At 38.0% G+C, this 480,000-nt stretch overlaps 16 protein-coding genes and 1 long non-coding RNA gene across 37 annotated transcripts in view; 9 read left to right on the forward strand and 8 right to left on the reverse strand.

The window, feature by feature from the left end:
- The first annotated feature begins 14,077 nt into the window (after positions 1-14,077).
- pot1 (protection of telomeres 1 homolog) lies at positions 14,078-65,260 on the forward strand. 5 transcript variants are annotated; one of them, XM_017485904.3, is made up of 20 exons: positions 14,078-14,175; positions 33,311-33,442; positions 33,572-33,644; positions 35,521-35,621; positions 38,337-38,444; positions 38,598-38,651; positions 40,223-40,328; positions 43,638-43,768; positions 44,010-44,300; positions 46,076-46,231; positions 59,442-59,611; positions 59,843-59,970; positions 60,738-60,767; positions 60,889-61,045; positions 62,377-62,549; positions 62,701-62,836; positions 62,985-63,067; positions 63,205-63,299; positions 64,597-64,702; positions 64,908-65,260. In XM_017485904.3, exons 2-20 carry the CDS (start codon positions 33,323-33,325, stop codon positions 65,024-65,026), a joined length of 2,337 nt encoding a protein of 778 aa, XP_017341393.1. In that variant the 5' UTR covers positions 14,078-14,175; positions 33,311-33,322; the 3' UTR covers positions 65,027-65,260. The 5 variants fall into 5 exon arrangements, with proteins under 5 accessions (XP_017341393.1, XP_017341394.1, XP_047015755.1 ...); XM_017485905.3 differs by having other exon boundaries at positions 64,911-65,260; XM_047159799.2 differs by lacking the exons at positions 33,311-33,442; positions 33,572-33,644 and having other exon boundaries at positions 14,091-14,175.
- A 1,966-nt stretch (positions 65,261-67,226) lies between these two features.
- Positions 67,227-74,967, forward strand: gpr37a (G protein-coupled receptor 37a). The gene is made up of 2 exons (XM_017485903.3): positions 67,227-68,447; positions 71,999-74,967. The coding sequence occupies exons 1-2, from the start codon at positions 67,548-67,550 to the stop codon at positions 72,845-72,847; spliced, it is 1,749 nt and encodes a 582-aa protein (XP_017341392.1). The 5' UTR covers positions 67,227-67,547; the 3' UTR covers positions 72,848-74,967.
- Positions 74,968-95,507: 20,540 nt separating this feature from the next.
- On the reverse strand, positions 95,508-100,545 carry LOC108274446 (hyaluronidase-5). Of its 2 annotated transcripts, none has more exons than XM_017484626.2 (4): positions 100,481-100,545; positions 97,563-98,535; positions 97,312-97,401; positions 95,508-96,701 (listed from the first exon to the last, which is right to left on the reverse strand). In XM_017484626.2, exons 2-4 carry the CDS (start codon positions 98,496-98,498, stop codon positions 96,411-96,413), a joined length of 1,317 nt encoding a protein of 438 aa, XP_017340115.1. In that variant the 5' UTR covers positions 98,499-98,535; positions 100,481-100,545; the 3' UTR covers positions 95,508-96,410. The 2 variants fall into 2 exon arrangements, with proteins under 2 accessions (XP_017340115.1, XP_053541989.1); XM_053686014.1 differs by lacking the exon at positions 100,481-100,545 and adding an exon at positions 99,924-99,998.
- A 1,598-nt stretch (positions 100,546-102,143) lies between these two features.
- LOC108274447 (hyaluronidase-5) lies at positions 102,144-109,811 on the reverse strand. 2 transcript variants are annotated; one of them, XM_053685969.1, is made up of 5 exons: positions 106,402-109,811; positions 105,887-105,932; positions 103,515-104,487; positions 103,264-103,353; positions 102,144-102,652 (listed from the first exon to the last, which is right to left on the reverse strand). In XM_053685969.1, exons 3-5 carry the CDS (start codon positions 104,448-104,450, stop codon positions 102,362-102,364), a joined length of 1,317 nt encoding a protein of 438 aa, XP_053541944.1. In that variant the 5' UTR covers positions 104,451-104,487; positions 105,887-105,932; positions 106,402-109,811; the 3' UTR covers positions 102,144-102,361. The 2 variants fall into 2 exon arrangements, with proteins under 2 accessions (XP_053541944.1, XP_053541945.1); XM_053685970.1 differs by lacking the exon at positions 105,887-105,932.
- Positions 109,812-111,826: 2,015 nt separating this feature from the next.
- On the reverse strand, positions 111,827-115,694 carry LOC108274445 (hyaluronidase PH-20). The gene is made up of 3 exons (XM_017484625.3): positions 114,611-115,694; positions 113,544-113,633; positions 111,827-112,332 (listed from the first exon to the last, which is right to left on the reverse strand). Exons 1-3 carry the CDS (start codon positions 115,541-115,543, stop codon positions 111,997-111,999), a joined length of 1,359 nt encoding a protein of 452 aa, XP_017340114.1. The 5' UTR covers positions 115,544-115,694; the 3' UTR covers positions 111,827-111,996.
- A 1,639-nt stretch (positions 115,695-117,333) lies between these two features.
- LOC128628697 (hyaluronidase PH-20) lies at positions 117,334-124,115 on the reverse strand. The gene is made up of 4 exons (XM_053685936.1): positions 124,107-124,115; positions 120,818-121,762; positions 120,620-120,724; positions 117,334-119,668 (listed from the first exon to the last, which is right to left on the reverse strand). Exons 1-4 carry the CDS (start codon positions 124,113-124,115, stop codon positions 119,291-119,293), a joined length of 1,437 nt encoding a protein of 478 aa, XP_053541911.1. The 3' UTR covers positions 117,334-119,290.
- On the reverse strand, positions 122,842-131,808 carry LOC108274420 (hyaluronidase 4). The gene is made up of 4 exons (XM_017484577.3): positions 131,662-131,808; positions 127,664-128,652; positions 126,759-126,848; positions 122,842-124,590 (listed from the first exon to the last, which is right to left on the reverse strand). Exons 2-4 carry the CDS (start codon positions 128,612-128,614, stop codon positions 124,138-124,140), a joined length of 1,494 nt encoding a protein of 497 aa, XP_017340066.1. The 5' UTR covers positions 128,615-128,652; positions 131,662-131,808; the 3' UTR covers positions 122,842-124,137.
- A 26,706-nt stretch (positions 131,809-158,514) lies between these two features.
- wasla (WASP like actin nucleation promoting factor a) lies at positions 158,515-185,968 on the forward strand. Of its 3 annotated transcripts, XM_017486041.3 has the most exons (12): positions 158,517-158,960; positions 166,756-166,890; positions 167,454-167,540; positions 168,245-168,341; positions 170,642-170,665; positions 173,785-173,965; positions 174,739-174,781; positions 175,624-175,777; positions 177,003-177,020; positions 179,770-180,314; positions 181,260-181,368; positions 184,816-185,968. In XM_017486041.3, the coding sequence occupies exons 1-12, from the start codon at positions 158,856-158,858 to the stop codon at positions 184,875-184,877; spliced, it is 1,560 nt and encodes a 519-aa protein (XP_017341530.2). In that variant the 5' UTR covers positions 158,517-158,855; the 3' UTR covers positions 184,878-185,968. The 3 variants fall into 3 exon arrangements, with proteins under 3 accessions (XP_017341532.2, XP_017341530.2, XP_017341531.2); XM_017486043.3 differs by lacking the exon at positions 170,642-170,665 and having other exon boundaries at positions 158,515-158,960; XM_017486042.3 differs by lacking the exon at positions 177,003-177,020 and having other exon boundaries at positions 158,520-158,960.
- A 3,676-nt stretch (positions 185,969-189,644) lies between these two features.
- asb15a (ankyrin repeat and SOCS box containing 15a) lies at positions 189,645-193,804 on the reverse strand. Of its 3 annotated transcripts, XM_047159992.2 has the most exons (11): positions 193,699-193,804; positions 192,686-192,794; positions 192,535-192,572; positions 192,254-192,409; positions 191,978-192,136; positions 191,625-191,870; positions 190,946-191,117; positions 190,585-190,876; positions 190,339-190,476; positions 190,013-190,166; positions 189,645-189,887 (listed from the first exon to the last, which is right to left on the reverse strand). In XM_047159992.2, exons 2-11 carry the CDS (start codon positions 192,781-192,783, stop codon positions 189,715-189,717), a joined length of 1,626 nt encoding a protein of 541 aa, XP_047015948.1. In that variant the 5' UTR covers positions 192,784-192,794; positions 193,699-193,804; the 3' UTR covers positions 189,645-189,714. The 3 variants fall into 3 exon arrangements, with proteins under 3 accessions (XP_047015948.1, XP_047015947.1, XP_047015946.1); XM_047159991.2 differs by having other exon boundaries at positions 190,339-190,876; positions 192,254-192,385; XM_047159990.2 differs by having other exon boundaries at positions 190,339-190,876.
- Positions 193,805-196,890: 3,086 nt separating this feature from the next.
- On the forward strand, positions 196,891-208,852 carry iqub (IQ motif and ubiquitin domain containing). 2 transcript variants are annotated; one of them, XM_017484690.3, is made up of 12 exons: positions 196,891-197,360; positions 198,525-198,659; positions 199,110-199,277; positions 199,431-199,606; positions 200,283-200,438; positions 200,528-200,738; positions 203,540-203,715; positions 203,876-204,046; positions 205,624-205,800; positions 207,335-207,583; positions 207,758-207,943; positions 208,387-208,852. In XM_017484690.3, the coding sequence occupies exons 1-12, from the start codon at positions 197,060-197,062 to the stop codon at positions 208,561-208,563; spliced, it is 2,283 nt and encodes a 760-aa protein (XP_017340179.1). In that variant the 5' UTR covers positions 196,891-197,059; the 3' UTR covers positions 208,564-208,852. The 2 variants fall into 2 exon arrangements, with proteins under 2 accessions (XP_017340179.1, XP_017340180.1); XM_017484691.3 differs by lacking the exon at positions 198,525-198,659.
- A 3,640-nt stretch (positions 208,853-212,492) lies between these two features.
- slc13a1 (solute carrier family 13 member 1) lies at positions 212,493-223,115 on the forward strand. Of its 2 annotated transcripts, XM_017484606.3 has the most exons (15): positions 212,493-212,601; positions 215,874-216,002; positions 216,132-216,268; positions 216,556-216,746; positions 216,835-216,874; positions 216,986-217,046; positions 217,211-217,371; positions 217,488-217,607; positions 217,839-217,937; positions 218,252-218,353; positions 218,634-218,728; positions 218,832-218,926; positions 220,885-221,046; positions 221,162-221,299; positions 221,411-223,115. In XM_017484606.3, the coding sequence occupies exons 1-15, from the start codon at positions 212,500-212,502 to the stop codon at positions 221,552-221,554; spliced, it is 1,776 nt and encodes a 591-aa protein (XP_017340095.1). In that variant the 5' UTR covers positions 212,493-212,499; the 3' UTR covers positions 221,555-223,115. The 2 variants fall into 2 exon arrangements, with proteins under 2 accessions (XP_017340095.1, XP_017340096.1); XM_017484607.3 differs by lacking the exon at positions 220,885-221,046.
- A 6,039-nt stretch (positions 223,116-229,154) lies between these two features.
- On the forward strand, positions 229,155-367,626 carry cadps2 (Ca++-dependent secretion activator 2). Of its 4 annotated transcripts, XM_017485062.3 has the most exons (29): positions 229,155-229,677; positions 248,461-248,574; positions 272,441-272,773; positions 289,527-289,607; positions 290,839-291,069; positions 292,955-293,076; positions 299,424-299,535; positions 300,961-301,100; positions 306,574-306,640; positions 306,842-306,950; positions 310,200-310,409; positions 313,533-313,660; positions 321,522-321,709; positions 334,320-334,421; positions 335,154-335,217; positions 336,121-336,244; positions 336,395-336,498; positions 340,884-341,040; positions 345,254-345,395; positions 345,797-345,916; positions 351,715-351,870; positions 352,132-352,279; positions 354,414-354,428; positions 356,178-356,252; positions 356,587-356,670; positions 356,775-356,807; positions 361,886-361,993; positions 366,501-366,605; positions 366,736-367,626. In XM_017485062.3, the coding sequence occupies exons 1-29, from the start codon at positions 229,351-229,353 to the stop codon at positions 366,904-366,906; spliced, it is 3,870 nt and encodes a 1,289-aa protein (XP_017340551.1). In that variant the 5' UTR covers positions 229,155-229,350; the 3' UTR covers positions 366,907-367,626. The 4 variants fall into 4 exon arrangements, with proteins under 4 accessions (XP_017340551.1, XP_017340556.1, XP_053541907.1 ...); XM_017485067.3 differs by lacking the exon at positions 356,775-356,807 and having other exon boundaries at positions 229,156-229,677; XM_053685932.1 differs by lacking the exon at positions 345,797-345,916 and having other exon boundaries at positions 229,156-229,677; positions 351,712-351,870.
- A 3,756-nt stretch (positions 367,627-371,382) lies between these two features.
- Positions 371,383-373,957, forward strand: fezf1 (FEZ family zinc finger 1). The gene is made up of 4 exons (XM_017484774.3): positions 371,383-372,246; positions 372,606-372,740; positions 373,329-373,461; positions 373,698-373,957. Exons 1-4 carry the CDS (start codon positions 371,461-371,463, stop codon positions 373,955-373,957), a joined length of 1,314 nt encoding a protein of 437 aa, XP_017340263.2. The 5' UTR covers positions 371,383-371,460.
- Positions 373,958-379,606: 5,649 nt separating this feature from the next.
- aass (aminoadipate-semialdehyde synthase) lies at positions 379,607-405,667 on the forward strand. Its single transcript, XM_017485057.1, has 24 exons — positions 379,607-379,926; positions 380,616-380,865; positions 381,886-382,062; positions 382,291-382,375; positions 382,603-382,670; positions 388,641-388,787; positions 388,882-388,960; positions 389,138-389,265; positions 392,796-392,944; positions 394,584-394,706; positions 394,800-394,911; positions 395,099-395,158; positions 395,369-395,436; positions 398,659-398,780; positions 398,901-399,030; positions 399,147-399,257; positions 399,359-399,467; positions 399,696-399,836; positions 401,415-401,582; positions 401,943-402,038; positions 404,340-404,455; positions 404,545-404,633; positions 404,722-404,898; positions 405,023-405,667. The coding sequence occupies exons 2-24, from the start codon at positions 380,647-380,649 to the stop codon at positions 405,139-405,141; spliced, it is 2,793 nt and encodes a 930-aa protein (XP_017340546.1). The 5' UTR covers positions 379,607-379,926; positions 380,616-380,646; the 3' UTR covers positions 405,142-405,667.
- LOC128634956 (uncharacterized) lies at positions 393,573-398,344 on the reverse strand. The gene is made up of 2 exons (XR_008397879.1): positions 398,207-398,344; positions 393,573-393,988 (listed from the first exon to the last, which is right to left on the reverse strand). It is a non-coding gene; the product is annotated as an uncharacterized LOC128634956 (long non-coding RNA).
- A 3,420-nt stretch (positions 405,668-409,087) lies between the features above and the next one.
- Positions 409,088-462,501, reverse strand: ptprz1a (protein tyrosine phosphatase receptor type Z1a). 6 transcript variants are annotated; one of them, XM_017485053.3, is made up of 31 exons: positions 462,198-462,467; positions 446,089-446,160; positions 440,121-440,300; positions 439,741-439,892; positions 439,174-439,269; positions 434,843-434,909; positions 434,559-434,716; positions 432,691-432,841; positions 430,582-430,766; positions 429,632-429,758; positions 427,516-427,550; positions 426,168-427,395; positions 425,394-425,879; positions 423,879-424,023; positions 421,749-421,837; positions 421,490-421,575; positions 419,336-419,356; positions 419,035-419,131; positions 418,773-418,858; positions 418,321-418,455; positions 417,968-418,102; positions 417,656-417,819; positions 416,410-416,545; positions 415,481-415,627; positions 414,753-414,846; positions 413,642-413,715; positions 413,272-413,400; positions 412,297-412,449; positions 411,254-411,396; positions 410,059-410,194; positions 409,088-409,934 (listed from the first exon to the last, which is right to left on the reverse strand). In XM_017485053.3, the coding sequence occupies exons 1-31, from the start codon at positions 462,256-462,258 to the stop codon at positions 409,791-409,793; spliced, it is 5,112 nt and encodes a 1,703-aa protein (XP_017340542.1). In that variant the 5' UTR covers positions 462,259-462,467; the 3' UTR covers positions 409,088-409,790. The 6 variants fall into 6 exon arrangements, with proteins under 6 accessions (XP_017340542.1, XP_017340544.1, XP_017340540.1 ...); XM_017485055.3 differs by having other exon boundaries at positions 426,585-427,395; positions 462,198-462,457; XM_017485051.3 differs by having other exon boundaries at positions 425,394-427,395; positions 462,198-462,471.
- A 12,883-nt stretch (positions 462,502-475,384) lies between these two features.
- slc15a5 (solute carrier family 15 member 5) overlaps positions 475,385-480,000 on the forward strand; it is a 5,045-nt gene continuing 429 nt past the window's right edge. Inside the window, exons 1-8 of the mRNA XM_017484901.3 lie at positions 475,385-475,751; positions 476,517-476,739; positions 476,881-477,050; positions 477,282-477,502; positions 477,767-477,953; positions 478,040-478,228; positions 478,316-478,447; positions 478,590-478,698. Coding sequence (XP_017340390.1) covers positions 475,391-475,751; positions 476,517-476,739; positions 476,881-477,050; positions 477,282-477,502; positions 477,767-477,953; positions 478,040-478,228; positions 478,316-478,447; positions 478,590-478,698 — 1,592 coding nt within the window. The 5' untranslated portion in view covers positions 475,385-475,390. The remainder of the gene's footprint in view (positions 475,752-476,516; positions 476,740-476,880; positions 477,051-477,281; positions 477,503-477,766; positions 477,954-478,039; positions 478,229-478,315; positions 478,448-478,589; positions 478,699-480,000) is intronic.

Here is a 480,000-nt window from a genome sequence, read left to right on the forward strand (position 1 = left end):
TGCTTGAAACCATCTCTTAAGTAGATCAAAAAGACCTTTCAATCTTTTGCATATCAAAAACAAATGCTTTACATTCTCTGCCATCCCACAAAACCTACACCGTCTACCCACTGCTGGATTCAGGTGCACCACATGTCTGTCTGTAGCTATCGCCCCGTGAATAATCCTTACACAGGGTCCTCCACCTGCCTCTCTCGAGGAAGTCTGGCTTCAACAAACCTGGCCACCTTGAAGCTTTTTATCTTCTGAGGGAATCCTGATATAAAACTTTGACTGCAGAATAATATATTGCGTTCTTCGTGCAGATTTCAAATATTCTAAGAGTTGGGTTTCAAAAGATAGGATTGACCCCACACCATCTTCATGTTTCATATTTATGAGCGGAGAGATTTTAATTCCTGGGAATTCCTGCTCATTTCTCATGTCAGACAAAGGTCCTCTCCCGTATGTACTTTCTGTAACTACTTGGTAAGGCATTAAAAATCTCTTCCATCAACTTCTGTGTCAGGCGTGAAGACCTTAAACCCATCATCTCTTTAAGGACCTCCACTGATCTCCATCGATCTCTACACAAGAGGTTCCCCAGCTTTACAATTTTATTTCTTTGTGAGCGTGCACTTACACTTACAGTAGACAAAAGCCTTGTTGGAGACATTGGATTAAAAAAGAATGGTTCCTCTGGAACCCAGTTCCCAGGTTCATCAACCTCTCTTTCCATTTTGAAAACAGTTCGTGGGGTGAGACGCCATCTAAATGCCACCACAAAAGTCTCCAAAGTGAACAAAAGCTTTTCTTCACTCATCTAAAGTACTTCTCTATTTAAAAAGTGTCATTAATGTGTGGTTGAAATCAGAAACAATAGATTTACGAACCGGAAACGCTCTCCCCGTGAGTACTCCTAGCATGCACAGAGAGAGAGAGAGAGAGAGAGAGAGAGAGAGAGAGAGAGAGAATTTAGATAACTTTTACATAATCATTTACAGTTGAATGGAACCCAATTCCATGAGGCATTTAGTAACAATGCTGATTGTTACTAGAAAAGACACATTATCATCTCCAATGCTCATACAAAACTGTAGAAATTGCACTTTAGATGAGTTTTTCTATTATACTTTTATGTATGCCTCAATTATTACTGATTTGTTTTTGTCTTTTTCTGTTTTTGCAATTGATTGGTGAGATCATATATACACACACTGCTCTCAAAACATACAGAGAAAGTGGGGCAAAAAAGGCTACTGTGTACCAAGTACTTGTATTTGGTATCTGCCTCTAGAGTCAATAAACATAAATTCTAAAAGAAGAAGAAAAAAGAGATCTCACTAACATCTCCTCCTTATTGTCCTTAACATGTCCTCCTTACTAAAACTACTGTTCTCAAAAGCACTTGACAGCACACTTATAAAGAGTACCTCATCCAACAAAAGCCGAATGGTCACATTATAGATTTGGTAAAAGTAATAAGTAGAGTTTTGTTTTATAATTTGTAGACAGATCAGGCATTTACCATTGTGATGAGAATGTGATGAGGATGTTATAATGTCAAGAAGTGTTGATTCAAAGCCTGATATTTATTGTGCAAGAGTAACTTCATGGTAGGACACCGGCTAATTTAGTTGGGTGTAAACCAAGTACACTGATCAGCCATAACATTAAACATTAACACCACCTGCCTGAAATTGCATAGGACCACCTGTACCACCAAAATCATATATGACCCGTCGAGGCATGGACTGAATATGTGTTGTGGTCTCTGGCACCAAGACGTTAGCAGATCCTTTAAGTCCTGTACAGTAAGTTGTGAGGTGGGGTTTCCATGGATCTGACTTGTTTGTCTAGTACATCCCACAGATGCTCAGTCGGATTGAGATCTGGGGAATTTGGAGGCCAGGTCAACACCTAAAACTCTTTGTCCTGTTCCTCAAACCATTCCTGAACAATTTTTGCAGTGTGGCAAGGTGCATTATCCTGCTGAAAGAGACCGCTGCCATTAGGGAATACCGTTGCCATGAAGGGGTGTACTTGTTCTGCAACAATGTTTAGGTAGGTGGTATGAAACAAAGGCCTCTGCCGGCTCGCCTTCTTCGTCTAGTGCATCCTGGTGCCATCTTTTCCCCAGTGTTTTTACACGCACAGGGTTTTACACGCACCTGGCCATCCACTGATGTAAAAGAAAACGTGATTCATCAGACCAGGCCACCTTCTTCCATTGCTCCATGGTCCAGTTTCTCATGCTCACGTACCCATTGTAGGTGCTTTCGGAGGTGAACAGGGGTCAGGATGGCCACTCTGACTGGTCTGTACTTACACAGCCCCATATGCAGCAAGATATGATGCACTGTGTGTTCAGACACCTTTCTATCATAGCCAACATGAACTTTTTCAGCAATTTGTGCTACAGTAGCTTTTCTGTGGGATCAGACCAGATGGGCTAGTCTTTACTCCCAGTGTGTATCAATCTGCATACAGGGAACACCCCACAAGACCTGCCATTTTGGAGATGCTCTGACCCAGTTGTCTAGCCATCACAATCTGGCCTTTGTCAAAGTCGCTCAAATCCTTACGCTTGATCATTTTTCCTGCTTCCAACACATCAACTCTGGGAACTGATTGTTCACTTGCTGCCTAATATAACCCACCCCTTCATCTGTGCCACTGTACCAAGATTATAAATGTTCTTCTCTTCACCTGCCGGTGGTTTTAATGTTATGGCTGATCAGTGTATTTCCTAAATGTGATCACAGAATTACAGTTGGTGAATCGTTATTACAGTAACAGTATCAATAGAATTTTAATTCAAGATTCAGTCAATTTATTCACATTATATAGTCTTTTTGTACACGTTTGTATTCCAGCTGATGATTTCTACCGCTAAAAACGTCGACGGGAATCCATGAGAAAATTTAGCTGTGTATCAAAATGTCGCTGCACTGCACACGACTGTAGCAGCATGTCTAATCATGCCTCTTTATTATGCATTTATCTAACCAAACCCATTTTGCTCTGCTCTGCTGCTGGTAGTAACGGTCACAAAAATACCAAGAATATTTCTTTCACACACACACACACACACACACACACACACACACACACACACACACACACACACACAAACACACCGTAATATCATGCTTGATTTTTTGCATTTTTGCATACAGAAATATGCTCACTATGTACTTTTATGGCTAGTCTTGCATAACAAACTCATTCATTTTGTAATAATGTAGATCAGTCCCCATTGCCATTAACAACAAAATCATGCCTGCATTGTTTCCTCACTTGTATTCATGAGATGTGTTGCTGCAGAAGGATACAGGTGTCACATCTGTGTCTTGCAAACGACAACTCCCATGATACTCAGCCCATGGCCCCATCACATGACCTCCAGTCAAGCTCCTATACACGTCACAGTCTCCTGATTAATAATCTTATTTACTGTACTTGTTTGCATTCACAAACCCCTTAATTTAATAAGCCAGATTCTGTGTGTTAATTTGCAATGTCTAGCTTCAGCGTTGTGCCTGTGATGGTTCCCAGCTGGTGTTATCTGACTGGGTTGATAAGTGTTTTGACCATAGCCTGCTTCACGTTTACTGATTTAGTCTTGTCTAATTTATTCCTGTTTGCACATTGGCAGACTATTTGTCTGCCTCATGTTTTTTGTTTGCTACAAAAAAAAAAAAAAAACTTCACTTGTATCCATCTGTCTGCTTTCTGACAACAGAAGAGGAACACTTCTGTTATATTTCAGGACTAAATATAGTGGAATATTTGTATTTCATTGGTCTCTACCTTACTGTAAGATACTATAAGGCTTCATGCAGGCATGGTGAGTTTATTATTGAAGATCGATTGAAGAGCTGCCAAGGTCACATTATTTCAGTTCTGTGTAATACCATGAACCAGGCTGGTTTCTCCTATGTGATTCCCTTTTTTTTCTTTTTTTCTTTTTTTAAAAAATAATAATAATAATAATAATAATGCTAAGAAAGAAAATTTAAGAAATGCTGAACCTTGTTGTTGTTGTTGTTTTTTCTATTATTCTGGAGGCCATAGAACCAAGACCAACCAAATCCACTTAGTAAAGCACGAGTACAAACCACAGCACATTTACTGCAGAGACACACAATAACAAATAACTGTTGGAGCCAAAATTGTACATAGGATGTAGTCAACCACTCAAATGTACTGATGTCAAGGTTTATAGTTAAAAGCAGTAAGTCATTCTTTTGAAGATAATTTAACACAAGCTTGGTCACAGCTTTCATTTAATAAATGAAATGACAAAGGTTAACAATTTGTGCTGTTGTGTGCTCAACGTGAGTCTCTGATGATTCATAAACCTGAGCATTTATGAAAGTTCTGAAGTTTCTCTTATATTCCACTGCTACACATTTATTTGCTATAAGATGTATCTATGCCCAACATCCCTACCTTACACAAATGTTGATTGCTTGGTGAACAGAAGGCTGAAAGCTTGAGCTGTAGCTTTACAGTGTTGTTTCAGGAGCATTATAAAAGACACTGTGAACCAAAGTGCCAGACAAATATGACTCAGCGGAAACTGTGAATTATATATACACCTTCACTTGCAATACGTGCAAAGACACTAACAAAGCTGCTCACAATATTGCTTTATGTTAAAACATTTTCTATGAAAAGATGTAATTTTCTATAACAGCAGCTCTGACAGGTTTGTATTAAAGACTTTGTTCTAATACCTTATCGTTTCTCTAATAACAGCTAGCGTACAGAAAATAGTATGGCAAATAATTCACATAAATTAAGTCTAAAAAAAAAAGGGAGTGGGGATGAAGAATCTGATGAAAACGTGTTTATTAAACCAATTACTTCAGATATCAGATATTCAGTTATCTGCACAGTTCACAAACACAAATAAAAGATATTGCACCACAGAAATAAAAATGAAAGTCATTTTTATAATGTGAGTCATCTATTGTGTTTACATCATAAGACTAGCAAGCAAAAATAAGCCAACATTACATTGTGTTGCCTAGTTTTACCTTCAGAATATACAGTGCCCTCCACTAATTTTGGCACCCTAATATTCGCTTACTCTTAGTAGGATATTAAATGAAATATTTTAATTATAATTTCAAAAGACATCATTTGGAAATATGTTCAAAATCAAAATATAAAATATTCTTTCTGATGTACACATATTTTTAATTTAAATTTCATTTAAATGTATTTTATTGGCTAAGCTTCTTTTAGCAAGGAAAATCTAAATTGATTGTCCACATTCTTCCTGTGAGATTTTAAGACAAAAGAGAATTATTTTGTAACTGCACAATCAGTACAATTTATGAGTCATTCACTTTCACCTCCACTAATTTTGGCACCCTTAGCAAATATGAGCAAAGAAGGCTGTGAAAAATTGTCTTGATTGTTTAACCTTTTGATCTTTTGTTCAAAATAATTCACAAAAATACTCTGCTCTCATGAATATCAAACAATTGCAAATACAACACAGGTTTATCAAAAAAAAAAAGCATTTGCTAAATATAGCTGTTCAACAATTATTGGCACCCTTTTAGTGAATACTTTGTGCTACCTCCCTTTGCCAAGATAACAGCTCTGAGTCTTCTCCTATAATGCCTGATGAGGTTGGAGAACACATGGCAAGGGATCTGAGACCATTCCTCCATACAGAATCTCTACAGATCCTTCAAATTTCAAGGTCCACACTGGTGGACTCTCCTCTTCGGTTCACCCCATACATTTTCTATGGGTTTCAAGTCAGGGGACTGGGATGGCCATGGCAGGACCTTGATTTTGTGGTCAGTAAACCATTTTTGTGTTGATTTTGATGTATGTTTTGGATCATTGTCCTATATGAAGGGCTAAAATTAGCTGAATGGTTATACTGGCTGATTCATAGTTCCAAGTCCAGATGTTTATAATGCACACTCGATTAAATTTTTATTATATTCAAGGAAGTACAATGGATTTACATACAATTCATACTAACAGTATACTAATAGTTCTTCTTGTGTGAGTTTGTTGTTGTCTGTCTTACCTTGGGTGCAATTTCCAAGTGTTACAAGGTGAGCTCACCTTGAAATTATTCCTGTAATTATCATAATCAAGCAGTTTCTTGATTTGGGTATTGTTGCTCATTGTATTGCAGATAATCACTTTAATTATGCTTGTGTAATTGCACATTATCAGCTTAAAATTACATGCATAAGAAATTACAGGCTATACCTTTTTGTGAGTTTTGAAGAAGTAGCTGTTTGGGTTTGGGAGCTTTATCAAAAAATCTCACTCTGTTTCATCTCTGTCTCATAAATTCTAATTCTCAGATATGCTGAGTTGTCTGTTTATTTTGCCTACCTTATAGCTATAGATATTAGCCACTTTATTAGGTAAACCTGCAATATAGGCCATTTTCAGCTATACAGTTTTTTGGACCAACCCCCCACCATCTACGCATCGCTGGAGCTGCTGTACAGGTATAATTGATATTATTATTGATATAAGTGCTATAAGTGTATCAGTGCAGAAGTGTTACTGGGACTCTTAAACATCTAAACATCTACTGAATTGAGAAGAATCTGACTAAAGATCTAAAGGTCAGTAGTGGTCCTGTGGTCAGAAACTGCCACTGATAAATGGATAGACATTTAATATAAACTGTGCATGGAAAAAGATTAGGTATAGTCTCTAACTGAGCACAAAGGCAGTGCACTAATAATGTAGAATTATCTAATAAAAAAGTGTATAGTAAGTGAAAACATTGTTTAGAAACCTTATCAACTCAGCAGTACTTGATAAACTGATACCAGAGCATCACACACGATCATGTCAGTGTTACTGCTGCACTGATAATGTGCCACGAACTAGATAATAAACTATCTGATCAGGGTGGACATATGATGTCTTATTTATGGATGATATAAAGGGGAGCTGACATTGTGTGTATATATAAGTGGTTCTCAAACTGTTTATAGCCAGAGACCCCTTTAACTATTAAAGTAAATTCCACGTCCTCCCTCAGCACAGATTTATTTAATAAACATTATTTAAATGTCTGCAATAATATTTTGTCTATTTATTGGAGCCATGCCATATTTTCCTCTCACAGTACTCATTAGGGCCAGGTTGGCATTATGTATCAGCCTACTTGTTTTTGGAGATATTTAGATATGGAATATATATGTTTAATTCCAGTTGCCAGTCAAAATTATATACAGTCTAATAAATACAACAACTCAATAATAAATATAATAACTTTAATGATGTTGAGTTGTGATTTTCACCACTAATTTTTTTTTTTTTTTTTAAATCACATGAACCCAAGCTATGCTTCAGGGACCCCTTGAGGTCCCCAGATGACACTTTCACAGTCCCTCCAAGATTTCGCGATTTTGCAATCACAGAAATGAATACAAAAAGAAGCAATCTCTGCAATATTCGGAGGAACTTGCCAAGACATGTCATGTGATGTCATCACGACGTGCATTCAGCCAAAGATTGAAATGATTCATGTGCGTCGAACACGAGTACAGCTAAAAGTTCTCATTCACCAACAAACATCACTGCGAAAGACCATGCAAAACTATTTCGTGCAATTGCAATTTTGCCAATGCAAGTAGTTTTCTGCAAAAAAGCATAATATTTTGGTAAGATGCATTGCAAATTTTGAAAAAATCCACAGAAAATTCAAACATTTTTGGCTGCAACAATCACAAAAAACTCAGCAGAATCCTGTACGTCCTGCTTTGAGAATAACTGGTGTATAGAAATAGAGGGGCTATCATATACAGTACTGTGTCCGACTAAAATGGCATTTGAGTACTTATTAATTATATGGTGGAAAACAATAAGGATGTGGTAATGTATAATATGTTAATTCAATTTCAGTCGAATGCAGTACTTAATTATACAGTTCAATATTAAAGTTTAATATTACACATAAAATATTTCATACTGTTTTTTTTTATTGTTGAAGTTCTTTGTGTGATTTTCTGTTAAATACATTTCCCTTCATTATTGTTCATTATTGTTATTGTTTATAAAGGTCTTCAACAGTAAAAACAGTAGGGAATCTGGAAATATTTTATTTGTAATATTGAACTTTAATATTGACCTGCATAAGTGTAAATAATTTACAAGATGCTGCACAGCTATTTGACTGAAAATTCAACTAATGTACTGTACATTTCGCCATCATTATTGTTTGCCACCAAATAATAATAAGCATTAAGTAGATATTTTATTGAGAGAAAAAAAGGGTGCAGAGTATTGTAGATTCTCACCTGATAAAATCTTCTAAATATTCTCATAAAGTGGCAATTCAGATTATATTTAATTTTAACCATATGTTTTTTTTTTCTGCAGCTTAAGCTCTTCCACTGTTTATAAAGTGCACCGTAATTTATTACTATAACCCCAATTCCGAAAAAGTTGGGACAGTATGGAAAATGCTAATAAAGACAATGAGGAGTGATTTGTAAATTGACTTGTATTTAAACAAAAAAAAACTTTGACTTGTTTTTAAACACAAAATGTTTTTACCTAATCAACTACATAGTTTTTTGAAGGTAAACGTATATTTTAAAATTGATCCATGCAAGACATTCCAAAAAAGTTGCTACGGGCAATATAGGACTAATAGTGATGTGACAAGTTGGAATAAGAAGGTGACTTGAAACAGGTGAGTCAATTGTCTAATCATAGTATATAAGGAGCCTCCAAAAAAGGCCTAGTCCTTCAAGAGCAAGGATGGGTCGAGGCTCGCCAATCTGCCAACAGATGAATCAGTGAATAATCCAATACTTTGAGAACAACATTCCCCAAAGACAAATTGGTAGGATTTTGGGCATTTCACCTTCCACAGTGCCCAATATAATTAAAAGATTCAAGGAATCCGGTCCAATCTCGGTGCATAAAGGGCAAGGCCAAAAACCACTGTATGTAATGTCTGTAATGGAGATCCTTGACATGGGCTCGGGAATACTTTGTTAAACCTTTGTCATTCAACAAAATTCGCCGTTGCATCCACAGATGCAAGTTAAGACTTTACTATGCAAAGCAGAAGCCATACAGCGCTGTCCAGAAGCATCCGATGTCCTCCGACTTCTCTGGGCTTGGTCTCATCTGAGATGGACAGTAGCACAGTGGAATCGTGTTTTGTGGTCTGACTAGTCAACATTTCAAATCGTTTTTGGACAAAACAGCCACCGTGTTTTCTGATCCAAAGAGGAAAAGGACCTTCCAAGCTGTTATCAGCGTCAGGTCCAAAAGCCAGCATCTGTCATGGTATGGGGGTGTGTCAGTGCCCATGGCATGGGTAACTTGCACATCTGAGAGGGCAACATTAATGCAGACACATTTTGGAGCAATATATGCTGCCATCCAGAGCAGGTCAATGCCAAACCATATTCCGCTCGGATTACAAGTGTGTGGTTGCATAAGCAGAGAGTGCAGGTGTTAGCATGGACTGCTGCAGTCTCTGATTGAGAATATGTGGCACATTATGAAGCGCAAAATAAAATAACAAAGGCCCCGTACAATTGTGCAGCTGAAGAAATGCATAATGGATCAATGGGGGAAAATTCCTCTTGCTAAACTTAACTAACTGGTGTCTTCAGTTCCCAAACGCTTAATAAGTGTTATTAAAAGAAAAGGTGATAATACACAGTGCTACACAGGTTTTTTCTTTTTCTTTTTTTTCTTTCTTTTTTTTTCTTTTTCAGAAATACTGTAGTAGGAACTCCAAATCTGATTGATGTACTTGTAACTGGGAAACTCAGATATCTGGATGTTGAACACTCACTCAGATTTTTAGACTTTTTAATTAAAGAATCGAAATAATGTTCTGGTTGAGGTGAATGGGTTTTCAGTGACAGTGATATACAACACCTTAATGTCTCATATTTTGCACTGGTGGTGGAGAAATCAAATAAAGCAGCGAAACCATTCCTGGGTAATCAAGCATAATCACATGCTTAGTTCAGTTATCATTAGGAAATAACAGTTAACAGGCAAAACAAGAAGAATGTGAATTTGTTTAGGAAATTATGTGTTATATACAGTCATGTAATTTTGCTTCTGTACACCCCCACAATGGAGTTAAAATGAATCAATCAAGATCTGATTGAAGTATAGACTTTCAGTTTTAATTCAAGGGTTTTAACAAAATATTGCATTAACTATTTTTTTTAGAAAATAGAGTCCCTCTATTTTTACTGGCTCAAAAATAATTGGACAAACTAACATAATCATAAATATTAGGATTATTTTTAATGCTCTAATGCAAATCCTTTGCAGTACAATTTTCATTGTATATTTTGGGTCATTATTATTATTATTATTATTATTATTATTATTATTATTATTATTATTATTATTATTATTATTTTTATTATTATTATTTGGGTCTATAGTCTGAAGCATTATCCTATCAGTTTTGCAGCATTTGATTGAATCTCACTTTAGAAGTGGTCAAATCAACAATTTGGTATAGAGGCAAAATTATAAAAAATTGTGTCTCTGTCCAAATATTTGACTGTATGACTAAACAAATATTTCCTGATGTGACTTTTATTATGACTAGAAAATCTCTATGACTAGGAAATTTTAGATGTCAGATTATTATGGTGTGTTCCGATTCTGTCAGAGCTCTGAGTTGTTGAATGATGAAGAGTGTCCTATCTCAGCTCTCAGTTCAGCAGGGGGACCTGGAGTTCCACTGGGGGCCTGAAAATGGGAGGTCGATGTGTGGAATTATGGTATAGCCTCATACTAATTATGCATAAAAGTGTTGAACAGCATGATGACTCACAACTTATTCTGGCCCCTTTTGAAGCAACTAGAATTGCTCTTCTACAGCTATACATGAATTCCTCTAGTTCTCTCAGTAGGGCAAAATATACTCCTTGTTTTGTAAATCTTCTTGCATATGGGCTTTCCAATGGAATGTGTAGAATTTATTGCCTGTGTTGGCTTTAAAATGACCACCCCATAAAAAGGCTGATATTCATGTCAGTGGTCATGTGCACCCATTTTACAGCTCAGTATCTTCTCTGAGTCTTATGGCTTTGGCTCACAGGTACACTTACAGGCTTCAGAAGCAAGGCTCTTCCAAACATATTGGCATGAGTGTGCAAAACAATGTGCCTGTACTCAATGGTCTCATTGTGACCCTATCTGAGTTGAGTTACTGCCCATAAACATGTGACATTTCATCAGAAAAGTGACTTAAGCGAGGTCCCAACCAGAGCAAGTTAATAATAGGTCTCTAATGCTCTGGTGTTTATGCCTCAAGAAGCTGTCACACCTGCCACAGTGGTCATGTCACAGCACCAACAAAAGGAACAGTTCATTTGACCATATACTGAATGTGTATGGATGTGCTGAAAGCAAGTGTGTATTGCAGTATTAATAATTCCTATATTTATTGCTCAAGACACTCAAAATTACCCCAATGTATCAAGCAGCTCTGAAAATTAAAGCAGTATCTAAAATGCTTCTGCTGGACATCCGATGTCAATTAATGGGATTGAACATTAAGAACACTACAAGCTTATTTCTAATATGCATGAATTAGGGAAGTACTGTTATTAAATCCTGTTAAAAGTAATGCCTTGTAATATGCTGTTTTATCCAATATGTTCTAATTTCACATATTTTTATTTTATTTTTACATAATATTTTGGCAATTTATGTAATTATTATTATTATGATTTGCATTTGATTATTATTGTTTTTTTTATTATTATTATTTTATTCTTTCTCTTGTAATATATTCCTGAATTTTTCAAAAACATTTTCCCGATAGTTTTTATTCCTATCTCATATTCCCATATTTGATGAAATACGGTATAAGTAGAACATTTGCTGATCTAATTGCATAATCACTAAAACAGTGCAATTATTATTGAAAAGTAAATTCACTGAACTGGTTTTGTTTACCACACCTGAGATTCCATCTTTTAATAAAGCTTCTCACTGTGTATATTACGGTCTTACTTTTTGTCTCTGTCGCAACAAATCTGACTATTGGGATTTGTAGACAAAGCGTCACGGCTAGCTGATTCTGATTAGTCTGACATTGCTAATCTGCTTTGCCCTCTCCAGAGGCTGCCTAATGGGATTACTTCACATTACGAACACAATTCCAACAAATTATCAGTCCAGTGCAGTCCAGCAGATAAGCAGATAGTGACCTGAGAGAGCTGGGAACCTGGATTTTGTGAAGGTTCATTTATTTTCAGCTTCCTTGGCCTGCACAATATGCAATCTTTATTCTGTTTCAATGGTGATATTAGAAATTACACTACAGGCCAAAAAGCTAGTGTGATCGTGCAAGTGATTTTTAACTTAACTATGTCTATGCACATGCAAATAAGCATGATCTTTAGTAACAAATCCAAAAGTGGATCTACTGAAAATGAATGAACAATGTGCACCGAAGCGATACCTTCTAACTACTTTGCATATTGGCATTAACAGATTGCAAACTCCCTGACCTAAAAATAACACTGACCTCACATTATGGCAAATCTGGTGGCAAACACAAGGTGACAGAGAAAAGAGCAGCACATTGAACGTTATGCAGAGAGAGAGGTGATGCAGTAACACAGTGAGTCACTGCCAGTGTGTGATAAAAGGGTCAGTGAGTGAGAAAAAGAGGTGAGAGATGATTTAGCGAAGCTGCCACCTTCATTTCTGTCACTGACTATTGCCAGGAAACAAGTCAAGAGACATGTTGGATTAGCACATGCATTTAGCACAGAGAGTGTGCCATACCATCATACACAGGACTATTGGCACCCTTTATGAAATAAAGCTGTGTAATATTAACCCCAGCCAAGCTGTATTTGGAATAACTGAACTAAATGAGGCTGTCACCTCTCAGCTCCAGCGTGTCTTTCCAAAAATATAATGCTTGGCGGAATGGCTATGCCAAATTTCCTCTGTGTGTGTGTGTGTGTGTGTGTGTGTGTGTGTGTGTGTGTGTGTGTGTGTGTGTATGTATATATATATATATATATATATATATATATATATATATATATATATATATATATATATATATACCCCCAACCACACACACACACACACACACACACACACACACACACACACACACATACCCCCCCACACACAGAGGACATTTGGCATATATATATATATATATATATATATATATATATATATATATATATATATATATATATATATATACCCCCAACCACACACACACACACACACACACACACACACACACACACACACACATACCCCCCCACACACAGAGGACATTTGGCATATATATATATATATATATATATATATATATATATATATATATATATATATATACATACACATATATAGCTAATCATATAGTTGGAAAGAGATTGGAGCACCTTGAGGAAACCCATGCTCAGGGACCCTGGAGCTGTGAGGCAGCAATGCTACCCAATGTACTACCTATAATAATAATAATAATAACAATAATAATAATAATAATAATAATAATAATAATAATAATAATAATAGGTGGCTTAGTGCTTAGCACATTTGCCTTGCACCTCCATGTACACTATACGTTAATAATAATAATAATAATAATAATAATAAGAAGAAGAAGAAGAAGAAGAAGAAGAAGAATAAGAAGAAGAAAGTATAGTATATAAAGACCAAGGGAAGGTTACAAATACAGGCTAGCATACAAAAATAAAAAAATAATTCAAAATTGTAAATACATAAAACACATCACACATTGCTATAAAAATGCTTAATAAGATTATTAAAAAAAGTTTTAACAACTTTCTTTCAATAAGACACAAGAGGTTATTTTGTATTTAGCACCATAAATATATGTATATAATATTTTGCTAGCAAAAAAAAACTTTGCAAATATAATATTTATTGACCAGTTCCCTTTCATAGTAAACTCAAATGATATATTTTCTAAATAAAGCTCGAATCCATTGTGGATTAATCCCAAAATAAAGCAAGATGCACTTTTCCAAAGTTTTCGGGGTCAAAAAGAAATAAAGGGCTCTTATGCACACAGTTTAGTGTAGTAATGCACACTTTAAGAAGCTCCGCCTCCTCCGCGTGACGTTTCACTTCCTCCTCCTCCTCGCGCACACACATCAAACCCCAGGAGCTTTCCCTTCATAGCAGTTTGCTAATGTGAGTAACTCCTCTGAGTATGCGGCTCTTTCTTCAAGCGTCTGAGATACTAAAGCTGAGAATGTCGAGTTTTATTTGTTCTGAATTCTTCTGTTGTGTTTGTTTAGCTTGGCGGTGTTGCATTTTGCGGAGGTTGTGAGAGTTAACGGGAATGTTTTGCTAGCTTGTTTTCTGTGCAACTCTTCAGCGGCCTGGATTAACCTCATCAGTTCAGTCATTAAACTTCTATTAATGTGTGCAAAGTGCAAGAGCACTCGTTCAAGTGCTTCAGTTGTGCGGTCTTTTCAAATTTAATGCAACGTTTTTCATTAGAAAATTGTATTATTGACAACTTGAGTGAAAAGTAGAAACTGTGAAATATTGACATGAGTTTTTTTTAGTATGTGGTATGTCCTCTTTTCGCTTTAATGACAGTGTGAGCTCGAGCCCGCAGGGATTCCACAAGTTTGTGTAAAACCTTATGATCCATTTTAGATCAAATCCATCAGAGTTTCATCTGAACACATGCTTCAGTAGAAGAGATCAGTTATCATGGTCAATATCACACATTTGCTTACGTTTGGGCCTAGAAATAGTGCAGACCTTGAATATTACAACCCCGATTCCCAGACTGATGCAGTATAAAATGTAAATAAAAACAGAATGCAGTGATTTGCAAATCTCATAAACCTGTATATTATTCACAATAGAACATAGAAAACATATCAAATGTTTAAACTGAGGAAATGTACCATTTAAAGGAAAGAAATAAGGTAATTTTGTATTTTATAGTGGCAACATGTCTCAAAAGTTGGGCAACAAAAGGCTGGAAAAGTAAGTGTTCATAAAAAGAAACAGCTGGAGGTTAACTGGCAACAGGTCAGTAAGATGATTGGGTATAAAAAGAGTATTTTATAAAGGCAGAGTCTCTCGTAAGTAAAGATGGGATGGAATCTGGATGGAAGCGTATGTTGCCCTAAATCCTGTATATACCTTTCAGCATTGACGGTGTCTTTCCAGATGTGCAAGCTGCTCATTCCATAGGCACTAATGCACACACTACCATCAGAGATGCAGGCTTTTGAACTGAATGCTGATAAAAAGCCGGATGGTCCCTCTCCTCTTTAGTCCTCTTTAGTATAGAGGATGCGGCGTCCATGGTTTCCATAAAGAATTTCACATTTCGATTTGTCTGCCCACAGAACAGTTTTCCACTTTGCTTCAGTCCATTTTAAATGAGCTTTGTCCCAGAGAAGACGGCTGCATTTCTGGATCATGTTCACATATGGCTGCTTCTTTGCATGATGAGCCAGATGCTCTGTGGAGCTTTCTCACAAGTTTTCTATCTCATGGTCTAGAGTAAGCTAGAGAGATAACTTTCAAAACAATGTTTTTCCTCAAAACTGGGAATTATTGATTATAGTTGAAGACAATAGCCTACTAATAATATTTTATTTTGAGTTTTACATTACAGAAATATAAGAAAAAGGTCGCTGGATGCCATTTCAGAATCTCTTATAAAACTTGGACACATTCTCTGCATCCCTGTTGGCATACTCCCGATACCCGTACTAAATAGTATTCGAGATTAGAATGAGTGTGTCCCAAATCGTAGTATGTTGAAATGAGTATCCCAAAGGTACCCGGATGGTCTGTTATTTTGGGTAGATTCTGGTAGAATCTTGCGTGAAGCTGGAGGAACTTTCTGACCGTTTGCTCTGCCAAATTCAAGAATGCATTTTAGAGAGATGTAAAGGAATGTGGAAAAATAAATCAAGGGAATGAAAAACTATATAGCATAAATTATATAAAGAATAATGAATGAAGAAAAGCTGAAATGCAATGAGTTTGTTTGAGTGTTCTCTCTTCTGGGCAACAACGTTCTCTTCCATTACACGACGTTAGTATGTCCCGGTACTTGCATACTCTCTTACTACACACTCAGAAGTATGTACTGTTCTTCACAAAAAGAGTACATACTTTTAGTGCGTAGTATAAGTAGGCAAATTGGGATGCACGGAAGGACACTTAGGCTGCGTCCAAAATGGCGTACTACCCTACTACACAGTAAGCCAGAGGGGTAGTATGTCCCAAGTCTCAGTAGGTGAGAAACACCCGGACGGCGTACTGATTCTGGCAAGATTTTGCAGTGTTCAACCGATGGGATGGGCGCAAGTCAAAAATCCCATAATGCAACGTAACTGGTGCAGATGAGCTTGGGAAAAAATCGGTGTCAACCCTTTTTAAGTATTATACATTGGTTAAACAGGACTTGGTTAGCAATACCCAAATAAATTGTTAACTTGAAGCTTTAAACAAGAAAACAGTTTTTGCAGCATTTGAAACCTTTTTTGTGATCTCCATCATGCCTTAGCTGGCCAAGCTAACGGTATGGAATTGACCTCAGCCTGTTAACCCCGCCCAGGATACCTTACTAATTCAGTTACCTTTCGTGCATTTTGCCGTTTGTGTGGTTACTTTAATCTGGTGATCCCTTTAAATTTTAGTGTTTATGATGACATTGAAGGTCAGGTGACAATGCCAACATGGCAGTTGTAGTATGTCGGGGATTGTATTTATACTATACACACATACTGACTAGTACATACTGTTTCAACGATCATGCAGTAGGTATTACATCGAATGCAGTATGTACCATCACAGTATGCGATTTCGGACGCAGCCCTACATTGCTGCTGCCTCTGAAAAGGGGTCCTTTATGAGTTATTCCATTATAATTCCAGTATTGTTTTCTTTTAAGTGATTGAGAACATTCTTTTAGAAAGTATTTTTTAAAAACAAAAGAACTTAATGTATGTCTGTACAAGATAATATTTTGAAATTAATCAAATGAGAGAAGAGAGATGCTGCTTTATGGAGGTGGGTGGCTCTATAAGCAAAAGCAGATTTCTTTGTGAATTTTAGGCCAGTTTGTACAGGAATATGATAGAAATAAACCACTACAATATCACAGTGCCCTGTGAGCTTCATACTCGCATCAGTTTTTGTTGCATTCTTTTAAGATTTAGTCCCGATGCATTTCTCTAGTCTCATACACATGCTCTCTGAACCCTGTGAAGAAAGATGGCACACATCGTATTTGTATTTATATTTGTTTAGAAAGTATTGTGTTCAGTCAGAATAATGTGTTCACATTTGGTTAATTCCCTAGTAACCAACCTGCATGTTGTGTCTGAGGAAGCAGACAGGAGTTTAACTTGCAGTTCATTCACGCCTGGAACCTATTTGCATGCCTGCCTCTCTGGATAAATTGTTGTTGAAAGCATGTAATGTTGGTAGGGCAGCGTGGGTGCACTCATCTCTGCAACCACAATATCTCTTTAACATGCCCCTTAACAAATCATTTTGGCTGGCGCAAAAGCAGGACAGCTGCCATGATCTCGTCTCCATATCAGAGAGCTCGTTCAGGCATGTGATGAGACGAGCTGCTCAGCCTAAAGAGAGACTCCTCTGACATGAACTGTTGTGACTCTGCCACAAAACTGCTGGAGCATTGCACTCACTCCCTCAAGCTTTTTACTGTTTTTAGCCTTGTTTATTATGTGCACTCAAATCAGAGAGTGCATCTGGGATGACATGAACTGAATAATGCAGCACAGGACGAGGAAATGGTATCATGGATATGCTAAAGACGTTCAGTTTGCTCTCTGTTTGTATACACAAAATCTATGATACACGGATTGATTCAGATGTATTAAATATTTTAAAAGGGAACAACCCTATTAGCTTTAAAAAAAAAAAAAATAGCAGAGATGCTGTTATACCGGTGCTTTGAAGGAAAAGCAATGGTATTTACCAAAGCCATTTCTGAGAATAAAACCAGAAATTATATTTATACAACTCTCAGTAAGATATGCCTGGCATGATGTGAAGGTTCTATCCTCTAGCAGTGCAGAATCACTAAACATTTTAATCAAAATGACAACACATGCACTAGTTTTCAGAAACACACTGAAAATTCATAGGCATGACGCAAACTCAGAAAACACATGCAACTTATTAAATGCCCCAAAATGAGCCACAAAACAGCAGAGTTTATGTAGGACACCCAAAGGGGATGGAACTTTAGACTGTGTATTACATTCGATTAGACTGGATTCAAATTTGTCATTATGCAGAATACAGATACAAAGCCAATGAAATGCTGTAAGCATCTAACCAGAAGCGTAAGTAGCACTGAGTGGTACAGTGCACGTAAAGAGACAAATCGGCTTGGATGGCAGTAAAGTGTAGCTGACAATACAGTGGAAATGGCTTGATAAATGAGTGGACATAAACCTGTCCAGTGAGGTTAATGGATGGTATCCCAAGTCACTACAGTACAGTTAAACATAATGTTCAAATGTTATGCACTCCCTCCAGGATTTTGTGATCGCGGTAATTAATACAAAATCAAGCAAACTCTGCAATATTCTGAGGAGCTTGTGAGTTTTTAAAATATTACCACACATTTGGGCCAAGACATATCATTTGTCATCATTACAACGCGCATTCAGTCAAAGCCCTCATTTACCAACAAACATCACTGTGAAAGACCATGCAGAACAGATTAGTGTAATTGCAATTTTCAATTAGTTTTCCACAAGAAAAGAACAAAAAATTGAAAAAGGCTGAATCGCAAATTTTGAAAAAAAGCCACAGCAAAATCGCACATTTCTGGATGCAACGATCACAAAAAAAACTTTGCGGATTGGTAAGGGTACATAAGTAGACATGGATCCGGTGACATGAAGGATATCCAAAGACACTACAGTCTTTATTCTGTGTGTGAACATCAATTTGGCAGAAGGGGGATTAGCATCATTGTGAAAAGTTCAGCAGATTGACAGCTGAGGGGAAGAAGCTGTTCCTTAGCCTGCTGATGTGATGGTGGAGGCTTCTGTAGTGTTTCCCAGATGTGAGAACAGTGAACAGTCCATGGTTGGAGTGAGAGATGACCTTGTTGATGCTTCTCACCCTCTGTAGGCAGCATTTGGGATGAAAATTCTTGATTGAAGTTATCTGAGCCTGGTGAGATGTCCCACTGGAGGACTTTCCAGTTGGAGACTGAGCAACTGCCGTACCACACTGAGATGCAGTTTGTCAGTATGATTTTAATGGCACCACAATAGAAGTTCATCAGTATCTGAATCGATAGGTGAACTTTCCTCAGTGTCCTTAGGAAGAAAAGATACAGTTGTGATGAAGTGTTAAGGGCCCAGCTGAGGTCCTTGGAGATGTGGAACTTAAAGCGGGGGGAGGGTCTGTGTGTGTGTGTGTGTGTGTGGCTCTTCTTTGGGCGTACTCACACTTGGTCCAGTTGCCTTGAACCATGCCCGAGCACGATTGTTCCCACTCCCCCGCTGGCCTGCACTCACACTGCAGTAATACATTCAGGGCCAGAGCATGCTTAAGTCATTACGATGCGACTTTTTGGTTTGAAGAAAACAGGAAATGAAGCGCTCTCATACAGCACAATGGAGTCCATCACTGTAATGCTTACTTTGTGGCTTATTTGGAGTTGTTTGTGGCGTGATGACGCACGGCCCTCTCGCATGCCCAACCGGTTTATTGCTTATGCAGCGCAGCAATTTTTCACTGGATCGCGCTTGTCGTATCAGAAGATTTTTACAGAGGCAGCTGATGCCGAGGGAGGAATTTGCAGCTTCACTTGCCGACCACCATTCCCATTCATCTGTAAGGTAAGAGCCAGTCCCATTATAAAGCCAAATATTCTGGATTGAATTGAAAAGTGTACTATACAAGTAGTAATAGAAGATGTTTGTTGTTGTAATGATGACTGTTGGCGCACTCCCAAGTAGTAGCCCTTACTGGTTAACATTAGCTAACATTATTGTGATTAGTCTACTGGGATCTGACACAAAATATTGGTCTGTCCCTTAGAATAATGACAAACTGTCTACTGTTTATTTTATTACACTTCAAAGTGCTGTAAGTTAATACAGTCTATGTATCAATTAATTTACAATGAACATTATTTCTCCATTTTGCCTCAGGAGCATCTGGATTCGGCAGAGATGTGCTGTGTGGTGGGAGCATGCTTTCACCAGCTGGACAGATTGTGAATGGAAGCTACATTTTAGAATGAGAGAGACCACATACTTGCAGCCGTGCAACCTCCTCTGGCCACACCTTCAAAGAGAGACAACCACATTCAGGAAATCAGTGCCTGTTGAGCAATGTATAGCAATATGCATCTGGAGACTGGCCTTAAATGTGGAGTTCGGAACCATCCCCCATTTATTTGGGATTGGCCAGTCTACTGCGGTCACTATTGCCAATCATGTTGCCTCTGTAATTGTGAACAATTTGTTTTCCCTCTACATCAGAACACCCTCTGAACAGGAAATCAAGGTCATAATTCAAGGTTTCCGAGACCGGTGGGGTTTCAGACAATGTGGAGGGGCTATTGATGGGACTCGTATTGGGATTTTAGCTCCACGTGACAGCCCTGCAGACTATTACAGCTATAAGGTTTCTATTCGGTCATCCTGCAAGGTGTGGTTGACCATTGTCTTCGGTTCTGGAACATCACTGTTGGTTGGCCAGGCAAAGTCCATATTGCCAGAGTGTTCGGCAATTCATCCTTGTACGAGAGGAATCAGAGGAGTACACTGTTCCTTAATCTCAGAGGTTTGCAGGAGTAGATGTGAAAGTGGTGATGTCTGATGATGCAGCATATCCACTACTGCCATGGTTGATGAAATCATACCCTGAAAACCAACAAATAACCGCTGCACAGATCACCTTTAACAACCGGCTTAGCAATGCGCAGTGCACAGATGACTGTGGAGAGGGCATTTGGTCTTCTTAAGGGAAAATGGAGGTGCCTAATGAAGAGGTATGATTGCCACATCGACAACATCAACAGTGTCATCATAGCCTATTGTGTGCTTCACAATTTTTGTGAAGTTAATGGTGAGAATATGATGATGAAGTTGTTACTTTCGATGAAGAAAATGTGACTCCTGAATGGAATCCTCTTCATAAAAACACCATGTCAAACATCTCAAGAGATGCACTGTGTTCATATTTCTCAAATCTGTAGAGCTATTTTTGTCTGATGTTGGCAATGAAGTCATTTTGTTCCTTCCAAGAACAGTGTGGAACTTATTGGATTATAACAGACAAAACATAATCAAAATATGTTTTATTCAAAGCATAATCTTGAAGTGCTTTCAGCGGTCAAAAGTCAGCACTTCACAGAACAGAACCACTGAAGTGGTAATATGTTTAAAAAAAAATTAATAATAATACATTTTTCAATAAATAAATGTGTTCACATTCAAACTGAAATATATAGCCCACACAAGTGTAACTGTACCAAGACACTATTGGCACTATAAACAATGCTGTGTAAAGTAAAAAACAGTATAAATATAAGCGCAGGTGTAACAGGTTTACAATACAGAATACAAAGCAGCAATTTCACAATATTGATTGTATGCAAATGAACAACTAAGCCTATAGATTAAAGGTTGTGATAGACCTGTGAACATTGATCCACGTTGGCTGGTGGTGTCTCCTCATGGGGAGGGTAGGAATAATGCAGAGGAAGGGAATGATTACGTTGTGAATGTGAGGGTGTGTGCTGCCAGAATGAATGCATCATGACCTCAAACTGTCTGTTCATCATTTGCTGGAACATCCGGTTTGCTTCTTAGCGTTTCTCCCTCTGTACCTGATGCCAACGATCCTCCATCTCCATTTTTGCCTTCATCCAGTTATCAAGCATCTCCTGCTCTTGCTGGTGATGCAGCAGCTCCTCTCTCATGAATTCATCATGCTGTTTCTGTAGCATGTCCATAAAGGCTGCCATCATGTCACTCATATCTGTCTTCATCTTCCTTTTCTTGTCCTCTTCTGAGGGTGTATCAGGTATAGTACTATTATCAGAGGTCTCGTGTTTCATCACCAATGTGTGACTGATGTGATGTGACTGTGAAAATAAAAGCAAAATAAACACAAATAAAAACATTTGCTCATGATCATAGGCAAAGACTATGCCAGTGTTCTGTCGATTTGTCCTACCGTGTCAGATTTTCCTCCCGTAGCGCCAAACAGTCATATTTTAAGTTAAAACGGGTATCGCTTGTCATGAGGCACAGGAGAACCAGTCAGTATGTACTACCACCACGTGAAATATTTTTTAAAAAATGTACGTAGGACATCTTGTCAGGCAGATAATACCCATCAGAATGTAATAGCAACATAACTATCATATATATCATGATATAGTGGGTGGTTATAACTCCTAGCCCAGCCTAGTCCTAATCTTAAAACTGCGAATATCGCTTTGTTAATACATTCTGACAGGTAGCATATATTTTTAGTGATCTGCGCAAACACAGAAAGCCCTGGTAGCAAAATCTGATGGGTACCATGCATTGACTGTACACCGGCATGTGCGACTGAGCATTTCAGCATAGTCTTCAAATAAAAGCTAGCATAGGCTAATGTTATTCAACGCTCAATGGGCTCGCCAGTCCAGTGTCCCTGAATGCGACTACAAAACATTTAGTTGGCTACTTGGTTTCAGACCGGTTATTTTGTCGACAGCATTGTACCACTGGAATTTATCCTACATGTCCGACGAGCTGCCAGATTTACGCCGTGCATCCCACACCTGAAGACGCAGTTTTTTCAGCTTTCGACGACACTGCTCAGTGGTTGATACCCACGAGCACGTAAATAGTTGTGATTTTTTTTTCAAAATACCCGTGTTCTTGTGTGTTGTATCCAGTTGTTCCTGTATACTTTCGTCTGCCCAAATTCCCAGTAAACACTGCACCTCTGCCATAGGCCAAAGTCTTCCCTTTGCTGCTATGATGTTTGTAATGGAACAGTCGCTTCAGTTACATCAGTCTTCGGGCACATTTAGCGATCGCACTGATGCATACCGTGCCCAAGTCCAACCGAACTGTGCCCGGGCCCATATCTTTCAAGCGGGCCATGGCACAGTTTAGTTTACCATGCCCGGGTGATCTGAGCGATCACACTAGTCAAACAAACCGGACTTTGGGGTCAAACGTGCTCGGCCATGATTTAACTGGGCCAAGTGTGAGTATGCCCTTAGTCCACAGTGAGCTCCTTGGTCTTCTGGATGATGAGTGCCAGTTCTTGTCAGTACACCACACTACCAGGTGTTGGACCTCTTCCCTGCAGACTGTCTGATCATCATTGCTGATCAGGTGTACCACCGTGAGGTCATCTGCAAAATGATGAAGTTGGCGCCATGAGCATAGTACACAGTCATGAGTGTAAAGGAGAGTGCAAAGGAAATAGCCCTGTGTAATAATGATGGAGGAGGTGTCGTTTTCAAACCTAAAAAACTGTGGTCTGCTAGTAAGAAAGTCCAGGGACCAATTACAGATGGAGGTGATGATTTCAAGGTCAGTGAGCTTGGTGATCCGCTTGGATGGGTTGACAGAGGGTTTAAAGCTGAAATCGATGAATAGCATCCTAACGTAGGAGTTGCTTTTATCCAGGTGGGTCAGGCCAGAGTGTGGTGTCGGGGTGATGGCATCGTCTGTAGACCTGTTCAGGCAGTAGGCAAACTGACAGTGATCCTGTGTTGATGGCAGAAAGGATTTCAGACAGGAAAGGCTCAGCCTCTGAAAACACTTGGTGATGATGGGGATGATTGCGACAGGACAGAAGTCATACAGGGCCATGGCAGCAGTGTGTTTTGGCATGGGCATAATGATTGCTGTTTTGGAGAAGGCTTGGAGCACTGTTTGAGCTAGGGACAGCTTGGAACTGTCCATGAAGACCCTGGCAAACTGCTCTACACAGGCCCTGAGCACCTGGCCTGCAGTGCCATCACGGCAGCCTTGTGTGCATTCATTCTGCAAAGGGTGGAGCACACATCATTGTTGGAGAGTATGAGAGCTCAGCTTTGATGTAATGTTCTGTGTTTGCATAAACTAGCTGAGCATAGATGTTGAGCTCATCAGGGTGGGTGGCATAACTGATTAAAGAAATGCTGTTGATTGGTTTGTAGTATACCCTTCCGTATACTTCAAAGGTCATAGTTATATTTGTCCTCTATATGCACTTTGCTCTTATTTGGCTTTCATGATCCTCCTTCTCAGCATCTTGTGCTTGTAGTAGGAGGCAGACATCCATGACTTATTCATCCATGACTTCTGATTTGGGAAAGTTTTAATGATCTTACAGGTAGTGACTGCATCAACACAAACACTGATGCAGTACATGAAATCACTGAGTTGGTGTAGATCTCAGGCCCAGGGTGGCCTTAGAAGCATACATATTCCAGTCTGTGTGCTGGATTTGGTGCTGTAGTGAAGAGTCTGCTCCCTCTAGCCACACTTTTACAGACTTCACTGAGGACTTCACATGTTTGATGATGGGGCTGTATTTGGGGAGTAGAAACCGGGACATGATCAGAATGCTCAAGGTGGGAGAGGGAAATGACGCTGTAGTCTTCTGTAACGTTGGTGTAAACAGGATCCGATGTATTGTCTCCTCTCTCTGATGAAATATGGGTAGTGTAGTCCTCAATATGACATGATTTGAAATCACCAGCAACAGTAATTACTAATAGTCACAGCAAATTCTTTTATGGCTAATGTGGCATTACCATCCAGACAGACATAGTCTGCAGACATCATGGTACATATAAATTCACAGAGCTGGTAGAAATGTCTACACTTAATAATGCAGAACTCAATTTAGTCTTTTTTATGGTTTTGATGCAAATGCCAAGCACTTTTTATCAGACTGGTTGGCTTACTCTGGCATGATGTCCTGGCTACCTTCTGTGGTAGCTAATGGAAGCTGAATAAAGTGTTCAGATCAATGTCTGCATAGTAAAGTTTTATGTCTAGGAGTGCTTGTCAGCTGTATGCCTTTTCCACAAGATTGTAACATGCAGCTAGACTGAACATTGCTGGGTAAAAAATAGGAGAAACTGAAGCAATATTACATTTTTAAACATGCATTTTGATGTGGGTCTGATTTGGTGCAAGTTTTTGGATCCATTCCTCACACATCACGCCATAACCTTAGGCAGGAAAAAGCCTGTGAAGTATAAATGTTTAATAAAACATTTTAATATGATTAAAAGATTAATGAAATGGTTAAATGCCATAAAAGTATACTGCTATTGATGCAAGTGCCGAGAAAAAGGAGACCGAAGCCAGACAGAGGAGTTAGAACGTCTGATCAAGATGAACTGTGTGTCATAACATACGAGTTTGATTTATTATTATTAACTATTGTTTGCACACACTAGCTAGCCGCTGTTCTCGGACACTTTCTGGTATGCCTTTTTTCTACTCCTCTAACTTGCTGCAGTTACAGTACCTTCTCAGAATTAACTTCTCAAATGGCCGACACTGTCAGATGTCACGCAGACCTGCCACTCTGTTGAGTAAAGCTTTGCAGATTGGAACACAGCCCTTTGAGCTGTCAGATTAATGGAGAAGTGTGCAGCATGAGCTACATTACTTAATTTTCTTCTGAGTACCTTGCAGTAGCATTTTCTGTATATTGAGGTTCCTAAATCTGAAGTTGTATACCATCAGATTGAATTTTTGCAAATGGGGTTTTCTTTAACTTGTGATGTGGGTTGTGCAGAGCCTTTCTCCTCTGCATGGATTAATGGCCAATCAAAATACATTTCAAGAAATTATGACTGTGGCAAGTCAGGAGTGATCCAAACTGCCTACTGTGCATTAAATGCTTATGTGAGAATTTAATGACACTATTGGTGTACCAGATTTGGACAAATCAGAAACCCAGGTGCGTGAGACAATCAGAATTTATGTACAGGTTATTCTTTTTGTTAGTTTTTTTCCTCCCATAGTTCTTCAGGGGACAAGTAGTTTCAACAGCCAGATATGACCCAAAAACTTACTCCTTCAAAGCTGTTTGCAAGTCAGAGTTTTCATTTGGTGTGTAGTAGAGGTCTACAGATGGATTTTTACCGATACTGATAATTAAGTTGTGCAGTTCCGGTCGATATCCGGTTAATCAACCTGTAGTTTTTAAAATGGTTACTGAATGAAAACATAACACTCAAAGTAAAATATTGCTGAGCTTTATTATAAAATTTAACAGAACTGACTGTATCACGAAAACTTACTTTACTTTTTATAAATGAAATAACTGTATAAATATCATGTACATATTAACGTAATAAAAGTTAAACATCCAAATGGAACGAAAAAAGTAACTCTCCAAATAACAAATAAAAATAGAGATGACCCAAATGAATCAAAAGTCATTTCAAATAACACAACAAAATTAGTCAGTGATGGTTTTTATTTTGCCTATTTAGCACTCGTACTGTATAACGACAGCGGACCCTTCTCAGCCACTCCCTCAACGGACACACCCGTTATGAAAAACTATCGGTGTGGATTTTTTTTGCAGATAACGGATAGCTCCAACAATCTGTTATCGGTCAACCTCTAGTGTGTAGCTAAGTTTAAACTTATGATGCACCTATAGCTAAGCCGTCTATATCTAGACACGGTCTGGCTGATGGGAAAATGATTTTTACTAAGTGGATTAAAAGTAGGCAGCTTGCTCAAGCACAAGTTCTTTGTTTGTTTGTTTTTAATGTCGCTGAGAACCTTTAACTAACTAGTTAAAAGGCAAAGGGAAGAAGAAATGCACGACCCTGTTTGTGGTGTGTACGTCTTTACTCTCGGATCTGTGTTTCAGGTGTATGCTGTTATTATCTGATGTGTATTTTTCTATTTGACTCAATTCATGTTCGTCAGCTTGTCTTTTAACTAATTAACGAATGTTAGTGTTGTGGAGTTTCAGAGCTGCGGTGGTGTAGAGTGAACATCTTGCACAGTGCTAAATATAGTCACCTTTTTCCAGCCCCAAAAAACTGCTCGTATTATCGAATACACGCTGCAGCTTTAAACATTTTACTCTGTGCATCTCTGCTGCTCGTCCAAACCGGACTGCGCTTCACAGTAGAATATTCTGCTTCTTGCTTACGAGTCTGTTATTTTTATATGCGCCATGTTTATTTTTAATAAAATCTTTAATCTAGTCTGTTGCTTGGGCTAATTGATTTTTGTTTGGAGTGAAGATTTCCAGTTGGGAATTCATTATGATTAGATTTTTCTTCTGTTTTTGGAAAAAAAAAAAAGAAAGAAAGATTTTTATTGTGCATGCTGAACAATTACATCTTATTCAGTCTAAGCTGGTCCGTTTCCTTTTGTGTTCCGTTCTGAAGGCTTCAATTACTAGCTGGCGAGAGGGGCAGAGGAATATTCATAGGCTCAACCATTTCCGTTAATTCATCTAACATCATGTAACGTGCTCCTCTCATAGAAAAATTACAGAGGAAGATGTGTTATATAAATCGTTGAAACGTGTCCGACCTTTAATTGCCCGTTACTTCTTTGCTCAGTTTTTGTTAGGAACGGGCTCTTATGACTTGTTTTTCACAACTAAACAAGTATGAGCTTTTGTTTTTGAGTCTCTTCAAGTGAACTCCAGTGAACTTGGAATTTCCAGAATCTCTAACGAGACACTTTTGAATTCTTAAGTGTTTCTTTTAAAGATGAGTTAAAATTGCAGTCCGTTCAGGATTTCGCACAGTTTTTTATTTCTCTATCTTTTTTTTTTCTTTTCTTTCCTGATTGTTGCGGTCAAAAATGCTCGATTTTGCAGCAGCTTTTTTCAAAATTTGCGTTGCAACTTGCAGTGTTTTTTGTGAGAAAACTACTTGCATTGGTGAAATCGCAGTTGCATGCAATTGCTTTGCATGGTCTCTTGCAGTGATGTTTCTTGTTAAATGAGACCTATTAGCTGTACACATGTTCAACGCACGTGAATCGAGGAGAGCTTTGGCTGAATGCGAGTTATGATGTCACGTGACGTGTCTTGGCCCAAATCTGCAGAAAATCTGCTGTAATTTTGACATATTGCACACTCCTCCTAATTCTGCGGAATTTGTTTGATTTAGTTCATTTCTGAGGCCGCAAAATTGTGAAATCCTGGAGGGACTGAAATTAGGTTGAGGGTGATTTAAGGCTTATTGAACACCCCCATCCCCCCCCCCCCCCCCCCCCCCCCCCCCCACCTGTGCATTTCAAGTATCTGGATGATGCATTTACTCGCCTCCCAAAAAATTGTGGAATGTTTGACACTTCATGCACTCAATGGTCGCAACTTGCGTAGCGGAAGAGGGGAGGAGCTACCAGGTGCGGATGCTGGCTCAAATTTTCTCCGAATCCAAAAAAGTCATGTTGGGCATAAACGGTAACATTGACATGAACCGTAAACTGAAGAAATTAATTTGCGTTGACTCTGGGTATTCTCCTAAAACTAGCGGTGTCGCGTTATGTGCGTTTGATGTCATTTGCCATCGACTGGGAAACGGCTTCTACTTCTGGTTAGTGAAGAACCACGAATTGAGACAATACTACCCTTCTAAAATGACATAAATACATAGTGCATTAGTGTACAGTACATCATTTGACACACAGCTTATGACTTGCAGCTCATCACTTTCAAGCATGCCCTGCGTTCAACTGCTTGTAGACGAGGTTATAATGATATAAACACAAAAATTAGACTCCTACTGATTTATGAGAATGATCAACAGTACCTACAAGATGCTTTCCTGTTCTTTGTAATGATGTTTTAAGAGCTTTAATCTCTGGTTTAAGCTGCTATTCAAACAATGCAAATCTTTATACAGGTTGTGTTTACATTTCTGTCCAGGAGCAAAGCTAATTCTGTGTCCAGCTTTATCCCCTTCACCAATAATAAATAAGTTTTATCTATTAGGTTCTTCTTACATGTAAGAAATAAATTTTTAAAAATCAAGTATTTAAAGACTATCGTGTTGGACTTTAGGCCCGGACTTCAACATCAGAGGTTCTCATAGAGGTCACGTATTTACCCGAGTTGGCTCGGTTTGTGTTTTGTGCCTGCTAGGGATAATGGTACAACTCTTATGAATTTAAAGCCCCTGGGGCAATAGAAGAGGTCTCTGGTCAGCTGACAGATGCTTTTTGTGCAGAATATAAGGCCTGTTTACTAGGACTGGATATCGCTACCAATTTTGCGATTCAATTCTTATTTATATGGTTTCGATTTGATATCAATTAGTTATCAATATTTCATTTAAAATGTTAGTTTTACAGACATGGAATCCATGGTTTAATGTAAATGCTTGTAACCCTCCTATTTGGCTATATTACTTAAATACACATTTGCATTAACAATAGGACCCAATTATGCAATTATGTTTAATTACTTTTTACTTTAAGTAACAAACATTGTAACAAAATCATAAATATGTGTGTACAGTACACACAAGGTGAGCACATTACTGTAATAAACATAAAAACATTGTAAATGTGCAACAGTGAAAGTCATTAACAACTTGAAACATGTTTAAGAAATAAAACTGTTTTCAAAATTCAAATCATGAAAGATGGCGACATGTTCAGGACGACAGGCGAACTACAGATAATATTCACCCCCTATCTTGTAAAGCACGTGCTTTAATAACCGATTTCCTCGACTCTATATCGTTTCATTAAATTGAAGATCGATTAAAATGGGAGAATCTTTATTTATTTATTTAGTTATTTAGTTATTTAGTTATTTTATTATTATTAGTATTATTTTTATCCAGCCCTACAATTTACACAGACCAGGACATCTCTAAAATGACCACTGAGGAATTTCTCTCCTTTATTTCCTACTTTAGGAAAAGAAGTTAATTCAGAAGTGAGATGTGGCTTTGTCCTTTATGATTAACTAGACTTTGTGGAAACAAAAGCTGTATCTAGACCGCCTTTTTCAATTAATCAGCATTGATTATTGCTTAACTTTAGAGAATACTGCTGTAACTAAGTGGCTTTTTGTAGGGCAGTGAATTATCGGCCTCGCAGGGAACTTGTTAGGAAGAATTTTTTGTGTGGTCTGTGACCATGCAGAATGTTTGTGCTTTTAATATAGCTGGAATAAATTGCTAACTCCTAGCTAATTGGGCTCTGATTATGCTATGCAAAATGCACGGCATTATGATTTCAACCGTGAAGCAATATGAGAGAGTGCTGAAAGGTGTGAAGCTGGCAGGCGAGATTGGAATTCATTACAAGGCTCAAGTCTCACGTCCTCAGCCTTTCTTTTCTCCTCAAGGTGCTTTGTCGAGGTGGTGGAAAAATCAGTGTACTAAAACGAACCAAAACCAAATACTAGAGCTGCATAGTATATCGTTTGTTAAATATTATAGTGATACTGATATCGCAGAAACTTTGCAATATGTAAATGAGCACTCTACCGAGTATTTTATTATTCTGCTCCGAGTAACATAGTATAATCATCTGCCCTCTGAATGTTCTGATAATGATTTGGTCAGTAGTTGCATTGGAGTGATCCAGGGTCGTTAGTTGGACTGTTAATCATTCAGGGCTGAGCCCAGATTCTTCTCCATCAAAAAAGTTTTTAAAACATACTTCTAAATAGACTGTTTGCATGCATTTTATATTTTTCTTTTTTTGTAAGGGCTAATTGCTCAAAAAAAAAAAAATTGAAAATTGGACAGTTTTATTTATGATTTATCATAAAACCTGCCTGGGGTGTTATCACTGTTTGCAGGACTACCAGACCGATAAAATATAAAACTTTTTGGTTATCTAACACTAGGCTGGTTTGATGTCACTAGCCAAGGGGAGGCACAACTAAGCTTTTACTGTGTGGGTTTAGCTGCTACAGTGCCATGCAGAGTACAGTATCTGTCCTCATGCCCTGTTCATGTAACTTGGAACTCATAGACATTTATGGTGTTTCTACACCTGGCTTGTTTGGAGCATTTGTTTCAGAACCTGGTGTGTTTTCTCCCTTAGTTTGGTTCGTTTAGACATATATGCACACGGCAATTGCGGTCAGATCTGCACCAAAACAATCTGTCCTGATTGCAAACGAACTCGAGCAGTTCACTTGTGGTGAGAAAGCAATCCGACCCGACGGACCAACAAACCAACCTGTGTAGCGATGCTTAATGGGAACCACCTTACATAAAAAACTTTAGTTTTGCTAATGGCTCACAACATGAGTCACGGTTTAATATGGACCAAAGACAAGGTAAAGTACCTCATTGAAATTTCATCTGACGAACATATTTCTGAATAGCGTTGAAAAACGCATAAAAGCAAAGTGTTAGTGGGCATCTCAATGAGGGAGGCTTTAATTATTCAGTGGAACATTTCAAATTAGATCAATTATAATAACTACAGCTAAAAAGAGAACCACAATAAGCTTGCAGAGCTGCTGTCTATCCATCTGGATGGACGACTGATGAGCGGAACCCTGGAACATAAACAGGCGCGCTCTGACCAGTGTAGTTTAGTCACATGTGACTTGCATAAACACGTTTTGGTACGCGTTGGAATGTCGCCTGAACCGAGCCAAAGAGAAAATACAACATTGTATTGTATTTATACAAGAAGTCCCCATTTCGGAACAAAGCGCAGGTCTACAGGTGTGAAAATGCCCTTACACACGCTATTTTACTGGCTCAGCATGAGAGGATGTCACTGATTTCAGTTTGAACCCCTTTACCGGTTTAAAAAAAAGTTGATGTATATCCTTTTTCCCTTCACGCTGACCGATGGTGGTCTTACCTCTGCTCACTGAAGATAAAACGCATCGCTCGTTCACTGAAGATACAAAATTACTACAATGCCGTCTTCTTGCTGAGTTATGTAGTAACAAACGGCCCCAAGTGGGGAATTCGGGTTTAAGGAAAAACTCTTCAGGGCTACAGCGTCCAATGCCCAGGCCTGTTTACGGCCCTGTTGTGATTTAAAAAAAAAAAAAAAAAAAAAAAAAGAACATTTCTGATTTCAGACAAACTAATGCTGGCAGTATTTTATCGTGACACACTGCAGGTTCACCATTTACGTTGAATATATTGAAATGTACTGGTGTTTTGAAATGATCAGGCAACAGCAGCAATGACGGGACAAAAAATAATAATAAAGAACCTTGCATGATGAGTATCCAGGCCAATTTCTGAAGCTTTCCTGAAGTGTGTTTAGTTTCCTGTATCAAAATCGTCTCCCAGAGAAAACGTCATGTCAAGGATTCCATTTTAACCAGCGTTCAAGTTCGCTTTTGAAATCACAAATTACAGCAATCACAGAATGATGGATGTTTAGGAAATCTTTTAAAAATTTCACCTACATTGTGCATTCAACTAGGAAAGCAAACCAAAGAATGCAATCCCGGGAGCTGATTAAATTGCCCATTATAATGACAGCTACTGTCAGCTTGGAATCTTTTCTCATATGCCAGCTTTTTCATGGTTGTATTTTTGTATAAATAGAAGAATAACATAGTAATGTGATCAGATCACTGTGTGTGAAGCAGACATCCCGACTTTGCAGGAAAGGAAACCTGCTAGGAACTGGTTTATGCTGTGAAATTTTTCTAGTTGTATCATAGAGGAGGTGTTTTATTACAGATGACTCTTTGAGAAACAAACATTGTGAATATGGCTAAAATGATATAGCGCTCAGATCCGTTTCTGTCATGAGCTATTATATAGAAGATTTTTAATGAACTGCACTTTCAACTTTGTGGTGGGGACAACACCAGGCATATTAAAAAGTGGTGGGAACATCGTCCTCAGGATAAGTTAACCCTGATGTGTGTGTGTGTGTGTGTGTGTGTGTGTGTGTGTGTGTGTGTGTGTGTGTGTGTGTGTGTGTGTGTGTGTGTGTGTGTGTGTGTCTCTCTCTCTCTGTCGCCACGAGCAGAACAACACCGAAGCCAAGCAGCAGAATTACCAAATGTGCTGAAAAGCTGCGATTTTTTTTCCCCCCATCGCGTTTCACATGACTGTGTCGTCTGTACCAAAGTGCACAAGCTACAATTAAAAAAAAAAAAAAAAAAAAAAAAACCCTCTCATGCACTCTTACCCCAGTATGTGATGCGTGCTGCTGAAATTGTTACTTGCTATTTTTGTCTATGTTGTACAGCTCTAGACTCCAAGTGCTTTATTCTGAATTGGTCATCAATATAACAGGTTATTATCGTCCCCTCTGCGAGGGTAGCGTCTGTGCTTGCCGGTAATTTACCGTCTTTTCCTCTTCTGTTTTCTTTCTCGTTGTTCTCATAACAGATAATAAGAGCAATGCGTGTCCACGTGGTGAAACGCGCTTCTGACCTGGACACTACAGTCCCTCCACACGTCCGGCGGATCTCCATATCGAACCTCAAACTCACATCTGACTGTGTGCACAGGAGTGTGAAGGTTGCAAATTAGTACCCTTAATGTCACACCTCTTCCAATTCTCCTAAAATAAAACTAATCAGCTTAGAAAAACAAAGCAAAGCCTTGGCTGCCTGACTGCACTGTGTTTCTCTTTGTTCTTTTAAATAGGGTGAACTGGTTCAGAAGGGCCCTGTAGTGTCTTGCAGACAGACAGACCACCTGCTAAAGGCAGTTATCCAAGGTGAGCTTCTGATTAAAATGCCCCAAAAGCCTGTTTAATGCAGACTGCTGTGAAGCGGGTAGTTATATTGGAACTGTGGCCTTGATTCCGAGGTTATAGTAGGCACTAGCAGGTTTATGATAGATAGCACAAATCATTTTTACTCCCTGAGAGAAACTTCAGTTTGAGAGCTAGAGGAAATCAAGGAACTCCTTGATCCTGAGAGGCAGGCTAGCAGATTATTATGCGAATGATCTTAAACATGCAGTCTATGCTGTTTGCCCTGCATGCCCTCTGTATTGTTCTCCTGCATTTGGTTTAAGAGGATTTGAGCATAAACCAGGGCTGCACAATTCTTGATGTAATGGGAATTTACATTTCCTTAGAGTTGAGATCACGGTTCTCACTACATGACTGACTCGTTGATCAATTTTTTGGGACAATAGGAAGAATATGCGGACCTGCCAAGCTTCACGCATTTCGCACGAGTTATCGCTTAAAAATATTCCAGGAGAGCAATCTCCTTTGTCCCCCCGAGTAAGGGCAGGTCAGAATATAATGTGTTCTTACAGTCTGCATTTTGTATTATAAACTTACTGACCCTTTTGTGCTGAGCAAAAGTAACTGCTGTTCACGTTAGGGTCCCAAGAGCATGGGGTGTCCTCCAAAAGTTGAAAGAAATATTAACAGGCTGGTTAAATAATTAGACGTTTTTGATTTTCTGCTAACGGCAAATTATGGGTGAAAATCGGTCTTGATTAGCATGCCCTGTGTGTGTAATGCATCACTGGCTAGTTTTGAGCAAGGCGGCATGTGCAGCCATCACTTAAGATGTGTCGCAATCAGCTCCCTGGTTAAGAAGTCAGGGCACTGATCAGGGCGTCCAGTGCACTGGAACATTCGCGCTCTTCGATGAATCGATGCTCACTACGTTCCCTCACTGGAAATGATGTCATGTTTTCTGAAGCCTCTCTGCTGGGGGGAAAAAAATGCCGGACGAACTCTCAGCCAACTTCGTCTACAAATGTAAGCTGCTTGTTATCGTTGTTGTAGCTCTCAAATGATTACCTACATTAGCAACTTTATTTGACAATCTATATACGGTTTGTTTGAATCTAACGAATTTTAAGTGTTTAATGTTTTTAAAAATCAGCTAGCTAGCCTATGATCGTGTTTAAAGTATCATGACAGAAACACGTGTGATTAAACGAACATATTTATATAACATAATGTTAAAGGTATCGGTCCTGCCTGTTGTTGATAAATGCCCATGGTGACGTTTTACGACGCCAGAAATCGAGTCATCAGTGTCCTAATGTGTAGTGAGCCAGGGTCCTTAGCAGTGCCCCGAACCCGTGTACACGATATACTGATTCACCACCTAGGGCGCTAGAGAGCTTATTGAGACACACCTTTACTCACCCCAGCTGCTCATTTCATACGTTTTGTCAGAATTTGTTTAGTAAGTGGAAATGTAATATTTAGTACATCATAATAAACATTTGATTAGGATGAATTTGTTCCTTCTCATTACCACTTAGAGCTTAGCTTCCTGACGGCGGTCCTCCTCTTTTTCTTCTGTACACTCGCTGCACTTCAGGTGCATGCAGGAGATAATGTGGTACACCTCTACTTCTTCTTTCATGCAAAGGTTACCTGAGTGCATTTGCTGCAGAATCAACTTCTTTTCTTGAACTGAATTGCATCGAGTAACACATTGAGATCTCAATTTCAATATAATTGTTTGTGCAGCCTTGGTTAAAGCATTCTCTCCATGTTTCATAGCTCTGTTTGTGATTGTAGTATGAGAGAGATGAGTAATTGATCCTAACTACTTAGATTTTTGCAAATTATGCATGTTTATTGTCCCTTTCTTTCTTTTCGCTCTCTTTCTCAGATAAAGACACACAGAGTTCAGACTCATCACAACACACATCAATTGGGGTCATTTTTTTTGGTACGTTGGCGAAGGACTTTTCACAGACTGTCAGTCAAGGGGTAAGGCTCTGCATTAACGTATTATAACTACCTTTTAAGAAACCTGTGTTGATGTTGATGAGTCTCCTGCTGGGATGAGCCCTAAGCTTGACTTAGTTAAATTTAATACCATTAGTAAAGAAAGAGCTCTGCAGGAATAGTATTAAAACATAATAGGATTATATTTAATACTTTTACTCAATGGGAGTTCCACTCTTCATATGCATTAAAAAGGTGTTTTTAAACCTATAATAAAAAATGCTGTATTTATTATAATTCTGAACAGTTGTTGTTCTAAACATTGTTTACATGTAATTAAATCCTAATGTCAACAAGTTACAAACTAATAGTCTTCTGAAGTAATCATGTGTGTGAATATGATGTTAAAAACAAGGTAGTAGCACTGAAAATAAAAACACAACACAATCATCGTAGTTTGGCTTGCCTCCCTTCTGGCTGTGTGACAGAAAAATCCTCCCTGAGAGACGTGTTTAATCTGAGCCTTGCTGCTTTGCTTTATGAAATGTTGCTTTTTTGCTCTCTGGATCCTCTCCTTCTATCCCCTCAAGCCCTTGTGACTGCCTTATCACTCGTTTTGTTCATTAGTCCAAGAGCTGCTTTTTCATCAGGAGCCCTCCACTGTGGCTTATCCTCAGTGTTATTGTTAGTGTTATGCTGAGCGTGACTCTCTGGCTTCTTGTTTGTGGAGTGGGCTAAGCTCCCAGATAGCCTGTGGAATGAGCACTTCTTTTGTAATGTGAGCTGATGCTAAAACCCTGTATGTGATTACAGTAGACACGTGGCAGCTTTTATAAGTGCGTCGTGCTTCGCTTTGTCAGTTTGCTTTGTTGCATTTATAAAGAAGGAATAAACGTCCAGAAAAAGGAGGCATCCACTTCAAATGCCGTTATGTTTAATTTAGAGAAAGAGCGACACTGCTCTGTTATATTATGGATGCAGACATTTGAATAGAGCTATATATATATATAAATGCTCAGGTGTGATTAGTACATGGGTGTGGCAAAGAAGCTAGCCAACTGGAGCCTCTGTAAAAAGTTTTACAGCAGACGTTGTGGGTTTAGAGAGAGGGCGAACTTGATCAGACAGATGATCATACCAAATGTACTAATCTGGTTCTTTAAACACACAAGTGTTTGATCTGAAATAATTTGTTGATTGGAACGTGCCAATATTTTAAACTTTTCTTCCAGCCAAGCAGGTGACACACTGAACTCTGCTATCATTCATTCAAAAGCTACAGTGTGTTGCCAAGAAACTAATCAACGAGGCTAAAAAGTGGTAGACAACCTAATGTAATGACTAGTTAAAGCTGCAGAACTGAATTTTTGCATCTCTATCGCCATCTCTGTTTGAAACATAAAACTGCAGGTTACTTGCAGAATTATTTTCTTTACGTGGGATGTGCTTCAGCACTACACCTGCGTGGATGAAACTGATGGTTTGAGGTGTTCATATAAGTTATATATTAGCTTCAATACTTGACGAAGGTTGCGGCGGATGCGGTTTTCTTGCTGTAGAGGTGAGTTGACAGTTTGAACACTGATTTTTATTTTTACGTACTTGCGCAATAATTGTTTTTGTTCATTTTTAACCAAAGAAGTTAGATACTGCAGCTTTAACTAGTTACTTTAATACAGGCTAAGGGGAATAAGGGAAATGGATGAGTGTATCGTGTAGCATATGTTTGCATCCCCAACAAAAGTTTTGGCTATGAGATGTGGTTTGTCCTCACATCACATGTGAAAGATCTAGCATCTTTATTTATTGTGTTTGTTTAACTGAGGGGGCACAGTGGCTTAGTGGTTAGGACTGTTTCCTCACTGTTTTGGGTTGGGGGTTTGATTCTCGCCTCTGCTCTGTGTGCGTGGAGTTTGTATGTTCTTCCCGTGCTTCACGGTATATGTTTATTTTTTTCCTGTGTACTCCGGTTTCCTCCCCAGTCTACAGTGAATGCACCTTGTAAAAATCAACCAGACTGTGCATCGGCCATTGTGTGTAGTTCAGCAGGTGGAAAATTCAGATTGAGTAGTGTGAGTTATGTGTACAACAATGAAACATAATTGCTGTTTCAGATCTTTTTGTCTCGGTCCCTTAGTCTTATGGATATCAATACTATAGTATATCTAGGGCTGTTCAGTGCTGGAATATGTCACTTCCTCAGACAGAATAAGAACACGATTCTGTCTTTATACAGCGTCATGGTTTGTCCATCAGTAAGAGAAAATAAAAGGCTCTTGTTAATCTCTTCGCTGTTCTCCATATTTAGCTAGCTGGCTGCCTCGGTCATGTTTGATTAGCTTTGTCGTTGTGGCGTATCTCAAACACTGTTGTGTAAGTCACTCAAGCAGTACAGCATGTCCTCAGTCTGACTTCACGTTTCAGAAGGAAATACATCGACATACGAAATCAAATCGTAGCTAAAAATCGATTTTGTGGGGACTTTAAACATAGCTATGTATTTTGTCCGAATTTTTACATGTTTAATCAATTAATCTTGATCATCAAACAACAATGAGATGTTTCTCCTGTTTGACCAGAATGAAATCCTTTTATAAATAAGATTTGAAGACCCCTGCTTTAGACGCTTCGCTCAAGTCCACAAATCCAGGCATGATTGGATTCCCTGAGCTCAAGATCCCCATGCTCAAGATCAATTTAATGGCATTGTGCTGTTTTTGATTATCTTTTTGTCCGTTCCACTGCGTATTGCTCTAGGACATTGTCTTATTGTCTGGCTTCACCATCAGCAAGTCCCCTACTGAACAGACTGACGGACTGCATCCGTGTCTTTTGGAGATGAGTAGCACTGATGCCTGTGTGTATGTGAGTATCTAATGCTAATAATGACAAGCATTTCTGTTTGAAATCCGCAATCTTTGAATCGCTTGTTGTTTTTTTAACCATAAGAAAATACGACACTGCATGTACGGTTTGTAGTATTTGCATATGATTGATTTCATGCCGTGTGTTTCACAGGTGTATTCACCTAATGTTGTCGTCTCCAGTCTGCCTGCTGTTGTCAGCTCAGAGGTACTGTGTTTGCTTGCATATGTGCCTACATGCAGGCAGTAAGTCTGATACTACGTTTCAAAGAAGAAATATAGCTAATACAGTTCAGATGTGCTTACACAATTATGCATTTTTACATTTCTTGGCAAAGAATAAGCTGATTGCATATAAAGAGCAGCTAGTCTGAGAAGACAGGCGCATCCTCGTCTGTGCCATTTATTCCTTTTATATAAAACAGATTGCAGTTTCATATAATAGGGAGCTGACTAATCCCTATCGCATCCTTTCCAACTCTTTGCTTGGTTTCTGTGCTACTAATGGAGCATTTTATATTAAAATCCATAATTGTATTTGGTTGCATATTGATATGTGAGATGTTTCAGGATATTTTAGCTTAAATTCCTTACTGTATGTACTCTGTAGAAGTAGAGGTAGTACTACTTCTTGACTGGACCTTTTGTTAAGTAGTAATTATGCAGATAAAATAAATTACCACAACTTATTGGCAAATATTTGTGTTTATGCATGGATCACTCTTATTAGAAGTAGACTTTCAAAATCCATAAATTGTGTTTTGTAAAATGCTTTAGTTTAAATAAGAACTATAATCATCTGCTATAGCTGGAGGCATTGCAACTGATTTCCATCTCGCTGCTCTTCTTAAGGCAACGCGGCCATTTCCACTCCTTGCCAAACTACCAGTTGCTTGTTTAAATAATAAAAATGTTTTTGCATATTACAAAAAGCTCCCCTTTTTTCGTCCTTGATTTTTACATGGCCCATTTGGAAGCCCAGACCATTATGTTAATGTATTATTTTCCAGAATGTTAATGTGTGGTTGAACTGTTGTACTTCAAATCTAGTGTCGGTCTATCTTTTATGCATGTGTATATTGTAAGCTTGTTTGTCTAATCCTGTGCAATTGCCTTCACACTGCTTGTGGTACCAGTCAAAAGTTTGAACATGATCCAATATGTTTTTTTTTTTTCATAATCATGGAGAAATTTTAAAGGCTTATGCTTAAAATTTGTTCCAAAAGCGAATATAAATACTTAAAGTCTTTAACATAAGTCTTTAAACATATAATCTTTATTTATATAGCACTCTTCCATTTTGTGTCCATATAAATGCCCCCCAGCAAACAGGGTTATTAATTAATTTAAATTTATTTAGAGCTTAGGAAGAGCAGCCAGCAAGTTCTGAGCATATGTGGGAACATCAGCAAGACTGTTGGGGAAACTATCCCAGCTGGTCCCCTCATAAAGCTCCTGACAGAATGCCAGCAGTGGGCCAAGCTGTTATTAAGACTTTGGTCGCTGCATAATTCTTTTCATAGTTTAGATGCATTCACGATTATTTCAACATATGGAAAAATATGTAACAAAAAAATAATAATAATAATAAGTGAAAGAAAAGCCTTGATTGTGTAGGTGTGTTCAAACTTTTCACAAGTACTGTTTGACTGAAAAAGTTTTTACGCCCTGATGCTACCAGATTACGTTCAGGAGAAGCTGACAGTATGCTCCTGTGATTGTTTATTATTATTCACATGAATCACTGTTCCTCTGCATCACTCTTTTCTCTACATTCAGTCCAGGTACACATATGTCCCTTTAAATGAACTGAAACCCAGCAGAATAGTGAATGTGTATGGGCTGGTGACCTTCTTCAAACAGCCTTTTCCCACTAAAGGCACAGGTGAGTCCCCAGAATGCAGTAATAATGTGTTTTATTGTCATTTGTGCCCTTAAGCTCAGGCTGAGTCTGAGGGAAAGATGGATCTCGGCAGCGTGCTTAAACGTCTATAGCTAGTAGGCATGACAGTAAACCATCATCACCTTTCATAAACACAAGCATAAAATACACAAAAATGCATCCATTGTCTAATAGTTACATAAATGCAAAGTAAGGCCTTTCTGCGGTATCATCTAGAATAACATGACAAAAAAAATCAGTATTGCTTTACATTTTTTACTGCAGTAGTGAACATTGACCATCCCATGAACTTCAGCATTAATAATCAGTGAGTAATGTTAACAAAGTAAAATGACGTATGTATTACTTAGTGTTTGTTTAAATTAATGCCATGTTCAGTAATGAATCAAAATTATTATTGTTGGCAAAGTGCTGTGATATTGCTGAAATAACACACTTTGCACCATGCTGGTATATGAAAATACCCTGGGGTAGTAAGCCAGCTTGCTCTGTTCCATATCCTGTTTGAAACAGGACTTAGGCAATAGGATGATGGCTCTGAAGGGTCTGGATTTTGCACACTCTCACATTATACATGGAAGTCAGAATGGCAGCTTAGAAGGGATGCCTGTTGGCTGAAGTGCTTCATGTTTATCAGAGATCAGTCATCCTCAGCTTGCTTTCATACTAATCATAGGCATTATATGATCAAAGTCCGTGCACTACTTTGAACCTCTTTAAAGAACTCTTGAATGCACAGTTCTTAACTTCTTGGTTCTTGATTTCATTCGGACCTTTTTCCTTCTTGCCCGTCTCTCCTATCTCTATACATCCCTCAGTCTGGGACACTAGCATGACCTCCTTCTAGTCCGTGGGACGTGGTGTAGGTTACAGCAAGCAATTAGAAACGGTAGCACTAACAAATTACAGCTCTTCCACTAGCTCATGGAAAGAAATTCATATACTCTCTCACTTTCTCATTGCAGACATATCTGTCTTCCAGCTGCAATTATGTGTGCCTCGACACATTGGGATAATTGATCCTTCTAAAGGATGTGTTGTGCTGGTATCTTGTAAAGTCCTGAAAATCAATCCTCATTTCAGTCAAAAGCTCCTGTCCATGGATCATTGAGATGAGCAGAGAAAGTTCAGGCTCTTTTTTTTCCCCCCAATTTAATCAGCACAGAGGATTGGGCATTGTGCACATGTGATCTGCTCAGAGGCAACCACTTCATTTTAAATCAGTGCTGACTGTAAAAGGTCATAGCAGAAATAATAATAAGAGTTTTGAAACAGTAAACCTGATTTAATGCTTCTTATCGTTAAATGTTGCAAATATGTTTGTTTATTTTTTGCGACATTCAGCTTCTTTCTCCTCTGTTTAATTCTATTCTCTCATTTATTTTCTACTCTCTGCTCTCTTTACTCTGCTCAAATGCGAATGTTTTGCTGTTTTCAAAGCAAATAACCGTTTGGAGTTGCATAATGAATTAACCTTATGAATTGCAGAGACTCCATCTGGCAACATTTGTGTTGTAATGAGACTGATGCTTAGGTACTCAGTCATTCCTTGAAATATTAATTGAAAATAATTTCACCTGCATGTGATGATACAAACACTAGTGATGGTTATTAGTTATTCTTATATCAGGCATTCTTACTTGTACTCATTTGTTACTGGAATAATTTTCTTTGTGTGCTTAACTTTTTTTTTTTTTTTTTTCTTCTTCTTCTTCCCCCCCTTTATCTGATGGTTCCTCAAGAACAGTTAACAAAAGACATAAAAGTAACAATAATGAATGAGGCAAAAATAAATAGTAATATTACTGAGTATCATATAGTTAATGAATGAATAATGGAAGGTCAATTTAATATACGATCAACCATAACATTAAAACCACCACTGAGAGGTGAAGTGAATAACATTTGATTATCTTGTTACAGTGGCACCTGTGAAGGGGTGGGATATATTAGGTAGCAAGTGAATAGTCAGTTTTCGGAGTCGGTGTGTTGAAAGCCGGAAAGACTGGCAAGCATAAGGATCTGAGCGACTTTGACAAGGGGAAAAATTTGATGACTAGAAGACTGGGTCAGAGTTTCTCCAAAATGGCAGGTCTTATGGGGTGTTCCTGCTATGCAGTGGTTAGTACAGGTACCTATGAAAGTGGTCCAAGGAAGGACAAAAGGTGAACTGGTGACCGGGTCATGAGTGGCCAAAGCTTATTAACGCACGTGGGGAGCGAAGGTAAGCTCATCTGGTCTGATCCCACAGAAGAGTTACTGTATAGAAAGGATAGAAAGGTGTCAAAACACACAGTGCTTCACAGCTTGCTGCATAATAGGATGTGTAACTGCAGACCAGTCAGAGTGGCCATGCTGACCCCTGTTCACCGCCAAAAGCACCTACAATGGACATGTGAGCGTCAGAACTGGACCAATGGAAGAAGGTAGCCTGGTCTGATGAATCACGTTTTTTTTTTTTTACATCAGGTGAACGATTGGGTGTGTGTGTCGCTTACCTGGGCAAGCTGGTGGAAACAGAATGATGCTCTGTGCAGTGTTCTGCGGGGAAACCTCGGGAGCTGGCATTCATGTGGATATTACTTTGACACGTACCACCTACCTAAACATTGCTGCAGACCAAGTACATACCTCCATGGCAACAGTATTCACTAATGGCAGTGGCCTGTTTCAGCAGGATAATACGCCCTGCCACACTGAAATAATTGTTCAGGAATGGATTGAGGAACATGGCAAAGAGTTCAAGGTGTTGACTTGGCCTCCAAATTCCCCTCATCTCAATCTGATTGAGCACCTGTGGGATGTGCTGGACAAATTGATCTGATCCATGCAGGCCTCACCTTACAAGCTTCATGGCTTAAAGGATCTGCTGCCAACGTCTTGGTGCCAGAGACCACAGCACACCATCAGAGTTCTTGTAGAGTCCATGCCTCGACAGGCACTTACATAATATTAGGCAGGTGGTTTTAATGTAAGTGTGTGTGTGTGTGTGTGTGTGTGTGTGTGTGTCCATCTCTCTATCTATCAATCGATAGACACACACACAGGACTGTTGCATTGGTTTTATCCCACCATCAAATGTGGACCAGCCTGCAGTGGTTTTATTGGTGCTTTACATTTATACTGATAACTGCTTAAGGGTAAATACTTATTCAATATCTAGTTAAGATATGTGCTGGTGCTCATTCTTTATCCATTTAATTTACTATTGAAGCTGATTTGTAAGGTAATATTGACAGTTCTGTGCACCTAAGCCACTCTGATCACCATGGACACATTGATTTTCTGTAGATTACTGCTCTACACTGAAGATCACAGACAAGTCAAATGTTAAAGTGAGCTGCACCATTTTCAGTGAAAGGCTCGAGGACCATCCTAAAATCTTCAGAATCGGAGACATCATTCGTCTTCACAGAGTGAAGGTGAGGCGATCAGAGGACTGTGTATTTGCCAAATTTGATAGACTTCACTCACATTAACTAGGCTAGATTTAAACTGTTGAAAGTGCTTCTTTGATTACATCCACTTAGGTTGTAAGTACTTTGAGTGCTAAGCACTGTAATGTACTCTAATCCCAACGATTACTGTTGATTAAGGTCTATTTAAGCAATATGTGAGTCATTTAAATGTTCACGAAGAGTGCGTTGGAATTTATGTACACAGGCTCAGATTTTCAACGGATCCATGACTCTACTGACCACGTTAGGCTGGTCTACCGTCACATTTGATGGGATGATTGACAGCCCTATTGAGCCACGAACATCAAGTAGGACCTTTCATTTTGGTGAAGCCGATAAACATGCAGTGGAGGAGCTGCGTCAGTGGGCAGCAAGCCAACTTCTAGCCAACGAGTCCACTGTCCCCCTGTCCTCGGTACACCCCAAGATGTTTTTTGATTTGACCTGCCAGCTGCTAGCTAAAGCCAGAATGGATACCAGGTGCATGCTACTTAAGGTGTGGTACATGAGACTATTTATTACACTTTATGGCATATCTGAATTCTCATTATGTTGGAGTTATATAGATATTTTACATCTTATCACATTCAACTGCTTTTATTTCCAGCAAATTTCTTAACATGTGTAAGTATTGGTATTAACATCAAAAGATTCAACAACTGAGACATAAACTGAACAAGTTTCACAGACATTTGAGGAACAGAAATGGAATAATGAATCCCTGAACAAAGGGGGGGTCAATATTAAAAGTAACAGTCAGTATCTGGTGTGTTCACCAGCTGCTTTAAGTACTACAGTACATCTCATCCTCATGGACTGCACCAGATTGGTCAGTTCTTGCTGTGAGATGTTACTCCACTCTCCCACCAAGGCATTTGCAACTTCTCCATCACGTCTGTGGGGACACATGGTTACATGTAATTTTCCACTGCAAGGACGATCAGCTGTCCTTCCTGTCTCCCTGTAGCACTGTCTTAGAAGTCTTACATTACACAAATAGGTGTCTTAGATATACATACACAGTACTGTGCAAAGGTTTTGATACAAACTTTTGTGTTAGATTTTTATTTTATGACTTCAACATTATTGAGTCAGTACAAAAAACATTTTAGATTCTCAAACATTAGTTTTATAGCACAAAATGAATTGTTTGTATGTCAGTAAAGAAAGCAGCATATTATGTAAGAGAAGGCTGCTGGGTTTTGCTGCAAAAATAAGAAGCGAGTACGACAGTCAAAGTCTCCAGAAGAATCGTGGCTGATTCTGCATCATGCTCAATAAAACTTACAGCTCATTTCCTTATAAAACTGCACACATTGTACCGGAGACTTTTATTTTTTGTCACACCAGATATTGACTTTGTTTAATTTGCTGCTGTTTACGGTATATTTAAAAAATGTAGAAATATTTAATTTCATTATTTTGAAGCCATCTTTGCTCTAAAGCATTTTTTTTTGCATGTGCCTAAAACGTTGCACAGTAATGGCTGTGTGTGTGTGTATGTATGTATGTATGTGTATATATATGTATGTATGTATGTATAATATATGAGAGATATAGATATAGATAGATAGATAGATATTAGTGTATATAATATGTGTATATTATTTTAATCTGTTATTTAAGATATAAGAGGAAATTCAGTGTCTTCTCAAGGACAGGCATCATGAATTATCGTATATACACTTAATGTCCACCTTATTAGGAACACCTGCACATTCATGAAGTTATCATCCAATCATATCACACCAGCACACTGCTAAATATCATTCAGAAAAAGGTCAGGAGCTTCAAGTAGCACATCTCTGTGTGAAGGCAGATGAGGCAATGGATATAGAGGAGTCTGGAATGATTGACAGTATTTACTGACCAATATTAACTGACCCTTTCTGTAAGCCCTGCCCCCTTTAACCATTCTCTCATTAGTATTGTTTTGGTTAGTGCTCATGGTGTTTGAAACATGGCTTGACACAGCACACTCTCTTTTTGTCTATGTAAATGGAGAATATGAAATAAAATCTATCAATGTATGTTTGACATAGTTTAAGTCCGGTTTAGACACCTATAGTTAACAATTATTTATATTTATTAGGAACGCCACAGACGGACAAGACTAAGCATTATTGCTCTTTGAGGTTGTCAAGTCTGAAGATGCCATCTCCCATAGCCACAGAAATTGTTGGACGCTTTACAAAAAAATTATTTTTGTTCATTTGTGAAAGTGCCTGTTGATAATCTAGCACCTACAGTAGGTTTACTTTTGTTGCTCAGGTCTGGGATGGGACAAAATGTGCGCACCCTCTGCTTAACGTGGCCGTGGCTCCAGATGCTTTAGAGGGTCAGTCCAGTCCCTCTCAAGATCGAGAGAACATGATCGCTAACGTTCTGGTCTACGACAACCATGTGGAGGGAGCCAGTAAGTTGAAGGTAAGGAAGAAAAAATTCTTTCCAGTGGTCGGATTAAATGTAGCGCTTCATCATAATAAATGTTTAATGAACTTGCTGTAAACTGTAGCTGTGAAGATGTGGGCAGCAAGAAAAATAGCTTTCATATGGAAAAACTGTATTATGCATGTATAATAATATGTTGCTACCAGAGCTTTGTGTTACGATAACTAATCCTTTAACTCGGTCTCAGTTTATTAAAAATGAATGGTATGATCACAGCTGTAAAGTGCACCAATAATGTTTCATGTGCTGGAAGAAATTTACTTGCACAGCTGTAAAAATTGTGTTTGGAGTGTAGATATCTCAATATGCATATTTAAACCAGTGGTGCAACTGAGAAGTGTTTGCTATATCGTCAGGAGATCATGAGTCACCTGTCACTGGGAGTCAGGGAGAGCATAATTCGCCTTGCTCTCTCTGTGGAAAGAATGCCATTAGGCTGGATTTATATGTACTTGTAACTGCGTATACATAAGATGCTTGCTGCCTGTAATCTGTGGATTATTTGTTGTTTGTTTGGTGGTGGTTGTGTTTTTTTGGCAGGTCTGTAAAAATTGATGTGAAATATGTGCATGATGTAGTACTAACATACGTTGTATGGGCAGTATAGCACAATGTCCACAACAGACTGAACAAACTGCTTCAAACTAGAAGCGAATCACATCATTCTGTACAATTTCAAGCAGGTTTGGCATCAACACTAAGTAATTTCCTAAATATGGTGACTGTTGTCAGTCAAACCTAACAAAGTGTCTATCTTTGAATGCTGTAGATTAGTACTTTTAAATGTCACAATTTTCGATTTGAGCTGCAGCTCATGAGGAGAGTCGTGACATTAGTGGGAAGTTTTATAGGCAAACTAACTGAGCACTTCCGTGTGCTTGGGCAGCTGCATGGATTTGGTATTGACAAATAAGTGTCCCTGAATTGTTGGTATGAAATCATTTCGCAGGTTAATATGGATATCGTCTGGATGGACGTGCCATCTAGTGGATAACACTTTTAATCATCTGGATGTGCAAAAGGGATGCAGGCATATGCGAACAATGCCGCTTGTGTAGCTGCTGTTCTGTACTTTGTGAAATAAGAATGTGTTTGTGTCACCTCTCCGACTAGTATCTGTTGTGCAGTAGGTTTTTCCAGTAGAGTTTTAGGAGAGAGACTTGATTTCCTTGCTTTTCCAGGCCTCACTGATTGCAGTGGTGTGTATATGCAAGCATTCTTTGATTAGTAATTTGTCTTTTTTTAACTGCTGTTTTTTTGTGTTTGTTTTGTTTCTCATCCACATATTGTAAAGCCTGAGCTGCTTCTCTTGTATGGCATGTGCAAGGCTGTCAGATTTTGGCTCTAGAAGATGGATTGCACTTTTCCAGTGTTGTCCCCTTTAGGATATGTGTGTTACCCATTTCTGTAATCACTGATGTATGACAGTCCCTCTTCCTTAGTTGAATTGTAAAGAATTTTCTTTTTCAGTTGTTTTGAATTGTTCCAAATGGTTATACTTTTTTGAAGACTTGTCTTCAGAATTGAGCAAAATCCTGTTCAGAGAATTGCCTTTTGACTTTGTGTGACAGTCTTCAACCCAATGTCCCAGACATAAGAATGGGGAAAAAAGATGTGTGTGTGTGTGTGTGTGTGTGTGTGTGTGTGTGTGTGTGTGTGTGTGTGTGTGTGTGTGTGTGTGTTCCTCCAAATGTATTGGAACACTGCCAGTTGTATTATTTTTTTTATATTCTCTGAAGATTTTGGGTTTGATCTCAAAAGATGAATGAGAGGATGGATCAGAATTTCATTGTTAATTTCCTGATATTTACATCACCTTAGGTTTGACCCTACTCAATTTGTAGGTGAACAAATGTAAAGTATCAATAAAGTAATTAATGTTGGTTGCATACCCTTTACTTGAAATAATGTTGCATTCTTCTTTTGTGATTCTTTTCCAGACTTGTACTACAGTTTCTTTCAGAAAATGCATTGCCAATCAGGTTGTAAGGGATAGTTCAGCCAAAAATGAAAATTCTGTCATCAGTTACTCACCATCATGTTGTTTCAAACCCATACGACTTTTGTTCATCTTCGGAATACAAATGAATACATTTGAATGAAACCTGGGAGATTTCTGTCCCTCCATTTACAGTCTAAGTAACCAAAATTTCCAAGCTCCAAAAGGTTCATAAAGGGGTTGTAAAAGTAACCTATGTGACTCTAGTGGTTTAATCCCAATCTTATGAAGCAATGTGAATACTTTGTGTGCGTAAAAAAAAAACTTAAATCAAGTCTTTATTCACTAAATAGCTTAACTTGTACATAGATCTCGGAGGTGTGTTCTTGAGAGAATCACAACACATGTGTGCTGTGTTGATGCAAGAGCAGAAAAAAAATGCAATACTTCCTCCATGTCGAAATCTGCAGACATCTTTGTTACAAAGATTGTTCTTTGTGACTCAGTTTGTAAACAGCGTCCCTCTTTCTCTGCTTTAACAGTGCCATGCTTCCTGGTCCTGCAGAACATGAGGGTGAGCAATTATTCCTTTAAGGTCTGGTGAGTGACTTGGCCAGTCTAAAACCTTCCACTTTTGTCCCTTCACAAAGTACATTGTTTAGTTGGCAGTGCGTTTTGAGTCATTCTCTTGCTGCCTGATGAAGTTCCCCCAATTACACTGGATGCATTTCTCTGTAAATTGGCAGACCAAATGTTTCTGTAGTCCTCTATTCATTCTGCTGCTACCATCATGAGTTACATCATCAATAAAGATTAGTGAGCCTATTCCAGAAGCAGCCATGCAATCCATGACACTACCTCTACCGTGCTTAACCAATGCGCTTGTATGTTTTGGATCCTGAGCAGATCCTTTCTTTCTCCACTTTCAACTTTCCATTTTTTTTCCTAGGCTGACCTGTGTCTGGTTGTTGGTACACCAGGGGTTTCTTTCTTTTTCAGGATATTCCAAATTGTTTTACTAGCTGTGCCCAATGCCTGTGCAATGCAATTCTCTCTCTCTCTCTTCTCAGCTTAAATGGCTTGCTTTTCTTCCATAGACAGCTCCCTAGTCTTCATGCTGGTTTATCATTTTTTTTAACAAATGCAGTCTTCACAGGTGAAACCCAGGGATCAAACCAAGAGTAGCCATTTTGGGCAACAAGAAGCACCTGTCCGTCCAAAGGTGCCATGTTCGGAGTTGTTTAACACATCTAGATGTAAATATCAGGAAATGAAAATAGAAATTCTGATCTATCATCTCATGTTCATCTTTTTATCACAAACCAAAATGTCTTCACATATTACTTTGCCTAAAATAAATGTTTCCTTCATTTCTAATCAGATGGACACTTGGAAGTTTAATCTGTCTTGGAAGTGTTTGACTTCATGTACACAATAAAAGCACTGAATATTGAAGGTCTTCTCTAAACGCTTAAAGAATAAAGACTCAAACTACTGACAGCTTTTCTACTTTTACTCTCTTTGTATTAATATTTCAGAGAGAGCTTGGCTTTTTTTTATTATTATTTCTTTTTGTGTTATCTTGGGCTTTGGAACAGTATGATTTTGGCCTTGGCTTTAAATCTAACACTTTAGATTCTTTTCTTTGGACCTGTATAGCTGTGGCTGCCTTTATATTCTTTAGTGTGTTGATCCTACCTTGTTGTGAGGGTGTAGGATTTTGTGCACTGGGTGTAAAACAAAGGTTTTAAGGTTATCTCCATAGAGCCTGTGTAGTTCTATAACTTCTGTCTGACCTTGTTGTTTGCGATTGTGCCATTGTCATATGGGACTGTACACTGTGTCTGGGAAATCTGGACCTTACTATTATAAGACTGTTTCTGGGTGAAAAGAAATAATTTTGAGATATTGGACATCAAAGTTTTGACATCTCAGCCAGCAAAACTCTAAGGAAGCAGAATCATTTAGAGTTCAATAGGGCTTATGCTTAAAAATTGGTTTAATGTACATTATTAAATCCTGACATTTAAAATGCGGAGTGTTGACCAGGTGTCAAATTCACACACAACTTCGTCTTGCTGTAATGTTGCTCATACCACAACACTGATGATTCTTGAAAGTCACTGGTCAGAAGTGATGGTTAATTTCTTTTACAGCAGCTCTGACAATAGTGTCCGCTGTAATTCTAATGATTGATTTATATTAATGCACTGATTCTAATACAGCATTGTTTCTATAGTAACAACTCATTCCCAGGACTCCAGTGTTTCCCACAGGTTGAGAATTTAATTGTGGTGGTGGTTGGTGTGGCGTATGACTGTGCGGGTTTAGTAATAAACTAGTCAAACAAAGGTTTATGGATAAACTATTTATTGCAAACGAATAACTACTCAAAATAAATAACTATATAGAGTGGTGCTTGAAAGTTTGGCAATTTTTCTATATGTCTGCATAAATATGACCTAAAACCTCAAGTTCTAAAAGTTGATAAACAACCCAATTAAACAAATGAGACAAAAAATATTATACTTGGTCATTTATTTATTGAGGGAAATGATCCAATATTACATCTGTGAGTGGCAAAAGTATGTGAACCTTTGCTTTCAGTATCTGGTATGACCCACTTGTGCAGCAATAACTGCAACAAAACATTTCCGGTAACTGTTGATCAGTCCTGTACATCAGCTTGGAGGAATTTTAGCCAATTCCTCAGTACAAAACAGCTTCAGCTCTGGGATGTTGGTGGATTTCCTCACATGAACTGCTTGCGTCAGGTCATTCCACAGCATTTTTATTGGATTAAGGTCAGGACTTTGACCTGGCCATTCCAAAACATTAACTTTATTCTTCTTTAACCATTCTTTAGTAGATGACTTGTGTTTAGGGTCGCTGTCTTGCTGCATGCCCCACTTTCTTGAAGTTCAATTTATGGACAGATATCCTGACATTTTCCTGTAGAATTCGCTGGTATAATTCAGAATTCCTTGTCCTTCAGTGATGGCAAGCCGTACAGGCCCAGATGCAGCAAAACAGGCCCAAACCATGAGACTACCACCACCACATTTCACAGATGGGATAAGGTTCTTATGCTGGAATGCAGTGTTATCCTTTCTCCAAACATAGCCTTTCTCATTGAAACCAAAACTTCTATTTTGTTCTCATCTATCCACCAAATATTTTTTCAACAGCCTTCTGGCTTGTCCACATGATCTGTCGCAAACTGCAGCCGGGCAGCAATGTTCTTTTTGGAGAGCATCGGCTTTCTCCTTGCAACCCTGCCATGCACACCATTTGTTGTTCAGTTAGGGAAAAAGTTGCCACTGCTAGTCTTCCATTGAATTTTGATGTACCACTGAATTGCTGTGTCACACACGCCTGACATGCGCATTGTCTTGATTTTATCTTCTGACTGGATGTATGGGAAACATTGGACTCTCCATGTAATATAAGCTTTAAAATAATTGGGTTGCACTGTTATAATGAAGATTTCTGCAAGGAGACGTTTATTTCGCATTTATGGAAGGAGTCTTGGGTGTCGGTAAGATTTCTGCCACCAGGGCGTCTTCAGCCCAGAGGATGCTGCGCCTTCTGATTTCTTGTTATGACAAGCTGCTGCTGTTGTTATTGTTGTTGATGTTAATTAGCTTCAAGAGAATTAAAAAAGAGAATCTTAGATGTAAAGGTTAAAAGTATGACATGCCATTCTTTAATAAATGAAAAATTGTAATCGTTGACAAATTGTTGTGGTATAAGAGGAATAAAACACTTTGGAACATTCTGCTTCATGTCAGGCTGTCTCGCACCAGCTCGGCTTTTTTTTCAGCAATGAGATAACTCATACTCTTTTATTCCAGTTTGTTTAAGAACAGCTTACAAAACAAAACATCCCCCAATATTAGTTAATAGTTCATCAATAAGAGCTTGTGGCTTAATTCATTAAAAAATACTTTTATCATTTTAACTTTTCTTGTATAAAAGAGTTCAGTAAGTTTAAAAAGCAGATAGTAAATTAAATTTGCAATGTGGTAAGTTTAAATGTTTTACTTTTGAAAAACATAAAACAAGCCATTTTTATTGCAATGCATTTAAAATGGTCTTAATTTTGTTACATTTTTGATTGCTGAATATGGTATTTGTTGCGCGTTATCCTTCAATATCTTTCATCGGCTTGTTTTGATCTATATTTGTTTTATTACTACTTCTCTATATGCTTAAAGTTGCTTTGTTTTAGTTTTTAGTGAGGGAATGATGGCACCCATACAATTAAAGGACTTAAAACAAGGCTGGATACGCTTGTAGGTGAGCGTTGGACCACTGCTACATGCAAAATATTTGTAGTTCCTTTTATATGGAGTTCAAATCCGGAGACCAGAAGGGGCCATTAAACATTTATTTGTGTACAGTGTTAAGATATGGAAGGAAATGCCTTTTAATGAATGCCTGCTGATTAGTATTTCTTTTCAGACAGTTTATTCACTAGATAATAGCAATATTTTGTTACTGTTCTCAATATATGTGCCCCTGTCATCTGTAATATTGTGTGAAAGTGCTGGAGCTTTATACTGGACAGGAGTGAATAATAGAGTGAATAAAGCAGGCCATTACGATTACGCAGACTGAGAGGGAGAGCTTTACGCTGGTGAAGAGAGGGCCAAATCAATACGGTAACAGCGAGAGGTCCTGACTGTAAGGGTCTCGCACACACTGCATGTGATTCAGAGCACAGTCACAACGTCGTGTCGCACAGAGTTGCTAATAGCCAGCTATACAGCAGCTTCAATTACACATGAACGATCCTAATAACTGTCTCACTCGTCACATCAGTGTGTGACTGTAGTCAGCTAGTGAATTAATAATACTGTATTTCAGGGGTTTCTATTTAGTGGAGAAAGCCCCAAAGATTTTCTGAATATCAAAAAATTACCCTAAGATACCTTATATCTGTTTTCCTTTCCATTTGCATCATGTGTCCCAGGCCAGTTTCAAGTGTTTCATCTGAAAAGGAATGCCTGGAGTAATAGCATGAAATGAATCTATGTCTGGAACCTATTAGCTAATTAAAAAAAGGTCAGTACTTGGATATAATAATTAATGTAGTTGTCAAGCTTGAAAGGAAGCAGTCAGGGACAGATTTCCCCAAAACACTGTAGCACACAGAATTTTGGTGTTCTTAGACTTCGAGTAGTAGTTTTTATCATGTGAAGTAGAATAGAAACATTAGAAAACGGATTCCTGCTAGAAGATGATTTATGTTTTAAAGCAACTATTCAGTTTATAAACATTTCACTAAGGTAGAGCCAGGAATGTTCATCCTCAAGTTCCACACTTGGTAGCTGTCAGTGTTTAGACACACGCAGACAGTTCTAGCGCTATAAGCTATACAATGTGTAGCCTAAAAAAGCTGATGATGAATTGGCACAATTTTTGAGATGATTAAGATGATGGCACAATCTTGATGGTTTTTTCTATATTGATATACATTAATTCAATACTAAACTGAGCCCATACCATTGATGTACAGCATAGAGTCATTGGCTGGATGAGAGAAGTAGAGACCTTTTGTGATTGTCTACTGGTCTAAATTTAAGTGACAAAAATGTCAAATGTAAGGTTTTTTTCTTGGAAATCGAAGAACAAGTACAAGTGTTCAATTTTAATAACGCTCGAAAAAATATAAATATGGCAAGTATTTTCCACCCTTGGCTGTTGAGATTTTTATTTCCATTTGACTAAGATACAGTTGTTAAAGGAATAAGTGCACTAGAAGATATGCAAGTGGCATTTTTCAGTGGTTGGAGTTGGCTCACAGTGGTGTGACATCCTGTCTGTATTCACATCTGACTATCAATTATTCATGCAGGGAAAGAAAGAGAGTGACTGAACACACACATGCTCCCTGCCTGTGATTTCCTCAGACAGCAGGCTGATAACACATGTCTACCTAGAGTGGGTTATAGGTATGCTTATGTAATTTGGTGTGAATGTGGATTAGGGGAATAAAGAAAAAGACAACTATAGAAAACACTGAATTAATTGTTGTTCTGCATGTAGAGTCATGCCAGATGCGAAAGGGAACTGGGTTTCTCTTCACCAGTCATCGTCACTCTAAAACCTTTATACCGAAACAAATGAATGTGTAAGTGTTACTGAAAAGAGAACTTGAGTTGGTCGTGTTTTTATTGAATGGGACTATGGGCACATGTGGTGTACTATTTTAGGAAACGCTGGTTTAAGGCATTTTGGCTAATGTGTCTGGAAAATGTTTGCTGACATAACGGCACTTTTTTTGACAGAGATGAATAGAACCGAGCGCTGCAGTCATTCACTTGCGCATTTCCAAAACCTGACAAAAGCTTAGGAGGAGATGATGATGATGATGATGATGATGTCAGTCTGCTAGCCTATTCTTTCTGTTATCAGAGAGCTGGGGAGAATGTCATCTACAATACAGTGCTGAAAATGAATGTTTGGATGGGAATGTCAGTTTTGTGTTGTGTCCTTACTTATGGTTAACTGCTTAAAATGCTATAATTTGTTTTATTCTAGGACATGACTGACATAGTGGTGATCTTAATATGCAGTTAGTTTATATTCTGGATCAGTGAATTTGCTTATAGTGGATGGCAGTGTCCATGTTTTATATTTTTGTGCGTGTATATGTATGTGTGTGTATATATAGGTGTGTGTGTGTCTGTGTATGTATATATGTGTGTGTGTGTGTGTGTGTATGTGTGTGTATGTATATATATATATATATATATAACATAAACACAGACAGTTAGGTCCTCAAATATATGGACAGTGACACTATTTTCATAATTTTGGCTCTCTAAATGAAATAAGTGCTGAGATGCAATTGAACTGCAGACTTTCAGCTTTACTTCAAGGGGTTGAACAAAATTATCATATGAAACATTTAGTAATTGCAACCATTTTTATGCACGATTCCCTTATGTCAGGGCCTCAAATGTCATTGGACTGATTAACAATCATAAATAAAACGTTAATTTTTAATACTTTGTCGGGAATCCTTTGCAGGCAATGACTGCTTGAAGTCTGGATCCCATGGACATCACCAAACGCTGGGTTTCCTGCTGTCTGATGCTTTGCCAGGCCTTTACTGCAGCTGTCTTCAGTTATTGTATGTTTGTGGGTTTTTCTGCCTTAGGTTTTGTCTTAAACAAGTGAAATGTGACTGATCAAATCAGATGATTGATCTTGGCATTGCAGAATATTCCACGTCTTTGCTTTAAAAAAAAACTCCTGGGTTGCTTTCGCAGTATGTTTTGGGTCATTGTCCATCTGAAACGTGAAGCGCTGTCCAATTAACTTCACTGAATTTGGCTGAATCTGAGTAGACAATATATTCCTAAACACTTCAGAATTCATCCAGCTCCTTCTATCTTCTGTCACATCATCAATAAACACTAGCGACCCAGTGCCATTGGAAGCCATGCATGCCCGTCCCATCACACTCCCTCCATCATGTTTCACAGATGATGTGATATGCTTTGGATCATGAGCCGTTCCAAGCCTTCTCCATACTATTTTATTCCCATCATTCTGGAACAGGTTGATCTTAGTTTCTTCTATCCAAAAATGCTTTTCCAGAACTGGGCTGGCCTTTTTATTTTTTTTTGTTTTTGTTTTTTTTTGGGGGGGGGGGAGTCTAATCTGGCCTTTCTATTCTTGAGGCTTATAAATGGTTTCCACCTTCATGGTGAACCCTCTGTATTTGCTCTTGTGAAGTCTTCTCTTTATGGTAGACTTGTATAATAATATGCCTACCTCCTGGAGAGTGTTCTTCACTTGGCTGGGTGTTGTGACGGGGTTTTTCTTTACCATGGAAAGGATCCTAGAGTCATCCACCACTGTTGTCTACCGTGGACGTCCATGCCTCTTTTTTTTTGTTGCAGAGCTCATCAGTGCATTCTTTTTTTTCTCTCAATGTTCCAAACTGTTGATTTGGTCAATCCTACTGTTCCTGCTATCTCTCTGATGGAATTTTTTTATTTTTATTTCTTTATTCTTTGCAGCCTAAAGATGTTTCCCCTGCATTGAGCTCTCCTTTGACCGCTTGCTGTGGGTTCACAGCAACAGTTTCCAAATGCGAGTGCCACACCTGGAATCTACTCCAAACCTTTTATCTGCTTAATTGATGAAGAAATAACGAAGGAATAGCCCACACATGTCCATGAAACAGCTTTTGAGTCAAATGTCCAATTACATTCGGTCCCTTGAAAAAGAGGGGCTACATATTAAAGAGCTTGAATTCCTAAATCCTTCCTCCAATGTGGATGTGAATGCATTTAAATGAAAGATGAGAGACTGCACTTTTTAAGCCCATATTTATTATTTAACTGTAACTTAAATATTTTATTTTTTTTGCTAGTCAGATATTGTAAGTTACAACTTCATTAATTATTACATTTTGTGCAAAGTCCATTGGTCCCTATTCATCTGGTCTCATCTGGTCTGCTAAATGGAAACCTTTCGCCATGTCTTCAATAGCTTGTGACCAATTAGCAATGCGGTCAATAGTACATGTTTCCAAGATATTAAAATCCTAAAAACGTCATGTCAGTCTGTGCTGGTGGGAGTTAATATGGTAGTTCATGCACATTTGTGTGTTATGCGAATTGGTTTGACATTGGCTATGTGAAAATCTCTTCTTTTTTTTTCTTTTTTTTTGTATGCTGAATGTCTGTAAGCATACTGTATAGATGAGGATCCAGTGAAATACCGAGTTATCCAGTTGTATGTAGCTGCAAATCTGAGGTTAATAGAGTTTTCGATGCTGGGACCTACAGTCTTTGTAAGAGCACTACCTCATTCTAGCTGTTCTCTGCGAGTTCCACTGCAGGGACCTTCGCACTTAATTGAATTAATTTTTTTTGGCCCAACAAATGAACAGAATATTCATACCCATTTAACTGTACATGCATCCGCAGACTCTACAAAACATTAAGATAAGGCAAGTATAATTCTACATTAATTTCATTCCTAATTGGTAGCACCACTTGCATCCATTTGAGACAAGTGAGACGTGGAGGTGTATCCGAGGAAGTGTGAGCAAGAAAAAAATGAATGAGTGTGTCAGGAACCCCAATGACTAGAAATTTCTCAGTGATGATGCCTAAAATGTATGGAATAATATGGTGTACAGGCATTCAGCTATTTATGACTGTTTCTTTTATAATTAGTGAGCACAAGAATGCCAGGATTTGCAGGTATACCCAGCACTATAACTCTGGTAAATCAAATATAACTCTTGTAATGACGGTATAACTCTGGTATTAACTGGATCCTCATCTAATTGTATGCAAAAAATGATCGGACTGCCTTTCATTGTGTTTCTTCCAAGTTAGGTTTTTGTCCAAGTTCTTCCATTTTGATTGTGTCATGTAACCAATCGATACAAGATGCTTTCACTGAACTCAAACATGGAAAATTAGCGCATTAGAACAAATCCTGTCCGGTAAACAAGGACAAGGCTTAAATTTCACAGTGAGATTTGTTTTTTGTATGCTGCAGAATTTGTTACTCTTATGCAGCCAACATTTGTAATGCAAGAATTTCTCCCACATTTATTGGCAAGCCGTCACCCCAAACAGCCGCAAGCCAATAAATCATTCTGCACTTCTTCACTGTCAAATTGAGTTTTGTACTGCAAGGCACTAATGCAAGTATAGAGCAATCAAAGCACTATTGGCATGACGCTAAAGTTTCAACTCTGGCAGAGAAAGAACTGTAGTGAAACGAGCATCTGTTTTTGGTATGTTAGCCTGTCAAGGTTTACCAAGGTTATAAAACCTGAGGCCCAATCACCATGCTATTAAGAAGGCTGGAGAGAAGGCAGCGAAGGAGGACGAAGGTATAAACTCTAATGGCAAGGACAAAGCTTTAACTTTGTTCTGCAGGTAGAGAGAAATAGACTCTAGGAAGTAGAGCATATCCAGCTCTGGCTGTGAATTTACTACTTTGTTACAGCCTTCTTAGACTACTGAAATCCCAAAAGTACCAAAGGGAAATCATGGCTGTATACAAGGTAAACTCTCTGAGTTGAGACCAAAGAATGTAAATAATTGGTGCAGAAAGTAGTGAATATCAGCTTCAGTGCTCTGGTATGGAGCTCTATTTTGGTCTCCGTTTCCTGGTCCAGAGGCACAAGGAGAAGACTGACTGACAAGTGAAATCCCATGAGTTTAAGCTCTCTGACTGCTGCTTGTCACTCAGAGTGAAGTAGGAGGGCCGCCACGTCTATCTCTCGCTTGCGTTCATATCATAGTCCGAACACTCTCGGTCTCATATCACAACCCGAGTGAAGCAGACAGACATGCACTCCCACTGTGAAGTGTGTCTCCTTTGAAAGCACCAAGTTTTATTCATGATTCTTCTTAACCAGCACATCATCAGTGATCAAACGTAACTCTTGCATGGTAAATGACTTAAAGAAAGCAGTCTAATGAATTCTTGATTCTCAACTGCAAGCTGTGTGCACACTTTGACAATGCACACTTTCACAATGCACACTGAGTGAAAAGTAAACTGCATTCTGCCCCCCCCCCCCCTTTTATTTCCTTTTGCTTTGTCAGCCCAAGTAATGCCACCATTGCTATCTGTGCACATGGAACGTCTTGTAGATTGCACAGCCAGTGGGTCTCTGTGGCTGTGCAGCAGCTTGTCAAAAAAAAAAAAAAAAGGTCTATGCATATCATTATCACCACCTTCTCCTATAGAAGCACTTGTAGCATATTCGTCTCGGCCTACACACCTGAGTATTTGCAACATTCAAAAGACGTATGCTGCAGTATAGAGAGGCAGGTATGCTGTGATGTAACACCGCACCCTGCTGGCTATTGAGTATTTATTTTTTTTTTGTATTTTTAAGATGATTTGTGCATTTTATGCACCCCACTTAACAAAAACAAAAATCATGAAATGGTGTTTTTGTCATGCACACACTAGGATGTGCAATTAAGAATAACACTAGTGTAGATGTTTATGCGTGCCATGATTCATTCCCATGTGGTATAAAAGTGTCCTTTAGGTTTAATACCAGACTGCCCCCTGCTGGAGAATATTAGCAAGCTGTTAGTGGTCTTGTTTAACTTGCAGATGATTTGCATTATTTCGACACGTTATTAGTTGCAACGGGCACATTAAAAAAGAGTTAATGATTATTATTGGTTGTTAAAGTAAAATGAATGGTTATTGCTCCTGAACCATGTGTCTGTGTGTGTATAGCCTGGCATGTTTCTGCGCCTATTCAATCTTCATGCTGTGACCCAAAGAGCTCCTGAGCAATCTGCTGACTGTGCCAGCTCCCTCTGCTTCCACCTGCATGGCGGCACTTCATACGGTAAAGGTCTGTGTGTGCTACCCTCAGAGAGCCCCGAGCTCCAGCCGCTCAAGAGGTAAACTACACTATGGTTTTGACACTTAGTGTTTTCTGAATAGTGGGAATTGCTCCTAATATTGAAGTTTTTATACTTGACTGAGGGGGAACGTTGGCATAATGATAAGTATAGTAGATTTATTTGAATGTACTTGTTAATCTGATGGTATTAACAAGTGTTCTCTGTCTGTGCCTCTAAAAGGTCTAATAGTGCTTCATCTTGTCTTTTCCTTACCTCTCACTTGTCCAGATTGTTGGAGGGTCATGTAGCTGTAGCTGGTGAAGATGAGGTGAATGATGCCACTCTTGTAGATGTTTGGTATACTCCTCCCGAGGCTCTTGGTCAATTCCAACCTCTACACATCAGAGCTGAACCCAGTGAGGCAAAGATCTGTATCCCTCTGTCTATCTGTCACTATAATGTATCTCTCACTGTAATATAGTGTCTGTATAATGTTCCCCCTATAGAGTTGAATACAGAAATGTAGATACTGTATGCAAGCAAAAACAAAATGGACAAAGATTTGAAAAGCAATTGAACTGCCTAATTATTAATGAAATTTAAAAAACAGTTATTTCGAAAACCATTTTGAAATTTGAAAACTTTGAAAACCATGCATGTGTATTTATTTATTTGAAGTTAACCTCCCTGGTTCAAAGTTCGAAGTAGTATATTTTAATGTTCCAGATTTTAAAGTTGATTTTTTTCCTTAAAATTATGTGTGTGTGTGTGTGTGTGTGTGTGTGTGTGTGTGTGTGTGTGTGTGTGTAACCCGGATGCTTAACTTGTATTTTTCAAAGGGAATACTGCTAACTAAATTTGACTGTTCAATATAATTTCTGCATATCGGAAAACTGACATTTTAGATCGGAATTAGTGGAGCTATTTCAGTATTCAGTTAACTATTTCAGTTTTACAATGTAAATCACTCTGAAATAAAACTACTTTGAATTCAAGGAGGTTAATTCAAAATAAATGTTGCCACAGTGGACAATTATACACGTCACAGTGGACGCAGTGAGGGGTTCAGTGGTGTCTCCTAAATGGTCATTTAATACATACCTCATTTGTTACATTTGTGTGACATTTATAATGACTCAATAGATTGCAAAGCCATAAATACAGTGTTTCTGCTGTGTTTCAGGTGAAGTGGTCAATGAAGATTTTTATACAGGTAAAACAGAATGTTCTTAATCAGATCTTTTGGCCATTCAGTTTTAGGCTAGAAATGTAGAATGCTAGAAATGGCGAGCTCAAATTTATTTTGCCGTTTGCTTGTAATTGTGTGTGTTCAGTTCGGACATGTGGACACACGCTGCAGAAGGTATCTCTTGCTCATGTGAAGAGCTCGACTGCACCTGTGGTTTGTCACGTTCGTGCCAAGGTGAAATCTTACCAACCACAGAACCTGTACCAGTGCCTCAAACTCTTCTGTCCGCAGTGTACGACACTGTGAGTCTCATAACACTCTATATGTAATGATGTAGACACGATGTTTAGTCTTTTTATAAAGTCATAACATAAGCAAATGCCGTGGAATTGTATAATTAGGAAATAGGAAATGTCATTAAAAGAAAAGAAAATCTAAATTAGCAGCATGGTGCTGCTACAAGTGGAAAAGGGTGTTCTTTTGGTTTAATTATAGCTCTTTTGTACTGGACGGTGTGGCGTTGCTCAAGTGGCAAATTCCCTACATTCTATCATTTTGATTGAGTCTATTGATTAGTTAAACACACTCCTCACACAATATACAGTGTGTATATGTATGTGTGTGTGTGTGTATATATATATATATATATATATATATATATATATATATATATATATATATATATAAAATATATACACACACACACATTAGTTTACAGGTTGGAATCAATTTTCCTCTAGCACAAAATCTAGTAATATAGTCGTGTAGTGATTGTCTACTTTTAAGTTCCTTAGCACTTTTTCTGTTCTGGTGGATTTAAAAGGCAACATCATCTTTATCCAACAGTTTAATGCCTCAGAATAGTTTTTATTTATTCAGCCACAGTATCATTTTCTTATTGCGTTGTAGATTGATTTTACATTTCTTCCCCTTGACCCATGTAAAATTCTGAATAGGAAGCAATCCCAGATTACTTCCTGCTCGTTTTGTTTGTGCTGTACATAGAATATAACAAAATGAAAGGTTCAGCCACAGAAAATATGAAAGGTATTTTATTTCTCATGCCTATTGCTAGTCACTACCTTCAGGTTATTGCACCAACCTGCAGTAAATCTCTCCTTATTTATTTCATATTGTACTCACAATTATGCAGTTATACTGAATTTCGGCATGGCTGTGATTACCTACAGCACTAACCAGGAACTAGGAAGTGGAATTTTTACATGGCAAGCACAGACGAGTGGAGTAATACCCAGAGTGAAACCTCCCAGTGTGGTTATAGGAAATACATTCACTTTTGGAACACCACTAGACCAATCAAATTAGTGGACCATAATGAACTGTTCATAATTCACAAATAAAATAAGAATAAAAATAAATGTAAAATGATCATATGATTGGAAACAGATATGGAGATGCAGATACCGATGGTCCCGGATTCAGATTTGTTACCATGCTGTGCTGTGTCACACTGTTCAATAGAAAAGAGCTATTATATTGTAATGGTATATAGTATGTGCAGAAAACAGATTCACCACACGACCATTCAGTGTAATACATTTTCATGAGATGTTATCTGGAGAAATCCTGCCGCTGTTGTAAAGCTGATGTGCATAATGTCCCTGTATAATAGAATGGAGGTCCCCAATGATGAGATTATAGCTCGGGTATTCCAGGATGCTTTGAGAGTCAATCAGCCGTGCGGTGAGCATTGGGCAGTCACCTCTTCAGTGGACTCCATTAGGATGCACGTGTCCTGTGAGATGGTCCTGAGCAACACGCACACACAGCTGCTGTTTCTCCAGGGTAAGCTGTGCACTGCAATAAGACAGAATTTTCCAAGGATGTTGGCAATGAATGAAGCAGCTCGATGTGGTGAAATCTGCTTTATGAGGCTGATGGTTTGGTGCATTTTTTTGTTTTGTTTTGTTTTGTTTTTTTAATGAATTTCCTATAGGTGTTACACTGGAGGAAATGTCTGTGATATCCGCTGCTCATAGCAACGTGGTCCCTGTGTGCTCAGATGATGAGAGAATGAGACTGCTGGATTTCTCAGCCCCATTCCTCTTCAGAAGAGACAAGAGATATTTCGGGTAAGGACTGATTGTTTATCAATGCTCTCAGTCCACTGAGGCATTTCTTTAGCCTATTAACACAACTAAATCTGTAGTTTTCATACCTCTATTTAAAGAGATCTGGTTTGTCTCGTGTGTGTGTTTGTGTGGGGTTTTTTTTTTCCAGGTGTAAACGGTGCTCTCGGTCCACGTTTGTGGAGCCTGAGGTTTCTGGAGTAGAGATATGGGATGAGCATAATGTGGCCAAAGGTAAAATGCACCTTTTTATAACAGTACTACTGAATAGGATTTTCCTCTCGTGAACATTACTGCCAGATTGTGTTCAGTGATAACATGTGTCTCATCTCTTTCTTTCACTCTGTATCCTCTCCTCATTGCTCTCTCAGCTCTTGGCGTGCAGCTGATGCAGTATGCTTTGCTGATGAAATTTGAGCTAGAGGATGAGACGGGCACACTTGAAGCTTTAATTTGGGAGGATGCTGTGAGCATATTCACTCTGTTAGATTAAAGTCATCATGGATACAAGAATACAAGTGCATCTCAAAAAATTTGAATATCGTGGAAAAGTTCGTTTTTTTCCGTAAATTAATTAAAAAAGTGGAAGTTTCATATATTCTAGATACATTACACATAAAGTGAAATATTTCAAGCCTTTTTTTGTTTTAATCTTGATTACGGCTTACAGCTCATGGAAATCACAAATCCAGTATCTCAAAAAATTAGAATAAAGAATTTATAATACAGAAATGTCAACCTTCTGAAAAGTATGTTAATTTATGCACCAATACTTAGTCTGGGCTCCTTTTGCACGAATTGCTGCATCAGTGCGGCGTGGCATGGAGACAGTCAGCCTGTGGCACTGCTTAGGTGTTCTGGAAGCCCAGGTTGCTTTGATAGCAGCCTTCAGCTCGTCTGTATTGTTGGGTCTGGTGTCTGTTATAGATTCTCTTTGGGGTTCAGGTCAGGCGAGTCGGCTGGTCAATCAAGCACAGTAATACATGGTCAGCAGACCAGTTACTAGTAGTTTTGGCACTGTGGGCAGGTGACAAGTCCTGCTGTAAAAGGAAATCAGCATCTCCATAAAGCTCATCAGCAGATGGAAGCATGAAGTGCTCTAAAATCTCCTGGTAGATGCTGCATTGACTCTCGACTTGAGAAAACACAGTGGACCAACACCACCAGATGACATGGCACCCCAAATCATCACTGACTGTGGAAACTTCACACTGGACTTCAAGCAGCTTGGATTCTATGCATCTCCACACTTCCTCCAGACTCTGGGACCTTGATTTCCAAATGAAATTCAACATTTACTTTCATATGAAAAGAGGACTTTGGACCACTGAGCAAAAAAGTTTTTTGAATTAATTAACTGATTAGAGCTCTTCTCAGGTTGATATTGTTGTTATAAATTCTTTATTCTAGTATTTTGAGATACTGGATTTTTTTATTTCCATGAGCTGTAAGCCATAATCAAAATTAAAACAAAAAAAGACCTGAAATATTTCACTTTGTGTAATGAATCTAGAATATATGAAATTTCCACTTTTTGAATTAAATTATGGGGGAAAATCCATGATTCAAATTTTTTTTTTAGATGCACCTGTATTTGAATTAAAATGCAGCTCTTTTTCTGTATCATACAAACTGTTTATTTATTAACAATAATCAGTGATGTAGACAGATCTAATTTGTGTACTCTGTGCAACAAGGTTGTTTTTCGTTCTCCAAATGAAGACAGAAAATTCTTTCTTTCCCTCATCCTCTGATTTTCCTAGGAGAGATTCTTCCAGGTCACGGCTGCTGACACATCAGCTTGTCAGGATTCACAGGATAAAGTTCAGATCACCATGGATAGGCTTCATCCACCAGGGAGCAGCATGGGTAAAGTCATCACTGGCAACTACTGTCATCAAATTTCTGCTAGCTCCAAACAAAGAATAATCACAGAAAGCACTCAGAGCGAATATAATCCTTTAATTATTAAATAAAATTTGACCAGTCCGACTTATAGTTTACTTTTAATAAAAATGTATATTACGTTACTGCTCTTTATATCAAGGAGTTTCCTTCTGCTTCTTTTCCACAGCAGAGCGCCCGTGGTTGGACCTCTGCCTTAGTGCCTACACTGTAGAAGAGAACAGCAATCAAGTGTGCTACCAGATCACTAACACAGAAGCAAGAGGCAATTTATACACTCCACTGTGAGGCCAGCTTTTCTTTGTATGAAGAATGCTGTGAAAAAACTACAGTACTGCACCTTTGGATTGAACACACTTCAGTTAGAAATTTGACAAACTAAAAGTGAGATTAGCAAAATGTATTTTTATACAAAATATTTTGTGTATTTAAAAGAAATAGTGTATGATGTACATTGTTTTCCATTAATAAAGTGTTTTTTATTTTTTATTTTTAAATAATAAATCATTTTCAGCTATATGACCAAGCTTTGTTTTACTGGAGTTTGGGAATAAGGTCTAGCATATAATGTATGGAATACCTGCACTGATACAGATCATTATGAGGCATTCATCTGAATATAGACAGCGTCAGATAAAAATGCTTGCTTTTTAAACTCCTAGCTGCCTTCAATCCATAAAATTACCTTTTATGAAAAATTCCTACTGCCTCTTCACCATTCTCCTCCAAAGTGTATACATCATCACCTGGCTTTTAGGTGCCAGTTATGAACGAGAAATGTCAAGCAAATGCATGCTGGCAAAAAGAAAACGTTTTGCAGCATTCAGAAACAAGTGTTCAATTTATGGACAAACTGAAAATGTCTACCTCACTGCTTTCTACATTACTTCTTTTTTTTGAGATGCTTTTCTCCTTTGGTTCAGTTTTTCCCCTGAGTTCAGTTTTTTTCTTCTTTTTGACAATACTGGTAGGTAAAGAGGAGAGAAGCTTGGTTAGAGAAAAATGTACTGTAGAAATCTTTTATTAAAAAAAAATATATATATATATATAGTAGCATATATATATTATATATATGCTACTATATATATATATATATATATATATATATAGTAGCATATATATATTATATATATATATGCTACTATATATATATATATATAGTAGCATATATATATATAATATATATATGCTACTATATATATATATATAATATATATATTTGCTACTATATATATATATATATATATATGTGTGTATATGCTACTATATATATATTTGCTACTATATATATATATATGTGTATATGCTACTATATATATATATATGCTACTATATATATATATATATATATATATATATATATATATATATATATATATATATATATATATATATATATATAGTAGCATATACACACACATATATATATATATAGTAGCATATATATATATGTGTGTGTGTGTATATGCTACTATATATATATATATATATATATATATATATATATATATATATATATAGTAGCATATACACACACATATATATATATATAGTAGCATATATATATGTGTGTGTGTATATGCTACTATATATATATATATATGTATATGTGTATGTATGTATGTATAGAGAGAGAGAGAGAGCTGCACTAAAAGCTTCACTGCTTCCAAGATTCATGTCATCTCTTCTGTTAATCACCAAAGCAGCCGAGCAAACTTTGTTCTCATGTTTATTATTTAATGTGGCCATTTGTCCTGAGCCTCTAGATTTGATTTTATTTTACTGTTTTTATATATTTATTTATTGTAAATTGCAGGCACATTTGGTTTTGGAGGTGTGGTTTAGAGAGCACAGTGCCCAGAGGAACTCCTGGATTTTGACTTTAAAAGTCAGACATGATCGAGAACTTGCAAATGTCTTGGTGGAAGAGTGGAGTAACATCTCACAGCAAGAACTGACAAATCTGGTGCAGTCCATGAGGATGAGATGCACTGTAGTACTTAAAGCAGCTGGTGATACTTACTGTTACTTTTAACACCGAGAAAGTGTAATACTGGGACGCTTATAGAATCTGCTGGGGGGGAGGACAGAAACCCTCATAGAATTTGTAATGGTTATAATGGAAACTGTAATGGTCCCTATGGGTCTCTACTGGGTAATTTGTTGCCTTCTGGTGGCCTGTTATGTCTAGTGGATATCAGTAAGGACCTATGTCATATTAAGTAATGGAAACCATTTGGTAATGGTTAACAGCTGATGGGTTGTAATGGTATTTATAGTGGAAACCTTTTTTTCCTCAGTGTGAGAAGGTCCTGTCTGCAGCCTGCATAACGGGGTGGGGCTGCACTTTTGGGTGGGGCTACACGTGTCGCACCGCCCACAACTGGTCTCATTGGTTAGTGGCAATGTAATGACATCGACGCCTAACCCCAGAAACGTTGAGAGCCTAACCCCTAACTCTTATGGGCGGAGCGACACGTGTAGTCCCACCCAAAAGTGCAGCCCCGCCCCGTTGTGCAGGCTGCAGCCTGGTCCTTTGGCTACAGTGTAGGTGTGCATCCGCAGAGTGGCGCTGTTTTGGAAAGGGGTGTTTGTATCACAGCAGGAGCAGAGGAAAGGAGAGTAAATCTCATGCACTGCTCCTCCATCAGCATGCTGAGAGTCAGACCGCGGAGTTTATCCTTCAGCCGCTCAGACACAGCATGACGTGGGCAGTCAGGGCTACAACTGTGTCGCTGGAATCGATGGATGTATAAAAGACCAGATAGTCACGTTTTGAGTATGGTTTCTCCGAGTGTTTAAGGGAAACATGGGAACACAATTAACAGGATTATTTTGTCTGCTCTTGTGTTGTGAACTTTCGACAGCTACCGCGTACAGGCGCAACTTCAGGCTTGGGAAGAGCCTCCCCACTCGTTCTTATAATGATGCCCTCAGGACTAGCTCTGAGCGCGCGCTGGCACTCCTGGCTCACAGGAACGGATTTAATGATCACCTACAACAGAAAGACGGTTTAAACGTGCCCGAGACGTTCGGGGAAAACGTCCTGGGTTATGAGTCTCAAAATGGCCGTGTGGGTGTTACAGGTGTTCCACTGGCACACGCGGATAAAACACTTGACGCACCCGGTACGCATGAAACCACAAGTCTGTCCTGGATACACACACTTGACGGAAAGCACGTGAAAGATCCTGGTGTGTACGAGCGACAAAGAAGAGCTGCGAGGACGAATCAAAGTGAACCAGGATCAGTAGTTGAGAAGTTGGAAAGCCTCCCTAAACCATCATCTCAGCAGCAGCAGCAGCAGCCCACAGAGCCGCCGAGTGTTTTCCCTTCACCTGACCCTGCGCTCGCTGTCCCTGAGGAGGACTACGAGGACAGCACTCCTCTCGGCCCCATTAACACCCGACCCAGAGGTCCTGGGCTTCCAAACCCGTTTCATCCAGGCACAGGGGAATCATACGCAGCGTATGCGGTCATATTAGTGTCTGTAATCATGTTCACAGCGGGGATAATCGGCAATATCGCAATCATGTGCACCGTGTGTCATAATTACTACATGCGCAGCGTCTCAAACTCACTGCTCGCCAATCTGGCCCTGTGGGATTTCCTCATCACCTTCTTCTGCTTACCCTTAGTGATATTCCACCAGCTCACGAAGGACTGGCTGCTTGGAGAGTTTTCCTGTAAAATTATACCCTACTTTGAGGTAAATATATGTATATATAAAATAAAAATAAGTGCTGTGAAAGGACATTAGCCCAGGGGTTCCCAAACTTTTCCATGGCAAGACCCCCCAAATGACATTAACATTTGACGGAGGCCCCCCTTTTGCAAGATGTCTTTAAAACACATTAAAAATACAGACTTTTGAATGTACACCCCCCCCCCCCCTTATTAATAATTACATCTTGCATCTTTACATTACATTGGATTAGGAATTGATTGTGTGTGTCTGGTTGTCGAGAGTGAGAGAGAAAATCATCTATTTATTTATTTTTCACGCCAAATTGTTGAGGCCCCCCGGGCGCCCCCTGGCGGCCCCCACTCTGAAAACCACTGTACTAGCCTACACTGTGATAGGTGACTTAAGTTAAAATGCCACCTGTGTCACAGCATGTAAACAGAAGAATACGGAAAATTGAACATATTCGAGATGGCCACCACATTTTCTTTTGTTTAAACAAAACTGTCAAGCTCGACACAAGCAGGGGTAGTTGCTTTGAAAGAGAGGTTTGATACAGTGTGAGGCCTCAGTTGGCTTCATGGTGAGAAGAGTCTCCTCAGCTGATACAGTATATTTCCCTAACATTAGCATATGGTTCCCTAACATTAGCATATGGGGTGAGGTATTTTAGTTAACAAAGAATTTAGGAGAAGGGAGTTTCTATTCATTCAAGCTTTTATGTTTTTGCTTTACACAGTCTTCCATTTTGTGTCTTCTGAATCAGGCAGATTTGATTAGTATAATTGTACATCACTCATAAAACCAACCTTATTTTTGTGAGTTACATGCCCAAGGGTCTGGGCATAAAGAGATAATAATGTGGTCTCTAAAACAGAACCTTGTGGTGGTTTACCATATTTCACTTTTAAGCTTTATTTGCAAAAATCTCAATTTTTGCTAGTAAATTGGAAGAGTTATGTCAAATAGGATCTAAACCAGTCAGGAACTTGTCTGTCTAACCCAACCATGTTTGTAAGCCTGAATATTAAAATATCACAACCTGAGGCAAGCAGTAGGCCACTGATGCTGATTCTATACTATGATGCTTCCAGAAACCAGATGGAAATATATCATGCATGTTATTTCTGGGATTCTTTTTTTTTTTCTTTTTTTTTTTTTTTTAAAGAAAAGTGTATGTCGGTGGTTGGACAGAAATACTTGAGATGGTTTTGTATGGAATGGTTTAACAGAGAAATCAGAGACTTGAGAAATCATGGGTTCTAATGTACTGATTAAAGGTTCAAAATGTGTTAAATAAGAAACTAATATTGTTCTTGCTGCTTTCTATCAACTTTTGTTTTTTTCAGTAAGCCACTCTGGTTGATACAAGGGCCTTATGCTTATTATTGAGAGAGTCCCTCCATGCTATTCAGAAGACCTCCAGATTATTTTCCCACCATCTTCTCTAGCACGGTCTGGAGATTTGTTTAAGTCTGCCTGTCTATTGCATGGCATCAGAGTAACCAAAACTGTTCCTGTTCATCCATTAATGAGACACACAGGCCCTGTAGGATATGTGGTTTTGCTTAATATGGAATTAGTTATTCAATTATTGTTTGTATTTTGTCTCACTGCTGGGTCTGTTTACCATTAAAATTGCTTGTCTAACATAACAGCTTTTCAAGATTAAGCTTCTCTAAATGGCCCACTCCACCATGAAAAAAAAGGAATATAATGTTGGCAATTGCAAACAATCATCACTTTTTGTGTCCCGCTATAAGACGTACACTGAATTGCATAAGTCTCGCTAATGAACGATTTGCATAAGACTTATGCTTTATTAAGTGGTTCATTTCTAAGAAGTGTAATTCAGGATGAGTAAATTTTTATTGCTTAGACAAATTACATATCTAGCTGTGGCACATGCAATTTGCATAACAAGGCCGTGCGGTGATTTGCCATTATGTAAAGTAGATAACGATTGTGTTGTGTTGTCATGCTAAAGAGGACTCTAATCAAGTCATTAATTAGAAATGATTAGAGAGGCTGCTACATTAGTGCTATAGACAAAATGCATTCAGCCCTGAAAAATTGGTTTTCATGGCTTTAGAGTTTACATGCTCACACCCAAGTAATTAGTGACAATCATATTACAATATAATTTGTCTTCATTCTTTTCGTTCTTCCTTCCTTCCTTCTTTCCATCTATCCTTCTATTTATCCCACTTCTCATCTATCAAACTAACCAACTATCTGACAGTGTATAGCTGTTCTTTGGCACCAACGCACACCTGCCTAATAAAAAATCATTCTGGTATTAACCGTAGAGAGCGGAGGGTCAATTACTTTTGTATCAGAGTAGTTTATCATTGGTAACTAATAATTTACCGAGTTTGTAGTCCTAACTAGAGGTTTAAAAAATAAAAACAAGCACTGGTTTCTCAACATTATGTACGGTTAGCATTATTTATTGCATTCCTGATGTTTCACAGATGTTACTTACATGGCAATCAAATTATAAGCCTTCAGTTCATGAATTTCTGACCATACACAATATAGAACATAACTGAGCTTGCTCTTTGCTCTGAGCTTCACTAGTTAACCCTGGGTTGCTCTTAGCTCGCGTATTCAGAAGAGTGCAGTTCCCAAGCACCTGGGGCTGTCAATAATGTGGAGGCTGACTTCACATGACTTGACTGTTGAATGTTTGGACATTATCCTACCTGTTTGGTAGTTGTGTGATAGATTAGAACTAGCTAGAAGGTGGGAATTGGCAGTCACCAAACTGGGAGAAAATGGGGTTAAAAATCGAAATATATTTGAAGGAAAGTGAATAATAGCAGTGAAATATTTCAAGTGGACTGTGCGTTGAAATTGTGCTAAAACATGCAATGGCTACTTGGTTACACTCACCTTTCTCTGAACAACACTTGTTTTTTTTTTTGTTTTGTTTTTTAAAGGCTGTATTCAGAGTTGAGTTGCACATGCTTAGTTAGAATTTAATAACGAAAGTGAGCAAATCGATATTCTGACTTATTCAGACTGTTTTCAGCCCTGCTCCTAAATTTTTAAATCGTCTCTTGCTTTTATTTAAAATTATATTACATTTGACAGCAAAGGAAAAAATGCCTCTCGGATTATTTTCCTATCAGATTTTTTTGAGGGGGTTTAAAGGCAAGTGCTTGTGTTAAAAGCCGGTTTAGACACTCTTAGAAAGCTGTCTCTGGTGCTTCTACTCAGGAAAAGATCTGGCACCCTAAGAGGTGTGAACTGCATGTAGATAATCAGGCAGTGGTATCTCAGCGGTTAAGATGTTGGACTAGTGATCGTAAGGTCATGAGTTCAAATCCCAGCACCGGCCAAGCTGTCACTGTTAGGCTCTTGAGCAAGGCCCTCAACTGCTCAATTGTATAAATTAGATCAAATGTATGCTAAAGCAAGATTAAGTGCATGAATATGGCTGTATTTTTTGGGCGTAAGTCACCATTGCCCAAACTGTGGAAGTAATTGTTTGATAGATAGCCTGGATAGGTTTGATAGATATTTTGATGAGTATTGATATTAATTAATTAATTCCTGTCTTTCCATTACAGGTGGCTTCCTTGGGTGTAACTACTTTTACCCTTTGCGCTTTGTGTATCGACCGTTTCCGAGCCGCATCCAATGTGCGGATGTACTACGAGACGCTTGAGAACTGTGCCTCCACTGCAGCTAAGCTAGCTGTGATCTGGCTGGGTGCTCTTTTGCTAGCACTGCCTGAGCTGCTAATCCACCAGCTGGTAACAGAGGAGAGAGAGGTGCCTGCTGAGGAGCTCCCTGAGGTGGCTAATGAGATGCTACCCAGCGAGCGCTGTATAGTCCGCATCTCCACAACACTCCCTGACTCCCTATATGTGCTGGGACTTACTTATGATGGAGCCCGTCTTTGGTGGCACTTTGGCTGCTACTTCTGTCTGCCCACTGTTTTCACCATTATCAGCTCAGTGGTAACAGCGCGGAAGATGCGCCAGGCTGAGAGGGCAAGTGTTCGTGGGCAGCGTGAGCAGATCCACCTGGAGAGAAGGATGAACTGTACAGTAGTGGCTCTGGCCATCCTCTATGGGTTTTGTGTGATCCCAGAGAACGTCTACAATGTTGTGTCGGCATACATGGCCGTTGGAATGCCACGCCACACTCTGGACATCCTACACATGATTAGTCAGATGCTGCTGTTCTGCAAGTGTGCAGTGACACCTGTGCTGCTGCTAGTGCTTTGTCAGCCTTTCAGCAAAGCCTTTCTGCAGTGCTGCTGCTGCTGCCTGGACGAATGCGGCCCGCCAAAGTTGTCTAATGGGACTAGCAACGACAACGAGAATGAGGCCACTACTGAGCTGGAGCTCTCACCCTATAGCACCGTGCACAGGGAAGCAGCTAGCTATACATCTGTCAACACACAGTCCTAGGAGTCTTTCACCTGAGCACATACTATCCACCCATACGTACACTCTAGAACATATCATAGCCAAAGGATACAACCAATATCCATGTTCTACACTCTGTCATGTTTTACCACACTTTACAAAGGGCTCAGACTTGTGACTTGTGAGACCACTGTGATCTACCGTCTGACTTTGGGTTTTAACTCACTTGGCACTTTTTGGGAGATGCTTGGCCACAAATAGTCTACATAAAGCAATTTACAGTATTAGAGGGCGGATTTTCTTAGTGTTGTAGCTGCTCGTTACTGTTTGCAGAAGAAAACCATGAGCATTAACTCTAGTTTAAATGGAGTTCATAGGGATTATGAATTAACTCACATTTTTTTTGCACAGTTGTCTTATATGTACATCTTGAAAGTTTACATCTTTAATTTTTTTTTGGCAAACACAATGTAGTATTTTGAAGTCTCATGGAAAGTAATCTTAAAATAGCTGGTAGTTAATACAGTGCTGTGAAAAAGTGATTTCTTCTGTTTTTGTGTTTGTCTCATACTAAATTGTTTCAGAAATTAAAACAAAATCTAAGATAAAACAAAGGAAACCTGAGTAAATACAAAATACAGTTTTTTAAAATGATAATGTTATTTATTGAACGAAAAAGTTATCCAATAACAACTGGGCCTGTGTGAAAATGTATTTGCCCCTGTAGTTACCAATTCCCCAAATCTATGGAACTGCATTCATAATGGGGTTCAGCTGGACTAGACACAACCAGGCCTGATTACTGCAAACCCTGTTCAATCACATCAACACTTAAATGGAACTTTTTCAACATGAAGCATGAAGTTGGTTAAAAGGTCTTACCCAGTAACACACTATGCCACAGTTGATAGAAATTCCAGAAATGATGAGGAAGAAGGTGGTTGAAATACATCAGTCTGGCAAGGGTTACAAAACTATTTCAAAGGCTCTGGGACTCCAAAGCGCCACAGTAAGAGCCATTATCTCCAAATGGAAAATCTCTGCACGGTAGTGAATCTTCCCAGAAGTGGCCGACCTTCCAAAATTCCTCCAAGGCATCTACTCATCCAGGAAGTTATTAAAGACCCAAGGACAACATCAAATGACCTACAGGCCTCTCTTGCATCAATAAAGGTCACTGTTCATGACTCCACTATCAGAAAGACACTGGGCAGAAATGGCATCCATGGAAGAGAAGCTTAATCTAATAAAGCTCTTATGTTAGACAAGATCATTAAGGCTGATCTGAATTTTGCCAAAACACACCTTGATGATCCTCAAACCTTTTGTGAGAATATTCTATAAATTGATGAATTGAAAGTGGAACTGTTTGGAAGACAGTGGTTCTGTTACATCTGGCATGAACCAAACACAGAATTCCACAAAAAGATCATCATACCTACAGTCAAGCATGGTGGTGGAAGTGTGATGCTGTGGGGATGCTTTGCTGCTTCATGGCCTGGGCAACTTGCAATAATTGAGGGAAACATGAATTCTGCTCTCTACCAGAAAATCCTAAAGGAGAATGTCCGGTCTTCAGTCTGTAAATTGAAAATCAAGCACAACTGGATTATGCAGCAAGACAGTGATCCAAAGCATAGGAGTAAGTAAGGATCTCCAGTTATCTAAAGTGTTTGGTTGCAGTAATTTAAGGGGGCAATTAATTTTTCACATTGGTGATAGGTGTTGGATAACACTTTTTTTTCTTTAATTAAAATAAATAAATAAAAACTGTATTTTGTGTTTACTCAGGTTGACTTTGTTTTATGTTGTATTTTGTTTGAAGATCTAAAACTTTTTAGTATGACGTATACATAAACAGAAGAAATCAGGAAATATTTATTCACAGCACTGTATGTTGTTGGGTAATGGTAAATGATGATTCATATGAATCAGTTATACTCTGTATTTAGTAGCAGGAAAAACTGCATCACTTCAGCTGACTGTAAAATAAAGACTGCTATTTTAGCCTAAATATTGTTTTAATAAAAAAAAAGTGAGTCAAAAAGTGTGGTGAAAGACTTGTATATACCTAATTGTGGCAAATATGCAGTTAAATGTATCATGTGCTGATTGTATTTATTTGTTTACTTATTTATTAACTGTTTTCGTTGGAACTCATCCGAAGTTGTTTCACAACACTGGAAGATTCAGTCTTTGTGAAGGCGTTGGTCTTATGCATGACATCAGTGCTATACAGTATGAGTGCACACAGAGGCTATTGTCTTAAGCTGGTTGCCAGAGCAACATTAAGCATCCATAATGAAAAGGTCTGTTTACATCAGTGACAGCCATGAAGAAAGAGCTTAGCTGTGAGAGGAAAGATGTAGGAAGTGCTTTTTTGGTGAACTGGACATTTGGAGCTGGGTAATTACGGTCTGCACTGACGATGTCTTTGCCCCAGAGGAGTAGAGTAGAGCAGCTCTGCTGAGTTTACAAGACACAAGTTTATATTCAAGTCAAAACCGAGAAGAACTTTCATTAATGTTTTTCATCATATTATGGTTTCATACCATAATAGAAATGTTTAGTATAGACAGATGAGAGAGGCATTTGTTTTTGGCACCATAATACTTTGATATACAAAGATCATTATGAAGAAATGTTGATTCTTTTTGGACTAACAAGGACAAACTGTGACATATTATTATAATATATACAGTGTTTATTTGAGAGTTTCATGCCAGCTACACCAAAACCTTCGTAATTTAACCAAGTGTATTATAAGTACATGGGTGAAATATTACTAATGCAAAGTCAGTATCATCTAGGCTTAAACCTACAACTTGTCCTGATGAACAGTTCCTCACCTAAAATTAATTATAACTCCTATGCTAGATGCATCATGTATAATTCATAAACGGTAATCTCTTCTTGTTATTATTTTTCAATGTTGGAGTAATTAAGCCACCAAAAAGGCATACACGATTTCAACTGACTCATAAATGTTAGGGACAATTCAATAATTGCATTTTTGTCCTGACGTCAGTTGTATTTTTAATGGGTCTTTGATCAGTATTTGTCAAGTGCAGATTTGTTTGCTTAGCTATTAGCTATTCCATACTGACTGTACTTTCTTTGGTGGGACTAGGTCATAACCTCATACACACACACACCCAACGCCCATTTATCAGATATGTACCCCAGTGAGCTGCGTACTCAAAATGGTTGTCCGCCCTCAGTGCATTGTATAATGTGATATGTGTGACAGAGCAGATTCCATGCTGATGGGATAGAGGCTGCTTTGTCTCATGTTTCTCTTTGTGGGATTGCTGTTCATTTCTAGGTCACTGCCTGTGGTGAACACTTAAATGCATTAATGAGTTGGAGGGCACTGAGAACTGTTCTCTGTGAGGGGCTCTGCTTACTGTTTCACACACATTCATTTGTGTTACTATCATTTTGAGGACCTTGCACTGACAATTATTAATGCAGTATAAATGCTATGCCGACACCTAAATATAACCCAAACCTTAAACTCAGTAACCAAAAGGAAGGAAACTTTTGGCCCTTTTTTGTTTGTCTGTTCACATTTAAAGCTGCTTTTTCTTTGTTGTTCGATGATTCATTGTTACCAACAGACCGGAAACTCCCACATACAGTTTAGTATTAGCTCTGCCTGAGATAATACAAAATGCTGTGACACCACAGCATGAATACTCCATCCATCCATTTTCCATACTGCTTATCCTACACAGGGTTGCGGGGAGCCTGCAGCCTATCCCAGGGAACTCTGGGCACAAGATGGGGGGTATAACCCATTGTAGGACACAATCTTGCACACACATTTCACACACTACAGACAATTTGGAACTGTCAGTCAATCTACAACGTATGTCTTTGGAGGAAACCAGAGTACCTGGAGGAAACCCCTGAAATATGGGGAGAACATGCAAACCCCGCACACACAGAGCGGAGGTGGGCTTCGAACCCCCAACCCGGGAGCTGTGAGGCAAATGTGCTAACCACTAGCCTCCTAGCATGAATAATCTTAGAATCTAAATGTATTTATTTATTCACCTTGAGGCTAGATATATATGTAGACTAAGCTAAGAAATTTTCCATGCATGGTTATAAGTGTTTTTTGTTTTTTTTTCATTTGTGCACTGAAGAAACCACAATGGCTATTTCTTTAAAGGTCAAAGAGTTGTTGTTGTTATTATTTATGTCTGTCACTGATGTACTGTCTAACAACAGGCAGACAGAAACCTGTCCAGCTGTGCTTCATTCCAGACAGAACGTATCCTATTGCATACTGTAACACACAGCAAAGGCCATACTGTGTTATTGTCTGGACTCGGCTGTGGTAAGTACCTTAGCAATACCAATATCATTAGCAATATCAATAGCAATATCATTAGAGAGCAGATTTCATATTCTTTGAACTACAATATTTTAAAAAGTATGCTTTGAGTGTGTTGCACCCTAAAGGGTTAAATATATTTCCAACCAGTCCATGTTTTTTAATGATGGCAATCCTATTACAGTGAATCCTATTACAGTGAATCCAATTAAGAAACCTAAGAAAGACGCTTAAGAAAGTAGTAATGGAGTAAATCTCTTGGAAGACACTGATTAAGACCTAATGCTCTAATAACAGTTTAATCCATGTTTGGCTATCTTTGACAAAAATTCACTTCTGTTCAACTTCTGTTCATATTTTCACTAATAAATACTTTATTAATGATCTAATTAATCTTCATTATATGCCATGTTATTTCTCTCAGTAGCAAAGGTTTTTATTTAAAACCTCTTAATATTGACATTCACTCACCTATTCCTGTGGCTTTTACATGAAATCATCTCATATTTTCCTCTCTTCATGCTTTCAGTGACACAATTAACACTCAACTGTGGAATTGAACAGTCACTGGGTTCATAGTGCACTCAAATAATAGGAATGAAAAAGATTAAGAAAGCTTTTGCTTTCCTCTTGACTTATTCCCATCTCACTCCTTTAATGAGAAACCTGTTGGACATCTAATCGAAGGTAAGCACTTATCAGCATGGCTGAGTTTTCACTGCACAAAGATCACTGATAAATGGCAGAGCGAGGATCACACTGAATACTCTGTCTACAAAAATGTAAGACAATTTTAACTTTATGATGCATGACGATTACAGTACATGTACATTTACAGCATTTAGCAAACTCCCTTGTCCAGAGCGATTTACAGGAATGCTTTGTAGTCTCTGTCGAATACATATTCTCATGCAAGTTCAATAGGTCAGGGAATAAGAATGCCATTGCGCTAAAACATGATGCTTTTGGGAAAACTGGGCCCAGAGCAATTGTTAAAGCTTTCACCTACCGCAGCAAGAGGCATTTCTTTTACAGGCACTGGGTCTTTAGAATGGAATTGCATATAACTGCAAAATGGCTTTACAACCTTCTATTCAGTCTTTCTAGTCACCTAATCACTGAGCACCACAAAAAGTAACCAGCACTAATCAAAACTGCCCCCTCAAAGCTGATAAAAAAAAAAAAAAAACACTCCATGGTCCTATAAGTTCTTTATTACTTATATATAAAAGGAGACTCCATTTTGCATAAGTTAGTCTTTAGAGTAGCAATATCAACTTCACAAGAAAATAAAAATGGAAGGAAGCTCTCTCTCTCTCTCTCTCTCTCTCTCTCTCTCTCTCTCTCTCTCTCTCTCTCTCTCTCTCTCTCTCTCTCTCGCTCTCTCTCTCTCGCTCTCTCTCTCGGCAGATCAGCAGAACACATTAACACAGTGATGGGAAGCGCTCTTTAAACACACATTCCCATGGGCCTGAGAGTGCACCTTGACTACAACTACACAAGTGTGCAAATTAATCAAATGTTCCTGTAACACAAGGGCGTAGATTTGCATATGGACGGTCCCTACCAATATTTTGGGAGGGCAGAATTGTCCCTATCAATATTTTGGGAGGGCAGAATTGTCCCTACCAATATTTGCACAAACTCATTCTCAATATCTTTGGAGTAAAGTCATGTAAATTCCATAGCATACTCTCCCAGAAGCTCCAGGATTTAGGCATGCTAGCATTTGATTGGCTGAAAGGGAGGGGCATCTGAAGACTCACCTGCAAATATCGAGCTGCCAGTGTAGAGTACAGACATGGAGGCGAGGGCTGATCAAGTTTGTCAGTCCATACCTCAAGCATGGGTGAAAAATGTAGTCTTTCAGATGACTTTACTCCCTTTCCTCTATTGCTTGCATGGCACAGCATACATAAAGTATTTTTTCCCATGCCAACACATTTTGTACTTTGTAGATATGCCACCAAAAAAAATGACGAGACATGAGGAGCTTTTTCCCCACCCAAAGAGTAAGTAATAGGTAGTAAACTAACTGTCCAGTAGCCACATTGATTTAAAATGAAAACCTGTTAGCGACCAAATGTCACCAGCCTTGCACTGCAAAAAGTAGTCAACTGATGTTAGTTAACTGTGTTAGCTAGTGTTAACTAGCAAGCCAACCCTGGCTTCTGTCATCTGCAGGCTAGCAGTCAGGTTGCTAGCTGGAACATAAAATAGCTTTATACATGAAATTATGTTGAGTTGAATTTTAGAATGAATTTGAGTTGAATGTTGAGTTGAATTTTAGTCTAGAAATCCCATGAAAATGTCATCATTTAATGAATTAGTTTGTATGCAGGAAACGCAGCAGCAGGCTGAAGTAGAGCAGGATGAAACAGCTGCGTCTTCAGGCTTTCAGGTGAGGTCCTAATTATGAATTATAGTTTGGAATTGTAGGGAGGCATCAGCATTAAAATCAGTCTTTAGGATGTTCAGCAAATATACAGTATAACCTTTGAAAGTCAACATATTGGTCATGAGTTTGTTTTGAAAAAAATCTTACATCAAAACAACATAAGATCCTCCATCCATCCATCCATCTTCTTCCGCTTACTCCATTTCAGGGTCAAGGGAACCTGGAGCCTATCCCAGGGAGCATCGGGCACAAGGTGGGGTACACCCTGGACAGGGTACCAGTCCATCGCAGGGCACAATCACATACACACTCACACACCCATTAATACACTACGGACACTTTAGACATGCCACATAAGATCCTATTCACTCAATATTAACATTTCCCTCAAAAATAAATGGGATCCAAAGTTAACAAATAATTTCATAGTTTACTTTCTTTTAGTCTTTGATCTGTTGCTTTGTATAATTTTGTATTTAAATGTAAATACAGATCTTAATGTAAATATAGATGTTATATTTTAATAAACCTTTTGGTTGTCAACGTTAAACAGGCCTTTTTTTCCGGGTTGTCCCTACCAATATTGAGACCAAACCTATGCCCTTGCTGTCACAACAGTTAAAACATTGTCTACAACACAAAGAAAGCATAGATTTTCATTTTCCTCATCACCTTTGGGTGAGACTGATCTGATAAACCATGTAATATGTATAGGTAATGTGAAATATTTTGGTTTTGTTGAGGAGAATCTGAGCTAGAACACAATCACGGCTCTCAATGGGAACCATAAACAATCTCTGCATTGTTGGTCTAAGTGCATTTCTGCGTGGGAAAGTATTCTGTTGAAGCTTTTACATGCCTGTGTAGTGTTAGTATATTTTCAACTGGTACTGTGATCACTTATTCTATAGAATATCTGTGTATTATGCAACTGTTTGTAAAAAGACAGGTACAAGTAACATGTATGTGTCTATGATGACTAGACATTAGCTTTTAAAACACAACCTAATACAGAAATTTTGTTAATTAAAGTTTGATTTCCTGAGTCCCCTCTAGTACAAAGGAAGCTGACTGACTGCGTCATTCTGGTACTTGGGGTCAAGAGGGAACAATCACAGTCCTGTGTGGGCTTTTTTATGGCTTGTGGGAGGGCCCAAGCTGCCACCAGTGGCCTGTAACTCAGTATTCACAAAGACACAGGGACAAAGACACAGGGACACAGTACTGTTCTGCCTCACACCCATGAAGGAAAAATAAAGCCAAACACCACTTCTTCTCAGCTCGATTTTTAGCCACATCTCAAAGTCAAGTCAAAGTCTACCAAGGCTGAGAAAATGTATTACAAGCAGACGAATCATGGCACAGGAGTCATATGAGCCATTTTTTATGACACATGAATGTAGCATTTATGTTATTTATATGTTATATATGTCAATGTCCATTTATATCTTATTGTATGGATTTCTCACTGCTGATGTCACAGAACAGTGATAAAAACATGTTTTTGGTATATCTTTGTTAAAGGTTTAATTTAAGCTAACTAAGTTGGTGGACAGTTTTCTTTTTGTTTCAGTTTTGCAACCAAAATCAATCGATATCAGTCTCCTGATATGTAAATTTTAACACGTGAATTCTTTAACTCTTTAAGTTTAAAAATGACATTATCCTCTTCATATTTCTTTTTAAAATAGTTGTTTCCTCTGAGCATGGATATCTTTTAACCCATGTGAATCTCATTAGCAAGTTTAACCTACACTGTTATTTAGCTAGCCATGCTGGAAATGTACCATTTGAGTGCTGAATTTCCATTGGTATGTAAGATTTTTATATGGCCAAAGGATGGTGGACCATCACACCCCAATCTGTCCTTGAATATCCCATTCCAAAACAATAGGCATAAACATGGACTTGGTTCCCACTTTGCTGCTACGACAGCCTGCACTCTTTTGGGAAGGTTTTTTTTTTTTTTACTAGATTTTGTAATATGTCTGTGGGGATTTGTGCTCCATCAGCCACAAGAGCATACTGGGGAAGGCTCTGATGTCAGGGAGAAGGTGTGCTGCACAGTCAAAGTCCAGTTAATCACAAATGTGTTTACTTGGGTTGAGGTCAGGGCTCTGGGCAGGCCACTTGTGTTCTCATGTACTGACCTTGGCAAACATGTCCTTATGAGCATTGTCATGCTTGGAACAAGTTTGGACTAGGCTCCTTAGTTCCAGTGAAGGGAAATCTTAATGCTACTGCTTACAAAGACATTATAGACAATTGTATACTTCCAACTTTGTGGCAACAGTTTGGGGAAGGCTCACATAAGGGTGTGACGGTCAGGTCCACATAGTTTTGCCCACATAGTGTATGCTTAGTTAGCCTGCATAATCATGGCAATTTCATCTGCCTATGCAAAGTTGGATAATGTTATAATAGGGGAAAAAATAACAGTAATAATCTAGGCAGGAATAATACACCCTGGATGAGACACCAAATTATGCAAAACAATTAGCCATAATTATGCAAAATTATATTTTAAAAAATTAGCATGTAGCTTTCTAGGGGTTGTCATCAGCATGATTTACCACAGTAAACAGCTAAACAGTTTCTACAAGAGTTTATTCAAATTAAAGAGGTATGTTTTCCAAATGATTTTAAGAGTGTACTTTTAGATTACAGTACAAGAACCCAGCTCTGCTTGCAGTTCATATAAATTGCCTCCCATATCCTCTCTCCTTGTTGGGCTGAACATTTTACAACACACAACATAAGAATCAACTAATTCAACTGTAAATTTTGTGCAGTATTTCACATCATTTCACAGTATGACTATAGGAAAACATCAGGGTATTTTCCTATAAAAGTACACTCTGTCATATTTTATTTATTACATGTTTATTATGAGCAGAATTATCTTATCCTGAATTTTAAGAATATTGTGACTACCATTGTGTCCAGTTGTATACAAAAGTTTGTGCACCCCAGCCTAATTGCATATTTTGTAATTGAAAAGAAGTAAACAGACCTTCAAATTTTTTTTTTTTTTTTTTTTTTTTAAATCAGCAAATATAAATGCACAGTTAGTTTATATTTGATGAACTTGAAAAATACAACAAAAAAAGTAATTGTGGCACCTGCAAAAGATTGGAAAATCTACTATGCCCATAAGACCCACTGCAAAATATCACATCTTTCTATCCTTATTATTAATTTTCACTCACTATTTCTTGCAGAACACTGCTAATTGTGAGATATTGTGCTATCTTGCATGCACAATATGTTTAAGATCTACCTACATATTTTCATTGATGTTCAAGACTGTGAGGGCCATTCCAAACACAGCTTGCCTTTCTTGAAGTAGTTCATAGTGGATTTCGAAGTATGTTCTGGATCACTGTCCTGTTGAGAAAGCCAGTCTCCATTCAGCTTCAGTTTCTTGACTGATTGTGTTGTCAGAATTTGCTGATCTTTACTGGAATTCATTCTTCTATTTATCTGTGCAGTGTTTCCTGTGCCACTGGCTTCCACACAACCCCAAGCACAATAGATCCACCCCCATGCTTGACAATAAGCAAGGTGTTCTTTTTGCAATTTCTACTCCCTTTTGTGCTCCAAACATACTTCATCACAGCACATGTTTCCAAAATGCGTCAGACATATCTAGATGTTTTTCGTTCAGTTTTGTGATGAGGTTGTAGGTAAGGTTACCTTCTGATGACTCTTCCATGCAGATAATGTTTGTGAAAGCAACTCTGCACAATAGAATGGTGCACCACGACTCCTGTGTTACAGCTACAACACCCTACACATCCTTAGTATCATATGAGGAATTTGCTTTGCCTTTTTGCCCAACATGTAGACAGTTCAATCTGAGAGGTTTTTCTTGGTTGTGCAGATCTTACCTTGACTTCAATAATTCACCTTAACTGCCATTTCTTAATGTTTTTGGACAGTGGATATTGTGAGCTGGAAGTACCTTAATATGTTTTTATCATCTTCCCTGCTTTGTAGACATCAATTAGATTCATTTTCATATCCTCAGTCAACTGCTTAGAGGAGGCCAGGGGCATTGCTAGACCCCTTTTACTGGGACATGAGCCCCAGTAAAATTTTACTCTACCCCAGTAAAAGTTTCCTGATAAATCATTGTTTGAGAAGGTAGATTACAGTAGATCCATCTGTTTCTATTCATTGGACGTTATCATTTACATCACTTGAATTATTTAAAAAATGAAGGCTGATTGTAACGCCAGCTGAAGTGAAAATATCCTGTGCATCCCCCTCTCTGTCCTCCTCCTCCCTTTACTTTTCTCCGTGGAAACCCAGACTTGCAGTCAGACTATAATTCATAATACAACATTGTAGCTGAGGACAGGTAACTACCAGGCTAACACTTATCGCTGTGCTAATGAGTAGTATGTGAATTTGTATTTAGTTGAATTAGGACATCCCGTTTTCCAGATCTAATTTACTTGGCACAGGTTATATCAATAACATTAGCTTGTTAGCTGCTAAAAGACTGCTTGCTTATCTCTTCTAATTTGGATTTCTGCCAAAAACAATGCGATTTAGTCATCATCACTGAAAGCTTTTCGAAGTGATTGTTTATTCAGAGGGCCAGTTAGTTAGTTTACTCAGGAAAATACTAATCAAACACACCCGTCTGTAATTTGACTTTGGTTAGATTTTTCAGGTGTGTTTGATTAGGGATGGAGCTAAATTCAGGACAGTGCAGTAGCCCTCCAGGACCGGAATTGCTCATCCTTGGTTTAGAAGCTAAGTTCACAGTTTCCGTGGCCTCTTCCAGTATCTTGTCGGTATTTGTGTAAACAAAACACAATGAATTTGTTTTTGGGGCTGGGTGGACTACGATTGGAGAGGGTGGATGAAAATGTTGATATATTTGTTGTTTTATATACTGTAGAGATTATCTCATAAGTCACTGCTGTATAATTGTGATGGGATTTCAGGTGCCAGCTTTGTATTTTTATTTTTTTTTAATCATTCCTTCTCTTGTCTTTTTGAACAGAGTGTATAGCTGTGTGTATTTATTTCAGGAATTTTAAAAAGTATGTTCAAGTATCAAATAAAATGTGAACTTGCATTGATGGAGTTAATGTTGTGACTAATTGTTTAAAAATTACTATAGTAAAACAGAGTTCCAAGGTATAAAAATATGAATTTTGTCAAACAAACAAACCAGTGCAGATACCTAAAAAAGTTGTGGGCAATTTTAGCAAAGCTTTTTACAGTAAAATAATATGTCAGATTTAACTACTGAAATGATCTGCAGCACATACTTACATTAATGTTTTTTTTACATAATATGATTAAACAAAATAAATTAATGTTATATAAATAAATAAATACTGAGTCACCAGAATTGAATGCATTGGTACTGTTTTTGCAAAATAAATAAATAAATAAATAAATAAATAAATAAAATCCCAGGGGTGGGTGGGAAATTTTGAAGTACTTTTGTAAAATCCTTTGGGGGCCTTTGCCCCAGTAGTGATCAAACCCTAGAAACCCCCCTGGAGGAGCCCATGGTTGTTGAGTGGTAGCACAAGGTTTGAAGAGTCAGAGAATTTATTATACTCTGAAATTGTTATTCCTAATGAAAATTCTTGGCCTGCCGAACAAGTTATAATGAGTCAATTAAGGCCTAAGAAGTTTATTAAGTTCTGAGACTGTACAACTGGAAGGGTGTTCAAACTTTTGCACATGCCACAATTACAATTTCAAAAATCACAATTTTTTCTTTTAAGTTCATCAAATATAATGTAACTGTGCATTAACATTTGCATAAAAATTATATAATTTTAATAGATTGCTCCAGTGGTTAATTATTTTCATTTCAAAAATCACATTTCAAAAATCAATAAAATATGATATAATAAAATATTTAGCCATAATATGCTTATTTATGAATTAACAGAATATTTTACACATCTGAATCATTTATGAAATACATTTGGGCTCTGTAATATGTCCTCTTATACCGCAGCATTGTTGAATTCTCAAATCTGATTTGTCAGAAGGTGTTGATTAATTTAATATAACAGTAGCTCTAACAGTAGTGCTGGCTAAAGGAAAATCACATGTTTATATTAACACACGCTGTAATACACTCTATTGTCTATAGCAATGGCTAATTCACAAGGACTTGTATGGCAGATGCTTCATGTAGTCTAAGGCTAATAATAACAGATTTATCAAAGAAAAGCATATAATCATTGATATGGCGTTAAGTTTTCTATAAGGAGACATTAATTTAACATTTATGGAAGGAGTCAGTGTCAGCTCTTAACAGTCTGAAGTAAAGCTGTTTCTATAACTTTTCTGCCGTAGGAAAGTCTAATAACAGAGATCGGTGCATTTTGCATATTTTTGTCTTATTAACTTCAAGAGAAAAATGTGAACATGACTGTTTATAGCTGCTGTAAGGTATGTGACACAACATAAAATATACAATATATAATTATAAACAGTAAAAAGTATGATGTGCGGTCCGATAATACAAAAAACATTGTAATTGTTGGAAAACTGCTGTTGTATGAGAGGAATAATCATTATGGGGCATGCTGTTGTTGGAAAATAATTCATTTTGTGGAAGTACCAGCCCTCTGCTTCATGTCATGCCACATCTTTTATTCCTTACTTATTGAATATATTGCTGGGGTTATTTTCCCCAAAACTCCCTGATTCTGGATGGCATTTCAGATCTCTGCATCTCTCCACCTCCCTGACTCTGAACACATAACAGTCGTCCGTCCTCTCTCTCTCTCTCTCTCTCTCTCTCTCTCTCTCTCTCTCTCTCTCTCTCTCTCTCTCTCTCTCTCTCTCTCTCTCTCTCTCTCTCTCTCTCTCTCTCTCTCTCTCTCTCTCTAGGAATATACTGACCCTTCTGTAGTTAGCAGACAGCTGCCTCCCGTTTGCTCTAATTCACCATCAGTGTGCTGCTAAGCAGAAGGTGGAGGAGGAGGTGATGGGTTGAACCACATTCATCTAGGCTACAATTACTTCTGGGCCTGTTGCTGTGAATCAAATAATTATTGGTCATGCAAAGCTAGTGCTAATGAGCTTTCATTCTGGAGCCATGGGCCAACATTGACTCATGCATGATAGACTTTAATTATTCCTGTGGGTAGACAGAAGAAGGGTACAGAAAACATACTTAGCATGATTGTTTAAAAATAGTCTCCTCAGCATAATGCACTTTATTAGCTAAAATACACAAGAAGAACATTAGAGTCCAAATTGTATTTGGAATATTCTGCTATCGTATTATAATATTCCCTATCAGTCTGTATGATTTAGTCTGGTAAACATATTTAGACTTCCTCTTTAATAATGCCCAATGTCCTGTGGATCAGGGGCCAGTGCCAAGAAACAGCAAACCCCCCAACCACCCCATGATTAGAAACTTACTGTCAATGCATACTCACTGAAAAGACTCCCAGACTGAGCATGACAAAAACCACAATAAGTGGATTTAGAGTGACCAAGAAAAGAAATGAAAATGACGGAAACAAGAACTTCCTTGGGAATGCTGTTTTGGCTTTGGAAACGTAAAGTGATTGAGTTCTGCTTAAAAAGCTCACTTAATAATGATTTTTACCAAGATGAGATCAAATGATATGTTGAATATATGGTGCTTGTTATATTTAGCTGTCTCCACATAGCACACCAATACTCCACATAGTGGAATAGACACCAGACAATAAAAATCCCAAGGGACTCAGTGGTGCAAATCAATTTCACACCTCCAATATGGAACAGAAGAGTAGAAATCCTTAGACCTTGATGGACCAAAGTATGATTTAATGACTTACAAAAGCATTACATATCAATGAACTGGAAGACACATCGCAAAAAATGCCACGTGTCCTCCAGAGCTCATGGCTGTTCCTTTGATGGATGGTTCTCATTTTATCTCTACAAGTCAAAATGTATTACATATAAACACACAAAGGAACACACATTTCTTTGACAAATTCACACTCTTTGGGGTGACTGACTGATATATTCACATTTACATTTACATTTACGGCATTTGGCAGATGCCCTTATCCAGAGCAACTTACAAAAGTATTTTGAAGCCTCTATCAATAAACACATCCCCATACTGCTTCACTAGGTCAGGGATTAAGAATACTAACAGCCTAAAAACCCTGTTGTGGGAGTAATATAGTATGAAAATGAAACTTTATATATATATATATATATATATATATATATATATATATATATATATATATATATATATATATATATATATGTACAGTATCTCACAAAAGTGAGTACATCCCTCACATTGTTGTAAATATTTGATTATATCTTTTCATGTGACAACACTGAAGAAATGACACTTTGCTACAATGTAAAGTAGTGAGTGTACAGCTTGTGTAACAGTGTAACCTCATGGCAAAGAACTCTCTGAGGATCTGAAAAAAAGAATTGTTGCTCTACATAAAGATGGCCTAGGCTATAAGAAGATTGCCAAAACCCTGCCACTGAGCTGCAGCACGGTGGCCAAGACCATACAGCGGTTTAACAGGACAGGTTCCACTCAGAACAGGACTCGCCATGGTCGACCAAAGAAGTTGAGTGCACGTGCTCAGCATCATATCCAGAGGTCGTCTTTGGGAAATAGACGTATGAGTGCTGCCAGCATTGCTGCAGAGGTTGAAGGGGTGGGGGGTCAGCCTGTCAGTGCTCAGACCATACGCCACACACTGCATCAAATTGGTCTGCATGGCTATCGTCCCAGAAGGCAGCCTCTTCTAAAGATGATGCACAAGAAAGCCCACAAACAGTTTGCTGAAGACAAGCAGACTAAGGACATGGATTACTGGAACCATGTCCTGTGGTCTGATGAGACCAAGATAAACTTATTTGGTTCAGATGGTGTCAGGTGTGTGGCGGCAACCAGGTGAGGAGTACAAAGACAAGTATGTCTTGCCTACAGTCAAGCATGGTGGTGGGAGTGTCCTGGTCTGGGGCTGCATGAGTGCTGCCGACACTGGGGAGCTACAGTTCATTGTGGGAACCATGAATGCCAACATGTACTTTGACATGTACAGTGACCCAAACAATACCTCCAAGATGTGCCTTGCTAAAGAAGCTGAGGGTGAAGGTGATGGACTGGCCAAGCATGACTCCAGACCTAAACCCTATTGAGCATCTGTGGGGCATCCTCAAACAGAAGGTGGAGAAGCACAAGGTCTCTAACATCCACCAGCTCCGTGATGTCATCATGGAGGAGTGGAAGAGGACTCCAGTGGCAACCTGTGAAGCTCTGGTGAACTCCATGCCCAAGAGGGTTAAGGCAGAGCTGGAAAATAATGTTGGCCACACAAAATATTGACACTTTGGGCCCAATTTGGACATTTTCACTTAGGGGTGTGCTCACTTTTGTTGCCAGCAGTTTAGACATTACTGGCTGTGTGTTGAGTTATTTTGAGGGGACAGCAAATTTACACTGTTACACAACCTGTACACTCACTACTTTACATTGTAGCAACGTGTCATTTCTTCAGTGTTGTCACATGAAAAGTTATAATCAAATATTTACAAAAATGTGAGGGGTGTACTCACTTTTGTGAGATACTGTATGTATGGATGGATGGTATTTATTGAAAATACTGCACTATGGCCAAAAGTATGTGGACACCTGACTATCACAACCAGATGTGCTTGTTGAACCAAAACCATCAGCATTAATATGGAGTTGGTCCCTTCATTGCTATAACAGCCTCCACTCTTCTGGGAAGTGCATTAGTGTCAGTGGCAGGTAGTGATGTCGGGTGAGGAGGTCTGGGGTGCAGTCAGCATTTCAGTCCTGGTGTTCATTGTGGTTGAGGTCAGAGCTCTGTTCAGGTCATTCAAGTTCTTCCACAGGGTTCTTCCAAACCTTCTAAAAGGTTTCTAGGTAGGAAAACCTTCCCCCAGAGGTACAACCAAAGAACATTTAAGGGTTCTAGATTGTTAGGAAGTTGGGGTCAGTGTGCAGGGTCCAATATGATACAGCACTCTTGGAACAGATAGAGTTACAGGTTAAGCCTTGCTGAAGGGCCCAACAACGGCAGCTTGGCAGTGCTGGGACTTGAACCCCTAACCTTCTGATCCCAGAGCCTTAACCGTTGAGCCACCACTGCCCTATATGACCTTTTTCTCAAACAAAATCATTTTTCTAGGTGACAGTAATTTGACTTGATCGGTCAAATTGAAATCCAAGCATTAGGTTTAATCAATCCAGCTTTCATGTATTTTTTCAGCTGACACTGCACTGGACTTTTCCTGGCACCAAGATGTGATATGATATTAATTTGCTTCACATCTGTGTTTTCAAGGGTTGCACATAGAATTTCTGGAGTACTCATTCTTCTTCTGGTGTGGATATATTTGTGAGACCAATGATAGAGTAATGGTCAATTTAAAAACATTCACAGTTTTTTTACCATCGCTAGAACCCATTTCTCATTATCTAAGTCACGTTTTAAAGCGCACCTATTATGGTTATGAAAAGTGCCTAATTTTGTTTTAAAACTCTCATACAATAGATTTATATGCATCCGAATGCTCATAATTTAAATTGCAGCATTACCGTTTTTCCCCCAGTGTCAAAAACAACTCATTAAATGATCCGTTCTAAAGGATTCACTCTAAACTCCTTCTTTCAGAGAGAATACTCTGCTCTGATTGGTCAGATGTCCCAGTCTGTTGTGATTGTTCTACCGCTGTCAGCGTGTTTCAAAAAGGAAACGTTCACTACTATAACAAATTTCTGTTTGTTTGCGAGCAGCCAATGAAGAACAGAGGCGGGGCTTTTTGTTACAAACCTACGTAGGTTTGTACAGGAAGTAAATCTGGAATTACTAACGACCCGTTTCAGCTGTTCAGAATCGGTTCATTCTTTTGTGCACTTTGATTTTTTTTAAACTTTGCAGACTTTTTACATTCCCAAACAGCTCTATAACACACTACATGAAAGATAATATTTGAAAAAGCATAATAGGTTCACTTAAAAATTTTTAAGCATTTTTCATTGCTTTGCACAAAATGCATTCAATGACTACATCTTTCAAATTATTATGAATTCTTTTCTTACAAACATCAGCAAAACTCTATTCACCTACAGGCCAATTTGCACATGTGTACATTCTCTTTTCAAAATTGTTCATCTTTAATTCAAAACCCAACACAAAACAGAATTAGACAGCAATTTGCTACATTTCTACAATAATACCATATTGAAATATATTCCAAACCTAAAAAAATAAGTACTATCAAAACAATTAGACCAGCCACAGCTGAGTCCCAGTTTAGCTGAACACATACCAAGGTCTTTCAAATTCATGACCCTCTATAAAAAAAGGGGACATTTTAGGAATAATTTTACAGTGATGTAAACATGGGTCCAGCTAGAAATGACGTGGCTAACAGAGGAAGAAGACTGGCTGGGAGAGGGAGAGGGAGAGGAGTACGTATGTGTGGTGAAAGAAGACTGAGAGGACGATCAAGAGCTGTAGTTTCAGGTGAGATTAGGGCTACTATAATTGATCAAGTAATAAATCATGGTCTATCAATGAGAGAGGCTGGTCTGAGAGTGCAGCCAGATCCGCAACACTCAACAGTAGCATCTATTGTAAGAATTTTCCAGCAAAATAACAGGTACATTCTTCACAAGATGTACATTCTTCAAGAGCGTGTGACTGAACTGCGGCTTTCAGAAGTACGTTAAGCAAAGCCTCCAAACCCACTCATGTGTAATTGTTTTTGTAATTCTGCTTAGGACCCAACGGTTACCTCCCAAAGGTGGGAGAGGTAGTATTTTCACGGATGTGCAGGACACTGCAGTCATCAAAAACAATGGCTTAAAACATATTGAACCATATTGCATCATGTATGATTCATTCCTGTAATATGTACTACAGTGAATTCTAAACAGCAGAGAGTGTCATTCTTGTTTTGCGAAGAAATTTAGAAGAAAAAAAAGTTGTTAGAGTTTTTGAGATCATTGTTTTATGAGTGACAAAGTGAGCTTGTTGGGTGACAAACTGTGCTAGTTTTGTGGAAGAATGAGTTGATCCAAGAACTATATGAAGTGTTTTGGTAGTTTTAGTGCATTTTGTGTGTGAAATTAACTTCTGTGCCAAGCTGAAAGTTTGTTAGGAGAACTGTGTGAAGAGTTTTGAAAAAGTGACCTAAGTACTGAGAAATGGGTCCTAGAGATTATTTAAAAAAAAAAAAAAAAATTAAGCATTCTGTTTGTACTAGCTAGCTTGTGTTCTAGGAACTCACTGTAGTCTTTCTTTTCATTACCAAAAGCTGTCTTATGCGTGTCAGGAGGCACTTGTGTCAAGCTGCTGAAGTGTAGACCAGCCCCTCTACTGAGAACTAGAGCGTTATGCCTGTCACAGACAGTCACTAGGCAGTCTTTTGTTCAGACTCATGCTAATGTGGCATTTTTTATGACCATTTAATCATAAATGAGGACACAGATTAGTGTACCTTGTGCTAAAGGAATGATATAAACACTACATTATTACATCTCAAGCACACAACAGTAGTTTCTATCATCTCTAAGCATCTTGTTTTTTTGCAGGAACAAACATTATGGCAGATCACGGTTATAGAGAATGAAAAGAAAGAAAATCTTCAGTATGATACTTTGGTGCCACCTACAGCCAAAGAAGTCACACAACTAATAAATCCGATGATTTCAGTGGCCTGTGTTCACAAAATGTTCTTTCACACACCATTCACATTCTAAACAGACCTGAATTGCATCTGCAAATGTTCTGCATGATGCCTGAATTTACAGTATTTGATTCTGCTGAGTAAAAAATTCTATTTATATGATGCTCATTACACAAACAGACTTTCTGTTTTGATGCTATTTAATGTCTACAGTTATTGCTGTAAGTGTGTGTAAAAGGCATGTTTGCACTACACGCAGTGGTTCTCAATAGAGATGCTTCGATGTATCGGCCGATAAAGGCTATTTTTCATGCTATGGACTGATAGTTTAAAAACATCCGATGATCAAAAGAGGGTGGGGAAACACATCGATTCCGTGCTGTGTGTAAAGAAGATTGTGTGGAAAAAAAGATCGCTTGTGTGGAATGATGAGAAAACTGCAGTTTCTAAGCTCTGTAATCGCTGCACTGCTACAATTTTACACCGGAAGTGAGCAGCAGTGAAGCGGGAGTTTCGGCGTCAGGTAATTTTTTTTATTTTGTTTTGCCGCGCTGCTCATACTGAATTAAAGCGCCAGTACACCGTTGAAAGATTTAAATGAAGATGAGTTAACAAAAAAGTATATATTGCACAGAAAAATATATTTGTAGAGTAGTATATTTCATATCCAGTTAATGTTTATATATATATATATGTTCAATGAAGTAGAAATGCTTTTGTTTGTGGTGAGTGAGCATGAGAGTAACAGGAGTTTTCGGAGAGATCTGAAGGTGGTAGCAAAAAGAAACACAGACAGGGCTTAATTTGGGGACTCGGTGTATTTTATTGCTTTTCAAATAGAATGTGCATAAATGAAAAACCCCGCGTTCCCTCTCCCTCTGTATTTTCTTGTTGCTGGGGGAGGCGGAGCTTGACCTGCCTTTTATCTAGCTGTCAGTGCAGACCAGTGTTGCCAGCGACTTTTCAGACCCCTTTAGCCACTTTTTTTTTTTTGCAAAAAAAAAAAAAAAAAAAGCACCTAGCAACAAATCTAGCAACTTTATGGACAAACCTCGGCGACTTTCCAAATGTCGCCAGTACTGTCTTGCAAGCACGAGGTCTTGCTTTCCCGCTGCACTCACACCTCTCTCTGCATCTGCTCTGTTCAGTGAGAGGCTGAGAGCTGGTGATTTAACAGTGTCATGGATAATGAGACGCGCCCTTCATCCCAATTTACATCATTCATACGCGAATTTTTTTAGAATGCAAGACGAATGTAATGCAACATGTTTTACATGTAAAATAGTATACGTTATTACAACCTAGTTCTCTTGCTCAAAGGAGTTATAGTGTTCAGAAACATTTTTGATCATTCATGTTGGTTTAATTGAAATAAAATTAAAAAATATATATTATTGTAACTTTTAGTGTTTTAACAGAAGTGTATGTGGATGAACTGTGAATCTTTCTCATTGCTTTCACACAAAATGTATTCAGTGACTACATTCTCCGAAATCCAAAACTATACATTTTTCAGCACGTTTTAAAATACTAACACACTGTTCCCAAAACTGTTAAAAACACATTCAAAAGAGAATGGCAAATTGTGCCTTTCTGAAGTAACCAGATTGAAATATAAAGAAAATCTTATTTAATCATTCCAACCACAGCTAATTGCAATTTCAGCTGAAAGCTTACCCAAGTGTCCTGTTTTTAGTCTCGTTAGCAAACAGACAAAAGAGGATGGCTTCGGAATGATTTAGTTTGGAAACATGGATCAAGGAAGACAGGTTGGTGGGGAAAGAAGAGTGGCAGGGTGAGGGAGAATTCATTGAGGACAAAGGACATGAAGACTAAGAGTGGTTGTCTCTGATGAGATAAGGGCCACTATTATTGACCATATTCTAAACCATGCTCTTTGAGAGAAACCGGTTTTATGGGTGCAACCAAATCTGCAGCGTTCAACAGTTCCATCAATAGAATACTTTTTCTGGCAAACCAGGTGAGATATGCATCCTTCACCGATAATTGAACTACATATCACACTACAATGCAATATGTTCACATTTTTATATGTGCTGACATTTTGAAATATATTGATTGTTTTGTGATTTCTAATAGGATCTAAAGGTTGCCTCCCACCAGAGGAAGAGGCAGAATATGATCAGATACGCAGGAAATTGCTACTGTTGACATTGTAATTGGCAACAATGCAATAAAACCGTGGGAAATTCAGGACGGAGTGCTGGCAGACAATATCACTTTTGGGAATGTGAATACGGTCAACACAACGACAATTATCAGAGTCCTACAGAAACATCAAATAAGGATGAAGCAGTTGTACACTGTACCCTTTGAGAGAAACGGTGAACGTGTGAAAGAACTCTGGTATCAATATATCCAGGTAAGATGTCTGTTCAGTAATGAAACAGGGTACATACACAGTTATGCATAATGTAAAGTACTGTAAAGCTGTGGATTTACTGTATTTTAGAGCATAATGGAGATGGAAGCCAGGCAAACTGCACATGCATTCATCTTTGTGGATGAAGCTGGATTCAAAAACACACCACAGGGGAAGAAATGTAATTGGACAGAGATCAACTATGGATGTCCCAGGCCAGAGAGGAGCTAACATCACAATTTGTGCACTGTCCAATGATGGTTTGCTGTTACATAAATCACTCATTGGCCCCTACAATACAGAGAGGCTCATTTTTATTCTGGATGACCTGCATAATCGACTTGTGCCAGTGATGGGAGAAAGGGGCAAGAAACTTCCCTAACTTTGTTGTTGTGTGGGACAATGTGACATTCCACTACTTTGCTGCAATCAGACTGGTTTGCTGTACATACCAGGACATCAGTACTATTCCTGTCTCCATACTCCCCCTTCCCAAACCCCATAGAGGAGTTTTTCTCTGCGTGGAGGTGGAAGGCTTATGACCACCATCCACATGAGCAGATGTCCTTACTGGATGCCATGAATGCGGGGTGTGGAGAGAGTTCTCCTGAAGACTGCCCGGGTTCTATTAGACATTCTAGAAGATACTTTCCAAGATGCATCACCAGAGAAGACATAAGATGTGACATTGATGAGAACTTGTGGCCAAATGCAGGAGAGAGAGAACTAGAACCCTCACAGTACTGTACAGGATGGGTGATTATACTGTACATGTTGATGTGTTTTTTTATTATTGCAGCCCTGGAATTTCAGGAATTTCTTTTTCAACTCTTTAGTTTTCAGAAGTAAGTTACTATATGCAAAGAAATCAAAAGAATAAAGGATATTGAAGCAAACTGCTGCATTTATTATTTTATTCTTGTTACATACACTTTAGTTTCAATGAAGTGAAAAGGTGTTATTCTTATTCTATAATGAAATATTGATTTATGTGAAAAACATTCAAACTTCAAAGACAAAATTTCATCATTTATGTACTGTAATGCTCACTGTTATCAGTGTTATGGGTGACAATGTTTGCTTTCTGAGTGAGAATTCTTGCCAGTGTTAAGGTCGAACAGGGAGATTAACTGTTTGGCCAAGAGTCATGTTGATAATGCAGACTGTATAAACAGTTTTGAAAAAGTGGTTTTAGTATTGACAGATGGTTGTTAGCGGTTGGAAAAAGCTGTAAGATGATGAGTATGCAGGTTTTTGTGCTCCACTTCATTTAACCATCAATAGAGATTCTTAAAAATTCACAATAATTCACAGTTAATGTTGTCCTGAGTTAGTGTGACTAATTGTAAACACCATCAATAATAAAAAAGGCAACAAAGCCTACTTCATAGATAGATAGAGAGCGAGAGAGAATATCAAGTATGAATTATTTTGACACCAAGGTCAGTTTGAAGATTATGAGCACTCTGGAGGAAGCATGACATGAAACAACATTACAGTTATTTAGTCTTCTAGAGAGAGTGTGTGGCAAATGTTAACATGCCAAAGAACAGGACAAATGAAAGTGTGTATCTGTTTCAGAGCTTTTACTTGTTCAAGCAATACAGTACCAAGAAATAAGAAACCTGTGTAAATATATATAAATGGTAGAAAGGAATGTTCTGAAAGGTTTTCTTATATTAATCATCTGAAGAGAAGTTATAATCAAACAGCAAAGTTTTGCAGTGTAGAAAAATGTCAATTGTCATCAATTTTATGAATGATACTTTTGCTGGATAAAAGATTCAAATTAAGCCATGCATTTTCTGTCCTCATAGCACTGACAGGTGAACTTGTTAGCCCAGTCGATGAGGTCATCACTGGAAAGTTGCCCAAAGGCTTTATACATTCCATCAATCTTCTCTATAACAAAGCTGTTTATGTTGAGGTGTAGGTAGTCATCTGAATCATAGCTTTGACGGACACATCGGCCATTACCCTGACACAGCACATCACTGCACAGTTCAGCTGCAGTTGTAACATTGACAACATACTTATTTACTGTGTTAGACAAGTATGTAGAAAGGGATGCGCATGATTCCTGGAAAGAAAGCTTGGATTATATGCAAAGTATTATTCAACATCACCTATGGCTCTAACAGATGACAACACAGGCAACAATACATTATGAATAATTTTAAAAATATTTTTAAAAACTCAAATATTTGCCTCCATTAGTAAATTGCATAATTCTTAATCAAGGTTGTAGATGTTCCTGCAGTGTACATTTTGGTATTTCCCCTACACCTACAGAGCCACCTCAACGTCATTATGCATAGTGTTCAATACTGTAGCTGAAGGGTTGAGTCAGATTTAAAAGAGAAAAAAAAAACCCTCAAATGTGAAGATCAGGATTTTTTTTAAACAGTACTGTGTAGTAAGTCGCTTTGGATAAAAGCATCTGCTAACTGAATGAATGCAAATGTACTGGAATTGAAACACCAGCGTGGGATAGTAAGATCAATCTTATGGACTGAATACAGTGAAGAAAACTGTGTATTATCAAGCATAACTATAATAAAGTTAACCACTCGATTAGTAGATTTTTAAAATATATAATACACAGCATCATCATCCTTCATAATTCTACATTGTTGGCAACACAACTGGAATGAGCCAATAATATGATTTATAAAAACACAAAGTATTACCGTGTCTTTAAAATAATAGCTAGAGCCCCACAGTAAACATCCAGCGGCTCCCAGAGCTGCACTCTCGCCAATACTCCGAATCAGGTCAGCCTGCACAGAACAAACTAATTAGCCAATATATTGTTTGTAGAGGCCAGAAACATGTCGTTTACTAGAAAAACAAAACAAACTACTAAACATGCTTGGATGACATGCAGCCCTCAATGAATTTATTATGCATGTTGACCATACTGTATAAACAGACTACTTACCTCTGACTTGTACATGCCCTTTTGATCCCGCAAAAGGAGTTGCAGATACAAATAAATGGGAGCAATGTAGGGCCGGTCTAACGACTCTGCCACTCTCATTGCTTCTAGCACCTTGTGTCGAACAAACAGAGCTGCTTTCTGGGTTTTACTTACAGAAAGTGGCATGTATGCTGATGGAAAGAATGCAGTACTTGCCTGCCACAACCACTGAAGTTTGTCATTTACTATATTTGCACTCTGAGGACATTTTCCTGTGTAGTTTGGGTTCAAAAAATCATAGTTGTAGCAGTCAGGGAACAAATAAAAGCCCCAGAGAATATTTGGTCTTTGTGAGATTCCTAACTGCAATGTTTCTTCCAAGAAACTTCTGGCTGCTTTCTCAAATTGCTCTTTGGCTATAAATGTAGCTTGGTTGCTTGTAAGGGAGGGATTCTGCTGAAGGGTGTAGTTTATGGACACTGCCTTATAGATCTCTCTTACGGCAGCATTTCGATCAAACAAAGGAAACCACTCCTCCCAGTCAAGGACAGCCAGGCCAGGTGCAGATGATGGAATGTACTGGTTGAACTCTTTTTTAGCTTTCTGCAGACTGGCAGTTAAGTTTCCCTTTTGTGGAATGCCTCCATTGTACTGTGTGAAATTGTAGAGGTCAATATAAGGAAAAAGCCCCAATCTGCTACTATACATGAGGGTCAGGACTTGGTCAGGCACCTGCTGAGGTGTGGTGATGGCATGAAACACACCCAAGTCCAGGGGGATCTGCAGTTTATAGCATTTGTCAATGGGAGCATTCCAAATGACCACAAACGGCTTATCAAAAATTGGAGCTTTCGTTGGTGGAAGAGCTGCTGAAAAGTATAACCCAGCCAGGTTCAAGAGGATGAGGAAAGGTAGTTGCTGCATATATCTTTTTGTGAACTGAGTGAGGTCCGCCATGGATTTTCTGGTGCTTATTCCTCGTTAGAAATTAAACCTAAGAAAATATTGTAAAAACTCAATAAAATATAACATGGTTAGACATTTCTGTATACACTATATGACCAAATGTATGTGGACACCTGACCAGTACCCCATATGTGAGCCTTGCCCTAACGTTTCCACAAGGTTGGAAGCACACACTTGTCTAGAATGTCTTTATATGCTGTAGCATTACAGTTTCCCTTTAACACTGGAACATGTTCCAGCATGACAGTGTCCCTGTACAAAAGACAATATCCATGAAGACATGGTTTACCAAGGTCAGAGCGGAAGAACTCAAGTGGCCTGCACCTCAAACCCACTGAAAACCACTGGGATAAACTGGAATGCTGATTGCACCCCAGGCCTCCTCACCCAACACAGCAAAATCCACAATGTTGGATGAACTCTTACAGTGTTCATTTGTGTCCAACTGGACACGAATGAACACTGTAGGTGTTAATTCAACACAGTGGACTTTACTCTGGACATCAGTACCTGACCTCACTAATGCTCTAGTAGTTGACTGAGCACAAATCCCCAAAGCCACATTCTAATATCTAGAGGAAAGCCTTCCCAGAAGAGTAGAGGTTACTATAAGAGCAACGTGGACTAAATCTGGGATGGGATTTTCAAAAATCACACGTGTGTGACGATCAGGTGTCCACAAACTAGTGTGCATGTTGCATGCGTCTATGGTGGTGTGCTTCAGCCAGCTTTCAAGTGAAAACTTAATGGTTGCATGGTGAAGTTTTCTGGAAACATTGTGATATTTACTGTGGCATATGTGAATAAAAACAGTGACGCTTTATACAAGCTGTAGCAGTCATTATAAAGGCCAATTCAATCAACCTGAAGGATTTTTTTCCTTCTTCTAACTTACACCCAGTAAAAATGTAGCACACCACATAGAAACTCAATTTAAAACAAACAAACAAACAAACAAACAAACAAACAAAAACATCAATCATTCCATGATTCCATGATTACTAGTTTTATGGATTTAAACACTTGTTGAAATGCTTCAACACATGAATCATATGATACTGTAATTTAATGACTGCCCACATAACTAAACAGTTCAATCTTCAGTATTAAAGTCTAAAGATAATGAAAATAAGATTACCTGTCCTAGTCGTTCATTTATATTTTCTCATGGACAGATTATTCATAGCAAATAAGACTGCAAACACAGTAGCAAGTGGCTTTTTCAGCAGTAAACAACACAGAAACATTAGCTTTTGCTGAGCCTTTAAGAGTTTATGGTTTCTTGTACCAATTAGTGGGTTAATGTTAATCTGTATTCTATAATAAATAACTTTTTGTACACAAGACTTGATTTGAGCAGCCAACTATCAGGTTAAGGCCATTTTCTCAGATTACAGATGAAACACACAAACTTACCAATAAAATAAAATCAGACATCCAGCACTCGACCAACCTCCTGTCTCTGCAGATGGTGCAATGTCACTGTTAAACTCAGGTGACTACGAAAGCTCTAAACCGCCACCCATTATTAATTTTTTTCTTTGCCATGCAATTATTAATTTTTTTCTCATGATCTAGACATAACAAAAGTTGTTTTTGCATGATCTTGACATAACAAAATTTGTTTTCTCATGATCTCGACATAACAAAAGTTGTTTTCTCATGATCTTATTTTTCCTGTGTACTGGACATCAATCATCCTGAAGTCAGTGGGTGTATTGGATGGGTTTTTTGGTTAAATGCCGGAAATAAGGTCTGTGTTTAACACAAGCTCAAGATATGTTCACGTTTTATACTACGACATAAAATACATTAGTAATACCCCACTCAGAATTTGAAGAAAAAAAAAAAAGAAAAAAAAAAAAAAAGAAAAGCTTTTACATGTCTTGAAAAAGGCGGTTGCTAACAAGTGGTTAAATGGGACTACAGAGGTTGTCGGGGAAATTAAACGTCATCACGCAGCAAAAACTCACCTACTACAGCCTCACTGTGTTTATATTCACACTCTCGCACTCAAACTTTCCATCTTGATGTATCAATTTATAGTATTTTCCAATTATACTGTTTAAAAAAAAAAGATTGAAATAGTTGTCGGAATCGTAGCGGTGCTAACGTTGAAGTCATGCGACCGTGGTGTAGTTCGTTTAGAGCCTAACATTAGCTTTTACTTCCAGCGATTATATTTAGGCTTCAAAATTCATAAAAGTTGTGTTCATTTGTGAGGATTGTCTTAATGAACGAAACATGTAGAAATCATGAACTTTTGTTGGTCACAGTGTTTATTTCTGCAGTAATCTAAAAGCCAATGGAAAAATCCTATTGGCTTTTTGTGTTTAGGGAATCGGGGAGATGCATGCACACACACACGCACACACCTCATCCCTGTAGGACTGACGACTTCTACATTAGTGTCCGACACTTGAGAAGTGTCGACGCTCCCCTAACTTTGTTGTTGTGTGGGACAATGTGACATTCCACTACTTTGCTGCAATCAGACTGGTTTGCTGTACATACCAGGACATCAGTACTATTCCTGTCTCCATACTCCCCCTTCCCAAACCCCATAGAGGAGTTTTTCTCTGCGTGGAGGTGGAAGGCTTATGACCACCATCCACATGAGCAGATGTCCTTACTGGATGCCATGAATGCGGGGTGTGGAGAGAGTTCTCCTGAAGACTGCCCGGGTTGGATTAGACATTCTAGAAGATACTTTCCAAGATGCATCACCAGAGAAGACATAAGATGTGACATTGATGAGAACTTGTGGCCAAATGCAGGAGAGAGAGAACTAGAACCCTCACAGTACTGTACAGGATGGGTGATTATACTGTACATGTTGATGTTTTTTTTTATTATTGCAGCCCTGGAATTTCAGGAATTTCTTTTTCAACTCTTTAGTTTTCAGAAGTAAGTTACTATATGCAAAGAAATCAAAAGAATAAAGGATATTGAAGCAAACTGCTGCATTTATTATTTTATTCTTGTTATATACACTTTAGTACAGTCAATGAAGTGAAAAGGTGTTATTCTTATTCTATAATGAAATATTGATTTATGTGAAAAACATTCAAACTTCAAAGACAAAATTTCATCATTTATGTACTGTAATGCTCACTGTTATCAGTGTTATGGGTGACAATGTTTGCTTTCTGAGTGAGAATTCTTGCCAGTGTTAAGGTCGAACAGGGAGATTAACTGTTTGGCCAAGAGTCATGTTGATAATGCAGACTGTATAAACAGTTTTGAAAAAGTGGTTTTAGTATTGACAGATGGTTGTTAGCGGTTGGAAAAAGCTTTAAGATGATGAGTATGCAGGTTTTTGTGCTCCACTTCATTTAACCATCAATAGAGATTTTTAAAAATTCACAATAATTCACAGTTAATGTTGTCCTGAGTTAGTGTGACTAATTGTAAACACCATCAAGAATAAAAAAGGCAACAAAGCCTACTTCATAGATAGATAGAGAGCGAGAGAGAATATCAAGTATGAATTATTTTGACACCAAGGTCAGTTTGAAGATTATGAGCACTCTGGAGGAAGCATGACATGAAACAACATTACAGTTATTTAGTCTTCTAGAGAGAGTGTGTGGCAAATGTTAACATGCCAAAGAACAAGACAAATGAAAGTGTGTATCTGTTTCAGAGCTTTTACTTGTTCAAGCAATACAGTACCAAGAAATAAGAAACCTGTGTAAATATATATAAATGGTAGAAAGGAATGTTCTGAAAGGTTTTCTTATATTAATCATCTGAAGAGAAGTTATAATCAAACAGCAAAGTTTTGCAGTGTAGAAAAATGTCAATTGTCATCAATTTTATGAATGATACTTTTGCTGGATAAAAGATTCAAATTAAGCCATGCATTTTCTGTCCTCATAGCACTGACAGGTGAACTTGTTAGCCCAGTCGATGAGGTCATTATTGGAAAGTTGCCCAAAGACTTTATATATTCCATCAATCTTCTCTATAACAAAGCTGTTTATGTTGAGGTGTAGGTAGTCATCTGAATCATAGCTTTGACGGACACATCGGCCATTACCCTGACACAGCACATCACTGCACAGTTCAGCTGCAGTTGTAACATTGACAACATACTTATTTACTGTGTTAGACAAGTATGTAGAAAGGGATGCGCATGATTCCTGGAAAGAAAGCTTGGATTATATGCAAAGTATTATTCAACATCACCTATGGCTCTAACAGATGACAACACAGGCAACAATATATTATGAATAATTTAAAAAATATTTTTAAAAACTCAAATATTTGCCTCCATTAGTAAATTGCATACTTCTTAATCAAGGTTGTAGATGTTCCTGCAGTGTACATTTTGGTATTTCCCCTACACCTACAGAGCCACCTCAATGTCATTAAGCATAGTGTTCAGTACTGTAGCTGAAGGGTTGAGTCAGATTTAAAAGAGAAAAAAAAAACCCTCAAATGTGAAGATCAGGATTTTTTTTAAACAGTACTGTGTAGTAAGTCGCTTTGGATAAAAGCATCTGCTAACTGAATGAATGCAAATGTACTGGAAATGAAACACCAGTGTGGGATAGTAAGATCAATCTTATGGACTGAATACAGTGAAGAAAACTGTGTATTATCAAGTATAACTATAATAAAGTTAACCACTCGATTAGTAGATTTTTAAAATATATAATATACAGCACTCATCATCCTTCATAATGCTACATTGTTTGCAACCCAACTGGAATGAGCCAATAATATGATTTATAAAAACACAAAGTATTACCGTGTCTTTAAAATAATAGCTAGAGCCCCACAGTAAACATCCAGCGGCTCCCAGAGCTGCACTCTCGCCAATACTCCGAATCAGGTCAGCCTGCACAGAACAAACTAATTAGCCAATATATTGTTTGTAGAGGCCAGAAACATGTCGTTTACTAGAAAAACAAAACAAACTACTAAACATGCTTGGACGACATGCAGCCCTCAATGAATGTATTATGCATGTTGACCATACTGTATAAACAGACTACTTACCTCTGACTTGTACATGCCCTTTTGATCCCGCAAAAGGAGTTGCAGATACAAATAAATGGGAGCAATGTAGGGCCGGTGTGACGACTCTGCCACTCTCATTGCTTCTAGCACCTTGTGTCGAACAAACAGAGCTGCTTTCTGGGTTTTACTTACAGAAAGTGGCATGTATGCTGATGGAAAGAATGCAGTACTTGCCTGCCACAACCATTGAAGTTTGTCATTTAATATATTTGCACTCTGAGGACATTTTCCAGTGTAGTTTGGGTTCAAAAAATCGTAGTTGTAGCAGTCAGGGAACAAATAAAAGCCCCAGAGAATATTTGGTCTTTGTGAGATTCCTAACTGCAATGTTTCTTTCAAGAAACTTCTGGCTGCTTTCTCAAATTGCTCTTTGGCTATAAATGTAGCTTGGTTGCTTGTAAGGGAGGGATTCTGCTGAAGGGTGTAGTTTATGGACACTGCCTTATAGATCTCTCTTAAGTCTGCATTTCGATCAAACAAAGGAAACCACTCCTCCCAGTCAAGGACAGCCAGGCCAGGTGCAGATGATGGAATGTACTGGTTGAACTCTTTTTTAGCTTTCTGCAGACTGGCAGTTAAGTTTCCCTTTTGTGGAATGCCTCCATTGTACTGTGTGAAATTGTAGAGGTCAATATAAGGAAAAAGCCCCAATCTGCTACTATACATGAGGGTCAGGACTTGGTCAGGCACCTGCTGAGGTGTGGTGATGGCATGAAACACACCCAAGTCCAGGGGGATCTGCAGTTTATCACATTTGTCGATGGGAGCATTCCAAATGACCACAAACGGCTTACCAAAAATTGGAGCTTTCGTTGGTGGAAGAGCTGCTGAAAAGTATAACCCAGCCAGGTTCAAGAGGATGAGGAAAGGTAGTTGCTGCATATATCTTTTTGTGAACTGAGTGAGGTCCGCCATGGATTTTCTGGTGCTTATTCCTCGTTAGAAATTAAACCTAAGAAAATATTGTAAAAACTCAATAAAATATAACATGGTTAGACATTTCTGTATACACTATATGGCCAAATGTATGTGGACACCTGACCAGTACCCCATATGTGAGCCTTGCCCTAACATTTCCACAAGGTTGGAAGCACACACTTGTCTAGAATGTCTTTATATGCTGTAGCATTACAGTTTCCCTTTAACACTGGAACATGTTCCAGCATGACAGTGTCCCTGTACAAAAGGCAATATCCATGAAGACATGGTTTACCAAGGTCAGAGCGGAAGAACTCAAGTGGCCTGCACCTCAAACCCACTGAAAACCACTGGGATAAACTGGAATGCTGATTGCACCCCAGGCCTCCTCACCCAACACAGCAAAATCCAAAATGTTGGATGAACTCTTTCAGTGTTCATTCGTGTCCAACTGGACACGAATGAACACTGTAGGTGTTAATTCAACACAGTGGACTTTACTCTGGACATCAGTACCTTACCTCACTAATGCTCTAGTAGTTGACTGAGCACAAATCCCCACAGCCACATTCTAATATCTAGAGGAAAGCCTTCCCAGAAGAGTAGAGGTTACTATAAGAGCAACGTGGACTAAATCTGGGATGGGATTTTTCAAAAATCACACGTGTGTGACGATCAGGTGTCCACAAACTAGTGTGCATGTTGCGTGCGTCTATGGTGGTGTGCTTCAGCCAGCTTTCAAGTGAAAACTTAATGGTTGCATGGTGAAGTTTTCTGGAAACATTGTGATATTCACTGTGGCATATGTGAATAAAAACAGTGACGCTTTATACAAGCTGTAGCAGTCATTATAAAGGCCAATTCAATCAACCTGAAGGATTTTTTTTCCTTCTAACTTACACCCAGTAAAAATGTAGCACACCACATAGAAACTCAATTTAAGACAGACAAACAAACAAACAAACAAACAAACAAACAAACAAACAAAAACATCAATAATTCCATGATTCCATGATTGCTAGTTTTATGGATTTAAACACTTGTTGAAATGCTTCAACACATGAATCATATGATACTGTAATTTAATGACTGCCCACATAACTAAACAGTTCAATCTTCAGTATTAAAGTCTAAAGATAATGAAAATAAGATTACCTGTCCTAGTAGTTCGTTTAAATTTTCTCATGGACAGATTATTCATAGCAAATAAGACTGCAAACACAGTAGCAAGTGGCTTTTTCAGCAGTAAACAACACAGAAACATTAGCTTTTGCTGAGCCTTTAAGAGTTTATGGTTTCTTGTACCAATTAGTGGGTTAATGTTAATCTGTATTCTATAATAAATAACTTTTTGTACACAAGACTTGATTTGAGCAACCAACTATCAGGTTAAGGCCATTTTCTCAGATTACAGATGAAACACACAAACTTACCAAGAAAATAAAATCAGACATCCAGCACTCGACCAACCTCCTGTCTCTGCAGATGGTGCAATGTCACTGTTAAACTCAGGTGACTACGGAAGCTCTAAACCGCCATCCATTATTAATTTTTTCTTTGCCATGCAATTATTATTATTATTTTCTCGTGATCTAGACATAACAAAATTAGTTTTCTCGTGATCTTATTTTTCCTGTGTACTGGACATCAATCATCCTGAAGTCAATGGGTTTATTGGATGGGTTTTTTGGTTAAATGCCGGAAATAAGGTCTCTGTTTAATACAAGCTCAAGATATGTTCACGTTTTATACTACGATATAAAATACATCAGTAATACCCCACTCAGGATTTTAAATAAATAAATAAATAAATAAATAAATAAATATTTTTTACAAAAAAAAAAAGAAAATTTACATGTCTTGAAAAAGGCGGTTGCTACCAAGTGACTAAATGGGACTACAGAGGTTGTCGGGGAATTAAACGTCATCATGCAGCAAAAAAACTCACCTACTACAGCCTCACTGTGTTTATATTCACACTCTCGCACTCAAACTTTCCATCCTGGTGTATCAATTTATAGTATTTTCCAATTATATTGTTAAAAAAAAAAAAGATTGAAAGAGTTGTCGGAATCGTCGCGGTGGTGACGTTGAAGTCATGCGACCGTGGTGTAGTTCGTTTAGAGCCTAGCATTAGCTTTTACTTCTGGCGATTATATTTAGGCTTCAAAAATCATAAAAGTTGTGTTCATTTGCCATGATTATCTTAGTGAACGAAACATGTAGAAATCATGAACTTTTGTTGGTCACAGTGTTTATTTCTGCAGTAATCTAAAAGCCAATGGAAAAATCCTATTGGCTTTTTGTGTTTAGGGAATCGGGGAGATGCATGCACACACACACACGCACACACACACCTCATCCCTGTAGGACTGACGACTTCTACATTAGTGTCCGACACTTGAGAAGGGGATACACACCCCTGTGTCGTAATGTGGAGATAAAGTCCATCTCTACAGCGGGCAGTTATTACATTCATGATGGAGATGATGCCAACATGCATGTAAAACCAGTCCCATTCACAAAGCGCGAGACTTTCTCGGGATAAAATTACATCGTGAGAAAACAAGATCACGAGAAAACAACAGAAAATAATATTTAATAATGCATGGACGCTTGGGGCTTCCGTAGGTGACTACAATTTCTTGGGGAAATAAACAAATTAACTAAATATTTATAAATGTGCCAGATTGTGTGCAACATGGGTATCGCTTCCTTTTCTCGTGAACTGTGGGGAAATATGCAGAAATTTTCATCTAAAAACAAATGCACAATATATATTTATAAAACAATACACAATGTAATTAGTACTCATGGATTTCTTTGAATATATAAAATACTCTCCAGCTGACAAAAAAAGGTCTCCAGAGCGTCCCCTAAATAGCCTCTGCGACCGTCCCCCGAACGACCATGTGTAGGGTCCACTTGACGTCCTGCGGACGTCCGCAATGACGTCATAAGGACATTCAAGGGGACGTTGACAGGACGTCCAGCAGCCATTTGGGACGCTTAGAGGACTTTCGGTTAAAGTCCTCTGAACGTCGTTTTATTTTACCTTTCGGCTAACCAGAGAAAACAGACATGTGAGAAACTGTAAGGAACAAAGTACATTTATTTTAATTGAACAATTGTACAGGTGCTGTGCTCTTTCTGTGTGTGCGCGCGTGTGTCTGCTTGTCAACTGTGGTTAAAACTGAAAAGCCTTCACCCAAGTCTCTTGTTAACCTAATATTTTAATTCGTACCTGTTTATGTCATCATTATTGGTGTGAACATTTACTCAGATGTTAAAATGGGTGAATTTGGATAGTTGTTACCCATTGTGCATATGTGTAAATGCAAACATCATACTGCTCGAGCTCTACACATGAGCTCATAATGTAACTCATAAAGTAACTTTGTTTGCATGGCGACTTCGTCACACACGCATCTCAGGCACAGCTTAGAGATCATGTACTCACTGTATGAAAAATACCCTCTATACTTGTTTTACTGTGACATCAAGTAATGTAAGTTATCTCATGACATATATTGATTGTTTTTATTAGGATCTTTGATGTTATTATGATATTGTCTGCAGCTTAAAGCGAAACTCTTTGTTAATTATGCGCAACTTTTTCACTCGATTACGCGCACATTTACGCTTTTCATCTGGATCAACTGGTTAGGTGGGTGACATAATTGTTCCAAAGCAGTTCACTTGACCCTTTCTCCCTCACCAACCAAATTTACAGCCTATATATGTAAAATGTTCTGCTAACTACATGTTTTAAGTCAAAATAATGGCGTCACCCACTTATGTAGTGTGTGTAGTGTAAAAGAAAATACTAAAATATTGCTATTGCTCGATCTCTTTAGAGACGAAGCCACGTACGCTTAAAAAATAAAAATGACTTTAGTATGAGCTCATAATCTAGTGTTGTTTCGAGGACGACCTTGTTACACTGGCATCTCAGTCACAGTTCAGAGATCATGAACTCAGCATGTGAAAATGCCATGTATTCATGTTTTACTGTGACATCAAGTAATGTAAATTGAATTATGTTATTTTATGTACTTTGATAATGTTCTGATATTATTGTCTACAGCATAAATTTGGAGAGTTGTTACATAAAGCGTAAAGCTAAAGAAACATTTTGTTAATTACATGCGATATTTGGAAATCCATTATGCGTTTGATCATCCAGATCAAAGTGTGTGACCCAAAGCTATAATGCTGAAAAACAGGTACAAATTAATCTGTTGTATATCTATCTATCTATCTATCTATCTATCTATCTAACTCTCTGTCTATCCTTCTAGCTATCTGTCTGTCTATCTATCCATCTATCTGTCTGTCTGTCTCTTTCCATCCGTCCGTCAGTGTGAGAATATTAAATGTTTTTTTGGCTGATGGTTTATAACTGCTAGAATTAAATGTTATAATGCACTCGCCTGATTTGCTGTTTTTGCACGATCTGGGGCATGTTTTAGGGTCACAGCAATCATTTCCTCCACACTCTGGGATTTTTGGTGTGGGTATGCCTTACTGCAGTCACCTTGATTCAATACAGAGATCACAGTTATTAAAACTATAACTCAGACTAAAGTTCTATTCAAAAAGCATCAACATTACTCTTGTTTTCATAATAGATCATGGTATGAATATTTATGTACTGAGAACTAACAACTTTTACATTTACCATGTACATTCTTATTTACAACCTATTTGCATTCCAAATAATTTTTGAGATCTTGGGGATTGGCATATACATATTATAAGTCATTAGTGGCAAGTTTTGAAACTTATATATGATGGAATCATTGATTAGGAGCTGCTGAAATTTACGTTTTCCCTTTCTCCCATTGTAACTTTCATGTTTCCATAAGGAGTTATCTCCAATTTTTTTCAGCATCCTCCTAATTCCATCTCCTAAGTTGCCTCCACTCTGAAGACACAGATAACGAATCTACAAACAACAACAATCAGCAATTAATCACAAGAGTAGATTGTTTTAAAATTATTTCAGGTTAACAATGACTAGTAATGTTGATTGTATTGTGGCACATACCATCTTCTTTTGAAAGTCAGCATCTTTCAGCTTATCACACAGCTCTTTTAATTCCTCCACAGTCTTACAGGGTACCTGTAGCACCTATGTAAGATCAGAGACAGAGGTTCTTGGCTGGCTCATTGACTTCTGCATTGTTCCGACCGCTGCTGTGATATTGTCCTGGATTTGGTCTAGTTTCAGCATGATTCTCCTCTCCTCTCATGATTCAACTCTCAAATAACTTGTAGATTTCTGTCCAGAATTTGTTTTGAAACATCAATGACATTACTAACTACAACAATGAAAAAAATGAACACTGCCATAAGTCAACATAAGTCTGTTTGGGAGACAATTAATAAAACTGATGGTATGATAATTATTATTAAATTCAATAGTTACCATCTCGAAGAGATTGTGGATCATTCACACTTCCTTAAACAAGTCACAAAAACATTATTCAAATCAATATCTGTATCTGTGTGTGTAGTTATCAAAAAAATAAAATATTTTTTTTAGTATACCTTGAAATTGACTGATGTGACTGCAGTTGTGATGTTGAAGGAGATGGAACTGTAAACATATCACAAAAAAGAAAAAAACATTAGATTCAAAAATGTATGTCTGTAACACCCTTTATTAGTCCAACTCTTGTGCATGCTAGAGCTGTAAAGTTTTTTTTTTAATTTGTTTACAGCCATGAAAATAATGTTATTAGCACATGTTTAAATCATGTGGCTATAGTTTTGAAAACAAGTTCAATGGAAGTTTAACTATTTAAATGACTGAAAACATGTAAATGTACTCACAGCAACGTGCCTCGAGCAACATCACAGTAGATCTTTTTGCTTTTTTTTCATATAGGTTGTGAAAAAAAAAAACTCCAGAAAAAAAAAACATTGAGTAGAAAAATCTGAATAGAATAAACATATGAAAGTAAATCATAGTGATCTTACCTTCATCAGGCTCCTCAGCTGGAATAAATAAATAAATAAATAAATAACACAGGGACTTTGAAAGTTTTTTTGTTGTTGTTTTTGTTGACATTTCTAAATGTGTAGGCCTTCCTAAATTTGGTCATTTTTGTACAACATAGAGAGGAGCTTCTCTGTACTCTTTATATTATCATCTAACATTTTCAAATAATCAAATATTCAACAGTTGAATCTTTTTTTTTAACACGCTACTTACACTGAGGTGCAATTGCCGTTGATCTTGACCGTTTATTTGATTTCTTTGCTGGAAAATCTCATCTTCAGGGCCAAAAGCAATCGAGCAAGAAATAAGTTTTTGATATCAATTAGAAACAGATGCAAATTGGCTCTGTTCTAAATAATTTATTTCCACTGTTTATTTCACAATGAATGCAATGACAGTGACACGATCGTGTACTCAGCTCTCTACTAAATATAGCCCACTTTTTTGTAAATCCATGGAAACGTGGTTTATAAAAGAACATGTGAACAGTTTTGTTACAGATCAAGAAATTTCAGCTAACATGTAGAGAGCATGAAAAAAATCTGGAAAACTCGGGGGGAAACAACAACAAAAACATTAACAATAGCCTTTGAAAAAGCCTTCAGGGTGTATAAGCTCATATAAGTCAAAAGGCATATGAGAATATAATATGAAGTTCAAAAAAGCGTGTCTACGTCATTAGCAATTCATTATTCTTCCACTAGAGGGAGTGCAAAGATCTCACTGCTATAAATTCCCCAAGTAGGCACAATCTGAACAACGTCGCCGGACAGGGACACCCCGTTAATTGGTCGGTAACTTAATCAATAGTTGTGGTTGGCTGGGGGGGAAATGACGGATAGCTAATTCTAATCTGCGATTGGCCAATGCAATAAGCATTTATTTTATTGGTTGGTGCAAAAAAAATTTAAAAAATGACAGACGCGCAACCCATGGCATTTTTTTTTCTAAACGCGCAAAGTTGTACTACGTCTGAAATTGTTCTATGAACTCTTACTTTACTTTCATTTCCATTTATTGTCATACCTGATCACCTCCCATAACAGTGCATCTTCAAGTAGCAGTGCACGGTGCACATACCAGACCTTATTACATCATATTGACCCTAATATTATATAGATCATATGACGTAATATTGCTATATACCCCCCCACTAAAACATTTTAGTGCTGGGCAAGAGGCTTATTGTAACTAGATAAATATTTTGATGATTATGGGGTTCATGATTTTATTTTATTTAGCCTATTTATATATTTTTGAACACATGAATTGAGAAATTGGCATTTGCTGGTTTCTAGGTATCTCTTCTTATGGCATTAAGTTCTCTATGTATCTCTTCCTCTAATACTGAAACAATTCTAAATCGTGATTTTAAAAAAATAATTTATTAAAATGATTTCCATGTTATTTTAAATACTTTGTGATTTTTTAAAATTCCACTTTGTTAATTTTATTTTTTCATTGTAGCATAATTTTACTTATTTTATGTAATTCATACAGGTAGCAATTCATACAGGCAGCAAGAAGAACTTCAAATCACACTTGAATTACTACTGGAGTCTTAGGTACTGAAATGGATGTGTTGGCAGAACACACTTGACCTACATAACACTGACAGGAAAAGCTGTTTATAAAGACATTAAGATCACTTTGGGAAGGCACACCGACAGCCACATATTTCCCATCATGCTGCTGAATGCTGAAGTTATTTGGGTTCAGGTACAGGTAGTCTGCTGAGTCGGGGTTCTGGCGGACACAGCGACCACTGCCTTGGCACAGTGTCTGACTGCAGAGTTTTGCAGCTGCACTTACGTTGGCCACATAAGGGTTCAGTGTAGAGGGCAGATAAGCAGCCAGTGCTTCACATGAGGACTGAAAGGGAGAGAGAAGAGAGAATAAATCAAATTTAGCAACTGTCTAATGGTACAAATGTTTGTTTCATTTGCTCCACGTTTTTTTTTTTCTTTTGTTTTTTTTTTGTTTTTTTTACATATAAGTGTCTCATTACATGAAAAAATGGAACTAAAAATCTCAGCAGTGTTTTGAGATGTCAGTTAACTAGGCAAAACAGAGTTTATGGTTTATGTATAAAAGAAAAAAAAAAGTATTGACCATTAAAACCGGATCATAAATGTTTTTAACATGGGAATCTACACATCTGGTGAAAACCACTCAGATATTAGTCACTCTGCATTTTATTAACTTATTCATTATAACTTTATTGGTGTACTTAAAAATGCAATTTATTATTAAACAATTAGAATTAAATAAATAAATAAACAAATAAATAAATAATGGTTTTCAAAATTATTTTGTGACTGTAAGCAAATAAATGTCTGAAATGTGTTAAATGATATTTTACTCTCAATCACCATAAAAAAAGTAATAAAAGTTCAAAACCTAGCATTTTAATTTTGCATTGAATTAATTTGATATAATATTTGATTGATTAATTAGTATTTTCTTTTAATAATTTAATGATTATACTTTTTTATTTATCTTTTGTCTTTTCTTACTTTTAAGCATGTGATTTACACTATATGCTGTTTATTAATAGTAATAAACCTTGTTACTGTGCAAAAGTTCTCTCTTCCTCATGATTTTTAGGTTGAACAGTAGATAATTAGATTCCAAAAGACAGACCTAATTCAGCTCTGATCTGAAGAAATCATTGTAAATCAATTTGAGCTGGACTTTAAAAGGATGACAGGTGTTCCATAATGGTAATAGATTCATGTGTATATATATATATATATATATATATATATATATATATATATATATATATATATATATATATATATATATATATATATATATATATATGTGTGTGTGTGTGTGTGTGTGTGTGTGTGTGTGTGTGTGTGTGTGTGTGTGTGTATATATATAGATATATATACATATATATATACACACACACACACACACACACACACACACACACATATATATATATATATATATATATATATATATATATATATACATATATATAAATTCAAATTTGCTTGAATGTCAGATGTTGGATAGATATAAATTAGATTAGATATACTGCATTTTAAACATGTCTAAAATTTGCATACCTTGCTGTTGTAGTCAGCACTTGCATCCCAGAGCACTACACCTGATGCACCTAAAGCTGCGCTCTCTCCAATAGTATGGACTAGATCTGCCTGAGAGAAAACAGAGACATAAAGAGAAAATAGTAGACCAGGTTCTTATGTCTTGAGCAGAGATTTTCCATATTTCCCATGTTTATACTAAAGTGAGCAAACCCTAAAAAGGGAATAATCTATTTGACTATATATATACTCAGCAAAAAAAGAAATGTCCTCTAACATTCAACTGTTTTTATTTCATTAACATGTGTAAATATTCGTATTAAAATAAAACATTCAACAACTGAGACATAAACTGAACAAGTTTCACAAACATTTGACGAACAGAAATGGAATACTGAGTCCCTGAACAAAGCGGAGGTCAATATTAAAAGTAACAGTCAGTATCTGGTGGCCTCCAGCTACTTTAAGTACTACAGTGCATCTCATCCTCATGGACTGCACCAGATTGGTCAGTTCTTGCTGTGAGATGTTACTCCTCTCTTCCACCAAGGCATTTGCAAGTTCTCGATCACGTCTGGGGGGGACACAAGGTTGCATGTCATTTTCCACTGCAAGGACGATCGCTTGTCCTTCCTGTCGCCCTGTAGAACTATCTTAGGTGTCTACATTACAGACATTGCAGTTTATTGCTCTGGACACATCTGCAGTCCTCATGCCTTCCTGCAGCAGGTCTACGGCACGTTCACGCAGGTGAGTAGGAATCCTAGACATCTTTCTTCTGGTGTTTTTCAGAGTGAGTAGCAAGGTCTCGTTAGTGTCCTAAGTTATTGTAACTGTGACCTTAATTACCTACCACCTGTAAACTGTTTTAAGGACTGTTCCACAGGTGCATGTGCAACTGTTTATGGTTCTTTGAACAAGCATAAAAAACATAGTTTAAACACTTTCCAATAAAGCTCTGTAAAGCTTATTTGGATTTTACAAAATTATCTTTAAAATACAATCTCCTGAATAAGGGACATTTCTTTTTTTGCCAAGTATATGTGTAATAGTATATTGTGCTCTGCCATAATGAAGCTTTATCATACCTCACAGAGAAATATTTTGTTCTGATCTCTGAAGACAGGACGTAAGTAGACATAAATTGGTGTGGTGTAGAGAGACTTTGGAAGAGCGGACACCCTCACAGCTTCCTTCACAAGACCCCGGACAAACAGAGCTGCGTCAGGTTGTTCCCTCAGGCTGAGTGGCAAATATGCTGAGGGAAATAAAGCTGTACTGGACTCCCACAGCCAAAGGAGCTCATTGTTGCGGCTTTTCTCAATCGCTGGGCATTCACCTGTGTAGTCTGGGTTACCCCACCCATAGTTGTAGCAATCTGGAAACAGGTAGAAGCCCCAGAGGTAGTTTGGACGCAGTTTGATCCCCAGCTGCATGGTCTTCTCCATGTAAGCCTTGGCTGTGTTCTCAAATTGCTGCATAGCTACAGAATCAACCTCACTGGGGGATAGAAGTGGATTATTTTCCTTTGCATACTGAATGGAAAGCTTCCGATAGATGTCTTTGGAGGCCCAGTTCCTGGCCCACAGTGGACGCCATTCCTCCCAGTCAATCACAGCCAAGCCTGGGGTGAACTCAGGAATATACTGGATGATATCATTATGGGCTTTCATAAGGCTGGCTGTCAGGTTCCCTTTCTGTGGAATGCCGCCATTAAACTGCCTCCCTGTACTAGGCTCTGTGTATGGGTATAGTCCGAGCCGATTGGAGTAGAACAGGAAAAGAAACTGATTTGGTTCACTGGCTGGTGTGGTCACTGCTTGAAAGACAGAAAGGTCCAAAGAAATCTTGAGGTTTTGGCACACATGTGTAGGTGCGTTCCATATGACTGCAAAAGGTGTATCCTTAAAGATTGGAGCAGCTGTTAGGGGAAGAGACAAGGAAATTCCATGGTAGAAGTTTACAGAAAAGGTTAAAAGGAGCAGGTAAATACGATGTCCTCTCTCACCAGGATAACACATTGTTGCACCCTAAAACCAATGAATAGCAACATACAATACATAAGCATTAAAACTTCCAAAATATTTTTAAATGAGTGTTGATTTAAATAATAATCATACGACTGAATCTGTTCTTAGCTGAATAAAGCAGCCCACTTCCATGTAAGATTTGGAGCATTATATATATTTTACAGCATCTTATCAAAGGTTGTTATATTTGTTATTATGATAACACTTTGTTGCCATTATGCAATTGCTTATCTAGTTTAAGAATGTGTGTGATCATAAATGTGTTTGATTTGCATACTTCAGTCAGATTAAGAGAAAGTGTTATGTTTACATAAAAATGTTACATTTGTTATTCAAACAGGATTTCATCTTTATATTAAATTTCATTTAAACAAGTATCTAATCTACTAGAATTATGTTGAGTGAGTGTGATCAATTCAGGTATATGCAATTATGCTCATGTGTCGCATGATAGTGCAGTGGGTAATGTTACCAGCTCACAACACCAGGGTCCTGGGTTTGATCCTGAATGAGCTTGAGTAAGTATGTGGTGTTTGAAAAAAAAAAAACTGTCAAATTATGTTGGCTGAATGAAAACAACCTGTGCTAATGCAACACAGTTCTTCACATGGAACCAATGTATATTCAGTCAACATTTTTTTTTATTGTACTACTGTGTTTTTGGGAATTGGAAGGAAACCTGAAACCCCAGAAGGAAACTCACACAGCCTCAAGGAGAACATGCAAAATTCCACACAGACAGCAACTTAAATTAGAGACCTTGGAGCTATGATGCAGCAGTTCTACTCACTGCATCACCATGCTCCCCACAGCTAATTTTATTGTTCCATATTCTGAAGTTTCCATTGGGCTTAACTTCTTATCATCATGTTGACCTTCATTCTCCATTACTACAAAAACAAACAGGTACAAACTTGTGATCTTTATGGATGGCTTTACTCTTTAAAACACACATTACCCAGACTGTAATCTATGTTCTGTTTAATGATTAAAAGCATTAAAATGGCACATTCAGATGTTCTATAGCCCTGAACCAATTTGACTTTGTATATGCATAATGACTGCTGTGCAAAACACAGCTTTTATACAGCTGCTTCCTGCTTTCTATTATTGTTCATGTTGAATTACATGCTTTGCTTATCACATCACAGACATCATATTATTAAGTTTATATAATTAAGCACAAAATACAGCATATTTTATTCTAATTTCTAAACAAATAACAATTTTTCTAGCCATATATACCCCTGCACACAATGATTATCCTTGCATCAATGCTTATGTGCCAAAGGAGTTATGTTACACCACTGTACACAGCAGAAATATCATATTAGAAATGCCGTCTATTATTTGGTAATAATTAACATTCAGACTAATTAGTTGTTTTCAGAAAAATCCATTTGATATATTTGAAATAATTCTCTTGTCTGTTGTCTATTATTCAAAATAAATAATTTATGGTAATATATATATATATATATATATATATATATATATATATATATATATATATATATATATATATATATATATATATATATATATATATATGTGTGTGTGTGTGTGTGTGTGTGTGTGTGTGTGTGTGTGTGTGTGTTTGTTGGATTTCCATGTATCCCAGGAATCTCAGATTATGCCTGTCATATCGTCCGTCATGCCTTCCAGCCTGTTTTACCATTAACTTCTATTAACTTTTAGTTCTGTGCTTAGAAAGTGTGGTTTACCACAGAGAGTCAGGCGCGGCTGGATAGTCCGAATGAACACACACACTGACACATATGAATGTTCACAGAGATTTCTCGTTTATTTCATGCAAAACAAGAGTATTTATACACATTGATAAGAAGCAGTGCGTGGACGGTTTCTACTGGTCCAGGTGTCAGACAGATTTAAACAAAACACACAACACATAGTTATAATACAAAATAAGTCCTGTGTCATGCTCACACGGAAATATATAATAATATAATCAAGGATAGCAGTTGATCAGCTTATTTAAAGAGGTAATCAAATGAATACAAGGTAATCAAATGAATACATTCATCATAGGTATTTGAAAGCAGTTCATAATATAAGAGAGTACATGGTATAAGAGAATTTCCTTTCAGTTATCTTATATTAATTAGTTAACTTATATCACCGACAGGTGAATGTGTCAGCCCAGGTTTGTCAGGTTGGTGATGGAAGGTTGCTCAGAGGCTTTATACATCCCATCAGTCTTCTGTATATTCAGTACAATCTGCTGTTTATGTTGGTGTAGGTAGTCATGTGCATCATAGCTTTTATGGACACAGTGGCCATTACCTTGACACAGCAGATCATCGCACAGTTCAGCCACAGACGTAACATTGACAACATGCTTATTTATTTAGTTACAGTTATGTGAAAAAATAAGTGCACCTCATGGAAATTGTTGCCTTTTTGACATATTTGGACAAGCAAACATTTGATCATTTTTGAAACAGTGCCTGTTAATAAAGTTGATATACTTTAACAAAACCACAAGGAAAATTAGCTTTTTCAATCATTTATTCAACAGAAATATCAATAGATCAATATGTTTATGTGGAAAAAGTAAGTACACCCTTGGCCTTAGAAGCTGGTATTGCCCCCTTTAGCAGAAATAACTTCTTGTAGGCATTTTGCATAATTGTCCACCAGGCTTGCTGGAATTTCTGACCACTCTTCCATGTAATATTCTTTTAGTTGCAAGATGTTTGAGGAATTTTCTTGCAAGTACTGTCCCCCACAACATTTCAATGGGATTCAAATCTGGGCTTTGACTGAGCCATTCCATACCCCTCCTTTTCTTCTTTTTGAACCATTCCTTGGTGGATTTGCTAGTGTGACTTTTGTTTTGTTTTTTATTGTATTATACAGCACTCATCATCTGCTCTAATGGTCACATGTTTGGTAAACAAAATGGAATAAAAAAACTAATATGCTTTATAAAAACACAAGGCATTACCTTATCATTAAAATCATATCTAGAGCCTCACAGCACACACAAGTGTTGAGGCAGATGCTTTGCAACTGTAACTGGACATACTACAAGCCAAAGCGCTATAATCTGCAGTACATTAATATAATTTATACCACAGCTCTGTTGAATTCTCAGTTCTGATTGGCTGCCAGACATTCTGAGAGTACAATTATTTTTCAGTAAATGCACAGCTAAAGTAGTTCTGAAGTAATGGAAAATTTAGCCTACTTTTACCACTCCACACAGTGCTAACAACAAACAAAATGACAGAAAACAATGGAGACTTGACATGCAATGCGTAATAAATTGGGTCCACACACAAGAGTGTTTTAAGGAAAAGACCCCAAACAATGTTTTGAGGTGTGGTAACTGTGGTATAAATGGAATAATTGACTCTGGTCCATTGAATTATTTGAAAATAAAGCACACCCGATGTGTAACGGCTTCTCTGCATCATCGAGTGTGCATTATTTTCTAATAATTAAATGGCCCGTAGTTAATTATTCCTTACATACACTGGACATTATTTATATAGTAGTGGACATTTACTTCAACCATTTAAAGAAGCATCAAATCTTATAAAGATAAAACATCACAAGTAATCAGTGGAATGCAGTCATTTATAATGGCAGGATTCGGCACAGGAAATGAGTGTTCTTAAGATGTTGAATTGAATTCCTCAATGTTTATGTTTATTTTTATGAATGTTTATTTCCTCATTTCATTTAGTGTAAAATGTGTGACTTTCTTGAAAACTACAACAATTCACCTAGCAGATATGTAGCAAGCAGTACTGTCAGGTGTCCAATGAATCGTCTATCACTATATTCAAATCCTGAGGGCAATCCTGTGCATTTCTTGTCCTCATAGCACTGACAAGTGAACTTGTCAGCCCAGGCAGTGAGGTCAGTGATAGAAGGTTCCCCAGTGACGTTATACATCCCATTAATCTTCTGTATATTAAAGCTGTTTATGTTGAGGTGTAGGTAGTCATCTGAATCATAGGTTTTACGGACACAGCGCCCATTACCTTGACACAGCAGATCACCGCAGAGTTCAGCTGCAGTTGTAACATTGATGATGTATTTATTTAGCATGTTAGACAAGTATGTAGAAAGGGATTCACATGATGCCTAAATGAAAAGAGAAGTTGGATATTAATTACTATTTATTATGCTGGAGGAATGCCTCCAGTCCATAAGTGTGAACCAGATTCTAGTGAAGGATCAATGAGTCATAAATCTAATGGCTTAAAACATATAAATATTTTTTACTTTCATTCTGCTGATACAGATATGGTCAAGCAGTATAATGGGTTGCCATATTACTCTGATACTCTGATTAGAACAGGGGCTCTCAAATGTTTTGTAACCAGGGACCTCTTTACATGTTAGATAAATTCCTGGACCCACTCACTACAGATTTATTTCATGAGCATTATTTAAATGTGTGCAATAATATTTTAGATCCAAGTTGACATTATTCCTTGTCCTACTTGTTTTTGAGTTATTGAGGTTTGGATTAAACCCATTCAGTTCAACAGACCAGTCAAACAGTCCAATAAGAATTCATTGATAGATACATTAACTTTAGCAATCATTGGTTTTGCAGCAGTCTAACTAAATATAAAAAATTAATAAATTATTATTATTATATATTTTTATATTTTTGTAAAAAAAAAAAAAACCCTGCTCCCCTGCCATTGATTTACAGGCCCCTGGGGGACCCTGGACTTCACTTTGAGAACCACTGCATGCTCACTTAAATCACTTAAATCATGAATAACTGATCAGCTACACTGCCAGTTGATTAATGTTCTATTCATTACACTGGTTATGGATGTATTTTTTTTTTTTTTTTTTTACATGTATACAGCAAAATACTCCTTTAATGGTAATGTTCTGGAAACTGCAGCTGCCAGACCATTTTTATGGTGCACGTGGCAGTTTTAAGTGTTGTGTGTCATATGGGTACTTCATGTACTCTAGTTTTGGATTAATATTTAAGTGGACAAATATCTGTACTAAACATATGTTTCACTGAGAAGCACTGCGTTGCAATAAAGATGACATAAAAAATAGTACCTTGTCATTGAAATCATAGCTAGATCCCCACAGCACACATCCAGCAGCCCCCAGAGCTGCACTCTCACCAATACTCCGAATCAGGTCGACCTGAGAAGAGCCAAAACGTCACAATTTTCATCGGCATTTTTTGTGATGGCTGCATTGCTATGCTACTAAAAGAAATTGATAGAAGTGTCCATGTAGAAAAACTCTTGCCTCTCTCATGTATTGCTCCTTCTGTTCTTGCAAAAGGGGTCGCAAGTACAAATAAATAGGAGCAGTGTAGAGCCTCTGAGGAATAACTGCCACTCTCTTTGCCTCTAGCACCTGGTTTCGGATGAATAGGGCTGCTTTCTGGGTTCCACTTATAGAAACAGGCATGTATGCTGATGGGAAGAGGGCAGTGCTTGCCTCCCACAGCCAGAGAAGTTCAGTATTTAACTGTGTTGTGGTCTGAGAGCATCTCCCTGTATAGCTTGGTTTCTCAAAATCATAGTTGTAGCAGTCAGGAAACAAATAAAAGCCCCAGAAAATATTTGGTCTTTGTGAGATTCCTAACTGCAATGTTTCTTCCATGAAACTTCTGGCTGCTTTCTCAAATTGCTCTTTGGCTATAAATGTAGCTTGGTTGCTTGTAAGGGAGGGATTCTGCTGAAGGGTGTAGTTTATGGACACTGCCTTATAGATCTCTCTTAAGTCTGTATTTCGATCAAACAAAGGAAACCACTCCTCCCAGTCAAGGACAGCCAGGCCAGGTGCAGATGATGGAGTGTACTTGTTGAACTCTTTTTTGGCTTTTTGCAGACTGGCAGTTAAGTTTCCCTTTTGTGGAATGCCACCATTGTACTGTGTCAAAGTTTTAACATCTGCGTAAGGAAAGAGTCCTATTCGATTTTTGTAGAAAAGAGTCAGTGTTTGGTTCGGGACTTTGGCTGGTGTGGTGATTGCCTGAAACACATCCAAATCCAATGGGACCTGCAGTTGATTGCATTTGTAGATAGGAGCATTCCATATAACCACAAACGGTTTATTAAAAAGAGGGGCTGCTGTTTGTGGAAGAGCTGCTGAAAAACACAACCCAGCCAGGGTCAAAAGGAAGAGGGGAGGTAGTTGCTGCATGTGTCTCTGAGTGAGCAGTGTGGTGCAGCCTGTGATTTCTACCTAAAAGACAAAAACACGTACATCAGCCATACTGTTAAGACCACTTTGTGAAGCTAGATTATGTTGCCATAGAGACAATCTCAGGTGAAATTTAATCACTTATTACATGATTAAAGAATCACAACACAATCAAAATGACACATTTGTGCAGAACACCATAGAAGAGTTTTTATATTCCTAAAGGAGCATTTAGAAAGGGAAATTCAACTCTTAAACTGATATTGTTTTGATTTTGTGCACTTTTAATATCTTAACAAATGGTAATTGGATATCATTGTTATATGTAATAATTTAATGTGGCTAAAATATATTTTTAAATATTGCCGGTATTTCTTTGTCTCCTTTATTTTATTCTAAGATGCAGAAATTTGCTATATTTTTCAGATTATAGTGGTTATAGAAACAGTCCAGTTATAGAAACAGTCCAGTTCCATTAGTGCCAGAAATTTGTTGTTTTCGACAATGCTTTAACTATTGATGTCAACCATTATTGTCTCCATTTTGATATGGGTTTTCCCATATTCCCAGGTTGTTTTGTATCATTCGCCCTGTCATTTTCGATATTGTTTGATATCAGCCTTTAGTCTGCATGTGTCATTCACTTACTGTTTGTGAGAAGACCTAATAACTTTGTAATTATTTAAGTTGAGTTTAGAAGCTATTTAGCATGCAGAACACCAGCAAGAGAAATAAAAGCACAGCTTTCATTTTGTGTGCAGCCCTTTTTTGACAGGTCCAGCAAAGAACAGGTTTATTACTGACATTAACAAGGTATTTCACAAAGAAGACGATGTATGGGATCTCCTAATGTATAGAAAATGTGATTAAAAACAGGAAACGTTTGTCACAGCAGAGGCATTTCACTATACCTCATCATGGTGGGGCACAAATGTTCTATACTCAAATATAGCGTTAAGTGCATTTTCATGATTATAAGTGCATTTTGAATGTAAGTAACTATGCCAGTTGGATGGAATGTTGGTTATATTTTTATGAAAATTTATATTTTTTCATATTTACAAAAGAGAAATTTCCAAAACATGCCAATACATGCACTAAAAATAAAATAAAATAAAAAATCAGTCAACATACTTATTTATTTATAGTGCATTCAAGGTCAGGCAATACATGCTTTCACATACTATTTGATTAACATTACTGCCAGTACAAGATTATTAAAACAAAATTCATTATGAATCAATTCATTATAAAATGCAGATGTGATGTGATTTTATTGGGATATGTTAACCATTATCAGAGGTAAACACTGCCAACAGTCTGTTGAAATGCTATAAATAAAAAGAAATGTGAAAACAGACAATACTGACAATATTTTCTTTATTTTAATGGCTTTTATGTCGTTATGAAGTTAAAGGAATGTAACAATCAATTTATCAATACATCATTAGTATGTTCTAGTGTGTTGTGTGGTAATGTAGAATGGACATTCAGAAAAGTTGAGAAAAATGACTCAAAATGAGGTATATGTATTAATTCCTCTGTTTCTGAACTTTGCTGTGCTTTGTTTCAAATGAAAATGCAAAAAATAAACAAAACAATAAGACGTAATAAAATGAAACATGACTGTAAAATGTAATGTTACTTATAGGGTACTGGAAAAAGTAAGGTAGTAATATTTGTGCTTGGCTTGTAGTGATTATGCAGTTATGCATTTAAAAAATTATTATAAAAGTAGAAAATATCCAGTTTTCCTCTTTTCAGGAGTTTGAACATTTTTACAAAAGATTTAATGAATTATATTTACATTTGTCTATTTAGCATTTTAACATTCAGCTTGTCTTGTACCATGACTTGTGGTAATATTTTCAAGTGATATGTGTTGATGAAAACAAGAACTGAATATTTTATAAGCATATGACTTAAAGTGTATGTATTTTTAAGTTAAATGAAATAGTAATAGATTGTTAATGATGAGCCAATGGTCAAGCAGACCATCTGGGGTCATCAGTAACCTCTGAAATTGAGTGAATTTACAAGCAAGTGGCACCTGGAATGCAACTTTACTAACCATATATGTGCTTTATTAAAAGATATATAGATGGAGAATTTCAGTCAAAAGCTTTCAGATACATAGTATTTACTTACTTTAATATTGTAGGGTTACTATAGTAAATTGTTTAAGTAAGTACTATAGTTTGTGCAAACAAGGCTAACATTTTAACAAGTACTTAAAAGGTAGATGATATCAGGTAAAAACACTGACTTAAGTGTAAATGTGAGTAAACTATAGTCATTGACTATTTTCCTGTTGCTTCAAGTGATATCAACCTATAGCGTGTCTGCATACAATAACAAGTGTCTGCATACAAACATTGGTCAGTACATGTGCCATTGGATAGCTGTACCACAGTGCTTTAAATACAGCCAAAGGTAAACAAAACAAGCAGCACCACCAGGACAAGGGCGTTTCCCACAGACTCAGCAGAGCTCTCTGCCCCTCGATCCTGCTCTTCCTCCTCCACCTCCTTCTTTTTCTCCTCAAAGTCTGCTGTGTCCGTTGACTCTGTACTGTCACAGTGCTCACCCTCGTACCCTTCATAACAGTGGCAGTAGAACCTTTCTGCTAGTTGTTGTAGTTCATGCTGAGAATGCCAGCCAGTTACGGCGAATGTGCCATTGCGGTTTGACAGGATGCGGTAGCTGGTGCGGCTCAGGTGCAAGAAATGCGGTGCCCGTGGGTCTTTCCGTACACAACGGCCGTTGGACTGGCACAGATATTCACTGCACACTTCAGCTGCACGGGTCACGTTGGTGATGTACTGGCCCAGTCTATAGCTCAAAAATGTTCTTACCCTGGAGCAGTTTTGCTGCAATGACATATAAGGAACCAATTAATAAAGCTTAATTCGTGAAGTGTGTATACACTGTTTTAAGATCACTGACCCCATACACAGCCTAACAGAATGGAAGGGTCCATTGAGAGATTGTAGTTTTTTATTTCTATTTTTCTGACACTAGGTTAAAAAATATAATGTGTAAATATTCTTTAATGGTAGTCAAATGACATGCATATAACTATGTGATTAACAATTTTTATAAACGTAGTTAGATTTTCAATCCTACACCATGTAGCAGGAGGGAAGTTGGAACTGACACCAGAGCATGCTAATACAGTAGGGATACAGACTGAAATATAGCTCATGTGCTGTTTGTAGTATGAACATAACCTACAGAATAAAGTATTAATACTGCTTTTTGTGGTGCTTCTATCTAGAAACCACTGAAATAGGATTAATAAATATGCTAAATATTTTGGTGTAAAATATCCTGATATATGTCTACAACGTAAAGACGACTTACAGCATATGCTGACTTTTTATGGTAATGTGATCTAAATATTCCAATATTAAGAAGATTAGACCACATTTTTTTTGTGTAAGATAAATGAAGAGTTAAATGATAGAAGATAAATGAACTGTGGTACCTAACAAAATGTACTTTCATGACATGCAATGTTCATGACAATTTTTAAATTAAAGCAATTAAACCAATTAATTCATCTGAATGCTACATCTCACATTTTTCAGGCCTACTGATAAGGTCTGTGCATCATGATTAGGTCTCTGTGCCAAGATATTAGCAGCCAATCCTTTCCAATATGAGATCACATGTGGAACTGTGATGATATTCAGATCATTTAGTCTAATTATAAGCCAGTCAGTCTTTACTTTCATGCTACCATCACATTAATAACAGCATTTAGCTGTGTCTGTTTTCCCCCCTAGACTTGTTCAGTGCTTTGTCCCTGTTCAAAGAATTAAATGAATTTGAAATATAATGTTTACTTACCCATAAGCTATTCAAGCAAATCTTTTTTTAATTTTGAAGACATTGTGCCATGTTATCAAAAATATTGATGCAGATACTTTAGGTTTTATCAACTTAATATAAAATATTATTATTATTATTAATAATAATAATAATAATAATAATAATAGTAGTAGTAGTAGTAGTAGTAGTAATAATAATAATAATAATAATAATAATAATAATAATAATAATAATAATAATGAACAGTAATTGTTGTAGAAGTTAATCTTTTTACAGCTTCAGTTTCTTGACTGACTGCATCACATGTGTTCCCAGAATTCGCTAATATTTATCTGAATCCATTTTTCTATTTATTTGTGCAATGTTTCCTGTGCCACTGGCTACCACACAACCCTATAGCATAATAGACAGACCCCCATGCTTATATAGATGTTGTTTTGCATACTATAGATATTGATTTTTGTGGCTTTTGTCAGCTTAAACTTCCTGCAGGTCCTTAGTGTAGGATTGCTTTGCCTTTCAGTCTAGCATACAGGCATTTCTATTTGAGAGTTTCTGGGTCTTTCAGATCTTATCTTGACTTCCACAGTTGCCTGTAGCTGCTGTTTCTTAATGCTATTTCAAACAGTGGAAACTGTGAGCTGGACGTGCTTAGATTTTTTTTTTTCATATAAACTTCCCTTGCTTTGTAGGCTGCAATGAGCTTCATTTTCAGATCCTCAGTCAGCTGTTTAGAGGAGCCCATGGTTGTTGAAGTGTTAAGACAAGGTTTAAAGAGTCAGACAATTTATTACCCTCTGGAATTGCTATTCCTAATGACTATTGTTGGCCTGCCTAATGAGTATTAATGATTGAATTAAGACCTAACAAATTAACTAAGTTCTGAGACTTTAAAGGGTGGCCACATTTTTATACATGCCATAATTACTATTCTCCCTCTATTTCCTAAGTTAATCACATATAACGTAAATGTGCAGTGATATTTGCAGAAAATGTTGTAGTTGTTTTTTTGGGGTTTTCTTGTTTGTTTGTTTTTTGCAGCACTAGTGTTTACTTCTTTTCACTCTAAAAATCAATAAAATATGCAATTTTGTGAGGGTGTCCAAATTTTTGGATACAACTGTAAGTGAAACAGATATCTATTGATGCCTTAAGCCAGCAGCTATGAATGAAAAGTTTTAAAAACCCAATTAAGGTCACTTACTCTAGAAGATGTGAGGTTAAGGTCGCCCCAGATCACAAAGCCTGCGGCACCTAAAGCAGCACTTTCCCCTATTGTGTGTATTAAATCCTTCTGTGGAATACAATAAAATGCCGTTACAATGGGTTTGCTGCATGATCAAGCAGAAATGCATCACCATGCTCCTACAGCAACAGAGCCATAATTTTTTTCCTTTGTCACCCACATATATATAAATTATAATTGCTTGTTTTCCTGTGTTTATGGTGCAAATAATTTTGTAGTAATTGCATATCTTGTTCATCCTTAGTTGAACTAAGGAATGCTAAATGTCTCACCACAAGAGGGTGCACTTGGTTTCAAATCTCACGTAAGCATGTTATCCAAGTAAGTCTGGAAAGCAATATGGATGCAGTCTCAGTGTTGTATTATGGTTTTTATCATAAAACTTGTCAGAGTACATAGCTGGAGTTAGGAAACAGGGTGACACAGTCAACAATGGTACAACAGGAATGCTCTGTGCACATTACACCAGAGGCAAACCAAGAACCAATACACTGCAGCTTAGGCGTGCTTCAGAAACAAACAGGACATAGCAACATTCAGGGGAAATGAAGAACAGGTGAAAACAATTAATAGAGGATCTGAGAATTAGCTAAAACGGGACACAATTGGCCAGACACAGAAAGTGATGCCTCAAGGTTCACTAACAAGTGTGCAGAGTATGGAATCAATATGCAAATGTGACAAAACAGCTGCCAAGCATAAATAACTATTTTATTAATATTAACTTATTAACTTCTTAACTATTCATATTTCCCTGTAGGGTGTGTTAGAGTAGAAAACATACTAAAATATGCAGCACAAGGAATACTCCAGGATCAAGGTTGGGATCCCATTTACATGCTATAAGCTATATGCGTACTTACCTGTGATAGGAATGTCATGGCTTCATCTCTGTACCCGAGTCTTGTGTACACAAAAGTGGGCAGCTCGTAGGGCAGTGAGGTCATGGATGCGAGCCTTACAGACTCCAACACCCTGTTCTGGCAGAAGTGCAGGTTGCGAATGCTGTCCATGTGGCCCTTACGGATAGCCATTGCAGGGAAGAGTGCAGTACTGCTGTTCCACAACCAGAGTAATTCGTCATTGCGGACACTTTCCATCATGGGGCAGTAGCCACTGTAATTGTGTATGTGCACATTATAGTTATGGCAGTCTGGATATAGGTAGAAGCCCCATAGGCCTTTTGGTCGAGCCCGTGTGCCAAGCTCCAGCGTGCCCTGCATAAATGCCATGGCACTCTTTTCGAAGCGTAGACGTGCCAGTTCCTCTATCTGATCTTCTGTCACATTGATATAGGCTCGAGAGACAAGTTCACGTGAGCGTTGTCGATAAATTTCCTTCTTCTGCCAGTTGCGGCTCCATTGTGGCCTCCAATACTCCCAGTCGATGACAGCTAGGCCTTGGAAATCTTCTGAGGGAATGAAGTGTGCAATGTCTTTGCTAGCTTTGCTGAGGTGAGCTTCCAGACTGCAGTTCTGAGGAAGGCCTCCATTCACTGCCTCACCTTGCTCAGTATAGAATGGATAGTACCCCAGACGGTTTGGATAGAAGATGGTGACATCCTGGCCTGTATGGACAGCTCTTGGACTGCCACTAATGTGAAAAAGGTCCAGACTGATGTTCATGTTGTATTTGATGGAGCACAAGTCGAGTGGTGCATTCCATGCAGCCAAGAATGGCTTGCGGCCCACCAGGGGCAGCTTGGCAGGTTTCTGGCTGAATGCAGCATGCACCAAGAGTAATAACCAGGAGAGGACAAGGGCACAAACAATAGTCAGGGCTTTATGCGAGGCCCCGCAGGGCCCACCAGGCATCCTGCTTTCTGACTCACCAAAGAGAACTGTCAATCATCCTGTGAGCAAGGACAGGGACAGGATTAGTGGTGAAGTTGATGGAAATGGCCCGACACTGGCACTTATTTTAGCACAAGGTGGAACATTTCCTGACCCAAAATTAAAACCAAACGTGTCTTTTTGTCCAATTATAATTTCTGCTCACTTAGCCAACCAGTAGTAGAACAAAACAGTTGGTCTTCACAGCTGTTGAGCTCACTCACAGCAACTGTTGATGTTGAGCTTACTGATATATACAGTGCTTTGTGAAAGTATTCACCCCTCTTGGCATTTTTCCTATTTTGTTGCCTTACAACCTGGAATTAAAATGGATTTTGGGGGGGGTTGTATCATTTGATTTACACAACATGCCTACCACTTTGAAGATGCAAAATATTTTTTTTAATTGTGAAACAAACAAGAAGTAAGACATAAAAAACAGAAAACTTGAGCGTGCATAACTATTCACCCTGAAAAGTCAATACTTTGTAGAGCCACCTTTTGCAGCAATTGCAGCTGCAAGTCTCTGGGGATATGTCTCTATAAGCTTGGCACATCTAGCCACTGGGATTTTTGCCTATTCTTCAAGGCAAATCTGATGCAGCTCCTTCAAATTGTATGGGTTCCACTGGTGTACAGCAATCTTTAAGTCATACCACAGATTCTCAATTGGATTGAGGTCTGGGCTTTAACTAGGCAATTCCAAGACATACCACTCAAGTGTTGCTTTAGCAGTATGCTTTTTTAAAAAAAATAAAATAAAAAAAAATTAAACAAGTTACTTAACTATTTTGGACTATTTTGTGTATGTCCATTACATGAAATACAATTGAATATCCATTTAACTTACAGGTTGTAATGCAACAAAATAGGAAAAATGCCAAGGGGTGTGAATACTTTTGTAAGGCACTGTACGTAAGGAAATATGGATGGGTCAATCATTAATTCTGAACACAATTCAAAGAAAAATTAAAATTGCTCTAAAATGAAAAAAAAAAAAAATGCAAGCAAAATATTGAAACTCAAAATACAGTCCCAGAATCTAGGGGTAATTTAATCACAACAATACCCTTAGACCAGTTTAAGTTTATAGTCATGAGCAGAAAGCAAGAGAGGTTGCAAAAGAACAATGGAGTGGTTTTTATGGGTCTTCTACTGGTTTGACTGCTATTTAGATGGCACCTTGAGGATTTCAGTCTGCAACCAAAGCATGCTCAGCTGACCATCAGAGTAATAAGCACATCCAACCACAGGTACACACCAGCATGGTAGCCACATACCCATAATCATAGCTACCCTTGCCAGAAGCCTGCCTGAAAACTCAAGCTTCTAGTCAAATTTCTCCCAACACATGGTGAGGTTCATAAGGAATTACCACATGTTTGAGATGTCTCATTATTTTTTGAAAAACTTTGTGGTTCTATCCTGAACTGTTGGTGTAATGAATCCATTAGTAAAATTCTGAAAAATGTTAGTCTATACTAAGTTGCTAAAATGTTGCCATTTTGGATAATATCTCAGTTGAAGTGTTGTTTTGCACAAACAAGGTCAATATGTAGATAGAAACTGAGTCTGAAAATCTTTTAAATAGAAACAACACCACAACATTTACAACATCTAGTTATGTATGGAACCATTCTGTAGTAACCATGGGGATAATAACATGCTGTCTGACATTATTAATGACTGTCATCTGCTAAGTCAATAGTTGAAAAGTTGGGTTCAGAATGACATATTACAGAGGATCACAGTCTGCTGATCACTTGGGTGGTTACATTAGTGAGCTGGAAAATGTTTAGTTAAAGGCACTGGATCTTTCTGCTCATGGCATCAGTCCCATGCCATGAGTAGGGGAAATTATACCACATCCTGCACAACAAGCCTTCAAGATATAAATCAAGAACAAGCCTTCAAGATTTAAATGTCTATACTTGAGTGATGTTGGTAAACTTCAGTAATATTTCTATAAGCAATAGCACTACAAAAAATACACACAGGTAATAATTATTCATTACATCATATATCTAAAGCTCTCTACAACAACATTAATGACAGAAGAACGACGAGAGGTTCGACTGATCTACATTTTTTTAAAGGTTTTTTAAAATGTTTTTTAAAGACTGTACTTTGGTATTCACAAACTCTAGGATACAGAATTGCAACACTGTTGGTGTTGGAAAGATGTATTTATCTCTGAGCGTCCTGAAAACCTCAACTGTCTCTGGTAGTAATTATGATAAGTGTTTGTTGGTAAATGTTTTTTATGAAAACTTTCAGTGATTGTCTTCAGTGAAACCACAGACGGCCTGTCGACCTGATGAAAATACTACAGATCATCTTCATCCAACTTGGAAATATAGGACTAAACGCAAACAAATCTAACAAGCAATGGTTCCCACAAGTGAAAGCAGTTAGTCGTCAATAACCCAAGCATAAGCCTCACTTTAAGAAAAGTGGTTTAGTATGAACAACATGAGCAGAGTTTAAGCATCATTCAGTAGCATTTAATACATCTGTTTATTGTGAATAGATACTTAGATAAAATTTCAGTTAGTGTAAATTCTCATAAACAAGAAGTAACTGTTCAGATAATCTGAGGTCATGACATGAATTGCTTGCTCTTAGTGTTTAAGAAGGGAACTTGTGACCTCTTTACAAGCCCAGACAGCAATCTAGAGCTTGGTTTTTACTGTATACTTTGTTGATAACTACTTTTGAACAGTACAGCTGCAATCCAGTGAGGAAATTTAGATTTAAATGCAGTCTTTATTTCTTACACAGTTCACGGTTTCTGGATTATTCCCTAGATGACATCCTTTGCTTATAATATACCTTTTTACACCTTGTTATTTATCAGTCACCTGAAGGACTCTTAAATACTAAGCATAGTTATTTACAAAGATTTAATTTTGGGAAACTTTTAGCAAACAAGTTTTATGATAATGATTAACTGTTTATATGTTCTTTATGTTGTATTGAGTGTGTGTCTGTGTGTGTGTGTGTGTGTGTGTGTGTGTAAGAGTACTCACTCGATGTTTCTGCCAGTTTGTATCAGCACCAATGCCCTGGGCACACGTTACATGGCCCTTTTTGTGTCCCCAGCATGTGAACATACTTTCTGTAGCACAATTCATACACCACTGTTTTATATACAGAGGAAGAGAATGGGAGAGTGAAAAAGGGAGAGTTTCCTGAGAGGGAGGAGAAAAGAACCACTGAGTCTCAAAGGAAGGGAACCACAACACTGTGATTAACATAGAGGGAGAGAGAGAGAGAGAGAGAGAGAGAGAGAGAGAGAGAGAGAGAGAGAGAGAGAGAGAGAGAGAAAGGAATCCATATTCCATTGACTGGGGAGGTAAGAATGTGTGTGTATGGGAAGGTGATGTGTGTGTGTGTGTGTGTGTGTGTGTGTGTGTGTGCGTGTGCGTGCGTGTATGTGCGTGTGTGTGTGTGTGTGTGTGTGCATTAGTTCCATATTTAACTCATCTCTTCACTTCTACTCCAGGCACATGAAGTTCTCATGGACAACACTTTGTGTCAAAACTCTATAGCTCCTCATATCATCTTCCTCTGATCTGTCATTGTCTTGTTCTGCCCTCTTAGTCACTGTCTGTTGTCATAGTAGACCAGACATTAGTCAGAAATGTATTTTGGTAGATATAATTAAGGTTGAGATAAACAATACTTCCAAAGGTGGCACTATGCAGTGCTGTAGTGCTGTAGTTTTATGCTTATATGCCAAGTCTTAACATTAATCATAGCTAAAGCTTGGTGTTTATAGTGGTTTAATAATGTAATCTTAAAGAAATATTGGGTTGTACATACATACATACATACATACATATATATATATATATATATATATATATATATATATATATATATATATATATATATATATATATATATATATGTGTGTGTGTGTGTGTGTGTGTGTGTGTGTGTGTGCGTGTGTGTGTTGGGGGGGTTAACTCTTATCTCCATAGAGTGGAACGCCAGGCACCAAGATGTTATTATATGGTGCATAAAGACAGAGAGGGTAGTGTGAACATGGAAAGATAGTGTTGGTGTGATCCTATCATCAAGTTATGTCACTGCATGCCTGTATTTATTATATAATTGAATATACAGTATCTCACAAAAGTGAGTACACCCCTCACATTTTTGTAAATATTTGATTATAACTTTTCATGTGACAACACTGAAGAAATTACACTTTGCTACAATGTAAAGTAGTGAGTGTACAGCTTGTGTAACAGTGTAAATTTACTGTCCCCTCAAAATAACTCAACACACAGCCATTAATGTCTAAACCGCTGGCAACAAAAGTGAGTACACCCCTAAGTGAAAATGTCCAAATTGGGCCCAAAGTGTCAATATTTTGTGTGGCCACCATTATTTTCCAGCACTGCCTTAACCCTCTTGGGCATGGAGTTCACCAGAGCTTCACAGGTTGCCACTGGAGTCCTCTTCCACTCCTCCATGACGACATCACGGAGCTGGTGGATGTTAGAGATCTTGTGCTCCTCCACCTTCCATTTGAGGATTCCCCACAGGTGCTCAATAGGATCTAGGTCTGGAGACATGCATGGCCAGTCCATCACCTTCACCCTCAGCTTCTTTAGCAAGGCAGTGGTCGTCTTGGAGGTGTGTTTGGGGTTGTTATCGTGCTGAAATACTGCCCAGTCTCCGAAGGGAGGGGATTATGTTCTGCTTCAGTATGTCACAGTACATGTTGGCATTCATGGTTCCCACAGTGAACTATAGCTCCCCAGTTCCGGCAGCACTCATGCAGCCCCAGACCATGACACTCCCACCACCATGCTTAACTGTAGGTGAGACACACTTGTCTTTGTACTCCTCACCTGGTTGCCGCCACACACGCTTGACACCATCTGAACCAAATAAGTTTATCTTGGTCTCATCAGACCACAGGACATGGTTCCAGTAATCCATGTCCTTAGTCTGCTTGTCTTCAGCAAACTGTTTGCGGGCTTTCTTGTGCATCATCTTTAGAAGAGGCTTCCTTCTGGGACGATAGCCATGCAGACCAATTTGATGCAGTGTGCGGCATATGGTCTGACCACTGACAGGCTGACCCCCCACCCCTTCAACTGCTGCAGCAATGCTGGCAGCACTCATATATCTATTTCCCAAAGACAACCTCTGGATATGACACTGAGTACGTGCACTCAACTTCTTTGGTCGACCATGGCGAGTCCTGTTCTCAGTGGAACCTGTCCTGTTAAACCACTGTATGGTCTTGGCCACCGTGTTGCAGCTCAGTGTCAGGGTCTTGGCAATCTTCTTATAGCCTAGGCCATCTTTATGTAGAGCAACAATTCTTTTTTTCAGATCCTCAGAGAGTTCTTTGCCATAAGGTGCCATGTTGAACTTCCAGTGACCAGTATGAGGGAGTGTGAGAGCGATGACACCAAATTTAACACACCTGCTCCCCATTCACACTTGAGACCTTGTAACACTAACAAGTCACATGACACCGGGGAGGGAAAATGGCTAATTGGACCCAATTTGGACATTTTCATTTAGGGGTGTACTCACTTTTGTTGCTAGCGGTTTAGACATTAATGGCTGTGTGTTGAGTTATTTTGAGGGGACAGCAAATTTACACTGTTACACAAGCTGTACATTCACTACTTTACATTGTAGCATAGTATCATTTCTTCAGTGTTGTCCATGAAAAGATGTAATCAAATATTTACAAAAATGTGAGGGATGTACTCACTTTTGTTAGATACTGTAACTAACCCCTGTCATTTTTTTTGCAGCATTATATAGCAGCACCTGAAATATAAATTATTAGATCTACCCTACAATCATATTTGAATCTTCTTGATACTAAAAATGCATTTTCATGTAATCATAGTGATTTTGTACTTTCAGGTATCCATATCAAAGGCACAATAACTGGGCCATGCCAAAACATATGTTCCTTAATGTAAGGCCTATACATATGAAAGCTGTCATGTGTTTGTACATTTAATTACATATTTTTATGTCTTATTTAGGGGAAGGATCACAGTGTAACAGTTACTGTTCTAATTAAACCAAGGCTAAAAGATTTTTCCAGGATTCCACATAGTTCTACTGCTCATCAAAATTGTGTCTTGCTTGTGAGAGGCCAAGGCCCAGGACCTGCAAAACTTACTTCAATCTGGAAGACAATGTATTTGGTCAGTGTATTAAATCTATGCAATATATGAATAAATCATACATTTTAATGATGTATGATTTTAATGATGTGAACAAACCAATTGGAAGTTGGAACAATCTGGACATTTTGACCCTCCCTTCACTTATTGGCAAATCAAGTGGTTTTGTCATGTAGAAAAGTGACAGAAGGCATTATAGCTCATTAACAGATACAATAGTCAGTTTGGATCCAGCAGTGGGTTGTGCATAGCCTGATCCATGGGGTTCTGGAGGCTTCCACTCTTCTCCATGTAGTCGCCTTCCAGTCTGCGTGTAGCCAATGTGGAGACATGTTTGTTCCTATGGAAAGAGTGGGAGAGGAGGAGAGGGGGTAGGAGTGCTTTAGAAGAAACCACATTCCCACAACCAAAGGAGTGGGATGGTTGTGTTGGCCCAGAGCTCTGGATCTTTCCCCTACCTCTTGTTCCCCAAGAGAGAGAGAGAGAAAAAAAGGCAAATGTGTTTCTGAGGTATAACTGGCAGCCACTATTTACATGAGCCCTTTTGGACTCTTGGAAGGAAATGTTTACCTTCTTTAAAAAAACAAACAAAAAAAAAAACAACTTTTTTTTAGTTGAAGCCCTAGAAAAGATTTTGGATTATAATATGTGACTACTACGCTTTTAAGCACTTAGTTTCTTGTTATGATGTTCTTGTCATCTGCAAAACCACTCCTGCATATTTGAAACAATTAGAATGCTCACTGTGTGTGGATTGAGTCACTAGATGCATTTTTCAGGAGGCTCTACAATTATAATTCAATCAATCCAAGTCTGACCCAGGTTTCTAAAGCACATTGCAAGGAAAACACAAGGGACTTTTTTATCCCCAATGTATCTTATCCATCTAAAAAAAAAAATCCACCTTTTTTGTTTTTTGTTAACCCTTAAATAGAATCCTATAACAAATGGTTTGCCTTTTAGATCTGGTTCAAAAGAGAACCCCTTTAGGTAACTAAGAACTTTTAACTATCCAAATAAACTTTTTTTTATATAACATTTCATATACAGTTATATAGGGCACAGACACAGGAGAACTCACAAAACAAAAGGGTTTTTGCAATTGTGGGAGGAAGGACAGAGATGTGTAGATGCTTTGATGTCCCCGTGAGGTTTGGATGAAGTAGAACAACCAGCGTGTAAACCTCAGAATTCAGCTTCAGGATAGACTGCAACAGACCAAATGTGGTCCGGGAGGTTCATAACTGTGGCAATAAACCATTAAGTAAGTCCCATTCCGAGACTTGCTTTGTCTCTTTTTCTGATTCATAACATTTACTGAGAGCCAGTGGCTGCAGATGTCTAAGATGGCCATATGGTTAGTTACAGTTAGAGTTGGTTTGTCCCTTTATTTTGAACAAAACTCAGTGTAAACAAATGCTGAATTCATTGTGAGGATGGAATTTTTTTCTTCTTCTTCTTTTTTTGACCCTTAAAAAAAAAAAGATACTTGGTTGGAGCTGTGAAAATGTGTTCCGTCAAATGAACTGTGTAAGTGTTTTGTCACTTTTTAGTCTGATGCCTATTTTATTCAGTCAGTCAGTAAATTACAGGCTTCCTGTTTGCTGAAGTCAACTATAAACAGCAATTAGCAACAAGTGCATGTGACACACCCTGTGCTTTTTAAAATGTAATACTAGCACTTGCAGGGGTCTATGTGTGGGTATATGTATAAGTATATGTGTACCTGTGTGTGTGTGTGTGTGTGTGTGTGTGTGTGTGTGTGTGTGTGTGTGTGTGTGTGTGTGTGTGTGTGTGTGTGTGTGTGTGTGTGTGTGTTGTGAGAGACAACCTATAGTAAAAATGTGACCATGGCTACCTCATCAATATTTCTGCACCGGATGGCAAAATCAAAGTTCTCACTAGTTGTTCCCATAACAGTCAGCTCTGCCAGCTTTCCATAATATTGCTCTTGGTAGGTGGTGTTGTGAATGTTATGCATCCTATGTCCTTTTGCCTCTGACCACATTTCTTCATACAAGCTGGGAGGTCTGTTTCATTAAACCACACTCTGGGCCATGTGCCCTGGTGTCGAGTTAAGACTCTCTTTAAGTTTGCAGCATCATGTAGTATTTGGTTTGCTTATTCAGATGGGGCATTTCTTCACATCACAAACCGAGGATGAATTACATTTTCCCCACTCCAAGTGCCAACAATGCTCCCACATGATCTAAACCATACAGCAAATCTAATGTGTTTTCTTAATTCTTGTAGTTTTTGGCATTTAAAACATACAGAAATTATTACTCCTGTTCTCAGTTCAGTGCAAATGGTATTCCTGTAAATCAGCAGGATTTAGCATATAAATGAATCATCATCTTAGCAGATGTGCCTTTAGTTCATGAATATGCTTCAATTATATAAGTACATTATTAATTTCCCAATCATGCAGGATGTTTTAGGTTAAAGGTGACCTATTATGCAAAATCACTTTTACATGGTGTTTGAACATAAATGTGTGTCATCAGTGTGTGTACACAGCCACCATACAATGGTAAAAATCCACTCATCCCATAAATCATAAAATGAGTCTTTTTCATTTTCTCTCCAATGTGACGTCACATTGGAACAGGCCACACCCACGACTGATGATGGACTCTGCCCTATTAGCATAGATCCTCCCCTGAGACACACAAGCCACCATATTTTCCATGCTGGAGCGGCTACAGTGATAAGAAGAATGCCTCAGGTTCGTAAGCTTTGTAAGTGTTTTGTTGCTGGCTATAAAAATGAACATAAGATTCTTCATGTACTCCCAGCATCAGAGCCACTGAAGTGGAGAAGTTTTCTGAAGGAAATGTGCCCCAAAAAATAGCTTAATTCGTGTATGTTTGAACGAAGGTCAATATAAAGCAGGATTTACTAAAAATTTGATTCTCAAGCATGGATCAATATCAAATATTCGTGATCCAGCTTCATATCCAGAACACATAAATATCGCACTTTATGTGCTTGTTAGCAGATTCCATGGCTAATGCGGCTAAAGTTACCATTGTCTCTGATTGTAGTCATGGAGACCAGAGCTATGTCATCATTTTTATTTTTAATCCAAAAACGATTACTGTCTGTATGATTCATAACCACACCTCAGTCTCCGACTCTGGTTCATACATATAGGGCTGAACACAGGTATTTACGGTGTCAGTCATATTGGTTCTCCCGATTTGTTGTTCCTGTAGGATCCGAAGCACGAGCTGTAAAGGCACGGGCTGTAAGAGTTTAAACTTCACAGACACATTCTGGGGACAGCTGAGACTTATATTTTGTAAGAAGGGCCATAATAGCTCCTTTGATGATTTTTTAATCCCTTTTTTCAGAAGGGAAGTGGTGCTACAGTATTTTGAGAAAATACACTCAAACTCTGGAAGCTAAAGGAAGAAATTGCTCATTGTGTGATTTACTGTATGTGTGTATTCAACCACAAGGTCGTCATGTTGCATTATACGAGCAGCAAAAGGTTCATGGTTGCAAAAGAACACCAAAATATCACTTACTCAATCAACCCACAAAAATATACAGCTTCTGCTCATTTTATTGCAGAGAATAATAGATTTCTATTTACAGTATGTGCAATATACATGATTATCCATTACTTATGCCATTTATATTTTACAGAAATAGCATGTATTGTAAACACATATATATTTACTACCCCATTCACACACACCAATCAGACTACTGTGCATGTCTTTGGACTGGGGGAGGAAACAGGAGTACCTGGAGAAAACCCCCACAGCACAGGGAGAACATGCAAACTCCACACACATAGGGCCACAGTGGGAATCAAACCCCCAACCCTGCAGGTGTGAGGCCAACGTGCTAACCACTAAGCCACTGTGCGCCCCTCACACTAAACACTAGACTATAAATAAACTCAGAGGCCTATATCAGTAGGACTTCATTTTGTGTGGTACAATATACAATATTAACTGATTGTGTAATTTAAATAATACAAAATAAACTAAAGCTAAACAATAAAATGAATGGGTGGCACAGAGGGTAGCATTGCTGCGTCACAGCTCCAGGGTCCCTGCTTCGATCCTGAGCTTGGGTTATTGTCTGTTTTGCATGTTCTCCTCCTGTCTGTGTGGGTCTCCTGAGGGTACTCCAATTTCCTCCTACTGTTTCTCCAAAACACATGCTGGTATGTTGATGGGCCATGCTAAATGAGTATGTGAGAATGTATGTATGTATGTTTGCCCTGCAGTGGATTGGCATCCCATGGTGTGTTGATAAGTTATCCAAGGTGAATTCTCACCTCATGCCAAATATTTCCAGGATAGGCTCCAGAACCATCCACAACAAAGGATAAAGTGGGTATTGAAGATGAATGAATGAATGGATGAATGAATAATTGGAACGTGTTTCAGCATATATTTTTTCTATGTTTTATCCAAAACCTGGATGAGAAGAAAAGAGGTGGAATGTGTGCTTACTTTGCCTTGAAAACATGCCATTTGTGGTAAAGTAAGTAAAATGATAGTTAGTGGAAGAAAAAGGTCAGCGGAGACACCACTGTAATCTGTGCATCTCTCTTTATTCTAACCCCGCACTAAAATCAGAGGCACTGTGCTACAGTAATTACAATATTTTTACCTAAACCTGCAGAACAGAATGCACTGAGATGTTTTGTATCAAAATGGAATGATGGATTATAAAACATTACGGAGTCAGACACATTTCCATAAGCAGCCACTCAAAGGCTTGCGATTGTGATTTATGCTTAAATCTTCCAGAGCTTCTGTTATCTGAAATTACAGTAATTACCATCCTTTATTTGCTGAAAAAACTAACAGTATGACATGGGAAGCTTCACAGTTGCTGCTAGAGTAGCACATACAAAACAAAGATGCATCTAAATAAAAGGTTGAACACAGTTTTAATACATTTAACACAAATCACCAGCAACGCTCTTTTGGGTGATAAGCTTAATATTACATATAAGTGCACATTCAAACACACATATACTAACAGGCCAGCTATTCTCGAGACACAACCGTATACACACAGGTGTCTAAGCACTTTACTGTACTCCTCAAGAGACAGAACGACCACCAATCTGTTCCATGGTAAGGCGTTTTCTTATGCTGCATTTCCCGGCAATGGGTCTGCAGCTGCTTGTGTTGGATAAGTACTACCCCCACCAGCCCAATAAACACCAGGATTCCTTTGCTCGCCAGATACCATTTCTGGTTTCTGGAAATGTTCTGGTAGAGAAAAACAGCTGCAAGGTGCGTGTCTGTATGCGTGACAAACCTCTTCGTGCAGGTTCAAGTTTCTTCATTTGTCTGTTCTTCATGAGCAGAAATTCACAAAGTGCCAGCATCAATAAATGCTACAATTGCGAATAAATATTCTAACTCTACCCAGGTCTTGGTTTAAAGGGTGATGAAAGCAATACAGAATTTATTTTGTCCTGCAAGAACACATTGCTATTCTCCCTACACCTAGTATTAAAAAACACTGCCATTTCCCCAACTTCTAATATTTAGCATAAAATGTATGCATTCTGCTAAGTACACTATATACAAAAGACTGTTAAAAAGGTATATTCTAGGTATACAAACTGGTGTTTACTTTTATAACTACACATTATTCAGATTCTGTCTCTGTGTCTGAATTGTTTTGAATGTTTGGAGTGATTCTTTGGAAATGGTATTTGGAGAATTATCGTCATATAATTGTGCATGCAAGTTGGTCTGTTGATTCAAAGTATAAACAAAGTTTAAACACTTCAAGTTATCGAAGAGAGAAAGAAAATAGACAAACAAAATAGAAATGCTCTCAGCATTTGTACAAACAAAATAGAAATGCTCTCAGAATTTCTTCATACATTTGAGATTATTCTTGCACAGGGCGTTGCTGCAAAACTTGGCTCCAGAGGTGATATTAAAGGGATAGTTCACCCAAAAATTAAAATTCTGTCATCAATTACTCATCCTCATGTCATTACAAACCCATAAGACTCCAGGACCCAGAAGTGCTGTACTATACAAATCTTTGGTTACTAGACTGTAACTGGAGGGACAGAACTCTCCCAGGTTTCTGGGAGTCTTAAGTCTTATTGGTTTGGAACGACATGAAGGTGAGTAATTGATGACAGAATTTTCATTTTTGGGTGAACTATCCCTAAAATGACATAATGGCCCAGTCAAACATCAATTTTTTGTTCTCTGTCAGACAATTCTCTATAAAAACAAGAGTCATTTCTATGCATTTAGCAATCAAATACAAGATGACAGTTCTGGGTTCAAAATTCCTTCATTTATTCATTATATTCATTTATTCAGTTCATTTGTATTCTCAAATATACTTTCTGTAAACAAGAAATGAATGACTCTACATAATGATTCACAGATTCCTTGCCAGACATTATTGTCACAGATCCATAAATCACCAACAGCTAAACAATCCTCACATCATTAGCCACAGAACCATGACATCAGTTTTATTACAGTGACTGCAGTTATGATACTATTGTTGGGATGTATGACTTAGGGAATTGCAGAACTGCAGATGGACAGATGGTACATGAGATGGGATCACTCATCCAGATTGTAGAAGCTATGGTGGAATGTCTCATGACTAATTTCATTTGTTATATTAACTGTCACTTTAACTTATTATTTGCTTAAACTAGGAGAAAGTCCACTGAGGCCAACATCTTGTTTTCATTAGGCCGATATTTGCAGGAATTACAAATATTACAAAATATCTGTCAAATACAAACTATTACAAAATATCTACCTATGAAAATATAAAACTATATATACATGTTAAAATCTTATATTAAGTATAAATATATGAATTTAAAAATATTAATTATTTGATTATTTGAAGCTTTAATGTTTCATGTCACCTTGATGTTCCTGAAGAAAGGAAATGGAAAAAATATTTTTGTTCCAGCACCCCACCTGATCTGGAACATTCCATTCCTCAATTATGTGACAGATTAGTGTTTTACTATATCTAAGGCATTCAAGATGTTTGGGAGTGGAACTGTTTTGAAGAGATTTTGTCAATCAAGTAATAGACCAGAGATTAAAACAATCTGTGATTCTAGCAGTTTCCATTTGCTCTGCAAAAGTAAGGAATGTTGCAGATTTTTTAACCATGCTAACATATTAAATTATATATATATATATATATATATATATATATATATATATATATATATATATATATATATATATATATATATATATATATATATATATATATATATGCAATTAAAGCGGTGGGTATTAAAAAAAACATAAGAATGAATATTGTAATGTGTGTGAATATAGTGTGGGCTTTTCAAACTTTTTTATCTGAATATTGCAGTACTCTCTCACCTGAGACTGCACAGTAAAGGTCTTTCCATACACATGGGCCTGGAGTACATAAATACAAGCAATGTGAATTCACTCTGGGTGGTTGATGCAGTCCAAATGGCCTTCTTTACACTATCGTATGAAACATAGCAGTGTAGGGTTGGATAAAGTGCTGTGGTTTCCTTTCAAAACCACATAAGATGGTGATTGCATACATGTTCTATGTAGGGGTACTCTCCTGTGTAGCCTTAGGGGTGATGCTTAAACACATAGTTGTAACTCTCAGGAAACAGATAAAAGGCATAGACATAATGTGGCCTGTGACCTTCATCAAGAGTTTGAGTAGAGTGAATTTCATGAAAGCTTGTCCAGCTCCCTCAAAGAACCCCCTGTTTTCTTTATCCACTCAACTCTGAGGCAAGCTTGGATGGATATTTAGAACCCTAGTTGTGAACTTAATGAGCAGTTTTCCCCGTCAGTGACACAAAACCCACAGAAGTCTTTAAAAGGAATGAGCTTTTGAATGTCTGCTCAAGTTTAGTTGACATGCTTGCTTAGGCTTAGGGCAAGCCTTCATTGATGGCAACTCCAACAATTTGTGTGGTAATAGTAGTGACCAGGTGGTTGTGATAGAAAATAGTGACATTTTTGGCCATTCAATATCTCACTGTTTTTAGCAGCAACACAGTATCAAAGACACTTAAGTCAGTCTTCACATTTTGAAAAAGTCAAATATGTTTTAACATGTACATAAATTGTGAAAATGTAATCTAGGCTATTTAATTATTTGTGATATAATCTTGAAGACATTTCATCTCTAACTTAATCTGAGAGACTTCAGGATTTAGTAGAACTTATGAAGTTTGCAGGACTGATGAAGTTCAGAAAGGGAATCAATGCCGCTACCGTCATGTCTGCATAGATCAGTCAATCCATCTTCAGTAATATGAGACAAAATCAGAAGACAAACGTCAGGAAAGTTCATTCCACACTCTTGGGAAAGCTGCACACATTTTGAGGGCCACTGGCAAATTAATTAAAGGAGATTTTATTTCTGGGTCATTGAGCAATACTGCTCTAGATTCCACAGCACAATACATCCCTGTGTTCTATAATGGGAGCAATTATACTCTTTTACTCAGTTATTACAGTTTGGCTGCTTGCATGATCACAGCACTTATGTAAATCTTTTGACCACTTTATGATATGTGTGGGTTGATGTTCATGCAATAGACATAAATATGTTTGGAAGCTATTTTCCAACATATTTATGTTATGAGTGTAAAGTGCTTTCCACTGCCATAGCTTTGGAAAATCTGTTACAGTTTCACATCATCAACACAAACAAGGATTAGATTAATCTTATTTGATCTTAATCTTATTTCGAAATTAAATCAAATTAAATGTGAATAAATTATACACAGATCCAAAACATACCTTTAATTCATTAGAATCTGAAGCAATTTATCCTTACCACTAAACAAAAGGTTAAATGGATGAATAAACGTCTGCTCTCTGTTGTGGTTTCAAATAGGCTATAACACATTCAGGTATAATGATATGGAATTATATTTAAAATATAACCGAATTAAACCTTTATGACTATACATTACCCAGAGAAACAGTTCAGAGAGAAAAACTCGTTTCATGTTTTGATGAGTCCATAGCTCTACAGCCATGTCAGGAATTCTTTAAGGACTGTTTTTGGAATCCGCATCAGTATCGGTATTGACAGAAAGTGTCATGGGAATTTCCCTGTCTGTTTCTTTCTTTAAAGTCATGACAGTATTTGAATAGGAAGAATATGTGATCTACATTAATATCATTTACTTGCATGTAAAATGCAAAACTTTATTCCTTTAATTATACAATATTCCTGTCTTTCAAAGTATTTTGGGTGATATTGATGAATGAGTGAGATGACAGGGAGACTTAAACCTCTGCACAAAGACAACATCATCATGAAGTGACTCTGGCTCTGTTTTAACTACAACAATATGTTATGCCCAACCACAAAAAAAAAAAAAAAAAAAAACTTCCACAAAATCTACTGCCAAATCTCTGTCTGAAGTTATATTTCCTGAGTAAGTAACATAAGAGCTTAGTCTCTTATCTCTTTTTTTGGCCTGATGGCCTGATTAAATCCAGATGAAAACATTTAGGTCCCTATAACAGTACTTGACATTTCCATAACTTCTGACTCAGTGCACACTTACCATAACAGTTCCTGTTTGATTTAATACACAAAGAGACAATATGACTGCAGGTTTTCCTTCGACCTCAGCAGGAGAACACATAAAACAATCATTAGTTATTTGAAGAACAAAACCAACTAATTAAACAGGTGAAATCAGTTTTCAGGCTCCTGTGAAAACCTGCAGCCACACTGACCCTCTGTAGATAAAATGCTAGTTACAGTATTTATGTAACTGTGGTTCTCTTGGGGGAGTGTGGCAAATCGTGCTTTGGTGGCAGCCATGTACCACTGAGTCATCAGGTCTAACACCATGTATATGCAAAGGGTCAACACATTGAAAGCATCAGACCCTGAATAACTGGCAGGACATATTCTGATGGAGTGCTGAACAGGCCGAGGTGTTCACTAACATTTTCAACCTGTCTCTGTCTCATGCCATAGTCCCCAGATGCATCAAATTATCTGTCTTCGTCTTTGTACTAAAGAAGGCAGCCATAACAAACCTAAAAGGCTGTCACCTGGTTGCACTAACCCCACATAAGTAACTCATTTAAAGGTAAGAACTGTTACTTTGTTTGTTGCTGATGCTGTGCACAGCAATGTTGATTTACTGAACTCAGAGGAACTTGGAGATGAGGAGACCATCATTTTCTTGTTTTTTCCTGGTCTGGAATTCCGAGTTATGACCTGTAGTCAAATTCAGCATTAAAGCATTCACCTGTGGCACACAGATAGTCATAATGTTAACTACATTTGTAGGATTAGGTCACTGCAAATGATGAATTGGTACAATTCTTGATTTTTGTATGCTTTGAACCGAAGTGTAAATTAAATATGTGAGAGCCAATTTGATTGTTGCATAGTGTACAGTCATTGGCTGGTTGAGGAGTAGACACCATTAAGATTTGCAAGAGGGAAACCAGAGGGGTTTTTTTTTTGTTTTTGTTTTTTTTTTTGGTACTTTGAAGCGCTATAAGGTATATAAGGAAGTAAAGTTTTCTTGGAAAGAGTACTCAATTAAATTTCAATAACACTCAGTTAAAGTATAAATAGTCCAAGATAGAACAATTACTCAATCCTATTCCACCTTTACCCATTAAGGCTTTATCTGCAGTCCATTCTTAACCCAGATAGAACATTGTAATACTACGCTCATGCAAGGTGAGAAGATGAAAATGGAAAGGTAGCTGTATCACAACAACATTAATAGTTAGCAATCTGCCATAATCCCTTTGTGACTGTGTTGGAAGGTTTTATTATGTGCTCACACCAGCACAAGACGGTCTCTAGATGATGTTACCAGATCTTTTACAAGTTGGTCTTATAGAAATGTTTTTTTTTCCCCAAGAAAAGCAGGAGGAGGGATAATCATGAAAGGCTTATTAATTTTCCAATAAAATTGCTCCTAAAAAATGCTGACATATAGTTGTTTTACTGACATATAGTTGAAATTATATTATTTTAAAAATCATCCAGTGAAGCAATCCACATGTACCATTTTACAACATTTTGCATGTTGGTGTTCCACACATTATAAAGGCTCTTTCAAAGATGAAAATGATTGTTGTTCTGGAAATCCCATGGAGAACATTTTAATGTACAGTATCTTTGATTTTGACAGATCACAACACAGAAGTAATTAAACAAAAGATCCTACACTCCATCATATGAATTATGTGTAAGTATGTGTTTTCATGTTAATGAGTTGCTATAGGAATAGAATTAAGGCGTAGTTCTGGGATGGAGTGAGGTAAACAGCATTGTTATTTGAGTAATAAACACTTGGAGAGCTTGAGACCACTCTCGTTGTCACTAATGATCAGAAGAAGTGAGTCAACTGCTTTTGGGTCAATTTGTGGAAAGATCTGTACAGCCATCTTTCCTCTGGTCCCTTGACTTTAGGCTTGTGTGTCTGTGTGGGTGTGTGTATGTGTGTGATTGTGCACTTGTTTGATTTGTTATGGACAAAGTCCTCCAGCATGATATGAAAAATGTGGCTTTTTTTAGGAAAAATAAAATGCTAAAACACTTTCCTTTTGGCTACTGTGGTTAAGGCTATAAGTAGAATTACAAATGTGTCTACATAGCATGAATGTATTTGTCATCATGGGTTAATGGAATTAATTCCTGCTTTCACTCTTCAAAATTAAAATTACATCGTGGCTTTAACTTCTGCACTGATGAAACACAGTTCTACTTATAAGTTCTTCCATATTCAGCAGAGAAAAGATATATTGATGTTGGGTACGAAGACTGTTCACAATAAGGTTGCTGATTCTGCCCTAGTGTTTGGTTACAGCTAATGTTTTTGCTTTGTGTAACTCTAAAATCAAACATATGCTTACCACACATATTAATAAATAAAAATGTGCACGCTTTCATAACCTCTGTTACAATGTCTTGGTGGCTAGCTGCCCTGATTAGCTGTCGCTTATTTTGCTGATCTCCTGAAGCAGTATAGTCTATCACAAACCATTTTCTCAGGCAAGGCAGGCCTGCTGTTAGTTCTGAGAAATCAGTCTCATCTGTTTTTTCAACCATAAACTATAGAATAATGTTAGAAAAGCATTAGAAACACAAGCTCTGTGGGTATCATTCATAGTTCTTGGTTGTTTTATTTAATTATATATTATTTTCATGGTTTTTAACTCTAATCATAGATCTACAATAAACATATTAGTAATTACTGATTACTGTTTTTATTTACATTTTACACTGCACCACAACTTTTTTGGAATTGGGGTTGTACTTTGTTTTGACCTTCTAAATGTTTATATTTTACTCACTGGCATTATTATTATTACTATTATTATTATTAGTAGTAGTAGAAGTCGTAGTAGTAGTAGTAGTAGTAGGAGTAGGAGTAGGAGTAGTAGTAGGAGGAGTAGTAGTAGTAGGAGGAGTAGTATATTTAAATTCATCATTGTTTATTGAATTCCAATCAAGAGAAACAAGGGCTGATAGTTTGTAATTATTTATTATTAATTTTATTTACCGCAACCCGATAACGGATAAGCGGTTGAGGATGGATGGATGGATAATTTTATTTATTTATGATAATTTTTTTTTTTTTATATACCAGTAAACAGCGTGATTGATTGCGCTTTGCCGAGTATTTAATCTACATTGCTCAGGAGTAATGAATGCCTGATAAACAGTTGAATAAATGAATGTGAATCATGTGTATTCAAAGATGCTGTATGATCCTATAACCCAGGACAGTCTTAAAACCTCTTGACAATAAGCTGGTCCAAGAGCTGAAATAAAAGTTTTTTATTTTATTTTTATTTGGTTTCTGAATAATTTCTGAATCTCCCTCTTTGTATTTATTGTCATAAAAAACTCAGAATAGAGAATGAATTAGTTGTCATAGTAATGACTTATAATTACTATAAGTATAATGAGTCAGAATAATGAGTGATTTATCAGGTCACTTTGTTTGTTGTCTCATTCCCTCAGTGGTGAACGGATCTGTCAGTATATTCTTTTAAAGCATTCAGCAGATAAATGATTATCATATTATTGTTAGTTTGTGTAAATGTTTATATTTCTTTGAGTTTTGAAAAACACACAGCTTAGAATTCACTATGGCACTTACTGCATGTATGAAAAGATCCAACCGTTGTGCTCTTTCTGAATTACAGCGACTCCTTCCAGTCAAGCAGCCAAACTGGACTAACAACAATGATCAATATTCAGCTTCTCATGTAATGTGTTCTTCATTTACATTACAAGGAAGGGGGAAAATGCTGCTTCCTGCTGTTTCTTAAAAATATTTAAAAACCAAACTATGTCTATTCAGTAAGACTGTAACTGTATATTGTTGTATTTTGTTATGTAATGTTTCTTTTCCCATGACATTTCCAAATGCTATTGTTTCATGCTCACCTCAGCACACATGCCCATCAGCAGCAGGTCAGACAAGGAACTTCTTGACCTTGTGTGTTTCCAAGCTTTAGCTACATACTAATGTGAAGTGGATAATGCATATAATGAATAACAGGCCTGCAGATAAGCTTACTACAGCAACAAGTATTAAACTTGATATTCACAGCATATTTGTACAGTTGTGAAAACACAGCTACATCTTATTTGCTTGCAGTAATGAGATAGAATAATTTATACAGAGGTCAAATTCACCTCTGTCACCTATTTCTGCATGGATCAGCTTTCGGCATACAAACATTTAGGCTACAGGGTGGGAACCAACAGCCCCTGTGGTTATACAAGAACACCTGCCAGCTGTTCTTTTTTCATTCATGCATGTTCCATGAAAGCATATTCTTCCAACTCAAGCATTTCCCACCCAATCTGATAAACATTACTTGGCCTGGTGGCACTTATTATCTGATTATGGTACCCAGAGGTGTAAGAAGGGGAAGCAAAAGGAGTAAGCAGCCACCACCAACTCGCAGCTCTGGAAAAATATGAAAATTGCATATCTCATCATGGTATGGGAGGTTTATACATACACATCAAAGAATGAATGCTTGCATTTAGTTGAATATATTTTGTCAGTATTCCATAAACAATAGTCCTAACCAACAATACACACTCTGCAAAACTTTTAGTGCTGATTTAACTCAAACTTCAGTAGGAGCACATGTTGCTGTGGACTCAAAGTCACAGTAACACTCCACTGTGTGGTCTGTGAGCAATATGTATGGCTTTTCCTAAAAATGAAAAAATGAATACATTGAGCATGGCTGTATTACATAATCTAAAAAATGACAAAGTTGATTATATGTTTTGCTCATCACTTAACTTCTTTTAAGATAGCTCTGTGAAGGAGATGGTAAGCTAGGCCTCATTGTGGTGCACTTTTGTGTTCCTTTTACCCAGGTGTGAACCCTAATTTTCAGGACCTCTTCAGAATTTACAGGACCTCCACAGTCACCCTACAGTAGGATGTATCAGAGGAGGATGAAGAACACAGGACATATATGTCATGTAATCATGGTGGAAATGGATGCAAGTGCAATTAAAGCTTTTATTTGAGGTACGCAGACAAATCCAAACGATAGGCAAAGACGTAGGTCAGGCGATCGACAAACAAACACAAACGAGGCAAGGCTAAATTCAAAAACAAGAAACTATGGACAGGATCAGAAAACCAAGAAATGAGGACAAAAAACGAGGTTTGGTATGGCTCTGGTGACAAAACAAAGAAAAGCATTACAAAATGGTAAGAAGACACACAGGGGTTTAAATATGCAAACTAATCAAAGGGTATTACAAGGGTGGAGACAGGACAGAAAACAAAATAAATACATGCGTCACTGTAAACAAAGTCTGACAACCCGGAAGTGCGCACTTTTGTGCTTCGGGCAGTTCATGTGCGCTGTCACGCTTCGGGCTGCTGAGCATGCTGCTCACACCAGGGAAATCTCTGACAATATACAGTATAACTGTTTGCTAGTTAAATGTGATTGTTAGGGGTCAAAACTATGATTCCATTTCTTACAGTTACAGAATTGTCAGATAGAGTCATGTAATTCCAAGGTCTCTAACTCCCTCAAAGACTGTTAACAATGATGGATGGCTAAAAGAAATAATATAGAATTGTCATTTCACCAGTCCAGGGTCCCTGGTTCAATCCTGAGCTCAAGTTGCTGTCTGCACATAGTTTCTGTACATGTTGTCCATATGCCTGCATGGGTTTCCTCCAGTTTTTCTGGCTTTCCTCCACTTCCCCAAAACATGCCACAGATGAACTGGCTAAGATAAACTGCCTGTAGATGTGAATGAGTGTGTGAATATATGTGTGCATGGTGCCTTGCAATGGCCTGACGTCCCATCCAAGGTGTATTTACCACCTCACACTGAGCAGGATAAAGGGGTTACTGAAGATGAATGAATGAATGAATGAATGAATGAATGAATGAATGAATGAAAGGAACTTATCATTTATTAGCTTCTGAGGCATATAATAGTAGCAAACTATCTCTTTCGATACTAGAGTCCATTAATGTACTCTAGAAATATATCATTAAACAGATTCTATGGATTATAGCAATATTAATAGCATATTTTAGTGCATTTAGGCTGCTATAATTGCCAAATTTGTCTCTGAGGAATATAGTATTTAATTATTTCCTGTTTATCTGCTTGAGCAGAGAAAAGCATCTGCCATTGCATGGATATATTATTATTTAATATAAACATATTTTTGTGATTAGCTAGGTATTACAGTTGCAGTTACACTGCCTTTGAGGAAGTAAAACACAGTGTAGATTAGACAGAAGAGGGTTTTATAGTGAATCATGTCGCCCTCTTGTGTTCAAAAGTGACCAAAAGACTATTTGATTTCGGTACTAAACGGTTCCATATGTAGAATGTATCAGCTCTGAGCTTCTAGCATGATCAGTATTTCATCACAAATAATAAAATAAACAGCTAACAGAACCTTAAATCTGAGCTGTTTATTTGTAATTGTGTTTCTATATTTATAACATGTTATTCAGATTAACAATGTATTGTCTGTGGGGATTATCTAGCATGTGCTCAGGCAGCTTTAGAGGTGGGTGGTAATTTTAGACCTAATATAGTTAATAGTGCTATGGTGCTGGAGAATGTCTGTAAAATGTGTCAAATTAACAGATTTTTCTCCCACAATATGTCCCCGGGATGTTTTAGCCATGAGACTTCTGGCACGATACGCCACTGAACCATATCTCCATCTGTTCTGATCTCTCTCTCAGCTTCTGTCATTGTGTGATCTTCAGCATAACATAACAGGGTAAATATTGTCCCTGGTGGTTTTGAGGAGTGGTTATTTCCTCTTCATACAGGAGATATTTATAAGGTAGTGGATTGTGGCTCTGGCAAAGTATCCAGCACTCAGTCATTCAGGCTTTGTATTTCATTGTATTTATGTTTGATTGAAGTCATTTGGTAGATAGAGAGTCATTTGCTTATATATAATTTGCTTACATATTCCATATATATATATATATATATATATATATATATATATATATATATATATATATATATATATATATATATATATTATTTTCATTTGCATTTTCCTGTGCGTTTTGTCAGTTATCAGGTCAGTAAATACAGTGCCAATTAGTTACCAGAGAACCTGGGAACCTAAAAATGGGATTGTGTTCTGATGAGGACTTGGGAAATCCATTGACATATTTATTTTTATTTTTTAAATAAATTTGGTCAGCAATGTAGGTAGGTCTGAATATCATCCAAATTTTAACTGCACAGCCATTGTTTCATTTCCAGTGCTCTGTCATGATGAAAGTTTTGTGTATGTATACTTAAACATTGACATAACTATGTAAAAAAGAGTGTGATGAAATGAATGAATGAATGAATGAATGAATGAATTTTGTTGCAGGTGTAGATTCTTTCTCAGTACATACAGCAGTCATACAGCAGGGACCAAGGTTTTTTCCTATAAAGCCCCAAAGTTATGGAATAGCCTCCCAATTAGTGTCTGAGATTCATACACAGTTTGGTTGTTTAGTCAGGCATTTTGTTTAATAGCTTTTCGCTTAGGTAAAGTTTAAGATCTAGAAGGTCCATGGGCATAGAGAGCTTTTGTAAACTGGAATGTTTTGATGTCACCCAAACACTCTCACAATCACTCAGGTTTGTTGATGGCGGATTATCGGGATGCTTTATGTCTCAGGGTGTCCTCATGCCTGTGTTACCTTCTGGCTTTCCCTTTTAATTATGCTGCCACATCTAAACCTGCTGGAGTCCCTTCTTGCACATACTCACAGAGTATACCATTTTAAACCACTGTAAGATAAGAGCATACCTAATAATCTATTCAAATCTCTCTCTCTCTCTCTCTCTCTCTCTCTCTCTCTCTCTCTCTCTCTCTCTCTCTCTCTCTCTCTCTCTCTTTGTCGAGTTGTATATGTACTCCTGATACTTGATGGGAAGCTGGTGCCTGATCATGACACACTCATACTGCTGTAGGTGCTCTTTCCCTCCAGACCTGACTGATTCATCCTGATGCTCCTTCTGTTTCGAGTTTTCTGCACTTCAATTTGCCCTCTGCTGCTGTAGATGGTCACATATTTATATTCTACGTTTGGATTGCCGCTGTAATCAAAAAAACTATGATGCTCATATTGAACATCGTTTTCAGTAATGATTTATAATACCACTATCCATCGTCACCCACAAGAGGATAGGTTCCCTGTTGAGTCTGGTTTCTTCCTCATAGCGTCTCAAGGAAAATAACCCGCAAACATTCTCCTCAGCTGCTACTAATATTGGTGACATGGTTCCGCAATGGGTAGCATTGCTGCCTCACCCTCCAGGGTCCCCAGTTGTATCCTGATATCCGGTTACAGCCTGTGTAATGTTTTCTATGTTCTCCCAGTGTTCATGAGAATTTCACCAGGTTCTCCTAGATTGCCTTACCTCAAAAAATGTGGGTAGGAGATTGGCTGCACTCAGATGCTTCTAAATGAAGATCTTTGCTCCTGGGATAGTCTCCGGATCCACTGTGACCTTGACCAAGATAAAAGTGAATGCTCATTCATTCCAACAATAATATAAGTAACGATAGCATGAATAATTAATGTTAGACATTAACCCTTTAAAATGTTCTGTGTGACAGCCTGAAGAGGGCATGAGTAATTTTATTTTTAAAAAACGCATCAAACTTGTCTGATCACATTCCAGAATTCCAATTCTGAAGATTTCTTCTTCAAACTATATGAAGAATGTGACTTTTCCTGTTTACTACACAAGCCACTAATGTCCGGTTAGGTCTAGGTCTTCAAGTGCCTCCCTAATTCCTCTGAAAAGCATCCAGAATACTGCTGCTCACATGGCCTCTCACTTATCAATGGTGTACATGCAGAGATCCATCCATCCATCCATCTTCTACCGCTTACTCCTTTTCAGGGTCACGGGGAACCTGGAGCCTATCCCAGGGAGCATCGGGCACAAGGCGGGGTACACCCTGGACAGGGTGCCAGTCCATCGCAGGGCACAATCACATACACACTCACACACCCATTCATACACTACACTTTAGACACGCCAATCAGCCTACCATGCATGTCTTTGGACTGGGGGAGGAAACCAGGGTACCTGGAGGAAACCCCCGCAGCACGGGGAGAACATGCAAACTCCGCATGCACGTGGCCCTGGCGGGACTCGAACTCCGGACCCTGGAGGTGTGAGGCATGGAATTTATCATATTTGTGTATACACTCAACCAACCACTTTATTAGGAACACCTCTATACCTCAGATCAAATCAGCCAAACATGTGGCAGCAGCAATACAGAAAATCATGCAGTATGGGGGTGCCAGACAAGACATTGTGCCAGACAAGCTGATTGGAGTATTTCAGAAAAAGTTGATCTTGTGGCATTTTCATGCACAAAAGTAAACATTGAATAATGTTTAATGAGAAAACAGTGAGTCAGTAAGGAAGTACTAAAGGTATTACTTTTGTATGAATTGTAAAGACTCCTGGAAAATGACATTTACAGGACCTTCTCCCCATTTGATTCTCTCCACTTATTACAACCACATGCAGCAAAGTCATAAGGTCTCATAATACATCTGGATGGTGCACATTGTCAGACAATATCAAACAGCCCTCATGAACATTGCAAATATCGTAATTTATTGAGCCTGAGAATCACTCAATTATTAATTCTACAGCCGATTCTGGATGAGAATCACTCAAACTCATAGCAGAGCACATGGGTTGTGATGAAACAGCCTGTAAAATTTAGCAAAGGTGGATAGGAACTCTATGTTGCTGCTTCACAAATAACAACAAGTGACACTCCTCTTAGTTCTTCTAAGTGTGCTTCTATAACACACATCCCCTCCCTACCTGAAGAGGTGCTTATTTGAGTACTAGTGCAACGTCTGCTATCAATTCCTTGTTATTGTACATCCTGGTTTGTTAGTTCATTCTTGCCTTTCCTAGTGTGTTTGTAATGTCTGACGATTTTATTATTGCTTACTACCTTGTTGTGTATTAGGCTCTTTCTTCATTATTATTCTTTGAATTACCATTTGGCCTTGTCTGCCAATACTGACTGTGTTTTTAATCTTTCCCTGCCTAACAACTTTGATTCTGGATCACATTCCCACTTTGTCTGCCAAGATCCGTATTGAAACCCTTTTGCATACCTAGTCACATATGTTACAGTGTTGAATTTCATTTGTATTCAATGGAAGAAGGCACCTCTTGACCTTCGTTCAAGTATGCTTGTGTAATCATCTCCTTTACACAATGGACTAACCTGTCTTTAGACATTAGAGCCCCATTATGGTGCTCCCAAAAGTCTTCCACATATTGTGTCAGAACCTTGTGCTGGCCTGGGCACGCTTTTGTCTGCAAGACCAAATAGGTTGATATATATCAATAGCATCAGTGTCTTTGAAAGGCTGGGTTTGGCCACAGTGAGACACGTTTGAATACTTGCATACTTGTGGTCAGTAAAAAAAAAAAATGTCTTAAGTGAAAGCTACTTTATGTTTGCATCTTCCATTAGTTCATATGGCAAGTTGCACAAACTGGTTAGTACTGATTCCAGATCCAACTGTGGGATCACTGTTTTGTATGAGGGCTGGAGATGTTCCACACCTTTAAGGAAATTTTGGAATAGTTTATGTGATCCTAGCAAAAAAAATCTGTCCCCTGTAGGTAGGCAATGTGGCCGTATACACTTTCAGGGTAAACCTATAAAGAGATGCTTCTACTTGACTTTATAAAAACTCTAAAACATTGTTTACAGTGCAAGCTTAGGGATTTATGCATATTGTATTATATCACTGTGAAAAAATCGCTGCATTTATTTGTATAGAACCAGTGCATTGTAAGGGCACATAGGTAACTGACAGGTCAAATACATCAACAACCAGAGGGACCATGATCTTTTCAGCCAGAATGGTGATTTCAGCAACACTTGTTACATAGTCTGTTGAATGCTGTGCAGCGTCATCCATTACAGTGGTGGCAGTTAGAAGGCATTCATTTGTTTCAGCAAGTCATCCTGACCCAAATTATTTGTCTCTGCCCTGTCTGTGAACTACATTGGGCAGTGAGTTGTCTTTCTGATCACAAACACATCAACTTTTGCTCTGCCATGAGTTAACTGCCTTCTTCTGGATTTCACAGACCATGTCTATAGGCTTGTTGCAAAACAGTACATCTGCTGTTTGATTCTGTTGGCTTTGCAGGTATGCAGCTCTCAAATGCATCCACCCACTTACAGAGCATATTTGCCCACCTCAGCATCGCTTGTGATTTTGTACCCTCGGGGGTAAAATATAATCGTGGTGTTGTCTGTCTGCACTAGTGTATTCCTGGAAATGTTGCAGTACTAGCCAGACAGTGATGATGATGATATGTTGACATCGAGCCTCATTTTCCATCGTCCTTTTACTCTCACAGGTTTTTCCATACCACCCCCACCCAACCTCTTGCTGGAAGGCATGTGTTGTTACTATTTCCCTATTTGCCAGGAGAAGACATAAAAGCATACCTCAAAGGAGAAAACATGCACTAATTAAGGGCACATACATGCTCTTGCCACCCATCCTAGTGCTTCCACGTGTGCGATTTGCAGCTCTGTCTGGCTCAACACATGCTGTTGAGACTATCCACATAGAAGCCAGTCATACAGACAAGAGCATGTGCACGGACAATGCCATTGCAAGGGCTCTAGGGCAACTTCCACACATTTTTTAAACACAGAGGGTAGTAAAGTTTTCTGGTCCATGTACTATTTCCTGTTTTTTTTTATTGTCTGTTTTTCTAGTAGCAAATGCATTGCAGTCAGTATAGCCAATTTGCTCTGGTCTTGTACCTGTGTGGGGTAGACCCCTATGTTTGACAGAGGCCAACAATGAAACTAAACCTTAGCCTGTAATCATTGTATTCAGTAGTCACTGCTCTGTTATCAAGTTCCAATGTTCTAGTTGCAGATGAAATAACCATCCCACCATGTGATTTCAGAATGGAGGTCAGGATCCCTGGCAGTTCGATAAATTGTGTTTTAGAGGCTTGATCATGCTTTACTCTGGCATGAACCCACCTTTATATTTTGGGCTGCTGTGGTGGCACCAATGTGGTTCACACTACAATCCATGTAGCTCCTTCCATAAAGGCAATTAGTCCTTGAAACCTCCACTGGAATAATGTGCCAACACAGATGAGTGCCACAACAATCTGTCCTGTGTTTTGCTCTTTGTATCATTCAATGCATCCTAGGCCTGTGTGCCAAAGACCTGTTCATGCACCAATGGCAGTGGGCGCAGCATGTTTTTTTTACCAGGCTCCAACAATGGCACCAGAGTCAGCCAAACTTGTCTCATCTGTGTTAGCAGCCCCACTGATTTGCTGGCCTAGAGTATCGTATGCTTTACAAACCAGCATATCAACTCTTTTATATTCTGGCTCTATGCAGCAAGGCTTTTCCAACTTTAAGCTTCATCAGCCTGTACCACTAATGAGGCGTCTGGTCTCTCTACTACACCACTGATCTCAAGCCAAGGCAGCCTTGACACCAGTTTGTAGTGCTGCTACTGTTTCACTACACATGCCCACTGCCAGCTCCTCTGTATTCCAGTGTTACAATGAAACGGCACTTTCTCATCTTCCATGGGACTGCTCAGAGGTGTCTTCTGGCCACATCAGTTCCTGCCACTGCAACACAGTTAAGGTGCTTAGCTTTTCTTTTTAATGGGCTCTGCAGTTATATCTACTGTTAGTTTCACTCCTTGCTGTTGCCACACAGAGCCAGAAGAAGGTGAGGAATAGACAGCCATATTATCATATACCGTGATAAGTGCTTCATGCTTCACTAACAGCATTATGCTGCAGCTAGGGCAGGGCTCCGTAAGTGCTTGTTGCAGATATTCTGGTCCCAAACATATATTCTGGTCATTGATCATCTCAATTGTCCTACTCCATAGGGGCTTAGTTGGAAAATTTGACGATTTACACAAGCTATACTTTTATAACTGAGGTTAGTTACTCTGCATCCACTGCACTCCTGCTGCTCCATACTATTTGAATAAAACAGTAAACAATAGGCCATGAATCTTGTTCAGCAACACAATCATGGTGAAATTAGTAATAAGTCAACTTTTAGAACTACCACCTTAATGCACACTATTTGATATTGTAGGTTTTAACAATAACAAGATTACCAAAAATGTATGTGCGCTTATTCCTCATCTCCTTGACAAGACAAGAATGGGAAAGTGGATGAGAGTGATGTGACAGAGGTCTTTTATAGGTTATACCACTGAGGCCACAGTCACAAGGTGAGGATTTTGCCATTAGTAGTCAGCAAGAAAACAAGCAAACTGATGAACTGAGTTTGTTCCTAAGGAAAAAGCTAATTCACATTCACACTTCTAATCCACACACATGCTGCATGTGTTTAGTATTTAATATTACATTATTATTATTATTATTATTATTATTATTATTATTATTATTATTATTATTGATGCTATATATTCTGTATATAGATGGTATTTTGTTTTAAGACGGCTCTGTAACATTTCATAACCATGCCTTTTGAAAACATTTTGGCAAATAAGTGGTGAATTTGAACATTTACATGTATAATTGAATTGTCATATTTTATCTGAGTGATCAAATGCTTTGGGTATGGACCTTTTTCACACGTTTGTGTTTACAAATGTGGAAGCGTAGTAGTAGTGTTTCAAAACATCCGTAGAGACAGAGAACAATGGCAGCAGATACAGCTGACAGTCACTGTAGTGTCCCTCAATGCAAGAGGCAGTACATATGCCTGTAGCAGTACTTCCCCCTATTATTAAGGTAAGGAACTTGATCTTTCACAGATCAGATGAACAGAGTACATGCAAACAAGTTGTAATCTTCCGCGTTGCTATGACGTCACGGCGTACCACCCACCAGCATCGTGAGTCTCCGCCCATCCTGAGCTCAGTTCATCAGTCCGCATACTGCAGAGCGCACGGGAAAACCGGAACAAACCATTTACCCAAGAGGGGAGAACCTCAGAAACATATCAGTGTTATCAGAGCCGTTACAACACGTTTTTTCATACAACGAATACTTATTCCGATAGCTGTGTTAATTTAGTAAACGCGTCTTTCTAGATACATAATATTACTAGTAGTAATAACATTTGAAAGGGCTGATTTTAAGACCCCCCCCTTTCTGGCTGCCTTATCGGTTCATCCACCAAGCTGCCATATTGGTTTGAGGGATCGTTGTCGCTCTGGGAGTTCGGGATGAAAGTTTACATTTTGCAGTTTGTCGATTATTGAAACGTGCAAACTGACTGTTATTCTCGGAATTACACGTTTCGTTTGTGCAGAGGTTCGTGGAGAAAACACAAGCTCTGAGTTGGCTCTTTGCGGAATGCAGTTCCAGGATGGGCCGAGTGCAGGCCACGATGATGTCTGATCGCATAGATTTCACATAAAAAAGAGGAAACTTTCCCAGGATACAAACACCAGGATTCATCGGCCTCGTGTTTCTGCACCATGAGTGCACCAGCGTCTCAGAGGAGGTTGGCTAATGTGGGGTCTTTGCTTCTCACCCCGCAGGAGAACGAGTGTCTCTTCAACTACCTTGGCAGGAAATGCATCGTAAGTTCTGCATACTGTGACTTTGCTTCAAGTTCAGTCTGCGACTCTGTTTTATGATCGTGTTAAATTTGGCGGTGAAACGGTCGCTTTGCTGCATGGACGTGTTCACAGCGGTGTTTGTTTTGATGCTAAGCTAACCTGTGTTAGCCGGGATTGACGTGGGGAATACAGACATCCTCGAGCAGGCTGCTCGGTCATGGAAAGTGAATTCCTCCGGAGAGCACTTGCTTTAACAGGGGAACAGAAACACATATCACTCTCTTAAGTCTCTCCTTAAGTGTTAGCATCTTGAGTTTACGACTGCAGTTTATTTCTTATTACAGTGTAGGCCAGAGCACCAGGTTTGTTTACCTCCGCACTAAGGTATCCATCTGTAGGTGCACAGCAACAACCAGCACATAAACACTGTACATGTAAATTCAGTCGTGTAAGAGTTCGTTCAACACTGGGTTTTTTTGCTCTGTGGCACTTTAAAGGGCGAGGTAATTATAACGGTTTATGATGCTAGGCACGTAGCATGAAGCGTACAATGTTTAAAAACAAGTGTTCATGTACTCGGTACGCTTTCCGTTAATGTTAGCTAAAATAACATCATTTAGTTGATCAGTTAACGTTTGTAAACTTTATCTAAAGGTCATGACGAGGAAACCTTAAATAATGTTTCCTAAAAATAAAAAAGAATAAGTAAAGAAACACTTTATAAAGTGTTCACTGAGTACACCTGCGTTAGCGTTAACTAGTGTTCCATCCATGACGTAACAAGTGTGTGTAATTAGCATATATTAATGTGATGAAACAAATACAGGAAATAATGGATAACACCATCCATAATCTTGAATACAGAAATGTATGACTTTTGCTAATTAACCACCAGGAACGTTTATATGACATTGCTTCAGTTGATGTGGCATGATTTTATTTATTTATTTATTTAAGTTTTACCTCAGGGAAGGAATAAACATTGGGTAAACAAACAGCTTTGTTTTTATTGTTTGTTCTTTTTATTTAAAAAAAAGAAGTAAATTAATACGTGTTAATTATTTTAACATTATGCATGTTGCGTTAATGTTAAAATGCATAGTTTATCTGCGAACCTTAATGTAAAGCGTAAACCTTGTGACAAGCTAAAGTTAGTGGATGAACTATGCTGACAGTATAGTTTTAACATTTCAGAAGAATGTCCTTGCTTTCTTCCTCAGTTAGGTAAGCCACTAATTCCTTGTCAGAAGAGTTTCATTTGGTACTTGCAAGTATTGTTTGTTCGTTTTGGTCTATGAAATGGTGTTGTTCAGTGTTGGTTCTGAGTGTGTAGGAAGTGTCGTGGGGCCGCAGGGCCTCCTGGGACTAATGGGTCTGTTTGGGATTTGAACTATTTCCTGCTGTTGTGTCCCAGGCAACAGTAAATGTCTCGCAGGGATGCATTAACCACTACTTCAGTTTATTTTATTTGATTTTTTTTACTTGTGTCTACCAGGTAAAGTTTGTGGCACCGTCTTTTGTTTAATGAAGGCAGTTCGTTCCAGCTCAGGAATGGTAACACTCCTTCAAGTTTTGCTTTGCTTGTCAGAGCTAAAAAGAATCTGCTCGTATCAGCAACCTTTTTGTGCAAAGCAGCCGTTTTTGAACTTCATATATTTAGAGGAGAGCGCTTCATATATTCAGGAGAGCTTTCATCAAGCCGGCGATGTTTGTGTAGCAATAAATACACTGATGGTTGTCAGAGTTGAATATGACTCTGAAGTTCAAAGGCAAGCATTAAAGGATGAAACACAGGCTACTTCTTGATCTCCCACAAGAACTCCGATACATGTGCTTGGAAAACTGGCTTACTTTTTGTCTCAGTACAGGCATGAGTGAAAAGATTAGTTTATCATAAGGATATGTCTGCACAATGTATAATTAGTTGTGTAAATCGTTATATTGAGCATATTCGCTGTGATTACAACATTGCAATATGCAAACAAGTGAGATGAGACAGGTTTACTGTGTGGTGTGAGTGTATCAGTATGGGATGCTTTACATTAGTGGAAAGGGGTCTTGGAGTGTGATGAATCTCACACAGTCCAATTATAATAGTTCAAGATTATTGTCTTGCATCAATCTTGAATTGCAAAGGGTTCACCGGTATGTAATATATTGTATAGGGTGTCCCAAAAGTACTCATACATAGGGGACTGTGTTTGCCAGCACCACGTCGGTTGTGTCCTCGTCAGTGGATATTGATGGACGTCCATTTCTCAGTTGGTTCGCAACACTTCCAGTCTTTTCAAATGTGTTAATAAGTTTGACATGGTGTTGTGTGTGTGTGTGTGTGTGTGTGTGTGTGTGTGTGTGTGTGTGTGTGTGTGTGTGAGAGATGTGCTTGCCATGTTTCTTTTTGAAGTTCATCGCAACCTTGTGACAGCATCCCCATCCAGCCATGACAATGACTCCAATACGTTCTTTATATTTTTTTTTATATATGTATAATATATATGCATATAAAATATAAAATCTCACACATATATACACCCACTACCAGTTAAAAGTTTGGAGACACTTGACTGAAATGTTTCTCATGATCTTAAAAACCTTTTGATCTGAAGGTGTATGATTAAATGTTTGAAATTGGTTTTATAGACAATAATATAATTGTGCCGACATATTCATTCCTTTCATTAGAAAACAAACATTTCATTTACCAAAAAAACGCTTTTTTTTAAACCGCTGACTTGGAGCGAAATATTCCGAAAAGCAGCCAATAAGAGTCCAGCATAGGTGGGAACGCCTTTAATACTGTTTAAAAAGCATCTCCGGGAGATTCCCCAAGAAACTGGTTGAGAAAATGCCAAGAATACATTTCTATAAATTCTTGGCAAAAAGGGTGTTTACTTTGAAGATGCTAAAATACTAAATTATTTTGGATTTTTTATCACAACTTAATTCCTATAGTTCCATCTGTGTTATTCCAGAGTTTTGATGACTTTATTATTATTATTATTATTATTATTATTTATTAAATGTGGAAAAAATAAAGAATGAGCGTGTTAAACTTTTGACGGGTTGTGTGTGTGTGTGTGTGTGTGTGTGTGTGTGTATGTATGTATGTATGTATATATGTATATATATATAGGGACCCCTTGTGTTATTAGTTGTGTAAATCGTTATATGATCATATTCACATATTGGTCGTGATTAATGCTGATGTCACAGGACATTGCAATACGCAAACAAGTGAGATGACCAGTCACCGAACAGTTTACTGTGTGGTGTAGGAGTATCAGATAATTCACGTGATTGGAAGGGGGTCTTTGATGAATCTCACACCATCCAATTATAATTGATACAAGCCAATAATCTTGAATTTGAAAAGGGTTCACGAGTCTATAATATATTGTATATTGACATCACATGACGTGTTATGTAATTGTAATATTTTGTCCTTACACTATTTAAAGGTATCAAATAAATATACCGATCTGTACTTATCCTTGTACTCTCTTTTGTAATTACAGTGTCGTTTTTTTGTCTTTTGTTTTTTTACCTGAAAACAGGAATAAAATGTATTTTAAGCTGTGTAATTAATTGGACCTCAAATGGTTGTTTAAGGCTTTATTCCAAAAAGCTAATTAAAGGTACACCACATGCACCTTCCCAGGTAAAAGATTGCTACTAAAGGTACAAATGACGTAGCATTGATGGTACCACAACAGTGACAGGAAAACAGTTTGGTACTATTATTTCTGAGAGCATACTGTCCAGCCCTAAATCATCACTAGCACCATAATCAAGTTCTAAATGATACTTTTATATCTTTTTTATTTCTAGTTTGGAATAATAACTTGCAATACATTCTCCTTTCCAAGCCTATTTAGACTTCTTTAGCTGGTTGGAACTGAAGAGGCAATTGACAGTACAAGCACAATGTTCACTCAAGAACAGACAGCCAAAGTGCAAGGCCTTAAAGTGGACTTTTATAGGGACGACTGGATATGAGACACGACAGCTAGGTCCGTTTCCCGCAGTCATGCTTTCATTCATTACCGCACTGAAATCTGAAGGCAGAGAGTATGGATCAAGTCCAGTTCAGACAATTGGGGACACGGTGGGGGTGGGGGTGGGGGTGGGTGTTCAGGGGGTGGGCCAAAGGGAGGAAGAGAGGGTTGAGAGGGGTCCAAACAGGGATGTGTGCACAGTCAGCAGTTTTTATGCACAGGAAGTGAACTGATCTGCCTCCTCCACTGCATGGTTTTTGCTTGAAGGAATAATAGTGCTGAGCCAGCACTGATCTCAGACTTCCATGTTAGCACCAGCTGAATTTTGTTCAAGGTTCATTAAAGCGAATGCAGTTCAGTTATTATGTTTAGAGTGTTAATGTTATGCAGTCAGTTACACTTCAGCATTCAAAACGAATGATTAATTTCTTCGAATACTCGAACCTGTTGCTTAAGCTCTGACTCAGAAGCTGGTGACACTGGATGCAATCTGATGACCTCCCTCCCCGGAGCCTTCTCAGTAGACCTGTTTGGACCCTGTTTTGGGTTTCCACCAAGCCACTGAGCTGCCTCTGTGTGTCCTTTAGTCAGAATATCCTAATGCTGAGAGTGCTTTTTTTTGAGCAGGAAGCAGTTTTCCCTGTTTGAGATGAAGAAAAGCCATGTGTCGTTATTACTGCTGTTACTGACGTGGCAGTTTAGCACACAGATTGAATTACTTTACTGTCTTGTTTGTCTTCGTTAGCTGCCTACACTGGTGTATTATTCGCATTGGTATTTTCCAGGCCATTTATTATCTTGTTAATCCTCTGATATTTCCGACAATGACTTTGACTTTTGACTGTATTGTGTGTTTGTGTGTGTAAGCAAGCACATTTGTCCATGGAAAATTTTTCATCTTCTCTGAGATCTTGGCTTTGTTCCCTTTGACTGCGTTGCCAAGACGTCGGCCTGTTTTTTGCCTTTGCTAGCCTGTGTCCTAGAGGACACAACTTACTGCTGCTCTCTTTTACGTATGGCACACTCGCACACAGTCAGTATAGACATTGGACTGGTTCTTTTGTTATTGTAGTTCTAATTAGATATTTTGTAAATTTTAGTAATTTTTTTTTTTTGTTTCTGTATTTTCACAGACCAGATTTTTAGGTTTTGTTAGTGTTCATTTCAAGACTCCTTTTGTTTAGTTTTATATATTTACTTTCAGCTTTAGTTTCAGTAATTTATACAACATCTGTTAGATGTATGTACTGTAGCACATACTGTAGTTCTGTGCTGGGACAGACAATAATATAGTTTTAGTCCAAACGCTTAGTACACTGACCACATTTTTGGGGCAAATTCTATATCAGATATTTTTATTTGAGAAATTAATGTAAATTATCAAGACTTTTACTATTAACATTTAATCTTGTTTATTATCTTATTGCCATTTCCTTGTTCTACATACATGTTCTATATACTTGACTCAGTGTGGTACCAATAAAGTCTTTTTCCTGAAGGTATTTATATTTCACTTAAGACAGAGTCAGTTTCTTTCGCTAAGCAGATACGACCAACTGAGAACATGGAATAAAATCCTGAAGGTCAGCACACATGTGTGAAATCATCCGAAGTTCAGCACCTGAAGAGGAAAACATCCTGTGGCTAGTGTGTTTGGACTTTTAACTCCATAAGGCAAGCTGACTAGCGTTAACACGACCGTTAATGTTGAAGTTTGAAAGGCGTGTGTGTTTTGTCAGTAAGTGGAGAAATGTGTCAGTTAAAATCTCAGTTGTGCGTTAGAAATTTAATCAGATGACACTTTGCAGACGATTATCATTTATGTTATCTCTGTGTCATTTTATCATTCAAGCAAGCATTTAGATTTAGTGCCACATGTCCTCAGTTCTGTTGTCGGCTATTTCAAATCGGCTGAGCTTCTGGGGTGTGCGTGCTGGTATACAGATCTTTAGCTATGACGTCCTATACACCATGCACTTACACTACACAGTATGTACTCTACTGTCTAGTGTATGAATATTAGAAGGGTAGCATCATCTCAAATGGAGCTCTAATGGAAGTTATTAACCGGAAGTATAAGGCGTTTCCCAGGCGACGCAGCTAGTTTTAGCAGAATACCCAGAGTCAACGAAAATTTATTTCTTTATTTTACTGTTTGTCAATGTTACCGGTAATGCCCAACATTACCTTTTTTGATATTGAGCAAATTTCTGAGTAAAAGCGCCTGGTAGCACCTCCCCTCTTCCACTGCGTAAGCAAAGCTGTGACCGTTGAGTGCATGAAGTGTCCAGCACTCCCCACTTCGGTTTGTTCGGTTGAATAAGTGCATCATCTGGATACTTAAAATCAGAGCTGCAACAACTAATCGATAAAATTGATAATAATCGATTATGAAAATCATTGTCAACGAATCTCATTATCGATTAGTTGGTCTGCGCGCATCATGGGGTATGTTTACTCACTACGTTACTTCTGTTCCGAAAACACGCTTCGGAGAGTAAATACTAAAGGTGTGTCCCAAATGACATACTATCCACTTGCACTATACACTGTGTACTCTACTATCTAGTGTGTGAAGTTTAGAAAGGTAATATAGTCTCAAAAGGAAACCTGGCGTTTTTTTTTTTTTACTAACCGGAAGTATAAGACGCTTCCTAGTGGACGGCGCATGATGTCATACGCAAGTAATGTGACGCTGCTAGATTTAGCAGATACCCAGAGTAATCGACAATGACTTTCTTCACTTTTCTGTTCGTCAGCGTTACCTTTTATAAAAAGTAATGCATAAATACTATTATATAATATAAAGTTATGTATTAGTTTATATTCTATATAAGTATTTATGCATTATTTTTATGGATGCACAAAAAGCACTGAATTTAACTACAGTCCTAAATAAATAACACATATTCTTGTGTGTGTGTGTGTGTGTGTGTGTGTGTGTGTGTGTGTGTGTGTGTGTGTGTGTGTGCGCGTGTGTATTGGGTTCTCTTCAGTGTTATATAATTGGACAAGCAGTTTATATTTGTAACACTCAGTTTGTGTATTTTATTTTAAATAAGCGAAAAAATGGTACAGAAAGTTTGCCTCCCTCCGATTAATTCGAAAAAATAATCGGCCATCTATTCGATTATGAAAATAATCGTTAGTTGCAGCCGTAGTTGAAATGCATTTGTTGTTGTTTGAATTGTCAGTGTGCACACTCTACTCACTGTTTATACTACAAGATGACGTAGAATAGTATACAAGTATGTGATTTGGGACACATCTTGTTTTCTTAAAGAGGGATGAAAGTAGGGACTTCTTAAGAACACATACGGTCTGCTGATGAATAATATTGAGTTTAGATCTCTTTATTTGGATTCAGCGGGATGATTCCCCCACAGAAACGTCTTTCATATCACGTGCATTCTTCTGCCGGTTTTATTTCATTAAATTATTCAAATAAATTCCCCTTTTGACTAGTACATTCATTCAATGTTTTAATTTCATATTCTGTATTTATGGCATCACATTGATGTCACAACTGAACATCCTGTATCCAAAATATTCATCAGGAAACTAGAAACACGTTTTAAATGAAAAAGCTTTGTTTGTGACGGAAAAAATTCAATAGATTTCTTTAATATTTTGCCAGCTGTTGCTCATAATTAACGAATAACATTTAGATAGATAAAAACAGCTTGTGTGTTGCTAGACTGCAGTTAGTCAGCCTAGTTATTAACTATAATATATATATGTATATGTGTCAGACTCCAGTTGAATTAACTTGGTAGTTTTACAGCTTGTTTGACAGGAAGCTGTGCTTGTGTTCTTGGCAGACCCTGTGTTCAGCAGTGGTGCAGGTGTATGCAGCAGACAGAGGTCCGTCTTGGAGCAAACGATGCTGTGGAGTGGCCTGCTTGGTGAAAGACAACCCTCAGAGGTCTTATTTCATCCGTGTGTTTGATATCAAGGTGAGTTTGCTGCAGATTTCCGTGTGTGTGTGTGTGTGTGTGTGTGTGTGTGTGTGTGTGTGTGTGTGTGTGTGTGTGTGTGTCTGTCTGTCTGTCTGTCTGTGTGTGTGTCTGTGTGTGTGTCTGTCTGTGTGTGTCTGTGTGTGTCTGTGTGTGTCTGTGTGTGTCTGTGTGTGTCTGTGTGTGTCTGTGTGTGTCTGTGTGTGTCTGTCTGTGTGTGTCTGTGTCTGTGTGTGTCTGTGTGTGTGTGTGTCTGTGTGTGTGTCTGTGTGTGTGTGTGTCTGTGTGTGTGTGTGTCTGTGTGTGTGTGTGTCTGTGTGTGTGTGTGTCTGTGTGTGTGTGTGTCTGTGTGTGTGTCTGTGTGTGTGTCTGTGTGTGTGTGTGTGTCTGTGTGTGTGTCTGTGTGTGTGTCTGTGTGTGTGTCTGTGTGTGTGTCTGTGTGTGTGTCTGTGTGTGTGTCTGTGTGTGTCTGTGTGTGTCTGTGTGTGTGGAAATTCCAGATCATGAGTAAATATACATGAGTGGAGAATGGACATTATTCAGTTCAATATTTTGTTTTGCAGGATGGAAAAACTAAGTTCGAGCAGGAGCTGTACACTAATTTTACAAGCAATAGTTCAAGACCTTACTTTATCACATTTCCAGGGGATGTAAGTCCTGTTCGCTTCTAATCATACTATTGCATCCAGTAAGTTTTCCGAATTCGACTGTTCTCTGTGAGAAAGGCTTTCTTTTCTATAAGGATACATTAGATGATTGCTGTGTGTGTATTATATTTTCACACCATTTAATATTTTATTATATTTATTACTTATAATCACAACTTATGGTGTTATCATAATCAGTTTTAAAGCGCACATCTCTTTGGGCTGCAGTTTTATGATGGCCAGCCTCATTTTAGGTCAATTTACTGTGGCATGTCTCAGTGTAGCTAAAGGGAACAGCTGTTGCTATCTGTGTCCACAATAATGTAATAGCAATATCGCAGCCTATCATTGAAAGTGTTATTATTCCTAGCCAGCAATATCAGCAAGCAAAATGAAGACATTAATGACTAAGCGGTTAAGGGGTTCAGCAGTTTATGCCTGCGTTTGATCCCCAGTGATTACAGAAACTGAAATGTAGTGTATTATTTAGTGGGCTTTTAACATGACTGTACATGTTGCATACACGCTGTTCCGCTTCAGCATTCCTTGTAAGCCAGTTATCTTATCAAAGCATCTATGTCTGTGGATTTGCATCTTGTGTTTTATAACTTTTGAGTGGTATTTGTAATTTTTCCAGTCTATGCTTCTTGATCTCTAGCACCGAACATGTGTAGTCTGAAAGGCTGTCTGTGCTCTGTGCTTTTCAGTCTTGCCAGATTGGCCTGAATTTTGCTAATGAAGAGGAAGCAAAACGATTCCGCGTTGCCCTTAATGACCTCCTCTGCAGACGACAGAAGAAAACCGGTGATTATGCCAGTCTTTCTTTTGGCTTCTTGCATTTCTCACTTCTTTTATCCTTCGTGCACAAGCGTCACATGGTGATGTGTTTTATTATTTTTTACGCTAGTCTGTATCCACTTAATATACTCTTCACAAATAAATGTATTCGTACAATATTTATTATGCTAGCACATCTAGGAGGGTATAACCTTTTTTGACGATCTCGCATAATAAGGAAATCTGACTTAATAGTATACCCTTACATTATGCTAGATCCGTATTAACGATATTTCATAAAGTGTGAACGCCTTACACTTAAATATGCTATAAGACTTTTATTATAGCTTGGCTACTTGCTGTTATTTTCCATGCACTTTAACAATAGCATGGCAGTTAGCACTGATTGCTTCTTCACAATGGGTCCAAACCAGAACTAATTCTGCACAGCGCAAACCACATCCTCTCACACAACAAACACGAACCCAGAAAGCACATTGTTGCCTGAACCTCCATATGTTATCACCAACTGATAATATCTAACTGATAGGAAATATGCCTGTTGATAGTCCTTCATATTTTTGTGTTAGTTTTCTGTTTTTTTGAGGAATGATGAACGAAATTAGTGTTGGATGTTAGGAAAGAATCCCTAAACACCTGTTAGCTCAAGTTAAAGTCAAAATAGCTTGGTAATAATCTCCAAACAAAACTGGTTAACATTAGAAACAGTCTCTTTTTACTTGAAATCATTTTTTTGTTATTACTGAGTTAACTGATTGGGGGTGAGTTCTAATATTTGATTAATTATTGATGTAATCAGTAGTGGCTCATGACCATAGTTTTTGGTGAGGCAAGACAACATTAATGACAACATAGCTTCAAAGCAAATTAAGTCGAGGAACACTTATTCTATAGGCTACTCTTTACTTAATTTTTATAGCTAGTCCGTAATAGGCAGTTGAGAGTTGACAACATTGTCGTCCAGTATAGTCTAGCAGCTCAGTTTGAGACGACCCGTGTACAAAAACCACTTAAACGGCCTGTAACTAGATCAGAAAATTTTATACATGTTTCTTCCATTTTCTCAGATTTTGGTTTGGGGGAAAAAGTATTCCACGTGTATTTGTGATGTACAGATATTATCCAGTCTATATCCCCCATTCCCTCTTCCAGTATTTGCAAAATATCTTAAAACATGTTTTTTGGCAGTCATGGAGTATTTTTAAACTTGCCCAATCTGGCAACCTGATCGTTAAATGTCCTGTCTGGTGTTCTTTTTCCACTGAAAATGTTAATAGCGTGAACATGGTGCAGCGTGATTCCTTCCTCAGTGGGTTTTTATTAGCACTTATTCCCATTTTTGCAGTTAATACGCAGATAAATGAGCAAGTGAGGACTTGCACGATTGCAGCATCTTAGAAAGGCGAGCAAGTCAACCGAAAATCGGCTTATATCTGTCAAATATAGCATTATTGTCAAATATCGTTGGTCACTCAAAAGAAGAAATAAATATTTTGCTGGAATTTAAAATGTGTAGAGTTGTAGATGAGGACTATTTGATGAGCAGCTGATGTAAATGCAGCGGCTCTGCCTCACCTGCCCGTATGGACGAGCCGCTACTGTGTAGAATGATTTATTTTTGAGGTGACGCACTTAAACCACAAAGAACTTAAACCATTATAAATTTTTATATTTTATATGTGGCTTCACTTACTTTTTTCATAGAGGCTACAAGTCATTATTCTGTTTCCTTAGTCTATAATATGAATTCTGCAGACTAAGGAAATGATGGTCCTTCTCCTGTCACGAGCACAGCACACACATTCTCTCTCTCTCGCTCTCTGTGTCTGTATCTCTCCCTCCCCCTCGCTCCTTTGTGGCTTATGTCCAGTCCTTCCTGCTCTGTTTTGCATGCTGGGCTTTGAGGTTTGAGGTTTTCTGTGTGTGGATGGAGCGTTTTTCAGACAGGGCTGAGTGTGGCTTATCGTTAGACCTGTTTTCCCTATTCTCATACCTCTCTAATTGTATGTCATAAGCCTTTTGATATTTATTCCCCCAAAAACAATCATGTCTGTAAGACAAAAAAAAATAATCAGAGCTGAGATTTGAGAATAATCAGAGTCTCATAACCATGTAGTCATATTCACGTTCCTGAATACTTCACGTCGGCTTTAGTCTTCTTACAGATGTCTCTCAGTCTAATCCTTAACAAACTAACCTCACACTAAAAAAAAATTGTCACCTGACTTTCAATTCCCTTTCTGCTGAAAAGTTCTTACCTTTGAGTCGCCCCCAATATTTTAACATTGTTAATTTTGTTTTTGCAGAGAAAAGACGTGACCCACCAAATGGTACGTGCTCTAGTACTTGCATTCAATGCTAATTTTAATTTTGATTGTTATTTTAATCAAGCAGTTGCTCCTACAGTGGCACAAATGTTAAGAAATACAGTGAATCAAATAGAAAAATCTTCTCATACTGCTCTTATATTATAAATGACCTGGATAAGTGTACAGCTCTGACGTGTTTATATAATACATGCTGTTATAAATAGTTACATTTATGAGGACATTAATAAAAATAACTGAATGAAATATGGTTTTCTGTTTAAGACCTTCACTTTGAACTAATATGGCACCAGCTGGGGACGCCAGACTCAATATCATTGCCCCAAGTTAACGCTGTGATCTGCCCAGAAAACCTCAAACATCACCATCTTCATTTATCTGTACACAGTGTACTGTTTATAGCATGAAATAAACCTTTGTGCGTATGTGCCTCCTCAACCAAATCTGTATTCTATCAGCAATGTGCTGTTTGGCATTGAAAAGCAGTATTGATCGAGATAGTGAGGCAAGACTCAAGCAGGCTACACTGGGTAATGCTCTGGATGTTACTGGTGCTCTGGAATTGTTGGATTGTAACTTTCCAGATTGTAGCTGGGACAGTGTCTTATGGAAAGAATTAGGGCTGCAACTAATGATTATTTTCATAATCGATTAATCAGCCGATTATTTTATCAATTGGATGGGGGGGGGTGTTCAATAAACTTATGTATTTAAAATTTTTATATAAGTGTTTTTATGGATAATTAAACTACATTCCTAAATTAATAATAAAATCTCACTTCCACTGCACCTCATGGTTTCTGTTACTCACTGCCTTTAGGCATATTGTTTTGCTTATGTGCACTTTGCTTGTAGCATTTTAATTACACATTTCAGACCTTACTTGCGCTCCCACTGTTTATCACTGCGTCTACATTGCGAGTGAGGAGCCACGAGGCCTCATTACATATAGATCGTTCCTGTTATTATAAACACCAGGATTTACGCTGCAAGTGTGCAAGTACAGCATATAATGACAATAAACTTGAATTAAACTGAATCTTTTAAGCAACTCACACCAATTTGCTCAACCCCTTTCACACAGTGGAGCATTGTGGATTTAAACATATGTTTGTGCTTGTGCATCACTGTCATGCTTCTGTGCTACACAAGCGCCGCTTTGCAAGGTTTACAGGTTTCAATCTTCAATTTAATATAAAGTGCCCCCCTGCCTTTGCGGGTAGCACTCCCCCCCCCCCGGACGTTACCTGACGATTACTCCGTCTGTTGGTGACTGAGGCCATGTTGGGCATAAAAGGTAACGCTGACATAAACAGTAAACTGAAGAAATTCATCGTTGACTCTAGGCACGCAATGCGTGTGTATGATATCGTGTGCCATCAACTGGGAAACGGATTATACTTCCAGTTATTAAAAAAAAAAAAGCTATTGTTCCATTTGAGACGATACGACCCTTCTAAAATTCACACACTAGACGGTAGCGTGTATAGTGTAAGTGTATAATAAGTCATTTGGGACACAACTATGTTCTGTTCTCTCCAATACGTGTTTTTGGAACAGAAGTAACGCGATGAGTAAACGTTATGAGATTCGTTGACAACGATTTTCATAATCGATTATTATCGATTTTATCGATTAGTTGCTGCTCTAGAAAGAATAACTTCTTATGAATTGTTCTCAGAAAAATGGGGTTTATTTTCAATCCAATTTAATCCTCTGTTGCAGGGAGGAAGGATTTTTTCTTCTTCCCTTATTTCCAAAGATGCCTTCCAATTTCCTCTTTTTAAATAAGAAATGTTGCCATCTTCTTAATTCTCTGTCAGTCGAGCTTAATCAAATTAGGTTTACTTGACTTGAAGTATATTTGGTTTGTCTGTAATCATGGGGCTCAGTCTGTTTGTTTATATATATATATATATATATATATATATATATATATATATATATATATATATATATATAAAAATATAATATTCTGTAATGTGAATTCTTTTTCCTTGTTGGTTTAAGACTTAAAAAACCCACCAGTCTTTTCTGGGGCTTATACCATCATAGCAAGCTGTGTTTTGTAAGCCCGAGTGTACACCATGCCTGTACTCGAGCTGGAACTGAGGCCCCATCAGTTTTTTCCATATCCCACATGCTGATTGGCAGAACTGTAATGTAACAGTTAATTCTTGTATGGGGATTATAGACAAGTGCAGTGTAAATAACTCAAATTAATGTTTGTTTCTGTACTTTGGTTCTTCTGTCTATTCTCTACTACAGTGAAATATGAGATTTCCTTCCTTCCGTCATTTAACAGTCTCTGTACATCATGGGTCATCAATTACATTTGACCTTGGTACACATTCTTGCAGAGCATAGGTTATTTTTGGTCCCCCTTATTTTTTCCACCTCACATTGTTTTTCCTGAGACTTAGCACACAGAACCACATGTATGTCTTGATGATAGAGCTGTATTTAATACATTTTTTACAGATTGTAAATACATTTTAAAGTAACTGGAAAGAATTTGTTGGAGAATGGGCTGGCACCAGAGAAAACTCACACCCTGGCATATGATGGCAACACTGCCCCCATGTGGACACTTTCAGTTTCCGTACAAGTATGATGTAAACTATATGTAAACATCTGCTCACAGTGCCTGCACATGTGCACAGATTTACAAAGCATATATATTTATCAACCCTTAGACTTTGTATGGATACAATTTGTCATTTCATGAGTCATTTAAAGATTTTTTTTTGTCTTCTCACCCTCCTGACGTTTTATGTCAGAAAGTAAATTCTTGGAAATTGGCATCATTCTTTTTTTTTAATTACAGAAACAAAGATCTGTGTCCTGAGCTATGTCCAAGTTGCTTTAAACTGAGATGGAATTAAAGTTCGCATTGTCGGGAATGTGTGTGTGTGTTTGTGTATGAGATGCACTGTTTGCTGTGGATGGGTTTTAGAACACCCCCTCATTGTCTGTGCATGGAAAGAATAAGTTCTTGTTGGCACCACAAACTCTGAGAGCTCAGCCAGCAGGACAGTCTCCCTGCTCAGCAATATGGATAACAGAACTGGGATTTAAATGATGTTCTCGATAACAGTCATTGTTTTATGTGCTGTGTCCAGGACCCACGTTGCCAATGGCGACGGTGGACATCAAGAACCCAGAAATTAACAATGTGAGCTTCCATAACAATTCCCACATGAACAACATGGTGCACAGTAGCCTTAACAAGAAAGAAAAGAAGGTGAAAGGCAAGAGGAAGAAACTGACGAAGGCTGACATCGGGACTCCCAGCAATTTCCAGTAAGTCTTTTCATTCTTTACCAGGGGACCAGCATCTGGGCTAGATGTCGCCCAATTGATCAGTTTTACCGCTCAGTTACCGGCAAAAATCCACACTGGTATTTTCCCGGTAGTACGAGAGCGGCCTCTAAAGGCAAAATAAATTAAAAAAATTAATTCACTGACACATTTTGTTGTTATTTGAAGTGTTTTTTTTTAATTTATTATTCATTTTGGAGATCTCTATTTTTATTTGTTATTTGGAATGTATATCTTTTTATTTACTTTTATTTGTATTTACTTTTATTTGTATTTACTTTTATTTGTTAATGGTTAATATCTATTAATATTTATATTTATTTAATTTTTTAAAAATTACAGTAAATTTTCATGGTACAGTCAGTACTGTTTATTTTTGTAATAAAGTTCATCAATATTTTACTTTGAGTGTTAGTTTTTAAAACTGATACCGAATGAAAACATATCGGTTGATTAATCCGTTATCGGCAGGTACCGCCCGACTTAGTTATTGGCATCGGTAAAATCCACACACTGTTGGTTGACCTTTAATCTGGGCCACGTTAAGGTATCTGTTCAGGTTTTTTGTGCTGGAATATATTGTTTCTTTGTACATGATTCTCATAATCGAGCATGTGCTGGTTATTAATCCGTGGTCATAATACATATAAAATGGCTGAAATACAGTGAGACAAAGGAATATCTTTTCTGTGTGCAATGGTTTATCTTGCTGTATCCTTATGTACTAACACAGACTCTCTCATGTCTCTTAACAGACACATCGGCCATGTAGGCTGGGACCCGAACACAGGCTTCGATGTAAGTACTACAAGGGTTTGCTCTGTCACTCGTGCTCACCCTCACACATGCATGCATACTGAAGTGACTCTTTTTTAGAACACAATGCCGACCTGTGTGGCACTGGCATGTCAGTGTGAATGGCCTTGTGTTCACACAGGCTCTGCTCTAATTCTGTTACACACCCTCTCATCCCACACAGCAAGTGGCATGTTAAACTTTGTCTCTGCGTTGTACTTATGCATAATAATTACATGCACATTACAGTTTGTATCTTTGCATTATGCTTGTGCATCGTACTACTTGCATACGTATTGCTGTCTCCGCATTGTAGTTGGTATGTAGAATATATACTGCATCTTACATTTAAAAAAAAAAATTTTTTAAGTCAATCAAGAAGATATTTCTCAATATAAAGAAAGCAAAAAAAAAAAAAAAACACACACACAAAAAAAAAAAAATATCATGACTGGTACATTTTTGTTTTTTTGTGTGTATAATGTAATGGGTTATCCTGTTACCCAAACAAAGCCTGCCACATGGTGTCAGGATTGGACTAAATGTCTGTCCCAGACAGTAAAACCCAGTATGCTGCATAATCAAAAATTCTACAATTCTAGGAATTTCAGCTGTTTGAATTTCAATGTTTGCTTGCTGTACATGCATCATTTATTAAAAGAAAACTCGATTTAGAATTGACACCAATAAGGAATTGCTTGATTATTTCAACCAATTAATTTTTATTGGCAGACGTTTGAAAACAACATGCTTTTCATGAGAAGATTGAAAGACTTGTGCTGTAGTTATTTATATTTTATTTCTGAAATTTGATATGTAATTGATTGTTCATGCCTTCATTTCAGCTGAATAACCTGGACCCAGAGCTGAAGAACCTGTTCGACATGTGCGGCATCTCTGAAGCACAGCTCAAAGACAAGAAAACGTCAAAGGTTATCTATGACTTCATCGAGAAGAAGGGAGGTGTGGAGGCTGTCAAGAATGAACTGAAAAGACAAGGTGAGCACTGAACATCACTCCTACAGTATCATATGCACAGGTCATTAAAAAGTCTGAAATACAACCCATAGACGTATATTAATTACGTATTATTAAAACATTTGTTTGAACTTGGACGCTGCATAAGGTAATGCACATTTAATCAGTGAAGCTCTCGCTGCTTTTCACAGGAATATAAATCGATTCGACGTTCCTTAAGAAATATTACAGCAGGGAGCGATTTCACGCTGAATATAAACAAGGCTATTTGGCTCGCAAATTTAAAAGTAGTTTGGTTAGGATTTCTTTACTTAAGAAAGAACTTGCCAAGCAACATAATGATTGTTTTGACTTCAGGTTAGTTTTTATGAGTGGTCTCGATTTGCTCGGATGATTTTAGACTTGATCTCCTCCCTCTTATATCTTTACAATATTATACATCTATATTTGCGACTTTGTGACCGTCTCTTTTGGCACACATAGAGTGACTGATTACAACACTATATGGCCAAAAGTGTGTGCACACCTGACCATCACATCCCAGTCTGAACAGATGTGAACAGCCACATCTGGATGGAGTGCTGCAAGTTGCCATGGCAACGTACAGACCGATTGACAGCCCGTAGTAAGTGTAGTAACGGTTTCAGTGTAATAGTCTTCTAGAATTGGAATTTTACGTAGCAAACACAGATAAGCAAAGTGATGCACACAGATGGTGAAATGTACCAGTGATGTTGGACTAAATATCAGCACTCTCGGAACACACTTGTCCAATCAAATTGGTGGAACTCTTTTATATAAAATGGCAATAACAAGAAAAATTGCAGACCGCTAGGGAATTTCAATAAAGTCAGCTTGTTACCATGGCTAGCTAACCGTCGGTCTGCACTGGTGTCCTTTGGACACATGACAAAGCAGATTAAATGTCCATAAAGTTGGGTTCAGTGCTTCTGCGTGTGAGGAATCAATGTCACTTTTTTTTTTCTATGAGTAGACACACCCAAAAGTTAAATCTAAACCTTTAACTGACCAAGCATGTAGGTTACCAGTTTGCTAACCATTTACTGATAATAAATTCCTGTCCCTGTTTACTGTGAATTGTGTAAATAGCAGTTCAGAGAAAGACTGATGAAGGACTGCTTCCTCTAAATGCCTCCATATTGCGTAACATTTCTTGAAATAAAAGAATTGAGGGACTGTTTAAGCAAAGTTGTATATTTTATACGTCTGTGTTATTTGTCTTTAGGTCCCCCCAGGTGGAATGGTAGGTGTAGCCAACTTTTTTTCCTCTAGCTGGAAAATGAAAGTAGATTTGCATGCACTAGATGTTTTAAGCGATTGTTAGTGTGGTGTGCAGTGTTTTGGCTGGGTTTGTTTACTTGGCTTTCAAATTACTTCTTAAAGAGCCCATGGAATGTCTAAAGGATTTCGGTTTAATTCTTTGGTTTAATATGCTTTTGTATTGGATAGAATGTTTATGGGAGGGATGCTTTAAGCACTCTGGAGGGCATTTCATTGCACACAAATAAAGTATTTGCCCTAAGTTTCTCGATTTTCCATGAGGTGATACTGTAAAACTAAAATGACTAAAGTAAATGTTTTGTCATTCTGAAATGCCTAATTTGATGCCATGGGCCCTTTAAGACCTCCTGACACATTTAATGGATGAGTGACTGCAGGCTTTGTGGCCAAGCCTGTGTGTGTAATGTAGTAATAACTCATTGATCGTTAATGTAAAACAGTTTAAAGGATGTCTAAAGAAAAAAAGTCTGTTTTCACAATCCAATGTGTATTTAGTTAAAATAATTTGTAATAAATAAAAAGTTATAGTTCAAGATAAAATAGATAAGTCATTGTGTAAGATGAGCAGGTGCAAAGCTATTTCAGTCTGATGGCAGCACACTACAGTACATACAGTGCCCTCCACTAATAGTGGCACCCTTGGTAAATATGAGCAAAGAAGGCTGTGAAAAATTGACTTTGTTTAACCTTTTGATCTTTTGTTTAAAAAAATCACCAAAAAAAATACTCTACCCTCATGGATAACAAACATCTGCAATCAATTTCCCATTGATATTCTACATTTTAGTACACCTGGGTGACTAGGAACAGGAAATTGTTCAACCATGACTTCCTGTTTCACAGGGGTATAAATATGAGGTAACACACAGGCCAAATTCCCTTAGTCATTCATCACAATGGGTTAAACCAAGGAATATAGCTGTGATGTGTGGCAAAAGGTTGTTGAACTTCACAAAATAGGAAGTGGTTATAAGAAAATAGCAAAAGCATTGAAAATGCCCATTTCCACCATCAGGGCAATAATTAAGAAGTTCTAGTCAACTGGAAATGTTATGAATCAACCTGGAATTGGACGTGTGTCTATATACGCTCAATGCACTGTGAAGAGGATGGTTCAGGTGGCCAAAAACTCTCCAAGGATCACAACTGGAGAATTGCAGAAGTGAGTTGCGTCTTGGGGTCAGAAAGTCTCCAAAACTACGATCCGAAGTCACCTACATCACCAAAAGTGGTTTGGAAGGGTTTCAAGAAAAAAAAGCCTCTACTCTCATCCAAAAACAAACTCCAGCATCTTCAGTTTGCCAGAAACTACTGGAACTTCAAATGGGATCGGGTTCTATGGTCAGATGAAACCAAAATAGAGCTTTTTGGCAATCAACACCAGAGGTGGTTTTGGTGCACACACAGAGGTAGCCATATGGAAAAGTTCCTCATGCTCAGGGTTAAATATGGTGGTGGAGCTTTAATGTTTTGGGGCTGTTTTTCTGCAAGAGGACCACAAAATCAAGGTCCTGCCGTGGCCATCCCAGTCTCCTGACCTGAATGCCATAGAAAACCTGTGGGGTGAGCTGAAAAGGACAGTGTGGACCTCAAAATTTGAAGGCTCTGGAGAGATTCTGTATGGAGGAACGGTCTCAGATCCCTTGCCATGTATTCTCCAACCTCATCAGGCATTATAGGAGAAGACTCAGAGCTGTTATCTTGGTAAAGTGAGGTAGCAGAAAGTATTGCCTAAAAGGGTGTTAATAATTGTGCCACACATATATTTAAAGGTGTTTTTTTTTATTATTCATTTTTTAAATAAATCTGTGTTCTTTCGATTGTTTGATATCCATGAGAGTTGAGAATTTTTGTGAATTTTTTTAACAAAAAGTTAGACGATAAAGTCAATTTTTCACAGCCTTCTTTGCTCATATTTACCAAGGGTGCCAGTATTAATGGAGGGCAATGTAGGTAGTCAGTATATACACAGTAGCTATAGTATAAGTTCACAGAACACAATAATATGGTTCTAATGGCACAGATGTGCAAAAACAGCAAATTCTTTACAGACATATGTAAAAGTTTGGGCAACCCTGGCCAAATCACGTTTTATTGCGCTTTTTTTTTTTTGTTTTTTTTTTTTTAAGTGAAAAGCAGTAAACAACCTCTGCAGCAAACTATATTTAAAAAATACTGCAAATGTTTATGAACAGTTACTTTCATATTTGATTAACTCAAAAAATAGAAATTATGGCATGTGCAAAAGCTTGGACACCCTTCGAGTTGTAAAGTCTCAACACTTAATTAAGTCATTAATCCTTGATTTATTTGTTTAGTAAAGAGCGTAATAAATTCTCCGACTCTTGTGCTAACACTCAACAACCAGCTCCTCTAAACAGCTGACTGTGGATGAAAGGAAGTGAGCTGATGCCTACAAAGCAAGGAACGTTTATAAAGATATCAAAGCACTACCTGCTCACAATTTCAGTATCCACTGTCCAAAATGTCCTTAAGAAATGTTAATTAAGTGGAACTGTGGATGTCAAGGTAAGATCTGGAAGACCAAAAAGCAAAGCAGCAAAGTTCAGTGAAAAATCCCCCTCTGCTGGAAAGTATTAACTGTGCATAATTTTCCTCTGCTGCATATTTCTTTTACTGAAGAACAGCAACTAATAGGTATTTTTGTAACAAATTCTTTTTTTTTTCTTTTCCTTTCTTTTCTCCTTTAGCACCTCCACCTCCTCCATCACGTGGCGGCCCTCCTCCCCCACCCCCTCCTCACAACTCTGGTCCTCCTCCTCCCCCACCCCCTGCCCGGGGTCGAGGAGCACCACCTCCTCCTCCTCCTTCCAGAGCTCCAACATCTGCTCCTCCACCCCCTCCACCTTCCCGCCAGGGCTTTGGAGCACCTCCTCCTCCCCCTCCAAGCAGGGGCCACCCACCTCCCCCTCCTCCTGCTCATGCCAGCATGCCCCCCCAAGCCCCTCAGTCTCACCCTCCACCTCCTCCACCTCCACCACCAGCCGCAGGAGGAGCTCCTCCACCACCTCCTCCTCCTCCTCCTCCTCCTGGACCCCCACCCCCACCCGAGGTAGACGGAGGTGGGGAGTCCGTGCCCTTGCCCACTGGGGGCAAGTCAGCCCTGCTGGAGCAGATCAGAGAGGGTGCCCAACTGAAGAAGGTGGACCACAATAACAGCCAGCGTCCAGCATCCACCAACACGGGCCGGGACGCTCTACTCGACCAGATCCGCCAGGGCATTCAGCTCAAAACGGTCAGCAGCACTCACTCTCTCGTTCAGAGATTGCACATCTTCCACCATGATAATAGAGTGAAACCTACACAACCTTTTGTTTGGTGTATAAACTCTTACCGATTTACAAAGGGTGAAGACTAAAGTATTTTTCCAAGATTCTTGACACATCAAATAAATACCATTGGGTTATTTTAATTATTTACCAACAAATATGATTAAGTCTGTTTTTAAATGCAGAGGTGCCAACATCAGTGGTGTAGTTGTAGCATTTTGACTCATTACTCTGGCTTTATATCTATGCTTTTCTGCTATTTCAGCTAAAGCAGTCCTCAAACTAAACGCAAATATAATTCCCACAGTTACTTTGAGTTTATGCCAACTTTACGTGAACTGTGAAATCAAGAGCCTTGATGGTGTGAGTCAATAAAAACGAAGTGGGATGGACTGTGGTGTCTTTGTTCAGTGAAAAAAGGAGGAGCTGCTTATTATTAAGAGCGGTCACATCAGAATTTTTCCTTGCTGTCCTCTAGTCTGTTTTTTTTTCTTTCTGTAATAGGGCTGGACAATATATCGATATATTATTGATATCATGATAAATGATTGTGATTACACTTTTCAAAGATGTCGTTGGTATCGTGATTTTTTTTTTTTACATTTTTATTCATTACAAATTAAATGGTACTGAATGGATGCCATTGATTTGATGTAATTTTATGTTATTTCTTACTTAATCTTCTTTAAGAAGATTAAAGAAAAGTATCAAACTCAGTTTGATCATCAATCATCAAACTCAGCCCCAGTCTGTAATATTGTGCTCAATATTTTTGTGACCATGAGACAGAGTGGCATGAAAGTCTGTGGTGTGGGGGGTGTTAATGCTGCTGACAATTTAGGCATTGACACTTTTCTCTTTAATTCAATATGGCTAACTGGATAATGACTAATTTCTCTTTCACTGTGAAGGTATCAGACAGTTCGGACTCAGGCCCACCCACACCTGCTCCTGCATCGGGTATCGTAGGAGCACTAATGGAGGTGATGCAGAAGAGGAGCAAAGCCATCCATTCCTCAGGTAAGAGCTGTTTATTAGAGCTAAAAGACCCCACCTGGAATTTACAACCCCTGGCAAAAATTATGCAATCATCACACTTGGAGGATGTTCACCTGGCTTTCTTACTTCATAGCAATTAAACAAATTACAGCTATGACACACAACAATTTTTGTTTAATAGCTGAACATTCTGGCTTCATGAAACATCTCAAACAAATTAAATTAAATTATTTTAATTAATGGCATATTTTTTCCAGATCAAGTAGAGGAAAAAAAAATATGGATTCACTCAGTGTTGAGGAAAAAATTCTGGAATCATCAACAAACCAAAAAAAAAAAAATCACGATTAGTACTTTTGTTGCTCGTCCTCGGGCCTGAATTCTCTGAGGCATGGATTTCATTAACGAAAAACAGTCAAGCAATCCAAAAAAACCTCCATCAAGCTGGTTCCAATTTTCTCAAATAGCAGTTGACAGATCAGCTTTGCAGCCTTGTCATGGACCAATTTTTTAAAATTTCCGCCATAAATTTTCAATCGGATTGACATTTATCTCACTATATTATATAATATAATATAATGTAATATAGTATCATTTTATAGGCTTCAATTAAATAAAAAGATAAATATAAAAATAATTAAATGAGGCTTTATTTTTGCACTTCTGCCAGTGAAACAACTCAATACAGCCTTGTTGTGTCGTGTTGTTGCAATGAGAAACTCCTGAGGGAGCTGTGGGATACGGTATTGTGATTGTACGCAAGGGGAGGAGGAGAAGAAGTGGAATGTGAATGTGGAAGTGGAGAAGTGGACCCAGTCGCACGTTTCTCTCTCGTTAGTCACGAATCCAAAATGTTCCCAGATTGCCGATGTAACATTTGGTTTCCCAACGAGATCAATCGCAGCGGCAGAACCCGAAGTGAAATAGCAGAATTCGCCTGACTGGATCATGGCCACCGTCCATCACAGCCCTACACTGAATATCACTTTCATCCAATCATCCACACTCCATGGTTGCTTCTCTTTCGTGCACTGTAACCTTGTTTTCTTCTGTTGAGGTGTTAGTACTGGGTTTTGGGGTTTTTTGGGGTTTTTTTTTTTGCTTTTCTATACGTAAATCCCGTTTCATTCAGCAATTTCTTACAGTTATGTCACAAACGTTGACTTCTGTTCCCACCCATTTGTTTTTCATTTGTTTTGTTGTGCATTTTCTATTTTCAAGGCGTATCTCTTTTGTTTTCTATGCAGACGCTTGTCATTTATCTTGGTCTACCCATGTTTTCCTTTTTAACCTATCCATTTTGTTTATACTTGCACCAAATGTTATACACAGCTTACTGGGAGCAACCAACATTTTTGGCCAGACTCCAAGTTGGATTTCCTTCTTGAAGGAGTTTTATAATCCTTTCCATTGTTTCAATTGATAACTCTCTTGTTGAGACCATGTTTCCTTTCAAAAAGTCCAAGTTTAAGGTCTGTTAGCACTCTGTTTTAACTGCAGACTAATTAGCATTTTTTTAAGACTTGTGCTGGTATTTGTTTTAGAAATGCAAAGGTGATTTCCATAATTTTTTCCTCTATTTGATCTGAGGGGGGGGACAGGTCATTAGTTAAAATTATTTCATATAATTTGTTTGAAGTATGTTTCACAAAGCCATGTTCAGCTATAAACAAAAATTGTATTGTGATATCTGTGATTTTGTTTATTTGCTATGGAGTAAAGAAGCCAGGTGAGCATCCTTTAAGTGTGGTGATTCCATCATTTTTATAATTCATAGGCGCATATATTCAAGGCGCTCTTTAAGATTGAATTCACCATTGAGGACATCTAAGAATATTCCTTGGAGGAATTTTAAGGGAGTCACAAGCAAACTGACAGTATGTAAATATTTAATGTATTATGTTTAATATTGATACTTAAATATTTAATACTTTAAATTAAAATTTAGTGTTTAAACATTAAAATTAAGCAATAAAGTTTCATGAAATATTTAAATGTAAGCAAAATTTAAAATCACACACACAGAGTAATGCAATAAAAGATTAGGGGAAATAGTAAATTGATAAACCATAAAAAATAATAATAAAAAATTTACTGCATTTTAAATATACATTTACTGCATTCGGAAGATGCTCTTATCCAGAGCAACTTGTAGAAGCGCCTATAGGCTTCATTAAAAAATATTTTAAAAAAACAAAAAAAAAAACATATCCTCATGCTAGTACAGATAGGTCAGGGAATAAGAATACCTTCAAGATAAAACACAGAGTAAAAAATTAATAAATAAATACAACAACAAAGCAAGTCAAGTTTTTTGTTTGTTTTTCTCCTTCATTTAAGTGCTTAGTAAAGAAGGGGATCTTCAGTTTTCATTTGAAGACAGCCGGAGCCAGAAAAAAGTCTTGCATATCTTTCTTGTTCCTTGAAGGTTGATGATTTGAGTCGAGCCCTGTGTGGATATAAGCATACATGTTCAAGATTACGCTAAGTAAAAGAATAACACATTAAAACCACCTGCCTAATAGTGTGTAGGTCCACACACAACCGTCTCTACAGTTTGCACAGAATGGTGCGAAAAACAAAAAACATCCTACGAGTGGAAAGTCTGCAAGCTGAAACCTTGTTGATGAGCGCGATCAGAGGAGATCTGCTTTTGTACCTTATCCACCTCAAGTTTTGATGTGTTGTGCATTCTGAGATGCTTTACTATATTGTACTATATCCTTCATGGCAGCTCAAAGCAATCTGGCCATTTTCCTCAGCCCTCTCTTATCTGCAAGGCGTTTCCACCCACAGAACTGTCGATCGCTCTGTGGTTTTGGGTTTTTTCCCATACCACCCTGTGTAAACTCCTGAGACCGTTGTGTGTGTGAAAAACCCAGATCATCAGCCATTTCTGAAGTACACACACAGGCCCATCTGGTACCAACAACCATGCCACGATCAAAGTCACAGAGATCATACTTTTTCTTCTTTCTGATGTTGGATTTATTTTATTGCTCTGCTGCCACATGATTCCTGGTTAGATAATGGCATGAGTGTACAGGTGTTCCCAATAAAGTGAATGTTAAGTCTAGATTATGCTAGGTATCGGTATGTAGGTTCTAGAGTGTGCTAGGTAAATGTGTATAGGTTCTAGATTATGCTGTAACCACGAGGATTGGGAATGCTACTGCATGGATTTGGCTCACTGCTCTGTAGATAAAAGGCACTTTTGCGCAAGTGTGGATTTTACAAACAATATCTCTAGTGTACGCAAACATATTCATTGTCCAAAAACTTTCCCTTAATCCCACCTTAAATAGAGTTTCGAAAAAAGGTAAAGGATCCATTCGTCTCAGTGATCATCACTTTAGCTTCAATTATACTTAAACATTTTAGTTTCCTTTTGTTACTCACTAAAAATGGCAAGTGCATTTAGTAGCAGCCAAGATATTAAACAATTAAAACTGTATTTATATTTCACAGACGAAGATGAGGATGACGATGAGGATGAAGACTTTGAGGACGATGATGAATGGGAAGATTAGACCTCGTCTCCTTATGATAACTCCCACTCGGTAGAATAAGTGACACTAAATTCTCACCTTTCCAAAATGTACTCAAACTCTGTACATGTTCTTTCAAATCGCTGTATATTTTTGTTGCCTTTTTTTTTTTTTTTTTTTTTTAATAATTTGTGCAATACCTCATATAATCTGTATAGTATTGTCATGTATCCTCTGTAAAGTAATATCCTGGAATAACCATGTGAAGTTTAATGCCAGGAAGGGCTTTCTTGACTTGTTGATTTGAATGTTTCTGTTCCCTCATTAACAAGGAAAGGGAGATGGACAGGATCCTCTATGTTCTTGTTAATTGTTGATTAACGATTGAAAACGCTATTTTCATACCCTGCTTTTCTGTACTTTTTGATTTTTCTTATACAAGTCCTAGTTTAGCACTCTGTGTTTTGGTAAGAGGTTCTTCTCAGAATATTTAACCCCTCCACACAGCCACCAATCCTGTAACTATGTAAATGTATACTCGGCTGATGAACTACGGTTATGTTTTGCACGGACGTCGAGTCAGAAGTCACTACAATGCCACATTGTGCTGCATTTTCACAGATTATTTCCTGTGGTTTTTAGTACCAGGTTAAGATTTCACTGAACACTGCACGCGAAACAATAGACAGCTTTATATTTGTTTAGTTTCATGCTTTATGGTGTTATTGAAAAAGATAATGCTGTAGATTGAAACTGACAAAGTTGTGAATGCAGTTCGCTTCGAAATATTTCCATCGAACATCCCCAGTAACAGTTTTTTTATTTTTCAAGTCATATCATGAAAGAACACTACACAAAGAGTTCACTAACTTATACCATTTACAATAAGCTTTTAAAAAGCCAGTGCTTTTTAAAATGCATGACAAACACATGCAAGGTCAATACTAAGTATCTTTGTGTAGCAATTAATGCTGTTTTAACAGTATTTGTCTGAATTTTGCTATCCTTCAAGGATTGTGCTGCATTCAAACTATAAAACTGACATCAAACCTTACAAATGGGTTGGAATGTGGAATGAAAACACTAAATTGTATACTTAAATAAATGGTAATATTGGTTCATTTTCTCAGTCATTTGTGTTTGTGTCAGTGTTTTTGTCAAGTCACTTACCTGCTGATCAAATTCAAGTCCAAGGGTGGGTTGTATTGGTGATGTAATGTTATGTAACCTTGACAGAGCAAGTCTTACATGGTTAATTTTGTCCCAGTTGACACACAAATCGTAGATAAATTGGTCAAAGGCGATGTGCAAGTCAGGGAAACTGTAGCTCTTACTTAAGGCAAGACACTACATGGTACACTACTACAGGGTAATTGTTTTTAACAATCAATCTTTGCCATTTGTTTACTGACAGAAATGTATGTTTATGCAAATGAGACTTCATTGAATGAAATATGCATGTATTTGCATACTTAATTTAAAAAAATCTTGTCTTTTGATGTTGATTTGAATATATTTCACTCAAGACAATCTCAAGAAATGTTTACAGAAAAGTTTATTGAAATAACATTTCTATTGTCTAATCAAAATACCGTGCACTATTATAAAAATATATATATATTGTGTCTGTTGGTATGAAATCAGCAGCTGTAATCGGCGCTTTGGGAAAGTCATCTGTAATATCCTTCTAATTAAGAGCAAAAATGAACTTTTCATTTCAGTTTATTTTCAATTAATTTTCTGAAGGCAGGTCATTTAAAGTTAGATAGCTGTGAAGCTGGTGTTCAATTGTCCAGTGGTGATCCTATGCCTACTATAGCCTCAAGTTTCTGTTTCTGGCTGACAGGAGTAGAACCCGACGTGGTATGCTGTTGTAACCCGTCCGCCTCACATTTTAGCATGTTGTGTGTTCTGAGTTCTGAGCTTTTCTGCTCACCACAGTTGTAAAAGGTGGTTATTTAAGTTACTGTAGCATTCCTGTCAGCTCAAACCATTTACAGCAGAGTGGTGCAGTGGAAGCATGCTGGGAAGCATAACACAGAGGTCGATGGATCGAAACCATCTGCTAAATGTTTAGGGCCAGTGGTTAAGGCCATGGGTTATTAATCTGAATGTCAGAAGGTTCAAGCCCCACCTCCGCCAAGCTGCCACTGTTGGGCCCTTGAGCAAGGCTATTAACCCTGTTAGCTCCAGGGGTGCCGTATCATGTCTAATCCCAACTTCCTAACAAGCTGCAATATGGGAAGAAAAGAATTTTGCTGTAATGTATATGTGACAAAGGTTTTCTCTTTCTCAAATCAGTTCTTGGTATTCTCCTCTGACATCGGTCATCAACAAGTCATGTCCACCATGTCCGAACATCCGGAACTGCTAACTGGATGTTTTTTGCACCATTCTGTGTAAATTCTAGAGGCGGTTGTGCTTATAAATCCCAGAAGATCAGTTACTGAAATATTCAGATCAGCTAGTCTGGCACCACGTCATTGAGATCACTTTTTTCCCCCCATTCTGATGTTTGATATGAGCATTAATTTTATTTTTATGCATTGTGCTGCTGTACAGTACTGTGTGAGTTGTCATAGATGTTTATTTGTTTATGACTTCTGATTTATTGGATCAGTAAAAGAAAATTAGATTTATAAACATTACTTTTCCAACAAAACTATAATGTTACAGGGAAATTTTGTATGCCATAATTGTGAGGTTATGTGGGCAGTAAAGTGGCCATCAAACTAATTTCTAGCATTAGATAATCGCCAGATATAATATATGGTGTAAAGCATGGGGACGCCTGCCTGACCATTACCCATATGTGGGCCTTCCCAAAACATGCCACAAAGAATGTCTGTGTGCTATAGCTTTAATATTTCCCTTCACTGAAACTATGGGGTCATCTGCAGAAAGAATCAGAAAGCCAATTTTGGAATTTGCATAGAAATACAGAGATGAGCCACAAAAGTTCTTTAAACAGGATTAACCTCTGCCAAAGTGATGGAAAGGCCAAAGTGTGGAGAAAGAAATGATCTGCTCATGATCCCAAACATACAAGCTCATCAATAAAACATGGTGGAGGAAGTGTCATGGCTTGGGCTTGCATGGCTGCTTCTGAAACTGCCTCACTAATCTTTATTGATTATGTAACACATGGTAGCAGCAGAATGAATTTAGAAGTCTATAGAAACATTCTGTCTGCCAATTTACAGAGAAATGCATCCAAACCAATTGAGGGGACCTGCATCATGCAGTAAGACAAGGGGAAAAAGTGGAAGGGTTGAAACTGGCCATTTCACCTCCTGATGAGGAGACTGAAGGGAGAAAACCACAAAAACTAACAACAACCGAATTAAGCTGTGGTACAAGAGGAATGCAACAGTTTTATTATGTCAGTGGGTCACTGGCTAGATGTAGTTATTGCAAGCAAGGGATATGTGACCAAATATTAAGTGTTAATTACTTTAATTTACTTTAATACTATCTGTTCAAAAACAGGTACCATGTTTTAAGTTGTTTAACACATCTAGACGTAAATATCAGCAAATGTAAGCTGAAATTCTAATCGCTCGTCTCATATTCGTCTTTTGATCTCAAACCCTGTCTTGAGTGTACAGGTGGGAAAAAAATCAAATATTGTGGAAAAGTTTGTTTTTGTCCGTAATTTAATTGAGAAAGTAGAACTTTCATATATTCTAGATTCATTACACATAAAGTTAAATATTTCAAGGGTTTTTTTTATATATATATATATATATATATATATATATATATATATATATATATATATATATATATATATATATATATATATAATGTGTATATATATATATAATTTTTTTTTTTAATCTTGATGATTACGGAATACAGCTCACGGAAATCAAAACTCCAGTATCTCAAAATATTAGAATAAAGAATTTATAATACAGAAATGTCGACCTGAGAAGAGCTCTAATCAGCTAATTAACTCAAAACACCTGCTTCTGTGATATGAATGTAATTTATTTAATCAGTTCACTATGGTTATCTCATGAATTTCACAAAGATCATATTCTCAGTCTCTGGACCAAATGTTTTTCCCATATTGGTGAATAATGAATATTGACTCATATCTTCCAAGCTATAAGAGAATTCAGGTTTATTTTCTCACACCATCACTGTTCTTAGTGTCATGTGTCAGAAAGCACATCTGTCATATTAACCATGGTTCTGGGGAAAATGGGAGAAAATCTAATTATCATGGCAGACCGAGGGCTTCAAATGGGTCAAACAGAGTCAATACTGATTATGAAAAGTTCCCAGGCAAAGCTTCGTTATGCATTCATCCTTCTAGATAGTTCAGAAGACTTTTTTTTTATATTTTGAGTAAAATTGTTTGTAAAATATAGGTGATTTCCTGCAGTCTGGACTGAGTAGGACTTTAGTGTCAAATGCCACTCATACAACTGTATTAAAATAAACATCCTTACTGTTCACTTGGGACCAACACCAAAAAAAAAAAAGAAACAGGGGACAAAATTAGTATATGAAAAGATTATTTACAGTACACGTCAGAACAAATGCACATGAAACAAAGTGGTCATTCATCATAGCACCAGAACGTGGATTATTTAAACTAATTTAAGACTATTTGTGAAGATATATCTCCCTTTATGGTCTTTTGGCCTAATACAGTACCCAAAGAAATACCTAATACACTGGCTGCAAAATGACTTCCTTTAAATGACAGTTTAGCATTTTAGCTATCATTTATCACAGTGATATACCTCTCTTTTTTAACAGGTAGGAATTGTTTGTTTGGAAGGTAAGCTTCCTGCCTTAGATCATCTTCACAGTATTTTTACTAGATCCTGTTTGTGTTTCTTTTTTGTTCCTTGAGAGAATATGATCATTCATCTGCACATAAGCTGCCATACAGGTCATACTCCCTATACATCAAGTATTTCTTAAGTAAAGGTGGGAATGGAGCAGAGTTGATAATGCCTGGGTCTCCCAGTTTCCTTGGGGTCATCCTTCTCCTGATCAACAGCCTGCACATGTGCTTTAGCGACAGGGGGGTTCCTGGAAAAGTTCATAAACAGAGCCACCATGAACTGCAGTACATCAGGCTTCTCGATAATGCATCATTTTAATGTTTTACTAAAACTTAAGTGCATATGGTTGCTTTCATAGTTTTGGTTATTCACCTAATATGTCACAAATTTCTGGCCATTCTTTCTGCTTCTCCAGAACCATTTTCAGTTTTGAACAGATTGGGACATAGCCAACATAGTCCAGAAGAACCCGCACAGCTCTTCCTGCATACTGCACCAGCCATGAGACACTGACGAAGTCACAAAACTGCACAAAATTCATTACTGTAAACATGCCTAATGCACTCTTAGAAAAAAAGAGAAACCATCCTTGATAGGAAAAACTAGAGACTCCTGAGAAATGTTTTACCTAAGAGTGTACCATCTAGTCTCAGTTATATCATAACCAATCTTTCCTAATACATCTATGGCAAACTCACAGAGATCTTTTTACTTGAATGGTCTGAGTGATGACTCCGGTCAGTCCACGTTAAGTCATGATGACAGACGAAGCATTTGTCAGCATCATAGCCACTGTTAAGTAGCATCCGCATCATCATCTCATCCCTGAGGCAATACTGTAAAGCAGTGGGGAACAGAGTGTCATTGACCACTGTGAAGTAGTAGTTCACGTTAGCTCCATTGGCCAGAAGCAGCTTAACTATCTCATATCTGCCAGCTCTTACTGCCACCAGGAGACAGCTCAGAGGATCCAAGTCAGTTTTAGCACCAGCTCTGAGCAACAACTGAGTACAAGTCACATCTCCATTGGAGACGCAAAAGTACAGGGCGCTCTTCCTCATATCACCAAAATTTTCAGATATATGCTGGTCTAGAAGGGAATTGACATCAAAGCCTTTCTCCAGTAGAAGCTCGAGGCACTGTGCATGGCCGCCATCTGCTGCTGAGTGAACTGGACTCTGGCCTGCAAGCCGCAGAGCTCTTCTTGTAGTGATAGGGATCAACATCCTCAACGCACTAAAGAAAATTATTTGTATTTGAGTTCATGAGTTAACATTTAATAATGTAATTAACTTAAATACTCACAGGTAGTGCCCTTCGTAAGCAGCTCGATGAATAGGTAGCTGTGCGGAGAGGCTGGCGATGTTGGGATTGGCCCCATTTTGGAGGAGAAGGTCGATACAGTCAGGATTACCAGAACCAGCAACATCATATAGAACACTGTCTCCATTCGGTGCCTGAGCATTTACATCACCACCTATTGATGTGGGAGAAAAAAATCTTCCAAATGGATTTTGACCAAAATTGGCTTTTCTGCATATAACATGTCAATATCTGTATTTTAAGAAACCATAATTGTATATTTAACCAAAATGCTCAAAAAAATGTTGCTATTAACTTTTCATCTTGCCTAGACTATCTTCCTACAAGGATCCTGTTTGTAAGGAGCCAGATTAACAAATGCAGCAGTAAAAACAGCCAGTCTGCATAAATACCTATGTCTAAAACCTTGCTAGCTGTGTGTGATTTACTCATGCAGTAAATATCAGATGTTGATCAAGCTGTTGGATAGCTACATGCCATAGTGAAACAGATACAAGTCCAATCAATTCAGTTTGTAATCAGATACTGACTGCAAACGTCAGTGATTCTCCTTCATTGACAATGTTCAATTCTTAGAATGTTAACACCAGTTACATGGAACATCAATTGAGTGTTTATTTACTCAAATGAACTTTTTTTAATTATGGTATGTGATCCTTACCTTTGTGAATAAGGATATCTAAAACTTCGGCCTGGGCGTATTCTGCAGCAATGCCCATTGGGGTCACGCCATGCTGATCTGTCTCTGAGACCTGGCCTCCGTACTGCAGTAAAAGCTTCAGGGTATCAACGCAGCCCACTTTAGCAGCCTCATGCATAGCTGTCCACTTCTTCAGACAGACCTGGTTCACCTGTGCACCTCGTTTTATAAGTGCTAAAGCTATATCATAAGAATCTGTTCTTACAGCTGCAAAAGAAACGTACACATATCATTTTATGCTATCGAAAGGATTCATGGAGTCTGGATCTTTTTTTTTTTATTATGTTGGTCTGTTAGTGAAGAAGTAATAATACCCAGTAATAGAGGAGATTCATTCCTGCCATTGGTTCTATGAGGAGAAGCTCCATGCTCCAGCAAAGTGCGAACAATCTCTACCAAACCTGCTTGAGTAGCCAGAGTCAAAGGGGTCTCTCCATCTGCTGTTTCCTCCTCAAGGGTCAGCCTGTAAGATGCTGTCATAAAAGTGAGCTATGATATCACTACTGTTTTCTTTATCCATTTATTCTGTGGTCATATCATGCACGGACAACACCAGTGACTGCGCAGACGTATTTATTTGCATCACTCACCATATATCACTCTTTCCAGCACTTGTACTGACTGTTGTACTGATGCCCTGTGAAGTGGGTACCAGCCTTTAGCATCCACCTCAGTAAATGCAGCCGGGCACCTCGACATCTCCTGCAGGGTATACAGGTCACCTGGGAATAAAAGGGGTTCCGCTGCTGCATTTGGGTAGACATGACATTTTTATGTTGATGACACAGGTAAAGATTGTATGCACTGCATGCATGCACCGAGCATTAGACTTAAATTTATAAAGCGTTCACAGCTTCACTGCAAATCTTACCCCTTTTGATTGCATCAAAAATCTTTTGATTTTCCACACTATAGTTTTAGGATAAAACAAGTGACTGTCAACAGTGACATACATTGATATTAACAATAAAAGTGAGAATTTAAAAAAGTGAGGTATTTTTTCTGTCTCTTTTGCATCATGCCTTGCTGGAAAATCATTGCTCCAAGACTCTTCAATACTCAGCTGGATGGCATAATTAAGAAGCTGGTCATCTTCATCTAATTCGTCTGTACTGTCCATTACCAATTACTCTGAGAGGGAGAAAAACAGGGTTTGATATGAACATATCAAAGTACAAACAGTGATTATATATACATGCACACAGTGACACAATGATAACCTTCTATTCCTCTAATAGAAATAGTTATTAATACTACACTTAAAGCATTTGGAAGATGCCCTTAGCCAGAGCAGAGCCTTGCTCAAGGGCCCCGCAGTCTGCTGCCACTACTACTACTACTACTACTACTACTACTAATAATAATAATAATAATAATAATAATAATAATAATAGTCTCTCAATGATATTTGGCAAAATTATTGCCACTCTTCAAACATATTTAATACAAATGCAAACAAATGATTATCCTTGGCAATTATACTAAAAAATATACAATAAAAAAACACAATAAGGGTTTATCAAGCTTGGTGCGATCTACAGTTTGAATCAAGTGTTGTGATCAGATGAGACCAATTTTTTTGGGCATGTGTGACATAAAAAATACATCAAAATGATTAGATAAATATCTGTAGGTCTCAAAGTCAATGGTTTAAAATGGCTATTTCAGATGAACCCTAATGAAAGCCTGCAGTCTGATTTGAAGCATGCACAATATAAAGTTGAAAAAAAAATTCTGCATGCAGGAGTTTTCTAGGATGCATCTAAAAAAAATTTTAATCTTAATTTTTGCCGTGCCAATTTTGCATAAGGCCACCTTCTGCTCACATTAGTCCACTGAAGATGTAAAAAGTATTACTGTAGATACAGCATATAACTCTTTTTGCCTGATGAAACAGTGGTTCCTTGTGAAGTATTAGACATTGAAACATTCTAAGCTACAAAATAAAGTTTAAATAACATTGGAAGGAGAAATATATGCATTCCACTAAACTATGTAAAGCCAGTTCATTTGCAAGCACAAATGCTTATCTCACCTTGAAAAATATAGTTCCAGTAAAAGCACAGGCTGTGTACTGCCTTTGGTTTAGCTGTATGCTGTCAAAACTGACTGTGAACTGAGATACTCTGACCACACGTCTATTTTTGGCTGTCACCTGCTTTCAGGAGGCATATGCATAACATTAAACTAGAGTGTAGTCCTTATTAGCTTGCATGCTCATTATCAGCTGGTAACATGGAATTTATTAATTTGTATAGACAAATTTTATAATTACATAACAGCCTCAACTTCCCTGTCACAAGAATAATCCTCGTCCCTCCTTTCCTCTGTACCATTCTGCTTATTGTGCCCTGAACATGTGTCATCATTATTAGCATTCTCATCTTCATATTTGCACCAGTGCTGTTCCCGTCATCTTCCCTGTCACAAGGATAGTCTTCATCTCTTTTTTCCTTTGTTTCATTGAGTTTATTGTGCCCTTCACTCACTTCATCAATTTCCTCATCTTTCTCAACATTTTCCCTATCCTTGAATTTAAAAAAAAAGTTTGGGTCAATACCTAACTGCATTTTGTAAACCGGGCTTCAAAACTTAGAATAGTTTTGGTAGTGGGAGTAAGAGTGTGTGTGTGTGTGTGTGTGTGCGTGTGTTATTATTATTATTATTATTATTATTATTATTATTATTATTATTATTATTATTATTATTATTATATATTATTTCAGTATGTTGATTATTTTAGCTGAGTAAATCTTAGTACTTGCTCAGCAGTAGCATAGCATATCTAGTCCACCAAAACTAAACATACATACATTCCATGCCATGTCCATATATGCTGGTTGAATTCATTTCATCAATTGTCAGGAGTTCAAGAAGTTGTATATATATATATATATATATATATATATATATATATATATATATATATATATATATATATATATATATATATATATACGTTGCAGTCATGGAAGTCAAATTTACCTTATTATCCAAAGTGTCCGTAGTGTATGAATGGGTGTGTGAATGTGTATGTGTTTGTGCCCTGCGATGGCGATGGATTGTCACCCTGTACAGGGTGTACCCTGCCTTGTGCCCTGGGATAGGCTCCAGGTTTCCCCGTGACCCTGAAAAGGATAAAGCGGTATGGAAGATGGATGGATGGACATATATATATATATATATATATATATATATATATATATATATATATAGTAAGGATAACAGTATTAAAAATCATTTTAACCTCTTGAACTCCTGACAATTGTTGAAATGAAGATGAAGATGATAATGCTAATAATGATGACACATGTTCAGGGCACAATAAGCTGAATGGTACAGAGCAAAGGAAGGACCAGGATTATTCTTGTGACAGGGAAGTTGAGGGCTCAAAAGGTTGACTGGAAGTGCTGCCTATGTAAATAATTTTGAATTCCTTTGGCTCCCATCCACAATCTAAACATGTACATAAATAAATTAAAAGAAAACAAATAAAAATGTTTGAAATATTAAAACATTCGTGTATCATCAGTTCTTTTCATTATTTCATTAATAGGACATCTATTTTTTGAAGAAAACCATGCAATCCAGTACGGGTCATTTTGACACCCTTTATGCATTCGTGAAGGTTTTTTTGGTTCATGCATTGTAGGGTTAAATATCAAAAATCTAAAAGGTGTGAGTCATACCCAGAGATGAACACTTTACAGTTGGCTTTGTGACTGTAGGTCATTCCCTTAAAATGCTATTGAGCTTTAAATTATGGTATATTTTGTGTGAGGTCCATTCAGTTGTAAAATTCATATAAAATTTACATATGATTTAATAGTTTATTTTAATAAATATAAAAAATATAAAAGGTGTGTGTTATACCTGACTCCTATTCGAACACTTTACAGTTGGGTTTGAATTCCAAAATTGTACATTGTGCTTGAATTCCAAAATTTTAATTTAAAAGTTCAGAACCTTTTTATATCATAATAGTTGAGAACAGAGAAAATCTTGATATATATTCACTAGACCCATTCATAGTCTTTATGAAGACACTAAAAGTTATCAGCCATTATTGTTTACATTGTGTTAATTGAAGCATGAATAAATGCTTGTGCAGACTCTGATCTTTCTTTCGTGGGTATACACAGTAATACAGTGATGAACTTATACTAATTTATTCAACTGAGCATCATCAGCATCACTTAAACACTGAAAACTCACAGAATGTGCATTATACTTCAAACTCAACTTGAATATTATCCACAATTCTGTCATTTACAGGGAGTTCTTTTTCTGCCTTACTTCCATGTATCTGTCTCTTCTTTGGTTTATCAGTCTGTTGAGGATACTCATCCATGTTGTTTGATCTAGTACTCAAGTTTGCTGAGAGCAATTACTAATGAGATATGTTGAAGAAATTTGCCAGTAAGCTAACAATGAAATTCAGTCAGCTGGGTGTCCGCCATTACTCAAAGCCTATTGGCTGATTTCGGTCAAATGACTGGACTGTGATCATTTTCTCACAGTAGGCTATGGACTCTGATCATTTTTCCATAGCATGGCTTTATTTTAAATGGAAAATTCTGTGACCCTGATCTTTCAATCATCCAAGTACATTTATGAGATCATTCTTCAATGCTCAATCAACAGCCGTGGATGCACAACTCCAAAAATACTGTTTTGTGACTCTGATAGTTTTTCCATTGTGCTCTTCATATGATTTAATCGTCTATTTTATTAAATATCAAAAATCTAAAAGCTGTGCGTTATAGCGGTCACCTAGATGAACCCTTTACAGTTGGCTTTGTGACTGCACATCATTCCCTTCAAATGCTATTGAACTTAGAAACGTGTATAACAATGTCGTATGTAACTTTAGAGACGATCCCTTAATTATTGCATATCCGGGAATATTGAAAGTCCAACGTCAAGCCAACTTTATGCCAGTTCTGTACTGTGTTCTATAAGTAGAAAGTTCAGGAATAAAAAAAAGCTCTAAGGTTTCAATAAATAAACAAGATATCACTGTATAAATTGAATAATCAGACTAATAACTGAATATTTGGGTTATGTTCAGAGGGGGTCCATGGAATTTATTTGACATTTAAAGGGGTTCAAAAAGGCTAATAAAACGGTTAAGCTATAGATGTTAACATTGTATACACTGGATAAACTAAAGTAGGGATTCGGGATGTAGCCCATAATAATTTCTCCAGGAAGCTGAACCACGTGACCCCGCGGTTACCATAGTAGCCTCCAAACACTACAGCTTCAACTATCGTGCTGTTTCTGCGTTTTCCCTGTTATGTTCCCTGTGTGGGTTAGTTAAGAGTTCAACTAACTAAATTAGCTTCTTACATTAGATGCCACATAGCTAGGTTAGCATTTAGTCGAAATTAGCAATGTCAGAGGCGGAGGGTGAGCGCGATACCGCCGATGTGTCCGGTGCCACTAAGGAGACAGATGAAAACCCAAAGGTGCCAAACCCAGACGAGGCCGCGACCGAAAGCGTTACTCCGACACAAAGTGTGCTTGAGGAGGATGACGGAATCCAGACAGCCGTCCAACAGACCCAGGTGGATATCTGCTCAGATCAGGAAATAGAGCCGAGTTCACCATCTCAGACAGTGGGACAGGACAGAGTCAGTCCTCATGAACAAGAAAGAATCAACGCTGCTGATGTGGGAAACTCAACAGCTACAGGTGATGAACTAACTGTCCTGTACTGTACTTACCCTGAGTCCAAAAAGTAATTACTTTACTCCATTATTACAATGAAGTATCACTAGTCACTTCATTATCACAAGTAGGCTAGCAGATTAAATAAATATTAAATATGAAATATTAAAAAAATTCATATTAAGATATGCAGTAATGAAGAAGTGATATAAGGGCAAAGGTTTGTAATCTACCTAAATGTTATGTAAATATGCCTTAATGATGTTTATTAACTTCCTCCAGGGCCTTTTGGATCTTCTTAGTTGTAATAATTATCATATCCATGCCCCATTCTTCCCATATCTGTTATAACTCTGCTGCTGCTTTTTTTTTTTTTTTAACTAAACACTAATTACCTGTAGATTTAGCATTTTGTTTTGGTTGGTTTTATTATTGCAGGAAATAAATGTTTGTGATGTAAATGTGATGTTGAATTTTTGGAGGATACGCCCACAATTATTTTCTTTATGTTTATCTGTATTAAATTTTATTTTTTCTTCTTCAGTAAAAACAAGGGGGGCATGGTTTGCTTCGTACCTCAGGCTTGGGTGTTTTGAATCCCACCTCTACCCTGCAAGCACGGAGTTTACATGTTCTCCCCGTGCTTCTGGGGTTTCCTCCGGGTACTTTGGTTTTCTCCCCCAGTCCAAAGACATGCGTTGTAGACTGATTGGCATTTCCAAATTGATTCTTGTGTGAATGTGCATGTGAATGTGTGTGCGATTGTTCCCTGGGATAGGCTCAGTACAGTACAGGGTGTCCCCTGCCTTGTGCCCTGAGTTCCCTGGGATAGGCTCCAGGCTCCCCCATGACCCTGTGTAGGAAAAGTGGTATGGAAAATGGATGGTAGCTAGTGTGGTCTCCTTTAAAAGTGCCACGTGAACTTTTATTTGTGAATGCAATACATTTAATTAAATTCAGACAACCTTTCCACTGATTGTGCATTAGTATATTTGCTTGTACTTGAAAACAAAACCTATTTGTTTAATCAGGACTAAACAGACATCTATTAGTGCTTGATACAGAATAATAGACCGACTGTGTATGTGTAATGTTGGTAGAGCTGCCTCTCTAATTGTTTATAGTAAAATAAACATTGAGGAACTAAAAGACTGTCTCTTAACTCTTTTTAATATTTTGTCTTTATAGTTAAAATCTTACTTATGCCAGAGGGTCACATGATGACTGTGGCTTTTATGATTGGCCTCACCATTCAAGACTTGAAGAATCATTTTGCCAATGAGCTACGAGTACCATCTGACCTTATTCACATCATACTCAATGGTGATCACACTTTACTCAGCACTCCCAAAAGTTTCCATACATAGGGGACTATATTTGCCAGTAACACATTGGGTCTGCCTTCACCAGAAGATGTTCGTGGACGTCCACTTCTTAGTTGGTCCGCAACACTTCCAGTCTTTTTGAATTTGTTTGGCAACAACAACACAACAGTATCCAGCCATGAGAATTTCAATATGTTCTTTTGTCAAAGGTCTTCTTAAAGTCTATTTGAAAAAAATATATAATATAAAATAAAAAATTTTGAATACATTTTTCGAAGACATTTTACTAAAACATGTTAATTTCCCCCATGTATGGAGACTTTTGGGACACCCTGTATATAAATACACACACACAAACACAGATTGTGGAAAGTGGAGTGGATCTGAAATGTAAGAATTTTACTGTAGTGGTGGAAATAAAAGTAATCCTTTGCTGTTTGGTTGCCAGGTAATGCTGTGGAAGATCACCAGACCCTGATGAGCCTTGGGGTGCAGCCGCACGCCACAGTCCAGTTCGAGATGAGCTCATTAGATCCTGAAAATTACCCCATCAAGCCAGTTAAACCTCAGCAGGAATGCAACATGCCGGATGTCATTACTGTCAGAGTACAAACAGGTTGACTTGGTCTTTTTCTCTTCCACCTACTGTGACTAATGTCCTTTTGTACAAGGGTCTCTGTGGCAGATGCTAATGGAAGCATGAACTGTTTTTCTCTGTCTGTTTCTCTTTCTCTCATGCTGCCTATATCTCATGTCCTCCCACCCTTAGATGCAGGTATCTATCAGGATGTGGTAGTTGAGATTGAAAGAGCCACTCAAAAGAAACCTTTCTTGGGAGGATATCGCCACAAGGTCACTAAAACTGAGTACCATCATGCTGGAGTGCAGACGATGGTCAGAATGAGGCCTCATAAAGGAGTGGAGACTTTCAGTAGAGACACACAGGTAAAGGCAATGGAAATATTAAGTCAAACGAACCATCAAAGCAAAAAAGTGTAGTTGTGCACGTATGTAATATAATTTATGTATGTATGGATGGATGGATGGATGGATGTATTTATGTATGTACAGTGCCTTGCAAGAATGTCCATTAAACTTTTTTAAACATATAATTTAACTTTTTTAGACTTAATTTGGGTCTTTAGCACTTGATTTACACAATATGTGTAATATTTGAAGTATTTTTTTTGTGATATGAAGGTTAATTAAACAAAGAAACACCCCTCATGGCCAATAATTGATAGAACCACCATTGGCTGCCATTACAGCTGCAAGTCTTCTGGAATAGGTCTCTATCAGCTTTGCACATCTGTATCCTGATATTTTGATCAAGCTCTGTCAATGTCACTGGCGACGTCTTGCCACAGATTCACAGCTGGATTGAGGTGTGGGTTTTGATTGAGCCATTCTAACACATGCAGGTTCTTGTTTTTGAACCACTCCAGTGACTCCAGTGTTGCCACGTCTCAGTACATGTTTAGTCTTGTTGCCTTAGTCTTGTTGTCCTGTTGCTACTGGTTGGGGGTGAATCTCCAGTCTCTTGCATTCGGGAATAGGTTTTCTTCTAGACTTGCCCTGTATTTTGTGATTGCTATCTAAGCTTGTGATCTCTTTTCACCAGACAGTGTATTTGAAGAGCCAGGCTCAGCAGTGCACCATCACCACTTCAACTCAGATGACTAAACCTGGGTGCTACATATCCAACATGAAGGACAAACTCATCACACCAGGGATTTACGTCACTGTAGACGAATACCACAGCAAGAGGCTTAAGGCTGTATGTGTGGGTCTGTGAATGTGTGCTTATATACTTGATTCTTTTGGCAAAGATTGGAGTAAATCATGGGGTCGCATGTGTGTTCTCAGGTAATTATTATCCAGACACATACCAGGCGCTGGCTGGCCAAACGACTGACCACCCAGCTGAGACTGGATAAAGAGCAACATATGGCCTGGGTCGAGAGGGAAGAAAGAAGACAGAAAGAAGACAAGGAAGAGCAGATTAGAGCAGAGTACCACAGGAGAATGAACCCAGAGAAAAAAGAAGACTTTGCACTGCTTTATAATGCACTAGAAAGTAAGTAGGAGTGTGTCTGTGTCAGGAAGCGACCTTCACGGCTATAATGAGTAATGAGATGAATATACAGTGAAGAATCCAGAAAATAATATACAGTATCAAGCTTTTAAGTTTGTCTCCATGTCTGTTGACTTCAGAACTAGTCATTTAGTTGGTCCTTGTATGGTTAACTCCAAATTTATCATCATCCTTCATGAAAATGATAAAAAAGGAATGTATGACATGAAAACACATAGTATACTGTGTAATCTTTTGAGCTTAAACATATGAGTGCTATATAATACTCTAGTAAGATTTCTATATTGTTTTACAAAGTTGGAGACACTTGTAGAGTGCTGTGAAAAAGTATATGATTTCTTTGGTTTTTCTGTACATCTAATAATAAATAGTTTTAGATCTTCAAACTAAATACAACATAAAACAAAGGCAACCTGAGTAAACACACAATACAGTTTTTGTGTTAAAGAAAACACCTGTGTGAAAAACTAACACACTGGAGGATTTTCGAGCATGAACTGCCCGTTTAAGGTCCTGCCACAGTAACTCAGTTGGTTCAAGTCAGGACTTTGACTAGGCCACTCCTAACTTTCATTTAGCTCTTTTTTTTGAGTCATTCAGAGGTGGACTTACTCCTATGCTTTGGATCATTGTCTTGCTGCATAATCCAGTTGTGCTTTAGTTTCAACTTACAGACTGAAGACCGGACATTCTCCTTTAGGATTTTCTGGTAGAGAGCAGAATTCATGTTTCCCGCAATTATTGCAAGTTGCCATAATTAAAAAGTTCAGGCCATGAAGCAGCAAAGCATCCCCACAGCATCACACTTCCACCACCATATTTGACTGTAGGTATGATGTTCTTTTTGTGGAATGCTGTGTTTGGTTCATGCCAGATGTAACAGAACCACTGTCTTCCAAACAGTTCCACTTTCAATTCATCAATTTACAGAACATTCTCCCAAAGGTTTGAGGATCATCAAGGTGTGTTTTAGCAAAATTCAGACAAACCTTGATAATGTTCTTCTGGGTTAGCATTGGTTTTTCACTTCCCCACTCTTCCATGGATGCCATTTTTGCCCAGTGTCTTTCTGATAGTGGAGTCATGAACAGTGACCTTTATTGATGCAAGAGAGGCCTGTAGGTCATTTGATGTTGTCCTTGGGTCTTTTGTGACTTCCAGGGTGATTCGTTACTGTGCTCTAGAAAGAATATTGGAAGGTCGGCCACTTCTGGGAAAGTACAGTACTTTGTTGAGTTTTTCCTTTGGAGATAATGGCTCTCACTGTGGTCCTTTGGAGTCCCAGAGACTTTGAAATAGCTTTGTAACCCTTCCCAGACTGATGTATTTCACCTTCTTCCTCATAATTTCTGCAATTTCTTTCAACTTTGACATAGTGTGTTACTGGGCAAGACCTTTTAACCAACTTCATGCTGTTGAAAAAGTTCTATTTAACTGTTGATTTGATTGAACAGTGTTTGCAGTAATCAGGTCTGGTTGTGTCTAGTCCAGCTGAACCACATTATGAATGCAGTTTCATAGATTTGGGTAATTAGCAACTATGGGGGCAAATACATTTTCACACAGGCCCAGTTGGTATTGGATAACTTTTTTGCTTCAATAAATAACATTATCATTTTAATACTGTATTTTGTTTATTCACGTTGCCTTTGTTTTATCTTAGATTTTGTTTTAATTTTTGAAACAATTTAATATAAGACAAAAACAGAAGAAATCAAGATGGGGCAAATACTTTTTCACAGCACTGTTGATGTGATTCTTTACATTCTTAGGTTTGTGAACCATTCACTTGAATTTAGACCACAGGTTTACATTAGGTTTCAAATACAACAACAGAGAATGCCATTGCAAAACACAGACTATGTGTTCTTCTGTAATCATTTGGATGCATGTTTTGGGTCATTATCTTGTTCATCAATCTGCTTAAACTCTTAACCTTCTGGCAAAGGTTTTGGGTTGAAATATCATGGAACATAGTGAAATTCATGATGGCGTCCATCTTTACAAAAGCCCCTGAAATACTAGGCTAAAGTGCCCCAAAGCATCAATGAACCTGCACCATGTTTTACAGTGGACACCAAATAAATGTTTTGATGCGGTCAGTGATCCAAACAGGTTTAATATTAATGATTATATTACTTGTGAATAATAATATAATTTGACATCCAACTTCATTCCCTTTGTTGAGAAAAAGTTGAGAAAAAGTTTCTTCACAATGCAGCTCCCAAATTTACAATTGAATTGTATTTCTTTTGGGTGACATTACAGCTTTTTATAGAAAATTGTGTTTTGTTTTGTTTTTCTTCTACAGCAATTGTATTTGTCAAAATTAACCATTTAGCACTCAATTCCCTCATGCCAACATCTCTTACTGGTAAAGATGAGGTGGAGTGAAAGTACCTCGCAGATGTGTTTATAACATGATGACAGGTGGGATTGTCCAGTCATAGAATTGTTTTTTTGACACACATTTTACTCAAGCAAGAATACACTTGCTTCAATCTTATTATTATGTTCCCCAGATATTTCCAAGTTACTATTTGCAATAGTACTTTTTTAAAGTCATTATTAAAAAGGGTTTTTTTCCTCTTAGATACAAGAATAAGTTAATAAATGTTTGTAATGTTTATTTTATCATCATATTCATTTTCAATGATTTTTGCCCATTCTTCTGAGGAACACCAATCATTTTGGAGTTAACTCTCATCATAGTTTCAGTACTGAGCAAAATAATTGTGATTATCATTTTCATACAGCATTACTACTCTGTCTCTCTGTGGTAGTGTGGAGAAAGGAAGAAGAGGAGAACATTAATGCCTCTCTGGGTGGAGCAGAAAGGAAAGCCGCTCTGTGCGCTCTTTTGGAGCAGGAGATGCAGTTCATTGCATCTATAGAACGCCACCGATTAGCTGCAGGAGAGAGGAACCAGGAGAAGGCAGTGCAAGCATTCCTCAACAAGGTTCTTACATTTTACAGTGTATTAAGAGCAAGTGTGCAACACACACACTGTACATTTCTTACCTTGGATTTTCATACAGTGGTTTTAGCATGAGCTGTGTAACCAAGTAAAAAGTCTCACAGACATTTTAATACTGCGTTTGTGTTTGTCCTTGGCTCAGTGCGCTGCCCCCAAGCGATGGCAAGCGTCTGATGGGATAATGACCCAGATGGATACGCCGCACACCATTAGGGCCAGCGAGCTTCGTGATCTCTATAGCAGCATCACCCTGAGCTATCTGAGCCAGGAGGAGCGCCTTGATGTGCTGCTTACACTCAAACATACTGTCAAGGTCAGCAACAACCTGTACTCTTTTTTTTCTTTTCTTTTTTTTTCCTTTACTCTAATCATTACTTTTGTTAGATCTGCTATCCAAAACATCACAAATAAGTACTAGAAATAAAACAAAAGACTCCTGCTATAGCTCTGCTCTCTTTATGCAATAGCATAATTAGAATAAAGACCCGAATGTACACTCTTAAAACAGATGTGTTAAAAATAGCACATCATGTGTTAATTTTTAACACACCTCTGTGACTAGTTAAGGACAATACATTTTGTGTTGGTTTCAACACAATCAGTGTGCTATTGCATTTAATACATTCTCTGTGTTAAACATTTCCACACACAGATGTGTTTAACACAAAATAACACAGCTGTGTTGTTTATACTTTTTCCCCAACAATTTTCCTAAAATGGAATTTGTTTGTATGCTAAAATTCTACTAAAATGCTCCCAAAATAAACAAACACTTGCATCAGGTGACACTTATTAAAATTATTGAAACATTTGACAGATGTAAGAATTGGAGTTGATGCATCTTCTTGCAAATCTCCCTGCCGTCTGGGAAGATAAGAGTCCCAATCCCTTCCATTTAAAAAGCTGTAAAAGAGAAAAAAGAGTGTTGGTTAGTTGTTAGCTACAAAATATGGACAAATTCCTTTGGGCTTTAACTGAGAAATTGCGTTACAGAATCCCAAAATGTGTAATTTTGGAAAAGTGACCTCCACTCACCTAATGAACAAAATGGCGCTGTAGCCTCACCAGGAAAATCTAGCTAACTTGCGAATATTTATTTTCCAGCCTTTAGCACCTCACCGCCAATTTTTTTGCACAACCTAATTAATTTAACCAACATTACAGAGATAGTGGAAAGCATTACAACTTAAACCCCATCCTCTCTTTTTGTCATGTTAACCTTGTGAAGAACTTTTGGCCTCAACATTACTGAGCTAGATAAGTTCTGTTAGTCACTGACTGTCTGCACCTGTTAACCGGCATTAACATTCACCGAATACATGAAGAAACACGGCCCTAACCCATCCCCCTAATGCTAATTACTACAGCTTGCCTTGTCCAAAACACTTACTAAATGTAGTTAACGTTAACCCACTCTCTGAATTATATCATGGTGAATAGCTGTAATGCTAGGTTATCGTTAACTCTCAAAAATGAATGAATACACTTTCGAGAGCTCCCTGCCTAAATATCACAAACTCGGCCAGGCATTTTCAGCAGCATTAACGCTAAATAGTGATGAACACTCACTTACCGTTGGTCGTTTGGTTTCCTCGCCTCAGGACTCCGACTCCGCGGTCACAATTAAAAGCTCAAAGCAACGAACATTCACTTTGAGGCCAGTTCAGAGTTGGATGATGACGTCGGCAGCACATTCCGCAACATGATTGGACAATAATTTAACATGTTATGTTGGTCACTCGTGAATTTTTTTTTTCTTTTTTTAACACCTTTAATGGATAATTTCACACAACATATGGTGAAATAGTAATAACACAAAAAGTGTATAGGATATTAACACATCCTTTGTGAGGGTGTATAGTGCTGAGCTCAATTTTTCTGTTTGCTCAGGAACATGACTGTAAGCTGACTCGAGAGATTGTGGAGTTGATTGACAGAGAGGCCGATCTGCTGATGAGAGGTGTAAAGGAGAGTAACCTAGAGGGGCTGAGGAAGAGGATTGTCACTCTGTTCCTCCAGTACATCAAAAACCCCACTTTCAACCCCCAGGTGTCCAAACTGCTGCCGGTGTGTATTGATGTGGCTCACTGTTGGGTAATTTACTTCTCTACCATGTGCCTAAATCTAACTGCTCAGCATCGAAATAACGAAGTCCTGACAATCAAAATACATGTCCTTACTCAATACATCCATCCTCTATAACCTCATAAAAGCTTTCCTACAAGTTTAAATAAGTTTAGATGAATAGCCTGATATTAAATCAGTGGTTATGGCATTGTATTTTTTCCATTAAAGGATAATATGCTGTAAGCATTGCTATAAATTCAAAATGGTGTTTACAAAATGATCAAACTCAGTCAGGATACGACTATCATCTAAATGTAAGTGCTTTTGAAGTTGTTTTATGCCTTTTTCTGGATCATCCCATGCCTATAATCAGAATACTCTTTCTATCTTCATTGTGAATTTTCCCTTTAACAACTCACATTATACTCAAGAGCCCTACAGAAACAAGTGCAGTTCCCTCTTAGATTAAGTGAAATTCAGTGATCCACCAATTTTGCACACACCAATTTTCAAATTCAGTTTCAGTGAGTGTAAAAATATTTGAGCCTTTTCAGAGCACTGTGTCTCTGAACACATGCTACTGAAATATCAGTTTACTCCAGCTATAGAGAGCCAGTCATATTCCTTATTTGTGTGCTGGCAGATATAACCCTATAAAAGTGTCCAATGTGACAGATAGGTGTAGAATTCTGATTAATAGCATGTACTGTTGGTAAACAGAGCATCTTTAATATAGCCCGCTTATCTCAGTAAGTAACGGTTTTACGTTCCTAAAGATACTGTGCTACATAAAAGACTTATATAGGAACAAACCAAAAAAACATTTAGGGTACTAGAACTTTTTTGTGTGTAGGTTTATCCAAATCACTTTACACTGTGTCTCATTCACCCATTCACACACACACCAGTGGTAGCAGAGCTGCCGCACAAGGCGCTAACTTGCCATCAGGAGCAACTTGGGGTTCAGTGTCTTGCCCAAGGACACTTCGGTATGTGGAGTCATGTGGGAATCGAACCTCCAACCGTACTATTAGTGGACAACCTGCTCTACCACCTGAACCACAGCCGCCCCCAACTGCATCTTTTCAAATATAACACATTTGGAGGAAAATGCTATCTGTGTTCTTCTGCATACATGAGCTCACAGATGTGTAGATGCTTGACTGTGGATTTTGCTCATCGGGTCCTGGTCAAGGATGGCTGTGGCATTTTTGGGGTACAAACTCGTAATCTCCTGACAACAGGGTGAGCGCTTTTCTACTGTGCCATTCGCGGGCCCCAAGATAACGCCCTCTTAACCAAACAACAACTAGGAAATTACAACCTTAAATGTGTACATGACATGATAACCTAGCTCTACATTAGGGCAGTAATAACATTCAACAAACGGGTAACGAGGAACAGCATGACATTAAGCAATAAACCATTCCACACTAAACTATGAACCCATCATTTTATATGACCATTGAGCATAAGCTACACATAAGAACACTTCTTACATTTTACAGCTAAGTATAATTTTCTTGTTTGCCAGGCGCAACAAGACCCAGAGCAGCTAAGGAAGAATGTCCATTTGTGCCGTGGCTGCAGTAACTTCCTGCCTCGCTCTGAGTTTTCTCTGACACTGAATGCACGCACGGTGGGTCTTTGCCGCCACTGCAAAGAGCTGGACAATGAGGCTCGGCACAGGGAAGACTTCTTCTACTACAAAACCATTCTCAAACGTCTGCGCAAGGATGAATCAGAAGTCAACCCAGACGCCAAGATCCCTTACCTACTACAGGTAGAACAGATATTTGGACACCATATAAGGATATAATTTGAGTAAATGCCATTAAAATAATAATACAGTATCCTGGCATGCAAATATACATCAAAGATTTTGACTGATCATTTTGCAATTAGCAGATCATAGTGGTGTTGTTTATACTTGCATCAGACTGTGTTTCTATTATAGCAGCAGGATCTGCGCTATCTAGTGGATGTGGTATGGGGGGCTCAGTCTGCATTGAGTGCGTGGAACAACCTGCATGACCTGCTGATGGTGCGCTGGGACAGGTATTGCGAATGGAGCCCCTGGAACTGCATCCTGCTTACCAAGGACGAGGCAGCCGCTCACCTCAAAGTCGAAAACATAGAGAAGGTAGGAGGCACACACGTGCTTTTGAACTAAATAAAAGCTGTAAAATTTTCCATAGTATACTGAAGCAGAGCTACAAATGCTACAAAATATGCAACATGGGTTGCCTTTGTCACATCTTGTTTAGAGATATTCCATTGAATAACTTAGTACTGACATGTCTATATGATTCCATGCTTTACAGAACAAGTAGACATTGTTAGATTCTTTTTCCAAATAAGTTTGCACTAATTCATATACATGTCTGTTTGATAATCTATATGTAAATCTGATCATTTACATATCTGGGATTATACGTTTCAGTGTTTTATCAGCCTTCATGAGTAAAACCCCAAACCTGTAATCCAACTATTTTACAAATGAAGTAACTCTCTGAGAGGTTAAACTCCATCTAGTTTCATGTTATGTAAGCACACCCTCATTGTTATCTCAACACTTCTTTGTAGACATATGGCACTGTGTTTATCTGGAACATGAAGCACAAGCACGCTCTGGCCCGGAAATACTTCTCCCAGATCCCTGTGATGGTGGAGTATCTCCATGATGTGGACTCACAGCATGTTGCCCACAACCACCTACTGGTCACCAAACCCTTCACTACAGCGCCCAAGCAGTCTCATTAACACACTATCTACAATGCCTACAGCTGTATTTCAACCTCTTTATTTATTTCAAGGGCAATAAAGAAAGCAATACACTTAGTCACAGACCTGTTTTACACTGATGACTTTCCATTGTACATGTACTAGTTTAGTGGAAGTGACTCACCCTGAATCAGATTGTTAAAGACACTTAAACATGGAATAATGTTTTTGAGATCCATTTTCAGTTTTCCCCATAAAACCATATCAATAAAGATGTATGCTTGTGAATTCCACATAAAGCGAATAAAGCAGGGAACTAATCGAAGCACAAATCTAGAGTATAACATTTTGAATCCAGGAATTGTATGCAATTCTGCACCTACAGTAAACACAAGGTCCACATCAAGCTGCTAATTTGATGTGATGAAGGCTAATTTGTTGTTACTTTAAAAAGTAATCTAATGTACTAATTATACCAGCAACTGAAATATAGTCACAGTTATAATTGGAAGATGGATGATTCACAATATGCAATTATAGCTAAAAGGTCAAGAATCTGTTCTTGTGTCTGATTAATTACACAAGAAAAAGTCAGAGTGAGGTGATCAATTTCCTCTCTGTTATGGACTGAAGCTATAAAAGCGATTTATTTTGTGGCTTAAGAAATCATTTCATGTTGTAGCCTTGGTCTTAGAAATTTGGTTTAGTATTCACTGAATTTATTTAGGCTACAACATGAAACTCAGAAAATAATCAAGTTTAGAGTTCTTATTCTGTTTTAAAAGAGTCTATGTATTTTAAAATAGCAAAGAATCAGTGAATGCTTCTCTCTGAACATCACAGACTTGAGAGGTAATTGAGAGGTTTCAGTCTTTTTAATTCACACTCTGACTAATTCTGAAAGGATACACTGAAACCCTGCCTCAGGAACATTGACACCTCGAGTGTAGATTCATTTTATTTTGTGGACTATGGAGTTGCCACCAGTGCACCCTCACTGTCATTTTCCACATCAACTGCAGTCACACGCTTAATCCAGCCAGTTCATTCCCATCATTTCTCAGAATTCTTTACTTGTTTGAGGATGCAAGTATACAAAGTTGTTTCATTACAAGTCCCATGATGCGAATGGTCACTCCTCCTTATGGTGTAACAAGTTTCCATTAATACACTTCCTCATGCAAATAATCCCAGCTGTCATGTAAATGGACAAGTTGTTTTTTTTTTTTTTAAATGCTTCCATGACGTTACTAAATTTGGCAACAGTGTCATGTGATATGTTTGCCATGTTTCCTGTTAAAGTCCATGCAACCTTACGACAGCTTCCCGATCCAGCCATGAGAATGATTTCAATACATTCTTCTTTTGTCAAAGATTTTCTTAAAGGTTATACAAAAAACTGTGGAAGACATTTCGCTAAAAAGTCTTAATTTTCCCTATGTATAGAGACTTTTGGGATACCCTGTATATACCATTCAATAACATTAAAACCACCTGCCTAATACTGTGTAGGTCTCCCTTTTGTCTTCAAAACAGCTCTGACCCGTAGAGGCATGGACTCCATAAGACCTCTGAAGGTGTGCTGTGGTCTCTGGCACAAAGGTGTTAGCAGCAGATCCTTTAAGTCCTGTAAGTTGTGAGGTGGGGCCTCCATGGATTGGACTTCTTGGTCCAACACATCCCACAGATGCTCAATTGGATTGAGATCTGGGAAATTTGGAGGCCAAGTCAACATCTTGAACTCTTTGTCATGTCTATTAGAGAATGTGATAGCCATGAAGGGGTGTACTTGGTCTGCCACAATGTTTAGGTAGGTGGTACGTATCAAAGTAACATACACATGAATTCCAGGACTCAGGGTTTCCCAGCAGAGCATTGCTCAGAGAATCACACTGCCTCCACTTGCTTGCCTTCTTTCCATAGTGCATCCTGGTGCTATCACTTCCACATGTAAACAAGGTACACGCACCTGGCCGTCCACATTATGTAAAAGAAAACGTGATTCATCAGACCAGGCCACCATCTTCCATTGCTCCATGGTCCAGTTCTAATGCTCATGTGCTAACATTGTTGCAGAACAAGTGCACTCCTTCATAGCAACGGTATTCAGTAATGGCAGTGCTCTCTTTCAGCAGGATAATGCGCCTTGCCACACTGCAAAAATAGTTCAGGAATGGTTTGACGAACATGACAAAGAGTTCAGGGTGTTGACTTGGTCTCCAAATTCCCAAGATCTCAAGCCAATCGAACATCTGTGGGATGTGCTCGACAAACAAGTCAAATCCATGGAAACCCCACCTCACAACCTACAGGACTTAAAGGATCTGCTGCTAACGTCATGGTTCCAAAGACCATAGTACACCTTCAGAGGTCTTGTGGAGTCACACCTCGATGTTTCAGAGCTGTTTTGGTGGCAAAAAACATGGGGGGCCTACATAATATTAGGTTTTAATGTTATGGCTGATAGATGTGTATTCACAGCTTGATCTAAGTTGCCACCACTTTGGCTCAGTTTATCTTGGCAGTAGTGAGGCATTGATTGGCAGTGAGACTGGAAAATTTATCAAATTAACATTGGTCTCTTAGGTGTTCTGGAATTTTTATTATTGAATATTAATGCTGTTACACACATTGACAGCAGAGAAAGTGACTTGAGTGCTTCATAGTTGTGAAACTATAATCTCAAAATTGCTTGAGTGCAGCTTTACTAGTATTTGAATTTCAATGAAAGTCAGTTGGTTACTTATTGCCCACAATAGTGTGCCTGTGAAAGGGTTCATATTTATTCTACATTGGATCCATAAACATCAAAAAGGGGTTTAAATATAGAAAGCTTAAAGAAGCCACTCATAAAGAGTACGGTCAAGCTTTTATGGTCAAGGTTTTCAATCTCTTCAGTTATGAAGACTTGAAAAACTAAGGAATGATTCTTCATTCCTTCTGTTAGGGTGATCAAATGCATGAACATTAAGCTATATGTACAGTAAAAACTTTTTTGCTCATGGAATAAATAACCTTTTTTCCTTTGCATCTTGTAGAGACAAGTACTTACATTTATTTACATTATATGTGTATTTATATTTTACATATGATTAAGATGGATGACAATCCAATTTTACTTTATAGACTTTGAACTTTGTTATCGTTATTTGTTGATTATTTGGTCTTGATAGCACCATAGGCAATATGATAATCTATTTCCATATCAAGACTTGAAAGGGTGTCATAAAGTTAGACATCAGTTATGTCCATTCAGGACAACTGTCCCAGTTTTCCAAGAGCTGCTTCTGATCCCAGCATTCATCATGTATCGTTATGTCTTAGTAATGGGTTGTGTTTTCTAGGTGATATTGTTATTCTTTAACAGTGCCTCAGGAGCACTGTGATCTTTCCTTTAGGGGAAAAACATGCCAATACCAGGTTTTATTTGTGGGACAAGTGGTCTGAGAGTACAGTTGGTTCCCAGAAGAGAGCAGAAACCAACTTATTAAGCAATTTAGTGCTTCTTCATGTATACAGAAACCATCCAATTCTAGTTTGTACAGGATCTAGAATGCATTAGATTTTGTATCTCTTGCTCTAAAATTCCTATTTGTTTGCATAATTGGTCAATGTGAATCATTTATATAATTTTTGCCTGTTAAGAGGTTTAAAATTTAATACCCACACAGTGACAAGTATTTGTTTTGCTTTATAAGTCAATTCTTCTCAGAACTCAAATCTTGTGTCCATCCCTCACAATGAGTGTCACTGAGGTCATACCAGCTCGAGGAACGCCGTGGGATTCTACGAATGTTAAAGCTTAATCTTTTGAATCATTTCTTTGGTGGGATCCATCCACTGCAGGTAGCTCACAGGCCAGTAACAGCATGAATATGGGTCAAAGGTGGTACATGGGCAAAGATCAGTCACTGGTAGCTTATTTAAGTCACTTGATGCGATAGAGTCACTGAGTTTACACCATTCAGCTCAAAGATGAGGGCTTGTATTGGGGCAGCATGGAGCTTTCGCAGTCTGTTCATCATCATTCTAACACCACTATTAATGCTACCGCTTCCCCTTTTCATCAACACAAAGGTGAGTGTATGCAAACATGCAAAAGTTTATGTGCTTAGAATATAAAATCAAACAGTGGATAAAAATTTGCAGTAATGTGGTGGAATAAAAATGGACAAAACTGAAAGATGTAACAATTTGTGCAAGATTCAAAATAACTCCTCTGAGACCACGTTTGTTTTATTCAAAAAACATAAAACATAAGAAAAGTAAGAACTTTAACCTCTCTTATACTTACTGTGAGAAATCACTTTGAGAAAGCATCAATATTTAAGTTTAATGTAGAACAAATAGACCAAAAATGGACTCTCACTTCATAGATTTAAGCTGTAGTGGCACAAATACAAAATGTGACTTGATAGATTTCAGTAATGTAGCATTACGAACATAGAATGCTAAGAATATCCTACAAATGTGATTAGAGATACCTCTGTGTTCCAACAAGTGGTAATAAATGAATGTTCTAGTAATTATTTAAACTATATGATCAAAAGTATGTGGACACCTGATTATCTAATCTGACCATATGTGGGCCTTCCTTAAAATGTTGCCACAAAGTTGGAAGCATGCAATGAATTAAGCTCATAAATATGAGTTAAGAATGCATTTTTAACTCTTGTGTGTCCTTATGGACATTTTTGTCTTTTTTGTTTTTGTTTTTGTTTTTTTACATATAATTTTGTCTGCGTTAATGCAAACAGCATAAATTTTGCAAAAGGTGTGTATTTTTATTGGAATTTTAATATTAATATATATGACCTTAAGGACAAAAATGTCCTCACTGAAACCCATTCAAACTGCAATATTTAATCCCCATGACGTTTCAGCATAAAATCATGCATTCTGTGTTAATAGGCTTTTATTTTGTTGACAAAGTTTCAAAACATTGAATTCTTTAAAAAAAATTCTGAAATGTGTAGTATTTTCTCAAGTTTAGCCTCTGGGGAAAAGTCATGCTTTTTCTTTTTTCTGACTCTGCTGTATTATAGAGCACTGCAGATCAGCTAGCGCTATATATATATATATATATATATATATATATATATATATATATATATATATATATATATATATATATATATATATATATATATATAGTATTTAAATACATGCTTTTCCTTTTTTTCTGACTCTGCTGTATTACAGAGCACTGCAGACCAACTGAATAAATGATGCAGCTATAACTGTGTGGGTGGGTGTGTTTGTATGGATTTCAGAGTTTTGGTTTGTGTGTGTACTTAAAATTTTATGTGTGTGAACAGTTTGAAAGAAAGAAATTATATTGCACTGGAAATCATAAATCCCACCCCATGTATATGAGTCAAAGAAGGTTACTGAGCTTTTGTTTGGTCATTATGATCAGAACTGATGCTAGTAAAAAATACAAAATCGATGTCAGTGAAAGTGGAAAAAATAATATATAATATTTCTATGACAGTTTTTGGACATTTTAAAGACATTTTTAAGACATTTTTGTCTTCCATGGACCTATGTGTAACTTTTTTAACTGATGCACAAGGGTTAAAGCTGGAGCTTTAAGATTTCCCTTCACCGGAACTAAGTAGCTGCGCCCAAACGTGCTCCACATGACAATACACCTGTACACTAAAAGTGGTCCATAAAGACATAGTTTTCCAAAGTTGGAGTGGAGCACAGAGCCCTGACCTCAACCCCACTGAACACCTTTGAGAATAACTGGAATGCTGAATGCTAATAGGCCTTCACGCCCATCATCAATGCCTTACCTCAAGAATTATCTTGTGGCTTAATGAACAAATCCCAACAACAACACTCCAAAATCTAGTGGAAAGCCTAGGAGTGGCGGTTACTACAACAGCAATGGGCAGACAAAATCTGGAATGGGATGTTCAGCAAGCATATGACTGTGATTCGGCAGATGTCCACATACTTTGTTGATATAGTGTCCTTAACCTTTGACTTTTACTATATTTTTATGGATTTATGGGTGTAACACGCAGAATTTAGTTAATTATCTGTAGACGTCCTGCCACTTTTGTAACTTGTGTTAACTTGTGATAAAAGAAAAGCTAAAAGAATACCTGAATGCTATAATATTGCAACATCAAATTCCACATGTATTGAAATACTTTCTATGCAAATGTTGCACATGTCACACATTTATGTTACTAAATAAAAAATAAATGAAAAATCACCTTGTTTGGGGAACAATGTGGTTGGTGGTTAGTGGTTAGCATGTTTGCCTTGCAGCTCTGAGGTTGGGGGTTCAAACGGGCGGCTGTGGATCAGGTGGTAGAGCGGGTTGTCCACAAATCGTAGGGTTGACGGTTTGATTCCCAGCTCACATGACTCCACATACCGAAATGTCCTTGGGGAAGACAATGAACCCCAAGTTGCTCCTGTTGGCAAGTTAGTGCCTTGCATGGCAGCTCTGCTACCGTGTGTGTGTGTGAATGAGACACAGTGTAAAGCACTTTGGATAAAAGCGCTATATAAATGCAGGCCATTTACCAAATCCTGCCTCCACCTTGTGCGCACGTCACTTGCATGTTTTCCTCATGCTTCAGGGGTTTCCTCTGAGTACTACAGTTTCCTCCCCCAGTGCACAGTCTGTAGTGTGTGAATGTGTGTGCGATTGTGCCCTGGGATGGGTTAGCACTCTGTTCAGGATGTCCCCCACCTCCTGCCCCGAGTTCCCTGAGATAGGCTCCAGGCTCCCCTGCAGTAGGGAAAATGGATGGATCACCCTTTTTGCCATTAAATACTAAATAATGGCTATGATTCCATGCCAAATAGAAAAGCAAACACACCAGGGGAAAACATGAAATGCAATATACAGACACAGTGTTGCTTTTCATTTGTGACATGAGGACAATGTGTCACACCGAAAAGTAATTCTCCAATTACAAAACACCCCTGAGGGCGTCTTAGAGCTGTGATTGGACAGTGATTGCATTTCAGTGTGGCATGACTGCAGTTATGAAAGTGAAATGCAATGCATTGATGAATTACATTCATAGCATTTAATTAAAAAACAATACCTGCTGACTGTTTTTAAGTGAAGAGATAAGAGCACAACACAAGAACAATGAAGGGTTTGCTTTTCAGTATGGCACGTTGTCCTCATGTCACAGTTAAAATGCTGTCTTCACATTTTTCCCTCAGTGTGCTTTTCTATCTGGCACAGAATCTTCTCCATAAAATATAATCCCTTGGTAGTGCTGCCTCAAGCATGTAGTACAGAATAATATTTAAGTTGGATGATTTCACAGCTTCAGTGTACATACACTAAATATTCATGTAACGTCCTTCAGGAGGCTCAATGTGCATTTACGCTGGTGCTGATGGCGGTGTTCTGGATGACCGAGGCATTGCCTTTGTCTATCACAGCTCTTCTTCCAGCACTTTTCTTTCCTCTCTTCGGCATTATGAAGTCCTCAGTGGTAAGCTTCAATCTAAATTCAGGACAAAATTGATTGATGTCACTTTTTATATTGCATGTGTTTGCAACATTATTAGATGTCACTACTGTACTGAGGGCACTGTCAAAGTTAGCTTCTGTTTGTACACAGGTTGCACCAATGTATTTTAAAGATTTCCACTTACTCCTGCTTGGGGTTATCTGTCTCGCAACCTCAATTGAGAAGTGGGGTCTGCACCGCCGTATTGCTCTCAGGCTTGTCACAATGGTTGGAGTAAACCCTGGCATGTGGGTCTTATTTATCTTTCTCATTCTCTTTTATTTTTTCTTGCTGTGCTTTTTCTTCACACATTTTACATATATTGGATTCAAGGAAACCTTTTCATGAGGTATTTTAATGCAAAACATCTGACTTTCATATTCAGAAACTAATTTAAAACCTTACATTACCAAGGAAAGCATATTATGATATGAACATTTTTTGAAGAATTTTGAATCTGAAGCATTCAGAATGTTTATTAAAGGAATTTTTATCATTGACCAACATCAGAATATATCTAATGCATTTACTGCAGGTTGATGCTGGGCTTCATGGTAGGCTGTGCTTTCCTCTCCATGTGGCTGAGCAACACATCCACAGTGGCCATGGTGATGCCGATAGCAGAGGCCGTGATGCAGCAGGTCATGAGTGCAGAGGGCCAGGTCAGCAGCCAGCAGGATAAGTCACTGAAAGGCATCTGCAATCCTGCACTCCAGCTGGAAGGAGGTCAGTCACATAAACCACTCAACTCCAACAATGATCAAACATAGCTAGTTTTCATATTTTCAAAATCTCACAATGTTTGATTTCATAGATGCAGAGAAACAGTGTGAAAAAGCCAAAGATGAGAACAGGTGACCAGGATGAACTCTTTTTTTTATTATAAGTAACTTATTTCCTTGTATGATATCCTTTACTAATGCTCATAAAACTTGTTGTTTTGGGTTTTTTTTAATCACATACAGCACAGGGGTAGTGTTCAAGGATGTTGTTATTACTGTCCCCGAGGAGGATCATTCCACAGAGGTGAATCACAAACACACACACTTATGGGTTTATGAGTGTAATCAGTATGGTGTTTTTCTGACTCACCAGCACATGGTTTCACTGATTTCACTTTAGTAAAGTCACATTTTGTAACTCCATTGTAAATGTTGTTAAAAATATCTTTTTCTTTATTTATCCCTCAGGCTCTGCCAAGCTCTCCATTACACTCAAACTACAGAACACATCAAGATCAAATGATGTGTAAAAGTTTGTCTCTGGCCATTGCCTACTCTGCAAACATTGGTGGACTGGCAACTCTGCCAGGAACATCTTCAAATCTTATCTTTGCTGAATATATGCATCAGTAAGTTTTAGAACTGCAACTCAGACCTGTGTGGGGTTTTGTATTTGACTGAATTTATTCATCAGAAGGAAATATTGAAATTGTATGGTTTTAAGTATTAATGGTTACTTTTACAGATTTTACCCAGAATGCAAGTCCATCAATTTTGGAAACTGGTTTATTTTCTCTCTGCCCGTCTGCATTATTGTCCTGTGTTTGTCTTGGATATGGATACATTGGCTGTTTTTGGGCTCTAAGTGAGTGTTCATTATGTTTTAAATGCGCTTGGCCCATTCATACCTTTCATATGTACTTACACATATATTACACACACACACACACACACACACACACTTACTTTTTTCTCTTAGTGGAATAAAGAATTATCGGATATGAAACAACTGACAAACCAAATTTAATTTACTCCTCATTAACTTAAATTTCAAGTTTATGTTGCATATGAATAGTCTCTTTTTCTTCCTCCTCAGTTTCTGCTCCGCGCTGTCCTCCAGAAGCAGACGTTCTGAGCGAGAGATTGCAGCAGCCAAGCATATCAGAGATCAGTACAATGCACTGGGGAGCATGAGGTCAGGCACTGCAAATAATTATGCTTGTTAGTATGTGTTAAGTGTCCTAATAAGTGTTAAATGTTAGTGTAAAAATATGTAAAAACTGTTTTTACTTACTATAATTATGAGATTAAGTTTTATAAATGATTGTATATACTGTACTGTACCTAACAGCCATATTAAAGTAAGTTCTACTTCAACAATTTAATGGAGCATAAACTAATGTTATCGATAATGAGTTTGAAATTTGTGCATTTGTGTATATGAAATTAGACATAGGAGAATTAGTTTTTTAACGTTCTCTCATTTATTATCCATTCCCCCCTCACTAGTCGACAGGAGATGATCACCCTTGTTGTTTTCATCCTGATGGCAGTGCTCTGGTTTGTGAGAGAGCCGGGCTTCATGCCAGGTTGGGCATCTCTGTTTCCTGAGTGAGTGCACTGAGATCATACTAACTCGCTGTGCATCATCTTCTAACCTTAACATAGACACTCTGGAAAAACACAAGGTTTCAATATGATCTAATTATAATTTTCAAGAGATTCAGTGTAAGATATCTTTAACGGTTTAATAAAAACAATTACCATTCTCTCACTGATTACAAAATATTTTATGACTATTAATGTAACAAAACAGACTCCAAAAATAGTGATTATAAAATAAAAATCATCTCATTTAATCCTATTAGTGATGTCTCGTCTCTCTCTGTAGCTATCCAGGATATGCAACTGACGCCACTGTGGCTCTCCTTCTGGGCATGTTGTTCTTCATCATCCCTGCTAAGACGCCCACTGTAGATAATTATGGTACATCCTTAACCAACCTCATCATCCTGAAATATATATATATATATAGACATGCATTCATATATATGTGCTTGCTAACAAGTTTCCCTCACTTTTCTCATAGATGCTATGATATCATGGAAGGAATTCCAAGCCTGTATGCCGTGGGAGATCTGTCTGCTTGTGGGAGGTGGTTTTGCATTAGCAGAGGGCACCAAGGTAAAGTTTTCTGCAATGAACACAAATCTGTTCACAAATCTGTTTATGCACACACACACACACACACACACACACACATTCCTGGGAATTTCACACACTAGAATTTACACAGAATGGTGCAAAAAACAACGAGTGAGCAACAGTTCTGAGGCTGGAAATGCCTTGTTAATGAGAGAGGTCAGAGGAAAATGGCCAGATTGGTTTGAGCTGCCAGGAAGGATATAATAATCATATAATCACTCTTTACTTAACTGTGGTGAGCAGAAAAACACCTGAGAATGCACAAAACATTGGATCTTGAGGTGCATGGGCTACAACAGCAGAAGACCACACTGGGTTCCACTCCTGTCAACCACGAACAGGAATCTGAGGCTATCATGGGCACAGAGTCAGCCAAACTGGACAGTTGAAGATTAGAAAGAAAAAAAAAATCACCTGTTTTATTTTTTTTTTTTTAACCAGTCTTCAATTGTCCAGTTTTGTTGAGTCTGTGCCCATGATAGCCTCAGATTCTGGTTCTTGGTTGACAGGAGTGGAACCTGATATAGTCTTCTGATGTTATAACTCTTCCATCTCAAGGTTTGATGTGTTGTGCCTTCTGAGATACTTTTCTGCTCACCACAGTTGTACAGTGTGCTTATTTGAGTTACTATAGACTTCCTGTCAGTCCAGACCAGTTTGGTCATTCTCCTCTCATCTCTCTCATCATTTTGTGTAAACTCTATAAACTGTTGTGTGTGAAAATCCCAGGAGAAAAGCAGTTTCTGAAATACTCAGCACATCAAGCACCAACAACCATGGTTAAAATCAGATAAGATAACTGTGCAGGTGTTCCTAATAAAGTGGATGGTGAGTGTATATACACAGTGGACAAGCATGCAGCAGCAAATGTTTCTCACAGAAAGGTTCCATCAGTCTAGTGCCCACAATTCCATCTTTTCACTCTTTGCATAAGTGTTATTAAAATGATAGTTCTGATTCAGCATAAAAGTGCTACGAAGCATCCACTTTTCCTCCATCAGAGCAGTACACAACTCTTTCTGTTTTTGTTCTCTCAGCATAAGAGGTTGAAAATAAATGCCTTTGCCTCTTATTATTCTTTGTTCGTAGTGGGTTTGGGTTATGGACTGAGAGCGCACTAAGCACTGTATGCTTTTGATCCAGCAATCCAAATGTCATTGCAAGTTTAGCACTGAACATCCTCAAAGGGATATGGCTGACAGCCATGCTGGACGGTGCAACTTTAGACACTAATAGTACTATAAGGTTCCTTCTGGAGTAAGAATTAGTGGGAGAAAGAGCCTTATTATTTTAATGACTTGTAATGAATTTTAGTGTTTGGACATGTGGTTACTCAAGGCAATGTTTGGGCTAGGCCAGTGGTGTCCGATCTTATCTGCAAAGTGTCAGATACGATTCGTCATCTCTAGTCTAAGCTCAAGGTTCTCAACAAGAGGTCCAGAACCACAAGGGGTTCATAAAGCATAAATTTAGTTACAGTGGTGAAAATCACAACCCACCATTATCAAAGTAGTTATATTTAATATTGAGTTCTTACAGCTATTTGCATATTTCACTGGTCAGTTAAATTAAAAAGAGCTTCATTCAGACTTCAATAACTTAAAAACAGTAGCTCTGTAAATAATGTCAACTTTAACCTAATGACAATTTTAATAATAAAAAAATCTTTCCTGAGCAACACTAATACATCATCAAAGTTATGTTCTACACATTTACATAATGAGTATAAAATCTGCATAGTCTATTTATGTTCACAAAATAATCTGTACTGCGTGGATAACTGGATTTTGTTTTTATAGTTAAAGGCGTTTGGTGGCAACAGTCTTAAGACCTCCTGGTCTAAGCAATTGTTCTTTGCTTGTTTCCTTGTCTTTATTGAAACAAACACTGACCCTTTTTTTTTTTTTTTTTTGCCCATTCTCTTATTCAACCCACAGGTATCTGGTTTATCCACTTGGGTTGCAGAACTGATGAGTCCATTGGGGAATCTCCCTGTATTGGTCATTGTCACTATTGCTTGTCTGATTGTCACGTCCATTACGGAAGTGGCTAGTAATCCAGCCACCATCACCATCTTCCTGCCCATACTCGCGCCATTAGTATGTTAACTTTAGATACAATAGGAAAGCATTGATGTGCTTTTTACATGGAAATCAGCATGATTTTCCACATTCATATTAATAATACTGAGTATTATGTGTATGTCATTATCAGGCTGAAGCCATCAACGTCAACCCCCTCTACATGCTAATACCAGCAACTCTTAGTGTGTCATTTTCCTTCTTGCTTCCTGTTTCCAATCCTCCAAATGCCATTGTCTTTGCATATGGGCATGTAAAAATCATGGATATGGTGAGTCCTTATCAATATAAGTTAAATATTCAACTTGATTGAGTCTTAATCAATGTGTAATCTCAGAGTCCATGTAATAATATTTGGTTTGTGGTTGCTTAATCTGTCCAGGTCAAAGCAGGACTGGGCTTGAACGTCATTGGTGTCCTTTCAGTGCTCTTAGCTATCAGTACATGGGGAAGACCAATCTTTGTTCTGGATACTTATCCAGACTGGGCTCCTACCTATGGCATGACAAACGCAACTGGGTTCTAAACTGCTACAGTGTCTAATCTAAATAAGGATGCAAAGCTTACAGTATCTTAGTATCTTGATTAATGTGCTCCATTTCTCCCTGTTCTGTGGGTAGTAAATGTAAAACGGCACTATTGTATGTATATAACTTTAATTCAACAGTAAAAGTATCCATATTTTGTAACAGTGTTCCATATGTACTCTGAAGAGGTTTGTGTAAATGAGCTGAATGGATGTTGTATAGCTATTTTGTATTGGAGATACTATAATAACTACTTTTAAAAAAATACTAGTTTTATTTTTATATGCACCTTTTATACATGCAGCTCATATCTTAACAAAGTGGGGGGGGGGGATTATTGTATATTGTAAAGTGCTATACAAGTGCTCATTTAAATCCACAGGATTGTTCAAATTAATTTAAATGAATAAAAAGGGGACACATCTAAAAGCAGGAATTTGGGGTTCACTAGATAGTCTAGACAAGATAAAATAAAAAGATAGGGGTCAGATTTTAGGCTCACCCATTTGGATCTAAAATTCCAGATTTTTGAGGGAGTACCAAGGAGCTGCTAAAACTGCTAATTATATATGATTCATAGCAAAATCCCCTAGGCTGAATGAACGCTTACATTGTTTAAAAATAACAACAATAACACTGGAAATTTTGCTGTTACCTTCCTGTTCCATATAGAACAGTTTCAGAAGAACTACATCTGTTTTAAAATGAATTAAGAAATACTGTTATCTATACACTTAACTGCAGGATTTTCATTCCAGAAGAATGTCAACTGAAATGATTCCTGTAAACATCCATGTTGTCTTTGTTAATATACATTTGTCTGTTTGAAAAAATAGAAGGTAAATTAGAGATTTGTTGAAGATTTGTTGTGTAAGGATTTGATCAGTTAGTTATTCATTAAGTGATCTAGAAACATTCTTAGTGAGCATTGTACTTTAACTATTTGTATTCATATAAGAACTGTGACAACAGGTAACTTTGCCTGGGCATGTATTGAATGAGTACGTTTTATCCTTTTAAAACTTACAACTTATTTGTGCCAGATTATTGGACTCCAAAACGCTAATGTTTTAAAGTTTACTTGAACATTTGCATACAAATGTACTGTAGCTTTATTTCTAATCTACATGACATATCTATTTGGCAACTGTAAAGGAGATCTAGGGAAAGATGACAAATAGTTATCTGTATCCAACTTCCTTATTGTGCTTTTTCATACTGACCTTCTCAGCCTGTTGTGACTCCTACCAGGAAAAAAGAAGGAGAATGAATGAATAAATGTAATGTCTTGATTACACGATAACCCTCTAATTACCCTCCCAAAAAGGTGTGATCATAAAGTATGACTAAAATTTAGCCAGTTTAATAAATTTAGGCAGTTGAATCGCGCTGTCCTGCTGTTCTCAAGTTACTGTGAAATATTTTACTATATACTGCTATTTAGTAACAGTTTAATGTATCACTCATTAGTGCCTATGTAAATGCTTGTTTTCATGTATGGTTTTCATGTACATTCCATTTTAAGCGCACAATAAAAACCTACAGTCCCCTACAAAAGTATTGGAAAAGTGTGGGCGATTCTGTTGTTTTTGTTATACACTGCAGACATTTTTGGTTTTGAGATCAATAGATGGATATGAGACAATAGATCAGAATTTCAGCTTTCACGTCCTCAATCAAGAACAGGTGTGTGTGATTGGGTGTGAGTGGGGTCATGTGATGTGCAGGGTCTGATGGGTAGTTTAGTCCAGCACTTATTTTGGTGCTAACATGATTCTATGGTATATGTTAAAAAAAATAATAATAAATAAATAAAATTTGTTAAATTATTACAAATATAATACAATACAGCTCTTCTTGTGCTTATACCAAGAGGAGTGTTTCATATAAGACATATGATTAACTAGATCAGAAATGGTAAAATGAGTAATTACAGAATAGCAGCGATCCTCTACAAAACACAACCAGTATGAAACAGACTGATCAAGATGAAACTGATGATGTCCATGCCTCTGGATTAATTAGAAGCTGAGAGTGGGAGAAAGTATACACTGATTTGATGGTAGAGGTGAGAGTGATCTGAAAGCCGTGAAATGTCAGGTCAGTCTCAACAGTATGAGAGAACGAGAAGGTATACAGACACATGCCATCTATCCAACTTCACTTAGGATGTTGTAGCTAACAGGTACATACAGTATGGGTCATACACATCTGCAACAAAGTTGGAGCATATAAGACGAATGAGAAGTGACTGGTGAGGCCAAGCAAGCAATACAAAACTCACCATAAAGATAGTAAAAGAAAGATCTGGATATAGATAAGTGGTGGGTGTCTGGCCTCAAGTGCTTACAAGGTCATCATCCAAAGCAGGGATTAGTTACCAGAGGGAAAAAAACAACACAAAATATAACTGATCTGATAAAAAGAAAAGCAACCACTGAATACAGACAAAGGAACAATTAAGTGTTACAGAAAATTGTGTTTGTTTGTCTGTGTGTGTGTGTAAATGGTGCACTTACCAAAAAGATACACTGTTATAATATACTGTTTACTTGGTAATGAGTTCTTCCTTATTAGTGTTAGTTTGTAATGGTAAAAATACCAAGTTGATTACTTAAAACTGCAATAAAGGAACCATTTTTGTATGTAAAAAAAAAAATACATCAATTATTTCCAGTAGTAAAGGTTCGTCAAGATCCAAAGCACAATTATCAGCTTAAATAGCTGTAAAAACTTTGGGGAAGAAATAAAAAAAACAACAACTTTGAAGCAAAAATACTCAAAAGGGCCTGCAGGAGTCACACGTGAGTCCCTTGAAACAAGATCAGCTGATAAACAGGTGGAATCAAGGGTGGCTCCTGCTTGGTTGAACCTACACACACACACACACACACACACACACACACACACACACACACACACACACACACACAGTTCCTTTTAACCAAATAAATAATCAAATAATTAAAATTGGCCTACATTACAAAATGTATTTCATGTAAAAGTGAAGTTAAAGGTTTGTTGGTGTTGCATGATGGTGTCGGTCCCATTACCCCTCAATATTTAATTTACAGTTTTTTCTGTTCCTAGTTAACATTATTTCACCATAAATTACATTTATGGTAGATCAAGAAACAAGCCAATTATCCAAAACCTGAGGCAAATAAACAGAAAAATACTTTGGAAAAGACTTATGAAAGATTTGACCCTCATGGCCCGCTCAGAAAAGCAGAATTGAGGGAGAAGATCAAAAACCTGGCCCAGGTATAGAAAAGAGGTTGAGTGCAGCTATAGTTGTAAAGGGTGGTAAAGGGTGTAGATTTCTCATGGATATCTTGTCATGGATGGCAGCTCACCACCAGAAACGAAATCCCAGTAAGAGTGAGCTGAGAGATGTCCCTTGTGATGTATTCAGATGTCAAGCTCTTGTCATCTCCCTGGAGAACACACCACCTGACAACACACACAACCTTGGTGTATTTCTGGACAACTTCATCTTTTTTCCTCATATTGCTAGCCTGACATCACAAGGATGTTCCTTCCTTTTATCTCTCTGGAGGCCACTCAGGTGCTTGTTCAGTCCTTTGTCATCTTGAGATCTTGACTACTGCAACTGACCCATAATGCAGCTACAATGGTGGTTGAAAGTTTGTGAACCCTTTAGAAATGTCTGTATTTCTGCATAAATATGACCTAAAACATCATCAGATTTTCACACAAATCCTAAAAGTAGATAAAAGAGAACCCAATTACATAAACGAGACAAAAATATTCTACTCAGTCATTTATTTATTGAGGAAAATGATCCAATATTACATATCTGTGAGTGGCAAAAGTATGTGAACCTCTAGGATTAGCAGTTAATTTGAAGGTAAAATTAGTCAGGTGTTCTCAATTAATGGGATGACAATCAGGCATGAGTGAGTGCCCGGTTTTATTTAAAGAACAGGGATCTATCAAAGTCTGATCTTCACAACACATGTTTGTGGAAATGTATTCTGGCACGAACAAAGGAGATTTCTTAGGACCTTGGAAAAAGAGTCGGCGGCGGCGGCGGCGGCGGCGGTTGTTGGTTATTGATGAAATCAGTAGAATCTCTAATATAAGATGGTAACATGTGAACAAACGGTTTTTTAAAAAATCCACATACTGGGATAGGGGAGATAAAGGGAATTCGTCTGTGCCACAATTGGACATCCTGGAGGATCAATACACCTTTTGTTAATATTGGGAAGAGCGTAAAACACAGGCCTAATCGGATGTTGACGATACAAGAAGTCAAACCTTGAGTGGGATATCCAAGCTTGTGTTTTTGCATTATTTAAAAAGGACAATACCTCAGACTGATAAGTACTAGTAGAATCATTTGGAAGCTTCTTAAAAAACTTCATATATTGTAATTGGGAAAGAATTTCTCGCTGATATTTAGTTGTATCCTGGACTACTATCGTCCCTCCTTCATCCACAGGTTTTATAATAATATTCGGATCATTGATCATTTCGGTTAAAGCTTTTTTCTCATTCAACAAAATATTAATTACCACCTCTTTTGAGAAGCTCCGACTCCACGGTGGTTAATGATTTCTCTGAGGCCCTTGAACCTCTTTGGCATATTTTCTTTTTCCTTGTTGTCCCATAAAGGAGCTTGCATGCCCAAAAAGGAGGTAAAAACTTGTGCACAAGAATTGTTATCCAGGGTAAACTCACTTTCAGTAGCATCACTCTGACCATTATAATTAAGTGAACCAGTGCGTCTCGCCCGATTAGGAAATGGTGATTTTGCTCCAGATGCTCCACGTCCAGGTACACTGGTCTCATGAGTTTCACTGCCACTGATGTAGGAAGTAGTAACTACTGGTGTAATGTCCCAAGGATATACCTCATTCCGAAGATAGTCATCCGTATCACATTTTCATTTCTTTAATTTGATCTTCAAATTATCCCGAGTCTTCTCTGTGGATGACTTAATTGAGAAAAGAATAGAGTCAAAATCAATTTGCGGTTTAGATTTAATCTTCTCTTCCAGTAAAACAGTCTTTTTCATGAATTTCCTTAAAATCAATGGATACTTGCTCCACAATTAGAAGCATAAGATCCAAAGAGCACTTGTTGAGAATCTCGCTCCATCTCTTTAAGAACAATTTGTTGTGTTTGTACAATGTCAGAGGTTTAGGGATTCTCAGACCTCGTGGAATTCTCTTATTCCTCCAATATTCACTCAATGTAGAGCCATGCATCTTGAGACGTGTTTCCTAAATTGAAATCGGTGTTCGTCATGTGCCAGATTAAAATCAATGTTCGTTTTGGGGAAAAGAATCTTTTCAGCGTCTTCTGATAAAATTGCCAATGTATTGGCGCAATTGTCTGTAAAATTGTTAATCTCTTGAAATGAAGTCATGTTTTTTGGGTTGCAAGCCACGTGGTGCGTAGGAAACAACTCTCCCAGTCAAAAAGACAAAGGAGCATGAAACACTTGACACTCTAATCAATTACTGTCAGCTACAAAGACAAACTGATTAGCTGGTGTTTTTCTTCAGTTCACAAGAATATGTGTTGAAAACAGTAGCTCCAAAACTAGTTGTAGTTTTGGAGTTGGGTTAGGGTTAGGGTTCAAGCCCAGGGTCCCCTTCCACCCTAAGTCCACCCCTGGTCTCCAGAGTGCTCACATGTGCTATGTGTTTACAAACCAATGGGATTGTTCAGCTAAGATCAGTATCAGGTTTTGGTGAAAGCATTTTTACCCAAAATGTAGTAATAAATAATTAAAGCTCACAATTTATTGAAGTAAACATATTAGCCCCCAAAGAAAGTTCTTTTGGATTGTGTTAATTACGAATATTGGACCTTATTTATGAAACTGGATACAAATAGATTAATTCATAAATTGTTTGTAGGAGCATTTACACAAGAAATTTGTTATTCTAATTTTGGTGAAAATCCTGTTAATTTGGGGGGAACAATTGTATCCTGGAAGACTTCCTTAGTTGGTGTACAGTTATTTGTAAGGAGAGTCATAAATGTAAATACGCCTGCCGTATATTCAAATAATACAACTGGTGATTAGTGGCTAATTTAATGAAATTGCGCACACAAATTTAAGGACAATTTTGTTGTTGTTTCATATTAATTGAATTCATTAAAGAAATATTAAATAATGGGAAAAAAAACTAAAAGAAAACAAGTGGGCACATCGAATACATCAGGCTTCTTTACGACACACGCCCTCCTGCTTTTCCAACATGGCACTGGGGAGGATGCATTGCGGCACAAGAGGCTGAACTGTGTGGGAGGCTGAAGAGCGTGTCAGCAATCCAATAAACATAGCGGTTTCCCTGTGCAATGTGCTTGGTGTCCATGATCATGAGTCCATTGTAGAGACCTTTTTCTATTTTCATGTCAATCCATTTTCTTTCACCTCACTTAAATTATACCTAAATACCCTTTTCTGTAATTTTTCTCCAAATTTGAGCCTTTTGGGAGGCTGGCACGCAACTAAATAATGTTTTTTATTGGTGTAGCCATGAGTTAAAATAACTTCCACTTCTGCCTCTTAGAAATTTGTGATTCAGCACTCTGTGAAATTTGCCTTTTATGGAGTTTCACTGGTGTCAATAAATACAAATGAGCTTTGTTGTGTATGTGGTGTGTACTGTACAGATGATCAACATACGTATGTGAGTACACTGAAAATTTCGACTTAAAAAATGTTTCATTTTTTGACCCATTAATAACAAATAATAAATAAATGCAAACAATTTAGCATCCACAATGAAGTCAGAGAAGTTTGTCTGAAGGTTGTGCACAATATTAACCCCACATTTTGTGGATTGTCACTCTGTCTCTGAATTTTGGTTAGACCTTTCAATTTTCTTTGCAAAGAAATCGAACGCTAAATTTAATTCAAAGTTATGTGATATGATATACTATTTCTCAGATAAATATTCTGATATTAAGTACATTTGGAATATTATCATATTAATGGGTAAATATTATATCATAACATAATATGATATGATCCCCAAATGGGAGGGCACAGTTGCTTAGTGGTTAGCATGTTTGCCTCACACCAACAGGGTTAGGGGCTCGATTCCTGCCTCCGCCCTGTGTGCACTGAGTTTGCATGTTCTCCCTGTGCTTCAGGGGTTTCCTCCCTTAGTCCAAAGATATGCGTTGTACGCTTTTTGGTAACGCCAAATTGTCTGTCGTGTGTGTGAGTGTGTCCTGTGATGGGTTGGCACCCCATCCAGGGTGTCTCCCGCCTTGTCCCCCGAGTCTCCTGAGATAGACTCCAGGTTCCCCAACAACCCTGAGGAGTATAAGCGGTATGGAAAATGGATGGATGGATCCCTATGTGTAATCTTTTAATAGACTTTGCCTAAAACCTGGTCTATTTTTGTGACATGAAAGTCTTGACAGATTATACCTGTGTTGGCCTTTTTTTGGAACTCGGAACGTGCCATGTGTTTGTACATTGATCAGTGTTGCATTAAAAACACAGTGTCGACAGAACAGGTAGTGTTTGTGCTCGTGCTCCTTTAAGAGCGGGTTCTCTCACGTGCTGCAGCGCCACAGGTTTGCTACCTGTCTCTGCGTAACTGCAGTGTGCTCGCGCGCTGCGCTCAGAAACGCGCGGAAACGCGAGTAGAGCGGAACGGTTCCCGGTGTAGCCCCGCCCCCTGAGCCGTGCTCACACGTTTCCACAGCGCTATCAAGTGGACTCGCGTCTGAAAGGCGGAGAGAATCAAAAGACGCTCGCTCTGCTTGTCCGTGAGTTCTCCAAACCCGGGTGTCGACCATGCTGGACCCGTCCTCCAGTGAAGAATCCGAGGCCGAACTTCCACCAGAGGACGAAACGGTGGTCAAAACTCTGTGTGAAAAACTCCCGGAAAAGAAACCCAAGTCGGAAAAAAACGAAAAGAGCTCAGGAGCTGTGCGGACGCACCAGACCAAGAAAGCAGTTCCTCCTCCTGAAGACCAGCAGAAGAAAGACGAGCAGGAAACACTTCAGAGAGAAGAAGCGGAGAGGAAAACCAAACTGCAGATTTATGTGTTTGTCCTGAGGTGCATAGCTTATCCCTTCAACGCCAAACAGCCGACAGACATGGCACGGAGACAGCAGAAGGTGAGTGAGTGAGTGAGTGAGTGTCCGTGTAGCACAAGTGAAAATAAACACCTGTTACTCTCGGCGCATTTTCTCATCTCTACAACTCCAGTTCAAAACAATAACACAACTAACTGCAGGGGTCTACCACAGCTTACTCCTTCTCTACACACAGCGCAGGTTTATACTTAAATAAATGAGCTTTAATCTTCCGATTTTATGATGTACACTCAGAAAACTAAAGGGCACTAAACTAGACATTTGTTTGTAAACAAGCTTACCTTTTAAGAGCAAAAGCTTTAAAAGGACACTACTGCATATGCACCTTTCTGAGTAGCGACAAGGAAAGGTACAGCTTAGTATCCTTTTCCTCTGAAAGTTTAGTAAAGGAGAAGGGAGAAGTACAACTTTATATTTAAACTCTAGTAAGTTCTAGACCTTTAGGGCTGTTTCCTACAGTTTCTAGCGGCTTTCAGAGTTCATGGTTTCTCACCTTGCATCCCCTTCTTGTTCATTTCAAGCTATAAGAATTAGTGCCATTACTGTTGGTTTTTTTTTTTTTTTTTTTTTTTTTTTTTAAACAAACAAACAACAACAACAAAAAAAACTAAGCAACCACGACAGTTAGGTAGCAAAATAACACTCTCATTAACATACTGCAAATAATAGAAATAGAGGCGCTATAATAAAGGGCAGCTCCAGCTGTATGAGTGTGACATTTAAACCAGTATTGACTTTAAAAGTGTCTAATTGCATACACCTGTGCGCCTCAAAGAAAGACTTTACGGATTTGCTGTTTCATGTGACCTTTCACAGAAAAGAAGATACTCATTTAGATGGTACAGATATATAGCAGTTTGTCAGTGCTGTCATTAGGTTACCTACATGAGGCAAGTATTTTGGGACGATAACACACAATGTTAATCCTTTGCACAGGGGTGGGGCAAATTATTTGTCTATAAAAACATACAGACTAACTGTGCATTTTGCTTGTAGTGCTATATGGAACCAGGGTCTGATTATAATACAATAACAGTGCACAACACACCTTTTATTGAACATCAGTGTAGTTTGTTTTGACCCCACAGGCTTCATTTAGCATTTTACTCCTCAGGCAGCTAATAACAACAACAAAAAAAAACATCAGTTCACAGAATTCGATAGCACTAATTCTAAAGTCGATCGATCCATCCATTATATATGTCATTATAGATGTGACATTCTTGAAGAAATCCTTCATACACTATAGCACTCACACAGCTGGGTAATTAACTGCTTTGGGACAACTCATTCATTCATCTACAGTAACCACTTTATCCTGGTCAGAGTTGTGGTGGGAACATTGGGCATGAAGTGGGAATATACCCAGAATGGGATGCCAGTCCATCACAGAGCACCATTCACATACACGTGGTCCCAGAAAGGAGCAGATTAGGGTAGGCAGTCCATCTCCTCTAGAGACCTAGATGGAAATCCATTGGGACCTGGGGAGAACTCCAGATAGACAGTTCCATAAGCTCAGGAGAGAACCAGGGGCCCTGTAGGTTTGAGGGAACAACACTTCACACTGCACCATCACGCTGCTCTTAAGTGGAAACTGATATAGGATATATGAATTTAGAATAAACCAAGAATGGTAAACATAAATATTGACTCGAACGGCACTTTCGTTCCGACGCAACCCGCTTTATTTTTCCATGTTACATTTGACATTTGCATTGAATTGCCCGACTTGCCCTAGTTACATTTTTACATTTTGAAATACAAATGTTTTAAGAGGGTCTGGATAAAGTTTGTGTAATGCACTTGCACTATTGTCTAAAAGTGGTGCCAGGCTATGTTATATGTCCAGAGGAATGATATTGTATGAAACAGGCTGTCTCAGCACAACCTGCTGGCTTCTTTATGCTGGGGTTCTGCTTGTTCTTTGCTGACTTGGATATTAATTATAGCCTCTTTGCATGTACTGCATTACTGTATGACACTGGCATACTGCTGCTGTTTTATTCAATGCTGATATTTCTGTGTGAAAATGCTACCGTCCAACTTTTAAATCTATGTAGTGTACAATTGAAGATGGTTTCTTCAAACTCAACATTAGTACATTTGATTCATTCAACCCGTGCAGGGACTTTTATGGCAGATACCCCACATAAATGGATTTTTAAAAATGCACGTGTATGTGTTGATACGGTGAAGTGTTCTGTATGGAAATGTTTATTTGACATTTTTGGAAGGAGTCTCTGGCTTTATAACAGGCATTCTAAAAAAAAAAAAAAAAAAAAAAGTCTTACAACAGAGGTCTTTACGCTTTCTCTGTAGCATAACAGCAGTATTTTAATGTTGTATATGTATATACAGTCTGTAATGTAAGTGATAATGTTAACTAACTTGTTCCTGGAAATTCCACAGCATTGAAATGTAATTATAAACAGATAAAATGTATGTTTTGATACTTTCATAAAGAAAAAAATGAAATTGAGGAGTAAAATATTTTCAGGTGTGCTGTTTTTGGAAAATAATCAACACTCCTATCTGTTGGGCCACTCCAAACCACCCTATTGGTGATTATTTTCTATAGGAAATGCTTACCCTTTCTCTTTCTAGAATTCCTTTATTTTAAAAAGTGATGACACAGCCCAACTAAAGAACACAGCCGAGCAATCTGATTTATTTTTCAAATCCAGTTTGTTTGATTCTATTATGCTTTGGGGTTGTGTCATTGCCAGAGGTACAGAAACATTGTGCAGGTAGATGGAAGAATAATTTACACTAAGTATCAGCAGATTCTGCGGGCGAATGTGCTCCAAAACATATCTCCAAAACCATTCATTAAAATTCATCAAAGAAGAATAGAATATCCCCTAGCTGGCTACAAAAAGTGTTTGCAAATGGTCATATTTGCCAAAGGGTCTAATGACTTAGTAGGGTGTCCAAACGTTTTCACATGCCACGATTTATTTATTTATTTCCTTATTTTTTAAGTTAATCATATAAAGTAACTGTGCATTAATGTTGGCAGAAAATGATATTTTGTAAAAATCGTTTGCTGCAATGTTTCTTTTCATTTCAAAAATCAACAAAATATGTAATCTGGCCATGGGTGACCAAAACTTTTGCATACAACTGTGTATATATAAATAAACTGACCTCAAGACATGATGCTGTTGTTTAGTTTGGGGAGGTTAAATGAAATCTAATGCTCAATAAGATTTATGTAATCACAGCTTTGAGTTTGTGAAGACTGGACTAACAGGAAGCTGCACTTGCTTATATCCATGTTTGTAATCTGAGTCGGCAAACCGTGTTGAAATGTTACAGAAGCTTTATTTTTTAATTTTCAGAACTGTCAAAGTGAACTGACTTTTTATATTAAAGAGCAACAGGATACAGCTTGTACTGTTACTACATTGTCTGTTTTGTCTAGTTATTCTAAATTATGTTACTGAAATATTCTTGTGTATTATACACTTTAAAAATTTTTTAAATTATTTTTTACAGAAATGTTTATTGTTTTAATTGAGAAAATATATTCCAAATGCCCTGCGACGGATTGGCACTCTGTCCAGGGTGTACCCCGCCCTGTGTCCAATTCTCCCTGGGATAGGCTCTAGGTTCCCTGTGACCCAATAGGATAAGCGGTATAGAAGATGGATGGATATTCCTAATGAACAAAAAAAAAAACCCAATTATTTGATTTATTTCCTATACACTGAAGACATTTGGGTTTGAGATCAAATCATTGTCTATGGGAGAAAAGCAAGTCATTCTAAAACTGTGAAAAGAGGGAAACTTGATCTGAGCCATTGCACAAGCATTTGGCATAGCCAATACGACAATTTGGAATGTCATGAAAAAGAAAGAAACCATTGGTGTGTTTCAACAACCAGAACAGGTCAGCCAAGGAAACCAACAACAGTCGATGACAAACATTGTGAGAGCTGTGAAGAAAAACCCAACAATAGTGAGTGACATCACCAACAATCTCCACAGGGCAGGGGTGAAGGTATCACAATTCACCTTTTGAAGAAGACTTTGAGAACAAAAATATAAAGGCGATACCACAAGTTTCAAACCACTCATCAGCAGTAAGATTAAGGCGGCCAGATTCGAATATGCAAAGAAATACAGAGATGAGCCACAAAAGTTCTGAAACCAAGATTAACCTCTACCAAGGGATGGAAAGGTCGAAGTGTGGAGAAAGAAAGGATCTGCTCACGATCCAAAACATACAAGCTCATCAGTCAAGCATGGTGGATGTAGTGTCATGGCTTGGGCTTGCATGGCTGCTTCTAGAACAGGCTCAGTAATCGTTACTGATGATGTAAGTCATGATGGTAGTCACAGAATGAATTTAGTAGTCTACAGAAACATTCTGTTTGCCAATTTACAAAGAAATGCATCCAGTGTAATTTGCAGCAAGACAGTGACCCTAAACACACTACCAGCACAACAATGTAGTTCATCAGGGGGAAAAAGTGGAAAGTTTTAGGCCAAGTCAATCACCAGACTTTAACCCAGCACTCATTTCACCTCCTGAAAAGGAGACTGAAGGGAGAAACCCCCCAAAACAAACAACAGCTGAAAGAAGCTGTGGTACAAGCCTGGAAAAGCACCACAAAAGAAGTATGCAGCAGTTTGTTGGTCAGTGGGTCACTGGCTTGATGTGGTTATTGCAAGCAAGGGATATGTGGCCAAATATTAAGTGTTATTTACTTTAATTGACTTTAAGACTATCTGTTCCAATATTTTGCTCACCTAAAAATCTGGTAGTCTGTACCAAAGATGCCAGGTTCTAGGCTGTTTAACATATCTAGATGTAAATATAAGGAAGTGTAAGCTAAAATTCTGATCTATTGTTTCATATTCATCTTTTGATCTCAAACCCAAAAGTTTTCTGTGTACAGCAAAAGCAAAAGAAGTGGCCTTGCCATTTCAGTACTTTCCGAGGGGACTGTATAAATGATTTAAACATATTAGAACATCCATTAGTAGATTCATATATACGTATAATGTGCCTTGCAGCCAACATATTACATATTAGTCTTGCAATTATAAAAAATTAATCAACTTTTTTTTTTACCAGTCAGATTTGAGAATTTGTATTTAGGAGTACTCAAAAGTGTGACTGGTAGGTACATGGATGAGTGCATTAATAGATATAGGAAAAAGAGCAAATAATGGAAATTCTGGGCAATGGATTAACATTATGTTGCCGTAGCGCTTATTCTCTCCTGATAATGTCTCTGAAGCAGCATGCATTTGGGCCCCTGGAACATTTGGGCTATCAGCTCTGGTGTTCTCACGTTGTACATAGAATACATTATTTACATCTGGCTTGAATCTTCATTTATGCTAAACGTGTTTAATTGCAAGGTGACTTTGTATTGCACTACAATTGAAGATTGACTGCACTGTATTTTGTCAGTATTTTTATTTTCTCTGTTAACTATTGAGTTGGTCTAGTACAAGTAGTTGATATTAAGGCAGTTTTGGTTCAGTGGTTAAGGCTCTGTGCTGATCAGAAGGGTGTCTGGACAGTTTTGTGTTTACATTTAGAAGGATTTTGATGTGTGCTTAGATGAGTAATGTTAGCCCACTTCTCGGCTTCTAGTTAACTTCTAATGAACTAGCTCACTAGGATCAGAAACAAGATTTCACTATCAGTCGCTCTATTGTGACTGTTATATTCTCTGTGATTTTACACTATATGGCCAAAAGTATGTGCGATGTCAATGATGACATGGTTTGCCAATTTTGATGCAGGAGAACACTAATGGCCTGAGCCCTCACCTTAACCTAACTAAACACCTTGAGGATTACTGACTGCACCCCAGGCCTCCGCGCCTGTCAGCAGTCAGTACTTTTACATGGACAACATTATCACGTGCATTACAGCCATGTACAAACCTTAATTAAACTATTAACGTCATGTGAGTTTTCACCGCATTTTGCAACAGGACACGTTCACACACGGCAGTGCTTAACCGTTTGCCGAGCACGGCTTCGTCAGAAAGCACGTACTTACCTACTATATAGTAGGTACATATAGTAGGTAAGTATGCGGTTTCAGACACAGCCCACGGCTTCAAGCAGTCATCTATTTGCACGTATAGCATGACAAATAATTAACTGCACTTGAAGATTTCGTAAAAATTTAAAATGAAACAACTAAAACTGTATACGGTACCATAACGAAGACTAACTGTATGTTGATAAGTGAAATTCTGGAGGGAACGTCGGATGGCGACGTAGTGACGTGTGCCGTTAATCGATCTATGTTCTATAACATGTAAAACGGGAACACGAACGGAATATTCTAAAAGCAACTCATGTAAACACCTTAATCACAATATTGTCTTATTCGGAATAAGCTCAATAATTAGATTACTGTTGTCTATGTCAATGTAGTCACTGTCTGACCTCACTAATGCTCTTGTGGCTGAATGATCATAAATCCCAACAGCCACACGCCAAAACCTAGAGGATAGCCTTCCCAGAAGAGTGGAGGTTATTATAACAGCATGGGTGATACCAACTGTATGTTAATGCCCATGGTTTTGGCCATAAGGGTTAATTACGAGTAGCCAAGTTTTAACAACTCATATGCAGTGTTCCTGACTTATTTATATAAAGAAATATGTCATCAGTCTCTGTCTGCAATAGGAGAATATGAAATTGGCACTGTGGTAACAAATCTAATCCAAACACCAGTCTATATAATAAGAAAAACGCCATTCAAGAGGAGTTATCCATTTTAAAAGCAAGATTTTGAGTGGAGGGTGTCTTCGGTGTGTCAGCGTTTTATGGCATGCCTCTGTTACTACACTGATTTTGAATTTTCAGCTGGCCAGTGTGTTCCTGGAGTGTGTTTCAGTACTTTATTTACATGATAAATGAATTATAAATGATCATGATAAATGATACAAACATTTTGTTTAAATATTCTGCATGAGTATCGCTCATCACTTATCACTTGAACTGTCTGCTGAATAAGTCAAATAAATGCTAATGTAAATATATAACCCCCTGGCAGACTGCTGGCTACTGGCTACTTATGTTTTTTATACTGGATAAGTTGTGCGCGGGCGTGCATGTGTATGCGTGTGCGTATTCCGCTTTCAGCTTCTCCCGCTACCCTATTTTTAATCTATTTGACTCCAACCCTGTTTTGTTCCTTTCTCTGCCTCCCTCTATCTTTTTCACTATTGGAAGAATTTGTTTACTCTCATGTGCCTGTTGTTGTAACAAGCTTCCTTCCTGTGATTCTATGTGACAGGGAATTACAGCTGGGAAATCACACTACATCATGTCCCTGCTCTCCACATATGTCTAATCCTTTGGCACCAGAACATTTGGTTATTTTTGTTCCCACTAGGTTTTGTATAGAAGTTTATATAAGCAGATCTCCCTCCTTCCCACCACTAGAGACATGTTCACTCAAGTGGTTAGACTGACAGGCGAGTGGCTCACCAGAGGCAGTCCCATCCTCTTTGTCATCCCTGTCACTTTCATTCTCTCAATGAGACGCATATCTCTGTACTGAGTTATATAAGCCCATCTCTTTGGTATTCAGTGTTGGTGAGTCATGGTGTGGTGCAGTGGGCTTTTTCTTTTCCACATTTTCCTCCATGGAGCACTTTTAGGTTAATATCGTCTCACATCCCTTCAAGAAGTCCACTGATAGAAAGTGGGTGTTTTCTTCAACACTGGTTTTGCTTACATGAAGAGAGATCCCAAAATTGAAAGTTATTCATTCAAGATTTCAAATGAAGTGTTTAAATGCACTCCAAACTCTGCAAACTGTTAAGAAACAATCTCTATTTATATGTTGTATGTATTTATATATTAAAAAAAATGTACAATTGACAATATTTAGTGTCAGCATTGCAATAACAATGGGAAGCTTGCGAGTCCAAGTAGCTAATGAAAACCTGAACCTGTTGGATGATGATTAACTTGTACTAGAGTGTTAGAAAGAAGAAATAGCTGCACATGATGTAGACCAGACCAGCTCATCTGTGACACATGGTGGCAGGGGCGGGGATGCTTGCCTGCAGTAATGACTCACTTCGCTTTACTGATGATACTGATGACAGCAATGTCAGGATGATTGCCGAAATATAGAATTTTTATCATCCCCAGTTGGTTTTACATTTAACATTAGAGTGCTGTCTCTTTGCTTCTCTTAATCTTAATGCTTAGTCTTAATCTCATTTATCTTCTCTGATGCAACCAATTCAGAGACTGTTTCCTTAAAACCTGTAACTTGTCATCACCTTGCATTCAGCAGCTGAAAGTGACCGCTGGAAAACATCACTTAGGACTTACTGTTCGTATTGGTCAGTGTTACAAGGTTGACATGGTGGGGTAGTGTGTAGTGTTTCTGTCTTACTGCATAGCTCCACAGTCCCCTGTTCGAGACTGAGCTTTGGTTGCTGTCTGTGTGGAGTTTCTGTGTATATTCTCCCAGTGTTCAAATGGGTTTCCTCCCACTTCCCAAACAAATACAAGTAGGTGGATTTGCACTGCTAAATTGCGTGTGTGAGAGCACCTGTGAGTGTCTTTGTGTATGTGTCTGTGTCTGTGTGTGTTTGGTACCCTGAGATGGAGTGGCATCCCATTTAGCGTGTATTTCCACATCATGTCCAACTGTTTCTGGAATAGTCTCTGTGTCCACCATGACCCAGACCCTGACCGGGATAATTCTGATCCTGAAGATGAATGAATAAATGAATACATTTAAAGACAAATGTACATAATTGCTAAGGATTAAATATTTTTAACAACTAATGTCTTTATTACTGACTACAAATATATTCAGCAAAAAAAAAAGAAAGTGCTCTCACATTCAACTGCTTTTATTTCCAGCAAATTTCTTAACATGTGTAAATATTGGTATTAACATAAAAATATTCAACAACTGAAACATAAACTGAACAAGTTTCACAGATATTTGACAAACAGAAATTGAATAATGAGTCCTTTAACAAAAGGTGGGGCAATATTAAAAGTGACAGTCAGTATCTGTGGCCTCCAGCTGCTTTAAGTGCTTCAGTGCATCTCATCCTCATTTGGGGAAACCACTTGAAGCATTCGTTGTGTTGAACTATTTCAGTTGCTTTTGTTTTATTTGTTCATTGCAAACAGCTGAAAGTCTGTAAATTTTGAAAACAGACCTGATTTGCAATGGGGGTTGAATAATTTTGATTGTAACTATATATTACCTTGGTCCTACCCATTGTTATGAATGACCAAGGGAATTTGGCCTATATGTTGCCCCATATTTATACCCCTGTAAAACAGGAAGTCATTGTTGAACTGTTTCCTATTCCTAGTCACCCTGGTGTACTAAATAAATGTAAAATATCAATGGGAATGTAAATGGGGAAAATACTGCAAATATATTTTTCTCATTTGAATTCATAGGGGTGCCAATAATTATGGCACACACTTAACAAAAAAATATATTTTTTAAACTTCTCTTTGAAATCATTTGGTATCAATGAGAGCATTTTTGTGTGTGTGTGTGTTTGTATGTATGTGTGTGTGTGTATGTATATGTGTGTGTGTGTATATATATATATATATATATATATATATATATATATATATATATATATATATATATATATATATATATATATATATATATATATATATATATATATATATATTAGTGTGTGTGCATATATTTAAAAGCTTTCTCATGCTTATTGAGCAGAAAGTCCTTCTATGCTGTATTCGATCACAGCCAAGGCATTATGTCAGTGCCATACAGGTGTCAGAGTTTTATTTGACAGATAATTTGTCAGGAATGTATTAATATGCATCTGCAAAGACAACCACATGTAGCTTTATAAATTTATAAAGCACAAATGAAATATAGAGATGATGCTGCATCTGAAGGACGAGGCATGAAAGTCGGAGCGATTGCTTATACAGAGTGTCATTCTCAGTTTCACACAAACAGATCTGCCATACCGCACGTTTGTTCTATCAGTATTTCAGACACACACACAGAGCCTGTCTAGTTCACCTATAGGTGGTTAATGACATTTACACGGAAATTTCTTAATTGCTGTTCTCATTTTTATTACATCAGATGTAATTTACTTGTCTCCTAATGTCTATTTTAAAAGACATGTTAAATTTAAAAGCAACTAAACAAATTATGTGTACGCTCAGTAGTAGGGGTTAGAGGAACTATGAATGCAAGGTTTGGAAATTCTGCAAAAAACTTCAAACAAATGAAAGCCAAAAAAATGTGGTTAGAGTAGTTTTAAAGCATTGTATGTTCTTACTGGACAGCCTATTGAATACACCTCCAGTGGATGTAAAAAGTCTTAACACCCCTATTAAAATGGCTGGTTTTTGTGATGTCAAAAAAATTTAACCTAGATAAATCCTCAGATCATTTCCAATCAGCAGAGGAAATGTGGGCTTGATTAAGTTTACATGTTTATTACCTTACACTACGTTGTATTTTATAATGACTAGCCTATTTTATTTTGCAGTCTGTTGAACGTATTTTGTTTGATATACTGACGTATAAAATCGTGAACCTTGTATGAAATACGATATACCATTACACCCCATTAACACCCGCTTCTCACTTGATGATATCTGTCCCATCATCTTCCTCTGTGATCTGTGTTTATTGTAATTTATATTTATGCCTTTGCCACTAGGTGGGGAGGTATTGTGTTTTTGGGTTGTCCATCCGTCCATCTGAGATCCTCGTTAGTGAGATATCTCAAGAGCGAGTGGCTGAATGTCTGTAGGATGTAACCAGTAGATGAACTGATTAGATTTTGAAATTGAGCCAAACAGCATCAAGGTCACAGCAAGGTCAAATGTCTGAAATAATTTTTCTTCAAGATCTGCCTTCTCGCTTTAAGGGTAGGTCTGCTAAACAAGAAGGACTAGACTTGGTGGCAGAGGCATCCCTGGTGATCTATTGGTGCCTAGTTTGACCTGTTTTTCTATGCTGACTGCTGTGGTGGTGTGTAGTGTAGATCAGTAGACTCCAGACCAGGCTTTTGTACTAATGGTATTTCCCATTGCATGTGCTTTTTTGACACCCTCTCAAAGAAGGCAGAATCCTCCACAGCTGGAAACATGGTGTGGGCGCCAAGGCACAGGCACACAGCGTACTTGTGTTTATCAGCAGAGAGCAGACACAAGCTCCAGGCAGACAGGAGTCGTGACAGATGTCAGGGACAGTGGGCTGTTCCTCCTTTACTCTTCCCACCAATCATCTTCTCTGCTCCTCTGTTTGATTACCACTGTGATCAGAAGTAAGATTAAATCATAGAAATATATCAGGGAGCCAGATTGCAACAGCCAAATGCCACAAGATACATTATAGATGCCGCAGATACTTATATACTGCAAGAATTGTTAAGCATTAGACCACTAAGCGAGCTGGAACTGTTTACGAACATAATTCGAATGAATTAGCGTCTCTCAATATGCTAGTAATGTTTTGTCCTACAGATGTCCTGCAGAGTTCGTAATTCATTTGTATGGATTCAGAGAATTAATAACATGATAAATTCTGACAAATCATTAGACTTAAAGCTCCAATCATAAAATAAATCTAGCAAAAATATTATTTTAAAGTGTAATAACTTTGAATAATCTATGGCTTTAAACCATATTCCATTATGTTCTATTACTAGCATATTTTACTAAATAAATAAATAAATAAATAAATAGAAAAGGACCATGTCATCAGTGTGTCCTGGAGGGCAAGGGCTTATTTTATTCTGATGCTGTCAAAACACATGTTTGTTCAGGTCTATCAGACACAAACACGCTTTTCATTCCCACACTAATGGGAGATCCCCAAAACCAGCCAGTTATAACAGAACGAGCTTTTAATTCCATGAGTAATCCATGCAGCTGCTTCTCATTTTAACACATGCAGAGTGAAACAGAAGATGCAAGAGAGAACAACACAGGCTGTGTTATACAGAACAGCAAAATGCTTAGCTGACATTAACGTCTGTTGAGTGCACAAAGTCTTGATCAATGATCTTGCACATTTTGTCTGTGCTGTGAAAATGACCAAAATTCACACCTATCACTTCTAACAGGAAATGTAAGGAATAACACAAAACAGACCATGTGATTATACAGAAATGTTCTGGAGTATAATTTGGCAATGATTACAGTCTTGACACATTTTAATGGTTTATAGTTCAAACTTAATATTATGTCTGCATGACAAGTTCCTGAAATCACTTTGTGGGGGATGGGGGGAGTATGTGCTAACCACTAAGCCACCGTGCCCCCAGGCGCGCATATATATATATATATATATATATATATATATATATATATATATATATATATATATATATATATATATATATATATATTATATTATATTATATTATATTATATATTATATATTATATTATATTATATTATTTATAATATAAAAATAAAAAATGTAGCTTGTTATTTTGCAGAGAAGCTGGAACGTGTAAACTTCTCTAACCTTGAGGCATTGTGACTTTTAGAAAGCACTGATGAAAGCATAAATGTTAAATACATGTCTCCTAACAAAAAACTTATCAACAGTTATGTGTTTTTCTTTGTTAAACTTGTTGTTGTTGTTGTTTTTAACTATTTATGATTAGATTATGTGGAACATCCACCATAAAAGTCCTTGTGTAGGAGGTCTTACTATAGAAACAATAACATTAGAATGAGCGCCTTAACAAAAATCTATCATTCATATTACAGCCAGAGCTACTTATACAAAAATACTGCACAACTTCTGACCAATCATAAAAATAAAAGTAAATAATACAGTATTCGTGGACATGAGTTTACTTTCTTTCTTTCTTTCTTTTTTTTTTTAAATACAAAATATATTCTCTTATTATGAAGTAGCCCAGGCAAATCTTTTTTTTATTGTTTTTATTTCTCATTTGTTAGTTGTCTTCTCTAATCTTGTGTATAAGCTTAATTTTTAAAAAACTGAAAGTTTTCCATTGTTAATATTTAATTATAAAGCAACTGGTGATATGTTTCCTTTCAAATGTGCCATTTTAAATTTGATTTTAAGTGTTTAATTTATTAGTAAATGACAATTAGATCTTAAATACTCAGGAATATATGTAGAGATAAATCTAAAGAGTCTACCCAAAGTCAGCTATGCCAGCCCTTTGGAGAAAGTGGGGACGAATTTGAACACACAGATGGACCGACCTCTCTCACTTTTAGAATTAATGCAATAAAAAATGAGTGACTTTTGCATTCTATTTCACTGTCCTATTGCCATAGATTTTCTTCCTATGTGGCATATGTAGGGATGGTGTTAAATCAACTTCCTATATGTACAAAGTATGTACAGTAATTAAGTCTTCCTGTAAAAAAGATTTGAAAACTTAAGGTCAGACAACCATTTACTAATTATATGAAAACCAGCCTTTTTTTAAATTAATTCATCCATTTATTTGTTTATTTATTTATTTATTTATCAATTCCTTCTTTTTCCAATATTTAGTCTTGGCCGATTACCACCCACCAGGCCTCCACTATCATACAACAGCTACCAATCAGGGAAGGTGATGAGCAGTGGTAGCTCAGTGGTTCAGGTATTGGGCTACTGATTGGAAGGTCATGAATTCAAACCCCATCACCGCCAAACTGTTGGGCCCTTGAGCAAGGCCCTTAACCCTCAGATGTCTGCTAAATGCCGTAAATGTGATGTCTCTGAACGTGAAGTCAGACAAACAAATCTTTTCAAACTGCTGCTCATGCAGAGTAACAAGGCAGCGTAACACAGTCGGAGAAAAGTGCCATCTGCCTTCTCCAGCATGCATGAACTCAGACACTCATGATTGGCTAATGTCATTGTGATTGACAGGACAGCGAGACTATGGCTCTTGGACTCCTGGTCATGGATGGCTGTGGCATCATTGGGATTCGAACTTGCGACCTCTGGACGATAATTTTAATGGTTTTCTGTTGTGCCCTATTCATTTATTTAGAGATGGATCCCTTATTATATAATAATAATAATTAGAGTAATATCCAAAAAGGCTAACCAGTGTGTCACATGGTCAGTGGTGAGGTTTTTATTTTTAATAATATCTGAGCTATCCTCACTGTCAGGCATGCTATTTTTCACATGCTATTTTTATTCAATCATGTCTAATGCTAGAAGGTGCAGATGTCTTTTCTGTTTATCTTATTTTATTTGAAATTTTTACTTGCTAGCAGTACTATTTCTCATTTAGTGTCACCTCTTAGAAGACATGTTTATTTAAGCTAACATTTTCAGATATGGCAGCCTTACTCATAATGTAATATTATTCATATTTTCCTTGTTTCCCTTGTATAATTGTACCCATTTACATTTTATCCTTCTTTTAATTTCTCACTGATCAGATTATTTTTTTCTTTTTTTTTTTCTACTTTTTTTTCTTTTTTAAATCACTGTTATATAGACCAAACTACCAGAACACAATACAAGGAAACGGCTGAGTAAGCATAGCATACCGGAGAGTTTCCTTCCTCCCTCAGGATGCTAGCAGACAATCCCACAGTCTTGTCGCAATGATGAGCTGACGAGGAAGTTGAATGCGATTGCGCCTGTCCAGATGGACTCCCCACTACTCAAAAAAGACATAATATAGACATAACATATAAAGTTTTCTATAATCTTATGGTGTTTTGTTTTTAGTTTCTAGCAACACAGGCTTTTTTGGGTAGAATGAGTCTTTGTTGCACTGAAAAACTTGTTTTGGTCTTACTGTTTTGGACTAACTGGTTGTGTAACACAGAGAAATATTAGAAAAAAGCTTTTAGGTCACAATAGACATCATACAGCTTGATGAACGTATGAATGTATAGCCTGATGGACTCCCCAATACTCTAAAAAGACATAACATATAACAAGTTTTCTCTAATCATATGATGTTTGGATTTTAGTGTGCTTGGTCAGTGCCATCTGCTGTACTGGATCAAAAGGCAGCATGAGGCAGGGTTGAAGCTGCATCCATTGCATACATTTCTCACATTTTTTTCTCCTTCAGCTGTGCATGCCGTCATGCTGATGTAAGAGTATGAGCTGCAGCAGTAATTGGTCTATTTTGTGGAATGTTTACACACTTCTGTTTGCTGTAGGAGGGTGTGTGTGTGTGTGTGTGTGTGTGTGTGTGTGTGTGTGTGTGTGTGTGTGTGTGTGTGTGTGTGTGTGTGTGTGTGTGTTTGATTACTGGGCTGAACATGGGCAGTTACAGTTAACCAGCTCTATCTTTGGTCTTCTGTTGGACTGCTCTTGAGATTCATTGTAACAGCTGTGTAGGGGATAGATCCAAGTGCTCTCCAAATTTTTTTGCAATCAGGGACCCTTTTAATTGTAAGATAAATTGAAAAAGACCCCCCACTTTATCATTTTAGAAAATGTATAATATTTTGTCCATGTATTCGAGCTATAGAGCTTTATATTCCTGAACGTTCCACTGACGGAACACATTAGGTCCAAGTCGACGTTATTTATCGGCCTACTTGTGTAATGTGAGTATCGGTTTCAGCCATGAACTCCACTCTTGTTCATCGTGACCTCCAAACATGGCTGGACTCCATTTCCCAACAGCCACAGCCATATTTCCTCATTCAAGGTCACCAGACATTTAATCACACACACCTGATCCCAGATCCCAGTCACACACACTGCTATAAATAACACTGACAGTCATTCATACAGTGCAAAATCTCACTTCAAGAACATTGTTGCGATGACACCAAGACTTTGGTCTCTTGTTTACATTCTGTTTTTTTGTCTCGTTAATTTCATACTTTGCAAATGGTTTGGCCTAGTTTCCTCTCTTTGTAGATCACCTGGCTCCTACCTGTTTTGTTTTTGTTTTTTGGACTGTGTCTTGGTTTTACGATTTTGATTGTCTGCCTGTTGTAGTAAAGTTCACCTACACTTGCATCCATGATTATTTTTTTTTAATTTTTTTTTTTAATGAAACCCCATTCAATTCAAATGCCAAACAAACAGGCTAATAACTACAAGAACATCCATCCATCCATTTTCTCTACGGCTTATCCTACACAGGGTCATTGGGAGCCTGGAACCTATCCCCAGGAGTCTCGGGGCACTAGGCAGGGGGCACCCTGGACCGAGTGCCAATCCATTGCAGGGCACAATTGCACACACGTTCAAATACCCATTCGCACACAATTTGGAAATCCCAATCAGCTTGCAACGCATGTCATTGGACTGGGGGAGGAAACCAGAGTACCCGGAGGAAACCCCCAAAGCTCTTCTCTAATACGAAGTTCAGCTTTGCAAATATGCCTTCCACATTTATACCAGTTACTCATTTACTTCCTACTGGAGAAATGTACTCTCTATCTTAAATGAGATACTTATCCATTTGTATATTTACTTTTGCACAAAATTCATTATTCCTTAATTCAGAAGAAGGGAAGTGAACATTGAGTGTATAACTTCCGTTGAAGAAATGCAATTAATTTTTGTTCATTTTTATAGTAGCTCCGGTGGTTAGTATTTATAATCTGTTGACACCGCTAATTTGCATTCATTTAAAGAGTGGAAAGTGTGATGTTTGCCCATCTTGAGTGTTAGTGCTTTAGTGAGGCTTTTGTACTTTCATGCTGTTAAAGAACTGCTACGCTATCCTTAATGTGCTACGGATGACTGGCTTGCCATGCTGTAGTTGATGTTGCCATAACAATATTGAGGATTTTCATGCCCAGGAAGGAAAAATAAATCACCATCAATGGTAGAGAAGTGGAAAAAACAGACAAGAGACAAGAGCTCAGTTGAGCCAGTTTTTATAGACATTGAATCAATAACTGTGTCTTAAACTCTTATTATTATTATTATTATTATTATTATTATTATTATTATTATCATCATCTGATGGGTGGATTAAAATGAACCCTTATCCCATGACCTGGTTCTCTGACATTTATGGACAATTCATTGCTTGCATATACATGTCTTACTGTGAATTCTGCTCACCTCCATTTTAAATGAGTGGTAACAAATCTAAAGTGCATCACCTGGTGGTTCCCTATTTGTCTCTTTGTATCACAACTCTAAGCTAACGAAGGTTAACTGCAGCACCTGGGGATAAGCTGGATATTACCAACCATAGAGCCATCAAAAAAATATGTATGCGTTCTTATGTGCACCATATCCAAACCAATAAATAAGTAAATCATATTTCAATATATTGTAGTGTTTAATTGTTTTTGGTATCCAAAAAGTTGTGTGTTTGGGCTTTAGGACATCTTATATTTCTTATGACTGCTGGACCTTCGTCGTTGTTGTTGTTGTGAAATAGTGTTATTCCATAGATTAATATCATTTCAGGATATTTTCAAAACTTGTGCCTCTGTCTGATTGTTAAAAATGCTTGTAAAAAATGTTAATGCCTGTTGCTAATTTACACCGGTTTTAAACTTGGCACTGCTATTTGTTCCATTTAAGATACTAAAATCTGAATATGTAATCAATCTCACTCCAGTGACTTTGCACTTTTTTCATGATGTATGATACATATGCATCACACTGCTGTGTACATGGCACATGAACTGTATGCATAGACTCTTACACCAGGTTCAAACACACATGGTTTTTGGGTAGCATGAGTCTTTGTTGCGCTTAAAAGCATAGTCTGTCTGCCTCTCGCTGTTTTGGACTGACCGGTTGTGTAACAGAGAGAAATATTAGAAAGAAGCTTTTTGTTCAGCATAGACATCCTACAGCTTGATGAATGTATTGTTCAATGTATAAAGGAGTGGAAAAAGGAGTTTTCATAATGGATATCTTTCTTTAAATAGATGAGGAAGGTGAAGCCCCAGAGAGATGGAGCTCAGCAATGAGTGTGTGAGAGAGAGAGCACTGAAGTGAATGGCAGGCTTGTAGGGATGAAATGATGCACTATGTCTGGCTGCTGCTCTCCTTGCCCAGTGCTTGATTGCACCTCTTAATGATTGTGGCTGTCTGTAGTCCACATTAGTGCTGCTCCAGCAGACACTTTCACATTCTCCCTGGGATAAACAATACCAGGCAGGAAGTATTATACAAAGTATAATTTGGGTGTAAATACAATATGGAAGGAAGTTGAGTCTAAATATCATGCAGAAAAGTGTTTTGGTGTGTAAAAGCCTATTACTATAGGACTTTATGCCTCACATTACTATTTTACAAAGTCTGAGAGCAGAAATATGCAGTCAACAATAATCATATCCTCAGTTCTAGATCAAGTGCTTAAGAGTAGGTGCTGGTAAGACTAATGAGTTTAAAGGTTTAAAGGAGAAGCTTTTGTTATACTTCAATTATGAATCATTGTTTGAGTGTTTATCGTTTGAAGCACCTGTTTTGTACTTTGCCCTATAGGCACTTGCTTCACACTGATCTGCAGAACACCTGCAAGCATCACTATCAAAGCTACTATAATCTCTTCCACCATTTTTCACTGTTATTATGAACTTGGTTTTGTCTTGTGCTTGGAATGTGGGCTGCAATCTTTGTACAAGAATTATTGTAAACCCCATATGACACAACACCTCAGTGTTTTTGTTAAGTGCCATCATCATCTTAGTCTTTAAGGCTCAGATTGAGTGTTTTGTGCAATTAGAATTATTTTGTATACATTAGCATTAATCAAGCTCAGTTTGTCAAGAGCAGTTAATGTTCATAAATATTTAATTGGGCATTGAGCATTAGTGATTACTATAACCTAATGTGACTCTTTTGCTATTATTAAACAATCACATACCTTGTTTTCTTTTTCTCAGCTCAACAAACAGCAGCTGCAAGCAGTGAAGGAAAGATTTCAGGCCTTCCTGAAAGGAGAGACGCAGATTGTAGCTGATGAAGCTTTCTACAATGCTGTGCGGAGTTACTATGAGGCAAGACTTTTCAGATTGTTCCACCCTCTGCTGCAGTTAGAGAAACATTTAATGGCTTCACATGCATTTGCAGGCATAGTTGTAATGATAATTTTTTGTAATTGTATGTGTGTGGTATGGGAAAGTGTGCGCAGTGAATATTTTCTCTATTTAACATTCTCTTACTCAATTTGTTGTGCAATGTCCTCTGCTAATATTGGCACCCTTGGTAGATATGAGCAAAGAAGGCTGTGAAAAATGGCCGTTATTGTTTAACCTTTTGTTTAAAAAAATCACAAAAATACTCTGCTCTCATGGATGTCAAACAATTGCAGACACAGCCATTTTTGTTAAATATAGGTGTGCTACAATTATTGGCACCCTTTTAATCAATATTGTACTTTGTGCTGCCTCCCTTTGCCAAAATAACAGCTCTGAATCTTCTCCTATAATACCTGTTGAGGTTGGAGAATGCATGGCAAGGGATTGGAGACCATTCCCCCATACCGAATCTCTCCAGATCCTTCAAATGATGCCATGTATCCTTCCAATTGGGTGGATGGAGGCATAATAATTTTAATAGCCAATATTGCAGATGAGGTCATCGATATAGATATTTTGGGCATTGTAATGTATCAAGAAATGTATTTATCTTTTGTGATTGTGTTTAAATGATGGTATTTCAGCTTCATTAAAGCTCATTAAATTTACAATGTTTTATATAATTCCTAAACCTATGACTGATCCAGATTATTTCAAAGATCTGTGTCAACCCAGTTGGCAGTGTGTTCAATTGATATTGGAAAAGAGGTCCACTTGGCGCCTCAGCAAATCTTTCCCAGATCTAGGCTACCACCTTAGGGTGTTGGCTCTACTCTTTGGGCTCATGCACTGTCTTCAGTGTGTCTGCACTGATCTTCAGTGGAAGAAGTTGAGTGGCCTGCACAGATCTCTGACCTAAAAACGCACTGAACACCTTTGGGATGAACTGTAATGGCAACTGTGGAAAAGCCATCCCTGAAGGGCTTGTGTGAGGCATGTAGGATTTTTGTGGGCATTGGAACGTGTAACCGAGTGGCAGTGTGGACAGTACATTGGGTTTCATGATTTTGAAACCTGTGCTCTCCTTTTAGAACTTCTTTGGCTTGAGCCCCAAAGAGCACCCACAACACACAGAGCAGATTTTGCAGGGTTGATTTGAACATGCAGTGTGGATTGTGCTAACCACATTTGACTCTGTAGTTAAATCAGATTGGTGTAGATTTGCTCCATATTCTGAGCTAGATGTCACACTCCTAGGAACAAGGTGTATCAACTCCCTTACAGGGGATCAGCTTGTGTAGATTGGAATGATTGGCCTCAGCAACATCTGAAATGAGTCTGGGTTAGTCTGCAAACTTCTAGATCATTATAAGCTTGGACTGGACACAGCTGAACACATAGCATCCTCACATTCCTCAGATAAGGAGAAAGGAGGATGACAAGTAAATACAAATAAATGGGAAGGACATGAGCCTCTGAGTTGCGTGGTTTCAGCTCTTAAATAATTGATTTTAGCTAAGCCATGTCAGCTGCCAAATTATTAATTTGCCAAGAAAGTAACTGTTTTCTGGACTTATTCTTAAGAGTTGATGCCTGATCGGGCTGTTTGTGACTAGCAAGGTGTTTAGGGTGCCTGACTGGAATCAGACTTGACTGTATCGGTGTCTAAATCTTCTAGAAGAGTGTGCCATGTCAGCATCAGCATTGCCTTGCCAGGGATGTCTGAGTCACTGTATTTCTTAGATGTTGCCAAGGCAGTAAGCACATAGCTGGTGCCACTTTTTGGCATCCAAAATATTCAGACACCAGCTGCACAAGCACGAGGCTTGGAGTATGGGTGATCATTTTGTGTATAGCAAAAAATGTGGTAAATCTGACACAAGTGAAGAGAATGAGTGGTCTTTTGTGTAGAGAGAAAACCAACTCCAGCCCCAGAACTGCATATTAGCGAAAATTCAAATAACCTATCAGATTTAACAATGAAGATTGAGGAACAAGAAAACCCACTCAACCACACTAGTCAGATATAGACCACATGCAGGGAGAATGTGTAAAAAGTGTGTGTGTGTGTGTGTGTGTGTGTGTGTATGTATGTATGTATGTATGTATATGTGTATATATATATATATATATATATATATATATATATATATATATATATATATATACACATACATACATACATACATACATACATACATACATACATACTCATCAGCCATAATATTAAAACCACTTACAGGTGAGGTGAATAACATTGATTATCTTGTTACAATGGCACTTGTCAAGGGGTGGGATATATTAGGCAGCAAGTGAACAGTCAGTACTCAAAGCTGATGTGTTGGAAGCAGGAAAAATGGGCAAGTGTAAAGGTCTGAGCAACTTTGACAAGGTGCAAAATTTGATGACTAGAAGACTGGGTCAGAGCATCTCCAAAATGGCAGGTCTTGTGGGGTGTTCCCGGTATGCAGACGTTAGTACAGATACCTATGAAAGTGGTCCAAGGAAGGACAAACGGTGAACAGGTGACAAGTTCATGAGTGGCCAAAGCTTATTGACGCACGTGGGTAGCAAGCAACTTTGACAAGGGCCAGATTGTGATGTCTAGACATCTCCAAAATGGCAGGTCTTGCGAAGGCTAACGTAATTTTAATGTAGCGTAAAAAATTATGTTGGCTATGATGGTAAAGTGTAAGAACACACCATGCACATAGGGCTGCATAGCCGTAGTCCAGTCAGAATGACAGAATGTCCATGCTGTCCCCTGTCCACCACTAACAATGAGCAAGTGAGCATCAGAACTGGACCATGGAACAGTGGAAGAAGGTGGCTTAGTCTGAAGAATCACGTTTTCTTTTACATCATGTGGAGGCCCAGGTGTGTTTTGTGTCGCTTACCTGGGGAAGAGATGGCGCCAGGATGCACTTTAGGTCCTGGCATTCATGTGGATGTTACTTTGACACATACCACATACCTAAACATTGTTGCAGACCAAATACATCCCTTCATGGCAGCACTATTCACTTATGGCAGTGGCCTCTTTCAGCAGGAAAATGCACCTGCCACACTGCAAAAATTGTTCACAAATGGTTTGAGGAACATGACAAAGAGTTCAAAGTGTTGACTTAGCCTCCAAATTCCCCAGATCTCAATCCGATCAAGGATTCATAGGATGTGCTCAACAAACAAGTCCATGGAGGCTCCACGTTGCAACTTATGGGACTTAAAGGATCTACTGCTAACGTCTTGGTGCCAGATACCTCCCTGTGTGTGTGTGTGTGTGTGTGTGTGTGTGTGTGTGTGTGTGTGTGTGTGTGTGTGTGTGTGTGTGTGTGTGTGTGTGTGTGTGTGTGTGTGTGTGTGTGTGTGTGTGTGTGTGTGTGTGTGTGTGTGTGTGTATAAAAGCTCTTTATTTGTTCTGTTAAGCTGTACTAAGTATCTGGTGGTATCAAGGTGATTCTCTAATTGGCAGATTCAAGACACACTCTGTCTCCTTTGTTATTTATTTTCTCCCTCTCTCTCTCTTTCTTTCTCTCTCTCTCATGACACTACCAAGTCATTAAACCTGTTGTATGTTTATTTGTAAAGATCTGGATAAGATTCTAACTGACCTCCAGGACACAAATAAAGACACATAACACAACCAAAGGTACATATACATACAGATGATGTTGGAATTTAACTATTTATATAACCATTAAGAAATTCTCAAGAGAATGACATTTACCGAATGATTTAGTGGATCACTGATTCCAGTGAAGTCAAAGAACTAAACATAAACTCTACAGCAAACTAATGTAAATATTAATGCACAGTAGCTAAATATTTGATTAATATAAAAAAATAAAATTGTGACCTGTGCAAAAGTTTGAACATCGTACTATATAAGTATTTATTTATTATTTGGCAGATATCACAGCTTGATATCTGCCAAATAATAATAATCAATGTTTTTTTGTAGCCAGCTAGGAGTTATTCAAGTCTTCTTTAACGAATTTTCAACCTCTCTTCCCTACAGAATGCTTCTAGTTCTGAGATCTTCTTCAACCATCTTGCATGAACAGCATGTTTAAGCTCTCTACCCACAATTTTTCAGTGATGTCTAAGTCAAGGGACTGTAAGGGCCATTCCAAAAGCTTCAGCTTGTGTCTTTTGAAGTAATTCATAGTGAATTTCGAAGAATTGTCTTGCTGTAGAAGCTCATCTCTATTCAGCTGCAGTTTCTTGACTGATTGTGTCACATTAGTTCCAGAATTTGCTGGGATCCATTCTTTCATCTACCCATGCAGTGTTTCCTGTGCCACTGGCTGCCACACAACCCCAAAGCATAATAGATTCACCCCAACATGGTGTTCTTTTCATCAAATGCTACTTCTTTTTTCCCCCCTAAAATTGATGATTGCATACATCAGATGTTTGGTTTTGTGTTTCCTTCTGATGACTCTTCTATATGAATGCACCACCACTGTGTCAGATAAACCTTTCTGCAGGTCCTTAGTGTCATATTTGCTTTTCCTTTCTGGCCAGCATACAGGCAGTTCTATCAGAGTTTTCTTTGTCTTGCAGATCTTGCCTTGATTTCCACAGTTCCTCTTAACTGGCATTTCTTAATGACGTTTTGGACAGTGGAAACTGCAAGCCGGAAGATCTTTGATGTCTTTTTATAGCCTTCCCCTGCTTTGTAGGCATCAGTTAGCTTCATTTTCAGATCATCAGTCAGCTGCTTGGAGGAACCCAGGTTTCTTGAGTGCCGGCACAAGGTTTTAAGATTCAGAGAACTTATTATGCCACTAGGTGGTAGAGACATTGTTTTTCTGGTTGTCTGTCCATCTGTCTAGGTGTCTGTCCATGTGTCTTTCCAGGATGCTCATTAGCGTGATATCTCAAGGACGAGTGGTTCAATGTTTGTAGGATTTACATGGGATTATCTTTGTAGCTAGCAGATGAACTCATTTGGAAATTGATCCAAACAGCTTCACTGTCACATCATGTCAAATGGAAACAAAAGGTATGTGTTAGTATTTGTGAATAGAGAATCTTCGGTTTGGTTCTTAAGAAGAGAGAAAACGAAAGTACACGAGAAAGACCGCGCCCTCGCCCCACTATTTATTCAAAGAAAGACAGAGTATATATCATGCTTGATATGCAACAGAGACAATGGGATAACTATTGTTTGTCTAGGCAGAAGGGCATATTTACATAAAACAGCAAGCATATCGGTGCAAGACAGGAACAACTCTATATTTGGTTTTCAGGAAGTTATAGGAATAATTGGGAAGAGTTAACAGTGGAACAAAAAAAAAAGTTGTAAACACAGGAACAAAAAGTGTTGTTAAGGGAATAGAGAGTGGAGAGTGTTCACAGTAAAGTTATCAGTATGAAATAGTTTTTCTTCTTTCTCTCCTGGTTGTGGTATGTTGAAACCAAGATAAATCATGTCAGACCCTTTCCAGCTTTTAATGACCTATAGCAACCAACAAAATTCAAGTGAAAAACAAATAGCAAAAAGGGACTTTTTCACACGTTTATTTTATTCCTCTCTTCTAAGCAGCAGTTTCTTTTATTCCCTGTTTTTGACTTGGTTTTGTGCTTTAGGTTGTTATTGTGCTAGGAAAATTTTCTTCATCTTCAGCTTGCTAACAGAGGCCTGCAGGGTTTGTGCCAAAATAAATTGGTATTTGGAGCTATCCACGATTCTTTCTGTCTTGAACAGAGCCCCTGTCCCAACAGAAGAGAAGCAGCCCCATAGAATTATAGTTCCACCACCATGTTTCACCATCTTTATGGTGGTGTTTGGGTGTTTATCTGTCTTGTTTTTGTGCCAAACATATCTTTTAGAATTAAGCCAAAAAGGTTCTACCTTGTTCTCATCAGACCATAACACATTTTGCCATATGGTTAGGGATGATTTTAGATGGGTTTGTTTTTTTGTCTGCGAAATGGCTTTCGTCTATACACCCTACCACATAGCCCAGACATGAAAATACAAGAGACTGTTGTCACATGCAGGAAGTGACCAGTACTTGCCAGATATTCCTGCAGCTCCTTTAATGTTGCTGTAGGTCTCTTGGCAGCCTCCCTGATAAAGTTTCTTCTTGTCCTTTTGTCAATTTTGGATTGATGTCCTGTTCTTGGTGATGTCACTGTGGTGCCCCATTTTCTCCACTTGTTGATGATGGCCTTTACGGTGTCCACTGTACTTCTGATGTTTTGAAAATTCTTTTGTACCCCTCTCCTAATCAATACCTTTTGATAATGAGATCCCATACATGCTTTATAAGCCCTTTGTGGACCATGGCTTCAGCAGTTTGATGAAACCAATGTCAAGAAAATCCTACAGAAACAGCTGATATTTATTTGAGGGTAACAGAACACTTCACTGATGACATGTATATGATAAATATTTTTGATCATGCGTTTGAATGTGATTTGTTAATTCTAAGCTCACATACAGTATCTCACAAAAGTGAGTACATCCCTCACATTTTTGTAAATATTTGATTATATCTTTTCATGTGACAACACTGAAGAAATGACACTTTGCTACAATGTAAAGTAGTGAGTGTACAGCTTGTGTAACAGTGTAAATTTACTGTCCCCTCAAAATAACTCAACACACAGCCATTAATGTCTGAAGCGCTGGCAACAAAAGTGAGTACACTTAATTTTCACTTAGGGGTGTACTCACTTTTGTGAGATACTGTATTTTATGCCCACATAACCCAATGGTGCACACTGATATTTTTTTTTTTTGGGGGGAGGGGGGGGGGGGGGGGGGGGGGGGGTGTTACGTCCCCCCCCCCCCCCCCCCCCCCCCAAAATGTGACTTTGTTTTTCACTTTTTTGGTTGCTATAACACATTAAAAGTGGAGTCATTCATGAAAGAAGTTCGGACATGATTTTTCTTGGTTTAATTTATCTTTCATCACAGAAAACGAACATTTTAAGCAGGACGTGTAAACTTTTTATATCCACTGTATATGATGCTCCCTATGATTTTTTTTTCTTTCTTCTCTGTCCCTGAAAAATGGGATTGTTGGTATTGTTGATTTGTTGATGTTTTTCATAGGACAGCAACATTTCTCATTTATATTGCTACTACTAGAGAAGACATGTTATTGAAGCAATTTATCCACAAATGTTAGAAGAAAAAAAGTGGGACATGACCAAATAAGTCATTTCTACCTGTAGTGCTGTGCCTTAAACTCAAGCCTTTATCTCTCCAACTTTATTAGTGACTTTATAGCAGTGACTTGATTTATAAAATGATCATCATAAATCTTGCATGAGTAGGCATTTATAAATCCTAAACCTTGAAATGCAAAACAAAGATTAAGGGATGTCTGAAGTACATCAAACAGGCCGGTCAAGGAAAACAACAGCAGTTGATGACACAAATATATGTGAGAGCTGTGAAGGAAAACCTAAATACAACAGTCTGTGACCTCACCAACAACCTCCACAGGGCAGGGGTGAAGGTATCACAATTCAAACCACTCATCAGCAGTAAGATTAAGAAGGCCAGATTCGAGTATGCAAAGAAATACACAGATGAGCCAGTGATGGAAAGGCCAAAGTGTGGAGAAAGAAAGGATCTGCTCATAGTCCAAAACATATAAGTTCATTAGCCAAGCATGGTGGAGGTAGTGTTATGGATTGGGTTTGCATGGCTGCTTCTGGAACAGGCTCACTAATCTTTTTTGATGACGTAAGTCATGATGGTAGTCACAGAATATAAATTCAGAAGTCTACAGAACATTTAGTCTGCCAATTTACAGAGAAACTCATCCAGTGGGAAGAGCTTCATCATTCAGCAAGACAATGATCCAAGTCACACTGCCAACACAACAATGTACTTCATCAGGGTAAAAAAGTGGAAGGTTTTAGACTGGCCAAATCACTCACCAGACCTTAGCCCTCATATGCCTCATATGTGGCTTTTTGTTTTGAAGAAAACAGGAAGAAAAGAGCTCTCACACAGCACAGTAGAGTCCATCATTGTAATATTTCTCATCTTAAAACATACTCTTTTTTTTTTTTTCTTTTTTTTTTAAGATGAGCTTTTACTCTTTTTGACTGTTATGTAAGCTTAATTTTCAGAATTTGTATCTATAAATGTGTTTTTATATGTAAAGTCCCTTGAGAAGCTACTTTTAAAGGTGCTATATAAAATAAAGTTTATTATTATTGTGGCTTACGTGGAGTCGTTTGGGGCACGGTGACACACATGCCTAATAGCATGCCTAATGTCACTAATGCAGAGCAGCGATTTTCACTAATAGTGCTGCGTGTATCAGATTATTTTTACAGAGGCAGCTTACAGTCCCATCATTGACATCATGAGTTTTGTGCTCGGCCATGGTTCGCGGTCACACTAGTCAAACGAACTGGACTTTGGGGGATCAAATGTGCTCATGCGCGGTACAGATCACCTAGTCTGAGTTCACCCTTAGACTATCTATTCCTAGACTTTTGGTTGTCCATAGATGTAATGTAATGTATGTAGATATCAGGAAATGAAATCTGAACTTCTGGACTAACATCTCATATTCATCTTTTGATCTCAAACCCAGATGTCTTCTGTGTATAACAATAGAATTGGCCTTGTTTTTCCAATACTTTCAGAGGGGACTGCATGTAAAGCATCCATATAAACGCAAAAATATCTCTGCTAGAGTAGATTATTTAAATTAGACACTAATATGCTGTGTGCTAGTTACTTCAGAGAGAGTAGATGTATGCCTTGAGAGAAATCAGGTAGTGCTGTGCAAAACTGAAAATATGCATGTAGGTGTGAACTCTATGACCCTCAAGGGATGAGTATCCAGCCACTGAGATTTCCTATCCACATTAGAAAAGTACATGTAATGTAAATCTCCTGCAGCTCATATACTGATGGGGCTTGGCTTTTTACATCTAGTGGCATAAACAATCATCTGACTGTGGACTAGTGTTTAGTGTTTGCATGCTGTTTGCATCCCAAGCATAATTTTGGGCAGCTTTTTCATAATACAAAATTAATGCACAGCCACATCCATTTGAGCAAATCTCACCCTCCTGTTTCTCTCTACTTCTCTCGCTCACTTACACACACACACACACACACACACACACACACACACACACACACACACACACACACACACACACACACACACACATATATAACACCAGAACACTTATGAGGACAATCCAGGTTACCAAGCAACCTGTTGGATTTAAGAGCTAAGAATGGAGCTGTGATCACTTGAGTTTGGCTACAACCTTTTAGAAATCATAAGTTTTATATTTATCCATTCATGTGTGTGATGTTAAAATATTGGTTGTTGGCTTAAGATCAGGATTCTGACGGTTGATTTTCTCAGCATTAGTTTAAATCGAGTAGTGTACAGCCTCATAACAGTCATAACATTCAGCAGTGTCAGTCACATAGAAGCTGCTCTTGCCACTGGTGCATTCATCAATTATGACATTATGTTTTGTGAATGAAAGCTGGAGGATTCGACCTTGCAGAAATCCTCCCTTCTGCAGCGATGTTTTATTTGCTTTCAGGGACATGGCAGAAAGGGTTCTTGCAAAATCCAACAGAACAAGGTGGAGGTTGAGGTTTGGTTATTTACTTCTAATAAATTCTTAATAGTAACTTTTAGAGTGCTGATGCCTATGAAACAAAGCCAACTACTCTAGAAATTAAATTAAAGCAGGGTAAGAATGCACGCAATACCCCCCTTTAAACCTGATCGTTTCTTTTACTTGGATAGAATTGTAAGATGGTAAGATGCTGCATGCGTTCACACTTAAGGTCAGATGTGTGTCTTGTTAGATGTATTAAAATCTAATTGTAATATGCACAATCTGTGTTTCTGATGTCCAGTTGTGATTTTGTCTGATAATTGTGAAAAATTTGTGATTTTGCCTGGTATTCTTCATTTTCTTAAGATTAAAAAAAGTGCTATGCTTCACAGTTAAAAAAACAAAAAACAAAAAAAACCCCAACCCAGTCATTTAGCCAACACTACTGCAATCCACAGATCAATTTGCCCATGTTTTGTTTGTTTTTGGTGAACTATGCATATCTTTCATGATGACTATACAGGGTGCATAATAAATCATGGGCCATGTGTGCTTAAGATGTATTTGGAAAGGTTATTGTTGTCAGATGTAGCTTGGTGATATGTGTATTTATGCTTGTGTATCATACTGTATGTGCATGTCTCTCATATACATGTATATCTTGCACCTTGTACTCTGCGATGTGATTTGAGTGATCTTACACATTTGCATTTACACTTGGGTTGTGTGAAAAGTCGTATTGTGATATTTTACATGTGCATAAAAAGCACAGCAATGATGTTTCAAAAGTTTCTCTTTTTGAGTATTTTTGTAAGGTCTGTCAAATTGTCATCGCTGATTACAGAGCTATTGTGTGTAGATGAAGGAGCTGCCATTTTGCAGCCTTTCCCAAGTATTTAAAATGCCAGTGTTGTCACAGTATGTTATCACAGTCAGTGCCTCCATAAAGTGTTATCATGACATACCGCAGGGCTTCTTGTGGATTGTTCCTCTGTGGTTATATTATATGGACTAAAGCAGCCTGGGCTTTTGGGAGATACTTTCACTGCCTTAAGCACAATTACAAAAAAACAAACAAAAAAAACTCAACATGTAGGGAAAAACACTTTAATTACCCATATGCCATTTGAAATGAAAAGGCACAAAACAATTCAAAGCCAAACGTCACCTCTTGAAAAGAAAATTACTTTTCTATGGAGGAAAAACTAATTTACCTTTTGCTACTCTTTGTGCCTTTTTGCCATTTCTGGCTTTTCAAATAATAATGCGTTGTCTCGGTCAAATTAGCCCCTAGCACCGAATTATTGTGTGTAGGGGGGAAACTAGCCAATCAAGCCCACCTAGGGTTGACTGATGGCTCCTGCAGGTTAAGATTGCAAGATTTTTCAGTGACATTTATAAGAAAAATAAGTTTAGCCTGGCAACGCTGTGGCACAATATTGTGTGAGACAAGTAGATTTGATGAAAGTTGTTAACTAGTAAGGAGTGTGCTTTCACTGTCAATTGATTTCTAAGTTTTTTGTTTTTGTTTGTTTGTTTTTGGGGTTTTTTAAAGGGTTTTTGTCCAAGGCAACTTTATTAAAATGCTAGGACTGATACGTAGATCAATAAATAAATGAATAACTAATGCAATGTTTGCAAGTATGCAGTATGTTCATCATCTTTCTAGAAATTTCTTAACCTTTCCAAACTATACATTTTTTATTATGGTCTTGAATGTGCTTAATGGTATTTTAGCAGCTTATGGAATATTTATACATATTACCTTACTCATGCAGGTCAAATAATGATCTGTATCTTTTGCACCTGCCATTTCAGAGAGAATTGATTCAAGCCTTTGGGCTTGAGAGAAATTATGCAGTGATGTGCAGAGCTAAAACAAATGTCTCCCGATGTAAACCATCACCTTTATGGGCTGAGTATACAGCAACTGAAATTTACAACCCAAACTGAAGTACCTTTTCCTCTGAAATGTTGATGGATAATTATTGGATTTTATGTGTACAACCTCATATTAATTCCCCAAACAGACAGTTATTTGTCAAAGGCAGCAATAGAGTTCTACAAGGTGTCCCAAAAGTCTCCTTACATAGGGGACTATGTTTGCCAGCACCATGTTAGTTGTGCCTTTGTCGGTTGGTCCACAACACTTCTAGTCTCATTGAATTTGTTAGTAAGTTTTGCAACAGTGTCATGTGTGACGTGCTTGCCATTTTTCCTGTTAAAGTCCATTACAACCTTGTGACAGCTTCTCGATCCAGCTATGAGAATGATTTCAATATGTTTCTTTTGTCAAAAGCATTCTTAAAGGTACGGAGCCCCTCTAGTGTTGGGTAAGAAAAAAAAAAAAGTACAGCCATGTGTAAACCATGCCCTCAGATTTGTAAACTGTACGCTCAGATTTGTAAACCGTGCGCACCGCATTAAAGTTGGGTTTATATTGGACATTCGCTGTGCATTCGAGCGTCTCTCTTCTATTTCTCAAGAAATAAACACACAAAAAGGACATAATGTGTATTGTCTTAATAATGTGTATTGACTGGACATAGAACCAATACAACTGAATATATATATATTTTATTTTCTCCCGTTGAAGCCCGCGGAAGCCAATCTTTGGGAAACGCAGGTCATCAGCACTTTATAGTAATGGAGTCAGTAAGGGACCATCTAAAAAGTGCATGACCTGGGCAACCGTATGTAGCCCAGGTCATATGGCTCCACGGGAAGAGGAAGACAGTGACTACTGGTCCTGAAAAAAATGTTCAGTATTTTGGTGTGTCCATACTTTTTCAGCCTGTCTACATACAGGCCACAGAGCACATAATATCTTATGGAAAAAACATTTGTCACAAGTTTTAGGATCTAGAAGGTTGCAATCTGACTGGCTCTCCACCTATACGTACTTCCATCCACCTGTTTCCAACAGGATAACAAGCTTTTCAATACACTGAAAAACTGAGCTTTTTTGAGCAACATATAGTCACTGGATTTTAAAAAAAGATTGCTTTTCTACCATTTCAGTCAAATGGCATATTTCTGTGAAAGCAGGTGGTCATCGGCCAAGATTATTACCAGAATCTCTTGCTTGGCTTGCGAGACTACCTGTACAACCTTAGCCTAGAAAATGGACCAAGCTTCTTCTCTGCCAAGTTTCATTTTCAACATATCCAAAGCTGCTGCTGTCATGAGTCTGTCCATCTCTATTCAAAATACCCTAGCTTTTCCAGTTTTCCCAGCTTTTCTGCAGAGCATCCACCTCATTGTTTGTCATTAGTTCCACTTGCATTGAGTGATTTTTGAATAGATGCTGTTGTTCAGCTTGTCAGTGTATGAAAGCCTGATAAGATGAGAGGTTTGCCACAGTGCTCACAGTGAAAGGACATTTGTAGGGGACAAGCTCTTTCAGTCCAGACTGAGGTGAACAGAATCAGATTTATTTTGCCATGTCAAATAATCAAGGTAAGGGCTAGTAGAGGAGCAGTGATGTTTAGAGTTGGGGTCAATCCCATCAAACTAGTCTAGTTCGATAAAAAAGACTTGTATTTTATTGGTCTGGTAGTCCTACAAACAGTGACAACACCCAAGACAAATTTTATGATAAATCCAACTTTTTCTGATAGTCATACATTGACAACTACGTTACCACAGTGTCCATAAAACAAAACTTAGGCTACCAGCTGAGCTGGAAAAAATGCATAGAGAAGAATCTGGGTTCAGCCCCTTGATTAACAGTCCAGCTAATGCCCCTGGTCAATACAGTATATTGGATATGTCCATTAGGTCTTAGTCACAGCAGTCTTATAAACCTGCTGCTGTCTGTGTCATTAATGTTTATCAAACAACAAAAGACAAAGAGAAAATCACTCACTCACTCATTTGACTGAATAACTTAAGTAACTTTAATAAGAATCACTGTATGCCATACAGTGAAGTCGATTTTATTTTACGTTTAATTGCTTTATTCAACTTCCGTAGTATTTCGTACCTGAATACTACTGATAGACCTGCCTGAGAAAACATATCATTATCGTGAAATAAGATTGTAGTCATATCGCCACCCCTAAACATTAGCATTTGGTGATTACAGTCTTGAATTTCAAGTAAAAAATGTAGTACACATCATAAACCCTGCTGATAGGGATTTATTTTTTTTTCTTCATTTTAGTAATTAAAATAAAAAAAATTACAAGATCAGAGCTGTGTTCAGAAATGAGTTTGTTGTCATTCATAGACAGATTAAAAGCAGTAATAAAGCATGAAGCTTGTTGTTATGACCTGCTGCTAAATGTAACTCTACTCTGTCCTCTCTCTCTCTCAGACCATATAACTGTGGGAGAGACGCATCAAATCACTGAAATATCAACTCGAACTGGAGGACACAATATAGTGTGATACAATAACAAAACAGGTTCATTTGTATTTTCATACACTTATAATAAAAGTTCTACATACCGCTATATCCTTTTTTTTTTTTTTTTTTTTCTTTTTTCTTTGAACCATTTTTTTTTTTTATAGGAAAATTGTTGAGGTGTTGATGACATGAAATAAAAATATTAAATGGCAATGGCAAGATGTAATAGTGGTATTTTTTTTTTGTTACATTTATGTTGCTATTGGTTTGCGAAGGTTAAAATATTAATTTAAAAGCTCAGTGAGTTTACAATTGCAATTTCAAATCTTTTTTTCAATTTGATTACTTTCTGGACTCGACTCGGACACAGCCATTAAGGACTCGGACCCAACGCTAGCTATTTAAAAATAATAAATCAGTGTGTCAAATTGCCTTTTGCAGGATTCATGAAACAGAAAATGAAATGGCTCAATTATTGGCTAAATTCCAATATAAAATGACCATAAAGGTAGCATACTCTGTGTTTCCTACAGCATCTGCACCATGTGCCTTGCAAACTTCATTGTGCTAAAATGGAATTTTTAAGCTGTTCAAACTTAACTTGATATAAGCATATTTGATCTGAGACCTGGGGAGCCATGATTCAATTTGTCAGAAGAGATGAAACGAAAGAGAGGTTTAAAATTTCTATGCACTTCTCTTGTGGAATATAGGCTTGTTTTATTCTGGAGTAGCCAATGGATTATATATGATAGTGCATTGGCTGGGGACTGAAATCTTGAAATATGTGCTCTAATATGTGTTGGAAGTTGCTGGGTGATGTGCAGAAACAAAAAACATCCAGTAAATGGAGGTTCTGCGGGCTGCCAAAGAACTTGTTGATGAAAGAGTTCAAAGAAGGACCAGACTGGTTAGAGCTCACAGGAAGGCTACAGTAACTCAAATTGCCAATTTTTACAATCATAGTGAGCAGAAACACTTAAAACACCACTAACGGATGGGCTACAACAGCAGAATACCACTTCTGGTTCCGGTCCTGTCAGCCAATAACAGGCTACAGTGAGCACAGGTTTACCAGAACTGGAAGGTCGGAAAGTTGAAGATGGTTAAAGATTGGAAAAGCATTGTCTGGGCTTTTTCCAATTTTCAGCTGTTCAGTTTTGGTGATCCTGTGCCTAGTGTAGCCTCAGATTCCTGTTCTTGGCTGACAGGAGTGAAAAAAGATGAGGTCATCTGCTGTTATAGCCCATTAAAGCAACAGTACAGAAAGCAACAGCATGATTTTATTGGTGCAATTGTAATTAATTGAATCAAAGAAACATTTCCTTAATAGTAATTACTAATAATAAAATAAATAACTAATAATAACTTCCTTTATGTACCTTATCTCAAAAGAAGTCATAAATAGTGTTTGATGACCTGCTTCATTAACACACACTGCCCTGTATGAATCTGCTTTCTCCCTGACACTGTCTGCCTGTCACTTTTCCTTTTATGACTGCCAAGTGGTTTTTTAACTCTACTCTTAAGAGTGAACTCTGTTGATATTAGTTTTAATTACACAATCAAATACTCTGAGAAGCCATCTATCTTATTAAACTCTTAACTGATGAATACAAGCTGCTATGCACACTGTTGCTTGTAAATAATTGAATAAGATTTTAATCCACCAATTAAGCCAAACAGCAGGGTGAGAGGAAATCACATGGTGGCCAATTCATTAGTAATAATGTCTGACATTTGTACTGGCACAAAATGAAGACATTAAATGCCCACCTACAGTGTCTATACTAGTGGCTTGAATGTGGTATACTGTTGTGAAGTATCAGCTTTTCAAAATGAGAATATTATTACTAATACAGTGCAATTACCTTCCTATTGATTTGGTATTCATATAATGCTGAAGCAATTAAACCACCATGATGAACTCATTTTTCTTGCCTTTAAAATATCATGATCTTAAGGTAACTGTCCGCTTAAAAAAAAAATTCTACCTTGTGTGTAGAACTCATGCGTTTTTCACCTGCTGTGTGCTTCTTAGTGAAAGGTGTGCACTCACAGGGAATCCATGAACACAGTAGTGTGGCTCTTTTTTAAAATGATCCCCTTGAGAATTCTGCCAGAAGGTTCTTTTTATTGTTAGTTTGTTTCCCCATAGACCATGAGTGATATTCAAATCTGTGTGTCAAGTACAAACCAAAGAGTGATGCCTTTTGAGGCTCTCACAGAGATCTCTTCAGTGTGTGATGAATATAGAGGAGAAGGGGGGGGGGGGGGGCAGGCTTTATTGTACACGTGCAGCACAATGAAATTTTTTTTTTATTTTTTTATTTATTTTTTTTTATGTCTACGTTTGGAAGGAGCTGAAGTAATAATGCAGCTCCTCTCAAGCAGCGAAGTTTAAAGGCCCAACTGAGGCAGTTTGGCAGTACTGGGATTTCAAATTTCAAACCTTTTGATGAGTACCCCAGGATCACTGAGATCCCACTGTCTGTGCAGTATTACTCTGAATCAGGGAAGGTACAGTTACATACAGGTAAGCAGCTAACATGGCAGAATTGTGAGAACAGTTAGCCTTTAATGCTTAACTTTTAATGATTAGTTTATGGCTATGAATAAGTGGTTGTTTAGTTTTATTTCAGACTAGCTAGACAGGTGCTGAATAGGTGAGATATCTATTTTGAATTTGATGTGAAAAATATATAGACTCTAATTAGACCAGTGAGGCTAATTAAAATGAAAAATTGAAAACTCATCTCTTTCTGACTAAATGTCTGTAGCGATGTAGCTGGTTTCCCTTCCATTGAGCTAAATAATGCATATACCCTGATCAGCCGTAACATAAAAACCACAGACAAGTGACGTGAATAAACATTGATTATCTCATTACATTAGGTGGGATATATTAGGCAGCATGTGAACATTCAGAACTGACTATTCACTTGCTGACTAATATATCCCACCCCTTGACATGTGCCACTGTAATGAGTTAATCAGTGTTATCCACTTCACCTGTCAGTGGTAAATGCATGTGACTGACCACAACAAGTTGTGACCGAGGATTTGCTACAAAAACCTTGTTTGTTCATTCTGAACTATGACCAGGTTTTTTTCTTATATATTTATTGTGTTTCAGTAATTTTGAGTGCTCTGTTTGGGCCACTGATATACTTTGCTGAATCAGTTGGGTCTCCAGTTGATGATAAATGATCAGTTCTGATAGTGTCATCTTTGGATTCCCACTTTTTGTTCTGTGGTGCAGAGTGTGAACAGATCATTAAATTTATTAGAATCATTAAATTGATTAGAAGTAATTGATTTCAGATTTATCATCATGGTACATTTTTATTATATCTAAACTGGCTTTGCAAATCCCTCCTACTCAAAATTCTACATCAAAGAGTACATCAGGCTAATAATAGTGGCAATACCTATACACTCTCAGTACCTAGTATATGCATATATGCTCTGTTGGAAAAGCAAATAGTAATGTCAATACAAGTAATGCAGACTTCTCCCTAACATGTTTATTGTACCATAATGTAACATCACTTTTGATGCACACACACACACACACACACACACACACATACACACACACACATATATATATATATATATATATATATATATATATATATATATATATATATATATATATATATATATATATTATTCATTGTATTCCTGCTAGGTATACAGGACATTGTAGGGGTTTCTGTATAGCCTTATGTGAACATATATTTAAGTGTGCTGCTGTTTTGAATCACGATGGCCATGTTACCAAAAATAACCAGAAACATAATTATCTATGTGTATGATCATCTATTCGTGAGTTTGCTCTCTTGGTTTTCTCTCCAGCTCCACACTTGTAAGACTACAGGCAAATAAAGGCATTAATGTAACTTGTATACAGTAGAATAAATGCACATAGCTATGTAATTACATATGAACAATTGTGTTTTAATAGATTTTTTTTATAAATGCAAATTCTGTTCAAATTCTGTTGTGATCGTTGTGGCCACAATGCTTGATTTTGCTGCGACTATTGTCAAAATTTGAGATGCAACTTTTTATTTTTTTTTATTTATTTATTTTAACTTTTTTCAGAAAACATCTGGGTTACACATGTAACCCTGTTCCCTGAGAAGGGAACAAGACATTGTGTGAGCTTCATGCCGTGGGAAGCACCCTCACGCACGACTGGTATATGAAGTCTGTGTAAAATCACACCTGTTTATAGGCCTGCTGTGGTCAGGTGACCTGGCATATCGTGCAGCTATAAAATGGCGCCTGTAAACCAGGTCCTCAGCTTCTCTTTGTCTGAAGCGCAGATGCAATTTACAGGCATACCCCGTTATGACAAAGCTACGCAACGCCTCATTCCCTTCTCAGGGAACAGGGTTACATTCATAAAACAGACGTTCCCTTTAAAGGGAACTCAACGTTACGTGAGCTTCATGCTGTGGGAATGGGTATAGTCACTCCATCATACTGAGGGTATGGCCTGTCACAGAGGCTCCATCAATAAGGGTGTGGCTGGCCAAAATGGCGGCAACGTAGACCCTAATTGTAGAAGGAGCCAACCCTGCTGAGAAATGTTCCTGTAAGAACTCCATGACTGTAGCCATTGCGCAGTTTACTGGGTCTCACTGGTGTCCCTCACACCATGATAAAGTTCCCACTTGAACGTAATCCTCCCTGGTGGTTGATATGAGACCACCACTTTATTGTCTAACACATGGTGACCTCTCAACTGAGGAGAAGAATTTCAGTGCTAGGAGTACAGCCTACAATTTTAGGTGATTTATACAGTAGATTAGGGCCACTCCAGAGACCGTCAGGAAGGCATCTGACATTACCATCTTGTGATTAGAGACACCCATAGCGTGTAACCGGAGGCTAGAAACCGGGGACACCTCCAAGTTCTCAGAGCACATAGGCATCACCGTGTGACACTGATTACTCTCAGGAGTTTCGTCCTTGGATGAAACCCCCGACTTTCAGCCACCACTGAACGGTCTCCTGTGCAATGGGCCCAGTGGTGTAACATTGGCTGCTGCTGCCATAAGCCCCAACAGTCTCTCTGTAGAGACTGGAGGGGATGATCAGACCTAACTTTATCTTGCTCAATGTTGATAGGATTGCCCTGTCCATTTTGGGGATAGATATGCCCTTATCATATGCAATCCTATATAACCCCTAGAAAAGTTGCTCTCGACTGGAGAAGCAACTTTCCCTGAAGTTCAACCTGAGCCCCAAGCTCTCGTGGGCAAGAACAACGTTGAATCGCCAGATTCCTGGCCCATGCTAGTATTAACCCGTTGTCCAAGTAGTTTAGCACATGGATGCCCTGGAGTTACAAGGGAGCCATGCACTTCATAAAGATGCGAGGGGATAAAGCTAGCGAAAGGAAGAACCGATATTGATGCGCGTTGCCTCCAAACATGAACCTCAGGAAATTCCTGAGTTTGAATTTGTCTTTTTATTTATTTATTTTTTTTAGAAATATTGTCACAAACCAATAATTAAACTGAGTCTATGGAATGATACATTTAAGCATCAACATCCTGAACCTGTATGTCTGAAGAGTATGGTTCAGATAATGCAGCTCTAAAATTGGCCGCATACAGCGTCTTTTCTTTGGACCAGGAAATAACGGCTGTAAAACCTCCCTCCCTCAGAGAAAGAGGTGCATATTCTATGGCCCCTTTCTCCAGGAGAGATCTACTTCCTGGGCTGACTACTGTGGTGAGCACGCCTCTGAAACAAGGGGGGGCGAAGTTATGAACTGGACCTAGAACCCTTTTCTATGGAGGAAGGAACTTATGGAGAAACTTTAGTCTTTAGTGACGTTAACTTTCCACATTTTGTTGGAGGGAATGCATCAGATTTTCATTGCCCTGTGACAGCACCGCCTAGGACCGCTTCTTTTAGGCACTGATTATTAATTTTTAAATCAGGCCTACTAGCTGGCTGTGACTGGCTTTCTGCAGGGGGAGGGAGGCTGCCACACTCGCCTTCTGTGCCTCTCTCACAATTCAGCAGGTCTGACTGTCAGTCCTGCAACACTGCCATTGTATACTGAGACCCACAAACAAGAACCGCTGCCGCATAAGCTTCGCCAAGGTGGTCTTACACGGCCTGGAAGGATTTGCCGGCCCCCCTGATTTTGCTGCCACTGATGGAGAGAGGTGGCTCGCAAGCGCCTCCTCCGCCTTCGGTAAAGCAAAAAAGCCGTACCGTCTATCCCCCACGATGGCCAAATAATCCGGCGTTGTAGGGTTATAAACACTGCTTTCCCCAGAAGCATGACACTTCATGTTACACTTCTGGGGGACAAAAGAGGGAGTTTTCTGCAGTGTGAGAGAGTGCTCTTCTTCTCACTGGCTCCCCCCTTCTGGCTCCTCGGAGTCAGAGAGGGTGGGTTGACTCTCCATACCAGGAGTGGAGAGCAAGATACAAAGGAAAGAGCGAGAGATCAACGCTTGTCTCCGATTCCCCCTCCAGATCCGTATAGTACCCCCAGCATTTAAGCTGGCCGACTGCCTCGACAGCGGCCGGCCCAAAATCCTGAGGTTCCGAAACTCATCTTCCTTCAGCTGAGAAGCGAGAGAGCCGGGCGCCGTGCCACAGCACGTTCCCCCTTCACACAAAAAAATGTGTCCCGCCTCTGTAATAACACGAGAGCAGAGAGTAACACGCTTTCTGAATTCTCTAAAGCTCATTCTGTTTGCACAAGATAGTGACGGAAGAGAAAAGGAATATATATTCTTCTGAAAATAGAGCGCAGTGAAGACCATGGCAGGCATATAGACAGGTGTAATTTTAAAGACTTCACATATCAGTCACACGCAAGTGCGGATCCCAGGTCCCACATCCCACAGTGTGAAGCTCATGCAACGTTGAGTTCCCTATGAAAGGGAACTACTTGAATTAGCAAAATTGCAATTGCATGCAATTGTTTTTCACATCTTTCATAGTGATGTTTGTTGGTAAATGAGACCTTTTAGCTGTACTCTTGTTCAACGCACATGAATTGAAGAAGGCTTTGACTGAATGCGTGTTGTAATGACATCACATGATGCATCTTGGTCCAAATCTGAAGAAATTTTAAAAAACTGCAAGCTCCTCTGAATACTGGTGGTTTACGTTAATTTGTACAATCGCAAAATCCTGTTTAAGCCATAGTGTTTAAAGTGTTTCATCCAGTGATAATGCATAAACATCATAATTTACAGTGTGTTTATTCATGTTTTGTAGTTTCATGTTAACACAAAGCAAAGACTAGTCCACCAAATAAGCAATCCAGTTTGAAATGCCTAATTCAGTTCTTATAAGTATTGTGACTTTATTGTAATCTCAGTGAAGCAGCTCCAACAATTATATCTATTATGTTCAAACTCTTGTGTATATTTTCCACCTACTGTATATTGTAAATCTTCCTTATTGCAGAAAAGCTCCCAGTCTGAGAGGCTGTAAGAGCTAACGTGTGCTTCTGCACAGCATGTGTAACCACTGCATCTTTTCAATGTTGTATGACAACGGATCGTGCACAAATGCAAGCATTAAGACGACCATTATCACTGCTTCCAGTTGTCAGGGAGAAAGGGACTAAGCTATCCTCCCACCCAGTGAGAGCAGGAAATAAAACTCTTGTTTTGCAGGGGGCAAGTGGTCCCAGTAGAGCTGGAATATGCCCTGTTTCTATGTTTGTGTGATAGTTTTGACATGCTGACCTTTTTCTGCATTGTGGAGTATTACAGCTGCATCAGAGGACCACTGTTGTTTAAAATAACAATCAATAACACATACTAACAACAGGTTTCAGATTTAAAACTAGATGTTGAAAAATATATCAGCCTTTCATAAAACGTCTGTATCTTACTTGTGCTCTCGTGTAAATTTATGCATCAGAAGACTAACTAATGTAAACCTTGACGATCAGATTCAAATCATTTAATTTGAAGAGTTACTGCACTTTAAAAAAAAATATATATAACACTGTCAAGTGTATAGCTTATGTATTTCATATGCTTATGTAGCTTATGTATTTTGTAATAAATGTTATGAATAAGTATATAAATTAATAACAAGGAAAAAAAAATAGTAAACAAACAGGAATCTATATATTAAGACAAATAAGACCAGTCATTCAATTAAGAACGTCACTGTATAAAAGGAGGACATGCTGCAGTGGCTCAGGTGGTTCCATTTTCCATGGCATTATCTTTTAATACTGTGCAACACTTTATTAAAGCCAGCAATAAATGACCAATAAGTGACGAATCTGGTATGACTCAAGGTGCAATGTGCCATATACTCCCTCGTATGCCATCATCAGGCTTCCTTGGACACACACCATTCTTCTCCATCACACCATTGGGGTGGGCACATTGGTGCATTCTGGCTGAGAGTTGTGGAGACACTGTTGAATAATATACAGTGTATATTTATACTGTTAAATAATGTATTTTATTGGCATACACGTGAATCAAAGTAAGTTCCACTTCTACCTCTAAGAAAGTCTTTTTTTGTGTGTGTTTGTCATTCCAGCTGTGTGAGCTTTGTTTTTTTATTATAGAGCTTTGTGGGCATCACCAAATGCAAATCTGCTGTGCCATGCATGCGCCTGGTAATTTACAGGGAAATGGCATTTATCAAACAGCAAGAAAAACAGCGTTTCTGAAACTTTGGCAAATCTGGTGGAAACATTTAGTTTACACAAACATTTATAGGCAGTTTTACAAAAAGACTGAAAAATTATGTCTGAATACTGATGTGCGCCATTTCATTATTAAATTCTTACAACTCGTGTATAACTCAACTCTGAATATGGCCCTAAGCAAGTAATATTATTAGGTTTTCCTAATATTTTTGTCCCAGGCTTAGAAATGACAGAACCAGCGTAGTAGTGTGGCTGTATGTAACTTTCATAGCTAGGGAATATATGGAACTGAGCTTACAGTGTAGGACCTTGCGAGCACACTTTATGGTAAAGAAGGAACGTGAAGTCTTGTTCTTGTTCCTTATTACTGCATGTTTCTAATTATCAGAGACACCTCAACAGGGAGGAAGGAAGTGATTAATTCTCCCGGCAGGATAATAATTACAGTCACCCTTTTATACTGCATGTGTGGGACACTGGGGAAAATGCATATGAAATAAAATTTGTAAAGCTCTGAAGCATATCTGTGTCTTGCTGGTTTTGTTTTTGAATGGATTGTTACTGCTCACTGGGTCACATTTTACATTGACAGTGATTCTGGTACAGGAAATGTTTGTCACATTTCATTCATGGGCACATGATGCAGTTTCTAATTAATCTTAGACATATATACGTTTCACATTTGAACTATTCTTGAAATGCAGTTTTGATTCAGACTTTACAAATGATTCATGTTTATGGAACTTGAGTGCATTTGTTCCTGGTGTGAGCTGCTACCTTTCTTCATGTTGTACATCAGTGTTGAAATCCTTGTGGGTTTAGTATGAACATGTTTCTGTCATTTTAGAGCCAATGCAGCTAAATCGACTTCGTTCCACTCCATTACCTGCTGGAAGAAGATGAGAATCATCCCCATCTGCTGTTCCTTTTATGTTTCACTGTGCTTCATAGATCAAAAATGGCTCTAATAGTAAAAGAAACAATAAATAACAATACAGTTAAACTGAAATTATAATATGTCAGGGTTAGTGGCACATTTCCTTTCACTCAAGCAGTCCATTTCTTATTTCAATCTCTTATAGAGCAAGTAAAAAAAAAAAAAGAAAAAGATGTTGAAATTTTGGAGATGAGACCTTGAAATTACATACAGTAAACCTCAACCATGTCTCTCAAGAAAAATAATAGTTTAAAATAAAAATAAAAAATAGTTTTTACACATAAACCAACTGAACCCTTCAAATCCTTCCCTTCAGGGTTTTCTGAAGAGTGAGCGTGTGACACGGATGGTGCAGAGTGGAGGCTGCTCAGCCAGTGATTTCCGGGAGGTCTTCAAGAAGAACATTGAGCGCCGTGTGCGCAGCCTGCCCGAGATCGATGGCCTGAGCAAAGAGACTGTGCTGAGCTCCTGGATCACCAAGTATGATGCCATTTTCAAGGGAGAGGAAGACCACCGTCGGTCGCAAGGACGCATGCCCTTCAGCGCCGTGTCCGAGCTCATCCTCAGTAAGGAACAGCTCTACGAGATGTTCCAGCAAATCCTGGGTATCAAGAAATTTGAGCACCAGCTGCTCTACAATGCTTGCCAGGTAGGTTTTACCTCACTTTTTAGAATGCTATGCATTGGTATAAGTATACTAGTTCATAAACATTCAAAACAAGGTAAATTCCACTTAGGGTCTTAAAACTATGTAAATTTTATATATATATTATAACATGTTAGGGTTAATGGCACATTTACTTTCATTCAAGCAGTCCATTTCTTATTTCGATCTCTTGTAATGCAAGTTAAAATAAAGATGCTTTTATGTTTGTTTATATATATATATATATATATATATATATATATATATATATATATATATATATATATATATATATATATATATGTTACCATTAGTACAATTAGTAAATGTTTTTGCTCTTCATATTGTGACAGTGTTGCTTCCTCTCAGCAACAACACTAGCGCCTTCATTCATTCAAGTTAGTGGTGATTCAGCTTTATAAACACCAGCAAATAGATTTCTACCAGACAAATCAAAATTACCAATCACATCCTGCGCTATGTGCTATACAGTTGAGGACAAATGTTTGCACTAATGTAGAAATCAAAGAAATGTATTTTATAGCAACAGGACATTTGGTGCATTAAGTTTCTTAAGATAATAATAGTGGAAAATAAAGCAGTAACAATATCAGTTGAAAAGTCTGCATTTTCCTTTCTGAATGATATAAATATTGTTTATTAACTTGTCTTCCAGCTCCTGCCAGTCTGTTGTATCTCTTTGAACAGCTTTTAGATCCTCTCAGTTGTAATACAATAACAATTCTCTCAAGATTTATTGGCACCCATCATGCAAATGAGCAAAAATGTCAGTCTAAAAAGAATAACACTTGCAATAAGTAAAACTACAGGGACATCAAGTAGTGGATTTTTTCCTGCTACTTTAAACTAATCTTCACAGTGCCCCTGAACCTCCAGACACAAACCATCCCCAAAGCATCACTGATCCAACTCCATGTTTTACCGTGGGTTTATCATCTACCTTTTCTTTGTATAAAGTCCCATTTTGTTACCTGATGTTCAAGACCAAAACGTTGGTTTTTTGTCTCTCATCACCACCACAAATAATGACGATTGTCGTTCTAGGCACTGCATTTTGTGAGATGCTCTTAGGATGGGCTTCTTTCTTAGTTTAACAGTTTAAATAGAGAGGGTCATGGCAATGCCTTATAAAAATATTTTTATTTTGGTTATGCTTTATGTTTTAGATTATTGTCTTGTTCTACAATACACCCACATTTCATTTGTAGTGAAAGTTTGAGGGGTTTTTTCTTTGTTTAAATTCTAAAATGTTCGCATTTTCCATTCAAAAAGAATTGGGACACAATTAAAGAAGAGATATCCAAAAATGTCATTACTTCTCACATTTTCACTACATTGATGTGAGTTTTATGGCCTTTACCTTAATTACCTGAACTCAGGTGGATTTACCAAGCACTGCCCTCTTTGAAGATGTTCCATAAAGGTCAGTGAAATAATCAGTCGGTTCTTGGATGTTATCTGCCACAAGCCCTCCCAAGAGAAAGCAGCAGTGAAAGATTTAGTGGAGAGTCTTTGGATTATTCTCTCTCTTACTACATTTACTGTTCGCAAATTAGCACAATTAGCAGTTTGGTCTACATTTGAGGTCAAAACTTTAAATGCACCTAAGCTAAAGTCATTCAATCCCAGTTTTTCACATTTTCACTCATTTCATATGACCATGCATTTCTTTAGGCAAGTCAATTAGGGCATCTAGTTAGTTCACATTAAAGATAATGTTAAAACAATCGATTTGTTTAAGCTATAATTCACTATATCAGAATAACAGTGGGTCAATAGTAATCTAAGAGATTACATACAAATTTATCTGTTTCTTTAAACAGTCTGGAAGATTCCAGAAATTGATGCAATGATTTTTTAGAAGCTTTTGATTGGGCAACTACCATAATTAGAAGTTAATTGGGAGTGCACCTGTAGTTGTAAAAGGGACTACCTTTAGAGGAACCAGTGCCATTTTTGGCCCTTGATTACCATGAGAAAATCCAAGCAATTCAACCAAGACTTCAGAAAAAATTCAGGCCGGTTTCGATAGATTTAGAGCAATTTCCAAACAACTGAAGGTACTACGAGCAACCGTGCAAACAATGGCATGCAAATATAAAAATCTTGGGACCACGCAGATACTGCATCATTCAGGAAAGATGCACAAATGAATTTCCAGAGATGGGATGAACAAACTTTAGTCTAACACTAACCCCCCCCCCCCCCCCCCCCCCCCCTTTTGGGGCAAAGACTTGCAGACGGGTGAGTTAAAGACTAACGAGTGGCAGAGAAGTGTGGAGAAAGAGAACACCTAATGATTTAAAGCAGTCTACCTTGTGTATGAAACATTGTGGTGTGTGCACGTATGGTTGCTAGTAAAACTGTTTTCATTGGTCATTAGTGATGATGTGAATTATGACAGCAGCATTAGGATAGATTCTGAAGTGAAACGCTGTAGCTGCTCAAATCCAACCAAATGCCTCATCAACTTTCATCTTGCTGCAAAATAATGACCAGAGATGTACTAAAATAGTTATCTAATGTTTCCAGGCGTTTGAATGGTCATATATGGGTGATGTTAAAAATATTTACAGCATTGTTGCCCCATGTTTTCACACATACTGCATCTGATTGTTCAGTCTTGATGAGTTCAGCGACCTCATCAACTAATTACCAAGGCCTTCACAGCCTGAGTTTAATGTGTTTTCACATTTTTGTTTGGGCAGGTGTGAGCACAGCAGGGACCACAGGGAAAGTAAACAGTGGATTTGGTGCAAGAAATGTTTTAAAGCAGTTACTTATATAATTGTCTAATCATTTGTTTAGTGCTGGCTCAGTGTTCTTCATTCTCTCGTGATTTATATATATATATTTATATATATATATGCACATTTATCAAAGGTTTGGTTACCTTTTTTTAATTGCTGTATTTCTGATTTTACAAGTACATTTTCAGACCTGCATGCCTCAGCCAAAGATTTCCCCCTTTTTCTCTCTTTTCTTTTTCCAGTTATGTGCAGTGTGAAACCAAATAGCAAATGAGCCAAAAATGGTCTACCTCACTCTGATCACGGCTCGGCTATCACGCTGGATCCAAGTTTGACACTTTTGGGCTGCTTTTTAGCACTCAGTGTGTATAGATATTATTGAAAAACACTACTCGTGTGTCTTAGTTGTCTGTGATCATTTATACTGCTTTTATTATTTCTCATGCTATGCTGGCAGTGTGAGAGGTATTTTCACTGACCGACAGATCCCTATTGACTCGATCAGTGGAAAAATAGCTAGTGATTAGTACATCGCATTCATTGTACATCTAAATGGGTACCAGCAGTACACTGATAAACTTGGAGATGGAAAAATAGCCACTTGTTTTCTAGCCAATAACAACCAATAATCTGTGCTGATTATAATCCTGTCATTGTTTCAGCAATAGGAAATGCTTGTTTCTGTCTGTTGTATGAACTACATCAAGCATATGCTGTGTGTTTAACTCCTTTGAGTAACTGTGGGCTAGAGCTGTGGAATTTCAATCCATTAGGTTGCAGATGAAATCATAGAGTGGAATGCAGAGCTAAAACACACACGTGAAACCAAACACACTACTATTAGCTATTAGACTAAATAAAGATGAGTTCTGTGAAGTCAAATGTTGAAAATGTAGTCAACAGTTATTACAAAATCCTACACGAGCGGAACGTGCAGAGAGTTCCTCAGGGGCAGGGGCTCCAATGTCCAAAAGGCTATATCACCAAAGAGCAAATTTTACTACTTTAACTACTTTGCCATTCTTAATTTAGCTACATATTCTTATCACTCTGGTAGACATTGGAAACAGACTGTGTGTGGCCACAATAATGAATATGAGGATTACATTAGGCTACTAATATAACCTATTGCTATTTTATGTTTACATTCATAGAAATAATTCCAAGAAAATGGCAAATTTTAGTGGAGCGATAAATCCAAAGAATCTATAAAAGAAGATTGAAATATTATGAAATAAAAAATAAAAAAACTGCAGTATTACCACCCACAACTGTAGTGGCACACCCACTGTATGTCACTCACTGTAAAGTCAGTAAAACTATTAATTTCACAGTTAAACTTATGTTTGGCAGTGGCACTCTGATTTCCATAAAACTGAAGCACAGCTTGCTGAACTGGCTGTTTATTTTAAAAAGTTAAATTGAGATTTTAATGATCATGTCACATTTTTTTTTCACCCATGTTTTCCTCCTTCAGTTTTTCTTTAATTTTCTGCCGTCTCTGTCTGTTTGGCATCGTGCCTTTACTGACTGTATAGCATACATATAATATAACAAGGTTACTTGCATGTCTGGAAATTTAACAAACTTAAGTAGCTAGTATTTACCAACACATTCCCTCTCAATGAATTTGAAAACTACTGGCAATAAGCATATAAAATGCTGCTAATACGAAAAGGTTAGCAAAAGAGCTAGTGATTTCAGCATACCTGTCTTCCTGTTGAAGCGAGACGCATCAGGATTGCGTCATGACAACGAGGCTATCTGACGGCAGACTCGCGTCGGACAATTAAATAGGAAAATTCTCCTGCTTTCTTGTGATTAGTTTGCTACTGTTTTGTGCACGCTCTCGTGTTACCGTAATTTTCGGACTATTGAGCGCACCTGAATATAAGCCACACCCACTAACTTTAAAAAGGAAAAAAAAAATTGTACATTTATAGGTCGCACTTGTCTATAAGCCGCAGTTGTCCACGTTGTAACATGAGATATTTACACAGAAAGATGTTACACAGAAAGATTTTTTTAACTTTTAATTAAATACATACCGTAAAAAATACAGTTGAGTACCAGGAAAAGTCATTGATCGCTATCTTCATCTTCCTCCTGTGCACTAAAACCACTAAAGACGTCTTTTCAGTGTCGGAATTGAACAGCCTCAGAATTACCGGTACTTTGTCACACACTTCCTCAGTCTATCTTTCGTTGTCGCTCTCGATGTCAGTTACGTCTCGAGGCAAATTCGCCCTTGAGCTTGTGCTGTCCTCTTCACCACGCAGCAGTCCAGCCTTTCAAAACCCATCGGTGATAGATTTTTTGACACTGCTCCACGCTGTTAGGATCCACTGGCAGACTTGAGCAAAAGTTGCTCTTCGCATGCTATTTCCTTCTTCGACAGTCAGATCGATCGCCTTTAACTTGAAAGCTGCATCATATGCATTTCTTGGTGTGTTTTCCATTATGAGGGTGTGTGCATGAAATGACTGATCTGAAGAATTTAGTGTGAGTGTGTTTGATTTAATTCGAACAGTTTCATTGGTCCACTGTGACCTGTTCTGTAATTTCATTCATCCGATTTGACGAGGCTAAATGTTTTGGGCGCATGAAGCTCGTTAGCCCGTAAAAATCCATAAATTAGCCGCATCATTGTTTAAGCCGCAGTGTTCAAAGCGTGTGAAAAAAGTTGCGGCTTATAGTCCGGAAATTATGGTAATTTGAATTCAAATGCTTTTTACATAATATAATTGTTTATTATTTAATGTTGAGAGAGGTACTTTTAAATAATTTTGAAAAAAAAGGCAGGGGATCGAGCTCCCAGAGTCCCCCCTTCTGCACGTCCCTGCTACATAACATCACTTCCATATTGTGGACCCATAAAATTTATTTTTGCATGTTTTTGATTTTTTTTTTGGTTCAGAAAAGTTCACTGGACTGCCAAATCTCGGAATTTGCTAAAGCTGAGTGCTGCTGCTAGTCAAAATGAGATCCTTTCAGCAGCAGTTCATGATTATTCGGGATAATAACAGTAGAAAACATCCATTTCAGAATGGAAAAAAGCATGCACAATGAAGTCAGTATTTTTACATTTATTTAGATTTTAAAAAAAGTTTTTTAGAGGAATAAAGAGAGCAGAGAGATGTTGCCCTCAGTGTGTTGACTGCATATATGATGGGTTTGATCTATAAATAAAAAAAGATGTCTTTTGTGAATTTTGGGCCAGTTTGTGTAGAAACATGGGAGATGTATAGTTTTATTTTGAAGCTCAATAAGGCAGTGTTTAGGTCAAGCTATTGAGGCAAACCACTGACAAAAAAAAAGAATAATGTGTCTCCTATTCCTATATTTGTATCTGTTTAGAACACATTATCTATTCATTCTGTTCAGTTACCATCATTAGGAAATGATAGGATCAGAACCCCCAATCTATTAGTGTGTATTTGTTTATATCTGTGCATCACTAGTGATGTGAACACCACCTTGAATGTCCTACAGTACCAGTACACTGCATTCAGGCAAATTCCTAGTATTCAGTTAGTGTGCATACATCGTGGCATTTTTTCGATAACCTTGTGTAACGTGTCTACATTTATTTCAATCTGGAGTTGCATAAATTTTTGGCCGAGATCTTGTATTGAGGACGGGAGAGTCGAACCACTCCAAAATGTCTCCTCCAGCTCACCTCAAATACTTTCAGTGGGGTTAAGGTCAGGACTCTGTGGTGGCCAATTCATGTGTGAAAATGATTCCTCACATTCCCTGAACCACTCTCTCACAATTTGAGCCTGATGAATCTTGGCATCGTCACCCTGGAATGTGCCGTCAGGGAAGAAAAAAATCAATTGATGAGATAACTTGGTCACTCAGTCCATTCAGGTACTCAGCTGACTTCATATTATTGCTGCATAATGTTGCAGAGCCTAGACCTGACCAATTGAAGCAACCCCAGATCATAACACTTCCTCCAGAGGCTTGTACAGTAGGCACTATGCATGAGGGGTGCATCGCTTCATGTGCTTCCTTTCTTACTCTGATGCACCCATCGTTTTGGAATAGGGTAAATCTGGACTCATCTTTATGGTCCCTAGCAAATTGAACTCGTTCTTATCTGATTATCCCAACATTGATTAGGCCACACAGGTGTCTAGTTCTAATCTTGTAAGTTCTCCTTGCGTTGTGCATGTGGAAATGCTCTTACTTTCACTATTAAACATAGCCATGAGTTCTGCTATCGATTTTTTTACGATGTGACTTCACAAAGCCTTTTCAAGAGCTCCGATTACGATCATTCAAGATTTTGAACATTCATTTTTCAGACCACAATTCCTCCTAAAAGTTGAGAGTTCACAACTCTCCTTCCAGGCTTTAATAATGTGTTGGACAGTTCTTAAACCAACTCCAGGGATTTTAGCAATCTAATTAGTTGTTTTGTTTGCTTGATGCAGGCCAATAATAACCCCTTCTGAAACACAATAACATCTTTTCAACGACCACAGGATATGTCTTCACACTGCATCAGTTAGGGTTAAAAGAATTGTTGCTAGCTGAAACATATTAATAACTGGAATAATGATCCAATCATAGGCTCTTACGTATTTGCTTATTTAAATCCAAACAGCGACCTTTTTTTGGCCAGTCAGTGTATATTGTTTTTGTGAGGTATTAATGAGGGAATAATTATTTTGTGATAATTATTTTGTGATAAAATCAGGCATGAGCTTCAGCTAGCTGTCATTCCTTCTTGTTAGTTTGGCCTGAATATGTCCACTAACCTTTGCACAGTACATACACAAAATGTTTATAAGTATGATGTGACGAGAAGGACAATTCGCACAGGGTTCTCATCAAAATGTAAAGTGTCATCTATATATTAAGTATATTCAGGGCTTCTAAGATGTGAAAATCTCTAGATGCCTAAGAGAAATAAAAAGAAGAGTAGGAATAGAAGAGGGGTAACCATCCCCCACCCACCCAAGACCAACTCTTTGAACCGACAGCTCTTTGTGATTCTCTGATCTTACATGTTTATTTGTTTGTTTGTTTATTTATCTACCTATTTATATGTTTATTTAAGTTTGTAGCCATTGTGTTATTGATTACAGTCTCTAAAATCAGGCTTCTCTAAAGCTTTGTCACTAATGACTGTTGTCATTAGTGATTAATCAATAGTGACAATAAGAAACCGAATAAAGTCTTCATGCTGTACTTTGACATTTATATCAGCTTAGTCAGATTAACATAGTCATCTATCATCTTTTATGACTAATAAATTTGTAATACCCAGCCCATGTTATTTTTCTTTCTGATAATCTGATTATCTTTGTTCTATTTCAGTAGTTTGCTCCTCTTATGATTTACTGATTGTTCCACCAGCCTGTGCCAGATGTTTTACCTAAATGTTTATAGTGTAAGGAAGATGGGGAACAATTGTAGTGTGAAGTCAATGAAAGATTGATTAAGTGCCAGATAATTGCAGGAACTGTTTGAGTGAGGGTGCTCTTTAGAAGCAGGGAGAAAAGTCTGAGAGGAGGCTAAATGAGAGGCACAGGGTAGGGATGGATGGAAGAATGCTAATGGATAGAGACAGATGACAAATTGAAAGACAAAACTGTTCAGCTGGGTGTTTGTGGTGGAAAGTGACCGTATTTGACTGCAGGAACTCCAGAATGACTGTAAAAGACGGACTGAGACACTGGAACTAAAGGGTCGTATACACTTTCAGACTTTGGTCTAAAAGTTAAGTTAATATATACACAAGCAGATTTATGCGTATTCAGAGAGGGGTTAAGCACGTGCTTTGTTAATTTTCCTGATGCGCCATTCCCTGTGTAGTGCACGCCTCTGATGTTTCTAGATTCTTCTTGAGTAGAATAATCTTGGACAGGTCCTTCAATAGCGTCTAGACCAGCACCTTTAAACAAGCACTTACAGCCTGAAAAAAAATCAGGGATAGAAAATGCAGACTTGTGTATTATAAAAGCAAGAGACAATTTAAAAATGAATAATAAAAATGAATAATATAATGACAGAAGATGGCAAGCATTGATATAAACATACACTATATGGCCAAAAGTATGTGGACATCCGTTCTATTGATTGTGTTCAGGTGTTTCAGCCACACTCATTGCTAACAGGCAGCATAATATCAAGCACGTACTATAGACATGCAATCTCCATAGAAAAACATAGGCAGTACATTTTACATTTATGGCATTTGGCAGACGCTCTTATCCAGAGTGACATTCATTATTTCATTTATACATCTGAGCAGTTGAGGGTTAAGGGCCCAACAGTGGCAGCTTGGTGGTGATGGGGTTTGAACTCTCAACCTACCGGTCAGTAGATCAGTTTTTTTGTTGTTTTTTTTTTTTTTTTTTCAATAAACGTGGCACTGTCATAGGATGCTACCTTTGCCACTAGTAAATTTGTCAAATTTCTTCCTTGCTAGATCTGCCTCATCAACTGTAGGTGCTATTATTGTGAAATCTAAGTGTCTATCAGCAACAGCAGCTCAGTTAGGAAGTTGAACTCTCAGAGATTCCCAGAACAGTATTACGTTAATCTGCATTCAGATATATACACCAAAAGACTGGAACTGCAGCAAGATTTTGGATGAGTAGAGTGAAGGGGGTTGTGATCTAGTTGGGCAAGTGGACAAGTAGAAACACCAGCTGTTTCCTTGTGATCAGGGAGGTGATTCACCCTGCCATGCTTAACACCTGTGGTCCAGTGCGACTGCAGCATGAGAGAGAAATGCTCCCACCAGCCATCGCTCTCGTCTCCTACTTGCACCTGTCATCACCCCCGTAATGAACGCATTCAGCCTCTGCACCCCGTCGCTCTATCACCCCTCATTAACTAGAAGGAAGTGGTAATGAATTAGTGGCATATCACTTTAGGAAATGACTGTGATGGTTAATATCTTAATTTATGTTTTTATATATATATATATATATATATATATATATATATATATATATATATATATATATATATATTTTATATATATATATATATATATATTTTTTATATATATATATATATATATATATATATATATATATATATATATATTTTATATATATACATACATACATACATACATACATACATACATACATACATACATACATACACACACACACACACACACATCTAATGAATGATCAATTTAGTGGGCAATTACCTGTCCTACTGCCTTGAGGCTCAAAAGTCAGAGACAGAAAAGGCATTAATATTCCTAGGAGAATGAATTCTTTAAAAGCCCCATTTCACTTATTTCCATCCTGTATTCCCGCCACTGAAGAAATTTATTTCTCAGTGTTGATTCTTTGAGTGACCTTTAAAGATTTTAATTAGCATAATTAGCATTTTGTACCCACCATGTGTATTGCAGTGGTTTATACAAGATCACTGTGGATAACCTGTGTTTAAACCAGCAAAAAGAACTGAATATTCAGTAGTTGTCCTAGACCTCTATGCACTGTGCTGCAAACACTTATGCGTCGTCTGACTTTCAGAACAGAGGAATTTAGCTGTTCATCAAACGACGGGCAATAAACAGCAAGTGGGATACGTGAAATTGCATGTTTTATTGCTGTGTTTATTGTCAGATAAAACAGTGGAGATGTGAATGTTGTATTTTTTTTGCAACATAGTCTGAACATTTATTTGATAGCATGATTCGAGGCTTTTGAATTTTACTCATAGGATGACTAAAATCGAATGCTTGTATGGCTCTCCTCTTCTTAAATAATGATTTAATCATTGATTTTGTAAGAAACAGCTCAACTGCACTGACTTGAAGGAGAAAAGCAACTCTGAACAGAGATAAAATAATGAAACATTTTTTTATATTAAGCCTTCAGTTCAGATGCATAACTTTTATCTCCACTGTTTAGAAGCTGTTGACTTTAAGAATGCTTCCACCTCAGTATGAGAGATGCAGTTAAACAAATGGATTTGCTACGACCAACACGGCACGGTGATAAACGTGTTTAAAGGCGAGAGCATCAGAGTTGGAGCTCCACCGGCCAATTCACAGCGCTCCGTCCAAGGAATGAATCAGGCTGAAGACTTTTGATTAAGTAGCAATGCATCGGCGTTTTCGTAGACAGCCAGAGTAAGGCTCATTTTAAAGACAAAGCACTGTGTGGCATAAAACACCAAAATGAATATGATTTATACTGGACATTTTTTAAATTAGCTGCAAGCTGCACAAAATCAATCAAAATCTTAGCTTTATTTTTGCTACATGTCTTGAGCAGCATTACCTCTAGAAATACACCAACTTGTGATTTCAACGTGATTGGCCCCTAGACTACATCTGTCATTAGGAGGTTCCTGAGCCTTGTTGTCATAGAAGTAGTAGCCAAAGCAAAATAAAATTGACATTCCAACTAGGTAACGCAGCAACAAGAAGAAAATCTGCCACATTCTGTGTGTGTGTGTGTGTGTGTGTGTGTGTGTGTGTGTGTGTGTGTGTCTGTGTCTGTGTCTGTGTCTGTGTCTGTGTCTGTGTGTGTGTGTCAATGGGTATGTGTGTCTGTATTTTTAGGTAGGTTTGCGAGTGGGTGTTTGTGGGCATGCAGTGAGAATTTAATTAAAGCTTCTTATTTAAAGCATCTTATTTAATTGTATGAACAAAGTCAAATACAGTGGTGCTTGAAAGTTTGTGAACCCTTTAGAAACTACTATATTTCTTTGTAAATATGACCTAAAACATCAGATTTTCACACAAGTACTAAAAGTAGACAAAGAGAACCCAAATAAACAAACAAGACAAAAATATTATACTTGGTCATTTATTTATTGAGGAAAATGATCCAATATTACATATCTTTGAGTGGCAAAAGTATGTGAACCTTTGCCTTCAGTATCTGGTATGACCCACTTGTGCAGCAATAACTGCAACTAAACATTTCCGGTAACTGTTGATCAGTCCTGTACATCAGCTTGGAGGAATTTTAGCCAATTCCTCAGTACAGAACAGCTTCAGCTCTGGGATGTTGGTGGATTTCCTCACATGAACTGCTTGCTTCAGGTCCTTCCACAGCATTGCTATTGGATTAAGGTCAGGACTTTGACTTGACCATTCCAAAGCATTAACCTTATTCTTCTTTAACCATTCTTTAGTAGAACGACTTGTGTGCTTAGGGTCATTGTGTTGCTGCGTGCCCCACTTTCTCTTTAGATTCAGGTCATGAACAGATGTAACGACATTTTCCTGTAGAATTCGGAAGTCATTGTTCCCATCAATGATCAATTATGCTGGAATGTAGTGTTTTCCTTTCTCCAAACAGAACACTTCTCTATTTTGCATTTATGGTGTTGAAAAAGAAATTACTTTTTTTTTTTTTTTTTAATTAAAATTTTAAAAAAAAACTACTTAATTTAGTTTGTTTTCTTAATAAGCTCCACAAACACTGGTATTTAGAAAGCACATGAAATCCATATAAAATCAGTAGGCACATAAAACAGAATATTGACTGTTTGAATGTAGTTGGTTCTGTTTATCTTTAGACAGATTGACTGTTTTCAGGGCAGTCAACTTGAAAAAAAAGTTGATCAACTTTTCACAAATGTGTGATGCACATGTTTGCTGAGTGTGGTGCAGTTGTCATGTTGTAATTGGTGTGGTTGCCAGGGTGTTTGTGTAGGTTGCAGAGGAAACATATGCTTAATAGCCATGAACTGATTGTCATGATCATTTAGTGAACGTGTAGTCAATAAAGTGTCTACAGTGAGGTCTGAAAGTAGAGCTGTTAGTTATTATAAACAAGCATTGTTGGCACTGATTTATGATTTAGAAGAAGTGATAAAATGGGACAAAAACCAGCAATAAGCCTAGAAATCATGTGGAAATTGATGTGGTGGCTGAGGAAAGATCTTCACAAAGAGAAACTGCTGTTAGAGTGGTTGTTAGAGGCAGACTGACATTGTGAAGAAACAAAGAGAGAGTGGCTCAGTGAAGTACAAAAAGATTAGTGAAAGAGAAGACATCATTTTGGTCAAAAAGAGCACAAATCATAAGTTTAAAACTGATCCTCAGATTAAAGCAGAGATTAAGCTTTTGCCAGAGAACAAGACTCACTGGCTGAATGGTTTCCTATAGCAGCACTGGACAAGTCTATGTGAGGAATATGCCGGAAGTTTAAGGAGACGTGCACTTAGGCAACTGTCAAACATAATGGGATGCGATTATGGTGTGGCGTTGCACAAACATTTTTGCTGTTGTTGTTTGTTTTTAACAAAAGTGGATGGTAGTATGAATGGTGATGCTTATATTGACTGTTGTCAGAAAATCTGCCAATATGATTGTCCACCTTCATTCAATTGTAGATGGACAGGGTAAGGTCATCAAGGCTAGACGAGGACCCAAATAATACTGATAAGCCACTGATAACTTATCAACCGGCTTTGTAATTTCTGTGTTTGCTTACATGCTGTATTTTATTATGTAGTAAGTCATTGTGACAAAAAAAAGTTTGAGCAGGTTTTTCTGACAGATATTAAGCCCTTTCTATCTATCTATCTATCTATCTATCTATCTATATATATATATATATATATATATATATATATATATATATAAAAAAATTAGTATCTCACAAAAGTGAGTACTCCCTTCACATTTTTGTAAATATTTGATTATATCTTTTCATGTGACAACACTGAAGAAATGACACTTTGCTACAATGTAAAGTAGCGAGTGTACAGCTTGTGTAACAGTGTAAATTTGCTGTCCCCTCAAAATAACTCAACACACAGCCATTAATGTCTAAACCGCTGGCGTGAAAATGTGAAAATGTCCAAATTGGGCCCAAAGTGTCAATATTTTGTGTGGCCACCATTATTTTCCAGCACTGCTTTAACCCTCTTGGGCATGGAGTTCACCAGAGCTTCACAGGTTGCCACTGGAGTCCTCTTCCACTCCTCCATGACGACATCACGGAGCTGGTGGATGCTAGAGACCTTGTGCTTCTCCATCTTCTGTTTGAGGATGCCCCACAGATGCTCAATAGGGTTTAGGTCTGGAGACATGCTTGGCCAGTCCATCACCTTCACCCTCAGCTTCTTTAGAAAGGCAGTGGTCGTCTTGGAGGTGTGTTTTCAGTCGTTATCATGCTAGAATACTGCATACTGATCATGCTCAGGTTCAGTATGTCACAGTACATGTTGGCATTCATGGTTCCCTCAATGAACTATAGCTCCCCAGTGCCGGCAGCACGCAGCCCCAGACCATGACACTCCCACCACCATGCTTGACTGTAGGCAAGACACACTTGTCTTTGTACTCCTCACCTGGTTGCCACCACACACGCTTGACACCATCTGAACTAAATAAGTTTATCTTGGTCTCATCAGACCACAGGACATGGTTCCAGTAATCCATGTCCTTAGTCTGCTTGTCTTCAGCAAACTGTTTGCGGGCTTTCTTGTGCATCATCTTTAGAAGAGGCTTCCTTCTGGGACGATAGCCATGCAGACCAATTTGATGCAGTGTGCGGCGTATGGTCTGACCACTGACAGGCTGACCCCCCACCCCTTCAACCTCTGCAGCAATGCTGGCAGCACTCATACGTCTATTACGTACATCATACATGCTGCAGCTCAGTGGCAGGGTCTTGGCAATCTTCTTATAGCCTAGGCCATCTTTATGTAGAGCAACAATTATTTTTTCAGATCCTCAGAGAGTTCTTTGGCATGAGGTGCCATGTTGAACTTCCAGTGACCAGTATGAGGGAGTGTGAGAGCGATGACACCAAATTTAACACACCTGCTCCCCATTCACACCTGAGACCTTGTAACAATAACAAGTCACATGACACCGGGGAGGGAAAATGGCTAATTGGGTCCAATTTGGACATTTTCACTTAGGGGTGTACTCACTTTTGTTGCCAGTGGTTTAGACATTAATGGCTGTGTGTTGAGTTATTTTGAGGGGACAGCAAATTTACACTGTTACACAAGCTGTACACTCACTACTTTACATTGTAGCAAAGTGTCATTTCTTCAGTGTTGCCACATGAAAAGATATAATCAAATATTTACAAAAATGTGAGGGGTGTACTCACTTTTGTGAGATACTGTGTGTGTGTACATATAGAACATGACCTGAGACTGCAATGTAAATGCTCCATCTCCCCAAAAATCTAATTCCAATTAATTCTACAGTAATAACGTCCTGGTTATTTATACAGCAAAATCAAAAGTTTCCGTGTTTGGCTTTCCCGGTGTTCAGGAGTTACAATGTCACTACATTTACTATTTAATTTACTAGATTTAAATACTAGATTTAAATACTAAATCTGATGAACATCTAGCAATCATCTTGTGATATACTTGTGCTGACTCTTAATGAGAGGCCCTGTTTACTACGTCAAGAGACTAGGATCATTTTGGGAAATGTGTTTCTATAGACACCTAAAAATAAAATATAGGATCTTAAACATTCAAATATGGATTTTCACATTCAAATATCATGTAAATTAAAATGGTATTTGTGACATAGTGAAATATGTTTTGACAGCACTGTCAAGTTTACACACTAATTAGCCACGTATAGGCTTTGAATATCATCAATTTTCTGTTTTTGCACAGGCTCTAATTACCTGCCAGAAATGGAATACGGATGACACCATTAATTCCTAATCAGCGAGCAGTGTCTCCAAAGCCTCTCATGACACATTCTGTCAGTTATCAGATACTCTAGTTCCTTCTTGCCATAACGAAGAAACCTAATCTGTATATTCAATGTGCATATATTGGTCATGCCTCAAAGATCAACTCTCCCCCATGATGCTAGTCAGTTACTGTAGCATTCTCTTCCAGGAGTGTTAAATTGTGCTATGATCTGCTTAATATGTTAGCACTCATACTCCCAGACTGGTAGCTGTCATGTAACATGGAAGGCACAGCTAGCTGAAGGCAATTGGCTACAAGTAAGGAAGAAATGGAATGTTCAGGAGTTAATGTTTTACACTGTGCTTAGCTATGAGTCATCTCTAATGTGGTATACAGCAGGATTCACTCTGTCTGAGAGTAGTGTTTACATTACTATAGAGAGATCCCTTCACACTTCCAGTCTGTTTAGGCTGACAATCACAGTAGCTCATTAAATCATTTCCCTGGCCTTATCAAAGTATTGGCAATACACTGAAGGTTTTCTCTCAACACTGTGACTGCTTGTCACACTCTGCAGCGTGAACATGCCCAACTGCATCATTAAGCCTTTGTGTTTCCCACTGCCTCTGCAGCCTAATGTGTAAATGACCTATGATTAAGTCAGCAGTAATTGGTGAAAACAGCTCAGCCGATAGCTTAGGGTTTTCCAGCATGTTATGGGTGCACATGAAGGAATTTTTGTCCAGCATTCACCCACACATCTGTCACATCTTTGTGAGAGTAACCATCATTAATAGCAAGGAAGTAAATGGTAATGTGATATAAGCGTCTGAGTAGGAGTTGGGAAAACGAAAGCCATCACTTCAATGGTACAAATAATGTGGTCTTGAGAAATGCATATTGGTGGCCCACACCATAACACATACACACACAGTTCCTAATTTGGTGTGTCTATATTGATACTGCTGTGTGAAATTAGCAAAGTTTCAGCACTATTGCTGCCTCAGGGAGGGAAGCTTATCAAATGGAAACAGGAGAGAGAGAGAGAGAGCGTGAGAGAGAGCCTCCCACTCATGTAGACTGAATGAGAGGAAACCCATTCTTGACAGTGTGCCAACATGGGTTTTTACTGTGTATATTTGTGTTTTAGAAAAAGCAATGATGCAAGGTCAGCTGAGCATTCCACTGTCTGAATTTTTATGTGATATGTCCTTACAATACAGCTGTCTTAATCTCTTTTAATTGGAAACTGCCGTTGTCCCGTTTTTTTGTAGGTGTCTTTACAGATTCTCCAGCGAAAGTCAAATGAGGATTCATTAAGTCTTTCATTTAAATATGTGTTTTTTAATTGTATTCTCCAGCTGGACAATGTTGATGAGCAGGCAGCACAGATCCGCAGAGAATTGGACGGGAGACTGCAGCTCACAGACAGAATCGCCAGAGTATGTCAGAGTTTCGGTCTTAATGCTGTTGTGGCTCCAGAGTTACACTATACACTTATTGTCCACTGGAGCACCTGTACACAGGCAAATTCATGCAATTATCCAGTCAGCCATTTGTGTGGCAGCAGCTCAGTGAATGAAAATTGGAAAAAGACCAAGTGATGTTTTTCCAATCTTCAACTGTCCATTTTTGGTGAGTCTGTGCCCACTGACTAACTTTGACATGTACATTCTGAGATGCTTTTCTGCTCACCGTGGTTGTAAAGAGTGGTTATTTGAGTTACAATAGACTTCATGTTAGCTCAAAGTAATAACATGGTGTTTCTGCCTGCTGAATTGATGCTCACTAGATGTTTTTCTTACCATTCTGTGCAAATTCCAGAGACTGTTGTGAGCAAAAATCCCAGGAGATCAACAATTTCTAAAATATTCAAATTAGCCTGTCTGGTACCAACAACCATGTCACTGAGGTTCCCCATTGTGATGTTTGATGTGAACATTGGCTGAACTTTTGACTTGTATTCTATGCATTACACTGCTGCCACATGATGTGTACAGGTGTTCATATTAAAGTGGCCTGTGAGTGTATGTGTGCTTATTTTTGCCTGATATATGCCTGGTCTTGATACAGTTGCAATCAAATTTATTCAACCCACATTACAAATCAGGTTTATTGTAAACAATTACAGACTTTTAGCTTGAATGTTTCAAGTGGTTTCGCCAAATTCAACAGAAAATGCAACTTATAATGATTTCTCCAGTTTCAAAATTATTCAAGTGGTAGAATTTGGGGAAAACACTTGAAGCATTCCTTGTGTTGAACTATTTCAATTGCTTTTGTTTGATTTGTTCATTGCAAACAGCTGAAAGTCTGTAATTGTTTTCAATAAACTGATTTGCAATGCAGGTTGAATAATATTGATTGCAACTGTATGTCTAGAAAAAAAGTATTTCTTCTGAGTTTTCATTTTTGTCATGTTTTAGTTCTAAAGAATGTCTGTGAAAATTCTGCAACACACAAAATGGTCCATATCTGGGAGTTTTTGGCAAGATGCTGATTTGTTTGTTGTTGACTTGGTAGCATGTTTTACTCATGAGTTTTAGAAGGAACCATATATTGTTTGGACCATCATGATCACAAATACATCAAAAATGTACAAAATACACTTTTTGTTATATAGCATTCCATCTCTCATTATTCTTTAACACATGTCCTGAATATACTTGGTAGGAAAGGAAGTTCCCCAAGTTCATGTCTAAGGATATGGAGATGATGTATGTGGAGGAGCTGAGATCATCAGTCAACCTGCTAATGGCAAACCTGGAGAGCCTTCCTGTAGCTAAAGACTTGAAGCCCAAAATCAAGCCAAAACTCACTCCTATGAACAGCTTCCTGGATATAGGGGATGAGAGTGATCTGCCACTCTCCAAATCAGATGTAGTGTTATCCTTCACCCTGGAGGTGAGTGAGAAATCCCTTATTTTGTCCCTACATGTATTCCCATGCATCTAGGGTTTTTCTGCCAGAGGAACACAATTATCTGGGCTGATCACAATTGTTTAACTGTGGTATTTTCCGGTTTATTAGCTTTTTCCATCTCTAATCATTCAAGAATAATTGAATTCAAAGGGCTTTTTCAAAGTATGTAGCATGTAAAACCTGCCACCAGCCGTCAACTTGCTAGCTATTACAAGGTTAATTATCTGACCCTACCTATGTAGTTAGGCATACACACAGATTAGCTGGCATTTCACATCTTTAGACGGAAATCACTCCATGGGCCAATTGTACACTTGTTTTTGTCCAATTTATGCACATATTAAGCAGAAGAGCTCAGCTCTATACATTCACAGCTTTATATACAGTATTTGCGTTCAGTAAGCTATCTTTGGTGGCGTCTCTCAACCAGGGCTCTGCAGACCCCTTGTGGACCATGGCATAATTACAGGGGCCCATTGGATTGTTTCTATATATATATATATATATATATATATATATATATATATATATATATATATATATATATATATATATATATATATATATTTAATATTTAATTATGTATGATATCACTTCAGAATACATGTTAAATAAATTCTTTAGAGCCATTCAATTTCAGAAGAGTGACAGACTTGACTTGACTTACTGTTTTTTAAATTACCCTATATGCTAATACCCTCATTTAATTTTATTTGTATAGCGCTTTTAAACAATGGACATTGTCACAAAGCAGCTTTACAGAGCTAAATACATTCAGGATATTCATTTTTAAATGTATGAATTTATCCCTGATGAGCAAGCCAGGGGTGACTGTGGCAAGGAAAAACTCCCTGAGACGATAGGAGCAAGAAACCTTGAGAGGAACCAGACTCAAAAGTGAACACATCCTCATCTCTGTGACAGTGAGCAGTGCGATTGTAAATTGATCCCTTCTGTAACTGTTTACTACATGGTCAAAAAGTGCAAATGTGTAACCAGGAAAATCATTACAGGTTGTCTGTTTTGTTAAACTTATACACTGGTCACTGATGGGGTGTTCGTGGCAATTGTAGTCCTAAAGCTATCATAGCATAACTGTTCATATGAATTGTGGTCCAAAGCATCTGCATGGTTTTTAAGTGGTACCATCCTCAGTAATCTCAATGATATTCAGGCTGTCCATGTGGGGCCAACCTCAGCAGCAGCAATTTCCAGTTGACGAGAACTCCAATCAGAAGTTGGTCATGCACATTTACTCTCTCACCAATGTAGTTTAGCTTGCTCATTTTGGGGGGTCCTTGATTTATGTTCACCGTGTTGTTATTAGAACAAAGGTTGCATTGTGTGCAACATTGATGGATTAAATAAACCAATGATAATTTAGAGTGATAGTCAGATAAAATGTAATGTTAGTAATAACATGTGGGAACATTTTACTTCTCACCCCAGGCTGCAAAAAGTTCAAGTTTAACAGGTAAAATGAAATGTGAAATATTAATGTTCATGTACAAAAATGTCCCTGTTAATGTGAATAGCAGGCAGTATATCAAATCTAATATTGAACGGAAAATGATTTACATTTGACACTTGGTTGGTTTATGAAAATGTGTAGTGTAGACTACTTATATATACTACTCATATTATGTAGGGGGGGGTCTCCGTGGATCAGTTGGAATATGCTAGATGTCCATGGCTGAAAAAATGTTGAGAACCACTGATCTAAGGGTCATGATGTTCTTACTATAAGTTTTTTCTCTCACTTATACTGTTTGTTTTTAAAAAGTTGTCCTTTGAATATTTCGGTAAATCTTCCTACATATGTATAAACAGTGCAAGGTGTCACTTTCCACTTTTGGTTGCTTTGCAGATTGTGATCATTGAGGTACAGGGGCTGAAGTCACTGGCCCCTAACAGAATCGTCTATTGTACCATGGAAGTAGAAGGAGGAGAGAAACTTCAGACAGACCAGGCTGAGGCCTCCAGACCACAGTGAGTACAGACAACCCCGTAACCCTGATCTAGTTTCTATTTCACAATGGCGGCATTTGGACTCTTTAGCTCAGGGGTCATCAACTGGAGGACCATGGTCCAAACGCGGACCCAGAAAAATGTTGCAGCAGTGAATGAAAACAGCTGACTGAATAAAAAGTTCAGTAACTTTTAAACATGAACCAGTGCAAGTTCTGTAGCACATCCTCTCTTATCCAAGCACATACATTTATGTAAAGTAGTTAACTGGAGACAGCTCATGAGACTAGACACTAGCTACAGGGCCATTAGGTCAGACAGGGGAGGGTTTTGATAGACTGTTCAATAGATAGACTTTCAAAGAGTTTTCATTTTATTCACCCTTTCTGGTTTGATTAGCAAACTGTTGACATGTCTTATTTAAAAAAAAAAAAAATCAGCATTTTCAGTTGTTTTGTTGCTTAAATTAATTTAACCCTCTTAAACTTAAATAACCCTCACCCCTATATGAATCACAGTACAAAGCATTACATATATTTTGTCATAGTCAAGCTGCCGTAAGCTGTGTTCATGATGATGGAGGCAATCTGTCGAGACAGCAACAACAGGCTTTGTACACTACATGCTTCTGACAAAGTAAAGCAGTTTTATTCTTTAATTCCACATAGTTTCTTAAATGGCCAATATTTCAGTTCATGCAGACTATATTATAATGAATTAGATCTCTTGGGAACCAATGTCTGTATATGAGTGGACCACATGGCGCCATTCCCTTCCGTTCTGTGTTTGGAATGGGAGTCACCATTTTTGCCATCACATTGTTCACTCTTGTTTGTTTACTAGTTGTAATATCAATACAGTGAACCACAGCTCAGACATCACAATGAGAAACATACTGGAAAATCCACAAAGAATTCCCTGCTGAGGATTTGCTATAGAGCTGTATAGAGCTTCAGGTCTGTGTTGGAGTGCATGAACGTTCATGTGGCTCGACTGTAACCTCAATCACCTCATCAACCACAGCCATTTATTTATCAGTGATTAATTCCTATAAAATCATATCATAAGAAAAAATCCTGCGGGAGATATTAAGGTCAACTGTACTGTAACTTAATGGGTGGGGTTAAAAATCATACTGCATCCAGCCACTAGAGGGCCCAGGGGACATTTTTACTTCACTTTTAAAGGTCTGTTATTATGTCCACCCTTATATACAGTAACTGTTGGGAACACCTAGAAAAATACTTGTTACATCTGTGCTTTACCTTCAGAGCTAATATGTACAAATCTATTTAAAATGTGATAAAACAATGGCCATGAATTGGAAATGTCTGAAATTCAGCATTAAATGCCTCTTTTAAAAGAGACTGTCTTAAGTATCTGAATGTGTATTGACTTGCCTGGACAGCACGATGAGGACAAGCCACTGTTCTGTAGGGATGAAAGGGGACATTAAAGGATCACTTCCATGTCTGAGAAGCTCTCATTTCATCTGTTGCATGCTCAACTCTAGGTTTATAGCTGTTCATTCTGCCATTGCATGGGGACCTGCTCCTGGTTTCAGAGTCGGGAATATTTGAATAGCATCTAAGAGGAAAGATTCATCAGGTTGAGACAAGCTCCGCTGCTCATGGTACAAATGCAGGCTGCCCTTTGCACATGTCATCTAAAGCACTAAATGGATCGATTATTCAGTTCAATCTCATTTAACTTCCTCATTTAGCCACATCTATCATCAAACTGAGTGTGGGAATAATAGATTACTCATTTTTGGGAAACACAATAATGCAAAAAAATAAAGGGTTGGATGCATCTCTTAACCTTTAATAGAGAAACAGACATTTAACATAGTGATTTATTCCATACTTTGCTGTGTGCCTGTGAGATGCTGTCTCTTTACTCATGCTGAAATGAGAACTGAGTGCCTCTCTCTTCCAGTGTGCCCATGAATTTGAAACATCTCTTTGAATAATTGAATTAAGGTGAGGCTGTGTCCATGCTGTGCCTTTATGAAATGATTGCACTGTGAGTAGTAGGCTTTCAGCTGCTTAGGCCTGACCCTTTAGATACTCGCACTGTGTTTACTGTACCTCACATGTAGATGGCAAAAGGTTCATTTTAATTTATTCAGGGGAAATTGAAGCATGAACTGTGCAGCATTATTGTAATTATAATATGTGTATGCCATTATTGTGTGTCATTCACACTTGAAATGTTCATACAGGTAGAGATGGTAACTTTTGACACATGAACATGCATTAATTACATGGATTTTGAATGCATGTAGATGCGTCGAAGGAAACTTGTCTGTCCCCTCTGTACTTCTCGTACAGTAAGTCCCCCGAACTTTGTAACTCGTGAAAGTGGATACTTCTGACTGAGTGTAGCAATGTCTGTTAGATCTGAATTGGATTGTGTATTTATATATATATATATATATGCAAGTGTAGACAGTTTAGTCTGCCGATTTGATGTCTTTGCTGCTCATAGCATTTGAATACAGTATAATTTACAGTCTACTTTAGCCTTAAAGGGATAGTTCACCCAGAATTGAAAATTCTGTCATCAGTTACTCACCCTCATGTGGTTCAAACCTATACGACTTTCGTTCATCTTCGGAACACAAATGAAGACATTTTTAATGAAACCTGGGAGATTTCTGTCCCTCCATTTATAGTCCATTTAAAAATTTCAAGCTCCAAAAAGTTCATAAAGGCATTGTAAAAGTGATCCATGTGACTTCAGTGTTTTAATCCCAGTTTTTTGAAGCACTATGAATGCTTTGGGTGTGCAAACAAATTCAAACTAAGTCTTTATTCACAAAACATCTTCACTTCTGCATAGATCTCCGACACGCGTTACTGAGAGAACCACGACGCATGTGTGCTGTGTTGACATGAGAGCGGATGTTCTCATGATACACCTAGACCCGGAAGCACTGCACTGTTTACAGCAGAGGAAGAGGGATGCTGTATGCAAGCTTTGTACTTTACATTGTTAGTTGATTTTGCTTTAGGTCTTGCTTTATTTTTTTGAAATGTAACAAAGGAAGCGTCCTTCTTCCTCTTCTGTAAACAGTACAGCGCTTCCAGGTACGGTTTTATAATGAGAACGTCCACTCCTGTAACTGATGACAGAATGCTTATTTTTGGGTGAACTATCCACTTTAATTATGTGGCTAAGGTCAAATTTAGTTTACAAAAAAACTGCACACAGACTTGAATTACTGAACACAGGTGTGGAGCTAAATTGAACTGAAAAGGACCAAAGTGTGTGTGTGTGTGTGTGTGTGTGGTCAGAACTATTTAGTGCTATTAGTGGTGATCGGTTGCCTTAGCAACTAGTGGCTTTAGAAATGACAGCTCTGTTTCATATTGGTACCCAGTCAGCTACACTGCGTAGATTGAGGTCATTTAAAGTCTCCACATTAGGGATCTAGAGCTACCTTCGGATAAATATAAAAGCTGCTGAGTCACATTGATAAATTCTTATCTGGCTCTGAGTGCAAATTGTCTCACCACGCGGCCAGCTGGGTGTCCAGCCCCAGCGCCTGCTCCTGTTTATTCTCACAGAATAGTTTTATACAGCTCCAGGTGACGCATAGATACGACCGATTGGACACACCCCTAAGGCTGTTTTCAGTGGAAGGCTATTTCAGGAAACGTCTTCATTTGTGTGTCTGTGTGAGATGGGGTGAGCTTCCACATGAGTGCCTGTAATTCAGAGCAGGTTGTTAAGTGAATGCTTTTCATGATGGACTGAATTACAGAGTACACGTTTAATGTACGTTATTGTTGAAAGATATGATCACTCTGGGTTTTGTTTTGGGTTTTTTTCAGGAAAAAGATGCTGTTTATTCCATCCTTACAAGATATGTTTCAGCTGAATGAAAATCAGATGTTTTTGCTTAGTGCCTACAAAGCCTAGTTATTTTATAGAAAATTATTTATTTTTAAGGAATTTAAAAAAAAAACCTCCAGGATGTACAGTTATAGGACACTAAACATCAAAGCTGTGGTGAGATTCAGTCACAGAGTTGATATTTTTCCCCCTGTAACTGTACAGCATGGAGTGTTTAATTCCTTTTATGCCACAGCAACTTGCTCACAATTGCACAGTTTTCTTTGTAAATGAACAGCACCATTTTTAACGGTTTAGTTTTAATGTTGTGAACAATCTGTGAAACAAGCTAGATCCTGCTCTCACTTACATTATAGCAGCTATAAACAGTCACTGCCTCACCAACATTCTTTCTCTCTCTGTCTGTCACTGCCTCACCAACATTCTTTCTCTCTCTCTCTCTCTCTCTCTCTCTCTCTCTGTCACTGCCTCACCAACACTCTCTCTCTCTCTCTGTCACTGCCTCACCAACATTCTTTCTCTCTCTCTGTCACTGCCTCACCAACATTCTCTCTCTCTCTGTCACTGCCTCACCAACATTCTTTCTCTCTCTCTGTCACTGCCTCACCAACATTCTTTCTCTCTCTCTCTCTCTCTCTCTCTCTGTCACTGCCTCACCAACATTCTCTCTCTCTCTGTCACTGCCTCACCAACATTCTTTCTCTCTCTCTGTCACTGCCTCACCAACATTCTTTCTCTCTCTCTGTCACTGCCTCACCAACATTCTTTCTCTCTCTCTGTCACTGCCTCACCAACATTCTTTCTCTCTCTCTCTCTCTCTCTCTCTCTCTCTGTCACTGCCTCACCAACATTCTTTCTCTCTCTGTCACTGCCTCACCAACATTCTTTCTCTCTCACTCTCTCTCTCTCGGTCACTGCCTCACCAACATTCTTTCTCTCTCTTTCTGTCACTGCCTCACCAACATTCTCTCTCTCTCTCTCTCTCTCTCTCTCTCTCTCTGTCACTGCCTCACCAACATTCTCTCTCTCTCTCTCTCTCTCTCTCTCTCTCTCTCTCTCTCTGTCACTGCCTCACCAACATTCTCTCTCTCTCTCTCTCTCTCTCTCTGTCACTGCCTCACCAACATTCTCTCTCTCTCTCTCTCTCTCTCTCTCTCTCTCTCTGTCACTGCCTCACCAACATTCTCTCTCTCTCTCTCTCTCTCTCTCTCTCTCTGTCACTGCCTCACCAACATTCTCTCTCTCTCTCTCTCTCTCTCTCTCTCTCTCTCTCTCTCTCTGTCACTGCCTCACCAACATTCTCTCTCTCTCTCTCTGTCACTGCCTCACCAACATTCTTTCTCTCTCTCTCTCTCTCTCTCTGTCACTGCCTCACCAACATTCTCTCTCTCTCTCTCTCTCTCTCTCTGTCACTGCCTCACCAACATTCTCTCTCTCTCTCTCTCTCTCTCTCTCTCTCTCTGTCACTGCCTCACCAACATTCTTTCTCTCTCTCTCTCTCTGTCACTGCCTCACCAACATTCTTTCTCTCTCTCTCTGTCACTGCCTCACCAACATTCTTTCTCTCTCTCTCTGTCACTGCCTCACCAACATTTTTTCTCTCTCTATCTGTCACTGCCTCACAAACACTCTTTCTCTCTCTCTCTCTCTCTCTCTCTCTCTCTCTCTCTCTCTCTCTCAGCAATAACAATAACATGTAAAAATGAGCGCTATAAAATATATCTGTGATTAATTTTGTAAGTAAGCACTACTGTGAGAGCCTTGCTGTTATTGAAGATCAATCATAACCTTCTGACCATCAGATTTGAGAATGCAAGAGCACGTTGGGATAAGCATAGATAATCCCTAATATTATTCCAGTCTCAGTTGTTTGTTGTCTCATAATGGTGTTTTCATGCCTCCGCCACTAGGAGGCAGAGGCCTTTCAATTCGGGTTGTCTCTCCATCGCTCCAACCGAGATTCTCGTTAGTGCTGTATCTCAAGAACAAATGGTTTAATGTTTGTAGAGTTTATATGGAATTATCATTGTAACCAACAGATTAACTGATTACATTTTGCTATTGATCCCAAGAGTGTTAAGGTGACAGCAAGGTCAAATGTCTGAAATAGTTTTTCTTCAATGACATTCTTCTAGTTTGAAGTATATTTTAAGGGCATTTAAGGTATAACAATTAGTAATAAGAAGGATTGGACTTGCTGGCTGTGGAGGCTTCCCATCTACTTGTTTGTTTGCTGTTTTGTTACTCTGTATTCTTTTCTTTTTCTTTGCTATAAAAAGACAGTGTTAAGGCACAAATATGAGTCAAAACAAAACAAAACTTTTTCAGCAGACAGGAATAGTCAGGCCGGTAAGGCCAGTAATGTTATTCCATATGATTTGACCAGCTGTCCACATAAATGACTGCTGAGACCATTCTTCTTTAAGTAGTGTTCTGTTACAGGTTTTTTTTCACTGGCACCATGTGAGCACCTTGTCATGTACACATGATGTTGTGTTTGTTTGCAGGTGGGGCACACAAGGAGACTTCACCACCACCCACCCACTACCTGTGGTCAAAGTGAAGCTGTTCACTGAGAGCACAGGGGTCCTCGCCCTGGAGGACAAAGAGCTTGGAAGGGTGAGACTCATCCATCAGGTTCAGTTAGCGCAGAGTGTCGCAGTCCAGTCCTGCAGAGTTTAGTTGGATACCTCAATTAACATAAATCCACCGATTCAGCTTTGTATTAAAGTTTGCACTGGCTGAATTTGGTGTATGGAGTCTCTGTAGACCTGTGGATTGAGTATGACACTCCTGATTTCGAGTCAAGGTCTGTTCACACCGGAGCCATTGCATCAAACGTCCTGTGCAACATCCCGTATAGCATCATGTAATGCCTTGCATCAAGACTTTAGTCAATTCCACATTAACTATATTCCCACCTGCTGTGTCAGAAAAGCATCAAATTTGATTTCAAATTCAAGTGCTGCCCTTGTTTAACACTCTTGTCCATGAGTGAAGCACAAACTCCATAGAAATATATATGTGTGTGTGTGTGTGTGTGATATATATACATACACACATACACATACACACTGTACAATTGATTTAAAATCATAGTCTGTAGAGATGTTGTGATTGTTCAGCCTGTAGCTACATTGTATTCTATGATACTCATTTTATACCAAACTGGGGAAACAAAATATAAACAAAAATATACCAAGTGTTCACTGTCCCACGGTCTCATGTTCTGGTTTTAGGTAAACAGATTGGTAATTACAAATAGATCACTAGACAAGATAGGCTTATTAATGAAGGCTCGAGAGCAAACAATACTTGTAATGCAAGTTTTATGTCCATTCGGTTGTATTAGCAGCCTCTTCACGACAAAAGATTTTAAGCATTTTGCAATTTACTGAGGGGGAAGGATTACTGTCTTACTACAGTAACTGTACCCCATCATGTTCCTCTGATGATCTTAAATTGGTTAGTAACTTAAATGAACACAACACCAAGAGCAAAAAGCAAGAAACACGGTAAAAATGCTCCCAAGGTCTGCTTTTGGAGTGCTGAAATAAAATAACATGAATTCCAAACTGACAGTTAGTGTAATGGTAACTAAATACTTGGTACCATTTGGATGAACTCAGGAACTAATGTTTCTCCATTTAGAAATGTAGCTGCTGCCTTTGCTATTCTTTAAACCTCCCCAGTTAACCCATAAACTACTAGTTTTTTGGCCAAGTTAATCGTGTGTGTGTGTGCGTGTGTGTGTGTGTGCGTGTGTGTGTGTGCGCGCGTGCGCGCGCGCTTCATGAAAGAAAGCTAGAAGTCATTACAGCTCAGGCTCCCAGGGTAACAGATGGAGACTCCCATTAGAGACCCTCAATATGCATCTGCTCCTCTTTTATCTACTTTGTCCTTTCTTTAGTGGATCTCTCTGTATCCTTTTCTTCTCCTCTCTTTATTATTCACCTCACAATCCATATTTTGGCCCTTTTATCAACTTTTGTACATGCGTTTGTCATGCTTCTCCTTTTCCTCGTGTTTTTTCTTTTTAACCAGGTGGTACTGAACCCTACAACAAATGGGCCCAAAACCGCAGAACTGCACAAGATGGTCATCCCCAAAAACAGCCAGGATACAGACCTGAAGATTAAACTGGCTGTGCGTATGGACAAACCACCAAACATGAAGCACAGTGGGTATGTCAATCCTTTAGTCAGCAAAATGATGGAAGTGGTCAGTTATGTATAGCTGTTGTGTGCTGGACTTCATTTGAGAAGAATAATGGTTATGATAAATGTTATGCTCTGGGGTTAACTTGGCCGGCCATGCAGGGCAAAGATTGGTGATGACGTTATACACCTGTAATACTTTTATTGCAAAACTGTTCAATAGATTTCTTTAATAATGCAGTTTTTAACTGCTGTATATGTACATTTGGAAAATAAAGCAAAATTTTGATAGTACGTAGGGTTTACTGTATCACACATCTTTTACAGAAAATAATCAGTAGATATTTTATATAATTTTTTATGCCAAAACTGAAAATTTGGATCCAACCACCCAATTGTAGTTTGTTAAATGGGGGTATTATCGATATTTTGAAAACATATTGTGAAGATATTATTTTAATCCCTGTGGGTTTCCTACAGGTCATTTTGTTTTCTCTCACCTCCCAAAAACATACCGGTATGTGGATTATCTGCTAAATTGGCCTTAGGTGTGAATGCATGTGTCAATGTGTGTGTGCATTGTGCCCCATCCAGGGTGAATTCTCCTTCCTTGCATCCACTGTGATCTTGACCCTTACCGAAGATGAAACCTTGTTTCATCCTTGTTTAAGGGCGGCTACCGAAGTGTCCTTGGGTAAGACACTGAACCCCAAGTTGCCCCCAGTGGCAGGCTAGCACCTTGCAAGGCAGCTCTGCTGCCATTTGTGTGCGTGCGTGCGTGCGTGCGTGCGTGCGTGCGTGCGCGTGTGCACGTGTGTGTCGTGTGCAGTGATATGTCGAACCACTAAGTTCAAAAAGCACTATATAAGGGCAGACCATTTACCATTTTAATCACTCTGGAAAACTCCTCCCTTAAATAACACACAAAATGAATGACACTGTTATTATACAGGGAAGAACACACAGCTCCTAAATCCCAGTGTAATCTGTGGTTACACTGTGGCAAAAAAAGAAAAGCCATTTCATTTTGGGGGCATGTTGGTTAGTTGTTGCTATGTACAAGATTTGTTAAAAAGTTTATATTGCATCTATTTGATGTGGGTCTTTTTCCACATGAGGGCAGCAGAACTCTACTCTGATCAGCATACACCGGTCAGCCAGAACATTAAAACCACCTGCGTAATATTGTGTAGGTCCCCCTTGTGATGCCAAAACAGCTCTGACCCGTTGACACATGGACTCCACAAGATCTCTGAAGGTGTGCTGTGGTATCTTGCACCAAGATGTTAGCAGCAGATCCATTAAATCCTGTAAGTTGTGAGTTGGAGCCTCCATGGATCAGACCTGTTTGTCCAGCACGTCCCGTAGATGCTCGATTGGATTGAGATCTGAGAAATTTGGAGGCCAAGTCAACACCTCGCACTCTTCAACCATTAGTGAACAATTTTTGCTGTGTGGCAGGGTGCGTTATTCTGCTGAAAGATGCCACTGCCATTAATGACTACCGTTGCCATGAAGGGGTATACTTGGTCTGCAACAGTGTTTTGTTAGGTGGTACGTGTCAAAATAACATCCACATGAATGCTAGGACCCAAGGTTTCCCAGCAGAACATTGCCCAGAGCATCACACTGCCTCCACTAGCTTGCCTTCTTCCTATAGTGCATCCTGGTGCCATCACTTCCCCATGAAAGTGGCACACACGCACCCGGCCGTCCACATGATGTAAAAGAAAAATTCATCAGACCAGGCCACCATCTTCCGTTGCTCCGTGGTCCAGTTCTGATGCTTACGTTCCCATTGTAGGTACTTTCGCAGGTGGACATGGGTCAGCACTCTATAATGGGTCTGCTGTTACGCAGCCACATACGCAGCAAGCTACGATGCACTGTGTTCTGACACCTTTCTATCATAGCCAGCATTTACTTTTTCAGCAATTTGTGCTACAGTAGCTCTTCTGTGGGATCAGACCCGATGAGCTGTCCTTCACTCCCCACACGCATCAGTGAGCCTTGGGTGCCCATGCTCCTGTGGCTGGTTGACTGGTTGTCCTTCGTTGGACAACTTTTGGTAGGTACTAACCACTTCATACCAGGAACACCCCACAAGACCCAGTCTAGACATCACTATTTGGTCCATGTCAAAGTCGCTCAGATCCGTATGCTTTCCCATTTTTCCTGCTTCCAACACATCATAACATGGTTTATAGTTATGGCTGAGCAGTATGGTCGCTTATTTTATGTTTTTCTTTATTTTATTTCTTTATCTGTTACTTTTGAAAAACCATGTGAGGGATAAATTGAGCAAAAGAGATATAACTGACACTACATTTGGTCCTGTTTGTTGAGGAGCTGTTTGTTTATTTGTAGAGGGTTCCTTAAAAACTACTTCATTGTATGGAATACTTGGAAATGCAACACTGAGGTAAAGACTGATGTTGCCATATAGAGGTCAAGCATCACTAAACTGCACTAAATGGTTCAATCACTGAAGTGAGTTATCATATTACTGTTAGTTAAACAATCGCTAACTTCAAAATGTATCATGTTGATCAACATTCACTTATTTATAGTGCTATTGACTAAACTGCTAATAAATAGTCATGGGTGCAGATGAAGGCAGTTCCCATAGCCACCATAAAGCAGGGCTATTGTAAAGGGTGAGACAGACAGGCCTTTTCCATCAGCCTGTTAATTATGGAGGCGCTCCAGCAGGCTCTCACTATAGAGCTGCTCCCTGAGAGACCTGTGCTAATTAGCAGAAGCCTCTTCAGTCTGTCATTACCTTTTTATATCTGACCCCACAAGTGGTTTTAAAGCCATCTTGGACCTTCACTTCTGGAGAAGATTCACGTTTATACCCAGAGCATACATACTCACACACGATTTGTTTTCAGACTATATGCTGACATATTTCATTAAGTTCTACTTAAATATATGGATTGTATGTATTGGTTTAAGGTGGACATTTCAATTATTAATGTATGATATTGGTTTTTTGACTGCTTGATTTATTTTTTTTTTTGACACTCTAAAAATTTCTGCTGTGATAGAAATTTGTGATTGCACAGGAAGCCATTAATATATGTAAAAAACTTGTTTTTGCTGTAAGTAGTGAAACCAATAGAACAGACATTGATCTGTTACCTGTTTCCCTGAACTTGTGACACACTCATAAAGCACATGAAAAGGCTGCCTGCTGCTGGGCAGTTTGTGCAAAAACTCTACAGCTGCACTTGACTCGTGCTAGATGGGTTTTTTTTCCCCTTTATGTAATAGCTCAAAAAAGCCAGATTGCTTCTGATGCCATTTCAGGTCCTTCAGGAGACTTGAGATCTACATAAATGATTGACTTTTTTTTACTTTTGCTGCCACTATATCATTTTAGATATGAACCAGCCAGACTGACAGCTTTACTCTAGGTCACTAAATGCTAACTTGCACACATGCGAGCACACACCTGAGGACTTACATAAAGGGAAAAAAGGAGATGCATTGAAAGGGGATTTTCAGGTTGAATGCCCCCCATTAAAAGCAGCCATCTGTTGAGCAGTGGAGAGACTGAAGAACTATTGAGTTTGGCAGCACTACCCCTCCACAGTTCAGAACGGGAGAGTTGCCAGCTTCAGGCTTCTCTCGCTTTTGTTTGTTTGTCTGTCTGTCTGTTTCTCTCCCTCCATCATTCTCTCGGGCTCACTCACTTTGTGTTTCTCTTCCTCCACTCATTTCTTTCTAATAGCTCTGTAAAACTGTTGTGTTATCTGTCAATAAAGAGGAGAGAGCACATAGATCAGGACTTTATCTCTGGAACCTTATCTTTAATGGAATGTAGAGGCATGACTGCTTGAGAATTGTTACTAGCCAGTAACTCCTAAGACCTTACAAGACCATTATATTTATTCTTTAAAAATATTTTTACCCATATTTTAACACATTGTTTACGTAAACTGATATGATGATAATTGTGATAATTACAGCCTTGATTGATTGAGATGAGAGAGATTTTGCCTTAATTTTTTTTGTGTTTTTTTGTTTTTTTGTTTGTTTGCTTTTTTTAAAGGCACTCCTTCAGTAAACAGTTCAGTAAATAAATCGTACAGGATTTCTTACATACTGATCAGCTGTGGTGACATGGACTGTCCACTTGAGGGCGCTGAAGGCATGTAAATTGGTTAGCCTTGTACCTTGACTTCTGCTTGATACTTTTTCCACACAGAAGAATGTGGATGTGCTTTTGTTTGCATATTGGTTTGCCACCCTAACCCACTTCATAGTAGTTTGGCATAGCTTAACAAATACTGTTGATATTTACTACATATGAGAGCATCCACCACTATTTAAATAATAGTTACTTGTTTGTCTTTTACAGGTGTGAACCACAAAGTACAAGGCTTTAGTCCATTCTGCTTGCTCTAATTAGACTTCATGTTCCATAACAGATGTTAAATCATGTTTTTGGTTTAAATTCAACAACTCTGCTTTCTTGGGTTTTTTTTTCTCTTTCTATAAAGCTATGCCTTGAATTTGGCTTCATTTTGTCTTTTATAAAAACAGGTTTGTCTTCAGGTCAGAATTAAGTGAATTGCAATAGCAGGTATGGGTGCAGACGGATTTCTCAGTCATCATAGCTCTGTAGTGATTGCAGCTCAACAGGGCCATGGGTGTATACAAGGTGTCAGAGGGTGAACTGAAAATCATTTTTACAAGTGGATGATTTTTCTTTTATCCACTGGACATTCTTTCCTTCTCCAACCTCAAGTGTCCTTTAGAAGGCATTTTTTGCTATGAAGTTCTTGCTTTTCACTAAAGCCTTTAAGATATCTGAACGTTGATTGAGTGAATATATGTTGTATGTTTTAAGTTAAAACATTTCAAAGTTTAAGTATATATGCTGCCAGTTAAAAGTTTGGAGACACTTGACTGAAATGTTTCTCATGATCTTAAAAACTTTTGATCTGAAGGTGTATGATTAAATGTTTGAAATTGGTTTTATAGACAATAATATAATCGTGCCAACATATTCATTTCTTTCATTAGAAAACATTTTACTTACAAAGCAATTTATTTACAAAAAAAAATTATTTTTTTTTTAAACGGATGACTCGGAGCAAAATATTCCAAAAAGCAGCCAATAAGAGTCCAGCATAGGTGGGAACTCCTTTAATACTGTTTAAAAAGCATCTTAGGGAAATTCCTGAAGAAATCGGTTGAGAAAATACCAAGAATTCATATTTCTGGAAATTCTATTCAAAAAGGGCGTCTACGTTGAAGATGCTAAAATACTAAATTATGTTGATTTATTTTGGATTTTTTTATCACAACATAATTCCCCTGGAGGAATATTTTATATATATATATATATATATATATATATATATATATATATATATATATATATATATATATATATATATATAAAAATATTTTATATTTATAAAAAATAATGAGTGTGGCTAAACTTTTGATGGGTAGTGTATGTAGTTTTTTTCTTTTTCTTCTCAAGGTACCTCTATGCATTAGGACAGAGAGTGTGGAAACGATGGAAGAGGCGATATTTTGTTCTTGTTCAGGTAAGTGCTGATAAAGTGAGTGAAAGTGTTTGTATGATAGCTGTCTGATTCAAATGTTTTTATTCAGCACATCATCTCCAACAGGCAGTAAAGACATCATCACAGTTGCAATATGTACTTTCCAAAACCTATTTGAAAATGTAATCTTTATCCGATTTTAAATTAGATAACTGTGCCAATAAATGTTGCTGCCTATTTCAGGTCAGCCAGTACACATTCGCCATGTGCAGCTACAGAGAGAAAAAATCAGAGCCACATGAGCTCATGCAGCTGGATGGATATACAGTAGATTATTCTGATCCACAGCCTGGTGAGCTTGTATTTCTCTTCTCTCTAAATTTCCCAGTATTGAGTATAAACTCTGATTGCTTCCATGTTCACTATTATGAGTCTGTAAATAAGTACTCATTCTAATTACAGTGGCTAGTTCTAATTAAAGTTGAATTAAATCAGCCTGTGTAACATCAGAGTTTGGAGGATTTTACTGTTCTGGATGTCTATGTGCCACCCTTTTTTATGCTTGGAGTATTGCAGCTTTTTTTTTTTTTTTTGGCTAACTTCCAGTATCCGGTATTTATCAAAAATGTTAAATACAGCATTGCTGTGAAAATGTTAAGCGAAGTGCGCGCATTTTTTTAGAGAAACTACATTTTGGACAAATGTGCTCGACAAAACGACACACCAAGAGGAGAAACTGACAGGTGTCTGTCTGATCGTTTTGTCGAGCACCTTCGTACGATCGGAATGAAGGATTTCTCCTCTCCACTGATGAGACACATAACATTAATGAAAACTCGGTTTCTATTGCTAGTTTTTGTTATGGGAGCAATGAATTGAGGAAATGTGGGTTTTTTTGCTCATTGTCATAGAGGGAGTTAATAAGCTAATACTTATTAGTAAACTATAGGTAATATAAGGTAATACTGTCACTTTGCACACTGACACTTTACATATTTTTGTACAGTAGGTATTTGGACAGTGACATAATTTTCATAGTTTTACCTCTGTCACCACCACAATGGATTTAGAATGACGTAATCAAGATGTGATTCATGTGTAGACTTGCAGCTTAATTCAAGGGGTTTAACAATAATATTGCATGAACCATGTAGGAATTACAGCTTCAGGGCCAGTTTCACATGCTCAAAAACAATTGGACAAACTAACATAATTATAAATATTAGGATTATTTTTTTTAATACTTGGCTGCAAATCCTTTGCATTGACTCAATGACTGGCTGAAGTCTGGATTCCATGGACATCACCAAATGCTGAATTTCCTCCCTTGAGATGCTTTGCCAGGCCTTTACTGCAGTCAGGTGACTGACTCGGCCATTTAAGGACATTCCATTTCTTTGACCTAAGAAGCTCTTGGGTTGCTTTCACTGTATATTTTAGGTCATTATGCATCTGTACTATGAAGCGGCATCCTATCAGTTTTGCAGCATTTGACTGAATCTGAGAAGAACGTATAGCTCTATACACTTAAGAATTCATCCTGTTACTTCTGTCAGCTGTCACATCATCAATAAACCCAGTTCCATTGGCAGCCATGCATGCCCATGCCATAACACCCCCTCCATCATGTTTGACAGATGATGTGGTGTGCTTTGGATCATAAGTTTCTTTCTCCAAACTCTTCTCTTCCCATCATTCTGGTACAAATTAATCTTGGTTTCAACTATCCAAAGATTTATTCTTTTTTTTTAATGGCATTTTCAAACGCCCTTATCTAGACTGACTTACATTTATCTAATTTATAGAACTGAGCAGTTGGGAGTTAAGGACCTTTCTCAAGGGCCCAGCAATGGCTTGGTGGTACTGAGATTTGAACTCACAGCCTTCTGATTAGAAGTCCAGTGGCTTAACCACTTGTTCCAGAACTGGGCAGGCTTCTTTTTAGATGTTTTCTAGCAAGGTCTAATCTGGATTTTCTGTTCTTGTGTGTTACCAGTGGTTTGCAACTTGAGGTAAACCATCTGTATTTACATTCATGAAGGTGCCTCTTGATTGTAAACTTTGACAATGATAGGCCTGCCTCCTCCAGAGTGTTCTTGACTTGGCTAGATGGTGTGAAGGAGTTTTTCTTCAGCAAGGAAATCATTCTACTATCATTCACTTCAGTTGTCTCCCGTGGTCTTCCAGGCCTTTTGGTGTTGCTGAGCTCACCCGTGCGTTCCTTCTATTTAAGAACGATTGTTAAGTTGGCCACTCTTAAAAGTTTCTGCTATCTCTCTGATAGGTCTGGGGGGGTTTCAGCCTAATGATGGCCCCGTTCTCTTGCATCGACACCTCATTGGACCACATGTTGAGAGTCCCTATGCACAGCTACCAAATGCAAAGTCAGAGCTTGGAATCAACTCCAGACCTTTTATCTCCTTAAATTGTCATGAAATAACGAGGAAAATGCCTATCAGTCAATTGTTTAATTATTTTTGAGCCTGTGAAAATTGAGGGACTATTTAACAAAAGGGCGTAATTCCTAAACCGTTAATTTATTTTGTTAAACTTTTTTGTTGAAGTCTACACTTCAATCACATCTTGAGCGCTTCATTTTAAATTCATTGTCGGGGTTTACAGAGGGACAATTGTTTAAAAAAAAAAAACTTGTCTGTCCAAATACTTATGGGCCTGGCTCTCTGTGTGTGTGTGTGTGGGTGTATACAATTATATACTAATATATTCATACTGTAAGTACTATACAAACTATATACAAATAACTGAATAACACATTTGTAACATTTCTAGCATTAGGTATCATTTTTGTCACTGTGCACTTTGTAGCACATACGCTTTGCTGATGTACACACTCACCACAACACCACAACTTTAACCACAACACCAATACAGTCTGGAACTCTATAACTGTGCAATTAACATATTCTGGGATACTCACCATTCAATGAGTAATTGTCTTAAACTATGTGAACTATGTAGATAATGAATGTTTGTCTTTGTCGTGTTGCTAATGCAGGAGAACATGCAAGTAAGAATTTAACTGCATATTGTACACTGCCCATGATGATAAAGCTAACGTGACATGTTGATCTTGCCAGTGTGTGCAGTAACTTTGTGGCATGTATTACTAAAATTCAGTGTGAACATCAAGTACAAGGTAAATTATTTCCTTCCTGTCTGTTTCGGGGCCGGTCGACAATCTTTTTTGTTACTTGACATTTTAAGCTCATGCTTTTTACAAAAGAAGGCACATCAGTTCCCGGGTGGGTGTAGAGAAAGACAGTATAGTTCCATTCATGTCTGATTGAACGGGAAGTTTGGCGAGGACAAGAATAATTAAAAAACTACAGTCATGTTACAGACCCTCAACAGCCAAGACGTGGTTGAAGTATAGTTTCTGCAAAATCTTGAGTGCTCGTTAGGCAATGTTTGTCCTTCGTTTGGAAGAAAGACTTTTCAATTGAGCAAGGCTATACTTCTGTATTTGTCTTTTGAATACATTATTACTTTTTCCTTGAGTATAAACCATGTGTGGCTTATCAGCTTTTTGAAGGTGTTGACCAGGATTCCTTCTCTCCTAATGAGCAAATGTCTTTTCTAGGTCTTCAGGGAGGCCAAGTCTTTTTTAGTGCAGTCAAGGAGGGGGATTTGGTGGTATTTGCGACAAATGATGAACAGGACCGAACGCTGTGGGTGCAGGCGATGTACCGCGCCACAGGCCAGTCCTACAAACCTGTACCTCCTGCCCAGAATCGGCAGCACAACTGCAGAGGGGGGAATATACAGAAAGATGCCCCTGCTTCATTACTCAGTAGGTTATGTCCTCTCTAATATGTGTGACATTTATTTCATAATGCTAGCCGTTCACATTTACTCTCTAATTCCTTATACATATTACTATAGCTTGTATACATGCTAAAAGCCCTTCTTTCTTTTAGCTGATGTGAGGATTTTTCAGTGATGTGTGAGATTAGAAACTATCAAACACTGCCAATCAGTGAATTAAATACATTTTCCCAACACTGCTATAGTTTGCCCCACAGCCCTGATAACTAGAGAACCCTGTTTTTAACTTTTTATTTGGCATGAACAGACCAGAAGGGTCCTTTTCATAACTAAGTCCTGGTCAGAATTTTGCCTTCACCTTATTTGACCTTCCTTTTAGTTTTGTCATCATAATGAGCAGAGACCTCCACTGCATCCAATGTTGTCTGAAATTTTGGACAGTTGTCAAAATAAAATACGGCACTTTGTGACTTACACTGACTTTTCAGGCATGTGAGGACAAGCACTCCACTTCCAAATAATTCTCAAATCTTCAAGGCCCTCCTCCTCCTTGTTTCTCACATCATGCTGGAACTCATACAATATTTTTTTTCCTTCTACAATAATTTTTATCATTTTATGCAAGCCAAAGAGTTTTTCTTTCTTTTTTAATCACAAAGTCACATGAATTTGAACATGGTTGTACAGAAGGACAGTGTAGTGCTGTTCTCAGCTTTCACTGATTGAGTTTGTGTAGAGAAGGATAAATCTGAAAAATCAGATATAAAAGTTTTAAAAGAAGGGTGATGCATTGGTATTCTTAACACAGAAGTGGTATACTTGTTGCTTATACGCAGAATTTTTCTGTTTAAATTAAAACCCACTTTACACACTCATCTAGTAGGCTTTTTAAATAGACCTCTATAAATGTTGAAATATGATGACAGATAAGGAAGCTATTTCCTGAAGTTCACTGCCTGAGTTTTTTTTTCTTTTTTATTCTTTTTTTATCAGCATTATACACCTGGGTTACTGATGTGTCTGAAGCCCTCCATCACTGTCAGTGCTGTCCATTTGCTTTAGTCTCTTAGGTGACCAGTGTAGACCTCTCATCTCACGGCACAGATGAGCCACAGAGCTTAGGATTACATTTCACAATGTGCGTGTGTGTACGTGTTCATATAGGCCATATTATCCCAATAGAGTGCAGCCGTCCTGTCTGTCCACATCTGTCTGTCAAACTCAGGCTGCTCTGACTGAAGTGACTGGCGGGGCTGTACCTGTGATTTTGGTCCAGCGTTGTGTTAATATCTGTCATGAAGCTCATGTCCAGCTTGGTGGTTCACGTCACATGGATGTGACTGCTGCCATGAAGCCAGAAACGTGAGCTGGTCTCTTTCTGCTGTACTGGGCATCATGCCTCAGCTCTTCAGCTCTGATTAGAGACGACGGCCCCCGTCCTCCTCCTCCTCCCGTAGTCTACAGATAATAGCTGTAAGTTAAGGTTGACACAGATCAATATGATTCTTCAGTCGAACTGAATCTGTCAGGCTCGCGCCTCGCAGATCAATATGAAGCTTCCCTCTTCTCTATTACTGCATTGAATCTTCTTTTGTCTCCATTCTTTAATCTCATCCTTGTTTTCTTTCTGCCCCCTGTCCAACAATCGTCCCTGTCCCCATTTTCCGCCAAACGACATTAAGTAGTTGATGTTCCTGTAGTAATGACTGTAATATGACCTATATCGGAATTAAAGCGAGTGGGACAATGGAGAGGCGGGCCCTGTTCTGGGCCAGGACACAAGTGTTTGAGAGTCAATTGGGGAATTGCACTTCGTGTCTACCGTTGTTACGTTCGGGGGGGACTAACAGATGCCCACAGCGCTCCTGGGCACACACACAGCGCTTTTCTCTGTCCATACAAGCATCCACAAAGTCATCGGCATGCCAAAAATGGCAGCGTTAATAAAAGCGATCACTAATGCCCGGCTCACGAGGGTGCCGCTGGCCATACAGGCGTCTGAAGATGTGTCTCAAAAGCCTTGGTCTTTTGTGGGTGTTGTTGAGCGAAGACCTCACTCCACATATGCACACTCTTAGACTGCCGGCAGCAAGTGTTAGGCTTTTGATGGGTCCCCCATTAGCCGGTTTTCAGGATGTATGTGACAAATGCAATGAAAGGAATGGAAATGAACTTGGGCACACTTTTAGTGCCCCCCCCTTAAAAAAAAAAAACCTCCCACAGCCTTGCACACACACACGCACGTAGTCTGCCCTGACCCCAAACCCTTCACCATCGCCCATGTGTGTCATTTTCTTTCTTCGCCATGATGCGCTTGTCATCTGCTTGTTCTTTATTTATGAAAAGTGAGTGCAAATTGAGATGCGTGGAGACAGATGGTAATCTCTCACACAAATGCACATGTTTATCAAACCTTCACAAAGGTATAATGCCTTATTCAAGGTTGAGTTTCAGGCCAACTGTATCTGAGATTCGTTTCTAAGCTGCTGTGACCATGCAGTTCAGGCCGTTTTGTTCTTTTACTGGTGCTACATTTAAACTTGCATTTGAATGGCTGAAAAATATTCAAAAAGTGGTGAAAATTGATTGCATGCTTCTGGCTTTGAAAGCGAATTACAGTCATAGTTCACTCAGCTGAAAGATTCTTTATTTATGTGTGAATCTTTTTATCAGCTGAATTGTAGAAACTAAAAATCAGTGTGCTCATATAGGGAACTGCTGTCAGATGATAGGCCCCACTTGTTTGAGGAGGGCTGTAAGTGTCAAATGTTTACTGGTGAAGCAGGAAAACTGGCTGTCACAGAGTAGCTTTGGCCAAAAGAAGTGACATGCAAATAAAGGAAGATAGTGATGCCAATGCAACCAAAGACAGATTTGTGTTCTTTACAGAGCATTCTAAAGTGTGAGCTCGGTTTTAGCTCCTGCCCATATAGACCAGTTGTAAAATGCACTTATTAGCGATTGAGAAAGCATGATGCTGTTACTCACTACCCTTTAATTAACATATGTGTTCTGAAATTATGTAATATGGTATGCATTTTATATTTATAGTTGCATTCTATTCGCCAATTCAAACTACATTGTAAATGCGAGGTTTGTCAAGTTATTGGTTATTGTACAGGCTGAAATGAGTGTGTTTGTGGCTCAGGTTTGGAGAGGGCAGGAGTCGAGGAGCTCATCTCTGCTGTTCCCTGCAGCTTCGATCACACCAGCCTGTTCCAAATGCTGCAGAAACACACACTCCTCCACCGCATGAACGATTCCTTCTCCTGCCTGGTGAGCTCAAACTATCTGTGTTTGTGTTTGGATGTGAGCACGAGTGGGAACTGTGTAGTACACAAAACCCTATGAGAAGTGCGTCAAGCTTAAATTATATTGATGAAATTAGTTTATTTTTCTTTACAGCATAATGTAGAGGTCTAGGTCTTTTTATATTGCGCTGTTTCAGTGATTTTCAAAGGGAACGGAAGAGAATGGAGGAGAGTCAATCAGAAGTAGTACATACTGAAAAGACCTCTCAAAGAAACTGATATTAGATTGCTGTATTTTCATTTTCACATCACTGATGCCAAAGATACCAAACAGCAGGGTTCTAGAGCTCAAACTGTATGTAATGCACTTTATCAGATTGTGTGTATGTGTATATGTGGCTCTGTTTGGATGTGTGTGTGTGTGTGTGTGTGTGTGTGTGTGTGTTGGGGGGAGTTTAAATGTCCACAGGGGAGGGATGTGGCCCTCCAGGCTAAGTGAGAGCTCACGCTCAAGAGGAGTATAAACGGTTCCAATCAATACACCACAAAAAGGAAACCCATCGTGCTGCTCCGCACTCCTCGGCAGGGTGAAGAAAAGAACCGTGCTGTGACTTCCAATGCTTATATGTATGAGAAACCAGATGGGAATGATAGAGACCTGCAAATAGTCCTGTTTGCTTGTCAGTAAACACTGCAAGTGAGGTGGGGGAAATGTCATTTAGGAATGGAAGAATGTTGGTGTTTTATGTCTGGAAATATCTGGATTTACATGAGAAATCTGACTCTTCTAGCAAATTGTATTTCTTATATTCTACGAAAAGATGTGACCAGCTTCTGCTTTTGTCCTCCTTATTATACCTGCTCTCAGACTAAGTCTGTGCTCAGCTCTTTGTGAGTGTGCCAAGGCTTTTGTTCGAACTTCAGTGGACGGCAAAATGCCCTGTTAAAATGACAGAGCCACAAAAGCCACATGAATGTGGTGCTATCCCCATGATTCCTGGGAGAAGGACTTCTGTATGTGTGTGTGTATGTGTGTGCGCGCATGCGCACGCGTGTCTGTGTGTTTTTATCATATAACTCATATTGTACTATATGTACTGTAATAATAAGATGTACAGTAAGGCAATAACGTATAGTAAGGCAAAAGTAAGGACAGCTTCTGTTTAAGCAACCATTCAGCTTCAGTGAGATCTCAGTGTTCTGAATATCAAATCATTGTATACCACTACTAGAAACAGCCACTTTCTTAAAATACACAACAGTGATGCTCATTGGTAAGAAACGTAGCCCATGAGTACCTGCCAAGGAAAATTATCTACAATTTCTTGGGTTTTAATTGAATATCATTCATTCATTTTTAATAACCGCTTTACATTCCACCTACTGGTTTGTTTTTGGGAGGTGGGAGGAAACTGGAGAACTCTGAGGAAACCCACACAGGGAGAAAACGCTCAGAAACTCCACACAGACTCCACACTCAAGCTCCTACCTCCTTTGCCAACATGCCTCCCAAAAAAATATCAGATCTGCTTATTTACTTATTTAGAAAAGGTTGACCCCTGCAGTACCATGAATTACAAATCAAAACTTTGAGAGCTACCATTTCAATTCTGAAACAGTTTCAACATTCAAATCACAGGACAAGCCTCAAATTACAATGAAATTTAGTGCTCTTAGCATTGACAGATCATTTGTTGTTACACTCTGTGCTTATAAACACCATGTCTGATGAAGATATAATCATCACTGTCAAGACATGTTTACAAGGTCTGCCAGATCACTATCCATTGTTGAAAAGGACCTGCTCATTTGATTTATATATGGACATATTTTACTGCTTAAATATCCACTGCTGGTTGTTACTATCCTCGCTTAGGTTACAGATGCGAACTGACCATCTTAGGTTTTGGGAACTTGTCCATCAGTTCGTATTGTGGAAACTTTAGTTGGCAGGATTGAACAGAATAAACATATATGGGTGCCTCCATGAAACATGTCTTTTTTCTTTTTTTTTGCTCTGTCAAAGTAACTGCACACTTAGAGTTACAGGCCTGAATGGCTGGTGGTTCCGTTCTACTGTATTGAACTTCAAACCTCATACAACAACAGCAGACAATAGTGAGTAACTTGGCAACAAGCTGGCCAGCTATTGTTAGTAATAACTGATATAACTGTTATAATCTAATTCTGACAATTACATTCTCAAAACAGGGATTAGTATGGTCAGTGTTAAAGATTTAGTCCTGAGTGTGTATATTAACTGGTCTAACATTATTAATGCTATAAACTCATTTAAAATGAGAGAATGGGGACTTTATACTGTTCACAGGCCATGTTGATTTGATGTCACTTCTTAAACGGGGTCGGAACTGGTAATCGAGACGAGTACCCCATGTCGATGAGTTGAAATCGCAAGTTGATGGAGTTTTCTGTGTTCTTTCGCCTAAAATGCAGCATTAGCTTCTGAAGATTTATTGTACCTAGTGTTCAAAAAGGGAAACTGCAGCAAATGCTAATAGGGCTCTTGTGGGTTAGGAATAATGCTACCCCATTCTCTGGGGAGGAACAGAGGACAGACAGTTAATAACAGGATTGCCAGATTGAGGCGAATTCAAACAGTCCATGCTGAGTTGATTTGACCCAAGGAGCTGGGCTGACGCGTCAGAGTGGGGAAGGGGTGCATTGATTCAACTCTCAGTGAAAATGACCCAGCCACTAATACAGAGGTTGGGTTACACAGCTACCCCAAAACTGCCCAAGACTGAGAAAATAACCAAATTAAATGACCCAAAAGGCTCAACCCAGCATTTGGGTAGAAAAAAAAATAACCCAGCATTTTTTTAAAAAAATTTTTTTAGAGTGCATGATCAAGAGCCATGGTCCTAATAACTTTTGGATCTTATCAGTGATAATTTTCACCTCAGTCATAATCAGTTATTACTCTGCCACCATTAAGTCTGTGAATTAACTGCTGCTATTTAAAAGGTAATATTAGAATGAGCGCATTAATATCATCCTGTAATTTGTCTTGTAGCTGACACTGCTCTTATAGACAATTAATCAACACCTGACCAGTCAGATAAAAACAAAATACAACAGTGTTGTTGTACGATAACTTTTATACAACAGTAAGTCCCGATCCACTAATTCGATTGGTAGAGTGTGTTCAATTTCATTTCACTGTGTGTATCACTCTGCCTGTCTGTGTTTGCTATGTAAAATTCCAATTCTAGCAGGTTATTACATTGAAACTGTTACTACAGGTTGTCCATTAGTGTGTGTCACGCCATCCAACTGGAGCTTCTTTTAGGTACTATCTTCACTGACTGAGCAATATTGCCAGAAATATTTGGCCATATTTTGTCTGACGTCTCAGTTACTCAATATTAATATTGTGTTTCTAGAATTGTTGTAGAAAAGTGATGTCACATGAGCATGTTGTACTGAATATCAGCACGACTGTGATTACTTGTGGCCTCGTGCCTACGGCCCAATCACAGCTCTACAGATATTCAGTACAATAGCGCACTTGCTGATGTGATATTGCTTATTTAAATTAAGTGTTTTTCAGAATTTTTTATTATAGAACCATGATTCTCTGACATTTATAAAGAGGTAAAGCACATCTGGGGGTTTGTGATTTATTTAATTGTTTTTAAATTTGTGATTTTTTTTTTTCCATTGGGTTTAATCCGAAGCTCAATAAAAAAGTATAATAAACAGGCTTATAAACAGTGTAAACTTGAATCTATTGACGATTCAAAACATTTGTTCTGTGAGTGGAATAAATATCTCCAATAATTATAAAAGAGAGACCATAAAATCTGATATTCACAAGAGTAGTATAGTCACTCCTAGTACACCTGTTGAACTTCATTTGGAAAGTCACACACATACATTGTAATAGAGTTGCTAAGCAATAAATATGTCTTTGAGGAAAATCAGTACGAGGTGCTGCTGTACTAAATGAGTTCACATACACTTTTTTTTTTTTTTTTTTTTGCATTTTAGTCACTGTAGCAATACGAGTTCTCTGAGGCACCTTAGAGAGAGAGAGAAAGTGTGTGTGTGTGGGAGATAGCACTTTTAAAGCAATTGGCAACAGGTGAATAAAAAATCTTATACTAAAGATCTATGCATCTACGAACACACCCACAGCATGATGCTGCACCCCCCATGCTTGACAGTTAGATGGTGTTATTTGAATTATTGTGAGTTTATTTGTGCCTCTTTCCTGAAGGAAGCAGTGTCTTTGTAGTCCCAAGATTTTTATATTTGCATACAATTGTGTGTACAGATGTTCATGGTACCTTCTGTTGTATGGAACTTGCTCCTAAGGATGAACCAGACTTGTGGAGGTCCATAGGGTTTTTTTCTCAGATCCTGGCTGAGTTGCTTGGATAATCCCATGGTTTTAAGGGCAAAAAGGCACCATCTCTAACTTTAGGCCATTTTACAGCCACAGGTGCACTTCCATTAACTCCTAATTATGCTATTTGGCCAATCAGAAGCTTCTAAGTCAATTAATCAATTTCTGGAATCTTTCAAACTGTTTATTAAAGTGACAGTCAGCTTGTTAATGACCTCTGATGTGAACAAAGTAGATGATTTAATTGTCTTGCCAAAAGAAATGTATGGAATAACATGAAATGTGTGGAGTTGTGGAAAAACCGAGATTGTATATCTTCAGCTTAGGTAATTGTTACTTTTGGCCTCCACTGTAGATTCTGTAGTTGGTGTAAAAGGGGAGCTTACATAAGCAGATGGCTAGTTCTGACAGGTACTTCGGTACTATCACCTTTACTAAATATAGTCTCACCCAAATCAAATCATTCAGTAAAAATAAGGATAGAAAAAACACTTCTTTCTTCTGCAAGCATTGGTAAGTTCACTGCAGAAGCTATAGACAACAGAAGCTAATTATGAAAATGAGTTGACAGGCTTTAAGGTAGTCAATGTGTGTGTGAATACAAAAAAGCCTGCCCGCCCCCTTCCTATGGTGAAGGTATGACACCAGATGCCAGTGAGTATAACAGCAAATGAGGAGCAGTAGAAGCCAGTCATGTTCAGCCCTAATGTAATTGCACATATCCACTTCACTCTCCACCCCTAATCACCCTTACTCCCCATAACACACACGCACTCGCATCACCTCACAAACATGCATCTGTTCTGAAATTATACCTTTATTAATGAGAAATGTCTGCCTCAGACTGAGGTCTTGTCAGCTGAAGGCCTTGAATATAAGAGACAGAACAGCCAACTTAAGGCTGATGATTACCATGGCTATCCAGGCTTTTTTAAATAAATATTTTAGAAGAAGGCTTAAATGCCTGGTGTGCTATAAGCATTTTGCAAAACATTTTTATTTTCATATTCCCAGCTATTCAGCCTTTATAGTATTTTTTTCCTGCAGTGTAATATTTTAATGTTTGTGTAAAAATAATTAACTTTTTTGACATAAGTGGTTGTCTCTTTTTTTTTTTTTTTTTTTTTTTTTTTTCCCCTACTGAGATCAGCGTTAAAATGAACTAAGGCTGCGATCACTTCAGTCCATGAAGCATTTAAAATATAGCTGCTCATTGGACACAACTCTGGAAAAACGTTGATCATAAAATAGAAGCCACTGATATTTGACTGGTTTTTTATTGTTGTGTAAATATGTAGCCTTTTGTAGGTGAGGTATATACTGTATGCATGTTTGTTTTCCACTGATTAAGCGTAATTATTTGGAGAATGTCATAAATAAAATTAATTAAGGAAAAAGGAAAAAAAAACCTTCACTAGCTCTGCACACAGTATACTCAGTTTATAGATAAATAGTACTAGTTTTGAAGGGTTTCGATTTTCTTGCTTGATGTGATGGAATTTATCACTTTCTGTCATTTAAAGCCCCTTGGTTGTGTTAGTATTGTTCTGGCTATACAGTGAAAAAGAAAAAAGAATAATGCACCTATGTATTTGTATCCGTTTACATCCCTACTGTTATAATATCCAGTGAGTTGTCATGCTTTTAGCATTAAAGAGGAGTAAGCCAGATTCAGACTGATCTAATACACTAATGTCTCATGATATTTCAGCTTTTCCATTTCCTTTTTGAAATTTCTCTTATTCTTTTGTACTCTCCATGCATCAGCTGTCTATAAAACATACCGATTAGATTACCACATCAATGGTATATTACTAAAGGGTTTTCTCATTTCTTTGGTGATTCAAAAGTAAATTCTCACCCACAGCCACAGTGAATACGCGAAGATTTAGTGCATCTGTATCTAACATCCGTCTTTGCACACGCCTAAAATTCATTGTGTCAATGCCACGGTAACTGAAAATGCTGCTTTTTTTTTAAATGTGCAAATATTCCTGGAATTTCACATTTTCTTATTCCCAATTTAAGCTGCTTTAGTGCACAGTAGAAGCAGTCCGACTCCCCACTCACAGAAACCATTGTATGTGAATTGCCTGTTTCTTTCTGTGCCTGCGTGAGGAGATTTTCCTACTCGTTCAGACTATGAGCAGCAGTAGGAGCCAGACTGTGCCATGCTCGTTAGGACGACGCGAATGCCGTCTCAGTCAATCGCGAGTGGTAATTGAGCGGTCAGAGCCAAGACACGAGCAGGCCATCTGTTTGTCACGGTGGAACATCTTGTGGCACTCTGCTCGGCACCAGGCCATTATGCTGCAGCTCTTAGTGGTGCGATATTAATAGATCCAGGGAAGAGACAGGCTGAGAGACAGACATAGTGACAAAGTGGGGAGAAAGAGATCAATAGTGAGAGAGAGAACGTAGTTGTGTACAAGGATGACACATTTCTTTATTGATGTCATTACAAAAATGTAAACAGATATAAAGTCACCCATTAATAAAGAGCATCATCAGATAAATAAGGAGTAGTGAAGCTATATAAGTTAATGGGAATCCAACACTTTAATAATCTTGTTGTTTTCGGTAGTAATATAAACCAACATAAACTAGAGCTTCATACATGACAAGTGAAAGCTGCATGCTGAAAAAGAACGTGTTGAAAGGTAAAAGCAGAGCTAAGGGACAGAAAGGCAATGCAATGACATACTCAAGTCAAAATATGCTCAGTATGTGTCAAGTCTGTGTGGCTTCTGAACCGCTCTCCTCATCTCTCTGTCTTTAACAGTAATGATCACTCCATCCTCGTTTGCAGGCTGGGAGGTCAGAAAGGGGGCCGCGTCGAGCCTGCTGGTCTCCCGCATGCTTCTGCGCCACAGCTCCATCCTCATGACTCCCAGCCTTCAGCACTGTCGTAGGCGAGCGGCCCCCTCAAAGTGCTAATTTGTTAATGTTCCTACAGAGAAGGCATGTTAATTAACTTTGTAAGATTCATGCCTAATTTAGTTATTATGTGAGGGATGAATGAGCTAATGAATGCAACAGGAGCCTTTCAGCATGCTTCACCCGCCCGCATTATGTTGACTTTTCTGCATATGAATGAATTGTTTGTGCTTAACCTTGGTCTCACTTGTTTGTTATTATGATGGAAATGGATAGGGTGGGTTTTTAAGCTGTGTTCAGTGATGTGTTAGAAAAATAAGAGGCCTGTAAAATTATACACATTCCAGTTTCTGTATCTCAAAAGGTCATTTCTGAGGAATAGGATTTCGGCACAATCCAGGTCAGAGCTGCAGCCTGTTAATGTGAAAGCTGCACCTACTTACAAAAGCCAGTGCATAAGCAGTGATGTGGAGTAACCCAGCCAGTCCTTTTATCTTTTTTATTTATTTTTTTTTTTTTGTCTTAGCATTTTCATGATTATAGAATATAAATACTTTATATTTAAGTTTGTCCAATGGTTCACATGAGATTAGAAATTTATACATTGTGTTATGAGTTTGTATTTCTTCTGGATGTGCAGGGATGGTTCAGCCCAGGCCAGGTGTTTGTTTTGGATGAGTACTGTGCTCGGTATGGTGTGAGAGGCTGCCATCGCCACCTCTGTTACCTGAAGGACCTGATGGAATTCTCCGAGAACAATGCACTGGTGGACCCCACCCTCCTCCATTACAGCTATGCCTTCTGCGCTTCTCATGTCCATGGGAACAGGTACCAGTACACCTCACCACTATTCCTACTCACACATTCTACCTATTATACGGCGCACGATTTAAGATTTCAGGTCGCTTGGTAAAATAAATAATTTTATGATCTAACAAAATGTTAGTATACGTGTAATATATTAAATAATTATGTTTTGTTATAAGCAATAATAATTAAAAACTCCTATTTTTACTATGATATCTAAATGCATTCCCTGTTATAATAATAATCGACTCCAGTGAGGAAGCTTCTTGATTATTATCAGTCTATTCCGACACAGGTGTAAAGACAAAAGAAAAAAAGAAAGCGTCTTTTCTTCTTACTTATATTTATATTTGTAGTGATATCAGTCTGTAGCACATTCATCATTCCTTCTTTGGGAATTGTTTCTTTGGAAATGCCTTTGGAAATGTGTTCTGTCGCAAATAATTTTACAGGATTATAAATATTAGGAACGGAAAATATAGAAAAATAAATAAATGTAGAAAAATAATTATTTAGGAACATAAATATTCCAAAAACCTTTGTGCTGTAAATCAGGGACATAACCAGAATCCAAATTTTACTCCACATTGCAGAAAATCTTCCATTCTCCTATAAACTGCTCTGACTCCAGTTACATTTTACGGAGTTCAATGTTTTATTTATATTAAAAAAAAAAAAAAGAGCCTTATGAAATCTCATAATATCATAGAGATTTTTTTATGAAGCCTGCTTTCATGTTTCTTTAAAAAAATAAAAAAAAGAGAGAGACAGTAAATGGACTTCATATTAAAGGAGCTCGTAGTGTAAGCGGTCCAGTGCAAGAATATAACTCAATTTTTAACATTCTTGTTTCTTTCAGAGCGTGTTCTTTATTTTTCAAAATTGTGGCACAGTTAACTGATTTCATATTAAAAAACATTAGAGCAGAGCTCTTACCATTAATATATCATCTATTATATCTAGTTATTCTTAATTTTAGAACTGGAGATGTTCATTAGTTTTTATAATATGGCCTGTTAAAAGATCTGTTGTTTTCATTGAACAGAGTTCACCAGAATATATACTCCTGAATAGCACTTTGCTTGCACAGCTAATGAAGGACTTTTGTCCAAACTTTGTGTACATTATGTAGTTTGCGTAACATTTTACAATAATTACTCAAGTACACTGCAGTTACTCCTGGGATTTTTATACACATACAGGTAGTACCTACTGTATGCTACAGTAATTAGTGCCTGGGGTTATTTCTACTGCTCATTTTATAGATGATAAAATACCATGCAATCTTTCCAAATGTGTGCATGCACAGTCCATAAAAAATTACTGAGATGATGGATTCATATGGGATTAAAATCCTAAAGATAGTACAATATTAAATACATTATCCCACCTGCTCACTAAATTGATTAACAGCTCTCAATTGTCTATGAATCTTAAGCAATTAGAATAAAATTACTCTATGTTCAAGCAAAGCTTACATAACAGCCTCATGCATAAAGCTATTAGCTTTTTGCTTATTGCACATCACCTTCATTCCACTTATTTCATTTGATTGACTCTAAATACACATGTATGTGCTGCCACTCTCTGATCATCAATTTAGACAATTAGGAGTGGTTATGATTAGCCTCTCTGACTAATTGCTGAGTACAAACGAAAACTGGCAGCAGTGGCTTTTTGTCAGTTTGCTGATTCATTTGAATAATTAATGTCTTGTCAGAACTGTGGAGTCCAGATTGGTTGTGCTAGAAGTGATAAATTATGTTCACAAAAAAATGTAAATGTTCTTTTTTTTTTTTTTGTCTGTAGCTTATTTGTCTGTGTTTTATTTGTTTGATTCAACTGTAGCAAAACTTGTTATTCTTTAGATTCATGAAGGATTTTTGTCTGTATTTATTCATTTGACATTTGGGGATGTTACATTTGAAATGTTCACAGTAAGATAACCTAGTGTAAAAATATCACAGTTTCACAGTGTCATGGTATTTATCATTTACCATTTACCAAAAAAAAAAAAAAAAAATACAAGATGGCTTGTAAATATTTATTACATAATCTTTGTACAGACATCTATTTTCACATTGTATATGTAACAAGAAACAAAAGAAAACAAAGCAGTATCTCTGGATATATGTCTGAGTAATTATGATCGATTTGCACAGCGATCTGCGTATAACTCAGAGATTAAGATCTATTAATATTGCACCAGATGTGTCTTTGTGATGTACACACGGATGTCACGCTAAAATTTCCATGCATACTACATACATCCAATTTTAATACAATATTTGACCCTTATTATAAGCACTTACCTAAAACCCCAGAAGGTGTTGTTCCTTAAACGTTATCTATATTTTATTGTTCTGATCTTTTTAAACCCAAACAATATTTTATTTTTTTATTTTTTTTTGGTTTCAGCAGGCAGTGCATGATTTTGGGTGGTGAGGACCCCTGGATTTGAACTATTGTTAGGGTTCCTATACATACACCATGACATGAATCTATGACTGCTACAACTACAGAACAGTGGCTACTATAATATCCTTAAGACATGGGATTAGCAGACAATTTACGATATTATAGCAACTACTCAGCCTCTCTCATACATTAATTATATCTTATTATATTATAATTAATTTTAAATACTTATTAACAATTTTATGTAACTTATTTTAATATTATATTATTGACATTTCTTTCTATTTCTCCATCAGTAACAATTATCCATCCATCCATCCATCCATCCATCTTCTATACCGCTTATCCTCTTCAGGATCACGGGGGAAACCTGGAGCCTATCCCAGGGAGCATCGGGCACAAGGCTGGGTACACCCTGGACAGGGTGCCAATAGTAACAATTATTAATACGTTTAATTAAATATATGAGGCTAAATATGCCTTACACGTGGGTGTTGTATGCTGCTCACTGATCACAGCTAGTTTTAGATTTACTGTTCCAATGACGTGGTCTAATTCTTTCCTGCTGAAAATTTCATGTAATCAGTGTGTTGGTTACTGTGGCTTGCATTTCACAGCTCCTATGCAACAGGAACCTACTGCAGTCAGGCAGTTGCTAATGTCAAACTCTTCACATGTTTCTTTTTTGCTGCACTTTATCCATGGTCCATAACTTTTATGTGACACAGATACTAGCGGTATATTCAAAGAAAATGCTCTGTTAACTCTCAGTTGTTTCTCCTTTTGATGTCACATTCAAAACATATCTTAGAATAGTTTGTCTTGCCGTTCATGTGCTATTGACCAGAAATACCTGAATGTCTGAATATGAAACTAACTTTACTGCAGTAAAAGAGACACAATGCCACCACTTTAGCTGAATCAATCCTCTATGTAGCCACACAACACACTGTAATATAGAATCAATTAGACCAAGGTCAGAATCCCTGAGATAAATTTTTTTCCCATTCTGATGGTTGATGTGAAAATTACCTGAAGATGCTGGCCTATAGCCGTATAATTTTATGCATTGCATTGCTGCCACATGATTGGCTGATTAGATAATTGCATGAATGAGTAGGTGTAAAGGTGTTCCTAATAAAGTGCTCAGTGAGTGTATATTTCCTGGGGTTATTTCCACTGGTCATTTTTAAAAGGTCAAATACTGTGTAAACGTTCCAAAATGTGTGCAGGCACAGTCCGTAAAACATTACTGACATGTTGGATTCAGAAGTGACTAAAATCCTAGAGATTCTGCGGTAGTAATTACATTATCCCACCTCTCTATGAAAAACTAGTCTTATCCGTAAAGAACTTTAGAAAGATATTTTTGAGAAAAAACATTTCTGAGAATCTCTTATTATATAATGAGTATTTGTGGGTTGTGTGTGAAACCTAAACGTTATTACAGAATTTAATTCTGGTCAAGAGGACCTTAACATTTCATGGTTGCATCACATCATCTACATTAGAGCTTTTTGGAGGAAACAGAATCGCAGTAGACATACAGTACAGTGAGATTACGCATATCACACCTAAGTGTTTCAGCATCCTGACAGCACACACAGATTTTACCTGCACTGAATGCTTGTTCTTGATTGACAGTCACATCAGGAATGACTTGCTTGTGGCACACTTCATGTGATGTCTGCTTGATGTTGACATAAGCACACTCGGCTCAGTGAGGCTTGGAACGGAGTAGAATTCACACAGGTGTTGAGGTGCTAGTGTGTGAGATCAGAATCAGAGACCAATGTGGATTGATGCCGATATGTCAGATATCCAAGAGTGACAGACAAGACAGTAATCCCAAGCCGTCCTTCTTCTTACATGTCAGTCTTAATCCCTCTACCTTACTGACTTGGCTGTCATGTGTGGTTGTCAGTTTTGCTTGTGCTACCAGCCTCCCCACCTTCACCTCCAGCTCACTCACACTATAACCATGATGTGCATCTGGGTTGTCATCTGTTATTCTGTAACTTATCTGAGGAGTCTGTTCACACTGAAATACCAAGATAGTCTTATGCATTTGTATGTTTTTTGTTTTTTTTTCTGGACTGTCTTCTTAAACAGTGTAATGTCATACTGTATGTAATGATGTTATGGCATGTATTAACTTTTAGTTTGTGTGGTAGCCTGGGAAAATCCTTCACAATCTGCCACGTTCTATATAGTTATAATAAATAAGGGCTTTCCTGAACTTAAATATGTCTCTCTTAAATGTATCTGTTATAGCATTTTAAAGCCTGGTTACACCCCAAAATTGAGAGAACTGCATTTACAGATTCCATCTCGACCATGACTCCGGAGCAGTGTGGACATTTTGACAGCCTGTATTTGATTACAGACTTAACTGATTAGGCTTATGTCTGTATAGCTCATTTAGTTCATAGCTATCCAGGGGGAAAAAAAATTATTTTAGCCAAAACCTGATTTTTCATCTGTTTTGATTGACAGAATTCAGTCACCGGGTTTGTCTGACCACCTTACAGTGCTATGAAAAGTATTTGCTGATTTCTTCTGTTTTTGTGTATATCTCATACTAAATAGTTGTTTATCTTCAAACAAAATATAACATAAAACAATAGGTTACTGACTATAACCCCGGTTCTCTGAAACATCGAGTGGAGAGGTCCACCTATGGGAACCGCATCCATATCTGACCTCTGTAGAAACATCCAATTGCACCAAGTCTGCCTGTGACAGACAGGAGCATGTGTCCAGTGCCAGGTAAGGGCACGCCCCTTATCTGAGTGCATAAATGACCTGCATGCACTCCTCTTCCTCAGTGAGCAAATTCGCTTCTCATGCGGCAAGCGGGGCAAGCTTTGTGGATCTCTCCACTCAATGTGTCAGAGAACCTGGATTACAGACAGTAACCTATTCTTCTTTTTCATCATCTCGTGTTTGAGATCCACCTATGGGAGAAATGGACTACCCGTTTGCCCAACACACTCACAGTGAGGCCCTGTAAGCCAAGGGATGGTCATCTAGATAGGTGGTGCTTGACGCATCCCATACTGGCGTGCCTGGTAACACCATGCACGAAGGTTGTAGTGGTACACAGGCAGAACATAAAGGACATGCTGGTGAAAAGCTGGTTACGCCTCCTGAAAAGGCTAGTCGCATCCATGTACACCCAAAGGGCACACACAGGACACAGAGCATTCAACCTCTGATCCTCCACAGAGGAGAAGGGAGGAGGCTGAAAAGCGGAAAGCTGAGTCACTTCACAGGTGAATGCTGGTAAGCATTTGGGCATAAAGGCCGGGTTGGGCGTAAGAAAAATCTTATCTCCACTGAAAGGGAATTTAGTGCATGAGGAATGAACAGAGAATGCATGTAAATCACTGACACGTTTGGCTGAAGCCAGGAGTAAAGCGGTCTTCAAGGACAGAAGCTTAGGGGAAATTTCCCCCAGGGGCTTAAAAGGCTGTTGGGACAGAGCCTCCAGCACCATGGAGAGGTCCCACATCGGAACAGCTCTTGTAGTGACTTGAAGTGAGCGACGAGTGTCCTTCATGAACCAGGAAACAAGGGGGTGTTGACCCACTGTTGTACCGTCCAACCAAATATGGCATGCAGCAATAGCTGCTAGGTAGTCCTTGATTTTGTAAAAGGATTTACCGCTGTCCATAAGGTCTTGCAAAAAAACATAAAATGTCCAAAACCGAACACTGATACAAAATCAGGCGGCTCCCATAGCACCACTCCTCGAACACGCCACTTAGTCATATAGGTAAAGTGTGAAGGATGGCCTTGCACTCTGTATGTTGTTGACCACATGTAGAGGGAGCCCCATTGTGTTCAGGTTTGCCGTCTCATGGGCCAAGCCAGGGGGTCACCCTGTCTGGGCAAGGGTGATTGATTTCTCCAGTCGCCTAAGACAGGAGGTCTGTGCGTAATGGGAGGGGCCACGGTATACAGGAGGGGAATTATCTCCACCAGCCACGGTGCCTTGGGCCACCTGGGTGTCAACAGAATGAGGGGCAGGCTCTGAACTCTCACCCTGGCTATGGTGAGGGCTATTAAGCAAAGGGGAGGGAATGCTGCCCTGAAGCAGCAATGTTGGGCCACGGATGGGCCACTGCATCCATGCTGAGGAGTGCGTCTCTGTCCCTTAGCGAGAAGAACATGGGTGTTTTTGCGCAAGGTGAAAAGAGATCTATGGCAGCCCAGCCAAATCTCTCCCACAGTTTGTCCACTATTTGCGGATGGAGACTGCAGTCTCCATAGTCCCCCTCGACAGAAGGTCTGCGCCTCTGTTCAAGATGCCCGGGACATGAGTCACATGTAACGACAGAAAGTGCTGCCTGCACCACACTAAAAGCCTGTGAGCTAGAGCATGAAGCTTGTGGGAGTTCATCCCTCCTTGGCGATTGATAAGTGCTACAGCCATGGTATCGTCATAGCGTAACAGCGTACTAGCACATGGGCGGCTGTGGCTCGGGTGGTAGAACGAGTTGTCTACTAATCATAGGGTTCGCGGTTTGATTCCCGGCCCACATGAGTCCACATCCCGAAGCGTCCTTGGGCAAGACACTGAACCCTTGAACTGGTAGCTCTGCTACCATTGGTGGTATGGGTGAATGAGAACCCATATCACCAGTGTAAAGCGCTTTGGAACCGCTAAGGTTAAAAAAATCGCTATGTAAGTGTAGACCATTTACCATGATGCCCTTGGAGCAAGGCAGGAAATGTTTCAGCTTTCCACGCCATTCACTGTTCTGCCCTCATAGGTGGCTACCCACCCCTTTGAGGATGCCTCACCCCACCCTCATTCTCATAAGGCACAGAGGCAAAACCTGAATAGCTGATGCCATAAGGCCCTGTAGTCTGATCAGAAAAGCCTCCTTCTCATGGACGGGTGGACTAGGAGGGCAAAAAAAAAGGAAAAAGGAGTCCAAAGAGCTGGCTGTCCAAAAATGTGGACTCAAAGCCACCTAGTTCCGTGCATCAGGCCAGCTACTTCCTTTTGGGGTCAGAGGGAACAGGGCTAGGGCATGTCTTGGCTGCGGTGAAGGACATCGCTTGGAAGAAGGGGGATTACCCTGCTGAGCTGGTGGCTTGTTACCAGGTTTTCTTCTGCCATCGTTCTTGAAAAGGCGTCCCACAGGGGGATTAGGTGGCTGCACGGGGGGGCCTGGCGCAGCATGGATTTCCTCGGCAGACACAGCTTGAGAGCCTCGTCCTCCTTCTTTTTGTCGTCGCAACGTTGTTGCATCGAAGTCACAGCGAGACCAGAAAGGGCCCGGCCTCTCTCTATTGAGGAGACCAGAGCACACGCTCGCCAAGCACCAAGAGGGCCATGGAATGCTTGCTTGCCTGGATGGGTTGGCATGCATTTCGGAGGACGATGTCATTAACTGTGACAATCTCGTTCCAGAGCAAGGGTGAAGGATACCCTTTCTCCGGTTACTGCCCCATGTCAACCAGGAGCTCAGCCTGGTAAGCTGATAGAAGACATTGAGGGCCCTGACAGCCAAGGCTGAGGCCTTATAAGAGACCTGGTGGATGGATGTGGAAAAACAGTCCATTTTGCTGGGGAGAGTGGGCTTACGGGGAGCGAGCAGGCCCTCTGGGGAGGGGTTAAGGTGTCTGGCGATGAAGGGCTCAATGGTTAGAGGGTCACCTATGTCGAAAGCCGCCGTATCCTTAACCTTGAGGCCTGCAAGACCATGTGTCATGTCGAGCGGATCTCCTCAGCACTGTTTCACTGGCACATGCAAAGATGACCGAGAGGAGCTGTTTCTCGGGCCAAGAGGGGGTCCCAGGAGTTTCCCATCATAAACATCCCTCTCTTGGTCATACTGTCCAAAATCTATGCTCTGGGTTGAGGCCACTTTGAGCCTATGAGGCCCATGCAGACCATGCAGAAGGGATGAGAGTCCTTAGCTGTGATGAGAGCACCACAGTGGGGCAAGCATGTGACTGGTTATCCCCGGTGGAAGCTGAAGCCGATTTACTGTGCTCCATGGCAGAGAAGCACAGAGCTCAGCTGGGTCTGTAAGGCAGGCAGCCATAGGACAGGGAGGAAAAAGGCTTAAGAGGAGGCAGGCAGCCTAATCAATAGTGCGAGCATGGGTGGCTTGCAGTGAGTGACACAGCTAACCTGGCTAGCGGTGAAGGCTCATCTGAGGGATATGTTCTCCTGCAGACAAAAAGTGCAAGTCAGTGAACCAGCGAGCTGTGTGCACAAAATAAGCTAGCATTCGCAAGAAACGAATGTCAACTGAGGAGGAGGAGTGTGTGCATTTCATTTATGCACTCCCCTTACCTGCCATTGGACATGCGCTCCTGTATGTCACAGCCAGGCTTGGTGCAATTGGATGCTTCTACAGAGTTCAGGTACGGATGCCCTACCCATAGGTGGATCTCGAACACGAGATGATGAAAGAGAACAAAGGCAACCTGAGTGTAAACATAATACATTCATCCATTTTCTATACCACTTATCCTACTGGGTCGTGGGGAACCTGGAGCCTATCCCAGGAAGCATCGGGCTCAAGGCAGGGTACACCCTGGACGGGGTGCCAATACACACAATACAGTTTTGTCTTTTGTTTTTTTTATTGAAGCAAAATAAGTTATCCAACATCTATCACCCATGTGAAAAACACTTTGCCTGGTCATACTTAAAATCTTGTTGTGCCACCTTTAGCAGCAATAACTGCAATCAAACACTTCCGATAATGGGAGATCAGTCTTTCACAGCGTTGGGGTGATATTTTGGCCTACTCTTCTTTGCAGAACTGCTTTAGTTCAGCCACATTGGAGGGTTTTCAAGCATGAACTGCCCTTTTAAGGTCTTCCACAGAATTTCATTTCATTTGGTTCAAGTCAGGACATTCACTAGGCCACTCCAAAATTTAAATTTAGCTTTTTTTTGTCATTCAGAGGTGGACATACTCCTATGCTTTGAATAATTGTTTTGCTGCCTAATCCAGTTGTGCTTGAGTTTCAACATACGGACTGAAGAACGGACATTCTCCGTGACGATTTTCTGGTATAGAGCAGAATTCATGTTTCCCTCAATTATTGCAAGTTGCCCAGGCCCTGAAGCAGCAAAGCATCCCCACACTATCACACTACCACCACAATGCTTGACCGTAGGTATGATGTTCTTTTTGTGGAATTCTGTGTTTGGTTCATGCAAGATGTAACGGAAAACTTGTCTTCCAAATAGTTCCACTTTTGACTCATCAAGCCACAGAACATTTACCCAAAAGGTTTGAAAATGGTTAAGGTGTGTTTTGGCAAAATTCAGATGAGCCTTTTGTTCTTCTGGGTTAGCAGTGGTTTTCACCCCACCACTCTTCAATGGATGCCATTTTTACCTATGTCTTTCTGATAGTGGAGTCATGACCACTGACCTTTATTGATGCAAGAGAGGCCTGTAGGTCCTTTGATTGTGTCCTTGGCTGTACGACATGGCTCTACGATGAGTAGTTGCTGTGCTCTTGGAGGAATTTTGGAAGGTCGGCCACTTCTGGGAATGTTCAGTACTATGTTGGGTTTTTCCATTTGGAGATAACGGCTCTCTGTGTGGTTCTTTGGAGTCCCAGAGCCTTTGAAATAGTTGTGTAACCCTTCCCAGACTGATGTATTTCAGTCACCTTCTTCCTTATCATTTCTGGAATTTCTCTCAACTTTGGCATAGTGTGTTACTGGGTAAGACCTTTTATCCAACTTCATGCTATTGAAAAATTTCTATTTAAGTGTTGATTTGATTGAACAGGGCTGGCAGTAATCAGGCCTGGTTGTGTCTAGTCCAGCTGAACCCCATTATGAATGTTTCATGGATTTGGGGAATTAGTAAATACAAGGCAAACACATTTTCACACAGGCCCAGTTGTTACTGGATAACTTTTTTACTTCAATAAATAACATAAAATAACTCAGGTTGCCTTTGTTTTATGTTGTATTTACACAAAAACAGAAGAAATCACTACTTGTTCACAGCACCGTACGTATTTGTCTAAACATTTTTAATAGGAATCAATGTACTTATTGGATGTACAATCAATCATAGAATGCACACTTACTTAAGTGATGCTTTTAGCCTCGTAACCAGCTAAACAAGCATGTTGATATGGCAGTAATTTTTTGAGGCTGCTGAAACTGATTCACCCTCATTGAGTAGCTAAGCGCCAGGTCAGCGTTTAGCTCGTCTCACACACACTTGCTTCATTAGACATGGACAGTGGGTTTGCCTCTCAATGTCCCACTCCCACCAGCCAAGCCAAACATGATGCAGCACTGGCTGAGATTCAATATTAGAAAATGACAACTGTCAGCATAAACTTTATCTACTGTTAAGTATAGTGACTTTTCTGAAAAATACCTGTATGCTAACATAGTTTTTAGATTTTATGCTTTTCCTGGGCTGTTTTCTAGATCTGGGGTGTCTTTGTGATACCATTGAAGGATTTGATGAAAGGTTACCATGTGTATTGAATACTTCATCATGGTTTAGTGATGACCAGAAGCACAGCTTGATCCTTTGACTAAGTTGCACTCTCACAAAGAGAAGAACAGCAACAGAACAGAGCAATTCACCCTGGCGCTTGTAGTTCAATTCCCAGGCCTCTTGTTAGCAGCTGTTCAACTATGAGGCCTACCGTGGAAATAATGAGCAGAAACCAAGGGAGAGAAAGGCAAGAGAGAGAAATAGTGTGAGGAATGGCGGGGGGTGGGAGGGTTTAAAACACCCCTTCTGTCATTTCTTCCGAAATGTCTCTTCACGAACAAACTTGGGACAAAATTGGGCTTGCTCTCTCTCACACACACACCCATGCACACTCACAAAAGTCCAGCGCAACCCTTTAGACCCTTTATTGTGTTCTTGTCGGATTAGCTGGCTCTTGTCAAAAAGAAGAAAAGGGATGTCATTTAATAGAGAGGGATTTGGAGTACAGACCAGTTTACAAGTTGCACTTAAAACAGTGAAGTAAAGAGAGAACTTGGTTTTTAGTACAGCGCTCTGCCATTTACAAAGAAAGTGGGGAGGCTCGGATAGTTGGAGGCAATGCCTACAACTGTTCATGGTATTCAAGTGTAAAATCTGTAGTTTACTTTTGGATTATGGGTAATGGGTTTCAGCCACTTGACCTGTTAACTTGTGCAAATGCAAAATTACTTATGTAATTTTGTTTAGCTGTCAATTGTTAAAGGAAAGTAACATTTAATACCTGGCAGTATTAAATAAACACATTTTGTATTTGTATTGTTTTAATGGTGACCACACTACACTAAATGGGTTCCCTATAGGATTTCTGAGTATGATTATGAAAAGGCTTTGATCAGGCATATACCTGGGAAATATTATACAATGGGAGTTTTTGTAAAATCTGGTGTCATCCAACAGCCTTTTTTCATTCCAATAGCCTTCTGGCTTGCCCACGTGATCTTTAGCGAACGCCTTTGTGACCTCGCAGACTATTACACGTCTTGGAGTGATCTTTGTTGGTTGATCACTCCAAGGGAGGGTAACAGTGGTCTTGAATTTCCTTCATTTGTACACAATCTGTCTGACTGTGGTTTGGTGGAGTCCAAACTCTTAAGGGATGGTTATGTAACCTTTTCCAGCGTGATGGGCATCAACAACTCTTTTTCTGAAGTCCTCCGAAATCTCCTTTGTTCATGTCATGATACACTTCCACAAACATGTGTTGTGAAGATCGGACTTTGATAGCTCCCTGTTCTTTACATAAAACAGCTTGCTCACTTATACCTGACTGTCATCCCATTGATTTAAATCACCTGACTCTAATTTCATCTTCAAATTAAACTCCTAGAGTTTCACATACTTTTGCCACTCATAGATATGTAATATTGGATCATTTTCCTCATTAAATATATGACCAAGTATAGTGTTTTTGTCTCATTTCTTTAATTTGGGTCTCTTTATTTACTTTTAGGATTTATGTGAAAATCTAATGATGTTTTAGGTCATATTATGCAGATATATAGAAGATTCACAAACTTTTGAGCTCCACTGAATGTGCTTCCAAGTTTGTGGGAACAGTTTGTGGAAGGCTCCTAATTCAAAATAAATGTTCAGCACTTCTGGTGGTTTCTAAATATGTATTCACTCCTGGTACATGCAGCAGTTGGTGGCCAAATGTTTACGCTTGCAAAAAAAATTTAAATATGGATTGTTTCTCTTTGTCAGGCCTGATGGAATGGGTACCATCACAGAGGAGGAACAGGAGGAGTTTGAAGAGATAAGAGTCAGGCTGCTGACTCTGCTAGAGAACCAGATTACACATTTCAGGTGAGGACTGATTCAAAAAGCACCTGAGCCATGATACTATTATAAGGTTTTCTGTTAGGCCACAAATATTATTGATAAGGACCAAAGAGTTAAAGTATAAATGTTTTTGTTTTGTTTTGTTTTGTTTTTTATTGCCATGTAACACTAATATGGCGTTTCAGTGTGGCATTTATACACACTCCTGTTGCTCCTTCCTGTAGAGAGCTGAGTACACCAATAATGAAGCTTATAGTAATGAAGCTGGAAGTTAGGTAGTAAGAACACAAAATAAGCTCAACAGTAGCTAGACAATAGCTCAAAAACAACTTCAGAGATTATGCAAATGTAGGGCAACCAGAGAGCCATCAGTCCAAAAGCCGTGAGTCACTTGTTAAGTGTGCCTCCTTTGCTTCACATCTAAAATAGGCTAACAACATGCCACTTCACTGAGGGCTTTTCACTCACACCTGTGGCTTGCAGCACTCATGAGAACCACTGGCCTTTTTTCAGTGTTTCCTCTATTCATGCTCTGACACCTGTTTTGCTTTTTTTCTGCTTCACTTCAGGGAAATTAATTTCTCTTAATCTCAGAAAAATTGCGTTTTATTAAACAGTCACCTTTTTTCTTTATTGCATATTACTTATTATGCTTATTTTTGCACATTCTTCAAAGCTTAAGCTAAAGTTGCATGCTCTTGAAGAGCATGTTCAGTTTAGTTTGCGTAATTGCTGTTTTTCATCCACTGTTTGTAGGTACTGTTTCCCCTTTGGACGTCCAGAGGGGGCTCTAAAAGCCACACTGTCACTTCTAGAACGGGTAAGCACTTTAATGTGCAGGTTCATGTCACTGTGTAAGTCACTGTTTCCCACAGGTAAGCAGTAAACCTAGAGGAGGACCCTGGTTGGGGGGGACTTGGGAGTTGTGGTTGAGATGGTGCAGGGATCGATAGGGGTATTTTATAGAGGGTATTTTGGAGAAAATGTGTGGGAAGCATTGAATATACACCGAACAGCCATAACATTAAAACCACCTGCCTAATATTATGTAGGTCCCCCTTGTGCCACCAAAACAGCTCTGAACCATTGAGGCTCAGACTCCACAATACCTCTGTGGTCTCTGGCACCAAGAAGTTAGTAGCAGATCCTTTAAATCCTGTAAGTTGTGAAGTGGGGCCTCCATGGATAGGACTTCTTTGTCCAGCACATCCCACAGATTCTCATTGGGTTAAAATCTGGGAAATTTGGAGTCCAAAAGTCAACACCTTGGACTCTTTGTCACGTTCCTCAAATCACTCTTTTAGTTATGGCTGATCGGTTAATGTTATGGTTGATCAGTGTATTGTGACCATACTTAATACAGAGAGCTCAAGTGAAGTCTCCACTTCAAAGTCGCAAATTCTTCTACAATTAGAATGTACAGGTGATCTTTATCAGTCCCAGATAGATGGCACTGTCCCACCACAGGGTATGCATTTATAACATTTACAAAAAAGTAGCTTGCAAAGAGATAATGGGAATGGCTGATTCCAAACTGTATTAAAATTCTTAAACAAAAATCAGCCTGCATAGATGAATCTGGAATTTCTACTCCATGATTCAATTCAGGATTGACCAGAGCCATTCCTGTACATTTCTGGGTCCTAAGCGACAACTTATTCTGCCGGCTCCATTTCTCCTCTTCCGAATTTTTCTTTTTTTGTGTGTGACCATTTTCTTGAAGATTCTTATGAAAGATATCACCACACCCGTCCCTGCTGAGGAGATGAAGAAGATTGTTCAGAAATGTTTGGAAAAGGCTGCACTCATTAACTACACCCAGCTGACTGATTACGCCCAGTTTGAAGGTTTTATATACATAATATTGCATCGTAATAGCAGTGAGCTGAGGCTTACAGCAAAGAACGTAAAAAATAAACATAGAAATATAGAAATATGATTTAAGTTGCAATAATGCTCACGTTAGTTAAATGTAGCATATTTTTGTGTGTCTCCAGCCGACTGCCCTCAGGTTCCTCCAGAAAAGAGGCTAGAAGACATGATGCGGCTGGGGGAGCTGTGTATGGAGGTGCTTCAGCAAAATGATGAACATCATTCTGAGGTAGAGCACACAAATTCACAATCAGCCAGAATTGATAACAGTTAGAGCTGATGTTTATCAGGAACATCATCATGAGCTGACAGAACCCTGAAGGAAAACAGATGCACGGAATGGCAAATCCTTGTTTATTATCAACTTGTCATCATTTACCATCCTACTGTCCATTTCCCCTCCATGTAAGCACGACAGCTGATAGTGAATAGTTCGTTGAACAACTGTAGCAGCTCACAGTAGCAGTAGATGTAAATAACGCCCACAACACATCTGTCTAAAGCCAACTTTAGCAAATAACTAAATGCTGGAGTTTTTTTTGTTGTTGGTTTTTTTTTTTTTTTTTTTTTTTTTTTTTATCAATCATAGGTGTTGAAGCTTTGTTGGTGCGAACTGTTTAATTTGCCTATATCCAAGTGTAGCAATAGGCATCTGTTCCTATGGTGTGGAGTTATTTTTAGGGCTCCAGCCACAAACAGCTGTCACATGTGAAGATGATGATAATGCTAAAGTGTTATAAGATGAATGTGCCACTTGCTGTTGCTAAGGAAACATTGACATGGTGCTACTGAGAATAGTTAAATCATGGAAAGCTTTGAACATTACATTTTGAGCTGTTATATTTTATAGGTCTTTTAGATAATGTTTATCTGTCTTTTTAATTGTCTTGTTCCCGCTGTCTTTTCCTCTTTTTTTTGTGCATGCATAAGGGACGAGAGGTAAGTAACTGTTTTTTTTTTTTTTTGCTTTCGTGTTATAGTGACTATTAATGTCAGTTCAATATGTCTTTGTTTTCTGTTTGTTTTTCTGTTCTTTGTTTACTTTTTTTTATTCATCATTTTTGTTCATTAGAGTTTTGCTGAGGAGCTTTCAATGTGCAGCACAACTGAAAAACTAACATATTTGAAGCACATCTTTGAAACTATTATTTTCATATCTCTGAAATTCCTTATAGGAGAATTCATACAGGGAGTGGTAGAAAGCAATCTGACCCCATATAGATGTGGATGAAAGATGAAGCTGCTCAGTTAGGCACACTCCTTGATGTATTCTTTTTAATACTAAAAATAAAGTGCATTTAAACGCTGGTGGTATTTCAGATAGGGGATTTAAAGGAGTCATAAATGGGGTCGGTTGGCACAGTACCATTAAAACAGCTGCCTCTGAAAGGCTCAAAGATAAGTGTCTTCAAGGCCAGATACACAACGTCACTAGAATTAGTGTTTGCTTCCATACACCCCCGATACACACTCACAGAAGCACAGAGATGCACAATAGAATTTTTCAGTAGATCTTAGAGCATTCATCTCTTCTCATCACATATTTTTCCATTTGACTTTTTCTATTGTACTACTTCTTTTTGATTGAAGTCTTCAGCTATAGACAGAGTGTTCTTCCGTATCCTGTAAGGGGGGACAAAATGGATGGGCCTTCCTTTACACTCTTTATTAAGTGGACAAAAGCTAGCATCTAGATGTGTAAGAATAAACACGAAGGACTTTGATCATTTCACTGCATGACATACAGCCACACAATAAAACCCTGGTCATTTAGGATAGAAGAGAATAATCATCAGTCTTCACTATCCCTGAGAGGAGTCAGTGTGATCTTTTGCAGTCAGTCGAGAAAAAGACATTTGACATCATAAAATTATTTTGCTTTTTAATATTATTTTTGAATGTGCACAAAGCATGAGATTATTTAAAACATTATCATCAAATCCTATGACAACTAATAAACCATGTCTATTCATCTCAATAAAGAGCAACTTGAAAGCACAATAATAAGAAACATTTAGATTATTATGCTTATATAGTACTTGAACATGATTTTAATTTTGTAGAGCACAGTTCTACCAATTTTAATACATCAAGTTATGTGCATGATGGCACATAACTTTATAATAATCATAATGCTAATTACTTTTGAGCAACCTTTTAATGAACCTGCACCCATAATTTATTTGAACAGTGTTACCATGTCAGCACATTGTGTAAAATTTAAATAAGACTACTAATTTACACATTTATTGATTATTGATCATCAGAGAACACAATACATACAGTATTATAAACATGCTTGTGTAGATTCAATCCAACAATCTGGCCGTCAATTAGAGCTGTGTTTCATTTATATTTAAATGTTTTTCCTCTTTGCATGAAATGTTCTAGTATAGTACAGTAGACATTGGTATTACAGACACAACATAGCATGCCACTCTGACAGCTTTGTGTACACTGTGAAGCATGGCAACATTATGCTTTGAGGAATTTATTATATTGTTAGGCACTGATACTTTTGTCATCACACTGATCTTGAAGAAAATGAATGAAAATCCTCCTGGCTCCCATAAGAATACAGAAGCTCAGAAGAGGAGTACAGTTTCGGCATCACTGGGTGAACATGATGCTGTGTAAAAGGAAACCTTTTCTTGAAACTATGCTGAATATTTATAGAACATTTAAGATTTCCCCTCAGGGACCAAATGAAGAACTGTTTAGGGTGTTACATGGACATGCCAGAGGAACGTGAGAGCATGTGCTATATATCAAATGAATTAAGCTGTTTAATGGTACATAAGGTAGCTTTTTGTATTTAAAAATTATGTTTCATTTGCATTTAGAGAAAGCTGATGTGAGCCTTTACTTTCAGAGATGAGTAATTCTGTTGTATAAGAACAACCCACAGCAATGAGAAATGGCTGTAGCTTATGTGTAAGTAATACTGGCAAAATACTAAGTGGTTCTAAAATAGTTTGGCAAGAAAGGTCAGAGCATGTTCAGAGCAGGTTCTGGGTGCCATTTGAAGCTTCTTGGATGATGCCCAGCACAGTGAGGGCTCGGTTGTGTTTTTCTGATGGCTGCTGAAGGATGATATAGATTCTTTTCTCCAACTGTGTGTACCTCAGCCATTGAGTCTCCATATTCTTTCCTCTCAAGGTCTTTTATTGTCCTGTTTGTCATCTGCTGAGCTTGTGGTTGGTAACATCAGTTATCACTGTTTTGTATTTTTCTGTTGAATTCCATCAAACCTTGAATATAATTATTGCACACATTTGTTATATGCAAATTTGTCATTTATTCTTTTGTGCCTGGGCTTCTGTGTTGCTCATCCTGTACTGTATACAGAGAGGAGGAAATGTATATTGGGACACTTGTTTTTCTTATTTAATATACTTCCAGTGCATATATCCACTTTGCTTATGCTTAAGAATACATACTTTTTTCTTATTTATAAGTACAAAGATAGGTTTGTGAAAAATTAAAATGATAGGGGGAAAATGTGAGTGTGTGTGTGTGTGTGTAAAGTTTATATAGGATAAATAATTTTTTTAATACTTGGGGGAAAAAAGGTTGTCAAGCATATTGCATTAGGTATCATTATAAAAGAGTCTGGTAGTCATTGGTAGGGAAAATTTCAGACAATACAACACTCAAATGGAAAAAGGTACAGTGCATAGCAAAAGACCTTAAACATCCCTGTCAGTACTATTGGTTCAATAATATGCAGGTGGAAAGTTCATGAAACCCCAACTATTCATACCTGGACAGATGCGCCATGCAAGGTTTCACAACACACCCTCAGACTAATGGTATGGAAGGTGAGAGAAGCCAGCAGTGACTCAAAAAGAGTTGCAAGACAACCTGAAAGCAGGAGGTTACACAGAGAACAATAAACAATGAACTGCAATGCAATCATGACTGTTCCTCGCAACACAGAGATGTGCATCTAAAATTTGCTCACAAGCATTTAGACAAATCAGAAAAAAAGATTAAACGAAAATAGAACTCTTTGGCAATACTTCAGCTCATGAATTTTGGCGAAGGAAGAGTTGCATATTTGATCCCAAGAACACCATTCTCACAGTGGATTACAGAGGTGGGAGCATCATGAAATGGGTCTGCTTCTGTGTAAACAGTACTGGGGAATTATGTCATTGAAAGTATCATAAATGGAGTATGTACCAGGACATATTACAGGAGAATTTAATCATTGGTCTCATCAAACTCATCGGCCAGGAAACTGGATCTAGGCAGAAGCTGGACTGTTCAACAAGATGACAACTCTAAACATACACCCAAATATCTCAACACTGGTTTCTAAAAAACAAAGTGAAGGTCCTTGCATGGTCTAGCCAATCTCCTGGCTTTATTTATTCCCCATACCAAAAAAACCGATTTCTCCTCACTGTATATTACTTTTAATTTGTCGCTTTTTTATGCAAATACACTTGGGGGGGTGTCCTTTAGGAACCTTTAAAAGTTACGCAAAACTGAAGAAGGTTTAGAAAATCTATCAACCTAAAAGTGTAGGAATTTGTGGATGTGCCACTATAATAGCCATAATTCCTCTCTCTCTCTGTGTCTGTGTGTGTGTGTGTGTTTGAACCCTAGGCTTTCTCCTGGTGGCCTGAGGCAATGGCAGAGCATGCTGAAACTTTCTTGTCCCTCTACACAGTAGACATGGATGCAGCTCTGGCGGTGCAGCCACAGGACTCCTGGGACAGCTTTCCTCTCTTTCAGCTGCTCAACAATTTCTTGCGTACTGATCGTAAGTGTGCTTAATCTCATTTTTAATATCTTTCTTTTTCTTCCTTTCCTATTCCATTCTTTTTTGAAATGAAAGTTTTTATTTCTGCACTTTGGTCAACAGTTGATGCCATGTTGGAAAATAAAATTCAGGTACCATCAGATCACGTACATCAAAAGAGGGCAAATAAACAAGTACATACAGTACATGGATACATGCATTATTCTATAATATTATTCTATAAATGCAGTGTAACCTGATACCTTTGATTTTGCCATACATTGCTATCTATTCCTCCTAGGCCAGATATTGTATACTTTCATTAGAGGTAGTTTCTGTCAATAAATTCAGCCATTCTTTTACATTGTGTATTTCAGAACACTTGCAGTGCCTCAAAATTATTCTTTAGTTTGACACCAGACCTGTAATCCCAATCCCAACCTTGCCCTTAGTTAAACTGTTCAGAATCTCTGTATTGCCTGAAAGACATTACTATGGGCAGTTTGGTAAAGTTTTCCCTGCCCACTCTTCGAACACATTCAATAGCTCTCTGAGCTTAATAAAATTTTTGACCATGTTCTATTTTTAATTTAACATCCAAGCTACTCTCATTATTAGTACAAACTACATTAGTTTAACTTTCCTTGGGCAGTTTTAAATGTTTAAGGAAATGCTTTTTTTGTTTTGTTTTTTGTTTTAGATGTCATACAAGATTTTAATTGTAAATATTTTCATTACATATATACATCCCCTATAGTTCATACCCCTTTATGTAGAAAAATCACTTTTTTTTTCCCAATTCTGTGATATAAATACATTTTCCGGTGGAAATAGTACAGCCAGCTTTTGTTCAATCGCAATCCGGCTTAATTCTTTATCCAATCTACTCCAATATTTAGCTAATTTAGAAGATTCAAAAGCAGTATTATATCATTTAACATCCAGTAGACCAAGAGCACCTTTTTCTCTTGGAGAGTCAGGGTTTTTCTTGTCCCACAATTTTTTTAACATCATCATATTGTCTAAAAACATACATAGGTGTTGTGATGAGGACCATCACTGAGATATAATTAAATGCGGGTGCTCCCACAATTTTTATAACATTAACTCTCTCCCATGATGAGAAGGTTGTTTTTTTGTTGTTGTTGTTTTGAACATCCTTCCAGGTTAAATCTTATTTTGAAACTATGATGAATGATAGTTTCATCATTTCATCTAAGTCACTGCTCACTTTGCCTCACAGATACACTATCTCACCAAAATAATGTGGACACCTGACCATCACATGCATCTGTGGCCATTCCAAATATATGGGCATTAACACAGATTTTGTCCCCTCTCCACTCCTCTGGGAAGGTTAACACTAGATTTTGGAAAGTGGCTCTGGGGATTTGTGCACATTCAGACATAAAAGCATTAGTGAGGTCAACCACCATTTATATTCATATTCTCCATTTATATCCATATTTGGCAGAGTAACTAAAGACACACTGAAGAGTAGAATTTTTAGAGGTATTTGAGTCATTTTTGAGAGCACATGTTTGTATGAGGCTGAAGTAGAATCACATTGTTTTCTCCACTAATTACTTTTCACTTCTCCACATTCAACCGTTTAATCTGTCACAACACTCCTTTTCATACAGACTGAAATATAATGAGAAAACCGCTCAAGTTCGACAGAAAAGAGGGAATAATTGTTTTGGTTATTAGCAAGGGCGTAGGAGTAATTTGGCAAACGGAGTGGGGGAGGGGCGACACAATTACTGCTAGTTGATTCTCCCCTGGGAGGAAAACTTTGGAAAAGCAGCATTTAAATGCTCATTTCTGATTACATTTGATAGCAGCATTTATTAATCTGCTGCACACGAATAGAGAACCACAACCCAACCCAACATCACTGCAAAATGTCCTATTCCTTTAAATAGCAGTATAGTATCTGGCAGGCAAATAAAGGCAAATAAGGAGGTAACCCAACCACTAATTTTTATGCTCTTTAACATGGGATCAAGCGCTTAGGTTAGCCTTGAAAAAGGCTCAACTACCAGAGCACACAAATTAACAAATTGAGCAGTCTCGTGCATATTAAGAACTGAATAGCCACAACTGACTTCTGGGAAATTTAAATTCTCAGATACAGGGTGTCCCAAAAGTCTTCATATATAGGGTACTATGTAGGCCAACACCATGTCGGTTGTGCTTTCGTCAGTGTTAATGCCTTCGCCTTTTGTCAATGTATGTGGCAGTCCACTTTTGGTTGGTCTGCAACACTTCCAATCTTTTTGAATTTGTTAATAAGTTTTGCAATAGTGTTGTGTGTGATGTGTTTGCCATATTTCATGTTAAAGTCCATCGCATTCTTTTGTTAAAGGCACGCACGCACGCACACACACACACACACACACACACACACATACATACATTATATATATATATATATATATATATATATATATATATATATATATATATATATATATGTATATATGTATTTATGTGTGTGTGTGTGTGTGTGTGTGTGTGTGTGTGTATGTATGTAATTATTTTTATAAAACATTAACAAAAATGTAACATTTGAAGAAATCTTCTATTAGCAAGTGCGTCCAAACATTTCAATGGTGGTGCATATACAGGGTGTCCCAAAAGTCTACATACATAGGGGAAATTAGCACTTTCTTAGCAAAATGTCTTCCAAACTTTTCACACCTTGTTTTTATATATATATATATGTATTATGTGTGTGTGTGTATGTGTATGTATGTGTGTGTGTGTGTGTGTGTGTGTGTGTGTGTATATATGTATATATATATATATATATATATATATATATATATATATATATATATATATATATATGTATATGTATATGTATATGTATATATATATATATATATATATATATATATATATATATATATATATATGTGTATATGTATATATGTGTGTGTGTGTGTATGTATATATATATATAATATGTATATATATGTATGTATATATATATATATATATATAATATGTATATATATGTGTGTGTGTGTGTGTGTGTGTGTTAGTACCTTCGTGTTAGTACCTTCTGCTTGTGACATATCACAGCACCCTGTTGTGGCATGCTGTGCGTGTTATTCCTTACATTCAAAACTGCTTGTAAGTAAAACTATTTATTAAAAAATAAACAAAACACATTTTGAAAATACATATAAATTTTTTACTTCACTGTTTAAATATGGCATACTCCTTTATTAAAATCTGTTTTTAAAGTCAGTAAAAAAAAAAAAAAATTAAATCTGGCATGTCCAAAATTTTCACTCATCATGTATACAGTTTGTTTCTGTCGGTTTCATTGAATTTTGCATAACGGGTGTCATCGTGTGCTCTGGTGTTCAGATATTAAATGCAACCTCAATTAAGCTTTGCTAAATTAAGCAGATAATAAAGCATGTAACATGTCTCAATACAGACAGTAAGCCTCCATTCTCAAATATATATATATGTGTGTGTGTGTGTGTGTATATATAATATATATATATATATATATATATATATATATATATACACACACACACACACACACACACACACACACACACACACACACACACACTTGCTTATCATTTATTCCTCTATGATTCCTCTATTCCTCTTCATGGCTCTTGGCCATGAAGGCTGCATCATGCTACTGTCACTAAATGCACACATGAGTTTCATCATCTTCTCAAGATGTTAAATGGTTGTGAAACGTGCTCACACACCCACGAGAGTAAAAAGGCTAGTGTTAATAATGAAGGAACAGAGTGAGAGGGAATTATAACTAATGATGCCCAATGAGACACCTCTCTCTCTCTCTCTCTCTCTCTCTCTCTCTCTCTCTCTCTCTCTCTCTTTCTCTGTCTACCCAATGAACTCCCACAGGAATTTGTGGGAATGTGCCACCTTTACTCGTCTGCTTCTTCTATCCCACGCACTACTAGATAGCTTATCCAACAACAAATGTTTTTTTGTTATTTTATATTGGATAAACTGGAGATTTTTTTTTCTAGGAGTCATTTCTAGGGATTTCTAACCATTATAAATTTAACGTAGTCTCTCAGACGATTTCCTCTACTACTTATGCAGAGCGGTCTGGTTTTGGCCTTGAATTCATGCCAAAATTGGTTTTGAGACTTTTAGAAAGAGAGTTTTATGTGTTTACTACAATTTTAAAGCTTTCCAACTATTTGAATCTTTTTTTCTGCTCTAGCACACTTGTGCAATGGAACATTCCACAAGCACCTGCAGGAGCTCTACATGCCTCTGGTGGTACGCTATATTGACTTGATGGAGTCCTCCATTGCCCAGTCTGTCCATCGTGGCTTTGAGCAAGAGACCTGGCAGTCTGTCAAGTAAGACCTTGAACAAAAAAAACCTTTAAGTTTAGGGGTCATCTAGGGCTTTCATAGGTGCAACAGACATAACAGCATCTAGTGTCTAGGGTTTTTGATTTTTAAGATTTTTGATGTTCATCTCTTACAGCATGGTTTTATGCAACTGGAGTATGTATATCTTATTTAACTATAACACTTCTCTCTTACTCTGTTTTTCCCCACTTGATACCTAAACACTTTTATTAAAACACTGAAGTATTTTTAGCTCTTTTATCTTTCGTATATCCATCAAAGTAAAACTCTCAATAAAACTCTACAGTGCTTCATTCTTTGTGTCTGTCATTCCTTTTTTCACTCTTCTGTTTCTTCTGTCTTTTTTTTCCTTCTCTATTTTTTTCCCTCTTTTCGATCTCTGGCAGGACTATTACCAACAATCTGCCAAGTGTGCCTTTGCCTAAAGTTCCCAACCTGCCCCTCAATCTTCCTCAGATGCCCAGCTTCTCCACCCCCTCCTGGATTGGACCATTATGTGAAAACACGTGTGTATGGGCCAGCTGGGCACCATCCATATGTAATGGCCATGCCAGTGCTTATAATAGTCCTAAAGAAAGCATTTAACTTTTTGAATTGGGTGTCTACTCTTAGAATCACCCAAAAACAAGTCAACTAATGTATGTATTTGTATAAATTTTTTATATATATATATATATATATATATATATATATATATATATATATATATATAAAATAAAATATAATATAATATAATATAATATAATATAATATATATATAAAATATAAAACAAGTACACCCCATGGAAATTGTTGGTTTTTTTGACATATTTGGAAACATTTGCAAACATTTGATCATCTTTGAAACAGTGTTTATTAATGAAGTTGATGTACTTGAACAAATGGAAAATTAGCTTTTCCAATCATTTCTTCAACTGAAATATCAATAGATTCAATCAATTCTTCTGTGGAAAAAGTAAGTAACCCCTTGGTCTCAGAAGCTGGTATTGCCCCCTGTAGGAAAAATAACTTCTTGTAGGCATTTTGTGTAAAAGTCCACCAGGCTTGCTGGAATTTTTGACCCCTCTTCCATGCAATATTCTTTCAGTTGCAAGATGTTTCAGGGTTTTCTTGCATGAACTGCCCGTTTAAAATCCCCCTACAACATTTCAATGGGATTCAAATCCGGGCTTTGACTAGGCCATTCCATAACCCTCCATTTCTTCTTTTTGAGTCATTCCACCATGGAATGGCTCAAAAAGGCCTTACAGAAGTGTATATATAGCTATGATTATCTCGTTACAATACCACAAGGTGCTGGGTTATATTAGGCAGCAAGTGAAAAGTCTGTTCTTGAAGGCCAAATTGTGATGGCTAAACTACTGGGTTAGAGCATCTTCAAAACGGCAGGTGTTGTGGGGTGTACCCAGTATGCAGTGGTTACTACCTACCAACAGTGGTCCAAGGAAGGACAACCGTTGAACCGGTGACAGGGTCATGGACACCCAAGAGTCATTGATGTGAGTGGGCAGTGAAGGCTAGCCTGTCTAGTTCGATCCCAGAGAAGAGCTACTGTAGCACAGATTCCTGAAAAAGTTAATGCTTGCTATTATAGAAAGAAGAACACACATTGCATCACAGCTTGCTGCTTATAGGGCTGTATAACTGCAGAACGCTCAGAGTGCCCGGGCTGACCCCTGACCCCAAAAGCACCTACGCTGAGCACAAGAGCATCAGAACTGGACCATGGAGCAATGGAAGAAGGTGACCTGGTCTGATGAATCACATTTTCTTTTACATAATGTGGACGGCTGGGTGCATGTGTGGCACTTACCTGGGGAAGTGATGGCACCAGGATGCACTGGTGAAGAAGTCAAGCCGGCAGAGGCAGTATGATGTGCTGGGCAATGTTCTGCTAGGTAACCTTGGGTCCTGGCATTCATGTTGCAAACCAAGTACACACCTTCATGACTACGACATTCCCTAAAGTCAGTGGTCTCTTTCAGCCGGATAATGCACGCTGCCACACTGCAAAAATTGTTCAGGAATGGTTTGAGAAACATGACAAAGTGTTCACTGTGTTGACTTGGCCTTCAAATTCCCAAGATCTCAATCTGACCAAGCATCTGTGGGATGTGCTGGACAAACAAGTTTGATTCATGGAGGCCTCACCTCACAACCTGGAGGACTTAAAGGATCTGCTGTTAACATCTTGGTGCCAGAGACCACAGCACACATTCAGAGGCCTCGAGTCCATGTCTCAATGGGTCAAATCTGTTTTGTTGGCACATGGGGGACCTACACAATATTAGGCAGGCAGTGGCCATGAAAACCGCACCACAGCGGTTGTAGTTTGCCACCTGCAGTAGTGTCACATCACACACCACGTCAATGTTTCTGCTTGAGTGGGCATTATGAAAAGTACAAAGTGCAATGTTTCGTATTAATTAAGTGTAATAATAATAACAGTTGCAATATTTATTTGTATTTATAGCCTACCATATAGCGTGAAATTTGATGTTAATACACAAATTACGTAATCCTAATCAAACACCTTATAGGGTTTTGTGTTAGTTTGGCTCGGGTTTGTTTGAGCGGCAAAATCCAGTCAGGTGAATACTGCAATTTCACTTCGGGTTCTGCTGCTGCGATGGATCTTGTTGGGAAACCAAATGTTACATCGGCGATCTGGGACCATTTTGGATTTATGCCGAATGAGAGAGGTGAACCAATAAATTTGGATGAAGCCATATGTTGGCCTTGTGGGGGGGGGGGGGGGTTGTATGTTACCCAGATGCGTTTTTTTTTAATTATTTAATTTAACATTTACATTTTTAACATATTATTATGTAGCTTACTGTTCTACTGGTATTTCTTTCAAAATTTTATAGGCTTGTGGTATACTACACTTGTACAAGAAATAAAGTATTCATCAGAGAAACGTGTGACCATGTTTCACTCTTTTTATTATCTAACTTACTAATTCTCCTTCTCCCCTTGCGGGTCAATCACAATATAGCATCCCACTGCGCCCTCAGGCTGTTTGTCATTGAACAACATGATACAACAAGGCTGTATTGATGTTTCAATGACGGAAGTGCTAAAATAAAGCCACTTCCTGCATCGCCCCACCACCACCGCAGTGGTAAAAAAAAAAAAAAAAATTTTGCAGGGATTTTTTTTTTTTTATTAAAAAAAATCCCTGTGCTTCGGGGGCTTCCTCCGGGTACTCCAGTTTCCTCCCCCAGTCCAAAGACATGCATTGTAGGCTGATTGGCATCTCTAAATTTTCCACAGTGTGTGAGTATGTGTGTAAGCGATTGTGCCCTACGATGGGCTGGCACCCCATCCAGGGTACTCTAGCAACCTAGATGACCCAGATTTTTTATTGAACGATAGTGTAATCATTGTTGGGTAAGTTGCTCAAAAAAAAAATTAATCCACTACTAATTACTACTTTAAAATTGCAATTTGATTACAATGCTGATTACTGCATATAAAAGGAATCAGATTACTAATTACTTTCAAGTTACTTTCAAAACCTATCAAACCTACAAAAATACACTACAAAGTGAAACTCCTAGTTCATTAAAGAGCATGCTCATTGCTCAGTAACTGACGCAGCCACCAGGGGCATTAACTAGACTGTTAATCATTCGAGTCTGAACCCAGATTCTTCTCCATGCTTTTTTTTCCATCTCCACTACTAGCCTAAATTTTGTTTTATGGAAGCTGTGGTAACATGGTTGTCAATGTATGACATGATCAGAAAAAGTAGGATTTATTATAAAACTTGCCTCAGGTGTCATCACCATTTGTAGGACTACCAGACCAATATAATATAAAACTTTTCTAGTTTGGTGTAGCTAGCCAAGGGGAGCCACAAGTAAGCTATGGGTTTAGCTGCTACAGTGCCATGCAAAATACATTAACTTTCCTTATGTTCTGCTCATATCATGTTCACGAAAACTGGATCTCATATAGATATTTACACACCTTGTTTTCCTGCTCAGCATGAGAGTATGTTATTGTTTCAGTTTCAACCCATTTACTCATTTAAAAAATACATAAAATATAAGCGTATATCCATTTTCCCTCACACTGACTCTGAGCTCGCGTTTGGCAGAATTGAGACCTGTCAGCCAGTAAGACACAAGAAACTCCACGTATTTTCCTGTAAACCCTGTCTGATTGGCCTCGCCTCCGTTCACTGAAGATATAAAATTACAACACCACCGTCTTCTTTTACTGATGTTCAGTTACGTAGTGACAAATCGCTCCATGTGGAGAATTATTCGAGGCTAAAGAAAAAATCTTTGGGGCTACAGCCCCCAATGCCCAGTCCAGGTTACACTACAGGCAGCCGTGCAAAACGTGATGTTGGTTTCTTAACAATAAATTTGTAATGCAGCGGATAATTTTATTGACATCAAATTATATAAATTTAAAATGTAATGCATTACATTACTGTAAGTAATTAAATTTAATTAGAGTGCAGTAAAAAAAAAAAAAGTAATTAGATTGCAATAATGCATTGCTTCATAACGCGTTATACCCAACTCTGAATGTAATAGAGTATCTGTATTTTTGCATTTTTGGATTTCCTGTTCAGGTTCATTAGGTTTAACTTGGCTTGGCTTTAGAATTTATTGCTTGCAGGCTATTAATTTGCCAGATATTTAGTGATAATCATAACCTAAACCTTTGGTACTCTTTTGGACTCTGTGTGAGCTGTGAGGAATTTATGGTATTCTTCATTCATCTGATTTTGATATGAAAGCCATTAAGGCATCAATTCTCACTTTCTCTGTGCCTTTCACCAACACAGTTTTAGAAAGAAAATGAAAAGGGCCAATGTTTTCCTTTTTGTGTTTTTCCATTTTTACTTTTCTGTGTGGTATGCTCGCCTTGTGAATTCATTGCAGTGTAATTTGTTGATTGCAAAACTATTTAAGTCATCTGTCAATCTCTCAGTTCTTGAGCTTTGTACTGAAATACGCGAGCTAGGCAATGCCTCTCCTCCACAAACAGGCAAATAATTCAATTCAAACTTGGCTAATATCATCCACCTTATTCAATACTGAAGTAATTGGAATGAGTCCGGTGATCACTTGGCCTTGACCATCGTGGTGACAGTGATTTTATTGTTATTAGGGAACACTTTTGATCATCAAAAAAAAACATCATTATATGTAGATCATTTTCATTGTAAACAGGCTGGACTGCAAATGCACACCAGGTTTCAGGCCTGAAACAGTGTCTGTAGTGGGAGTAGTCCTGTGGGTGTGTGTCCAAGGGGACTCTGGTTAGCTGGTTGTTAGAGGCAGTCAGAATGCCATGTTCCCCCATAGGAGTGCTGCTCCTGGCGAGAAGCTCGTCCATTTGTTCATGCTGCCTCTTCCCCCGCTCACGCAGGCTTGAGGGGGCGGCGCAGGTCCCCGAGGGAGCCCTCACACACTGTACCACCGCTAATTAATCGAGTGGGAACTCATGCTCATCCTTTTTAATTGCACTGTGGACTTTGCCAAACTATTTTCCAGGACTGCCACTTGTGAAGGTAACAGTCTTTTAACAGCGAGAGGAGTGAGTGCCCTTTTTTTCCTTACTGCTGAGCGTTTCGCGCTGTACACTTGAATGCTGCTTGTGTCAGCCTCTCGGTGTGTTGTCGTGTTAACTGTAGTTGACACAGTGGTGTCAGTCCATCTGTCTGTCTTACTGAGGCTGTCTTAAGCCTCTGGAAACTCAGAAGCATTTTCCAACATCTATAAGCTTTATAGACGAAGCTTTTTTTGTTTGTTTGTTTGCCTCTGTTCACTCACGTAACATGACTACTAAAATTGTATTAGATTGTTGTATTACAAAAAAGCATTTCACTTTAGCATCAATAGAGTTTTATTTTTAAAAATAATAATTATAATACAAATAGAGTTAACAGTATAGATAAACCAAATAAACTTAGATTTAAACATTTCATATAAGTGCCATTCTGTATGATTTAACTCTAGCCTTCTTTTGAATTAGTTGCTAAGCTACCATGTTCTGTCTAAAGGTACCTGCTGCTAAAATTAGCTTAGGCAAACCTACAGATTAAAAACCAATTCTATTCAAAATATTGGTGAACACTTCAAGTACTTGAAAGACATTACTTGAATAGCTGATTTTATTATCTGGAGGTTACAGGTTTAAAAATTTAGTGGTGCTTGAAAATTTAGAAGCATTAAAACTGCAGCATCGTATAACTGAAAATCTGAAAATTCTAGTAAATCATATGAAAAGACCTGAAAATGCTGGTGCTATTTTTTATGCTATGCTTTATGTTTAGCAGTAATGGCTCAGCAACATCAGAGGACCTGTTCTGGAAGCTGGATGCTCTCCAGATGTTTGTAATGGACCTGCAGTGGCCCGAGCCGGAGTTCGCCAGACATCTGGAGCAGAGGCTGAAGCTCATGGCTAGTGATATGATGGAGGCCTGTGTCAAAAGGTCAAGGCTCATATTAAAACATATTTATTAACACATGTATTTCCTCATTTGTAAGTCGCTTTGGATAAAAGAGTCTGATAAATGAATAAATGTAAATCTAAGATTTGTAATAGTGCAATCCTGCATTAAATTAGAATGTAAAATATTAATTGTCTATAACAACGCTCAGAACAGTATAGTTACTTTTTTGATTTTAAGTGAAGTGCACACAAAAATCCAGTATTTTGAGATGATTTGACACTGCACCTCTTTTAAACACAGGACTAAAGCAGCTTTTGATAATAAGATGCAGAAGTCAAGTAAGTCCACTGACTTCAGGGTGCCTTTGTCCGTCTGCACCATGTTCAACATTCTTATGGATGCCAAGAAACAGTACTCTAAGCTGTGTATCCTCGACCAAGGCCAAGAGGTAAACCACAACCATATTAAGTCAGTCTTATATTTACACACACATTTCACATATAAAGAAAATATTGAGTGTCAGGACTGTACAGTAAAGAGAATTTACAAACCCTTTATTAGAAGCACCTTCACAAGAAATTAATTAACGTGCATGTGCTGTGTATATATAACTGTAGCACAGCTATGTGATGGGTAAGTACAAGCGTGGTGTAGCTCTCATTTGTATTTCTCTGAAGTACAACCCCGATTCCAAAAAAGTTGCGATGCTGTGTAAAATATAAATAAAAACAGATTTTCAAATCCCATAAACCCATGTTATTCACAATAGAACATAGAATGTACCATTTTATGGATAAAATAAGGTCATTTTTAATTTGATGGCCGCAACTCGTCTCAAAAAATTTGGGACAGAGGCAACAAAAAGCTGGAAAAGTAAGTGTTACCAAAAGGAAACAGCTGGAGGTTAATTGGCAACAGGTCAGTAAGAGGATTGAGTATAAAAAGAGTATCTTAGAGAGGCAGAGACTCTCAGAAGTAAAGATGGGATGGAATCTGGATGGAAGTGTATGTTGCTCTAAAATCCGTATATACTTTTCAGCATTCATGGTGCCTTTCCAGATGTGCAAGCTGCTCATTCCATAGGCACTAATGCACACACTACCATCAGAGACGCAGGCTTTTGAACTGAGCGCTGATAAAGTCGGATGGTCCCTCTCCTCTTTAGTCCTCTTTAGTTTAGTAGACACGGCATCCATGGTTTACAAAAAGAATTTCAAATTTCGATTCGTCTGTCCACAGAACAGTTTTCCACTTTTCCTCAGTCCAATTTAAGTGAGCTTTGGCCCAGAGAAGACGGCTGCGTTTCTGGATCGTGTTCACATATGGCTTCTTCTTTGAATGATAGAGCTTTAATCAGCATTTGTGGATGGCACGGCGAACTGTGTTCACAGACAATGAGGTCTGGAGGTGTTTCTGAGCCCATGCAGTGTTTTCCATTACAGAATCATAGCTGTTTTTAATGCAGTGCCGCCTGAGGGCCTGAAGATCCTGGGCATGCAATATTGATTTTCACCCTTGTCTCTTGCGCACAGAGATTTCTCCAGATTCTCTGAATCTTTTGATGATATTATGTACTGTAGATGATGAGATATTCATAGTCTTTGCAATTTTTCATTGAGGAACATTATTCTGTTCCACAAATTGTAGATGCAGTTTTTTGCAGATTTGTGAATCTCTGCCCATCTTTACTTCTGAAAGACTCTGCCTCTCTAAGATACTCTTTTTATACCCAATCATGTTACTGCCCTGTTGCTAATTAACCTCCAGCTGTTTCTTTTTAGTAGCACTTACATTTCCAGCCTTTTGTTGCCCCGTACCAACTTGTTTGAGACATGTTGCGGCCATCAAGTTCAAAATTACCTTATGTTTTTCTTCAAATGGTATATTTACTCAGTTTAAACATTTGATATGTTTTCTATGTTCTATTGTGAATAACATATGGGTTTGTTCGATTTGAAAATCATTGCATTCTGTTTTTATTTACATTTTACATCGTGTCCCAACTTTTTTGGAATTGGGGTTGTATGTCCAAAGAAGCACCAACTGAGTATAATGTTTGCTTTTGCTTTTGATTTGGTATGATTGGTCTGCGCTTTTTGAAAACAAAATGACTGGGTCATCATTTTAGCTCAGAAAGCTTCAGCCTGCACATTAACAACCACTTCAAAGATGGTAGCTAATCCAACTAATCCAACACAATTCTCATTTCAGAGATTTTATATTTAAGTATATTATATTTATATTTTAAAATGAGATACAGTGATATAAGATTAGAAAGTAGTGCTTACAACAGCTTTATTCTTTACTAGGGCCAATCTTCTGTAGCAGATCCATAGGAACATATCTCTAATCAACCAACCGGCCATTATATGTTTATATAATTACTCCACCTTAATGGTCCATTTTTGTTTGTTATGGTTTCAGATAATTGATTCATTCATCTATGTTGTTGTATGCCATATTTTCAGTTTTTTTTTCCATTTATATCAGATCTCCTGTGTCTTTTACAATCATGTTGTTGTTGTTGTTGTTTTTTTCTTCTTTTTTTTCATGTGTCCTGCTCATCATTACATGAATCTAAGATGGACCAACAGTGGGTGAGTCTGCCATCTTTCCTCAGGCTTGTAAAACACCAATTATGTATACAAGCATTACAAAAGCATTCATGTTTAAAAAATATTGTATTAAACTCTACTTTGGACAACGTCTTTAGGTCATAAATTCTATTCCATGATCATCTCTCAGTTCAGCTTTTATTTTAATTCATGTATGCTCATTTCACTTCCCTTTTAATTTCAATAATAATAATACTTTGTTCTGTGACTTATATTTGAAAACATTGTTGCTGTACAGCAGTGAATATAGAAGTGTTCAATTATCATTCAGTATTCAAATATTTTAAGTTTCAGAATGAACTTGCAGAATGTTTCTGGAATTAAAAAAGAGCATTTCTTTTAGGTTTCATGCTTTTGTAATGTAGACTCTGTAAATTGCTCAATATTCAGCTGAATCTGTGTACAAAAGTTCAGAATTTCTTCCTGGCTCATGTGCATGTTATGTGTGTTTGTAATATGTAGATAATCATTTTACTACCGTATATCTTTGCCTGTTCACGCTTCCATTGAAAGGGGTTGCTGCGTTTCAGAATGCAAGGTTACTCTTTAGAAACTGCTTTCTCCCTGAAGTGCCTCTTACTGGATCGCTCCCAAATAAATGTTTTCAAAAGAAATTATTGTTCTTTTGGTTTTCACACACAGCAAAGACCCCACCACAATTTAATCCCCTCTAATGCAAAAAGAGCCCTTGCAATTTGGCCCCCACTGTTATATAAAAAGCAAACATGGAGGTGTTAATTGAGGTAAAAAGTCCTTAAGATTTGCCCATAATTCCGTTTATGGAAAAATTGCCATTTCATGTAGTGAAAAATAGTGAAAAGAAAATTAGGGCTGCCAATGGTGACCTCTCAGCACCCTCAATTTGTCACCGATCTACGCTCTTTATTGATTGAAATTTTTAATTTGGGTGTTCTTTAGATGTGCTGTGAAAGGGCATTGTTGGCAGAGATGAACTCCCGCTTGCCTTGCATGCAGCAAAGGCATCTATTCAATGGAGCCGAATGGAGGCTCTCTTTCCCTTTCACACACACATACATACACACACTCACAGGCACACTCTCTCTCTCCCTCCCTCCTCTTTCTCTGTCCCTCTTTCTCTCGTTTGCTTTTCCTTAGAGTCGTTCTCTATCTTTCTTCCTACCTTTTTCAGCGTCACCATGTTTTTGAGGCAAAAATAAATGAATCAATTTATCCAGGTTAATAATGCAAGATTAATTGAAGCCAGATTGAGCCTTTGGTCACTGCAGCTTGATGAGACTTTTAGAGAAACACAACGCTGCCCTTACTGCAGCCTGCTTTAAAAAAAAAAAAAATCCTACAGATTCCTTTGCCCTAAACGAAGAAAGGAATTCCATTCAGTGGCATAATTGGGCCTATTAGCTGCTTAACTCAGCCCTGTTATATGGGAAGATTCTTCTACTCTGCAGTATACATGTATGTGATTATGCTGTTTATTCATTGCTCTTGATTAATGTTAGGATATGATTATGGGAACTGGTAATTGCATTGACCAAAGGATTATACAGAGTACAATTAATACTTTTACTTTGTTAGATAATCCTTACTCAATGATTTTATTGTCAAAAACAATAATAAAGGGATGACTCTTACTTTGTGCATGTATGCGAGCTTTTAAGCCTGTGTTTCAGCAATTGGTTCTGCTTTCACTTTTTGTTGTAACCCTATTTATATCTGTGCTGTAAGCCATGTATTATGTGTACATCTCCACAGCAACAGTACCATTCTAAAATTGATGTCCTGATCGATGAGACCTTTAAAGAAATGATCTCCTGCCTAGTTTCAAAGGTACTATTTGCTTCCTTAAGGTTGGCTTTTGCTAGCTCTTCTGCTGGCCTTCACATGTGCTGGTGAATACCTCCGAATGCCTCCATATAGACACAATGAATATAAGAAGCCTATGAATGATAGTTTTTTTTCATATTTTTTCTGAAGCCTCACACTGAGGAAGCTAGCAGCTCAATATCAGAGATGGTATTTTCATCTGAAGTTGCTATTACTCAGTTTCTTATTTATCACATTCTCATGGGCTGTTAAAGCTTGTCATTATGTGGCATGTGTGCTGCTTAAATATGTTTTTTATTGTCTCGTATTAAATTCCCCTTTTTTTCTGCGCTTGCAGTTTGCTGCTGTTTTGGATGGTGTTCTGTCCAAGCTTTCACGATATGATGAAGGAACATTTTTTTCTTCGATCCTTTCTTTTACTGTAAGTGGGGTCTTTTTTTTACTTTCCTCTGTTCCATTTCAGTGCCAAAAACTGAAATAGTACTTTATAAAGACAGTATAGTTTATGCATGCCCTCTTTTAAAGGTAAAAGCAGCAGCCAAGTATGTGGACGTCCCAGTAAGTGTTACTCAGCTCAGAACTCTGTGCTTACTGACTGCATGAAGCTTTGGTGCCTGCTATGTGACTGTGTACAGTACAGAGTATTTTATTTAGCACATGCGGTGATTTGTGCGTTTGCCAGTTTTTGTAATCTCATGTGGTATCCAACTTTGCTGAGTGTTTCAGCCTAGCCTTCTGGCATACCCTCTCTCAGTAAGAAAACCAACCAATAGAAATATTTCCTATTTATTCATCAAATGGCAGTGCTAAATGTTGCAGAATTTTGCAATGAGCTATTGTAGTGCCAGGGTGCATCCGAGAGCTGGCTAAGTAATGCTAATTGGTAACCCATTTGGCTTGGATTTGGTTCACAATCCAGTAAGTTGTCGACAGCGGGTTTCAAACAAGCAGCGCGAGGACTGTGTTGTGAGAGGTGGCAGGGAGGCAATGAACAGGCAAGGAAATCAACACTGGTTGATAAAGAAATCTGTAAAGAAATGACATATAGAATTAATGCTTTGCTATTAAATGTATTAAAGAACAATCACATGTGCATGTAGTTTTTGTAAATTCATAAGACAAGATGATGTTTTTATCTAGTGCATTCGTCCTTAAAAGCTTCTAAAATTTCATAAATTACGACATAAAACAAGGCTGAAATGTTGTAGTTATGCTCCACTGATCAATTAAACTTTCCATGTGTGCTCTTGGCACGCAGAAGCCTGTGGTGTACGGTAGGCAAATCCCCTTCTTATGCGTTAAATGAGAATGTAGCGTCTACCATGCGCTTTTGTGTGGAGGCAACCCAGCACCTCGGAAGCCCATTTCACAGCCGTGCGGAAGGAGAGAGAGGGAGCCAGAGAGACAGGCTGTGGTCTGGCCTTTGCCACTGAACATTTCTGGGCCCTTGTCACGAAATTTTAAGCTCTCCTGCTCTTTTGTGAAGACTGCCATTCAAGCGCTGTGGTATTCTGGCAAGGAAAGCCCTGCTGGTAGCTCAGCTAAACACACTGAGTCAGACATTCACACCCTCCCAAACACATGCTTTGATTAAAAGCTAACGCTCTCACATACACCCTCCACCTTGAAACTATTTACCCCAAACTTACTTGTAGATTCTCATACATGCCATACAAACAGTTCACACACACTTCATCTCTCTCTCTCTCTCTCTAAAACACACACACAAACATACAGAATCACACTCTCGCACGCATTTATACACCTGCACCTGGGCAGTGAATGAGGCAGTGGCAGGAGGCCAGAGCAGTCACTCTGTGTAATTACCATCTATTTTGTCTCTCCTTCTTTTTCTCGTCTGTTTCCCATCCCTGTTGCTTATCCCCTTAGCTTAACCAGTCATTAACCTGGCCTTAATCACACCATTCCACACCTCTGCATTGATTCAGTCACACACGCCCCGGCTGCCCCGCACCCCTGCCCATTCCTAACTGCTCTCGTATTGTTCTCCCTGCTGTGGCTCAAATGCTCCTACGTGATGGAGCAATGATGGCCAAGAGGGTTCACTGACAAGTTGTGTGTACTCATGTGTATGCTTGTGCGAGCTTGTGTGTGTTTGTCTGGGATTACTTTCTCGCGCTGTCAGAAAAAAAGGGGTTAAGGGGCTTCCTGGTTAAGCTCTGCCATGTGGCTCACTGGGATTGAGGAGACAGTGCACACAAACACTATGACTGCTGGATATGTTTTATTGCTTTATTGCTATTTAAAGGTGTACTAGTAACGTGGAAAATATGTATAATATGAAAAAAATGGATTAAGAAATGGCCTCAGCACAAGTGTATGGCTGAGAAAATCACTTTGGAAACTGGCTTCTGGTCCAAGAATGCTTGTTTGTGTTTGGATGGGCCTCCTGTTAGTCATTTTATAGACACACTACTTTATGGTCCCCTGTAGATCCAAGGGGTGGAGCTTCATTAACGTGGGTGGGAATAGGGCTGAAGGGGAAAAAATGATTCAAACATCTAACCCACCTCCTACTTAACCTGTAATCTTACCTAATGCAAATTTTAAATGTTCATAATAGTTACTGTTTGAAAGGCAAATAAAGCATATTCATTGCTTGAGACCCCATGCTCTACTTTCACTTGTGAAACCTAGTCAATCAAAGTTTCTTAATCAAATGACCTTTTGTAGCCTGATGGGAGAAAAATCCATGATTTTATACCCCATGTAGTGAGCATATAGTGAATAAGAAGCCATTAGGGATCTGCTGTGTGCTAGCAGGGCCAAACATACATACATACATACTACCACTAACTTTTTAAATAAACACTTGTGGTTATATTCCTGTGTGAAAACAAGTTGAAGGTCCCTGGAAAAAAAGTTGTAAAGCCTAAATACTAGTAACAGGATAACATTAAATTACATTAAATTTATTCATTTAGCAGACACTTTTATCCAGAGCGGCTTACACATGAGGAAATGCAAGCAAAGCGATATATCTAGCAGAAAACAATACAGGTAGGGCTACTATACAGTATTTTAAATTAAGTTCTAGAGAAGCAAAGTGCACAGAGTAGAGGTGTAAGAGCCAGTGTAGTTTTATTTATTTATGTATCTATTTATTCATTATTGAATTATCAAATAAATTTAAACAAACCTAATATACAGTATCTCTCAAAAGTGAGTACACCCCTCACATTTTTGTAAATATTTGATTATATCTTTTCATATTACAAGACTGAAGAAATGACACTTTGCTACAATGTAAAGTAGTGAGTGTACAGCTTGTATAACAGTGTAAATTTGCTGTCCTCTCAAAATAACTCAACACACAGCCATTAATGTCTAAACCACTGGCAAAAAAGTGAGTACACCCCTAAGTGAAAATGTCCAAATTAGCCATTTTTCCTCCCCGGTGTCTTACGACTTGTTGGTGTTACAAGGTCTCAGGTGTGAATGGGGAGCAGGTGTGTTAAATTTGGTGTCATCGCTCTCACACTCCCTCATACTGGTCACTGGAAGTTCAACATGGCACCTCATGCCAAAGAACTCTCTGAGGATCTGAAAAAAAGAATTGTTGCTCTACATAAAGATGGCCTAGGCTATAAGAAGATTGCCAAGACCCTGACACTGAGCTGCAGCACAGTGGCCAAGACCATACGGCGGTTTAACAGGACAGGTTCCACTCAGAACAGGCCTCGCCATGGTCGACCAAAGAAGTTGAGTGCACGTGCTCAGTGTCATATCCAGAGGTTGTCTTTGGGAAATAGACGTATGAGTGCTACAGACGTTGAAGGGGTGGGGGGTCAGCCTGTCAGTGCTCAGACCATACGCCGCACACTGCATCAAATTGGTCTGCATGGCTGTCGTCCCAGAAGGAAGCCTCTTCTAAAGATGATGCACAAGAAAGCCCGCAAAGAGTTTGCTGGAGACAAGCAGACTAAGGACATGGATTACTGGAACCATGTCCTGTGGTCTGATGAGACCAAGATAAACTTATTTGGTTCAGATGGTGTCAAGAGTGTGTGGTGGCAACCAGGTGAGGAGTACAAAGACAAGTGTGTCTTGCCTACAGTCAAGCATGGTGGTGGGAGTGTCATGGTCTGGCGCTGCATGAGTGCTGCCGGCACTGGGGAGCTATAGTTCATTGAGGGAACCATGAATGCCAACATGTACTGTGACATACTGAAGCAGAGCATGATCCCAGCATGTATTCCAGCATGATAACGACCGCAAACACACCTCCAAGACGATCACTGCCTTTCTAAAGAAGCTGAGGGTGAAGGTGATGGACTGGCCAAGCATGTCTCCAGACCTAAACCCTATTGAGCACCTGTGGGGCATCCTCAAACAGAAGATGGAGAAGCACAAGGTCTCTAACATCCACCAGCTCCGTGATGTCATCATGGAGGAGTGGAAGAGGCCTCCAGTGGCAACCTGCGAAGCTCTGGTGAACTCCATGCCCAAGAGGGTTAAGTCCCAATTTGGACATTTTCACTTAGGGGTGTACTCACTTTTGTTGCCAGCGGTTTAGACATTAAGACTGTGTGTTGAGTTATTTTGAGGGGACAGCAAATTTACACTGTTACACAAGCTGTACACTCACTACTTCACAGCAAAGTGTCATTTCTTCAGTGTTGTCACATGAAAAGATATAATCAAATATACTCACTTTTGTGAGATACTGTATTATGGATTATGATAAAATACAGGAAGCCTAAAGCTTAATAGACAATCCTGTTCTAAGACAGGCTATTTTAACTTTATACTGACTGAATGTAAAAGTGTATACGTTTTACTTGATTGACACTGGAGTTAAGTCGGAAGTGTGCGTAATGTGCGCTCGGTATTCCAGACAAATCTGTGGGGCAGTAAGCTCTTAATGTCATGCTGCTATGCTACGACGAACACAGCAGCTGTCACATATCTGAGCCGTCAGTAACTTGAGAAGTGGAGTGTCCATCGGGTATCTTGTGTCTAGTTATTCCACCATTTCCGTCTTAAGAGCCGGAAGGGAATTTCCACCTTGCTGTGGTGTAGCGTTCCTGTGTCGTCCAACATGGTGTAGGAGGAGACAAAGGAAGCATAGCGTGATAAGGAGCCATGCTCTGCCCGCAGGTTGTCAGCCCCTGAGAAATGGGTGTGAAAGGTGTCAAAGCAATTACAGTAGTATTGGAGTATTTTCCTCCTCTCATGCTCCCAGTGTGAATAGCAATGTTGTTGTTTTTTCTTTATTTGTTACTCAGGTAAACTGAGAAGTTTGCACTGACAGTGTGTAGGCAATTTAGGGGCACAGTAGTCTGTTATTGTTTTCCACCTGGTCACATAAAGAGTGTTTTAAAGAATTTTATCATATTTAATGGTAATTAATGTTCCTTCAAATTTACACTATGCTTCTAGGGTCTTAGTCTTAAACTCATTGAACACTACTGATGAACAGTGAGCTGCTGTAAACATGGCATAGGTAGAGGCATCGACAGATTTCTCCCTGTATGCAAAACTGCTTGATATTTTTACCTCAGAAATAGTAAATGTTTTGTTTCACTATAGTTTCATTTCTGTCAAATCGATCTCACATGCATCATCTCTCGCCTCTCGATTTCTCTCTCTCTGTGCCTCCTTCTGTGTCTCAGAAACCTGGCATGGATCTAGCAGACACCTACATTACATTTGTGAGGCAAAACCAGGACATCCTCAGAGACCGTGTGAATGATGAGATGTACACAGAGAAAATCTTTGACGTAAGTGCCTCAGCAGACACATACAGACGCAGTGGTATCAGTAGTGGGTGAACGCAAGGTTATGTGCAGCTTCATTTGCTTAACACTCTCTTTTATATTATGTCTTTTCCAGAGTAGTATAACCCTGTATATTTATGGTATTGTTTTTTTTTTCCCTGTGCTGCTTACTATTGCTACATAGATTTTTTTTTTCTGAATATGCAGACGAATAGCAAAGATTTATTGAAGTTTAATTTCAAATTAAATTTTTCCCTCATAATTTTAAATAACAGCTATTCAAAAGAAGAGTACTGACCCGAGGGCTGGTGAGGGTCAAATATTCTTATTTAAGGGATCACTTCCCCGTTGATGTATTTGATTCCTGCCATATTGGAGAACTTGGACAATAGACCCACAGACAATATAGTACATTTTAAAGGCTACTGTACACAGGCTCTTTAAATAATAGATGAAAATTCATATGAAAGTGCACACCAAATTGTTCTACAGTATGTCTTTGAGCGATGTCTGTTTTTTTTTAAATTGGTGCATTAAAAACTGATTAATCAGTTTAAAAAACAGGTTCAAATGATCCTCAGACCATAAGGAGCTGTATAAACAACAATAACAGTGTTTACTCATTTTCTGATCTTCCGCCATTCAAATTTATTTGCAAAACCTTTTTTTTTCTAATATGCACAAAAAGAGCACACCGTTATGTTATATGCATGTTAAGCCATTCATCAAATCAATAGGAAACATCAGGCCTTTTAGATACTGATTTTGCTTTTAACACTAGTGGCTGTATTTTCTTCCACCAGAATTTCTTTACACGTCTCAGACAAAAGGGTGGATTGTGAGTTATTAAGCCCTGTTAAATGGTGGACTATGAGGCTTGGAGGCTAAATTCAGTGTTTATGTTAAGATGTTATGTGGCTCGTTCCATGATGATCTTGTGGAAGGTGTGACTCACGTTCTGAAAACTTTATAGCAACTTTGGCACACGTGCAAAGACAGCGCTCGCTGTCTCGTAAGTGTCTGTCTGTCTCTCTCTCTGTCCCCATCTCTCCTGAGCCCCCTGCTTCTGGCCTCTTTTCCTCTATGCTCGGTATTGTATAACAGTGAGTGAGAGGTGTAAGGAGGTGTGGAAAGTTTTTAGTGGGAGAGCATTGAGGCCTCACTAATAGCACTCATCAGTCTATTGTGACTATTTCCAGTGCCTGAGAAATCACACTCATGTTGACCTGTTTATGCTGATGGGTGTGTGTGTGTGTGTGTGTGTGTGTGTGTGTGTGTGTGCGCGCGCGTATACACATCTCTGAAATCTAGATCATGTCCCTCCTCAATTTTATACATCTTTCACTACTATATGTCCACAGGTTGTCAAACAATAGGGAGACACACAGTTGTTTATATTGACAGTTGAGCAGAAACACAGGGTATAGACACACACACACACACACACACACACACACACACAACAGGCAGGTCTCAGCAGTGTATGTGTAGATTGTGTTTGAAAACTTTGTGTGGAAGATTGGAGAGATGCTGTGTTTGGGGCTTTCCTGTTTATTTGCTGGGCCTCTGCTGGGGTCGGAGAGCGGCGATGAGGAGACAGGCACACAGAAAGCTTAATGTGCCACACACACACTCCCCACGCTCCCTAATGTGCCTCACACACACCCAGTCATGCACATGGAGAGGATGCTGACAGCAGGGTCTTGCTGTGTCACCAAAGACCCTTCCTCATAAAACAGGCTGCGAGAGAAAGAGTGCTGCTGAAACAGTCCACACGCTTTTATTCTTGTTCTTTTTTTTTTTTTTCTTTCTTTCTTTTTTTCTTTTTTTTTTTTTTTTTTACTAGTATGGATAGATTGGTATTCGGCGCATGAGTTCTGCTTTGGACTGATTCACCGCGTTGGAGCGTATGTGGGAAAATATATGGATATTAGAAGTATTGTGTTTGTCTAAGAAATCATGCTGTGCATGCCCTTGCAGGCAGCAGCAAATCAGCATTATTAAGAGTGTGATGAGGTCTACATGGCAAGGGGCCAGAGACTTCCGCTTGGTCACGGGTGCCACATATGCCCTTCACTGCCTCCTTAATGATAAGGACAAGAGGATACTTAAGTGTGTGATTACTGCCGCAGGAAGGAAATGTTCCCGGTAATGTGTTCATGTCTGATTGCTAGTAATATGGAGAAATGCAGCTTGCTCTGCCTCACCTGCACAAATTAGTGTCTTGTCACCTTGCTCCTGTGTTTTTGCCTTCTCGCTAAGCGCCTCAATTAGGGAGAGCCTCACTTTCTATTTTTTCTTGCATTCAATTAAGTGTAGGACGTGGTATTGTTGATTACTTCAAAATATGAATGTGACTGGGGTTCATTATCATGTACGCCAGACTAACTGTTGTGCACATGAAAGGAAAGATGATTGAGCAAAGGTTCTTTTGTTACATTTTGACATTTGGGAACATCACTACAATTTTCCTGATACTGGATTTATTTAATGAAGAAAAAATACAAATGTATATTTTTCAAGGTAATTAATTTTATAATGTTAATAGCCTAATCAGGTGTTGTCAAAAATTGTCCCATCATTTTCTAATTATACTATCATATGAAAATGTAATTTTTTCCTGTGTATGTATTGTATTACTTGGTGACTGGATTGTATTATATTTCAGGGCTAACTGAGACTGGAGAATTTGTTTACAACAGTACATTGGTTTACTAAATAATTTGTTTTTCACAGATCATGCACTACATCTCAAAAATCTCAAACATCTGTAAAATTTGAGGATAGAAATTGACTTTTTTGTGTGTGCTTATTTATTTTCAAATACCAAATGAAACGTGGTATCTCTCATTGACCACTTTAATAGGAACACCTGTGCTCTAGCTCATTCATGCAGTTATCAAGAGCTTCAGTTAATGTTCACATCAAATTTCAGAATGACTAAAAATATTATCTCGGACAGTGTCTTTGACCGGGGCGTGGTTGTTGGGCCCAGATTTGAGTATTTCAAATTTCTGATCTCCTGGGATTTTCACACACAACAGCCTCTAGAGTTTAGAATGGTGCGGTAAACTAAAAAAAAACAACAACAAAAAAACCCATACAGTGAGCAACAGTTTTGAACAGCCTGGCTGGCACCAACAACCATGTTTGATGTGAACATTAACTGAAGCTCTTGATCTGTATCTGCATGATTTTATGCATTGCACTGCTGCCACATGATTGGCTGATAATAAGCATGAGTACAAGTGTTCCTAATTAAGTGGCAGATGAGTGTATGTAGCATGTCCTATGAGGATTAGCTGGTATTTTGTCAATAAGTCAGTGCATCTACTAATGACCGTAATATGATCAATAACTTTTAATACTATTTTTCCCAGGGCAGTGTAATGTGCACGATTTAACAAAGTGTTATTCCTTTACAGTAAGATCTTTGCTCTAACCAAAAAGGCTTTCTGATTTAATGAGTTTCTTAGCTATTTACAGCTATAAATCCATGTGAAATAATAATAATAATAATAATAATAATAATAATAATAATAATATTCGTTAGATGGTAATTTGATTAAGTCAGTGTGACATGTCAGAATCTGTCATATAGTGGTGATGTAGTGATACTCCAGAGACATAAAGAGGCATTCAGACAACTCACAAAGCAATAAGAAATCATTCAATGACAACTAGATACACATCTCAAACCAATAAAACACCACCAGCTACTGTTCAGTACCTATAACAACCTATAGCAACAATCCTGTTACTCATAATGAAATACAGTACATTCTTCAGTATTAACCTGTAAATACAGATATACTATAGCATCTCAGCAGTATAAATGGCTGATGTAGTTGAGAGGAGAGGACACAAGTGTCGTATCACATTTATTCCACACAGTGATCAAGGGTTTTCATACTGTTTGTGTTGCGTGAGTGTGTGCCACTGAGATGTGTTTGCTGTTGACATGAGTTTCAGAGGACACGCATGCTCTTTATTTTCTCCTGTTTTTATAATAAACACATGTTTTTAATGCTACAATGATACTTTTATTATTCTTGTAAGAAAGGAAAGCAGCAGTGACTTGGTGTTCACCTGACTCTAAACTGCCATGTGTAGTTTTGAACGGTTTTAATCATCGACATAGATTTTAACATGATTTTAAGAATATTCTACTTACAGCATTCTGTTTACAATATGAAGGTTGTCCGCTATTCACCTTTTGAAGTTGAGTTGGGGGGGGGACACATGGATTTGTGTTCTCTACAATTGGTAGAAAAACCTCCAAAAGAAATTTCCTCATTACTTTGTCTTTAATATCCTCATGGCATTTGTAAACAATAATAATAAATAAATAAAATCATTTTAAAGTAAACCTAACTGAATGGTGAGTTTGAGCTCATGACAGTTTTCTGATAAGCCACTCCTTCACTTTATTGGAGGAGATGATGTCCTGCCAGATCTCTTCTCAAACACTAAGTAAAGGTTCTGCTTTTCTTTTTGCTTATATTCCTAGCAATGGTACAACACTTCCATGAAGGCAGTGTGTGTTTGGCTAACGGACAGACTGGACCTGCAGCTCCATGTCTATCAGCTCAAAATCCTCATCAAGATCGTCAAGGTAATACCAACTCGAACATTTTCTTCAAGAATTTTCAGTTATAGTTGCAAAACATCTATCAAAGAACAGTTTTGACCAAGACAACATTGAAGAGTGTCTTTAGAGGCTTTTTTGTGTATTTGTTTTGCAGAAGTCCTTCCGTGACTTCAGGCTGCAGGGTGTCCTAGAGTGCACCTTGAACAACAAGAACTACGAGACCATCTACAACCGGCTCACTATAGAGGAGGCCACAGCCGCAGTGTCTTCGGGAGACGGACTGCAGGGCATAAGCATGAGAGACAGTGACGAAGAGGAGGGTTAACTTCAGTCCATTATCAGATTCTTCATGTTAGATGTTTTATGTAAAACACTTTGCTGAGAGAAGCCAATCTAAAGCTATTTCTGTCCATGCTACAGCACCTCCGTCCAAGCATAACTATACTGTTATTACTGTGTGCTTGTACAATATAGTTCATCGACCACCTGCTGATGGTTCATATGTCTGTATCTTTGTTATATTTCAGTGATTTAGTAAATTAATGTCCAACAAAGCTGGCTATGACTGTGAACACTAGAGGTGCTGCTGATGATGCTAGATGTAGGTTAAAAAAAAAAATAAAAAAATACCCTGAACAACTACACAAAACAAACAAAACGTATTTGTCTTATCTTTGGTACAAATGGGACCACATGTAAGGAGGTTCTTCTATGCGCTTTACACTGTGGCATGAACATTGCACACGCAGGTCCGAAGTCTGAAACAGGAATAAGATGCTAGTGTTGTGTTTGAATGTAATTGGTGGCATTATGAACTCCAGTTCTTCTATTGAATTATCAATGAGTTGTGTTAATTGTACATGTTTCTGTATGTTACTGTTGCCTAGTTATGTTTTACTTGAGAGAACATGTCACCTAATTGTAAGGTGTTTGTGTGTGTGAGAGAGAGAGAGAGAGAAAGAGAGATATTTATATTGTATTTTGTGCACCTGAGTTTGAACAGGTGTGTTTGAAATGTTAGAATTAAAAGTGTTTTTAATGTTAATATCAGGTGTCATTTATTTGGATTTTTTTTTTTTTTTAACACACCTTCCTGCCTGTTAGGTCATTTTAATCCAGAACAAGGAAATGCATCACTAAACAAAAGCCACAAATAAATCCTGTGATTTGAAATCACTATTAAAATGCTGCCCTAAAATAGGAGGAAACAGTTAAAAAGATGAATAAATAAAAAGTTACTAGCCTATCAGTGTGAATTTCAGTTTTAATTTGAATAAAGGGCACAGTGGGCTGATTGAGATTTAACTCTACCACCACCATGAATAAATATGTATAGTTTACAGCTCTTTTCAGGCCCTTCTGAGCAAGTTTGGAAAACATAATAAAGAAATAAAACAAGTATGAGTTCAGACAGCACACAAAAAAGAAATAGAGAAAAGTTAGCAGAGGGTTATAGTAAGTAATGTTTAAATAATGTGTGTAAAGCAAAAAAGGGAAATAAGTAGACAGACAGACAGACAGACAGACAGGGAATGTCTCATTCCTAATAAACTAATCCTGTGCAGTATGAACGTGGAAGATCACTGACCATTCAAATGAACAATCAGTGTATATAAATATTTTGGGCCACGTATACAGCACAAATGTGTATAGTAGCCTATGGTCATTTTTTTTTAAATATTGTAAATATAGTAAAATACCTGATATTGGATTCTAATTATACTAATGATATGAGTTATACTGTAGATCATGCTGTAATAATTGGGTTGTGTTGTGCGGGATTGTCAATAAGAGCAGATGATCGCTGATGTTAAGATTCCTATCCAGTTTCTATGTGTTTTGAAACGGACTGAGCTGAGTGTGTTAGCGCGTGAAGCAGTGCTGTAGGGTTGTGCTGTGTCTCTCTGTGTCTCTGTGTATGTCTCTATGTCTTTCCGTATCTTTCCGTGTGTCTCTCCGTGTCTCTGTGTGTCTCTCCATGTCTCTGTCTTTCCGTGTGTCTGTCTGTGTCTCTCCGTGTCTCTGTGTGTCTCTCCGTGTCTCTATGTGTCTCTCCGTGTGTCTCTGTGTGCACGCTGTATGCCTTTCTCTCAGGCTGGAGAAAAGAGCAGCCTGCGCCCTCCGCCTACCGCCCATCTGGCCGAGAAGCTCAAGCCTCGGGTCACGAGTCCTCTACTGTACGAAATGTTGGCTCATCAGCATATAGTCCTAATGATCTGCTGCACAGGCCGCCATTTCATACGGAAAACCCCTTGAACTAGCACGAGGATGCTGCTGAGTCCGTGCTCAGAGACCCAGTCCACATTCCCATCAGCCTGTTGCTCGCTTTACTTCAGCTAAAACTGAACAAGTCTCGGCTTTCGTTTCATATTTCCGATTTCTCGCGACCGACCAAACGTATTTTCTCATCTGAAGCGAAAGCAGGAAAGTTGTAAATGAAAATAAAAATAAAGTGGCAGTATTTCTGTTCAGTAATCGGCGTGTTTAGTCATGCACCACAGCCACAAACATACAGCAGTCCTCTCCGGCTGCAGGGTGGATTAATTGAATGAAGTGCTGGAGAGAGAAATGCGTGGGCTTCGGGATTATAACCGCACAATTGTTGCTGATGCTGTTATTACTGCTGTTTCTCCACTGAGACAATTTCCTTCAAGGTGTTTACAAGTTAGCGCTACAGAAATATTCCATCTCCATCCGTCCATCCTAACAAATCAGCAGCTATTTCATGTTTATGTTGAAAAAATAATCAAATCTTTTTATAGCATATTATACTAAGGATACAATATTTTGACATTATTATGGGCTTAAATCTATCATATAGGCATAACTTTGTATTTTTATTATAACTACAACATTTTTACTAATTTCTGATATTTTATTTAATATTGTATACAATATTTCAGCATTTTATATAGCCTATATAGAGCCTAATATCATACGAGGATATGTGCGTATTTTTTATTACAACTACACGTGTTATACCTGCCCAATACTATTAAATACAACGAATGTTCATTTGAATGGTTAGTAATCCTCGACGTAAACACTGAACAAGATGTATCCTCATTTATAGATTTCGACCTGGGGCTAAAAAGATGCATTTTCCCACAAAAAAAAAATGCAAGCAAGGAGATTTGTTTTAGACAAAAAATTTAATGTTAACAAAAGGATTTACGGCATGTTCCAGTTTTAAATTTGAGATTTAAAAGAGGACCTGCGGGACATGAAACTCCACTCGAGCTCGAGACCTTGCTTTAGTGCTGAAAAGAAAGTTAAAGGTTACAAACAGCCTTAAAGAAGAATTTGTTCTGAAAGATTCCGTTTCCATCCATCTCTCTCTCTCTCTCTCTCTCTCTCTCTCTCTCTCTCTCTCTCTCTCTCTCTGAGGGACTGCTGATTAACTGAAAGCACTGTGTAAATTACAGGCTATCTGACACCCATCTGCCACCGCTTTAACAGCCTCATTAGACCTGGTAAAATGAGTGAAGCTGTAAAATTGCCTCCTTGAAAATGTAAACACCATTTTAACTTAATAGGACAATTATTGCTTTAAGAATTAAAATAAATATTAGTTCGTATAAAATGTAATATTATATGCGAAAGGGCAAATTAATGTTTACTTCTTACTAGTTTTTTTTTTTTTATCATTTCAAATAGTTTTTCACATTTCATTTTTTTTAACCTGTCGCATAATAGTATAGTGTTGATGTTTTTAACTGGATTTCCATTTCTATCTCCTCGTGAGAAAACTGTATGCTCTCTCTCTCTCTCTCTCTCTCTCTCTCTCTCTCACACACACACACACACACACACACACACACACACACACACACACACACACACACACTTCTGTTTATTACTGACTGATATCTTATTTAACCCTGAATGCCCAACGAAACTGTGTTAGTTATTTAAAGGAAATGCTTGATTTGTCTACAGTAGCCTGTAATTTAGAATATTAGGGTTTTTTTTTTTTTTTTTTTGAGAATTCCATTCATAAGACAAAAAAATATATATAATGTAGGCTGTATAATATTGCCAGGAATAATGCAGCCTGTCTGTTTGTTTGTCTAGATTAGTTTTAGCATGGTAAAGGCAGAGTTTAATTTAAATCTAGCGCCATCAGGCTCAATGCTTAAAAGAGTTTTAGTTTTAAATAGATTGACACATACTCACTAATCATAAAAAAAAAATATTACTAGCCTATGTATTCTGATATATATTGTAATATATTCTATGTTATAGAATTGTAGAGGTTGTATGTTAAAATTAGATTGTCATTAATAATTATTTGATATCACAAACGGTTGTGTGATTTGCCTCTGACCTATAAGCCAATACACCGGTCATGTCTTGCACGCGCTGAGATTTTTTGACGTGTCAGACGCGCGCGTGATGTCAGAGCAGAGGCGCGCGGGGAGCTGAGATTCGCCCAACGCTTTCCAGCTGAGCGCGACGCCTCCTGATAAAGAGCTGCAGTGAGGCGCGCGGAGAGTTTACTCACCCACAGCAGTGCATCACAAATTCAAGGGGGAAGAGAGAGCAGGTGTTTGGATTGACAGAAACTAAATCGAGCTGTTACCTGCACTTCTCATTTGCTTTGATTTTTTTCCTTCTGCCTCCGGAGTTGTGAGAGTGGCCATCGTGTCCTGTTGAGCAAGGCCGGATAGACATTATTTAGCGCCGCTGATTGTGTGTGTGTGTGTGTGTGTGTGTGTGTGTGTGTGTGTGTGTGATCACCGGAGTGGTTGTGCGCTCAGTGGGCCGCCGTGTTCGATCATGTCCTCACTTTCGACTCAGTGAGAGGAATCAAACTTTATCCGCAACAAGTCGCGCGAGTGAGCAGCTGATCCAGACGAGGCGCTCTTGTCCCAGGGTGATGATGGAGAGCGCGCTGTACCCCCCGGCGGGGATATTCGGCACCCCTTCACCATCCACGGCGGGAGGAAGTATGGTCACCAGCGCTAAACCCCTGGCGTTCTCGATCGAGCGGATTATGGCCAGGACGCCGGAACCCAAGTCGATACTGTCTCTCCCGAACTCCGTGCAGTACAGTGCCGCGGGAAAGACCGACACACGGGCCTCACTCGCTGTGCCTCCATCCCCGCTGCACTGCGTGCTGCCTCTCATGCCGCTCGCCTACGAGCCCGCGCACAAACTTCACAGACTTGAGTCGAGCCACAGCGAGCCAGAGTTCCCCTACAGCGCAGGCGAGCTTCTGAGCGTCGGCACCAACGCCAAGGGCGAACACCGGGACGCAGCACCGGCGATTGGACAGTACAAACTTTTCCGGCCACGGGTACTTTCGCACTCATCCGTGCACACCGCCGCTGCCGCCGTTTGCTACGTGAACTGTGCGGAGAGCGCATGCGCGCCTCCGCCCGCCGCCCTGCTCAACCTGCACCCGGTGGCCTCGTACCTGCTGAACACCCCGTTACACTCTCGCCACAAAAGCCTTCTGGTGGAAAAAAGCAGAGGCGCGCACGGCCTGGACTCTTACCCCGGAGCGCTGGCGCTGAAGGAGCTGTCCCACTCCCAGCTGCAGCACTACATGAAGGAGAGCGCGCACATCCTCTCCGAGAAACTGTTCAAGAGTTCCGCCAAGTTACACACCGGCTCTCCGCCAGCCAAAGCCAAAGTGTTCACTTGTGAAGTCTGCGGCAAGGTAGGAAAAATGTTTGTTTTAATTCATTTATGATATATTATAAGTATATATATATATATATATATATATATATATATATATATATATATATATATATATATATATATATATATATATTTATTTAAAGATTTTGTATGTAGAATTGTATTTTATAAAGAGAACTTTATTTCATGAACTTTTATATTTAAAGGTTGCATGTATTTATCTTATCTTATCTTATATTATATTATATTATACACATTACTAAATTAAGTATTTTAAATATTTAAAGATGGCATTGTTTATTTTCTTTCAGACTGTCTCAGTGCATGATTTTAGAATTTAACGCGTAATAATTTATAATTGTATAAAATTCTCAGGTGTTCAACGCGCACTATAACTTAACCCGCCACATGCCCGTGCACACGGGAGCAAGACCGTTCGTGTGTAAAGTGTGCGGCAAAGGATTTCGTCAAGCAAGCACACTCTGTCGCCACAAAATTATTCATACTCAGGTACAGCATAAATATTTACTCAAGTCCTGTTCTTATAAAATGTACTTCTCATTCTTCTTCTTATTATTATTATTATTATTGTTATTATTATTATTATCATTATTATCATTATTATTAGCTATTGTTATTATTGTTGTTGTTGTTGTTGTTTTATGGTCCCATAATTATATTCGGCTAATACATTCAGTAGCACTTATTTTAAATGTGTTGGTAGATATTTTGAAAACCAACAAATGTTTTTGAAAAACATTTCATTTATTTCATCCATTTTATTCGTTCAAATGATTTCCCTCGTCGGAAATGCTAATGAATCCATCCAAATTACACCGCAGGTTACTACTGTCCAGTGATGGTCAAATTATCAACCGCAGCTACTAATTATTACCACCACTGTATATAAGATGTGATTTTATAACAAAAATCTTTGAAGGATTGAATTGTATTTTTTTAATCATCATACAATAATAATAATAATAATAATAATAATAATAATAACAATAATAATAATAATAATAATAATAATAATAATAATAATAATTTTTTTAAAATCTTGGTAGTAATCTCTCATTCCCCCATGTTTATTTACAGGAAAAGCCGCATAAATGCCATCAGTGTGGGAAAGCATTTAACCGGAGCTCCACACTGAACACACACGCGCGCATACACGCCGGATACAAACCATTTGTGTGTGAATTCTGTGGAAAGGGTTTCCACCAAAAAGGTAATTAACACCACTATTTGTTAATTTATCAACTTTGTGTTTTACTTTAAAAAAAAAAAAAAAGTTTATTTATCAAATTATGAATTTACATGAGCATGTGGGGAAACGCTATATATATATATATATATATATATATATATATATATATATATATATATATATATATATATATATATATATTAGCCTACATTCTGGATTATTCCCAAGCCAAACTACTTCTCGCTCCCCTGCTTTAGGCAATTACAAAAATCATAAATTGACGCACAGCGGCGAGAAACAGTTCAAGTGCAATATCTGCAACAAAGCCTTCCACCAGGTATACAACCTGACTTTTCACATGCACACGCACAACGACAAGAAGCCCTTCACCTGTCCCACATGCGGCAAAGGCTTCTGCAGGAACTTCGACCTGAAGAAGCACATACGGAAACTACACGACGTTTCCCCGGATCCGCACTCACCGGGAACACCTACAGAGCAGCGTGAGGCCCAGTGAACACTCCTCACACGCCGTGCTTTATTATAAACACTCAAACCAGCACATTCCCAACATAAATAGTGTGTCAAAACAGACCATACTGTTTAGTGCGACAGTGTGCGGGTTTGTGACTTTGCGGGTTTGAACGTTTTATTGCTCCTGCTGTTCTGACAGACTGGGCTCTTTAAACTGCACTCTTCTCCCGCAACCAAACGCTTCTGTGGTTTTTTGTTGTTGTTGTTGTTGTTTTGTTTGTTTGTTTGTTTGTTTTTTAAATTCGTCAGTGAAAATACAATTAAAATATTCTTTTCACTCTCAGGGTATGTACTGCGTGGTATTGTTTATTACAGACTTTTATTGACTTCTTTATTATTTGCTTGGAAATTCTTTTAACTTAAAGAGAGTGAGTTCTAAGGATAAATAGGCTAATTTTCGTGATGACGGTATATTTCTTCATTGTGTACAATGTTACATATTTATAGTTTTGCTGTTCTTTATCAGCCATGCTGTTGCCGCTTATTTTGGTTAAATTGCTGTGAATTATGCAAGAGTTTGTTGTATATAATTATCACTGGCATCAGCTTTCTCATCAAAACAACATATAAATGAGGGGGAAATAAAATTATGAGGGGGAATAAAATTAAAAAATACGTTTTATGTTCTCGTTCTTAACTTATTATTATTTCCAAATACGTGTTATGGTGTGCAATTTGCCTTTTTTTCCCTCCGCAGTTTGTGTAGGAGTAATGGGACTGTGCCTAATGAGAAAATTAACACTCATTAGGAAATAGTCATGAACATTGCGCTTAAACTGGAGGAGGTGAGGCCATGTCCTAGCGTTCCCTCTAGGCCTCTATAAATTAACATGTATATTAATTAATCTGTAAATTTGGTAATATTTCACCAAAAAAAGAAAAAAAAAAAAAAAAAGAAAAAACCGTCTATGCAAAGGCAAAGTTGCTCATAGAAAATGCATTGTTGTCTGAGGGAATAAGCTTAATATTGTATGGTGTTTCTCTAACTTAATATAAATCTTTAAGTCTACTGACAGTATCTTATTTTAATATCATCTTATACATCATGGCTGTAATGGGGGAAGATTAGGACGATTCTAAGGGCCCTAATTCTAATCGCACAATAATCTATTAAGAAGCACGGTATAATGAATGCCCTCAGACTGTGCCAAGTGCATATGTGTGTGTCCCCTTAAGATATTTGCGGATTATTCAGAAACGCCGCACTTCACAGTTGTGTGTCGTTACATGCATCAGGTAGACGGTAAGAGATGGCGCAGACAAAACCGGGATACCAAAAGAGGAAAGAAAAACATGAAAAAGAGGAGAGAGAAAGACGGGGACAGCTAGTCACCCAGTTGTAAACAATAATAATAATAATAATAATAATAATAATAATAATAATAATAATAATAAGGTGATTTATATTCTCTGTTTTGTGCTATGATTCTGAATGTATGAAGCTGTTATAATTAACATCAAATAGAAACTCTATCAGTTACTCACCCCGATGTTTCTCCTTGAAAGTTGGAGCACAATATTTCCAGGAATGTATGTTTTTCCATGCAATCGAGCAATAGTAATGGAGCACTGAGCTTCAAAAAGGACGGAAAAGCACCAAGCGATAATAAAACTAGTCCAGTGTTGTATATATTCAACCTTTCCGAAGCCTTGCAACAGCTTTCTGTGAGAAATCGATCGAAATTTAATGTAATCGTATAAATCTGCTTTAATGGTCCCGAGTGAGTTTATGAGAGAAGTGTTTAATGATGTCCGATTCGTGACTGAATCGTTTGTTTGAGTCTGTTCATTTCAATGAATTGTAGAATCCCCGTTGATAAAACGATTCATTCACGAATAGAACCGATTTGATTCTCAAGTTCAACTCACTGATTCAATGATCCTGTCACTGTTTTAGCTAATTCTTTTCTTTCTGGAGCTGCTGCTGTGTGAAACTTATTATTCACTCAATGAATAATAATAATAATAATAATAATAATAATAATAATAATAATAATAATAATAAATTAATTGTTCTTGGTACTAGGGGAATAAGAAATTACAAGTCAACAGTTTATAAAGAGATCCAGAGTTTCTATAGTGTCTGTGTATGAGAGAGAGAGAGAGAGAGAGAGAGAGAGAGAGAGAAAGAGAGAGAGTACAATGGTGTTAATTACTTGAACTGTATGTATAATTATTTGTGTATAGTTATAAATGCATAATTTCAGTTAATTTCATAAACTGTTCAAATGTAGTTCTTTATAGTCTCTTATTGAATATGCAATAATTGTTATGCTTATTGATAATGATTGTTTTTACACGTGGCAATAAGAAAAGATAATTGCGGGGTGGGGGCTTGGGGCCCGGAGTACAAATTAGCCAGGGGCCCCGGAAACCTTAACGGCGCCCCTGGTTGTGATAAGGACTTCTTTATATCGTAAATTTGTCTGTGCTTAGTGCGATCGTTTATCATGAGGTATACTGCAGCAAAGACGCCCCCTTGTGGAGAATGCTACCTGCTCCACAACGGCACTTTCCCTGAATTTATTTGAAGCTTTAGGAGTTTCATCTATTTGTTAACTATAAACATTAATATTACACTGCTTATATCTATATCTGTCCACCTATCTCTCTCTCTCTCTCTCTCTCTCTCTTATATATATATATATATATATATATATATATATATATATATATATATATATATATATATATATATATAGATAGATAGATAGATAGATAGATAGATAGATAAGAGAGAGGGAGAGGTACATCCAGAAAAAATTGAATATCATGGATTATTCTTTCACATATATTTCACTCTTTCAAATATTCTAGATTAATTACACGTGAAGTAATATATTTCAAGACTTATTTTTTTGTCTTAATCTTGATGATTATGGCTTATAGCTCATGGAAATAAAAATCCAGTATCTCAAAATATTAGAATAAAGAATTTATAATCCAGAAATGTCAACCTTCTGAAAAGTATGTTAATTTATGCAATCAGTACTTGGACAGGGCTCATTTTGCATGAATTACTGCATCAATGCGGCGTGGCATGGAGACAATCAGCCTGTGGCACTGCTCAGGTGTTATGGAAGCCCATGTTGTTTTGATAGCAGCCTTCAGCTCGTCTGTATTGTTTAGTCTGGTGTCTCTTATTTTACACAGTGGACCAACACCAGCAGACGACATGGCACCCCAAATCATCACTGATTGTGGAAATTTCACACTGGACTAAAGCAACTTGGATTCTGTGCCTCTCCACTCTTCCTCCAGACTCTGGGACCTTGATTTCCAAATGAAATGCAACAATTACTTTCATCTTCCTCATGATTGTGATGTGTGTGCTGAATCAGACTGAGAGATTAAAGGCTCAGGAAACCTTTGCAGGTGTTTTGAGTTAATTTTTGTATTATAAATTCTTTATTGTAATATTTTGAGATACTGGATTTTTGATTTCAATGAGCTGTAAGCCATAATCATCAAGATTAAAACAAAAACGGCTTGAAATATTTTACTTTGTGTGTAATGAATCTAGAATACATGAAAGTTCCACATTTTTAATTAAATTATAGAAAAAAATTAACTTTCTCACGATTTTATAATTTTTGAGATGCATATATATATATAATATATATATATATATATATATATATATATATATATATATATATATATATATATATATATATATATATAAAACACAAATTTTTGTTGTTGTTTTAACTTTTCGAAAAACAAGACATGTACTCTAGTGGTTCTCAAATTTTTTCACTGTGAGGCACATCCCTGTGTGGCCCCCAAGAACCGTCAAATTTTTGCAATTTCAGGCTAGGCTCTTCTGTATTAACGTTCTCAGCTAAGAGACTATGTCATCTATCTAAAATTTATTTTAAATAGTCTTAGGTTTTATCAGCATAGCAGATGTCACTGTTTGGTGTGTGCCTTAGTGTGTTGTGTATAATTGATTTATTTTATTCATATTTCTCATTTTGATGTAAATCATAGTTCAAAGGTTGACATACAGGTAAAATACATTTTAAAAAAAAATAATGGTCTAGAATTTCTATGTGGGCCCCCCGGCACCATCTGGCCCCCATGGCCCCCAGTTTGAGAACCAACCACTTTAATAGGAACCTATGTAACTACACATTACAATCAGCCAATCATGTGAGCAGGATAATGCATACAATCATGCAGTTACAGGTCAAGCCTTCAGTTGTTCAAGTTTGCTGAATGCGATGTGGTCTTCTGCTGCTGTGGCCCAGGGGGAGTTAGCTGGACTGTTAATCATCCTGGGCTGAGCCCAGATTCTTCTCCATACATTTTTTTCCAGCTCGGCTAGTAGCCTAAGTTTTGTTTTATGAAAGCTAACTAGGCTAGTTTGGTGTTGCTAGCCAAGCAGCGGTACAACTAAGCTATGGGTTTAGCTGCTACAGTGCCATGCAAAGTATATTATCTTTCCTTATGCCTGCTTATATCATAATGATAATGATAATGAGTCTTTATTGATCACATATACATATGCACAGATCATGTTCATGTAAACTGGAACTCATATAGACATTTACACACCTTGTTTTCTTGCTCTACATGAGAAGATGTTAGTGTTTCAGTTTCAACCCATTTACTGGTTTAAAAAACCAACCAACAAACAAACAACGGTGTATATCCATTTTTCCCTTACACTGACTGTATGAGTTAGTGTTTTGTCATGTCTGTCCACAGATGTAAGCAGTGGTTATCTGAATTACTCAGGGGCGTAGAAGCGATTTGGAACCTGGTGGGGGACGCTGAAATGCTAAATGGGGTATTCGGGGGCATGCTCCCCTGAAAAAATATTTTTTAAATAAAGCACATAATCGCTCATTTCTAATGACTTTTCATTGGTTAAATATTTGTAAAACACACAGGCAGACATAAAGGGTGACCAATAGCATTGATTTATGAAAAAAATTAAAATGACAAAATATATAGATACGAGTTCTGATGTATGTCACTGAACGAAGCTCAATTTATTCATTAATATTACTCCAAACCGAGAATTTTTCATTTAAAACACTAGTTACCATAATCATTAAGACCAACTCTAGTGAATGTAGCTAGCCACCAACAGGACCCACAGTATTAAGAATCAAGCCTATATAAACGTTTGAACGGGGTAATTTTATTTATTATTTTTTAAAATTCAGCTATTATCTTGACTTGTGGACTATATGTAAATTTCTGTTATGTGAAGTAGCTTATTCAGGACAGTACTAAATAAAAAACAACATGGGATTTTTATGATCCTCTTATTTTGTTAACAGTATTAAAATTTAGTAGATTCTGCAAGGGGTATGCAAACTTTTGGGCACAACCGCATCTGTCTCACATCTCCTGGAGAAATCAGATTGCCTGCCCTGAAGTCAGTGCGCTGATTTGTGTGTTTATATTTTAGTATATAATTTTAACCGGAGCAAGGTATATTTGTATAATTACATGAGCGATAACTCATTTGAATACACTGGGGAAATAAAATCCCCCTCTACTGTACATGATTTCCTTCTTGACTATTTGAATGCGCGGGTGCGTGAGAAGGAGGGGCACACTCTGCACGAGCGCACAACTTTTCCTGTGCCCGACAGTGAAGTCATAAAAATGCGACGCTTACGTCAAGGACACGGAAAGCAGCGCCTGTGAAATAAAGGAGGCAGAACCGCTCTCAGGCGTGGGATTGGTGGGATTGGTGGGATTTGTGGGATTGGTGGGATTTTCAGTTGGAGGCAAATCAGCGACCGAAATCCCACACTGCTCTAGCTGCTATTTTGGACAAGAGCCGAGGATTGACTCTCTCACTAGTCAGAAGCATTTCTAGGTCAGAAATAGTGCGATATAACACGGCAGCATATCCGTACTGACTGGCAGGCCAGTGGTGAGGGTGGGGGTGTCAGTAAGCCGGCCATTTCAGCACAGAGCACTACTAAGGTAGGTGAATGTAGAGATACTCTACACAGTCTTACAGGGTATTACACCGAGAGACGCTAAAACACTTGTTGGTGGTGATTTAATGGCAAAAAAAAGCTAGCTAGCTAATATTTGCTTCATTTATAATAATCTCACAAGAGTGAATCCTGGATCACTGACATTTAAAAGAAGGTTTCACATGACCACAGATATAAAATATGTAAAAAAACAAAAAACAAAATTAGGTTTCATAGAAATCAGACTGACCTTCAGTGAAGTGAAGCTCATGGCCAAACTACAGACAGTAGATAAGTGTTCCCAGGGGAGAGATATATGAAATATATAAAGGTGGTTTCATATTTTAAAGGTGCAGTTTATATTTGGAAATGTTTTTCTACACCCTCAATAATCATGTTATTTGAGACATACTGTAGAAAAACTGTGAGTCACAATTTGGCATTGCATTTTTTTGTCCCAGAAATTTGCTCTGACAGGCCGATATCCCATCACTCAATAATGATTAATTTCCCATAACAGCATGCCCTATTGTATTTGATACATATATGTAGTATATATAATACTTGTATTCAGCTGCAGTCTTCTCCCTTCTAAAACCAAATCTACATATATTGTCAGTGTGTGACAAGATTCAGAAGGTTTTTGTATATGTTCACACCTTGGCCCTTGCTAACCTCTCTGCACCTGTGTAGTCATAACTTTTCAGTGAAGCCTGGGTGAACCATGCTGCGACTTGTTAGAGGCCAGAGCAGGAGGGTGAATGGCTGTGTCTGCAGCCAGATGAGGTCGTGTCATCATAAGACTGTGATGGCTATCCGGCGAGAGGACGCTAACGTGTGGGAGAGACGGGCACCCCTTGCCCCGCAACATGTGAAGGAAATCACTGCAGCGGGTTATAAAGTGCTGGTGCAGCCCTCCAACAGGAGAGCCATCCACAATAGAGTGAGTAAACACGGGCCTGTTTCATATACACACACAGTATAAAGAACAAAACTGATCAGTAAACCATCTGTGTTAGTTCTGTTTGTTGGTTCAAATATTTCTAGGACCAGCAGCCTTTCTGTTGGTGTTGGAGAGTTTTAAGCAATTATTTAATTGTGTAGTGGTCTGGGAAACCCCGTCACCATGGCAAAATTCTGGAAAACGGCCCAAAATGATTTTACAAAATCAGGTTTTTGTTTTTATTTAGGCTACTTTATAACACTGCTCTGACTTTCTGCCTGCCAAGGTCATGTTGTGTACAGAACCATTTTAACAAACACAGAGGTAAATGCAATTATTCTGCATTAAAATGTCTAAAACCTTGCTAACTAAGAGTGATTTCTCACAATTTGATCAAGTCGATGGATAGTTATATGCCATAGTGAAATGGGCATAAGCCAGTCAGTTCAGTTTATAGTCAGATACTGGCTGTCAAAATGTTCATGACACTCACATCATTGTTTTTAAATGTTTAAATGGCCTAATAAATGTCGAGGAAGGTGGACCGTCTTTCAACGGACTCTGTAGATGTGATTTTTTTTCTTTTGTTCCTTTTTTACTTCTTCTTTTTTAGAAGTGAAAATGCTAGAACTTTACTTCTGGTGGAGAAATATGTGTGAGAGACACAAATTTCAGTTCAGGAAGTGTGTGTGTGTGTGTGTGTGTGTGTGTGTGTGTGTGTGTGTGAAATTTCACAATGTGACCAAGTGATGAGGTTTTCCCATGTCTCCACATTTGATTTTCATGTCAAGCACCTAATACAAATTAAGTTTTTGCAGTTTAAAAATCAAGAAAAGCTAGGTTTTTACAAAGAGCTGTTGCACATTTGACCATTACTGTACAATAAATAAAATGCCTTATTTGTGACTCATTCTGCCAGTTATAATCACAATGTGCTGCTTATTCAGTCATGTTAAGTGGCTTCCTCAGCTCTTATGAGAAAATGAGTTAGATGTGGAATCACACTGATGTCTTTTTTAGTTCTATGAGAAAGCAGGAGCCATTATACAGGAAGACATTTCAGAGGCTTCTCTCATCATTGGGGTGAAGAGGCCGCCAGAAGAAAAGATCATTCCACGAAAAACCTACGCTTTCTTTTCCCACACCATCAAAGCCCAGGAGGCTAACATGGGTCTTCTAGATGATATACTCAAAAAGGTAAAACTATTCAATGACCTCCTGATGTTTATCCTTTTTTTCTGGCAACAGCTCTTATCAGTTCTTCTCTGCATGCAATTTGTGCAGACCTTTATATGCCATACTTGCTGAACCAAGAACCTAGATAAAACACACAGAGCTGTACTTTGATAAAGATGCATGAATATTTTGGAGAAAACTGGTGTTTTAGAAGCTTACATTCCTAAGTCAATGTTTTATTCTTTCCAGGAAGTGCGGCTGATTGATTATGAGAAAATGGTTGACGATAATGGGTTCCGAATTGTTGCATTTGGAAAGTGGGCTGGTGTTGCTGGTAAAATAATGCATGTTCTTGTGATGTTTAATGTGTGTTTTTCTTCATTTTAGAAAATGGTAGGAAATTCCATATGAAATTACTTAATCTAGATGTTTAACATGTTGAAAAGGGTTTTTGGCTTACATTCTGCAGCACTGAATACTGAGGAAAAGGAGAATGCTGAATGTGCATTTTGGAAAAAGCTGTGGTACAAGCTTGACTGCTACTTTTCTCTATTCTTGCAGGAATGATTAACATTTTGCATGGGCTTGGTCTCCGATTCCTGGCCCTTGGGCACCACACTCCCTTTATGGTATGATCTCTTTCATTTATGAAATGTTTTATGCTTCACCTAGTCTGGCAATGTTCATCTACAGATTGTCCTACAGAGGACAATCCTCTCAATTTCAATTTTATTTGTATAGCACTTTTTACAATGGACATTGTCTCAAAGTAGCTTTACAGAAACATATAAACACAGGATACAGATTTGAAATGTGTGACTGTATCCCTAATGAGCAAGACAGTGGTAAGGAAAAACTCCCTAAGATGATATGAGGAAGAAACCTTGAGAGAAACCAGACTCAAAAGGGAACCCATCCTCATCTGGGTTATAACAGATAGTGTGAAAGTAAATGGATGTTCATTATGGTTTTTATATGAAGTCGGTTTTGTTCAACCGATCCACTGTTCACTTAAGGAGACTTGAGTGCAAAACTCCATGTCGTAATTGCAGTCCTAAGGCTATAGCAGCAACTGTATTCCCAGCAACCACAGCACAACTGACCATGTGAAATTGAGGTCTAAAACCATTTCCATGGTACTTCAAGTGGCACCATCCTCAGCAATCTCCAGGCTGTACTGCTTGGGGCCATCCTCAATAGCAGAATGTAGGCTCCAGTTGATGATCACTCCAACCAGAAGTAGGGCATCAGGATGGATCAGGCAAGTACGGAGAGCAGAAAGGGTCAGGATCACTGGCATCGTCAGAGTATTATTTACTCAAGCTTACCGTGAACAGACTTATTTATTTATTTATTTATTTATTACCAATTCAGTTTTATTTGTATAGCGCTTTTTACAATAGACATTGTCTCAAAGCAGCTTTACAGAAATATCAATATGGTATACAGATATTAAAGGTGTGAATTTATCTCAACTGAGCAAGCCACTGAGTGGTGACGGTGGCAAGGAAAAACTCCCTAAGATGTTTTAAGAGGAAGAAACCTTGAGAGGAACCCGACTCAGAAGGGAACCCATCCTCATCTGGGTAACAACAGTTAGTGTGAAAAAGTTCATTATGGATTTATATGAAGTCTGTATGGCCTTAGGAGCAGCCGTAGTCCCAGCAGTCTGGAATTAGAGAAGATTTGAGCTCCATCCAGAGGCAGAAAGGATCTGGAACTCTAGTATCTCCATAAATTCGTGTGGGGCTCGGCGAAAGGAGAGAGGGAGAAAAAAGATTATTATGACTGCGAAGTAATAGAACAGAATCTAGGCAGGGTAGGCTTGAGTAAACAAATACGTTTTAAGCCTAGACTTAAACACTGAGACTTTGTCTGAGTCCCGAACACTAATTGGAAGACTGTTCCATAACTGTGGGGCTCTATAAGAGAAAGCTCTTCCCCCTGCTGTAGCCTTCACTATTCGAGGTACCGTCAAATAGCCTGCATCTTTTGATCTAAGTAGGCGTGGCGGATCATATAAAACCAAAAGATTGCTTAGATATATACCACAATGTACAGTCTTATCCATTACAGGATAATAAGCATTCCTAACAATTTCTCCCTCTCTTTTACCTCCCTCTCCCTCTCTCCTTCTGTCGAGCTACACATACAAACACTGAGACTGAGTCAGAGTCCTGAACACTAAGTTCGTAGGCGTGGGGGAACATAAAAGACCAAAAGTTCGCTTAGGTACTGTGGTGCGAGACCATTCAGTCCTTTATAAGTCAATAGTAGTATTTTATAATCAATGCAAAATTTTTTACTAGGAGCCAATGCAGTGTGGTTCTAGTAAGGACTCCTGCAAGTGCATACTGGACTAACTGAAGCTTGTTTGTGCACCTAATGGAACATCCAGACAGTAAGGCATTACAGTAATCCAAGCAGCACTGCCTCTGTGCTATGAAGAGGCCTAAATCCTGACTGATACATTTCATGAATGTTGTTCCTATGTAGGTACGAGCATAGCTGCTGTGCTACAGCCTTTTCTAAGATCTTAGAAAAAAAGGGGAGATTTGATATAGGTCTATAGTTGGACAATTGACAGGGCTCGAGGTCAGGTTTTTTAATCAGGGGTTTAATAACTGCTAATTTAAATGATTTAGGTACATGGCCAGTGCTGAGGGAAGAATTGGTTATATTTAGAAGGGGTTTGATTTAGGGATGCACTGAAATGAAAATTCTTGGCCAAAGCCGAAATCGAATATAATGAAAAACTTGGCCAAAGGCCGAATACCGAACATGTTTTTTTCCATTTATTTTACCAATTTTTTCACCATAGCATAAATTAAATAGTCAAAATGTGCTTTTTACTATTTTGTCTTGCTTTTCAAAGAAAAAAATAAATTACAAAAACTACAATTTCTAAATATTTATTTAACACTGAACATTTTTTTTTATTCCAGCAGGCATAGGCTACCAATAAGGCACAATATAACTTTAAATAAATAAATTAGTAAAATAAAAATATTTTTATGTGGTCATCATTGAGCCCCCCTTGAATAGCCAATGTTGGGCCTAAAACTGACTGCTGAAAGAATGTAACACTCTGTAGCCTACAACTAAAAAGTGCATTAAAAAGTGCATTGACAAGAGTGTAGAAAATGGTTCTATTGGGTTCTATACGGCTGATTATATTGGGGATGTATAGCTCGCGTCCTTGTACACCTCTCGGAGTATTATGGTAGATATAGTATAGTTAGATACGTTGTTAATGTTATGTTCCCTTAAATAAATGTCTTTACCTGCTTCCGTACTCTACTCCCTTACGTCTCGCAACGTGACAGAATACTCCAGAACAGAAACAAAACAAATGCACGTGTCCACAGTAAACAATGTCACAGTTGTCAACATCCGAAGAGCATGCGCTCGTGCACGTAGCTCGTGCATGCGTGCGCGCGCCCCTTCATCGCTCTGAGCGCGCTGCTGGAAGTGGAGGTCGTGAAATTTGCGCATCTCACTCTGGTTGCTAGGCTATTTGTCACGTCATCAAACACGTCATTGTTCGGTCAAATTTATTCTGTCTTTTCACTTATTGTTCGGTTGCCGAACATTCGGTGCATCCCTAGTTTGATTACTTCTGGAATAATATGTTTGAAGAAACATGTAGGTATGGGATCTAGTATACAAGTTGATGATTTTGATGAAGAAATTAATGAAATTAGTTCGGTCTCTCTAAGGGGAGTAAAACATTCTACTTGTTGATTGCATATTGCTATAATATCATCTACTTGATTAGTTATAAGACTGTCTGGTTTTAAATTAATAGTCTGAATTTCATGTCTAATATTTTCATTAAAAAAATTGAAATTTTGAAAAAATTCATAAAATCATTGCTACTATGTAATGATTGTGATTGTGAGCCTGTTTCTGTGGTGGATTTATTCCTAGTTAATTTTGCTACTATGTTGAATAGAAATCTAGGATTATTTTTGTTATCTTCAGTTAGGGTGGAGAGACAGACGGATCTTCAGCACTAAGATATTTTCCATAGTTCAGTAGGCTCTCCTTCCATGCTGTTTGAAATATTTGGTTTGATGCCATTTACGTTGTAATCGTCGAGTGGTCTGTTTTAAGGTGCGTTATACCAGGGTGCTAGCTTTTTCTCTCTAATTATTTTTCTTTTAAATGGAGGTACCTCATCTAACGTGTAGAGGAGCGTTGACTCCAAGCATTCAGTTGCCTGATCAAGTTCTTTGAGATCAGACGGTGATCCAATTATAATTGATATCTCTGGGAGGTTATTGATGTAACTCGGTGCAGTAGCTGACGTGAATGTAGGTTTTACCTGGTAGCAAGGCGAGGAGCAAATATTATGATCACTACACAATTTAAATGAGATGAGATAATAATCTGAGATAGTTTCAGACTGCGGAAGTGTGTCTATATTCTCTATATTTAATTTGTATGTTAGTGTCAGGTCAAGAGTGTGACCACCATTATGAGTGGGTCTTATTACGTTCTGATTGACCCCTACTGAATCTAAAATGGACACAACCACTGTTCTCAGAGGATCTTTTGGGTTATCAAAATTAATATTAAAATCACCAACAATTAAACCTTTATCTAGTGAAACAACCAGATTCGTAATAAAATCTGCAAATTCACCAAGGAATTCAGATTATGGCCCTGGGGGGGTTTGTAAATAGTAATTAGCGGAATCGACTTATTTTTTTGTGGCTACATAAGTTATACTAGTATAAAGAACTTCAAAAGAGTTGAATTTATGACTAGGTTTTTGTGTGACGCCTAGATTATGATTTATAAATGGGTGTGACTCCTCCTCCTCTGCCAGTTAGACAAGGATGATGTATATAACTTTATTCAGGAGGACAGGCTTCATTTAGTACCATATACTCGTTTGGTTTAATCCAAGTTTCTGTAAAACACATTATATTAAACTCCTGATCAGTAATGGTTTCATTAACAATAAGTGCTTTAGACGTAAGAGATCTAATGTTTAACAGTCCAAGCTTCAAGTGAAAGGTGCTGGCTATGCATTCAGTATGATCTAATTTTATGTTAATTAGGTTATTAAAACAAACTTTCTGAAAAGTTCTATGTATTTGTTTAGCTCGGAGAACAGACACAGTCTCTATAGGATGTACTACAAATGTTGAATTATTATTTGAACATTGATTATGATAAATGTTGTTGATGTTGGAAGTTGTACTTGCGGCAGGCAGTCACATGGTTTGTAGCGTCTTGGAGATGTTGTCTGACAAGAGTTCTGCTCCGTGCCTGCTGGGGTGCAGGCCATCAGCACGGAACAACCTAGGACGCTCCCAGAACAGATTCCAGTTATTAACAAAGCCCAGATTCTGTTCATTACACCATGATATTAACCGCTCATTTAAGGCGAAGATTCTACTGAACCTTTCAAGCCCACGTCTGTATGTGGGGAGAGGTCCAGAGATGATGATCATCACGGGCGATTCGTCTACTTCGTACAGTCTCAATCAGGCTGCCGAAGTCCCTCTTCAGGATTTCCGTCTGCCACAGCCTTGTTGTTCACCCCCACGTGCAGCACAACAGGTCCATGCTCTCGTGTTTCTTCAGGATCACAGGTACCTGCGCAGTGACATCAAGAACACGAGCACCAGAAACAGTGTGTGCGCACCTTACCTTTAGTTGAGGTGACGCGGATGTTCCGAACAATGGAGTCTCCGATAATGCCGTTTGGTTTGGTCTCACAGAGAGGGGCAAAGATTCCTTGTGGAGATCTCGAAGACTGGTGCAACGGAGGGGGAGAGGTCCTCGGCCAGGGTCTGGCCCACGCCTTCAGCTGCTGGTGCACCCAAGGTGAATTAAGGTGCATCAGTGCCGGCGTGACGGAGACCTGGGCTAGCTATGTCCTTGGTGCACAGTCCCTGCACAGAGAAACACACGGCGTAGAGGTGCTGGGAGTGTTAGTACCACACCGCATGCTTACCTTGTATTTGTTGGCAATAGTACAAGATGTTTCTAGCAAAGTTCTTCGCTCATGCAACTGAGCCTGCTTGTCAAGTAGGTCGCGAATCTGTTTCTCCACAGCCTCCAATTCCAACTATACCATGTGCAACTCAAGTATGTCCTCATATGCATTCAAAGGTAGAGAAACAACGAACATTCGCCTTTATAAGCAGCAGTGTATGAGCAAGAAATGTACAAGAAGGCTAGCGGTAAGGTGATGCTAGTCGCGGATGTTTGTAAAATCCGATGAAAGCTTAGCGATCTCGCAACGTTACAATTGTTTTTAATCTAAAATAGTATAGGTTATATGTTCACACATTATAATCCTGAAAAATGGTATTTTGAAAATATAGAAATTGAGGAAAAAATAGCGTCAACTTGAGGGACAAGGGTTCCTGCGTCCCTGCGTCACCAATGTACTACTGTAATGTAGTGTGTTGAAAGGCACCTCGGCCACTTTTTTTGTCATTTTTCCTCATGCTACTCAGTGATTATGTGTGGGTTAAAAAAATAAATCTCTGTAAGCATCATATTTATATATCATATTAAGTCATAAATTCTGTAATTTAAATAAATGCTTAATGTGGCACTTTTTCCCCCCTCAACAGCACATTGGAATGGCGCACAATTACAGGAATGTCAGTCAAGCCATACAAGCAGTGAGGGATTGTGGGTATGAGATCTCACTGGGCCTCATGCCTAAGTCCATTGGTCCACTCACATTTGTGTTCACTGGCACAGGCAATGTATCTAATGTGCGTATGACAAATACAGTGCAATTCTCTTATGGAATCACGTTACAAAGTATGCCATCTGTTATTCACCTTCATTTTAATCGATCTTCTGTAGGGTGCACAAGATATTTTCAATGAGCTTCCATGTGAATATGTGGAGCCACATGAACTGAAAGAGGTCTCCGAATCAGGAGGTACTGCATCCACCCATTTCTTCTTACTAAACTTATGTTTAGTTCTTGATAAGTACGTTTTTGTCACGTTTGGCTTAACCTGCTTTGCATGCAATATACAGGATACAGTCTTTTTGATTTTGTCTGTGTAATTTGTTTCCTTCCATTTGACTTGGTTTATTATGGGTGTATCTACAGACCTGACAAAAGTCTATGGTACAGTGATCAGCAGGCACCACCATTTAGTTCGAAAGAGTGATGGCGTTTATGATCCTTTCGAGTATGAGCACCATCCTGAACGCTACACCTCTCACTTCAGATCTAGTGTGAGTACTATGGATGTACAAATATCCAAAATGTGAGTTTTTTTTAAATATATTTTTGCTGAATCTTATGTAATAGTTCAAAACCTCAGGATGAATACAAGTACTTAAAGCATGTATGAAATTATACTTTGCCTTTTTGCTTTTTCCCCAGTCTCTATTGCAAAAGCAATGTTCTGCAATGACATGGCTTCCCCATACACGCAGTTGCTAGTGGATAAAAAAATTCATTTGTTATAGATACTGATTGTTTTGTGGCAAATTCAGGCTCAAGAATATTAAGTCTAATGCATCTTTCTTTCTTCATTCTTTATCAGTATACTGCCCTTGAGCATTGCCTCAACCTAACTTTGAGGGACAGTATACATTTGCAACCTCAGTTTTTAATTCTCTTAAAAATAATGTCCCTCATTTATCAATCATCAACTGGTTTTATGTAAATGATTGCATAAGCTAAACTAAACCAAAAATTTCCGCTAGATTCACAAAAGTTTCAGAAACGCTGATTATTTTTTTTTGTACTTGCATGTGTATGTTCATAAATGCAAATCACCTGTGGCCAGTTGCACCAGCATGGATGTAAAAAAAAAAACAAAAACAAAAAACAGTTGGGTGGAAACCCTACGCCTGGCTTAGCTACATCCAGGCTTGTGATAAATATTTACACCTGTTGCATCATCTGAACTTAAGACTAGGTGCAGCTATGCCCAGCATAGACAATACGCATCCATGCTGACACATTCTACGACAGTAGGGACGCATGGTATACTGGTAGTGGAAAAATACCGGTATATATTATATTTCAAAAGGTACAATATCATAATTTTGCTGAAGAAAACTGAAGAAAAACCCAAACTGAAGAAAAACCCACACATGTGACGATGGAGGAACACGATGGATCAAACAGATAATCCTTCTACATGCCCGAAACTAATAAATAAAGAGAGCAGTAGGAGTGAAATATGACATTACTTTGCCTACCAAAGTACAAGCGCTGCTTTAAAGCATGTGTTGCCGTGGGAGGCAACGCATCAAATCTTGCTAAGCATTTGTCGCTTGCTCATCCTGACTTGTTCAACGAGTTCAGAGATTGACAGGTGAGTCCATCATTCAACTGATTTAATTTAGACTTTTCTTTACAGCACTGATCAACGCACATACATGAGCGTATCAATTAAATAGTATATGGTAAACACGAAAGCTCAAATGTGCATGCGTGACATGCTAGAACCAATGAAGTTTAGGTCTGAATGTTATGAATGTTAGAATAACACTTTACAATAAAGCTACATTTGTCAACATTCAATAGGTAACCTGACCTCACAGTATTATAGCATTTATTAATTAGTAATTATTTATAAATACACTAATACATGTTTAGCATGTTCAGATTACTTTAAGCATTAAACTAATATGAACCCAAACACAAACTTAAACAATATCTAAGATTAAGAAGTTTCTGCAAAATGAAAATTTAACCTATGTTCCCTGTAGTGTTTTTTTTTTTTTTTTTTTTTTTGTTACATTTTGTTTGCACATTTGTTATTGCAGAGTTTTAGGCAGTGTTTTTTAATAAAATTTTCAATTCATTTATCTTTCGAGGCTGGTTATTTGTCACCTATGGTATCGATTTAGTATCGACACCGAGATATTAGATTCTGATATTGTACCGAGCCAAAATTGTGGTATCGAGCCATCTCTAAACCACACTGACAGTTGCCATGCCATTCATGTTGCTATGGTTACAAACTTGCATTTAATAGCACCAACGAATAGATTAATATCTGAGCCAAAGAAATTAAAATTAAATTACTCAGATTATGAAAAAAGAAACATTATTGAACAATACAGTAAGTATATGTATATTTTAGTATGCAAACAAAACAATGCCATAACTAATTAATAAGAAAAACAAGACGTCTGGCTGAGGATAACAGCCGCATTCAATGAAGCAGAGGCTGGATTAGGAAGCCATTAGGGACAGCGCTCTGTTCCTTTACATTACGTTACAACTGCGGTGATAACTCGTCAATTCATTTCAATAAGTTCTCTATCTCCATATAAATCCAGAGGATTAGTGTGGTCTCTCATTACATTTTCACACACACTGATCTTCTAGCCTGTATATTAGACACGCCATTGTATTAAAGTTTTTATTTTTAGTACTTTGGAAACTAGTCCAAGGTAAAAAATATATTCACTAAGATTTTTCACTTTACACCTACCTTTGACTAGGTGTAAGATTTAGTCTCTGATGTAGTACTATGCCTAGATGGTGCAACAGGTATTAATTCTACCTAGTCTTATAACTGGGTGTACGTCCAGCTGGTGCAACCGGCCCCTGTAAATTACCAGGCGCATTCCTGTCATAGCTGATTTGCATTTAGTAATGCCCACAAAACTCCATAAAAGGCAAAGTTCACAGCACTGAAATGAGGAGTAAACGGCAAAAGAAATTCTTAGAGCTAGAAGTATATGCTAATACAAATCTATATTATTTAGTGCATAACAGCACCTGAAATGGCTAAGTCCCAGGTGATCATGGACACCAAACACGTCACACTTGGAAACTACTATTTAATGATTTTTTTTTTTCTTCAAATCAAAGCATCTCAGCCAGAAATCTGTCATACACCAATAATCCCTCTCTTTTGGTGTGTTGGAAAAGCAGAAGGGTATGTGACATAGGAAGCTGGTGATGGTATGCAGCACACTAGGGACACAAGATGCAAAGCACACTTTGCATCTTGGCTTATTGCATCTTATAACAGATCGGTCACTTATCCGTCACTTAGTGCTGGCTCTAATGAAGTGTTGCACTGCATTAAAACAAGATGCCATGGCAAACAGAACTGAAGGACTTGTTAATTGAAGGGCTGGTCTTATTTGTTTTAATTTATGGAGCTGTTGGCTGGCTTTCTTTTAATCTAATATTTCTTTAGTTAATAGCATTCATATGAAATGACTGGCTTTCATAGAATGTGTGTAATTGAAATACATAAGCTATTTACACATAATCCCTGTGTAAAAGTGCAGTAATTCATTGCAAATTAAGATTTGAAGCTGATCAATAAAGGTTTACGTTATATAGTAACATAAAGCTACTACAGATGATTTACACATAAATCGGTTTGTATCTATCTTGAAAAAAACATGTAAAAACAGTAGTGGCTTGGTTTCTGCAAGTTGCAGGGGGAGCTTGTCTTCCTTTTAATGATTTCCACACTTCACTGAGCAATGAATTGAATGTGCAGCTTACAGACTCTCTTAACATATTAAAGCTCAAGAGAGCTATTCATCATCAGTTCTTCGTTAATTAGTCAAGAGGAATAAAATTACTGTGTAATACTCAAGCCCTCAAGGTTTTTATGCCCAGTAGAGATTTGCTCACTCCTAGACTTATTTATTGTCACTAAGAGACATGTTTAATGTTAATTTGTCAAATTGTTTTAATGAGGTTGTCGTTCATAGTAGTTTGCCATTAGTTGTTTTTCAATATCGGAGAAATTGACCTCAGCTATTGTGTTTTAAAGGTAGCACCTTACACAACCTGTCTGATAAACGGCATCTACTGGGACCCGCAGACTCCGAGGCTGCTGCGGCGACTGGATGCACAGAAGCTTATTAGACCTTCAAAATCTTTAGGCACAGTGACCGAAGGCTGGCCCACCCTGCCACACAAGTGAGATTTTGTTCAACGTCATTAGTTTTCCTCAGTTACAATACGTCATTTTGTTGTGCGAGGTATTACAAGATGTTTGATTGTAAATCATGTATTTTATTTTAGATCATATATAGCAAGTGTTACACATGCCTTTGTCAACTGTGTGTTTTAATTATACAGTTCAGATTGTCTTTGGTTTGATTCACTTTATAATCCAAAAACAAAATTATCTGCACCCTGACAATTAATATTTGGTGAAGCCTCCCTTGGTGTCTTCAAGTAATGTATAACAAGATTGGAGACACTTGATTGATTTTGGACTCCTTCATACTGAATATTTCAAGCTCCTTGATATACTAAGCTTTTATGTATGTGGTTTTCCCACTACAGGAGACTGAGATGGTTGGTCCAAAATTTTTCTGTGATTGTTGCATAACTGATATGCCATCATATTTTAAACTTGGTACCCCCTATGGGGGATTTTCCTAGTCTCTAGTCCCAATTTTTTTCTTTGGTGTGTTCTTTGGTTTTCCTAGGGTAATAGACAACAAAGGGCCTTTGCATGTGTGCAAATCATACTTTTACCCCAAGGACATGCTCAAAGGCAACAACAGAGTTCCCAGGAACTGTGTGCAAATTAGAAATATTTTTTATGATTTTGTTGAATTTATTTAAAATATTCCTTTTAATCATAAATAATTTTCACTTTTGCCATATAAGGTGTTATCCCCAGCAATTGGGCTCTTTTACAATGGCCTTGGGCTTATAGTTTGTCAATTTGTCAGTTACATTTTTTGTATTGCCCACTGTGTCCAGAGTTTCAGTTTCAGATAAGAATTTTCATAATATCTGAGGGCGTACAATGGCTTAGCACCTCCAGGCTTGGGGGTTCAATTCAAGCTGCTGCCCTGTGTTTACATGTTCTCCTTGTGCTGTGGGGGTTTCCTCCGGGTACTCCGCTTTCCTCCTACACTCCAAAGACATCCTGCGATTGATTGGTACCCTGTCCAAGGTGTACCCCGCCTTGTGCCCGATGCTCCCTGGGATGGGCTCCAGGTTCCCCTGTAGGAAAAGCAGTATAGAAGCTGGGTTGATGGATAATCATATCTGATATCTGCAATTTCCTTGAGACAGTTCTTGGTCAGCTATCTCTTAAAGAAGGAACTCTCTCTTTTTGCCTCATTCAACAACTCTTTTCTTTGAAACAGCTGATGCCTTTCTCTGTGCAACTGAACCATAACCATTTTCTGATCCTATCTATGAGTGTTTAATTTTTCTCATTACTTGATATGCTCACAAATGGATATGTATTTACATTTCCTGTTTTCCTGGTAGCCTGTTTTGGTATCACCATGGTCCATTAAAAGAGAAGAGCCACAGGTTTATTATTTAATTGAAAGGCAGTTTCCTTGTCCTGTTTTCTGGAAAGATGTGATCATTATATATTGATCGTGGGTTTTGATTGTGAGTTAAGTATTTTAACTTTAAATATAAAATTGGTGAACTTAATGCATATTGTAATTACAATGCTGATAACATTAAGATAGGGATGTAAAAATGGCTTGTGGACCATTTTGCTTAGCTGTGTTCCATACTGAGATTTTGTAAAAAGATATTCAGCAATATTATTTATATTTTCTTTATCAATCTTTGCCAGGTTCTTGGCAATCTGTGATATTTCTGCAGACACAGGAGGTTCCATTGATTTCATGACCGAGTGCACTACCATTCAGAAGCCCTTTTGCATGTATGACGCCAACCAGCACATAGACCATGACAGGTATGAGTATGACTTAATGCTGTTCATAAACAAGAGGGAGCTATGAAATACTGATCAGAAAGCATCATTATTTCTTATGTTTTTCCTTTATAGTGTGGAAGGAAATGGCATTCTCATGTGCTCTATTGATAACTTGCCTGCCCAGCTTCCCATTGAGGCTACAGATTATTTTGGCAATCGCTTGTCCCCCTACATTTGGGAAATGGTAAGACCTAGCACTTTGGGTAAATAATAATCAGCTTCCTTATCAGTTTGGTTTACTTTTGGAGAAGACTGCACTGGATACAAAAAGGTTTTGGTCACTTAAACTGTTTACTGTTTTGTGTTAATTATCAGATGTCCTTTTGTTGATGCTCATTTAATTTTTAATATTGCTTTCTTTAAATCCTTAGCTTCAATCAGATGCAACAAGACCACTAGATGAAGAGAGCTTCTCTCCACAAGTCAGAGATGTAAGTCTGATGTCTCCCAATGTCTATTTTTATCTTGTGTTCATGTGTGTCAGTTCATCACTCGTTTGGCCTGACAAGCCAAACGTTTTTGTGTATCCAAAGTTGCTACTACTTTTAAGTAGCTACTTGAATGCTTTGCTTAAGCCCTCTAGCCTGGGAGTTAACGCTTAACTTTGATCACATGTTGATCTCATTTTATTCTCATTCAAGGCTGTAATAACATCTAACGGGAAGTTGACTCCTAAGTTTGAGTACATTCAGAAGTTAAGAGAGAAAAGGTAAGAAACATTATAAAGCATGTATGCTATGTACAGTGTTTTGTTGTTTGAATGCTATGTACAATGTTTGGGGGGGATAAAGGATGTCTGTTCTCCTTTAGCTATAAGATCCAAGTTATGTTTGAGATTAAAGGTTAGGAGACTTTACATAATGTCAGCTTTTCATACTTTAGCTCTGTCATTCTTTACCATTAAAACAAATGTCAAATGCTTTGAATATAAAATGTGAAAATGGTTTGAAAACAATACAGTTCAATTCACTGATCTTGAACACTTCTCTCAAAGACTGAAGAACAGATAATACCTATAGAAACAACATTTATTTAAGGTGGTATATCTTAATTGACAGATGTGTCGTCCAATCAGCTATAAGTAATCCATTTGCAATATATACCTATCTTTTCTATTTTGTCCACCTTTTCATTGTGACTTGTTATTTTGTTTTTAGATTTGCCATTGTGTTTATAATTTGTTGTTTTTGTTTTTGTATTTGTTACTTTGTTTTCAGCTGTGTGGTTTGTTTTGCACTTCTTGGTCACTGGACATCCTTTTTGCTTTTATTTTTTATAAGTACTTTAGGTACAGTAATCCTACTTTTCATTTTTACGCAATATTTCTCATTATAGGTCTGTATATTGGGTTTGCAGAGCTGCTAACATATGTGTAGGTTCTCTGCATTTTATCGTATTTAATATAAAGGCAGATAAGCCAGTCGAGATATGAATCTGAATTGATTGCCAGTTGCGTAGTAGTTATGATCTGGCGCTTTTCTCGCTTTTCATAAATTTTAAGTAAATGTCTAACAGAAAAACTAAATAAACACTTACACATTTTACTTTGGTAAACATGTTTTTTAAATCAGTTTATTATTAGTTTTGTTAGTAGTGTCAACTTTACAAGTTCCTGTTCGACAAGCTGTTAGTGTCGAAATAATAATATATTCAAACGAGTGCATTAATATAAACCTATCGTTCATGGTACAGCCGGAACTACTTTCTGGCTTACCTTCTGACCAATCAGATTCGAGCATTTAACCACGCTTTGGTATAAAACGTTTTTTAACAGTAAATTTCGTTTATTGTTCATTAATAAATTAATTGTAATCGTTGGCAAATTGCTGCTGAATAACATCTGCAACAAAGATGTTGCTGTGCATCCGCTGTCGCATGACCCCGTTATGTGCAATATTTTCGTATAACATCACAATCTGTCGTGTTATTCCTTACATGATGAAGTTGAATGCATTAATGTCTGTAAAATACACAGTCATAAAATCACCAAAATGCCAGCAGTTCAATACAAAAGGTCAAATGCAACAGGAAACTGAAGCCTATGCCTTTCCCCTGTATGAATGAAAGACTAAGCATCACTTATTATACAGTCATAATTGACATATGTCATGATTGTCTGGTAAGTGAGAAGTATAACATGTTTTGATATTTTTTTAATTGATTAATCCATTAAAAAAAAAAGTTTTACAATGCAAAATTATTCAAAATCAAATACTTGCTAAAGGAGATATGTGCCAAAGTACAACCCTGCCTTGCAACTTTCCCTGAATCATTAACCCCTATCCTCACTTATTTACAGAATGTGTTTTTTTTTAAGTGTAACACAGTTCATTCAGATCATTGCCATTTTTTTGGACTGTTAGGCGAAAATACCTTCCTCTAGATTAAAATTAAGTACCTAAATCAGTTTATGTTAAAGGATCAGCATGGATTTATGAAAAATTTGTATGAATTTGCTTGACTATTAATTAGCAATTTGAAAGCAGTTGAAATTCATCTGAAACCTTTGTGTTTTTGGCCTGTATATTACTAACTCTGGGAGATATTTGAGCATTTCTGAGGGGATATCTTGCTCCAAATATTCAAGCATCTTTACTTTAAAAAAACAAACAAACAAACAAACAAAAAAATCCTTTTTTCCCTCCAAACCAGATGAACTACTTTCCAGACAAAGCCCGATCATCACACATGGTTTAATGTTCACACTAACCTCCAGCCATATGTGTTCTGTTCAGGCACAGTACGGTCAGCGTGTGGTTTCTGTGCCTTAACACCTTGCATGGCTGGAGCATTCCAGTATGGAGATTTCTCTCGAGGGTAGACCATCTCGTTATCTTTCATCACAGCTAACATGTTTCCACTTGTTCTTGTCCCAAATTGAGATTTTGGCATGCCATCTGACAGCTATTTTATTTTTTTTTAAATGTTTTTAAAGCCATCCAAAATCAAAACATTTCTGACAAAATTCACTTTCACCAACTATTCACGTCAGCCAATTGAGACTTTCAGTATTTACTAAAGCACACAATGTATCATCTTAATCATAGACATTCTATTGTTTTAAGTGTTATTGCTTTTCATAAGACCATCTTAATTTTTCTTTCACACTCTGGCAACTTACTTTATGAAAAGCCCTCTGCTTGTAAATTAGTTCCTCTACACTCGCTCTTGCCTTTTATTGCATGTCTCTTTCTTTTTTTTCAAAAAAATCCAAGTGATTTATAGACTGCATTTGTCACATGTCCATCTGCTTCATATATAGGTGTTTTATATGTGTGGGATGTGTTTACTGTACTTGAGATTCACATGGACATTACAGTTCATGTAGTCTAAATAGGTATTTATTGCCCTGTTTACATTTAAATAATTAAAGTAATAACACCAAGAAAATGTTCCTTCACTCTTTAAAGAAGTTGTTAATTAGACCTCTGGAGCCAAATGTGGCTGAAAACATTTCATAAGGTAAACAAGCATCTTACCTTCTCTTACTTTCAGTGGTGTTTGGGATTTCTTCTGACTATCAATAGTTAATTATCAATATCAACTATCAATAGATACTCTAACTATCAATAGTTGGTATCAAGACTGGTAGCTGTGGCTCAGGTGGTAGAGCGGGTTGTCCACTAATCGTAGGGTTGGCGTTTCGATTCCCAGCCCACGTGACTGCACATGCCGAAGTGACCTTGGGCAAGACACTGAACCCCAAACTGTTCCCTGTGGCAAGTTAGCGCCTTGCATGGCAGCTCTGCTACCTTTGGAGTGTGTGTGTGTGTGTGTGTGTGTGTGTGAATGGGTGAATGAGATACAGTGTAAAGCACTTTAGATAAAAGCGCTATATAAGTGTGCCATTTTATCAATAGTTTATCATGTCACACTTAAAAGCTTTGGTGCGTGTGTGTGTCCCCTTTCTCATGGTTGTGACATTTCACAGGGAATCTGAAAAGATCCTGAAGAAAGGCGGAATGAAGCGTGTTTTGCTGCTGGGTTCTGGCTATGTGTCTCGCCCTGTTGTTGAGTATCTCACCAGGGATCCTGGCACCCAAGTCACAGTGGGTAAGTGCCATGGACTATAGCATAGAAATCCTACTAGGCTTATTTTAAAAGCAGGAATTCCCTCTAGTTTATTTTGAGTAAGTGCATCTAAACTTAAGTTTCTGTTGTGCTTGTTTTCAGCATCAGTGCTTCTAAGCCAGGCTGAGGAACTGGCTGCCAAATACCCAAACACCATACCTATAATGCTTGACGTGACCAGTCAAGAAGGCCATCTTGAGTTTCTGGTCAAGGATCATGACCTGGTCATCAGGCATGGACTCCATGATAAACTCTTTGATCTGTTTTCCTCCATTATACCATTACATTACACAAAACACAGCTAATCTTTTCCTGTTTTTAAAAAAATATATTTTATTTTATCTTTAGCATGCTGCCATATACCTATCATCCCTTGGTAGCTAAATATTGCATCAGTAAGAAAGTGAACCTAGTGACAGCCAGCTACCAGTCTCTAGCCATGAAAGAGCTCCAGAAATGGTAAATATTGTTTGAAGTTATTATATTGTCAGATTGTGATCGTGTTTGCTGCTTTCACTGATGTGTTCACATTGCTTTATTGTGGCTGCATGTTTTGCCAGTGCTGAGGAGGCTGGCATCACCATAGTCAATGAGATGGGCCTGGACCCTGGCATTGATCACATGTTGGCCATGGAGTGCATCGACCAGGCCAAGGCAGACGGTTGCACTGTAGGTATTTTTTGCTTGTGTTCACTTGTCATGTGTGTTTACTGTTATGTGTGATGGTGTGATATATCACCATTGGTAGAATCATTAGCATCCATGGCAGACATCTGACCAGTCCATTTACAATTTGTGTTGCATGTTGATTTGTAGTCTTTTAGCCATTTTGTTTTTGTTTTTGTTTTGTATGTACTGCTATTGATTGGCAGTATTTTTCTTTATTCGTGCACACAGGTGGAGTCTTACAGCTCTTTCTGTGGTGGTCTTCCTGCACCAGAGTGTTCTGACAATCCACTGCGTTACAAATTCAGCTGGAGTCCATATGGAGTGTTGCTCAATACCATCAGTCCTGCCATTTATCGCAAAGACAACCAGGTAATGAGTGTGTGAAGAGAAGCATGCCAAATAACACGATGTAAAGTCATTCACTTGTAAAATGACTATCTTTTCACAAGATTTTGAAAAAGGGATAGCTGCAGGTCGGATTAAATATTAAGATATGTGGTAACATATTAAGGGACATGACTGTACTTTTATACATTTATAATGTCAAATGTGGAAAGTGAAAAAAAAACATGGTGTGTGTTTTATATTTTTACTACCTTTTGACATTTTAGCTCAGTAACTTGAATGAGGAGTAGTGCTGGTGATATCAATGTCCGGTTTTCATAGTGATTTCAAAGCTATTTTTATTTATAAAAACTGAAAGAGCCCCTTGAGAACATATTACGTCAGGAACACTCATTGTAATTCCTTGAGATAAAGGGAAAAGTTGGAGACGAATTTACAGAATAAATATATATATAAATAATAATTATTTTTTTAAAATTACATTGATAAGTGTGTGTAGCCATGTGGTTGTGCTTGCCTTGGCTGTATTAGGTAAACTTCTCAAGTAGGTGCACCTATCACATTTGCTGCTATTATCAGTTTGTCACCACCTCAATACTCCATCCATTAATGGAATATGACTAACACAGGACCACAGCTACTATGGGTCTTATTTATGTGATGGACTGTTTGCAACACAGAATTCACACTGACATGTCACTGCTGTAAGTTGGTGTGATGCTGGTCTGAGCTGATGTGATTTCTCAGATGCATCAGTGTTTTCTAGGATTTTAAAACACCTTCATGTCAGTGCTGGTTTGGAAAGAGTCCAGCAGCCAGCAGTTTTATATTTGGAAACTGACATTGATGAGCAATAGAGGACAATTAACACACACTGTGTTGACCAAGTTGCCATCTCTAACTGAACACTTGCATGGTGGATGTGTCTAATAATGTAGACAGAAAGTTACCACACAGTCAAACAGCCTCAGCAGCACTGCTGCAGTCAGTGTCACTGATTAGCTGAGAATGATCCTCCACCCAATAATATCAATGCTTGGACAGCTGTGGTTCTTTGGTGGTCTATTTCCTTCGATGGGGGTAGAAAGGGGTGACAAATTGTATGTAGTTACCAATAGACAACGTTTACCTAATGGTCAACATATTTGGGTATTACTTACGTATATAGGTATGAGTATTCCAAGGATAACCAAAATATGAATAATTTAACCCAATATGAATACATTATTCAGAGCGAACAGCTAACGTGTACTAAACAGACACAAATGCAGATGTAAATAAAAGGTGCACTTGTTTTTTTTTTTTTGTTTTTTTTTTGTGAGCGACATGTGAAACGCACTGGACAAAGAAAGAGCACATTGATTAACTTTATCATGAATTGCTGCATGGTGCATTTAATTCTTATTTCTTTTACTGTGCTTTTAATTAGGCTACTAGTGTGTTGGTTTTTTGTTTGTCCCCCCCAGTGAAATAAGGTTCATATTTAATTGCAAAAAATAAACAAATAAACTTCTTCCAGAATTGTGGATGGCACTGGTTTAAGTGTTTTTGCATTTTCGCTCTCTTTGTGCGTGTGTGTGTATGTGTGGGTGTGTTTTACAGCTGATCAGTATTTCCCCTGGTGGGTCTCTAATGGACGCCACCATGCCCATGGACTTCTTTCCGGGTTTTAACCTTGAGGGCTTTCCCAATCGAGACAGCACCAAATACGCTGAACCCTATGGCATTGAGTCTGCACACACACTGATCAGAGGAACTCTACGCTTTAAGGTTTTTCACCCTGCAGCCATTTTCTGTCAGACCAATTGGGACAGCTTGTACTGTAACTTGGTCTACAATCCTAAGCCGTAATAATACAACCCGATCAGCCTGATCTTACAATAATGAATACAAAGCCTGTAATGAGAAGTCTGTAATTTTAGAAGGGTTCTTTCCGGCTACTGTCTAGACAGGTGTGCAGCTGCTAGTTTCTCAAGTCGAGTTAGATTTCACACATACCAGTTATATTTCTGACCACAGAAACTCTGAGAGGTGACTTTATTTTTAGAACTTGTTCGTTTGTTTCAAGCGAGAAAGGAATGGCATCCAGAGTGAAAACGTTCAGCATGTCTTTGTGCTTTGTTCCCACAGGGATTCTGCAGAGCAATGAGCAGCTTTGTAAAACTAGGCCTGATCAACACTGAGCCTTGCCCAATGCTGGAACACACAGCCGATCCTGTCTCCTGGGTACACACTTAATTTACTTGTACATTGAGACCATTGGAAAAAATACCTCTATTTTCCAATTTTTTTCTAATTTAACACAAAAATATATATAAATTATATTATCAGCAGCAACTTGACTGAAAATTTAAATAGTGACTTATATTTTGAATATTAAACTTTTCATTTCATTACTTCAAGTGCTTGCTTGTTCTTAGAAATCAGAGGGTTTTTTTCTGTAGTTAGGGTAAGGCTCTACCCTAAAACATTAAATGTGTGTATGTTTAAATATTTGCGATGTGATACTGGTGTTGAATTATTTCTAAATCTGAAATTTTGTTATTCCCTTGAAAAGCTAGCAGTTGTGTGTTGTGTTGATCTCACAGGATGACGTTGCAAGCAAAGTTACAGTGGAGTTTAAGGGGAGAAATCCTTGAATTCACTGATCTCAAACATAACAGATAACATCAAGGTTTTGCTGTTCGCTCCTAAAAACAAAAGAGCGAGAGCTTCTCTTCTCAATCAACATTTTCCAGCAACTGAAAGATCCAAAATGCAATGTTACTACACTCAGCGAACACTTTATTAGGAACACTATATTAATACTGGATAGGGCCTCCCTTTGCTCTCAAAACAGCCTTAATTCTTCATGTCATGGATTCCAGATGATGTTGGAAACATTTCTTTGAGATTCTGGTCCATGTTGATATGACCTAATTCTTTCAGGTTTTTCAGGTGCACTTTCATGCTGTGAATCTCCCGTTCTACCACATCCCCAAGGTGTTATATTGGATTCAGAGCCGTTGAGTGGGAAGGCCACTGAAGAACACAGAAGTTATTGTCATGTTCATGAATTCAATTTTCAATTCAATTCAGTTTCATTTGTATAGCGCTTCTTACAATGGACATTGTCTCAAAGCAGCTTTACAGAAACGTATAAACACAGGATACAGATTTTAAATGTGTGAATTTATCCCTAATGAGCAAGTCGGTGGCTACAGTGGCAAGGAAAAACTCCCTAAGATGATGAAACCAGTTTGAGATGACTTTTGATTTGTGGCACGGTGCATTATTACGCTGGAAGTAGCCGTTAGAAAATGGTAAACTGTGGCCATGAAGGAATGTACATGGTCAGCAACAATAATCAAATAGGCTGTGGCAAACATGCGATGATTGATCGGTATTAACAGGCCTAAAGTGTTTGAAGAAAACATTCCCCACACCATTACACCACCTCCACCAGCCTGGACTGTTGACACAAGGCAAATTGGGGCCAAGGATTTATTTTGTTGGCACCAAATTCTCACATTCTCACCTTACCATCTGTGTACCTCAGCATAAATCGAGATTCATCAGGCCAGGCTACGTTTTTCCAGTCTTCAGTTATCCAGTTTTGGTGAGCCTGTGCCCACTGCAGCCTCAGCTTTCTGTTCTTGGATAAAAGAAGTAGAACCCAGTGTGGTCTTCTGCTGTTGTAGCCCATCTTCCTCAAGGTTCACCATGTTATGCATTCTGAGATGCTTTTCTGCTCACCACAATTGTACTGACTGTTTATCTGAGTTATTGTAGCCTGTCTGACTTCTCTCATCATCTCATCTCATGTTTCCGTCCACAGAACTGCTGTTCACTGGATGTTTTTGCTTTCTTAAACTCTAGAGACTGCTGTACATATAAATCCCAGGAAATCAGCAGTTATAGAAATACTCAAAATCATAGCTGCATGATTTTATGGACTGCACTGCTGCCATATGATTGGTTGATTAGATAATTGCATGAATGAGTAGGTGTACAGGTGTTCCAAATAAAGTGCTCAGTGAATGTATATGAGAGTTGTGATGAGTTACAATGGAGTGTCTGCTCAGGCTAGTTTGATTGACTGATGCTGATATTAGCATTATTATCATTAGTATTAGCATTAAACTTGAGGCTGTGGAATTTTATCTACTTTAGCAGAGAGTACAGATGAGAATATGAGACTAAGGTGCTGCTGCCTCGCTCTCTTTTAAATAGAGATGAAGCCAGGGCTAATTTGTCCTTGTGCCACTATTAGCAGGTAGATGACTGGCATTGTGGGTAATGTAGGAAACAGTTAACCAAAGTGAAAATAGACTAACATGACAATAAAAGATGTTTAAATGGGGAAAAAAGCTAACTCAGAATTTAATCACTCAATACATTTTGGTCAAAATTGAAGATCACATGTTAATTGTAAAAATTAATGTATAGGTTGATCAATGTGGATCAAATACAATACATCAAGAAGCACATGGAAAAAGCAGCTCATATTTTTTAGATTTTAATATAGTGCTTCCATCTTGCCTGCAGAAAGAGCTCCTGAGTAAGCTAATTGGCTTGTCCTCTGACGTTAGCATGGAGTCTTTTGAGGAAGCTGTGTTCAATCAAATCGGAAGAGATGAGTTCAGGATGCAGACTCTCAAATGGTGCGTAGTGAAACTGAACACATCAACACAGACACATCTCTTTCAGAATTTGTTTTAGATCCAGTAATCCAGGTGTTTGTCACTTCCAGGTTTGCGATGCTGAGTGAGGAGCCTGTGCCTCATGCTAACACCATCCTGGAAGCACTCACTAAACACCTGGAGGCTAAGCTGGCTTTCGGTAAGCTATGATGTCCACCTGTCTCACTTAAAGCAGTATCTGTCTGGGAATGGGGGCTAAGCTGTCATGCTATTTTGTGTTGTATCAGATAAAGGAGAGAGAGATATGATCATCATGAAGAATGACATTGGCATCAGACACCCTACAGGAGAACTTGAGATGAAGCACATCAGTCTGGTGGTCTATGGAGATCCTAATGGCTTCTCTGCCATGGCTAAAACAGTGGGCTACCCTGCTGCTATTGCAGCTCGTATGGTCCTGGATGGTAAAATGTCCACATGCAGTCTATATGCTCTACAAGTGTTACATTTTTATATGTTTAGTAACCATGACACTTCTTATCTGGAATGGGATGCAAATTCAAGCTAACACTTTGTTGTTCTTTTCAGGTGAGCTGAACACTAAAGGACTTGTTGTACCATTGACAAAGAACATCTATGCACCTGTTTTGAGGAGACTTCAGCAGGAAGGCCTTCAGTTCACTACCAAAAGCACAATATCAGAGTAATGCGCTATAAAATCTACTCCTGCTGCTCATAATTGTATGAATATCAATTTTCTTAATCAATTGCTTTTTCACTTATGTGTGATGAACTACTGATTGCTTTGGAATGTTTAGGCTTCCTTCTGTAAACTTGATTGTAACGGTTTTGTTGAAATATTCCTTCTAGTACTTCAGTACATATCCCTCTAAAGCCCTTAAAACATCTTGCCATGATGTATTCAACACATTTATTTCAAGTCGAACTAAACTGCACATTTGATGTCAGACAAATTTACTTTCTAGTATGTATTTCAGACTGGTTCCCAAATGGGAGTGTATCCATGTTCCCCAGAGTTATATGGCACATAATGAACACATGATGATTTAAAGCTGGAGTTAGGCTTCAGCATAAGAGAGAGCAATAAGGGTTCAGCATGTGCAACCTAGTTAATTTTCAGAAATTATGAATGGATGAAGGATGGATTTTAAATTAATCTGTCTGTGATGTTTAAATTTAAAAAGGTAATAAAGTTAGTAGGGCCCTGGGAAAGTGAGTCCTGATTTCATAACACCTTCGGAAAAGTCTACTTAATGTGTGTTAACAGAATATCGAACAGGGGAACATAGGAATGACCCCTCCCAAACTAGGGCAGAAACACGCTATCTCCTCCATTTGTTGCATTTATTTATTTTACAAAGTAATATTAGAAATATCGAAGGCAGATTTTGTGTACTAATATTTTTTAATTTGTTTCACATTCAGAGAGGCCACAGTGAAATGAATAGTGCATTTGTTATTTTAGGTTTTTCCACCTCCCTATCCTGACACGTTTCACTAATGTAGTTCAATTAAAATGAACAGATTTCCCCATCCATCTACCTCTGCTAAACAAACTAGCAATGTGTCTCAAATCACATACTTTTACATTGTTCTATACTGTTATTGAGTTTTAACACTTACCAGTTTCCCCATTACAGTTAGTGTTTGAATTTTATAAACCTCTCATGTCGCCTTCAAACTTACCGAAACATCTGCTTTGTGTACCATTCTTCTGGATTTGTAAATACTTTTGAATGTAAATTCAGAGATTTGGATTTGAGACACAGCCAATAACAGCAGTCACACGGCAGACAATTTTTAAGGTGCATTAGGTAAGATTTCTCAAAATTTGTCAAGACTAGGGCACTTTCAGTTAAGTAGGTGGAGCTGAATAAGATTTTAATTATTTGTTTCCCCCACCCATGAACACAAAGTGGTAGTTCAACTAGAGTTAGCATTAGCAGGGACCATCATGACATAACTTTCAAGTACACTATATAACACTATAAACATGCTAAATCTGGCTCATAATGACTTGAGAATGGTCACACGTGCAGTTGCTATCATTTTTTCTTTGTAATAAGCTCTTATGAATGCTAAGCTGCAGTACTAGCATGCTAGCAGTGTGCAGAGTGAAGGGGTGTGAGGGAGTGTCTATAAAATGACTGACAGGGTGGCCATGTAAACACAAATATGCACTCTGTAACACAGTTTTCCAAAGGGGGTTTCTCAGCCACGTAATTTATTATTATTATTATTATTATTATTATTATTATTATTATTATTATTATTATTGAACTAAGTTAATAATAATGCCACCCGCATTATTGCTAATTCTGCAAATCATGTGCCAAATATGAACAAACCAGGCTGCTTAAGGTCAGGGCCTATCATACCACCCATGTATGGATTACTTTCCTATAACACCACACTTTCCACTAGATTGGTAAATAAATGTATGTTACTGACATCATAAATGTTCAAATGTTGCAGTAATCCTAAATTACAAACAAGCAAAAAAAATTGGTGACCGCACACTGAATTCAGTCCAGATTAAAAAGTGTAGCAAAATTTTTATTTCATTTTTATAAATTGCATGGTGCAAAAAGTACAAAGTGCATATGAATTAAAAGGCAGACCAGCACGGGCATTTTTACGGGTAGGTTTTATTTTTATATTTTCTTATAGCCACTTCCCATTTTGTGAAGCTCAACAACCTTTTTCTGCACATCACATCTATATTCCTTGGTCTTACCCATTGTTATGAATGACTATGGGCATTTTGGCCTATGTGTTACCATATTTATACCCCTATGAAACAGGAAGTCATGGTTGAACAATTTCCTGTTCCTACTCACCCAGGTGTACTAAAAAAATTTAAAATATCAATGGGAATATACTTTAATGAATTCATAGGGGTGCCAATATCTGTGTAAAAAGAGAGAAAAAAAAACTTTAATAGTGAGGAGAAACAACAAATGGCAGAAAAAAATTGCTAACTAAACCCAATGAGATGTTTGGGAATTGATACTGCACAAAGCTTCATATAATATGATAAATATAAGATCAGATTTTTGCAAATCGATTTAAATTTAGGATATTTGCAATCCACAGAAGCCTTTAACTTTGTCTGGGTAAGTAGAACCTGCTCTATCTAAAAGCTGTAAACGCAGGCATAAATGGCTCCATATACTACACAAAATCACTATTAGAATAAACTGGTTTTAACAGATAGGGTTGTTGCTATTAGTTTCTTTGCCTTGTGCGGAATAACCCCAATCAACACTTCTCTCCTTTTGGCCTTCAACACTGTTTCACAACCATGATCTTCCTGCACTTAACATTGTCATCTTCTACACTAATACAGCTTAATCTCATTATAGAGGTGTTATTGAAATGATTCATTGTTTGCTACAGTTAATTGTAAATTACAGTTCATTAGTTCTCTGGGCAATTTCTTTTGCCTCAGTCTGATTCATTATGTTTGCTAATTTACAAACCACAAATTTCCCTACTGCAGTATCTCACTTCAAATTCACACGTCTACAAGGTTTCAGTATATTGACTCTTTTTTTTGGTTGTTTTTCTTTGTCTTCTCATAATGCTATGATGCGAAGCTGCTTAAATAATCTTCCAACTCAGGGAGCCAGTTATTTCTATATTGTCAGGTATTATAATAACATAACATTTTGATCTACTTTGCTTAAATCATTGAAATTTAGTTCTGGGTTTTCACCCACTATTTAGTCTTTCTTAAGTAGGCTACCAAGCTCAGGATAATTCGTTTTAATAATGACTAAAAAGTCCAAAATGCAAATTAAGGCAACAATGCACTGTGTGGTCAAGACGGTGTCTGGCCATCTGACCTATATTTCGCAGCTTAGGCGCATAGCCATTTGTGTCTTAGACTGGATTAACACAGAAATAATAATTGAGAAACCATTCTTCAGATGGATTGTACCATAAAAACTATTCTTATCATCTTTCTTACCAAAGCAATAACACAAATCTTAATGCAAGAGCTGCTTATTTTAAAGCCGCCCCTTACTTAAGTATGTATTGAGTAATTGCTTAGAGGCCCTTTAAGGAGTGCGTTGTGATAATCAGTATGGTTAGAGAGGGCTATAAATTATTGGGCTAAGCCAGAGCTGCAGTAATGAAGGAACATATGATGCTGATTGAACCATGAATACTAAGTTGGCCTTAATGATAGTTTTATTGGAAGTGAAGTGTGGCACATACCAAACAATGGGGTGTCTTGAGGCTGTAATCATGTCAGGCTTGGTGTGATGTAAAGCAGAGTTACTGTTACCATCCCAAAGTTGATTCTTTTCTGAAAACAGCATGACTTTTGTACCACAGCAATTTTGTAGAGTGGTTATTATAGAAACAATAATGTATTACATCAAGCACATTAATATAAAGCAGTGATTTGCCTTGCAGCTGGATCTACTGTTGGAGCTGCTGTTATGGAAAATTAATCAACACCTTCTCACCAATCAGAATCATTCAACAGCACAGTGGCATAAAATGCTATAACACATTAGCTGTACATATGCTCATTAATTCAGACTTCGAATGCATTACAACATCGCAGATACAAAAGAAGGTACAAATGGAATGTGAGAAGAATAAAGTCACAAACTAATGTTCTTTAAAACAAAACTTTATTTTAGTTTTGTTTATTCCTACATATAGCAGAAACACTTTCTATGTGCAGCTAGACTGTGAGAATGGTTCATGTTAAATCAGTGGCAGTGTAACATTGAGACTTCAGAAGTATTAGAATAACATGTTCTCTACATTATTTGAGTGTGTTCATACATACAGTGTCAAGCACTACAGCCTTAACAGTAGTGAAATATAAAAAAATCTAGCCATATAAATAGAAATTTGGTCCATTGACTTGGTTGCTATAATATTTACAAATTAGAATATTATTTAATTTTCTTGTTTGAAAAGTGTGACTGAAAAAGCCACAGTCTTTGTATTTACATTATGTAAAAAAACCAACAAAAAAAAAAAAACAATGTGGCTCTTGTTTGCTACAATCTATGCTCTAAAATAAGCCTTATTAACAAGTGACTTTGCCCTTTCAAGGAGCTGTAATGCCAATAAATATGAAATTCCTTTGAAAAATTTGTAAGATGTTAGTACAAAGATGAGCCATATATAAGTCTAAAGTTAAACTCAGATTAGTAAAGAATGCACAAAGGCACATGTCAAGTTCCAGGGTGGCGCTGTGTTTGGTGAGCTCATGTGCATGTGGGATATAATCAGGTTAAAAAAAAATAAAATAAAAGGGAGCAGCAGGGTAAAGATCTGTGAGAGCTGCATACCCACATTACTATGCTTACACTAGGGATTCCAGACTGTCTGCGGTACTTGTAGTGCCTCCTGGGAATGTTGTGGTGTTTCTGGAGGACTGGAGGGCTTTTTCATCTTCTTGGATGCTGACCAGACTCAAAATGGCTTTGTAGAGGAACTGGTACTGTTCCTGTCAAAGAAATCAAAACAGAACTGTTTTCCATTTGTGTCAATGTAGCACATGCTATTTTATTTATTCTAATGGATTAAAAGCAAAGAATTATTTGTTCAAATGGATTAAAAGCAAAGCGCACAATGTCGGTGAAGATCCCAGGCCTCATCAGGTTTGTCATCTTGGCCACCAGATAAACATCCACAGAGCCTTCAGCCTCCAGCTGCTGGAGCAGGGTGTAGAGGGCACAGAATATCCCAGCCGTCACACCACCACAACTACACACACACACACACACACACACACACACACACACACACACACACACACACACACACACACACACACACACACACACACACACACACACACAATACAAACTTTTTATCATTGAGGTTTAAATTGGCATATTATTTATACAGCTGTTCCAACAACACATAATTATATTAAGACTGTACCAGGGTGTCCATGATGTTTTAAAAGACTTCACAAATCACTTGTTTATTTACACACCATACAAGTAAACACGTTGCACAATTTTGGGCTCATGTGCAGGCCTGCACAGGCATTTCATTTTACCTCAATTTCACTTCTAAAGGTTAAAGGCTTTGCTCAAGCATCCACCCCTGACACTCCTGGAATTTAAATTCCTAACCTTCCAGTAACTAGTGCAGAACCTTGGACATGAAGCCACTTGCCTGACTGTCAGATTGTAAATATGATACAATTTGATTGTAAATATGATACAATATGATAAAGGACTTTTTCAAGTAAATCATTTGAAAAGCAAATGCATCCTTTAGATGAAAAATTAAAGGAAATATCTCATATATATTATTTTAATTTGATGATAAAATGATGACTAAAATGAATCAAACCATTTTGATTTTATTGAAACTTGGGTTGAATATAGAAATTAGAATTAGCATGAAGGTGAAACATGCATATAATCTATACTTTTTGGTATGAGATGTGGTATCATTTTTAAAATACTTTCATACAACACATGATAGGAGTTTTGCACATTTTTAAGACCTGTACTAGCTTTTGTATTTATTTATTTATTTATTTATTAAGCGTTTTCCCAAAATGACACACTAATTCTATTATTAACTAATTATATTTTGATCAAAGCTAATAATAAGGCAATAATACATACTGTGGGGGAATCGAACTGTAGAGCTGCATGATCGACAGCAGTCATGCTTATGCTCATTGATAGAAACTGAAAAAAGTTTAACTTGTACTGCAGTGCACGAGATGCAAATGTAATTTTGCTTCATTTCATCCCATCCTATAATAGCAAATGTAACAGCAAAGATAATGTGAGAACATACTCATCATGTACAACAATGGGCCCCTCTTTAGTGGCCTGCTCCCCTCGAATTACGCTGATAATCTCAAAAGTCTTGCTGATTGGACTGTCTGGGTTTGGCCAGCGAGGGGCGCGGTAATGCCTCACTTCCAGAACGTAGTCATCCTTCAAATGCAGAGACAGACAGACATAGAAGAAGATCAGAACACTGTGTGTGTGCTTGTGTGTGTGTGTGTGTGTGTTGGACAGTAAAAAGTGAGCATGTGTGGTATGTCTGCTGCAGTAATTGCATGTGCAGATGGTGAGGTGTGAGGTCTGCGAGAGAGAACAGATGTGTTCGGCTGAGACATGCTCAGTGTTTACAAGGCTCAACTCTCAGTCTTTTCAGCAGCCATGTGCTTCTCTAAAACGAACTCCACAGTTATCTGGCACCAGCCTGCAGCCGTATTCATAATGAGTGTTGATGCATGTGAGACATGTTCTCTAATAGTGACAACTTGACAGAATATAGGAATCATCTAACTGCTCACAGAGTAAGGGTGTAAGGGTTGCTCCAAATATCAGTATTTGTATCTGTATTTGGATTTAAACCTGAAGTGGGAATGGGTTTATTTCTATGAAATTAAATATTAACCCTACCATTATGCCCCTGGATACACTGGAAAACCCTTAAAAAAACTGAAGTAGAAATGCCAGTACTATGAGCATGGTCTGTTAATTTAGGCTCTGACAGTTCCTCAAACTCAGCTACATCGTTCGAGTTCATAATCAGTCTCAACTAGAGATGTGCATGGGACCGTTTAAAAATAAAATCACATCCTTTTTGTCTTGGACTTTTTTTGTTCCGGGTCCTGATGCACACCTCGTCTCAACCCTTGTGAACCCTTCTGACAACAGAAAAATCTGTTTAGAATAAATGATCTCTTCAATCAAATAATGCATATGTATTTAATTATATGCCTACCACAGACAATTATTAAGAGTGACAATGACTCTTCTTTAGGTACTTCATGAGGTCAGGACTCTGGCTGTGTGCAAGTGTGCAAGACAAACTGACAATTTTACCTGAGAAGCTTCTAGGATGTAATCCTGTACAATCAGTATCTCCTCATTAGACAGACACACATGCTCCTCCCCTCTTAAGGACACTGTGAACATGTTACAGCTAATAGACTGGTCTCTTCTGGGCCAGAACATCACCGGCTCTGTCTCCTCTGACTGAGAGCACAGAGAGGTAGAGAGACATAGAGAGAGAAATATCTAAGTGAGAGAATAAACAGCAACTGCACAGCAAAATCCCCAGTGTTCAATTAATACCTAGGAAGTTAAGCGAACACCTGCAATGCTGAATTTTAATGATCATTTATCTCCATCTGGACCGCTGTGTGTGTTAGTAAAACATTTTTGCACCTGGATCAGGTAGTTTGAAATTTAACCCTGGGCATTTTCTTATCTGGGACAATATTTGCTACTATACTATAGCTTTTGCTGTAATTAGACCTGTCACAATTATTACATAATCAACTAATCACAATTATTTGAGGTTTAGCTGATTGAGAGAAATTGGTTGACTCCAAAATCATGTTTCCACATTAATATTTGTAGTCAGTAAACACATCAATTGTTCGCAATTAATTTCCTATCTATTGCTGTGCCAGTCAAGGCTTTGAACTGAATCATTCATCTTGGTGAATCCAGAGCCTATGCCAGGAGCACTGGGCATGAGGTGAGAATACATTCTGGATGGGACATCATCATGCACACATGTATGCCTGTAGGTCGCCAACCCATGTACTGGCAGGAGTTTGGGAGGAAGGAGGAAACCAGAAAAGCAGAGAAAATCACAGAGACACAATGAGGACAAGTGAAACCGAGTGAAATTTAATCCGATTGTACTTCTTTTCGCAGAATTTCCAATATTAATATATAAAAACATTTTCAAACAATTCAACATTTATTTGAAACATATTGAATAAATAATAACAAAATACTTCAACATGAGTAATAATAAAGTCTTAAAAAAAGGAAGAGCTAACTTACCACGCCGGTGCCATCAGGCAGTGAGACGATGACCTGGGCGTTGTGGTCCCAAATCATCCTCCAGAAGTCCTTCACTGTACTTGGCAGAGGATTCTGGGTAATGATGTACTCACTGCTGTGCTGATATCCCTGTAACAAAATTCCACAACATACAGAGGACAAATATAAATAAATATGGGTCAGGAAAGTAACCTTGTTGTTGATTAAACAGTTCATGCCATGTGGACTGATATTCTGAATAACAATATTGCACTTGAATTTTCTTTTCCCTTAATATGTATTTAACCTTATTAATCAGCCTCCAGATGGAAAACAAGATACAAACACCAGTTTAAGCTGTGAAATTATTATAAAGGTATCAATGGCTCACCATAATGTAAGAAGCATTGATGTAGTCTGAGGTCTCTTCTGATGTTGTAGACAAACACACTCTGTATCTATCCACTAAAACACACCAAGCACCATTAAATTGGGTTACTACTGTAGTTATACTATAGGGTTCTTACTGATTAGAAAATCTGCATTTACTTTGAACTGATACTACAATCAGATTTAGTTAGACACCAATACAGAAAGTGGAACAACAATATCACAAGATTAGGAGCCTAGACTCATGACTTGACTACTCCGTTCATGTTATACCTTTCCATAATCACAGTACCTCCATGATGGATGTTGTACAGTTCTGGGACAGGGTATCTGCAGGTATCAGTTCTTCAAATGTAAACTTTAAGACTTGCACATGCTACATGATACATCAGCTATAATGGATTGTGTTCATGCATATACATCCATTTCTGGGTTTAAGTAAACTATAGCTGGGTAAACTTCTATACAGCTATATGTAAGACCAGAGCAAATATCCTTTTTACATTACCATTTGCTCAAACAGTGAAAGAAAAAAATCCAGTATTTCTTTTCCATTACTTTCCAAGAGAGGAAAAACATGGATTACGGCAGTCAGTATAGGCCAGGGTAATATAACAAATAGTGTTATAAATATTCATACATTTTTGTAAAGAAGAAAATAAAATAAAAGAGTTGCTATTTTGCAATATTACTATTGCACTGAACAATACATTTAAAAAAAAATATTTAGGGGTACAAATAGTAATATAACAATAGTAATATATTTCTGACTAATTCACTTTTATGTGTTGTGGCTTTTATTTCAGCAGAAAACATTCATTTCTAAACGTAACTAAACGTCATTTAGTTACCAACAGTGTTTTTTAAATTCACTTCTCATTACCAATCAGGTGAAATGCTGTAAACCTCTGCCCACAAATATGTTTGAGATTATGCTAACGAAAAAGCCAAGTGAATCGTGTCTAAATGCATGTTGTAACTGACTCAAACTCACAGCACAGACAGAGATGAATTTCCTGTGAACCAAGCTGCTCTAAAACACAGATGAGTCTTAGGAATTTAAGATATTTTAAGACTTTTTAAGGATCTGTGGACACCTTGTGGGAGCTCACCAGGTATCAACGAGGAGCTCCTATTCTTGTCTTTGTTGTAGTCTTTTAAAGCAGCAGTGAAATCATCCTGCTTGGTACTGGGCCGATTCACCAGCTGCATAAAAATGACATCTATTCATCAAACATCAAGGATAAAGAACCAGTAAAATAATCAGAAATCACATCCATATATAACCTATATATAACACTTGTTTCTCTCTATTCCTCTCTGTCTGACCGCACTTGCTTAGCAGAAGTGAGAAGGTTTACTTCCAACAATTGATTTTTAGTGTGGTTTTTAAGTATCTGTATTTGACTGGAGTTTTCCTGTTACTTAATAATATAACTTTAACAGATGTGACAGTAAAAATGAGACTTAATACCCATCACTGTAATATATCTGTTGCTGCATGTGCTTTATATTGATCACAGCAGTTTGTAATGTGACAGCTAGCTATTATCATTCAACTAGTTAACATACGAGAGATATGTTGTTAGCTGTTAGTCAGCCATTTTAGCTATTAGTCAGACACTATTTTATCATAAATAACTAAAATGAGTGTGTGATTTGAAGCAGAAATCTTTCTTGTACATTTACTTTCACAGGTTTAGTACATTTAAGGGTTTGTAGTTTTCTAACTGAATAAAAAAAAGAAGTGAAGCTGTGTATAGTAGATGAAGAAACTGCACTTTTGAGCAAAGAATTTGGATACTTTCCCCCCACCTCAGTTGCTTGAATTTCTCCATACCTTAAACTGCTTTTCCAGGCATGTTATACATGAAGGGCCGGTGGTGAGCAGGTCGTTAACATAACTATGAACACGGCTAGAGGGTACATCTGTCTCTCTACTTAGGATTGCGTCCACCAATGCATCATGGATGAAGATGTACTGCTCCTGCAAGTGTGGAGGAATACCAGACTGACTGAGACAAACACACTGAGTGTTTGCATGATCGTGTGTGGTGTAGATTCTGTTAATGTGCCATTATTGGTTAGTTTTCCAAAGTTTTACTAACAGTAACTGATTTTAAGATTATACATGAACAAAAAGCAGTATAGAATATACATATATATATATATTTATATATATTACACCTACTCATTCATGCAATTATATAGTCAATCTTGAGGCAGCAGTGCAATGCATAAAATCATGCAGATACAGGTGAAGAGATTCCGTTAATATTTACATTAAACTTCGGAATGGGAAAAAATGTGACTGCAGTGTTCTTGACTGTGGCATCGTTGTTGGTGCCAGATGGGCTGGTTTAAGGATTTCAGAAACAGCTGATCTTATAGGATTTTTACATGCAACAGTCTCTACAGGTTAGAATAACAATAACTCAAATAGTCACTCTTTACAACTGTGGTGAGCAGAAAAGCATCTCAGAATGCATAACATATGAAACACATGTGTAGAGCAGCAGAAGCCCACATCAAGTTCCACTCCTGTCAGCCAAGAACAAGCATCTGAGACTAACGTGGGCACAGGATCATTGAAACTGGACAGTTGAAGACTGGAAATCCAGGTGATGTTTACCCACATGATTGGCTGATTGTATAATTGCATGAATAAGCAGATGTACAGGTGTCACTAATAATGTGGTGTGTGAGTGTATGTTCTCTATAATTCTTTCCATTGGCAGTTATTAGCACATTAAGTCCTTGATCTCTTACCTCAGTCTGCACCAGGTAGTTCCTCTGAGTGCGGATGTGTTTGAGAAAGCCTATGATGTTCACCAGACCCTGCTCTTCGATCTGCTTCATCATGCTGTCCAGGACAATGTAGGTGCCTGTTCGCCCCACACCAGCACTATACACAAATACACATGCATAATCAGAACTCAACTTTAATATATAAATAAGTCATAAGTAGAAGGTGGAAGAGGAATCAAGAAAGTAATGCTAGTATTGTGCTTGGGATTATTAGTATTGTGTTTCAGAAAGGTTTTGATTAATGAAGGGAGAGTCTTCAAACTGTGATGGTTAATATTTGTATGTGTTTATGTAATTTTTAATGTAATATTTTTAATATTTAACAAATGCAGGTTCAGGGAACTGAAACTCTTATGATTAACATGACTTAATGCATTACATCAGTGCAGTCAATAGCCTGAGGGATTGACATCAGAAAAATCAGTGATTTTGTGGAATCCTAGCCAAGTAAAGAGTGATATTTTTATTGCACTATGGGGCTGCTGTTTAGTATGTTTAATAAAATACCTGGAATAAAAAAAATGACAAGGATTATGTTTGGGATGTGAAAAAGTAAAGGTTGGTTTGTTTTAACAAGTGCTCTGTTTTTCATGGTTACTATATATACACATTACTTTTTAGGACTTAATGAATACTCATTAAGTCCTAAAAAGTAGTGTGTATATATAGTAAGCATTTATTGTAACCAAATATTTAATGAATATTCATTAAGTATTCATTGAGTCCTGTTTTTTACTTTTAGTGCTTTATTTTCTACCTGTTAATGAATTATTGAATTATTATTTACTATCTTTATTTATATCAAAACTCATGACACTCATATTCACATATATGTTCAACGTAACCTAATCTTTGCTCTGCATAGGTTATTTTAATTATAGGAAAGTCAATTATTTTAAGAATTTCATTCACTTTACAAAATCACATGTAAATGCACAGTTATGCAATTACTGAGGTGTAGCAATAAGACCACTTGCCCCCTGTTTTTTTTTACTTTTAGTGTTTATTTTCTACCTGTCAAATGTTAAAGGTTGATATAAAATGTGTTATAATTATATTCAAGTTATTTCACTTCCTATATTGAATAAAAGAATCAAAATGCGTGCTGATTTTTTTTTTTTTTTTTTTTAATGGCAAACTGAAAAAAAAAAATCTATTTTAAAATGGGATCTTTAGTTGAAATCTGATGCTATGTTTCCAGACCTACCTGCAGTGTATCAGTATGGGCCCCATGTCCTCAGTCCATGCTCTAGAGGACTTGCGGACAAACGCGAGTACAGGCAAGACACACTCAGGCACACCCATATCCGGCCACTGTGTGTAGTGGTACTGAACTACCGTCCTCTCATTAGCACAAACTTTCTGAGAACCCTAGGAGGAGGTGAGAGCAACATAATGGCAATAGACAGAAATGGGAGAAAAAACCCCAACTCAAATCAAAGTAAGGAAGGAAATAATTACATATGGCTAGAATAAATAGTATTGGCTTGGGAAATTAAGATACTTCACATGATTGTACCTTCTTTAAATGTGTGTTTCGTATGGTGAAGGTTCTTTGGGTGTAGTAAGCCATGATCTTGGTGCACTTAACAGTCACAAGGAAATGGCCATATTCTTCTTGGCTCTCCAAAGGCCAGTACTGGTCACATTTTCTCTATGAGAGATTCAAAATAAGTATTATCACAAGGAAAAACATTAATTTACCAAAAGCGTGACTCATTATTAAGCTCAAACTGTCATTAGAGTGGTGATGATGGTGTTTGTAAAAGGTCTGACACAGGAGCTGTGTAAACAGACAGTGTCAGTGGCAAACACACTGACATGTTAGAGATCATCAGAAGAAGGATTTAGAGACAGTACAAGATGGCTCACTCTGCCTTTCTCCACCAGATTTGTGATCATGACGATTATGCCAACATTCTGCTCCCACACCATCCTCCAGAAGTCCACAGTGCTCGACTTCAGGGGGCCCTGAGCTGCTATGTAGGCCCTCGGTTTATTAAAACCCTGGGTGGGCAAAAGAGAGCCAGAGAGAGAGAGGAAAGAGATGAGATCAGTGTAATAGAAGACATTTGGTGGTAGAATAATAAAAGCAATCTGTTCTGTATTTGAGAAATTGGGATTCACACTTTGGTATGTGATTATGGTATATGATTGAAATTGAGCTCAACCCAGCAGACTATAGTTCATGTCAAATGAAATAATATTATGTTCCCTTTATGTAGCAGCCATTTCTCCTGGTATTATCTCTCACTGATTGAAACTATAAGCACATTGATGCCACAATGTACCTGTAGCATCTCCAACCTGGAAGAAATACTCACATCCACATAGTTGGCATTGATATAGTCCCCTTCACTCTTTCCATCTGTATCAGTGTGGGGTGAGAGTCTGACTCTACTGTGGTCATCTAAAAGAAATGCAGCTACACATTAGTCCTCATGTACTTTGTTTGAATTTATTCCTGCCTGTGTGCACAGAAATGTACTATAAATATCTATAACATATATACACACTGGACTGTTTGCATAGAAAATGCCATGTGCTATAAGCATTGCTATTTGTGGTGCTTTCAGTTTCGCATACAGGCTAAAATGTTGACATATCGGTTCTTGCTCTTGTTATCTGGGTGAATGGAGATGTCCGCTGTAGTTCCCAGATCCACAGTGCATGACTGAATCTCCTACAAATAAACACACACATACCCACACTGTAACACTCTCTATCCAATGCATTCTGTGTCACAGCGAAACAAAACCATGGTTGCTGTCTATCCCAAAACAGATACAAATCAGTGAGTGTGTGAAGCAAACAATCAGACAACACATGCCAGAGCGATATGAAATGCAGTCAGATCAAATCAAATCATAAGGGAGATGTTGCTTACCTCAAAACACTCTTTCAATATCTAATCAGGGGAGTGAGAATGCACAAAGCACAGCAATGAAATTCCATGACACGCAGTGCACAGATACATGGCAAACAATATAGCAAAAAAGCTTAAGCAAAACATTTTCAGAACATGCATCGTGCACTGTGTGTGTCTGTGCTGGTGGAAAACCAGCTGTTGTCAATGTCCTTAATATCAACAGAATGTTATACAATAAATTAGCACCATAACAGATTACTTTTTAAAAATCTTAGCTGAGGGCTGTTTAGTAATAATGTCACATTAATGTTAAAAACCAGCACAAACAAATTTAAACATGTACAGGAAACATCACCAAGTGCTTTTGAATTCATATCCAAACCTCATTTAAAAGTTTAATTTTGAGAATGAGATGGTAAGGACATTCAGCATGGAATAATCTATAGCTTAAGGCTGCTGTGTCTGTGCTCTGATTATAAAATATGCACGTTATACACAATTTGGTGATCATATACTCATTATACAGTGTACACAAAGACAAATTAAAGGGAAAAAAAAACAACATAAGGTTTTGGGCCATCATAAGTCTGCAGAACAGCTTCAATGTACTGTGGAGTAGATTCAACAAGGAAATGTACTGCAGACATGAACACCATTTTTCCAAAAGATGATGGGTGATGGAGGGTGATAACACATCTTTCCAAAATCTCCCATAGGTGTTAAATTGGGTTAAGGTCTGGGGAATGTAATGTTTTCATACTCATCAACCATTCAGTGAGCCCTTGTGCACTGATATTGGGGACACTGTCATCCTGGAAGAGACCATAGGCATCAGGATAGAAATGTTTCATCATAAGATCAAGGTGATCAGTTGGTAGCATTTCTGCCTCACAGTTCCAGGGTTCAATACTAAGCTTGTGTTACTATCTATTCAGAGTTTCTTTTTTTTCCAGTTTCATTTTTATTGAACATTTCTGCTGTACATTTCTGCTGAACATTTCTGCTGAACTAAACATTTCTGCTGAACATACTGATCAACAATGTATTCAGAGTTTCACACTTCTCCTCATGTCTGTGTGGGTTTCCTCTGGGTTCTGCATTTTCCCCCAATCTCCCAAAAATATGCATGAAGGTGGATTGTCTAAACTATGCTCTTAGATGTCAATGCGTGTGCATGGTGCCCTAGGATGATCTGGCGTATTCTTTGTATTCTATGTATTCTTGTGCCCAGTGTTCTTAGGATAAGCACCGGACTCACCATGAACCTGACCATGATTAAAAAGATCAATAATGATGAAATAATTAATTAGTCAAGCTGGTCAGAATAACTTTGTATTGATTTGCATTGACCCTAAGTGTCTAAGGGGTGAAGTGGGCCCAAACCATAGAGAAGCATAACAGAAGCACCAAATTTTCCTTTAATTTGTCACTTATCTGTATGAGCATTATGTTACCAAAGTACATGTTTAAAAATAGCACACAAACCCAAGAAAAAACAAAACAAAACATATCATAACAATACAGTGCTTATGGTGGTCAACAAGAGGCTCAAGAATGTTCTGATGTGGTATTGTGCATTGTGACTAAATATAAGACTGACAGTACACGATTACTGAAAGTAACTAATAAAACTCAGTATTTTAGCCCTTAAAATCTCATATATTTCAAATCAAAGCCTATCATAACCAATTTAATTATCTAATTAAGAGCATGTGAGTACAACTCGGGAGTGGGGGTGGTTTCATTTTGACAATGTTTGATGCTAATTAAGATTTCATTGTGTACTAGTGTATTTTTGTGTGCATCTGAGTGGAATACTGGAAGAAGAGTCACAATCAAAAACAATTCTGTGACTTAATTATTCTTTTGAAAAAGTTGCCTGCAATTAATGTTCATACATGACTGAATAGGGCAGGCCATGTGGGCATGAATTAACTAAAGCAGTTTTTTTTAAAACTGCAATCTTTATCACATGAGTGAAATTAGAGGAAAATCATGTTCTGCTAATCAAAACACTGATTTGCTGAAGTTGAAAACCATATGGTTGAGAGAACTGATAGGTATGAGAGATATCTGCAAATGCACTTTAAAAGTCATTAAAATATATTCAGACATATCTACTGTATATGCCTTGACAGGTGTGTGCGAGGTTGAATGCAACAGAGAACATACCTCAAACTCTCTGCAGAAGGACTTGGTGTCATGAAGTTCTGTAACATGTTGGACAAACTGCTCCACTGAAAGAGCTTCATGCTCATCTGGGAGGGCAGAGAGAAAATTTATAAATGTTGTTAGCAGAGAGAAAATATATAAATGTTGTCACCAGCAAATGGTCTTTATTGCTTGTATTCTCAGACCTGCGGGACCAGCAGTCTACAACATAACACATACACATTGCAGTTGCCATGTACATAAGGGTGAGTGTAATTACCTGTGTAACTTAGCATAGGAGGAGAGGAGGATATGACCCTAGGGGACGTGTTGTCGTCTATGTAGAAATGAGCAGTCTGAAAGCACATCCTGTGGAAAAAATGGCAAACCAAATGATAAAAGCATTAACCAAGATGAGTCAAAACACTTCACAAGCAAGCGCACACAGCACACAAAAAGGTCCTTAGCAAAACGGTGCATCTTAGAATAAGATGAGGATAATGAAAAATGCACTCATGATCCACTCTTTAGTCTTGGATTACACTTTAGTCTTGTTCAGAAATGAAATAAAAAACAGAATGCTATGGGTTTGATGGTAAAAGAAAAAGCACTAAGAGGGGCTAAATTTATGATGGGAAAAGGCTAATCATTATCCATCCATCCATCTTCTATACCGCTTACTCCTTTTCAGGGTCACGGGGAACCTGGAGTCTATCCCAGGGAGCATCAGGCACAAGGCGGGGTACACCCTGGACAGGGTGCCAATCCATCGCAGGGCACAATCACATACACATTCACGCATCCATTCATACACTACGGACACTTTAGACATGCCAATCAGCCTACCATGCATGTCTTTGGACTGGGTGAGGAAACCGGAGTACCTGGAGGAAACCCCCACACACACAGGGCCACGGTGGGAAGCGAATCCCCAACCTTGGTGTGTGAGGCGAACGTGCTAACCACTAAGCCACCGTGCACCAGCAAAGCATTATAATAGAATATAATATAAATTTAAAAACAAAACAAAAAATATGCAGGTGGTTCCTATTTATCATCTTATAGCTGTTTTAGCCTCTACGCTTGCTTAGTCACATGTGATGAAAAAATTATAATGGTAAGATGCCTTGAATTTTTTTAATGTTTATTTTTATAGACTATAAGCCATCTCCTTATGTTTGAGCAAGAATTACAAGCTTTAAATCAGAAAAAAAGATGTTCAATCTAATCAACAAAGAGTCTTTAACAGAATCACAAGCACACAACAGATATTCTGATTAACTTTCATAACAGCAACTTCTTGGAAGGGATTACGGGGGGACAACATCTGCCCAGAATAATCACTGACATCTGATGTCCTCATTGCTTGTCTCAAGTGTGCATCTGTCCACAACATAAATGAACACCATGTAAGTGAAGAGGAATAAGAAGTGGAACATATCACGCACTGCTCAATTCCACCACCCAATGGGCCAATAGTACACACACACACACACACACACACAAACACACACACACACTTCAGGCCTTCTTAGACATAATCATCACAGAGCCACAAACAACAGATCAGCATCTTCGAGATTTAATCACCAACTACAAGATTAGGGACTTAATCTCACCCAGTCCCCATGGTGTAATAACACAAGTCAAACACAAACAATATGATGAGGACTCAAGAGCTCCAGCAGGAAGGGAAATGTACAGTCTCATGCAACTAAACTGTTTATATAGCAAAACCATGTACTTGATGGGATTGTAAAAACTGCTTTTTTCACAGCTGAAACATAAAACAGAGAAAAGTAATGTTTACGATTGTTTTTCTCAGTCATCTTGGAGCAAAACTTCATCACCATTAGATGTGTACAGTGTCAGACATACGACAAACTACATATGTCGTATTACATGACAAACATGTGTCCTTTGCAGACTCAGTCATTACCATCCACACAAAAACACATTTCAGAGTGAAGTCATTCACATAGTCCCACTCTCAAGTGACCCTTAAGCACATCCTTAAGTGATCTGTCTTTGGGATCTTTGCTGAATGGGTTACGGTGGAAATGAGAACAAAACAGAAGGATTAAATCTCCACTTAAATATCCATACTAACCATCACCTGTCCATTTCAAAACCCTCCCACATATTTATGATTATAGAATAATGACAAATTGATGTGGATCATCAACGGCAGTCTTTAAGCGGACATTAGATTCACTGTGTAGGTGTACAGCATAAAATTCTACATGAAATATGCTTATTATATTCAATATTGAATGATACTTTTTTGAATTACTATGTAACAATTGTAACTATTTTTGTCATGGTTCATTTTTCCATATACAGCACATGGTATAAAATAAATTTCTGTTGAATGCATAATAAGCCTTATAGCCCCATGTATAAAATTCACCTCCAGTAGATGAGAATGCCAATTAGTACGATAAGGCAGAGGCAGGTGAGGGTCGAGATCACGGCCAGAGGAACCACAGCCTTCCTCTGATGCTCCACACTGGACACCAGACCCACCCAAGACTCATGACTACTGTTACTGACATCTACAAATACAAAAAAGTGACACCTGATATGATGTAATGAAACATGATGTAATCAAATGCAATAAAACACAAACACATTTTTAAAAAATGGAGCATACGATTAGGTATATATAAGCTAAACAAACCAAGAGACAAGACTTACCTTTTAGTAGTTTATTGCAAAATAAGCTGTTTCTTTAAAAAAGAACTTAACTCACAGGTATCTATACTAGTCTGGATATTAAAATATATAAATAGGAATATTACAGACTTATTTATGTTAAGTAATGCTAATCATGATTAAGCATTGTGTTAAGTAATGCTGAACATGATGAAGTGTGAGATAAAACTGAAATGTGACTTAAATAAAAATTAAATGATCTGTCGCTATATTAGTTATCAGTTCTGACATGTACACAGTACTGACCAGACCAGATTTAAAGTCCCAGAATATCACATTCCTAATAAATACATCCAATAAACCTGTTTTTTTTCATAATTATTCATGTTACTATATCACCATGTAACATATTTTACTAGTAAAATATTTGCAAAAACCATACATTAATAGTCTGGTTCACAGCCCATGACTTCTAGAAGAGAGATTAGGACCCTAACCCTGACCTACAACGTGCACGACCCCATCAGTACAACACAGAAAGAATGGCACCAGCTGTAGCCTACTGATGTGTCAGAGCAGGACTTCTACTGCTCTCTACTGGACAAACATTGGCATGGTGTGTGCATTTCACCAGCAGAACTTAATCAGAATAAATAGCAGTGGATATTCTGAGTCTTGGCCAAAATGCAGCAGGTATAATAATGGGAAAATTAAGATCTTAAGAAAATTAAGATAAGAACATTTTACTTAAAATGATAGCTGCAAAACCATTAGTTTTAACATTTTAACTCTGAGGTCAAATATTTACTTTAAATGTCAAGTCATCATAGCCGTTACTGTTTTTTTTTTTTTTGACAATGACATCTGAAAGGTTATACTTGGGGGTATTGTGGAGGAAAAGCACACAGGACAAAACAAAACAAAGTGAATTAGGCATTAGCATAAGCAATGTGATGATGGCTGTGGGACTGTCAGATTAAGATGTCAGTTTTGGCTAGTTCTTCAGGCTAACAAAACATCAGTAGAACAAAACAAGTCAGTATATGTGATGTCCGTAGTTGGAAATGCTAACAAAACCTCTAAACCATACCTGACTCATATGCCACTATGTAATACATTTTTCCAGGGATTTGTACTTTGCAGGCAAGACAAGTTTATGGCAAAAAAAAAAAAAAAAAAAAATCTGTATTAAGAAAGATGTTGATTCTGCTAGTGGTTCTAATCCAGTGGAGCCCCTTGAGAGTTGATTAGCAGACGCCAGTATTTTTACCTTCCACTGGTTCTTCCTTTGAGTCTCTGTCAGCATGCTCTGGGATACTGAAATCAGAGGACGTCTCATTATCTGTGAGGCTCTCTCCTGATCCGCTGTGTTCTTCTCCCACACTCCCCAGAGCCAAGGGGGGGGTGGGGCGAGGGGAAACACCAAATATGGTAGTCTCTCGCTCTGTCACATTCACACTCTCAAAATAGAAGGATGAAGAATGTCCCTCTGACTCCAGATCCTCTGCTAATCCCTCAGTGGTGAAGACACTGGGTGAGGAAGGAGCAGGACTCTCATCTCCTGAAGCTGAGCTCTGAGCCCAATCTTGATCCACCACCCAGCCTGAGGCACTGCTGTCCAGAAAACCATCAGCTGAGTTTGTGAGTAATGAGGTAGCCTCTGGGATTGAGGTTGGCAACACTGTGGGGGGCTCCAAGGGAACAGAGCCTCCCAGGGCCTGGGAACTTTCACTGCTTCTGATGCCATTGATGTTGGCTGTAACAGAGAATTGCAGGTCAGTAGAAGGCTCAATGGGAGGAAATAGGTCCCAGGTTGTTTCACTGAACCCATCAGTTCCAACAGTGGAGAAGGACATGTCACTTATTGATGAAGAGGGCATTAGGTATAAAGACAGTGAATACATAGAACTTGGAATATGCGATGAGATACAAGGGGCATCACCACCTTGACCAACAGTGAGAGCTACCACAGAAAAATCAGCCCACTCCACACTATCTGAGAGAGAGGAGGTGAAGAAAGAAGAGTAGTCGCTAGAGAAGTCACCTGACGGCTGCAGAGACGGAGAGACAGTGCTAAGGATCTTGGAGATGTGAGAGATATCCTGCTCTAAGTTGAACCTCACAGAAATTTCAGAGTCAGTTGAGTCAGGTAATGTTTGAAGGGGGAGAGTACTATTACACAGGGTGGCACCTGAGGCCGACCCAGACAACATGTCACCATCATCACCATCATCACCACTAGGGACAGTTTCCACATCCCAATAAGACACAGAGCTGGAGGGAGAGCTGGACAGTGTAGAGTAGGAGAACAGGTGGGGGACAGATGGTGTAGTATACAGGATATCCCAGTCTGGGGTAGACGCAGACTCAGACAACACAGAGCTAGAGGGGGTGGACACAGGTATAGCATGCAGGCAGAGCTGGGAGTCACACACAAGGGTCGCAATGGGAGAGTTCTCACCATTGAACTCTGGTGAGAGAACATCACCAGAAGCAGTGGCAGTCATGGGGAGAGGCACAGTGGGAGTTGTAGTTTGAACTTGCACCCCTGTGGGGAGGAAGGAGGAGGCTGGATCTGTAGCAGTAATAGGGTTCTCCTCATAGCCATGTGTGACAGTGAACTCCCCCTCCTCTGCCATTGAAGTTGATGTGGCTTCTGCGTCATGTGGACCAATTTTTACTCTAAGACCCACAGAGCTGTCACTGAGATCATTATCTTGTGAGACCACACTTGGTGCTATGCTGCTATAATCTGATTCAGAAGTGAGTAAATCTGTGATAAGGTTAGTTGTAGGGGTCATGGTGGTAGGTTGGGCAGGGTGTTTTTCTAGATAGTCTTGGTGTTCAGTGGTTGCTGGGGTTGTTTTAATATCGAAGACTGGAGGAACAGGCTGCTCTGCGGTTGTAAATGTTAACGTATTAATAGGGGTATAATGGGTAGTATGTCTAACTGGAATGCCCTGGGAATGGTTTTCAGTGGATCTTGGGGTGGTTTTACTATCGAAGACTGGAAGAAAAGGCTGTTTTGTTTTAGTAAAGCTGACAGTAGTCAGAGGAGTGGAAGAGGTCATGGTGGTGGGTTGGGAAGTGTGTTTTACAGAAACGCCCTGATAATGATTTTCAGTGGACACTGGGGTTGTTTTTTTGCCAAATAATGGAGGGACATGGCGCTCAGTTGTAGTAAACCTGGGGTGGGTTGTAGTGGTTTGCACTGGATAGGATGCTTGCTTTGAATTAGGCTGGACCCACAAGGGGGTGCTCAGATAGTCCTCCTGAGACAGAGAGAAAAGAGATGGATAAGGTGTTCAGCAGAGTCCTGAATTAAGCTACTGCTCTTTAAATATATATGAGAATTACTGTCAGAATTACTGTAGTACATCTTTCTTATTTACCTCTTCATCAAATTCAAAGGGGTCAGGGTCTGTTTCTGAAAGAAAATCAAAAGTAAAACAAACGTGTCAATTTAGTGTACTTGTAGACCTATAGCACCTCAACCAACTGATGTGAAGTGACAGAGAATACATCCTCACAATGTGAAACTGTAAATAAAACATTTCCAAAATATTTTTATTATGAAGGTGGACAAAATACTATTGTGCATATCAACAAGCAGTAAAACAGAAGGTTAAATCTTCATTTTGATATTTAAAAACAGCTTTTAATGAAAGGAATATATACAAATTAGAAAGCTCTTTGATTAGACATTTACTTACAAGAATTAGACTATTCTCAAGGCCAAACATCAGCCTCATACAACTGGATGCGTGAAGCATACAAGCTCACAAACTAGTTTCAAAGGGTACTCTTCTCCACACTAAACCCCATATAATGTTTTCCTGATTTACACACTGATGATTGTTCAGTGTTCAGCATGACTTGGGACTTAATAATCCATATTTTAAAAAAGGAAGTAAAAGGACATCACTAATATCTGCAAAGGACAAATGTCAGTTTTGTGTGTCTCAATTTTAATTTCTTGTATTTGAAAATTGAAGGTACATCGATGAAGGAAAACAAGTATGGGAAGAAGTGCAAACCAGAATATTGAGCATTTCAGGTCACACAGCAAAACAAACAATAAAAAGAAAAAGATATTCTAGGGCAGATAACAGGCTGATAATGACTAGGGCACAGTGGAAACTGCACACTCATGCACCAGAGTGGCACTGCATACTCTGCATAAGCAGAGAAATGTTATACTCCTACTGCTCATCTTACCTTCTGAGTTGGTAGAAATTAATCCAGCATTTTTTTTAATGATTCAGGCACCAGAATTATCTGTGAAGCATGTACTAAATGTGCATCTAATACTAAAAGACAAGGATGCTTTAATGGATGCTAATATTAGCAATTACAATAGTAATGGTGAAGCAACAAGAAAAAAAATCCTATTCACATTAAAAATTGCATGGTTTTATAAAACGAGAACACACTCATCCATAGACACATCCAAATATGATGCATGGAATTTTTTTATGCAATACAATTTAGTTTATTTTAAACAGTAATGATACAGATTCTAAACATTTCAGTGCATTGACACAAATTGCTGTGAGAATGTTAAACCTTCTCTGAAAAAATTTATGTATGCTCATATAATGAATGACAAATCATGACCTTCGTAGTAAGCATTGAAAAGCACATAAGGATCCACTGAAATAAAATATGGAAGAGAAACACCATGCTGTGCACACCTTAGGAAGGGTATGCACATAAAATACAAAGGTTCTGAGGACACAGAAAACGGCAATGCACAGAGAAACAGCTGTAAAATTGATTAAAACGGAATGCAAAGTTTAATCAAGTAGAAAACTTTTTTTTTAAAACTCCGAATAACAGAAATCAGCAACGGAACATTGAAAAATCTAACAACAACAACAACAACAACAACAACAACAACATAAGTCTAACAAGCCTATGGCTTTTTAAAAGTTTGACACAGGTTGTATTGAACAAGTTTAATAGTTGCAGTGCATTTAAATAGTAATACTAAAGAACTAGTGCAATTTAATGTGGAAAAAGTGCTTGTTTTCTATCATTGGGAAAAACTTGGTTCAGTTTAATAAATCTGAAACAATAATCCAGAGAAGTATTTATAATACTGATGTAATAAGTACTTCAAGGTGATGTTAATATTAACATGTTGTGCAAATTGATTTATATTTTGGGAAATAGAGCCAACCTAGTATGTTAGGAAATACTGCATTCAGGTGCAAACAAAGTAAGTCTCAAGCACACCTCAACCTATCAGTATCAAAATACAGTACAACACTATGGTTAAATCAATAATGTGATTGTCATTTAAAACACTTAGAACTTTAAATGCTAACTAGCACCGATCTTTATACTGGTCCCTTATACCATACCATAAGGGAGTTACCTGGCAAAGGATCAAATTACAGTATGGAGCATTTGCACACGTCTGTGGTTTTCGCTAGTTGTCAGAATACTACAGTATGCTAAGCCAGTCTCAATAGAGACGAGAGCGACGGGTGTGGATGCTCTTACCAGGGTCAATCACGGGTATGTCCACTATCAGCTGATCACTCTGACGCCCATACAGACCATTAGTGCACACAGCCACCACCTGCACTACATAGCTGGTGTTGGCCTCCAGGTCCTGGATGATGGCTCCCTGTGACAAAAACAAAGACAAAAATATAGCATGTCCATTTGCAGACATTTAGCATGGGAAATAAAACCTGTAAAACCACTGGAATCATGTTTATATTCAATACTTTAGACTATAACGCAAAATTAACCATATTATTTGCCTAAATACACTATATGGCCAAAAGTATGCAACACCTGACCATCACACACGTATGTGGTTCTTTCCCAAACTGTTGATTGACTGAGATTTCACTGAAACTCAGGAGCCTGTACCTGTTCCAGCATAACAATGCCTCTGTACACAAAGCAAGCTCGATAGGGACATGTTTGGAGTGTAAGAATTTGAGTGGCCTGTACAAAGTCCTGACCTCAACATCACTGAACACCTTTGGGATGAACTGGCATGCTGACTGCATGCCAGACTTCCTCACCTGACCTCACTAATGCTTTTGAGGCTGAATGAGCAAATTCTCAAAATCATACAACAAAAATCTCACAGAAAGTCTTCCCAGATAAGTGGAGATTATTATAACAGAAAAAGGGGGACTAAATCTGGAATGGGTTGTTCAACAAGCATATATGGGTGTGATTGGTCAGTTGTCCACATACTTTTGGCTATATCGTGTCATTTTGATCTGTTGTAATAGAATGACAAACCTTGTGTGCAGTATCATTGGTAATGTAGTTTAAGTGTATAAATAGTATAAGTTTCAGACTTATACTACCTTGTGTACTTTTCATTAAATAAGTTAATTTGTTAATTTATAGTTTAATAGTGTAGTATAGTTTAATCAATGTATAGTTTAATTAGATTAAATAAATTAGTTTAATATAATGTAAAGTACCACATCCTGGTCTCCGTCAGTAAGGTAATCAAGCGTAGGTGGATCATCTCCTTGTGCCTGCCGGTAGGTGACTGAGTATTTCTCTATGTTTGCATCATACACAGCTCGCGGCCTCTCCCACATCACTAACAGACCTGTGTAGTTGTGTGGATATGCCTGCACATTCTCTGGCTCTGAGCTACAAACTGCAAAAGACCAGCAAACATACTCTCAACAACCATATTTAGAAACAGTCTATAAAAGCAATATTATGTAGAATTGTTTTGGCTTAGCCACTATGTTTTCTATGAGTGTTTATCAAAAATAACATGGGTCTCAGGCTAATAAATTGTGGATACATTATTTTTCACTATGCATTTTATTTCAACATAATGTCACTTTAACAGATGCACGCAAACAGAAGGTGTTTTTTTTTTTTTGTACAATCATTTCTCTCATTCACACACTGTTGGTCCTAGCACATGGTGACCTTAGCGTGGAGGGCATTCTTCACCATCTGTGCTCAGCATCTGATACTGAACACCTCTAAATAAAAAAAAAAAACAGCACTCAGATACATTGATGGGAACAGATTACCTCAGATTAGTCTGGTATACCAACTGCACAAACTAAAATGTTCATTTTATTTTGTTAGTTTTTTAGCAAATTCAACAAGCTGCTGAGCATAATATATTCTGATCACTCATTCACTCTACCAAGCCTTGCAAAATTTGAGAAATTGAAATGAATATATAATAATTACTAACTGTTCCATTTGAACACCAGAGGGCAGAATGTGGCCACACAATACTGTAGATCACTGTCAAAGTACGATTTACTGTTATTACAATGGCATCTAAAGAAAATTCACCCTAAAACGAGTCATTTGCTTATTGATAATATACATTTTTATAGGGTATAATATATCTCCAAGTTGTATAGCAAAATGTAAAAACGCTACACCCCCTCACAACACATACAACCCTTACTGTAAACAATCAAATCATGTTTTATCATTATGAAAGAACAGATTGTCATTTAAAAATATATAAAGATAAAATTCTTGGCAGCTTGGTAGGTCCTGAATGATTCAAACTCGCATCAATAATGAGAAGACGTCAGACCTATACAGGCATAAGGGGCAAACTCAGAGACTGTTACCTGGCAACACAAAAGTCTACTGACTTTCAGAGAGACACACACATAGAGGGAGAGATGTTAAAGAGTAGGAGACTAACCCCATTACTTAGAGAGTGGGAAGTGGAGTGCACTGTTTTCTCACATGGATACAGATGTACAATCCAAAGAGAGAGAATGTCTATAACCATGACTATAATTCCTGTTGTGCTGGATTTAAGCCTTAGGTCTGTGTATATAGCGTGTTAGCTCAAGTACTTGCAAAAAGAGCAAATTCTCTTGCTAAAACATTAAGCCTTTTAATATCACTAGTAAGCCGTGTTTTAATCTTAAGACCGCCAATAACAAGTACATCTACCTGAGAGAACTCATACGTGATGTTTGACAGTACAGCTTCAGTTTTACTTATCATATACTGTGCACAGCACCATCATGTTAACAATGGTTCTCTTCCTCTGGGAACTAGGAACAGACAATGCCACATCATTGCCACCAACATAATCAAATTAAGCACGTACTATTTCATTGAGGTTAATAGGGCGCTACTCCAAAGTGTTCAAGCAAACTATATTGCAGTATTAGCAACTGCATTCAGTCTTCCAGTAAAGAGCTTACAAAGAACAGTGCATTGCAACACTCATTTAATACCCTTGCTCAGACAAGGTTTAAGAGTAAGTATAAGAGAAGTATAAATATAATGTATAACGTATAAGAAAAAGTCAAAAAGGACAAGATAGACTACAGATGACTGCTTGTGAATAGGTCAGAGTTCATTCTATTCATAGAGAAAAGCTTAAAGCCTTAAGCGAAGGCTTAGTATCAAAATAGGAGCCATCTTTAATTGCACTCAGTTTGACGGTTTTAATCAGACTCTTCAATGGAAATTTCCGCTTATAATAATTTTATATATTTGTTCAAAGCTGAGAGTTTAGTATCAAGTGTTTCTCATGTGTGCGTGAGTATGTGTCAGTGTGTGCGGGTGTGTGTACATACTGGGTGTGAGGATCTCTTCAGTGCCGGTGTATGAAGAATAGACCTGGCCCATGAACTGAGGCTGTTGCTCTCTGTAGTTATTCTGCAGGTAGTCCATCAGCATCACATATCCGGCCTGCTGCATGGTCATTACCTCACAGAACATCTCCAACTGCAATGGCACAACAGCACACAAACATTTATAGCATACCCTCAAATCTATGGCTACTGATTGCAAAAGTCTGAGAGATGAGGCAAATGGTCTGCACTTATATAGCACTTTTATCCAAAGTGCTTTACACTGTCTCTCATTCACACACACACTCATACACCAATGGTAGCAGTGCTGCCATGTAAAGCGCTAACTTGCCATCGGGAGCAACTTGGGGTTCAGTGTCTTGCCCAAGGACGCTTCGGTATGTGGAGTCATGTGGGCCAGGAATCGAACCGCCAACCCTACGATTAGTGGACAACCCGCTCTACCACCTGATCCACAGCCGCCCGGTAGTGTTTAAATAGTTTGCAGAAGACGTATGACAGTATATGCAATAAATACCACTGATACAGATATCTTTGCCTTTCTTTTTCTCACCTCATACATACCTTCTTATTTGTTGTGAAACTAAATCATATATCACTTTGGGACTTTGTTGAACGGTTTTGGCATGCGTGTGCACATGCACATGACGGTTATCCAGGTGACTCTCAGCACCCATAAACAAGTGGCATTTGTCTTGGTAAAAAAACATTTTTAGCTTGCATTATCAAAAATAGCTTACATGGCACCAAATGATTTTCTAAAGCCTAATATCAGATCGTTTCTTCACAGGGGGATTGAATGGTTTTCACAGCCTGCAGTGCTAGAACATGACTTTAAATCTGTTTCTGTGGTGAACCTTAGAATACCTGGAAGTTTTATTTTTTACTGCACCAGCCTGACAGCTCATAAAATAAATTTTAAAGTTCAATAAACTGTTGTTAAATAAGAACACTGATGCTGCTTTATCATTATTTTTCAAATCTAAGAGATGCCTCAAAGAACAATATTTTTATTTTAATGTTTACATGGTTATATCCAGGAATATGTTCCTAACCCTTTAAACTCTTTGATTATTATTCAGTTATGCATCTTTAAGTATATTATTCAGTAATGTGCTACCATTGACCATTTGGTAACTACCATAACTTGTTCTTAACTACAGTCAATTCTAAAAAGCAGAAAAATAAAGCATACTAACATTGTGGTGCAGTATTTTAGTAAAGCAATCCTGTCTATCTGCTTGGACAACACCCAGCTGACATGACCTGCATGAACATTGACTTATTCTATGTATATTCAACTGTACTCAAACGTCCCGTCTGAACAAGATTTTATGTGTTTGAGACAAAGTGCATCATTGTATGCTATTATGTGTTGTTTTGAATAGGATCACCCACCCGTACTTACCTTTTTTCTTGCGAAAGCTTTCAAGCCTTCAGTTTGGTCTCATTCAGTAATGTCATGTGTCTACTTGTAAGTTACTTAAGGGAACTAGCCCGAGGTTTAAATGACACACAACAGAAAGAAAAAGGCTTCAACTATTTCCATCCTTTTGATGTTGGTAATCTTACTCTCACCCACTCCTATACCCAGTAATGACAGTGTACTTTTGAACATGAGACACAGTAATGACACATTTTGAACTGGTTTTTAAAAGATCCAAATACATTAACTTTGGGGATAATGTGAAAGTCAGAGTATCAAATACCAAAACCTCAAGTAAATGGAGACATTTCATGAGTTCCTCTATTAAGGGACATTAACACACATATACATTATTATACAATTTGAGGCTGTAAGGGAATGTCAAAATTGTGACTATTGCCTTGGTGTAGTATAGTGATTTCACCTGTGATTCAGAGATGGCCACTGTGTTTTTAAAGATAATCCACTCCACGGTCTCATGGCAAGGAGGAGACGTGAGCGAGCCATTATAGACGAAGTACTTCTCTGTGGAGTTGGGCAAGAGGCCTTGCAGGATGAACGGAGATACACTACTACTCTTTCCTGAAGAAAAGAAGTCACATAATGAATCCTTTTTCAACTATATATAATTCAGAGTGTGGTAGTGTTTGATGAGTAAAAGATAAGTGGCTGGTTAATATTGTTTACACTGAATTAAAATGTGCATACCATATCTGCTGACACTGTTGACAGCATCAATGATGGCTTCGTAGTTTTCATTATCTTCAACACTTGCCTGTGAGATTTCATAAATGCAACTATTGACATAAGCTTTTTTTGAAAAACATTATGAACAAAACATTACATGCACTAAACAAGTATGTGTTGCTGTTCTCTATGTCTCTGTAGGATATGTCGATTTGTGTGCTGTCTCTGAACCTACCCCATAATCTCAAATTGCTGGGTGCAACTGTAGGCTGGATTTCACAGGTGAGTCACTGCACCTGGAACTTACTACACTATGCTTGGTATGGCCATATGAAAGTCTGGCAATGTCAATAATATAAAAACCCATTTTTTGTATATATATCATAATATTAAAATAAAATTAATATACAGAATACTTCATTTTTGGAAAGCAGTGATTAAGGTGAAAGTTTCAGCAGAAATTACTGTGCATTTTCATATTTAATAATTATTTAATAATTTACTACATTACTATTTTATCATGTTAATATCTTCATTTATATGTGAAAACTAAATACACCATTTCAAAATACCTTATTGTGTATGCATATTATTTAGATCCATATTTTATACTTGCTTGATACTTAATTGATGGCATATGAATAAACAATAATTTATGCATACAACACAGAAAAAGACAAATTAAAAACCGATCAGCATTCAGACACCCCCAGGGAATCTTCACATGTACACACAAGCATGCTTCTTATCTTTAAAAACCCTATGTGCAATCTGAACCATCTAGTTTCTCCACATAGTGAGCAAGTTCAGACAGGTCATAGATTCAGGCTACTGCACAAACACCAGGGTAAACAGAAGTACACAGGCTAAACTGCAAAAAGGGAGGGAAGGTGCTTGTGTTTGGAAATATTTCCAAACATGCAGTCTCATGCAGTCCCATACAAAATTACAGCAAGGCCAATTCATTTTTATTTATTTTTTGTTTTAGACTGAAGACATGTGGGTTTGAGGTCAAAAGATGAATATGAGAAAAGAGTTGATCATTTCAGCTTTTATTTCCTGTTATTGATATGTTGATGTGTTCAATAACATAGAACATAGCACATTCTGTATCAGACCACCCAATCTGTAGGCAAGCAAAAATATTGGAGCATGTGACTGACAGCTGTTTTTTTTGTTACCCAGGTGTGCCCTGGTAGATTGATGGTTTAAACAATAAATAGCTCTGAACATATACTCTTGGTTTCATCAACTCTTCAGTTTCACCTCTGAAGACTGCATTTGTTGTTCAAAAGGATAAGTCAACACGAAGATCAGAGAGCTGTCTATTGGCACAACCGATACAACAATGGAATGTCCTGAAAAAGAAAGAAACCACTGGTGTACTGAGCAACAGACATTGAATGGAGTAAAACAACAATAGCTGATGACAGATACACTGTGAGAGCTGTAAAGAAAAATCATCACCAACAACCTTCATAGGGAAGGGGTGAAAGTATCATAATCCACTATTCAAAGAAGAATTTGAATGCAGAAATACATTTTTATTTTATTTGTAATCTTTGTAATTTTATTGAAATATAGAGGCCATACCACAAGATGCAAATCACTCATCAACAGTAAGAATCTGAAAGCCAGATTCAGATTCACAAAGAAATACAGAGATGAGCCACCACGTTCTGGAACCCAGATTAACCTCTACCAAAGTGATGGAAAGTCCAAAGTGTCTGAAGGAAAAGATTTGCTCATGATCCAAAACATACAGTACATGCTTGTCTGTGAAACATGGTGGAAGTAGTGTCATGGCTTGCATGGCTATTTCTGGAATGGGCTCACTAATCTTTATTGATGACGTAACTCACGTTAACGTAACATTTTTCTCCAAAACTAACTGACAGCTCAACAAAGGACTTTATCGGGGGAAAAGTGTAAGGTTTTAGACTGGCCAAGTCAATCACCAGACTTTAACCCAGTTGAGCATACATTTCACCTCCTGAAGAGGAGACTGAAGGGCAAAACCTCACAAAACAAACAACAACTGAAAGGGGGTGTGGTAAAAGTCTTTAAATGTATCACACACAAAAAAGAAACCAACAGTTTGGTGATGTCAGTGAGTCACAGGCTTGATGCAGTTATTCCAAACAAGGGATATGCAACCAAATATTAAGTGTTATTTACTTTAATTTACATCAAGACTAATCTGTTCCTATACTTTTGCTCACCTTAAAATTGGGTGGTCGAATACAAAAGGTTCTATGTTTATGCTGTTTAACACATATAGATGTAAATACCAGGAAATAAGCTGAAATCCTGAACTCTCTTCTCATATCCATCTTTTAATCTCAAACCCAAATGTCTTTGGTGTATAGCACAAACAAATTAATTGGCCTCGCCATTCCAATAGTTTCAGAGGGGACTGTATGTAATCATATCTTATTATTATATATTTTGTTTCTATATTATATAGACAGATATATTTGCTGTGTGTGCCTCAAAGAAATACAAAACAGATAATATCCTTTCAGTCTTAAGAAAATTCAGATCTGGGTTAGATGGCAGCATTTTTTTATTTTTTTTGTCCTATAAAATTCTATTGCAAGCTACTCGAGGAAGAACATTTCTTTGAGCTAAGCTGTTTCATTTAATACCGTGAGAATTTATCTATTGTCTGGGAATACACACATCTAGAGAGAATTCAGAGAGTCCTAAACCACACAATAAACACTAAGTAATATGCCTGAATGGTAATGATAGGAATAGTGTAATGAAATCTATTTAGGTCGATATTATGTGGTTTAGGAGACAGTCCAAGTATTTAAGTAGGTATAATTATCTGCTGAATTTCCTCAGTGTAACAAAAGACATATAAGACATATAAAAAATAAAAAAAATTAAAAAACTATTGTGTGCATAGATGTGACTGGCACAGTTACTGTGATTCAGGTGAAAAAGCAAATTCTCAGTTTCTCTGCTGTAATTTCACAGAGCGCTGCTGTGTTGGACCCTGCATGAATCTGATGCCAAAAGATGTGAAATTTCTGACTGCTGTATTTTATTACTTGATCTCTGTTTTCAGAGTATTTTATGCAATCTGTATATATAATCTGTTCACCAGCATGACAAAAACATTACACACAAGTCAATGTTAGCACTCTAGCTGAAATACAGAGCACTAGGGGCCATATTCAGAGCTTGGTTAAGCGCATGTAATGAGCAGTTACTACTGAAATTGCCCACACCGGTATTGACCTCAGGTGCAACCAGAGACTTGCATGCCACTCAGATAGCTGCATATGAACTTCACACACAGGGAAGAATAGAGAGACCTGTCATAGTAACACTTGACTCTTGATTTTGTAGATTTTTCTTGATGTCAGCTAGAGCAAGGAGCAGTATTAAATCCAGCACCACTGTCTGACAATTTGTTGTAACTACAATGTCACCCTGAAATTCATATTTTGGTCTGTAAAAAGAACTGAGGTATGCCATACAAGGACAATATTAAATACATAAATATGACACCATGAATTAATTCATTGTACCATCCCTGTGCACGGATTATTTTTTTATTTTTATTTTTTTTGCATATTTGAGAAGACAGCATCTAAACCATAGACATCTCAAGGACTAAATTTTATATGGTTAAAATTATGAACTATACTTTCTGAAAGTGAGCTGTAATGAGAGCAGATGACTGCTTCATTAGATTTTCCTTTAAACCGTAGGCGTAGACATTTAATGGCATTGATTTAGTAGCTTGTAGCCATGTTAAACTGTACGTGAAATTAACTGTTGGTGCATAATGAAAAATAAAATTCATATTGTTCATGGCCTGTCCAGTCACTTGTTGCAACTCTCAACTATAGATATAGCATTTTCACCCGTTAAGCTTCCTAAACTTTTCATCAAGAAAAATGCTGAAGCTCCATCACCCCTGAATCCATTTCCTTATTATAGATATTATAATATCAGACTAATTCCCTTTGATTTCTTTATACTCTCCCACTCTTTGTTCCCCCTGATTGGCTGCCACTTGTCATGTTGTTGCACTTCTTTCATGCCTAAAGTTGGGGCATGACGACATTTGACATCTGAGTTGGCATATGACTGGTTGTTATATAAGTTTGTGTCCAAATTTCCAGCCAGTTCTTGCTGATACTTCAAACACAGCTATACCTGTGAATTACTATTATAGGCTTGTTAGTGTGATTTACAGCAGGTTAGGAACATCAAAATTTAAAGTAGGTTCCTGCCTATACAACAACAACAAAAAAAACTATGTTCTGTAGCTTTAACAACACATGGATATAGTAGACCACAGACATTCACATACACAGGACATTATCACTCACCTCAAACAATACAGCAAGAGCAGTAATCTGTCCTCCAGACCTCAGGGCATCATCTATAGTTTGATGATGATGGGCTTCATAACAATATATCTGCATCTGTATACATATGCATGTACATATCACTCTTCATTCCACACAAACTCAATCATCTACAGCTTACAGACTATCACATAACATATACAGCAATATAGAAAGTCCCTTCATATAAACAATTTATTTAAAGTTATCCTTGTGGTTCAATTGATATGAGTACTTTGTCCAAATTCAGATGGTTTAAAGGTGTAATTTATATGTTTCTAGTCCTATAATATTTATATAATTTTGAAAATACAGTCGAAAAACAGGAGGGCAGTGAAATTGGTTGTGGTAAAGGGAAAATTTGTCTTGGTTTTGATAGCAATTGCAAGTTACTTCTCATAAATCAGAGCTCTAAAAATTACAGACTGCTCCTTTAAAATTTTCCAGGAACCACTATACAGAACAGTGCACTCCAAAAATCACTATGACACATAATTAGAGTATGGGGATGATGCAGGATAAAGAGATCAAAAGTAGGCTTTCTCTTACCTCCAAAGGGAATTTGACTCCATTGAGGCCATGCTCAGAGCCATCAGAGGACGCATTGCAGCGACCCCAGTGAAAAGTAATGCGGCCCACCCTAAACGTGGAACTCAACCCCCCTCCACTTACATTGAATTCACCACCCACATCTATCGTCACTGGAGAGAGACAGGGAATGCATCATGTAAATGCTCACAAAAGGTAAACCTCTTACAATGCCATCAAAGGCCAAGGTAATAATGAAAAACTTGTACAACATGTAGTTCTGAGTACTGAGAAAGGTACTCCATATTTGCCGCAAGGTCATAATGTCATAGAGATAGATGTATCACTTTTACATTTTCACCATAACCATAGTCAGTGTTGAGAAATATTAGCAGCTGCACCTGTCTTGCCATCATTTTTTACTGTAGTGGACTCTGAGGTCTGCTTCTCCCAGCCTTCGAAGCTCAACTTCTCAAACTGAGCTTTGACCTGTGCCAGGCTCTCCTCGATGTTTATCGGAGATTGCTTGGCATTGTTGCATGATGGGTATTTCTTGTGCCATCTGTTTTGGTTTAATGTTCCTAAAAGGAATTAACACAGTATAATATGCATTACATAGATGTGCAATGTAAAAAGAAAGAATGAACACTCTTTATTTAAAGATGAGTACAAATATGATCCAAGGTACTTTGTGTAGCAAAACGGATGCTAATTCCAGGCTAGCAAGTAGGATAAAGTTAGCTAAAGTTAACATAATGAGTATGACATGGTAATCTGTTTGTATCAGTGGCTGTCTTTTGGTAAATAATTAGGTTGATAGAGTGTTAAATATTTGGCTTTAAATAAACTACCTCCTTAGACTTTATTTAATGTTTAATGATTGCAACTATCAATGGGTGCGTCTCAATCAGCTCCATAGCTCCCTAGGTGGTGAATCAGTATACCGTTTACACAATTTGCACAGGTAAAGACCATGGCTTACTACACATTGGGACACTGATGACTCAATTTCTGATGACTACATACTCGCCTTATAAAACATCACCACTGGCATCAACAACAGGCAGGACCGATATAATGTCAGAAAGATATGTCATATAAATTTGTTAACTTAATCACACATCACACTTTTGGTCATGGTACTTCAATCAGGATCGTAGGCTAACTAGTGGATTTTTCAATACTTAAAAGTCGTTAGACTCAAACAAACTGTATATACACAATTTCAAATAAAGTTAAAAATTGCTAATGTAAGTAATCATTTGAGAGCTACAACAACGATAACAAGCTGCTTACATTTGTAGACAAAGTTGGCTGAGATTTCATCTGGCATTTTTTTCGAGCAGAGAGGCTTCAGAAAATATATTGTCATTTCCAGTAAGGGAACATAGTGAGCATTGATGCTCCCTGGTTTTTGCGGTGCATTGTGGGATTTTCTTAGGGATCGAAAGTTGCAGTGCACTGGAAGTATTTTGCGATTGAGACAGCTCTTAAAATGGCTGAATCCCTGATCAGTGCCGCACCTAATGTTTACAAGCTAGCTAGCTTGCTAACTCCAGTATCTGCAGTTCCAAAAATTCATGAGAGTTCATTACAAAGAACAGCACAATGTCTTGTTCTGTTTCTAGGTGGTCTGCACCATCTGCAGCAATATATCAGTATCAGCTGATTTCCATGTGTTTAGCTTGTGTAATGGAGGAAACGAACAAGCTGTTAGAGGACAGAACTAGAGCCGTACTATGACCCTCTGCTAGGACTTGTTCAGCTTCTAGCTGTCTTCCCAATAGCAGACGCTACCACGCTGAAATAAGCTATAAACCGTGGTCCCAACCGTCTTCCTTTAGATCTACCCTCCTGCAGGTTTAATCTCCAACCAAAATCTTACACACCTGTTTTAGATGATCAGTTCTTAAGGCAACGATTAGACGGTGAGGTGGACATAATCATAGTTGGAGCTAAAGTGTTCAGGGAGGTAGATCTCCAGGAACAGGGTTGGTGACCAATGCTATAAACTATAGCCTCCCTAAATGCTTCAGCTCAGCCACTGCATCTTTTAAATCTGCTGCCAATACAAATAACATATTTGCAGGAGATTCTAACTGCCCTCTTACTTATACACAGAGGCTATGGTGGTGCTCTAAACTAGCATTGCCTTGGCTGTGCTACAAACTGTAATCGGTGTAAAGTGCAAAGCAGGATGGTATGCACTTGCAGGTTTCCTCATGTAGAATGATTTGCCTCATTCCTCATACTTTTTAAAGGCTTTCATGTAACACATTTTAAAGCTGGGATCACATGAATGCAATCAGAGAAAGAGCCTATGCATTATTTTTGCATGAAGTAGATAAAGAGAAGTGTTGTCGTTACATACTATCTATGAAGATCATCTAGCCAAGCTATCTTAAACTAGCTTAGACTGTCCAAGCAAGCTTAGATTAAACACACACCCGCGCACACACATACACACACACACACACACACACACACACACACACACACACACACACACACACACACACACACACACCATTCCCATCCACACAAACCTACAGTACAACGCACACACAAATGAATTTAACAAATAAACATGCTCGACAGTGGGAAAGCTGAACAAACACATTGAGGGCTCTTGTCAGCCAACAGACTGCGAGGCTCAGTGATTCCTCTATCTAATAAGCAGCCACTTAGGGTCCCAAAGCCTCTAGAAGGCCTCTTAATAAATAGTCGCCTACGGCAGTATGTTGTCAATAAAAACCGGTCCGGTTAGAATAAAAGACTACAATTATTTGCATACATGTTTCATAATAGCTATACTGTAGGTCACAAATTCATAGTACATACCACTTATTCTCCCAATTCTGTGGAAAATTAACTTTACTTCATTTTAAATGAAGAACAAGATATTTAATTTATTTTTATATGACGCAGCAATTTTCATTTAATCTTTTATTTTATAACATTAGTTAAAAAATCATGGTAAACAATCTTGTTATTGCCTTAGAGGTCCTACATAAAAATGACGGATAAAAAAAATTATTTGACAGTAAGATACAGAGATCTGACATGCCTTGGGAACATTTCTTTCTAAAAGATATTAAAAGTAGTTTAATTTTTTTATTTATCCCCAGCAGGAACATGGCTAGAATGTATTCATTTCCTTTCACTTAAAAGGGACAAGACATTTTTCTGGCTGTAAGCATTTCAAAAATAATTTTTAAATACTAAACAAATTGCATTGTTCTGAAAAACAATACTAATAGCAGTATGTCTGAGTAAAATAGATCGGATATAGGCAGTGAGAGCTAACACAGACTGACCAATTGTTAAATGTTCTCTTTCTTTTCATCACTACCACCTCTCCATGTCACTGGCATAAACATACATGTACGCTTATGAGAAATGATATGGCAGTAAGCTGGTTTGTTCCCACCACATTATTTTCTTATAATATTGTCTCATGTGTTCAGCACCATCAGAAAAAAAGCCCAAATTTTCCAAAGTAATTAGCCTAAGGGAAATGATTCGATCAGAACAGTTTATGGGTAACCCTGAAATGGTACAAAAAGAATGAGATGTGGGTGAGTTAAGTAGCAGAGACACCGGCATTCAGGGCATCACTGGTGAACAATGTCCCATCTGCCTGGACGCTTGTCTCTATCCCTGGCATGATAATGCTCTCTTTGTTTTGCCAACTTCATGTATCATCCAGATCTGATTTGTTGTGACACACAAGAGTTGAGAGGCCAAGAGAGACAAATAAAAAGTGATGAGTGAGGGTAAAAGAATATGAGAACTCCACAGAAATATATAAAAATGACAGTAATAAAAATTTAACCATAGGAAAATAAATATTTAAGGCAGGTTTTTCTGTGCTGTACCACCTCTGCTGACAAACTGAGCCACATTAATGATTGGTTAAGCAGAATTTCAGATCTGGCCTACTTTTGAAAGTAGAGCCGTGTGAGAAATGAGGGAATTCTCTGTGGTGCTAAAAATGAGAGAGAAAGCCGTGAAAAGCAACATTGTGTCAGAGGTGTTATTTACTGTTGAATATATGTTTGTCATACTTGTCATTGTTCAATGTAGTGGCAGCTCGAGATTTATATCAGCTGTTAAACAAAGGATAATCTTCATAAAGTCCTCATTCACAACTCCATACATTTTAAATTACATTGAAATACTAATTACCTCTTTTGAGGACCCAACAATTTAAAAATGTTGCTATTTGATAAATGTTACTTTGTTTTGCTTGTTTTTCTTATTTTATAGCAAATAATCAGATTTAAGTCTAGTAAATGTCTGTAACCAAAGTGTAAGTGAAGACAGTGTGTGTAAATGTGGCTCCCTTTTCCACTGCCCAAATTTTAGTTTCAGGTATTGTGTGTGGTCTCAACAGTTAAGGCTCTTGGTTACTGATGAGAAAATTGCAGGTACAATTGCCAGTACTGCCAAACTGCCAGAGTTGGTCCTTTGAGAACCCTATTTGCTCCAGGGGTGCTGTATCATGGCTGACCCTGTGCTCTGACCCTAATGTCTTAACAAGCTGGGATGTGCAAAGAAAAGAATTTTACTGTGTCGGATTGAATGTGACAAATAAAGGCTTCTTTTTCTACTTTTTGAGATGGAAATTTTGTTGAAACCTGGCAACCCTGGTTAATGAAATTAGCTCTTCTGTGTGAAGCTCAGCAGGAAACACACCTGCTGTGTTGAATACAGTTGAATAAAAGTACATCTAAAACTACTAAAAACGAGCTGCTAGACTGTATGCTGGATGACTGTATGTTGTCGACTCTCAACTGCTCTCAGCTATTGTTGTCGACTCTCAACTATTAAGGGGTTACTCTAAAATTTCACTAAATAGTGGCCTATACCATAAGTCAAATGTGATAGACTCTCGACTTTTGATTCAGGCTATGTTTCTATTAATGTTGTCTTGCCACACCAAGATCTGTGGTCATGAGACACTGCTGTTTCAATTCAAACAGTGTACTATCAGTGTACTATTATCATGCAGTCATTGGTAGTTTAGCATACACAAGAGAACTATGGCAGTTCAAAGGCTTTAAGCAAGTCTCTGTCTCTTGTGGGATAGTGTTCAGAGTTCAGCAAAAGATAGTTCAATGCAACTTAAAATATATTGTGATATAAACTAGACAAGAGTCCAATGCTTTGGCTCTATAGTGTATGCTGAACTACCAGTAACCCCATGATAAAAGCAAATCATTTCCAATGAACTTCCACACTAAAGAGCTTTCAATACTGAGTCTGGTACTTTTTATCACTAACCATGGCCAAGAACTGCCTAGTTTGCCTGACATTGCAAACGGCCAAAGAATATTAATAGTTTTTATAGATTTGATGTTGAAATTTCAATCCAGTGACTATACATTGTCATAATGTTCTAATACATAGGATATTAGACACTCAGTGAGCCATAGTTGAAGCATCTTAGGCTGAGTTTATGTACTTTGCACTGCTATTTACAGCCAATTTAATGCTTGCAGACCATGAGAAAGGCAATGTTTGTTTATATTTACTTCCATCTGGCACATTAGAAACTTATTTTATATACTAATATTTTGCAATGTTAGGCATTAGTATAAATACTGCGACCCTATTCAAATGCATTAGTCAAGCAAAGGCCCCCTTTTTTTATAAGAGCTTTACAAAAAAAGTAATATTGCAGTTCTCCTTACAATAAGTAGTAGTACAATAAGTTAAATTGAATTCTACAGGGTGTCCCTAGGGGGTCTCCATACATAGGAGAAATTAACACTTTTTAGCAAAACTTCTTAAAAAAAAAATCATACTTAGTTTATATTGTACATATATATATATATATATATATATATATATATATATATATATATATATATATATATATATATATATATTATAATATTCAGATAGCTTTTAAGAATAACTTTGACAAAAGTAGAATGTATTGAAATCATTCTCATGGCTAGCCCGGGATGCGATGGACATGCAATTACATGAATAACACAGAAGTTCATCATGGAGTGGGAGACACAACTCAATGTGTGTTTACAAAGAAATGGCAATCATGTAGAGGATAGTTTGCAAACAATGTTGCATTCTGCTAAAAAGTGTTAATTTCCCCAATGTATGGAGATTTTTGGGACACCCTGTAGAGCAAGGCATTCAGGTATTCACATGCAAACCCAGCCAGTGGACATGCCAAGCCAGGGCTGATAACCCATTACTATGTTCATGACATAATTGCTCCATTTAATAGAAAATATTGAGTCTGATCTGTTGTGCAATGTGGTACAAGCCCCGACAAGACAATTCTTCAACTTCGGATGCTCCGGTATTATTAATTTCTTCCAGTAGCTCAGTAGCACTTACCTGCATAGGACCAGTCTATATTTTCTGCAAGCTTCTTTTGGGATCTAAATCCATAGGTTTGTGACACATCCACTGGAAAAAAAAATACAAAAGAACTTACATTAAATTAAACACTGGCACATAACAATAGCACAAACATGTGGCATGAAACCTGAAGCCAGTATTATCTATTTATCTTAATATCAATTGGAATTATCCAATAGAAGCAATACAAAAAAGGTCTGAAGTGTAGTGGGAAATCACTGAGATGTCAGACACAGGAAAGGCAGGGAGGAGTGAACGGCACACCTTTAAAAAGAACTTCAAAGAATGGATAAGTTCCAGGAAGACATTTTTACATTTTAGTTAGCATGAGCGTTATCTGAGGCAGTATGAGAAGGTGATGTAAGGGTGAATGCTGAAGGGTTTTTTTTGTTGTTGTTTTGTTTTCTACTTTTAAATTAATAAGGATTAGTCATCTCATGACAGGCATCCTATGAAGCTCAGAGCTACCAAAAGTGTTTGGCACATGGCCAAGTCAACTGTATTCCCATGACAAAAAGCAAAAACAAAAATATAAAGTGTGTTTAAGAATAATAATATATATATTTTTAAAAGACGTTAACCAATGTCATATGTTTGTCTTAGTTAAAGATTAAAATGTTTGATTAAAATATATCAGTAAAATTATTTACATTTTTTCAGGAATATCTCAACATTTCTCTTCTCTATGAACATAAGTAAACTTCACTGGAAAAATCTTTCCTTCACCATCTACAACTGATAATATTCAGATTCTGAAACAAACTTCAGAACAGAACTGTAACATCATTACAGAAGAGATAGTACTACAGTAACAGCTGTCTTACATAGTAGTTGATCTTTTCCTCCAGATTATGGCGGTCTGATTCTTCTACATATCAAGTTGATATATTTAGTTAAAGTGTGATTTATTTTGTCAAAATTATAATAAACCTGGAACACACATCTATATGTCACATCATGGAGTGGATCCCTAAACTGAGGAGAGAGCGACACAGATGCAATGACTGAAGAATTTATAGCGTTCACTGGGATGCTCTAATTACAAAATGATTAGCATGTGCAGCCTCTATGTAGGCCAGGTCTCTGATCCAAAGCTGTCAACTTCCAATGTGTGTTGTTTTATCAGCCCAGTTCAGTTCAAATCAAAGCACCTTATGCTCTGTTCAGCTAATAATTTTAATATTTTTCCAAACAAAACAAAAATTTATAATGCATAAGATTGTCATTTAGACAAACAAAAAGAAAGTTGTCAAAATATGACTGGACTTGTTAAATCTGGTGTTAAATATGGAACAAAATGGTGGCTCTAGTTCCTGTCACGTTCCCTCTGTCTCTCACCTGTGTACACACACCTGCTGTCAGGAGGCATGTAAAGGTGTTTTGTGTGTATATTTCCAAATTGTTTATATGACTTAGACTAAAAATACATTCTAATTGTGTTGCTTTAAAAGAGAGTTCCTGGGTACACTACCAGTAGGACTCACTACTAATAGTGACCCAAATATGAGACGGTACAAAACAGCAATATTTGTCCTTTATCTGTTTATTTTGATTGTTATGAAATTATTTAATCAGGAATCTGGATAAAGTCAGCATACACCCTGGTTTTCAATGACCTTTTGTTGCATAAATCCATGTCTCATTAATTTCCAGAGTCGCATCATTGTGTCAGGCAAAGTAAACAATTCAAGCAACATATCTTTTAAAGCTCTTGTCTCCTCTTTTGCTCCCACACCACACTATGCTAATGTCCTCTTTTTCCACATAAAAGAACAGTCCCATGAGAGGACTCTCCCTCAAGTGAACAAAAACAGTGTGAACCACAATGCCCTTGACTTGAAATACCACTTCTGTCCTAGCACCAGCTTACATCTGAAGATAGTTTACATTGTGAAGGTGGACCAGGTGTACCTGCCTAGCTATCCAGTATCAACACAGGATTATGGCTTTGGTCCTACTGCTTTCTGTGTCTGACAAAAATGTAATGGAGCCTCCACTGAACATTGTGTGAAAACACAATGCATCTATGTACTTAGCCATTAAACTTTTTCCCTTTTTCTGTGCCTATTCTATATCAGGCAGCACAGTGGTGCAGTGTCGCCACTTCAGAGTCCCCAGATCGATCCTGAGCTCAGGATACTGTAGTATAGAGTTTCACATGTTCTCCTAGTATCAGTATGGGTTTCCTCTGAGTTCTCTGGTTTTCTTCCAGGTGGACTGGTGGTAAATGTTGTGTGTATGGTGCCCTGTGATGGTCTCAAGTCCCATCTAGGGTGTATTCCTGTTTTGCAACCAGTGTTCCCAGGATAGGCTCTGGATCCACTGTGACCCTGACCAAGATAAATTAGCTACTGAAGATGAATGAATGATATTCTCAATCAGTGTTTGCTTGCCATTATGTTATGAGAGTAGTTTGTACAATGAGTTGATAAGTTAATTAAAGACAAGTAACAAAGTACTACTTTATTTGAGTTCCTCTTGGACATACCACTTTTTACTCACTGCAATTCAGAAGACAAATATCTCTTCTAGCTATTTTTTTTTTTTGTGTGCAAATTTCTATAGAAACAGAGTAAAGCAGCTACATGTACTATATGTGATACCAGGACTCCTCTGTATGATCATGTTAATCAGTCCCTCCAGGATTTTGCATTCACAGAAATTAATGCAAAATCAAGCAAACTCCGCAATATTCTGAGGAGCTTGTAATTTTTCAGAATTACCAGATTTTCCGCAGATTTGGGCCAAGACGCGTCATCACAACGCGCATTCAGTCAAACCCTCTTCAATTTACATACATCAAACAGCTAAAAGCTAAAAGGTCTTATTTACCAACAAACTTCACTGAGAAAGACCGTGCAAAACACTTCTGTGCAATTGCAATTTTGTCAATCCAAGAAGAATGGCATCGTAAATACTGAAAAAAAATCTGCACCAAAATCAAGCATTTTTGGACACAACAATCCCAAAAAATTCAGTGAAACCTGTCCGAACTGGTACATGATCATTTGACCAGTCATAAACTGCAGGATGCTATTGAGAAAATCACTGTGTTGTGAAACATTTCCCATCCATCACCTCACCTAAAATAAACTGTTTAAAAATCAACTGAGAAAACATGTGCCCTTGGCTTTCAATGATTCTCAAATAAAATGTCACTGCAAATATCTTTCTGTCATTTGCTACAATACATACCTACAGGTACTTAGTATAACTTGGTATTTTCTAAAAGAGCAAATTACTAAATTACTTGAATCATTAAATTGAGTAAATTAAATTCATGTTTGCTTTTGTCCAGCATCACTGACCCAGAGTGTGTTCTGGCCTCCTCCAATTACTCAGCATGAACATGATCATAATAAGATTAATATCAGGGCTATAAAGGGCTAAGTGTAGCATACAACTTCCTGTGATTGCTTTTGTCTGACAGAACCCATATACTCTTTCAATCAATCAACACACATGCTCTGTGCCAAGCAGCACTGCTGATGGCTCAATTTCCTGTTCAAGGTAACAGAGCGTGAACAGAAGCGTACAAGAACCTGCTGCATCCTCACTGCAGGACAACAGGGCTTTGTGTTTTCAGCCAATAGTGGAATGCACGCGTGAGGTTTTCAATGCTTTCATGTAAACTGGTTTTAGGTATCATAAAATATACAATGTATTTTATTCTGTAGCCTGTCATGCATCTGCAGTTGTATAGGTGTATAGAAAGTAGGCTTGAGACATGTATATTAGCATCAGTAAAATCTGCAGTAAGCATAAAAATAAGAAGATTATGGAGGCCCTGGGAGATTCTGGCAAATAGACATCCACACTCACCCACACGTACACAAAACCCACCCACCCAACCACCTACACACACACACACTCATACACACACACATACACACAAACTGAGAATTCCCATACCCTCATCTTCATAAAGAAAGAGGATGCAACAGAGGCTGAACATGGCATCCAGTTTGTTATTTAAGAGAAAGCTGTGTTTAGTTAGTGAAGCTAATGAATAGCACATAAAATGTATACTCCAGTGGATTTTTTTAAACCTTATTTTAAAACTACTACATTTGCAGTACAAGTACATATTTAGGATCCTTTGAACACAACACACTTAATAGTACTGCTTAACTTTACAGCATACAGTTGTGGATCAATAATTACAGTAGATGTATATTTGGTGTTAACCAGAAGACGATTGGTTCCCTTTTGAGTCTGGTTTCTCTCAAAGTTACTTCCTCATGTCATCTCAGAGTTTTTCCTTGCCACCATCACCTCTAGTTTGCTCTTTAGGGATCTAATCTGTTTTGTACAATGTTCAAGTGCTTTATATATTTCATTGAATTGAACTGAACTGAATTGAATGCAAAGTGTAATCCCCAAGACCAATAATCTTGGCACAAACAACCAAATTATAAACGCAAAACTTCCTATAGAAGTCTTAGGGCAAATTCTGTGACTACAATGGAAATTCAAAACTATACGCATTACACTCAAACAATACAGATCTTAGACAGACATGAGAATGTCTAGCCAAGCTGCTTGTATGGAGATTTACTAAACTTTCAACACAGGAGCAATACAGTAAAAAGTACTTCCAGGTACTTTTGTTATTCCTAAGGTTTTGTGCTATCCATGTGCCGTACAGGAATAAATTCATCACAACAAATTCATCCCTGTATGTAAAAAGTCACATTTATGACGCATTTATAACTGCACTCTACAAAATTCCATAAACTTTTAATAACTGCCCCAACAACAAGTACACGTTTTGTTGTGACAACGTAAGCTAAAATTTATGTCTGATAAAAGGTACAATGGAATCGTTTCAAAATCTTTCATTATTACTCAGTGAACAACAGTGTTTTGCCTACTGATGGAAACTTGCATTAGATTTGCATGTGCATTGCAAGCATGCATGTGTGTGTTTTTGTCTTTATTTCCACTGAAAAAATGCAATGTGTATTTTGTGTCTGAATAAATGTTACTTGAAGCTGTCTACAAATTTATTGGAGACTTTAGGACCCTTTTTCTCAAAAGCAAAGTTTGATGACAGTCATCATTTAATGCAAAATGCACAAAATCTCATCTAGTGTAGTCCAGAAAGTTCTTTTTCTTTCATTCTGATTTTCTGCACATTGTATTGAACATGCATCATAAGAATGAGAGTACTACACAAAGAAGCAACATGACGTGTGAAAACATGTTACTGTAATTACTTTAACTTTACTGAGATATTGTGATTCTAATCAAAACATCAAAATGCTTTAATGCAGCTGTCATTATTTCCCCTTTTATGTACATTGAATTTAAATTGCAGCACAACATTTGGTGTAACCCACTTCATTAAAGACAAAAGGGCTTCCAGGACACAAGAGGGACAAAATAAACAATGCCAGACTTTGTTCGCAGTAAGACCAGTATACCTCTTTAAGGCATTTTGAGGGAGAGAGAACAGAGTGACTGAGTCTCCACTCCAGACATGTGTCACAGAGCGGCACTTAAAAGCCCAGCCTACATTAAACGGATGCAGCAGAAGTGGCAGATAAAGAACGGACACTTTAGAGAACAAAGTGGAGAAAGACCGAGGGACATTTGGTGACCTGTAAGTGTTCTGACTGTTAAAGTACTCCTTTTAAAACCAAAATGAGAACACTTGGTCAGAGGACTAGAAAATTATTTTATGAAATAACTCTAAAAAGAGAAAATGGATTATACTGTCCACATCTATTTTGTCTAAGTGATAATTGCTAATGTCAATGTTTCAGATAGTAATGCGGATAGATCGGGAAAGCATTTTCATGCTGTATAAAGAAATTATATTTTTAGTGTATTCTTGTCTAACTATGAACAGATAAGCAAGACCTGGAAGCTGTCAACAGACACGTTAAAAGCTGCCAAAACACCATGTGTGCCATTAGCCCAAGGCAAAGAAACGCTATTTATGTGTGTGTTGTGTTGAGAGGACCAAAATGTCCTGACCATGTACGAAAGCCAGAAAACAACAGGTTAACCTACTTTAGATAGTCCTGACAAAATAAAGTTTTATGAAAGCTATGAGCTTCTTTTCAAAGGATTGAAAGTATTTTGCTTTGTCATTATGGTTTAAAATTAAAAATAATTATTTTTAAAGCCAAATCAATCAATCAATCAATCAATCAATCAATCAATCAATCAATCAATAATTTAAATTAAATCAAAAACACAATGAAAAGTGCAAAAACTGAAGGGGTTTGAAAATTTTCACAACCCAATTTACTACATATAGCTTATTCCATAGTGTGTGTTAGCCAAGTCTATATATCACTATAATTGCAGTCCAGCGATAGTGATATCATAATAAGACTACATGTGTGTTTGTACTAGAGATGAAAGTTTTGAGTATGGTCTTAAGACGTTTTCTGTATTGACTTGGACATGTCTTGGATGGGCAAACCATTTGTATTTGGACTGGGCCTCGGGTATTGGATTCGCAAAACATGGTCTTGAGCACATCCGGGATTTTATAAAAAGAGAATGTTTGTGGTGTCTTTTCTTTGAAGAAAAAAAAACCTAATTCTTTCTTCTAGAAAAATCACAGAATCACTGTCACAACGCAGAAATGAAACCAAGTAGTTGAAGTAAATGCTCGGCTTTAAAAAGGATTTGATGTGTTTTGGTCTCTATATTGACTTTCATTTGGACTCTGCCTTATCCGATCTCAGCTAGTCCTTGTCTTGGACTTGACAATGGTGGTCTTGATTACAGCACTAGTTTGAACAGTTAAAAGTATGCATTTTATAGCTGTTATTTACAGTTACTGAATAATATACTTATGAAAGTATATAATGAATTATTATGAAGACTTATTAATAAGCAGACAGGGGTAATATATTTATATGCCTAATATACAGTAAATCTCTTTAGTTAAATATGTAACCCCTTTAACTCTGTGTATTATTCTGTCATTCATCTTAAAAAATATAGTATTGTACGATTGCATTTATAAATGATTAGAATAAACACTAAAACTAATAGGAAAGATTATGCAGTTATGACAGTGAGGAGTGTAAATCTGAGTCCACCAATGGGAGTTTAAAGCATTTAGAAAATCTCTAAGATTTATCATCTTTATTTCTTTTTTTTTTTTCATTTTTTCTCTTCTGTCACTCAATTACAAAGGTACAAAGTACAGCAAACCATTTTTATCTCCTATCACTAACAGCCCAGGTTGCCAATCAGCATGCGAGCAGTGTAGCTACATTCATCCTGGAAAACAAGCGGATCTCTACATGCCCTCTGGCCATTGCGACTTCCCTCCATCCTTCACTCATTGTCATGGACACAGCACCAGTAGAGCTCCATTCAGACAGACTCCCTGCAAGTTTATATCACTTTACCCAGTTTCCTTTCTCTTCACAAAGTCGCACATCTCTTACCAGTCACCCTTGAATGCTGCTTTTTGTCATGTCTACACAATCCCTGTTGTTCTAAGCCATTAGGTAAATTTTAGGACTTCCTGAAGGAAAAGCTGCTGGTGTTCACCCTTTTTCAGTTGTATATATGTAAGTGGGAAAATTTCCATTCAATTATAGGAATACATTACCATTTTGCATGTTTACTTACAAAATTTTGCCTACAATATGCTTCTATAAAAAAACTATCTAGTCTGTAAAATATCTATAAACATTTACAATGGGCCAGGGAGTGTTTTAAACACAAAGCCCATGTGAACACTTTGTTTATAGAGGAATAGAGCTTTAAAGTGATTGAAGAGACAGTTTCACTGGGCAGGTTTATTTAGTGAGTACCCCTCTCAGTGACACATGCCTGCTGTACTGTCCCTGTAAGAGGGCCTCTAGTGCCAAATGCAGGGAATCATGAAGACTGAGGCTGGAACAAAAACAAATAGACACTGTTCCTCCTAATCCACTGTAACTCTAGCACTAGAAGAGAAGTCCAACTCCTTACTCAGTGCCTTTATGCATTTACAGTGCTCTGTGTTCTTCTCAGGGTGGCAAAGGGTAACCTGAGTGCCGGCCCACATTCACATCCACTGTTCGCATCCAGTGATGTATGAAAAGGCTTTAAATATATATATATATATACACACACACACACACTTTGATTGACTACTCTTGGTAGCACAAGTAGAGAATATCCATGTCTCAAAGTAGTGTTCCATCAGACTGTGCAGTATGGCACAATACAGTAATAAATCAGTAATTTCCCACAATTTCCATTGCCAAGTAACTGCTAAATAAACACCTGTCTGAATCTGATTGACTACTATGCATACCAAACTGGGTCTATTGCACACCACGGACTGGTCAAACAGCAATCATAATGGACTCAGACCACAACCAATTTGAGAAAGAACTATGTAGCTAGAATTGCTTATCTATTGGACAGTAGATCTATAGATCTTCAGTAGTAATGTATACAGTAGTGGGTAGTATTAGTTTGGTTGGCCATTTCCACAAGACATTTAATAAAAACATTAAAAGATAAATCACATCATCGTTTAAACACATTAAACTTGATAAACTTAATGTTGCTACTGTTACTATTTACAATTAACAATGTCGTTAACAGTTAACAGTATTACATGGAAAATTCTGTCATCACCCCATACCTCTTCCTACTTCTACATGCTTATGCATAGGGAAATGGACTCATATACATACAGCTTGGTATTCAGATTAATTAACTCTGTTGGCAGGAAAAGGGACAACATGGAAAGAAGACCTTTAAGCTGTCAGTATGAACAGAGGCAGTGTCCTGCTATAACCAATTCTAATCCTGCTACCAGTTAGCTTACCAGACAATAGGTATGGGATTGTGTATATTACAAACTAATAGAGGACCAGAACTGTTGGTATTTTAATGGTTTTAAAAACATTAATAAATGAGAGAAGCATAAATTAAGAAATGCAATAAATATTGTCAAGAACAGCTAAAATAATTTCCTAATTATGGTTCTCGTCCAGACCTGAAGCCCACAGAATCAAAAGTCATTCTTCCACATATTCTATCCAGAATTAATCTATGGATACATCCTTACGTATAAGTGAGACACCTTTTCCTATGCTGGGCATACCAACAGTGCAGCAAAATAAATAAAATAAAAAAATTTTTAAAAACAGCTTAGCTCTATGAATCCCATGAATTTAATTTGGTGAGTGCTGGTATAGTCTGGACATGCTGGTGGACTAGCAAAAACTTGTTGGCAAAGCTGGTATACTGTAGATGGTGCACCAAACATCTGCTTACTTTCCATTGGTATGCAATTTGCTAGTCATACAGATGATACACTATGTTGCTCTAAACTGCTTCCTGTCATTATAGTAAAAGCAGTGCTGAGCTATACAGAGCTTAAATTTCAAGACTCAGTTGTTCCTAATTAGTGAAAGTCCATTACCACATTACATCATATGTGTATTCCCTTTGGCAGAGATAGCAGAGTACAAAAGGGGCTTCACTGACGTAGTGACCTACTGACTGGTACACTACATTATGCTACATTATATAGTGAGTAAAGTATGAAATGCAAGTAAAAATTACATCCAAAAAAACAAAACTAATCACATGTTTAACATGATTTAAACATATTAGTAAAAGAGTGCATTTACATTTTAAAATATAACCAGAAGGACATTCTTATCTACCATATCTGTGCTACATGACACAATGTGACATTTAAGGATTTAATTATTTATTTTGTGCCCACCCGCACTCTGTACGGAAATAGAGGAAAAATTCAATCACGTCTGAGGAGTTTATGGATTTGAGGTTAGTTAGCTGTGTGTGCCTAACCTAATCCTTTACCTTTATTGGCTGCATTTCTTTCCAATGATTTGATATTAAGGCAGAAAATAGAAGGTCACCTGTCTCTCTTTGGGTTTCCTGATTGTTTTCCTGAATTGGGCGATTAATGATGTTAAATGTTCTCTACAACAATCTATTCAGATTATTTAAAGTCTTCAAAACATGATCCTGCCACAGAAAGCTTGTCTTACCATCCACCACCGCAGAACAGTTCAGTGCATTTCACTAAGAATGGTAACAACCATATATTAGGATTTTAAAGCATTTAACTGGTCTGGTAACCGCTAGGCTAAAATTCTCAGTTAGCATATATGTAGCTCTAAGTGTTTAACTTATTTATGCTGGATATTAGACAAAAATTTGGATTAGTGCTAGTGTATCTAAAACTAATGACATCCAAAGCCAAATTGAGCCTGAACATTTTTACGACTCTTCGACAACTATCAGAACCGATAATCATCTCTAATTAGTCTCAAAAAGCTCAACACAACATGTTTTGAATGTGCGATCAAGCAATTACTTATCATCTGCTAAATCCCAACAAACTGGCTGCCAAAAAGAAGTGTATGGCTTTCTGGGGAATGCGAGAAGCACTTTGGGGTTCTCAGCTAAACAGCCCTCCTCTCAACAATTTTTTAACTCATGTAATTCTTTCAACATTTTTAGGCTCAGATGTAAAATATTCAAAACCATAAAAGGAGAAAGAGAAAAACAACAGTGGGAGATCTGAGATGAGAGGTTGCTTGCTAATTGCTTTTCACCTGCTTTAAGCCACTGTGGTTTTCCCTGGACTATACAGTGCAGACAGTGTGAACTGAGAAGCAGGCTCATTAAAAGACTCTGAAAATCTCCCATTAGTTCTTTGATGGCCTTGAGTACCCAGGCGAGTAGCTATTTGGAGTGGTATCCTAATTGAAAAGGGCACAGATTCTCACATGAGAAAGGGTGGCGAAGTGGAGGAGTGCTATGCACTCTGGGAAGGCTTTGCCTTGACTAACCCTAATAAAGGATCAATTCAGTGATTCATACTGTCACACTATTTCCAGGCTGAGGGAAGTTTATTGACCCAAACTGGCTACTCATCCAAGCCTAACTTTTTTTACTCACAATGTACTGTTGTAATATGACATATGAACTCTCTTTCTTTGAGATATACTGTAAAATTTAAGCATAATATCACAGCATAATATATATTCTCAGCTAGGTTTTCCATACAGGTTTTAGAACAACAGATGCTTACATCCAGATTCCATCCCATCTTTACTTCTGAGAGACTCTGCCTCTTTTTATACCCAATCATGTTACTGACCTGTTGCCAGTTAACCTACTTAGTTCAAAATGTTCCTCCAGATGTTTGTTTTTACTTTTCCAGCCTTTTGTTGCTCCGTCCAAACTTTTTAGAGACGTGTTGCAAAAAAAAATCTTTTTTTCGATTTGGGGTTGTACATACTGGTAATAAGAAATGGGAAAAGCCTTCCCACTGACAGACTTTGAATGTCACACCCCTTGTATGTAATGTAACTCCACCCACGCCAGCACAGAAGCATTCATTTTTGACTGTGAAAATAGCAACTGGGCGAGAACTGAAAAATAATGGCTTACACCCAGCTAAATTAGCATTACACTAGCATCATGCCAGCAAATTCCACTTGCACATAAACAAAATTAAAGCTCTCTCCTTTTTCATAAGTTACCAAACCGCTAATGGCTAAGCACTCTAATCACTTCTGATCACGTACACTATATGGCCCAAAGTATGTGGGCACCTGACCATCACACCCACATGAGGGTCTTCTCCAAACCTTTGCCTCAAAGTTGAAAGCACACCATTGTCTAGAAAATAGCATTAAGGATTAACTTTCCTTAACTGGAACTAAGCGGCCCAAATCAGTTTCAGCTCGGCAATGCGGCTATGCACAAACTATGGTCGATAAAGACACGGTTTGCCAAGGTTGGAGTGGAAGATTTGTAGTGGCCAAAGCCCTGATCTCAACCCCACTGAGCACCTTTGGGATGAATTGGAACACTAACTGTGCCCATGCCTCCTCGGCCAACATCAGTGCCTGACCTCACTAATGCTCTTGTGGTCGAATGGGCACAAATGCCCAAAGTCATGCTCCAAGATCTAGTGCATGTCTTCCTAGAAGAGTGGAGGTTGTTAGAAGATGGGCATTAACACAGAGTTGGTCCCCCTGTTCTTCTTCTAACAAGAACAGGGGGACCAACTCTTTGTTAATGCCCATGTTTTTGGAATGGGCACATATGTGTATGATGGCCAAGCACCACATACTTTTGGTCAGGTATCTTTTTTCAGTATATGTATACATCTAGCATTATAAAAACGCTCTTACTCTCATACAAGCTCCTGACATGAACAGACTAATGATCTGCATAGAATGCCTTCCTATTCATCCTTTTCTACATCCCAGAATCAGGAGCACTCTGGAGCTGACCATTTTTGGTCTTCGACCAATCAGATTTTGTCAAATAATCTGGACTATAAAAGTCCTGGGAAAGGACTATAAAATTGTAGCCAACGCTATTCAGTGAATACCGTGAGTGACATTTACTGTTTTTGTCATCTTCTAACGCTATTACCATACAAGATGGTCAAGTTTGTCATGCTTCCAGCCTACATACTGTATGATCACATGTCCACTGGCATGTCAAAAGCACTAAGAACATCCCAAACAGGATGTTCAGTAGAATGAACTCTACTAGGTGTGTTGTTGTTGTTGAGGTAAGAAGCCATTAGCCCAAAGCGATGACAAATGTCTGATCTAAAATATGCATCCTGTTGCAAGGTGTTTAAGAAAGAAGCAACAATAGAGTAGACAATGATACCTGAACTTCATTCTACAACATTCAGCACATGCATTCAATAACTTAATTCTCTTAATCTGTTGGCGCTTAACAGTGGAAACAGTCAACCCATTCTAAAAAGAGGCATGTGCTAAGGAATAATTATATTCTACTATACAATTAGTGACACTAAAATGGACCATGTAATTCGATTCTTATATCTTTACAATTCACCAAAGAATACGTTCTTGATGTATGTCCCTACAGCCTAAGAGTCTTCCACATTCTTGCTGTTAACATACAAGCTTTTTGTTAACTTCCACTTCTTTCATTGGTATTCTTGTCTCGATCAGGGACCATCAATATCTGAGACACTTCCAGACCACACACCTCCAGACCTCTAAAGAGAAGAAGGAGACCTCGACGCTTCTTTACCAGCCATTCAACAGGACTCCTGTTGTTCTCTCAAATTGCTGATGTGAGCTGGCCTTTGGGACAGCTCTGCTCTGCCGACATTAATTAAGTGGCTAGTCAGGGCCAGTGACCCTGCTGGCAAAGAAGCACCAGGGCACCAGCAGACACTGTAACACCACACGCATCATGATGAAGATACAGAGTACACGAGTGAAAGAGATCGAAACAAAAAAGGGACATGTGACAGTACAGAGCCTCAGGGAAGTAGAAGATAGATGAGCGCTGTATGTAGCTAAATAGGGCACAGGAAATGAGAAATTAGATAGTCACCTAAGGTCAAAGGACTGAAACATATGGTGAGACAATAAAGTGCTAAACAATAATGTGTTTTGGTATCAGGATAAAATGTAAGGTAAGAGACAGTAAAATTAAAAGGAACTCAGGCTGAAAGACAAGAAATAAAGACTGCCAACCAAAGAAAGAAGTGCAAAAGGGTGAGAAAGAGAAAGAAATGTTAGTGAAGAGTAAGGTGGAGATGTGAGGAGGAGGTGCTGAGTGTAGAAGTATTTGAAAGCCTTTCTCGAAAAGGCCAAAAAAGAGGTGCTCCCAGTCCTGCTGGCTGAGACAGAGACAGGGCAGCCAGCAAGGTCCCAGGGCAGTTGACACTCTCATGATGGGTACAAATCATACACCCACACAGAACACAAACACAGACACACACAAAGGTACTTAAACCCCCCCTCTGTCCTTCTCCATCACTACTGGGACAAACCAGGGGCCCGTCTGAGTGTCACACTCACATGCCATATACAATGAGCTCCCCCTCCCTGCCTAACTCTCTGTGTGACTGTGTGCCCGCAAGCACCGGTCGCCTCTTGCCAGCCAGGCACATAACAAATCAAGCAGCTGACAGCATAATTCACTGGGGGACCTAGGCCCAGAGCCTTGGGCTGTCCAGCATGGGGATTTGGCTCTCGCACGGAGCCTGCCTGCTCCATTCAGCTACAGCCTGCTCACTGTCCCGTGGAGGAGAGACAAGGCTCAGAGACCCACTGTGTTCCCCTGTGCATGCCTGAGTGAATACGCTTGGGGCTAATACCAACTAATCTGGTCATCAAAATGCCCCCTTTGCCACTGGGAAGAAATCTGCTCCCCTTTTTCACCAGCAAAGAGACTGGGTTGGGTGGGACTGCATGCCTAACCAGCTCAAGAAAGGAAGAAAGAAAGGCTGAGGCAGAGAAAGAGACTTGCTGGAGGGGAAATGTTGAGAGGAACCTTTTCACTATTAAATTTAAATTAAATCTGTAAAAGTATGTATGTGGTAGAAATTTGATATAGAATTTTTTTAATTGCACATCACCTGGACACTATAATAATGAGACAGAAAAACATGGTGTCTTACTGAAATCATGCAAACAGTTGAGTGATCATGTGACTAATTGGAGCATGTGGTTACACACACTGCTACATGCCCTTCATAGGTGCGTACACACAAGGCATGTGGGAGGGGACTTGTGGAACCTCTATGCCTTTTTGATTGACAGCTCTGCAGTCTACAGTCGCCATCTGTCACAATCTCAGAATTAAAAAAACAACACAGGGGCTTTTGCAGTGGAAAAAACAGAACAGTGCCCAATAAGTACAAGGGGGGAAAAACTTATCTACAGCACCGCACTTGGGAAAACAGATGGTGTGAAAGTCTACATTTCATTCATAAGACCATGGGCTCTTCTTCCACTAAGTCTTATGAGTTCCAAAAGGTTGAGCCTTCCTTTGTGCCACAGATTTCATGAAAGCGTCATTGAGAGCACCAAATGAAAGGGGGTGAAAAAGAAGGAGCCGAGGGTAGAGGGCTACAACTGAGCATTTTTGGAGCACAGACCATCCTTACTGTCCTGGAGAAAGTTTCCAAAGAGCACTGACTGCTGAAACCTTGATTGTTATTCAATGCACAACAGAAAAGTTACTCAGGCTCACAAGCTGGTGTACAAAAAGATTTAGCATATCTTAAGCAAATGGGTTTTAACTGGTTTTAAGGGTCTGTGGGTACAACTTCAGAATGTCAGTTTTTTCTTCTTTTTCCATTTTTGCTAAAACTGCTTGGATACGGTAATAATGGCCTGTTTGTGTTAGTTTTATGCTGCTTTAACACTAAGATTAATAATTCTTCTCCTATTTTCCATCATTTAGGAGTGAGTCTTACTTGCCCTTTGAGATGCAAAAATCAACCTCTACATCTATATCATACTTCCATGCTCTGACATGACATAAATCTATTTGCAGTCATATTACGAATATCATATTTATAAATGACCAAAAAATTCAAGTCTCTGTGTGATATTCAGGAACTTGAACTTGACCTCAAGCCCCTGATAAGCTCCTGATAAGCCCTTGTGGTGGACAGCTCATCTAAGAAGTATTTTAGTGCTTTCAAATCTATCTTCACATCATACCATAATAACAGACAAGTCTTATTAAAGAAGTGGATATTAGATTTTTTTTAATACCCATTAATTTATTGCATTTATATTTGGATGAAAAATGAAAGGGTGCGATGGAGATGATCCAGTTAGGGTAATACAGAATAAAATACTCATTATATAGATGTACTTTTATATATATATATATATATATATATATATATATATATATATATATATATATATATATACATACATACATATATATATATATATTATTTGCCAAAACTACCAATCATATCAACCCGTGTGTTTAAATTAGGCAAGTAGACATCATCTTCATGTTCTGTGTAACTGAGTCAGTTTGACTTCTATCAGTAATTTATATCTATATATATCCAGCATTAGGATGTCTGCAGTTGCGCACAGGATCATCGCATAGGAACAAACACACCAATGTTTAATTAACATCTTAAAGTGTTGAGTTAACTCTTATAGTCTTGTAGTTATCACCTACACTGTTCATTCTTGTCCAGCTGGAGCATTAGGTATTAAAAACCCTTATAGGTGGTCATTTAATGCAGGGGGTTTGGTGTCTATCCATAACCAAAGTAAAGAAAGATAGAAACTTCAGATACACACCTAGTTGACAGATGACTAACAGAAGCAGCGAAAGTACACATTTGCTGTCCGATGTTTCCATATTCTTCTCGCACAAGATTTGTGTTGGGATTAATGAGACAGCAGGAAATCTCCACGTCCGACGAACAGAATAAAATCACATTTATTTGCTGCAAAAGTTTTGATGTCCCTGTCACGGTTTCCACACAAACGCCATTCCGCGCAGTCTGAGGGTCCGAGCCGATACCAGTGATGGATGATTCTGATAGGAGTCGGTTCTTTCTGATCGACTCTTTCAAAATAGGTAGGTCGAGGCTGATTCGATTCATAAGTCAATTCAAACCTGTTTCTGCATTGTTTCTCTGTATATACAGAGACTGATACTGTTTCCCAACATAGCCCTCTTTTCTTATGTTGCTGGACCACAAATTCAGCTAAAAACACTTAGATATGAAACAAACTGTTTAGTAACTACAAACAATTATTTATTTATTTATTTATTTTATTTTTATTTTAATTATTTATTTATTTATGTTTATTTTACCTTGAAAAATAATTACTATACCAAAGAAAATTGTCTTCCTATTTTGTTTTTTTATTTTAAAATACCAATTTGGCCTTGTCCCCAAACTTAACCTAAGACTTGTACACGATCTGTTTCAATAAAATCATGAAAAATGACGTCATGACATCCTGTCAGTTTAGTTTCCTTTGTAATATTTTAATTTCTTTTCTGATGTTTAGAGATAAAATCTTTCTTATTACCATAATTATGATTTAAAAATAATAATAATAATAATAATAATAATAATGAATTTAAATTTTCACTACTTCTCTTTAAGACATCATGGCATCGAAGACGCGGCACAACAACGGTCTAGAAAATTCAAAGACAAATCAAGCAAGATCCTGTGAAATATCAGGAGTACCATGCAAGAGAAAAGGAAAGATAGAGAAACCGAAAAGAGACAGGAAAGCTTGGCAGGTTATGCGTTCTGCGCTCTGGATGCCGATTCAATTGAATCAAAACACTTATAGCTCGATTCATTTAAACAGATTTGTTCGGAAGAATCGACTCAGTTAAATGAGTCGTTACACGGTAAACGAAGCATGTGCGCGCGCCACCCACAGACTACAGGATTCAGCTGGAGGTTTTCTTGCTAACAACCTAAATAAGTTTTCTGAAAACAGGATACACAAATATGTACAACCCCAAACTGAGTTGGTGTTGAAAAAAAATCTGATATTTTTTATTTACAAAAGACAAAAAAGAACAGAATAAATTCAACTCTGAATCTCCCAATTGAATATTTGTCTTGCCAAACTGAGTTGTCTCGAAAAAAGAGGGGATAGCTGTTTAACTAAATTCCCTTTTTGTCTCTCTCTCTCTCTCTCTCTCTCTCTCTCTCTCTCTCTCTCTCTCTATATATATATATATATATATATATATATATATATATATATATATATATATATATATATATATCTATCTCTATCTCTCTCAGCATCAATGACCTGTGACCTCTCAACTTGAAGAACTGGCTGAAGGCAGTTCTTCAAAACAGCAGCAAGTAGATCATCAGTGACCCTGAAAAAATGAAGTCTATGAAGGGTTAGGGTTAGGGTTAGGTGAAAGTCCCTTAAAAAAAAGACCAGACAGACTGAAGGGATTCTACAAAATTTTTTTAACAGTGTTAGCTTACAGATGGTGTGTTGGGGGTCTGTGCTATATGTGGCAGTGTTGTTCTGTTCTGCATGTTTATTGTCTTCTATAAATTTGTTCAGGATGTGTCCCTTCAATCACCTTTTAACACAGATACACTGTGATACAGGTCATACATGTCACGGTTTGAGAAAAGGTTTCTTATGTTTTTGTTTAATTTTGCTTGTTGTTGTTTTTTAGCCATTACCTTATTTTGGGTCGTTCTTTTGGCTGTCCCTGTTTTTGTACAAGACATATTTTACACATTACATTAAATACATATACATAATGAGTGATAGTGATAAGTTTTATTCAAACCACAACTAATTACACAACACAATTAAATAGTGAGGCCAGACTGTCTGAGCAAATGGGTGAGACAAATAAACCAGTGCTATGCTGTTCCAAAAGCTGACAGTATCTGAGCATTTTCAGAAGGCCATTTTCATTTTTCAGGATTAAGATTAATACTAAAAAGACAATGGGGAAATAGTAAACATTAAGCCCTTTTAAATAATAATACATATATTTGTGAAAGTATTATTTGGTTTGATTGCATTCACAAAGAGGATCCAAAATCTTCAGTTATATTCTATTATCTGGTGTCCATGTGAATATATTTGCATAATTTACCAAGGATTATCTTTAATTTATGCAGTGTCTGCACTTCATTTGTGAGATTGCATGTTTCCGGGGGGCCCAGAAAACTGCTCTTACACCCAAGGAAAAAGCAATGTTTTGTGTCTGTAAGAGAATACTTCCTTTTTGAGATTTTCAAGTAGTTTTCAAGGACAGACCACTGGAGTTGTTTTTCATAAAGGGTCCAATATTTTTTTTAAACACAGCAACAGTAGCATACAACCTATGACTACTTATGACTGTACTAATGGCTGTTGGGCTGACAATAATTATCCTTCTCTTTTTGATTCTTCCAAAACAGAGGTGCTTGGTTACTTGTTGAAAGTCAGAAAAGCATTTGATATTTCTGTCACACAACATTGAGAGGTATTCAAATATTCTTCACATTAATTAATAGCCAATTTGGGCACTGCACAGAAACTGGAATGATACAGTTGTCATTAGGCTGAACAGTATATATATTTATACAGTATATACATGTCATATGTATTTATTTATTGAAAATGAATACAGAGTTAATACTGAGTTAATACTGGTGTCAACACAACTGGCCTTACAAAAATAACATTGGCTATTATATTCCAAGCTGGAAATTTCAATGCTACACATCTCCAGTGCACGTGGATTTAAAATACATAATAGATTATCTACACTACTTCACATACATATGATTGTGTATTGATTTTGGGCTTGATTGGCCAACATATGCTGTGAACACTGGCTTCTCAAGCATCAGGAATTAGCATAAGTTTGCAACTTTTCCCCCATGAGTTCTTTATATGTAGCAGGATTATTACAGCAGGATAGCATGCTTTTTCAAACAGCAAAATTGGCAGAAACTGAGCACGAGCACAGGAAAATTGTACCAATGCTTGTCACTGTACTTTTAGTATCTTTCACATTAAAGCAGTTTACCTTTAAACATATTAATATAGTGAATATAGTGTACCTTTTAAAAATATGAATATAGTGTACCTTTAAAAGTATGAATATAGTGAATATAGTGTACCTTTTAAAAATATGAATATAGTGTACCTTTAAAAGTATGAATATAGTGAATATAGTGTACCTTTTAAAAATATGAATATAGTGTACCTTTAAAAGTATGAATATAGTGAATATAGTGTACCTGTTAGAGTATCAATATAGTGAATATAATGTATCTTTAAAAATATGAATATAGTGTACCTTTAAAAGTATGAATATAGTGAATATAGTGTACCTGTTAGAGTATCAATATAGTGAATATAGTGTACCTTTTAAAAATATGAATATAGTGTACCTTTAAAAGTATGAATATAGTGAATATAGTGTACCTGTTAGAGTATCAATATAGTGAATATAATGTATCTTTAAAAATATGAATATAGTGTACCTTTAAAAGTATGAATATAGTGAATATAGTGTACCTGTTAGAGTATCAATATAGTGAATATAATGTATCTTTAAAAATATGAATATAGTGTACCTTTAAAAGTATGAATATAGTGAATATAGTGTACCTGTTAGAGTATCAATATAGTGAATATAATGTATCTTTAAAAATATGAATATAGTGTACCTTTAAAAGTATGAATATAGTGAATATAGTGTACCTGTTAGAGTATCAATATAGTGAATATAATGTATCTTTAAAAATATGAATATAGTGTACCTTTAAAAGTATGAATATAGTGAATATAGTGTACCTTTAAAAGTATGAATATAGTGAATATAGTGTACCTTTAAAAGTATGAATATAGTATACCTTTAAAAGCATGGATATAGTGAATATAGTGAATCTTTAAAAGTATGAATATAGTAAATATAGTGAATCTTTAAAAGTATGAATATAGTGAATATAGTGAATCTTTAAAAGTATGAATATAGTGAATATAGTGTACAGTACCTTTGAAAGTAGATATATATTGTACCTTTAAAAGTATGAATATAGTTAATATAATGTACATTTAAAAGTAACATTCATTATATTGTCTTTCATTATATTAAAAGTAACATTAAATATTATTTACATTATATAATATTCACATAATTAAGTCATATAATCAGTTATTATTGTGGCTTAAATGAGGTACACTACATACAGACAAAAGACAGTAAATTATTGTTTCTGTATATTATGTTACTTTAATTCTTAAGCTACAAGTTTAATTAATCAATTAATATTCTCTAACAGAATATCTTCATCGTTATCGTGCCAACTGTTTAGTTCAGTGCGTCTGTGATTTGAAGAAAATTTACTTATGTACAATCAGATTTTCCAATAACTTTCAGAAACTATTAAAGGATCTAATTTTGAGATTTGATTTGTGACTAATTAAGACATTACAAATAGGAGACAATTCAGTCTAAATGTCAATGTAATGCCTAGACACAATCAAAAACTGTTATATTAAGATGATTTAAAGAAAATCTCCTAGTCTTATTACATATTATCTTTCTTGCAATATATGCTATATGTATAGCTCTGAAATAACTGCATGGCAGCAGATATAAAAAAAAAAAAAGCACTGCCATTATTGGTTAGTATGTTACGCTCAAGCCTTCAGCAATACAACCAGCAAAATCAACCTCTCTTATAGAACAGGCAAAGCAGCCTGGATGGATAGGGGAGTAATTTATATAACAATTTTAATCAAGCAGTACTGAACAGAAATATTATCAGTGTGAGATTATTATTAACCATGTTTTAACTGATCTCATTAACCAGAACCCAAAAACACCATGGAATTGTTGGGCTACTGTTTAAATTACATTTGTGAAAAAAATGTGAAATTTTTCACATGATTATGTGAGTAAAGTGAAAATTATATAAGGTGCATTGTGAATAATATGTGATCACGTGAAAAATAAACCCAAATGCCCAAATTAATGAATCATACAAAAATAATTTACAAAATATGAAAATATAAATGCATACACTATATGTGAAAATCCCTTATGTGTGAAAATGTGCAAAACAAAGCATAAGGTGTCTTAAAAATCATGTAATTTTCACATGTAAGTTAATTCAGATGTGAAGTTAATGTGGCTTTTCTGTAAGGGCCATTACTATTCCCGAAGATTTTTTTTATAAAACAATCACATCAGAGCTTTCTCACACTTCCTAATGCTGAATCTACATTCAAACTCCCAGAGCACAATCGTTTACTATTTACACTCTATGAAGATACACTATCATTGTGGGTCCATATTGCAGAGAGGCTTATATGGAGGATCCTGAGCCCTATTTCCATAATTCATTTTCTCAGACTGAGAGTGGTGCTCACTGCACCATGGAGCTCTCTACATACCAGGCACAGAACAAAACGGCCCTTTAGGGGTTCAAACACAAGCATTAAATCAAAGTGCTTCTAAATGACATCAGGTTGCATGAGTCTTGGGAGAGAAAAGAGGAGGAAAGCAGCAAATGAAGGGCTCTTTATCTGAGTCCCAGTGATAGAGACATGCTCAGACTCACGTCTCTGTCACTCAACAGGAGAGGAGAGGTTACACACACACACCCACTGCAAAACTTTCACATCTTAGCCAGTTAGTTAGCTACTAGGAGAGAGAAAAAATTGCTATTTTGACACTAAAATATACCCTCGATGTAGTAAAGCAGCCCTATAGAAGCATACGCAGTGTTACACTGGGCTCAAAGGTACACTAAGTAGTTGCACACTTTAAAACCATTGCATGCTCATGATTATTTTGTTCATCTGCAGCATATTTTTTTATCTTTACAGCACATATGTACAGCATTCAATGCAAAATGGGTAAATACCTTCTAAACAGGCCAGAAACAATGGCAGAAGTCATATCTCTTTCTTCCAGAGCACTTGCCAAGGGCAAAGTTTGTTAACTTGGCTTAATTAATGCATATTGATTGGCCAGTTTTCTGTGGCTCTGGCAGAGTGGTAGCTAATTTGATGGGACCCTTTTCACAGCAGTAATGTGCCCAGACACCACCATGTCCTCACTCTGCTCTAAGATTGAAAGATTACAAATTTAGTCACACTAAACACAACACTATTGGTAGTCCTTTATAAAAAATTAAATAAATAAAAGGCAACATTTAAATCTGAAGCATTTTAACTGGTTTACTTTTAAAGGGTTCAAATGAGGTGTTGACATTGGACTTACACTGACCTACATGACTGGTGAACAATACTGGTGAGCAAGTGACTAATATAGCCCTGACAAACTGCAAATAGACTATTTAAAACCCTAATTGTTTCATTTCATATGTAAGCTGCCTTTATTTAGATAGAAATGTGGTGAAAGAAGGACCCAGAAAGGGAAAGGAACTGAAGTGATGCAGTGAGGTTTCCTAGCAACAAGAGAGCAGTGAGGTAAATGCTACATTAGTGCTATTCATTCATTTGAATATGAGAAAAAGGAAGAGTTTTTCAAGCTATTTTCAAATATTTTGTTCATGGTGAAACCAAAGATTTGCCTCTCTGTGGTGGAATATGGCAGCATACGCATGTAGTCATATTTGAGCACCAAGCCATGCAATAAACGACAATGAAAAAACGGTTTGCTTGTGATAAGGGAGAATCTTGATATTTCTCTCATCTTCATACAACCACAAAGCACAAAAAATCCCATTCAACACCTATTCAACAGAGAACAACAAAAATAAAACATAAGAAAAAACAATCGTGTGTTGTATGCAACTGTGCCCCCACCTCTCTGTCCTTAATATTTTAATCTTCAAAGCTGCCCAGCGGTCTTGTTTTGCTTTGGTATGGCCTTTAGCATCGCTATTCACCCCATTCAGACCTCTGAGGCCGAGCAGAAGCATCTGTTGACAATGGCTCTGAGCTCACTCTTTCTCAGGGTGTCCAGCTGCACAATGGATTTCTTCAGCTCCTGCATAAAAGAGCGTTGCGCACAAAAAAGGTCCAAATTCAATGGCATTCCTCTTCTCAATCTGGCACAGCACATGCTCCAGCTAACCATCTCAAATGAGGATTTCTTTTTCTGGTGAATCAAGATACATTCTGAAAACTCTTGCAAGCAAATGCTTGACTCTCAAAATCTAACCCACAATTTATCAAATGTTACATTGGGGTAGTTAATTAAACTCACAGAATAAAAAATAAAAACATACAGTCATGGAAACCTAACTGCAATTTCCTATATGATATAGAGATAATTAGTAAATTCATTTAAAAAAAAAAAAAATCAACTTATTACTTATGTGTAATTCATATAGTGTGTTGAGGCCATCCTTAAACTCTCTTGTCTACATTAGCTCCCCTATCACATCCTCCATCTGGGCCAAGGGAGCACCATTGTCACGCCACACAACAGCCCCTTTGACACCTCAGCAGTGTAACATCTCAAGGCTGCTTTACCTCAGTGCCTAACTTTCCAGCATGAGAGAAAAGAACTGGGCACACATCACACTGCAAGTGGCCTAATCGCTTTACACCATACAGTACATCTGCACTGGCCGTTTTCACACTGCAAATCAAAAGCCACCTCACTAATTAGAGCCCGCAATCCATTCACTGCTATCCTACTTTTGGAAAGTGAACTCTTATATTCTGTGGCTGAGCAATAAGATGTAACTAGTCCAGATGAAACCACTGGCACTCTCTTTTTTGTTTGTGCTGTCTGACGGTGGTCTTATGTCTCCATTGCCAAGGCTATTTACAACCAAGCAAACCACTCACAAGCAAAATGAAAGTAAATGTTTTAGAAGTTGTTTGTCTTTTTATGCCCTTTTAAGCCATGTTATGTGACCCTTGACTAACTGAAAGCCTGTATATCTTTAGACAGTTCCAGCATGATGTGATTTGTATTTTTAATAAAATGCACTCGAGATTGTTTTGTAGATCATAAAGGTTTGTAGCTGGAGAAGAAAACATTTATACTTTAGTTTGCTTGTAAATAATAATAATAATAATAATAATAATAATAATAATAATAATAATAATAATAGCTAGTATTATAGTTATTTTGCTATTATTATTTTATTATATATACAATTATCTATGTCTATATATATTATCTATATTATTTTATTATTTTTATAATGAGTACAATATGTCAAAATTCTTTATAAACAAAAGATTAGATGGTCAAAACAAGGTGTTTACTGTAAAACATATTAAAGAACCAATTTACATTTCTAATGAATTCATTAAAATCTAGCAAAATAAGTACCACTTATTTATAGTGAACATTCCTAATAGTCTCTCTAACACTAAGCCCGAGTTTAGAGGAGATGTAGCAGAAAAATCTGAATTGCAACCGAACTGCAACTAATCCTCATAATTAAAGGCAAGCTTACACGGTACAACGAAAGAAATCTGACTACTAAAAGGTACTTACTCTGTATTATATGATACCTTGGGATGCAGGTGTGAACACTGCACAGTTACATGCTGTGAAACTTAAAGAAAATAAGAGATTACTCACTGAATACAGCCTACAGCACATGAATATGAGTAGAGTACTATCACATCACACTGATAATAGCACAAACTTGAATTGGCCATGCTGTCTAGACTTTTGACATGTATGCAGGATTATGACACAACTCGCACTACATGACAGCTGATTAAAACTTCAGAAATTTTTTTTGACCTCTGGCAGTCTGGTGGAATTTAACAGGCACCGTTTACCATTTCAGCCTGTGCAATTCACACACAATTTAGGCACAATTCAAAAGATTTGTTTGTCACTAACAACAAAACTGTGTCTAGGTCAAGCCAAAATCATATATTGTAAAGCCAGGTTATCAGCAGACCTTCCTCAGCTGAACAAAAGACTAAACATGGGCTTATACTGCATTAAGAGATCAGAAAGATACACTGCAGCTAAACTATTCAGAGTTAAACCATTCAAATGCAGAAGTTTGTAGTCAATGTGAAATGTAATTGGCAGCCAGTGTAGTTTAAATAAGACTGTAGTAATGTGCTCTGACCTTCTCCATCTTTCATGTTGCATTTAATGACAAACCTAAAAGGAAATATAGCCAAACAAATATATATACTTTCAGAATGTGAAGATAATACACCAAATTGATATTTAAGCATATCATTTGTTTTTAGTTCCAATACACCATTGTTGTTCTAAATTAATTATTAAACTTCCGATTGCAGAGGTTGTGTTTGCATATCCTATCCATCCATCCATCCAACCATCCATCTTCTATACCGCTTAATCCTTTTCAGGGTCACAGGGAAACCTGGAGCCTATCCCAGGGAGCAACAGGCACAAGGCGGGGTACACCCTGGACAGGGTGCCAATCCATCGCAGGGCTGCATATCCTATATATCCTTTATATATCATTTCTATCTAACTATATATGATGATATAATATCATGTGAATTATAGAGGTGTATAACGGTTCTGTTCAGTGGAATGTAGTATTAGATGCATCCTGGTGGGTTACCAGGTGTCTCCCTCTTGCTCTGCTTCTTGCACCCCCTTTTTGGAAAGTGTAAAATCACATATATTCAAATACTTCTGGTCAGTATGAGGGACCATACAGTATGCACTACAAATGTTTGTGTTTCCCAGGCAAAAACCCATTTAAAAGCGGTATCCTAATAATCAACTGATTTTTTTTAATCAGATGTTATAGCTCTGATTTAATTACAATGTCATGCTATTATGAAACTGAATAAACTATTGAATTTAATTAAAATAAAATATACATTTTAAAGGATATTTGTACTTGTACAAGCTCTTGAGTTTTGCCCACTTCAGGGTGATGTTCATCCTGGCACAATTCATGTCTCACACCTTGTTTGAGCCAACTCAAACAGTACCTCCAAGGGGAGAATTTAGGAATTGCAATTATTGTGGCAGTGAGGAGCTTTTAAAAAGTCTTTAAATATTGAATCAAATATAATAAATAAGCATCTCGTAATTCATTTTATTGCTATCATGCATGTTTATGTGAGGTCTTTTAGGAGTATTGCATTATATGTAATATTACTAAAATAACACAGACAGTAGCATAAAGACAGTAGAAATATCGTGAAAGTGAAGTGTGAAGTGCAGAATGTGATCCATGGTGACTGAACTATGGGCTCATTCACTAATGCACCACACAGAGCTGGTATTCTTTCAGTCTTACTGGTTTCTTTTCAGCAAAGCTCTGCTAGCTCTGAGATCCATTCACACCCAGTCAACACCAGCGTGGCCCTTTCTCTGCTCATAATTGGTGAGCTCAGGCAGAAATATTTGAGTCCAGCACACCGCCTGCAACCATCCAGAACAACGAGTTTGAGACAAGAACACAAAACGCACAACAACAACAACTTTAAAAGGATGCTTTCCTTTGATGAATTGACAATTCCTTTCGATCTCTAAGAACACTGAGAATAATGAGCAATAATTTAACAATAATGAGCATTCAGCAAACATGTATTTCTGAAATACTGGAGATTATGGTTAGTTTGTCAGCATTCTCAGCATTCCATCTGAAAGGTTTTGATTTTTATTGGCTTTGATGTTTATTAACCTCATATTTGGACAGATCCATGAGCGGTGATAAGATACTCATTTTACACAGTGTCTAAAAATGTCCAAAGCCTACCTGTATCTGTGCAATAAAGGAGAATATGACCCTGCATTCAGCTTTCCACAGAAGTGGTCATTTGGCCAGAATTACATCATTGTTGCCCTTTGTATATTTGAGCTACAAAGTGTGTGTGTGTGTGTGTGTGTGTGTGTGTGTGTGTGTGTGTGTGTGTGTGTGTGTGTGTGTGTGTGTTGGGGGGGGCCATCGACACCTCATCTTTTGATAGCAACATTCTAGCCGGCTAACTGTGATGAGTGATTTATATTTTTCTCCTCAAAACAGTAAACTGTATATTCAGTATTACAGATTCCACAAGTTAATTTGTCTGTATGTTGATTGAACTAAAGCAAATATTGTATATCCAGCATAACCCATTTAAAGGTAAGAAGTGCTAGTTAGTTTACTGCTAATGCTGTGCACACCCACGTTCACACCCACACACCAAGTTCACTCTGAACTCAAAGGAACTCAGATTTGAGGAGACCATCCTGAATTCTCTGATAGGAATTCCGAGTTGAGGGGGTGTTTATCCAGGAAATTTGATCAGGAATTTTGAGATACAACGTCTAGTATAATATAACATAATTTTCCAGGGCACTGACCCCACTGAAATTTGTTTAGCCAACCACAGGTGCCCCCTTGTGGTTACCCAATCCATGCTCCCTGCCCAATTTGCTCCACGCCTAGGTGTGAGTAAGTGTGTGAATGTGTGTGACTGTTTGTGACTGTAGGATAATAAAGAATGAATTACTGAACTGGGATTGTGCTGCACAAAAATACAGAGGAAGCGTATATTCTTACAGTTTGGGGATGGTTGACAGGTACATCCAATAACATCATGTTTAGCTGGTTAGATGGCTTTACAGTGGCAAAAAATAAAGGTTTAAACTGGGTTCCCCATTTTTTAGTAAGACACTATTTACATTTTCTTCTTGATATAATTTATATAAAATTATCTTCAGCTAGGATCCATCCATACATTTTCTGTACTACTTATACTAAAGGATCGCGGGGAATCTGGAGTCTATCCTAGGGAACTTGGGCCCAGGGGAGGGTATACCCTGGTTGGGGTCCCAGTCCATCGCAGGGCACAATCACATTCACACACTCATTCAAACACTACGGACACTTTGGACATGCCAAAGCCTACCAGCCTACCATGCATGGCTTTGGACTGGGGGATGAAACTGGAGAACCCGGAGGAAACCTCCACAGCACAGGGAGAACAGGCAAACTCCGCAAACACAGGGCCGCAACGGGAATTGAACCCCCAACCCTGGAGGTGTGAGGCGAATGTGCTAATATAAGGTGGGGCGTAAGTGAGTAATTGCGAACCGTTATAAATAAATAAAAAATTAAATGACCACAAGTAACTTCTGAGGCCTATTTATATTTCGGTAATAGTGTGACCCACTGTTTGCCATCCAGTCAACTCATGATAAAAATACTTCATGCTTTGGTGAGAGCAATGTTATATGTGCATGTTAATAAAACATATTGATTTTAGAGCTGTCTTATTCCAAAAGTTAACAAACCATGAATTCACACTTCATGACCCCTATCTAATTGTCTGCACTGAGCACAACAATTCTAACATAGAGGATGTTTTTTCTCACTAAGCTGTGACATGCTGTTGGCTTCTCTAGTCACTAAAGATTTTTTTTAGCTTTAATTTACTTGGCACACTGCAGGCACCACTCTGATGCATGCTTGTGAAATTAATCATTGTCATATTGTTGCTTTGAACCAAGTTAGAATTGTGCAGAATAAAAATGTTTTGCATAAAATTGATTAAATATACACCATAAACAGTGGTCAGCTTTAAAAGAAAATCACTTACTAGAATAAGTTTGGTGGGGTTGACAGAGATTTACATATTCCATTGGATAAAACTCCTGAACTACACCATCACTACTGAGTATCTCAGCCCACTATACCCTTCTTGTGCGGATGGAGCATTAGCACAATAACTAAAGATCACCTAGAACCTCTGAGAAGTAATTACAGAAATATGTCACACTTTCCTGACAGCATTTTCACCATCAAAGCTCATGCCTTCACATTGGCGTCATGTCTGCTTTCTTAATGAGCTGAACCCAGCAAGGAGAAGTTCATACACTAGTGAGGAGAATAGGTGAATAAACATTACTCAGAACTCGTAGTGAAAGCTCAGCATGAACCCTTGCACGTGCAGATGACTTTGCTTTTTGCATCACAACCATGAGCTGCTGCACGTAAGACTTCACCAATGAGTGTTAATTGCTCCTCCTGTTTTCCAGCATGGATAGAGGGAATATACCAGTCCCTGAAAAACACTTCCAAAGGAATAGCTCCTGAAGCACCATGGTAGCCTTGAATGTTGCCGGCCTTCATGATGATCGTCTGCTAAAGAAAATCTCTACCACTTGCCACCTGAGTGGGAAGGTTACCCCACGTAAGCCCCGAAAGCCTCAGAAGAAAGTGAAGGCGATTATCTGTGTTCTTTTTGTGGAGTTATTTGAGAGGTTCACTTTTCTTGGGATTGTGTGTAATATGATCCTCTTTTGCACCATCAAATTGGGATATGACAATTACCAAGCAGCCACAGTAAACCTGTGTTTTGTGGGAGCCAGTATACTCACACCTGTTCTCGCTGGATGGTTTGCAGAGACATGTTTGGGAAGGAAAAAAGTTTTCTACCTTTGTGCTCTACTTCATTTCTTTGGTGAGTTGGTGTTCTAAGAGTTAACAAATGTTCAACTGATTTCGATTCATTTTAAAAGAACTCTCGGTTCTTAATGTGTTTAATGTTTAATGTGTGTTTTATCTGTATGATCTTTACTTGGTTAAGGTTATATAAGGACACTTTGGAGAATTACTGTAAATAGAATGAATATAAAGATTTAATAGAGAGTATAATAGTAAATATAAACATCATAGATAACTGTCATTTAGAGATTTTTTTCATTTTCAAGTTTCATTGTAAATAAATGATCGTGTCTTAACTTCAAGTTTAATTTTAAACAAATTATACTGTCTTGTCTGAAAAACTTTTATCTATTGGCGATTCTTGATACTTTTGTTTTACATGACTGACAAGTAAAGGCTATCTTTAATGGTCTTCATGACTTTATAGCCTATCTGCCTGTGAATTGAGATTCATTTAATATTATTGTTTGTCTTAAAAACCAAAATTATTAATGATAATATGAGCAGTGTGGATCATAAATCCTACCTGAGTGAACCTAGTAAATCCGTCTTTGATATAAAGAGGCTACAATTCTACACAAATGCACCATTTTGCATGTCTATCTAAACAGATCCACACATAATTCAAATCCATGTCAACAAAGAAACCTAAGAAAAAAATCAACATTTGAATCGGTATATGCTTAATAATTATGTTTGACTCCTTCAGAGCTTATAGGATTAAATGCATAGGATGCATCGATTATTGATTTTATGCCTTTCTGCCCTTTTCCTTTCACAGGCACAGCACTGCTCCCTGTAGTTGCATTTCCATTTGACGATTTCTACATGGACACACACAATATTATACATCACCTTGAGCCGCAGATACAACATATTCTCTTCTACACAGGGCTGCTGGCTGCTGCTTTTGGTATTGGGGGGATACGTGCTATCCTTTGCCCATTGGGAGTCAATAACCTTCAAGGTTATAATCAAAAGAAGATACTATCCTTTTTCAACTGGTAAGAAATTAATTACTTTCTATGAGCGAACAGAAAAGCCAGTATGGAGTTGTATCAGCCACTGCATTAGCTCTTTGTGAAATCTGAGTCTGTATTTTTTTTTTGAAAGATGAAGTGACACACTTGACATTATCCCAACAGGATCTACTGGTTAGTCAATCTGAATTCTACAGTCATCTTTTTGGGGATTGCCTATATTCAGCAATCTGTTGGCAAAAACCTGGGCTTTCTCATTCCCTTCACTTCCGTTCTCTTGGGTCTCATTGGAATACATATGGCATTCAGCAATCTTATCCTACACCCCAAGAAAGGTAGCAAGAAAAACACACCTGGAAACACAAAACCTATACTGTAATCAAGACCCCAGTAAATCCAAAGGAATATAGAAATGATGGCTTTAGCAAACACATGGATTAAGATTATATATTGTGCAAACATCAAAATAATCTATTTTTTGTCTTTGCTCTTGATAATGAATGAATGATGAATGAATGTTACTAAACATTACTTCCAGAATGTTTCCTGTTTTGGGTGATGTACAGGTAGTTCATTGCTGACCACAGTGGGTGTGTTTCTCAATGCTTTACAAATGTGCTGTCTCCGTTATCGTCATTTGAGTGGAGATGTGAGTGACTGGCTTGATCGTGCCAAAGAGAACAATGGAGGATGCTACAGTGAGACCAAAGTAGAAAATGTTAAGATTCTGGTTAAGCTTTTTCCACTTTTTGGTCTGCAATTACTCTACCGGGCTTGTATAACCCAGGCAAGTATGCATGGAAGAATCATCTGTCTTATATGAATTCAATTGTGTTATCTGTGTTATATGAAATATAACAGGCAAGTCTTGAAAGCATGGCCAAACATATTGTGAAGTGATGATTGTTGATGACCAGATAATTCTAGTGTAGACCAACATTTTTGGCTATTAAAGTTAATAGTATTCTCAATGAAGGCTTCTATCAAATAGAATTGGATCATTCATTCATGGATCAATCATTTTTTCTCCTGTGTCTTTGTTCATTTACAGATTCCATCAGGATACTTTCTCCAGACGATGCATTCAAGCCTCAACCTTAATGGTATCATGCTGCCAATAGCAGCTATGAATGTAATCAGTATTTTGCCGCTGCTAATTTTAGCACCGCTACTGGAATTTGTCAGCACCTGTTACCAGTATTTAAAGAAAACACCTCCCTCCCCAGTCAAACTCATAAGTAAGCATCTTCAGTGTGACCGTTTCAAGATAACCAGCAAAATCTTAATAATGTAAAGTTAACCAATGTGCCATCTTCTCTTCCAGTAATCGGCCATGCGTGTGCAGCTCTGTCTGCACTAATTGCAGGTATTTCTGAAATTCACAGAAAGCACTATCCTCAGATGGATCAGACCCTCTCAGGAACAGTGCTTCAAGTGTCATCAATGCCCTGCATTCATCTTGCACCTCAGTACATCTTACTGGGTGTGGCGGAGGCCTTTGTCACACCAGCATGTAAGCATTCATTCTTATGTGCAAAACTGTTTTAAATCCATTTTCACTGAACCACTATAGTCTTATATTTATTCTTCTTCTACTCAGGCTCCCTTATCTCTTTCTGTCTGACTCCCAGCAACCTCAGAGGGATCTCCCTACAATTCCTTACTCTCTCCTATGGAGGAGGATGTTTTCTGGGTGCTCTAATGACTCAGTTCTTTTACTTGGTGTCTGGAGGTAAGGACACTTACCTCCAGAAACTTATTTATTTTTTTTTTTTAGATCTTATAACAATTCAAACATCTAGAGAAACATGATACCTGTTTTTGGTAATCTAAGTCACTGGAAATGATTGAAATCTGCACATTTTTGCTTTCAGGAAGCTTTTATCCAAATATATTAAACAATGGCCATATGGAGAGATTTTTTCTTACTTTAGCAATATTGATGGCCATAAACACCCTGATATTGTGGAAAATATCTCACAGGTAGGGTGTAATTTATCATTTTGTTCTTTGTTCATACATCACATATGGATTCCATGCATAAATGGAGCTACACCACATCATGTATTTTATACTTATACTGATCAGCCATAACATTAAAACCACTGAGAAGTGAGGTGAATAACATTGATTATCTTGTTACAATGACACCTGTCAAGGGGTGGGATATATTAGGCAGCAAGTGAATAGTCAGTTCTCAAAGTTGATGTGTTGAAAGTGGGAAAAATGGACAAGCGTAAGGATCTAAGAAACTTTGACAAGGGCCAAATTGTGATGGCTAGACGACTGGGCCAGAGCATCTCCAAAAATGGCAGGTCATGTGGGGTGTTCCTGGTATGCAGTGGTTAGTACCTAACAAAAGTGGCCCAAGGAAGGACAACCGGTGAACTGGCAAAAGGATCATGGGCGCCCAAGGCTCACTGATGTGCATGGAGAGTGAAGGCGAGCCCATCAGGCCCAATCTCACAGAAGAGCTACTGTAGCTCAAATTTCTGAAAAAGTTAATGCCATGATAGAAAGGTGTCAGAACACACAGTGCGTCAAAGCTTGCTGTGTATGGGGCTGCATAGCTACAGATTGGGTGCAGCTACTGACCCCTGTCAGCTTTCACCGCTGAAAGCACCTACATTGGGCATATGAGCATCAGAACTGGACCATGGAGCCATGGAAAAAGGTGGCCTGGTTTGATAAATCACATTTTCTTTTACATCATGTGGATGTCGGGTGTGATGGAATGCACTATGGATGCACTATGGGAAGAAGGCAAGACAAGGGAGGCAGTGTGATGCTCTGGGCAATGTTATGCTGGGAAACCTTGGGTCCTGGCATTCATTTGGATGTTACTTTGACATTGTTGCAGACCAAGTACATCCCTTTATGGCAACAGTATTCCCTAATGGCAGTGGGCTCTTTCAGTGGGATAATGCACCCTGTCACACTGCAAAAATTGTTCAGGAATGCTTTGAGGAACGTGCCAAAGAGTTCAAGGTGTTGACTTGACTGCATCTGTGGGATGTGCTGGACAAACAATCAGATCCATGGAGGCCTCACCTCGCAACTTACAGGACTTAAAGGATCTGCTGCTAACATTTTATGCCAGATTCCAAAGCACACCTTCAGAGGCCGCGTGGAGTCCATGCCTCAATGGGTCATAGCTGTTTTGGTGGCACAAAAACAGGGGAACCTACATAATATTAGGCAGGTGTTATGGTGGATCAGTATAGCTGACAATATGGCAGGCACCAATATTGTTGAAAATGAAATGAAAACTGTGATCAAATCAGC

The sequence above is a fragment of the Ictalurus punctatus genome, chromosome 14 (genome assembly GCF_001660625.3).
Source record: "Ictalurus punctatus breed USDA103 chromosome 14, Coco_2.0, whole genome shotgun sequence".
Classification (NCBI taxonomy): Eukaryota; Metazoa; Chordata; class Actinopteri; order Siluriformes; family Ictaluridae; genus Ictalurus; species Ictalurus punctatus.

What these genes read in the sequence shown, in the direction of transcription:
- LOC108274420 (XM_017484577.3), bottom strand. Translation starts at nt 128,614, where the DNA reads ATGCCTGGTGGGCCCTGCGGGGCCTCGCATAAAGCCCTGACTATTGTT. An exon ending in CCATGACATTCCTATCACAG is followed by an intron (nt 126,849 to 127,663) that starts GTAAGTACGCAT and finishes TGTATTCCACAG; the next exon opens with AAGGATTTAATACACACAAT. An exon ending in TTAACCTCACATCTTCTAGA is followed by an intron (nt 124,591 to 126,758) that starts GTAAGTGACCTT and finishes ATGTCATTGCAG; the next exon opens with CAAAACTGCTCCAGGGTAAG.
- gpr37a (XM_017485903.3), top strand. Translation starts at nt 67,548, where the DNA reads ATGGGAACACAATTAACAGGATTATTTTGTCTGCTCTTGTGTTGTGAA. An exon ending in AAATTATACCCTACTTTGAG is followed by an intron (nt 68,448 to 71,998) that starts GTAAATATATGT and finishes TTTCCATTACAG; the next exon opens with GTGGCTTCCTTGGGTGTAAC.
- wasla (XM_017486041.3), top strand. Translation starts at nt 158,856, where the DNA reads ATGAGTGCACCAGCGTCTCAGAGGAGGTTGGCTAATGTGGGGTCTTTG. An exon ending in TTATCACATTTCCAGGGGAT is followed by an intron (nt 167,541 to 168,244) that starts GTAAGTCCTGTT and finishes TGTGCTTTTCAG; the next exon opens with TCTTGCCAGATTGGCCTGAA. An exon ending in ACCCGAACACAGGCTTCGAT is followed by an intron (nt 174,782 to 175,623) that starts GTAAGTACTACA and finishes CCTTCATTTCAG; the next exon opens with CTGAATAACCTGGACCCAGA.
- ptprz1a (XM_017485051.3), bottom strand. Translation starts at nt 462,258, where the DNA reads ATGGAAACATCGGACAGCAAATGTGTACTTTCGCTGCTTCTGTTAGTC. An exon ending in CCCATACTGATACACTGCAG is followed by an intron (nt 416,546 to 417,655) that starts GTAGGTCTGGAA and finishes ATTTGTGTATAG; the next exon opens with TGCTGGTGTGGGGCGAACAG. An exon ending in CTGGGATCTTCACCGACATT is followed by an intron (nt 409,935 to 410,058) that starts GTGCGCTTTGCT and finishes TTTCTTTGACAG; the next exon opens with GAACAGTACCAGTTCCTCTA.
- LOC108274445 (XM_017484625.3), bottom strand. Translation starts at nt 115,543, where the DNA reads ATGTGTTATCCTGGTGAGAGAGGACATCGTATTTACCTGCTCCTTTTA. An exon ending in ACAAAATATTTCTCTGTGAG is followed by an intron (nt 113,634 to 114,610) that starts GTATGATAAAGC and finishes GTTTTCTCTCAG; the next exon opens with GCAGATCTAGTCCATACTAT. An exon ending in GTGCTGACTACAACAGCAAG is followed by an intron (nt 112,333 to 113,543) that starts GTATGCAAATTT and finishes TCTCCCTTTCAG; the next exon opens with TCCTCATGTGAAGCACTGGC.
- pot1 (XM_017485904.3), top strand. Translation starts at nt 33,323, where the DNA reads ATGCGTGTCCACGTGGTGAAACGCGCTTCTGACCTGGACACTACAGTC. An exon ending in GCTAAAGGCAGTTATCCAAG is followed by an intron (nt 33,645 to 35,520) that starts GTGAGCTTCTGA and finishes TCTCTTTCTCAG; the next exon opens with ATAAAGACACACAGAGTTCA. An exon ending in GAGCTCCAGCCGCTCAAGAG is followed by an intron (nt 59,612 to 59,842) that starts GTAAACTACACT and finishes TCACTTGTCCAG; the next exon opens with ATTGTTGGAGGGTCATGTAG.
- cadps2 (XM_017485062.3), top strand. Translation starts at nt 229,351, where the DNA reads ATGCTGGACCCGTCCTCCAGTGAAGAATCCGAGGCCGAACTTCCACCA. An exon ending in TGGCACGGAGACAGCAGAAG is followed by an intron (nt 229,678 to 248,460) that starts GTGAGTGAGTGA and finishes TCTTTTTCTCAG; the next exon opens with CTCAACAAACAGCAGCTGCA. An exon ending in GCTGAGGCCTCCAGACCACA is followed by an intron (nt 293,077 to 299,423) that starts GTGAGTACAGAC and finishes GTTTGTTTGCAG; the next exon opens with GTGGGGCACACAAGGAGACT.
- aass (XM_017485057.1), top strand. Translation starts at nt 380,647, where the DNA reads ATGCTGCGACTTGTTAGAGGCCAGAGCAGGAGGGTGAATGGCTGTGTC. An exon ending in TGGCCCACCCTGCCACACAA is followed by an intron (nt 392,945 to 394,583) that starts GTGAGATTTTGT and finishes AATCTTTGCCAG; the next exon opens with GTTCTTGGCAATCTGTGATA. An exon ending in ATGAAAGAGCTCCAGAAATG is followed by an intron (nt 399,258 to 399,358) that starts GTAAATATTGTT and finishes ATGTTTTGCCAG; the next exon opens with TGCTGAGGAGGCTGGCATCA.
- asb15a (XM_047159990.2), bottom strand. Translation starts at nt 192,783, where the DNA reads ATGGACAGTACAGACGAATTAGATGAAGATGACCAGCTTCTTAATTAT. An exon ending in AGCAATGATTTTCCAGCAAG is followed by an intron (nt 192,573 to 192,685) that starts GCATGATGCAAA and finishes CTAAAACTATAG; the next exon opens with TGTGGAAAATCAAAAGATTT. An exon ending in TTTTGATGCAATCAAAAGGG is followed by an intron (nt 192,410 to 192,534) that starts GTAAGATTTGCA and finishes ACCCAAATGCAG; the next exon opens with CAGCGGAACCCCTTTTATTC.
- iqub (XM_017484690.3), top strand. Translation starts at nt 197,060, where the DNA reads ATGTCAGAGGCGGAGGGTGAGCGCGATACCGCCGATGTGTCCGGTGCC. An exon ending in TATTCACATCATACTCAATG is followed by an intron (nt 198,660 to 199,109) that starts GTGATCACACTT and finishes TTTGGTTGCCAG; the next exon opens with GTAATGCTGTGGAAGATCAC. An exon ending in GCTTTATAATGCACTAGAAA is followed by an intron (nt 200,739 to 203,539) that starts GTAAGTAGGAGT and finishes TCTCTGTGGTAG; the next exon opens with TGTGGAGAAAGGAAGAAGAG.
- LOC108274446 (XM_017484626.2), bottom strand. Translation starts at nt 98,498, where the DNA reads ATGGCGGACCTCACTCAGTTCACAAAAAGATATATGCAGCAACTACCT. An exon ending in AGGGCATGTACAAGTCAGAG is followed by an intron (nt 97,402 to 97,562) that starts GTAAGTAGTCTG and finishes TGTTCTGTGCAG; the next exon opens with GCTGACCTGATTCGGAGTAT. An exon ending in GCTATTATTTTAAAGACACG is followed by an intron (nt 96,702 to 97,311) that starts GTAATACTTTGT and finishes CTTTCTTTCCAG; the next exon opens with GAATCATGCGCATCCCTTTC.
- LOC128628697 (XM_053685936.1), bottom strand. An exon ending in AGGAGCAATACATGAGAGAG is followed by an intron (nt 120,725 to 120,817) that starts GCAAGAGTTTTT and finishes AAATTGTGACGT; the next exon opens with TTTGGCTCTTCTCAGGTCGA. An exon ending in GCTATGATTTCAATGACAAG is followed by an intron (nt 119,669 to 120,619) that starts GTACTATTTTTT and finishes CTTTTCATTTAG; the next exon opens with GCATCATGTGAATCCCTTTC.
- slc13a1 (XM_017484606.3), top strand. Translation starts at nt 212,500, where the DNA reads ATGAGGGCTTGTATTGGGGCAGCATGGAGCTTTCGCAGTCTGTTCATC. An exon ending in TGGGCATCTCTGTTTCCTGA is followed by an intron (nt 218,354 to 218,633) that starts GTGAGTGCACTG and finishes CTCTCTCTGTAG; the next exon opens with CTATCCAGGATATGCAACTG. An exon ending in GCCCACTGTAGATAATTATG is followed by an intron (nt 218,729 to 218,831) that starts GTACATCCTTAA and finishes CTTTTCTCATAG; the next exon opens with ATGCTATGATATCATGGAAG.
- LOC108274447 (XM_053685970.1), bottom strand. Translation starts at nt 104,450, where the DNA reads ATGGCGGACCTCACTCAGTTCACAAAAAGATATATGCAGCAACTACCT. An exon ending in AGGGCATGTACAAGTCAGAG is followed by an intron (nt 103,354 to 103,514) that starts GTAAGTAGTCTG and finishes TGTTCTGTGCAG; the next exon opens with GCTGACCTGATTCGGAGTAT. An exon ending in GCTATTATTTTAAAGACACG is followed by an intron (nt 102,653 to 103,263) that starts GTAATACTTTGT and finishes CTTTCTTTCCAG; the next exon opens with GAATCATGCGCATCCCTTTC.
- fezf1 (XM_017484774.3), top strand. Translation starts at nt 371,461, where the DNA reads ATGATGGAGAGCGCGCTGTACCCCCCGGCGGGGATATTCGGCACCCCT. An exon ending in CTTGTGAAGTCTGCGGCAAG is followed by an intron (nt 372,247 to 372,605) that starts GTAGGAAAAATG and finishes TAAAATTCTCAG; the next exon opens with GTGTTCAACGCGCACTATAA. An exon ending in ACAAAATTATTCATACTCAG is followed by an intron (nt 372,741 to 373,328) that starts GTACAGCATAAA and finishes GTTTATTTACAG; the next exon opens with GAAAAGCCGCATAAATGCCA.